Raw genomic sequence first — 450637 nt, 5'->3', positions numbered from 1 at the left:
TCGTCACCTTTAGCTTTTCACTACTTTAAATTTTTAGATTTTTAGGACTCTTCATCGGGTTCTCCAAGCCACCCACCCCTGCATTCCACACGCACAGCAGGTAACAAAGCTTTTCAGATGCCAGGAGAAAGACTCAGTGTTCCCTGCTGGCCTTTGGCCCTGGTCTCCCCAACTTGTCCCTTGGACCTACCCCAAGTTATTTGATCTCACTGAACTTAGGTTATTCAAACAGAAAAAGGGAAAAATAATTTCTGCTTTGAAAAATGGATGTGAAGCGTAAATATGATCCTTTGTGAAAAGCACCTGATACTCAGTAGGCACTCAATGACTGTCATTTCCATGTAATTACTATTTTTATTATTAGCAGTCCTTTTTTTATACCATCATCATCATCATTACTTACTATTAGTTTAATTTCAAAAGGATCCCTACTGGTACTTAAAGTCTACAGACTCTTAATATTAAACTTCAGGAGGACTATTCCAATCCCCCTTACTTTTTTACTTGAACTGCACAGAAATGCTTTGAAAGTTTGGTAGTTTAAGCAAATTTAGTCTTCTGCTTGAGCTAAATGGAGGGCCTTTGTGAAAACTTTAGGTCCTAAGAAAGTCAAGGGGTGGGGGCAGGGGGGAAGATCTCCGACTCTAGTTGTTCTCCATGATTCCATCTTTTACCTTTTCAAACCAGAGTCTGCATGTTACTACTCCTTAACAAGGTATAGAAAATGACATAAGCAGCAAATAAGGCCTCCTGTAAACATAGTTTAAATGAAATGAGAGCTTTGTGTGGATGAAATGGATGTCTTGCAAGTTTCTTGTGACACTGTAAGAATCTTAATCCTCCCCCCATGGTGGCACCTCCATTTACTGAGACTGCCAGGTTCCTCTCTTAGAGCCTTTATTAGTTTCCTATCTGCTAAAACAGACACCGTACAATGGATTGGGTTAACAGTCAGAATGTATTGGCTCAAAGTTTCAAAGGCTAGAGGGCTTGCTTTCTCCTGGGTTGGTATCTTCTGGCTGGCAGGCAGCCTTTGGGGTTCCCTGACATTTACATCACATGGCAATGCACACGGTGTCTGCTCCTTTCTCTTCCAGGTTCCATTGACTTCCAGCTTCTGGCTGCTCTCTGCTGCCTCTCTTTCTGTGTCTAATTTCCTTTGCTTATAAGGACTTCAGCAGTATCGGATCTAGGCACATCCTCATATAGTTTGGGCACACAGTAGCTAATAAGACCTCCAAAGTTCCTATTTATAAATGGGTTCACACACACAGGATCAGGGATTGGGACCTGAACATGCCTTTTATGGAGGACATGAATCAATTCCCAACATGGCACAGTTGATGCTGGGGACCCCTAAAATCTCATAATGCCATTTCAATATTACCATGTCTTCTGTTGCTTACAGTCAGAACTGAAGTAAAAATAATCACAATGCTTGTTGGTACTGATTACTCCCCATTTGCCTTATTTGTGGAGAAATCATTTCAGATGCAAAATAGTCTTTCATTCATGAATCACTCATTCATTTCTTCAATATTTATCTTAATATTATTCATTGAGCTCCTTGTGCTGGTTTGAATCTGTGGTGGACCCCAGAAAAGCCATGTCCTCATTCAATATTTCTGGGTGGGAGCATTTTGATTGTTCCCATGGAGATGTGATCCACCCAATTGTGGGTGGTAATTTTTGATTAGATGATTTCCATGGAGGTGTGTCTCCACCCATTGAAGGTAGAATTGCTTACTGGAATCCTTTGAAAGAGGAAACATTTTGGAAAGAGTCCGTTTTTGTAGAGCCAGGAGAGAAAGCTAGCAGATGACACTATGTTTGCTATGTGCCCTTCCAGCTGAGAGAAGGAGAAACCCTGAACTTCATTGGCCTTCTTGAACCAAGGTAACTTTCCATGGATGGATGCCTTTGATTGGACATTTCTATAGACTTGTTTTAATTGGGTCATTTTCTTGGCCTTAGAACTGTAAACTAGCAACTTATTAAGTTCCCCTTTTTAAAAGCCATTCTATTTCTGGTATATTGCATTCTGGCAGCTAGCAAACTAGAACACTCCTTTTCTATACTATGCCAGTGTTAGGCATGGTGGTACATGGAGAAATGCAACACAGTTCCATGCTTCAAGGAGTTCACAACCTAATTGTGATAATGGTCCACAAAAGGGTAAGAACATGGAGACATGTTGAGGGCAACACACAGCAGCAGTATTGCTAGTGCTGTCTGGAGTTTGGAGGTGGGGTTTGTCAAGAAAGCCTTTCCAAAAGAAGCGACTGGCAAACAAAGTTTTATAAGGGTAGTAGGAGCTAGCTAGGTGAAGATGAAGGAGTGAAAGAACAGTCTAAGCAGAGGGGACTTTATAAACAATGTTATAAAGACAAGAAACGACAAAGCAGTTCAAAAGAACTACACGCTCTCCACGATAGTTAAAGTGTAAGGGGCTACAAAGGGATGAATGAGGGAAAGCACCTCAGAAAGAATCCAAGGCCAGAGTCATTGCCTTCCTGGCTAAGTGGGACATGGTGTTCAGGGTTGAAATCTCCCTGGCAGCGTGGGGGGGTAGCTCCCGGGGATGAGTCTGACCCTGCTGTGGGATCGACGGCACCTTCCAGACCAAGACAGGGAAGAGAAGTGAATAGAGTAGGGTATCAGTGGCCAAGAGAGAGCAAGTACAGTCAAGAAGCAGGCTGTTCTGGAGGCTTCAGTTAGATAGTGCTAATTGCCATGGTTTGCTAAACCCCAACGTCACTCCTGTTGACTCCTAAGAACACCTACAGCTTGGACTGAGACTCTATAAAGGTTCCATGCACTATATTTGCTTTCCTGGAACCTAACATTCCTGTAGGCTTCCTAGGTCTGATGAATCCCAAAACCCAGAGGGACCAGCCTTTCCGAGATTATCGACTAAGTACACCTCCCTATCCTTTAGTGTCGACACCCATTCTCAACGTGAAAAAGTCAGAACCAGCATTGCCCAAACATCCTTATAGATTGGGAGAAGGATCAAAGGAGGTATAGCAGAGAAATAGGACTTTTAAAAAATTTTTTTAATTAATTTTTAAATTTTTCTTAAAAAATATGACGTGAAAGAAACACAAACATTTTTAACATATGATCATTCCATTCTACATATATAATCAGTAATTCACAATATCATCACATAGTTGCATATTCATCATCATGATCATTTCTTAGAACATTTGCATCAATTCAGAAAAAGAAATAAAAACAAAACAAGAAAATTCATATATACCATATCCCTTACCCCTCCCTTTCATTGATCACTAGCATTTCAAACTAAATTTATTTTAACATTTGTTCCCCCTATTATTTATTTTTATTCCATATGTTCTACTCATCTGTTGACAAGGTAGATAAAAGGAGTATCAGACACAAGGTTTTCACAATCACACAATCACACTGTGAAAGCTATATCATTATACAATCACCATCAAGAAACATGGCTACTGGAACACAGTTCTACATTTTCAGGCAGTTCCCTCCAGCCTCTCCACTATATCTTGAATAACAAGGTGATATCTACTTAATGCATAAGAATAACCTCCAGAATAACCTCTGGACTCTGTTTGGAATCTCTCAGCCATTGACACTTTGTCTCATTTCACTCTTCCCCCTTTTGGTTGTGAAGAATTTTTCAATCCCTTGATGCTGAGTCTCAGCTCAGTCTAGGGTTTTTCTCAATCCCTTAATTCTGAGAGAGAAGTAGGATTTAACAAACAAGTCTGACTGCTAAATCCCTATATTAATATTCCTTCTAGCCTCCAGTGTTTTGGAGCAGCTAGAAGGAAAAATCTGAAATAGTGGAATGGTAGCCCTTGACAAACTCTGGGATCCGTTTCATAACTGCTTGTTGAAATGCACTTTGAAAATTATTGCTTTTTTCTTTCTTTCTTTGTATATATGTTATATTTTACAATTTTAAAACATTAGAATAATATAAGAAAACATGAAAGGAGAAAAAAGCACAGCTATTTTTTCAATAGATTTTTTTTTCCTACCTTACAGCTTGAACTCTGATCCCCTGGTTACAGCATGATAAAATATTTTATATATTGATTGGATCATCCAATAAATGAAGCAAAGGACATTGTTTTGAAGATGATTGTATAATGATATAGCTTTTACAATGTGACTGTGTGATTATGAAAACCTTGTATCTGATACTTCTTTTATCTAGGGTATGGACAGATGAGTAAAAAATGTGGATAAAAAATAAACAAAAACCCGGGGGAATGAAGGTTAAAATAAATTGAGTAGATTGAAATGCTAGTGGTCAATGAGAGGGAGGGGTAAGGTGTATGGTATGTATGAGTTCTTTTTTCTTTTTTATTTCTTTTGCTGTCATGTTGCAAATGTCAAGAAATGATCATGGTGATGAATACACAACTATGTGATGATATTGTGAGCCACTGATTGTACACATGTATGGAATATTTGTACATCAAGAATGTTTGTGTGTTTGTTTAAGTTTTTACAGTAAAAATATTTTTTAAAAAAAGTAAATTTTACCACAGATACAACATTTTGTTTTCTTGTTTATTCTTTAGTTTAAAACAGTTAACAATTTTAAAACAATAGACTTCAATTAAAAAAAAAAAAAATCCAAGGCCAGGTTACAGACAGCCTTGTAGGCATGCTAAGAAGCAAGAACTTATTTGTCCTGTAGGCTATGAGGACCCAATGCTGTGGGCTTTTAAGTGGGGGTACTATATGGTCAGATTTGTATTTTAGAAAGATCACCTGATCTAGTTGGCTAGCTGTTAGGATGCGATATACTAGAAACAGAATGGCTTTTGAAAGGGGGAATTTATTAAGTTGCAAATTTACAGTTCTAAGGCTGTGAAAATGTCCAAAATAAGGCACCAGCAAGAAGTTACCTTCATTCAAGAAAGGCTGATGAAGTTCAGGGTTTCTCTCACAACTGGAAAGGCACATGGCGAACATGGTGACATCTGCTAGCTTTCTCTCCAAGCTTCTTGTTTCATGAAGCTACCCTAAGGACATTTTCCTTCTTCGTCTAGGTCTCTGGCTGCATGAGCTCTTGTGGCTCTCATGGGTCTGAAGCTTTTTCCAAAATATTTCTTCCTTTAAAGGATTCCAATAAACTAATCAAGATCCACCTGGAATGGGTGGAGTCACATCTCCCTCTAATCAAAGGTTAATACCCACAATTGGGTGCATTGCATCTCAGTGGAGATAATTTAATCAAGTTTCCAGCATACAGTATTAAATAGGGATTAAAAGAAATGGCTACCTCCACAAGATGGATCAGAATAAAAACATGGCTTTTCTAGGATACATCATCCTTTCAAACCGACACATCACCTAGCCGCAGTGATGAGGATTAGATTTGAGGAGGCTAAGACTGAGTTAAAAAATTTTGGAAGCTTCTGAAAGCCATCCAGGCACCCCAGTTCAATCCAGAGACTGAACTAGGGCAACAAAGAGGAGGAAAATTCCAAAAGGGACGGTAATTTTGGCAGGTCATGAAAATGGATTGGACGTGGACACTGAGGAACAGAGAGGACTCAAGAATGACAATAGCCTTCTGACTTCAGTGGGTAGTATTCACTCTCCCTCTCCTTCATGGTCCCTGGAAAAGCTGATGTCCTGCAGGAGATACAAGCTTTAGGGGAACAATGATGTGTTCAACTGTGGACATTTTGAATCTCAGGTACCTCAACCTGTATGTTTCAGGGAATCTCAACCTGAGATTCCCAGGTGTCCGGGGTGGACACATCCAAGATGGATATATAGATTAAAAAGTCATCAGCACTGAGTACTATTTTTTACCATAGACATAGAGGAGATTCCTAAGGAAGAATATGTAACTCCGGAAAGTTGTGGCAGTTAAAAAGTGGAAACAACCCAAGTGTCTATCAACAAATGAACAGATAAACAAAATATGGTATATATTTTGTTTATCTGTTCATTATATATATATTTATATATATATAATAGAATTTTACTCAGCTGCAAAATGGAATGACATTCTAATACATGCTACAATGTGGATGAACCTTGAACACATTCTGCTAAGTGAAATAAGCCACACGTGAAAGGACAAATATTGTATGATTCCACTTACATGAAATTGTATTATTCCACTTACATTGTATTATTCCACTTACATGAAATATCTAGAATAAGCAAATATGAAGAAACTCAAAATAGATTCTAGGTTACCTGGGTCTGGGGTTGGGGAAACAGGAGGGAAATAAATGGATATTTATTGCTTAATGGCTAAAGAATTTCTGTTTGGGGTGTTAGAAAAGTTTTGGTAACAGATGGGGTGATGGAAATGCAACATTTTGAATTTAATTAATGACACTGAGCAGTACACTTAAATTTTTAAATGGGTAGAATGACAATTATATATATATATATATCCACAATTAAAAAAAATAACCCCTCAGGTATAGGGAGGGAAGAATGCAAAGCATAACACTGATCCAAATTTGGAGTTCTGCCAAGAGATGTGCAGGAAGGAGAATAATATAAGGCTATGGGTGAAAAAATAACTTGAATAATCAATCCCAGAATCCAGGCTGTAAGCTGAAAATGGGTGGAGAAAAATGATAGAGAAAATGGACAGTTGTTTATGGGATGAGGGTCATGAAAAAGTCAAAAGGTCTTTGGTTATGATTGGAGTTCACTATTTTAGAAATGGAACAGTTCCAGGTAATGATTATATCTTGAATAATATGGATGCTGGTGCAGAGATAGAAGGTCATCAGAAATTTAGGAGACCAGGTGGCATTAGGGCTTGGCAGATGGACAGACATTAAAAGGACCAAAGGATGTTTAGTGAAACACCATGAGCCAAGTGCTCACATCTTCAGTGGCTGTGTGGGAAGACTGACAGATGCTGAGTGATGAGGATATACATTCAATGAATTTTAAGCTTGAATTGGGTGATTTTATAATATCAAATAAATGTTAAAGTGGGGTGCAAGGGCAGTTTAGTGGTAGAGTTCTCGCATGCCATGTAGGAGGCAGGTTCGATTCCCGGTCCATGTACTTCCCAAAAACAAACAAACAAACAAAAAGTCAACAAATGGTGCTGCAATAATGGGATAGTCACATGGAAAAAGGATGAAATGTGACCCTGGGCATACAGCATACAAAAAAAAAATGTTAAAAACTAATCCTTTGAGTATAACACAACAGTTGCATGCACACCCAAGATTCAAACAGACCTGTTTCAAATTGTGATTCTACCTCATTGACTGTGGTTAAGTTACTTTAAGTTTTGGAGTCTTAAGTTCCTCGTTTTTAAAACAGATAATACTACTTGCCTCATAAAGGGTTGAAAATAGGATTGCTTAGAAAGCAAAGGAGAAGCTAAGCCTACTTACAATTATGCCTAAGAATCACACCCAGTGAACCTCTTCTGTTGCTCAGATGTGGCCTCTCTCTGTAAGTGAATTTGGCAGGTGAACTCATTGCCTGCTTCCCTACATGGGACATGACTCCCAAGTGTGTATTTCTCCCTGAAAATGTGGGACAGAACTCCTATGGTATCATGGGATTGAGAAAGCCTTCTTGATCAAATGGGGAAAGAGAGAAATGAGACAAAATAAAGTTTCATTTGACTGAGAGGTTTCAAACAGGGTTGAGAGGATATCCTAGAGATTATTCTTATACATTATATAGATATCCCTTTTTAGTTTATGATGTATTGAAGTGGCTGGAGGGAAATACCTGAAGCCATTGAGCTGTGTTTCAGTAGCCTTGATTCTTGAAGGTGATTGTATAACGATATACCTTTTACAATGTGACTGTGTGATTGTGAAAACCTTGTGTCAATGCTCCTTTTATCCAGGGTGTGGACAAATGAGCAAAAAAAAATAAAGATTAAAAAATAAATAATAGGGAGCATAAGGGGTAAAATAAATTTGGTAGATTGAAATACTAGTGGTCAATGAGAGGGAGGGGTAAGGAGTATGGGATGTATTAGTTATTTGTTTTTCTTTTTCTGGAGTGATGCAAATGTTCTAAAAATGATCATGGTGATGAATACACAACTATGTGACAATATTGTGAGTACATGATGTATGGACTGTAAGGATGTGGAGATTTCTCAATAAAAATATTTTTTTAAATGAAAAAAATAGGATTGCTGGGAGAATTCATTGAGATTAATTACTCTTACATAAGCATGTAATGCAGTGCTTGGCACATAGCAAACAGTGAATAAAAGCTAGACATAATAATACAGTCAATTCCAATTATTTGTGGTAGTTCTATAGAGTCACCGCCAACACTGAATTAACAAATACTTAACCATGCTCCAAAGGGAAATACAGAACTAGGTTCCTGCAAGCCTCTGGTCACAACATTTACATCAACCGATCAGTATATAACCTTGTTTTATGTGTGATTCTGTTTAAAAGCACCTTAATTTAATATATATTGTTGATTCGTTGACATCAAACCCACAGCCAATAACTCAAGCCTTGCACGGAACTGCTCTAACACACGTATTTCCTCTCTAAGGCATATCGCAGCCTTCTTGTGCTCGGACACTAAACGGGACTTCAGCTGTATGCTTGGGGGGCATTTCAAGCAGCAAACTCACCAACAAAAATGCAAAAACCTGGCCCTGAGTATACCACAAAGAGAACACGCATTAACCGTATGAGAGCTGAGAGCAGGCAGAGCATTGTCTTGCTCAACCTCAGCTGGGAATGTATGTGTCAGGGGACTCGTTATTTTTGCCACTCAGTGTATGTCCACAAATGACTGTGAAAGCACAGTGAGTATTGATTTGGGGGGGGGGGGGGGTTACAAATACATTTTATCAAGTAAGAAAAAATTTATAGCCACAAATAACTAGAATCAAGTTGTAACGGTTAATGCTTATGCTGTACTAAGTAAATGCCAATTACCATTTTAAGCCTCATCCCTATATTACAAAGGTGAAAACTGAGGCACAGAGACGTGAAGTACTTTGACCAAATTCACCCACCTAGTCAGTGTCAGAGCTGACATTCAAACCCAGGTAGTCTGGGTCTAGCAGCTGAATTTATAACTACTATACACTAATGTTTGAGAATGTTTATTTTTATTAATATTTCTACAAATGAATGGATCAATTAGAAAGCCTTTATGGAACACATTTTAGTTATAAAGCACTAAATTAAAGATGTAATAGAAAAAACCTAAATCCAATATAACTTGTTGGTACTGATTTCTCCCCATCTGCCTTATTTGTGGAGAAATCATTTCAGATGCGAAATAGTTTTTCATTCTTGAATCGTTCATTTATTTCTTCAACATTTACTTTAAAAGTCAGACTCTCTTTGGCTTTTCCCATTTCTGAGACCCTCAGCTACCACAGCAATCCACTCGGTGCTCTTCCCACTGCTTCTGGACACTGCAAAGCTTCAGATCTGTTTCCCTGGCATTTGCTGAGAGGGCCAAGTGACACCACCCTAAGGTGAAGGTATGTTAACTCGCTGTGGATTGGGAGAAGGACAACAGATAAATTCCTTCCCCCTTCCCATCCAATGGACTGCTCCAGGCAGGGTTTATCCATATGACTTCTCAGAGACATCCCTCTTGGCCAGGCAGGGACGCTTGTTGAGTGTGACCAGCTATGTCCCTGTGGCATGTTACAAAGTAGCAGCCAGCATGGCATTCACTTCCCATTGTTTTCCACCCTGTCTCCCTTTTCCCTCACTCTCACCTGGATTGACCCAAGTCTTGCCTTTGTTTTCTAGATGATCTCTGACCACATGGCTTTTACACTACAACTTTGGAGAGATCAGTCCTATGTATATAGAAAGTTAGTAACTCTGCAAATCACTATTGATGAATACCAAATGAGTTTGGCTGCAGAAGGGCACAAAATTGAGTCCCAGCCTGGATATTGTTATCTGTATTTTTCCCTACCTTGATTTCCTCACATATGAATCAGAGATTGTGATACCTGGCTTGTATTTTCACACATTGCTGGTGGGAGCGAAAAAATAGTATAAGCTCCATGGCAGAAATGTGCTAATATTTGTCAAGATTTAGAATGCATTTACCTTTGGATCCATCAGCCCCACTTCTGAAAATTTATTCCACAGACATTCTCGCATTCATATGGAATGATGGATGTAGAAGCCCATTCACTATAACGGGGTTTATGACTGGTAGGAAACAGCTCGTGTGCCTTCATTAGGAACTATAGTACATCACACACAGCGTGATGCCTGGGTACATCCCAGAGAGAGTTGGATGGTGAATAAAGAAGTATTTGCAAAGTCCCCTTGGAGGAATTGGGGAGAAAAGGAACTTCCCCTTTTGGAGAATTTCTGATATACTAGCAAGCAGTAGGGACAATCACATCAATAGGCTGAGCCCTCAATCTTGGGGCTGGCCCCTGTGAAACTTATCCTTGCAAAGGACAGGCTAAGTGTACTTAATATTAGGCCTAAGAGTCACCCCCAAGAGAACCTCTTTTATTGCTCAGATGTGCCTCTCTCTCTAAGCCAACATGGCAAGTGAACTCACTGACCTCCACCCCATGTGGGACATGACTCCGAGGGGCATTAAACTTCCTGGCATCATGGGACAGAACTCCTAGGATGAGCTAGGACCCAGTATCAAAGGATTGAGAAAACCTTCTAGACCAAAAGGGGAAAGAGCAAAATGAGACAAAATAAAATGTCCATGCTGAGAGATTTCATACAGAGTCAAGAGGTTATCCTGAAGATTATTCTTACGCGTTATATAGATATCCCCTTTTTACTTTACAGTGCATTAAAGTGGCTTGAGGGAAGTACCTGAAACTGTAGCACTGTGTTCCAGTAGCCATGTTTCTTGAAGATGATTGTATAATGACATAGCTTTCACACTGTGACTGTGTGATTGTAAAAACCTTGTGTCTGGTGCTCCTTTTAACTAGGGTATGAAAAAATGGGTAAAATATATGGTTAAAAAATAAGCAAATAATAAAATAAATGGTCATGGAGAGGGAGGGGTAAAGTACATAGTGTGTATGAGTTTTTTCTTTTTATTTCTTTTTCTGGAGTGATACAAATATTCAAAAAAATCGTCAGGGCAATGAATACACAGCTATGTAATGATATTGTGAGCCATTGATTGTATACCATGTATGAAATGTTTGTATGTTGAGAATGTGTGTGTGTTTGTATATTGTTTTATTAATAAAAATATTTTTTTAATTGAATATGAAAATAACACCTGTTTTGCTGGGCATGAATGAGATGACACGTGTCCATGTTAGAGAGTCCACAGTGCCTGATACATAGTAGGATCTCAATAAACGGCGGCTACAAAAATAACCTTCAATTGACGTAGAGGACGAAAGAAGGCCTGAAAGCTTAACTTAAGCTTGGAGGCCGGGAGAGACTCAGAAAAGTAGAGAAGTCAAGGACCATTCCAGACAGGGCCGTGAGGGGTAAAGAGAGCAAAAGTGAAAGCAAGATCGCATGTGATCTATGTGCAGAGGAGTTGTAGGAGATGAGCTGGGGTGGGGTTGCATGGGGGGGCGGGTGTCGAACAGTAGGTAAGAACTTGGGACTTTATTCTTTGAGTCATAATAGTAACAAAAATAATTAATCTTTATGTCTGTATTATATAATATGGTTTATGGAACCTTAATTTGTAGATCCCTATATCAAGTAGAAACTTCACTCTATATTGTCTGGATTTGATACCTACTCAAATTAGCATAACGAGCCTCTCAGAGATTCTTGAGCTAGACAGCATCGGACAGATGTGGGAACTGTCAAGAAATGACCCTCTTAGCAATGGTGAGAGTGGTCAGGGTTTATTATCAACACCAGACTCAATTTATTAAAAGTTTTCAAAACCAAACAGCAATTTCACATGTTTTGCTCTTGGTCATGGCTTTAGATTTTATTTGATGTTTTTCCATAAGAAAAAAGGGGATGGAAAATCACTGTCGAAAAGTAGGTTGATCTGGGGCTTTTCTTTTAACTCTCTGCTAAGGGTTCCAAAGTTCACAACAACTGGACACAGAGGGTTAAACAATAACAGAAGTTGCTTGTCTCCTTTGGATGATTTCCAAATTTGTACAACAAAGTTCCCATTAAACACGCAGGAAGCTCTGATTATTTATGATGTAATTTAATATTGACATGTTATTAAATGACCCAATCCTCCTGAGTCTTTGGACTTTTCTGTCCAATCAACTGCAGGTAGAACAGCCCTCCTAACAAAGCTAGGAAGCTGATCGTCAGCTTTCCTCTGCAATATTTTTTCCTTCGAAAAGAAAGCTCAGTATGTTGACTGTACCTTCACTATCTTGCACATTTCCTGAATTGTTTGCAAGAGGATTTCACAGGGAAAGGGATTTCTATGGCCTTTTTTATGCTGGGCAGGCTAAGCTCCCGGAGACTCACTGCCTAAACCTATTGCACACAGACTACCTCCCTTTGTTCCTGGGTTTGGGACGCTAGATTAATTTACCCATATGACAGCTCAGGAGAAAATGACTTTACATATCTTCTTAGCATTAGCAAAGAATGTGGAGATCACTTTACGGAAAAAAGAAAGACAGGTCTCTTGTGGAACCCAACCCTAAGCAGCCTCTGAAGCCACCTTCCATTTCATACAGTTCCAAGTGGCAAAAGAGCCCCTGACTGTGACTTGAAAGACAAGGGTCTGAAAGGGAATGACGAGGAGTTGGGGGTTATTTGCAAAGGACAGCAGCTAAAGAATGAGAACTGAGGACTAGAAAACCTGTGCCAGATATTGTATGCCCAGATCCCTCATTGTCTTCCTGTCTGGCTGTGTGAACTCGGGCCCTTCGCTTAGATTCTGTGGTAGGATTTCCCTTCTTCTCTCGGGGGGAAGATGGAGCAAAAGTACATCAAAGACTCCAAGGAGCTGACATCGTTATAGCAAAATCCGGCAACTTTAAAGGAGCTAAAGTAGGCTAGAGCAGCAAGGCTCCCATTTAATGTCTTAGCTGCTGCCTGAAGGATTTGGGTTTTTTGTTTGTTTGTTTGTTTTTATGATACATAACCACATACAAACACAAACATTCTTACCGTATGATCATTCCGTTCTTGTTATATAATCAATAACTCACAATATCATCACATAGTTGTGTATTCATCACCATGATCATTTCTTAGAACATTTGCATCAATTCAGAAAAAGAAAACAGAAAAAAAATAATAGATACCAAACCCCTTGCCACTCCCTTTTATTGATCACTAGCATTTCAATCTACTAAATTTATTTTAACATTTGTTCCCCCTATTATTTATTTATTTTTGTTTTGTTTTGTATGAGCAGGCACCAGAAATCGAACCCGGGTCTCCGGCATGGCAGGCAAGAACACTGCCACCAAGCCACTGCGGCCCGCCCTGTTTATTTATTTTTAATGAAGGATTTGTTTTTAAGGTCCCTCAGGACAGCTCACACCCAACTAGGCGAGTAGCTGGAGGGCCTGGAACTCTTCTGTAGTGGTTCTGTTGTCTGTAAGCCATAGGAGCACGGGTAAGTGCCCTCATCAGTGAAACAGGTATAAGCATATCTTAGAAGATCAGGCCACGATGGCTCAGCAGGCAGAGTTCTCGCCTGCCATGCTGGAGACCCAGGTTCGATTCCTGGTGCCTGCCCATGCAAAAAAAAAAAAAAAATAGCATATGTGGCCAAGGCGTTTTGAGGATTCTGGGTAATGTGTATAAAGTACCTTATATAAGACCTGACACAGAATGAGCACTCCATGCCTGACTGCTCTTTTCATCCACCATCATGGTCTCAATAACCACAGTTCACTATCAGTTGTGAACATTTCTTAATGTCAGCAGCAAAGGATACCATTAAAATTCACTTGCCTCATGGACAAATTACTTAATTTTTGTATTAAAGAACTTGGGACTTAATTCTTTGAGTCATAATAGTAACAATAATAATTAACCTTTATGTTTGTATTATATAATATGGTTTAATGGAACCTTAATTTGTAGATCCCTATATCAAGGAGACACTCTACTCTATATTGTCTGGATGTGATACCTACTCAAATAACATAACGAGACCCTCAGCTCCAAAATGTATTAGAAACTATCTTATATAATTCTTGTAGGATTAAATAAAATCATGCATATAAGGTATTTGGCTCTAGACCAGCACATAATAAACAATTAAAATTAACTGATATCATTGTTTTTATCACTGTTATCATCATTGTAGTAAAAACCATTGTTAATTCTCCTCCCATAAATGAGAGTTTTCTCTCATATTTTCAGTTGTGAGTAGCCATCGTGGTACTTGAGCAATGAAAGATTGAGCACATGGAAATGATTGGTTTTTCTACCATCTTTCACACATTAGAGATATGGAAAATATTTGCTCTACATATTTGATATTTATCCATAAATGATAAATTCATAGGACCATTATGAAATTTGAGAGTGTATATAAATGCACTATAGGATGCACTGCATAATAAGGATTATGTAGTAAGTACTATATAAGTGCATACATGCATAAAATGACAAGGAAATCTCATGAATTATTATCATGAGTCTTGCTTTTACATTACCTAACCAAGTACTTTTTTCTTCTGTTGGTTGTTTAAAACTACTTATAAATAGAATTCATACTAACTCCCCTTAAAAGGCAATGTTTTTGAACTGAGCTCTATAAAAGTCAGGTTCCTTGTGTCTTCCCCCATATCCACACCGTTGTACCAGCTCCCATGCATCCCGGCTTCCCCTCTTCTCCAGTCTACCCTCTCCCCTTGACTGAGTCCTCAACAAGCTCATTTACTAACTGCCTGCTCGCCAATCACTACACATACCAAATCTCCTAGGAGAAAGAGAACTCCGAGTCACTGACACTGTGTTGTTATCTCAGCCCTTTCACTTTCCAAGGGCTAGAGAGACCCTGGACATGGGTATGGGCAGGGAAACACCAGAACCCTGGTGTTCTGGGGCAGAGGCAGGAGACAAGAAAAAAAGACTGCAGAAAATGGATGAAATCAGCTGAAAACCAGAGCCTGTGAACAGTGGACGCCAACCCCGTGGGCTAGGGCATGGGGGCCCAACAACCAAGAGAAGCCAGTGGCTCCCACCATGAGCTCTTCTACTCAAAGCAGTTTTGGACAGAGGTTTTACTTTCTCTTTATGCCAGAGAAAAGAGAGTGATTTTGATCTATGGAGGCTGATAAGTAGAAAGGAGATGGAGGCTAGGTAGCAGAAGGAGACAAGTTTAAGGGGGTGGTAGGGAGGTGTGCTGGTTTGAAAAGTTTTATATACCCAAGAAAAGCCATGTTTTAATCCTGATCAACCTTGTGGGAGCAGCAGTTTCTTCTAGTCCCTATTCAGTACTGTATGTTGAAAACTTTAAGTAGTTTATCTCCATGGAGATGTGACTCAATCAAGTGTGGGTGTTAAAAGTGATTAGGTGGAAACCTGTCTCCACCCATTCCAGGTAGGGTCTTGATTAGTTTAGTGGAATCCTTTAAAAGAAGAGGTATTTTGGAGGAAGCTTCAGAAAGCCACAGAACCATGAAGCAGAGTCTACCAGCCAGCAACTTTTGGAGATGAAGAAGGAAAACGCCTTCCAGGCCTGGAGAGAAAGCTAGTAGATGTCGTCCTGTTCATTACATGCCTTTCCAGTAGAGAGAGAAACCCTGAACTTCATCAGCCTTCTTGAACCAAGGTTGCCTTAGATCAGACATTTCTACAGACTTGCTTTCAGACATTTCCATGGCCTTAGAATTGTAAATTAGCAACTTATTAAATTCCTCTTTTTCTAAAGCCATTCCATTTCTGGTATATTGTATTTGGGCAGTTAGCAAACTAGAACAGGAGGGAAAGCTCAAAAGTGGGGCCACCATCTCCCTTTCCCTTGCAATCTCTTCCCCACTATCAGTCACTGTCCCCTTGTCCCTTTGCAAGTGCTGTAGTTAATGAGGGTGTACCGTGAAGAGGAAAGAGATTGCTTCCAGGTTTCTCCAGAACTGTAAGCTGGCTATGTGCTTTTCAGCATATGTCAGATTCGAAAGACTTCCACAAAAGATGAAGCCATTTCCACAAAGCTTATGATTGCACACCGATCATGGGATCAGCAAATATTTATTGAGCATACGCCGTGAATAAGCAGCCTGCAAGGCCTCTGCACACAGAGACAACACAAAGCAGGAACAGTGAACGACAGGGGGAGCAGGGCAAGGGCCCCCCAAATCTGCCAACCCAAGGCCTAATATGTCAAGACCCTCTGAGAGTTAGAAATAAATGGCTATGGAAGTTTGAATAGGGAGGGACAGCTCCTACCCAAGTGGAAAAATCAGAAAGACCCAGCAGTAAAAAAGAACTTGCATACATATCCAAAGAAATTGACAACAGGGACTCAGATCCTTGTACAGCATTATTCACAATCACCAAAATGAAACAATCCAAGGGTTTAGTGACAGAGGAATGGATAAGCAAAATGTGCTTATCCGTACAACAGAATGTTACTCAGGAGCCAAAAGGAATGAAGTGCTGAAACATGCTACAACATGGATGAACCTGAAATCACTGTGTTGAGTGAAAAAGTCAGATGCAAAAGGACAAATATTGCATGATTCCACTTATATGACATACCTAAATTGAGTAGGTTCATAGAGACATAAAGCTGATTAGAGGTTACCAGGAGCTGGGGGTGGGGGTGGGGAGGAGAATAGGGAGTTACTGCTTAACCGATGCAGAGTTTTTGTTTAGGGTGTTGAAAAAGCTTTAGTGATGGCAAAACAACTTTGTGAAAGTAATGAATACCACTGAATTCTATACCTAAAAATAGTTAAAACGTGCCTGAAAATGTAGAGCTGTGTTCCTATAGCCATGTTTCTTGAAGATGATTGTATAATGACGTAGATTTCACAATGTGATTGTGTGGTTGTGAAAACCTTGGGTCTGATGCTCCTTTTATCTACCTTATCAACAGATGGGTAAAATATATGGAATAAAAATAAATAATAGGGGGAACAAATGTTAAAATAAATTTAGATTAAAATGCTAGTGATCAATGAAAGGGAGGGGTAAGAGGTATGGTATGTATGAATTTTTTTTCTGTTGTTTTTTATTTCTTTTTCTGAATTGATGCAAATGTTCTAAGAAATGATCATGATGATGAATATGCAACTTTGTGATGATACATGAATTACTGATTATATATGTAGAATGGAATGATCATAAGTTAAGAATGTTTGCATTTGTTTGCTGTTGTGTATTTTTTAATTTAAAAATTAATAAAAAAATTAAATCAAAATCCCCCCCAAAAAAAATTTAAAATGGCAACTTTTATTATATGTACGTTATTTTTTATTATATGTATATTACCACCATAAAAAGAAAAAAGTCTTCCATAAACTAATTCAATCTAAGGTATGCAAAACTGATAACAGCTTTATAAGTACCACCTCCATGCCACCCCAAATCTAAAGAAATCAATCTTCAGAAGAAGATTTTCAGATGGGGTAACCGGTCCCTCCAGAGAGGATTTGGATTGGGGGACCTTTTCTTTCCTCTCCCCTTTGAAGGCTCAGTACAGTTTCTCTGCTTTTCCCAGAGCCAGTGAGTTCCCTGGGGACCAGCGGTGCCTGTGCCGGAGGAGCTGGACTAGATGCCTCCGACCCATGAGAACCGTCCTGTCCTGTCCTGGAAGTGGTGGGAGAAGCCACTTAGAAGAACCCATTCACAAGTTTCCCTTCCTTCTCAGGCCCCCACCTGCATTCCGGAACACCTCTTTTTCCTCCTCTATTGTGTTCATTTCGTGGATTTGTCAAAAGCTTAACACTGAGCCGGTTAGCCCCTCCTATGGCCCAGCCTCTCTTGGGTTCCTTCACAAAGGGCTTCCACCTTGATCAAAGGACAGTACCCGCCCCAAGGAGACACCATACTTAACATTTCTTCACAAAGGCAGCAGGGAGCAGGGCTTAAGGTGGAGGGAAGGAATAAGGGTTGACAGTGCGGGGAACAAAGCCCCAAATCAACCAAATTAATAAAGAATTAGGACACAGAGGCTTTTCCCCAATGTCAGCTCTTTTTTTTTTTAACCACCCATTGGTAGGAAAGGGCCAAGACTTTTGGGGAGGCTGGATGTGCCCCTGAGAGGTCATCAGGTCTAGTCCCTTGCCTCTGCACACAGGGTAGGGGTGTGGCTCAGAGAAGACTGGCTCCTCTCTGCCACCTCCCTTCTCCCGCATGGGTCTCACGCTCCTGACTACAAGGCTATAAGCCATTCTGGAAAGCTCGAAGAGCCCAGAGTCTCACGTGGGCTCAAATACCCCAAAAAGCCACAGACACCTCCACTCCACAAGCCCAGCCCACAACCTCTTTTCTCAAATTCTTCTGTGTTTTCAGTGGGTGGAGGGCAACTCCATTAAGTGGGAGGTTTACACACCCACGTTTACCTTGAAGACGGTGCTGATAAATTGTCTGTCTTCATCAGCAGGGCAGTATTCTGAAGATATTGAAGACTAGAAGTTAAGTTGTGACAGAACTGCAGTGATCTGGGATTAGGGGTGGTCGAACCCCAAGGAGCCTGAAGTATCTATGGGAAGCCATGTAAACTGTGTGTGTGTGTGTGTGTGTGTGTGTGTGTGTGTGTGTGGCACGTGCATGCATGCGTCTGTGTATACATGTTGGGTGAGAGGAGAAAGGAAGTTATCTGGAAGGGAGATTGGTGAGAGCACAAGTTTAGCACAATTTTGCTCAGACTTTGATGTGACAGAATGGACATTACTTCTGAACAAGACCATCCCTTTTTCTTGTTTTGGTTTTTGATCCAACCCTAAAGAGCAAATGATCCTCTTCTTGCTAAACCATAGACAAGTTGCCGAACCTCTCTACATCTGTTTTCTCATCTGTAAAATTGGGACGATAATTGATAGTCGTGAGGACTAAATGGGATACTGTAAGTCCAGGGCTGGGGCTTGTGTTGCTGCTTCTCAAAAGGGGCTCTATACTGTTCCTACGTGAGATAAGCCCTGAAACTTAGAAGCACCAGTCTCTCCCAGCACATCAACGAGTTGCATCTCCCCAGCCTATAATGTCAACACTCCTTTACTGCATGAAGAAGCTAGAATGGTCGTCACCCAAATATCCCTGAAGATTGAGAGAATGATCAAATGAGAGGGAGGAGGTGTAACAGAGAAGTCAGGACTTAAAAAAGGACCATGACTTCTGAATCATTATATGGATATTTCTTTTTCGTTTCTAGTGTTTTAGAACAGCCAGAAGGAAATATCTGAAATTGTAGAAATGTAACCCATACCGCACTTTGAAATTTGTTCTATAACTACTTGTTAAAACTGCGCTTTGTGGGCGGGCCACGGTGGCTCAGCATGCAGGTTTCTCACCTACCATGCCAGAGATGCGGGTTCGATTTCCAATGCCTACCCATGCAAAACAAAACAAATAAATTGCGCTTTGTTTCGCATAATTCACTTTCGATATATATGTTATATCACAATAAAAAATGGTTTAAAACATGTTAATAAGGGAAATATTGGGGGGTATGTGATCTGGAAACTCTGTACTTCATATGCAATTTTTCTGTAAACCTACAACTACTCTTAAAAAAGCTACAAGCATTAGTTCCAAACATCCACCCACCCCCTCCACGCTTGAGACCTGTTCGCTCAGTTCTGTCTTTTCTTCCTTGTAACTGAGGGCTTCCTCTCCTCATTTCATACATGCCCAGCTCTCTCCCACCCTAAAGTAAATTTCTCTTGACCCTGATATCCCTTCAAGCACTCTCCCTTTCCTGCCATATTTATTTAAAAGTAGTTTAGAATCCTATTTTGTCTACCTCCACACCTATTGCTTCTTCCTTCACCTCATGCCATGTGCGCTCCCTCCTTCATCTTATTCCTGTGGAATATGCTCTGGTGAGACACTAATTGCTAAGTCCAATAGCTTTCCTCTATCTTCACTGCCCTCAACCTTTTGGTTGGATTTGGCAGTGAGAAATATCTCCTCCTTTAAAATCTCAAGGCGCTTTGACCCCCTCTTGTGGTACTTACCTTCCAAGGTGATGCACGCATAGCCCTTGTAAACACTGAGACACACCCCGATCACAAGGTGTCACTGTAGATGCCCATGTCCCAGTCTTTACACTCTACCCTAACTGCAAGGTCTGCAGGGCTCTGTCTTCCTCGTCTTTGTACATCCTTTAGAACGAATGAGCCTCACGTTTAGAAATATGTGTTGACTTGAGTTTCCTTCCTTATGGATTTTTACAAATAGACCAAAATGGTCCTGAGATGATTATCCAAGATAGTTATCTTGGGTGTGGGTGGGGGACAACAGAATGACACCACATGGTCCCGACCAGAACGAGAAGTCTGGCTGTATTCTCCTCCCACTCAAGATACATTTGAGAGCCTCTTTGGGATGTTCCTGTCTTGGGGCCCAGCTCTCTGTCAGAGTGGTCCTTCTTCAGCCTCAGCCTCTCTTTCTACCCACATTAGCAGCCACAGTTTGGAAAGTTCACCTTGGGTTTTTCTCTTATACCTGGATCCATGATGCCTTCCACCCTCGGGCTTCCCATGAAATGACTTGGAAAGGAAGGTGCTCAGCTTAACAAAGAGTTGAACTCAGTCTCCTCCCCTCTTTTCTTCCCTCTCTTCCTCTAGTTCTCCATCTGCTTTTAAAGTGCTGAAATGACCATGACCCTCAATTTCAATCAATTTCCTACAGAGTCTTAAGCCTAATAAAATTATTCAGTAACATGTTTTAAGCACATATCATGTGCAAGACATTATCAAGCAAAATGTAACATTCCTCCAGTTATTTGGGTTTGCCTCATATTTTTCTGTTTTCCTGTGAAGTGGGCCATATATTTCCTCAGTTTTTTTTTTTTTTTTGGTATGTTTATCAAGCTTCTCTCTTTGTTTATCACCAGCTTGGCACCTGTACAAGAATATAATATCACCTCTGCCCTTGAGGCACTTAGTCTTGTGGATGAGTTAAGATATGCACTTATGTAGTATCTCTTAAGTGCCAAGCACATAGTTCTTCATATTTTCCATAAACACTCATCTAATATGCCTATGATATAGGCACCATGATTGTTCCTCATCTATAGATGAGGAAACCAAGCCTCAGAGAGGTTGGGTGATTTGCCCAAGGTGGCACAGCTAGTGAGAGGGAGAGTAGCACACAAAGTCAAGCCATAGAGCTTCAGATTCCACACACCTAGCCACTGTGCCATACAGCCTTTCAAATGTGCCTCTGAAGCAATTACATACAAATATATGCAATTATTTACATATATTTTACTTATATATGATCTCAGTTTACATATAAATAAGTAGGTAAACTGAGATCACGATTCGAAGAGCAAGAAGGAAATGGTTCTTGGGAAAAGGACCACAGAAAGAGCTGATGGCGCTGTTCTGAAGCTAATGGGAGGCAGTCTTCACATGCAAAATGGAGAGAACAACCTGGAGCTCCAAAGAGAAGCTAAGGGAAAGACAACAGGTGGGGTGGGAGCCTGGTTTGACTCAAGAAAAAGGAAAATAGAGTGAGGGAACAGAGTTAAGAGGCGGTTTAGATTTCCTATTTGGTGAGGGTGTGTTTATTGGTTTTCTTGAGAATGATGAAATTATCTAAAATTCAGAATATTGATGGGCTGTGGACTTTGGGCCGTCTACATGACCCCCAATGAATGCAGTGGCTGAAGGACACATTGACGGAGAAGTAGATGGCGGACGATGGTGTATACTTATGAACAAAGGCTGTGCTGCTACAAAAAGGAACAAAGTTGTGAGTTATGCAATGATGTGAATGAATATGTGGGACATTTGGTGAGACAAAATAAGCCAGGAACCAAAAAACTACAATGGTGTGGTCACCTTTAGAAAATGCCTATAAGAAAACAGGGGCCTAGACTGTAAGCTTTTAGAGCAGACACTTTAAGTCAGGAGTGGTGATTATTATTTCTGGGTTTTGAGAGGCTATTATATATATATATATATACAACCTGATATTTAGAGATAATGAAGCCGAACAGGTTGGGGTTAAATAATTCAGAACATAGGGGTAAGGAAGACAGTGTCTGTATTTTAGAACCACATATATTCTTTGAGACCAATGGACGAAAGCTTTATTTGATCTGGAACTGAAACTTTCTGTGGTACAAAATCTAATTCAACCTATCTGTATAGCTCATTTGAACAACTGAAATACAGGAAGCACAGAATAAGAAAGAGGTCCTTTAATCCTGTATAGATTATTGTAATGCCTGGAAACATCCTAGACTGTATTAACCAGATAATCAAAAAGTATTGGCAAAGCCCTCTGAGGGATGGGAGAAAGAATATGGAACTTTTAAACCTTACCATCAGGGAATCCCCTGATACTGTGTCAAACCTTAGGGATAGCCAAATCAATAGGCCATGCCCCCAATCATGAGGTTTACTCTTGTGAAGCTTATGTAGGTAGCAGAGAAGCTTAGACTACCTATAGGCATGCCTAAGAGTTACTTCTCGAGAACCTCTGTTGTTGTTCAGATGTGGCTTCAGTCTCTCTAAGCCCAACTTTGGAAGTGAAATCATTGCCCTCCCCGCTACATGGGGCATGACATGCAAGGGTGAAAGTCTCCCTGGCAATGTGGGAGAGGACTGCCAGGGATGAATCCAGACCTGGCACTGTGGGATCAACAATTACATCCTGCCAAAAGGGGGAAAAAAGTGTAATTAATCAAGCATCAGTGGCAGAGAGAGTTCAAATGGAGTCAAGAGGCTACTCTGGAGGTTGTTCTTATGCAAGCTTCAGGTAGGCCTTGCTACCTATCACAACCTGTCAACCCCCAACCAGGACCATTCCAGCCAATCCTAAGGAACACCTAGGGCAATATATAAAATTCCACTAGAGTTCCAGGCACTAGAGTAACTTTCCAGAAACCTACAACCTCCAGATCGGTCCCTGGTCCAGATAAGTCCTGAAACCTAACCCAGCCTCTCCAGAACATCAGATAGTTTCATCTCCCTAACCCATATTAGTGACAGACCCTTCCAATATCAAAAATTTAGAATTGTCATAGTCCAAATAACCCCAATGAGAGGTATGAAATGATCAAAGGTGATGGTGGAGTTATACATAGAAGATAGGATTTAAAAAATGAATATGAATGCTGAATCATTAAATTGATATCTCTTAAGGGATACAGATTGTGCAACAGGACTGATTGTAAAAATTCAGAAATGGATAGCACAATACTGCCTAACTGTAATACACTAATGTTAGAACACTGAATGAAGCTGTATGTGAGAATGATAGAGGGAGGAGGCCTGGGGGCACAAATGAAATCAGAAGGAAAGATAGATGATAAAGACTGAGATGGTATAATCTAGGAATGCCTGGAGTGCATAATGATAGTGAGTAAATGTGCAAATTTAAAAATGTTTCTGCATGAGGAAGAACAAAGGAATGTCAATAATGCAGGATGTTGAAAATAGATGGTAATTAATATTTTAAAACTTTAATGTATGTGTGAGACAAGCAAAAAAATTTTATTTGTTTCAAAATTTGTATTTTCACTAGTGCATTTCCTAATATAATTTATGTGGACAGCTTAATCAAACACCATAGTACTTGGAACCTTCTGTAAGGCATGAGATTTTGTAGGTTTGTCCAGAGTGATGCCCAGATAAATCCCAGAGCGATTTGAACAGTGAATAGGGAAGTATTTGCAAAGTCCCCTAGGGGGAATGGTGAGAAAGGGGGAAAATTCAACTTTCCCAAGTGGAGAATTCTTGACATTCTCACAGGCAGTGGGGACAGCCAAAGCAATAGGCTGAGCCTCCAATCTTGGGGTTTGTTCATATGAAATTTAATCCTGCAAAGGATAAACTAAGCCTACTTAAAATTAGGCCTAAGAGTCACCCCCAAGAGAATCTCTTCTGTTGCTCAGATGTGGCCTCTTTCTCTCTCTCTCTCTCTCTCCCTCCCTCCCTCCCTCCCTCCCTCCCTCCCTCCCTCCCTCTCTCTCTCTCTCTCTCTCTCTTTCTCTCTCCCTCTCTCTCTCTCTCTCTCTCTCTCTCTCTCTCTCTCTCTCTCTATCTCTCTCTCTCCCTCTCTCCCTCTCTCTCTCTCCCTCTCTCTCTCTCTCTCTCTCTCTCTCTGCAAGCAAACTCATTGCCCTCCCCCTCTCTACATGGGACATGACTCTCAGGGGTGTGTGGACCTTCCTGGCAACGTGGGACAGAAATCCTAGAATGAGCTGGGACTTCAGCATCAAGGGATTGAGAAAATCTTCTCGACCGAAAACAGGAAGAGAGAAATGAGAAAAAATTAAGTGTCAATGGCTGTGAGATTCCAAACAGAATCAAGAGGTTATCCTGGAGGTTATTCTTATGCATTACATAGATATCTCCTTGTTAGTCAAAATGTAATGGAAAAGCTGGAGGGAACTGCCTGAAAATGTGGAGCTGTGCTCCGGTGGCCATGTTTCTTAAAGATAATTATATGACGATATGGCTGTCACAGTGTGGCTGTGGTTGTGAGAGCCCTGTGTCTGATGCTCCTTTTGTCTACCTTATCGACGGATAAGTAAAATATATGGATTAAAAATAAATAAATAATGGTGGAACAAATTTTAAAATAAATTTAGTAGATTGAAATGCTGGTGATTGGTGAAGGGGAGGGGTAAGGGGTATGGTATGTATGAATTTTTTTCTGTCTTCTTTTTGTTGCTTTTTCTGAATTGATGCAGATGTTCTAAGAAATGACCATGATGATGAATATACAACTATGTGATGATAGTGTGAGTTATTGATTATATAACAAGAACAGAATGATCATATGATGAGAATGTTTGTGTTTGTATGTGGCTATGTGTCATGAATAAAAAATAAATTAATTAAAAAAAAAGAAAGGGAGGGGTACAGGGTATGGTATATATGAATTTTTTTCTGTTGTCTTTTTATTTATTTTTCTGAATTGATGTTAATGTTCTAAGAAATGATCATGATGATGAATATGCAACTATGTGATATTGTGAATTACTGATTATACATGTAGAATGGAGTGATCATGTGTTAAGAATGTGTTTCTTTGTTGTCATATTTTTTTTAAAAATTAAAACAAAAATAATAAACAGGCTGCTAATAGATTTGGACACTCTAACTTATACAGGCAGGTCACAAAATGCTTTCATTTAAAAGGTCAGCAAAATGCTGAATGTTCTTTATAAAGGCATTAGAAGACAAGCAAAATATAACCTGTCTTTGTCATAAATAGTTGTGGATGCACTCTAGAAAACTCTACTAAGAAAGTTCTTTGGAGCTAGAAAAGTTTATAGGGAATGGAGAACTCTAATATAATAATGATAACTAAGATGATACAGCCTGAAGGGGATATCACGAATAATGTTAAGACCTTATTAATTGTTAAGATACAGTTTGGAATTTATTGCTTTTATGTATATGTGTTATTTAAAGAGAAGGAGTATAACAGAGAAGATAGGATTTAACAAACAAGTATGACTGCTGAATCATTATATTGCTATTTCTGTTGGTCTCTGGTGTCTTGGAGCAGCTAGAAGAAAAAATTAAAAATCATGGAATTGGAACCCATACCAAACTTTAAAATCTGTTTTATAAGTACTTGTTAAAATGTACTTGGAAAGTTATTGCTTTTTTGTATATATGTCATATTTCACAATAAAAAAATAGTTTAATTAAAAAAAATTGATATCGCTTTTAGTTTCCAGCATTTTAGAGCAGCTGGAAGTAAAAACCTAAAATTGTGAAATTGTAACCCACGTCAAAGTCTGAAATATGTTCTACAACTAATCATGGTGCTGTTCTTGGAAATTTATAGCTTTTTTGTATATATGTTATTGTTCACAAAAAAAGAAGGAAAAGAAAGTCAATTGTGATGATAAAAAGGTATTTAAGCCTCCTATATTCTGGAGCAGCTAAAAGGAAAAATATGAGAGGATTGTATGGTATAGCCAATGACAAACTCTGGGATCTAGTCTGTAACCAGTTTTTGAAGGGTGCCTTGAAAACTGTTGCTTTTTTATTTCTTTGCTTTGTATGTATGTTATACTATACAATATACTATATTATATGTTATACTATACAATAAAAAAAAGTTCAAAAAAAAAAGAATAAGGAAAATAAGAAATCTCCTTTCTGTAACTGGGGGTAATAGATTGCTGTGCAGATTCACAAAACAGTGCCTGGCACATAGTAAACTCGAGGTGAGTGTCAGCTATACTCTTAACGGTTATTGTTCTTGGATAAACTCTTTCACTTTGGGACCTGCTAGGGCTGGGGAGAGGGGGAGCCTGGCTTATATTATTGTGTCTCAGGTTAGTTCCTGAAACACACTGAAAATCTTTGTTCCTGGCAAAGCAACACTATGCTCTCATTTCAAACCCACTTATAAATTCTGCAGTGGAAAAAACGGGACTGCGCCTTAGGGAGCTCCCTGTACGCCTCGGGGCACGTTCTCACCAACCCCCTCGGTGGAAGACCTTCGAGCCATCCAGCCTCATCTGTAGGTGAGAGGCCATTAAATGGATGGTCTCACTTAGTCCCTCTTGACTGAGGAGAGGGCCTGAGTCTCTGACCCCAAAAACAGACTTCTAGGCTTTGCAAACCACGGGCGTTTTTGTGGATTGTTCTTTGTTGGGGGGAAAGCCAGAGCAGTTCTGAGAAGCCTGCAGAATGTTAGAGCTGTCACTTCCAAAGTAATGCAACTCTGTTAGCCAGCCAATCAGCAAAGCAGAGCTAGGTATATGTCTCCCTGAGTCAGGGTTTATTTAATATTCACAAGCCTGGCAGTTTTTTTTGACTGATGGAAATGTTTTGCAAACAGAACCTGGTCCTGTTTTTCTCCACGCTCCTTCCCCCTGCCAGAAGTAGAGTGAGAGATTGGCAGAGGCAGTGCTAAACCGGTAGGGCTTGACGAGATACTATCTCCCTCTCCTTGTAACACAAAACATTTATTTTTGCAACGAGTGAACACAAAGTTGTAAGAAGTCCAAGATTTGTGGGAAGAAGAAGCTTGGTTTTCCCCCCTCACTGGACTGCCTGCTTTGTTGACTTTCACCTCTACCTCCCCCTACCTGAGACCCATGCCATTAGGAAGCCGGTTCTAGAAGCACCAAACCGCCCCCACCAGGAGCTAGGATGAGAATGAGCCCACAGTCAGCCAATGAGACTTTCTCTAAGGGGTGAAACCGGGTTTGGTGACTCATTTCCCTCTCTCCTTCCCTTTGCCCTCCAGCTGTCTGACTGGGGACTTGAAAGCAAGTGTTGGATGCCCCAAATGCAGATGCAGCTTGGAGACCCACCCAGCTGCCTACACAGACACGGTGGCGCTGAGCTGCAGGCCTGCATCCCAGGCTGCAGAGGGACTGTAGCTGCATCCACAACCACTGAGGAAGAATCACCCAGCAGTGGATTTAGAAGCCTCAGACGCTGCTTCGGCTGAAACCCCAGCTCTTACTAGGTGTGTGGCCTGAGATAAGTTATTTAACTTCTCTATGCCTCCATTTTCTTACCTGCAAACTGGGAATGATAAAAGTGCTTACCTCCTAATTTCTGATATTCTCGCAAGCAGTGGGGACAAGCAAATCAGTAAGCCAAGCCCTCGATCTTGGGGGTCACCCCCATGAAACTTATTCCTGCCAAGGATAGGCTAAGCCTACTTATAATGAGGCCTAAGAGTCACCCCCAGAGAACCTCTTTTGTTGATCAGATGTGGCCTCTCTCTCAGCCAACACGACAAGCAAACTCACTGCCTTTCCCCTCTCTACATGGGACATGACTCCCAGGGGTGTCAACCTCTGGCCACATGGGACAGAAATCCTAGAATGAGCTGGGACTAAGCATCAAGGGATTGGGAAAATCTTCTCGATCGAAAGGGGGAAGAGAGTAATGAGACAAAATAAAGTTTCAGTGGCTGAGAGAGTTCAAACAGAGTTGAGAGGTTATCCTGGAGATTATTCTTATACATTATACAGATATCCCATTTTAGTTTATGGTGTATTGGAGTGGCTGGAGGGAAGCACCTGAAACTGTTGAGCTGTATTCCAGTAGCCTTGATTCTTTTTTTATATAAAAAAAAAACAAGGGGTTGTATTCAACAATGGATTCTTAGATATGACTCCAAGGTATGAGCAATAAAAGAAAAAATATTTTTATTAATATTTTCTTGATAAAACTTAACATACAAACATTTCATACATGGTATACAGTCAATGGCTCACAATATTCTCACATAGTTGTGTATGTGATTGTACAGCATGTATGGACCACGTGTGTGTGATGATTTCTCAATAAAAAAAATAAGTACCAACTTCCTAGGCTGTTTGGAGAATTAGGAGATAAGCTCAATGCCAGGATCAGTTCTACTGTTATTATTACTGTATGGGTACGAAGTTTCCTCTTCTGCTCTTGGCGCCACAGTCCAGGAGCCACTGACACCTGCTCCCAACTGCTTCCCCTGCCCCTAAGGCTGGACCCTGGGGCCCCTCCAGACCCACCTGCCTCTTCCACCGGGCTGGCTTTGTGTCATCTTGCAGTTCTTTATATTATAACCAGTTTAGACCTTCACACCAAGCTGTTCGCTCCTGCCTCTGGCTTGGGGCTCCTGGTTGGCCTCATTCTCAGCCTTGGTCATCTGTTCAGTTACTCAAGAAACAATTATCGTCCGAAATTCTCCCTTAGAGCAAAGAGAAGTGCCGTAAAGAGCTGGTCCCCAAGGCCATGTGGAATCCCGCCACCGTGGTCCTGCTGTTTGGGGGCCAGAAAACTTACCATCTCCTCATTTAATTTTTCATCCTTCTAGGGTTTGTTGAGCACCCATCCAGCTCCATAAATGATGGTGTCTTCAGTTAGTGACTGAAACACGCTGAAAATCTTCATTCCTGTCTTTTGTTATTTGGGGTGAGGGGTGGGGGATTGTCCTGTGCCTTGTAAGATGTTAGGTCACCCCCCACCCCTTCTCAGGACCCAATGGCACCCCCTCCCCTGGTTGTGACAACCCGAAATCTCTCTAGACATTGTCAAATGCCCTCTGGACCCAGGGTTGCTGTACATCCAACAAATAAAAATTCAAAATTATATTTTCTCTGGCAGCTCTGATCTGGTGGGCCAAATCAACGTAGGCTGAGAACCGCTAGTTTAGGCACAGTTCCTACTGTGCGGGTAGGAACGGGACCGTGCTTTCCCGTTCCTACCCGCACGGAACCTGGGTACCGTGGAGATGAGCAACCCACACTGAAGAGGAGGAAACTGAAATTGGGGCGGGCCATGGCTCACCCACGTTCACCCAGGCGCACAGCTGACATCGGGGCTCTTTCCCCTATATCACGGCGGCTCGAGGACGCCCATCCTCTCCCAGCGTCTTCCACATTTGTGAACTTTCAGGAGTCCCCACCCCACCCCATTCCAACCCCTCTGTGTAGAAGCCGTGGTAATGGGGGCAGAGCCTGTATGCAGAGCCAAACCAGACATTGTCCTACAAACCTTTCCACCCCACACAGCTCTGAAAGCGCCTCTGGGAGAGAAGGCGAAGGGAGGAGAGGAGGGGGAAGGAATGGCAGGCGGGTGTAGGGTCCCTGCCTCCCACAGCTCTGCAGCCAAAGCTCAGAGAGACAAAGAGCTGCGCGAGGCGGAATGATTGTTTCCCCTGCTCTATCACCCAGCTCAATGGGCCATTCTGGATCCCTGCCCTCCAATGCTCCGGGACCCTATTAACAGACCTCAGCTGTTGCCCAAAGCCCTTACCTCACCCAAGAGGGCTCTATTTGCATGATAATGTCCTCTTTGGGGGAATTATTGCTTAATTAAAGAACAGCAACCACTTTAATTAGCATGTCTCCTTGCTCCCTGGTACTTTGCATGGATTCAAATGAGCTCCTCATTAGGTATTGGCACTTGGACAATTCCGGGGCCTCTGGCTGGGAAGGGAGGCTCCCAGGGCCGGTGGCCCCAGCCAGGACCTCTGCAACGGGGGAGGCCCAGCCCTGCCCGCCGCACAGCCCGGGCTTTGTGAGGGGAGCGGCAGACGGGGCCCAGCCCGCGCCCTCGGGGGCCCACGGCCAGACTCTGTCACTCCGCTTGACTGTGACTCTTGTCCACTCTTTCGCCCCTAACGTTTAGCTGCCCTCCCTGTCATCATTGCCCCAGGTCGCCACCACCAACCAAGGACTCGCTTTTCCCCGACCCTGTTTGAGCTTCTTTCTACCAGCACCCCCTCCTTCTTCTCTCCTTCTATCTGTCTCTCTCTCTCTCTTGTTCTCCATCTCTCCTCCTCCACCCTGTTCATACACGCACACACACACACACACACACACACACACACACACACCCCTCTGTGTTTAATCTCCAAGCTTCTCAGATTCTTCACCCTCAGTTTGGGAGTATAATTTTCTCTTTACTTGGTAATGCAGGGGGTAGAACATTGAAGAGACAAATAGACAAGAAAAAGCACCTCTCCTGATCCAGAGAAGGTGGCTCTTTCCCTGGACAAAACCACCAACTTGCTTTAGCTGCTCTTCCCTGCAATCTCAAAAGCTATCCAAGAACCATTCTGTGCTGATAGGCCCCCAGTAAGGTTTTCCAGAAACATGGGGTCAACGATGAAGTCTTTTACCACCACAATTCACCCTGCCCTGAAGATTAATAGAACAAAGGTGATTTTGAAGGCCGCTGGGCAGGTAACAACCAACTATACTTTTATTTCTCTGGATCTTTCCCAGAGTAGAGCAACAGCTTCCATTCCAGGGATAATCTTCCTTCTTCTGTCTGGATAACAGTGTTCCTAAAATCAACTGATTCCTGTCCTCCTTCCTGTAACACACGTCTGTTACCAAAGGCCATGGATTCTTTTGCCCAATACTCAAAAGCCAATTCTTGAGACACTGAGGTTTCAAAGACAGAAAGACTTTTTTTACTAGACACATAGCAGGAGAGCAGATGGCCTATCAGTCCAAAATCTGCCACCCCGAGTTTAGGGGGTTCAAGGGTTTAAGGATTTTAGCAAGATCATGTTGAATAGCAGGTTCAAAGCAGAAGAGGAGACAGTGTTATTATCATTTCAATAGAAAAACAGAAGCTGAAAGGAGGGAGGCAGAGGTAGCACTTCAATACTAAAGGTGTGAGCTAAAAGCAAGGGACACGTTATCTTTCAGTAGCAGAGTCTGACTGATACGATTTACAAATGTCTGGGGCTCAAGCTAGTTATGGCTGACTTCAAATTCTTCATTAGCATTACAGCCTTTGCCCTACAAGAAAATGACCAGAAAAAGGGAGTAACAGCTCTTAAAGTCACAAAAGTACAAGATAAGGGCTTTTACAATCATTTCAGATATCAGGGCAGCTGAATTATGGTTTAGGGATTTCAGGTATCCCCCTCTGTCTGGTCCAATATACCAGAAGGCAAAAAAGGAATATGATTCAGTAATCAAAATCATCTCTTAAATCCTAATTTCTCAGTTACACCATACCCCATCCCAGGCCTGGATCTATAATTCTATCCATTGCAAATAAAGGTAAAAATGCACTCTTAAAACTTGGTATGGTGGAGAGAGCCCTAGATTTGCACCTGTTTTGCAGTTTCGCTTAGCATCCAGTGTGGAAACTTTCCTCTCCCCTTTTTCTGGAGCTCTCTAGAAGGAATGTGAGTAGCTCCAGGGCTACTTCCTGCCTGGGAAAGGGTCTGGAGAGCTCAGATCCCACCTTCTGCTCGTCTCCTGGCTTTGGGCCGTCTCCATCTCCCTGCCTTCATGCCCCCCAGAGTGAACGGGCATGGAGAGCCCTATCTTTGGAGTCCCCACCTTTGCCTGTGTAGGAGGAGGAGGTAGCTGGGTGCTATTTCGGGATTCAGGTTGAAGAGAGAGAGGAGAAAGGGAGGGGGAAAGAGAGGGGGTGGGGCCTGGGGAGAAAGGGGCTCCCTGCCCCTCATCCTGCGAGAGAGTAACAACAAATCCGAGGTAAGTCCACTTCCTGGCAGGAAGCAGAGCCTGAAACCAAATGAAGCCACAGCAGTTCAAAGGGAGAGTGACACCCAAACAAGAGAGCAGCTCTTAATCCCCCAGAGAAAGAGGAGAATGGAGAGCTGAGGCCAGGAGAGAGACCGCTGGGCTTTGTTAAGCAGAAATGAAAACACTGCCCTATTGAGAGGCTGGGACTTGGAGACACAGACCCTGAAGGGTAGTTGCCAAGTTGAAGGCAGCCCGAGGCTGCCAGCTTTCACCTCTTTAGTTCTGGGTTTGGCAGTAATGAGGCAAAGGGCTGGGACTTTTAACTGGCTGGGTCAAAAAGGTTTCCGTATTAGACAAACAGCTCCTGGGGCAGGGGATATGCTCGTCTCTAAACAAGGAGTGGGGGCTCGAGACAGAAGCAGCACCAGAGCCTGTTTGGCTATCTCCTTACCCAGCCAGCCCCCTAAATCCACTGGACCCCCGAGCCTTGCTTCTGAGACAGCCTCATGCCTCCCGTTTATGACCACAGTTCCGAGAGGATGTATCAGGTGAGCCACCCAAGGGTCCAGACTGGCATGAGGGACCAGTGGGGGCCAGGGGCAGGGTGGCTGAGGGAGTAAGCTCGAGGAAAGACTTCAAATCCAAGTACTTTGGCAAAAAATATTTATTTGGTACAAAATTTATATTTTGACTAGTGCATTTCCTAATATAACTTATGTGGACAGCTTAATCGAACACATAAGTACGGGGAACCTTAAGTAGGGCATGAGATTTTGTAGGTTTGTCCAGAATAATGCTTCAATAAATCCCAGAAGGATTTGAACAGTGAATAAAAAGTATTTGCAAAGTCCCCTTGGGGGAAGAGTGAGAAAGGGGGAAAATTCAACTTCCCCAAGTGGAGAATTCTTGATATTCTCACAAGCAGTGGGAACAACCAAAGCAATAAGCTGAGCCCCCAATCTTGGGGTTTGTTCATATGAAACATAACCCCACAAAGGATAGGCTAAGCCTACTTTGGAGTCACCCCCAAGAAACCTCTTTTGTTGCTCAGATGTGGTCTCACTCTCTCAGCCAATATGACAAGCAAACTCACTGTCACCCCCCCCCCCAACGTGGGACATGACTCCCAGGGATGTGGACCTTCCTAGCAACGTGGGACAAAAATCCTACAATGAGCTGGGACTCAGCACCAAGAGATTGAGAAAACCTTATCAACCAAAAGGGGGAAGAGAGAAATGAGACAAAATAAAGTGTCAATGGCTGAGAGATTCCAAACAGAGTCAAGAGGTTATCCTAGAGGTTATTCTTATGCATTAAATAGATGTCACCTTTTTAGTTAAGGCATAACAGAGAGGCTGGAGGGAACTGCCTGAAAATGTAGAGCTGTGTTCCAGTAGCCATGTTTCTTGAAGATGATTGTATAATGATACAGCTTTTGCAATGTGACTGTGTGATTGTGAAAACTTCGTGTCTGATGCTTCTTTTATCTACTTTATGGACAGATGCGTAAAACATATGGATTAAAAATAAATAAAGAATAAGGGGAACAAATGTTAAAATAAATGGAGTAGATTGAAATGCCAGTGATCAATGAAAGGGAGGGGTAAGGGATATGGTATGTATGAATACTTTTTTCTTGTTTTCTTTGTATTTTTTTTCTGAATTGATGCAAATGTTCTAAGAAATGATCATGATGATGAACATACAACTATGTGATAAAAAGGAATGTTCATACTGTATGCTGATTGGTTTTATTAATAAAAAGGAAAAAAATTTTTCAAGGGAAAAAAAATTCAAGTACTGTAGGGGGATGTAATCTCAGAAAACATCAGTAGGGGAATGAGCAAGTGAGACAGGGGAAGGAAAAGAAACCCCCCAAAAGGCACATTATCAAACTAGTTACTACTGAGAGGAAGTAGAGCTCACCTCCACTGGGGAGTTCTGGGAGTGAGGACCACTTCTCAACAGCCTATCCAAAGTGGGAGGCAACTGGGCACTCACGTGCCATCTCCCATCGGTCATTGGTTGCAGGGTGCTGCTGGGGACCATTGATTCCCGCATATGGGAAGAGCAGGCTCCAGCTCTTCCTTCTGAGAGGACACCCTCAGGCTGAGAGGCAGGTGCTGCTGGCCAGCATGCCCGGAAATGGTACAGGGCAATGGGCAGGGTCCAAACAGCATCCGCTCCATCATTCCTCTCAAGTCTCAGCAGCCAGGAGTGACTATTCATGTTTTGCTGCTGATGCGAGGACTTCCAATTCTCTGCAGTCTTTCCACAATGATTTCTGCAACAACCCAGGGGGTGTCTTACATGGAGTCAAAGACCCATCCAGGCAGCTGCCCTGTGACATCCACTGAGCAGTCACCTCTGTGGGAACAGCTCATACCAAGCCCCAGGCCAGCTGCCTTCTCTGTACAGGGAAGCAGCACCAACCATTATCACCCTTTCTCTAGGAATCACTATGAAAAACGTGCCAGAGCCCTTAGAATTCAGAGTGAGATGGAGTTTTCAGAAGTCCTTGACAAACCATGTTGTATCCTCAGCTAAAAACAAGAGAATGCCTTTCTCTCCTCTTACATTATGTTCTGTTATAGATCTGCCAAAGTAACACAGCCCCGTGTCCAGACATTGACCATGTTTTTAATGAAGACAACCCCTTTGATTTTTACATGAAGTTCCCCCCCTTCCTTTTTTTAGGCTCAGACAGAGCAGGGGACAAATACACAGATTATCCCTCCTTATCAACGAGCTGTATTCAGAAATTCTCTCCCCCTTCAACACCCAAGCCTGTTACTGGATCAAACCTGTCTCTCTCTTTTCCCTTGGGGTTAATTATTTCCTGGGAAGCTTTTTGGTCTTTCCTACAAATAGACTTATAGAGGTCTTGCCAAATTTGCTTAGACATGTCTCAAATTGCAATGGCAGAGACAGCTTAGGCCAGAACTGGCACCCCTGCTTCACAGAGATGGAAATTTTAAAACTTGGAGAAGTGGGCAAATTCCATATTCTTCCAACAATCTTTCATAAATGTCATTTTTGACAGGTACCAGATGACAGATAGCTCAATACTACATTCTGTAAAAAGACCGTGGGAAGGTGATTTCTTTGTTGATGAGCGAGGTTAGATCCCTATGCTTGGAAATCAGATGAGCAGATAGTAATCTTGATGTCATTTCGTAGAGATTAAAGGGTTTAACCAGGTCTCTCACTTGGTGAAGGGTCATTCCACCTCAACACAAAGGAGGGCTGGAGAAGTACTCACAAGTAAAGACAGAATTCTCCCTAAGAAACATCTTATATTTCTATAGTCCAATAGCAGGTAACTAAATCCCCAAAGTTCTAGGCTATAGACTGCCCCACCATCTTGCCCATCAAAGCACCCTTAATGGCAAAAGTGTCTGGACAGGAGTCTTCATTATATAAGTGTTTCCTTTTGGGTTCCTGCAGTTTTCAAGGCCATGTAGGGAAAAAAATGTCATCATCACATGAAAATATTCTCTAATGAATTGACCACTTATAGCACCCATCTCTACATCAGCATCTCGTTTCGTTTTCTCGTTATTAAAGCAAATGCCATATAATAGGATGGCACAAACAACAGGAATCTATTGGCTTATAGTTTTGAGGCTAGGAGAAGTCCCAAAGAGACATCTGCAAGGTGATGCTTTCTGCCTGAAGGCTTGGGTCTTCCAAGGCTGGCTGCCAGCAACCTTTGGTTCTTGGTTTTCCAATCACATGGAAAAGCACATGGCAGTGTCTCCTTTCTCTTCCTGATACTGTTAGCTAGCAGCTTCTCGCTGCTCCCAGCGGCTCCTCTCTGTGGCCTTCTCTATAAATCCTCCAGGAACAGGATTAAGGTCCGTCCTGATTTGGTTGAAGCACACACACTTTATGTGAAGTAACCTCATCAAAAGGCTCTCTTCAGAGTGGCTTCACACCCACAAGAATGGACCAAGATGAAGAGCATGAGTTTTTCTGGGGTACGTATTTCCTAAACCACCACAGCATCATGGCCAGTCAACTTCTGCCTAATGGTTTTATTGGGAGTTTTGAATATCAGACAAAAGAAATAAAAAACAATGGAAAAATCTCGTAACAATTATGCAGAATTTCATGAAGTCAGTGAAAATGGTGTTAGGTAATTACACTATGCAAAGCATAACTCATTCAAAGTGAAACTCATGTAAAACCCTTGGGAAGTGACTGATCACTAACAATAGCAGAGAAAACTGACAAAATTTTTAACTTAGGTGCTAATCCAAGAGAATTTCTGAAAACAAATTTAACTCCCTTGAGGACATTAATGGAACACTGGAAAATGTTTGCAAATGTAACCTTCTTTATGCTTATTCTGAGAAAGTCCAAAAGGAAGGGAAGATACTGTGTCATGCCACAGGTCTGGCATTGCATATCATGCCAAGAATTTTCCCAAAACCTAAAGCATCCTTTGTTTTTTTTTAACAAAACACTGTGTGGTTGCAATTATAACTCAACTTTTGTTAAACCAAAGATAATATGAATTTATTTCTCATATTTTTGTTTAATTTTCCCCTACCATTTACTGGGAAACATCTGGTTCACTTTGAGTGTTTCTCATTTAAAGTGGACTCACTTTAAGAGGCCATTTTTCAGGATCCATGACTCTCCAACTATGAGAATCTTTTAGGTAGCCTAAGAGCCTGAGCCACTTACCCGAAACATGAAATCCCTTCAAAGTTTCACATTTTACTTTAAAAGTGCATGAAAATATTTTTTAGACTCTATAACATACCTGTGATAAATTCCTTATCTGTTAAATTACTTAAACTTTTCCCTAAGTGTCTTAAGTAGAGTGAATGCTCTTAGAATATGAACCATATTTACCCTGTGGCTTTACACACCCCTGTTGAATGTTGCATATTTCCTTTGGATTATATGAACTCCAGTTGAAATGTTTGCCCAGAAAAAACAATCAGAATTATCTGGACCTTGAAAACGTTCAGAGGGGAAGGATACCAGTCAAATGCTACACACAACCATAGAAAAATCTAAAAAATGCTCCCATCAAAAATCTAGCTTGGGGCCATGTTCTGATAGCTCTCCCAGGAAAATAAATTATAGGGGTGTCCTTAAATTGCTGAATTAATCAATCTGATCTGTGGGATTATCTATTGTGACCCAGTTCAACTTTGAAAAACATCTGCCTAAAATAATAATTTTGCTGTAAAATAACATTGTTTCTCTCTCTGATTATGGGGAGATAGCAGTGTACTTGATCCTCCAAGTTTACCCCTAGATTATGTCAAACAATCACATCTCCACTACCTTGTCCTCCTATTTCTAAAGGAAGAAGGACCTATAAATCTATATATAAACCAAGAGTAGGTAGTTTAAATTTAAAGGGGTGGGGGAATTAGACAGGAAAAAAAGATCAAAATATGGTTCTGGTTTAGAGTGTTTAAATTGCTATTTGCTTTGTCAGGAAGTGGCTCCAGTGAACTTTGATTCTCATGGTGGTATCAAAATGCAGGTTTTTTATGAACATTATTAATCAGGGGTCCATACTATTCTCATGCTATCCACTTCTTGTCTGCTGAGTCAAAGCTGATGAAATGCTAGTAAAAGTCTCAGACTTATATTGGCTTTGACAGATTTCTTCACAACCACAGAGAGTAGCTATGCAGGAAATCCCTGATTGTTCCTTACATACCAATATTGGCCTAGGAAACAGAATGCTGTGATTTGTTGAGAAGATACTGTGCACAATTTTGTTAAATACAATTGATTTTATTTTACTTCTGGAATGGAAAGGATATTCCATATCATCAAATGCCGCAAAAAGTTGAGTAAGATGAAAGCTAAAAAGAAGCTGTAAGGTCTCCCTTCCATTGAAGGGGAGTATTTGAGCCTGGACAGTCACAGGGAGCTGAGCCTTGAACTGCTTATTGTCTAGTTCTTCTCCGAATCCTGGATGAGACTATTTGTTTTAGTTTGCTAGCTGCCAGAATATAATATAACAGAAATGGAATGGATTTTAAAAAGAGGAAATTTATTGAATTTCAAGTTTACAGCTCTACGTCCATGAGACTGTCCAAATTAAAGCAAGTCTATAAAAATGTCCAAATGAAGACACCAACAAAAGGTTACCTTCACTCAAGGAAGGTTGATGAAGTTAAGGTTTTCTCTCAACTGTAAAGGTACATGGCGAACATGGCAACATCTGCTAGCTTCCTTTCCAGGCCTCTTGCTTCATGAAGCTCCCCTGGGGGCGTTCTCCTTCATCTCCAAAGGTCGCTGGCTAATGGATCTGTGGTTCTCTCATCATTCTAAAAAGGGGACTCTCTCCAAAATGTTTCCTCTTTTAAAGGATTTCAGTAAACTAATCAAGCCCCACCTGGAATGGGTGGAGTCATATTTCCCTCCGTTCAAAAATTAATACTCACAATTGAATGAGTCACATCTCCATGGAGATAATCTAATCATATTTCCAACATATTGTGCTGAATAGGGATTAAAAGAAATAGTCGCTCCCACAAGATTGATTAGGACTAAAACATGGCTTTTCTAGGGTACATAAATCCTTTCAAACTGGCACACTATTGCTGTTTGAAGAAGACAGGCTAAACAGCATTCTGGTCGCTCATATTATAAACCTAACCCAAGTATCAATATTAAGGTATCCTCATGTGGGCAGCCCGGGTTCTATTCCTGAACCATGCATTGAAAAAAAAAGAAAATAAAAGTCCTGGTTTAATGGAAAGGGTATGAGCCTGATGGCAGCTCCATCAGCTACAGGCTGTGTGGCCTTGGCAAAATCATTTAATATCTCTGAGTTCTCACGTGTTAAAGGGGGATAATAACACATACCCCACAGGCTGTCACTAGGATAAGAAATAATGCATGTAAAACATGGGCACCGTTTCTAAGAAAAGTTTTCATTAAACAATGTTTAATGTTTTTTAACAGTAAAAAATATACAACAAAATTTACCATTTCAACCATTAAGGGTGCAATTCAGTGACATTAATTCCATTCACTATGTTGGGCATTCATCACATCTATTTATTATTAAAATTTTTCATCACCCTAAATAGAAACTGTGTACCCACTAAGCAGTATTTCCCCATGTCCTCTCCCTGCAGCCCCCAGTAACCTCTAATCTGTCTCTATGAAGTTGCCTATTTTTTAGATATTTCATATAAGTAAAATCTGTTTTAATGTTTTGATACCAATTTGCATCAAGAATTATCACAAGAAGTTATCAGAAGTATTCTGCATCTTTTGAAAAAGTCAAGTTGAAGATGTTGTTCATTATGATGTTCATTCAGCATCTTAGACTAAAGACCCATGAAAAATTGCTGTGAATTTAGCAGCAGAGAAAGATTTTTATTTTTGTTTGCTCTTTATCAATGAATCTCATGATATTTTCCTTTTCATTTAGTTGCCAGGAAGCCCAGAACTAAACTGATAACAGTATTAGCCTTCACTTTCCTCTTTATCTTTATAAATAGGTTTTGGCTTTTATTTTTGTGTTAAGACATATTATATATTATATATATGTACACTACCATTGCTATTACTTCTAATATAACTACTGACAAGCACTTGGATAATAATTTACTATAGAGAGAGTACATATATATGTATAATTTTTTGCAATAGCCACATAATAAAGTCAAAATTTTTATGATCAGATTAAATCTCCTGGTAACCCCCCCCGTCTACATGGGACATGATTCCCAGGGGTGTGGACCTTCCTGGCAACGTGGGACAGAAATCCTAGAATGAGCTGGGACTCAGCATCAAGGGATTGAGAAAACCTTCTCTCAGTCAATGGCTGAGAGATTCCAGAGTCGAGAGGTTATCCTGGAGGTTATCCTTACGCATTAAATAGATATCATCTTGTTAGTCAAGATGTAATGGAGAGGCTGGAGGAAACTGCCTGAAAATGTAGAGCTGTGTTCCAGTAGCCATGTTTCTTGAAGATGATTGTATAATGATATAGTTTTCACAATGTGACTGTGTGATTGTGAAAACCTTGTGTCTGATGCTTCTTTTATCTACCTTATCAACAGATGAGTAAAACATATGGAATAAAAATAAATAATAGGGGGAACAAATGTTAAAATGAATTTAGTTTGAAATGCTAGTAATCAATGAAAGGGAGGGGTAAAGGGTATGGTATGCATGATTTTTTTTCTGTTTTCTTTTTATTTCTTTTTCTGAATTTATGCAAATGTTCCAAGAAATGATCATGATGATGACTTTGCAACTATGTGATGATATTGTGAATTACTGATTATATATGTAGAACGGAATGATGAAAAGTTAAGAATGTTTGCGTTTGTTTGGTATTTTTTGGTATTTAAAAAAAAAAAAATCTCCCTGTGAGAAATGGCATCTCAAGAAAGTTCTTGCCGGAAGACTTCCAGGCCAAGATGGCGGCTTAACAATGTGCGCATTTTAGTTCATCCTCCAGAACTAAATAACCAGAAATAGTACAGAACAGCTCCCGGAGCCACATCAGTGACCGGACACACAGCATACCCCAGTCTGGACCAGCTGGACTGGCTGCGAGCCCCCCAGAACTGTGAGTTTCCCAAGCTGTGGTGGCTGGCACCCCTCCCCAACAAGCTACTTCCCAGAGGGGAAAGGAAAGGGACTTCACCAGCAGCAGGGGCTGAGCCCAACTAAACGCCAATTGTGGAATTAATTAACAAGTTCTGACTACTAAAAATAGGCCCCCAGCTCAGTTGAACCTGGTCAAAGCAGAGGTCACTCATTTTTGCCCCGGAGCTGAGGGGGCAGGGCTGACGGAAAAAGAAAAAAAAAGGAAGCAGAGGTTTTTGTGGTTGCATTTCTACAAAGGCTTGACTGCCTCTGGGTTCAGTGGCAGGACTTCTCAGACTGCAATTGCCTCAGACATAGGGAGAAACAAAGTTGTTTGAGAGCTTGTCTGGAGTCTTTGCCTTCCCCGGTGGAGGGGTGAAGCCCAACTCAGGTGGAATCCCTCCCTCAAGGAATTCAGACACCAGGGCTTGGTAAGTTGAAGCCATTAAAACCAGCCTACAACCTCTCCTCTGCTACACCACGCCCCCAGCAGGGAGAGTCTGCGAAAGTTAAAGGTACCGCATAATCTTATGCTGGTGGGACCTGCAGGCAGACAAGTGCCACCTACTGGGCAGGATACAAAAAACAGAGTCCAGAGACTTCACAGGGAAGTCTTTCAACCTGCTGGGTCTCACCCTTGGGGAAAACTGACACAGGTAACTCTTTCCTCTTGATAGGAGGCCAGTTTGGTCTGGGAAAATCTGGCTGGGGTCTATAATACCTAAGTAGACCCTCCTAAGTGTGTGTGGGGGGGAAGGCACCATACAAGCAGGGTAAGAAACAAGAACTGAAAAATTCTCTTCTGTTAAACAAAACCTAAGCTAGAGGTCCAGATAAAGCTGAACTGAATGTCAAAGAACAGATAGACAATAAATTCATCCAGCAAGAAAATTCTAGGTAAAAGAAGTGAAAGCAATCTCCAGAATAAACTAATTCAGGTAATTAAATGCCTAGACACCAGCAAAAAAAACAAATCACACTAGGAAAATTGAAGATATGGTCCAGTCAAAGGAATAAACCAACAATTCAAATGACATACAGGAGCTGAAACAATTAATTCAGAGTATACGAACAGATATAGAAAACCTCATCAAAAACCAAATTAGTGAATTGAGGGAGGATATAAAGAAGGCAAGGAATGAACAAAAAGAAGAAATAGAAAGTCTGAAAAAACAAATCACAGGACTTATGGGAATGAAAGGCACAGTAGAGGAGATGAAAACAACAATGGAAACCTACAATGGTAGATTTTGAGAGACAGAACATAGGATTAGTGAACTGGAGTACGGAACATCTGAATCTGTCAAGTAAAGAAAATAAAGGTAAAAAAATGGAAAAATATGAGCAGGGACTCAGGGAATTGAAGGACAATATGAAGCACATGAATATACATGTTGTGGGTGTCCCAGAAGGAGAAGAGAAGGGAAAAGGAGGAGAAAAACTAATGGAGGAAATTATTACTGAAAATTTCCCAACTCTAATGAAAGACTTAAAATTACAGATCCAAGAAGTGCAGCGTACCCCAAAGAGAATAGATCCAAATAGAAGTACTCCAAGACATTTACTAATCAACATATCAGAGGTCAAAGAGAAAGAGAGAATCTTGAAAGCAGCAAAAGAAAAGCAAATCCATCACATACAAGGGAAGCCCAATAAGACTATGCATAGATTTCTCAGCTGAAACCATAGAGGCAAGAAGACAGTGGGATGGTATATTTAAATTATTAAAAGAGAAAAGCTGCCAACCAAGAATTCTATATCCAGCAAAATTGTCCTTCAAAAATGAGGGAGAAATTAAAACAATTTCAGACAAAAAATCACTGAGAGAATTTGTGACCAAGAGACCAGCTCTGTAAGAAATACTAAAGGGAGCACTAGTGACAGATATGAAAACAGAAGAGAGAGGTGTGGAGAAGAGTGTAGAAAGGAAGACTATGAGTAAAGGTTAAAAGAAGGAAAATTAGATATGATATATAAAATCCAGAAGGCAAAATAGTAGAAGAAAGTACTACCCATGCAGTAATGACACTAAATGTTAATGAATTAAACTCCCCAATCAAAAGACATAGACTGGCAGAATGGATTTAGAAACAGGACCCATCTATATGTTGTCTCTACTCAAAGGACATGAGGGCAAGGACACAAATGGACATTTGCACACCAATGTTTATAGCAGCATTATTTACAATTACTAAGAGATGGAAACAGCCAAAATGTCCATCAACAGACAGGTAGCTAAACAAACTGTGGCAGGGCCACAGTGGCTCAGCAGGCAAGAATGCTCGCCTGCCATGCCAGAGGGCCCAGGTTCGCTTCCCGGTGCCTGTCCATGTAAAGAAAAAAAAAATCTGTGGCATATACATACAACGGAATATTATGCAGCTGTAAGACAGAATAAAGTTATGAAGTATGTAACAACATGGATGGACTTTAAGTACATGCTGAGTGAGATTAGCCAAAAACAAAAGGACAAATACTGTATGGTCTCACTGATATGAACTGACATTAGTGAACAAACTTGGAATATTTCATTAGTGACAGAGACCATCAGGAGATAGAAATAGGGTAAGATATTGGGTAATTGGAGCTGAAGGGATACAGATTGTGCAACAGGACTGAATATAAAAACTCAGAAATGGACAGCACAATACTACCTAACTGTAATACAATTATGTTAAAACACTGAATGAAGCTGAATGTGAGAATGATAGAGGGAGGAGGGCTGGAGGCATAAATGAAATCACAAAGAAAAATAGACAATAAAGATTGAGATGGTGTAATCTAGAAATGCCTAGAGTGTATAATGATAGTGAGTAAATGTACAAATTTAAAAAATGTTTTTGCATGAGGAAGAACAAAGGAATATCATTACTGCAGGGTGCTGAAAATGGATGGCAATTAATATTTTAAAATTTCAACTTATGTGTGAGACTAAAGCAAAAAATGTTTATTTGGTACAAAATTTATATTTTGACTAGTGCATGTCCTAATATAACTTATGTAGTTAGTTGGTTGAACAACATAAGTACATGGAACCTTGAGTAGGACATAAGATTTTGTTGGTTTGTCCAGAGTGATGCCCCAATGAATCCCAGACTGATTTGATCAGTGAGTGGAAAAGTATTTGCCAAGTCCCCTTCAGGGGATGGTGAGAATGGGGGAAAATTCAACCCCTCCCCTCCAGTTGAATTCTTGATATTCTCACAAGCAGTGTGGACAACCAAAGCTATAGGCTCAGCCCCCAGTCTTAGGATTTGTTCATATGAAACTTAACCCCACAAAGGTTAGGTCAAGCTTACTTAAAATTAGGCCTAAGAGTCACCCCCAAGAGAGTCTCTTTTGTTGCTCAGATGTGGCCTCTCTCTCTAGCCAACACAACAAGCAAACTCTCCATCCTCCCCCTTTCTACATGGGACATGACTCCCAGGGGTGTGGACCTTCCTGGCAATGTGGGGCAGAAATCCTAGAATGAGCGGAGACTCAGGATGAAGGGATTGAGAAAAACCCAGAATGAGCTAAGACTCAGCATCAAGAGATTGAAAAAATATTCTCGACCAAAAGCGGGAAGAGCGAAATGAGACAAAGTGTCGATGGCTGAGAGATTCCAAACAGAGTAGAGAGGCTATCCTGGAGGTTATTCTTATGCATTAGGTAGATATCACCTTGTTATTCAAGATGTAATGGAGAGGCTGGAGGGAACTGCCTGAAAATGTAGAGCTGTGTTCCAGTAGTCATGTTTCTTGAAGATGATTGTATAATGATATAGCTTTCACAATGTGACTGTGTGATTGTGAAAACCTTGTGATGCTCCTTTTGTCTACCTTGTCAACAGATGAGTAGAACATATGGAATAAATATAAATAATAGGGGGAACAAATGTTAAAATAAATTTAGTTTGAAATGCTAGTGATCAATGAAAGGGAGGAGTAAGGGGTATGGTATGCATAACTTTTTTTTTCTGTTTTCATTTTATTTCTTTTTATGTTATCTTTTATTTCTTTTCCTGAATTGATGCAAATGTCCTAAGAAATGATCATGATGATGAATATGCAACTATGTGATGATATTGTGAATTATTGATTATATATGAAGAACGGAATGATTATATATTAAGAATGTTTGTGTTTCTTTGTTGTCATATTTTTTTAATTTAAAATTAATTTAAAAAATAAAATAAAATAAAATAAAAAAAAGAAAGTACTTGCCCCAAAAAGTGAAGATCTGCTGCTGGTTTTCTGCCTTTAAATCCTGGGTTACTCTGGTTATGCAGTTACAAATCTGTTTTGGAAGTAGGTAAGGTAGGAATAATAAATACTTTCCTCTGGCCTTGTCTCTTAAACCCAGCCCAGATGTGCTTCCTCACGTGTTGTAGTGGTTATCTTTGTTTATTTGTTTGTTTCCTCAGGAGCAGGCAGCCAGTCTGGTAATTAAGAGCACCCTGCCTATAAGGACGGGGTAATCACACATGAAGCATTTAACGTAGAGACCTCCATTGAGTAAACTCAACACATGTGAACACCATTAGTGGGTACTATGTTAGACATGACACTAAAGTCAGTGAATTTTCGCGGTTTAACTTAGTTACCTTGTTTAATCTCACAACAGCTTACTGAGGCTGCTGATTATCCATTCCTACCGTTCAAATGAGGAAACTAGACCCAAGAGTTAGTTAATCCCTTGGTGAATTGGTCTGTAATTCTAACAATAAGAGTTACTCTATGTCGCAGACAAAAAGAACACCATAATTGATGTGTTTTCAGAGGAGGAAATCCAAGAAATTAAATTATTTGCCCAACATACATCAGAGCCCAGACTACTGGACTCTTCTAAGCAATGTCTCTTCTTTTCTTCCTCCCCCTGGCCCTTCTTCTCTCCTTGTTCACATTTCTTTCATCAAAATTTTTCATACACCTGGTTAAGAGACAAAGAAATTTGCAGAGCCTGATAAGAAGCTCGACAATCCTCATGCCTGCAACCATTTGGATCTTTAGGAGTAACCACTCCAATTCTTTCCCATTGATTCTTCACTTTTAGACTGCTAAATAGCAGGCTTCCTGATTTTTCCATAATTGGCATTTCTTAAATGCCCTGATTTTAGATGTTTCTTTATTTTCCATTACGTAGGAGGAGGCGTTCCTCTTACCAAATCTCCTGCCCCCGCGTACACTCACACACATACACACACACTTTCCTGCCACAATCCTACCTGCCATTTCTCCCGAATAATTAGATCATAATTTTTGTTAAATCAGCATTCAATGTTTACTTTATCATGAAGACACAAAGACTATTCACAGCTGAACCATAAGTATATTATTTTCCTTTTACTGCTAGTTTTATCTTCTGAAGTTAAATGGTTGTTTATTAGCTTTTCATTTGTTTAGTTATGTATGTATTTGTTACTAATTAACCCCCCAGTTCTCCCTAATTTGAGGTAATTATCTCAAATACTGAATCTACCTCTTTAGATATTCTTAGGTATCTTATTGGCGCTTTCCTTCTCTCTTCTACAGGGTCCTCTTTTTCCCATGCCCCATGTCTTCTTTCTTAGTTTACTACCCTATTTTTGGTGGAACATATCTTTTACAGTAGTTTCCTGTGATAGAGTGCATGGCAGACAAAATTTGAAGACTTTGCATGTATGGAAATATCTTCATTCTGTCCTGAGACTTGGTTGAGAGTTTAGCTGAGTATAAAATTCTAAGTAGAAAATAGTTGACCTTTCCCCATTAACTTCTAGTTTCCAGTGTGGCTATTGGGAGATCTGTTGCTATTCTGTTCCTTTGTATGAAACCTGTATATTTTCTCCGGAAACTTGTGGAATCCTCTCTTTATCCCAAATACATGGAAATTTCATGATGATATACCTTTCTTTGAAATTTATCTTGCTGACTGTTCTCAGCATTCAGTGGGTTCCTGCAATCTGGAAACATGTCCCAAAGATCAGGGAGATTTTCTTGAACAATACCTTCAATTACTATACAGTAAAGACTTAAACTTACTCAAAGGAAGGCCTGGGCTTTCCCGTTAGCCTCTGGGAAGTGATCTCTGAGTCCTTAGAGTGCCTTGACTAATAAGAATGTCTTTGTTTACTGGGGGCCTTGGGCCGGATGAGATGTCTAACAAAATGACTTATGGCAAGTGCTTGAGGGTGTGTGGTTATCAACTCACCCTCCACAGGGACTGACAACCAAAGGACAGGCATAAGGACAGCCGACCAAGTCTATATGACCGAGCCCCAACAAAAACTCTAGACACCAAGGTTCAGGTGAGCTTCCCTGGTGGGCAATACTCCATGTATATTGTCACACATAGCAATCAGGAGAAGTTACTGCTATCCATGCCTTTCCTGGGAGAGGACAACCGGAAACTCCATGTTTGGAGTTCCCTTGGACTCTGACCCAGGCATGTCTTCCCTTGGCTGATTTTTATCTGTTTCCTTTCACTGTAATAAATTATGACCATGAGTATGAAGTTTGCAGTGAGTCTTGTGGTCCTTCTAATGAGTTATAAAGATTGTGGGTCATCTTGGAGACCCCCAAACCAGCAGTTGGGGTCAGAAGCAAAGACAGTCTTGCAGACTGCCCCTAAACTTGACATTTATTATTTATTTTAACCTCCATTTTCACCATTCTCTGTTTTTGAAATTCTTAAAATTTGGATGTTAGCGCCCTTGAATGCATCCTCTACTTTTCTTTTTAAATTTTCCCTTAATTTTTCCTTCTACCTTCTGAGTAGTTTCCTCCACTTTATTTTCAATCAGTTGATCAAAAAATTTTTCTCCTATCATATTGAATTTCCAAGAGCTCTTTTTTGTTCTCTGAGAATTGTTTTTCTGTAGTTCCCCATTCCTGTTTCTGAGATGCAGTATCATATTTTTCTGAGTATGTAAGAGTTTGCTACTCCCTGCATATTCTCTGTCTTCTCCAAGATATTTTTCTTCTGTTTGTTTGGGCCTTTGCCTTTCAGGTTAAAAGTTTTCCTCACATGTTTGGTGGCTCTTGGCTAACTGTATATGAAAAGAGTACTAAAAACTGTGAGGTGGCGCTTGTCAGTCCATGGGTGGGGCTTGTCAACTCATTTCTTTGTTGGCGGGTGATTTGATGGGCCATTCTCTCAGGGATATCATCATGATTGGTCAGGTTTCCCTGAGAGGGAAAGCCTAGCTTTCACCATTCCAGGAAAGACGGCTGCCTTCTTCAATTCTCCTGTTTTCACATTCCTTTTGTTGTGTTTGGTATCTCCCAATCTGTGAACAGTTTTGCCTCCTCTAGAAAATAGATGTCTAGTCTTTGCTAAGGATGGGTGTATGGGGCAGGGGAAAGGGTCTGGGGGTCTATCTGCTCTCCTAGGCCACTTTCAGCCATCCTTTCTCTCAGTGCTAACTATACCCCTCCCCCTTCCCAAGGCAGCTTGCGTCTTTTGGCATTCTGAGATATCATTTGGGCTGCTTCATGTCTGAGTGAGGATTTAGGTTTCTCAGGTCTGCTTAGATAGTTACCACTTATTATTGCCTCAAACCTTCACACTGCTATTTATTAATGTGTTTTCTAGCCTCTGGAAATTTGATGTATTCTCTCCTTTCCATGTCCTTGTGAGTTTATACTTTCATTTATTTTTAAGTTTCCTTTACTTTTATTTTAGTGGGGCTTCAGTAAAAAGGACATTAAAGAGTGGATTTCATCTGCCATCTTGTTTGTTTTGGTTTGGTTTTGGTTTTTTGGCATGGGCAGGCTCTGGAAATCAAACCCAGGTCTCCGGCATGGTAGGTGAGAACTCTGCCTCTGAGCCACTATCGCATTGCCCTCGTCTGCCATCTGTAACCAGAAGTTCAAGCTAGTGCTTGAATCTGAACTCCACTGTTCTATATTTCCTCCCAAGAAATAGCCCCATAGAATAATTAATAATAAAAATAATTATTAAGATTTTATTATCTGTCAGGCACTATTTTAAGCAGATGGTCATTAATTGGACTCTAGATTGACTCACCGTGGCAGCCTGGTGGCCCCTAAACCAAGGGAGCCTGAATGGGCACTTGGAGACCTATTTAGGGCTTATAATAGTGACTTCTGCAGGACTTGGGTCCAAACTGTGGCTTCCCTCCAATTTACTAGTTATGTGATATTGAGCTAGTGAGTCAACCTCTCTCTGCTTCAGTATCCACATCTCTAAAATGCAGCTAATAATGGCACTCACTGGCCTTTTGGGGGTAACTGTGTGGATCATATAACATAACGCATGTTAAGCGCTCAGCACAGTGTCTAGCAAACAGGCAACATTCAGAAAAACAAAAAAGGCACTAGAACAGAGGGAACAGAGGGCCTTCCCCAGGAGAAATCATGCGTGTGCCCTGGGATGAGTGCAACTTGGGCAACCCTGTCCTGGAGACTGTCTGGGGTTGGGGGAGGAAACTGCTGTCCAGGAGCCACATTTGCACATGACTCCTCTCACCCCCGCAATGTCAAGTCTATAGTCAAAGACTAGGCTTCTCTCTGTGTCCCAATCCCTCTGTTAATGTCTGACCATCTCTCTCTCTCTAAGTATATTTTCTAATTGAACTCTTGTGGCAACCCTAGAAGGAAAACATTTTTATCTCCCTTTCACAACTGAGGAAATTGAGGCACAGAAAGAAGTCATGCCCAGAGTCACGCAGGTGCAAAGGACTCAAAACAGATAGACTGGCCCCAAGCCGAGCACCTGACCTGGTCCCATTTTCCTCTGTTGTCCCTCTCCTTCATCTTCAGCATCATCCTCTCTTCTACTCCAAACCTCAAACTATTTTATTTGTGTTCTCACTAGATTCTCTTTCTTCCCAATGAGCACCCCTCAAAGGAATTTTCCAACAACTTTTAGGCTTGGAAGCCCTATAGGTAGATGACAAACACTTGATAGGGCTGTGGGGACACCTCTGTAGGGTCTGGCTCTAGAACCACCCTGGAGATGTCACCTCTTTCTGTGTTACATAGGAGACCCTGAAGAAGTCATTGGCTCGGGGTCACGCAGTGAGAGTGTGGCTGAGCCCTGTTCTCCTCTTGCATCCTCTCCTGAGGTTTCCAAATGAGCCAGGGGCTCAAGACTTTTGTTTTGCATTTTGGCCTAAGAGGTCTAAACCCTGTCTTGTCACCTGCAATTACTCCCAATGGCTGCCTGCCTTCCTTTTCTCCTTGGTAACATGCACATGCTTAAAACCACTGCATAGTGTCTGTGAGATCTTCTATCCCACTGCCGGGCAACTGTGGTCCTTGAGCACATCTGTGGGGTGAGCTCCCACACAGACCACCTCTTTGGGGATGACCTGTCCGTGATATCGCTGTAAGCCAGAATCCCTGCTTTCTCACTCAGTAAATGCCTTTTCTTCGCTTAAGCACCCCAAATACCCAACAGTTTCCTCTCCCTAAATGGTTGCATTAAGTCTGTTAGAAATGGGGCTCAGATGAACAAGTGAAAAAGGGACCTGATGTTGATCGAGCCTCCACCATGGGCTAAACTCTACAGCCGTTCCTTTATTTACTCCTCACCTTCATTCTACAAGATATGTATTATTTAATCCCCATTTTCTATATTAAAAACTGGAACCCAAAGAGGCTTATTAAGAAATGCCATATATCAAATGCCATATGTTGAGAGGTTATCCTGAAGGTTATTCTTATGCATTACATAGATATCCCCTTTTAAATTTATTGTGTATCAGAGTGGCTGGAGGGAAGTACCTGAAACTGTAGAGCTGTGCTCCAGTAGCCATGTTTCTTGATGATGATTGTGTAATGATATAGCTTTCACAGTGTGACTGTGTGATTATGAAAACCTTGTGTCTGATGTTCCTTTTATCTGTGGTGTGGACAGGACAAATGAGTAAAAAAAATGGATTAAAAAGAAATAAATAGTAGTGGGAACAAATGTTAAAATAAATCGAGTAAAGGGAAATACTGGTGTTCAATGAGAAGGAGGGGAAAGGTGTTTGATATGTATGAGTTTTTTCTTTTTTCTTTTTATTTCTTTTTCTGGAGTGATGTAAATGTTCTGAGAAATGATCATGGTGATGAATATACAACTACGTGATGATATTGTGAGCCATTGATTGCACACCAAGTATGGAATATTCATATATTAAATATGAATGTTCGTGTTGTATGTTGAGCGATTTTATTAATAAAAATTTAAAAAAATAAAAATAAATAATAGGGGGAACAAATGTTAAAATAAATTGAGTAGATTGAAATACTGGTGATCAATGAAAGGGAATGGTAAGGGGTATAGAAAACAATCAGAGGAACAAAGCTTAAAACATATTGGGTAGATGGAAATACTAGTGGCCAATGAGAGGGAGGGGTAAGGGGTATGGTATGTATGAGTTTTTTCTTTTTTTCTTTTAATTTCTTTTTCTGGAGTGAGGATGTTCTAAGAAATGATCATGTTGATGAATATACAACTATGTGATGATATTGTGAGCCACTGATTATACACCATGCATGGAATGTTTATATGTTAAGAATGTTCATGTTTGTATATTGTTTCGTTTGGTCAATAAAAATATATATACATAAAAAGAAATGCCATATAGGGGCTATAGGGCGTCACACAGCTGGCAAACACTGGAATGGGAATTTCCCCTGCATCTGATTCAGAGTAGGTGATGTCTGAAGTGAGGATGGTAAAGGGATAGGATCCCAGGGAGCAAAGAGGAAAAGCGGAATAGCTGAGAAGGTAATAGAGCCTAAACCCCATTAGGCTACACAGGCATTGTAAATCGAATACTCTGAATTGTGGAAACATGGTAGTGGGGGTGGGGGGGTGGGGATGGGAGAGTCTCAGGCATGTGGGATTAATGCTGGGGGATTCTAATACCACAGCTACCCCAGCATCTGACCTTGATCTGAGCCCCAGATCTTTCTGCCTCTCCCTAGGGTGTAGGCAGAGGCTCTGGAGCTGGGAGAAGTCAGCATGGGGCAATTCTGGGTGCTGAGGGGCTGACCCAAGAGCCAGGAAGCATGTGGCTGAACTGCCAGAGCTCCCCACATGGGGCAGGGCTCCCATTAGGCAGCAGCTCCAAGGACTGAATTGTTCTCTTTCCCCTCCTCTGGGACTCCAGGACCAGGATGAGGGGTAGGGGGGTGATCACTTAGGAACCTGGTTCACATTTCAGATGGTGACTCTAATTGATTCGGACCTGAGCCTCTTCACTTCTCATTACCACCAGCAGCCACTGAGTACCTTTCATGCTTTGGAGACCAAGGCCACTCTGTCTTTAGCGAGGGCTCTGGCTTAACCCCTTCCTGGCCCTCAGACATATATGTCATCGGACCAGTGTATGCTTGCAGAGTAGCAGAAGGCAGGAATACTTGGCATCAGCAGGATATAAAATGAAATAAAGCCGCATTCCTCAACTCGAGGTCTCGGCTCCTTCCTCGGGGATGCACCCCTGCCGCCATCTTGCCTGGCTTCCCTCAGAGCCCAGTGCCCTCCCTCCCCCGCCGCCAGGACAGGACAAGTCCACCTCCTGGGCAACTAGACAACCAGGCTTCTGAACACCACTGGTGTTCTTGGGTGTTATCTTGGGCAGGTCAATTAATTTCTTTGTACTACATAATTCTTACCTACAGAATATAAGTCATGGAAGTTTTCCTTTTCCTTTTTATTTATTTTGTTAATACAAATGTAATATATGCCTTTGGTTTGAAAAAAATTAGATATAGACTATAGCAGACATTGCTATTAACAATTCGGTATATATCCTTTCAAACTTTCAGAAAATGAATTTTGAATACACACATATAAAAATGCATAGGGTTTTGTTTTACTTTGCTTTATGTAAATGAGGTAAGCTATACATACTGCTCTGAATGCTACTTCTATTACTTAACATAACATGGAGACGTTTCTATCTAAATATGTGTAATTTTACTCTATCTTTTTTAACAGTTGTATAGGATTCCCTAGAGTCTGCCATAACTACTCCTGTTTTCCTATTGATAAACACACCCGCTGTTTCTACAAATTTCATTATTACAAGCAATGCCCTAGTGAACTTGCTTTGGGATTGACTCAAGTTCATGATTCTTCCAAGGGTAATGCTTGTGATACTCCCTTCTGCTGGGGGAAATTCAGGATTTCTCCTGACTCCTTTAACTGCAGTCCAAATACATCCTCAGTCTTCCTGCTTCCGGGGGCCACCATGATAGTCCAAAGATCATGCAGGGCCAGAGTAGGATCCGTTCCCAGAACCTTCTCACTGGGGCCAGGACACAGAGGCCCTGTATTCTTTCTGGTTCGGAAGCAGTGACAGCAAAAAATCCAGGAGCTGCTAAAAGAACTGAGAGAATGAAGCCAACAAAGAGAGAAAGCAAGACAAGGGAGATGTTCTTTTTTTAGCCAAAAGTTTTAGATCACTTCCAAGGGCACTTTTGTTTATAACAGTCAATGACTCTGGGAGAGGAAATAGGACAGTGGTTATAGATGGGGCAATCACTTAGAGTCCCCAAGTCCCCAGAATCCCTAGAGGGTCACTGTGGCCCTCCGGCCCCCAAGGTTCCACCCACGTAACCCATTTTAATGTCCTTCCCACAAAGCCTGGCTGGGGGTCTCTGAGCTCTTGGAAGATTAGAGTTTCTCTTAGGGAAGCCCCTTCTTCTGTCCTCCTCGACTCTTCTCCCTGCAGAAATGCTCCAGGATCTCCTCCTTGGAATTCCATTGATAACCTAAGGACTAGCTTCTTTGAGAGATGACATTTGAAAACTCTCACCCATCACTTATAACTTGGTATAGGTTTCAGGTCTCTTCATGAGAGCAAACTTTCATAAGGAGAGGGGTGAGAGCCCAAGAGCCCTGCCATGCTCAGTTAGTCAACAAACAGGTGTTAAGCACCTCAGCACTCCAGGCACAGGGTTGGAGGATGTGGGTAGAAAGAAGGGCAGAACATCTGCCAAGCTCCTGGTCCCCACATGGATGACCTGGCCCCTTGGATCTCCATCAACTCTCCATCAACTCCACCACGGAGGCAACTATAGCATCCAGGTGAGCATACCGTCTGATATGCTGCAAACACTTCAACTTCTCCCCTCTGAAAGCCTCTCCCTCCTCCCTGCCTTCTTCCCTTCCTGCAAATAATGAGGATTAAGGGCACCTACTTCATAAAATTCTTCTAAACACCCCATGATTCAGTTTCCATAAAAGTGTGCTGTAATCTGTGACGCCGTGCCATTATTAGCACCGAGGAAGCTGGGAAGCACAGTGGGCCTGGAGGAAGCAGGAGGGGAGGGCAGTGGATAATTGGGAGGGCAGGTAAGGGCAGGTCTGAAGAACCCCATGTTTTGATAAACCTGGCCAGTGGGAATGGGTGGCCACAGCCAGGGAAGGAATTGAGGAGCTCTGGAATGCAGAAGGCATCCAGATGTCCAGCCCAGGAGTCCAGAGCGTCCAGCCCTAGCATTATCCCTCTCCCTGGAGGCGGTGGCCTCGAAAGGTTTCTGTGACCTGCTCAGAACAGTCACAGCCCGAGGCCTGGCAGCCTCTCCTATGGTACGTCTGTCTGTCTGTCCATCCGTTTCTCCCCAGCCCTAAGGAGCAGGAGCGAGGCTCAGCAGCAGCCCCCTCTTTCCCTCCCTGCCTATTTCTCAGCTGTCCCGAGGATGGAGAGTGATGAGCAAGTAGACGCTGGTGCCTGGGAACACTGGTGGTGGGTGGAAGGTGGATTCGGGCTCTCCATTCTCCCCCAGCATCCCACCACCACATGGAGGCAGTTGCGCGGCCAGACAGCTTGGGGATGCGCGGCTCCCTCGAGGCAGGGGCTGGGATATCAAAGTTGGAAGCGCGGCGGCATGTCAGCCGGGCTTTGTGAGCCTGGCTCCCATCAGGGCATGAAAGCCTGGCTGTGCAAACTGCATTCGCTGCGCTCCCAACCTGCATTCCCGATTGGTCACGGCCTGGCCCCCAGCTGCATTCCTAGGCTAGAGGAGGCAGAGGGGCTTGGCCTCTTTGTTCTTCCCAAATCAGGGCTCAGAACCATGACAGACTGATCACATTACCCAGCTGAGGTCATCCTGGCAGGAGAGACCCCCTCCTCCTCCCCCGCGTGATGGGGACAGAGCCGCCACCCACGCCACACCACCCAGCTCCCCTTACCTGTCTGCACCCTAGGTCACTGGCCGAAGTGGGTCTTAGTTGAGGAAGGAAATTCCCACTAACCGCAGCTCTGCTGCTTCCTTCCAGAGTCGGAGGCTGGGAGCGATACCCAGGCCCTCACTCCAGGGCTTGTCCAGTTTGGGGCCATCTCCAAGGGCTCGCCCAGCTGTGCTGCGGTGGCCTGAACCACTCTGTTGTCTGTTAGGCCCCTCCGAACCCATGTAACATGTACCTAGATGGTATTTCCAATTCCAGATCAATTTCAGAACAAGCCCAGTTTTCAGAGCCACATACAGATAAGATGCTTTTCTGTCATCAGCCCCTGTCTAAGCCATTGCCCACCTAGCTTAGGAGTAGAGCCCCGACCCCTTCCTGTCTTATACCTTCATATAAGAATGCCAACACTGACATCTGACCTGCCTGGTTTGGATCCTGGTTCTGCTACTCACTCACTGTGTGACCTTGGATGACTTACCTAACTTCTCTGGGCCCAGTTTCCTCATTTGTTAAACCTGTATACCTGTGAAGACTAAATAAGAGATTGTAAGAATATCAACTAGGTCCATTCCCCTTTCCTATATTATCAATAGCCCTTTCCAATATGAAAATGTTAGAATAAGCATAGTCCAAAAACCCCTTAAGATTGGGAGAAGGATCAATGGAGAAGGAGGAGTTATAAAAGAGAAGATCAGATTTAACAGATGACTGCTGAATCATTGATATTTCTTTTCTCCAATATTTTGAAGCAGTTAGGAGGAAAAACCAAAATTGTGAAACCGTAACCCATACCAAGTTCTGAAATCTATTCTACAACTACTTGTTACAACGTACTTTGAAATTAATTGCTTTTTGTATCTATGTTATATGTCACAATTTAAAAAGAGAGATTATATAATAGGTTTGTGGCATGTCATAGGCACACAGCAAATGTACCTTTTCCTGCTCTCCTCCCTTCCCCCTGGAATAAGTGGCCTTGAACAGTCTTCATTCAATTCTTAAGATCCTTTCCTCCTTTCCCCCAACTCCTAAATCCCCCAGAACGAAGGCCCAGCCTTCTGCAGAGAGCCTACTCGATGGTCCTGTGCTATTCTGATGGGTTCATATGTCAGTGTTTGTTCCCCCAACAGCTGGTTGGCATTCTAGGAAAGACCTTTCACTTTGTTATTCTATCAACAAATAGGTCCTGATGGGACTGCCCAGGGCACTGGGCATTCCGCAGGGAAGAAAGCAATGGAGGCTCCTGCTCTCACCACCCTGGGAGGAGTGGGAAGTCACGCCCGCATCCGTCACACACAGTGACGTGTGTTTTTCCAGTTGCAATGAGTGCCACGATGGACAAGCATAGATCTCATCATGAGACCACAACAGGGAGCTCTGGGACTCAGGGGAGGCTTTGCTGAGTCGATGACATTTCAGCTCAGACGTAAAGTACAAAGGCAGCAAAACAGGAGTGCAGACCAGGAACCTGGGTTGTATGCTGGGTGAAATTAAAAGCCATGTGAGGTTTTATGCAGAAAGGCCTGATCTGGCATTCCTAGGTAAAGAAAAGACAAGAGGTAGGGAGTGGCCAGGAATGGAAGATGGGGGTCCTGTCAGACTCCGGGGTGGCCGGTCCAGGCTGGAGATACAGGTGGGAGGCTCTGGCTTTAGCAGGGACCAAGCAGAGAGAAAGCAGCAGCCAGACCATCTGGGCCACTCGGAAAGACCCGGCTGTGATTGGTGGGTTGGCCCTCCCAAATGATGGGGGATTTGTAAAATTGACCTTGCTTTTTTAAACGATATAAGCAATGTATGTCTACTCAAGAATAGTAAGACGTGTAGATAAGTAAAAAAGGAAAAAATAAAAATGACCTATAACCTTGGGGCGGGGGGGTGGGGTGGGGGATGTGTACTTTTAATTTGTGTCACATTAAATTCTGTGAAGATCAGCTCCAAGGACTCCTTCACTGATGTCTGTCTCAGCCCCTGAATTGTTTAGAAGGATTTTTGCCTCCTAAACAAATGAATCATTAAATTACTAATTAACTTTGTAGTTTGGGGTTGTATTAGTCGGACTTATCTGGTCGGCTGAGTCACTAATCACAGGTTGCCACGTGGAGATCATTTAATTCCAGCCAAAGCAAAGCAATGCCTGGTTTGCCTTGATCCAAACAGGCTTTTAGTTCCTCCCCCCACCCCCTGCCCCCATACATTTATTTTATTCAGCACATGCAAATGGACCATAGTCCTTGCCACTGGGAGATTTAGATCTCGTAGAAAATGGCCAATTACAATTCAGTTTGGCCATGCATGCTGGAAGCAAGCACAGGGTTGGATGGGAGCAGCAGGCGGCACCAAAGGTAGCCTTGAGAGGAGGGTAGGTTTCCCTCCTTTTGTCCCTACAGTCCCTCTCCTGTATCCACCTTGCTCTGCAGAGGAGCTCCTCTGCCCTTTTGCTTCCAATTGGGTGCTGCCCAGAAAAGGGTGAGGTCAGCCCTCCCTGATCAGCTCCCTTGGGTGGGCTGTGGCTAGAATCTCCCACTGGGGGCCATGCCTGCTGCAGGGCAGCCCTCTCTGCAAGTTACGGGTCTTGCCAGATTCTGGAAACTACACCCTTCCCTTGCCCCTGCAGGCTAGAGGGGTGAGGTTTGCTCGAGCTGCTGCTGCTGCTGTTTTACCAACCCTCGCTGGTGTTCTTACTCCTGCAGAAGGCTTTCAATGCCCCTCAATCGCCCCACTGGAATGAGCCAGCTATCTGCTCCTGCTGGGAACCTGGCTTATATGAGAAGCCCAGGGAAGCTTTCCAGAAGGATGATATTTCAATTGATATCTGAAGGATGAGTGGGAGCTAGACTTATTGCTGAAGATACATGATTTCTGTGTTGTTTTTTTTTTAAAAATAAGTACTGAAAAGAGCCCCCCCAACCTCTCTGATGACCTCCAGGGATATTTGGGGACTTGGAGTGTCAGGGGTAGGGGATTGCTAGCCCGGAGCCTGAAGAGGCTACACAGACCCAAAGACAGTGCCTGGGCACCCTGCTGTTTTCATTCCCCCTCCCAGACCCACCCCGGGCCTCTCCGAGAGCCTGCCCTGGCGGGGTGTCGTGGGGGTGACACCTTGGGAAGAAGGAATGTCCCACAGTCCATCAGACCCAGGTGGACAGCTGCCCCAAAGCTCAGGTTTCAGGAAAAACAGGCCTACCTCTGCCTGCAAAGCAATGCTGAGGCGTTTCTGGACACCTGCCTCAGACCCACCCCATCCATCCCCCAGAGGCCCAGGAACGGGACAGCCCCTCCTCCTCCCGCCCGCCTCCCGAGTCTAGCCCTGCTCCCGCCCGTGTCGCCTCCAATTAGGCAATCCCTGTCCATGCCTTTCAGAATCTGGCCTTCCCACCAGCTTAATCCAGCACCTGCCCACCCCCAGCTCTCCAGCCTCCCAGCTTCTCCGGGCTTCTGTTTGCGATTTCGCGCAGCCTCATGCCCTCGTCTCTTGGTGGGGAGCACCACGGGCTCGAGCCTGCCCTGGAGCTTGGGCTTCCACCAGGCCGCATCCTCTAAGGCAGGGCCGCCTCCAGCAATACCCTCATGTGGAGCTGATCGCAATCCCACGTGCGATCACGCACCGGCACCTCCTCTGCCTCCGTGCCTGCTCTGCGCCGGGAACTGAGGGGCGAGCCGGTCCTCACAGCAGCCCGGCTGGGAGGGGTGTGAGTGCCGCATCACCGCTGAGGTTGCTGAGACCCAGAAAGCTTGTGCGACTCTCTAGGCAGGAAGGGTTGGCCGGAAGGCTCAGGCCTACATTCTTCTGTCTTGAAAGCCCCAAATCCTTTTATTATTATTATTTGTTTATTTATTTTAATTAAGATATCTTCATACACATGCAATCCATCCATGGTGTACAATCAGTGGCTCACGATATCGTCACATAATTGTATATTTATCATCATGATCATTTTTACATTTGCATCGCTCCAGATAAGGAAATTACGAGAAAAAGGAAAACTCATACATCCCCTGCCCCTCACCCCTCCCTCTCATTGGCCACTAGGATTGCCATCTACCCAGTTTTTTTTTATCCCATATCTACACCCCCCTATTAATTATTTATTTTTTGCACTTTTTTTTCGCTCATCTGCCGGTACCCTCAGCCCTGGTTCTTAACCACTGCCCCACGCCACCTCACATGCAGCACGTTCTCTGTGGACGGAGATAGTGCCTGGCAGCATCGGGCACAGATTCTGTCCCCACGGGTCTGGTCCCCCACGTAGCAGCCACCTTTACCTCCTTGATAGGTAGATCCGGTCAGCTCTGCCCTGCTCGGAACCTCCTGTTGTCTTCCCTTCTCACTCAGGCTAAAGCCCGAGTCGCTAAGTGGCTTGGAGGCCCTGTGTGATCTCTCTGCACCTCCACGCCCGCTCCCCGCAGAGGGGCCCGGCGCCCTGCTGTGCCTCACCCACTCCAGGCGGGGCCCGGCGTCCCGCGGTGAGGAGCTGCCAGGCCCACCGTGGAAGGGCGCATCCCAGCGGGCCCCGTCACAGCCTTACATCCTGTCAGCGCCGAAGGAGCTGTTTCCACAGAGTTCAGTGCCCAAATGGCCCAAATGGGCTCTCTGCGAGCTCCAAGGCTTTCAAGGCTCCAGTCTGACCCCTGCCTCTCGCTTTGCACTTTAACCCCCCTCCACCTACCATCCCTGCCAAATGAAACGCACGTCCCCATCCCCAGCGGCTGTACTGAGTTCCCGTCCCCTCTGGGCCTTTCCCCCAGGCTGACCCCTCTGCCCAAAATACCCTCTCGCCTTTTGCCTAACCAAGTCTCCATTTCTTTCAAGGTTCTGTTCAGATGATAGCCATGAGTGTTCCCCAGTCTCCCTTCTCCACTCCAGTCTCTCCCTCTGCAGTTCCCCACGGCATATTGGCTATCTGCTGTCACCTACTTTCTCACTACCCCCGCTCTCTGACTCCCCCCACTTTTACTTGTATAGTTTCAGCCTCCACCTCCACGAGACTCTGCAAGGCAAAAATAGGTCTTAGGTGTGGGCTGCCCCAGGTGACTAATGCCCAATTCATACATGCAGGTTCTAGAAGAATTAAACTGAGTTCTCTGAGAGAGGGCAACTGAGGCTCAGAGAGAAATTAATTGGCCCCAGTCAGGAAGCAAGACACCCAGCCCATGGGACTCCCAGTTTAACTTTAATTTCAGATAAGCAGCAAATAATGTTTTAGAGTAAGTATGGTAGGCAGAATTTTTAAACAGCCCACATGACTTCTGTCTCTTGGCATTGCTCCTGTGATCGCGTTATGTTTCACATGGCAAAACAGAGGTTGTCTAGATGGACCAACTCTAGCCACAGAGCCCTTTAAAAGCAGAGAGCTCTCTCCAGCTGGTGGCAGGAGGGGAAAGAAGTCACAGAGAAATGGTGCATGCTGGTGGAGGGGCCCACAGGATGAGGAATGTGGGTGGCCTCTAGGTGAGAACAAGGAAACAGGGACTTCACGCGTACCATCACAAAGGATGGAATTCAGCCAACAACCTGGATGAGCTTGAAGCAGATGCATCCCAGAGCTTCTAGAGCTTCCAGGAAGGAAGGTGGCCTGGCCAGCACCTTGGTTTCAGCCTGTGAAGCTTCAAGGAGAGGACCTGGGGGAGCCGGGCTGGACATTCCTTCTGACCTACATACTGTGAAATTGAAATCTGTGTTGGTTTGAGCTGCTCCTTTTAGCACCATTTGTTACACAGCCATAGAGATAAGCAGAACCATTGCATGGGACATTCTTATACTAAAAAATTATCTACTGTGTATATCTCTAATTCAAACTTTCCTGGGAATGCTGCATTTTTCTTTGCTGAATCTGGCAACTCTAAATCCCAGGCTACCCTGACCCTGACTGGCCTGGCATAAGGGCAGACTAGTTCAGAGTGGGACCATGGGGTCACTGGAGATTTCCCCAGTGTAAGTTCTGCAGCCTGGCAATGGTGTGTACACTCTCTATCACCAGACAAGCTCTGAGTGCCAAAAGCATCCCACCCACAAGTTTAACAACTCCCCTCTATGGCAGGGGTTCTTCACCTACCATCTATAGAACCCCGCAGAGTCCAAACACAGAATTCCAGGAGTTGGAGAACTTTGAGCTGTGAGATTTATTGGCCAAAATAAAATTTTTGACACCCCTAAAATACATATATACAGGAATTAACAGGACCTGTCACTTTGTCTCTAATAAAAATCACATAAGAGTTGTTGCAGATATTGCAAAATAGTGTTTGCATCTATGCTGGTTATTAGCTGTTGTTATTTAATGCATTAATAAAGAAGAACTTGTGCGACTATCATACATTTGTTCTTTAATGTTCTGGTAAGTGTATTGCAATATAATTGGTTTTCTTTGTAAAGGAGAGCGTATTTTTTTTAAACAAAAACATTATTCTGAGAAGGGATCCCAACAGACTGTGCCCATGGCACAAAAAGGTTAAGATCCCAGCTTGAGGCAGTGTGGTACAAAGACCTCAGAAGATCCAATGACCTGGGTTTAAATCCTGCCTCTGATTGCTTAATTGCTGCAAAACCAGGTCATTTACTTAAATTTTATTAGCCCCGCCCCCCCACCCCCTTACTACAAAATAGAGTCATTGTGAGAATTACAGCAATAGGCATGAGCCAGCACAGACTAGCCCTCAATAAATGCTAGTTATTATTATTAAAAACAATCGTTAACCACGAATCGTCACCTTCCTCCTTTCCTTGTCCCCTGTATCTTAGCACAGCTGGCTCTTGGGCCCCATCAGGGACAGTGGTTTTCTGGTCTCCAGGTAGCTGTGCCTTACATAGCTACAGCCCCCACCTGGATCCCTCCAGGTCCTGCTCAGCTCTCCTGACCTGCCCTGTTCTCTCCGGGGTTTACCACATAGGATAAAAATGCACACACACCCTCTGGCGACATCCCCAGTTTGCTAATAAGGAACAAGTGGCCTGCTGTGCTCAGCGCAGAGCTGGGAGGACGGACCCCTCCAGGGCCCAAACTTCATCCATGCTGCCCAGGGTGACGTGGCCTGGAAGGGGCGAGGTCTCCTCTGCTTGAGCCCTCCTGGAAGCAACCCTCCCCTCTGCACCCCAACCAAGCCCCCCTGTTCTGAACAGGGCCCTGGGGATGAGGCAGGACAGCCACAGAGGCCAAGGGAAGAGTGGCCAAGTCTGAGTCACTGGGAGGGGAGAGCGCAGGGTGTCTGCAACTGGGGTCTCAGCTGGGGGGTGGGGGTGGCCTGCGAGGGTGGAGAGGAACGGACGGCCCCTCCCTCCAGCCCTCCCTCCAAAGGCTCCACTGGGACAGAGAGCTGGGGCTCTGTCTCCCAGCTCAGGCATCCTTTGCAGCTGTGCCTCCACCCTCACTGCTCTGGCGCTCTCCTCTGAGCTCTGTCTCCCAGGCCCTCCCTCTGTTCTAAGAGTGCTGCCCCCTCTTCTTTACGGCTTTCTTCTTTCTCACCCCAGCCACATTTGTCAAACAGGAAGATAGAGGCCCACTGAGGACTGTGGATACCCTCCAGGTAAAAGAGCTGTGGGAGGACGATCCATCTATGTTTTTGATTTTGGGTAGAGCTGAGACCCAGGCCCAGCCCTGCGTACTTGAAAGAGGGAATGTCTCTGGAATCAGTGTGGCCCCAGAATGTGTCTGCCAGCCTGAATCATTGGATGCTCACACCCAGTTTGGTAGGATAAGGCCAGACTCAAACAGCAAGGCCGGTGGCTGCTGCCCAGAGCCCGTGCTACCTCTCCCAGCTCTGTCCCATGCATGTGTCACTCTGACCCCACCCTTGGCTTCACACTCTGGCTCTTGCTACCAGCTTCATGCATCTACCTCCCTCCACACTCTAGGTCCATGACTCTTTGGGGCTCTCTTTCCTAACACGGAGACCATAAGCTGTCTCTTAACTCTTGATTTGAGTGTCTTCTACAGCTTTGGGAGAGAGGACTTCCTTTCACTATCAGCCCAGTGGAACCCTCCTTTGTCAGGTTAACCCAGCCCCACTAGGATGGTGTCGGGGGGCTGGAGGAGGTAGACACTGTGACTCGGTTTCCAGCAGCCTGGAGGGATCCCTCCCACTCACAGCTGCCCTTTTATGTCCTCAGGTAGAGACCAGCCATTCCACCACCTGCCCCACTCTCCAGTCTCCAGGCAACATTGCATCATTCTTAGGGGGATGAGTCCATTTTTCCAGGGAAGGGAGAACTAAATGTACGAAGCGCCTTCTGCATGCTTGTACAGGCTACACTATACGTGGAATATCTTCATGACTCCTTACGAGAACCCTGCAAGACTGATCTTTTCTCCACTTCACAAATGAGAAACAACGGGGGGTTCAATGAGTACCCCAACTTGCTCACAGCTGAGTAGCCAGGCTGAGGTTCGAGTCATGTTTCCCTGGCTCCATAACCCACCAGACTGGTGCTCTCTTACATGCTGTGATGGTTAATTTCACGTGTCAGCGTGGCTTGGTTATGATGTCCAATTGCTTGGTCAAGCACTGGCCTGCTTATTACCATTTCGTGGATGGGATTTGCATCTACAATCAGTTGATTGCAACTACGATGAACAAAGGAGATTGAGCAGCAATCTCCTCATCCAAAGTGTTGGAGGTCTTAAAGCCAGAAATGAGAATTTCAGAGGTCAGAAGAGGAATTTGGTCTCAACTTCAGAATTGACTCTTCCCAGAATTTCCAGCCAACCAGCTTCCCCTGAGGAATTTGGATTGAGGACCTCGGCATCACCTTTCTTAGAGTCTCCAGCTTGAAGCCTGCCCTGCAGAGCTTGGATCTACCAGCCCCACAATCACATAAGCCAATTCCTTATAATAAGAATCATTAAATATATATTATACATTACATGTGTAATTACTCTTGCTGGTTCTGTTTCTCTGGAGAGCCCTGACTAACACATCTGCTGACCACCTCTTTCACCATAAACTCTGCCTGCGCGTTCATGCCACTATTTCCCATTTGGCCCTTTGATTCCCTACTGAAACTGCAGCTCTTCCTGAATCCCTTCCAACGTGACTGAGCCCAAGTACACTGCCTAATTCTTGGCAGTCCCTTCCCCTGGGACCAACCCTTGGGTCCCCAAAGTCTGCCTGACCCCTGCACCAAACTGACTGCCTCCAAGCCATAAGGTAGTTGTTGCAACCATAAGCCTGGACCTCCTTGAAAAGACACTGGCCTGAAAGAAGGCTGGTTTGCCACAGCCTTTTTGGAATTTGGCCATAGAGCAGTAGAATGCTTCTCTCTGGGCCTCGCCCAATGGCTGCCTCGTCCTGGCCTCCCCCTTCCTTCTCTCCTGGGACATCCTTTCATGCCATGGGGCTGAGCCCGCCAAAGATGTGACAGGGACAGTTCTGACTGCAGCTCCTCCTCTCTCCTCCAGGTAGTCTCATTGTGGGGGGCAACTCTGCCTAGAGATCAGGGTTCACGAAAACTTTCAGGCCCGCTTTGCTCAGGGAGTGGAGATCAGGCTGAGCAGGTGGGCTGACAGGGTCTCTGGGGATGGGTGTGGATGCAGAAACTTGGCAGTGAGCAGCTGTCAGGGGCTGCTGGTCCTGAGCTCCCTGGGCCTGAGGGAAGCAAGACGTGGAGGAGGAGTGGGGGGCAGGAACCCCCCCCCCCCAATAGAGCTGCCTGTTTACATTCCATCTGCTCACAGGACCTCTCCTAGGTGGCCGGCCCTTTGCCTTGCACACTGTCGTTGTCAGCAGCATGGAGGGACACTGCTGCCTGCCACGACTCTGCCACCCCCCACAGTCCTGTGGGGAACCCCCTCCCCAGTCCAGACCAGAGTGCACAGGAGCCTTTACAGCCCCATGCCTGCCAAGCCTCTCCCAGCCTTTCCTTTGCTTTCCTCATTTGAGTTTTTGCTCTCATCCCCCTTTCCTGCCATCTTCCCGACCTCTTCTCCAAAATCCAGGGGACAAAGGCCCTGAGCTGTGGAGGCGCCGCAGTTTCCCCAAGGAGAAAGTTAGGAGAAAGAAGCCCACCTCTTTCTGAGTGGCCTCTCTAAGGAACCCACGCCCGCCCTGCCCTTTGGGCCTCCAGCCCCCAGCCTAGTGGGCAGGTATCACTGGCTTGTTCAAAGAAAACAGCTCAGAGCCCAGCTGAGCCCTTTCTCCACCCCAGGCCCACCCTCTGCATTGCCGTGCAACCCTGCTGTCACGTCCATTCTGGGACATCCTTGGTCAAGGACAACCATGAGAGCTGGGGATAGGGAGGAGTTTAGGGTGGACAGAGCAGGGCCCATCTCCTCCAACACCACCTGGAGACTCAGGAACACCTATTTCCTGGAAGAAGATAACAGAGAGGCCCAGACATGGGCTGAGAGTAGAGACAGAGACAAAGACAAAAAGCAGCAGGACAGTAAGACAGGAGATGGGGAAGATGGACCGAGAGACAGAAACGCACCGAGAAGCCCAAATTGACACCACATGGCTGCTAGGCTGGACCCAAGAGAGCCCAGCAAACAAGGTTTCCTGCTGAGCTGGTTGCCATGGTGACAAACATGCAGGAAATATCCAAGATAACTAGAATAGTGGCAATAGCATGTGGTTTGGATAAAACCTCCCTCCCCACCCACCCACCCCCTCCAACATGCTCAAGACATGACTTCGGGGAAACTTGGCTTTTGCATGGTCACCTCCTCTGAGAGGTCCAAGGTGAAAGGGTCAGCTGCATAGGACGGGCCCCAGGAGCAGGTTTTTGCTCAGGGTAAAAGGTATATTTCATGCCTCTGGCCTCATGTCTGTTTCCTTGCGTCCAGATTTGGATACCCTTACCCTTTGGCTCAGGTCCAGAAGGGTCTGAAATCTGTTCAAGGTCACACAGCTGGTCTTAGGGCAGAGGAAGAGCACTGGGGGGTTCCTCTTTGTGTCCAAAAAGCAGTCCTAGAGAATTGAGTTTCCCTGATGACACCAAAGCTAAAGCAAGAGCTCCTGGGGCAGCCTGTCTCCCCGGATGAGCAGAATTGCCAAGAGCCCCAGGAGGGCTGGTACCTCCACTGGCAGGATCCCCCATCCATTCACTCCCAGATCCAAGGGCTAAAGTGACAGTGAGAAGTGGAGGCAGAAAGGAGACGCAAAGGTTCTTTTGGGTAAGCGGCCCCAAGAGAGAGAAGAGGACACGTTTTGGCCTGACATGCCCTCACAGAGAGTATCTGGAGAAGGGAAGGGGGAAGGGGGTGTCAGAACAGAGCCATGCTTCTCAGAAATCTCCCTGGGGATCTGGAAGGGCTACAGGCCACCACCAAAGGTCCAGCTGGGAGCTGGTCAGTGTAGGACTTCCTGCTTTCTCAATCATTCAGAGGACCTGGGACTCCCTCTATGCCACTCAGGGTTGCTGGTGGAAATGGTTTTGTGGAACAAACACAAGATTTCAAGTGACAGAGGACCTGTCACCTACTGCTGGTACCACCTGACCACGGCCCTCAAGGTGAGTGTGCTCAGTTCTTGCCTCCGTGGGGAGTAGATGAGTAAATGTCAGGGTGAGCAGGGAGCTCTTGGCCCTTCTAGAGCTCTGTGTCCAAGTTGCTGATTGCCCTCGTGACTCAGGCAGAGAGGAGGGGACAGATCAAGGGCACGGAGCAGGGGGTGTGGGTGGGGGGACTTTGCCAGCCAAGATTCATGTGAGGAGACACAGTAGCTTCTCTAAAGACATTACACCCAGATTTTCCAAGCTGAATAACCAGTTTCAGTTGTGATTTCCCCTCTTGGAAAGTTTCTGGGAAATAATCGGTGATAGCAGTGGGTTTGGGGATTGTGTCCACCTGGACAAGAGGACCTTGCTTGGTCCAGAGCATGCCAGAACCAAGCCGTGGTCTGGGGGGCAGCAAGGGGACAGCTCTGACCCTCTTCAGTGGCCATACTGCCAGCCTCTCCTGGCCGGGAGCACTGGGACAGGCCCTGATACAGCCTGAAAATGACCCTCTAGGCTGTTGGGGGGACAGCTCCAGGTCCCCTGGAAGTGTGGAGATTCACAAACTGAAGGCCAGGCCTCCAAGAGCAGGTTTGCTTCCTCTTTGCTGTTGGAAAGTGTGAAATCCACCCACACAACCCCCTAAGCTTGATGCCTTACTTTGCTAAACTGCAGTGAGGGATGAGGGTGGAGGTGAGGCAGGGGAAGGGAGGGGAAAGGAAGAAATGGCTCAAGCCTTGGTGCCTGGTTCACCCAGAAACACCCAAGTACAGAGAGGGATCGTCTTAGGGGGCAGCAACCCCATGCTAGGGCGGGACCACTGGAGGAGCAGGGGGTTGGCAGCACCTCCCAGGTACCATGCCAGCTGGATATATAGGAAAAAGTGCAGACCACGGCTGGGGCTGGACCCCCCATCCAGACCCTCGTTCCAAGGGACAACGGCGGGAGGTCTTCTGGGCGACACCCTCCCCCCACCCCCAGCTGGCTGCCTGCTCTGTATCTAGTTTCATTCGCTTGCCCAGCTTTTTCCACACTGATTCTCTTTGGCTCTGGGGTGATTTTTCCAGCTCTTCATCTGGTTCTCTATGGCATCAGCAGAACAGACAGTGTCGGTGGCAGAGGGCTGACTGTGCGTGCGTGTGAGCATGTGGGGGAGTGTGTGTGAGAGTATGTGATGACCGTGTGAGTGTGTATGAGTGTGTATATGAGTATTGGGAATGTGCATGAGTGTGTGAATGTGTGTGCGGGTGAGGGCACATGGGTGAGTATGTATGAGTATGTGTGTGTGTGAGTGTGTGCGTGGGAGTGTGTGCAAGTGTACATGCGCGAGAGAGTTGTGAACAGTGAATCTGTGAGGGTGAGTGCGCCGGGGGCAGAGGGGTTGGGGTGGGGGTTGTAAAGGGAAGGAGAAAGAAATCAGCAGCCCTGAGCCTAGAAGCCCTGACTGCCTGCTGGGGAAGGCCAGGGGTGACCAGGTGCAGGAGAAGGCTACAAGCTCCTGGGGGCATAGCATCCTCCCTACTCCTTCTGCAGAGTCCCATGAGAGGAAGGAGGGCAAGCAAGAAGGAGGAGCCCAGCTCCCCTCCCCTAGCCTGTGGACCCTGTTGGCACCCCAGCCCAGGCACATGGAGGTACCAAAGCTGCTGGAAGATTTTGGGGCCACAGAGCTGCAAGGAAGGGATATCGTGTGGGCAGTCACTTTTTTCTGTTTGCCAAGGAGCTTTCCCCGGGGAGATTAACGGGGCCTTCCTGCCATCCCATCTGACGGGTGTGGGAGCCAGAGTGCCACCCCTGGCTGCCAGCCAGCCGGGCTGTGAGGCTGCAGACGGCATGCTGGAGCTGTGAGCAGGCGGAGGAAGGTAGCAGCCTTGGGAGTCCCTGAGGCCACCCAGCTGGGAAGAACTGACCCTGAAATTCAGCCAACCCTACTCAGCCTCTGGGGAAATACACTGTCCAGGCCTGGGGCTGAGGGTGCGCAGGGAGATAGGAGGGTCTCTTGGTGAATTGTCAGTTTGTCTTTTCTCTCTTTCTCTGTTCTGAAGACAGGGAATACACAACCTGGAAGACAGGACCGGGATCTAAGAGGACACAACCTTCAGTTGTGTAAAGATGCCATTCCTACTGGGAAAGCCCAATCCAAGTCAAGGGAGTGGAGTGGGTCTGGGAGTAGGGTAGGGGTGGGACTGAGATCCAAAAGGAGGATTTGTGCTCACAGGTACAAATGGCTGGGGGAATAGATGGTGCATGTCACCAAGTCATCTGAAAAGAATAAATTGTATAAAGTGGTGTGATGTGGCTCACTGGCAGAATTCTCACCTGCCATGCTGGAGATCTGGGTTCAATTTCCAGTGCCTGCCCATGCAAAAAAAGAAAAGAATAAATTGTATAGCTGCAAGGAAACTCTGACATCACCCTTTTCCTACAGAAAAGGGATTTGAGGCCCATGAAATTAAGGTACTTGTTCTTGCCAAAGGCTGTGCAGTTACTGGTCAGTGGAGCCAAGATTAGAATCCAATCGAGCTGTCATTATACAACCACCCCTCCCTTTTCCTCTCCACTTCCCTTCAGGGCACTAGGAACTCAGAAAGCAGTATAACCCCAGCACGGAGGGGAGATGCGTCACCGGCTCAGTGGGGAAGGAGCAATTCCACTCTGGTTGGGAGGGGGTCAGGGATGGTATCAAGAGCCCGTGTTCCTGATGGAGGTTCTCTAGAGTCAGCAGCACTCAAGAATGGGATCCTTCAAACTGGTCCCCAAAACTGACTCTCTTCCATGTGGCCCCCAATACGGCTGTGGCCTGCACTTGTCTCTGCCCTTATCCTTCCCTGCTCTCTGTTAAGTCAACAAACACAGCACTCAGACAGCTTGGCTGCCAAACATCCCTGCTTAGCAATGGCTTCTAGAATAAATAAACAAACTGCACACGCACACACACCCTTGTCCATGTTCTTTCCTGGAACCAGGGACGGCTCCCTGCCATTCATGGAACCACCATTGGGCTTGAAACACACAGGCTACATTCCAAGTTGTGTCTGGACTGCCACCTTCCGTCAAGGTCCTGGGACAATCTGGGGACCTCAAACCCAGGCCCAAGGTGCAAGGCTTCTCTGGCACCACCCAGGGCAGCACAGCAGGGAGGATCTCTTCCACGAGACCCAGAGGCACCACTGGAATGAGACTCTAGAAACTCAGAACATCACAGAAGTAAGGGGAGCTTCAAGATGATCTAGTAACTAATCCACCCCACCTTTTCTCAGAACAAACAGTAGCCCTGCAGGGGACTGGCAACTTGCCCAAGATTTCAAGGAAAGCCTGATCAGAACTAGGACCAGAATTCTTGACCAGAACACTTTCCACTCCCCCACTAAAGAACTGTTCCCCACCCATCCAGTGGATAATTTTCATTAGTTGTGATCCTTTGTGGTAGGTATTATCAAGGGGACAAGCACTATCCAGGTGGCAGAGTCTCAAGAGTTGACAATTAGAACGTGAGGTCCCCTGCCCAATTCCAGAAGGTCATTCTCAACAAGGCTAAAGAAATATGGAGGAAGAGTCTCCTACTGTTGCTGGATTTCAGCTTCCAGGTTCTTGGCCATGCCACGAGAAAGAGTTCAAGAGCACAGCACACGGTACAGTAAAGAAGCAGAATGCTCATTAGATGCACATCTGAGAGGACATGCGGGCACTCTTGCAAAGACAGAGATGAGGGAGGAGAAGCAATAAGCATTGTGGGGCCATTTGCTTTCATAGATAAGCTTTACCTTCCTTGTTCAGGGCTTTTTCTTCTATCCCCCCCTCTCCCCAGGGCGGTGCCTGGTGGTAGACAGTGTATTTGGGTGGGTCGGTTGGCTCCACCCTCCTCCCTGGATGGATCACTCAGGTGGTGGTTGTTAAGCTTCAGCTGGGTCACCTGCCGGGGGGCTTCCAGTAAGCGGGTAGCCACTGGGCAGGGTTTCTGTGCCAGACACAGGCCTTCCTGACCTTGATTAACCATCCTAGCCTGCCTCACCACCATGTTGTCACATCAGCTTTTGTCCTTCCCTTGCAGCTTCCCAGAAGGAGCCTGGGCTTCTAGGGCTGCCACAGCAAATGACCACAAACCAAGAGGTTTAAAACCACAGAAATGCATTCCCTCACAGTCTTGAAGTCCAGAAGTCTGAAATCAAATTGTGGGCAGGGCCATGCTCCCTCTGAAGGCTCTAGGGGAGTCTCCTTCATTGCCTCTCTCCAAGCCTCTGATGCTTGCCGGCAATCCTTGAGGCTCCTTGGCTTATGGCTGCTTGGCTCCGGTCTCTGCCTCCATCGTCACATGGCCTTCTTTACTGGGTGTTTCTCTGTGTCTCTGTGTCCAAATCTTCCTCTCCTTTCCTTTACAGAGACACCAGTCATTGGTCTTAGGGTCCACCCTAGCCCAGTACAACCTCATCTTAACTTGATTACATCTGCAAAGACCCTTTTTCTAAATAAGGTCACATTCAGAGGTTCCAGACGGACATGAATTTTGGGGGTGGGGGTGGGACACTAGAAACTCAGAACATCACAGAAGTAAGGGGAGCTTCAAGATGATCTAGTAACTAATCCACCCCACCTTTTCTCAGAACAAACAGTAGCCCTGCGGGGGGCTGACAACTTGCCCAAGATTTCAAGGAAAGCCTGATCAGAGCTGGGACCAGAATTCTTGACCAGAACACTTTCCACTCCCTTAGCTTCCTGCGATGTTCGGCTCTACAACAGGAGTCTTCCCCGCTCTGTAAGGCAGATGAGAGTAAAGGCAAAAACCACTTCAGGCCAAGGCAACTAGAGGCAAACACCAGAAAGCTGTGTTGACTAGGAAGGTAATGCAGGATGACCGTTGGGGTGGGGGGGCAGTGTATGTGGTTAATCCTAGGAGGAGCACAACGAGAGACAAATGGGACAGATGGGACATCTGTGGATGAGACCAGGCAGTGTGAACAGCAGAGAGCACACGGCCTTTAGCACCAGGCAAATCTGGTCTCAGACCTCAGTATTCCTTTTTACTAATTGTGGAACACTGGGCAATCTACCTAACTTCTCTGAACCTCAATCTTCAGTCTCAAAAATGGGAATAATTCCTCTCTTGAGTGGTTCCTGAAAGTATTAATAAAATGCTGTATGTTAAGCCTGTAGCTGTTCCCTTCGGCCCTGATGGATGAATATGCATGATTTTAAATGCCAGTACTACTCCCCTTGTGTTGAATGCAAAAAACAAATTAAACATATGTACTGAGTTAAAAACAAAATGATAGGAGTAATATGTGTGCACTATAATAAAAATGAGCTACAAAATTAAGGCATTAGCATTTAAAATACTTCTACTGCGCAGATTAATCAAACCTCTGTCTCATCCTGAAGTCTGTCACATTCATTAATGAAGGCATGTGGGTAACATAGTAATTATAGGCAGGTACGAATCATTGTTAACATGGCAATAAAAGCTGAATACAAAAAATGAGTCCTTATAAACAAGAACATAGGACTTTCACTTGTGCTATAATTTTTTTTATGATGAAAGTATAGAGTAACCAGAAAGAAAGCTTGCAGAGCTGGCCGGTGGCTACAGAAGAGTCCAGGTGTGCCCTCTCCAACTGCAGGCGTGGGGTGAGAAGGAAGATAGGGGAGGTCAGCCTGCGCTCTTGGTTTCAGTATATCCCTGGAAGATATTACTCATGGGGCTTTTCTCAATGCCTCATCCCCACTTCCATGTCTTTTCTGGCTGCTGGGATCCTAAGCATCTGCAGAGTGAGCAGGCCACAAGGTCTGAGCTCTGGGCAAGTGGATGCAGAGCAGAGCCAGAGGGCAGGGGTGAGGGGCCAGGCATGCTCCTGAATGCTGGACCTAAACTGAGCACGGTCAGCACCTGAAGACCCACGACAGACTACTGGCCCGGCAAGTGCAGGAATTGAGCCTTGGGGAGGGCGCCGATGATCAGTCTGCAGGGTCTGCAAGCAGAGCTCTTGGCCAGGCGACCAGAAAACGGGGGGCGCGATCAAGAAAGCGTCTGGGCAGGAACTGTGGGAGCCCAGCAGCAAGGAAGGACTTTGATGTGGGACCAAAGACTGGATGAGTTGGGAATGCCTGCATTTGGCTAGCCTAGTGCAGGCCTCCTGGGTAGGGGTGCACAGACCCACTGGATGGACTGGGACATGACAGGCAGTGTGAAAGGCAGACCCTGGTGTCCACACCCATGCTTGTAGCATCACTGCAAAGGCAGCATATACAAGCAGTGAAGAACCTGATTCACCTTCCTTGAGCTGCTTACTAGCTTGGGGAAGTTAGCAAACCTCTCTAGTCTGTTTTCTCATCTATAAAATAGGGATAATGACACCAACCTTAGAAGGTAATGACAGTTGTCTGAATTAAATGGGATAATGGATGCTCAAGTGCTTAGTTCTGTCTGGCCGTATTGAAAATGCTCGGTATAAGGTAGGCATTATCACTAATTGAACACTTATTGAGCACCTAATTTATGCCAGATCGTGTACTTTGTGCATGAAGTATGAAAATGAAAATATAGGGGCACCACTTTCAAGAAGTCTAGACTTAAAGGGATGGGCTTAGGCACCTACTTCAAATGAGCTATTATAGTGTAGTGTATCATTACCATAGCAGAGGCGGTAAGATGTGCAGTGGGAGACAGAATAAAGTCACGAAGTATGTAACAACATGGGTGAAACTTGAGGACATTATGCTGAATGAAATTCGCCAGAAACAAAAGGATAAATACTTTATGGTCTCACTAATATGAACTAACATTAAATGAGTGACCTTGGAGAATTGAAAGTAAGAACACTGGTCATCAGGAGATAGAGATAGGGTAAAGAATGGGCAGTTGGTGCTGAAGGAATACAGATTGTGCTTCAGGACTGATTGTAAAAATTTAGAAATGTATAGCACAATACTACCTGCCTGTAGCACAATAATATAAGTACACTGAATGAAGCTGAATGTGAGTATGGCTGAGGGAGAAAGGCTAAGGACACGTGAAAATAGAAGGAAAAATAGAGGATAAAGATACAGTATAATTTAGGAATGCCTAGACTGGACAATGATGGTGATTAAATGTACAAATAAAAGAAATTTTTTACATGAGGGAGAACAAATGAATGTCAATATTGTAGGGTGTTGAAAATGATGATATACAGGGGAAAGTACAACCAATGCACTGTCTATAGTCAACAGTAACATCGTAATATGCTTCCACTGAATGTAACAAAGGCATTATGCCAAAACTAAAGGCCAACAGGCGGTGGGATGTTGGAGTAGGGGGGGCACAGGGGAAGGAGTATGGATTCTTTGTGGAAGAAAAGGAAACGTCTTCATATGGATTATGATGGCAAAGGCATATCTGTATACTTAGGTTGGATTTTATGATGTGTGAATAAAATCATTTAAAAATGAACAGAGAGAAACAAGTGCTAGAAAAAATGTGGAGAATGAGAAGCCAGTAGGAAAATAAGAGGTGCAGCCCCTTGGAGGGCAGTGGGGTGGTTCCATAGGAGGCTAGGGGTGGGGTTGCCATGTGATCTTGAAACCCGTTGCTCGGCATATACCCCGAGGCACTGAATGTGCGGACACGAATGGACATTTGCACACCGGGTGTCTATGGCGGCAGTATTCCTGATCCACAACGGATGGAGGTGGCCTGAGGGTACAATGACAGGAATGGAATGGGGAGCTTCGTGTATACATAGAACGGACTTCTGAGAGGCTGCAAGAAGGAATGAAGCTGTGAGGCATGCAACAGGTGTATGAACGTTAAGGGCTGTATGCTGAATGAAATGTCAGGAACAAAAAGACAAATCTTATCATGCCTCAATCGTATGAACTAACTATAATATAGAAACATGGTGAACTGAAGTCAAGAACATGGGTTATTGGGTTGGGGCCTAGATTGTAAGCTCTTACCACAGTCACGTGTATTTAGGAGGTGTAACTATTTCTAAATTCCAAAATACTGAGCTGTTTGTTTATAACCTGGTCATTCCCAGAAACTTCAGGTATTTATGTAACACCTGAGGCTCAGAGTTAGAGCTCTGAAGCTATGAATATCAGCAGTGCCCCATTCAGGAACTGTTGAAAAAGGTCACGCTGTGACTGGAGATACGAAAGAAACTGATCTGCCTAGGATTAAGGTAGATCAGAATACACAATAATATCATCCGTATTTTAAAACTTCAATTTCTGCGTGAGACCAAAGAAAGAGATGTTTATTTGGTGCAAAATTTGTATTTGCAATAGTGCGTTTCCTCATTTAACTTGTATGGTCAGTTTAGTTGAACACCATAAGTACATGGAATCTTTTTTTTTTTTAATTTTTAAAAAAAAATATGACAACAAGCAAACACTAACATTCTTAATGTATGATCATTCTGTTCTACATACATAAACAGTAATTCACAACAGCATCACATAGTTGCATATTCATCACGATCATTTCTTAGAACATTTGCATCAAATCAGAAAAAAAATAAAAAGACAACAGAAAAAAATTCTTACATACCATACCCCTTACCCCTCCCTTTCGTTGGTCACTAGCATTTCAATCTAAGTTTAACATTTGTTCCTCCTATTATTTATTTTTATTCCATGTTTTACTCGTCTGTTGATAAGGTAGATAAAAGGAGCATCAAACACAAGATTTTCACAATCACACAGTCACATTGTGAAAGCCATATCATTATACAATCATCTTCAAGAAACACGGCTACTGGAACACAGCTTTACATTTTCAGGCAGTTCCCTCCAGCCTCTCCATTATATTTTGACTAACAAGGTGATATCTAGTTAATGCATAAGAATAACCTCCAGGATAACCTCTTGACTCTGTTTGGAATCTCTTACCCATTGACACTTTGTTTTGTCTCATTTCACTCTTCCCTCTTTTGGTGGAGAAGGTTTTCTTAATCCCTTGTTGCTGAGTCTCAGGTCATTCTAGGATTTCTGTTCCACATTGCCGGGAAGGTCCACATCCCTGGGAGTCATGTCCCATGTAGTCAGGGGGAGGGCAGTGAGTTTGCTTGTTGTGTTGGGTGAGAGAGAGGCCACATCTGAGCAACAAAAGAGGTTCTCTTCAGGGTGACTCTTAGGCTTAATTTTAAGTAGGCTTGACCTATCCTTTGCGGGGTTAAGTTTCATATGAACAAACCCCAAGATTGGGGGCTCAGCCTATTGCTTTTGTTGTCTGCACTGCTTGTGAGAGTATCACGAATTCAACTTGGGGTAGTTGAATTTTCCCCCTTTTTCACCATTCCCTGAAGGGGACTTTGCAAATACTTTTTTATTCACTGTTCAAATCAGTCTGGGATTTATCTGGGCATCACTCTGGACAAACCAACAAAAAGTACATGGAATCTTGAATAGGGTCTAAGATTGCGTTGGTTTGTCCAAGTTAGTGTGATGCCCCAATATATCCCAGAGTAATTTGGGCAGTGAATAAAGAAGTATCTGCAAAGTCTCTTGGGGGACTAGGGAGAAAAGGGGAAATATTCAACTTCCCCATTTGGAGAATTTCTGATATTTTCATAGGCAGTGGAGACAACAAAATCAATAGGCCAAGCCCTCACCCCTTCCTCTCATTGACCACTAGCATTTCCATCTACCCAATTTATTTTACCCTTTGTCCTCCCTATTATTTATTTGTTTTTTTAATTCATATTTTTTACTCATCTGTCCATATTTTGGATAAAAGGAGCATCAGACACAAGGTTTTCACAATCACACAGTCACATTGCAAAAGTTATATCTTTATACAATCATCTTCAAGAATCAAGGCTACTGGAACACAGCTCAACAGTTTCAGGTACTTCCCTCCAGCCAATACATGATAAACTAAAAAGGAATATCTATATAATGCATAAGAATAACCTCCAGGATTACCTCTTAACTCTGTTTGAAACCTCTCAGCCACTGAAACTTTATTTTGTCTCATTTTTTTCTTCCCCTTTTTGTCAAAAAGATTTTTTTCAATCCCTTGATGCTAGACAGAAATCCGGCTCATCTCCAGATTTCTGTCCCACATTGTCAGGGAGATTTACACCCCTAGGAATCATGTCCCACGTAGGAGGGAGGGCAATTGAGTTCACCTGCTGAGTTGGCTTAAAGAGAGAGGCCACATGTGAGTAACAAAAGAGGTTCTCTGGGGGTGACTCTTAGGCCTAATTTTAAGTAGGCTTAGCCTACTTAAAAACTCATGGGATGTATGAGTTTTTTCTTTCATCTTTTTGTTTCTTTTTCTCAAGTAATGCAAATGTTCAAAAAAATGGTCATGATGATGTATACACAACTAAGTGATAATATAGTAAGCTATTGACTGTACACCATGTATGGAATGTGTGTGTGTGAAGACTTCTCAATAAAAATATTTTTTTTTAAAAAAGTTGTGCAGTGGGAGGAGAGGGGGAGGGTGCAGTGTTCAGATCTGCCTTGAGAAATCAGAGAAAGCTTCCAGGAGGAATCAGCACATGTGTTGCAGTTTGAAAGGCGAGAAGGAAATTTCTGGGAGACAAGTCAGGAAAAAGTATTAGATTTTTCTAACAGGCAGAGGAAGGTGCAAATGCCAATCACAGAACCGTGAGAAAATTCATTTGCTCTTGGCGATAAGGAATTTCAATGTTGCTGGAGCATAAAGAATTGATGAGAGGATGCCAGATGAAGCTGGGCTGACAGACAGACAGGGGCTGGATCAGAAAGGATCTTTTATGCTATGCAGAAGAATTTAGATTTCATCCTGAGGGTGATGAGAAGCTACTGCAGAATTTTAAGTAAGGAAGTGATGGATAAGATTTGTATCATAAAAATGTCACTTTTGCTGCTATGTGTAGTATGGATTGGGGATAATCAATACTGGCCGAAGGGGAACTGGTTAGGAGACAGTAGCAGTAGCCATAAAGAAGTGAGAGCCTATATGATGAAGTCCATGGAAATGGGCTAGAGCAGAAGGAATCCGTGTTTCAGGGGTGTTTTCATTTCCTAGGCTGCTCAAAGCGATACCACAAAATGGTTCAGCTAAAACAATGGGAATTTATTAGCTCACAGATAAGCTGGGAAAATGTCCAAATCAAAACATCATCAGGGTTATGTTTTATTCCTGAAAACTGGATGTCAGTGAACCTTGCTTCTCTGCCACATGGCAAGGTGCTTTTGCTGGTCTCTCCCCTCTCTTCCAGTTTTGTTTCCTAGCTTTCCTTGGCCTCTCTCTCTCTCTCTCCCCATTCCATTTATAAAAGAATCCAGAACAGTATTAGGTTACATGCTGAATAAGTTGGGTCACACCTTAACTGAAGTAGTCTCATCAAAAAGTTCTATTTACAATGGGTTCTCACCACAGGAATGGATTAACTTTAAGAACATGTTTTTTGGGGTACGCATACAGCTTCAAACCACAATAAGGGGTAAAATTAGCAAGAGTTGGGGATTGATTGGATGTCAGGGAGAGGCCCTGAGACATGTTGTCACCCTTCCCTGAACTGAGGGTCTTCAGCAAGGTGACCAGATTCAGAGGGTAGAGGGACTGAGGAGCCCTGCTTTGGACCAAGAGGACATTAAGGTGACCTTCACAAGCGAGATCTTGGCTGGGTGTGCAGATTTGGGGTTAAGGGCAAGAGGGTACAGCTTGGCTGGGTGTGCAGGGTGAGAAAAGAAAACAGTATGGACTCCATGGGCAGTCACGAAGAATCCCAACCAACATTTATGGCTCAAGTCAGAGATGGAGGGGCCACAGAAGAGTCTGGAAAGAATCTTCCAAAATAGTGGAAAGAAATCCAAGAGAGAGCAACATCACAGAAACCAAAGGAACAAAGCATGTCAGGATGGAGAGAAAGGTCAACGGCACCAAATTCTTTGGACAAGTCAATTAAGAGAAAGACTGAAAAGCAACTTCTGGTGGTCACTGGTGGCTTCTCAGACCACAGTGGGTAGAGGAGCAGAACTTGGCCAAAAAAGGAACACCTGTGGGGCAACAGCCAGCAAGGGACTTCTAGTGAAAGAAAGGTTTAATTTTTTTGTTTTTTAATATGGGAAAGATGTGAATAAGTGGCATACACATAAGGTGAGGGGAAGCTTGAAGATCTAGGAAAAAGAGCAGATAATGGAGCAAAGTGGCATTGGACAGAGACAGAAATGGATCCAGACCACAAGTTCCCTCTGCCTGAAACACTCTTCCTCATCTCAGGTCAAATTTCCCAGGAAACAGATTCTGAGACTCTGTGATTTTTGTGCAGAACAATTACTGGGGAGTGACTTTGTGAATACTACTAGCGAAGGAGCAAAGAAAGCAGAATTGAGCAGAGAGAGAGAAGCCAAAGGATGATGGAGTTAGAACAGATGATCCCATGGACAGTTCTGACCTTCACAAATGTCCGTAACTGAGGCAGGGCTGGGCCTTTGCAGCTCCAAATAGTTGTTGGATGCAAGCCGTTCCTGGGAAGGAGGCATGAATTTGGATAGCTTCCTCTGGCCAAAAGAAATCCCTCCCCCCACCCCACCCCCCCAGCAGCTGCAGGAATGGGTGCCTGGGCCCTGCAGGGGTTCAAGGCAGCCCATGACAGCATCCACCAGCTCTAGCTGGCTCCAAACAACCTTCAGAGAGCAGCCAGTGTGACCTTCCAGGGACACCTTCTCGGGACACTGCACTCCCTCCCTGCTCCAGCCCTTCCCTGGTCTAAGTCAATTTTCGCAGCAACACCCTCGCGGAGCACTTGACCTTTCTCTTCTAAAGGATCTGTTGCAACTGCTGTTAAATATACGGGGATGGCGCGTGTTTGGAGTTAGCATTGCACATCACAGTCTCGGTTTTCTGAGAGCCGGACGACGCCTGGGCCATTTCCCATGGCCCTCACGTGCCGAGGCTCAGTGAACGCCTGCTGAAGGAGAGGCTGAAGGGAAAGGAGATAGGGGCTTGGGAAGAAGTGAAGACACCCCATGCTCTGAGACAAAGGATTTGAGAAGAGCGGCTGAGGCAGTAAGGTTTGAAGAGGGAGACAGGCGTTTGAGGAAATTCTTTTCTGTTTGACTCCTTTTTCTCTGAGAAACAGAAATTCGGTGAGAAAGCAAGTTTGGGGTGAGCAGTCCACTTTGTAGTCTCGAGGGTGCCAAAGAGGTGGGACACCGCGAACCGGTGGTGACGCCATCTGGGCTCAGGAGGCCAGAAGCACAGTGGAGGAGGAGGCTGGGTGTCACTCTCAGGTGTGTTTATGGCTTTCAGCCTGTCACTGCCCTGCTGACTTGCCTCCTGTCCTGAGCTGGGCCTGGGAGAGTGTCCTGGAGGCCAGTCCTCTCTACTCAAAGCTTCCTCCTGTCTCTCAGGACCGCCATTGATTTTGTCTGGGCCAATTCACCCTTCCAAAGGTTGAAAAAAAGCAGAGTATGTATCAAACCATTCCCAGAATCAAACTTTAGGATGATTTAGAGATCAGTGAGTCAGATACATGTGGATTAAATTTTCCTATAACTACATATTTGGTTAGACAATCGTAGAGCTGGGACTTGAGAGTGATGAGCTCTGCTTGGGACACCCAAGTCGTCGTAAAGCAATAAAATGTGTGCTCATGGCCCAGTCTTTGGATCTCTGGGCAAGTCTGAAAAACCTCTGCTCAAGGTTGCGTTAATTTCCATACTCCAGATCACTGTACCAAACTCCTAGGAAGCAAGTCTCATGCACTTTGGCAATAACTCAAGGCAGACCTCTGATGGGGCCAGCCTGGGGCAAAGCTGGCACTGTATGATTCACTTTTGCTACCTTCTCCCTTTCTCTCTGTTTAAGTGGGAACCACATCTGGGGCCACAAGGAAAATGCCAAAATAGCCTCAAGGACAGTAAGATCCAGTTAAAAATTTGGGTCTTTAGTGTCCAATTGTCCAAAAATAAGGACCGTGAAGTTAGATGGCAGGTACGTTTCTGGAATGAACGAATGAATCCACGGTATGTGGAGAGGGGGAAACTAACATTTTACTAGAGACAAAATGTTCTTTCCCTGTGATTTTATGGAGCGCTCTCAGTGTCGGTGCTTTCACCTGAGAAAAAGCGCATTTGGATTCAATGATGGCTAATTTTACGTGTCAGCTAGGATAGGTTAGGTCAAACATTGGCCTAGATGTTGCTGTAGAGATATTTGTAGATGGGATTAATATCAACAGTCAGTTGTTCTGAAGAAAAGGACATTACCCTCGATAATTGGGTGGGACCCTTCCAATCGGTTGGAGACCTGAAATGCTGAAACTGAAGGTTCCACGAAGAAGAGTGAATCCTGCCTCAAAAATACATCCTCCACACTTCCCTCGAGTTCCAACTTTCTGGCCTCCACTAGGAAATTCACACTCAGGGCTTCAACCTCACTCTCACCGGAATTCCCAGCCTCTGGCCTGCTCTCTGGTGTTTGGACTTGCCAGCCCCCACAATCACATGAGTCAATTCTTTATAATAAATCTCTTTATTCATATGTGCACACACACACACATCCTTTGGGATCTGTTTCTCTGCAGAATTATGATCAATACAATGACTAAAGGACCTTTTCAAATCTTACTTATCTAGCACTATGTCCTTTATGCCTCAATTTAAACTTGTCTTTATTATGCTTCTTCCATATTCATCTTTATTCCTCTCAAGGAACATGAGGGCATGTAGTGAGCTGTAAGATGCCAGCTTCCCTTCCTAGTTGAGGCCTCTTTCTTGCTCAAAATGCAGTCAGTTCTCTAAACTATCACTCCTCCATTCATTAAATAAACATTCATTGACACCAATTTCCCTCCACCATTGTAGCTAAAGCTGGGCAATTAAACACATGAGAACTTCCTGGAGAAGAAAGTAAGTCCATGTGGGGTTCTAGGGACCAAAAAATCAGGCAACAATTAGGTTAGGACCCCAATCCTCCAAATCTGAGGGAGAAGTCTCTTTTTCCATTCCTTACTTCCCCTGCTCTCACCTCCGATAAAAGGAAGAAATGATCCAGTTCTTGAGCCCACTGTGAGGGGAAAGAGGTAGGGAAAGGGCAATGAGGCTTTGTGTCAGGTGCCGGAAGCTGGCAGCTCTCCACGCCTTGATCACAAGGCCAGAATCTGTCAAAGGAAGGGTGGGCGGGGGGCCCGCGGAAGATCCTTGAAATGGAATGCTGGTGCTTTAAGCATGCACCCGGGTGCTGCAGCAGCTGTCCTGCAGATGGGAAAGAGCATTTGAACCCAGAGTTTATATTTCTAGAAAAACTCCCCCTTCTCCTCCCCCAACCCCCACCCCCCCAGCCCAGCTCACTCCCTTGGTGTATTATAGGTTTTTTCGTGTGTGAGGTTTAGAAAAATAAACAGAATCTAACCATAACTGTCTGAAAGTGCTAAATTACCAGGAAAGACATAACAGATTAGTAGTGCAAATTAAGCCTGGTGGGAGATGGCCAGCACCATGGGGTGCTGGGAATTGCACAGAGGAGTGGTGGCTTGGCTTCTCAGGCTGTCTTCGCACACCACAGCTTTTCTGGTGTCTCCGAAGGCTGAGTCAAACTATCTACAGAGACTGAGGCTAAGAATGGCAGGTTCTATCTGCTTTAAAATCAGCCACCACCATCCCTACTTCCCCCACCCCAAACTTGAAAAGAACTGCTAATGCCATCATCTCTGTCGTGGGATTTACTGGTAGGACTGTTTCTAACTCATCCTGGTTGGAAGAGAAACTCTCTTCTGTTTTTTTGAAGAAAAAAAACAAGCTTCTTTATCTCATGCCATCCCACCCCCAACCCCAGGAACCTGTTGGGAGGACCCTGGCTCTATTCAAAACTCATAGCATGTTAGAGTTGAAATGTGGGGCCAACTCTTCACTTTATAAAAGAATAAATTGAGGCTCACAAGGAGGAAGCAACTTGCCCAGGATCCCTCAGCTGATGAGTGGTAGAGCTGAGACTAGAACTCAGGCATCCTGAATCAGAAACACTTTTTGTACCAGTTGCCTCCAAGCCTCCCATCAGATTGTCCTGTTTCTCTTTCCTCAAGGAACCCTTCCTTCAGTATCTTTCAATGGGGTCGCCTCAATGAATTCCTACCTTCTTAGCCTGTCTGCAATCATACTTTCTGCAATGTAGAAGTTTCCCTGCCTTGACCATAAGGTTTCCTCGGTTTGAGTCAGAAATTTACATGTACTGAGCCTCTACTAGGTGCCAGCTCTGTGTCAATAAGACATAGTTTCCATCACTGGATAGTTATACACGGCCAGCAAGGAGCTGTTGGATTTCTTTGTAAGAAATAATCTGAACCTCTCCTTTTCACTAGACCCATTTTTCTCCTTGATCTTCAAGATTTCTGCAGGGCAATTTAGGAAGCTATAGTGTGCTAGGTGCTATTTTGGGTTCTGGAGAGGAGGCTCCCCACCCTCCACGCCTCCATTCCAGGACATGTGTGAAAAAGAGGTTTCTAGTTTACCAACAGATTTAGGCTCAGATAAACTTGGATTTGAATTATGGTTCTTCAGTTCCCCAGCTATGAGACCATAGGCAAATGATCTGATCCTTTTAAGCCTCAGCTTCTTCTGAAATGTGCATAATGAAACTCATCCTATAAGATTGCTGAGAGAATTATAGAAGTAAATTCCTTAGCACCATGCCTGGCGCACAGGAGAGCTCAATAAATGCTACCTGCCTTCGTTTCTCATGAGCTCTGGTCTTTTAGGACCTGTGTCGCCCAGTGCAGGGAGCATACCAAAGAGCCTCAAGGCTGGTTTGTAGAGAGAGAATATCACTATTGATTCCCTCCCAGGCATAGAGCAGGGGTTTGGCTTCTCACTTTCCACCTTTTGAGTGTGACTTCCCACCTCAAGTCTGCCTTGAGGACACCCCTCAAGGACATCCATCCTGTTGGCCAAGCTCCCATCCTTTGGGTCCACCACCACAAGAGAATGGGCTGCCTGGATGTAAGCCCCAATGTTATCTGTTTTGAAGAAGGAAAAAAGAGGAAATAATTGCAGGGGGCGTGGTGGTGGTGGTGGTCGGGGGAGATGTTGTAATCCCAAGAGAGAAAACTCTCTCCTCCCTGGAATATTATGAAAAAATATCCAGGATTTAAATTAGAGGACATAAAACCAAAACATCCATCAAAGGATGAATGGATAAACAAACTGTGGTCTATCCATGCAATGGAATATTTTTCAGCCATAAAAAGGAATAAAATACTGATACAGGGTACAACTTGGATGAACTCTGAAAACATCCTGAATGAAAGAAGCCAGAAACAAAAGTCATATCATATGATTTCTTTTACATCAAATATCCAAAATAAGCAAATCCATAGAGACAGAGAGTAGATTAGTGGTTGTCAGGGTGTGGGGGACACACAGAATAGGGAGTGATTAAAGGGGTCAGGTTGTCCTTTGCGGGTGCGCAGAAAAAGTTTAGAAACTGAAACAAGATGGTGGTGGCACAATGTTGTTTTGTAAACATCGAGTTTACTAAATGCCACCAAATCGTACACCTTAAAATGGTCACTCATGTTATGAGTTTACTTCAATTTAAAAAAAAACAAAAACAAAAAGGAAAACCCAGACTAGTCTTAATTTACTGACTGTGTGATCACCGAGTCTCTGTTTGCGCAACTGTAAAACAGAATACAAAAGTTGCTTCATTTAGTTGGTGTGAAGATTAAATTTGAAAAGACGTCTGAGCAATCATCACAGAGAGGAAAGTGCTACATCGATACCACTATTTTTTTTCTTTCTTCCCTTCTCCTGCTACAGCTCAAGTAAGGGCAGGCCTGGGCCAGCTCTGGGGGAAAGGCAGTTTGATCGTTGCTTAACTGGAGAGCCCAATTTCACCCTTTCCATCAGTATCCTCATCTGAGCTGGGGGAGGCAGGAGGGGGAAAGTAGAACCAAGAGGTAGGGAGCCCCAGAACTGTCTCCTTCTCCATTTATCTATGGGGGGGAGTGCCCCTGGCAAGAAGTAGCAGCTTCAAATGCCGAAGGTGAAATCCATCACTTTGGGCCAGGACTCAGATAAGACAGAGGAACGTAAATCAAGTTTCCTGAGATAAGAAGGCACAGCCTGGGGCCTGAAAAATGCAGCTCTCCTGCCAGCTGCCTGCTTCTGCAAATTGCAAAGTGAAGGGCTGTGCTAGGTGGGGGAAGGAGCCTACAGCACTGGCTCCCTCCTAAAGGTGGGAAGACCCCAACACCAGCTTCTCTCTTTCTCCTTTTTTTTTTTTTTTTACCATAAGTCCCAACCTGAGAGGAGCAACAGGGATTTATTGAGTCCCTCTCAGCAGGGAACTGTGGTCCACTGTGGTCAGAGATTAAGGGCAAAAGTTTGGAGGAAATCAGGACTCAAGTCTTTGGCTCATATTTATTTATCTTGAACAACCTATATAATCTCAGTTTCCAGAGGGTAATATTAGTGATACTTTACGGAGTTGTTTTTAAGTCTAAAGATGATAATTTTTGCAGAGCACTTAATAAAGTGCCTGGCACATAGAAAGTACTTGATCAATAGTAGCTAAATAGCCATATATGTAAGATTGGTAGAGATTGGGGAAGCCAACGATTTAAAAGTCGAGACTCTTTTAATCTCATTTATATCTTCATCTGAATGATATTCCCCCCAAACACATCTTTTCATGTCACTCCCCCATTTGTTGAATGTTGTTTAATAATGGCCCTTCTCCTCGCCATCCTTCCCTAAGTCTTTGACAGGCTTATCAGCAAATATAAAGAACTTCACTCCCCTAGAAAAAATGTCTGTGCTGTCTCTGGCTGAGACAGCAATTTTAAGGAGCAATTCTGATTATACTTAGATCATGAAGGAAAGAAGATCATTCACAGACACATGGGGGCCAAGTGTCTTGGCGTGTTGGGAAGGGGAATGAATGATGGTGTAGGCAGAAGCAGCCCTGCCCCTCAATCAGAAGAGGTCATTTCTGCATCTGAAAGATGCATCTGCATCTTCATGTCTTCAAACTTCCTCCAGGCCCCATCTTCACCTTTTCCTCTCCATTATCAATCAAGCCACAAATTTTTACTTTGTCCCTAGGTTTGGAGTGTGGTGGAAAAGGTTTATAACTTGGTCTGTGTGCTAGTTTGAAAGGATTATGTGCCCTAGAAAAGCCGTGTTTTAATCCTGATCCATCTTGTGGAGGCGGTCGTTTCTTTTAATCCCTATTCAGCACTGTAGGTTGGAAGCTTGATTAGATTATCTCCACAGATATGTGACGCACCCAATTGTGGGTATTAACCTTTGATTAGAGGGAGATGTGACTCTACCCATTCCAGATGGGTCTTGATTAGTTTACTGGAGTCCTCTAAAAGAGGAAACATTTTGGAAAAAGCTTCAGAGCCATGAGAACCATCAAAGTCCAAGCAGCCAGAGACCTTTGGAGATGAAGAAGGAATACGCCCCTAGGGAACTTCATGAAACAAGAAGCCTGAAGAAAAAGCTAGCAGACATTGCCAAGTTTGCCATGTGCCTTTCCAGTTGAGAGAGAAACCCTGAACTTCATCGGCCTTTCTTGAGTGAAGGTAACTTGTTGGTGCTTTAATTTGGACATTTTTATAGATTTCCTTTATAAACATTATAGACATTTTCACAGCTTTAGAACTATAAACTTGCAACTTAATAAATTCACCGTTTTTTAAGGCCATTCCATTTCTGGTATATCGCATTCCAGCAGCTTTCAAACTAGAACAGTCTGATTAAAGAGAACCCACAAACTCAGGCTCTCTCAGGAAATCAGAGAGCCTAGCCTTGTTACAGCAGAAGCTCAGAGTAGAGACAAAATGGGTCAACATGGGGACACACCACGAAAGGCCTTGGAGCCATTGCAAGAAAGGCAGAAGCATGTGGCTGAATGGTCAGTGAAAGGAAGCCTTAGGGCTCCTTGAGCAAGGAATTCAGATGATGAACGGACGAACATAGTGTTGGAGACGGTGCAGGAGAGTGAAAGGATACTGGACCCAAGTTCAAGCTTTGGCTCAGCCACTTACTGGCTGTGTGAACGACTTTGGACAAGGTACTTACCCTCTCTCTTGGGTTTCTTATTTGGAAAATAAAGCCTAACTTCCAGGTTGGTCATGAAGCTATAGATGACACACATAAGGCCCCCTGGATTGGGGTGTTACAGCAAGCCAGGCAGAAGATGGTGTTTGGGAGGAATGGCACCCCGTCTTCCTCTTTGTCCCTCTCCCTCTGCTGTCCACCTGTGCTGGGGGCTGTCAGAAAGGATCCCACGGACTTAAATCCTCTCTAGGCCTAAGCCGATGTAAGAGCTGGACAGCGGAGAGGATCAGGGAGTGATATAACATGAGTGGATATACAAATAGACAAGATTAACTATTCTCATTGTATACACAAGAGGCTTTGCTAACACTCGGCCAATTAGAAAACTAATCTAAACAGCCACCCGTTTCCACAGCTCTTCAGAGCTCTTTCAAGCAGCTGTTCAGTTTGCACTTGCTGCCGCCAAGAGCCCTTGGCCTCTTGCTTGGGTCTGGTTGCCTCTTGAACTGCAAGCTTGTGATCTGTTTCTACTCAATAGATTATGGCAAAGGTGATGGGACATCCCTTCCATGATTAGGCCACATGAGAAGTTGACTTCTGTCCTGCTAGCAGACTTGCCCTATCACTTTCTCAGCTTGCATGTTTTAATGAAGCAAGCGGACACATGGAACAGGTTCATGTGGCAAGAAATTGAGGGCAGCCACTGGTGACAAGCAAGCTGAGACTTAGGCCCTCAGTCCAAGAACCCTTGGGGCATTGGCTTCTGCTCATGACCACAGGAGCTTGGTCTTACCTGAAAGGTCAACCAATTGAACCAATCAAGCCAATCAAGACCCAAACCCTAGTCAACATTCTAAGACACAGGACCGGCTAGGCTGTGCCCAGACTCCTGGCCCATAGAAGCTGACATACCCAATATGTGTTGTTTTAAGCTACTAAGTTTCATGGTAGCTTATCACACAGTGATAGGTAACGAGTACATCTCGGTATTCCCAGCACAGACTTGGCACAGAGTGGAAGTAAAGTGTGGCTGCATTGATGGGTGGATGAATGAATGATGGAGACTAACAGGTAAACTCATCAGGACCTAAGAAAAGTTTGGCTGGGCTAGATCCAAGAGAGGGTCTTTCCCAGTACCCACTGCCCATATCTTTTGTCCCTCTCTCTTCCTTTCTGTGATCCCAGGTCCATCTTCCCTTCCTCAAGCCGCAGGGAATCTTGCTCTGCTCTGGTTCTTGCCTTTAGTCATTCCCACTAAATTTTTATTTTTCTCCTTTAAAAAAAGAAACTAAACTCTCTCTAAAATATCTGACCCTGGTGAATTGGAATAATTTCTGATGGAAAGCAGTCTTGTCCAGAAAGTCTCTTACCCACCCTGCTTAGGAATGCAGTTGCCGTAGATATTAAAACAGACCTGCAGGCGTCTGCAACGAGTGGGGAGCTGGTGCCAGGAATGACCTCAGCCTGCACAGCAGGGCTTTTACCTATGAAAAGCTGCTGCTCTGGACTGGATTGAAACAAGACCTTACCCTCCCCAATCCTCCCCTTTCTAGGTAACATGTGTTGCACTCCCAAATTTAATCCCAGGCTTACAGCTTCCCACTCAAGGCTGATGCCAGATGTCAGGAGGGCAGTGCCACAACCTGCTCGAGAAGATTTGGTGGGTTCCTTTGTCTTTTCACATCTCAGTGGCTTTGGCTTCAGAACATGGGCTCTGTGGCTAGTAGCCCCCTTTTCTCCCCTCTTCTATTGATTCCCCACCCCAGGCCAGTTCAGAGAGGTCCTGTCCTGGTAAAAATGCATTAAACTTCATTCCTTCTGCAAGAGGCATCCTCTCAGTCAAGGCTCAGGACTTTTGGGGCACAAACCAGGGACTATGGATGTTCCTTGTGACGGTTCCTCTCTGTGTAACATGGTACCTCCAACTGGGCCTCAGATTTTGCCCCAATTCAGCTTCTGTTGCTGAATCTGCACAGGTCTAAGGTGAAGTAGAAATTCTTGTCACTTATAGAATTTCTCTCTCCTCCTGGAAAGCTCAGAGAGCTGAGGAGCCCCGACTCTAATTGATTCCAGCCTGCAAGCCTAACAGCCCATCCCTGGATAATCCCAATCATTATAACAAGGGCTAACATTTGCCAAGTCCATTACTGTACACAAAGTACTTTTACATATGCCATTTCTCATGACAATCCTGTAATACCATATTTTGAGCCCCATTTAACAGATGAATAGATTGTGGTTGGGAGAGATTAACTAATGTTTTCCTGGTTACATATTTCTCAAGTGATGAAAGGGGAACTTAAACCAAGATCTGTTGACTTGAAACCTCACACTGTTTCCACTGTTATTCTCTCCTCCAAATCTGTAATGCTCCTTTGCCTCTAATTTTGCATCTCATTTGTGTGTTGATCCCTTGATGCTGAAATATACACACTCTTTTGCCTAATTCCCACTCCATTCATATTTGTCTTCTCCCCTGCCAGCCTATGGAGTGTGGGGGTGATCAGCTTCCCCCAAATTAGCAAATGACCATCTGCTTCGAGTCAGGAGACCTGGGGTTTAAGTTCTGGCTCTGCCACTAATGAGGGCTGTGACTGTGAGCAGGTAACCCCACTTTTCTGGGAATCATAATAGATTGGATGGATACTGAAGTCACTTCTAACTCTAAATCTAGTTAGAGTCAACTCCTAGTTGGGCTCCCTCTTGACAAAATGGCTTGACCTGTTGCACTCTCAATGCCATCCAGAATGTGGGCTGGGAATGGGGAGCACTTGGTGAGCTGCTCCAAAAATGAGGAGAGGATCCTGACTCTATCCCATCATTCCTAACTCCTTTTTCCAGCCTTCAGGTCTCATTCTGTCGGGACCTCTTTGAGGTGAGATCCTGAGCTCCTTAAGTCCTCTATCATTGATTCTCAATGATAGATGGTTGTTGCCCCACCTGGCACTACCCCAGACAGCCTGGCACTTCTCTGATCTCATCAAGATATCTGTAAGCCTGGGCTCAAGGTCATTTACCATCCCCCTGCTCAGGGAGACCCCGGGGGCCCTGCAGCTGCTCCCAGCTGTCCTGCTGGAACAATGCAGATTCTGTCAGTTCTCCCGCTGAGCCTTCTTTTAAGGGGTGTTTGGATTGCAGTATTAAGTGGAGGCATCTCAGCTGCTTCCTGCTCCTCAGGTCTCAGAGCAGATTCCTAAGCAAAGGCAATGAGTCCCCAGAAGTGGGGGTGGGGTGGAGCATGGAAGGAGGTCCACCATCATCTCAGCCAGAAGTCAGTGTTTCCAGGTTGAAAGGGACCCCAAAATTTAAGGGGCCCTAGGACTCTGCCTCTTGTCATGTCAACTAGGCACAGGGACAGGAGCACAGTTCAGTTTTCAGAAATCTTTGGGAATGTGATTTCGTTGGCTCCTAGGTCCAGTTGTAAGGTATTCAACCACTTCCGACAGGAATCTTCTAACCACTGTCCTCCCCACAGTCAAGCCACTTGTACAATCCTTAGTTTGAATTATCCCCTTCAGCAAGGTATATCCTACTGCCGGTCTCCCCAGTTCAGCTGTCCCCTCCATTACCAGGATGGCACCCACTGGATCCTCCATGCTGAAATGTCCTCCCCCATTTTCACAGGGGCCTTAGTCCTTTCCTTGGCTGCAGATCTCTGCCATAAGACCAATTCCTCCTCAGAACTATTGGAAGTGATACCATGAGACTCTACTAGTCTGTTCATTTCCATTTTTCTTTCTTCCCAGCTTCCTAAATACTAAAATGCTTAAGTGATAATTTTTGCAAATGTACTTACTTTTGCAATGCATTGGTATTTGCTGTCACTTTTGTTTCTGTGCTCAAATTAGTGTCTCTCCTACCTACTCCGTAAGTTGGAGCTCCTCCATGGCACAGACCAGGTCTCCTTTTTTCTCTTCTGAACTGTTGGTGCTCGCATTTCTGATTACTGACTATCTTGAAATTACACCTAAGAGCTAACCCTCAGGCTACAGTTGGAGCCCATTTCCTATTTAATCCAGGACTGGAAATGTGATAAATCTTTGGCCAGCTGCCAACAATTGGCTTGTCCCCAGCCCAGTTTTGGTGTATGAAAGGTAAACTGATTCCTATTGCATAGTGTTGCAGGATGCACACTATGGAAACAATGCCCCCACCCCCTTTGCACCCTAATCCTCTCTAATCCTCTTTCCTTGCACCTAGCATCCTGTCCTGCCAAGACCAAAGTAGAAGTGAGCCATTCCCGGAAGGAACATCACTCAGGGACAGTCAGCACTGGAGACCTGTGGAAGTGAAGTGGCTGGGCGAGGGACATGCGGAGGGTCAGCAGAGGTGAGACATGAGCCCAGGTGTCCAGCTCCAGCCTCCGCTGCCTCCACAGAACAGGCTGGTTTATTTAAGGCTTTTCTTGAGTTCAAATGAAAAACAAGTCGGAGCCATGATGGTAGGTAGGGTGGGGAGGGAGTTGCATGCAGAGCAGAGTTTATAGGCACTTGCGTTTTCCTAACAGCTCCCTCCTCACACATTCCTCTGCATTTTTCCCTTTTATGAACGTGGCATCTTTCCCAGGCCACTTTATGGGACCCTATGTGTTTTCACTTATGCCCGATCGGGTTTGATCGCCTCTCCCTGTGAACAGCCTTCCCATCTTGACCACCTCCCCTGCACCTCCAAGTGTGCAAGAAAGGAGCCCTTGCCACTGCTGTGGGACTCCTGGGCTCCTCTCTCCACCGAACCCCAAGATTCCCCTGCTCCCCCTCTCCCCAGGACTTGGCACTTTTCTGTGTTAGGGTCGCGCCTCATTTGAGCCCCCCAGAAAAGACGTTTGATGACTCACCCAAATCTTATATGACTTCTGGCTCTTGCCCAAAAATCAAATCTGCCCCAGCGGGTGAAGAGGAAGATTTGCCACAACTGAAGCTTTTCAAAGGAATGTGCCGCAAGCTCTGAAGGCAATTGCCAAAGAAGAGCTCTAAAAATGTTTGTGCTCTGATAGAATACAGCTTTACAAGGGGCAAGCTTTCAAAAGCATAGTACGTGTTTCTGGAGAGTCAAGCTTTGGCCTGTTTATTAAAAAAGATACTCATGTTACTTTCAGGAACTTTTTGCTCTTAACCCTTCTTTCCTTCTTAGATTATCAGGAGGGCCAAGGCCAAGGTTTGGAGCTTGTCCTTCTCTCTCTGAGCTGCAGTTTTATAAAAGTTTCCCTGAACCAATCTTCAGGTATCTGGGAGATCAGAGTTACTCCCTGAACCCATCATTCTGTTTTGCTCAGCTATTCAGTGGTGCAGTAACACCACAGTCCTGTGTTCTTTGAAAAGATGCTTGCCCTCTCTGAGCTGGCTTCCTCCTCTCTAAAGGGAAGATAATAATACATATTCCAACAGGAGTGTGAAGAATTAAATCATGTGATGTCTGTAAGAGGCATGTTAGGGGCCCTCAGGAAATGGTAAGTGTTTTTCACTATATACTAATACTAAGCAACTAGACAATATTGATTTTTAAAATAGTTTTATTATAAACGATGAACAAACATACAAACATTCTTGACATGGTTACAATCAATGGCTCACAATATTATCACATAGTTTTGTATTCATCACCGTGATCATTTTTTTGAACATTTGCATCTCTCCAGGAAAAGAAAGAAAAAGAAAAAACTTACCATACCCCTTACCACTCCCTCACATTGACCACTAGTACAAACAATATATATTGCCCCATTTTTGTGAGAATCTGCTTTTGTTCCTTAGTCTTACACCTTGTTTGTCCTGGTCCTCTTCCACTGCAACCAATCCTTTCTGAGATGTCTGGGGACAAGGTCAGATTCCTCATTCTGTGCTGAAGGGCAGGAATCTCTGAATCCCTTGTGAAGTATAGTTCTGGGCTCATTTTCCTGTTGTCAGCAAGCCTTGGAAGAGGCATTAACCCCACAAGACTTGGTGTAGGAAGTTTTTACAGGTATCTGTCATCTGGCAGGCAGATGGAGCTTTGCAGCTAGAGATAGCTCTGTCTTCCAGATGGAGGGAGCCTGGGAGTGCTGAGATAGGACTGGTTTCTCTGTGCTTAGAGCCGGTGTCGGGCACATTCATGGGTTTGCCACCTCCTTCCAGAACCCTGGGGCCCTTGAGGCAATGTATATGGAACTGATTGTCCCTTGTCAGCAATCAGCTGACCACCCACCACCACCATCTCCCAACATGCACACACCCATACACACGCACACACACCCATACACATGCGCGCACACCCGCACGCACACCCACACATACACGCGCACACCCACACACACGCGCACACACCCACACATGCGTGCATACCCACACACCCATACACACATGCACACATCCATACCCATACACACACCCATACACACGTGCACACACCCATACCCATACACACACCCATACACACGTGCACACACTCATACACGTGCACACACCCATACACACGCACATGCACCCATACACACATGTATGCAAGTGCACGCACCAATACACATGCACATGCACCCATACACACGTGCACACACCCATACACATGCACACACACATGCACATACTCTCTCACACACATCCAAACACACACATATATGCAGACACACAACTCATACATGTACACTCACACATGCATGCATGCACACATTCTCTCATATATTCAACTCACACATATACACACATGCAAATACATGGTGATTTTTCCAGGGAAGAGGAGGAGAATATGGACGATAGCAACAAAACACTACGTGTTTCCTTACTTGGTAATAATTCATCCCAACTCTTCTCAAGGAGGTAAAACATAACACAGAGGTTTCTTGCTTTAGGGTTTACCTCACCACATCCAAAAAATTTCCCCTAAAGGAAGATGGAGGGCCGTAGCAGTGGACAATGGCTAGGCTCTCCTCCCCTGGTACCTTCTCCATAGGTAGCACTGGTCCCTGGGCCTCCACCCTCAGAAGTCCCGTCTCTGCCTTGAGAGAGTGAGAATGTGCCTCGCCTGTCTGTAGCTGCTGTCCAACCCTACTTTGGTTGGGTTCATTTGGGGAATTTTATGCTAATATGCTCCCTAATTCCTCACTTCTGGTCACCAGGGCAGAAACCCATTTGTGCCAGCCCATATCAAAAGTGGAGACAGTTAAGAATTACTGATTGTATATGTAGAATGGAATGATTTCTAAATGTTGTGTTAATTTTTTTTTTCTTTAATTAATAAAAAAAAAAGTGGAGACAGGTACATCTATTTAAGGACTAAGAGATTTCAAATAAATGAAGTACCAGGCCTCAAAGACACTAACCTGGGAGAGGCCTCTCTTCTCTCTCCTCCCAGCTACAAAATCTCTTGTCTCAACTCTTCTCTGTGCATAATTTTGGTGCAGCTAAGGTTTCAAAATATAGCCCTAACTCTAGATCTCACTGAACATGAAATTTCAGACTTGCTCCCTACAATTAAATAGCTACAGAGTCTGTATATTTTTTTATTGCAATCTCTTAAGAGAGAAGAACGAATGGTGGCTGTCTAGCCAATAAGTTGGCTGGCCTTGGGTTCCTGGCCAAAGTAGCCTTGGCTGAGGAGTGAAATGTGTGGTTCAAAACAGGTTTATTGGTATAGGGGCTGAAAGTGGGGAAGCAAATTCCTGATGCAGGCAAAGATGGGCTCTCATCCAAGGCCTGCCTAATAAATACACTTACCTGGTGCTTGTCAGAGGGACAGGTGGGTTCCATGTTCATCTTCAATGAATCCATTCATCTCAGCAGAGGTAGGGGGTCAGGGGTTGAAAGCTGGGGTGGCAGCCACCCCAATGAAGCAAATGCTACCTCTGTAGACTCTGGGGTAAGGGAAGATTTCTCAAAAGAGAGCTTAATGAGATAGCATCCTTCGAAAATAGCACTCAGCTGAGATTCAAAACTTTTGGCTCTGCTGCTAATCCATGAGTGGCCTTGGGAAAACCACTTTTCCCCTCCAGGCCTTAGATTCTCCAATAAAAGAAAATTAAATAATCTCTAAGCTCCCTTCTAACCCCTAAGAATCCCTTATGCCTCTCTTCTTGCCCCTGCCCCAATTTTCCAGAATTGTATTGGAATGGAGCTATTTGACTGATGATTTTGGTGGGGTCTCAGCCAACTGCCTCTTTCCCATGATAAACCACACATCCCCGGTGATTACTTCCTGTCCAAAGCTCTCAAGCCCATCCCTTCAGCCCTCCAAGAAAGTCCAGGGCTTTCCCAGTGGCTGCAGGGGGCAGAGGGAGCAGGAATCCTGACTTCAAGCAGCAAATTTCTTCCCGAGCTTTTGAGAGGCCAGGATGGGCTCTGAGCTTTGGACAGGAAGTAAAGCTGCCTGGCCATTCTGGGGAGGGTAGACTGGGTGCCAAGGACTCATCCAACGGGGAATTTTCCAGATTGGCTAGCAGAGGCCATATGGACAGCAGAAGCTATAGGCAAAGGGTCAGCAAAAGCCTCGGAAGATGCTGGAGAGGGTGAGTAAAAAATATAGTGGGTTCCCAGGGGAGGACCACAGGGGTAGGGGGCATTTTTGAGGGTTTCTTTTTTTTGGGGGGGGGGCAGGAAGTGAATAACATTCAAAGAATATGCAAAATGCCACACTAATCAGCACCTGTTCACTTTGGAGCCAGACACTTGGGTTCATGGCTTCTGAGGTTGAGCCTGGCTTTAGGTCTCCCCAGGGGAGGAAATACAGTCCATTGAGATCCATTCAAGTGTTGAAAAAGACGCTGGTCCTAAGTGGGGTGGAGAGAAGGAAGGTGTCCTTGCCCTCCACTGCTCCCTTCCTGGCCCCAAATGGTCTTCTGTCCCCCTCAACCTCCCTCCCCCACCCCCCAGCTCAACCCCAGACAGATGGCTGCAAATTCTGCAGGGGCCTCTGAGCATTCCCTTGGCTAATAGCCACATTCCAGAACAGCATATGTTTCATCTCAAGCTCACAAGGTTTGCAGTTCCAAGTGGAGCCAAAGACAAAACCTTGGCTCAGGCTGCAGATTTCTTAGGAGAGGTGGGGGTCGGGTCGTGATGAAGACCATTTGACTTCATGTAAAACTCGATCCAAAATCTGCAACACCGTCTTTTCCAATTTGTAATTCCTCAGAGCACCTACCCAGGAGATGGCAGGAGCAGAGCTGCTTCCCCGAGTTCTCATCCAAATGTTCCTCCAATCCCCAGATTCCAGGTCCACCCTCTTTGCCTGAACCTGTGCCCCGGCTTTGTCAATGGTCCAGAGCTATGTGGCAAGAGGGAGTACAAAAGGGGGACGGTGGGGGGGGGGGGGGGTGACTCCCGATCTCTCTCTGCCTCTTAAAAAGGTGACCTCCTCTGGACATGAGCTGCTGAAAGAAGCCAAGTCTGGAGGAGGATTCAGGAAGCATGGGGATGAGTTAGGTGGAAAGAGATGAGAAGGGTGGGAGAAGGGCGAAGAAATGAGAAGATGCAGGAGATAGAGGTGGGGTGGGGGCAAAGAAGTGCAGAAAGAGGTGTGGGGTTGGCAAGAAGGGAGAGGTGGGTCTCTTCTAGTGGTTGGGATAAGAGGAGGGCTGAGAGGTGGGCTCTGCTCTATGGTAAGCTAAGGGATTTCTGACAGCAAAGTAAACTGTGGTGTGCTGAGTTTACCCAGCTCCAATAAGCAGTGTTTGGAGTGTTTAATGTTTCTTTCCCACTGAATTAGTCGACAGGCGCTGAACTGCAGCCAGCCCCTTGCTGTCTTTTGGGGAGGTAGGGAATGGGGAGGTAGGTAGAGGGCTGTCAGCAAAGCTGCAGTCCCTGACCCCAACTCAGGATGTGGAGACTTGCGTGGGATCAGGGAAGTACAACTAATATAGACCCAAAGCTCCCCATCAGGGAGGAAGAGCTTAAAACGCAGGTCACCCCCTTCATGCCGCCTCCTCCCACGTCCCTCCCCGCGGGTTCTGTCCACACACAGCCTCTGTCCTTCTGCAGACATAGCCTATTTGCCTCATCGTACTCTCTTTATTCAATCTCTAACTGGGGGGATGGTGGACTGAACTCTCCAGTGAGAGGCTAGAGTCTCAAACAGCCACGCTTATGCGGATGGACACAGAGGACAGACCTACAGACTGCAAAATAAATCAGGAAGACACCAGAGCTCAGCGCCCAAGAATAAAATAAACGAATGCTGGCAGGATGCCCGCCCAGTGTGCTGGTGGGTTTTGTGCTAAGGAAGGATGAATGGGTTGAGCTACAGGGAAAAATAGCCTTCAATCCAGGGAGGTTCCTGGGAAGAAATCGGTTTGTGAAATGAAACCCGAGAAAAGTCTGGCCAGAAAGGCATTTCAGGGAGTGCGGTGGACAGACGCACAGGTTAGGGGGTAAGAGAACCAGAGGGACGGTGCATGCAGAAAGTGAGAATGTGTAAAAAGCAAAGAGCAGGCTTAGGAGAAGGAGGAGGTGGGTGGGCACAGGGCCAGGAGCTTGTCCCAGACTGAGGCAGACAGCCGGAGGCCTGGGCCGCCGACCCCTTCCCACCCCACTCTCAGCGAATTCGAGGTCCACAGGTGGGGAGGGCAAAGGAGCCACCAGGACACCAATAGGCAGCCCAGACTGATGACCAGGACTCTGCAGAGGGAGGAGGACATCCAATACTCCAAGTGTGTGCACTGCAAAATACGGGGGCAGCCAGGATGGATGCGGTTAAAAAGAAAAAAGTCCAGGGTCACTCACTGCCTGGGAATAGGGGGCTGTAGAGAGTTTGGGGATGCTGGTTGGGGTAATGGTGGTGTGTGTGAAAAACTGTGTAAAGGTGAGGCCACTATTAGGATATTTACATTTGTGCAATTAGCTCAGCCATATTTTTCAGAACCTCAATGACGTCATCTCTGTAAAGTTATTTTTAAACAGCCCCCCTGAAGGTGGGGAGGTGGGTAGATTAGGAGTTTTCAAGTGAGGGTCCATGGAGTGCGTGGGGCGCCTCAGATGGCATCCCAGGGCAAGGGCAGGAAGGAGGGTGGGCAGGGAGGAGCTCAGAACAGGCAGGGTTCTCACTGCCAGTCCCCACTTTCACCAGAGCCGCTCATTTTTAGCTCATTTATTTGTCTGTGCTTTTGTGTAAGATTTCCTTGAAAGAAAGACTTGCTGTAGTTTTGTTTCTTAAAATTGTTTGTGAACCACTGAAGTAGGCATTTTCTTGGGAGTCCCCACTAGCTTGAAGAGCTACGGTTCATATGTACCAACTTTGGGGCACAGTTCCCAGATTCACACACTCTGGCCTACTGCCAGATCATTTGTTCTTGTTTTGTTGTTGTTCAGAAACCATGATCAGCATGCGTATTTGTAACTCCCCCTCTTGCACAGACCCCACCACTCCTTCCAGCTCGTGCACAGGCCAGACATAACTAATCATGAGGACACTCTCCTGTGGAGCCAGCACAACTGTGTTGGGACCTTTCTCAGCAGAGCCCTCCAGGAAGAGCTGGTACATGAGTTGAAACCTCTCTGGTTGCTCAGTTCAGCTGGCTGATGCCAAGTAGGCCAAGCTGCAAGGACCACTGCCATTGCCACCTGTGTCAATGCCCTTTCTGGTTCCTGGTCTTTAGGAAAAGGTGCTGGTCTGTCCTTCCAGCAAGGAACTTGACCCAGCTGCAACTATGGACGTAAGGCCATAAAACTTTCCTTGATAGCTGCCTGGTTCTGAAGAGGCCTAGGGGAAATACAGCCATATCTCACACCTTGTAATCTCTTCTGGGTTCAAGGACAGTTACCATGTATGAATTTGAACTCTAGCTTTATATCTTGAGATGGTCCCCATCTGTTTATGCTCCACGGTTACTGAGAGAAAGGCTGTTGGGGAAAAACTAAGGACTTTGAACTTCTATAAAGGGGAAGTATGAAAAGGGCAGAAACAGAACTGAGTTTCAAATCCAAAGCTGGCTTGGAAACATCAATCTCGTTCTACTGGAAGCATCCAGCAAGGGGTGTAGGGAGTAAAAACGGGGAGCTTGGGAACAATTTTGGCAGTGTAGGGGATAGGGTGGGAGGTATAGTAAATCAAGAATCAAGACCATTGTTAAAGGTGTGTATGGGGTGGGGGTGGGGCATGAAGTAGATGGAAAATTTCAAGTTTTTTTCTTAAATGTTTTTTTTTTAATTTTTTTATTTTACATGGGCAGGCACTGGGAATCAAACCCAGGTCCTCTGGCATGGCAGGCAAACATTCTTGCCTGCTAAGCCACCATGGCCCACCCTCTTAAATGTTTTTTATTGTCAAATATAACATATATGCAAAGAAAAGAAAGAAGAAGCAATGTTTTTCAAAGTCTACATTAATAGTAATTACAGAACAGATTTCAGAGTTATGGGTTACCATTCCACCATTTCAGATTTTTCCTTGTAGTTGCTCCAAGACACTGGAGGCTAGAAGAAATTTTTTTCTTCTTTTTTTGTGAAAAATAACATATATATAAAAAAAGCAATAAATTTCAAAGCACATTGCAACAATTAGTTGTAGAATAGATTTCAGAGTTTGGGCTGCAATTCTCCCTTTTTATATTTTTACTTCTAGCTGCTCTAAGATACTGGAGACTAAAAGAAATGTCAATATACTGATACAGCACTCATACTCATTTGTTAAACCTGACCTTCTCTGTATAACTCCACTATCATCTTTGATCTTTCTCCCACTCTTTAGGGGTATTTGGGCTATGCCCATTCTAACTTTCTCATATTGGAAGGGGCTGTCGATAATATGGGATAGGGGGGTGGAAGTAGTTAATGTGCTGGAGAGGCTGGGACCTCTGTATTTCAGAACTTATCTGGCCTAGGAACCCATCTGGAGGTTGCAGGTTTCTGGAAAGTTACCCTAGTGCATGGAGCCTTTGTAGAATCTGATATAACGCCCTCGGTGTTCTTGGAAATGTTCAAGTTTTAAAAAAGCAGAACTGTTTTTTCAAAAGAAATCTTAGATCCCCAGCACAGAAACCAGTATAGGCACTAGTAAAAAAGGAGCAGCTCTGGTTGAACGTGGAGAATAGAACTCCCTCAGGGCTCAGCTTCCCCCATCACCCCCACCAGGCCAGATACTGCCTGGGGTCACCCAGTCAGACTTAGAACTTGGTGTCCGTTACAAAGTTGACACTTCTGCAGCACCCCAGCCCCCAGTTCCCATCCGTGTCCGCTGCTCTACTCAGCCCTGTATGTCCAGTGCCTGGAAGGGGGTATAAGGCATAGAGGGTCATATATGTGAGGAAATATATGTGAGATGAAGGAATGTACAACGAACATCCTTTTTGTCGACCGGTTTACAAAGCACTTTACCTTCACGGGAGTTCTCTGGGTTGGACGGGAACTTTCGCCGGGCCCGTTCTGTGAGCCGTCTCAGCCCCGGCCAGTCCCTCTGAGGGGCTTCAAGATCCTAGAAACTTGGGATCTCCTCTGAGAAGAAGCCTCATGCCTGCCCTTCCTTTGGGCACTGAGCCTGGAGACCTCGGGTGTCTTCCCTCCTCCCACCCTCTTCTGTGCGTATTCTTTAGCACAGACACTTTGGAGAAGTCATGTACAGAGGCATTCTTGCGGGAAGCAGAGGGAGGCATGTGGGGCTCAGGGAGAGAAGGCCCGTGGCATGTTGGCGGGTGATGGGCCTCCCTTTCCGCCCCTTTTCTGGAAAAAGACCCACCGCTGCTCCTTTGGGACCCCCCATGCCCCAGCACCCCACCCTCCCGGACCTCACCCCCCTGCTCAGACCTGCCAAGTTTGGGACCTGAGAACCCGCCAGGTCCCCTACGGGGGAGGCGGAGCCCGGCCGGGCCTGGCCTCCAGGTTGGCCTGCCCTGGCCCTGGGGTTTAATAAACTCCGAGAGAGGTTTTCAAAGGCCACTTGATCTTCCCCATCAGGCAGCCCCTGTCTCCCTTTCAGAGCCGCGGGACTGGAAAGAAAAAACCGCTCAGTGAACAAGGCGGCCAGAGAAAGCCGAGCGGTGGGGCACCTTCTATGAATTTCTGATGAGTGCGCGGCCCTGACTCCTGGGTCCCAGCCCAGTGCAGTCAGGGATGTTAGTTTAAGTCATTTCGCACGGTTCACTGGCTCTCTGAGAGTGCCTTGTCTCCAGCCTGCCCCTCTCTAACAAGCTCTTTTTACTCGGGGCTTCTCCGAGCGGAGACCTCAGACAATAGCAGCTTTCAGGGGGCTCGGCCCTCCCCCGGCAGCCTCGCCCTCCCAGCCCCAGCCGTTCTCCCCTCTGCTGGCCCACCTGAACGGGCCCAGCCCAGGGCCTGGCCCGCGGCCGGCAGCAGAGCATATTTGCTCTTCCAGGCAAAGAGCGGGTCACCCCATTCTCCAGAATACTCTGAAAATGGCGACGCTGGGGTTGGCTATGAGTGGAGGGCAGCACGGCCTGACCCTCTAGCTTGCCCGAGGCTCCCCAGGCAATCTCCTTCTCTCTTTGATCGGAGGAGGGTGCTTGCTTGCTTCCCCCACGTGCGAGGGCTGGGTGGGTGGAGGACCCAGCCATGGGGTGTCCCCTCACGTACAAGCCTGCAGGAGGGCAAGCAGGGAGCGGTGTGTCTCTCTGCAGCCCGGGGCTCTCCCCCTCACCTGCATTCCACCAAGTTCCCTCCCTCCCTCAGGACAGTGAGGAGCAGACTCCCGCTGCCCACCCCCCCACCTCCAATGTCCACACCAGCCCTAGGCTGTCTTCAGGAGAGGCTCCCAGAGAAGAGGAGATGAATTAATCAGCAGATGCGCATCTTTTATATGTTTAGACTAAACCTCCAACCCAAACAAAACAAATACGTAAAGTTCATATCGAAGCCAAATCAGTGTTTTGACTTAATGAGCCTGTTGCCTTGTCATTTGGATGCTTTGATGGAGACCTTTGACCTGGGGAGCCCCGGAAGGCTGTCCAGCCGCCATTCCATTGACATTCCACTCTGGGAGAGGCTCCATCCAGCCTACTCCTAAAGCACCTGCCAGCAATTAAAGGTCCCCAGGCCAGTGACTTAACCCCTCCTCTGGAACCTTGGGGGCCTCTCATCTCTCAAAGGGTGCAGACGGTCAGGTTGCAGTCCTTTCCTTCAGGGAAGCTGCTGGGGCAAGCCACATGCCCATGGTGGGCACCATCCTACACCTTTCTCGTTCAGCTCACCAGCCTTCACATGTCCCTGCCCCACGTTAAAAATTCACCTTCTTAAAGAAGTGAAGTTTGGTCAAAAGTGGCATGGCATGTTTCTTGAAGATGATTGTATAATGATAGAGCTTTCACAATGTGACTGTGTGATTGTGAAAACCTTGTGTCTGATGCTCCGTTTTAACAGACGAGTAAAACATATGGAGTACAGATGAATAATAGGGGGAACAAATGTTAAAGTAAATTCAGATTGAAATGCTGGTGATCAGTGAGGGGGAGGGGGTATGGTATGTATGAGTTTTTTTCTGTTATCTTTTTATTTCTTTTTCTGAATTGATGCAAATGTTCCAAGAAATGATCATGATGATGAATATGCAACTATCTGATGATATTGTGAATTACTGATTATATATGTAGAACGGAATGATCAAAAGTTAAGAATGTTTGCACTTATTTGGTGTTTTTTGCTATTTAAAAAAATTAAAAATTGATAATTAAAAAAAAGTAGCATGGCAGGTCAAAAGAACAGGGAACTGAGAACACAGGAGTAAGTTCTAGCTCTGCCTGAAACACTCTGTGACTGTGAACATGGCATTGCCACTCTCCAGCATCCCTTCCTCTGTGCCTCCTTGGGCTGGAAAGGGGTTTCTTAGAGTTTAGTCCCCAGATGTCCATGCCTCCCAGCTCTAACAATATGTCCATCTTCAATTTCGCTTGTACTCCCCATCTTTCATGTAGTCCAATATTCTTTGCACAGTGGGAGCTCTAACATCACCATTAGCAATCACTATGGTAATCCACAAAAGTGCATTTCAATGATTCTTTGCTACCAGAGGTAGAGAGAACACCAGAAACAGAGTGCTTGGCTGAGGTTTCCAAACCCAGACTCTATTTGTCAAAAGAGCCTGCATCAAAGTCCCCTTGAGGGAATGGTAAGAAAAGGGGAAAATTCAACTTCCCCAAGTGGAGAATTCTTGATATTCCCACAAGCAGTGGGGACAACCAAAGTAATAGGCTGAGCCCCAATGTTGGGGTTTGTTCATATGAAACTCAATCCCACAAAGGATAGGTCAAGCCTACTTAAACTTAGGCCTAAGAGTCACCCCCAAGAGAGCCTCTTTTGTTGCTCAGATGCGGTCTCTCTCTCCAGCCAACACAACAAGCAAACTCACTGCCCTCCCCGATCTACGTGAGAGATGACTCCCAGGGGTGTGGACCTTCCTGGCAACGTGGGACAGAAACCCTAGAATGAGCTGGGACTCGGCATTAAGGGATTGAGAAAACCTCTACAATGAGTTGAGACTCAGCATCAAGGGACTGAGAAAACCTCAACCAAAAGGGGGAAGAGTGAAATGAGACAAAATACAGTGTCAATGGCTGAGAGATGCCAAACAGAGTCAAGAGGTTATCCTGGAGGTTATTCTTATGCATTAAGTAGTTATCACCTTGTTAGTCAAGATGTAATGGAGAGGCTGGAGGGAACTGTCTGAAAATGTAGAACTGTGGTCCAGTAGCCATGTTTCTTGAAGATGATTGTATAATGACATAGTTTTCACAATGTGACTGTGTGATTGTGAAAACCTTGTGTCTGATGCTCCTTTTATCTACCTTGTCAACAGACGAGTAGAATATATGGAATAAAAATAAATAATAGGGAGAACAAATGTTAAAATAAACTTAGATTGAAATGCTAGTGATCAATGAAAGGAAGGGGTGAGGGGTATGGTATGTATGAATTTTTTTCTATTGTCTTTTTATTTCTTTTTCTGAATTGATGCAGATGTCCTAAGAAATGATCATGATAATGAATATGCAACTATGTGATGATATTGTGAATTACTGCTTATATATGTAGAACGGAATGATCATATGTTAAGAATGTTTGTGCTTGTTTGTTATATATATTTTTGAAATTAAAAAATTAATTAAAAAATAAAAAATGATAAACAAAACAAAACAAAAAAGAGCCTGCATCAATGGAGTAAAAAAAAAATAAATAATGGGGCAGGGGGGAGTGATAAGGGGTGAAAACAATTGTGTCAATTGCAATACTAGTGGTCAATGTAAGGGAGGGGTATGGAATATGGGATGTAAGGGGTTTTTCTTTTTATTTCTTTTTCTGGAGTGATGCAAATGTTCTAAAAATGATCATGGTGATGAATACACAACTATGTGATGAAACTGAGCCGTTGATTGTAGACTTTGGATGGACTATATGCTGCATAAAGATATCTCAATAATAAATAAATACATATATAAAAGAACCTGCATCTCAGTGGATGTAAAACCATTACATAGGTCAATGAGTACTAAACAGTTGTGAGATATTGCTAATCAGGCAATATTGAGGCAAAGGGACCCTTAGTCCAACCCAAGGATTCTTGAGGTCATGAATTGTGCCTAGACCCTTCCATTGCAGCTCTGTTGCAGAGAGGGGACCAAGGCTCCTGCTAACAAGTTCTCAGGGGCGAGATTCCTGCCTAGCATTGTCCATTCCTTCAATGGTTGGCACTGAGCAGACGTCCTGCCATGTACTGCTCTCCTTCCCTTCCTTTGTGTGGGCCACTGAGCTGGGCAGGGAAGCAGAGGGGAAGAGAACAGGATATGGTTGGAGGGCCTCTCCTCTCCCTCTATCCCCTGCAGTTCTTGGCAAATCAGGGGAAGGTGGAGGAAGAGGAGAAGGAAGCCACATCTGGTTTGAGTGAGGTTCTCAGCAGGCAGAGCATGGCCCTGGAATGCCAGAGGAGAGGGCTGGGAATTGGTGTGTGTTGAAGGGGTGGGGGGAAGCTGTGGGGGAGGGCTGGAAGGGGTCCTAGCCAATCTAGGAGAGGAGAGGGAAAGTAGCTGGGCTGGAAGAAAGCAAATAAACAGAGTGGTTAAGACAATAATAATAAAGAGAGGAATCATTAAAGTGAAGAATGGAGACTGTGTCACACCCAAGATAAATAGAAAATAAATGGCCAGCGTAGCTACTCTACAGATGTTTGGCACTGAGGGAAGACAGCTTAAAGATGCGTGGAAGATGCCGGCTGACCAAGGGCTCCACCAGCAGCAGCAGCTGGAAAGCAGGTGGACTCAAGCACCAGCCAGAGAGTCCTCTGTACCAAGGGGAGCCCTCCCCAGAGACCATTCCAACCACCTTCAGCCTCGGGCAAGCCTGCCCCTCACCTGGTCCCAGCACCTGCAGGTGTCAGCAGGGAGAAGGAGAGGAAGGATGGACTCCCCTCCTGGAAGAGGCTGGGTCCTTCTACCAAAGCAGTTTCCTTCTCAGCCCCAGATTCCTCCCTTCAAAAGGGACCTAGAATCTCTGGGCATTCAAGCAGAGTAAGTTCTTCAGGTGATATCACTGCAATACTGCCCTTTACTGGTTGGCCAGCAGTCTTATTACCATGCTCATTTGGATGATTCTTCAGGGAATAGGGGACAGAATTTAGGCATTTTCCTTCCTGGTATCTCAGGTTTCTGAGCTGATCTTTGAACTCTACCGTTGGGGGGTGGAGGGAGCTCAGCGGGTGCACAGGGCATCCCTCACTCGTGTCAGACATTACAAAGACAAATAAGACACAATTCTCCCCCTAAGACACACTTGCATCCCAGGAATAATGGGAACTAATATTCTCTGAGTGCCTGTCCCATAATAAGTGCTGTGCTGGACACCTTCAGGAGGTCTACCTTTTCTATCCTTCCCAGAAGCCTGTTAGAAAAGTCTTATTCCTTCATTGCTCTTACAGAAGTGGAGGCTGAGACTAGGACTTTTTCCCCATACTCACAAAGCTGGTGAAGGAATTCAAACCCAGGTCTGTCTCATTCCCAAACCCAGCACTTTCAATGAAGCAGAATTTGACAAGTGCCAACTAAAAGTGCATGCTGTTAAACAGAAAGAAAGTGGTCTCCTGCTCAGCGTCCACCACTGCTCCCTGCCCCTTAATTGGAACCAAACTTCATCTTTCTGTTCTATACCCCAGCGGGGACATCCCATTCCCGGCCAGTTCCAAGTGCCTGCAGGTGTCTGAGGAATGCTAATGGTCCACGAATTGGGGGAGGGTTGTGCAGGCTGCTCGGAGCATTTGCTTCCCATTAGGCCCTCTCGCCTTCTTCTCCCAACACTCCCTCCCCCTCCAGCAACATGCAGCTCTCAGGAACCAGTTTCCAGGTCTAGGTTTGCTGTTCCTCTGAAGCCAGTGACACTGCTAACAAGACACAGATGGGTCAGGGCAGGCCTGGGGTCCACTTCAGAGCAGGGGCTTTCTTTGTCCCAGAGGATGGCAGACAGACAGAGGGAAAGTTGGAAGGTCCAATATCAACTCCTCCCCCTCAAAGGAGGGGAGACCTCAAAGGGAAGTACAGTGATTATGAGTAGTCTCTGTAGAGTCGTCAGGGTGATGTACCCTCCCAGGGCTGGAGAAGCATGGACCAGGGAGGGTGGTGGCTTTCAGAGGCAGAGCAGGGACCCAAGCGGGAAGAACAAAGACTAGGTTTGCATGAAGGCAAGGAGAGGTATCCTGAGACCTTTAGTTAACAGACTGGGATATCCATAATGTAGGTAACTTAAGTCAAAATAAATGATGTTAAAAACTGCTCAGAAACTAGTCAGACAGGATGGAAGCTCATTTCCCCCTCGAATTCTTAGATCTCTCCACTGTCTTCACCATATTCTCTGTCTCTTCAAATCCTACTCAACCTTCAAGTCTCAGTTCTCCATGAACTTTCCCAGATATCCTGGACAGATTTAACCCCTCCTTTCTTTTCAGTCCCGCAACCCACTGGCTGTGTTTCTTTGAATGCAGTTTCACCATAGCATACATAAATGTTGATTTATTTTTTTATGTATCCTACTTAAAACTCCCTCTGTTTCTTCTATCTGAAGATGCATGTCCTCCATCAATTCTGGAAAATTAAATACTGCCATTCTCCCATTTTCTCAGTTCTTCCCCTTCTACAATTCCTTGTAGAGGTTGTTTGGGCCTTCATGTTCTATTCTTTATTCCTCTTAGCTTCTCTCTCATATTTTCTGTCTCCTTATTTTTCTGTCCCTCATTTCCTAGGTACTATCTTTCAAGTCGCTAATTCTCTGTTCAGCGTTGTCTAATCTGCTGTTTCACACATGCATTGAGCTTTTGCTTCAATGACTGTATTTTTCATTTCTAGAAAGTTCAACTTGTTTTTTAAATGTATTTTCAGATTCTTGTTCAAAGAAAACTTTCTTTATAGTTTCTATTTCCTTTTAACCTCTTCAATAATTTCAATCAAAGCTATTTTAAAATCTCTTTTAAATGTTATAATCTTTCATATTATTGGAATGTTAACCCAGTTTAGTATGTCTACTGACTTTCCCTAATGGCATATCATTTCCTCATGTGGTTTATATTCTTTTATTGTTAGAATAACTTCAAAGGGAATTATATTTTTCCATGAGAATGCTGTTGCTATGGGGTGCAATCTTCCAAAACAGTATTGCATTTCCTTCTGCTTGATAGCCTGTGATTTTTTCAGGACTTATTTTCACATTAATTTCTCAGCTTGGGAATTCCAACAGTGTACATTTAGACCCTGTAGTTACATATAGTTCAATGTCTATTTCTTATGGACACCTTTTTTCTATTCAGTAGGGACAAACATAATTATCACTACCCTGAGCCTGAAAGTGATAGTTTCCTAGTTCTGATTTCTGGAATGTGCATCCTCACAGGGTCCTAGTGTTTGCAGAGGTCTCAATTTTAGCTCGTTAACTTTTATGAACTAAAGATTATGTCACCTGCTCCCTTTTGTCCAAGACTGTAGCCCCTCACACCTGGTGCTGTGTCCAATCTGATGTCCCCTGTGGCACCATCATTGTGATTTCAGCTAATGGAGCTTACCATTCAGACTTTGAAGTTCCTCCTTTGCTCACTTGTCACATTTCCACTGTGCTTTCTATTCTAGTTTATGAACTTTTGCAAATGGATCGAGTACTCCTTGAAAATCCTGTCTAGTTCATCTTTATTCTCCTACCATGCCTAGCACAGGGCTCAGTCAGAAGCCACCCTACTTATCCATTCCAACACAACACCTGCACACCCACCTGGAACCCCTTCATAGATGCAAAGTTCCATAAGGTAGTGGGGTGCGAGAGGTGATCAAAGGGCACAATCAAAGGAAAGAGGGGAAAGGAAGAGAGGCAGAAGGAAAGATTGACTCTGGAGCAAAGTAAAGGTCAGAAGTTGAGATTTGGAACAAGAATTAGACTGGATTCTAGTCTGATCTCAAGCCCTTAGGAGCTGGGTGAAAAGTCACTCTGCCTTCCTAGGGCTTTGATTCTGCAACTGTAAAATGGAAAGAAGGCTCGAGTGATCCCAAGATCCCTTCCAGGTACAACAGGCTACGGTTAGGAACACAAAGTGGACACAGCCCTTCTGGATCTTACTCGGGTCCCCCATCTTTCCCCCACTCCCAATTATTGACTTTTGCTTAATTTCTCCCTTGACTCTCCTCCCAGCACTTAATCCTCTCCTTTATCTTTCCCTGCTGTTTTTTCAAGTCTGTCTCCCTTCTTGTCTTGCATCTGTGTTTTAGGAAATGGGGTGGAGGGTAGGGTGGGAAGGCAGGGGGGTGGGGGAGCAGTGAAGGCTGTGGTGGCGATAAGCCCCCACAGGGCCCAGGAGGGAAGGCAGATGACACCCAGCACCTTGGTGCCAGAAACCTGTCTGCTTCCAGCATTAGGGGTTTCCTGAGCCTTCGACTGGGGACCTTGTATCTTAATGAGCCTCTTGAGCTGTTTCAGAAACAATGAATCAAAACCAGCTGGAAGGCTGCCCTTCGACCCAGCTAATGACTTGTTTATTGTCAGAGCAGCAGTGCATCATATAAGGGAATTTCAAAGTGTCACTAATTGGCAGAGGGCCAGTAAATAGCACCATATAAATCTGAAGGTGCTTTGGCCAGGGGGAGGATTACAGAACAGATACAGTTGATGCAAAGGAAGAAGGGCATTGCCAGGGCAACGCTGTAGGTGCAGGGTCTAACACCCTTGCCAGCTGCTGCTCCTTCTGCCCTGGGTCTCTGCTACTCTAAGGGATATTGGGAGTTTGTTCTGTGATTGGGAAAGCAAAAGATGAAGCCCTATGATGACTCTAGTCCCACTTTGGTGGACTGCGTCCCCCAACCCCATGATGTCCAACATATAAGTACTATACTATATGTAGAAGAAAGGACTTTGGATCTCAGTGTCGTGAAATGAATGGATTCTGTAGGCCTAAAGTCTAAGACCTTTTTATCCATTACCCAGAAATGTGTTTATAGAAGAGTTTTGGCAAGACCTGTACTCCGGGGCCTGTTAGAGACAGAGGTAGGAGGTTAAGGACAGAATGGCTTGTAGAATAAAAAGAACCCCTCTCACTCACCATAACCTATGACCTACAGGAGCAGGGTCAGAGATGGGCCACGACTGCACCTTCATGAACTGTAGGTAGCTGCCTCTCCTACCTACATTCGGATCTGCCCCTTTTCCATCTGCAGCTTTGAGCTAGTGGAAATTTGGAAGCAAATGAAAGCAAGAATAAAAAAGAAGGAGGAAAAGCAAAAAGTGAGGAATGGGAGAAGGGATTGGAAGGGAAGGCATGAGGTTGGCATTTCAGCATGGTATTAACCTTCTTAGAGGTGGGTGCTTCTCCAAAGGCCCCCAGACCAGCCCCTCTCATCTCCCACCTCCAAGCATGAGATCCTGACGCCCTCAGCAGGTTGGGCAGGGACAGGAAGCATTTGCCTGGAAGGCCCACGGGAGAGTGCATGGCTTGACAGGGCAGGCTCGTGGAGGAGCGCAGTGCTGTTGGAGGGAGCTTGAGGTCACTTCTCTGTGCCTGGGTTTTGACTGGCTCCAAGGCACCCAGCTAAGTTTATAACTGTGACATCAAGAAGACACGCAGAGAGTGCTCAGAAGGCACGAACAGTATGCACACCGCTGCAAGAAATCTCAAAGGAGAGCTAGCACTGCTCAAAGTTACAGGACATCCATCAAGACCAACAGGGCAGATGAGAACCCGCAGGATAACCTAGATGATCTCACAGGCGAGAAATTATCATGCCCATTTTACAAATGGAAAACTGAGGTCCAAAGAGTCAGGCAGATCAGGACCCATCCAGGAGGTTCTGAAGTCTAGAAGCTACTCACTCACTCACTCACTCACTCATGCATTCATGCATTCACAAACACCAACGGATAATTAATTATGTTCTAAGCACTGGGTTGAGAAATCTAGAGTTTACAGATGTGAATAAACCATGATCTTTGTCCCCAGGAGCTTTAAAGGTAATAAGGGTGTGCTGGTTTGAAAGTTTTATGTACTCCAGAAAAGCCACGTTTTAATCCTGATCAAATCTTGTGGTGGCAATGGTTTCGTTCATCCTTAATTCAATACCATATAATTAAACACTTTTGATTAGATTATCTCCACAGAGATGTGGTACGCCCAATTGTGGATTGACCTTTTGATTAGATGGAAATGTGATTCCACCCATTTCAGATGGGTCTAAATTAGTTTACGAGGATCCTTTAAAAGAGGAAGCATTTTGGAGAGTATCAGAAATGACAGATGCAACAGAGAGAGAGCCGACAGAGACTTCAGAGCAGAGCTGACACAGTTGCAGACATGTGGAGAACAGAGACACGGATGTTTGGAGATGCTTGAAGCCCAGCATACATTGCCATGAGATGTTAAGCAAGCCAGAACCTGGAGAGAGGCAAGGGAAGCCAAGAGATGAAAACCAGCCCCAGAGAAGTAAAGTGAGGAACTCCACGGGAATAAAGCCTGAAAGCAATGGAGCCCAGGAGCAAGCAGATGTCAGCCACGTGACTGCCCAGCTGACAGAGGTGTTCCTGACCCATTGGCCTTTCTTGAGTCAAGGTGACCTCTTGTTGGTGCCTTAATTTGGACACTTTTACTTGCTTAGAACTGCAAACTTGAAATTTATTAAATTCTCCTTTTTAAACTCCATTTCAGTTCTGGTATATCGCAGTCCAGCAGCTTGCAAACTAACACAAGAGGACAAAGGTATCCAAATGACTAGGCTAATATAAAACATGATGGAAGAAAGTATAGAGGAATTGTGTCCAGTTCTCAGAAGAGTCATTGAGACAAAGCACTTGCATAAAAAAATAACCTGCTGAGAAAATTACTCCAATCAGACACACACGGCCTCCCCGTGGCCTCGGCCTCAGTACCCCCCAGATCTTTCCCTCCTCTGATAACCCTTTGCCTAATTCTGGGAGCCAAACACTTGAGCTCTCAAAAATTAAGAAAAGTTATTTTTCTAACATTAACATTTTTTAACATTAACATTTTTTTATTGATTGTACTAATTTTTAAAATAGATTTTATTTGTAGGCATAGAACAAAAAGAATAGAAAGGATGTATGATGGAAAGTACCCCACCCACTGCTGCTGGCCTCTTAGCTCCCCTTCCTGAAGACAGCCAAGCCAGTGCTACCAAGGTCTTAACAGCCTTTCCGAGACAGTCCACCTGCGTTGCTTCTTTAAAAGAGAAATACCTTTTCCTATTGAAGCAAACTTTCTAGACTGTTTTTTTGACTTCCATGCTGTGAGCAGGCCAGACAAAAAAAGTATATAATTCCTGGCCTGTGTAAAATCCTCCCTAGGACTCTACACACAAACACACTCTCCTATCTTCAAGAAAATAATCACTAACATTGCACATCTTCCATGTACTCTCTCTTATAATGCTGCTTGTAACCTTAAGACCAGCACTAAAATTGTCATCCCAGATGACATATTGCATACTCTGGATATGGAAACTGAGGCTCAGAGAGCTTTGGAAACTTTCCCTGGTGCCCTCCCTCCCACCACCCCTCCTTAGTAAGGGACAGAACCAGGATTTGAACCCAAGCTCTGTCTGACTGCAGAGCTGTGACCCTTAACCACTGCACAACTGTTTCTAGAAGGAGGAAAGAGAAAGCAATTTGCATTCTGCAGACTGAAGTCTACAGGAGAGGGGACCTGGACAAAGAGCCTAAAATCCAGCCATCACATGGATGCTCTGGGAGAAACCCACTGAAAAGATCACTCCAAGTTTCTTCATGAGATTTTTCCCACCCATTCAGGCTTTGCACTGAACTTTAGGTAGGAAGAGGGCTGTGTCAGGGAACAGGTTGGGGGCACAGAGACACACGCTCTGGGAAACCTGAGTCTATAGTTCTTCCTTGGGATCTCTTAGAAAAGACCAGAGCTGGCATTCAGGAAGGAGGTCTTGAGACATACCATTCCCAGATTTGAGTCATCAGTTGCTGCTTTTGTGGGAGTCCTGAAAAGTCCTCTGGAACCCCCCACACCCAGGTCCACCTAGGGCTATTGACCGCAGGGAAGAAATGCCCCACCACTCTGCAGACACGGGGCAGTTTCTCCCAGCAGCCTCGGGGGGGCCACTCTGCAGCAGACTTCCCAGGAGGAGCCCAGGCCATCACGCTGGACAGAGATGATTGCACTAATAAGGAGAGGTGGCGGCAAGAGCCCTGCCTGGGCTGGGAGCCTCCTGCTAATGAGACTTCACAGAGAGAAAGAGCCTCTTGGGTGAGTGGAGGTGGGGCCCACGGGGCTGAAGAACAGCTGGAGGCCAGCAATCACTGAGGCTGTTTATTAGGAGACAAAGAAAGAACTTTGCTCCCTGCACCAAGGTCAGACTCAAGGTATCCCTGGGAAGTGGCAGGGGAATTTATGAAGTGAGGAGGCAGTGGGTTTGACAAGCTGTCTGTTGGCCAGGCCCCAACACTGTTGCCTCAACTCCTGAAAGCACCTCCGCAAACATTCGCCTTGCCCCGCGGGCTGAGACCATTGATCCTCGCCGGTGAGCTGGGCAAATGCCTGGGATCTCAGATACCTGGAGGGGGCTTCTGGGAACCGAGGCACGAGCCATGACTAGGGTTCTATTTTTTTTTTTTTTTTTAACTTTTCAAATTGTATAATATAACATATATGCAAAGCAAAGAAATAAAAAAGCGATAGTTTTCAAAGCACTCTTCAAAAAGTGGTTACAGGATAGATCCCAGAGTTTGTCATGGGCTACCATACGACCCTCTCTTATTTTTCCTTCTAGCTGCTCCAGAATATAGGAGGCTAGAGGGCTTAAATACTTTTTTATCATCACAATTGACTTCTTTTTCCTTCTTTTTTTTGTGAACAATAACATAAACAAAAAAGCTATACATTTCCAAACACAACACTGCAATTAGTTGTAGAACATATTTCAGACTTTGACCTGGGTTACATTTCACAATTTTAGGTTTTTACTTCTAGCTGCTCTATAATACTGGAGACTAAAAGAGATAACAATTTAATGATTCAGCATTCATATTCATTTGTTAAATCCTATCTTCCATGTATAATTCTGCCATCACTTTTGATCTTTCATTACCTCTTATTGGGGTTGTTTGGGCTATGACAATTCTAAATTTTTTATTTTGGAAGGGTCTGTCACTTATATGGGGTAGGGCGGTGGAACCATCTGATGATCTGCAGAGGCTGGGCTAGGTGTCAGGACTTACCTGGACCAGGGACCCATCTGGAGGTTGTAGGTTTCTGGCAAGTTACTCTAGTGCCTGGAACCCTTGTGGAATCTTTTAAATTGCCCTAGGTGCTCTTTAGGATTGGCTGGAATGATGACAAGCATTCTAGAACATGCTGGAAACAGAGAAGGCAGTGATGGCAACTTCCTGTGTTCTCACAAAAGTCCCAAACCGCCCACCACTTACTCCCTAACCCACCTCAGCCCCAACTCAGACATAGGCAAATTGTCTCCAAAGTCAGACGCCCACCAGAGATAAGTGACTGTCTCTGGCTGTGCTTGCAGTGTGTCCAGGCTTCAAGGACCCCAGTTTCCTCCCCGTGAGGCAGGTACAGACAGGACTACGCCAAAGCCATTCTCACCTCCAAGGTCTTGGATATGGGGGTGGGGGGTGCAGGGAGTCTGAATAGGACTTTGTGAGCCCCCGAGCAGACTGTAAATTCAGACTCTTCAGTTACCTAAGTGGCCAGGTTTCCATGAAAATTAGATTCATAAAAAAAATGAAAGCAAGGTGTGTGTGTGTGTGTGTGTGTGTGTGTGTTTGGGGCCAGGCAGGGGCTGGTGACAAGAAAAGCAGTATCTGCTTCTCTGCCCACCACGTTCCAACCCCATCCCTCCCCCACAGGCACGTAGGAGACACACACAAAATACAGGAACTCGAGCCCTTTGGAAAGAAAAGCCACACAGCTCAAGAGGATTCTCTCTTGCCATGCACCTCCAGAGTATAGCACCTTCCTCTCCCCGATGGGGGACCGGGTCTTCCTCCGTCCCTGAGACGGCTGCTGGGCCACACCCCGACACCCGCTTCCCATCACCAGCCTCTGCTCGCTACCCCTCCCCCAGCTTCCCCCCAGTGGAAGCTTCAGATCCCAGAAGCTCATCCACCCGCCTTCAGCCTGACCTTGCTCTGGAAAGCCCCGGGCCCCCCAGCCCCAGCAGGGTGGCTAAAGCTGCTGCCAGGGTCCATCCATCAGGACAGCATAATCCTGCCTGCCCCTCCCCACGGCAGCGCCCTGCAGCGTGACGGCTCCTGGGCAGAGGAAAGTGATGATTTGTCCCCTTCCCTTCCTCTTTCTGCCCAGTGGACAGTCTCCCACCCACCCCATCCTGTGTTCTACTGGGAACTCCAGGGACCCCGAAGCTTCAGCTCAAAGGTGAAATATTGGCAAGGCAGCAATAAAGGGCCAATGTGCATCTTCTTTACATAACCAGTCCAGGCCAAGATGGAAGGAACAGTCCCATCCCCTGGCTACCTTCCTGAGGGCCCTGAGTCTCCAACCTTTTTTCCCCAAGGTGTCACCCATTCTCTGCCCCGGGCACCTGCAGTGTGGGCTTGAGCCCAAATCCAGGCTCCAGCTTCACTCTCTTCTCCTGTTCCTCCCCCAAGGGTGGGGGCTGCTTCCTGCCAGCCCATAGCACGACATAGCACGAGGCAGGAGCCCAGACGGCACCTCTGCCCGGGTCCTGTGACCCTCTCTGGTACATTTTCCAGGCATCCTGAGCAAAGCCAAACCCCAGCTTCCTGGCCTTCCCTTCCTCTCCCAGCATCCACAGAGCTCCTGTGTTTGTGCAGGAGCTGAGAAGAGAGGTTGATATTCCTGCAGCTGAACTTTGTTTGGGCTCCAGAGGTGTGAGGAGAGGGCAGCAAGGCAGGTCCAGAGAGTGGGAGAAGGGCGTGGAGGGGCACAGCAGAGTCCTTGGGGGTCCAGCAGTAACAACTCACACATGGTTTTTCTTCACACAACGTTCTCTGCTCAAGAAGGTCGGCCCCCGAGTTGGAAGCTTCCAGTACTATAATAGGCTTTAGTTTATACACAAACAGCTGCATTTTCCTGCTACTGTTTACTGCAAAGGGAGCCAGCTCCAGCATCCTCGCAGCTTGGCTTGGCTAGTCGGTGAGTGGAAGTGTCATGGGGGGGTAAAGGGAGCCTAAACTCCTGGGTCCTTTATCCAGTCTCTTCCTAGTTCCCCATCCATCTGGACTCCAAGCTCTGCTCTTTCCAACATCACTTATCCCACTTAATTATAAACAAGCCAATAGAAGGATAAAGGGCTTAAGAGCGGAGGTCAGTTAGATCATTTGTTGGGCAATGGAACCCCGTAGGAGCTCTCTAGTGTCTTCTCATCTCCCTGCAAGTCTGCACGCTGGAGCTGCATGGACCCCGCCCCGTCCCCCCCACCCTACAGCCGACAGTTCCCGGGGTCTCAGCCAGTGATGGGCCAGGCTGAGAGAGGCCAGAGCCCTGCCCTGGCGAAGGGTGGCAGAGAGAAGGCCTGTGGAGGTGGCACTAGAAAGACGGGAGCTGCTCCCAGACTAACAGAGAGGAACCCATCCAGCCCACCCTCGCCTGATTTTCCCAGCTGGACCTAAAGAAGGCCAAATTCCAGCCCTGCGGCTGCTGGCAGGATGGGCCAGCTGTACTAAAGGAAGTTCACGGCCATGGAGCCCCGGGCCCCCATGGGGTCTCCCTGCTGCTACCTGGCCCAGAACGAGGCATCGGGTAGGAAGCTGCCTTCCTGTCCAGAGCAGAGCTAAGCTTGCCTGTTCTGACCTATGGGCTGTGAGTAGCTAAGGGAAATAGCCAGAAAACAGTGGCCCCACCCCTTCACCCTCAAACACGACGCAGGCTCTTTTGGAGAGGCGGTGGGCACAGTGGGCAGAGCCGGCTGGGAGCGGTTCCTCAGGCCTCGTGGCAGAGTGGTGCATGGGTCCTGCGGGCAGGGGGCGTGCCAAGCCTGGCTCCCTACCTGAATGATCCAGAACACATTGCCCAGCATCTCCAAAAATTGGAATAAGGAAAGACTTCGTACGGCAGCAGCAAGGATTAAACATCCTCATGCACATAAAGCCCCCACAATGGACCTGGTAGGTGGTGAATGCTCAGGAAGGACAGTGTTTCCTATCTCAGCAAAGGTCGGCATCCCGGCTGGGAGGGGAGAGGGGCCGTCGGAGGCTGTGGTTTTTGTTTCTCTCCCAGGCTCCGTACTGCTCGTGACTAAGGCTGTACTCAGCTCTGGGAATTTCACAGCTTTCTTTAGAAAAGAGGTAGAGAAATGTCCTCATCTCCAACCCAGTGCTTCAGCCCTGGGCTTCAGCCCAGTCCCTCTTCCCTTCAATTCTGCTGCTCTGGACGGAGTAAGGGGAAAGTATGATGCTCTGGATGGAACTGTGTCTCCCAGAAAAGACACGTTCAAGTCCTATCCCCCATCTTAAGAAGGTTGAAGATAAGGCCAAACTGGATGGGGGTGGGCTCTAATCTCCGACGACTAGGGGCTTTACAGAGAGAGGAAATTTAGACACACAGACAGCCATGGATTTTCTCAGAAGACTGAGGCAGAGAACACTATGGATTGTTGGAAGAGGCACGGAGCAGGTTCTCCCCTATGGACTTCTATTCAAGCATGGCCCTGTCAACACTTCGATTTTTGATTTCTGGACTCTGGAACTGTGAGACAATAAAGTTCTTTTGTGTTAAGCCACCCAGTTTGTGGGACTTTGCTGCGGCAGCCCTAGGAAATGAAGCTACATAGGCTTTGGCAGCAGACAAGCCTGGGTTGACATCTCAGTTCTCTCTAGAGCTGGTTGTGTGGCCATAACAAATGGTTTAAATGGCCTAGCCCTCCTCGGCTCTAAAGCCATGGCTGACAGCCCCTATTGCACTTGGTGGGCTGTGAGATGGGATGAGGGATTTGATGGCACCTCATGGCAGCAGGTCCTGGGGAATCAGTGGGTCTCTCTCCCTGGGGCTCAGAAGCCTTTGGCCCAGCCCCAGACTGTACATGATGGAGAGCTCACTCTGAAATCTCCCCCAGATAATAAGTAATTAAGTCCACAGGGGCCTGGGGAGATAACAGGCCATCAGACCCCAGGATTCATGACGAAAGTTTGAGCCCAGTCAGTGGCCTACTACCAGGAGAGACTCTTTCTGTAATGGGCCAGGCCAAGGAGCTGTGGGTCCCTGCCCTGGAGTGGGGAGAAGTGGGGTAGAAAAGTGAGGCTAACCAGAGTGGTGCCTGATGCCTTCCAGGGAGACATCAGGAGAGACTTAGGGCACTTTCCGGCCTTCATAAATCACACGTGGTCATCTGGCAGGTAAGTTGGTGAGCACTGAATCCCAGACAATAGCATCTTTCTCACCCACCAGAGGTGAGAACGCACAGAGGATCTCTTGCATGTGCCATAACCAAGCACCCAGGCTGCAACCCGCGTATATATATATAAACCTACACACACTATCCTTGGCGCTGGCGTGACTGCAGGTCCTCTCCAGCTCCTCAGACCCAGGCTGAACCCCAGAGCCCCAGGGTGCCCAGCGGGCTGCAGCTGCAAGGGATCCCCACCCCCAGCCCACCAGCCGTCTGCCTCCCGCCCCCTTCCCTACCGAGAGTGGAGAGAGGGAGGGACAGCCTGAGTGAGAAAACAAACTTCAGACTCATTATTCCCCAGCCCCAATCTCTGCTCTCAGAACAATTAAAGGTCTCTAATCCGGAATGAAAAGCAAACACAGCTCTACTCTTGTCCTCCTGTGTCCTCTAATCAGGCTGTGGGCTCCGGCTCCTGCTTTCTATACAAATATTCAATTAAACTTTCCTGGAGGTTCCAGTAATTGGGTCCTAAAGGGGAGAATTTCCCACAGAGACTGGGAGACAGGGAGACCCAGGAGGTACAGACTTCCCAGCGACAGAAGGACAGAGACCAGCATGCAGAGAGGGAGGCAGGGGCAGGTGGAGAGGGGAGAACCCCAGAGGACCCCTTCAGAAGGGCCATAACCTTAAAGCCTCATGTTTGTACTAACAGTCAAGGAACATTCTTCCAGACTCTGTGCCCTCACATCCTGGCTTCCTCTGAGTTGGTCTGAGAGAGGAAATGATTCTTGTAGAAGAGCTTGAAGACCTGCCTGGGGACACACCTCGTCCAGATCACAGTGACCTTCTCAAGGCCAGCACTGTCACCCATCAGCTCTGCACTGCACCACGCAGGGCCAGCAACCTCTCCCCAGGCATTGCCCATGTTTAACTCAAAACACTGCAGCTCAGCCCCACCACCAAATGCTTGCAAACCCTTCCACCTTCCCATGAATTGCTACTAGTAATAGACACTCCTTTTCCTGCAGTTGCCTATCTGGAATACCCTCAAAACCAGAAATATTCTCTGATTCCTATGAAAATTCTGAGACCTGGGAGGAGAAAATTCTGGTCCAAGATCGTTCTGCCAATTAGGGCCTGAACATGACCAGAACTCATGTCTCCTGATGCCCTTCAGGCTATTTTCATCCTGGGACCCCCAATCAAAACTGGAGAGTGGGGATGTCTGGGTTCCTGCACTGGCTCCATGGCTGACTTACTAGGACACAAGGGAAACAAATGTACCTCTGCTAACTGCTCCCTTGGATCAGTTTCCCCATCAGACACTTTCTCCTGCCCATCCTGAGGACACTTACATATGCAAGACACCAGCTTTTAAGAAGTAAGATCTGGTATAAGGTGATTTTTAGACCATGGGGAGGAGGTGGGGGTTGTTAGTTCTTCTTTCTTTTTCTTCTTCTTTTCTTTTTTATCTTGGTTCCATCTTATGGAGTCACTCTATAAAGCCAGACTGAGGATGGGCAGCTAAAGAAGGAGACCAGCTGGCTCTTCTAATTACAAATCCTAAAGCTCACTTGACAGATCTTCCCAGCAGAGCGGTATTGACTCTTTTTAGCCTAGTGCAGGCTGCACCTCGAGGTCTCTGCTCATGACCTCTAGATTAAGGACAAGGCTGACTGGAAAAGGAAGAAGTAAGGAGAGGGGCCAGGAATCCCTTCAGCAGAGTGGAAGAGAGAGACAGACTACAGACAGCTGGCTAGAGCTGGTGGAGCAGTCAGCACCCTGAGATAGGGCCACAGAAGGAATGGAGGAAATGGATATTGGGGCCTCCACTTAAGGAAAGAGGACTATGGGTTAGTTTCAACTAACATGTTCCCAGTTTTCCTCCTCTCATAGCCCCCCATCAGGATGGCTGGGACCTCTCCAAAACCTAGTCTTTCGGACCTTTCCCAAAATCCTGGGTTGGCATCTCAGGACCTGGCAACCCCAAATTTCAGAAGCACTTGAGCCCAAAGATGCTCATCCATAATAACCAGAGCAAGCCCCAGACCTCAGGCCAGGCAGGGTACAGGCTACCCTGCTGGAGCCAGAACTCAATGTGTGAAGTCTGTTGGAAGAGAGGGAAAGCAGATTGGGAGACGCTCCCCGTGGCAGGGAGCCCAGGAGGCAAGAGCTGAGCCAGGAGCTTCCAAGAGAGTCTGGCTTTGGGATTTACAAGTCTCTTGTTCCCATTAAAAAAGACTCTAGGCCTCAAGTGGTCTGGAGAGGGTTGTTATATGGAGCCAAGACACAAGGCGGAAGGGAAGCTGGCTTTCGTGACAGGCACCGTCATTTCCCTCTAAGGCCAGATTCAAGTCTCCCTGACTCCTTGTCCCAGGCCAGGGCTTGAAACCTCTTCCTATGACTGAGGACAAAGGACAATGCAGAAGATAGAGAAATAGGGTCATGTTTCCTTGACCTTGAGCCCCAGGAGGAGCCTCAAGTACTTGAAAAGTGGCAGAAGACACCAAAATTCTCATGCCATCTGACTTGGGATCAGAAAAACTGCCCCTTCTAACTTTAATGTCTTTCCCAGATTGCTTTTCTGAGTTGTCCCAGAAGTATCTCCATTGTGACCAAAACTGTGCTGATAATTCCCCTTTCTGCAACTCCCTTTTCCACTTCCCACACTAGGACTTGGGCACCATGTAAGTCCTGACTGGGGCACCACATGGTCAGGCACAAGAGGACAGCTGAGTTCTGTGGGATGGCCAGCACAAGCCATGTGCACACAAGCACTGACTGCTTCTGAGAAAGAGGAAGATTTATCTTGCATTTGTTGGAGAAGTGTTTTGGCTATTGATTGTGCTTGGCAATAGTCCCAGGGTGACTTGGAACTATAAGAGAAAAGATGAAAGAGATCCTGGTGATCAGTTCCATCAGAAAATGAACTGTGTCAATGGAGGAAAAGGTGGATCCTAGAAAACTCTAAGCAGGAGGCCAGGTCTGTTGCTAGAGATTGTTTTCAGTGGAATGAAAATGCCCTGAAAATGTTTGAAATCCATCTCATACTGAACAGGTACATTTGATGCAGGACATTTGTAGGAATCTTTTCCTCCCTGAGAAAGAAAAACAAAACACCCTACATGAAGGGCTACATAGATCCCCACACCTTTGCATACGCCTTCTGTCTGCCTGGAATACCTTTCTCCCATTAGGTACCTGTTCTTTACTTCCTATCCCCACTAAGTTAGGTGGTCTTTCTCAATGCTTATAGGTTTATCATGAAAATTAAGTGACTTAATTCATGTGAAGTCCTTAGATATTGCCTGAGACACAAGCACTCACTAAAGACAAGTTGCTATTACTTACAACCTCCAGATGGGTCCCTAGACCAGATAAGTCCTGAAACCTAGAGGGCCCAGACTCTCCAGAACAGCAGCTAGTTCCATCTCCCTACCCCATGTTACTGAAAGCCTCTTCCAACATGAAATAGTTAGAATGAGCATAACCCAAATATCCCTAAAGAGTGGGAAAAAGGTCAAAGGTGATGGTGGAGTTATACAGAGAAAATAGGGTTGAGCAAACAAATATGATTGCCGAATCATTAAATTGCTATCTCTTTTAGTCTCCAGTATCTTAGAGCAGCTAGAAGTAAAAACCTAAAATTGTGGAACTGTAACCCATACAAAACTCTGAAATATGTTCTACAACTAATGGTTGCACTGCACTTTGAAATTTATTGGTTTTTTTTCTTAATATATGTTATTTTTCACAAAAAAAGAAAAAAAAGTTGATTGTGATGATAAAAAGATATATTTATTCCTTCTAGTCTCCAATGTATGAAGTAGCTAGAAGGAAAATCTGAGATGATGGTGTGGTAGTCCATGACAAACTCTGGGATCTGTCCTGTAATTACTTGTGGAAGAGTGCTTTGAAAACTTCTGCTTTTTTTTAACTGAAAAAAGTTTTTTTTCAGTTAAAAAAAAAGACAAGTTGCTGTTGTTGTTATTACAACAGAGTGTCCTTTGCATACTTTCCATGCATCACCAGTTGGAAGTCATATGCTCACCTATCACACCCACCTGACTTAGTTGTTGGTTGGCAGGAACGATTCACTACATGTTTCTGTGTTCTTAGAACCTGGGTATGGCAAAGGGGTATGGATGGTCCAGAGTGCTCATTAGATATGGATTGAATATATGAATGAGAGACTGAATGGCTGTGCAGTTTTGAGATGTATTATGAGCAAAGCAAGTGCCTACCATAAGATGTGGTCACATTCCCTTGGGTACGTGGTCTCTCTCCCCTCATCCACTGGCTCAGACACTTAGCCAACAGCCTGTGGCCCACCATCTTAACAGAGAGTTCATTTTGCTTTTCTCCAGGGCGGCCAACATCAACAGCATCTTGGAGATGGAAAACAGACAAGGACCAATGAAAGTTTCTCTTTCTCCAGCTGAGGTTCCAACTGTTTTAATTCTGCTAATGAGATCCAGCTCAGAGTAATCAGGAAGTGTCTAAAATTAGCTGTTTTAATTTGAGCATGAGGGAAAAGAACTGAGTACGTGGCACAGTCTTTAGTAGAGGGAGTGGGATGGGATTCCGGGAACTTCAGAAAAATCAGAGTAACATCTAGTGTTCAACCACCCAAGAAAATGCCCAGGTTGGCCTCAGGATCTCCATGACTCAACACTTGGTCACAAATTCCAACACTTCATTACTCATTTGGCCCAGAATTCATTATGTTTCAAGTTAAAGAACAGAGGCCATGGGCTACCAAGTGAAACATATTAGCTGGTGTTGGTGGGAGACCTTTCTCTTAACCAAATTCGCACTTTCTAACTTCATAATTTTGGTCTCCATTTCCCACCACTAAAATTTAGGCACACAGTGGGTGCTTTGCTGCCTCTGCCAAACTTTTCCTGGCCCTTCTTGCCTGCAGGGATCTCTACAGTCTCTGAACTCCTAAGAGAAAATTCTAGTCTTTATTATTCATTTATTAATTTATCAAACATTTACTGAGCATCTACTACAAGCTAGATACTGAGATAGAGACAAGGGATTCACACAAAGAGGAAAAATACTCAGTACCTGCTTGAAGGATCTCGGTTGCTGGGGAAACAGACATGAAAACAAGCAACTGCGATATGTGATAACTGCCACATGGGAAGTAACTAACATATGCACCAAGAACATCAGCACAGCCAGGGGAATATCTACGTCTGCCTAAAGTAAACAAAGATGATTATACTTGGCACTTAACATATATTGCCTTGTGCTACAAGTTTTCTTTTTTATTTCCTTACTCCCCTGTATGAGCAACTTGCAGCCAAAGTCTGTGTCTTCTAATTTTTTTATTTACCAACCTGTGCAGAAACTTTCGCACGGGAGGGGTCCAATATATGTTTTTCATTAGTAGATACCTGAGAATAAAGGATCTTTCATGATAGCAAATGCCAACTGCTTCCGTTCTTTTGATAATCTACAAAAAAATAAGTTGAAACACTGTGCGAAAAAGAATAAGGATGAGGGCTCCTGGACAAAAGAATGGTCTTTAAAATGGCTTCAAACATTGAACAGTTTCTTATCTTCCAGGGCATTCTGGATATGGTCTCCTAAGGACGAGAAAATTGATTAGATCCATTCCCTAGGACCTACTGGCTCCAAGGATTATCTTGTGTTCAGAGGCCCCAAACAAAAGACAGGAGATCAAGCCCTGGGAGAAGGGGGGTTTAGATATGGGGGTGTTACCAAACATAAAATCCAAATCTTCATTTTGGCTTTCATGACTCCCAACCCCTCTCCCCAGGTTTACCCCATCATAATCCCAGATACGCTGTAGCAAATTCAATGGTAACACACTTAAAGATATGTTTACATCCTAACCCCTGAACCTGTATGCAACCTTATTTGGAAAAGGGTTTTGAAGAAGTAATCGAGTTAAGGATCTTGAGATGAGATCATCCTAGATTATCTGAGTGGGCCTTAAATCCAATGACAATTGTCTTCATAGGAGAAAAGAAAAGGTAACGAGAAGAAAGAGGCAGAGTGAGACTGGAATGATGCAGCCACAAGTCAAGGGACCTCTGGGGGCTTCCAGAAGCTGGAAGAGGTAAGGAAGGATTCTCTCCTAGAACCTTCAGAGGGAGCCCAGCAAGGACATCACTATTTTGAACTTCTGATCTCCAGAACTGTGAGAGAATAAATTCCTATTGTTTAAAGCCACCCTGTTTGTGGTCATTTGCTATGGTGGCCCAAGGACATTAATAAAACAGCTACCACTACCACTCTGAACTTGCCACTGATTCCCAGACTGAAGAGGTCCTCCACAACTCTCTGCCTTTGCACTTTTTAGGACTCCTTTCTTTGTCTGAGAACTTCTCCTTAATTGAAGAACCAACTCAAATGTAAAACTTTTCCCAGGCAGAAGTCAATCACTCAGTCTTCGAACAACTCTCACATTTTATTTATCTATCTTTTCTAACATGACTTGCCATGTTAGATTGCAACATCTGAATTAGGCTGCTTTGGTCACAAGGATAAAAGAGATCAAAACCAGGCCTCTTGAACCCTAGAACGTATCTTCAGGGCATTGCCAAACTCATGCACTGAGAAGTTCTAAAAGGAACCACTCAGCATAGGAGTTATCTCCTAAAAATCAGATATCCCTAAAGGGCTTCTCAAGAATTCTCCATTAACTTCGCTCCTTCCCTCTTTCTATCTCTAGGCCTCCTCATCCCTCCTCATATGCAATCAGTCCTACCAAATCCTATCAATGTGAAGTCCAAGGTATTTCGCAAGTCTGTATACTTGTCCCTTTTTGAACTGTCTCCACCTTCCTCCCAGTGATTCTCAACCTTGAGTGCACATTAGAGTCACCTGGAAAACTCAAAACCTTCTGGTGGTTGCCCTCTGCTCTAAAGTTAGGGACTTGCCTTATATTCACAGTTGGGCTCTTCCCAACCTCCATAGCCTCTCCAACCTCCACAGCCTCCATTGCCTCCCCCACCTCCCCAGCCTTCCCAGCCTTCCCATCCTCCACAGCCTCCCCAGCTTCCCCAGTCTCTCCAACCTCCCCTGCCTAAACAGCCTCCCTAGGCTTCCCAGCCTCTACAGCCTCCACAACCTCATCTTGGCTCCTCTCAGCCACACCTCACTATCCCTTGTCTTCCTTAGATGTGCCAGGTCCTTCCCTCCTTGGGGCCTTCTTAGGTGTCATTTCCTCTGCTGAGAGGGTGCTTCCTCTTTCTAAAGAGAGCAGAGGTTCACATCATGAGCTCCAGAGCAAGGTAGCCTAGATTCAAGCCCCCACCCAAAGGCGGTATCCCCTGCATAGGTAACCCTGAGCTTGCTAACATGTCTCAGCCACAGCTCCTGCATCTTGGTGCTGCAGCCCACGATGGCAGCTTCAGATGCAAGCGTGGGCAGGGCAGTCCCCCGAAGGTGCTTGCACGGCCATTAACTTAGATGTCCGTTTCCCGCACTTTGTGAACCTCTTATGGAAGAGAATCGTATGTTATTTACCTAGCACCTGGCACTTTGCCTGATACGTACGACATGCTCAATGCTTGTTCTGCTGAGTGAGAATGAAGGTTTCTGGCTGTGTTCCTGAAGCGAGGCCCAGCATGGGGCTCCCTTCCAGTACTCCATACTGGGGTTCGGGATGCATCTCAGCCTCCTCCCATCTGGGCAGTTCATAACCAGAGAAGCATGGCTTCCCTTCTGTCTCCTCTATAAAAAAGCGAAAGGCGGGTTGGACATCAAAAGCCTCTTTAAAACCAACATTTTGATGACTTAAGAGTAAAGGAATGAGAAACATACGGCTTACATTTCCTTTATGATACACAAGGGTTCTTTCTGGGCTCACTTTCCATGGCTGCCAAGCTAATGATGAGAGAGGGAGTCGCCCAGTTCTCACAGCATCCACAGATGGCTCCCCATACTCGGAAAATTTTTGTGCAGCAGAGGAAGGAAACTGCCAGCTCCCCAAATCAGCTGTGTGCCTAGTGGTTCTTTTGCTGGCTTCTATACCTTATCTTGGGCATATGGAAATCCCACACCCGGGGGCCCCGAGGCCCAGGGCACTGGGACTACCTTCTTGCAGCGGGCAGTGCAGAAAGTGCTGGACCTGGCAAAGATTGGGAAGCCAAGGTGTTCGTCTGGGATTTATTACTGCCAAAGCCATATTACCTCTGGGGCTTTCGTTTTCTTGTTTGTTAAATGGGAATAATGGTCACTGCTCTATCCCAGAGTTGTAAGGATAAATGCGCTGATACAAATACCATACATGGTAGAGCCAATGGAAAACATTCATTAACTCTGAAAACAATATAAATATAAGGTTGCTAGGAGTCCTGAGAGTCTAAAGGAGTCTATATATTATAGCTGGCTCTTTTTTTTTTTTACTCTGAAGGCTATGTTTATTTTGAGCTTTAAAAATTCTCAAAAATTTATTGAAAAGTCAATTATAGTTTTTCACTTAATAACATTTTATTTTAATATAATCTAAAAAATAAATATTATGCAAAGTTGTTTTACTGATTTTTCCCTCCGATGCTACTCTTTTATAGTCCATCAGCACCTAGAGATTCTTCAAGGAGACTTAAAAAAGAGGTAGCAGTAGGGTTTATTAGCATTATTTAGGGCTAATTTCAAGGCCCAAAGCTAGAAACCTTAGTAGGAACTTTAATGTTTTGTACAGTGAGTGCTTTTTCAAGATTTGATAATGGAGAAGCAGGAAGAGGGAAGATAATGGGCCTCGGGTACAATACACAAAAATATTGGAATAAATATTTAAAAAAATGTAAGTACTCTGCTCACAACATCCATGTTATGTGGTGTGGCACCAGCCCGAGAGGAGCGCATTCGTTCTGTGTGTCAGGCATATAGTAGATGCTCAAGTAACTGCTGAATAAATGCACGAATAAACTTTTATTAGAACCCTGTTCCTGAACCGCACATATGGCCACGTTACAGATAGTACTGTGTTCTTATATACAATATATTAGATAATGTCGTCTTGTGGGGATGTCATATAGTGATAAAGATAAAGAGATGCAGTTGTTCATTGTTATCAACAGCAGCGATTATATTTTATATTAAAAATCACATAAAGATGCAACATATCACCATCAATACATAGCTGCTCCTTTTGATCCCTTCCAACTGGGGGGACTTGAGAAGAAGGATCTAGAAGACTCAGCCCTTGGTTTTGGTGCTGTGATCCTGTAGGGAAGGAACCAGTGAGGAGATGCGGGGGTCAGGAGTAGATGCCCAGGATGTGTTTATTCTCAGTGCGGTGGCAGCTTCTAATTCCCCAAGGCCCATTCTCATGCACAGTGACTGGTGAACAATCGTGGGTTTGGTGTGATTTTTTTTTTTAACCTTTCCAACGCTGACTTGCTCTGGCAGGGAATGCATATATATCATAGAGTCACAGTAGGACCAAGCAGGTAGGGCTTGAGGTATAAAGCACCAAAGCAGATGAAAGGCTGGCTGTGTTCCCCTTGAGCAGGACCATGCCAGGTAGGTGCTCACCTCAACACTGCAAGCCCTCCCTTTTCCTTATCATCTTTTCCCTTTAAAAATAAATGTAATGAAATTAAAAATTAGTCCATTTGAAAAAAGCTTAAAAAACATGTCACACAAATAGGACATGCATGATGAAAATGGTACAGATATGACTGGAGTTAGAGAACAAGGATGTTGCAGAGTGTGAAACATGGAGTAGGAAATAACTTGCCTATGGTGGCACATTTGGCTGGTGTCCTTCCATCTTACTGTTGGGGCCCAAGGAAGGAGGAGAGGAGGTGAAAGTCAGCCTCATATGAAAAGCATCTGGAGCTCAGAGGAACCCCAAGAGTTCTCTGAGGCTCTGGGTTCCAAGAGCTTCAGAAGCATTTTTCTCTTTTTTGCACAGCTGTATAACGCACAACTGAGAGCAAATGACCCCTGTGGGGTGCTTCCCATGTAGAGACAGAATTAGTCAATCTGTTTCATTTCTTCTCTTTTCCATCCATTTTTTAGAACCTTGCCTTTCCATTATCTTTTGTTTATCATAAAACAAGTTCAAATGAACAGCAAGCAAAGCCCAAGCCAGAGCACAGGGATGAGATAGGGTGAGGGGTAGGGGCTGGGGGGCAAGGTGGAAGGGGAGAGGATGACACAAAAAGACAGGTAGCTGAGGGTAGGGTGACTGGCAGCCCACTGTATTTCTTAATGAGAACTATCTCCTTCCTTCTGCTTCTTTTCACTGCTTTTGAAATCTGTTCACTGAGTGTCTATTAAGAGCCAGCTCTGGGCCAAGCTGGTGTCTGGGTGATGGTGGAGAACACAACAGAAAATGTTCTTGTCTGCAAGGGACTTACAGTCTAGCAGAAGCCAGACATGGAAATAAATCATTCTAAGTGGGCTGGGCGTTAAGAAGGAGATGGATCTGGTGCTCAGGGACATACATCAGCCAGGCCAATGGGTCTGCATTACCAATGAAAGGTAATGCTGGAAAGGCTGATGCTTAAGCTGAGCATGAAAGGTCAACAGAAGTTGACTGGGTGAAGGGATATGAGGGTGGGGGTAGATAGAGTGTTAAGAGCCGACAGGGTAGAGGAAATAGCACGTGCAAAGGCTCTGGTTGAAGGGACTGTCACATGAAAGGGCCCTGGTTGATTTACTTTGAGCAACATTTTTTCCCCAGATTTTCCATTTTTCCCCTCTGCATTTACAGATTGATTAGCTCTTGTAAATGTTGGGCAAATTAATAAGCCTCCTTAATCTTCAGTATCTTCATCTGTAAAATGGGTCTAATAAAAGTACCGTTCTTTTTGCATGAGGATTAACAGGGGGAAAATCCAAGTAAAGTGGTTGGATTTACACTGACACCTACTGAGCATGCAGCCTTGGTCAGCTATGGTGTCCCCAACATAAAGCTAGCGTCAGGCACAAGGCTGGGAGCAACCACAAAGGACTTGAGTGAGAAAAATCTAGATCCCCAAAGGTTGGACCTACAGGCCAAATCAGTCACCACGAAATTTAAAAAGAACAAATGCAAAGTATCTGCACTTCAGTTTCACAAATACACACACGTATGTACACATGTGTGCAGCTGTAATGGGTGGAATGGGGAAGCCGGCAGAACACATTTGGGGGAAATCTGGATTTTAGTAAGTTGTAGGCACAACAGGAGTTCAAGTTTCCTGTAGCTGCTAGAAATAATTGCAAGTGATCGCAGGTTGCATTAATAGACAAGTCTCTAGATTAAGATTGTGATATGGCATCGCTGGTCCATGGGTCAAACAACCCTGGAGTATTGCAGTAAGTTCTGGGTGTCATGCTTTGAGAAGGACATCCTCAAAATAAACAGAAGCCAGGATGTTGCCAGCACTGAAAAATCACTTTATATGAGGAACATTTGAAAGCTCTGGCATTTTTAGCCCCAAAAAGAGAAGACCCCCAATATACTCCATCCTACTCCATCTTAACAGTATCAGTGGTGGAAATGCTGGTGCTCTACCCAGATCCTCCTTTTGAGGCTTTCTGGAAATGTTGCGGCTGGCAGCTACCAACTGGTCCCTCACTGGGAATGACTTGCCCCATATCAAGCTCCCTCCTGAGTGCTGGCCTGATGAGGGGAAAGATAGGTCTGGCCTCCTTGCCACAACTTAGGACAACTCTGAAGTGTTGCCCCAGCTCCGGGCTCCTCGTGCAGCCAGATGAAGCCTCAGTGGCATCTGCACTGGGGATCGGCGCCTCCATTTGCCGAGCCCACCACTCTCATCTTATAGGCACACCTCCCCGTCAGTCTGGTCACTGGGGGGGCAGGGTGGGGGGATGCAGACAAGCAACGCAGGCCATTGCAGTGCAGTTAATAAGAGCTAGATATGCTATGGGAAGACCTAGGAAGGGCACCTAATCCAGACATGGAGGTCAAAGAGGTTGCCCAGAAGGGGTCCTCTGAAATGAGATCCAACATGGTGGGCTAAAAATGATTTATAACCTCCGGCTAGTCCTAAATGGAAGAAATACAGACTTAGGTTATTTATTATGAACCCAACTCAGGGTTTAAAGGAGTAGCCCAGCCCTATGCCTGCTCCTCTGGGTCTCTTTGCCATCTGTCTAGGCCCTGAGTGGACAGGGCCCTTGTTTCTAACTGCTGGACACGGTCACCCCATCAAAATGACCCTGGACAGGCAGAAGGGGCTGTACCTTTTTAGAATTTAGTTTTCTCACCCCCAATTCACACCCTCTCCAAAAGGAAGCTAAACTTAGAGATTAAACACTCATTAATTGCCCCCCACTCTGGTCAAGATGGCAGCGTGAGTTGCTTCAAGGCTCTGTCTCTACCTAGAAGCTTTGCATAGCCACCAAGAACTGGCAGAAGCATCTTTTTTGGAACTCCAGAAAACAGGTAAAGGATTGCAGTAATAAGGTGAATGCCAAATCAAGAAAAACACTACTTAAAAGCATTAGGTGCTCACCCAGGTTCAATTCTCGGACCATGCACACCTCCACTCCCACCCACCCCCCAAAAAAGTATTAAGACCTCGTGGAGTCCTGGCTGGCCCCTCCCATGCCCCTCACTGGTTTGGCCAAGCCTGTGCTCCCAGTAGGGGATCCCTGGTCCCAGTTCCTGAGAAAGCAAAGTAACACTCATACACATACTGTGAACATGTATGTCTGGCCCAATCTGTCTGGTGGTGGCCCGAAAAACTCACTGTCCCAGAACTTGCCCTGCATGTAGAAGGCAGCTCACAGAGCTCTCCTACAGAACACTGTGGGAGGGCAGGCAAGTCATGCTGCCTGGAGCAAGGCATTGCTGGCTGTAGGACATAGAGTTCAGTGCCCAGAATGTTATGAAACTAACATTTGGGAGGGGGAGACATTTGGAACCATGTAAATGGGAAAATTCCTGGGGCCACATGTGCATGTCCAAAACAAAACACATGAGCAGAAAGGATCAGGGAGGTCCCTGATCTGGCCTGGAGCTATTCTCTAAACTCATTGCATGGATTAGCCCTGAAGAAGCACTTGCACAGGCCAATCTACAAAGACCAGGAAAAGTGTTTTCTTTTTTGTTAGCTCCTAGCATTTAAGGAAAACTCTGTCATAATACCAACTGGATACAAGCCTAAGGAACAGAAACCTTAGAGTCTAAATTCCAGTGATAACGTTTTGAAATTTGAAAATGTAAAACTTTTGACAAAAGTTTACAAAAACATATAAAGAAATCAGAGGTGGTGGCCCGGGCGAAAGAGTAGATTAAAGGTTAGAAACCATCAATTATAGGTCCATATTTTAAAACCTCAACTTCTGTGTGGGACCAAAGGAAGAGAGGTTTAGTTGGTGCAAAATTTATATTTTGGGCAGCACATTATCTAATTTAACTTGTATGGTCAGTTTATTCAAACACCATAATTACATGGAATCTTGAATAGAGTGGGAGATGTTGCTGGTTTGTACAGGTGAGTATGATGCCCTGATACATTCTAGAGTAATTTGGGCAGGGAATAATAAAGTATTTGCAAAGTCCCCTTAGGGGGCTGGGGAGAAAGGGGGAAATATTAAACTTCCCTATCTGGGGAATTCCTGATATTCTCACAAGCAGTGAGGACAACTAATTCTATAGACTGAGCCCACAATCTTGGGGCTCCCACCTATGAAACTTGTTCCTGTAAAGGAAAAGCTGAGCCTACTGATAATTATGCCTAAGAGTCGCCCCCAGAAAATCTCTTATTGCTCAGATGTGGCCTCTTTCTCTAAGTCAACACGGCAAGTGAATTCACTGCCGTGGAACATGACTCCCAGGGGTGTAAATCTCCCTGGCAACATGGGACAGGGATGAGCTGGGACCTGGCATGACAAGAATGAGAAGAGCTTCTTAACCAAAAGGGGGAAGAGAGAAATGAACAAAATAAAGTTTCAGTGACTGAGAGATTTCAAACAGTCAAGAGGTTATCTAGGCTCTTATATAGATATCCCTTTTTAGTGATGCAAATATTCTAAAAATGATCATGGTGATGAATGCACAACTATATGATGATATTGTCAGCCACTGATTGTGTATCTCAATAAAAGATACTGTATAGTGACGATATCTCAATAAATTTTTTTTTTTAAAAAAAGAAGAAACCATCAACGAGGAAGACCAGACTAGAACATTCCGGAGAAAGACTTTTTAAAAATGGTCCTAAATATGGTCAAGGACCTAAAGGAAAATGTGCTGGTTTGAATCTGTTGTGTACCCCAGAAAAGCCACGCCCTTTAATTGTCATTCAGTATGGCTGGGTGGTATCTGTTTTATTGTTTCTGTGGAGCTGTGATCCACCCAATTGTGGGTAGTAACTTTTGATGAGATGGTTTCCATAAAGATGTGTTTCCATCCATTCAAGCTGGGGTTGCTTACTGGAGCCTTTTAAGAGGGAACCATTTTAGAAAAAGCTACAGAGCCCATGCAGCCAGAGACCTTTGGAGATGAAGAAGGAAATACCCCTGGGGGAGCGTCATGAAACAAGAAGCGAGGAGAGAAAGCTAGCCCATCTCACCCTGTGCTTTTCCAGCTGAGAGAGAAACGCTGAACGTCATCAGCTTCTTGAACCAAGGTATCTTTCCCTGGATGCCTTGATTGGACATTTTTATAGCTTTGCATTAATTTGGACATTTTCATGGTCTTAGAACTGTAAACTTGCAACTTAATAAATTCCCCTTTTTAAAATCCCTTCCATATCTGATAGATCGCATCCCAGCAGCTTTTGCAAACTAAAACGGAAAACATGGGGAAAAAAATAAAGGAATCAGGAAAATGATAGATGAACACATGGAGGATATCAATAGAGAAATAGAAACTACAAAAAGGAACCAGAGTTGAAGACTGCTGCAACAGAAATTTAAAATTCCCTTAGAGAAGGATGAAAAAGCAGATTTGAGTTGATAGAAGAAAGAATCAGTACACTCGAAGATAAGAAAATCGAAATCATCCGCCTTCGAAGCCAAAAGAAGAATGAAAAAAGGGAAAAGAACCTGAAGAACTTGTGGGACACCATCCAGCATCCCAATGTATGCACTGTAGGAGAATAAGAAGAAGAAAAAAGAGAAAGGGGCTGTTTTAGTTGGCACGCTGCCAGAATGTGATACACCAGAACTAAAATAGTTTTTAAAAAGAGGAATTTAATAAGTTGCAAGTTTACAGTTCTAAGCCTATAAAAACGCCTGAATTAAGGTACCCAGGGAAAGATAACTTAATACAAGGAAGGTCGATGGGTACCGAACACCTCTGTCAGCTGAGATGTCATGTGGCTGGCATCTGCTGGTCCCTTGCTCCTGGAGTCCATTGCTTTCAGCCTCTGTTCCTGTGGGGGTTCCTCACTTTGCTTCTCCAGGGCTGGCTTTCATCTCTTGGCTTCCCTTGACTCTCTCCAAGTTCTGGTTTGCTTAACATCTCATGGTGACGTCTGCTGGGCTCCAAGCATCTTCAAACATCCGTGTCTCTGTTCTCGAAGTGTTGGCATTTGTGTTAGCTCTACTCTGAAATTTCTGTTGGCTCTGTCATTTCTCTCGGCTCTGACTCTCTCCAAAATGTTTCCTCTTTTAAAGGATTCTAGTAATCTACTCAAGACCCACCTCGAATGAGCAGAGTCACATCTCCATCTAGTCAAAAGGTCACACCCGCAATTGGGTGTGTCACATCTCTGTGGAGATAATCTAATCGAAAGTTTCCAAACTGCTATGTTGAATCAGGATTAAAAGAAACAGCTGCTCCCACAAGATTGGATCAGGATTAAGCACGGCTTTTCTGGGTTACATATTTTCAGACCAGCACAGGGACTATTCAAATAATGACTAAAAACTTCTCAAATTTAGTGAAAGACATGAATATACACATCCAAGAGACTCAACAAATACCAAACAGGATAAATCCAAACAGAACCACACTGTGGCATATTAAAATTTAACTGCTCAATACCAAAGATAAAGAAATAACCTGAAAACTGAAAGAGAGATGCAATGTGTCATGCAAAAGGGAGCTTCTATAATTTTAGGTGCTGGTTTCTCATCAGAAACCATGAAGGCAAGAAGGTAGTAGAATGACATATTTAAAGTGCTGAAAGCAAAAAATTGCCAACCAAGAATTATATATCTGGCAAACCGTTTTTCAAAAGTGAGAGAGAAATTAAGACATCCTGAGATAAACAAAAGCTGAGGGAATTTATCACCATGAGACTGGCTTTACAAGAGATGATATAGAGAGTTCTGTAGGTTGAAAGGAAAGGACAAAAGACAACAGATAGAGGCCACAGGAAGAAGCCGCCAGTTCTCTGGTGAGGGTAATAGCATGAGTAAATAGAAATGCCAGAACTATTATATTTTGCGCTGTATTGTAACTCTACCTTTTGCTTCCTACGGAATCTAAAAGGAAAATGTGTAAAACGTGATGATAAATCAGTGGTTTGGGACTCACAATGTATAAACGCGGAATTCATGAGAAGAACTACATAAAGGTGTGGGGATGGAAGGTTTAGGAGTAAAGTTTGATGTTACTGTGATATTAAAGCAAGTGAGGTTGCTACAGATATAGGATATTCAATTTAAGCCCCATGGTAACTGCAAAGAAAGTATCAAAGAATGTGTGAGATTATAGAGAGAAATTAGAGTACAGTTTGCCAGAGGCAGAGGGGCAGGGGGAATGGGGAGTTATGTTTAATGGGTGTAGACTTTCTGTTTTGGGAGACAGGAAGGTTTTAGTAATGGAACGTGTTGAGATTACTCTTAATATTGTGTACGTCATTAATCCCACTGAATGTTATGTGTGGGAATGGTTGAGATGGGAAAGTTTACGTTGTATATATGTTCCCACAATTTTAAAGAAATAGCAACTTAAAGAGACAATGACTATTAAATGTGATACATGATTCTCGATGGAATCTAGCAAAGGAGGAAAAAAGGTTCAAGGGGACATTGGTACATATGAAAATATTGGAAGATAGACTATAAGCTTTATATCAATTTTAAATTTCTGGGGCTTGATAACTGCAGTTAAGATGCTTATGTAGGGTGGGCAATGGTGGCTTAGTGGCAGAGTTCTCACCTGCCATGCCGGAAACCTGGGTTCGATTCCTGGTGCCTGCCCATGCAAAAAAAAAAAGAGATGCTTATGTAATGGAATATTTTTGTTCTTAGGAAATGTACATGGGATTATTAAGTGTTCAAGAGCTTGTAGATAGACCAGTGGATGGATGCATTGGACAGATAGATGAGGAAAAAAGAAAGAGAGAGAGAGGGAGTAGAAGGAAGGAAGGAAAGAAGAAAAGAAAGAAAGGGAAAGAGAGAGAGAAATGAAAGGCAAAAGGTTAAAACTGTTGGATTTGAGTTTCTGGGGAGTGGATGAGGTATGCTAGATTTCTCTGAATGTGATTTGTATCATTTTTTTGGTAACAATCCTGTAAATTTGAAAGTATTTCAAAATAAAAAGTTAAAAAAAAAAAAGAAAGAAAGCTCATTCCCTTACAGTAAATGAATAGTTGATGCCAAGACCGTCCAGCCCAGAAAATATGAACAAGATGCCCCGTGCCGCTGACAAACACCCAACTCTTAGAGCCTCAAGGGAAGGCAGGAAGATGGGCTACTATCCCAGGCACTCTTATATTTGTGCTCAGCTCGGCTGAGAGCATGGGAAGTCCCTGGCTGCTGGAGCATCCACAGCCAGAAAATGCTCTGGTTTCCATGGCTCCCATTCAAGAGGTAGTGAGGCGTGGGAGTGAGATCGGAAGGAGACCGGGTTCTCGCTCAGCTTTGTAACCAACTGGCTATGGGACCTTGGGCAAAACTGCTTACCTCTCTGAGGTAAGCAGTAACACAGTGGACAAGTAACACAGTGGACAGGCCAGGGGAATGTATGCTGGGGTGAGAGCCTGGCTGGTGGCTCCTCTAGATGAAACAATGCCACATCTCACACACTGATGGTGTGGAGAGCTAGTGTTTGAAGAGACACTACCATGGCTAGATGTGTGGCGGGTGAGCATGTGCTAGCCCTATGCTTTCCTGAAAGACAGGACAGGATTTCGTCACCATTTGGAGAAAGGACGGAAGGCTGTCAGGAAATGATTGCACAGCCCCCATCTCCCCACTCAGGCCATTTAATGCTCTTTCCAGGAATGACCCACCCGGCCATTCCCCAGCCTCCATCTATCTCTGCTGAGTGTTGAGAAATGAAACTATCCTGAGGTAACTATGGGGTAAAGGTGGGGAACTAGGCATGACTGGACTTTGTCTCCCCAGAAGTCAGTGGGTCCTTCAGAGGCATCCTCATTGCTTGCCTTCTCTGCGTTCCTTTCCTCCAGCAGCTTTGGTCATAACAAAGCAGTAAAGAACTCTCTCCCCTATATTATAAGGGGCTCTTTCAGCAGGAGGCTAGTGGTCAAAACTCACAGGGCAGAGAGTGCATAAATGCTGTAGGAAGTTTTCAATCTGAGTCCTCTCTGTCCTGTAAGTAGGGAAACCCCTGCTATGGTGCAGGCTGTGTCTGGCAAAACAAACAAACAAAACAAAACACACAGTTTAGGCGGTAGAATGTGGCCCAGGGCTGGGTTGGACCAGAGTGGGTTCCCTTTTTAAACTCACACAGACACATAACATAACATATGCAAGCTATAGCCCTGCCCCTAAACCCCATCATGACCCAGAAGCCACCATGGAGGCCAAGTTCAGCTAAGACTGAAACTAATCACTGGCCTTTCACCTTTAGGAGGACCTTGACGGGATCCCATCCTGCTTTTGATGGAATGCTGAGAGACCATGCAAGCTAGGAAGCAAGGGTCAGCTCTTTCCCCTGAAAGGAGATCCTTTCCAAAGAGAGTTCTTCCTTTCCTCCTCCACCTCTCCCAGTTCTCCGCCCAGCTCCCAGCCTGTCTTTCTTCCTCCACGTTCCCATTCTCAGTGTGGGGCCGAGGACCAGATCAGCCAACGAGAAGTGTTATCTCATCACAGACAAATGGGCAGTTGCAAAACTGTCCCCAAAACAGAGCAATCCAAACAGACAATGGTCAAAAGATAGATAACACCACTACTCACCATTTTCTGGAATGCTTACTTTAGGCAAGTGATTGTCCAGTGCTTAATAAGACACTGGCTTCTTAATCCTCACAACCACCTAGAAGGCTGTTAGTAATAGTATGCTGTTTTATAGGTCAGGAAATTGAGGCTCAGAGATATTAAGTGGCTTGGCCAAGGACCACAGCTAATAGAAGGGTGGTGAGACTGGTACTTGACCCAGTGCCTGTTTTCAGCCTCATCTCTGTCTTCCAGATTCTGAGAGACAGCAAAACTCCAAATCACCCATTCAGAGACAAAGAGGGAACCTGGGAGTCATCCTTACCCCCTCTCATTTACAATCCACTACAAGTCCAGAGGTCCAGAGACTTTTATTCCCCCCACTAGACTATAACTTTTGTTGGAATAATTCATAGTGGTGAAAACAATTGATTAGTTGATTGACTGATGGACTGAGTAAGGAGGGAGGAGGAATAAGAGAAGGTGGACAGAAGAATCCCAGCCTGGCGACTCTCCGAGATTTACTCTCAAACTACGTGAAGCCTCTACCTACCCAGTTTACCTATGCACACTTTTAGTCTCCTGAAGATTCCCTGACTCTAGAAGAGTTCCACCACATTAGAGATGTGGAAAAAACATAAAAGCCAAAAGCAGCTTGCCCTCGTGCCTGACTGACTCAAGAAGAAGAAGAAAAGGAATTCCATTACTGAGGAAAGTCACATGAGTTAAAAGTGGAAGGGGCCATATTTCCAAGGGTCTGCATACCAAATCCCAAGGAACAGGAGTGACAGAGAAAGCAGAGATCCCATCATTTCAGCAAGCAAAGTGTGTTCCTCCTAAAGGAGTGCTCACAAAACTTTGTCCACAGCTTCCTCCATCATCTGGTTCATTCCTCCCAGCATAACCTTTGAGAGAAGAGAGGGCTTGTGAAGATGTTCATTTTACAGATTTTCAGAGATGAGATGAGTAGGGCTCAGAGACATAGGCCACCTGGACAAGGTCCCATGGATAATAAAAGACTTCATATTCCACTCTCTGGGCTGTGGATATGGGCAGGAGGAGAGAAGGAAGGTCTAAAGAGACAGGGAGCTTTTCAACAAATGGGCTGGTACAACTGACTATCCATATGCAAAAGAATGGAGCTGGACCCCTATCTCACACCATACGCAAAAATTAAAGATACACATGTAGGAACTAAAATGATAAAACTCTAACAAGAAAACATTGGCATAAATTTTCACAACCTTGGATTAAGCAATGATTTTTTCCATACAATACCAAAAGCAAAAGAAACAAGAGAATAAAAAACAACTGGACTTCATCAAAATTAAAAACGTTTGTACTTCCAAGGACAACATTAAGAAAGTGAAAGGGCAATCCACAGAATGGGAGAAAATGTTTGCAAATTCTCCATCTGATAAGGTATTCACATAGGAAAAACACTTACAACTCACTAATAAAATGACAAATGACCCAATTTTAAAAATGGGCAAAGGATCTGAATAAAGATTTCTCCACAGAAGATACACAAAAGGCAATAGACACATGAAAAGATGCCCAACATCTTTAGTCATCAAGGAAATGGAAATCAAAACCACAATGAGATACCACTTCATACCCAATAGGATGACAATAAAAAAAAAAGACTGATAATAGTAAGTGTTGACAAAGATGTGGAGAAATTGGAACTCTCATAACATTGCTGACAGGAACGCAAAATGATGCAGCTACGGTACAGTTAACCAAACGATTAAGCATAACATAACCTTACAACCCAGCAACTCTAAGAAATAAAACTCAAGAGAAATAAAAACGTACATCCACACAAAAATTTGTATATAAAAGTTCATAGCAGTATTATTCATAATAGCCAAACAGTGAGAATAGGCAAAACTGTAGAGACAAAATACAGACTAGTGTAGGACAAAGAAAACTGGAAAAGTTGGGGGTGATGGTTAAAGAAGGGGTGCCACATTTCTCTTTTAGGGTGAGGAAAGTATTTGAAAATTACTTGTGGTGAGAGTTGGATACACTCCATGATATATTAAGAACCATTGAATTACACACTTTAATTGAGGGAATCATAGTGGTATGTGAGTTATATCTCAATAGAGCTTTACGAAGAGGACAGCGCCTCATTTCTTAGAGTGGGGTCTATGAACCCCGTGAAATGCAACATAGTATGCATTTGTGCATTTTCTAGGAAGATGGCCTGCAGCATGCATCAGATTCTCAAAAAAGTCCAAGAGACAGAGAGAATCACTGTCTTCAGGTCAGCCTGGAGCGGGGACTCTGAAGTTTGGGAAAGAATCTCTAGGGAGCCCCTTTGCGCAAGCTCCTGGCGCGGTTCCTGGGGACGGGTGGGGCTCAGCCGCGCCCCACGGTGGGCTGGATTCCATCTCCGGGACTGTTTATTTAGTATTTGCTCAGCTGTGTGAGTATCTTAGCGTTCTGACCACAGCCAGGAGCCCCGGGGTGCTGAGCTCTCCCCAGACCCTCCCCTCTGGCTCGGTCTTTTTCCTCCCAGGATCTTCACGGGTGGGTCCCTGCGAGGCGTCCCCAGAGGGGACAGCTGTTCCACTGCCTTTCTGGGCATCGAGTGGCAGCTGGACTCTTGGCTTCCATCGTCCTGCTCTGAACTTTTCCTCTAAACTTTGATGTTGGAATGACCTGAAGGTAGGGTAGCCATGGGTCCTGGTGGGTTGTGGACTGACCTGGCTTGCTCTTGGTGTAATGATCGAATGCCACCTTTCATTCTCAAAAGTGTCTCAGTTTGGGTGATAAGCATAATGATCCCATGATCCCTTACCTAAGTGGGGAGAGGGTAGGTAAGGAGCATTTCTAGGGACCCCAAGGCCCCTCCATCCCTCCCACCTCCCCACCTCCGCCCCAGCAGCCTGTGGGAAGATTTCATCCAGCCGTCCTCAGGAGAGAAGCTTCCATTCTGTTTTGTTTTCAAGACTTCAGTCCTAAAGGGTGTCACTGCCCCTCAAAGCTCATCTGTCCCCCGTGGGGATGGGGGACCGCTGGGCTGCTCCCCACAATTCTCTTACAAGGCAGCCATCACTTCCCCCGCTAGTCCCTGTGGTCACCTCCCTGCCCCCATCAGCCGCTTCTAGGCTGAGACCCCTGAGCCTTTCATTTCTGCTACCTGTCATCAGCTCCATGGGCCCTGCTCCTTAGGCTCATAAATCTTGTCTTTTCCACCTAACTGTCATACTAGTGTCTGGCAAATGACAGGTGCTTGATAAATAAATTTCTGATGGCTAGCTTTTGAGTGAATGAATCAGCGGTAAAATTAAGCTAAAGTTGCCAATGGGGACCAAATATTAAAATAACAAAAAATACAAAAAAACAAAAACAAGAAAATAAATAAATAAAAGTTACCAGTCGGCCACATTGGGCTGTAGACCCCGAGGAGGCTCTTGGGGGAGAAGGGTGGGGGCAATGGGCAAGGCAGCTCTATATAGGACCTTCTCTAAGAGGTGGGGCAGATCTCCACTGAAGCCCACCTTCCAGGAAGAGGAAGGAAGGTGAGCAGAGTGGAAGGGTGGGGGGGTATTTCCTTCTGTTCCCTTAGTTACATCTCTATTGAGTTACATGTTCATGACCCTTCCCCAGAATCTCTCTTTTTTAGCCAAACCCACTTCCTCTGCTCAAAAGAGAGAGGGAAAAGTTCCCCTTTGGTTGTAGGCAGGGTAGGGGTGTTCAACAAAGCTCCCCTTTCCCCAACTTTGTATGCAGAGTTATCGTTCTTGTTTTCTTCCCTTTTTACAGTATTTATCACCCATTTGACGAGTATTTATTAGGCACTTTGTGTGTACAGGCTGAGCTAGGCATGGGGTGTGATCATGAGCAAGATGGACAGAATTCACGGTGTCTCAGCCCCTGTGGAGTTGGGACCAAAGCTGGCCCTAAGGCTACGCTCAGAATGAAGTGGGGCGATGATTTCTTGGTGCCTGGGCCCTGAATAGCTGGATGCTAATGGCACCTGCAGGTAGAGGCCATGGGGTAGTACCTGGTTAACAGAACTTTTGGAGTCAAGTAGAGCCATTTGCAAATCTCAGCTCTGATCCCCCTGGACGACTTATCTCCAACTCCTCATTTGCAAAATGTCACTAATGTCATCTACCTAATGTGCTTGTTTAGGGGCCAGAGGACCGTAACACTTTTCTCGGGGGCTGGCACAATGGGACCCTCAGCAAAGGAAGCTGCCACTATCCACAAGAATTGGCGTTTGTATCCCCAGTGAGTTGATGATTCCATTGCCAGTTGGCGTTACCTTGTGTTCCAAGGTCTGCTGAACGTGGCTGATACTAAGAATCCCCACGGGAGCTTAGTAAAAATACAGCTTTCCAAGCGCCACACAAACCTACAGAACCAGAAGCTCCAGGGTTGGAGCCTGCCTGGGAATTTACGTTTTTAGAGGTCTCCAGGTTTCCTTTCTAGGGTTCTAAGCAACACCATTTTATCTTCTAAAACTCCTGTTAGGGAGAACAGAGGTGCAGAGGAGCACTTTTGAACCCTCTCTTTAGCCCTCCTTTCCTGAGCAACCCAGGCCCAGGCCCAGCCTGCCTTGCCCAGGGGCTGTGGTGGGTCCCTCCCAAGTAGGGCGGCTGCTCGTAAAGCTCCTGATGAAAGACAGGAGGGGGTCAGAGTTCACACAAGCTGCTCCGCCTTCTGCTTCATTTACAAGTGGCAGCCACCTCATTAAACCGGGACTCCCCTACCCCCACTCTCTGCACCGCACCCCTCCTCCCTCAGCCCCTGGCTTCTCAGGGAGAAAGGCGCTTTCTAAGACTCCCACCCATACCCCCTGGCAAGTCCATCCCCCCACACTAGCTCAATGCCTGGCGAAGACAAAGTGCTCAATGAATGCTGAGCTCAGCATTTATAAATTCTCAATACTGGCATTTTAATAGCCCTGGTACAAATTGTTCTTGGAAATCAGTGCTCACGCCTCCAAGCAGGGTATCAAGGAGGCAGGTGGTGCAAAGAAGGTTCTACATTCCAGATCTGATCTTGGCCAGGCCAGTCTCCTGCTGTGTGTCCTGTGAAGATTGTCCACCTCTCTAATCCTGTTTTCTCCTTTATGCAAGGGAGGATCCTGAAGTTACTGAGATGATTAAATGAGTTCATGCACATGAGAGAACTTGGCTTAGCTGGTTCCAGCTCCCTGAATCAGGGAGGGAGATTCTGGGAATGCTCCCTTCCTGGACCTGGAGGGCAACATCTGATGGGCCAGCAAAGATCACACTGAGACTTGACTTCCATTATGAGATCTGCATGGAGGTGAGCCTGCAGTTGTCGAGCAACACAAAAGCCACATAGACTCTCCGGGTTCCAGACTCTCTCTGAAGAATTGGGAGCCACAGAGTTGATGACATGATAAGGTTTGTCCCACTCCTTTTAAAAAGTTTTCCAGCCATTTTCAGAACCCTAGAACAAATCCAACTTTATAGCCACAGAAGGACCTAGGGTCAAGAGAACACATAGAAGGACCCAGAGTCAGGAGGGTCCCTGAGACCTGAAGAAGGGACATGGATCAGGCAGGGGGAAGGGGACTACAAGGGCCTCGAATGGGGTGGGGGCCTGACCACATTGAAAGACTAAGGGAAAGCAGGCCTGGTAACTCAGGAGGGGCAAGGCTGGAGAGAGGCGAGCTGGAAGCCTTCCAGAACTTGGTGAGGATTCCAGACTCTCAGGGTTCCAAATGCCAGGATTCTAGATTCTCAGGGTCCCAGACTCCCAGGATAATAGATTGTCAGGATTATAGTCTCGCAGTGTTCCAAACTCTCTCTGAAGAATTGGCAGCCACAGAGTTGATGACATGATAAGGTTTGTCCCACCCCTTTTTAAAAGTTTTCCAGCCATTTTTGGAACCCTAGAACAAATCCAACTTTACAGTCATTCATTAGGACCCTGCCCTTCTCCTCATCTGTACCCCACCCTGCCCCTGCCTGCTCCTCTGGCATTGAGGATCCAGCCTGAATCCCCACCCCTGGCTCTGCCTGATGGCCCTGCCCTCCCTGCCACAGCCTTCCCCCATAGGTGGGGCATATAGCCCCTTTGGGAAGAGGGCACCTTGCCCTGCATTCCAGAGGCTGCACTGGACCTCATCCAGGTTGGGCTCACCTGTGGTGCTTGAGAAAGGGGAGGCTGCAGAGGGGAAGGGGCTGCCATCCAGGGGAGAGATGGGAAACTAGCAGAGGAGAGACAGTCCAGAGACTGGCGCCCTAAGGGAGGGAGAAAATGAGGAGGGAAGAGGAGAGAGACAGCGACAGAGGGGGACAGATTAAAATCCAAAGAGAAGGAAAGACACTGGGCAGGGAAATGTGTGGGGCAGCAGAGGGGTGAACACATAAAACAGCCAGAAAGGAGGGGTGGTGGAGATGGAGGAGAGAGCGAGGCAGGGAGAGAGGAGAGAAAGAGGGGGAAGGGAGGAGAGGGAAACAGAGGTGGGGAGGAGGAGAGGAGAGAGAGAGAGGGAAACAGAGGAAGACAGAGACAGTGGGAGAGGGCAGACACAGGGAAGGAGGGGGAGAGAGAGAGAGAGAGAAGAAGGCGGGGAGACAGGGAGAAGGAGAAAGAAAGAGAAAGAGAGCGTGGACGAGGTGGGAAGAGGGATAGAGCCTGGAGGGGAGGTCAGTCACATTTTGGAGCTTGTTCCTGTATGAGAATTTTTTTACCTCAATCCTGGGAGTGAGGACAGAGGAGTGGCCCCGTCAGCAAAAACCTTCCTCTTCCATTTTTCTGACGGAAACCCCAGAGACAGCTTTAAGCCCCCCAACTCTGACCCCACCCATGAGGTTCCAGCTCCCTGAGACGGGTTAGCTGGTGGGTCCCTGGGCGGGGAGGGGCCACACAGACGGTCCGGGTGGTGAGGGAGGATGCTGGTGGGGGGGGGTCCCAGGAGCAGGGGGCACAGGAAGTTCAAGAAGGACCTCCAGGCCCCCCCCAAAGGCCCTTCAGGCCTTCAGTGCACACGGCAGGGCCAAGGGGGACCACGAGGGACCTTCGGGGTGTTATTAAAAAATAAAATATATATAAATAAATGCATATATATATAAATGCTTTTTTATTGTGGTAACATATATATGTGTATATATATACTATAAATAGCATATTTATGTGTCCCTGCTTTCGGTTCTTTGGGGGAATATATGCCAGTCTGGGTGTTTTGACGCTGAGGGATGTGCTTGCCTGCTCCCATGGAGGCTGAAGCTATCAAACACTTTTGTGAGTCTTGTCATTTAGTCCTCAACTGAGCTGTCGTCAACAGGACTCAGCTTCCCCTCCTCCCTCAGCTGGGGCCCAGCCAAAAACCTCTGGTTCAGGGGACTGTCCCTCCCCACCCACTCAGCAACAGCTCCCCTCACCTGCAGCGTGGCGCCCACCAGCCTTACCCCTGCGGCAGCCTCCCTTCCTGCCTCAAACTCTGTCCTCCAGAAACACCAAGCCATTGAGGGTCCCGGCTATCAGCTAAGCTGCTCTTCCCTCCTGAGTACTTTTTCATCTCCTTTGAGACCCACGCCCATCCCCGCCAGCATCTGCTGTTTCTGCAGTGTCTCGGCGCCCTGCACGCAGCTCCCCCGAGGCCTCTCCCTGCCTCAGACAACCGAGGGCTGGAGCACCGATTCCAGCACAGGGGCATGACTTCCTCGCCTTGGCACCACCAGGCGCAGCCCAGAGGGGCTGGGTGACAGCCGTGGGCAAGCGAACAAGCCGCAGTCACGATTGTGAGCTGACTCTCGCTTGGCTCTCCACTTCCTTTTGGCCTTTTCAGCTAGTTCGCCAGCTCCTTGGGGCAGGAGCAGTGTCTTCCGTTCTTTCTGCCTGTCTCCAGTTCCGGGCCATGTTGGGTACACGAGATGCCTCCTGACAGTCTTGCTGGGTCCCAAGAGAACCCCCCTGAGTTCTCCCAGCCATTCTCAGGAACCCGAGCACCTGGGGCTCCACATCGGGCTCCAGCCCCCTTGCTAAGAACTGCAAGGTCAGAAAAGCACGCCCTCCTCTTCCCAGCACCCCAAATCATGGCCTGGAGTCTGCTCAGGTTGAATGCAGAGGGGCAGAATTGGAGAACTGGTGACGGGGGGAGACTTTTCTTTGCAAAATAATGAGGCAATTAGAGGAGGCAGAGAGCAGTTCCAGATGGGCCATTTAACTGGTGAGATTCTGCCCGTGCACTGCTAATAAATAAGCACTTCGGGGAGAGAGGCTGCTGTGCAGCTGCTGCAGCTGTCACCCCCAACCTCAGTCCCCAGCCCCACACTGCATCACCTGGCCTGGGCGGTTTGGAATGAGCTGCTGGGCTGTTCCGGGGTTAGGGCTTAGGGCTTTGATCCCCACGGCCAGAAGGAACTCAACCCAGTGGGCCCTGCTGGACTGGGGCTGACAGGCCAGTGGGCAAGAAGGGTAGGGTGGGGGCCGGGGGGAGGGGGCAGGCCTCAGGGGTGCACTGCTCCTCTCTGGCTGGGGGCACTCCCACAGAGGCCAGGACTCTCAGCCGTGCACAGAAGTCTTTTCAACTTCAGCCTCTCGCAACTTGCAAGGCTCATCGGCTGCCTGGATGGGCAGCGGTCCAGCGGAAAGTTGAGAGGGGAGGGGAGTGGGGGAAGGCGCGGATGCGACGCCGAGGCCCACACTGTCAGTGGCGTCACCTGAAGTGCATTCTGGCCTCTCTGCCTGTGGCCGGTCCACGGCTGGAGGACAACCCAGGAGCTACGAGCCTCCTGGAGAGACTCTGGCAGCAGAGTCGGGAGTGGCTTTGATTCCAAGCTGCGTGAAGCTCAGGTGTGGGCAAGCAGGCGGAGGCCAGCGTGCCCTGGCAGAAGCCTTCCGTGACTGGCGCTGGCCGGAGGGGGGCACAAAGGCTGCTGTGTTCCCACCTGGCCCCTCCCCACAGTGGGCCCCGGGTCTGCTCTTTCAAGCCAGTCTCTCGGACTCTAGAGCTGCCTGGACTTTTCAGCCACTGCTGGGACAGGCTGCCAGCACTGACAGCTCTTGTCACAGCTCCCCAGGCCTTATTACTGTGAGGAGGGAGGCGAGGACAGCTTAATTCCCTGCCTGAGACACAGGGCTGCCTGCAGATAGGGTAGGGGGCCCCTGCCTGCCTCTCCCTCCCTCCCTGGGAAGCTACCAGGGAACAAAGAGCCTGGTCTGGCCTCTCCCCGGCCTCTCCCCTCTGCTCTCCCCAAATAACAGGCCCTGGCAGCAGCCAGATTGCCAGGGGATGAGTGATGCTGGGGGCTGGGTGAGCCTGCTGGGGAGGAGTGGAGGAAAGGAAGCTTTGGCCGATCAGCCACCCCCATGTCCCACTTTGGGATCAGGAAAGGAACTGATGTCAGGTCTAGAGGCTCCCTGAGCCCTGGTTTCTGGGCTTCTGGCTCCTAAACCAGAAATCAGTGAGCCCCGGCTTCGAGCTACCCAACCCCCCCCCCCCCCCCCACACACACACAGCTCAGGGAACCGAGGGTTCTTGAGACCCCCGAGATGGCGGTGTTTGCCATGTCCCTCACTCTCAGAGTCCTCAGCTCCATTTACAGAGGCCAACCTAGGTGGGGGGACCCTATGCTCCAGGCAACCTCCTTGGGCCCCTCACAGTGGCTCCTGGGCCCCGAATGCCTTGGGCGCTGGCTGGTACTGCCATGCCAACCAGCTTGGAACTCCACTTTGTCTGCAGGCAGTGGAGAGGCCCTTCCACCTCTTTTTATATATATTTTTAACTTACTACTTCTCACGAAACCATAGTAAGAATTGCACAGTTAGGGCTGTCCCTCAGTCCCCTCCACCCTGGAGAACAGATTAACGGTCCCAAAGAGCATATCCACAAGCCTCATTAGAAAACTTGTGGGGAAATCTCAGGTGGGCCACAAATAGGGAGAGAAGAGGGCCCAGAGGCAAGAGCCTGTGTTCATATCTCAGCCCCCTGGCGGCCCAGCTGTGTGTTCCCTGGACTTCCTCATTGCTGGAGCCTCTTCTCTGAGCAGCTGTGAGGCCTTCATGAGAAAATACCTGGACAGCTCAGGACACAGCGGCCTGTGTGCTGTGACTGTGCCCCTTGAGAGGACATGTCTCCCAGCCCAGGCACCGTGCAGCATGGATGGACCTGAGCCTGGGGCCCTTCAGTGGGGCTTCAACCCCAAAGATAGCCAGGACTCCCGAGTTGGGTCCAAATTTTTAGTTATCAACTTTGCAGATACCAGACAAGGGCTGAGTGGGTTATTCCTCCCCCCAAATAAGTCATCTTGGTACAATCGGGCTTAGAATCCTGGAACTAGAGGCATCCTGGAGGCTGAGAGCTAGAGATTGGAGACACTGTCTCATGCCACCCATTCTATAGGTATGGACACCGAGGCCCAGGGAAGTTAGGATACAGCTGATTAGTGGCAGCATGGAAATGGAACGCAGGCCTCCTAACTCCCCGCTGCATGGTCTTTACACCACCAGACCTTTCCTGCTCTAACCCCCCTCGTGCCTTTACAGGACAGCTGTCCATCCATAGGCTGGGACCTCCACTGACTGCTCAGGAACACTGGATGCACTGGGGAAAGGTGGAGTGAGAGCCAGGGCTCCAAGGCCAGGCAGATTGGGTGGAAAACTTGCTGCTGTGTGACCTCAGGAAATCAAAGAACCTCTCTGGGCTTCATTTTCCTCCTGTCTAAAGTGGCAATGATTTAGAAAGAATAGTATATTCTGCAAAAGATTATTATTAGGAGTTTTAAATAAGCTAAGACATTTAAGAGGCTCTGTGGGGGCAACAAATGCTGACTGTTGTAACGACTGTTATTGTTAGGTTCCCAGGGCAGAGCGATCCAAGAAGGGGTGCCCTCCAAGTGGGAGGAAAGCACTGAAGGGGCAGACCTGGCTAAGGTCATAGAATCTCAGGGCTTCTTGTTTTCTTCCTCTCTTTGGCTTTTTCCCCAGGCCAGAGAAGTAGGGGGACAGGGGGAATCTGGTTTATAACTCCAGAAAAAAAAAAGAGTTTCCAGGGAGACTCTTCTGGAAAATTCTGTAACTTTAGACAGGAAAAAGGCCAGACTCGCCGTTGGACCAAGATGAGCTGGCAGCAGCTCAGGCCTGGCTCAGAGCAGCCCTGGGGTGCATGTATGAGGAGGAATGCGGGGGCCCAAGGGCCAGTACTCCCACCCATCTGTCCTCCCTGCCTGTCCCATCTCTCCTTATTTCTCCTTATTTCTCAGGAGGTCGGGAGGTGCTTTTGGCCTGGGCTTGGCAGCTGCTTGTGAGACCCACAGTAGGGAGGCTCCAGGCATCCAGGGGAGTGCAGCTCCCCAAGCTTGGGCCCCCTTCCAGCACTGGGTTCCCTGATTTCTAGGGGAAAAATTCTCTTCTTGGACTCTTAAGCAATCGGATGCCTCAGGCGTGATGCAGACACCACATGCCCCTTAAAATCCACTGCAGGTGAGGTCAGCCAGCTGCTGCCCAGGCCACCCCTCTCAGCGTAACGTCCACCCCACCCCAGTCCCCTGCCCTAACGGCTCCGCGCCTCCACCTCCAAGGACGGTGACTGACAGGCACAGGGCACACAGTCAGGCCAGGTGGCAGCACTCAGGAGACACTCGGGGGTTTGGGGTAGGGAGCCCTCAGCCCATCTGCCTGGAGCAGCCCGAGGCTCTAACGAGGAGAACTGACCCCAGAGAACAGAGGGATGAAAGAAATGAGGAAGACAAGCTGGCGTCTCCCCCTCAGAGGCCTGCGATGTCAGGGGAGATTGTCTCCAGCATGCTTTCCCCTGGGCCTCCCCTCCTGCTCCCTCCCTGACCTCTGCTGCTCACATCAAAGTGGGGATCCCATCCCCCCTTCTCCTTGCTCCATGCCCTGAATTGACCCCAGTCATCACTCCCCTCTCCTTGGAGCTGCTGATGGACAGATGTTAATAGCTCCCAGAGTGGGGAAGAAGATGTCAGGGGCTGGGGATTTGCGTGGTCTCTGAGTCCAGCCCTCCTGCCCAGGCACTACCCTCTTGGCTCTGGTTGACCTGTAGTGGGAAGGGGTGGGGAAGGGGCGTGCAGGACGCTGTGACCTGTGATTCAGAGGCGTGGCAGAAGCATGGAGCAGGAGAAATCCTAAAACTCCATCAGCCAGGCATCAGCCACTGAGGATCCATTTGCGTGTGAATCCTAGGGAAGGAAGGGGTCGGGACCCCCCTGTAGAAGTTTATCTTCCAAAAGGCAGGGAGGATGGGGCAGGGACACTCCCCGGGCTCATGTGTCTAAAACAGCACCCTAGCAGAGGCTCCTGAACTCTTCACCCTTACTTTCCCTCCAGTATTTATTAAATGATAATTCATTTACTCATTTTTATTAATCAAGAGCATAGATGTTTCTGATGAACAAGTGGCCTTTTTTTTTTTTTACTACATTGAGCTAAAATTAGATCAGCTAAGAGCAAAGCTGCCATGCAGAAGGTAAGATGCGTGTTTCCATTAGAACTTTTTCAAAGCTGAGAACAGCTCGATTAGACCATCTACACTTTTTATAATGAACCTGTAGGACTTTGTAACTGAGTGTTACGGGGTCAGATTCTTTTTCAGATTACCTGGGGAGGGATAGGGATCGATGTGAGTCCAACCACACCCTTCCCCCAGAGATCAGAAAACCATAGATCCAAGAGAGCTAAAAAAAAAAAAAAAAAGTAGGAGAACAAAACTGAGAATGCTGGAGTAGACAAACGCAGCGTTATCAGGAAATTATAGAAAGAGGGCAAAAGAAATGGGAAAGACTCTGGTGGAGGGCACTTCATAAAATCTGTTTCCGCGTTTTGGAGTCGTTTTCCACTAAAGGGAGAAAGTCTGGGGTCTGCTGCCACCTGCTGGAAGAACTATAAACGGTTGTTATTTCTCGTTGCGCTTCATCCATATTAACACGGCAACAAAATTAAATTGTACCGTATGAAAATTGTCCTTAGTTGGCTCGTTTTGACCTTCAAAAACGGAGATTGGCCAAAATAGTTTCACAGTGGAAAGAATAGTCTTTTCAATAAATAGTGCTGGGACAAATGTATATCTGCATGCAAAGTTGGACACCTTCATTACAAAAATAAACTCAAAATGGATCAAAGACCCGAATGTAATAGCTAAAACTATAGACAGCATAGAAAAAAAACATTGGGGTAAATCTCTGTGACCTTGAATAATGCTATGGATTCTTAGACATGATACCAAAAGTACAAATGACAAAAGGAAAAGAATTGGACTACATCAAAATTAAAAAGTTTTGTGCTGTAAATAATAGTATCAAGAAAGTGAAGTGACAACCCTACAGAATGAGAGAAAATATTTCCAAATCATCTATCTGATAAGGTACTGGTGCCAAAATTACAGAACTGAATAATAAAAGCTCATTATCTACTCAATAATAAAAAGACCAATAACCCAATTTTAAAATGGATAAAGGATTTGAATAGACATTTCTTCAAACAATATATAGAAATGGCCAATAAGTGCATGAAAAAATGCTTACCATCTTTAGTCATCAGGAAAATGCACATCAAAATCAAAATAGGAAACCCAGTAGATGGCTAGAATCAGAAAGATGACTAATAATAAGTGTTAGTGAGAAATTGGAACCTTAGTACTACTGGGAGTGTAAAATGGTGCAATGACTGTCGAGAGGTTATCCTGGAGGTTATTCTTACTTATTATATAGATATTCCTTTTTGGATTATGGTGTATTAGAGTGGCTAGATGGTATATCTGATACTGTTGAGGTGTGTTCCAGTAGCTTTAATTCTTGAAGACAATTGTATAACCATATAGCTTTTACAATGCCACTGTGTGGTTGTGAAAACCTTGTGTCTGATGCTCCTTTCATCTAGGATATGGCAGATGAGTAAAAAATATGGATGGAGAATGAACACATAATAGGGGGGACAAAGGTTAAAATAAATTGGATAGGTAGAAAAACTATTGGTCAATGAGAGGGAGGGGTAAGGAATGTGGTAGGCATGAGTTTTTCCTTTTTATTTCTTTTTCTGGAGTGATCCAAATGCTCTAAAAAAATGATCATGGTGATGAATACACAACTATGTGATAAGTATGGGATGTTGTATGTTAGGATTTATCAATTTAAAAAAAGTGGTGCAACTGCTGTGGAAAACAGTTTGGCAGTTCCACAAAGTGTTAAAGAGTTACTTTATGGCCCAGCAAGCCCACTCCTACTAGATGTAAACCCAAGAGAAATGAAACATACATCCACACTAAAACTTGTACACCAGTGTTCACAGCAGCATTATTCATGATAAGCAAATAGCTGGAAACAGATAGAGGGAGGAGGCCTGGGGGCACAAATAAAATCAGAAGGAAAGATAAACAATAAAGACTGAGATGCTATAATCTAGGAATGCCTAGAGTGTATAATGATAGTAATTGAATGTACAAATTTAAAAATGTTTTTGCATGAGGAAGAACAAAGGAATGTCAATACTGCAGGGTTCTGAAAATAGATGGTAATCCGTTTTTTAAAACTTTAACTTATGTGTGAGACTAAAGCAAAAAATGTTTATTTGGTACAAAATTTATATTTTGACTAGTGCATTTCCTAATATAACTTATGTGGACAGCTTAATTGAACACCATAATACATGGAACCTCGAGTAGGGCATGAGATTTTGTAGATTTGTCCAAAATGATGCCCCAATAAATCCCAGAGTGATTTGAACAGTGAATAAAAAAGTATTTGCAGAATCCCCTTGAGGGAATGGTGAGAAAGGGGGAAAATTTCAACTTTCCCAAGTGGAGAATTCTTGATATTCTCACAAGCAGTACAGACAACCAAAGCTATAGGTCGAGCCGCTAATTTGGGGTTTGTTCATATGAAACTTAACCCCACAGGGAATAGGTCAAGCCTACTTAAAATTAGTCCTAAGAGACACCCCCAAGAGAACCTCTTTTGTTGCTCAGATGTGGCCTCTCTCTCCAGCCAACACAACAAGCAAACTCACCACCCTCTCCCTGTCTATGTGGGACATGACTCCCAGGGGTGTGGACCTTCCTGGCAATGTGAGACAGAAATCCTAGAATGAGCTGGGACTCAGAGCCAAGGGATTGAGAAAACCTTCTGGACCAAAAGGGGGAAGAGCGAAATGAGACAGAATAAAGTGTCAATGGCTGAGAGATTCCAAATAGAGTCGAGAGGCTATCCTGGAGGTTATTCTTACACATTAAATAGATATCACCTTGTTAGTTAAGGTGCAATGGAGAGGCTGGAGGGAACTGCCTGAAACTGTACAGCTGTGTTCCAGTAGCCATGTTTCTTGAAGATGATTGTATAATGATATAGCTTCCACAACGTGACTGTGTGATTGTGAAAACTTTGTGTTTGATGCTCCCTTTATCTACTTTATCGACAGATGAGTAAAACACATGGATTAAAAATAAATAAATATTGGGGAACAAATGTTAAAATAAATTTAGTAGAATGAAATGCTAGTGATCAATGAAAGGGAGGGGTAAGGTGTATGGTATATATGAATTTTTTCCTGTTTTCTTTTTATTTGTTTTTCTGAATTGATGCAAATGTTCTAAGAAATGATCATGATGATGAATATACAACTATGTGATGATATAATAAGATATTGATTATGTATCAAAGAATGAAATGATCATATGGTAAGAATGTTTGTGTTTGTATGTTGTTTTGTTTAATAAATAAATAAATGAATTTTTTAAACAAGCTGGAAACAACCCAAATGCCCGTCAACTGAAAAATGGATAAGCAAAGTATGGTTTATCCATATAATGGAAATATTAATCAGCAACAAGTATAAATGAAGCACTGATGTATGCTTCAACACAGATGAAACTTGAAAATATTGTGCTGAAGTTTAAAAGAGGTCAATCACAAAAGACACATATGGCATGACTTCACTTTTACGAGATGCCTAGAATAAGCCGACCCATTGAGAGAGGAAATAGATAGCTGTGGGTGAGGGGAAATGGGAAGTGACTACTAAGGGGTATGAGGCTACTTTGGGGAGGATGAAAATGTTCTAAAATTAGTCTCCGGTGATGGTTACACAATTCTTAGAATATACTAAAACCATTGGGTAAATACACTTTGAAAGGTGAAGTTAATGATAAGTGAATATCTCAACAAAGATGTTTTAAAATGGCAATTTGATATGTTTTGACCTAATGTGTTACATCATTTGAGGTCTTCCTATGTGTCCGAGCTCTTCAGGGACATGATATGCATCGTTTTACTTCCTCCTTAAAGTAACTCTAATGTAGGTTCTGTAGTTATTTCCATGTGGCAAGTGAGGAACCTGGAGGCTCAGATAAGTTAATCACCCAAGGTCTAGCCGAGAACTAGCAGCGCTGTGGTTTGAACCCACACCTGTCTGGCTCCAGAACCTGCCACCTCAGCCCTGCGCTCTGGTTGCCTCCATCCTGAGTGGTCACTGTCTGAACAAACAAAGATCCAACAAATGGTGCTACAATAACAGGATACTAACATGGAAAAGCAAAGACATGTAACTCCATGATACAGCATCCAAAAAAAGAAAGGGCACACAGGTAGTTAGAATGCCTACCTTTCATGCGGGAGACCAGGGTTCGATTCCTGGACTATGCACCCCACCCCACCCCCCAAAAAAACACTCCCATGGTGCTTTGGGTGCGCCAGGCCCCGCAAACCCGGTGCTCCCCTACCTGCCAACTCAAACCAGACCTGTGGGAGTCATCCTTGAGGCTCCTCTGTCTCACGTTAGATCCCCTGGGCCACTCTGTCCACTTTATACCTCCAAGCTGTATTTTGAATCCCTCTACTGGTCCCTGAGGAGAGACAGGTCTGGAGAAACAAGAGGATGAGCAGTTTGGGGTGGGAGGCCAGGAGAAGATCACTGGCTGATGGAGATGGAGAGCCAAGGCTGAAGGGAGACGGCAGGCCGGAGAGATTTCTGAGGAATGAGCTCACAGGCAGAGGTCTCCAAAGCTGACCCGGCTCTGCGGCTGGGCAGGAGAAGAGCAGTAGGCGGAGAGGGTTGAAGGAAAAGGCACGGTGGAGCCCAGAAAGAAATCCAATGAGACAGGGGTTGTTCGTGGAATCAAAGGCCTTGAGGAGCCCAGCATGGACGTGAGTAAGGTTATTAAATGCAAGTACAAGGGGTGATGGAAGGATGGAGAAAAGTGCTTTGCTGGCTTAGGTAGGGCATGTCCAGCCCGGAAGTAACCTATCAGATCACCACCAGCCATGTGCTGCCTCCACAAGGGGCTGCCAGGTGGACCTGCCCTCCGACCATCTCAGTTCACAACCACCACAGGAGAGCCCAAAACAAAGCCCCAAATGGTCAAGAATGGTCATTTTTCACTATAAATCTAGGACACATTTTTTTTTATTGTAAAAAATAACATATACAAAAAAGCAATAAATTTCCAAATACATTTTAACAAGTAGTCATACAACAGACTTTAACGTTTGGTATGGGTTATAGTTCCACAATTTTTCATTTTTAATTCTCCAAGACACTGGAGACCAAAATGAGTATCAATACATTGATTCATCAGTCATGTCCACTTGTTAAATTCTATCTTCTCGTATAACTGCACCATCACCTTTGATCTTTCTCTCACGCTTTAGGGGTATTTGGACTGTGACCATTCTGACTTTTTCCTGTTGAGAGGGGCTGTCAGTAATGTAGGATAGGGGGATAAATCTGATGTTCTGGAGAGGCTGGCCCCTCTGTACTTCAGGACTTATCTGGTCCAGGGAGCCATCTGGAGATTGTAGGTTTCTGGAAAGTTTCCCTAGTGCATGGAACCTTTGTAGAATCTTATATAATGCCCTAGGTGTTCCTTAGGATTGGCAGGAATGGTTTTGGTTTTTGCAAGTTATGATAGTAGCAATGTCTAACTGAAGCTTGCATAAGTGACCTCCAGAGTAGCTTCTCGATTCTATTTGAACTCTCTCAGCCACTGATATCTTATTTGTTACACTTTTTTTCCCACTTTTGATCAGGATGGCATTGTTGAGCCCACAGTGCCAGACTCATCTCTAGGGGTCATCTCCCATGCTAGGATGCAATTTAAAAAAAAAATCTTGTTACATGTAGCATTTTGATAAAAACAAAAATAAATTTGTTTTTGATAAACAAATTATCAAATAATTTGATAAAATTTTCTCATTTGATAAAAATGAGAAACTATTTTTATTCTATTAATTATGTGATCTAATACAAAGTCCAATCTTTTAACTGGCTGTAATTAAATTTTCAAAATAGTTGAAGCTCATTTTAGCATATTCCAACCTCCTTGCTCTGTAATTCCAGCTTTCTAGGCCACACTAATCTTGGGTGAAATTTCTTTTAGATTATTTTCAAAGATTAAAGTCAGCCACTGTTATATATGTAGAATGGAATGATCAAAAATTAAGAATGTTTGCGTTTGTTTGGTGTTTTTTGGTATTTTAAAAAAATAAATTAATAAAAAGAAAAACCTTAAATAAATAAAATATTTAAGTCAGCCACTGTGAAACCCTGTGCTCAGGCCACTGAGATCCAATTAAAGACCAGATAAATGATTTATCTTTTTTTTTTAGACCTAATAAAAAACAAAAAGGCAAAGGAAGAGCTTCTTCAGCCCTCGTCCCTGCCCTAGCCACCCAGCACCTGGGAATGCTATGAGCAGGTTTTGGGCACAGCCCATTTGAAGGTACCCAGCTGCGACATCTCATCCCTGGTCTGACCTGGCCTGAAGGTGCCAGGAGACAGCCCGGGCTATTGGCTGTTCCCCATCGGGGTTGATCCCAAGGAATCTGGGATTTGGAATGGCCATTAGACCAGGCATCAGTAAACTATGGCTCATCGCCAGTTTTTGTGTGGCCTATGAGCCAAGCATGTTTTTACATTTTTAAATGGTTGGGGAAAAATCCAAAGAATAACACTGAGTGATGTGGAAATGATAGCACTTTCAGATTTCAGAGTTCATTTAATAAAGTTTATTGGCACCCAGCCACCCTCACTCATTTGTGTGTTGTCTGTGGCTGCTTTCCCACTGCAGTGGTAAAGCTGAGCGGTTGCAGCAGGGACCACAGAACCTGCAAAATCTGCACCATTCACTATCTGGCCCTTTTGCTGAACCCACGCTGAGTTTCTGAAGGGCAGGGTTTAGGTCCTGTTCACTTTCATACCTGGCAAGGTCTGGGTACCCAGTGGAGCCCCCTGCCTCTGCCAGTTTCCAATCCCAGAGGGGTTGGGTGCCACCTGTTGCAGGTTTCTTGTCACAAAAGAACTCTTGGGATGAATGGCCTGAGTGCAGTTCCTTTCTCTGCACCTCTAGAACAGTGTCTGGTTCCATCCAGGTCACCCCAGGGCCCTGACACTAGATCAGACACAGACAACACGGTCACCCTTCTTAACCTGGCTGGCCCCTCTCTTCCTCTCTTCAGCTGGGGCCTGCAGGTTTCTCCCTCCCTCCCTCCCTCCCTGAAAACTCCTGTTGGCTCCCATTTCCCCCATGTGGGTCTCCCCTAAGCCCCCAGAAGAAGGTATTGTGGTTTCCTCCACCAGTGCTCAGGTGGCAACTAATTACAAGTGAACTGTGTCACCTGAGTTTCTTCTGGTGTGCTTAACTGCTCAATGACTCTTTAAAGGACATTTTATATTTACAAATTAAATAGTTATCTCAAATATAAACTTCACACACACACTTTTTAAAAAATTATTATTATGGTCAAGACAACAAAATATTTCCGCTTGTTTTGGGTCATCTAGAATGAAATACCCTTCCTCATCTTCCCTTACCCCCAAAATTGCAGCTCCACAGTTAGGTTGTTTTGAGTTGCCACCCTGGTCCTCAGGTACCTACATGACTCTGTCAACATAAAAAGGTAAGGACGGATGGGCCACGGTGGCTCAGTGGCAGAGTTCCTGCCTGCCATTCCAGAGATCCGGGTTCGATTCTTGGTGCCTGCCCATGCAAAAAAAAAAAAAAAAAAAAAGTAAGGCCCCTCTGGGGGACACAGAGATATGACAGAACAGCTTCAGAGAGATGCAGAAAAGGGCGGCTAGGCCGAGGTTTACCCATCTCTGTAGTGGGGACTGTGTGCTGGAACAGCTTAGGAAGTCAAAAAACCCAGCATCACTATAGCCTGGTGAACTCCCATCTCAGCAACCAGGAGAAACCTGGAGAGGAAGAGCTGAACGGGTTGGGAAAGACAGCAGTGGCAGCAGCCGTGAGCAAACTGACAGAAGACATTCGTCCTGCACTCTAGGTCCATCATCCCAGCCCAGGGGATATCACTCCTGCCTCACACTTGCATCCTCACTTGGGAACCACACAGCTTAGTCCTGTTTCTCCTGGCTGACCATAAGCTCCCTGAGAATGGTGAACACCCCACCTTCAGAGTGAACACTCACTGTTAGCCAAACTCCAAGAATACAGATTCATACTGGAGAGGAGACCAAACAGGATAAATGGGAGTATAAGCAATATTTCCCTTTCCAAATGGACCCTGACTAGCCACTCCTTTTCTACACTTCCCAATTCTAACTTTGATTCCCATCATCTGCTCTTTTACCACAGTTCTGTGAATTTTTGTGGGCAATTCCTTTTCATCCATCTTCCTGAATCAAAGTCAATTACGCATGTTCCTTAAATGTCACACTCATGTACTGCTATCTTCAGAAACATGGTTTACTAGAGATAGGAATTACAGTCAAAATATATTTAGGCCTCATATAAATAAATGCAGTTATCTCTTAAGTGCTTCTGAAGTTAAATCCACTGTGGACAACGGGAACAGTGTTAGAAAGACGAGTTATCAACAGAGAGCGAGCATATCATGGCTGCTTGGGGCAGTGTGGGGGCACAGAGCCTATGTGCTGGATCGTGCTGTCAGTCCAACTTTCCTCAATTCTGCCCAAAGTAATGTGATGCACTGGTTTGCCAGAAACAAGGTGGGTGCCATCTGGACCAAGTGAGCAGGGAGGCCAAGGTAGCCCCCATTCCTAATAGTGTTTGGCATGGCCTTCTTCCTGAGACCCAAGAACAGGAGACTTGCTTCCTAAGCAAAGAAGATTAAGCCACAGCAGCATCCTTATAACTACATGTTTGCATATTAACTGATACTACATCCAAAGTCATCCCCTGGTCTGGAAAGGTCAGGTAACTACATTATCTACAACGCCAACTGCTGATCAAGAACTGTCAAGAAGGCACCTTTCCCCAAACTTCTCCACTATTCTTGAAACATAGATTGCAAATTGGTAACCTTCAGATCATATTTGATCAGCAAATATGATTTGCTTGGCTGCCAAAGAATTTTCTAAAAATCTGATTTAATTGGCAGTGTACTGGGAGATTTCACGTAAATAACTGATTTCTTGAGTTCTTTGAAAATTTTAGAAAATCCATGTGACAACAACCAGCTGGAGTCAACATCTGCCCTCTTTAGTGTGTATCTGGTTTGTCATCCCCAACAACTGTCAGTCCCCTGCCCACTTCCTACATTTGACAGCTGCTTGTCATTTACACCTGCTTTCTTTGCTTATCAGAATGCCCCACCTCAACCCCACACTAAACATCCCCTTCCCAGGCTTAAGAGTCACCAGTGTAGGAAGACTCTCCTGCTGGAGGTAGAAAGAATCCCTAGGTTCCATGAAATGTGTTTAACCATTATGTTCTTTCCAACCACAGGCATCTTCTTAAAAGATCAAGAGCTTTACTGTTGGACGAATACAGTTCCTGATCACGGAATCTGTCCTTTCTGGGGTCACTGATGCCAACTTTATACCCCATTACACAGAGCGACAATGTCAGGAGTCAAACTGCTCGACAGTCTTCACTGTGCTCCCAGATGGCCCTCTTCATCATCTCCATGCCGATCCTTACTTGGCATCTCTAAGCCAAGGCGTCTCAGAGAACGTGCAAAGAAGCGAGGAAGCTGGCAGACCAAGTTGAGTTCTTCCCTCCTGGACCCCAGGGCAGGCAGGACCAGCTGCCGGGCGTGCAGGTGAAGGGGGATGTGGCGGGCCTTTGCCTGTACCAGCCCCAGTCTCTTCAGGGTGCCCACAGGTAGCTTCTATACAAAGAAAAGACAGATCCTTGAGAGCAAAGCTAGTGTCTCTTTCTTGGTCAGCAGGCAGGGCCATAAAACTTCACTTATAGGGAACAAACACTAACCCCTCTGGAAGACACCACAATGGATGGCCCTCTTTGGGGGATGTCCAGGAAAGGATCAGAACTCAGATAAGAGAAAAATGATCATGGCAGGTGGCTCTGTTGGCCAAGCTCCGGCCTTTCAAGAGAATGGGTGTAATAACATCAACGAATGAGGATTCCACCTGATACCGCAACAGTAGCATCAAAGACTGATTTTAGCCTTCAGAAAGGCTCCCCCCTTGCCCACAGCCCCCCAGTACAATCTGAGATTAAAAAAAATAGAGCAGTCAGGTTTTCTAATAGCTCCTGCAGCTCTGGAGAACAGGAATTAACCGCTTCTGAATTTCTCTATAAGCTCGATTACTAGTTAGTACCATGTTTCAAGACAATCAATATGTCTCTGTTGAATAACCTACTTTGGGGCTTTATCAAGGGGAAAGCATAAGCTCTCTCCCCTTATTTTATTTCATTCTGGGTCAGGTCATTATTACCTGGGGAGCCAACTTATTCCAGTCTGAGTACTTGTGATCACCAAGGATGGGACAATCCAACCCAAAAGACAGGTGAACTCGAAGCTGATGTTTTATTCCTGAAAAATAACCATAATAATGAGAGAAAGAAAACTTATGAGGAAATACAAAAACAAAACCTCTGCTGGGAACGGCTTCTAATCATATCAAGTCAAAACAGTGCAAAATTGGCAAGCCCCAACTACAGTAAGACATAAAGAATAATAAGTTAAGCAGCACCACTAACTTAGGAAATAAACCTTATAAATACCAGACAACTCTTAAGTAACTCTCCCTCTTTTCACTATAGATGGCCATTATCCTGAACTTGGAGTCTATCATTGCCATGTCTTTTTTATAATTGCCCTATATAACAATAAATATCATTGCTTTGCGAGGGGTAAGGGGTATGGTATGTATAATCTTTTTTCTCTGTTATCATTTTATTTCTTTTTCTAAATTGATGCAAATATTCTAAGAAATGATGAATATGCAACTATGTGATGATATTAAGAATTACTGATTGTATATGTAGAATGGAATGATCTCTTAATGTTTTGTTTGTTAATTTTTTTAATTAATAAAAAAAGTTAAAAAAATAAAATAAAATAAATCTGTTCTAAGAAAAAAACAAACAAACAAACAAACAAACAAAAGAAGTAACAGAGAGGCTGGAGGGAAGTGCCTGAAAATATAGAGCTGTGTTCTAGTAGCCATGTTTCTTGAATATGATTGTATAATGATATAGCTTTCGCAATGTGACTGTGTGATTGTGAAAACCTTGTGTCTGATGCTTCTGTTATCTACCTTATGGACAGATGAGTAAAACATATGGATTAAAAATAAATAATAGGGGGAACAAATGTTAAAATAAATTTAGTAGATTGAAATGCTAGTGATCAATGAAAGGGAGGGGTAAGGGGTACGGTATGTATGAATTTTTTTCTGTTTTCTTTTTATTTCTTTTTCTGAATTGATGCAAATGTTCTAAGAAATGATCATGATGATGAATATACTATGTGATGGAAAAAACTATGTGATTTCCAACTATGTGATGGAAAAAAAAGGAATGTTCGTATTGTATGTCAATTGCTTTTAGTAATTAAAATTTTAAAAAAGATGAAAAGAATACTCTCAAAAAAAAAAGAATGTATGTGCTTGTATGCTGTATAAATAAAAATTTTTAAAAATGTAAAAAAAAAAGAAAATCATTGCTTTTGCACATTTAAAAATAAATACAATCAAACTGTTTGCATCCTTCTGTCACCTACTACATTCAGAGCGCCCAGCTTTGAACAAGTCAACTGCAATTCCAACCCACTCCAAATTCCAGTTACTCATCAGAAGCACAAGGCCTTGCCAAAGCTCACAGTGCTGGATTTTGCTGACTCTCTGCAGAAGTGAGGCGTCCTCACCGGTCACAGGCTGGAGCTCCAGGAGGGCAGAGGACAGTGTGCTGCTGAGCACCTGGTACTGAGTCACGGCCACATGTGCATGCCGGTTGGCACGCACTTTCACCATTTTCCCATTGTCCATGCGATAGCTCGGGGACAGTGCCATCTGGAGTGGTAGAAATCAAGACATGATTTCAAAGGAAGAGCAGAAAACCCATCCCTCAGGAGGTGGCTTACCCACCTTGTGGTGGTGCTGCTGGCCTTGCACCTCCTTCTCAACTATGGGGATGTCCACAACTCCTGCTGGGGGTATGGGGACACGCACAGTGATGGTCCTGGGGGTGACACATAGATCCTCGCTTCAGAAAGGCTCCCCCCTTGCCCACAGCCCCCCAGTACAATCTGAGATTAAAAAAAATAGAGCAGTCAGGTTTTCTAATAGCTCCTGCAGCTCTGGAGAATACGAATTAACCGCTTCTGAATTTCTCTATAAGCTCGATTACTAGTTAGTACCATGTTTCAAGACAATCAGTATGTCTCTGTTGAATAACCCACTTTGGGGCTTTATCAAGGGGAAAGCATAAGTTCTTTCCAGAGCCTTTCCAGAGCTAACACTGGACGTTCTGCACTCTCGTGGCCAGTTCTTAAGATTGCAGAGTCCCACCCTTACAGCGATTAACTTGGTAGGGTGCTTAGCTTGAGAACTTGATGCCATTCTTTCACACACATCCTTTCTTACCATTAAAGCAATATGTGCTTGCTCTAAACGACGACTGGATAGCACACTTTAAATGGGCTAACTGTATGGTATGTGAATTATACCTCCGTAAAACTATTTTTTAAAAAGCAGTGATACTTTTGTGAGGGGGAATAATAAATATATACTCACTGTAGACTATTTGGGGGAAAAAAATAGAAAAAAGTATATTAATAATGTGGTATTTCATTACAGCCTTTAAAAATGGATATGTATATAATTTAAAATAAAATTAGGGTGATATGTTTTTTTGTTTGTTTTGCTTTTGCATGGGCAGGCACCAGGAATCAAATCTGGGTCTCCAGCATGGCAGGCAAGAACTCTGCGTGCCAAGCCACCGTGGCCTGCCCTAGGGTGCTATGGTTTTATAGAGAGCTTTTCTTTTTTAAATAATAAAATATGGTAGGTTCTGACTGCATACTAAATGAACAGATGGATACATGAACTGAATGAAAAGCTAACAGAACCACTCCTGCCCTACTTGCCAGGTAAATGTAATGGGGAGTAACTGTGCCCTAAGGAGCCCCAGGAACCACAGCGGCATTCAAGCAATGCATTCCCAGCTCCTCTCGTGAAGTCTCCCTCTCCTCAAATCACAGACAGGTAGGACCGTGACTAACTGAACCTCAAATTTAGGCCTCTTTTATGTTAATCAGGAGGAGATTTGACCTATGGCTGAGTCACTGACCAAGGGTCAAAAGTCCACCCAGACCTAGTATCTCACACCTGGACACCCCACTTTAGGTGGGTGGCATCCTTCAGTTTGGGCTGCTCTATGACATATTTTATCAAGCTTAAACTGAATCATAACGAGCAGATTACCATTCCTGATGACATAACACTACTTCTCAAAAATCTCCAGTCAGCAAATACTTACTGAAGGGGTGAGTCACAGGTTTAGGTAGGAGTGAGCGCCAAGACAGAAATCCCTGCTCTGGAGGCATTCACAGTCTAGTCAGATGATTTGAACCAAAAACTTAACTATAATAAGTCCTCTATACAAAAATAAGTCAGCACACATACATATATTATATTTTATCTGTTAATTAACTTAACTCTGGTAAATGTGTAAAGGTGAAACAGAACAAACCCCCCTGCTATGGTTTCTTAACATAAATCGACTGTCTAATGTTTTTATTTCTGAAAGTAGCTTCATTTAAAAAAAGAGTCAGCAAATGGTAATTGGTAGCCTATTGTGTTCTACTGCCAACTTCCACTTCCTACATCTGGTATCTTAAGACCCGTATAAGCAAGCTTTGGCCTACACTCCAGCACTGTTTCCCACCACCCCAACTCCACTGTGTTCATGGCACTGCCACAAGTTTCCTCAGCTCCCATGTCTAATCCTGTTCATCCATCAAGACCTTTTCAAAGGTTTCAATGACTCCATGACGCCTGATGCTGCCAAATGGTTACCAAATCTGAACTTCACGGACAGTGTTCACAAACAATATAATACTTCTCTTTATAGCCTTACATTCAATTACTTGTGTGCATAATAATAATTTCTATTTTTTTGAGCTCCTATTATGAGTCAGGTACTGTGCTAAATACTTCGTATGCATTATCTCACTTACCTGTTGCCATCAATCCTGTTGTTCCCATTTTTTTTTGTTCCCATTTTTTATGTGAAGAAAACATAGTATAGAGAAGTTTCCTAACTTGCCCAAGGTGCCACAGTGGTGAATGATAGAGCTGAGAGTTGAACATAGTTCTTATTGAGCTCTTAGCTATTATGCTAAATTTACCCCCATGTCTCACATCTTTAACAACAATGGTTCTAAAAGTTGATGCACATCAGAATTCACTTTTGGAGCTTTTTAAAATTATTGATGCCCAAGTCCCACATCCACCAGGTATGAATCAGAATGTCTGTGGGTTACAAGCATGCAGATTTTTAAAAAGCTCCCCAGATAAATATAAAATGAATACTTACAGATCAAATTTAAAATAAACAACACAGTAGAAATAAGCAGACAATATCCAGAAGAGGAAGCTCAAACAGTTAACAGGAAAATACAGCCAACATCACTAGTACACAGGGAAAGAGAAAAAACATTTCTTTTTCCCCCAGCAGAGTGGCAAACCTCCTAAAAACGTATTAGCCACATATATGGTGATGTGGGCTCTTAACATGCTGGTGAGAGCATAGGTTAATATAACCTTTTTGGAGAGCAATTTGGGTAGTAGCTATTTAAATTTCAAATGTGTATTTAAATTTTGACCTCTGACCAATATATGAAGTAGGTAAATAAATTATGATGTGCTCATGCTGTGGAATACTATAGAACCATTAAAAAGAATACAACACACTCTCCAAGACACATTGCCCAAGTGAAACCCACAGGGTGCCAAGCAGTATGCAAAAAATGCTGCCATTCAATCATATGCTGATATACACCTAGCATAACTCCACAAGTTCACACAAAATAGCGCTTTACCGTGATTGCCTCTGGGGAAAGAAACTGACTGGATGGGGGGTAGGAGCACAAGGTTTCTTTCTTAGCTCACATTTCTTTTTCTTATTAAAAAAAAAAAGGTATGCTGCAAAAACAGGGTAGTCACATGGAAAAAGAATGAAATGTGACCCCCACCATACAGCATACAGGAAAAAAAAACAAAACAAAAAACAACCAAGGTAGACCTATATGTACTGACATGGGAAGAGTCTCAGAGTTCAGTGGGAAAACACAGTTTAATGTTTATAATGATACATATATAAATCTACTTTATCTAAATGACATGCATGTAAATGCATAGAGTAAGGGCCAGAGGAATAACAACCAAACTGATTACAGTGGCTGCTACCAAGGGAAGAGGCTAGAATGGAGAAGTAGGTAAATTCTCCAGGGGTCTTTTGTTCTATATGTTGACTATTTTACCACAGGAATGGTATTATATATTATCTGTATAATTAATTTTCAATAATTTTCAGGTATAGCCAGAATTAAGAAGCACTGTTCTATCAGAACAAATAATATTCTAAGGTTCTCATGCAGTGCCCCCTATGTACTGGAGGACATTAGGTGAATTAATAGATGAAGGGGACGCCTTCATTTATGTCACTGTTACCACCATAGATGGACCTCATACCAGTACTTCTTTGCCACCTGACGGGTTCTAAATAACTCTTGAACTTGATGTGCTACTTCCTTCTCCCGAGCCAACACCATCACACCCGTAGTTTCCTTGTCCAGCCGGTGGCACAGATGCAGGGGCTCTGCCTTGTGGCCATGCAGCATCTTTGCCAGGATAGGCAGCACATCACTAATGCAGAGCTGGACTCCAGGGCCACCTAAGAAAGGAAAAGTCACAGGTTTGAGTGGCCAGGAGAAGGTTCTACCAAAGAACTCTACTTGGGAAAAAAAAGTCCTTGGTAGACTGTCAGTGTTTTCCAGAGCCTTGCTACTTAGAAATGTGCTTCAGGGATTAGCAGCACTGCATGCCAGGGAGTTTGATAGAAATGTAGAATCTCAGGCTCTCAACTCAAAGAACTAAATCAGAACCTGCATTTGAACAAGATGCCCAAGTAATTCATACCACATCAAAGTTTAAGAAGCAGTTTTACAGGGCATGTGGCTTTCCCCTTAGACATACTCAAAAAAAAACAAAACAAAACCTATTTATGGAGGACTTCCGGAGAAGATGGCGGCTTAGTAAGACGCGCGGGTCTTAGTTCCTCCTCCAGAAAAGCAACTAAAGAAACAGAAACAATACGAAACAGCTCCCGGAGCCACGACAGAGACCAAAAAGACAGCGTACCCCATTCTGGAACGGCTGAACAGGCAGGGAGAATCCACTGCGGTGAGATACCCGAGGGGCGCGCGTTTTCCCGGCCTGGGTGGCTGGCGACTGGGGTCCCCTCCACGCACGTGGCTCCCCGGTCTGACTGGGAACGTTGGATAGCTGGGCCCTCCCGCCACGCTTGGCGTCTCGGGCCAGCTGGGCAATTTGGACCAGCACTCCCCAAAGCTGCGGCCGGCGACCCCCCCCTCCACGCGCGGTTTCCCAGGCCGACTGCGAGATTCGGATTGGCAAGTTAAAGGAGCCACAGCATCTTTTACTAGTGGGCCCCGCAGACAGATGAGCGCCACGAGCGCCACCTACTGGGCAGGAAAAGAAAAACAGAGCCCAGAGATTTCACAGAAAAACCTTTCAACCAGCTGGGTCCCAGACCCAGGGAAATCTGATCAAATGCCCAGACACCAGCAGAAAATAATGGATGACGCTTGGAAAATTGAAGATATGGCCCAGTCAAAGGAACAAACCAATAGTTCAAATGAGATACAGGAGCTGAGACAACTAATGCTGAATATACGAACAGAAATGGAAAAACTCTTCAAAAACCAAATCAATAAATTGAGGGAGGACATGAAGAAGACATGGGCTGAACAAAAAGAAGAAATAGAAAATCTGAAAAAACAAATCACAGAACTTATGGGAGTGAAGGACAAAGAAGAAAAAATGGAAAAAAACAATGGATACCTACAATGGTAGATCTAAAGAGACAGAAGCTACAATTAGTGAACTGGAGGATGGAACATCTGAATTCCAAAAAGAAACAGAAACTATAGGGAAAAGAATGGAAAAACTTGAGCAGGGGATCAGGGAACTGAATGACAATATGAAGCGCACAAATATACGTGTTGTGGGTGTCCCAGAAGGAGAAGAGAAGGGAAAAGGAGGAGAAAAACTAATGGAAGAAATTATCACTGAAAATTTCCCAACTCTTATGAAAGACCTAAATTTACAGATCCAAGAAGTGCAGCGCACCCCAAAGAGAATAGACCCAAATAGGTGTTCTCCAAGACACTTACTAGTTAGAATGTCAGAGATCAAAGAGAAAGAGAGGATCTTGAGAGCAGCAAGAGAAAAACAATCCATCACATACAAGGGAAACCCAATAAGACTATGTGTAGATTTCTCAGCAGAAACCATGGAAGCTAGAAGACAGTGGGATGATATATTTAAATTACTAAAAGAGAAAAACTGCCAACCAAGACTTCTATATCCAGCAAAATTGTCCTTCAAAAATGAAGGAGAAATTAAAACATTTATAGACAAAAAGTCACTGAGAGAATTTGTGACCAAGAGACCAGCTCTGCAAGAAATACTAAAGGGAGCACTAGAGTCAGATATGAAAAGACAGAAGAGAGAGGTATGGAGTAAAGTGTAGAAAGAAGGAAAATCAGATATGATATATATAATACAAAAGCCAAAATGGTAGAGGAAAATATTATCCAAACAGTAATAACACTAAAAGTTAATGGACTGAATTTCCCAATCAAAAGACATAGAATGGCAGAATGGATTACGACCCAGCAATACCACTGCTAGGTATCTACTCAAAGGACTTAAGGGCATCCAAGAAGCCCAAAGGACACCAAACAGGATAAACTGAAACAAAAATACACCCTAATACATAATCATCAAACTGCTGAACGCAAAGGAAAAGGAGAGAATTCTGAAAGCTTCAAAAGAAAAGCAACGTGTTAAGTACAAGGCAGTCCCAATTAGATAAATGCTGATTTCTCATCAGAATCCATGGTGTAAAGAAGACAGAGGGTTGAAATGTTAAATTACTGAAAGAAAACAAATGTAAACGAGAATTTTATATCTGGTGAGACTGTCTTCAAAAATGAGGGAGAGAATAAGACATTCCCAGATAAACAAAAATGGAGGGATTTTATCACCACCAGACCTGCCCTACAGCCATACTAAAGGAAGTCCTTCAGAACAAAAGGAAAGGATACTAGACACAAAGAAATAACCATTTGGGTGATTATAAATGTCAGTAATATTATATTTTATTTTTTGGTATGTAACTCTACTTCTCACTTTCTACAGATGCTTAAAATGCACATACATAACAGTTATGATAAATCTATGGTATTGGAATATGACATACAGAGATATAATTTGTTACAAGTACCAAAAAAAAAGGTAGGGAGACAGGAGTATAGGAACACTATATGTATATGCTATTTAAGACATGTTGGTATCAAATCAAATATGAATATTGTATATTTAGGATGTTAAATTTTAACCTCATAGTAACGACAAATAAAATAAATGAAAATTATATCCACATAGAAATGAAAAGAACTCAAAATAGTACAATACAAAAATTCAAATAAAAATGAAAATAGGCATTAACAGAAGAATTGAGGAGGGAAAAAGGGTGTATAGTTTACAAAGACTAAACAGCAAAATGACACAATAACGTCCTGCACTATAAGTAGTGGTTTTAAAGGCAAATGGATTAAACTCTCCATTCAAAAGGCAGAGACTGGCACAAAGGATAAAAAAGCATGTCGGGTGGAGCATGGTGGCTCAGTGGCAGAGTTCTCACCTGTCATGCTGGAGACCTGGGTTTGTTTCCCAGCGCCTACCCAAGAGAAAAAAAAAGCAGCAGCAGCATGTCACAAGCATATGCTGTCTGTGTACAAGATACTCACCTTAAATCCAGACACAAGAAGGTTAAAAGTGAAAGGATGGAAAAATACACACTATGCAAGTAGTAAAGAGAAGAAACCTGAGATAACTATAGTCATATCAGATAAAACAGATCTTTAGTCAAAACAGAAATGAAGTTCTGATACAACACAACAACATGGATGAATCTTTAAGACATCATGCTGAGTGAAATAAGCCAAAAACAAAAGGATAAATATCTCACTAATACAAAATAATTAGAATAAAAGCAAACTCAAAGTCAGAATCTAGAATACAGGCTACAAGGGGATGGGGTGGGAATAGGTAAAAGGGAATTAATGCTGAAAATGTATAGAGTTTCTATTTGGGATGTTAGTAGAATTTGGCTAATGGATGGTGGTGTTGGTAGAATGCTACGAACAAAATTAACAGCACTAAATTATATATCTGTTTGTGGTTAACAGGAAATACTTTAGATTATATATATGGTACTAGAATAAAAATTTTTTTAAAGTTCATGGAATTGCACAACACAATGCGCTGTCTATTCTAAGTGAACCATAGACTATACTTAATAGCAAAATTATAAAAATTCCTTTCATCAATTGTAACAAATGTACCACGCCGATATATGGGTGTACCACACCAGTATATGGAAATATTGTATTTTATGCTGATTGTTCTGTAAACCACCAACTTTGTATCAAAAAAAAAAAAAGACCACTTAAAAATTTAGAAATGTTTCTTCTAAAATAAAGGACTAAACGAGAAAAAAAAAACAAAAAACCTATTTATGTACTCATCCTAAAATTGGCAATTAAAATGAGTAGTCTAATATTTCATTAGATAAATACAGTGCACTATATAAGCAGAGTGGTTAAAGGATGGACACTGGGGTCAGACATTCCTGGGTTCTACTCTATGGACTCTCCTAATTAGCCCTTTGGCCTCGGACAGATTACTTAATCTCTCCAACCTTTTCTTTTCTCACCTACAAAATGTAAACATTTAGATAATAACTATCAAATTGGAATGGGAAGGCAAGAAACTGTTGTGAGAATTAAGAGAGGGAAATCCACACAAAGCAAAGCACTTGGCAATGGCTAATTTAATTCCTTGTCTTTATGCCCACAGTCTTCTCCATACCTCCCAAGAAAGCATTCCCTTCCTCTAGCTAAAATTTGCCTTTTTCCTCTGCAAAACCCTTTTGCAAATCCTTTTTTGCTATTTCTCTTTCCCTGACTCGCCCTATTTTTCTCTGACAACTAAATTCAACATTTATTCAAAAATATTTGTGCATCCATAAAGTTCCAGGTATTGGGGTTTTATGTTAGGTATATTCCAACACCCTTATATGTGTATTTCACATATATGTACTTCCTTGTATATTATCTCTTCCCCCAGTTTTGATAGAAATTACTTGAAAACAGGGATCCCACTGCCTTTGTATTTCTCTATAGTAATCACCGTGGGTCTGCCACAGTGCACTCCATGAATGACTGCTGACTGCCAGATGCTTAGATAACTGACAGATGGACAGTGCCTGAAATTCATCAGTTACGATTGATTTTGGAAGTCTTATTTTATCTCTGCAATCTCAAGTGATGCCTTGTTTTAGAATAATGCTCTACAGAGGTTTGATTAGTTTGAATGCAAGCCTGGAAGAGCCTCGCAAGGGATGCAGGCTGCCTCCTCCCTTTCCTACCTTACCGTGGACGGGAAGACCATAGGGCTTATTGACGACCACAAGGTCCTGGTCCTGGTGAAGAATCCCTCGTCTCAGGGCCTTGGCAAGCACGTTGGGGTGGACTCGCTGCAGCTGCTGTGTGAACCGCACTAGTTCTCGCACCCTCCGCTGAACAGGGTTTGTAAGCACCTAGACATGGAAGGGGCGGGGAGATGTTTGTAGAGGACTTCAGTAAGGTCTGCGTGAGCATCTGGGTGAGGAATGACTATCTTTATATCAGACTCGCGCCCTCCTCGCTTAATTTGCGCAAGGGTGCTGCCTGTCTAACCTGTGCACCCAAGTGGGGCTTAAGAGTGCGTCCATCAGGAGCCAAATACTCAGCCCACGGGAAGATATCGCACCTCTATTCACCTGTTCCCTCTACTAGTTCTCCTTTCTCCCCACGCAGGTCTTTGACAGTTACTTCACATCTGTCAGAGAACCCTCCTTCCTCATTCCTCGCCTGGAAAACCAGAGAGCGCACTGCCTCTTGGAGGTTGCGGTCCCAAACTCACCGGCTCCTCCTTAGTGTTTTGCTCCCTGGTCTGGGCTCGAAGCCTCTCCGCCAATTGCTGGGCATTCAGGGGTCTAGAGGCAGCAGCGGAGGAACAAAATGGCTTACAGAAGACCGTGAAGAAACTCCCCAAACGGTGACCGGTAGCCCGTACCCAGAGGCCAGGTGCGCTACATGTGGGCGCCGCCATCTTGACAGGGAAGGAGGGGCGAGCTAAGACCACGTGGAAAGGAGGTAGGGAGAGAGTGGGGGCGGGGACTAGAGCCTGGGGGGGGGTCTCCGCCGGTCACGTGGGGACAAGGGCGGTGCTAGGACTAGTCATGTGAGGGCGTGCGCGTTCAGTGCGGCTGCGCGGGCCGGTAGCTGCTGCTGGAGCGGTGGCGTTTGGAGGAGAACCGGTGAGTTGGTGGGGAGAGCGGGCTGGGATCCGGGGATGTTTGCACCTCGACGCCTGAACGTTGTTCGGGTCTCCAGAATTTCATTCTTCAAGAGCACTGCCCTAGAAGGCAGTGTCTCTCTTTGTGAAATGCCCCATCTCGACGACAGCACCCGCCCCCGCGCCCCTCAGCGTCGGCCCCTCAAACGCTAGCCTAGCGCCTTTTCGGGCACCCAGCTCGTCCCTCTTGGCAACCGCATCACCGGTGTCCGGCACACCCGGAGGGGTGCGCCGTAGCCCTCGCGTATCCTTACCACTCCATCTTCGGAGGTGCCCGGATTTCTGTAGCCTCTCCGCCTCTCACTTCCGACTCCGGGCCTCTTTCACGTTATAGCCTGTCTTCTCCCAAAGGTGATGAGTGTCCTTCCGTTATTCAGGGATTCCAGCCCTTAGTCCCTGGGGAGCACCTTGGGTTTCCAATCAGCTTCACCTTTCCCTGCTTCTACGGAAAAAGAGAGTGAAAGTGAGGGAGCGTGGTCTTTCCTTTTCTACATTCTTCTTCCTTTATTTTTCCCCTCCATAGTTGGCATCCGCCCCACATCCCCTCTTCGTCTCTGTCTTGATGCGATTCACATCCCCAAACTGCAAGCGACACCCTCCGAATCGACCGAGGGGCAGCTGGGAAGATGAACATTTGGTTTAGATGATAATGTTAAAATGCCTGGGGACATATCTGCTATTTGTTAAGAAGAAACCTAAAGCCGAGTTCCTAAAATGTGCACTGAGTACTAATGAATCTGTACTGACATTTGCTTCGAATTAAGGCTCTCTGAGGAGTGGGAGTAGGTAACGTGAGGTTTGGGCCGTACCCCTCCAAAAGGGATCGGCCGAAAGGAGCCATCTCGAGCAGGAAATTAAGTTGAATAGATAAAAGTGGAGTTAGTCTGTTGGGGATTTGAAGCGCAGAAACAGTTTGAACTAGGTTCCATAAGTAATGGGGAGTCTTGGTAGCTACGTGAGCAGGAGAGAGACTCCTTGAAAGTGGAATTCTAGAAATGAAGCCGGCAGTTGAATGCAAGACAGAATGAAAAGGCAGGAGCTTTGGTAGCAGAGAAATCAACGAGAAACTTGCCTCTAGGCAATCAGGCCTGAGGTCATGCCTCGTTCAGGGCTCTTTTTTTTCAATGAGGGTACTGTCCTTTGAGCTGGAATTGGTTATGAGTTACATAGTGTCTCTTAGGCAGCAGGTGTTGAACTGGGAGTCCCTTGAGGACTTGCTCTTTTTTAATCCCCACACCTAGCACCTAGTATAAATAAATATTTATTAGATGATTGTTGAACTGCATCATTGTCATGTGTTACGTGTGTCTATTTTGAGTTATCTTATTTCCGTTGTCATTTGTGACTTGAAGAATGGAGGTGGGGGTAAACACATTTGTGAATAATGGGAGAGAAGACTTGTGTATGTTTTGTAATCAGACAGGTGAATGAGATAAAAATGTGAAGAATTCCAGGAGAGATTCAGAAACAGCCTGTCTCTGCTTTTTTCCCATAATTTCATAGGGAAGGCATAGATCTAAAAAATTTGAGAAAATTGCTTCCTGAAATAATTCTTAGCTTTTACTGATACGCTCCAAACCTAGGTTCTGATTTCACCAGACAGTTGCAAAGCACACATTCCTTAGGTACGACCAAACTCCCTTTACCCAGAGGTGAATTTGCTGCATTCTAATGAGGACAAAAATTATAGGTCTCAAATACTAGACCCTGAAATTTGGGCGTTAAAAGTTGAATTCATGCCGTTACAGTAGTTACAGACCTTTTTTGGGTGTAGTACGTTTATGGTTTTGTGGGGAGGCTGGGATAACCTATTTCCACCTTAACCTGTCCCTGTGGCTTTGAAAAAATGATACCTGTTCTTGCAAAATCGGCCTTCTGTGTCAGGAAACAAGATGAACCAACAACTCAGATGTCATTGTTAGGGACAAAGAGCTTGTATTCTTCTTGGGTTTCAGGTTAACCTAAGGCACACACTGTAGTGTCCAAAAGTGAAAACATTGGTCACTTTTTTTCTGGAGAAAACTTTTGGGTTTTTCTTGGTTTGATACTTTGTAAGGGAAATGTGAAGGGTTTTTCAATTTGAAGAAACAAGCTTTTGTTTGTTAGGTTTCAGTACAGCTTTAGCCAGTATGGGATACTAAAATTACAACTTCTTTTAATGCTTTTCTTAAGACTCTGGGCACTTGGTGGTTCAAATTGAAGTTGCTCTGAGTATACAAGAATTTATGCAAATATGCCTTTCTGTTTTTGGCTCTGCAGTGCTTGGTTCCTCTTTCCCATTCAGTTGATTCTTTTTTTAGGCAGTGAATTTTTCCACGTCTACATCAGTCTCCCATTCTCTTTTCGGTTGGAGACTTCCTCTTGTCTGGATTGTTTTCCAGTGTGAGGAAGGAAACACCATTAGCCAGGTCTTAATTCTTACAGAGTATAGTTCTATTGAAACATGGCTTTTTGTATAGAGTTTGCTATATCATAATATGAGCCCCCCCCAAAAAAACTGTATAAAGAATGTGTTAATTAGTTTTTACGTATATTTCTTAATCTTGTGCAAGATCAAAAGGGCTGCCTTGGTATTTCACACGTTTAAGGTTAATTGGTGGCATAAGATTACATTATGGTCTCTTAAATATGATATGACTAGTTGTAGATTAACCAGAGGTTCAGTTTCCTTGAAGAGCAGGAAGTATTTGGACATTGTTTATTGGTTTCAGAGAGATTAAAAGAAGCAATTAACAGGAACTCTCGGGAGATACCCTGGAAATTGCAGTAGTTTGGAGCCAGGAGACGTGTGCCCTAGGATTAGTTCTGCTTGTGACCTGAACAAATGAGAGTTTCAGTTTCTTGTCTTAAAAGAAGAGCCTTACAGCTAGTGTTCATGGACACTACTGCATCTCTTTCGAATTTAACAAATGGAATAACATCTCTAGCACCTTATTTCTGACTTAACTTTGAATACATGTAGCATTGCCATAGAAAATGATTCTTCTCCTCTTGTCCCCAGAATTTAACCATGCCACTGGGTTAGCATTTTTGGGGGGAGGTTACTTAATTAAGATAGTGTTGGAGTATACCTTAAGATTTCCTAAGTGGAACATGGGATGGGATGAACTAGGAAAAAAAAATATTAGAAAACAGTTGTGTAGACCTGTAATGTGTTGTCCTTTTGTCATGCCATCATTTTAAAGAAATTCCAGTAGTAGTAGCCCTTCATTATACTTTTATTCAGTTTTTGAATAATGAGCAAGATAGGTTCTGGCTTAAACCAATGCTTCCCAAACATTTTTCATATCATGTCACTTTTGGAAAAAGAAGTACTGTATCACTGAGGAAAACTGGAGGTGGTCCACAGAAGGCTACTGGCCTGGGGGCCCTGGCTGCTGGGGTCTGCTGCCTTAGTGGCCACAGGGCTGAAGAGATCATTATTCTGTGGCACATCTAACAATTAGGAAGGTCAGCTTTACTCATTCAAGATCTTTGACCCCAAACTCTCCCTATCAAGAGAAACTGTGTCATTAGTTATTTTTGTTAGATTGGTCTTTAATGTTTTATTTTATGCGTTTATACCCTTGGCTAGTTTATATTTAAAGGCCATGCTTGTCCTTACAAGGTGGCCTCTCCAAGAGTGTCAGCGTAGTTAACTGATAAAGAGATGAGAAATGCTTTTATCTGGATGTTTTGACCTTATTAAATTCTGGGCAGTCTTGTTCAGCCTGTTTAGAGACGATAGAGTATGTCCAGAGACCAAGATAGCTGCCTTGCTTTAAATAGCTTATTTATGTTTTCCATTACAAAAATGATACTTATGTGAAAAATACAAAAAGTAGAATGGGGAAAAAAATCATTCATGTTCTGTTTTCCAAATAACTGTCAACCTTGTGGATTTCTCCCCCAGTCTTTTTTTTTTTGCTGTCTATTCTTATGGCGGGGGGGTCACATTTCATTTTTTTTCCATGTGATTATTCTCTTACTGCAGCACCGGTTTTTGGTATTTTTGTTTGATTTGGTTTTTCATTTGCTTGTTTGCTTGTTTGTTTGTTTGAGAAAGTGCATGGGCCGGGAATCGAACCCAGGGCTACCACTGAGCTACACTTGCACTGCTCCCACTCTTTTTTTAAATTATGCTTTTTTTTTTAAACTGTGGAAAATGTCAGATGTGCAAAGTAGAGAAAATACTCAGTAGTCAACTTCTACAGTTAACCAGCACAGATCCCATCTTGTTCTGCACGCCCACCCTTACCTTCCAGATAATTTTTTTTAAAGATTTTTATTGACAAGTCTTCACACATATACAGTCCATACATGGTATATAATCAGTGGCTCACAGTATCATCACATAGTTTTGTATTCATCACCATGATCATTTTTTAGAACATTTGTATCACTCCAGAAAAAGAAATAAAAAGAAAAAACTCGTACATACCATACCCCTTACCCCTCCCTCTCATTGACCACTAGTTTTTCCATCTACCCAATTTATTTTACCCTTTGTGCACCTTTTATTTATTTATTTATCCATATTTTGTTACTAATCTGTTGATATCCTGGATAAAAGGAGCATCAAACACACAGGGTTTTCACAATCACATGTCACATTGTAAAAGTTATTATCTTTATACGGACATCTTCAAGAATCAAGGCTACTGGAACATAGCTCAACAGCTTCAGGTACTTCCCTCCAGCCACTCCAATACACCGTAAACTAAAATGGAATACCTATACAATGTATAAGAATAACCTCTAGGGTAAACGCTCGAACTCTGTTCGAAATCTCTCACCCACTGAAACTTTGTCTCATTTGTCTCTTCCCCCTTTTGGTTAAGAAGGCTTTCTCAGCCCCAGAATGCTGGGTACTGGCTCCTCATGGGAGTTCTGTCCCATGTTCCTAGGGAGATTTACACCACTTGGAGTCGTGTCCCACGTAGCAGGGGAGTTCACCTGCTCAGTTGGCTTAGAGAGAGAGACCACATTTAAGCAACAAAAGAGGTTCTCTAGGGGTGACTCTTAGGCATAGTTTTTTTTTAATTTTAAATTTTTTATAAAAATAAACAAATGCAAACATTCTTAACTTATGATCATTCCGTTCTACATATATAATCAGTAATTCACAATATTATCACATAGTTGCATATTCATTACCATCTTAGAACATTTGCATCAATTCAGAAAAAGAAATAAAAACACAACAGAAAAAAATTCATACGTACCATACCCCTTACCCCTTCCTTTCATTGATCACTAGCATTTCAAACTAAATTTAACGTTTGTTCCCCCTATTATTTGTTTTTATTCCATATGTTTTACTCGTCTATTGATAAGGTAGATAAAAGGAGCATTAGACACAAAGTTATCACAATCACCCAGTCACATTGTAAAAGCTATATCATTATATAATCATCGTCAAGAAACATGGCTGCTGGAACATAGCTCTACATTTTCAGGCAGTTCCCTTCAGCCTCTCCATTACATCGTGACTAACAAGGTGATATCTATTTAATGTGTAAGAATAATCTCCAGGATAACCTCTCGACTCTGTTTGGAATCTCTCAGCCATTGACACTTTATTTTTGTCTCTTTTCACTCTTCCCCCTTTTGGTTAAGAAGGTTTTGTCAATCCTTGATGCTGAGTCTCAGCTCAGTCTAGGATTTCTGTCCCATGTTGCCAGGAAGGTTCACCCTTGGGAGTCATGCCCCACATAGACAAGGGGAGGGCGGTGAGTTTGCTTGTTGTGTTGGCTGAGAGAGAGAGGCCACATCTGAGCAACAAAAGAGGTTCTCTTGGGGGTGACTCTTAGGCCTAATTTTAAGTAGGCTTGACCTATGCTTTGTGGGATTAAGTTTCATATGAAGAAACCCCAAGATTGGGGGCTCAGCCTGTTGCTTTGGTTGTCCCCACTATTTGTGAGACTGTCAAGAACTCAATTTGGAGAAGTTGAATTTTCCCTTTCTCACCATTCCCCCAAGGGGACTTTGCAAATACTTTTTTATTCACTGGTCAAATCACTCTGGGGTTTATCGGGAAGTCACCCTGGACAAACCAACAAAATCTCATGACCTACTCAAGGTTCCATGTACTTATGGTGTTCAGTTAAGCTGTCTACATAAGTTATATTAGGAACTGCACTGGTCAAAATATAAATTTTGTACCAAATAAACATTTTTTTGCTTTAGTCTCGCACATAAGTTAGAAATTTGAAATATTAATTACCATCTATTTTCAATACCCTGCAGTATTGACATTCCTTTGTTCTTCCGCATGCAAAAACATTTTTTATATTTGTACATTTAGTCACTATTATTATATACTCTAGGCATTCCTAGATTATACCATTATCAATCTATATCATCTATTTTTCTTTCTGATTTCATTTGTGACCCCAGCCCTCCTCCCTGTATCATTCTTATATTCAGCTTCATTCAGTGTTTTAACATAATTGTATTACAATTAGATAGTATTGTGCTGTCCATTTCTGAGTTTTTACAGTCAGTTCTGTTGCACAAACTGTATCCCTTCAGCTCCAATTACTCAATATCTTACCCTATACCTATCTCCTGATGGTCTGTGTTACCAATGAAATTCTCCAGGTTTATACACTAATGTCAGTTCATATCATTGAGACCATACAGTATTTGTCCTTTTGTTTCTGGCTAATCTCACTCAGCATGATATCCTTAAGGTCCATCCATGTTGTTATATACTTTGTAACTTTATTCTGTCTTAAAGCTGCATAATATTCCATTGTATGTATGTACCACAGCTTGTTTAGCCACTCCTCTGTTGATGGACATTTTGGATAGTCCATCTCTTGACAATTGTAAATAATGCTACTATAAACATTGCTGTGCAAATGTCCGTTTGTTCCTTGCCCTCATGTCCTCTGAGTAGATACCTAACAATGGTATTGCCTGGTCATATGGCAGTTCTATATTTAGTGTTTTGAGGAACTGCCAAACTGCCTTCCACAGCGGTTGTACCATTTGACATTCCCACCAACAGTGGATAAGTGTACCTCTTTCTCCACATCCTCTCCAGCATTTGTCATTTTCTGTTTTATTGGTAATGACCATTCTGGTGGCTATGAGATGATATCTCATTGTGGTTTTGATTTTCATTTCTCTAATAGCCAGGAAAGTTGAGCATCTTTTCATGTTCTTTTGTCCATTTGTATTTCCTCTTCTGAGAAGTGTCTGTTCAAGTCTTTTGCCCATTTTGTAACTCAGTTGTCTGTCTTTTTGTTGTTTAGTTAACAGTCTGTTTCTACATTCGGATACTAGACCTTTATCTGGTAAATCATTTCCAAATATTGTCTCCCATTGTGTAGGCTGTCTTTTTACTTTCTTGATGAATTTCTTTGATGTGCAAAAGTGTTTAATTTTGAAGAGCTCCCATTTCTTTCTTTCTTTTCTTCAGTGCTTGTGCTTTGGGTGTAAGGTCTAGGAAACCACCTCCTAGTATAAGATTTATAAGATATTTCCCTACATTTTCTTCTAACAGTTTTATGGTCTTAGATGTAATGTTTAGGTCTTTGATCCATTTTGAGTTAATTTTTTGATAGGGTGTGAGATACGGCTCATCTTTCATTCTTTTGCATATGGATATCCAGTTCTCTAGGCACCATTTTTTAAAGAGACTGTTCTGTCTCATGTGAGTTGGCTTGACTGCCTTATCAAAGATGAAATGTCTATAGATGAGAGGGTCTATATCTGAACACTCTATTCGATTCCATTGGTCAATATATCTATCTTTATGCCAGTACCATGCTGTTTTGACCACTGTAGCATCATAATATGCCTTAAAATCAGGTAGCATGAGACCTCTGTCTTCATTTTTTTTTCTCAGGATACTTTTAGCTTTCAGGGCACCCTGCCCTTCTAGATAAATTTGCTTATTGGTTTTCTATTTCTGAAAAGTAAGTTGTTGGGATTTTAATTGGTATTGTGTTGAATCTGTAAATCAATTTTGATAGAATTGACATCTTAACTATATTTAGTCTTCCAGTCCATAACATTTATACCTTTCCATCTGTTTAGGTCTTCTGTGATTTCTTTTAACAGTTTCTTGTAGTTTTCTTTGTATAGGTCTTTTGTCTCTTTAGTTAAAATTATTCCTAAATATTTTATTCTTTTGTTTGAAATTGTAAATGAAATTTTTTTTCTTGATTTCTCCCTCAGATCATTCATTACTAGTGTATAGAAACACAGCAGATTTTTGAGTTTTGATTTTGTAACCTGCCACTTTGATGTACTCATTTATTAGCTCTAGTAGTTTTGCTGTGAATTTTTCAGGGTTTTCAACATATAGTATTGTATCACCTGCAAACAGTGAGAGTTTTTACTTCTTTCTTTCCAATTTTGATGCCTTGTATTTCTTTTTCTTGTCTAATTGTTCTGGCTAGAACTTCCAACACAGTGTTGAATAACAGTGGTGATAGTGGACATCCTTGTCTTGTTCCTGATCTTAGGGGGAAAGTTTTCAGCTTTTCCCCATTGAGGATGATTTTAGCTGTGGGATTGTCATATATTCTCTTTATCATTTTGAGGGAGTTCCCTTGTATTCCTGTCGTTTGAAGTGTTTTCAACAGAAAAGAATGTTGAATTTTGTCAAATGCCTTTTCTGCATCAATCGAGATGATCATGAGGTTTCTCTGCTTTGATTTGTTGATGTGGTATATTACAGTAATTGGTTTTTTTTATGTTGAACCATCCTTGCATACCTGGGATGAATCCTACTTGGGCATGGTGTATAATTCTTTTAATGTGTTGCTGGATTTGATTTCCTAGAATGTTGTTGAGGATTTTTGCATCTATATCCATTAGAGAGATTGGTCTTTAGTTTTCTTTTTCTCTTTGTCTGGCTTTGGTATGAGGGAGATGTTGACTTCATAGAATGATTTAGGTAGCTTTCCCTCCTCTTCAATTTTTTTGAAGAGTTTGAGCAGGATTGGTACTAATCCTTTCTGGAATGTTTGGTAGAATTCACATGTGAAGCCATCTGGTCCTGGACTTTTCTTTTTCAGGAGCTTCTTAATGACTGATTCAGTTTCTTTACTTATGATTGGTTTGTTGAGGTCATCTATTTCTTCTCAAGTCAAAGTTGGTTGTTCATGCCTTTCCAAAAAGTTGTCCATTTCATCTGTATTGTCGTATTTATTAGCATAAAGTTGTTCATAGTATCTTGTCATTGCTTCCTTTATTTCTGTGGGGTCAGTGGTTATGTCTCCTCTTCCATTTCTGATTTTATCTATTTGCATCCTCTCCTTCTTTCTGTCAGCCTCGCTAAGGTCCATCAACCTTACTTATTTTCTCATAGAACCAACTTCTGGTCTTGTTGATTTTCTCAATTGTTTTCATGTTCTCAATTTCATTTATTTCTACTCTAATATTCATTATTTCTCTTCTTTTGCTTGCTTAGAGGTTAGTTTGCTGTTCTTTCTCTACTTCCTCCAAGTGGACAGTTAATTCCTCGATTTTTGCCCTTTCTTCTTTTTTGATATAGGCATTTAGGGCAATAAATTTCTGTCTTAGCAGTGTCTTTGCTGCATCCCATAAATTTTGATATGTTGTGTTTTCATTTTCATTTATCTCAAGATATATACTGATATCTCTTGTAATTTCTTCCTTGACCCACTGATTGTTTAAGAGTGTGTTGTTGAGCCTCCACGTATTTGTGAATTTTCTGGCACTCTGCCTATTATTGATTTCCAGTGTCATTCCTTTATGATCTGAGAAAGTGTTTTGCATGATTTCAGTCTTTGTAAATTTATTGAGACTTGCTTTGTGACCCAGCATATGGTCTGTCCTTGAGAATGATCCATGAGCACTTGAGAAAAAGGTGTAGCCTGCTGTTGTGGGGCGTAATATTCTATAAATGTCTGTTAAGTCTAGCTCATTTATTGTATTATTCAAATTCTCTGTTTCTTTATTGATCCTCTGTCTAGATGTTCTGTTCTTTCCATTGATGAGAGTGTGGAATTGAGGTCTCCAACTATTATGGTAGATGTGTCTATTTCCCTTTTCAGTGTTTGCAGTGTTTGCCTCATGTATTTTGGGGCATTCTAGTTTGGTGCATAAATATTTATGATTGTTATGTCTTCATGTTGAATTGTTCCTTTTATTAGTATGTAGTATCCTACTTTGTCTCTTTTAACTGTTTTACATTTGAAGTCTAATTTGTTGGATATTAGTATAGCTACTCCTGCTCTTTTCTGGTTGTTATTTGCATGAAATATCTTTTCCCAGCCTTCCACTTTCAACCTATATTTATCCTTTGGTCTAAGATGTGTTTCCTGTAGATGGCATATAGATGGGTCCTGTTTTTTAATCCATTCTGCCAGCCTATGTCTTTTGATTGGGGAGTTTAATCCATTAACATTTAGTGTTACTACTGTACGATTGCCTAAACTGTAGAAGAGATGAAAAAAAACAATGGAAACCTACAATGTTAGATTTCAGAGGCAGAATATAGGATTAGTGAACTGGAGGATGGGACAGCTGAAATCTGAAAAGCAAAAGAAAACATACTTCTGCCATTTTGCCTTTTGGATTTTATATATCATATCTAATTTTTCTTCTTTTTACCTTTACTGATAGTCTTCATTTCTACACTCTTCTACACACCTCTGTCTCCTGTCTTTTCATATCTGCTCTGGTGCTCTCTTTAGTATTTCTTGCAGAGCCGGTCTCTTGGTCACAAATTCTCTTAGTGATTTTTTGCCTGAAAATATTTTAATTTCTCCCTCATTTTTTTTTCTTTTTTTTTAATTTTTTTATTAATCAAAAAAAAGAAAAGAAATTAACACAACATTTAGAAATCATTCCATTCTACACATGCACTCAGTAATTCTTAGTATCATCACATAGATGTATGATCATCATTTCTTAGTACATTTGCATCGATTTAGGATAAGAACTAGCAAAACAGCAGAAAAAGATATAGAATGTTAATATAGAGAAGAGAATTAAAATAATAATACTAATAATATATATATATAAAAAGGAAAAAGAAAAAAACAAAAACAAAAGATACAAACACACAAACAAACAAACAAAAAACCATATTTCAGGTGCAGCTTCATTCAGTGTTCCAACCTAGTTACATTACACTTAGGTATTATTGTGCTGTCCATTTTTGAGTTTTTGTATCTAGTCCTGTTGCACAGTCTGTATCCCTTCAGCTCCAATTACCCATTATCTTACCCTGTTTCTAACTCCTGCTGGTCTCTGTTACCAATGATATAGTCCAAGCTGATTCTCGAATGTCGGTTCACATCAGTGGGACCATACAGTATTTGTCCTTTAGTTTTTGGCTAGACTCACTCAGCATAATGTTCTCTAGGTCCATCTATGTTATTACATGCTTCATAAGTTTAGTCTGTCTTAAAGCTGCATAATATTCCATCGTAGGTATACGCCACAGTTTGTTTAGCCACTCGTCTGTTGATGGGCATTTTGGCTGTTTCCATCTCTTTGAAGTTGTAGATAATGCTGCTATAAACACTGGTGTGCAAATGTCCGTCTGTGTCTTTGCCCTTAAGTCCTTTGAGTAGATACCTAGCAGTGGTATTGCTGGGTCGTAATCCATTCTGCCATTCTTTGTCTTTTGATTGGGAAATTCAGTCCATTAACTTTTAGTGTTATTACTGTTTGGATAATATTTTCCTCTACCATTTTGGCTTTTGTATTATATATATCATATCTGATTTTCCTTCTTTCTACACTTTACTCCATACCTCTCTCTTCTGTCTTTTCGTATCTGACTCTAGTGCTCCCTTTAGTATTTCTTGCAGAGCTGGTCTCTTGGTCACAAATTCTCTCAGTGACTTTTTGTCTATAAATGTTTTAATTTCTCCTTCATTTTTGAAGGACAATTGTGCTGGATATAGGAGTCTTGGTTGGCAGTTTTTCTCTTTTAGTGATTTAAATATATCATCCCACTGTCTTCTAGCTTCCATGGTTTCTGCTGAGAAATCTACACATAGTCTTATTGGGTTTCCCTTGTATGTGATGGATTGTTTTTCTCTTGCTGCTCTCAAGATCCTCTCTTTCTCTTTGACCTCTGACATTCTAACTAGTAAATGTCTTGGAGAACGCCTATTTGGGTCTATTCTCTTTGGGGTGCGCTGCACTTCTTGGATCTGTATATTTAGGTCTTTCATAAGAGTTGGGAAATTTTCAGTGATAATTTCTTCCATTAGTTTTTCTCCTCCTTTTCCCTTCTCTTCTCCTTCTGGGACACCCACAACACGTATATTTGTGCGCTTCATATTGTCATTCAGTTCCCTGATTCCCTGCTCAAGTTTTTCCATTCTTTTCCCTATAGTTTCTGTTTCTTTTTGGAATTCAGTTGTTCCATCCTCCAGTTCACTAATTGTAGCTTCTGTCTCTTTAGATCTACCATTGTAGGTATCCATTGTTTTTTTCCATTTTTTCTTCTTTGTCCTTCACTCCCACAAGTTCTGTGATTTGTTTTTTCAGATTTTCTATTTCTTCTTTTTGTTCAGCCCATATCTTCTTCATGTCCTCCCTCAATTTATTGATTTGGTTTTTGAAGAGTTTTTCCATTTCTGTTCGTATATTCAGCATTAGTTGTCTCAGCTCCTGTATCTCATTTGAACTATTGGTTTGTTCCTTTGATTGGGCCATATCTTCAATTTTCCGAGCGTCATCCATTATTTTCTGCTGGTGTCTGGGCATTTGATCAGATCTCCCTGGGTGTGGGACCCAGCTGGTTGAAAGGTTTTTCTGTGGAATCTCTGGGCTCTGTTTTTCTTTTCCTGCCCAGTAGGTGGCGCTCGTGGCGGTCGTTTGTCTGCGGGGCAGTCGGCCCGGGAAACCGCGCGTGGAGGCGGGGGTCGCTGGCCGCCGTGGCTTGGGGGAGTGCCGGTCCAAATTGCCCAGCTGGCCCGAGACGCCAAGCGTGACGGGAGGGCCCCGCTATCCAATGTTCCCAGTCAGACCGGGGAGCCACGTGCGTGGAGGGGACCCCAGACGCCAGCCACCCCAGCCGGGAAAACGTGCACCCCTCGGGTATCTCACAGCAGTGGATTCTCCCTACCCGTTCAGCCGTTCCAGAATGGGGTACGCTGTCTTTTTTGGTCTCTGTCGTGACTCTGGGAGCTGTTTTGTATTGTTTCTGTTTCTTTAGTTGCTTTTCTGGAGGAGGAACTAAGACCCGCGCGTCTTACTAAGCCGCCATCTTCTCCGGAAGTCTCCCTCATTTTTGAAGGACAATTTTGCTGGATATAGAATTCTCGGCTGGCAGTTTTTCTCTTTTAGTAATTGAAATATATCATCCCACTGTTTTCTCACATCCATGGTTTCTACTGCAAAATCTGTGCATAGTCTTATTGGGTTTCCCTTATATGTGATGGATTGCTTTTCTCATGCAATTCTCAAGAGTCTCTCTTTCTCTGTGACTTCTGACATTCTGATTAGTAGGTGTCTTGGAGTACATCTGTTTGAATCTGTTCTGTTTGGGGTACGCTGCACTTCTTGGATCTGTAACTTTAAGTCTTTTATAAAAGTTGGGAAATTTTCAGTGATAATTTCCTGTATTAGTTTTTCTCCTCCTTTTCTCTTCTGTTCTCCTTCTGGAACACCCACAACACTTATACTTGCGTGCATCATGTTGTCATTCAGTTCCCTGATTCCCTGCTCATATTTTTCCATTCTTTTCCGTATGTTTTCTTTTGCTTTTCAGATTTCAGCTGTCCCGTCCTCCAATTCACTAATCCTATCTTCTGCCTCCTGAAATCTAACACTATAGGTTTCCATTGTTTTTTTCATCTCTTCTACAGTTTAGGCATAGTTTTAGGTAGACTTAGCTTCTCCTTTGTGGGCATAAGTTTCATAGGGGCGAGCCCAAGATCAAGGACTTGTCCTGTTAACTTGGTTGTCCCCAATGCTTGTGAGACTATCAGGAATTCCTCAGGTGGGGAAGTTTAATATTTTCTCCGTTCTCCTGAGTTCTTCCAGGGGGCTTCATGCACACACTTTTAATTGTGGGGCTAATGCTGTATGGGTGTGCTGAAGAGATATGTAAACTGCAGAGCCTGAGGGTAATAGAAGACAGTAGTTAACAGCTTGTGCTTCAGAGTCACAGGCTGGCTTTCAAATCCTGGCTCAGCCACTTAGTAACCTAGTGCAAGTTGCTTAACCTCTCTCACTTGAGTTTTTTTAATCTTGTAAAATGTAGACAATAATATCCACCTTATGAGTATGTGAGGGTCAAATGAGTTAATGCATGTGAAAGCCCTTTGGTGGGACAGCACAGTGATCAATGAATAGTAGCTACTCCTGGTACATGGTGTGGCACCTAGTACATAAATACTTGTTGAATAAATCTTAGAGTAAGAATCAAAACTGGGGATTTTTTGTCTAATTCTACCACCTTGGATGAATCACTTTAAGATTTTGGACCTTAAATTTCCCATCCAAAAACGGGCTGTGGGGTGAGCCACTAGATGATCGCTAATAAAATTCCTTCCAGATTTTTAAAATTCCAGTGTTGCAGGAAGTGAGGCAGCTTGGTATTTAGAAAGAGAGTGAGCTTTTGAAAGATGGTTTAGATGGGGCATTACCATTAAGCATTTAATCTCCCTGAACCTCAGTTTTTTCATCTGTAAAATGGACCTAATAATACCTACCTAATAAAATTGTTGTGATGAACAATGCCATGCAATAAATATACAGGTGGAAGGTACTTACATTATGAATTGGTAGCATTTCAAGATTACAAGTTAAAATAAGATCATTACGTTAGAACACTTTCAAAACTGTAAAGAGCTACAGACATGTAAAACTTTATATATATTAGGGTATTATATACATGAGATGTAATCATTATGAATATGGGGAAAAAATTCTGACTGGAAGGAGGGTAGGCATCAGAACATGAACAATGGAAAATTGTGGAACTATTAAACCATGTGGTTGGATAAAAGCCAGAGGAAATCAGGATTCCTAGAGAAATTCAAAGCATCAGGAATACATGGTTGCTTAAGTAGAATAAACCTGTTTTTCTGTATTATTTGAAAGTTTGAGCAAGAACAAGTAAAAATGTGGATTATTTTCTTTTTAAGTGTTGATTAGAATGTGCCATAGGTTCTTATTCTAATGATATTGCTTATTTAATGAAAATAACTGTTCTGTTAGCTGTTGTGAGGACAGCTAAACTGTTGTTTACTGATTTAGAAAGCCAAAACCACACTGAGATTACTGACCATTATGTGGTGGTCAGTATTTTCCAAAATAGATTACCAAGTTACATCTCTAGAAATCTTGATTCAAAATACTAAAGATTGGGTTAGGGGCAGGAATCACTTCCACTGGCTTCTTGCACAAACAGCGTTCTGGGCATTCTTCAGAAAGCTTTGGGGAACACTATGCTAGAAGACTTTAGAGCAATTTGTACAAGCAGGACTGGGTTAAAAGTTCTTTCATTTCTTACTAGTGGTCAGTGAAAGGGAGTGGTAAGGGGTATGGCATGTATGAGTTTTTTCTTTTTTCTTTTTCTGGAGAGATGCAAATGTTAAAAAAAAAGTGATCATGGTATTGAATACACAACTATGTGGTGATACATTGTATTGAATTGTATTGAATTCAAATACATTCTGTATTAATGTCTCCCCCCCAAAATATGTTTTGAACACCAGTGAACCATATGGCCTTGCATGGCATATGGGCTCCAGAAAATGTGTATGGTACCAATTCTGTAAGGGTGTTTACTTTTTGCATGCTGCATTTGTATTATCTTGCAATAAACTTAGGTATAGGTTATTTTATAAATTAGTGACTTTGGTTTCTACAGTGAAATTACATCTCAGCGTTTGAGCCAATAACTTGAAGTTACCCTGTATTCTTGCCACTGTATTGCCCTCCACGGTCAAACCGCACCCTACCCTGTTCATTCCACCTCTTCAAGTGCCATTTCCATCTACCGCTGCTGTAATTGAAGACCTTATCATCTGCTGATTGGTTTTTTTTTTTTTTTTTTTTAGCCACAGCTGCTCTTTCAGTCTCTTCCCATCCTCTGGTCCATCCTCATCCTGCTTCCTGGATAATCATCCATAGAAATCTGATTTTGTGACTGTCTTGCTAAAAAAAAATCCCAACTTGGCTAATCTAAACAAATCATTAAGCTTTTCGCCTCGGCCTGTATACTGGTTTGAAATGAGGTATGGACCCTGGAAAAGCCATGTTTTAATCAAACTCCCATTTTGTAGTGGCAGAATAATCCCTATTCGATACTGTATGTCTGAATCTGTCATTACGTCATCTCCTTGGAGCTGTAACCCAATCAAGAGTGGTTGTTAAACTGGATTAGAGGAGGCATGTCTCCACCCATTTGGGTGGTTCTTGATTGGTTATTGGAGTCCTATAAAAGAGGAAGCGTTTTGAAGAATGAAAGAGATTCGGAGAGAGCAGAGAAGAACAGCATAGCCACAAGAAGCAGAGTCTGCCAGCCAGCGACCTTTGGAGATGAAGAAGGAAAATGCCTCCTGGGGAGCTTCATGTAACAGGAAGCCAGGAGAAGAAGCTAGCAGATGACACTGTGTTCACATGTATCTTTCCAGATGAGAGAGAAACTCTGACTGTGTTTGCCATGTGCCCTTCCACTTGAGAGAGAAACCCTGAACTTCATTGGCCTTCTTGAAACAAGGTATCTTTACCTGGATGCCTTAGATTGGACATTTTTATAGACTTGTTTTAATTGGGTCATTTTTTCAGCTTTAGAATTGTAGACCAGCATCTTATTAAATTCCCCTTTTTAAAAGCCATTCTGTTTCTGGTATATTGCATTCCGGCAGCTAGCAAACTAGAACAGCCTGCCTTTCCATGATTTTTCACCACTCCTACCTGGCAATTTACAATAAAACAATTCTAAGCCACTTGTGGTTCCACACATCCTGCCTCCTGCCCTTCTCTACCTGCCAATTTCTTCTGTAGCCTTCAAACCATTTCATCCACTGTCTTCCCTGGGCTATTTTCTGTTCTACTCCAAGCTTAATCTGTGTTCTCCATGACATTTTGTCCCCAGGATGTTTTGTATCTCACCCCCTTGCAAACACTTTTCTCTGAGGAATTGTTTGCATTTTTATTTTCCGCATTTGTGTTCCAAAACCCAGCAATTTTATGGCATCCAGTTAGTCTGGATAAACATTGGTTGAATGGAGAAAAAAATCTTTTTCATTTCTGGTTATACCAGAAAATATTACTATAAACATGTAGAGAGAAAAATGGCAAAATTTCAGTGTTGCTATTTTCTTTTTTTTTTTTTTTTATGTTTTGGAAGAACATTTATTAAGTCATCATAAATTAATCCTGTACAGAACACAGGAACTAGGTAGACAGAAACTAGTCTTTTATATAGGGCACTTCCTTATACAGTTTTAAATTAAACCTTTCTCAAGAGATCTGATGTCAGTTTCTTAGTGTCTTGATTCACAAATTTCAACAAAAAAGTAAACAATGTGCTTAGAAATTTCACAAAGTGTTCTTTGCTGATGGTTCTTTGACATATCGTTTAAGGTTTCCTCTCAGTTGGTAAAGTAGACAAAAACCTTACAAGGGAAACACTAAAATACACAGAAGTACTTTGCTCAACATCACCCGAGTTAGGTTTCCCAGTCACCTACTCTATGGCTCTGAGATCCACTGTATCCATCCCAGTTTCTAGGACCGTGTCCACCTGATGGTTTAGAATACAGAAAATAAACCAGCCACTGTGGCTTAGGAGTCATCTCCCATGGAAGACAATACTGGCCTTCTGAATGCTGGCACTCAGGGGCTTGTTGATGTGCTTTTCTGGTGTGCCAGGATCTCCTGGCAGCTCCTGTACACTTCAATCAAGCAGTCCAACCGGGGCTTGGCACTCTGGAAGACAGGTACTACTTGGGATATCCCATGTGGTTCCACTGGATCCTTCAATAAAATGCAGAGGTAGTAAATCACCTTCTGCATGTAAATAGCCTCGTTAATGACAACATCCTTCACCTTGCTCATCTCAATGAAGGTAGTGCTTTCTTTGCCTGAGGCATAGGAAGAAGTCATCTGGATGCCAAGGGAATCAATGATTAACAGTCTCCTGATCTATCTTCACAAAATGGAGGTAACCAAGCAGGCCTAAGAGGGTGATGAAGATGGCAGCAGAGAGGATCATGCTGTTCTTGGCTCAAGAAGACTGATGAAGTTCAGGGTTTCTCTCTCAAGTGGAAGGGCACATGGTGAACATGGTCAAGGTTTCTCTCTCATCTGGAAGGGCACATGGCGAACATGGCATCATCTGCTGACTTCTTCTCCTGGCTTCCTATTTCATGAAGCTCCCCAGGAGGCGTTTTCCTTTTTTTATCTCCAAAGGTCTGGCTGATAGACTCTCTGCTTCGTGGTGCTGCAGCATTCTCTGCTCTCTCTGAATTGGCTATTTTCTTTTTTTAAAAAAATTATTTATTAATTTAAAAAATTAAGAAACAAAATAAAACATCAACATGCATAATCAGTAATTCACATTATCATCACTTAGTTGAATATTCATCATTTCTTAGAACATTTGCATTAATTCCAAAAAAGAAATAAAAAGACAATAGAAAAAGAAATAAAACAAACACAGGAAAGAAAAAGAAAAAAAAGATTATACCTACCATACCCCTTACCCCTCGCTTTCATTGATCGCTAGCATTTCAAATTAAATTTATTTTAGCATTTTCCCCCTATTATTTATTTTTATTCCATATGTTCTACTCCTTTGTTGACAAGGTGGATAAAAGGAGCATCAGACACAAGGTTTTCACAATCACATAGTCACGTTGTGACAGCTTTATCATTATTCAGTCATCCTCAAGAAACATGGCTACTGGAACACAGCTCTGTATTTTCAGGCAGTTCCCTCCAGCCTGTCCATTACATCTTGGATAACAAGATGATATCTACTTGATGCATAAGAATAACTTCCAGGATAACTCCTGGACTCTTTTGGAATCTCTTAGTCATTGGCACTTTGTCTCATTTCCCTCTTCCCCCTTTTGGTCGAGAAGGTTTTCTCAATCCCTTGATGCTAAGTCTCAGCTCATTCTAGGGTTTTTCTCAATCCCTTGATGCTGAGTCTCAGCTCATTCCAAGATCTGTGTCCCACCTTGCCAGGAAGGTCCACACCCCTGGGAGTCATGTCCTATGTAGACAGGGGTAGGGTGGTGAGACTGCTCGTTGTGTTGGCTGGAGAGAGAGGTCACATCTGAGCAACAAAAGAGGCTCTCTTGGGGGTGACTCTTAGGCCTAAATTTTAAGTAGACTTGACCTATCCTTTGTGGGGTTAAGTTTCATATGAGCAAACCCCAAGACTGGGAGCTCAGCCTATAGCTTTGGTTGTCCACACTGCTTGTGAGAATATCAAGAATTCAACTTGGGGAAGTTGAATTTCTCCCCGTTCTCACCATTCCCTCAAGGGGGCTTTGCAGATACTTTTCCACTCACTGATCGAATCCCTCAGGGATTCATCAGGGCATCACTCTGGACAAGCCAACAAAATCTCATGTCCTAACTGAGATTCCAAGTACTTATGACGTTCAATCAAACTATCTACATAAGTTATATTAGGAAATGCGCTAGTCAAAATATGAATTTTGTAACAAACATTTTTTGTTTTAGTCTCACACATAAGGTGACATTTTAAAATATTACCATCTATTTTCAACAACCTGTTCTTCCTCATGCAAAAACATTTTTAAAATTGTACCTTGTACATTTCACTATCATTATACACTCTAGGCATTCCTAGATTATACCATCTCTATCTTTAACATCTATCTTTCTTTCTGATTTCGTTTATGTCCCCGGCCCTCCTCCCTCTCTCATTCTCACATTCAGCTTCATTCAGTGTTTTAACATAATTGTATTACAGTTAGGTAGTATTGTGCTGTCCATTTCTGAGTTTTTGTATCCAGTCCTGTTGCACAGTCTGTATCCCTTCAGCTCCAATTATCCAACATCTTACCCTATTTCTGTCTCCTGATGGTTTCTGTTACCAATGAAATATTCCAAGTTTATTCACTAATGTCAGTTCATATCAGTGAGACCATACAGTATTTGTCCTTTAGTTTTTGGCTAGTCTCACTCAGCATAATGTTCTCAAGGTCCATCCATGTTGTTACATACTTCATAAGTTTATTCTGTCTTAAAGCTGCGTAATATTCCATCGTATGTATATATCACAGTTTGTTTACCCACTCGTCTGTTGATGGACACTTTGGCTGTTTCCATCTCCTTGCTATTGTAAATAATGCTGCTATAAACATTGGTGTACAAATGTCCGTTTGTGTCTTTGCCCTTATGTCCTCTGAGTAGATACCCAGCAATGGTATTGCTGGGTCATATGGCAATTCTATATTGAGCTTTTTGAGGAACCGCCAAACTGCCTTTCACAGCGGTTGCACCATTTGACATTCCCACCAACAGTGAATAAATGTGCCTCTTTCTCCACATCCTCTCCAACACATGTCATTTTCTGTTTTGTTGATAATGACCATTCTGATGGGCGTGAGATGATATCACATTGTGTTTTGATTTGCATTTCTCTAATGGCCAGGGACGGTGAGCATCTCTTCATGTGCCTTTTGGCAATTTGTATTTCCTCTTCTGAGAAGTGTCTGTTCAAGTCTTTTTCCCATTTTACAATTGGTTCGGCTGTCTTTTTGTTGTTGAGTTGAACAATCTCTTTATAAATTCTGGATACTAGACCTTTATCTGATGTGTCATTTCCAAATATTGTCTCCCATTGTGTAGGCTGTCTTTTTACTTTCTTGATGAAGTTCTTTGATGCACAAAAGTGTTTAATTTTGAGGAGTTCCCATTTCTTTCTTTCTTTTTCCCATGGTCTTGCTTTAGGTGTAAGGTCTATAAAATTGCCTCCAATTATGAGGTTTATAAGATATTTTCCTACATTTTTCTCTAACTGTTTTATGGTCTTAGACCTGATGTTTAGATCTTTGATTCATTTTGAGTTAACTCTTGTATAGGGTGTGAGATACTGGTCCTCTTTCATTCTTTTACATATGGATATCCAGTTCTCTAGGCACCATTTATTGAAGAGACTGTTCTGTCCCAGGTGAGTTGGCTTGACTGCCTTATCAAAAATCAAATGTCCATAGATGAGAGGGTCTATATCTGAACACTCTATTCGATTCCATTGGTCAGTATATCTATCTTTATGTCAGTACCATGCTGTTTTGACCACTGTGGCTTCGTAATATGCCTTAAGGTCAGGCAGCGTGAGACCTCCAGCTTCATTTTTTTTCCTCAAGATACTTTTAGCAGTTCGGGGCACCCTGCCCTTCCAGATAAATTTGCTTATTGGTTTTTCTATTTCTGAAAAGTAAGTTGTTGGGATTTTGATTGGTATTGCATTGAATCTGTAAATCAATTTAGGTAGAATTGACATCTTAACTATAATTAGTCTTCCAATCCATGAACATGGTATGCCGTTCCATCTATTTAGGTCTTCTGTGATTCCTTTTAACAGTTTCTTATAGTTTTCTTTGTATAAGTCTTTTGTCTCTTTAGTTAAATTTATTCCTAAGTATTTTATTCTTTTAGTTGCAATTGTAAATGGGATTCGTTTCTTGATTTCCCCCTCAGCTTGTTCATTGCTAGTGTATAGAAACACTACAAATTTTTGAATGTTGATCTTGTAACCTGCCACTTTGCTGTACTCATTTATTAGCTCTAGTAGTTTTGCTGTGGATTTTTCAGGGTTTTCAACATATAGTATTATATCATCTGCAAACAGTGATAGTTTTATTTCTTCCTTTCCAATGTTGATGCCTTGTACTTCTTTTTCTTGTCTAATTGCTCTGGCTAGAACTTCCAACACAATGTTGAATAACAGTGGTGATAGTGGACATCCTTGTCTTGTTCCTGATCTTAGGGGGAAAGTTTTCAGTTTTTCCCCATTGAGGATGATATTAGCCTTGGGTTTTTCATATATTCCCTTTATCATTTTAAGGAAGTTCCCTTGTATTCCTATCGTTTGAAGTGTTTTCAACAGGAAAGGATGTTGAATTTTGTAAATGCCTTCTCTGCATCAATTGAGATGATCATGTGATTTTTCTGCTTTGATTTGTTGATATGGTATATTACATTAATGGATTTTCTTATGTTGAACCATCCTTGCACACCTGGGATGAATCCTACTTGGTCATGGTGTATAATTCTTTTAATGTGTTGCTGGATTTGATTTCCTAGAATGTTGTTGAGGATTTTTGCATCTATATTCATTAGAGAGATTGGTCTGTAGTTTTCTTTTTTTGTAATATCTTTGCCTGGTTTTGGTATGAGGATGATGCTGGCTTCATAGAATGAATTAGGTAGCTTTCCCTCCACTTCAATTTTTTTTGAAGAGTTTGAGCAGGGTTGGTACTTATTCTTTCTGGAATGTTTGGTAGAATTCACATGTGAAGCCGTCTGGTCCTGGACTTTTCTTTTTGGGAAGCTTTTGAATGACTGATTCAATTTCTTTACTTGTGATTGGTTTGTTGAGGTCATCTTTTCTTCTTGAGTCAAAGTTGGTTGTTCATGCCTTTCTAGGAAGTTGTCCATTTCATCTACATTGTTGTATTTATTAGCATAAAGTTGTTCGTTGTATCCTGTTATTACCTTCTCTATTTCTGTGGGGTCAGTGGTTATGTCTCCTCTTCCATTTCTGATCTTATTTATTTGTGTCCTCTCTCTTCTTCTTTTTCTCAGTCTTGCTAAGGGCCCATTAACCTTACTCATTTTCTCATAGAACCAACTTCTGGTCTTGTTGATTTTCTCAATTGTTTTCGTGTTCTCAATTTCATTTATTTCTCCTCTAATATTCATTATTTCTTTCCTTTTGCTTGCTTTGGGGTTAGTTTGCTGTTCTTTCTCCAGTTCTTCCAAGTGGACAGTTAATTCCTGAATTTTTGCCCTTTCTTCTTTTTTGATATAGGCATTTTAGGGCAATGAATTTCCCTCTTAGCACTGCCTTTGCTGCATCCCATAAGTTTTGATATGTTGTGTTTTCATTTTCATTTGCCTCGAGGTATTTACTGATTTCTCTTGTAATTTCTTCCTTGACCCACTGGTTGTTTAAGAATGTGTTGTTGAGCCTCCACATATTTTTGAATTTTCTGGCGCTCTGCCTTTTATTGATTTCCAGCTTCATTCCTTTATGATCTGAGAAAGTGTTTTGTATGATTTCAGTCTTTTTTGATTTATTGAGACTTGCTTTGTGACCCAGCATATGGTCTATCTTTGAGAATGATCCGTGAGCACTTGAGAAAAAGGTATATCCTGCTGTTGAGTGGTGTGATATTCTATAAATGTCTGTTAAGTCTAGCTCATTTATTGTAATATTCAAATTCTCTGTTTCTTTATTGATTCTCTGTCTAGATGTTCTGTCCATTGATGAGAGTGGGGAATTGAAGTTTCCAACTATTATGGAAGGTGTGTCTATTTCCCTTTTCAGTGTTTGCAGTGTTTGCCTCATGTATTTTGGGGCATTCTAGTTTGGTGTATAAATATTTATGATTGTTATGTCTTCATGTTGAATTGTTCCTTTTATTAGTACGTAGTATCCTACTTTGTCTCTTTTAACTGTTTTACATTTGAAGTCTAATTTGTTGATATTAGTATAGCTACTCCTGCTCTTTTCTGGTTGTTATTTGCATGAAATATCTTTTCCCAACCTTTCACTTTCAACCTATGTTTATCTTTAAGTCTGAGGTGTGTTTCCTGTAGACAGCATATAGAAGGATCCTGTTTTTTAATCCATTCTGCCAGTCTGTATCTTTTGATTGGGAAGTTCAATCCATTAACATATAGTGTTATTACTGTATGGGTTGTACTTTCTGCTACCATTTTCCCATTTGGATTTTGTATGTTATGTCTAATTTTCCCTCTTTCTACACTCTTCTCCACACCTCTCTCTTCTGTCTTTTCATATCTGTCTCTAGTGCTCCCTTTAGTATTTCTTGCAGAGCTGGTCTCTTGGTCACAAATTCTCTCAGTGATTTTTGTCTGAATATGTTTTAATTTCTCCCTTTTTTTAATTAATTAAAGAAAAAAAAAGAAATTAACACAATATTTAGAAATCATTCCATTCTACACATGCAATCTCTCCCTCATTTTTGAAGGACAATTTTGCTGGGTATAGAATTCTTGGTTGGCAGTTTTTCTCTTTTAGTAATTTAAATATATCATCCCACTGTCTTCTCGCCTCCATGGTTTCTGCTGAGAAATCTACACATAGTCTTATTGGGTTTCCCTTGTATGTGATGGGTTGCTTTTCTCTTGCTGCTTTCAAGATCCTCTCTTTCTCTTTGACCTCTGACATTCTGACTGGTAAGTGTCTTGGAGAACGTCTATTTGGATCTATTCTCTTTGGGATATGCTACACTTCTTGGATCTGTAATTTTAGGTCTTTCATAAGAGTTGGGAAAGTTTCAGTGATAATTTCTTCCATTACTTTTTCTCCTCCTTTTTCCTTCTCTTCTCCTTCCAGGACACCCACAGCATGTATATTTGTGTGCTTCATATTATCATTCAGTTCCCTGAGTCCCTGCTCATATTTTTCCTTGTTTTTCCCTATGATTTCTGTTTCTTGTCAGATTTCAGATGTTCCATCCTCCGGGTCACTAATCCTAACCTCTGTCTCTTGAAATCTACCATTGTAGGTTTCCATTGTTTTTTTCATCTCTTCTACTGTACCTTTCATTCCCATAAGTTCTGTGATTTTTTTTTTCAGACTTTCCATTTCTTCTTTTTGTTCATCCCTTGCCTTCTTCATATCCTCCCTCAATTCATTGATTTGGTTTTTGATGAGGTTTTCCATGTCTGTTCATATATTCTGAATTAGTTGTTTCAGCTCTTATATCTCATTTGAACTATTGATTTGTTCCTTTTACTGGCATGTATCTTCAGTTTTCCTGGTGTGATTTGCTATTTTTTGCTGGCATCTAGACATTTAATTACCTTAATTAGTTTACTCTGGAGATTGCTTTCACTTCTCTTACCTAGGGTTTTCTTGCTAGATGAGTTTGTTATCTATCTGTTCTTTGAGCTTCAGTTCAGCTTTTTCTGGACCTCTAGCTTAGGTTTTGTTTAACAGAGGATAATTTTTCAGTTCTTGTGTTCTTGTTTCTTGCCCTGCTTGTATGGTGCCTTTCCCCCCCACCGTCTATGTAGGTATTATAGACTCCAGCTGGGTTTTCCCGAACTAAACTGGCCTCCTATCAAGGGGAAGGAGTCACCTGCATCAGTTTTCCCTGAGTGTGAGACCCAGCAGGTTGAAAGACTTTCCTGTGAAGTCTCTGGGCTCTGTTTTTATTATCCTGCCCAGCATGTGGCACTTGTCTGCCTGCGGGTCCCACCAGCAAAAGATGTTATGGCACCTTTAACTTCAGAAGACTCTCCCTGCTGGGGGCGTGGTGGAGACAGAGGAGAGGTTGTAGGCTGGTTTTAATGGCTTCACATTGCCAAGCCCTGGGGTCTGAATTCCTTGAGTGAGGGATTCCACCTGAGTTGGGCTTCACCCCTCCCCTGGGGCAGGGACGGGTGTGAGACAGCCCTGAATGCAGCCCATTTCTGCCTATGCCTGGGGCAGTTGCAGCCCAAGAATTCCCATAGCTGAATCCAGAGGCAACCAAGTCTCCGTAGAAACACAGCCACTAAAACCTCCGTTTCCTCCGCTTTCCTGTTTTTCCATGAGCTCAGTGAGCGACCTCCGCCTTGACCAGGTTTAGAGTCTCTTTCCTTTCCTTCTGGGAAGCCGCCTGTTGGGGAGGGGCGCCAGGCGCTGGCTGCCACGGCTTGGGAAACTCATGGTTTTGGGGAGGCTCACAGCTGGTCCAACTGGTCCAGACTGGGGTATGCTGTGTGTCTGGTCACTGACGTGGCTCCGGGAGCTGTCCTGTACTGTTTCTGGTTATTTAGTAATTGTTCTGGAGGATGAACTAAAACACGCACATTGCTAAGCCACCATCTTGGCCCCTCCTGGAAATAGTTTTTTCTCAGAATTTCGAAGGCTTTGCTGTATGACCTACCAGTCTCTGCTTTTCTTGAGGTAAAGTGATTGAAACCCCTGTTGTGTGACCTTTTACTTGTTGTTGTTTGTTTGGATTTTTTTTCCCTCCCTCACTGGAAGCTTTGAGGATATCCTCTCTCCCTTGTGTTCTGTGATTTCCCCTGTGGGTCTTCCATCCATTGTGCTGGGTACTCTGTGGGCCCTTTTATTTGGACATTCACGTTCTTCAGTTCTGGGTCGTTCTCTTTTGTCATTTCTCAGATTTTTTTCTCCATCTTTATTTTGATTTTTTTATAATTTTTCATAATATGCATTCTTATTGTATGGATAGAATAGCCTCAAAGGGGATTATTGAGTCGTCTTGTTCTCTCTGCATTGACTGCTTCCTCCTGGATATTCAGGGCCTTTGTGGTTGTATTCCTCTCTGCTTGGGATCCCTCAGATAGCCCATAGCTCACTCGCTCTCCTCCTTCAAGTCTTTGCTTAATTGTTGCTTTAGTCACCTCTCCATTTAAAAGTGAAGACCCTTACATCACTTCCCTGCTTTATTTTTATCACCATCTAGCATACCACATTTTTTATTTCTAGGATATAAATTCTGTGAGGTAGGGCTTGTTGTCTTGTTCACTGCTGTAACGCTAGTGTTTAGAACAGTGCCTGGCCCATAGTTGATACTTAATAAATTATTTCTTGAAGGAATGAAGAAACTCTTTTATATTATGATTTCTTAAAATGTCTAATGAGCCTGTTTATTCATGTTCTATTGTGTTTTTAATTTTTTTGCATTACCATAGGCAACTAGAATATGTATTTTGTGTATGTGTTTGTACAAAAAAATGTATGTGTTGGCTGACATTTCCTCACCTGTCAGGGTTTGGTTGATGGGGCAAGAATGGGAATTTCGTGAACCGCATTTCAGTATGCTCCTTTGAAAATTGTCTCTGTTTCCAGTTTTGTTTTGTTTTTACCCTTGCTTGATGTTCTTGGCTCTAGAGCCATTTGAATTCATTTTTCTCTGAACATTGGGTTTGGAGGTGGAGAGTGGGGTGGAGAAAATAGATGAGATGATTCCCTATTTTAGCAGGGGGCAAGGTAGAGAATTTGTGCTTTAGTTACATAGGCTTTATGCCAACCTGTGTTTTCAGATTGCTTTCACCCCTGTTTTCCATCTGCAAAAATCCGTGGAAATACCCATCTGGTGAAGTCTTTTCTCCTCTTTTTGTTCTCCTCATTCTTGGTTTCATACCTCTTTTAAAAATTCTGTTGTCATTTTAATAGGCAGTTATCTATTTTAACGTCGCCATTTTAATATTGAAAAACAGAATAATTGTAAACGTGCAGAGAGAAGTCACCATGTTTTATATCCTAAATATCACACGTACAGTACAATGATACCTTTTGTGTTGAGGAGAAATATAAATTACTCATAGCCAGAAGCTTATCCTGTTGCTTTTGCTTATTTTCAGGTGCCTTTATCCCTTAAGGATCAGCCTTGCCTAAGCAACACTTTGTTTTTAGCTGTGGGGCTCAGGAGCAGATTTGAGATCTGTTGCCAGAGCTAATGGTAAGTCTAAAATTATGACAAGCCCTTGCATATGGTCAGAACTTGGTAACATTCATGGGGAGTGGGAAGGTTTAGCCATTTGCTGACTCTCTCCCAGGTTCCCACTCATACTAGGTTCTCACAGGTTTGTCCCAGTTTCCTCACTACCCTCAGCCACTGAAAGTGTAAAGAGTACTTACATTTTGATGAATCCACAAGCTGCTTGTGTATTTTTTTAAGTAAATTTTACCACAACACAGAAGTAAATGAAAAGTTTTAGGAAAAATAAAATGTAAATTTTTACCCATGATATAAAAACAGGGCTAAATTTGAGTGAACAAAGTGTTTTGAGTTGAGATGAATGTGAAACCAGGATGCTCAGACCCCAGGAAACCAAGTTGATGCCATATCTATGGTAGGACCCTCAGTTCCTCTCCACAGAAACCAAAAGGTCAAAGTTGGTTATCTCTGGGTGGGATTACATGCGATTTTCGCTTTGCTCTTTCTTCTTATTGGTATTTTACATCATTCCTGCAGTGCCTAGATACAATCTGTTACACTTTTTCCTAAGTGAAGTGTCTATCTTCTTTGGGTTCAGATTATGCTGTCCTCTTTGGAGATCTCCTTGTCTCTTGGCTGCTGGCACTCCTCCCTCAGGCTTGGACTGTCTCACTGGTCACCTCCTTTCTTTATGAAAGTATGTTAGGTCCCCTCTAACTTGTTTTTTTTAAAACTATTTTTTATAGTGAAATATAACATATATACAAAAAAGCAATAAATTTCCAAGTACATTTTATCAAGTAGTTATAGAACAGATTTTAAAGTATGGTATGGGTTACAGTTCCATGATTTTTCACTTTTTCTTCTAGCTGTTCCAAGACACTGGAGACCAAAAGAAATATCAATATAATGATTCAGCAGCCATACTCATTTGTTAAATCCTGTCTTGTCTGTTATACTCCTCTATCTATTTTTTGTGTGTGTGTGTTCTAGTTTGCTAGCTGCCGGAATGCAATATAGCAGAAACGGAATGACTTTTAAAGGGGGAATTTAATAAGTTGCTAGTTTATAGTTCTAAGGCTGAGAAAATGTCCCAATTAAAACAAGTCTATAGAAATGTCCAATCAAAGGCATCCATCCAGGGAAAGATACCTTGGTTCAAGAAGGCCAATGAAGTTCAGGGTTTCTCTTTCAAGTGAGAAGGTACATGGCAAACACAGTCAGGGCTTCTCTTTCAGCTGGAAGGGCACGTGGCAAACATGGCATCATCTGCTAGCTTTCTCTCCTGGCATCCAGTTTCATGAAGCTCCCCAGGAGGCATTATCCTTCTTCATCTCCAAAGGTCGCTGGCTCATGGACTCTCTGTTTCGTGGTACGGCAGCATTCTCTACTCTCTCCGAATCTCCTCATTCTCCAAAATGTTTCCTCTTTTATAGGACTCAAGACATGCCGTCACCTAATCCAGCTTAACAACCACTCTTGATTAAATCACATCTCCAAATGGGTGGAGACATGTCATCACCTCATCCAGCTTAACAACCACTCTTGATTAAATCACATCTCCAGGGAGATGATCTGATTACAGTTTCAAACATATAGTATTGAATAGGGATTACTCTACCTTTATGAAATGGGATTTTGGTTAAAACATGGCTTTTCTAGAGGGCATACTTCCTTTCAAACCAGCACAGTGTGTGTGAGAAATAACATACAAAAAAGCAATAAATTTCAAAATACATTGCAACGGTTAGTTGTAGAACAGATTTCAGAGTTTAGCATGGGTTACAATTCCACAATTTTAGGTTTTTGCTTATAGCTGCTCTCAGGTACTAGAGACTAAAAGAAATCTCAATTTAATGATTCAGCAATCATTTATTAAACCCAACTTCTCTGTATAACTCCACCATCACCTTTGATCTTTGGACTATGTTGGGAAAAGACTGTCGATAATATGGGATAAGGGAATGATACTAGTTGATGTTCTGGAAAGGCTGGCCCTTTGTCCAGGGACCCATCTGGAGGTTGTAAGTTTCTGGAAAGTTACCCTAGTGCATAGAACCTTTGTAGAATCTTATGCCCTAGATATTCTTTAGGATTGGCAGGAATGGTTTTGGTTGGGGTTTGGCAAGCTATGATGGGTAGCAGTATCTAAGTGAAGCTTGTGTAAGAGTGACCCCCAGAGTATCCTTTATTTGAACTCTCTGAGCTTATTTGTTACACTTCTTTTTCCCCTTTTGGTCAGGATGCCATTGTTGATCCTACGGTGCCAGGGCCAGGCTCATCCTAGGAGTCATCTCCCATACTGCCAGGGAGACTTTCATCCGTGTATATCATGTCTCATATAGTGGGGAAGGGCAGTGGTTTCACTCGCAGAGTTGGGCTTAGAGAGAGAGAGGTCACATCTGAGCAGCAAAAGAGATCCTCCAGAAGTAACACTTAGGCATAACTATAAGTATGCCTATAGGTAGGCTAAACTTCTCCGCTGCATAAATAAGAGAAGCAAGCTTTAAAAGCATTGTTTCACTGACCAGACAGCACTGACGGGAAAAAACAGGTGAGAGGTACATAATGAGGTGATTGATGAGGGTTAGGGGGAGATTTGGATTTTCTGTTTGGTTAAGGGTGCACTAATTGGTTGTCTTTCTCTTGGAAACAATGAAATTATCTAAAATTGAGAGTGTTGATGGACTATTGACTTTGGAAGTTATATGCGAGGCCCAGTAGATGGAGGTGGCTGAAAGATGCACTGACAAAGAAGTAGATTGGCAAACAGTGGTTTATACGTGTGATCAAACATGGTGCTGCTACAGAAAGGATTGAAGTTGTGAGGCTGAGGCATGCAATGATGTAAATAAACCTGTGGGACGTTTGGTGAGGCAAAATAAGCCAGAAACAAAAGAGCGATTATTGTATGGAAAAGCACTCCTAGCTTCCTAGGCCAGATCAGTCCTGAAACCCAGAAGGGTCAGCCTCTTCAGAGCATCAGTAAGCTCCATCCCCCATCACGTATTATCAACAACCCTCTCCAACATGAAAACATTAGAAAGGGCATAACCCAAATACCCCTAAAGAGGGGGAGAAAGACGAAAGGAGAAGGTGTAATTATAAGAGAAGACAGGATTTAATAAATGAGTGTGACTGCTGAATCACTTTATCGATTTTAGTCTCCAGTGTCTTGGAGCAGCTAGAAGGAAAAACCTGAAATTCTGAAACTGTAACCTGCACCAACTCTGAAATCTATTCTGCAACTAATTGTTGTGGTGTGCTTTGTAATTTATTGCTTTTTTAAATATATATGGTATTTTTCACAATAAAAAATGAAAATGTTTTTTTAAAAAAAGCTTGCTTCTAAGTTAATTTAGTGTTTCTAATGGTCTGGTGACCTCTGTGGCAGAGACCAGTTTTTTTTTTTAGATTTCAGACTCTTGTTTTGGGTTTAAACATTATTTTCATCTCTCAGTTCATTTATAACGCAAAGAGAATATTAATTATTTCAGTTAAATTTTTATTAGGAAAAAGACTAAGTGTAGTATATGAAGCTAATCTTAAGTTACAGATTTCACCACTTTCTTAGATTCCCTTTGTCCATCATTCTCTTGTCCTTAAGGGATTATTGAAACTGATCCAGTGTCCTTTAAGTACATTCATAGGGTATATGGCACTTTTTTCAAAATCAGTTAATACTTATGTTGATGCTTGAAACAAAAAGAAGGACGTGATCACCTATAATCATACTACCCAGTGATTATTTCTACCAATCTACCTATAATGCAAGATAAGGGACAGGTCTGTTGAACTGTTTTTTCTTTTTTGTTTGTTTTTTCTTTTTTTGTTGTTTTTGTATATTTTTTGTTTTTGTTGTTGAACTGCTTTTTGACCTTTGAATTATTATGTGAATTACTTGTGGCTATCCATCTGAAACTTGTGAGCATCTCATGGGTCTGAAGCACAGAAGAGAGCTGAGCTGAATGAAGGATTTGGGAGTCACAAGCGTTTAGTTGGAATTGGAAGTCATTGGAGTAGGTGAAGTAATTGTGGGGATAGGAGGACTGGGAAGGGCCATTTAAAGTGAATAGAAAAGAGAGCTTAAAACAAACAAACAAATAAATAAAAATGAAAAGAGAGCCTAAGAGGAGGGCCTTCAGCATCTAGAGAGCAGTGAAGGAAGAAGAGCTTCTGCCAGAAGAGTGGGAGGAAAACAAAGATAATAGGGGATCCAGAAGAGATGAGAAAGAGAGTAAGTGTGAGCTACTTCTGAGAGTTAATGGAAGACAAATGGAAATGATTTTATTGAATTTTGCCATCAGTGTATCTATCCTCAATAAAGTTGTTGACCTCAGGCACAATTGTTAATCTTCTGTGTATCTCATGCATACATGAGATAGCAGATCATGTTATATTTGTTTACAGTCCTATTTCCTTTAAAAGATTATAGACTTTGTAAGGGTAAGATCGATGTAATGCCAGATCGTGCCAGGTCTTATAGGTTCTGTCTTAACCTTATTAAATGTAATGAGAAGCAGACGAATGATTTTTAAACCATCACTTACTCCAATTTATGTTTTAAAATCATTTTTGCCACCCCATAAGCTTTTCGTTTTCTCTAGTTGTTAAGTAGAGTAGAGGGACAAAATATACAAAATAAGAGAAACTGGTTTCTTAGCGGTAAATACTGATGTCCTTGAGTCATTTTTAGAAGGAGAAATTTTAAAACTTTATAAAAATAAAGTGATTTATATTTAAAATGTTCACTTAGTGCCAGGGGACAGTCTTAACACCTTAAGTCTGGATTCCTTCTCTTGCTTGCAAGAATCAGCTTCCCTTCACTCACTGTTATGACCATTGGCATATCCAAAGATGATAGTCAGAATGTTGGTTTATCATACACACAGCTTTTACAGGAATTTGTCTTTTTCAGTTTATTCTAATTAAAAAATAAAATTACTTTAAGGTGTGCTGTAGTCTGTACTGTACTAAAGGCAGTAGTAGGGTGTATATTCCTTTTAATTGAAAATACTTTACATGTTTCATAATAAACTTCCTTGTAGTTCTAATCATGAGCAACATCTTTCATTTGGCTTAATAAACATGGAGCAAACATTTGAATTCCTACTCTGTGTCAAACGAACTGTTTTAGGCTCTTGGGATACTTCAGCAAAATAAACAAAGATCCTTGCCTTGTATGAGCTTACATACCAGTGGCAAGAGGCAGATGATAAATAAGAAGTATAATTAGTGCATTGGTATATCAGATGTTGGTATGTGCTATGCAATAAGAAAAAAATATCAAATAATCTAGAGAGGAGATGGTTGCAGTTTTAAACAGGGAAGTTAGGGTAGCATCAAAAGGTAGGATTTGAGCAAAAGCTTGAAAATGAGGGAGTTTCTTATGCAGTTACATGCGGTATGAACATTCCAGGTAGGAAGTACATCCAGTACAAAGAAAGGCCCTAAAGCCAGAATGTGCCAGTCAGGTTTGAGGAATAGTGAGGAGGCTGTTGTGACTGGAGGGAGAGAAAGGTTGCCTCAGCTTTCTAGGAAAGGTGAAGCCTCATTGAATTTCAGAAAGTTCATAAGTCAAAACTAAATGAATAACTGGACAAAGAATACCCATCCCAGGAATGCTCTCCAAATGGTAATCCTAAACACCCAAATTCATATCTCAACTTTAATGAGGTCACTTCAGAATAACAAAAGTTTCTTAAATTTAGTTTGTAAGGCAACTTACACACACATACACACACACACACACACATACACAATCTCTCTGTGAATAAGAAACTGAAATTGGAACACATGCCTAAAGTCCTAGTGTTTACTAAAAACTGAAAAATTCACCATTCCATTTTATGGATGTCCAGGTTAGAAACCAAAAGGCTTTGTTGCATAGCAAGGATAGAAAAATTGCCACATGCCCTTGTCTCTAAAAAGGTGGTGATGCAGTATGACTGTGTGATTGTGAAAACCTTTTGTCTGATGCTCCTTTTATCTACCTTATCAACAGACGAGTAAAACATATGGAATAAAAATAAATAATAGGGGGAACAAATGTTAAAATAAATTTAGATTGAAATGCTACTGATCAGTGAAAGAAAGTGGTAAGGGGTATGGTATGTATGAATTTTTTTCTGTTTTCTTTTTATTTCTTTTTCTGAATAGATGCAAATGTTCCAAGAAATGATCATGATAATGAAATGCAACTATGTGATGATATTGTGAAGTACTGATTATATATGTAGAACAGAATGATCAAAAGTTAAGAATATTTGTGTTTGTTTGGTGTTATATATTTTTTTAAATTTAAAAATTAATTTAAAAAACCCAATTTTTAAAAATGAAAATAAATAAATCCCCATCCCAGCCCATACCCCTATCACCCACCACTATTGTCCCTTAGCACTGGCATGGTACATGTTACTACTGATGGAAGAATATTAAAATATTGCTTGTAACTATAAAAAAAAAAAAGATGGTGATGGGGGTGAAGGTTAGGCTGAGTTGGGGAAACTGTGCCAGTGTGAAACCATTATGTACCCCAAAAAAGCCATGCTTTAATCCTGATCCAGTCTTGTGAGGCTAGAACTGTTGTTTAGGGTGGAAAACTTTGATTTGATTGTTTCTGTGGTGATGTACAAACTTAGTTGTGGATGTGACCTTTTGACTAGTTTATTTCCATGGAGGTGTGGTGTGCCTCGTGTGTGAGTGTAGCCTTTTGATTAGATGGAGGTGTGACTCTACCCATTTAGGGTGTTCTAGTTTGCTAGTTGCCAGAATGCAATATACCGGAAATAGAATGACTTTTAAAAAGGGGAATTTAATGAGTTGCTAGTTTATAGTTCTAAGGTCAAAAAAATGTCCCAATTAAAACAAGTCTATAGAAAGATCCAGTCAAAGGCATCCAGGAAAGATACCTTGGTTCAAGAAGGCTAATAAAGTTCAGGGTTCTCTCTCATCTGAGAAGGCACATGGTGAACACGGTCACGGTTTCTCCCTCAGCTGGAAAGGCACATGGCAAGCACAGCATCATTTGCTAGCTTTCTCTCCTGGCTTCCTGTTTCATGAAGCTCCCTGGGAGGTGTCTTCCTTCTTCATCTCCAAAACTCTGGGTGATGGACCCTCTGCTTCATAGTGCTGCAGCATTCTCGGCTGTCTCTGAATGTCCTTCATTCTCCAAAATGTTTCCTCTTTTATAGGACTCCAGAAACTTATCAAGGCCCACCCAAATGGGTGGAAACACATTTCCCCTAATCCAGTTTAACAAACACTCTTGAATGGGTTACATCTCCAGGGAGATGATCTAATTACAGATTCAAACATACAATATTGAATAGGGATTATCCTGCCTTTACAAAATGGGATTTTAATTAAAACATGGCTTTTTTAGGGGTCACACATCCTTTCAGACCAGCACACAGAGTGAATATTGATTAGTTTACTGGAGTCCTTTAACAGAGGAAACATTTTGGAGAAACTGCAGAGCCTACAGAGCCAAGGAATCCCAGACATTTGGAGATGCAGAAAGTAAATGCCCCTGCGGAAGACAGCCAGAAACCAAAGACTCCAGTAGACACCAGCCATGTGCCTTCACAGCTGACAGAAGTGTTCTGAACCAATCAGCCTTTCTTGATTCAAGTTATCTTTATCTGGATGCCTTAGTTTGGACATTTTTACAGCCTTAGAACTGTAAACTTACAACTTAATAAATCCTTTTATAAAAGCCAGTCTGAGAGGTGGGGCAAGGTGGTGGTATAGTAAAGTGTGAAATTCAGTTTGTCCTCCAGAGCAGCTAGTAAATAGCTAGGAACAGTACAGAACAACAGCTGGGGGAACATCAGTGACTGGACAAACAGTGTACACCAGTCTGGGCCAGGCAGAACAGCTGAGATCCCGCATACAGCTGTAAGTCCCCTGGCCATGGAGGCTGGCGCCCTTCCTCCCTGGGCATGGCAAGCATTTCCTCAAGGGGAAAGGAAACAGACTTTACTAATAGCAAGTACTTAGCTCAACCAAGCTCCAGTTGCGGAAGTAACAAATTCTGATTACTGAAAACAGGCCTCCAGCATAAATAAACCTGGAATAAGCATTAAAGGAACTAGGGTTTTTTGCCCTGCTAGAGAGGGGGCGGGGCTGATGGAAACTTACAAACTAGAGGCTTTTTGAGTTGGACAGCACAAAATATTGGAAAAAGGCTGGACCTGAAGAAAAGGGGGCATATAGAGCCCGTAGGTACATAGAGCCACATACCAGCTCAAGCTCATTGACAAACCCAAGGGTCTGGGTCTGGCTCTGAAAAGGCTTTATTTTTAACTTCTTAAACAGCTTATCAGATAGAAGGCTCCAGCAAGGCTCCAGCACTGTTCCAGGCAAAGGTGGAATTTAAGCATGTCTGAGAGACAAAGTAACTAGTCAAGGGAAAGGGGTTAATTCCCTAAAGGGCATATCTTTCCCAAGAAAGGGGGTGGGGCGTAGGTCAAGTGGAATCCCTGCTTCAAGGAATTCAGGCCCCAGGGGCTGGAAATCAGAAGCAAAGCCTGCCTACTGCCTCACCTGTGTCTCAGCCCCTGGCAGGGATTGTTTGTTGAAATTAAAGGCACCACATCACTTTAAGCTGGTGTGACGCCACAGTAAGACAAGCAACACAAGCTGGGAAGGATAGGAAAAGCACAGAGTCTAGAGCCTTCATATGGAAGTCTGACATCCTACTTAATTTCACCCATGGGGAAAACTGATGCTGGCTACTCTCTCCCCCTAGATCTGCACCTGTCTAGTCTGGAAAAATCTAACTGGGATCTGTAATATCTGAGGAGACCCTCTTCCAAAAAAAAGGCTCCATATAGGCAGGACAAGGAACAGAAATATAAGAACTAAAAATTCTGATCAGTTAAATAGAACCTGTGCTAGAGATCTGGAGTAAGTTGAACTGAATGGTAAAGAACAGATGAAGAACAAAGTCGTTTAACAAGAAAACCCTAGTTAAAAATGTGAAAACAACCTCCAGAATAAACTAATTAAAGAAAACTAATGCCTAGACCCCAGAAAAAATGAGTCATACTAGCAAAATCAAAGATATGGCACAAAGGAACAAACCAACACTTAAAATGTGATACAGGAGTTGAAATAACTAATTCAGGATGTTCAAACAGATGTGGAAAATCTCATCAAAACTCAAATCAGTGAGTTGAGGGAGCATATAAAGAAGACACTGGGTGAATATAAAGAAGAACTTGAAAGTTTGAAAAAGCAAATTGCATAACTTGTGGTAATGAAAGGCACAATAAAAGTGATGAAAAAAACAATGGGAGGGTGGTTCCAAGATGGCAGCTTAGTGAGCTGTGAAATTTAGTTCGTCCACGGGAGCAGCTAGTAAGTAGCCAGGAACAATACAGAACAACTGCTGGGGCCACATTAGTGACCAGACATACAGCATATACAAGTCTGGACAAACTGGATCAACTGTGATCCCATGGAGAACCGTCAGCCCCCCAGCCGCAGAAGCTTGCACCCCTCCCTGACAGGCTGGTTCCCAGAGGGGAAAGGAAAGAGACTTTACTAGCAGCAGGGGCTTAGCTCAACCAAGCTCCAATTGTGGAATTATTAACAAATTCTGACTCCTGAAAATAGGTCTCCAGCTCAGATAAACCTCAAATAAGGGCTAAAGGTACTAGGAGTTTTTGCCCTGGCACAGAGGGGGAAGGGCTGACAGAAAAACAAAACCAGAGAATTTTTGGATCAGACAACAAAATACTTGAAAACGGCTGGACTCTAAAAATAAGTGGGGGGGGGAGGGGGAGCACATAGAACCTGGACATACATACAGCAAAGTACCAACTTAAGCTCTTTATTAACAAACCCGAGGAATGGGGGTCCTGCTCTGAAAGTGATTTTTTTTTTTTTTTTTTTGCTTTGTATCTACTCCTTAGCAGTAGACCTGCAAGCCTTCTCAGGCTCCATTGCCCCAGGCAAGGGTGGAATTAGGCTTGTCTGAGAGACAGAGAGGCTGGTCAGGTGAAAGAAATTAATTCCCTGAAGGCTGTGCCTTCCCCAGCAGAGGGGTGGGGCTCAGCTCAAGTGGAATCCCTCTCTCAAGGACTTCAGACCCCAGGGACTGGAGAACTGAAGCAATTAAAGCTAGTCTACCACCTCACCTCTGACTCAACCCACACCCCCAGCAGGAAGAGTCTGCTGAAGTTAAAGGCATTGCATCACTTTATGCTGATGGGAAACTGCAGGCAGACAAGCACCACATACTGGGCAGGATTGGAAAAACAGAGTCTAAAGGTTTCATAGAAAAGTCTGTCAACCGGCTAGGTCTCCCCTCAGTGAAAACTGATGCATGTGACTCTTTCCTCCTGAGAGGAGGCCAGTCTGATTTGGGAAAATCTGACCAGGTGTATAATATCTAAGTAGACCCTCCTAAAAAGGTGGGGGGGAGCTCCATATAGGCAGGAGAAGAAACAGAAAAATAAGAACTGAAAAATTCTGATCCATTAAACAAAACCTGTACAAAACCTAGAATAAACTGAACTGAATGTCAAAGAACAGATAAAGAACAAAGCCGTCCAGCAAGAAAATCCTAGGTAAAAGAGGGAAATAATTGTTCTCCAGAATAAACTAATTAAGAAAATCAAATGCCAACGGCAGGAAAAAATAACGTCATGCTAGGAAAATTGAGGATAGACACAGTCAAAGAAACAAACCAACAATTCAAATGAGATTACAGGAGTTCAAACAGCTGATTCAGGATGTTTTGATGAGGAAAATCTCATCAAAAATCAAATCATTGAGTTGAAGGAGGATATAAAGAAGGCAATGGGTGAACAAAAAGAAGAAATTGAAAGTGTGAAAAAACAGATCACAGAACTTACAGGAATGAAAGGCACAGTAGAGGAAATGAAAAAAGAAAGGAAATCTACAATGTTAGGTTTCAAGAGGCAGAAGAAAAGATTAGTGAATTGGAGAACAGGACATCTGAAATCCAACAAGCAAAAGAAAATATAGGGAAAAGAATAGAAAAATGTGAGCAGGGACTCAGGAAATTGAATGACAACATTAAGCACACAAATATACATGTGGTGGGTGTCCCTGAAGGAGAAGAGAAGGGAAAAGGAGGAGAAAGACTAATGGAGGAAATTATCACTGAAAATTTCCCAACTCTTACAAAAGACTTAAAATTACAGATCCAAGAAGTGCAGCGTACCCCAAACAGAATAGATCCAAATAGAAGTACTCCAAGACACTTACTAATCAGAATGTCAGATGTCAAACAGAAAGAGAGAATCTTGAAAGCCGCAAGAGAAAAGCACTCCATCACATACAAGGGAAGTTCGATAAGTCTGTGTGTGTATTCCTCAGTGGAAACCATGGGGACAAGAAGGCAGTGGTGTGGTAGTTAGGTTCAGGTGTCAGCTTGGCCAGGTGAAGGTGCCTAGATCTATTGCTGTGGCCATGAGCCAATGGCGTGTGAACCTCATCTGTTGCTGATTACATCTGTAGTTGGCTAGGAGGCATGCCTGCTGCAATGGATGATGTTTGATTTAATTGACTGGTGCTTAAATGAGAGAGCTCGATGTAGCACAGCTAACAGCAGCTCAGCATACCTCATCTCAGCACTCGCAGCTCAGCCCAGGCCTGTGGAGATGCAGAAAGGAATCACCCCGGGGAAAGTTGTTGGAATGCAGAGTGTTGGAGAGAAGGCCGACAGAAATTGCCCTGTGCCTTCTCATATAAGAAAGAACCTCAGTTGATAGTTAGCTGTCTTTTCTTTGAAGAACTATACATTAACTAAATAAATCCCCTTTTATTGAAAGCCAATCCATCTCTGGTGTGTTGCATTCCAGCAGCAAGCAAACTAGAACAAGTGGCATGACATATTTAAAATTCTGAAAGGGAAAAACTGCCAGCTGAGAATTCTATACCTGGCAAAACTGCCCTTCAAAAATGAGGGGGGGTCCTGGTGTGATTCTATCTTGTGTGACTGTTCTCTGGAATAGTAGTTGTCTATCTTCGCCCATCTTCTCACTCAAGTGCTTGCCTCCACCTGATGGAAGATTTGATAGTCATGGTCATGAGCTCTCTGAGGCTCCAGAACGATCTTTTCGGTTGTGAACTAAAGGCTGACAAAGATGATCACTTTAAGGTGGATAATGATGAAAATGAGCACCAGTTACCTTTAAGAATGCTCAGTTTAGGGGCTGGTGCAAAGGGTGAATTGCACATTGTTGATCCAGAGGTAATGAATTATGAAGCCAGTACAATGAAAGTAACTCTTTCAACTTTGAAAATGTTCATACAGCCAACAGTTTTCTTTGGAGGTTTTGAAATAGCACCACCTGTGATCTTACAGTTGAATTGTGATTTAGGGCCTGTGCATATTAGTGGACAGCACTTAGTAGTTGTGGAAGAAGATGCAGAGTCAGAAGATGAAGAGGAGGAAGATGTGGAACTCTTGAGTATATCTGGAAGGCAATCTGCTTCTAGAATTTGTAGTAAGGTGCTACAGAGAAAAGTTGAACTTGCTGCTGATGAAGATGATGATGATGATGGGGAGGTGGGAGAAAAACTACAGTGAAGAAACCTGTACCAGATACTCCCATGAAAAATACACAGAAATAAAACCAGAATGGAAAAGACTCAGAACCATCAACACCAAGATCAAAAGGTCACGAATCTTCGAAAACCAAGAGAGAACTAAAACACTGAGGGGATCTACTTCTGTAGAAGACATTCAAACAAAAATACAAGCAAGTTTTTTTTTTTTTTTTTTTAGTTAGTGGTATATTAGAGTGGCAGAGGAAAGTGTTAGAAACTGTAAAGCTGTGTTTCAGTAGCCATGGTTCTTTTAAAAAATTTTTTTTAAACGACAACATACAAGCATGAACATTCTTGCCATATGATCATTCTATTCTTGGTATATGATCAGTGACTCACAATGTCATCACATGGTTGTATATTCATCACCATGATCATTTCTTAGGGCATTTGCATCAATTCAGAAAAAGAAAAAAGAAAAAAAAACTCATACATACCATACCCCTTACCCCTCTTCTCATTTACTGCTAATATTTCCATCTACCCAATATATTTTAGCCTTTGTTTCCCCTGATTTTTTCTATACCCCTTACCACTCCCTTTCCTTGATCACTAGCATTTCATTGTACTAAATTTATTTTAACATTTGTCCCTCCTATTATTTATTTTTGATCCATATGTTTACTCATCTGTCCATAACATAGATAAAAGGAACATCAGACACTAGGTTTTCATAACCACACAGTCACATTGCAAAAGCTATGTCATTACACAGTCATTTTCGAGAAACATGGCTACTGGAACACAGCTGTACATTTTCAGGCACTTCCCTTCAGCCTCTCCAATATACCTTAACTAAAAAGGTGATATCTATATAATGCATAAAAATAACCTCCAGGATAATCTCTCGACTCTGTTTGGAATCTCTCAGCCATTGACGCTTTTTGCCTCATTTCTCTCTCCCCCCTTTTGGTTGAGAAGGTTTTCTCAAACCCTTGATGCCAAGTCCCAGCTCATTCTAGGATTTCTGTCCCATGTTGCCAGGAAGGTTTACACCCCTGGGGGTCATATCCCATGTAGAAAGGGGGAGGACAGTGAGTTTGCTTGTGTTGGCTGAGAGAGAGAGGCTACATCTGAGCAACAAAAGAGGTTCTTTGGAGGTGACTCTTAGGCCTAATTTTAAGTAGACTTAACCTATCCTTTGTGGGGTCAAGTTTCATATTAACAAACCCCAAATTGAGGGCTCAGCCTATTGCTTTGGTTGTCCCCACTGCTTGTGAGAATATCAAGAATTTTCCACTTGGGAAAGTTGAATTTTCCCCCTTTCTCATCTTAAAGTAGGCTTAGCCTTTCCTTTGTAGGGGTAAGTTTTAATGAATGAACTTTGAAAAGTAAAGTTAAGAACAGAAGTTATCAGGAAATGGAAAGATGGTCGAGATTGGACATTTGGTGCTGAGGGAATACAGATTGTATAACAGGACTGATTGTAAAATTTAAGAAATGGTTAGCACAATAATATTAGAATAGTAAATGAAGCTGAATATGAGTATGATTGAGGGAGAAGGGCTGGGGGGCGTGTGAAACCAGAAAGAAAGATAGAGGATATCAAGACTGAGTCGGTATAACTTAGGAATGCCTAAAGTAGACAGGAATGGTGATTAAATGTACAAATATAAAAATGATTTTGCATTAGGGAGAACAAATGAATCTCAACATTTCAAGGAGTTGAAAAATAGATGGTGTTTTCATTTGTAAAAGCTACCAGAATGCAATATATCAGAAACAGTGTGGCTTTTAAAAGGGGGAATTTACTAAGTTGCAAGTTTACAGTTCTAAAACCTTGAAAATATCCAAACTAAGGCATCTGGGGAAAGATACCTTGATTCAAGAAAGGCCAATGGGTACAGAACACCTCTGTCAACTGAAAAGGCACATGTTGACACCTGCTAGCTTTCTCTTCCAGCTTCCTATTTCATGAAGCTCCCCAAGGGGTGTTTTCATTCTGCATCTCCAAAATTCTGTGACTGTGTGCGTTGTGTTGTTTCTAATGCTTTTTGCAAAATGGTTCCCTCTTAAAGAGCTCCAGTAAACAACCTTCTCTTGTATAGGTACAGTCACATCTCCGTGGAAATCATGTAATCAGAAGTTACAGTTCTGTGGGTTATAGTCTCCATGGAAACAGTCAAAAAGATCCCACGCAGCAATATTAAATGAGGATTAAAGAACTTGTTTTTTCTAGGGTACACAGCAGATTCAAACTAGCACAAATTGGTATACAGGAAAAGGTATAATCAATGGAAGGTAGGGTCTATAGTCAACAGTAACATAGTAATATGCTTCCACTGAATGTAACAAAGGCATTATGCCAAAACTAAATGTCAGCAAATGGGCGGCATGGGGGAATGGTATGGATTCTATGCAGAAGGAAAGGTGTCTTCATATAGATTATGGTGGTGAAGGGCACCTCTGTTTACTTAGATTGTATGCTGTGTGAATAAAACTTTAAAAATGAACTGAGTTGCAGCCCCTTGGAGGGCAGCGTGGTTGTTCCACAGGGGGCTAGGGGTGGGATTTTCCTCTGATCTTACAACCCTGTTGCTAGGTATATACCTGGAGGAACTGAGACTGGGGATAGGAATGGGCATTTGCATATTGGTGTTTATGGCAGCAGTGTTCTGGATTTGCAATGGATGGAGGTGGCCTAAGGATGCAAAGATTGAGGAATTGAACAGGAAACTGTGGTGTTTGCATACAGTGGGCTACTGAGTGGCTTTCAGAAGGAATGAATTTGTGATGCTTGCAACTAGGTGAATGAACCTTAAGGGCTGCATGTTGAATAAAATGTCAGAAACAGAAAAACAAATATTATCGTGCCTCACTCATATGGATTAACTGTAATATACAAACTCAGAGAATAGAAGTCGAGAGGTTGGATTATCAGGTTGGGGCCTATTCTAAAGGTTCCTAGACTGTAAGCTCTTACAGCAGTCACATATATTTAGAAGTTATAACTGACGTTTCAGACTTCTGAGATGCTGAGTTATTTTATATTACCTGGTTATTCCCTGAAATGTCGGATATTTATGTGACACCTGAAACTCAGAGTTAGGGCACTGAGACTATGAAAGTCAGTATTACCCCATTCAACAACTGTTGAAAAAGTTAGAAGTATGAGTAGACTTCATCTGGAGATGCAAATGAAGCTGATCTGGATAGGACTAAGGGAAGTCAGAATACAGGATAAAGAATGGTATGGCCCATATTTTCAGACTACAAGCTCCGTGTGAGACCAAAGGGAGAGATATTTATTTGGTGCGAAATTTATATTTTGGACAGCATATTATCCAATTTAGCCTGTATGATCAGTTTGCTTGAACAACATAATTACATGGGATTTTGAGTAGTACATGCGATTTTGAATAGTACTTGAGATCTTGTGGTTTGTACATGTTAGTGTGATGCCCTGATACATCCCAGAGTAATTTGGCCAGAGAATAAAAAAGTATTGTGAAATCCCCTTGGGGCACTAGGGAGAAAGGAAGAAATATTAAAGTTGCCCATCTGGGGAATTTCTGATATTCTCACAAGCAGTGGGAACAACTAGTTCAAACAGGCTGATCCCTTAGTCTTAGGGCTTGCCCCAGTGAGGCTTACTCCCACAAAGGAGAGGCTAAAACTATGTGATGATATTGTGAATTACTTATTATGTATGTGGAATGGAATGATCATATGTTAAGAATGTATTTGTTCATTTGTTGTTAATTTTTTTTAATTAACAAATAAAAAAAATCAAAAAAAGGAGAGGTTAAGTGTACTGATAATTATGCCTAAGAGTCACCCCCGAAGAACCTCTTTTGTTGCTCATATGTGGCCTCTTTTCTCTAAGCCAACTTGGCAGGTGAACTCACCGCCCTCCCCTGGAACATGACTCCCAAGAGTGTAAATTTCCTAGCAACATGGGACCTGATTCCCAAGGTTGAGCTGGGGCCCAGCATCATGTGAATGAGAAAGCTTTCTTGACCAAAAGGGGGAAGAAAGAAATGAGACAAAATAAAGTCTTAGTGCTTGAGAGATTTCAGAGTTGGGAGGTTATTCTTATGCATTATATTGATACCCCTTTTAGCTTATGGTGTATTGGAGTGGCTAGAGGGAAGTACCTGAAACTGTTGAACTGTGTTCTAACTTGCCTTTATTCTTGAAGAAGACTGTATAACTATAGCTTTTGTAAAGTGACAAGTGTGGAAACCTTGTGGCTGATGCTCCTTTTATCCAGGTTATGGACAGATAAGTGTAAAAAAGGGGGGAAGGGATAAAAATAAGTAAATAATAATAGGGGGAGATAAAGGGTAAAAAATGGGTAGATTGAAATACTGAGGGTCAGTGAGAGGGGTGTAAGGGTATGGGATGTATGAATTCTTTTCTCTTTTTTTCTTTTTATTTCTGTTTCTGGAATGATGCAAATGTTCTAAAACTGGTCATGGTGCAGAATACACAACTACGTGATGATATTGTGAGCCATTGATTGTATAATATGGTTGGACTGTACATGTGTGGATATTTCTCAGTAAAAATATTTTTTTAAAAACTAGGCTTCAAAGACATGGCACCTTCCATGTCTATGGAAAACATTCACAGTAGCTTTGTTAGGTGAATGCTTGTAAATATTCAATATTAAGTTCAATTTGTATCACATTAATGTTTGAAAATGCATTATTAGTAATTCCTGAATATTACAAACAGCCAACTTGAAGTGTAGAAGACTTGCTCTTAAATAACTCTCTGGAGGTGATATGAATACTGAAAGAGGCTTCCTCTGACTTGACTCCAAATCTCTAACCAACAACAACTATATCCTTGCTGGTGAACTTTTATGAGGGAACATCAAGATTGAGAGGTGCCTTCCTGATCCTGCTAGAAGTGTAGTGTAACCCATGGCTAGGGCAATAATAGCTACCCAAGTCTCCTGCCTTTGCAGTGGGTACACAAAAGATGAGTACAAATCCTATCAGGTTTCTCTACTTGTTCTATATCATGCTTGGGTCATTCAGTGGGGATGGTTCAACTGTCCTTGGTTCCAAGATGCACATTCAAGGTGTTTGCCTCTCTATTTGAAAACCATTTCTTGCCTTCTGGAATATCGGATAGCTTGACTTTGATTTTTTTTTAAATTTTTTATTTTTAAATTAAAAAAATATATATTACAAGAAAGAAACACAAACATTCTTAATATATGATCATTCCATTCTACATATATAATCAGTAATTCGCAATATCATCACATAGTTGCATATTCATCATGATAATTTCTTAGAACATTTGCATCAATTCAGAAAAAGAAATAAAAAGACAACAGAAAAATAAAATGAAAACAGAAAAAAAAGATTAAAAATACCATACCCCTTACCCCTCCCTTTCATTGATCACTAGCATTTCAAACTAAATTTATTTTAACATTTGTTCCCCCTATTATTTATTTTTATTCCATATGTTCTACTTGTCTGTTGACAAAGTAGATAAAAGGACCATCAGACACAAGGTTTTCACAATCACGCAGTCACATTGTGACAGCTGTATCATTATACGATCATCATCAAGAAACATGGCTACTGGAACCCAGCTCTCCATTTTCAGGCAGTTCTGTCCAGCCTCTCCATTACATCTTGGATAACAAGGTGGTATCTACTTAATGCATAAGAATAACCTCCAGGATAGCCTCTCGACTCTGTTTGGAATCTCTCAGCCATTGACACTTTGTCTCATTTCACTCTTCCCCCTTTCGGTCGAGAAGGTTTTCTCAATCCCTTGATGCTGGGTCTCAGCTCATTCTAGGATTTCTGTCCCACCTTGCCAGGAAAGGTCCACACCCCTGGAAGTCATGTCCCACATAGACAGGGGGAGGGCAGTAAGTTTGCTTCTTGTGTTGGCTGGAGAGAGAGGCCACATCTGAGCAACAAAAGAGGTTCTCTTGGGGGTGACTCTTAGGCCTAATTTTAAGTAGGCTTGACCTGTCCTTTGTGGGGTTAAGTTTCATATGAACAAACTCCAAGACTGGGGGCTCAGCCTATAGCTTTGGTTGTTCACACTGTGTGTGAGAATATCAAGAATTCAACTTGGGGAGGTTGAATTTTCCCCCGTTCTCACCATTCCCTGAAGGGGACTTGGCAAATACTTTTCCACTCACTGATCAAATCACTCTGGGATTCATCAGGGCATCACTCTGGACAAACCAGCAAAATCTCATGTCCTACCCAAAGTTGCATGTACTTATGGTGTTCAGTTAAGCTATCTACATAAGTTATATTAGGAAATGCACTAGTCAAAACATAAATTTTGTACCAAATAAACATTTTTTTGCTTTAGTCTCACACATAAGTTAAAATTTAAAAATATTAATTGCCATCTATTTTCAGCACCCTGCAGTAATGACATTCCTTTGTTCTTTCTCCTGCAAAAACATTTTTAAAATTTATACATTTGGTCACTATCATTATACACTCTAGGCATTCCTAGATTATACCATCTCAGTCATTATCGTCTATCTTTCTTTGTGATTTCATTTATGCCCCCAGCCCTCCTCCCTCTATCATTCTCACATGCAGCTTCATTCAGTGTTTTAAGATAACTGTATTACAGTTAGGTAGTATTGTGCTGTCCATTTCCGAGGTTTTATATTCAGTCCTTTTGCACAATCTGTGTCCCTTCAGCTCCAATTACCCTATTTCTATCTCCTAATGCTCTCTTTACGAATGAAATATTCCAAGTTTGTTCACTAATGTCAGTTTGTATCGATGAGACCATACAATATATTTTTTTTGTTTTTGGCTAATCTCACTCAGCCTAATGTCCTTAATGTCCATCCATGTTGTTCCATACTTCATGACTTTATTCTGTCTTACAGCTGCATAATATTCCATCATATGTGTATGCCACAGTTTGTTTAGCCACCTGTCTGTTGATGGACATTTTGGCTGTTTCCATCTCTTGGTAGTTGTAAATAGTGCTGCTATAAACATTGGTGTGCAAATGTCCGTTTGTGTCCTTGCCCTCATGTCCTTTGAGTAGAGACAGCATATAGATGGGTCCTGTTTTTTAATCCATTCTGCCAAGGACAGTGGGGATGGTTCAACTGTCCTTGGTTCCAAGATGCACATTCAAGGTGTTTGCCTCTCTATTTGAAAACCATTTCTTGCCTTCTGGAATATCGGATAGCTTGACTTTGATTTTTTTTTTAATTTTTTATTTTTAAATTAAAAAAATATATATTACAAGAAAGAAACACAAACATTCTTAATATATGATCATTCCATTCTACATATATAATCAGTAATTCGCAATATCATCACATAGTTGAGTTTAATCCATTAACATTTAGTGTTATTACTGTATGGGTAGTACTTTCTTCTACCATTTTGCCTTTTGGATTTTACATATCATATCTAATTTTCCTTCTTTTTACCTTTACTCATAGTTTTCCTTTCTGCACTGTTCTCTACACCTCTCTCTTCTGTCTTTTCGTATCTGTCTCTAGTGCTCCCTTTAGTATTTCTTGCAGAGCTGGTCTCTTGGTCACAAATTCTCTCAGTGATTTTTTGTCTGAAAATGTTTTAATTTCACCCTCATTTTTGAAGGACAATTTTGCTGGATATAGAATTCTTGGTTGGCAGTTTTTCTCTTTTAATAATTGAAATATATCATCCCACTGTCTTCTTGCCTCCATGGCTTCTGCTGAGAAATCTATGCATAGTCTTATTGGGCTTCCCTTGTATGTGATGGATTGCTTTTCTCTTGCTGCTTTCAAGATTCTCTCTTTCTCTTTGACCTCCAACATTCTGATTAGTAAATGTCTTGGAGTATGTCTATTTGGATCTATTCTTTTTGGGGTATGCTGCACTTTCTTGGATCTGTAATTTTAAGTCTTTCGTGAGAGTTAGGAAATTTTCAGTGGTAATTTCCTCCATTAGCTTTTCTCCTCCTTTTCCCTTCTCTTCTCCTTCTGGGATAACTACAACACGTACATTCATGCACTTCATATTGTCCTTCAATTTCCTGATGCCCTGCTCAAATTTTTCCATTTTTTTCCCTATATTTTCTTTTTCTTGTTGGATTTCAGATGTCCCATCCTCCAGTTCACTAATCCGATCATCTGCCTCTTGAAATCTACCATTGTAGGTTTCCACTGTTTTTTCATCTCTTCTATGGTGCCTTTCATTCCCATAAGTTTTTTTCTCTCTCTCTCTCTTTTTTTTATTAATTAAAGAAAAAAAAATTAACCCAACATTTAGAAATCATTCCATTCTACATATGCAATCAGTAATTCTTAACATCATCACATAGATGCATGATCATCATTTCTTAGTACATTTGCATCGATTTAGAAGAACTAGCAAAACAACAGAAAAAGATATAGAATGTTAATATAGAGAAAAAAATAAAAATAATAATAATAGTACAAAAAAAAAAAGACAAACCAACAGACAGACAAAAAAAAAAAAAAAAACCGTGTAGCTCAGATGCAGCTTCATTCAGTGTTTTAACATGATTACTTTACAATTAGGTATTATTATGCTGTCCATTTTTGAGCTTTTGTATCTAGTCATGTTGCACAGTCTGTATCCCTTCAGCTCCAGTTACCCATTATCTTACCCTGTTTCTAACTCCTGCTGGACTCTGTTACCAGTGGCATAATCCAAGTTTATTCTCGAATGTCAGTACACATCAGTGGGACCATACAGTATTTGTCCTTTAGTTTTGGGCTAGTCTCACTCAGCATAATGTTCTCTAGGTCCATCCATGTTATTACATGCTTCATAAGTTTATCCTGTCTTAAAGCTGCATAATATTCCATCGTATGTATGTACCACAGTTTGTTTAGCCACTCTTCTGTTGATGGACATTTTGGCTGTTTCCATCTCTTTGCAGTTGTAAATAATGCTGCTATAAACATTGGTGTGCAAATGTCCATTTGTGTCTTTGCCCTTAAGTCCTCTGAGTAGATACCCAGCAATGGTATTGCTGGGTCGTATGGCAATTCTATATTCAGCGTTTTGAGGAACCACCAAACTGCCTTCCACAGTGGTTGCACCATTTGACATTCCCACCAACAGTGGATAAGTGTGCCTCTTTCTCCGCATCCTCTCCAGCACTTGTCATTTTCTGTTTTGTTGATAATGGCCATTCTGGTGGGTGTGAGATGATATCTCATTGTGGTTTTGATTTGCATTTCTCTAATGGCCAGGGACATTGAGCATCTCTTCATGTGCCTTTTGGCCATTTGTATTTCCTTTTCTGATAGGTGTCTGTTCAAGTCTTTTTCCCATTTTGTAATTGGGTTGGCTGTCTTTTTGTTGTTGAGTTGGACAATCTCTTTATAAATTCTGGATACTAGATCTTTATCTGATATGTCATTTCCAAATTTGTCTCCCATTGTGTAGGCTGTCTTTCTACTTTGTTGATGAAGTTCTTTGATGCACAAAAGTGTTTAATTTTGAGGAGCTCCCATTTATTTATTTCCTTCTTCAGTGCTCTTGCTTTAGGTTTAAGGTCCATAAAACCGCCTCCAATTGTAAGTTTCATAAGATATCTCCCTAAATTTTCCTCTAACTGTTTTATGGTCTTAGACCTAATGTTTAGATCTTTGATCCATTTTGAGTTAACTTTTGTATAGGGTGTGAGACATGGGTCTTCTTTCATTCTTTTGCATATGGATATCCAGTTCTCTAGGCACCATTTATTGAAGAGACTGTTCTGTCCCAGGTGAGTTGGCTTGACTGCCTTATCAAAGATCAAATGTCCATAGATGAGAGGGTCTATATCTGAGCACCCTATTCGATTCCATTGGTTGATATATCTATCTTTATGCCAATACCATGCTGTTTTGACCACTGTGGCTTCATAATATGCCTTAAAGTCAGGCAGCGCGAGACCTCCAGTTTCATTTTTTTTTCTCAAGATGTTTTTAGCAATTTGGGGCACCCTGCCCTTCCAGATACATTTGCTTATTGGTTTTTCTATTTCTGAAAAATAAGTTGTTGGGATTTTGATTGGTATTGCATTGAATCTGTAAATCAATTTAGGTAGGATTGACATCTTAACTATATTTAGTCTTCCAATCCATGAACACGGTATGTCCTTCCATCTATTTAGGTCTTCTGTGATTTCTTTTAGCAGTTTTTTGTAGTTTTCTTTATATAGGTTTTTTGTCTCTTTAGTTAAATTCATTCGTAGGTATTTTATTCTTTTAGTTGCAATTGTAAATGGGATTCGTTTCTTGATTTCCCTCTCAGCTTGTTCATTACTAGTGTATAGAAATGCTACAGATTTTTGAATGTTGATCTTGTAACCTGCTACTTTGCTGTACTCATTTATTAGCTCTAGTAGTTTTGTTGTGGATTTTTCTGGGTTTTCAACGTATAGTATCATATCGTCTGCAAACAGTGGTAGTTTTACTTCTTCCTTTCCAATTTTGATGCCTTGTATTTCTTTTTCTTGTCTAATTGCTCTGGTTAGAACCTCCAACACAATGTTGAATAATAGTGGTGATAGTGGACATCCTTGTCTTGTTCCTGATCTTAGGGGGAAAGTTTTCAATTTTTCCCCATTGAGGATGATATTAGCTATGGGTTTTTCGTATATTCCCTCTATCATTTTAAGGAAGTTCTCTTGTATTCCTATCTTTTGAAGTGTTTTCAACAGGAAAGGATGTTGAATCTTGTCAAATGCCTTCTCTGCATCAATTGAGATGATCATGTGATTTTTCTGCTTTGATTTGTTGATATGGTGTATTACGTTAATTGATTTTCTTATGTTGAACCATCCTTGCATACCTGGGATGAATCCTACTTGGTCATGATGTATAATTCTTTTAATGTGTTGTTGGATACGATTTGCTAGAATTTTATTGAGGATTTTTGCATCTATATTCATTAGAGAGATTGGTCTGTAGTTTTCTTTTTTTGTAATATCTTTGCCTGGTTTTGGTATGAGGGTGATGTTGGCTTCATAGAATGAATTAGGTAGTTTTCCCTCCACTTCGATTTTTTTGAAGAGTTTCAGGAGAGTTGGTACTAATTCTTTCTGGAATGTTTGCTAGAATTCACATGTGAAGCCGTCTGGTCCTGGACTTTTCTTTTTAGGAAGTTTTTGAATGACTGATTCAATTTCTTTATTTGTGATTGGTTTGTTGAGGTCATCTATTTCTTCTTGGGTCAGAGTTGGTTGTTCATGTCTTTCCATGAACCCGTCCATTTCATCTAAATTGTTGTATTTATTAGCGTAAAGTTGTTCATAGTATCCTGTTATTACCTCCTTTATTTCTGTGAGGTCGGTAGTTATGTCCCCTCTTCCATTTCTGATCTTATTTATTTGCATCCTCTCTCTTCTTCTTTTTGTCAATCTTGATAAGGGCCCATCAATCTTATTGATTTTCTCATAGAACCAACTTCTGGTCTTATTGATTTTCTCTATTGTTTTCATGTTTTCAATTTCATTTATTTCTGCTCTAATCTTTGTTATTTCTTTCCTTTTGCTTGCTTTGGGATTAGTTTGCTGTTCTTTCTCCAGTTCTTCCAAGTGGACAGTTAATTCCTGCATTTTTGCCTTTTCTTCTTTCTGATATAGGCATTTAGGGCAATAAATTTCCCTCTTAGCACTGCGTTTGCTGCGTCCCATAAGTTTTGATATGTTGTGTTTTCGTTTTCATTTGCCTCGAGGTATTTACTAATTTCTCTTGCAATTTCTTCTTTGACCCACTCGTTGTTTAAGAGTGTGTTGTTGAGCCTCCACGTATTTGTGAATTTTCTGGCACTCCGCCTTTTATTGATTTCCAACTTCATTCCTTTATGATCCGAGAAAGTGTTGTGTATGATTTCAATCTTTTTAAATTTGTTAAGACTTGCTTTGTGACCCAGCATATGGTGTATCTTTGAGAATGATCCGTGAGCACTTGAGAAAAAGGTGTATCCTGCTGTTGTGGGATGTAATGTCCTATAAATGTCTGTTAAGTCTAGCTCATTTATAGTAATATTCAGATTCTCTTTTTCTTTATTGATCCTCTGTCTAGATGTTCTGTCCATTGATGAGAGTGGTGAATTGAAGTCTCCAACTATTATGGTATATGTGTCTATTTCCCTTTTCAGTGTTTGCAGTGTATTCCTCACGTATTTTGGGGCATTCTGGTTTGGTGCGTAAATATTTATGATTGTTATGTCTTCTTGTTTAATTGTTCCTTTTATTAGTATATAGTGTCCTTCTTTGTCTCTTTTAACTGTTTTACATTTGAAGTTTAATTTGTTGGATATTAGTGTAGCCACTCCTGCTCTTTTCTGGTTGTTATTTGCATGAAATATCTTTTCCCAACCTTTCACTTTCAACCTATGTTTATCTTTGGGTCTAAGATGTGTTTCCTGTAGACAGCATATAGAAGGATCCTGTTTTTTAATCCATTCTGCCAGTCTATGTCTTTTGATTGGGGAATTCAGTCCATTAACATTTAGTGTTATTACTGTTTGGATAATATTTTCCTCTACCATTTTGCCTTTTGAGAGTTTTCCTAAGTTAAAGGACCCACAGCACCTTTTACTGGTGGGACCCGCAGACAAACGTGTGCCACGAGCGCCACCTACTGGGCTGGATAAGAAAAACAGAACCCAGAGATTTTACAGAAAAATCTTTCAACCTGTTGAGTCCAACACCCAGGGAAATCTAAATAAAGGCCCAGACGCCAGCAGAAGATAACGGATCATGCTCAGAAAACTGAAAATATGGCCCAGTCAAAGGATTAAACCAATAGTTCAAATGAGATAGATATCATATCTGACTTTCCTTTTTTCTACACTCTTCTCCATACCTCTCTCTTCTGTCTTTTTGTACCTGACTCTAGTGCTCCCTGTAGTATTTCTTGCAGAGCTGGTCTCTTGGTCACAAATTCTCTCAGTGACTTTTTGTCTGAGAATGTTTTAATTTCTCCCTCATTTTTGAAGGACAATTTTGCTGGATATAGGAGTCTTGGTTCGCAGTTTTTCTCTTTTAATAATTTAAATATATCATCCCACTGTGTCTAGCTTCCATGGTTTCTGCTGAGAAATCTACACGTAGTCATATTGGGTTTCCCTTGTATGTGATGGATTGTTTTTCTTTTGCTGCTTTCAAGATCCTCTCTTTCTCTTTGACCTCTGACATTCTAACTAGTAAGTGTCTTGGAGAACGCCTATTTGGGTCTATTCTCTTTGGGGTGCGCTACACTTCTTGGATCTGTAATTTTAGGTCTTTCATAAGAGTTGGGAAATTTTCAGTGATAATTTCTTCCATTAGTTTTTCTCCTCCTTTTCCCTTCTCTTCTCCTTCTGGGACACCCACAACACGTATATTTGTGCGGTTCTTATTGTCCTTCAGTTCCCTGATCCCCTGTTCAAAATTTTCCATTCTTTTCCCTATAGTTTCTGTTTCTTTTTGGACTTCAGATGTTCCATTTTCCAAATCACTAATTCTATGTTCTGTCTCCTTAACTCTATCATTGTAGGTATCCATTGTTTTTTCTGTCTTTTCTACTTTATCCTTCACTTCCATAAGTTTTGTGATTTGTTTTTTCAGTTTTTCTATTTCTTTTTTTTTGTTCAGCCCATGTCTTCTTCATGTCCTCCCTCAATTTATCGATTTCATTTTTGAAGAGGTTTTCCATTTCTGTTCGTATATTCAGCATTAGTTGTCTCAGCTCCTGTATCTCATTTGAACTGTTGGTTTAATCCTTTGACTGGGCCATATTTTCAGTTTTCTGAGCGTGATCCGTTATCTTCTGCTGGCGTCTGGGCCTTTATTTAGATTTCCCTGGGTGTTGGACCCAATAGGTTGAAAGATTTTTCTGTAAAATCTCTGGGTTCTGTTTTTCTTATCCTGCCCAGTAGGTGGCGCTCGTTGCACACGTTTGTCTGTGGGTCCTTTAACTTAGGAAAACTGTCGCCGTGGGGGAGGTTCGCCAGCCGAAGCGGCTTGGAAGAGTGCCAGCCGGCCCGGGGATCCGAACGCGGGGAGGGTCGCCAGCCGCCGCAGCCTGGGAGAGCGCCCATCCGAATCTCCTAGTAGGCCCGGGGCGCCAAGCGTGGCGGGAGGGTGCCAGCCGCCGCGGCCCTGGAGAGTACACCGTTCCTAACCGGACTGGGAAGTCATGTGTCTGGAAAGGAACCCGGTCACCGTTCTCCGCAGCCTGGGGATCTCCAGTCCAATTCTCCCTGTTGGTCCGGGGGGCCGCGTGTGGGGGGGTCGCCAGCCGCCGCGGCCTGAGGGGACCGCCTGTCCACTTCTCCCAGCTGGCCCGGGAAGGGGGAAGGGAGGGACACCGGCCACTTGCCACCCCGGCCCGGGGAAGCCTGCGCCCCTCGTCGATCTCACCGGAGCGGGTTCTCCCAGCCAGTCAGCCGTTCCAGGATGGGGTATGCTGTCTTTTTGACCTCTGTGGTGGTTCCGGGAGCTGTTCTGTATTGTTTCTATTCCCCTAGTAGCTGTTCTGGAGGAGGAACTAAGATCCGCGTGTCTTACTAAGCCGCCATCTTCTCCGGAAGTCCCATTCCCATAAGTTTTTTGATTTGTTTTTTTCAGAGTTTGGATTTCTTCTTTTTGTTCATTCCATGTCTTCTTTATATCCTCCCTCAATTCATTGATTTGGTTTTTGATGAGGTTTTCTCTATTCGTATAGTCTGAATTAATTGTTTCAGCTACTGTATCTCATTTGAATTGTCAGTTTGTTCCTTTGACTGGGCCTTATCTTCAGTTTTCTTAGTGTGATTTGTCATTTTTTTGCTGGTGTCTAGGGATTTAATTACCTTAATTCGTTTATTCTGGAGATTTCCTTCACTTCTTTTACCTTGGGTTTTCTTGCTGGATGAATTTGTTGTCTATCTGTTCTTTGACATTCAGTTCAGCTTTATCTGGACCTCTAGCTTAGGTTTTGTTTAACAGAGGATAATTTTTCAGTTCTTGTTTTCTTGTTTCTTGCCCTACTTGTATGGTGCCTTTTTCCCCCCACCCTTAGGAGGGTCTGTGTAGGTATTATAGACCCCAGCCAGGTTTTCCCAGACCAAACTGGCCTCTTATCAGGAGGAAAGAGTCACCTGCATCAGTTTTCCCTGAGGGTGAGATCCAGCAGGTTGACAGACTTTTCTGTGAAGTCTCTGGGCTCTGTTTTTCTTATCCTGCCCAGCATGTGGTGCTTGTCTGCCTGCCGGTCCCACCAGCACAAGATGATTTGGCACCTTTAACTTTGGCAGACTCTCCCTGCTGGGGACCTGGTGGAGAAAGAGGAAAGGTTGTAAGCTGGTTTTAATGGCTTCAAACCACCAAGCCCTGGTGTCTAAATTCCTTGAGGGAGGGATTCCACCTGAGTTGGGCTTCACCCCTCCTCTGGGGAAGGCACAGGCTCCAGACAAGCCCCAAACAAGCTTGTTTCTGCCTATGCCTGGGGCAGTTGCAGCCTGAGAAGCCCTGCCACTGTATCCAAAGGCAGTCAAGCCTTTGTAGAAACACAGCCACGAAAACCTGTGTTTCCTTTTTTTTTGTTTATTTTTCCATCAGTGCTGCCCCCTTGACACTGGGGAGCAACCTCCACTTTGACCAGGTTCACCTGAGCTGGGGACCTATTTTTAGTAGTCAGAATTTGGTAATTAATTCCACAGTTGGCATTTGGTTGGGCTCAGCCCCTGCTGCTGGTGAAGTCCCTTTCCTTTCCCCTCTGGGAAGCAGCCTGTGGGGGAGGGGCGCTGGCTGCCATGGCTTAGGAAACTCACGGTTCTGGGAGTGCTCGCAGCTGGTCCAGCTGGTCCAGACTGGGATACACTGTGTGTGCAGTCACTGATGTGGCCCCAGGAGCTGTTCTGTACCGCTTCTGATTATTTAGTAGTTGTTCTGGAGGACCAACTGAAACGCACACATTGCTAAGCCACCATCTTGATTATCTCTTGACTTCAATTTTTGACATAGCTCATTCATGTTGAAACAAACTGGGAGATGACATTCTTGCCAGCATATGTGACATCCACAGTAGTTGTTGAATTTACCAAATAGTTAAAATCTTTTCAAACCTCACTGCTCTCTTTTGAAGACTTGTGTTAACACTTTGATGTGACGATAGGAAAGTCAGGCGCTTGGATGTCTGTATGGGAATAACAAGCAAAAACAGAAACGTTGCGGCCCACAGATGTAAACAAAGCCTGGCTCATGGCCTACCCATGCAGTGACTTCTGGCGCACAGGAAGAGTCACTTCATGTCCATCATTAGTGACTCTGAGGTAATGGGACATGACCGATAGGATTGGTGTGTGGGCCAGAGAGACTCGCAGTCGACAACATGGTGAAATCTGTTCCAACAACCAAGCCTCCTTTTTAAATTTTTATTTGGCAGTCTACACTTCTATTCTTTGACTCACTGGAAATTTTCTATGTTTCTTAAGTTTTGCATCTTAAATCAGGCCCACCACCTTACTAAGATCCTGTGTCTATAAGTGCACACGATCTGTACGTTCCATCTTGGTGCAGATGTGAGTGCAGGACCACATCATCCAATGAGATCACAAGAGCTGCCCCAGCCATCCTTGCCTGTAGCTAATCTTTTCTCATGTTCTTTCTGAATTTTATGCTTTTCTTTCATAAGTAAAGTATCTTCTTGTAGCTTCTTAAACAACTTCTGTTTGATTCCTTTCCCAGTTTGCCATGGTGGTTTTATATTTGAATGCTGTTCTTGCTGTTCATTATTTCTAGCTCAGTTTCCCGTGAGATTGAAGCTGAGGTATTATCACTGTACAAAATTTCAGAAGCATGGGTCTTTGACTATCTAAGCCAAAACATTCCACTTTCTTCTCAAGAAAGCAATAGTAATAGCAGGCTGTACTCTTTCTTTAAAAGGAAACTTTGCAACTTATTTTGGCCTCTGTTCTATTGTCATTCTATGTAGGAAAGTCAAGGGCCTGGCATTTAGTAGACACTTAATAGCTTTTGAATGGTGTTTTAGTTTGCTAAGCTGTTCAAAGCAGATACAGTGATGGGAATTTATTAGCTTACAAGCTTATCTGAGACTGAGAAAAATGTCCACAACAAAGCATCATCAAGGCTGTACTTTCTTCCCCGAGACCAGCTGCCAACTCTTTTGGATCCCTCCGTCATGTGGCAAGGTACATGGCAGTGTGTGCTGTTCTCTCCCTTCCCTTCCAGGTTTTGTTGATTTCAACTTCTTGCTTCTGTGGCTTTTTCTCTCTTTTTTTAATTGTTCATCCCTTTTATAAAGGACTCCAGTAAGAGAATTAAGACCCATCCTACACAATGCCATAATTGAATTAACTGGATCAGAAGGTCTTAAAATATATTTATACCCACAAGAATGGATTAGTTTTAAGAATATGATTTTCTGGGGTATATATTCCAAAACACCACAAATGGCAGAACTAAAAGAAGAAAAATGAAATTAACTCCGGAAAAGCTTATCCCTCTGTCCTACTTTATTTGGTCTTCTGCTACCTGGATTTTAAACATAATTAAGAACATATGGTGGGTATCTGTCTATTCAGTTATTTTTTTAATCAGTTACATCTGTTTAAAATATTGTGCACTTGGAGGACAGGCTCAAAAATAATCTTGTAATGGGTAAACTGGTAATGGAGTGATTTCTTTTCATATATTTTATATTTTGTTATTATTATTTTTTCTTTTGCACAGGCAGGCACCGGGAATTGAACCCAGGTCTCCAGCATGGCAGGCGAGAACTCTGCCACTGAGCCACCATGGCTCACCCCATATATTTTAATGTGGCAAAACATTTGGTTTAGTTTCCTTTTAGTGAACTCTAAAGATAATTGTAAAAACAGATCTACTTTTTTTCTTATACTTCTGTCCTTGGTTTTGCCAATAATGACGTTTGAAACACATACAATATGGGGACCTTTGAGATGTGTCACATGGTGTTGACAGTGAATTCTCTTAGTTGCTTGGCATCCAGTTCCACCTGAGGGTTTTAATGATGAAATTTGCCAACCTTCATGTTCTCAAAATTCAGTTTTTAAAAATTTAAACTCAGTAGTATTAATGTCAGATTTCCTCAAGAAAGCAAAAATGGGTGAAAATTAGGTAGGATAGTCTTACTAAACATTTTAATTTTTATTATGACAGAAGAGTCCTCTCTTTAAGATGGTCAGATTTCAGCCCAGAGAAATGTCCTCTTTAATGGTGGCTTTCATACACAATGCATGGTATGTACTTTGCTGCCATTCAGAGTAAGCAGTTGAGAGTATCACCAAATATCCCCCTCACTACTTTAGTAATAGGAATTTAATTTTTTAAGGACTCATTGGAACATAAAATCTTGCCCCTGAAGGTTTATTTAATCTGATTTTTTGTAAGTAAGATGTCATTTATGATGGCATTATTTGTGCGATTGTATCCTTGAAACATGGAAAAGATTTTCATTAAATTACATATTTTTAAAGACTCCTTCCTTAGGAAAATATTTCAGTATTTTCAGAATAAACCTTTTCAGAAGCTTCACAGAAGGGAAAAGCAGTGAAAAAAAAGTTACTGTTATTTGCTGGTGGAATTGTCAACTTCTAAGTCAAATCAGATTTTAATTGGGATGTTCCATTATTCCTTCTGGAAACAGTTTTGTTTCCCATACATGATGTGTTATTTCAGCTTTATAATTGAAATAACTGATATAAACAGCTTCTGAGCGTTTGACTCTGGAATACTAATGTGGCTTATTTGGGGACTTGAGTTAAAGGGCCTTCTGTAATTTGGGGTTATCCAGCTCAATCCTTAAGGTCTTTCAGAAACCCTACAGATGTGGGTCATTGTTTGCTGGTAAAATGCCAAGAATAAGTGGCATCAGTCAGTATTTTCTTTATCAGTGACTATGTTAAAGCAAATTTTTAGGACATGAGAGTTTTATATGTCTTGGCATCAGTAGGTCAAACGGTGTCAGATACATACAAGTTAGGGATAAGTGTAGGAGCAGACCAGGTTAACCATCGATAGAAGAAAATAGTTCAAGATTGGGGTTCACAAAGGAATCAGATCTTGGCATGCCTAGACATATTTCATATATACCAGTTCTGTCTACAGTTGATCCTCATTGTTCATGGATTCCATATTTGCTAATTCACCTCCTTGCTAAAATTTATTGTAACCCCCAAAGTCAATACTCACAGTGCTTTCATGGTCATCTACAGGCACAGTGCAAGAATCTCCAACACATATGTTCCCAGCTGAAGTCAAACAAGGTGATGCTCTGTTCTACCTTCTTGTTTCAGCTCTCATACTGTAATCAAATGTCCTTTTCACGATATCTTTAGTGCCACATTTTTCCCATTTTTGTGCTTATTGTTGATGTTTTGCTGTTTTAAGATGGCACCCACACCTAGGGCTGCCTAGTGTTCTTAGCTCAAGAAGGCTATGATGTATCTTAGAGAGAAAATAATTGTATTAGATAAGCTTTGTCCAAGTATCAGTTATAGTGCTGTTGGCCATGCGTTTGCTGTTGTTGGATCAACAGTGTAAGTTCAATAAGCTGTATTTATACAGAAATGTATATAAAACAAGACTTTGTATTGATGGGTTGATGAAAATGGCCCAGAGACTCACAGCCACCTAACCCTGTATTTCCCCTGGAAACAGTGGCTCTGTGTTTGCTAATTCAGTATTTGTGGCAACTTTCTGGAGCAAAGCTACTGCAAATAATGGGAATTGACTAAATTTGTGTGCATTAGAAGAAAGAAAACAGAAAGTTGTTTTGTGCATGTATAGGAAAGGCTGCAGTTTACATTACAGAGCAAAATATTTTACTGAATTTTTATTGTCAACAAGCTTGAGTGTCCTTATGTAGTAACTTCCACTGTATAGCTTTTCCTTCCTTATCTCCATCCCCTCATAGTTGCTAAAAACCAGATGTGTTGGAATAAGTCCAAAAGCCACCATTAGAGAGGTTTGATTTCTTCCCAGACTATCTTTTTTCTTTAAAAAGTGAAGTTAACTCCTTCTGTTTATGTTAGAGAATAAGCCATTCTTTATTTTTATAAATAGGAAGGAAAAAAGCTTGCCTTAAACACCACTGGTTCTTTTCAAGCAAGATTTACACCACCTTCTCAAGCTACAATCATTTGTAGATCTTTTATTTCTAGGCAAAAATACTGTCATTAGAACTTCATTTCTCACTTGATTTATTCTCTCTGCGTGTATACCCAGGAGTACTTAATTTCCTTGTGGCATGTCATTGTTTGAGCTGAGGACTCTATACTGGAAGCACAGTGAGAGACAAATAGCTCAGAATGAGGAAAACAGGCTGGGAGATCCCCCTCTGAAATGAAGAGAGGAGCCAGATTTTGTTATCTTTGCTCACAGTAAGATACCGTGAAAGCAAAAGCTGCGGTGGATTCTCTGATGTTTTCAAATCCACAGGTTCTCTAGTTTGTGTATACTTAATTTCATCCAGATAACCAGTCCCTTTTCTCTTGATCCATTTCTGTGTTTCTTAATGGATTTTTCTCAAAACCCCCGCCATGATTTTCCCTCTTTCGTCTCCATCAGATAAAAACACTCTAATTCCTGCCAAGCTGACAAGTTTCAAAGAATAAGTGTATTATCTTATACAAAGAGTGAGACCTTAAAAATTTATTAGTGAGATTGCTGATACCTTTCCCAACATTTACCAAGTATCTGCTTTTCATTTTCCCTCACAGTGTTGGCCTTGAGGGATTTCTCAGTGGCTTAGGAGTAATATAGGAGTAACAAAGGCACTGCCCCAGATAATGACCTTTGTTTTCTTGTGGCAGAAAGACATTTTCCACTTCTGCTCCCACTAAAATGAAACTTCAAACAGTGATAAGGTAAAGAAATAAATATATGTTGCTGCATACTAGGAATTCCACGTAAGATTTCCAAAATTAGCTTTGTAGCTCTTTAACAATAACTGGATACTTAGGTTAAATTCTAAAACAGACTTCTTTTCTCAAAACAGTACTCCAAAAGGAATACAGTATGATACAGTATATGCTTAGAGGGGTATCCATGTGAGATTATGAACATTCTGTGTGGGCCTTCTTTAGACAGAAGAAAATATGTTATCCTGTGTTGGGGACTAAATTGTGGATCTCCTGCCACCCCCCCTACCCCCCCCCCCAAAAAAAGGAATGTTGAAATCCTGACCCTGGTACCTGTGAAGGCAACTTTATTAGGAAACAGGCTTTTTGCATATGTAATCAAGTTAAGATGAGGTTGTGCTACTAAGGTATGTCAGAATACAAGGTAAAAGATGATATTGTCCATATTTTAAAACTTCAACTTCTGTGTGAGACTAAAAGGAGAGATATTTATTTAATGCAATATTTATATTTTGGGTAGTGCATTTTCTAATTTGACTTGTGTGGTCCAGTTTATTTGAACATTATAAGTACATGGAATCTTGAATAGGGCATGAGACATTGTTGGTTTTCCAGGTTACTTTGATACCCCGATATATCCCAGAATAATTTGGACAGTGATTAAAGAAGTATTTGCAAAGTCCCCCTGGGGGGATGGGGATGTTAGAAAGAACCCTGTACTTGAAAAATAATAAGCGCTCACCCGATTGTGGAGAAATAAAGAATTTATTCATGATCTTTCAAGAGTGGGCACCTACCCCAAAAATGGTGGTTATCACGCTGAGTAACTAAAAGCAGCAATATTTATCTAACTCTCGAGTCCCTCCTGTTTTTCTGCTGATTGGATACTCCAGAGGTTATAGCCTATCCCGGTAATCTAACTGATTTCAAGTTCCCACCGAAGGTTCCCCTTTGTTTATGTTTTACATTTTTAATGACCCTGGCTGTTAAGGATTTGGCCCCATTTCTAAGCTTGCATCAGAGGCCCTCTATTACCCTACCCGACATCATCTTTTGTGAAAGCTAAACTTAGTTTGATTCTTACAGGGAGAAAGGAGAAAATACTCAACTTTCCTATATAAATAATTTCTGATATTTTTGCAAACGGTGGGTACAACCAAATCAATAGGCTGAGCCCTCGATCTTGGAGTTCACCCCTATGAACCTTATTCTTGCAAAGGATAGGCTAAGCCTACTTAAAATTATGCCTAAGAGTCACCCCCAGAGAATCTCTATTGCTCAGATGTGGCCTCTTTCTCTAAGCCAACTCATTAGATGGAACTCACTGCCCTCCCTGCTGTGTGGGGCATGACTCCCAGGGGTGTAAATTTCCCTGGCAATGTGGGACAGAAATCTTGAGCTGAGACCAGCATCAAGGAATTGAGAAAGCCTTCTTTATCAAAAGGGGAAAGAGAGAAATGAGACAAAATAAAGTGGCTTTGTTTCAAACAGAGTTGAGAGGTTGTTCTGGAGGTTATTCTTATGCATTATATAGATATGTCTTTTTTGTTTATTGTGTATTGGGGTGGCTGGAGAGAATTACCTGAAACTGTTGAGCTATGTCCAGTAGCATGATTCTTGAAGACAATTGTATAAAGATATAACATTTACAATGTAATTGTGTGATTGTGAAAACCCTTTATCTGATGCTCCTTTATCCAGGGTATGGACATATGAGTAAAAAAATATGGATTAAAAAAAATAAATAATAGGGAGGACAAAGGGTAAAAGAAATTGGGTAGACGGAAATACTAGTGATCATTGAGATGCAGGGGTAAGGTATAGGGGATATATAAGTTTTTTCTTTTTTCTTTTTGTTTCTTTTTCTGGAGAGATGCGTATGTTCTAAAAAATGATCATGATGATGAATACACAACTATGTGCTGACGTTGTGGGCCATTTTTTTTTGCACACCATGTACGGACTGTATGTATGCGAAGATTTCTCAATAAAGATAAAAAAAAAAAAGAGGTCATACTAGATTAGGGTGGGCCCTAAATTTGATGACTGGTGCCCTTATTAAGAGAGATATTTGAAGACACAGAGGACTTACCCAGAGGGAAGAAGACTGTGTAAAGAGGGAGGTAGATTTTGGAGTTGTGCTACTGCACACTCAGAATCACCAGGATTGCCAGCAATCGTGAGAAGCTAGGAAGAGGGCAAGGCAAGGAAGAAATGTCCCATAGAGCCTTCAGAGAGAGCATGGCCCTGCAGACACCTTGATTTCACATTTCACACTTCTAGCCTGCAGAACTGTGAGAGAATGCATTTCTGTTGTTTTCAGCCATCCAGTTTATGGTGCATTGCTATAGCAGCTGTAGGAAACTAATACATCCTGTTAGAGAACAGGATGACTATATGACTAAATGTAACATGGTCATACAAAATTACTTCTTACTCAGTTTCTGAAAAGGAGAACACTAAACATCATAGTGATGACTTGTTTGGAGCTCTTGGCCATATTTAATTTTCTTAAATTACAATAGATGGAATGGATCTTCAGGGCATTTGGCTCTCTAAAGGGAAAAAGGTCAAAAAGCTTAGTATTCAGGTGTAGACATCATGAAATTGACCATCTGTCAGAACTAGCAAAAATGTCCCTCTTTATTTTCCAGGAGAAGGTAGTTAAGACAAACCTAGGATTCTCGTGGTGGATTAATGATGATGAGAGGTACATAACAGATAGTGATTGTCATCAGAAAAAGTTGATTTCATTTACTTTACTTGAATTTAGTTGTCTTTCATTATTAAATCGTCAGCACACACTAGTTATGAAGCAAGCGTTGCACAGAATTATTTCATATAAATCTGCTTTCTAGAATGTAAGTCTGTTTTTAATAGTTTTGCGTTGTGCCTTTTTAAAACTATTTTTTATTGAGAGTTAAATGATTCAGCTGTCTTCTCTGAGTGACAGCTTTCTCACCAATAGAATCAGAGATTTGACTGAAAATGTGGACTTCTCCCTAACTCAGTTATGTGATTTTCGTGATTCCTGTTTTCCTGATGATTATGATCCTAAGGAAGTATTCTGTGATGTGTGATGGAAAATGGGGTGAGGAACTGAGCTTTCTTTTTACCAGGAAAAATAATTCAGCAAACTTTAAAAAGTTTTAATACAGAAAAAAAGCTTCCTAATGAAGAATAAACTTCCAATAATAGTAATTCAATTCTTTTTAAATATTGAAAATGTAATAATAACACTCAAAATTCTGATATACACACAGATACATACGTTTAAAATATCACTGGTGTTTTGAATTAATAATCCTTAGATTTAGCAAATTGACTGAAATTTTGAGGAATTAAATATTCTCTTTGTAGTTCCTGTTCTAATCTGTGGTAATGCTCTTACTTTTGCTAGTTGTCCCATGACCTAATTGATGGGATAATTGATCATTTTTCCATACAGCTTCAGTTGCTAATTCCTTTAGCTTTTAACACTGTGTACTGATTTTAAAGTTCCCTGTGCTTAGTTGGAAAGACATGCCCCATTGCCTGTGAAGGTATAGTTGCCCAGCAGCAATAAACAAATTAGTACTGATTATTCTGTTTTTGACTCATTTGTTTCTTCAGGTGATAACAAGTGGATGCTTGGGGGCTATCGACACACTTATCCATGGGTTGTTTTTCTCCCTTTAGTCCTCCTCAAGCCTGCCTCATAGGAGAGAATTGCAGGTGCTTCTTAAGCTCCACAAAGTAATTTCTAATAATTGATATTAGTTGCTTTTTTGGGTCATTCCAGAGCAAGATGTCAGTATGGAACATTGAAGTCCTGTCATTTCAAAGATTACTTAATTTAGATGAATTGAATTTGATTCCTTAAATTTGGAACTCTGATTAATTAGTAAATTTTTGTTGGAACTCTGATTAACTAGTAAATTTTTGTTAAGCGATATTGATTAAACAATTAATATTGGCCTTCATTAAAAAATCCAGAACACCTTTAGGGTGTACAGTTTTTTAAAACTGATGCTTACAGGGCGCTATGCCAAAGCAAAATGTCAATAGAGGGATATAAGGGAGGTTTTTTGGATTTTTTTTTCTTTCTTTTCAGCAGAAATAGGAATGTTCTGATGTAGATTCTGGTGGTGAAGGCATAATGATGTGATTATACCAGGCACCATCGATTGTACACTTAGGATGGATTATATGATGTGTGTTCTAGTTTGCTAGCTGCCGGAATGCAATATACCAGAAACGGAATGGCTTTTAACAAGGGGAATTTAATGAGTTGCTAAGTTACAGTTCTAAGGCGGAGAAAATGTCCAGTTAAAACAAGTCTATAGAAATGTCCAATCTGAGGCATCCAGGGAAAGATACCTTGGTTCAAGAAGGCCAATGAAGTTCAGGGTCTCTCTCTCTCATCCGAGAAGGCACATGGTGAACACAGTCATGGTTTCTCTCTCAGCTGGAAGGGCACATGGTGAGCAAGGCATCATCTGCTAGCTTTCGCTCCTGGCTTCCTGTTTCATGAAGCGCCCTGGGAGGTATTTTCCTTCTTCATCTCCAAAGGTCGCTGGCTTGTGGACTCTCTGCTTCGTAGTGTTGCTCTCTCTGAATCTCTCATTCTCCAAAATGTTTCCTCTTTTATAGGACTTCAGAAACTAATCAAGACCCACTCAAATGGGTGGAGACATGTCATCCCCTAATCCAGTTTAACAACCATTCTTAACTAAATCACATCATCCAGGGAGATGATCTCATTACAGTTTCAAACATACAGTATTGAATAGAGATTATTCTACCTTTATGAAATGGGATTTATATTAAAACATGGCTTTTCTTAGGGGGCATGCTTCCTTTCAAACCAACACAATGTGTGAATAAAACTGTTTAAAAAAAACCCTGATATTTACTATACATGCTAATTTGAATGATATAAATTACAGATCTAATCATGGTTCATGGTGTTTAATCTGTTTTAGAAACTGGATGGCTTCTACAGGGAGCCAGGCCTCTGATATAGAAAAAATTTTTGGATTCTTCAGTGATGGCGCACCACCCACCAAAAAGCCCAGGTAAACGAGGGGAGGGAATCCAGTGATGTTGTATAAAGGAAAATAACTTACCCTGTATTCCAGTTGTTTTCACTAATTGGCCTTCGTTTAAAAATTCAAGTTGTTTTTATTTTGGTTGTAAGTTAGTGGAGTTTTTGTGGGGTTTTTTTTGTAATTTAGTTTTTTTCGAGGTAATACATGCTCATAATTTTAAAGTCGGTACCTCAAAGCTCTTAATGCCCCTCTTCTCCTCAGAGACAGTTACTTTCACTATTTCTGTTTCTTCTAATATTTAAATCTACATTTCTAAATATTATATGTATGTTTCTGTATTTTCAGATTTTAGGGGTTTTTTATTTCTTAATGTGAACGATAAGGATTAAGCTTGCTCTCATGAATACCCCCATATCATCACCCCCATACACACACCCATACTCATCACACAATTTTTTATTAAATCCGCTTTTAATATTTACATTAGGACTGTATAAATATTATTCCCACCTGAGACATATTAATTAATGTGCTATAATTACATCTCCTGTCTTGTCCAGTTTTTTTCCTCCATGTTTTTAAAGATCATAGTTTTTTGGTTTTGTTTTCTGTGTACCTATCAATTTAGCCTCAAACTCTATGATAAAGGAGTAAATCTAGATATGCTAAAATGCATCAGTCATTTACGGGTTTGATTTGTTTCATGGATTTATTCCCCCTGGCCTGTACTCCATTCTGGACAGGCCATTTCCCTTTACTATCATCTTGAGAATTATCTTCACATCTTTCCTATATTGGCTCCTCCATTTCCTGGATCTCATGACTTTCTTTTTGGTGTACTTTTTTATTTTTCTGAAACAACATCCTATATAACTTAGCTTCCTTAATAAGTGCCTGTCAGAAAAGTGTTTGGAGACATTCAAAAATGTCTTTATTATACTCTTAAATTCATTTGATGGCTTGAGTGAATTTAGGGATATCTTGGAGATATTGTGCATTCAGTTCCAGTCCACCGTAATAAAGTGAATGTTACAATAAAGCAAGACACATAAATGTTTTGGTTTCTCAGTGCATATAAAAGTTATGTTTACACTAAACTGTAGTATATTAAGTATACGATAGCATTATGTCTTAGAAAACAGTGTACACTTGGAAAATGCTGGAATAGAGAGGGAGCTTCTGGGCTTGCTCCTCTCCCCAAAACAAGTGAACAGACAGAAACTGTCTGAATCAGCTACTTGGGGCTCTGGAGTCTGGGGGTGTTCTGTGCAGTGCTCAGGGAAGTGCAGGACAAAAGACTGAGAAACAGCAGTGAAAAACTGTGAGTCTTTCTGACCACAGCTCCTGGCGCCTATCCCCACCCTTGAGGCAGACAGTGTCAGGTAATCTGATCCCTGCCTGGCAGGCTGCTGTGGACTGGGACAGCCACAGAAGTCCTCTTCCTCAAGTACAGAGGGGAACGTATAGCCCAGAACTGATCCAGTTATTGGCTGGTGAATTTAGACTGCTGGATTCCACAGTTACAGCTCATCCTGGTTAGGCACTACTGTGCCATTGTCTTTACCACATCAGAGGTGGAGCTGGGAAAGGACTGAAAATAGCCTTGTTTCATAAGGCTGAGAGGACTAGGTTGCCAAAGAGTGCCATCTACTAGGGAGGTCAGGAAAACACACTTCTCAAGGGAACATCAAAAAGGAGTTTAGTGAAGAATGCCATCTGCTGGGTAGGCCATCAAGCACATCCTTGGGAAGCTGAAGGAAAAAAAAAGTTTTTTTGGAGTCTTTCCTGCTCCTCCTCTTCCCAGGGACTTTTACCCTGTGTAGGTAACTGGCCCTGTTTTGACTGGGAAATGCTGACAAACCAATTGCGAAAAAAGACCCTTAACACAAACTCAATCAACAACAGAACCCTAGGCGAGAGAAAGAATCTGAGCTTCAGAATAAACCCATTGAGATAATCAGACACCAAAATATCAGCAAAAAGTTACAAGCTCTACTAAGAAACAGGAAGATATGGCCCACCAAAGGAATAAATTAAAAATCAGAGGAGTTTCAGAATTTGGAACAGCTAATCAAAGATGTTCAAACAATCTCCTAAGTCAGTTCAAGGAGATGAAGGAAAATGTGGCTAAAGAGATAAAGGATATTGAGAAGACATTGAATAAACATAAAGAATAATTTGAAAGTATAAAAAGAAAAATAATAGCTCATAAGGGAATGAAAGGCATAATGGATGAGATTAAAAACAAGCAAGTCATACAATATATTTGAATAGGCAGAAGAAAGAAAGGATCGTCGAGGTAGGTGATGGAGCATCCAAAATTGAACGGACAGAAGATAAAGAAAAAAACGGAAAAAAAATTGATAGAGAAAAAGAATGAAAAATATTGAACAAGGTTACAGGGAATTGAAGGACAGCACAAAGTCCTTCCCAGCTTTTATAAAAGACATAAATATGCATATCTGAAAAGTGCAATTATTCCAAACAGAATAAATCTGAATAGACCTACTCCAATACACATACTAATCAGATTGTAAACTGCTAAAGATAAAGAGAAAATTCTAAAAGTAGTGAGAGAAAAGTAGTTCACTACATACAGGGAACGCCCAGTAAGACTAACTTTCGATCTCTTAACAGAAACAGTGGAGATGAGAAAGCAGTGTGTAATGTATTAAAGATACTGAAAGAGAAAAAGTGCCAGCCAATAATTCTTTGCCTAGGAAAATTGTCCTTCAAACATAAAGTTTTTCAAATATTCACAAACAAGCTGAGAGGGTTTGTTAACAACAGACCAGCCCTCAAGAAATACTGAAGGGAGTTCGGCAGGCTGAAAACTCAGGAGAGAGAGGCTTGAAGGAGAATGTAGAAATGAAGATTATCAGTAAGGGTAACTAAAATGATTTTAAAAGACGGCAAAAACCAAAGGACAAAATGGTTGAAGTAAGTACTTCTTTACAGTATGACATTGAATGTTAATAGATTAAACTCCCTAATCAAAAGACACATATTGGCTGAATGGATAAAGAGATAATGCTTCATTTATATGCTGTCTACAAAACATTCATTTTAGACCCAAAGATACTGTGGTAGTTAGATTCAGTTGTCAACTTGGCCAGGTGAAGGTACCTAATTCTTTTGCTGTGGACATGAGCCAATGGTACATGAACTTCACCTGTTGCTCATTACATCTGCAGTCAGCTAGGAGGCATGCCTGGTGCAATGAATGATGTTTGGAGCCCGGGCCTTTGGAGATGCAGAAAGAGATCACCCCAGGGAAAGTTGTTGGAACCCAGAGGCCTGAAGAGAAGGCCAGCAGAGATCATCCTGTGCCTTCCCACGTACGAAAGAACCTCAGTTGAAAGTTAGCTGCCTTTCCTCTGAAGAACTAATGAAACAAATCCCCTTTTATTAAAAGCCAATCTGTCTCTGCTGTGTTGCATTCTGGCAGCTAGCAAACTAGAACAGATGCAAATAGGTTGAAAGTGAAAGGATGAAAAAAGATATTCCAAGTAAGCAATTAAAAAAAAAAAAGCTGGGGTAGTTATATTAATACTGAGAAAATGGATGTTAGATGCAAAAGTGTTACGAGACAAGGACATTACATATTAACAAAAGGGGCAATTCACCAAGAAGAAATAATAATCATAACTATCTATGCATTTAACCAGGGTACCCAAGAATACATGAGGAAAACACTAGCAAAACTGAAGGGAAAAGTAGGCATCTCTACAATAATATGTAGAGACTTCAATATAGCACTCTCAATCAATAGATAGAGCATCTAAACAGAAGATCAATAAGGAAGCAAGAGAATCTAAATAATGTAATAAATGGAGTAGACCTAAATAACATTTATGGAACATTATACCCCCAAACAGCAGGATATACATTCTTCTCAAGTGCTCATGGATCATTCTCGAGGATAGACGACACATGTTCAGTCACAAAACAGGTGTCAGGAATTATTAAAAGATTAAAATTATACAAACCACGTCTTTGATCATAATGAAATGAAGCTGGAAATCAGTAACAGGTGGAGACTAGAAAATTCATAACTATATGGAGGTTAAACAACACACCCTTAAACAATCAATGGGTCAAAGAAGAAATTGCAGGAGAAATCAGTAAATATATTGAGATGAGTGAAAATGAGGACACAACATATCAAAACTTATGGAATGCAGTGAATCAATGCAGTGAATCAGGGAGGAAAATTAACAATAGAATAAAACCAGAATTTGATTCTGTGAGAAGATCAATAAAATTGGTAAACCCTTAGCTAGATTGACAAAAGAAGAGAGACAAGATAGTTAAATAAAATCAGAAATGAGAGGGGGGGACATTACTACTATCCCCACAGAAATAAAAAAAAGATCATTACAGAATACTATAAGAAACTATATGCCAACAAACTAGACCACTTAGATGAAATGGACACTTTCCTAGAAACTCATGAACAGTATAAACTGACTTGAGAAGAACTAGAAAACCCTCAGGAGATCAATAACAAGTAGAGATTCAATAAGTCATTAAAAACTCCCAGGAAAGAAAAGCCCAGGACCAGATGGCATCACAAAGGAATTCTACTCATCATTCCAACAAGAATTAATACCAGTCCTGCTCAAACTCTTCCAAAAAATTGAAGAGGAGGGAACTCTGCTTAACTTATTCTATGAGCCACCATCACTAATAAATACCAAAGCCAGATAAACATACTACAAGAAAGGAAAATTACAATCCAATCTTTCTAATGAATATAAATGCAAAAATCTTCAACAGAATACCTGCAGATCTAATCCAATAGCACATTAAAAGAATTATACACCATGATCAAGTAGATTTCAGGTAGGCAATGGTGATTCACCCAGAAAACCAATCAATGTAATGCACCATGTTAACAAATCAGAGAACATAATGAACATCTTGATAATGCAGAAAAGACATTTGACAAAATTCAGCATTATCTCTTTATAAAAACACTTTGAAAGCTAGAAGTAGTAGGATACTTCTTCAGCATGATAGAGAGCACGTATGAAAAACCCACAGTTGACATACTCAGTGGTGAGAGACTGAAATCTTTCCCTCTAAGATTGAGAACAAGACAAAGATGCCCCACTGTCACCAGTTAATTCACTATTGTGTTAAAAGTTCAGGCTAGAGAAGTTAAGCAAGAAAAAGAAATTAAAAGCATACAAATTGGAAAGAAGGAAGTAAAGTTTCATTATTTGCAGACAACATGGCCCTGTATTTAGAAAATACTGAAAAATCTACTGCAGAGTTACTAGAGCTAGTAAATGGGTTCACCAATGTGGCAAGAGAAGAGATTAGTAAACTAAAATCAGTAATGTTTCTGCACACTCATAATGAACAATCTGTGAAGGAAATCAAGAAAAAAATCCATTTACAATTGCAATTAAGATAATCAAATATCTACGAATAAACTTAACCAAGGATGTAAAGGCCTGTATTCAGAAAACTACAAAATATTGCTAAAAGTAGTCAAAGAAGACTTAAATAAATGGAAGGACCTTCCATGTTCATGGATTGGAAGTCTAAATATTGTTAAGATGTCAATTCTACCTAGTTGATTGTAGATTCAAAGCAATCCCAAGCAAAATTCCAACAGCTTACTTTGCAGAATTGGAAAAGCCAACTGTCAAATTATTTGGAAGGGTAAGGGGACCCAAGTAGTCAAAATATCTTGAAAAAGAAGAACAAAGTTGGAGGACTTAAAATTCCTAACTTTAAAGCGTATTACAAAGCCACAGTGGTCAGAACAGCATGGGTTCTGGCATGAAGGTAGATATCAATCAATGGAATTGAATTGAGAGTTCAAAAATACACCCTTATGTCTATGGTTAATTGATTTTTGATAAGGCTGCCAGGTCCACTCAACTGGGACAGAACACTCTTCAACAAATGGTGCAGGGAGTACTGGGTATCCATATCCAAAAAAATAAAAAGTTGCTGACCTTTTATCTTGCCACTTTGCTGAGTTCATTTATTAGCTCACACCTTATATAAGAATTAAAAACCTAAAGTGGATCAAAAGCCTAAATAGAAGAGCTAGGACCATAAAACTTGTAGAAGAACATGTAAGGAAGCACCTTCAAGATTTTGTGGTGAGCAGTGGCTTCTTAGACCTTATATCTAAAACACAAGCAATGATAGAAAAATTGGGCAAATGGAACCTCCTCATAATGGAATGCTTTTGAGCTTCAAAGAATTTTGTCAAAAAGGTGAAAAGGTAGCCTACTTAATGGGAGAAAGTATTTGGAAAGAAAATATCTGATAAATATTTAATACCCAGACTATATCAAGAAATCCTACAACTTAATAGCAAAAAGACAAACAAACCAATTAAAAATGGCCAAAGATAAGAATAGACATTTTTCCAAAGAGGATATACAAGTGGTTAAAAAACATATGAAAAGGTGCTCACTTCACAGCTTTTAGGGAAATACAAATCAAAACCAAAGGAGCTATCATTTCCCACCTACTAGAATGGCCACTATTGGGAAACAAACAAACAAAAACAGAAAATTGCAAGTGTTGGAGAGGATGTGGAGAAATAGCACTTATTTACTGCTGGGGGCAATGTAGAATGGTACAGCTGCTGTGGAAGACAGTTTGGCAGTTCCTCTAGAAGCTTAGTATAGAACTGCCATATTATCTGGCAGTACTACTAGGAATATACTCAGAAGAACTGAAAGCATGGTTGCGAACAGACATTTGGATACTAATGTTCATAGTGGCATTATTCGTAATTGCCAGAAGATGGAAATAATGCAAGTGTCCATCAATGAGTGAATGGTTAAACAAAATGTGTTAAATACATACAATGGAATGTATTATGTATATTAAAACACAGTGTTATTCCATTGTAAGGAAAAATGAAATTCTGGTGCATTCTACAGTAATGATGAACCTTGAAGGCAGACACAAAGGGACAAATATGGCATGATCTCACTAATATGAAACTAATATGAAGTAACTATAATAAGCAAACTTATGGAGTTAATATCTAAAATATATATTATCAAAAGATGAAATGAGAATAGAGAATGGGGAATGGGGAACTGATGCTTAATTTGTGTAGAATTTTTTAATTAGATTGATTGTAAATGTTTGGAGATGGACAGAGGGGGGTGGTAGCACATTATTGAGTGTGTGAATCACAGCACTGAATTGTGTGTGTGATTGTGGTTCAGAGGGGAGGTTTAGGGTTTGTATATCACCAGAAGGAAAGCTAGAAGATGAAACAAAGGACTGTATAATATAGTGAACCCTGTTATGGATGATGAAGGTGTTTAATATACAAATATAAAAAGATTCTTCCATGGATTAGAACAAATATATGTTAATAATAGGGTAGTATGTGGGGGAAAAAATACACCTAATGTAAACTAAAGACTACAGTTAACAGTAATATCTCAATTTTCTTCCATCATTTGTAACAAAGGTACCACAGCATGCTATAGTGTCAATAATGTTACCGGACAAAGGCTGTGGATTCTTTTGCCCGATGCACTCAATAATCAATTCTTGAGACCCCAGGGTTTCAAAGAGAGAAAAAGTTTATTACTAGGCATAGAGCAGATGACCTAGTGGTCCAAAATCTCTCTCCCTGAGTTTAGGGGGTTCAAGCTTTTTAAGGATTTTAGCAAGGGAAGACGAGGTCATTACAATTTCAGATAACAAGTTCTAAGTAGACAGTGTTATCATTATCATTTCAGTAGGAGAGCACAACCTGAAAGAAGGGGAGGCAGAGCTGTCACTTCAGTGCTAACGGTGTAAGCCGAAAGGTAGGGAGAGAAGTCATCTTTTATTAGCAGAGTCTAGCTGATACAGTTTATAAATGTCTAAGGCTGAAACTAGTTAATGGCTGACTTTAAATTTCTTCATTCGTTTTAGGGCATTTTACCTATAAGAAAATTACCAGGTAAAGGGAGTAACAGCTCTTACAGTCACAGAGACACAGGATAAGGGCTTTTACAGTAATTTCAGGTATCAGGGCAGCTGAGTTATAGTTTAGGGGTTTCAGGTATTCCCTTCTGAATACTCCAGTATACAAAGCAAAAAGGAATATCTATATAGTGATTCAGTAATCAGAATCATCCTTAAATCCTAATTTCTTGGTTACAGTTATAGGAGACATAAGGGACATGGGAGTTTTTATTTGGAGCTATGACAGTATTATAAAATTGATGGTGGCAGTGAAAGTACAGTTCTGTGATTATACTGCGAGCCATTGCGTGTACACTTTGGATGGATTGTATGGTGTGTGAATACAACTGTTTTGGAAAAGAAAGCAATGAACATGTCTTAATCAAAATGTAACTTAGGGCCGGGCCATGATGGCTCAGCAGGCAGAGTTCTCGCCTGCCATGCCGGAGACCCAGATTCGTTTCCTGGTGCCTGCCCATGTAAATAAATAAATAAATTTTTTTAAAAATGTAACTTAGACTCAGAAGCCACAGTAATCAAAACAGTGTGGTACTAGCACAAGGACAGACATATAGACCAACAGAACCAAATTTAGGACTCAGAAATTGACCCTCATATTTAAAACCAACTGATTTTTGACAAGTGGTAAAGACCACTGAATTGAGACTGAATGTTTTTTTCAACAAATGGTGCTGAGAAAACTGGATCTCCATTTGCAAAAAAAAAAAAAAAGGCAGGAGAACCGCTACCTCACAACCCTACAGAAAAAATCAACTCAAAATTGATTGAAGATCTAAACATAAAAGAGAGAGAGCTTTCAAATTACTAGAAGAAAACATAGAATAATATCTTCTGTACCTTTGACTAGGCAATGGTTTTTTTAGACTTTTCACCCAAAGGCACAGCAACAGAAAAAATAAATGGGACCTTATCAATATTAAAATTTTTGCATCTCCAAGGGCTTTATCATGAAAGTAAAATGACAGCCTACACTATAGGAGAAAATATTTGGAAACCACTTATATAATAAAGGTTAAACATCCAGAATATATAATGAAATCCTTCAACTTAACAATGAGACAAACACCCCAATTATAAATGGGCAGGCCAGATATGACAGAAACCTCAGCCCCAACAGAGAGAGAGCCTATAGAAATAGCAAACTGACAGAAAACTCAGAGCAGAGCTAACATAGATACTTGGCACCTAGAGAATAGAGACAGTGAGGTTTGCAGATTCTTAGAGCCCAGCAGATATTGCCAAAAGTTCTTAAGCAAGCCAGAACCTAGAGAGAGCCAAGGGAAACCAAGACATGAAAGTCGGCCATGGAGAAGCAAAGTAAGGAATCCCTATAGGAATAGAGGGAGCAAGGGTCCAGCAAATGCCAGCCATATGACTACCCAGCTGACCGAGGTGTTCTGGACACATGGGCCTTTCTGGAATCAAGGGTATGTGGAGAACAAGGCTTGGGTGTACCTCATTTCACAACATACCCCTCAATGGGAATAATTTGGACACAGTAGATTTGCTTATCTGGTTGTGAATGAAAACCCAGAGGAAGACAGTTGTTAGCTGAGCTATTGACAGTGCAGCCACTGGAGTTAATGAACTTGAAAGATGTAATTATAGACTTCAAACCAGAAAGTGGGCCCTCCTAGACTCAGGCCAGACAAAGCTATTCAGAGATGTGATGCTGGAGAATATCAGTCATCTGGTCTCAGTGAGACATCCAGTCTTCATATCAGTTGTACTTTCCCACTTGGAGCAAGGAGAGGAATTGTGCAGAGAAGGAATTGGATTTTTCTAATCCTGGGATTCAGAGGCAGAATCTCCATATTAAAAAGAATGGCATTATATCATGTTTCTTGATGATGATTGAACAATGATATAGCTTTCACAATGAGACTGTGAATATGAAAACCTTGTGTCTGATGCTCATTTTAGTTACTATATCAACAGAAGAGTAGAACATATGGAATAAAAATAAATAATAGGGGGGAACAAATGTTAAAATAAATTTAGTTTGAAATGCTACTGGTAAATGAAAGCGAGGGGTAAGGGGTATGGTATGTATAATCTTTTTTTCCTCTATTATCGTTTTATTTCTTTTTCTGTTGTCTTTTTTTTTTTTTTTTTTTTTTTTAAGAGAGAGGGAGGAAGGGAAGGAAAGACAGAGAAGGAAGGAAGGATGGAAGGAAGGAAGGGAGGAAGAAAGGGAAACATTTTTAAACATTTTCTTGTTTTATTATATTTTGTTTGTTTGTTTGTTTTTTACATGGGCTGGGGCCGGGAATCGAACCGGGGTCCTCCGGCACGGCAGGCAAGCACTCTTGCCCGCTGAGCCACCGCGGCCCGCCCTCTGTTGTCTTTTTATTTCTTTTTCTAAATCGATGCAAATGTTCTAAGAAATGATGAATATGCAACTATGTGATGATATTAAGAATTACTGATTTATATGTAGAATGGAATGATATCTTAATGTTTTGTTTATTAATTTTTTTAATTAATAAAAAAAGTTAAAAAAAATAAAAAGAATGGCATTATATGTAGTGAAATGCCAGAAGATTTTCCTCACACATCCGGAATGACTCAACAGGTATTAATGCCCAGTGTGAAGAAACCATGCCACGGGAATTTCATTGGAAAAACTCTCAGTGACCAGTCATCTGTTAAGCAGATATGCTTTTGTTTTTTGAATGTCATCTGATTGGTAAATGCTTTATCCAAAGGTCTGGCCTTACACATTACAATGAATCTGACACTGGAAAGAAACCATATGAATCTTGTTTATGTAAAAAGCCTTTGCTCTGCATTCTTCCAGGAGACAACATGAGAGAACTCACTCTAGAGAGAAAAGATTAAAATGCCACATATGTGGGAAGGCCTTCTTATGTTATTCTATGTTTAAACAACATGAGAGGAATACTACTGGAGAGAAACCCTGTGAATGCCATATATGTGGGAAAGCCTTCACTCAGCTTTCTAACCTGAGACAACATGAGAAATCTCCACTGGAGAGAAACCAAATGAATGCCATCTATATGGGAAAGCCTTCACTCACCATTCTTTTTTTTTTTCTGTTCTACATATATATTCAGTAATTCTCAATATCATCACATAGTTGCATATTCATCATTTCTTAGAACATTTGCATCAATTCAGAAAAAGAAATAAAAAGAAAACAGAAAAAAAAAAGATTATACATACCATACCCCTTACCCCTCACTTTCATTTATCACTAGCATTTCAAACTAAATTTATTTTAACATTTGTTCCCCCTATTATTTATTTTTATTCCATATGTTCTATTCATTTTTTGACAAGGTAGAAAAAAGGAGCATCAGACCCAAGGTTTTCACAGTCACACAGTCACATTGTGACAGCTATATCATTATTCAGTCATTCTCGAGAAACATGGCTACTGGAACACAGCTCTACATTTTCAGACAGTTCCCTCCAGCCTCTCCATTACATCTTGATTCACTCACCATTCTTACCTGACACAAGATGTGAGAACTCACACTGGATGGAAGCCATTTGAATGCCATCGATGTGGAAAATCCAATCCTTCACTTATTGTTCTTCGCTAAGTCAACATGAGAGAGCTCACACTGGAGAGAAGCCATATGAATGCCACCTTTGTGGGAAAGTCTTTGCTTGATGTTCTTCCCCAAGACAACATGATAGAATTCACAGTGGAGAGTGACCCTATGAATAGGACCTTTTCATTAAAGACTTCACTTATCATTTTGCCTTTAGAAAGCATGAGAAAACTTACTCTGTAGATACCATAAGAATATCCTCTATATGGTGAATGCTTGGTTTATTTGCTAAAATAAATCATGGAAGACCTAAATAAATGGAAGGTTATACTGTGTTCATGAATTGAAAGACTAAATATAGTTAAGATGTAATTTCTTCTGAAATTGATTTATAGATTCAATGCAATACCATTTAAAATCCCAGAAACCTACTTTGCAAAAATAGAAAACCAATAACCAAATTTATTTGGAAGGAAAGGGTACCCCAAATAGGTAATAATAACTTGAGAAAGAAAAATGAAAGGAAGTTCTCACACTACCTGACTTTAAAGCATATTATGAAGCTACTGTGGTCAAAGCAGCATGGTACTAACATATAGATAGATATAATGACCAATGGAATAGAATAGAGTGTTCACATATAGACCCTCATGTCTATGGACAATTCATCTTTAAGAAGATGGGTAAGCCTACCGACCTGGGACAGAACAGCCTTTTCAATAAATGGCGCTTAGAGAACTGGATATCCATTTGCAAAAGAATGAAAGAGAATCCATATCTCACATTCTATAAAAAATTAACTCAAATGGATCAAAGACCTCAACTTTAGAGCTAAGACCATAAAACGTTTAGAAAAAAATATAGGGAAATATCTTATAAATCTTGTAATAGAAGGAGGTTTCCTAGACCTTACATCCAAAGTATGAGCATTGAAATAAATAAATACATAAATGGGAGCTCCTCAAAATAAAACACTTTTGTGCATCAAAGAACTTTGTCGAGAAAATAAAAGGGCAGCCTACACAATGGGAGGCAATAGGTGGAAAGCACATAACAGACAAGTGTTTAATACCCAATATATGTAAAGAGATTCTTCAGCTCAACAAGAAAAAGACAGATAACCAATTAAAAATGGACAAAAGGCATGAACAGACATTTCTCGGAAGAGGAAATACAAATCGCTAAAAGGCTAAAATATGAGAAGATATTCAACTTTGCTGGCTATCAGGGAACTGCAAATCAGAACCACAGTGAGATATCATCTGAGACTCACTAGCATGGCTATTATAAAAAAAAAAAAAATGATAAGTGTCGGAGAGGATGTGAAGAAAGAGGCACACTTATCCACTGTTGATGGGAATGTAAAATGGTACAACTGCTCTGGAAGGCAGTTTGGCAGTTCCTCAGGAAGCTAAAGATAGAATTGCGATATGATCCAGCAATCCCATTACTAGGTATATATTCAGAGGACCTGAGAGCAAGGACGCCAAGAGACATTTGTACACTGATGTTTATAGTAGCATTATTTACAATTGTCAAGAGATGGAAATAACTCAATTATCAAGCAGCAGGTGAATGACTAAACAAGATGTGGTATGTAAAGCCATGTGGTCCTGGGCTTTTCTTTATAGGAAGATTTTAAATGACTGTTGAGCTGAAGAATCTCTTTACTTGTGACTGGTTTGTTGAGATCTTCTATTTCTTCTTGAGTCTGTATAGCTTGTTTGTATGTGTTCAGGAATGTGTCCATTTCATCTAAGTTATCTAGTTTTTTGGTGTATAGTTGTTCATAGCATCCTCATAATTTATTTATTTCTTCAGGATCTGTGGTAATGCCGCCCTCAGATTTCTGATTTTATTTATTTGCATCTTCTCTTTTTTTCTTTGTCAGCCTTCCTAGTGGCCCATCGATGTTATTGTCTCAAAGAAACAACTTTTGGTGTTATTGGTTCTTTCTTTTGTACTTTTGCTACCCCGTTCATTTAACTCTGCTTCAATCTTTGTTATTTCTCTTCCTCTGTTTGCTTTGTGGTTAGTTTGCTGTTCTTTATCAAGCTTCTCCAGATGAACAGTTAAGGCCTTGATTTTTGTTCTTCCATCTTATTTAATATAATATTTAATGCAATAAATTTCCATCTCAGCAGAAAAAAAGGTGGGGGGGCGGGGAGTCAGGCAAAGGACTTGAATTAACATCTCTCCACAGAAGATGTACAAATAATTGCCAGAAAGCATATGAAGGGATGTTCAACATCATTAGCCATCAGGGAAATGTAAATCAAAACCATGTGCAGTACCACTTCACACTATGATGATGATTATTTAAAAAATTAGAAAATAATATGTGTTGGCAGGATTGTGGAGAAAAAGGAACACATATATTGCTGGTGGTACTGTAGAACATTACAGCCACTTTGGAAATCAGTTTGGCAGTTCCTCAAACAATTGAAAATAAAATTACCATATGACCCAGCAGTCTTACTTCTTGGTATACACCCAAAAGGATTGAAAGTAGAGACTTGAACACATATTTGTACACCAGTGTTTATAGCAGCACTATTCCTGATATTCAAATGTAGAAACATCCCAAGTCTCCATCAGTGGTTGAACAGGATAAACAAAATCTATATACATACAGTGGAATATTATTCAGCCGTAAAAAGAATTAATTTCTGATCCATGATGCAACATGGATGAACCTTCAAGACATCATATTGAGTGCAATAAGCCAGAAACAAAAAGGCAAATATTTTACGAGCCACGTACATGAAATACCTAGAAGAAGCAGACTTCAGAGAGACAGATGGTAGGTTTATAGGTTACCAGGGGTGAGGTAGGAGGAGGGAGTTATGCCTTAATATGTAAGTAGTTTCTGTTTGAGGTGATGAAAAAGGTGAGGTAAGAGATGTCCTTAAAGGTAGAACAATATTGTGAATATAATTGAAAAGGTTATAAATTTTAAAAAGGGAAATTATGTGCTCTATATTGGCTACTACAATGAAGGGTAAAATTAAACAAATAGAAAAAAATGTGACTTAGAGATACAGAGTGAGTACATGTATTGCCCCAAACATTCAGTTTATAAAAAAGACAACATCTGTAAAGTGCAGTACAGCGAAGTGCAGTAAAATGAGGTTTGCCTGTATAGAATTTGAGGTAAGAAATAGTTTTCCTTGGAATTTTTACGATATTGATCCCTCTGTACTCATGTCTAAGTTTTCCCATCAGAATAACCATTTCTGTTCTGATTCCCAGCCCTTTGTATGTGACTTTTTTCCTCATCAGAAGCTACTTACTTGTAAGGGTCTTTGTTTTATTCTTTGTAACCTGAACTTTCATAATGTTGTATCTTCATGTGAATCTGGATACTCAGTGGTGCTTTCAAGTTGACTACAAATAACTTCACTCTGGAGAAATTTTCTTGAGTTATTTATTTGATAATATATAGAACTTTGTTATATAGCTGTTACAACTTTGGAATTGCCTCTGATTTTTTATTTTTCTTCATTTTTTTTCTGCCTGTTGTTTTTTAATTCTACCTTTTGGGAAATTTTCTCTTCTAACTTTCAGAATTTTTAATTTTTGTTGTTATAGTTTCAGTTTTCAAGGAGTCTTTATCATTTTCCCATTCCTTTTTATAGCATTTTGTTCGTTTCATAGATGCAGGTTTTTGGTTTTTTTTTTTTTTAGCTATGTGAAGATATTGTTTTCTTTTAGATTTATATTCTTTCTTGCATTATTTCTTTTTCCTCCAAGGTCCTTTTTGTCTGCTAGTTTGTTTTGTTTCGACTCCCATATTGGGGATTTATCCTTACTTGTCTGTTCATATTTAAGAAAAAAAACACTAAAAAAGCCAGTTGGAAAACCTGTGTGTGTGCATAAGGGCCTTGTCTGGTGATGGACTTCCCTCTAGGTAGCAACCATGAACTGGGCTCTGCGGTGGAGGAGCTCCCGCATCTCAGAATTTGTGGTGTTCCTCTCTAGGTAGAGAACACCAAAGAAGAAGCCCAGCATCTCAAAACTGTATGGGGGCATGGGTAAGGTGTTGTAACTGAGAATTGAGAATTAACAAATGATTATGATTACTGAATCATTGTGTAGATTTTTTTTCCTTCTAGTATATTGTAGAATGGCTAAGTTAATACCTAAAATTACATAAATTCACTGAATTATTCTCACCCTGTTTATACTTAACTACTGTGATGGTTGTTCCAGCCTAGTCTCAGCCCTGTTTATACTTGGTATTGTAATGGCAGCCACTCCACTCTCCCTTGTTTGAATCTACTAAAAACCCTAAATGCCTTCGACTCCTGCTTAGGCCATCTGATCTGCTGTTTCATGCTTAGTAATAACCTTTTCCTCCTTTTGAAACCCCAGCATCATAAATTGGCTGTTATATGCATTGAGCAGAGGAAACCCCACCTCTACCCCCTCTTAATCAGTATCAGTGTAAGGTTTAAGCTGCCAGTGTTCTGGGAGTCTTCCCTGGGGTGAGGGGGTTGGGGGCATCTCATATTTCGTGTATAAACTTTTACTTAATCCCTCTGTTTTCATTATTTGCCCCCCCCCCCCCCCAAGCTGTACCCAGTGTCCTCTGGTTCAACCTTTCCAGAAGGCAAGTCTCCATTTTTCTGCTGGGATGTGAGAGGTACGGTTAGACTTCTAACTGCTTCTGATACAGATTTGCAACTCATTCTGCAATTACATCCTCACCTGCTCCTCCACCTTCAGAGGTACCTAAACATTCCCATGTTCTACAAAAGGCTGTTACTTTACAGTTTCTAAAGTTTGTTGACTTCTGTTGTTTATTGCCAACATTCTCCTCATTATAGACTAAAAAAATCTAAAATAAAAAACAACTTTCACTGTTATTTCATGGTCTTAGGAAGGTCCAAAAATTAAACACGGCTGTCAAATTTTTCATTTGTAACTGGAAGTATTAAATTAGTAAAAAAAAAAAAGTGTAGCTCAAATCTATTCATGTATATGGTAAAGCTTTGAAATAGTACAGCAGGCCTCCTATTCTCCCCAATCCTGTTCCCCAGAGTTGAGCACTATTTACAATTCTTGGAAATACTTCTAGAAATTTTCTGTGTATGTGTCTATTTATATAATATGACTTCACTGTCTTGATTGCCCTGAATTGAAACAAATAGTTTATCATTTGCTTCTAATATATATATATATATATTTTTTTTTAACATGGGCAGGCACTGGGAATCGAACCCGGGTCCTCAGGCATGGCAGGCAAGCACTGTTACCTGCTGAGCCACCGTGGCCTGCCCTGCTTCTAATATCTCTTGTTAGTCTTTTCCAGGAGACTAAATTTTTGAGATCAGGGATTCCATCTTGTTCACAGATAATCACTAGTGCCTTGCATAGTGCCTAACACCTTATAGGTTTTTCATAATTGTTGAATGACTGAATGTAGGGCTTGAGCATAGGAAAGATGATTCTAGAGTTTGTTCCCAAAACCACGTTTCCCAAGACTAAAAGTGATATTCCTTTCTTAGTGTTTTAGTTTCCTAGGCTACTGAAAGTGATACCAAACAAAAGTGGTAGGTTCTCTGCCCATTGTGCATAGCAGCCAGTCCATGACAGAGAGAATAGTTTAATGCTATTTCTTCACAGAGAGAAATAGTTCAATGCTATGTGTGAAGTAGGAAAGCAGATGGCCTATCAACCCAATGAAGTTCCCCGAAGTCTAAGAAGTTCAGGGTTTTTACAAATTCAAACAAGGTGGAGATGGAGTTGTTACCTCAATAGTAAGTCTACACAGGGCTAAGACAAGGCTAGAATTAAGTATAAACAGAGGTGAGACTAGTTGAGTTTCAGTAATTTTAGGTATTAACTTTTGCCTGTTCTACATTATAGAAAGAAAAACATCTATGTAATGATTCAGTAATCATAATCATGTGTTGATTCTTAAATTTCTCAGTTACAAAAGCAGATACCAGGAAGTGGGTTGGCTTAATCAGTGGGAATTTATTAGCTTGCGCCTTGAGGCCAAGAAAATGTCCAAATCAAGGCATCATCAAGGCAATGCTGTCTTCCTGAAGACCTGCTGCCGGCAATCCATGACTCCTGCCACATAGGCACATGGCGGCGTTCGCTGGCCTCTCCCTTCGCTTCCAGGTATGTTTGCTTGACCTTCTTCCTTCTGTTTTCTCTCTCTCTGTATTCATTCCTTTCATAAAAGACTCCAGTAATAGGATTTAGATCATCCTGAATGAGGTGGATCATGCCTGAACTGAAAGTAGTCTCATCGAAAGGTCCTACTTACAATGGATCCATACCCACAGAAATGTATTAGATTTAAAAACATGTTTTTCTGGGGTACATACAGTTTTAAAGCCCTAAACTTACATTATATCAAAATGCTGATCTCTTTCTGTGTACTTTTATTACCATTTGCACAAAAGGCAGTTTCTTGGATAAAAGCATACCATTAGCACAATTAAATTGAACAAACATATTTCAAACAGGGATTTTAGCATAGTCTCCAGTATGAAAGGGGGTAAAAACAACAAAAACTTATACTCGTGCTGTCTTACATATCAGCTTCAGGACAGGTTCGTCTGTGTTTGTCATGGTAAAAAAGGAATGTTTCCTATGTTTTTTCATAACCTTTGACTAGTTATTTCTCTGTTGTTTATTTAGGTAAGTGAGATTCCTGTGTTTTAAGGATTCTAATGGCCAGTTTCATTTTATTCTTTTGCCTGAGGAGATCTAGAACAAAACTGAGGGCAGATTTGTTCCCATATTTGATTATCATGCTTAATTTTATCTTAATAATGTTTATCAAATTTGGGGTTAAAGTTTTTATTGTCTTTCATCTCCTGTTTCATGGTTCTCAATAATAGAAACTTTTGTAATGTTTTGTTATGTTTCTCTCTTTCTGGAATCCAAATCAAACATATATTTTTAGAACTTAACTTTGGTTTAAAATGTAATTTATTTGGCAGAACTTTGCTGATCTGTAATATATTTGTATCTTTTCCCGATGAAAGGATTTTCATAGGTTGAGAGGACTTTAAAGGAGAAAGCTGATTTCGAGATTGCTTTTTAGGATTCCTAAAATAGGTTTGTGATTTTGTTTATCAGCAGGTACCAGCACAGTATTATGGTCTTAAGTTACTTTGGAGAGATGTTAGAAACTGCTATTTGTCATCTTTGCAGCTGTTTAAGTTATAGATGAAAATTATGGTTTTAGTTAAAATAAGCTTTCCATGGACTTCATATATATTTTGTTTTCCCAATTCTCTCATTTGTTTTACTTTTTCAGGAAGCTCCTTCCCAGCTTGAAAGCAAAGAAGCCTCGAGAACTTGTGCTGGTGATTGGCACAGGCATCAGTGCTGCGGTGGCACCTCAGGTTCCTGCCTTGAAATCCTGGAAGGGGCTAATCCAGGCCTTACTAGATGCTGCCATTGATTTTGATCTTTTGGAAGATGAGGAGAGCAAGAAATTTCAGAAATGTCTCCATGAAGACAAGAACCTTGTCCATCTTGCTCATGATCTCATCCAGAAACTCTCTCCTGTGAGTATCTTCCTAAGTGCTGTGGCATTTCACATTTCTTAAAACCTTGATGAGCATGCTGAATGTAACAGGGATATTCATTTCTATTTAATCGATTTGTATAACATTTGACTGTTCTGCAAAATGTTACTTGATGGATCAGGTTCAGTGTAGTTACCTTGACCCCTTTTCCCTTTGGTTGGGTGTGTGAGTGTAATGAGTGTTGAGGCCTTTGTATGTAGAAAAATTAGTCTACTCGATCCCTTTATCATGTACTTAGAATTATTTTTGTGGGTGATCATTGATTTGCATTTACTTTTTCCACATTCATTTCTAGAAAAATTATGTTCTCTAACATCCATGCCTTTTAGTGAACCTTAGAAATACTGGAAATATTATCATCATATAGACAAAGTAGGACTAGTTTTTAATGTTCTTTTAAAAGGTGATGACTCAAAAAATTTTAAAAAATTGAAAAACAAAACAATTTTTTTTTTGGCATGGGCAGGCTCCAGGAATCAAACCTGGGTTTCTGGCATGGCAGGCGAGAATTCTGCCACTGAGCCACCATTGCACTGCCCCAAAACAAAATTTTAAAAAGGCAGTCACTCAAAAATATTTATTAAGAATTTTAGTCTCATTTTTTGTCTTGTTTTATTTTATCAAACTGAGTTGAGTAGCAACGTGATAACTTCTGAAATAATTAAAGGGCCTCTGTGTCTAGCATGTTTTAAAAATTTCTTAAAAATTATGATTCACTTGAGATATATTTGGAGACAATTGAGTTGCTAAAGCATGTTCTAAATCTTAATAAGTCAGGGTCACCTTGAAAATAATATAATTCTTGGATACTAAAAAGTCCATTCTCAGGGATGAGGTTTTTTTTTTTCTCCAGGTCCTAGAACTACCAGAAAGATATGTCATTAATGGTTAACCTAAAAGATAAGCAGTTAAAAGTAATTTTACCCTGGTTCATGACTCATTACAGAAGCTTAGGGCTTTTTACTTTTTCTTTTCATTCCCTTACCCTTAATTGAGACAAACTGTTACAAATCTAAAGCAGCATAAAGAATTAATAATTTTGAAAGAGCTCATGAAACCCCACTACCTCACATTATATACTAAAATTAAGTCTATTAGATCAAAGACTTAAATCTAAGAGCTAACACTGTAGAAGTTCTTAGAAGAAAATACAGGTGTAAATCTTGAATTAGGCAGTTATTTCTTAGATAAGACACCAAAAATACAATCAAGAAAGGAACAAGAAAGTCTAGAATATATTAATATATATGTGTATATATGCTTAAGGATATATAAAAACTGTTTTAGCTCAAAAACAAAAAGACAATCCAATTGGAATGGACAAATAACTTGAATAGCTTTTTCTTCAGAGAAGACACACATATGACTATTAAGCTCATGAAAAGATGTTCAATATTGTCAGTTATCAGGGAAGTGCAAATCAGAGCCACAATGAAATACCATTTCACGCCATCTAGGATGGCTATAATCAGAAAGACATGTTGGTGAGAATGTGGAGAACTTAGAACCCCTTACATTACTTACGGGAGGTGAAGAGGTATAGCCACTTTGGAAAACAGTTTGGCAGTTCTTCCAAAAATTAGACAGTGAATTGTAAGAATCAGTAATTCCACTCTTATGTACATGCCCATAAGAATGGAAAAACGTGTTCACACACAAACTGTACACGAATTGTTATAGAAGCATTGCTCATAATAGCCAAAAAAGTGGAAACAACACAAATGTCCTTCAGCACATGAATGTATAAATAAAGCGTGGTATATTCATGGAATATTATTCAGGCATAAAAAGGAATGAACTACTGATACATGCTACAGTATAGATAAACCTTGAAGACCTTATGCAAAGTAAAAGAAGCCTGACACAAAAGGCCATATATCATATATCGTATTTATATCAAATTTCTAGGAGAAGATTGGGGGCATTGTAGTATGGGGAGTGATTGCTGATGGGCACTGGGTTTTCTTCTGGGATGATGAAAATATTGTGGAATTACTTCCTAGTGGCATGGGAGATGATTTCAAGGGATGAGCCTGGCCCTGGCACCATGGGATCAACAATGCTATCTTGACCAAAAGGGGGAAAAGAAGTGTAACAAATAAGGTGTCAGTGGCTGAGAGAGTTCAAATAGCATTGAGAGGCAACTCTGGAGGTCACTCTTATGCATGCTTCAGTTAGACACAGCTACCTATCATAGCTTGCCAAACCCCAACTAAAACCATTCCTACCAATCTTAAAGAACACTTAGGGTGTTATATAAGATTCTACAAAGGTTCCATGCACTAGGGTAACTTTCCAGAAACCTACAATCTCCAAATGGGTCCCTGGACCAGATAAGTCCTGAAATGCAGAGGGACCAACTCCTCGAGAACATCAACTAGTTTCATTCCCCTATCCCATATTATCAACAGCCCCTTCCAAGAAGAAAAACCTAGAATGGGCATAGCCCAAATATCCCTAAAGAGTGGGAGAAAATCAAAGGTGATGGAGTTATACAGAGAAGGTAGGGTTTAACAAATGTGTATGATTGCTGAATCTTTATATTGCTATTTCTTTAAGTCTCCAAAAGCAGCTAGAAGTAAAAACCTAAAATTGTGGAATTGTAACCCATACCAAACTCTGAAATATGTTCTACAATTAATTGTTGCAGTGTGCTTTGAAATTTATTGCTTTTTTGTATGTATGTTGTTTTTCACACACAAAAAAGTTGATTGTGATGATAAATGCACAGCTATATGATAATACCATGAACTATTGATGTACACTTTGGGTGATTACGTAGCATGTGAATATATAATACATATCAATAAAAAATGTTATGAAATTAGATCATAGTGGTGGTTGCACTACCTTGTGAATATTCTGAACCGTATACTTTAAAAGGGTGAATTTTATGGTACATGATTTATATGTCAGTTTAAAAAATCAGATGGTATGCAGACATTTTAATGCAAAGTGCCCATAAAACTTTGAATTTCTTCTTAAATTTCAGATTTCTTCCCAGCTCATTTTATCAGGTCAGTATTGCCCTGATACCAAAAGTAGAGTTGTAAGAAGAATAGAAACAACAAACCAATATGTCCTTTGAATAAGCAGCCAAAAATCCTGAACAAAATATTATCAAACTGAATCCAGCAACATATAAAAAGAATTATACACCATGACCAAGTGGGATTTATACTAGGAATGCAAGGTTGGTAATATCTGAAAAACAATTTAATATTCTGCAACATTTCAATAGAATAAAAACAAAAAGCACATGATCTCAGTTGATGCAGACAAGGCATTTGACATACTCTAGTACCCTTTTATAAAAACAGTCAACAAACAAGCAATAGAAGGAAACTACCTTGTGCTCAGAACATCTCCCTGGAGATGTGATTTAATCAAGAGTGGCTGTTAAGCTGGATTAGGTGACGACATGTCTCTACCCATTTGGGTGGGTCTTGATAAGTTTCTGGAGCCTTATAAAAGAGGAAACATTTTGGAGAATGGAGATTCGGAGAGAGCAGAGAATACTGCAGCACCACGAACTAGAGAGTCCATGAGCCAGTGACCTTTGGAGATGAAGAAGGAAAATGCTGCCTGGGGAGCTTCATGAAACCAGAAGCCAAGAGAGAAAGCTAGCAGATGATGCCGTGTTCGCCATGTGCCTTTCCAACTGAGAGAAAAGCCCTGACTGTGTTTGCCTTTTGCCTTCTCACTTGAGAGAGAAATCCTGAACTTCATCGGCCTTCTTGAGCCCAGGTATCTTTCCCTGGATGGATGCCTTTGATTGGACATATCTATAGACTTGTTTTAATTGGGACATTTTCTCAGCCTTAGAACTGTAAACTAGAAACTGATTAATTTTCTCTTTTTAAAAGCCATTCTGTTTCTAGCATATTGCATTCCGGCAGCTAGCAAACTAGAACACCCTGATACTATTTCAGACTTTAGGGACACCCAAATCAATGGGCCATGCCCTTGATCATGAGGTTTACTCTTTGAAGCTTATGTAGATAGCATAGGCGCTTAGACTACCTATAGGCATGCCTAAGAGTTACTTCTGGAGAACCTCTGTTGTTGCTCAAATGTGGCCTCAGTCTCTCTAAACCCAACTCTGCAAGTGAAATCATTGCCCTCCTCCCTATGTGGGACATGGCATCCAGGGATGAAAGACTCAGGCGACGATGCCCAGGGATTGAATCCAGACCTGGCACTGTGGGATCAACAATTACATCCTGACCAAATGGGCGGGACGGGGGGGGAAGAAGTGTAATTAATAAAGTATCAGTAGCAAAGAGAGTTCAAATAGAGTCGAGAGGCTACTCTGGAGGTCGCTCTGATGCAAGCTTCAGGTAGACCTTGCTACCTATCATAACATGCCATCCCCCAACCAGGACCATTTCAGCCAATCCTAAAGAACACCTAGGGCAATTTAAAAGATTCCACAAGGGTTTCAGGCACTGGAGTAACTTGCCAGAAACCTACAACCTCCACATGGGTCCCTGGTCCAGATAATTCTTGAAACCTAGCCCAGCCTCTCCAGGACATCATATAGTTCCATTTCCCTACCCCATATTAGTGACAGACCCTTCCAATATCAAAAATTTTAAATTGCCATAGCCCAAACAACCCCAATGAGAGATATGGAAAGATCAAAAATGATAGGTATCTTATACATACAAGATTGGACATAACAAGTGAATATGAATGCTTAATCATTACATTGATATTTCTTTAGTTTCTAGTATTTTAGAGCAGCTAGAAGTAAAAACCTAAAATTGTGAAGTTATAACCCATGTCAAAATCTGAAATATGTTCTACAGTTAATTGGGTGCTGTGCTTGGAAATTTATAGCTTTTTTGTATATATGTTATTGTTCACAAAAAAAGAAGAAAAAAAAAGTCAATTGTGATGATAAAAAAGTATTTAAGCCCTCTAGCCTCCTATATTCTGGACCAGCTAGAAGGAAAAATCTGAGAGGATCATATGGTAGCCCATGACAAATTCTGGGATCTATCCTGTAACCACTTTTTGAAGAGTGCTTTGAAAACTATTGCTTATTTATTTCTTTGCTTTGTATATATATTATACTATACAATAAAAAAAAAGTTTAAAAAAAAAGGATCAATTTGTCAAAAGAAGTGCAGAACTTACACTCTGGGCATGACAAAGTATGCTTGAAAGAAATTACAGATCTAAATAAATAGGAAAATATCCCATGTTTGTGGATCAGAAGATTTAATATTAAGATGGCAGTACTCCCTTTATTAGTTTCCCTAGTGCTGCCTGTAATAAAGTACCACAAAACTGTGGCTTAAAACAATGGAAATTTAATAATACCTGACAATTCTGAAACATAGAAATTTGAGTCACAGTGTCAAAGAGGGCTAGTTTCACTCTGAAGACTTTAGGAAAGAATCTCTCCTTGCCGGTCTCCTTACTTCTTGGTGGTTGCTGGGAATCCTTGGCATTCTTGGATTGTAGCTGTGTCACTCCAGTTTTTGCATGTGTCTTTACTTCTTCCTTTCTTTCCTGTGGGTGTTTCTGTGTATCTTCAAATCTGTTCTTTTAAAGGGCCAGTTATGGGTAGTGCAATGGTGGCTCAGTGGCAGAATTCTCACCTGCCATGATGGAGACCCGGGTTCCATTCCCGGTGCCTGCCCAGGCAGAAAAAAAAGCCCCAGTTATTAGATTTGGGACCTACCCTAATCTAAAATGACTTCATCTTAACTTGATTGCATTTTCAAAGGCTCTATTTCCAAATAAGGTGACATTCCTAGGTATTAGGGATTAAACTGTCAGCATTTCTCTTGGGGAGATACACTTCAACCAAATACACTTGAATTGACCTACAGGTAATCAAGTGTAATCTCAGTCACAATCATGTCACAATCGTAGCCATTTTCTTTGTAGAAATTGAGAGACCGATCTAAAATTCCTGTGGAATTGCAAGGGAACTATAATGCCATCCTGACAAAGAAGAACGAAGTAGGAAGACTCACAGGTAACTGATTTCAAAACTTCAAAGCAACAGCAATCATGATAACATGATACTTGATAGTAGGATGCATATATAGATTAATATAGAGTTGAGTGTCCAGGAATAAAATCATATGTCTGTGGTTAACCAGTTTTCAACACAGGTGCCATATCCATTCAGTGGACAAAAATAAGTCTTTTCAATAAATCATTCTGAGACAACTCAATAGCTAAATGCAAAAGAATGAAGTTCAACCTCTGAGTCACACCATACAAAAATTAACTCAAAATGTACCAACAGACTTCCGGAGAAGATGGCGGCTTAGTAAGACGCGCGGATCTTAGTTTCTCCTCCAGGACAGCTATTAGGGGAGTAGAAACAATACAGAACAGCTCCCAAAGCCACGACAGAGATAAAAAAGACAGCGTACCCCATCCTGGAACGGCTGGCTGGCTGAGAGAACCTGCTCTGGTGAGATCGCCGAGGGGCGCGGGCTTCACTGGGCGGGGCAGCAAGCGGCTGGAGTCACTCCCTTCCCCCTTCTGGGCTGGCTGGGAGAATTGGACAGGCGGCCCCCTCAAACTGCGGCGGCTGGCGCCCACACCACGCGCAGCCCCCCGGACCAACTGAGAGAATTGGATCAGAAATCCCCAGGCCGCGGAGAACAGTGACGGGGGGGGGCCTTCCAAACCCGTGACTCCCCGGGAACGTGCACTCTCCCGGGCGGGCCGCTGCGGCTGGCGCCCTCCCGTCACGCTTGGCGCCCTGGGCCGACTAGGAAATTCGGACGGGCGCTTTCCCGGGCTGCGGCGGCCAGCGACCCTCCCCGCGTTAGGACCACGGGCCGGCTGGCACTCTTCCAAGCCGCTTCGGCTAGCGAACCTCCCGGACGGCGAGAGTTTTCCAAAGTTAAAGGACCCACAGCACCTTTTACTGGTGAGACCCGCAGACAAACGTGTGCCACGAGCGCCACCTACTGGGCAGGATAAGAAAAACAGAACCCAGAGATTTCACAGAAAAATCTTTCAACCTGTTGGGTCCAACACCCAGGGAAATCTGTCTAAATGCGCAGACGCCAGCAGAAGATAACAGATCATGCTCAAAAAATTGAAAATACGGCCCAGTCAAAGGAACAAACCAATAGTTCAAATGAGATACAGGAGCTGAGACAACTAATGCTGAATATACGAACAGAAATGGAAAACCTCTTCAAAAACGAAATCGATAAATTGAGGGAGGACATGAAGAAGACATGGGCTGAACATAAAGAAGAAATAGAAAAACTGAAAAAACAAATCACAGAACTTATGGAAGTGAAGGACAAAGTAGAAAAGATGGAAAAAACAATGGATACCTACAATGATAGATTCAAAGAGTCAGAAGATAGAATTAGTGATTTGGAGGATGGAACATCTGAATTCTAAAAACAAACAGAAACTATCGGGAAAAGAATGGAAAAATTTGAACAGGGTATCAGGGAACTCAAGGACAATATGAAGCGCACAAATATGTGTGTTGTGGGTGTCCCAGAAGGAGAAGAGAAGGGAAAAGGAGGAGAAAAACTAATGGAAGAAATTATCACTGAAAATTTCCCAACTCTTATGAAAGACCTAAAATTACAGATCCAAGAAGTGCAGCGCACCCCAAAGAGATTAGACCCAAATAGGCGTTCTCCAAGACACTTACTAGTTAGAATGTCAGAGGTCAAAGAGAAAGAGAGGATCTTGAAAGCAGCAAGAGAAAAACAATCCATCACATACAAGGGAAACCCAATAAGACTATGTGTAGATTTCTCAGCAGAAACCATGGAGGCTAGAAGACAGTGGGATGATATATTTAAATTACTAAAAGAGAAAAACTGCCAACCAAGACTCCTATATCCAGCAAAATTGTCCTTCAAAAATGAGGGAGAAATTAAAACATTCTCAGACAAAAAGTCACTGAGAGAATTTGTGACCAAGAGACCAGCTCTGCAAGAAATACTAAAGGGAGCACTAGAGTCAGAAACGAAAAGACAGAAGAGAGAGGTATGGAGAAGAGTGTAGAAAGAAGGAAAGTCAGATATGATATATATAATACAAAAGGCAAAATGGTAGAGGAAAATATTATCCAAACAGTAATAACACTTAATGTTAATGGACTGAATTCCCCAATCAAAAGACATAGATTGGCAGAATGGATTAAAAAACAGGAACCTTCTATATGCTGTCTACAGGAAACACATCTTAGACCCAAAGATAAACGTAGGTTGAAAGTGAAAGGTTGGGAAAAGATATTTCATGCAAATAACAACCAGAAAATAGCAGGAGTGGCTATAGTAATATCCAACAAGTTAGACTTCAAATGTAAAACAGTTAAAAGAGACAAAGAAGGACACTATCTACTAATAAAAGGAGCAATTAAACAAGAAGACATGACAATCATAAATATTTACGCACCGAACCAGAATGCCCCAAAATACGTGAGGAATACACTGCAAACACTGAAAAGGGAAATAGACACAAATACCATAATAGTTGGAGACTTCAATTCACCACTCTCATCAATGGACAGAACATCTAGACAGAGGATCAATAAAGAAATAGAGAATCTGAATATTACTATAAATGAGCTAGACTTAACAGACATTTATAGGACATTACATCCCACAACAGCAGGATACACCTCTTTCTCAAGTGCTCACGGATCATTCTCAAAGCTAGACCATATGCTGGGTCACAAAGCAAGTCTTAACAAATTTAAAAAGATTGAAATCATACACAACACTTTCTCGGATCATAAAGGAATGAAGTTGGAAATCGGTAATAGGCGGAGTGCCAGAAAATTCACAAATACGTGGAGGCTCAACAACACACTCTTAAACAACGAGTGGGTCAAAGAAGAAATTGCAAGAGAAATTAGTAAATACCTCGAGGCGAATGAAAATGAAAACACAACATATCAAAACTTATGGGATGCAGCAAAGGCAGTGCTAAGAGGGAAATTTATTGCCCTAAATGCCTATATCAGAAAAGAAGAAAAGGCAAAAATGCAGGAATTAACTGTCCACTTGGAAGAACTGGAGAAAGAACAGCAAACTAATCCTAAAGCAAGCAAAAGGAAAGAAATAACAAAGATCAGAGCAGAAATAAATGAAATTGAAAACATGAAAACAATAGAGAAAATCAATAAGGCCAGAAGTTGGTTCTATGAGAAAATCAATAAGATTGATGGGCCCTTATCAAGATTGACAAAAAGAAGAAGAGAGAGGATGCAAATAAATAAGATCAGAAATGGAAGAGGAGACATAACTACTGACCTCACAGAAATAAAGGAGGTAATAACAGGATACTATGAACAACTTTACGCTAATAAATACAACAATTTAGATGAAATGGACGGGTTCATGGAAAGACATGAACAACCAACTTTTACTCAAGAAGAAATAGATGACCTCAACAAACCAATCACAAGTAAAGAAATTGAATTAGTCATTCAAAAGCTTCCTAAAAAGAAAAGTCCAGGACCAGATGGCTTCACATGTGAATTCTACCATACATTCCAGAAAGAATTAGTACCAACTCTCCTGAAACTCTTCAAAAAAATCGAAGTGGAGGGAAAGTTACCTAATTCATTCTATGAAGCCAACATCACCCTCATACCAAAACCAGGCAAAGATATTACAAAAAAAGAAAACTACAGACCAATCTCTCTAATGAATATAGATGCAAAAATCCTCAATAAAATTCTAGCAAATCGTATCCAACAACACATTAAAAAAATTATACATCATGACCAAGTAGGATTCATCCCAGGTATGCAAGGATGGTTCAACATAAGAAAATCAATTAACGTAATACACCATATCAACAAATCAAAACAGAAAAATCACATGATCATCTCAACTGATGCAGAGAAGACATTTGACAAGATTCAACATCCTTTCCTGTTGAAAACACTTCAAAAGATAGGAATACAAGGGAACTTCCTTAAAATGATAGAGGGAATATTTGAAAAACCCACAGCTAATATCATCCTCAATGGGGAAAAATTGAAAACTTTCCCCCTAAGATCAGAAACAAGACAAGGATGTCCACTATCACCACTATTATTCAACATTGTGTTGTAGGTTCTAGCCAGAGCAATTAGACAAGAAAAAGAAATACAAGGCATCAAAATTGGAAAGGAAGAAGTAAAACTATCACTGTTTGCAGACAATATGATACTATACGTCGAAAACCCGGAAAAATCCACAACAAAACTACTAGAGCTAATAAATGAGTACAGCAAAGTAGCAGGTTACAAGATCAACATTCAAAAATCTGTAGCATTTCTATACACTAGTAATGAACAAGCTGAGGGGGAAATCAAGAAACGAATCCCATTAACAATTGCAACTAAAAGAATAAAATACCTAGGAATAAATTTAACTAAAGAGACAAAAAACCTATATAAAGAAAACTACAAAAAACTGAAATCACAGAAGACCTAAATAGATGGAAGGGCATACCGTGTTCATGGATTGGAAGACTAAATATAATTAAGATGTCAATCCTACCTAAATTGATTTACAGATTAAATGCAATACCAATCAAAATCCCACAACTTATTTTTCAGAAATAGAAAAACCAATAAGCAAATGTATCTGGAAGGGCAGGGTGCCCCAAATTGCTAAAAACATCTTGGGGAAAAAAACGAAGCTGGAGGTCTCGCGCTGCCTGACTTTAAGGCATATTATAACGCCACAGTGGTCAAAACAGCATGGTACTGGCATAAAGATAGATGTATCGACCAATGGAATCGAATAGAGTGCTCAGATATAAACCCTCTCATCTATGGACATTTGATCTTTGATAAGGCAGTCAAGCCAACTCACCTGGGACAGAACAGTCTCTTCAATAAATGGTGCCTAGAGAACTGGATATCCATATGCAAAAGAATGAAAGAAGACCCATGTCTCACACCCTATACAAAAGTTAACTCAAAATGGATCAAAGATCTAAATATTAGGTCTAAGACCATAAAACAGAGGAAAATGTTGGGACATATCTTATGAATCTTACAACTGGAGGTGGTTTTATGGACCTTAAACCTAAAGCAAGAACACTGAAGAAGGAAATAAATAAATGGGAGCTCCTCAAAATTAAACACTTTTGTGCATCAAAGAACTTCATCAAGAAAGTAGAAAGACAGCCTACACAATGGGAGACAATATTTGGAAATGACATATCAGATAAAGGTCTAGTATCCAGAATATAAAAGAGATTGTTCAACTCAACAACAAAAAGACAGCCAACCCAATTACAAAATGGGAAAAAGACTTGAACAGACACCTATCAGAAGAGGAAATACAAATGGCCAAAGGCACATGAAGAGATGCTCAATGTCCCTGGCCATTAGAGAAATGCAAATCAAAACCACAATGAGATATCATCTCACACCCACCAGAATGGCCATTATCAACAAAACAGAAAATGACAAGTGCTGGAGAGGATGCGGAGAAAGAGGCACACTTATCCACTGTTGGTGGGAATGTCAAATGTTGCAACCACTGTGGAAGGCAGTTTGGCGGTTCCTCAAAAAGCTGAAAATAGAATTGCCATATGACCCAGCAATACCATTGCTGGGAATCTACTCAAAGGACTTAAGGGCAAAGACACAACCAGACATTTGCACACCAATGTTTATAGCAGCGTTATTTACAATTGCAAAGAGATGGAAACAGCCAAAATGTCCATCAACAGAAGAGTGGCTAAACAAACTGTGGTATATACATACGATGGAATATTATGCAGCTTTAAGACAGGATAAACTTATGAAGCATGTAATAACATGGATGGACCTAGAGAACATTATGCTGAGTGAGTCTAGCCAAAAACTAAAGGACAAATACTGTATGGTCCCACTGATGTGAACGGACATTCAAGAATAAATGTGCAATATGTCATTGGTAACAGAGTCCAGCAGGAGGTAGAAACAGGGTAAGATAATGGGCAATTGGAGCTGAAGGGATACAGACTGTGCAACAGGACTAGATACAAAAACTCAAAAATAGACAGCACAATAATACCTAATTGTAAAGCAATCATGTTAAAACACTGAATGAAGCTGCACCTGAGCTATAGGTTTTTGTTTTGTTTTGTTTTGTTTTGTTTTTACTATTATTACTTTTATTTTTTTTTTCTATATTAACATTCTATATCTTTTTCGGTTGTTTTGCTAGTTCTTCTAAACCGATGCAAATGTACTAAGAAACAATGATCATGCATCTATGTGATGATGTTAAGAATTACTGATTGCATATGTAGAATGGTATGATTTCTAAATGTTGGGTTAATTTCTTTTTTTCCGTTAATTAAAAAAAAAAAGAGAGAGAAGGGGTAATTGGAGCTGAAGGAATACAAACTGTGCAACAGGACTGGATATAAAAACTCAGAAATGGACAGCACAGTACTACCTAATTTTAATGCAATTATGTTAAAACGTTGAATGAAGCTGCATGTGAGGTATAGGTTTTTTTTTTCTCTCTATTATCATTTTAATTCTTATTCTGTTGTCTTTTTATTTCTTTTTCTAAATCGATGCAAATGTACTAAGAGATGATGAATATGCAACTATGTGATGATATTAAGAATTACTGATTGTACATGTAGAATGGAATTATTTCTAAATGTTTTGTTAATTTTTTTAAATTATTAATAAAAAAAATGTACCAACAATAAAATAAAAAAAAGAAGCAAAAAAAAATGTACCAACAACCTGTCATAACTATATAACCTAATTAAACCATAAAACTCTTAGAAAAATTGGGGTAAATATTCATGACCTTGGAGTTGGCAGTTGATTCTTAGACATGGCACCAAAAGCATGAGCAATTGAAGAAAAAAACAGTTTATTAGACTTCATGAAAAATAAATACTCCAACAAAGGACACTATCAAGATAGTGAAAAAACTCACAGAGTTGGAGGACGCTTTTGCAAATCATATCTGCTCTAGTATCCAGGGTATATAAAGAACTCTTACTATCCAACAACAAATTCAGCACTATTAAAATCATCTTCAATTGAAAAGACATTTCTCCAAAGAAGATAAACAGCTTGCCAACAAGCCCATGAAAATGCTCAACATTATTATTCTTTAGGAACTACAAATCCAAACCACTATGTGATACCACATCACAGCCTCTAGGAAGGCTAGTCTATCATATAAGAAGTCCTCTTTCAAACCAGGACCTGCCTTGTTGCCATGCCACCCTGTTTCTGGCTGTAGCCCTCAATCTATTAAAGTGATTTACTGAGACTATAAAGCATGATTGTAGTTGGGTTAGTTATGATCCAAAGTAATGAGAAGATTTATCTATGTCAATAAATGTACACTAACCAGATGTTTTAAACTGGAGCCAATAATTGTGGAGTAAGATTTATTATCAATCTTAAAGTATAGTTTTGGATTAATATCAGTACTATCCTGGAAGTTTCTCAAACTTTTTGATCTCAAGACTCCTTTATGCTCTCCAAAATTACTGAAAAGGGGGAAAAGCAACTTCCCCAAGTGGAGAATTCTTGATATTCTCACAAGCAGTGGGGACAACCAAAGTGATAGGCTGAGCCCCCAAGATCATACCCCAAGATTGGGGGAGTATGCCCATTGCTTTGGTTGTCCCCACTGCCTGTGAGAACATCAAGAATTCTTGGAGGTTATTCTTTCGCATTAAATTGATATCACCTTTTTAGTTAAGGTGTAACAGAAAGGCTGGAGGGAACTGCCTGAAACTGTAGAGCTGTGGTCCAATAGCCATGTTTTGTGAAGATGATTGTATAATGATACAGCTTTCACAGTGTGACTCTGTGATTGTGAAAACCTTGTGTCTGATGCTTCTTTTATCTACCTTATGGACAGATGAGTAAAACATATGGATTAAAAATAAATAAATAATGGGGAACAAATGTTAAAATAAATTTAGTAGATTGAAATGCTAGTGATCAATGAAAGGAAGGGGGAAGGGGGAATGATATGTATGAATTTTTTTTGTTTTCTTTTTATTTGTTTTTCTGAATTGATGCAAATGTTCTAAGAAATGATCATGATGGTGAATATACAACTATGTGATGAAAAAAAGAATGTTCATATTGTATGTTGATTGGTTTTATTAGTAAAAATTAAAAAAAAAACAAAAAACTAAATAACCCTACCCAAGAATCCAACTTTTTCTCCTCCAAGCATTTTTAAGGATTGTTCAGCAGTCAACAAAACGTTCCAGCCAGTGGCAAATGGAAGAAACATTTTCAGATGCGTGGTAGTATTCTAGAACATTCAGAACCAAGTGGTATGAAAATAAGGGCAAATGGCTTCACAATAATACAGTCAAGGTTTTCTGAGAAAACCATTTCACTTTGTATCTCTGTACCAAACTAGAGAGAAAGCAAGTCAAATTCACAATTTCAGGTGGAAGCGCCTTTAAATGAGGGTAAACACAAGCAAAAGCTGATTGAATCCAGAGAACAAAGAAATCAAAACGGAATAAAAGCCATGTTCTTTCTACTTTGGTTTTCCAATGATGGAGAAAGTCTCTTTAGACAGTCATGTTAAAAATTCAGGGGGTACACAGCTGGTTCAGTGGTAGAATGTTCATCTCTCATGCAGGAGACCTGGATTTGATTCCTGACCCATGCACCGAAAAATAAATAAATAAACAAATTCCAAATTCATGAAAAAAAAATTTGACTATCCCAAACAGTTTTTATGTCTTATATTGATCAATATTCACTGTATTAAAAAGAAAAACTGAGAACATTAAAAAAATATTTATTAATTTGTTTAAAAATAACAAACCCATTGCATGTTCACATAAATAACATTTTATGAAAAAAATATTTTCCAAAACAAAAATAAATTAGTGAGAAGAGTGGTGTTGTTTTACATTTTTGCAGATGTCTTTAATATCTGACTTAATAGAAAACAGCTGGATTCTCATGTCTGTTTCTGTATTCAAGCTGTTGTGTTATGTTGTTTCAGTTAAAGTGTTTGAAGAAAATTCGGTCTCAGATCTGTAGTTAGAAAAAGAAGAAGTATTTTAATAGTCTTTCAGAAAATTGTAGATACTCTTTATTGATACAATACCAAACATCAATATGAAATCATATCAAAGAACTTTTCCTTATTTGTTGTGTTAAAATCCATTGGTTTTTCTTGCATTTGGAATGAGTCTTTGACCCATGCCTGATTTTTTTTTTTTCCATGCATGATTTTGTGGCATCGTTGGTCATTTGAAAATACTGGTTCATTCAATTATACAGATCTTCCAGATATTGACAGTTCATTTCATAATATCCAAAAAATTACATTCATTACTCTCCACACCAATCTTGTCAGAAAAGTATTTGGGCACTCATGAGCTCATGGTGGCTGATACAAATTTTAAAAAATTTTAAATTTTATTTGAGTGATCAGATTTTATCAGTGGCATCAGTGTCAGTTCTCCTTGAAGTGATAGGCTCATTTCATTCATTTTCCAGAAAAATGTCATAAGCATACCTAACTCTAAATAACCAGAATTTGTCTGTCAGTCAGTTTTCCAAGTTAAAATGGTGTTTGATGGAAAAAGCAGGTAGTTCAGCTCACAACTCAGCAATCACACGTATGCTTTTCCTTTAGAAAACTATCAGACTTCAGTATACAGCAGAGGTGCTTTATGCATGCTTCCTATTTCTTCTTGCATTATGTTTTTTAAATATTTACTGAAGGATCAAGGCTTAACACAACTAAGTTTTTCTGCATCATTGACATTCTGAAGCAAAACTGCATTTCTTTACTTACTGGAAGCCATCAGAGCTGGGAAACAAAATGATTACTGATGCAGTTTGGTTCCACAGCCTTGATTCACGCTAAGGCATCAGCAGTTTTGTGCACCATTGCATTTGTGCCATCAGTGCAGATGTCAACACAGTTTTAAAAACTATTGTCTTAAAATTATTATAAAAATAATTTTTTGTGTGATATAGTATTTATTCTTAGTATGTATTCTGTACAGTGTACTATGATATTTTCTATTCATTTCTACTTCATTGAACAAGATTGGTGGCAACTCACAAAATTGTTACCCATGGTTTAAAAAATTCTGCTTTAGGCTGTAAACTCTTGAAAGCAAGGATTGTGCCATATTTATCTTTGTATCCTTGGCAGACATGACAGTACCAAGCAAGTAGAAGGTTTATACATGTATTTGTAGTGTTGAATTGGGCATTTTTGTTAATGTGGCATAAAGCCTGAATTTTAGAGGCTTTTGAGCTGCCATTTAGTTGCTCATATTGAATTTATGACAACTAAGCCCTAGTTTTTATTTCATTCTGAATTCAAACTAAGATCTTCCCCATCCAGAACTTGTATGATTGATATTAAACATAAATGTAAAATTTTAGTTTCATTTTTAAACAATTTATATTTATCTCCATTACATTTCGTTTCATTGTATTTGGTTCATCAGTGCAACCTCTCAAGTGTTTTTGAAGCTTAAGTCTGTGATCACATCTGTTAGTATCTTTTTGTTGTTGTTGCTTTATCTCCATATTTAAGTCTGTCTTCTGTCTTTTTCAGAGTGGCCAATAAAAATGTTGAACAGGCTGAAAAAATTGTATTGCCTAGATGAAAGTGTCCAGTGTGTAATTAAGTAGGTTTTGCTATGTTGTGTTTTGAATGCAGATTTTCTGGTTGACTTCTTGAACATTTCATGGCAGTTCTAGTTCTGCCACCCTTGTAAACCTGATAGTGTTTGAATGAGTGGGGGGTCCTGGCCAGGGCTGTGGTCAATGGCCAAGGTGTTTTGGTCAGGAATAAATGTACTTACTATTAAGCATGGGGAGTGACAATAAAGAAATGTTAATATTGAAAAGATGTCATCTCTGTGTCCATCTTCATGTACAAGAGGAAAGGGGATACACCAAACTTTACTTGAGTTTCATTTTTGGCAGTCTCTCTATGTTCACTACACTCTAGGGGTGTAGAACAACTCACCTTCTTCCTGACAGCTCTAGAGCTTTCCTGCCTTATCACTTTGCTCAGGTCGTGATAGAAATGCCATTACCTCTTTTCTCTGCTTAGAGAATGCCAACTTAAAAGCTCTGTCACACTTCCTTTTTTTTTTTTTCTTTATGAAAATAATTTTGACTTTGCAGATCGCTTCAGAGGTTCTTAAGGATTCCCAGATGTGGTTTTTGGACCACATCTTGAGAATTATTCCAAGAAAGGAGTATATAAGAAAAAGTACAGGCATACCATAGAGGAGTTTTTAAAGAATAATGAGACATTTGGGGAAATTTGAACACTAAATATTTGATATTAAGACACATTAGATTTTTTTAGGTATGATAGCAGTAGTGTTTTAAAAGTTATGTTTTGTCTCATACATAAGGGGATGTCCTTATCTTTTAGGGGATATCCTAATGTATTTATGAATGAAATGATAAGATGTCTGGGAGTTACTTCAAAATAATTAAATGGAGAGAAGAAAATGTGTATGGTTGAGGGAATATTTAACAGAGGAAATGTTCAGACTAAATGTGGAAAATGCAGTCTGACTGCTCCTTGAAGCTTATAGTCAGTGTAAGAGGAAAGAGATAGATAGGTTGAGAATTGAACTTTCAGTTATAAGGAAAACAGAAATTGGTGTTCTGGAAAGTCCTGGGCTTCCAAAAAGTGAGACCCCAGTGATTAGGGCCCCACATGACAATTCAGACAAAAATGGAAGCAGTCAGCTATTTCAGAAAAAGCCAGTATTGGAGGTGAAGTTATCTAGAAAGGATTTGTGGAAAGTCCTTTTGTCTGATGGGCATGATATCAGTGTACTGCATAGAAAACAAACAAGAGTGCTGTGGGATCTGTATAAATGGAACCACTGCCAATCTGGACTAAAAGGGACAAATTGACGGAAAAATGGGTTCAGAGGCAGAACCATGGAAGCTGAGGTCTGGAGCCAGTAAACCTTGGGCCAGGAGAGCAAACCAACCCATACACGTGAGAGGTTGAGTTTGCCCCAAAAGCAGAGAGCAGGCCTTCCCCTTTGTTGCTCAGGAAGAGTTGTGCCACCCCAGGCACTGGAGAGGGTAGAGAGCATAAACTGGGGATGGGTGAGCCTGGCCACCACCCCATTGTTCTGGAGGGGTTGAGAGTGTGCCATGGATATGGCAGAGATCCCAAGAGCTGCCCTGAAGCTTAGAGAGCATAGAGCCAAGAAAAAGATGGTCTCCCCAGTGTCTCACAAGATTGCATCCACTCCAGTGTTTGGAGAAAGAAAGCAAAGCCACTGCGTAGGCCCCTGGAAAGTGTGGGACTTGTTGCTTTCTAAAAGCCCCAAGGATAAATGACTCTCAAACTTTGAAATCTAATGCAGTTTGTCCTGCTGGTTTTCAGAACTGTATGGGTCCAATGACCCGTTTACCTTTCGATTTCTCCCTGCAGCAATTGAGACGTGTATCCTATGACTGTCTCTCCTTTGTACATTGGTAGGAGATGTTCTAAGTTTCACAGGTCCAAGAGCCAGAGGAGAATGTTGCCTTAAAACAGACCATGCTTGTAACAGACTTTGATGAGATTTTGTACTCGTTTTAACTTTGTACTGTATTTGTATTGTTAATTGAAGTGGTTTAAGGCTTTTGTCATATTGTAGAGTCAATTTATTTTTTATATGGAAAAAACTTGTCTTTTTTGGGGTCCAGAGTGTGGAATGTGCTGGTTTGAAAGTGTTATGTACCCCAGAAAAGCCATGTTTTAATCCTGATTCAATCTTGTGGGGCAAGCTGTTTCTTTTAATCCTAATTCAATTTCTAGGTGAAAATTTTGAATTAGATTATCTCCAAAGAGATGTGTCATGCCCAATTATGAGTGAGACTTTTTGATTAAATGGAGATGTGACTCCATCCATTCCAGGTGGGTCTTGATTAGTTTACTGGAATCCTTTAAAAGAAGAAACATTTTGGAGAGAGCTGATAGAGCCCAGAGCTGGCACAGAAGTTGACACTTGAAGAACAGAGATACGGATGTTTGGAGATGCTTGGAGCCCAGCAGACGTTGCCGTGAGATGTTAAGCAAGCCAGAACCTGGAGAGAGCCAAGGAAAACCAAGAAATCAAGGCCAGCCCCAGAGAAGCAAAATGAGGAGCCCCCACAGAAACAGGCTGAAAGCAACGGAGCCCAGGAACAAGGGACCAGCAGATGTCAGCCACATAACTTCCCAACTGACAGAGGTGTTCAAGACACTTTAGATTTTCTTGAGTGAAGGTAACCTCTTGTTGGTACCTTAATTTGGACACTTTTACTTCCTTAGAACTGTAAACTTATAACTTATTAAATTCCTTTTTATAAAAGCTCTTCCAGTACTGGTATATTTCATTTATAAAAGCTGTTCCAGTTCAGGTGTATTTCATCCTGGCAGCTCGCAAACTAACATATTAGATTAAACAAGGCTGACCATTTGTGATCATTATTGAAATTGGGAAATGAGTACATGGGATTTTTTATACTCTTTTTTCACTTTTGTATATTTTTGAAAGTGTCCATATTTTTAAAAAATTAGCTTTCAGTGGTAAAAGGGCAGAGTTAACAGGTCCATCTACTTATCCAGTGCCATCTAGTAAAGAAGCAACATAGTGGATTCAATGCAAAGAGCTTTAGTTTTAGAATCAGGAAGACACTATTCATTTATATGCATTGGGACGCTGGATAAATCACTTCACTTCAGAAGGTGTTTTTAAACCTGTAAAACTAGAATAGTGTATACTTTGTGGGGTTTTGTGTTTTTACCATATCTGGGACCAAAAACATAGGAGTTAAAAGCGTAGAGAGAAATGAAGTAGTTCACTGTTCTGGTTTGCTAGCTGCCGGAATGCAACACACCAGAGACGAATTGGCTTTTAATAAAAAGGGATTTATTTTGTTGGTTCTTCAGAGGAAAGGCAGCTAACTTTCCACTGAGGTTCTTTCTTACGTGGAAGGCACAAGATGGTCTCTGCTGGTCTTCTCTCCAGGCCCCTGGGTTCCAGCAACTTTCCCCGGGGTGACTTCTTTCTGCATCTCCAAAGGCCTGGGCTGAGCTGCTAGTGCTGAGATGAGGAATGCCGAGCTGCTTAGGTTGTGCTACTTGGCGCTCTCTCATTTAAGCACCAGCCAATTAAGTCAAAGGTCACTCATTGCAGCAGACACGCCTTCTAACTGACTGCAGATGTAATTAGCAACAGATGAGGTTCACATACCGTTGGCTTATGGCCGCAGCAACAAGACTAGGTATGCTCACCTGGCCAAGTTGACAACTGAATCTAACTAACACATTCACTGTTTTAAATGAAAGGGAAATGTCCTTAAAAGTAATATTGGAGTTAGACATTTGTTTTATCACTGAGCCTCCTTGTTTTTCTTTCCTTTTTATTTGCTTATAGAGGCCACTGGTGGGAAATTTAGTTCTTGTATCATCTACTTTGAGAGAGAAAACATTTAAATCTAAGGAAATCAATCCAGCTACAAAAACCTCTTTCCTTCCCTTCTATGTCTATATACAGGATTTAATAATTTAAAGAGCTAAGACTAAAATATACTCAGCTATAAATAAGTGACTCAGAGAGTTTATTTCCAGGTTTTAACCTTTTGTATTTCTTTTCTTAGAAGCAGGGAAATACATCCCTCACCCATGATTACCTGGTTGTAAACCTAGGCCTTTTTATCTGTATGTGTAATAATTAAATTGTTGGAAGGAAAATAATGTATATGAGATTGTATGTGTGTATGAGTCAGAGTATGAAACAAAGTTATACAACACAATAAGGAAGTTTTTAAGGTCGTTGTATTCTATGTTTAATTTTAAATTTGTGCTTTTTTGAATAGATGTTATTTACACACAGAGCATAAATCAAAACAATATAAAAAGATGTACGTCCATTGAAGCATCTCACTCTCCCTGGGCCTGCATCCCACAGGTCACCACTCTTATTAACTTCCAGTCTTTCCAAACAATGTTTATTTGGTACAAAATAGTGCATTTCCTAGTATAACTTATACGGACAGGTTAATTAACACCATAAGTACATAGAACCTTGAATAGGGCATGAGATTTTGTAGGTTTGGGCATGAGATTTTGTAGGTTTGTCCAGTGTGATGCCCCAGTAAATTCCACAGTGCTTTGAAAAGTGGATAAAGAAGTATTTGCCAAAAAAAAAAATGTTATTTGCAAAGTCCCCTTGGGGGAATGGTGAGAAAGGGAGAAAATTCAACTTCCGCATTTGGAGGATTCCTAATATTCTCGCAAGCAGTGGGGACAACCAAATCAGTAGGCCGAGCCCTCAGTCTTGGGGTTTGTTCATATGAAACTTATTCTCACAAAGGATAGGCTCAGCCTACTTAAAATTAGGCCTAAGAGTCACCCCCGAGAACCTCTTTTGTTACTCAGATGTGGCCTCTCTCTCTCTCAGCCAACATGACAAGCAAACTCACCACCCTCCCCCTCTCTATGTAGGCCATGACTCCCAGGGGTGTAAACCTCCCTGGCAACGTGGGACAGAAATCCTAGCATGAACTGGGAATCAGCATCAAGGAATTGAGAAAACCTTGACCAAAAGGGGAAGAGCAAAATGAGACAAAATAAAGTGTCAATGGCTGAGAGATTCCAAACAGAGTTGAGAGGTTATCTTGGAGGTTATTCTTATGCATTATATAGATATCCCCCTTTTAGTTTTAGGTGTATTAGAGAGGCTATAGGAAACTGCCAGAAACTGTAGAGCTGTGTTCCAGTAGCCGTGTTTCTTAAGGATGAATGTATAATGATACAGCTTTTGCAATGTGACTGTGTGATTGTGAAAACTGTGTGTCTGACGCTTCTTTTATCTACTTTATAGACAGAGGAGTAAAACATATGGATTAAAAATAAATAAATAATGGGGGAACAAATGTTAAAATAATTGAGTAGATTGAAATACTAATGATCAATGAAAGGGAATGATAAGGGGTATAGAAAAAAAATAGGGGGACAAAGGTTAAAATATATTAGGGAGATGGAAATATTGGTTGTCAGTGAGAGGGATGGGTAAGGAGTCTGTTATGTATGAATTTATTCTTTTTATTTCTTTTTCTGGAGTGATGCAAATGTTCTAAAAAATTATCATGGTAATGAATATACTACCATGTGATGATATTATGAGCCATTGATTGTACACCATATATGGAGTGTTTGTATGCTAAGAATGTTCGTATTTGTATGTTGTTTTGGTTTGTTAATTAAAAAAATAATAAATCTCTTTATATATCACCCTAAATAAACTACCTCAGCCATCTGTAGCTGGGGTGAGAAGTTACATCCCCTCCACCCCCGCATCCATAAAAAAGAAAAACCTTCTAGTCTTTCTCTTTGCAAATATGTTTCTTTCTCACTACTTTTTACAAATGTATTTATTCTTATTCACTACTCCCATCCCCCTCTATTAAGGTAGTATTCTAGACACCTTGTTTATTTTACTTGAAAGTATAGCTTGGAGATCTTTCCAAACCAGTTGCTTCTATATGGGCATTTGGTTTGTTTCTAGTTTTTTACCATATCAAATAATAGAGCAGTGATAACCTTGTATGTGTCATTTCCTTTGTTTACAATCATTTCTGTGGGATACATTCCCAGAAGTGAGAGTGCTAGATCATCGGGTAAATGGTTTTTTGGTTTTGATAGGCATTAAAGAGAGACAACATTTTTTGTAACACATGTAGAAAAGTGCCCGATTGACATTCAATAGTAGTTGACTCTTATAGTGAAGTTTGACAACTAGAATTATAAATTCTTCACTTGTTTATATCAGATTGTTTTGATTAAATTGCACTAGAGTCCCAATTAGTTGTCTATAAGCTGTTAGTGTATGGTATAATTCTTTATGACCTATATAATGAGAATGGAGAAAGTTGGAAATCATAACCCAAATTCTTAGCCACAGAATTATGGTTGGAGCATCTCAAGTATGTACAGAAAAGAACCTTCGGGCCCACTACAGGGCCCAGCGAGAGGCTTGTCCTGTGGTGGATTTCCCACACAACAGGCTCCAGGTAAACTGTCAGGTGTGTCACACCAGGCAGAGGTACAACTGTAACTCTGTGTTCTAATATTTCTACTGTGAGATCTTTGTTTACTGTTTTCTGGTGTGTGATTAAATAATTATGTGTTTATAAAATACTTTGAAAAATTAAGAAAGGAGTTTAGTGAATTGCAGTGTGCTTTTTAAATCTACTTGGTAGTTCCATGAAAACAGATCTGAGCATTTGCCCTGTTAAAAGAAAAAAAAAAAAAGGAAACTAGGAATGTACTGGGATTACTTTTGAGGAAAAACAGAAGGAGCTAAGTAACATTATAGTTTGAATGGGAAATTTTGAGGGTCTTGGGGATTAATTCTTGCTCTAATATCATCTAATAAAATTTCAGGAACAGGTTAGGGATCAGATACTCAGTATAGCACAATACATAGTTACTTTCCCATTCCAAATTCCTTTCATTCTAAGGGCCACTTTTTTGTCTTTTAAGTTATAAAGCCAACTTCCCATTGACAGAAGTATATTTCCCCATCAGTCCTCAGGGACATACATATATTCAACATGAATATGAGAAAATTATTTAAATAAATACTAAATTAAGAAATAAGGAATCTCCTCCGGAGAAGATGGCGGCTTAGTAAGACGCGCGGGTCTTAGTTCCTCCTCCAGAAAAGCAACTAAAGAAACAGAAACAATACGAAACAGCTCCCGGAGTCACGACAGAGACCAAAAAGACAGCGTACCCCATTCTGGAACAGCTGAACGGGCAGGGAGAATCTGCTGCGGTGAGCTACCCGAGGGGCGCGCGTTTTCCCGGCCGGGGCGGCTGGCGACTGGGGTCCCCTCCACGCACGTGGCTCACCGGCCTGACTGGGAACGTTGGATAGCGGGGCCCTCCCATCACGCTTGGCGTTTCGGGCCAGCTGGGCAATTAGGACCGGCACTCTCCCAAGCCGCGGCGGCCAGCGACCCCCACCTCCACGCGCGGTTTCCCGGGCCGACTGCGGTGCAGACAGACGAGCGCCACGAGCGCCACCTACTGGGCAGGAAAAGAAAAACAGAGCCCAGAGATTTTACAGAAAAAGCTTTCAACCAGCTGTGTAACACACCCAGGGAAATCTGATCAAATGCCCAGACACCAGCAGAAAATAATGGATGACACTCGGAAAATTGAAGATATGGCCCAGTCAAAGGAACAAACCAATAGTTCAAATGAGATACAGGAGCTGAGACAACTAATGCTGAATATACGAACAGAAATGGAAATATTCTTCAAAAACCAAATCAATAAATTGAGGGAGGACATGAAGAAGACATGGGCTGAACAAAAAGAAGAAATAGAAAATCTGAAAAAACAAATCACAGAACTTATGGGAGTGAAGGACAAAGAAGAAAAAATGGAAAAAACAATGGATACCTACAATGGTAGATCTAAAGAGGCAGAAGCTACAATTAGTGAACTGGAGGATGGAACATCTGAATCCCAAAAAGAAACAGAAACTATAGGGAAAAGAATGGAAAAACTTGAGCAGGGAATCAGGGAACTGAATGACAATATGAAGCGCACAAATATACGTGTTGTGGGTGTCCCAGAAGGAGAAGAGAAGGGAAAAGGAGGAGAAAAACTAATGGAAGAAATTATCACTGAAAATTTCCCAACTCTTATGAAAGACCTAAATTTACAGATCCAAGAAGTGCAGCGCACCCCAAAGAAAATAGACCCAAATAGGCGTTCTCCAAGACACTTACTAGTTAGAATGTCAGAGGTCAAAGAGAAAGAGAGGATCTTGAAAGCAGCAAGAGAAAAACAATCTGTCACATACAAGGGAAACCCAATAAGACTATGTGTAGATTTCTCAGCAGAAACCATGGAAGCTAGAAGACAGTGGGATGATATATTTAAATTACTAAAAGAGAAAAACTGCCAACCAAGACTCCTATATCCAGCAAAATTGTCCTTCAAAAATGAAGGAGAAATTAAAACATTTATAGACAAAAAGTCACTGAGAGAATTTGTGACCAACAGACCAGCTCTGCAAGAAATACTAAAGGGAGCGCGAGAGTCAGATACGAAAAGACAGAAGAGAGAGGTATGGAGTAAAGTGTAGAAAGAAGGAAAATCAGATATGATATATATAATACAAAAGCCAAAATGGTAGAGGAAAATATTATCCAAACAGTAATAATACTAAAAGTTAATGAACTGAATTTCCCAATCAAAAGACATAGAATGGCAGAATGGATTACGACCCAGCAATACCACTGCTAAGTATCTACTCAAGGGACTTAAGGGCAAAGACACAGATGGACATTTGCACACCAGTGTTTATAGCAGCATTATCTACAATTGCAAAGAGATGGAAACAGCCAAAATGTTCATCAACAGACGAGTGGCTAAACAAACTGTGGCGTATACCTACGATGGAATATTATGCAGCTTTAAGACAGACTAAACTTATGAAGCATGTAATAACATGGATGGACCTAGAGAACATTATGCTGAGTGAGTCTAGCCCAAAACTAAAGGACAAATACTGTAAGGTCCCACTGATGTGAACCGACATTTGAGAATCAGCTTGGAATATATCATTGGTAACAGAGACCAGCAGGAGTTAGAAACAGGGTAAGATAATGGGTAATTGGAGCTGAAGGGATACAGACTGTGCAACAGGACTAGATACAAAAACTCAAAAATGGACAGCACAATAATACCTAAGTGTAATGTAACTATGTTGGAACACTGAATGAAGCTGCACCTGAAATATGGTTTTTTGTTTGTTTGTGTGTTTGTATCTTTTGTTTTTGTTTTTTTCTTTTTCCTTTATATATATATTATTAGTATTATTATTTTAATTCTCTTCTCTATATTAACATTCTATATTTTTTTCTGCTGTTTTGCTACTTCTTTTCCTAAATCGATGCAAATGTACTAAGAAATGATGATCATACATCTATGTGATGATACTAAGAATTACTGAGTGCATTTGTAGAATGGAATGATTTCTAAATGTTGTGTTAATTTCTTTTCTTTTTTTTGATTAATAAAAAAATTAAAAAAAAAAAAAAAGAAATAAGGAATCTGTTTAGAACTAATTTATATTTGATATCATTTTAACCGTTGCAGAATGCAAAATTTTGATAGCCTTTATTAAATGCTATATATTCTTCATAGACTTGTGAACAAATTACTGAGTTAGAGGGACAAAAACAGACAGGGAGAAGTTAAGTGCATTTTCCTAAATTGATAGGCAACCATAAAAAACACTTATGAGATTAGAAAAAAGATTAGTTTAAATTAGAAAAGCTTAGTTTACTAGATTGGAAAAAGCGATACTAAGCCACATTTAGAGCTATCTTTTAGTAGTTAATTCTTAGGTAAGGAAGATTTCAAAAAGCATACTGCTTGCTTTGGTTGAGGCCTAATTGGAGGGTATTTGGTGCTGTGCTTTTTACCCCAGTTTCCTTTATCTTGGTTGTAATTCACATCTCATTGCCATGCCCATTTTCTTCATTCTATAAAAATGGCTGTTTAGTGAGTTTATACTTGTTTGCCTGTGTCATACTACTGCAGAGGACGTGCTCTGTGCTAGGCAGTGTGCTAAGCAATTAGCATGTATCATTCCCTTTTCCCTATTACAGCCCACTGAGGCAGATATTTTATCCCTATTTTTAAGTAGAAGGTATTCAAAAATTTGCTATTATTGTGAGACAAATGGCCTACAAAAACTCTTTGGATTAATTTTTCTTCTCACATTCCTCCCCTAGCGTACCAGTAATGTTAGATCCACATTTTTCAAGGACTGTTTATATGAAGTATTTGATGACTTAGAATCAAAGATGGAAGATTCTGGAAAGCAGCTACTTCAGTCAGTTCTCCACCTGATGGAAAATGGAGCCCTAGTATTAACTACAAATTTTGATAATCTCCTGGAACTGTATGCAGCAGATCAGGGAAAGCAACTTGAGTCCCTTGACCTTACTGATGAGAAAAAGGTAAAAATTAAAGCATTAGTCAGTCTCTTCTTAAAGGAAGTGAGTGGTATTTTCACCAGAAAAGCTGGTATATTATATTTTCTAGCTGGTATGTGATATAGTATTAGTACTTACATGGAGCTAGAAAGGAAGTCTGTTGTCCCTAGTTGGGTTTTTGTATTTTTTTTTAATAAAATTATACACATAAAATTCCCATATCTTAAAAGTGCTCAGCTCTGAGTTTTGACAGTTGCACCTAGTTTCAAAGCAAGACAGTAGGAAGTCATTGGAACTGTAAGATATCTTTAGTAATTGAAAGGATCAATTGGTATAATATTGATTTAGAGTTCTCTCCTAGTATATATTTTTTATGGCATTATTTTAGTTTCCTAGCTGCTGAAACAAAATACCATACAATGAGTAAGCATAACAAGAGGAATTTATTGGCTCTTGGTTTCAGAGGCTGGAAAGCTTACTTCCTCCTGGGTCAGTATCTTTTAGCTGGCTGGCAGTCTTTGACGTTCCTTGACTTTTCCATCACATGGTAATGCACATAGCAGCGTCTTCGCCTCTCTTTTTGGTTCCATTGACTTCCAGCGTCTGGTTCCTCCCATGGTGCTCTGTGTCCAGTTTCCTTTGCTTATAAAGACTTCAGCCATATTGGATTAAGGCCCACCCTCATTTAGTTTGGGCACAAGTTAACTAATAACTTCTTCAAAGGTCCTATTTACAAATGGGTTCACACCCATGGGACCAAGGGTTAGGACCTGAACATACTTCTTTTGTGGGGGACATGATTCATTTCCCAACAGATATTTATTGGAAGTATAAGAAAACTATTTCATGATGTCTGAAAGAGCAATTTTCTAGGTCAAGTGATAGCTGGGTTGAGGTTAATGTTTTTGGAAACTTCAGCAGATTTTTTTTTTTAATGTAGCCCTTGTTATCTACCTAAGCCATCCATCTACCATGACTATGAATTATAGATGTTGATGAATGCAAGGAACTCAGGAGATGGATCTTTTAAGTTCTCATTTGTCCTGCTCTGTGGTTTTTGTAATTCTCCTTCTGTACCTTGTTTGCCCAGGAACCTGCTTTTGAATCCACATTAGAATCCAACTAAAAAGATTTTTAGTAGACCCTGGCATTCACTGCCATAGTCCTCCTACTGCCAGAGTAGTTTTAATTCTGCTCTTGTGGTTTTGCTGACCTTGAAGACAGGTTTAAAAGGAAGAGAAATCAAATTTAGAGAATGGTGACCTGAAGATGGTTTCCTCTTGCTGGCATGCTTCATAAGGCCAGTTCCTTCTTACCCTCTAAGTCTCAACTTAAATATCGCCTCCCAGAGGCCTTTTCTGATCTTATTTTGCAGACTAAAGAAGGGCACTCTGCTTTTTTTGTTTTGGTTTTTTAATTCTCTTACCTATTTGCTTCATAGCAGTTACTACAATTTGCAATTTTTATCTTGGCTGTTCATTTTTGACTGTTTATCCCTCATCATTACCCTGAATGATAGAATGCAATTTAAGAATTATTGGCATACTGTTTATGATATAATCTCCCAAGATCATGATTGAATATTTCTGAGTATCAGAAGCATAGTTACCTTTTGAAAGCTGAAGATATCTGTCACACTGAATATTTTCCTTCTCGTTATTTGCTTCACATTTTTAGCCCACATCAGGGGCAATGTTGAAGTCTAATAGTTAAAATCATTGCCTGGTAATCAGAATTGGACCTAGTAATAGTCAAATATTAAATCTCTGTGCCTCTTGATTAATCCATATCCATATTCCTAATCCATATTCTGTTTCTCCAGGATGTTCTGAAAATAAATGTGCACTGCTTAATTTTTTGGGAAATGGAATACATGTGGATTACCATTGTCCTCTAAATGTTCTTCATTGGGTGGCTTCTTAGGTAACAACAGAGGTGACGATTCTTTTATCACTTATCTCTTGTTGCACAAGAAACCACCCTAAAAATCTAAGTGGCTTAAATCAACAAACACTTTATTTGCCTATGATATGTGAATTAGTAATTTGGGCGGAGTCAGCTGAGCAGTTCTCCTCTTGTGGATACTCACGTAGCTGCCATCATCTCGTGGCCTGAACAGTGCTGGATGTATAAGATGGCCTCCTAATACATGTATTGGTGCAGGCAGTTGGTTAGCTCAGGCTTCTTTGACCAAGCCTGGAGTCAGTATAAACTGAGACTGTGCAAGAGCTTGGTTACAGGGGTGCTGGATTCATCAGGGGCATGACTGAAATAGTCAGCCATAACTCTCATGTATGTCACTAGTAGATAGAGACCCTATTGTACCTGCAAATGAGGACAAATAAATTTTAATATTGGACTGTAACTTTTAAAGAGAAATCAGCAGACTTGCTCCTCTCAGTCCTACAGTCATTCCTGAAAGGGAAACGTAGGCTACATTTGGTTTTGCCTTCTTGCCCTGTGATGCCATGAAGCTGGGGAGTTAGGTCAGAAGCTTAGACCTCAAAAAACAGCCCAGTGTGAATTTTAAGCCAGTGCTCAGCCCTGTTACCCATATTGATCTCTATTTGTGTTGTCTGCAGGTCCTAGAATGGGCTCAGGAGAAGCGGAAGCTGAGTGTGTTACACATCCATGGAGTCTATACCAACCCTAGTGGCATTGTCCTTCATCCAGCTGGGTATCAGAATGTGCTCAGGAACACCGAAGTCATGGTGAGTGGGACTCATCTTACTGGTCTTGGAAATCCTTCTTGGGAAACCTCTTTATATCTTATAGGTCTTAGAGCAAAAACCTTTTTTTTTTTGCATTAATTAAAAGTTGGATGGTCAAATATCTTTCCCATGCTTCACAGCTTGGGTGTGCATGTCATCCTAAGAAATGTAGAACTTCCCTTAAGGTATCAGACAGAGTTTTCATTTGTAATTGGCCCCCAGCAGATGGCACTGTAATCATCTTCACAAGCAAGGAACATGTTAGTACCTTCTTCATTATTTGGTTTGTTAACAGCCCTTTCTACACCAGAAATGGTTTAGGTGTTATTATACTGACCAACCACTATTAGAACATGTATTCTGAAGAGATTGTGTAAATAGTGATGGTCTTATATTTAATTAGCTGAAATTGTATTTATTGTTCAATGGAAAAATTAAAAAACAAGTAGGCTATGATGATAAAATGGGGGTTTTTCTTCATTGTACAGAAGCTAGTTGATCTTCTGAAGTGTAAGCTTTGAACTTATCTACACATACATGTACAAAACAAGAAGGACTCCCTGATCATTGCTACGTATGGAAAATTCACTGATCCCAACTCTAAAGAATAGTCTATACTTTGTTTTCAGTATTGGGTCACATAGAATGGTAGCATCTATAAAAGATGTGATGTTTTCTAACACCCATTCTTTCTCCAGCATGTGCTGTAATTGTTTCACTGACATTGAGTGATCCCTTAGACAAGATCACTTATGTGTGTGTTTGTGTATATATATACATACATACATATACATACAGACACATTTACATATCGATGTTCTCAGTATCAGATTTTCTTTGAGCAAATCTGGGGATGGACTTATCTGCTCTGGTGATCCATGGTTCAATTTATAGGGCAAAAAGGCATATGTGGTCAAGGATATAGAAAGAGTTAAGATGATTGAAGATCTACTTATTGCCTAATGGCCTCTGGGCACAGTTCTGAAAAACAAATGATAAGACCACAAGACCAGTGCGAAGCCTGTGAGACCCTAATTAGAGAGTCTGTAGAAGAATGCATATAGAGATAGCATTCTAGGTCCGTCACAGACTGATTAAACATTCAGACCAAGTTATGGTGGTGAACAAGCAGAAGATGAAACAGCATCATAGAAACACATCTACTCTCTTCACTCTCTGGGATTGGTCATACAGTCTGTTAGATAGAGCAGTTAGGAACCTGTTGACTTGTGTTTTACATGTGTCTGTGTGTGTCTTCACAGAGTCATTAATATGTTGTTTTTCTTCAAGAGAGAGATTCAGAAACTGTATGAAACCAAGTCATTTCTTTTCCTGGGTTGTGGCTGGACTGTGGATGACACTACTTTCCAAGCACTTTTCCTGGAGGCTGTCAAGCATAAATCTGACTTAGAACATTTCATGCTGGTTCGGAGAGGAGATGTAGATGAGTTCAAGAAGCTCCGAGAAAACATGCTGGACAAAGGGATTAAGGTCATTTCCTATGGAGATGAATATGCCGATCTTCCTGAATATTTCAAGCGACTGGCATGTGAGATCTCCACGAGGGGTAGATCAGGTAAGATGTGTTTTACGCTGGGAGGGATCCAAAATCTACACTCCATCCTCTTGTGTATTTGTAATGGGTAAACTCAGTACCAAGATGAGGAGCAGTATAATGCTTACCCCCATTATGAAGGGAGGTCACAGTTAGTTTTCAGGTTAGACTAAGATGCCATTTGATTAGTAGGAAAATGAATAAAAGGCATACTCCAACAGTTCAAAATGGAAGTGTAGGAATAATTGCTGTAGCTGAGGATGTGGGGAAAGAAATAGATTCATGTGCTTATTTGTGGAAAGGTAAAATTAGTACAGGTTTTCTGAAGGGAAATTTAGAATATGCATCAAAACGTAAGATCTTTGACCTGGAAATCCCATTCAAGATAACTTATCCTAGGAGAAATTTCTTCTAAGGAGATAATTAGATGTTTGCTCAAAGATGTATGTGTAAGACCATATATATATATATGTAATGTGAAAGTAACCTAAAATGGTACCCATCAATAGAAGATTCTATAATTATCTAAACAATGAAGCCAATAATTGTGTATGTTTACATATACAGATAAATATCTAGAAAGTAGGTTATCTCTCTGCAGTAGGTTTTAAAATGTTTTCTAACCTGTTCTGTTAGCATTTTCTCCTATGATTCTACATTATATTTTTAAACACAAATTTTTATAATGCTACTTGGAAAGTGTTAAGGTGGTATTCAAGTCCAAAGTTGACGTTTCACCTGTATTTTCTAACCAGAAGAAAATATTATAACAAGGATGAGCCAAATGGGGTAAAAGGTACAATTTACTATTGACCACGGGTGAGTTCCCAATAACCCTAAAAAATTCAAAACATTTTGGTATTAGCTAAATCAAAGAATACTTTTTAAAACCTTACATTAAATAAAGCCAGGCTTCAGAGTATGCCCATTCTTTTTTCAATTTCTTTCTAATGTAAACAACATTGCCATGAATGACATCTTTGTCTCCACTGTTTTTTTTCTTTGATAATTTCCTTAGGATGAGTTCTCAGCATAATTTCTATGTCAAAGGGCATGAACATTTTTGTGGTCATTACATATTGCTAAATTGTTTTCCAACAGGGGAATACCAAGTGGTAACCACATCAGTTTGTAGGTTTGAGTGCTGTATCTTTTATTTATACTCTAATTGGCCACATTTCTGATTATTCTTTTCTTCCATGTGTTAATTTTTATACTTCCTCCCTGCACCATTATCTCCCTCACTGTTATGCAATAGAATTTTCTGTGATGATAGAAATATGCTATAGTCTTCACGGTCCAGTACCATAGCCACAAGCCACATGTGGTTAGTGAACATTTGAAACGTGGCTGGTGTGATTACGGAACAGGATTTTTTTTCAATCTTCTCAATTTAGTTTAACCTTTGTCCCCCCTATTTTTAATTTTTATCCATATTTTTTAATCTGGCCATACCCTAGATAAAGGGAGCAGCACATGGTTTTCATAATTACACATACTGTAAAAGCCCTATCATTATACAGTCATCTTCAAGAAACAAGGCTACCGGAACACAACTCTGTGCTTTCAGGTACTTCCCTCTAGCCACTCCAATATACCATAAACTAAATAGGGGATAACTATATAATGCGTAAGAATAACCTCCAGGATAACCTCTCAAATGTTTGAAATCTCTCAGCTACTGAAACTTTATTATTTCTCATTTCTCTCTTCCCCTTTTTGGTTGAGATTTCCTCAGTCCCTTGATGCCAGGTCCTGGCTCATTCAGGGATTTCTCTCCCACATTGCCAGGGAGATTTACACCCCTGGGAGTCATGTCCCATGTAGGTGGAGGGAGAGGGCAGTGAGTTCACTTGCTGTGTTGGCTTAGAGAGAGAGGCCACATCTGAGCAACAAGAGGTTCTCTGGGGGTGACTCTTAGGCCTAATTTGAAGCAGGCTTAGCCTTTCCTTTGCAGGGATGTTTCATAGGGACAAACCCCGAGATCAAGGGCTTGGCCTATTGACTTGATTGTCCCCACTGCTTGCGAGAATTTCAGAAATTCTCCAAATGGGGAAGTGGAATATTTACCCCTTTCTGCCCATTCCCTCAAGGGGACTTTGAAAATACTTTCACTATCCAAATCCCTCTGGGTTTTATCAGGGCATCACACTAACCTGGACAAACCAACAAAATCTTATGCCCTATTCAAGATTCCATGTACTTACGGTGTTCAATTAAACTGACCGTACAAGTAAAATTAGGAAATGCATCACCCAAAATATAAATTTTGCACCAAATAAACATCTCTCCCTTTAGTCTCACAGAAGTTGCAGTTTTAAAATATGGATGATATCAAACGAATAGAATTTTAAAGTTGTTAAATTTAAAACTAAATGGAGGGTGCACGGGTTCAGTGGTTAGAATGCCCGCCTTCTGTGTGGGAGAACCACGTTTGACTTCTGAACCATGTACCAAAAAAAAACCCTAAATGGACACACGTGACTAATGGTGATACCATATTGGGTAGTGTAGGTCTTAACAATGTGGGACATGCTTTTCACTCTTCTCCTTGGTTGAATGTGCCGACTTGAGAGTTGCTCCCTTGTCCCTAGTCAGACTGAACTTTTCACCTAAACTTGGCCCTCTAGGAACTCACAGATGCACTGTGCCTTGATAAAATGTTTTGTCTGCAGTCGTAATGTGCCCAGGAAACTTACTCCTTCCCCATTATGTAATGTAACTCTGCAGACAAATGTAGGGTTTCTCCCCACCCTCTCGTTTTCTCCCTTATAATGCCATCCTTTTCAGTTAGACCATATGCCTCTCCCTTTTTTTTTGCTCTTGTTTTAGCTTTTCAGTCTGTCTGATACTGATTTACACTCTCTTTAGCAGGAATGGTGAGAGAAGGTCAACTAAACGGCTCCTCCACAGCACACAGTGAAATAAGAGGTATACTATTTCCTTTCCTACTATTTATCAATTAGTAGAAAATGTTTTGATAGGACTTGGCTAAAACTATGGAGGATACTGAGTTTACCTTTCCTACATGTTAAGGACTATTTCCCTAGTATCTACAACTTTAGATACTTGTTTTTGTAAAACTTCATTTCATTCTCTACCTTTCTGTCTCCCCACAGGTTGTAGTACATGAAAGGGTGAGAGAAATCACCAACATTAGACCAAGCTGTTTGAGGCCAGGCCTGCCTTACCATGGACAGCGTTTAACAAACTTACAAGAACTCAACACAGCTTCTAGGAAGTACCAAAACCCAGAGGTTTAAAGTTGTGGGTAGAGTGGGGGAAAACGTTCCAACTTAATTGTTCATGTCAGCTGGTTCTTGATATTCTGCCGTCTGTTCCAGTTCAGGACCCCAGGCCCGAATGTAGGGCATCCAGGCCTCATACTTGTGTGAGCCCAGGTGAACGCTGCTGCTTGTGGCTGCAGCTGCATGAAGGACTTGGGGACCTGGAGGCCATGGCCCTTGTTACAGTTTTGTACTCTATACTTGGTTTTTCAATTAAGCTTAATGGCTTTTTAAAAATATGACTTGAAGCTCTAGTTTTCTAGATCTTTTACAGTGTACAGTATTTTATGTAACTGAGGTGTATTAAAAGCCTATTCATTTACTTCCCAGGGCCCTGGCTCTACTTTTAGAGTCACTTTAAGAAAATCCTAATCTGCATCAAGTTATTAGTAAGCCTAATTTTTGTACTTAAATGTAAATTTTAAAAGTTGTCTTTGGGTGGGCCAAGGTGGCTCAGCAGGCAAGAATGCTTGCCTGCCATGCCAGAGGACCCGGGTTCGTTTCCGGGTGCCTGCCCATGTAAAAAAAAAAAAAAAAAAAGTTGTCTTTGCACCTTGGTGTGGGATAGTCTCATTGTTGGGAAACTGTGTTCCTTGAGCATTATCATGATCAACTTCTGTTGTGTTTCCCTTCTTTTCATATAAGCCCAAGAACTATAGTTTGATGTGATATGGGATCTTAGTCTTGAATCCTACATAAAATAACACCAAGACCTAAAAGGCAATTTATTTATGAAATTTATTCTTATATAAATTATGTATTTCTCTGGGCAGACAGCCTTTACCTTATTGCACTAATAGCACATCTGTAATATCAAGCTACAGGGCAAATCTTAACAAGAGGTTTGCATTTGTCAACGTAGCACTTGTCTACCAGGCACTGTAGAGGGGGGAGGAATGAGAAGCAGCCAGGATCTGCTCAGAAGGTAAAGAATGGGTAGGGGGACAACATATACCCTTCTGACAGTTTCATATACCCTTCTGACAGTTTTCTCCTGGGAAGGGGAACATGCAAAGCTTACACCTGGATTCTAAGAGTAGGGAAGAGAAGCAGGGACCCATTGTTCACTGCTAACAAGTCACTCTGGCCTTGCTGATGCTTTGGGGGAACAGTTTGGGTGGGTCATCAGAATTAGCAGCATTTAAAATAGGCTGTACACTGCCAGTGAGGTGGGTGTTTTCCTGGCCCCCAAGGACCTGAAAGCTATGTATCTAGGGACAGGTGCCACTCGACCTGGAGCTTGCTCCCAGAGAATCTCTTAAGCTAATGGAGCTGGGACTTCAAGTTGCTAATGAGTCTCAGATGTCCCTAGGATCATAGCCATATAACACTGCAGAGCTCTGGGGTTGAGTCTGTAGGCAGGTGAAGGGAATGCCTGAGTAGGAGGGGGAGGACCCTGGAAGGGGGTCAGTGGGCAGTGACTGTAACATGATTAGGCCCTCCTTGTAGATGGAGGCTGGACAGGGAGTGGGGTCAGGAGGAGCTGCAAGCCCCCAGGGCTCCCCGCACTCTGCCTCTATAGTACACTGAAGACAAGTTGCTCACATACTCTAAAGCACATTCTTGATACAGGAATAAGGGTTTGTGGGGGGAAGCGGCAATTTGGTATTGGGTAAGAGCCACATTAGGCCTTCATGAGGGCAGCCACCACAGCCTTGGCGTTGAGACTGCGTAGATCACAGTAGGTCTGGCCAGTACCCACAAAAACAATGGGTTTGCTTGTGATGTATGTCATGGAAATAGCAGCTCCCACCTGAAGTGCAGAAAGGTGATCAATTCAAGCACACTTTCCCTTTCACCCACTTCCCCAGTGATAGGAAGCTCTGAAGCCAGTATCTTTACAGCCTGAGCTTCCTTGTGAAGGACGGGCATCCTCCCACCCCAGTCCCACTTTGACCTGTGTCCTTTATCAGTATTTACCTTGTCATCAATGGTATCAAATTTAGTAAGGACAATGCCATCAATGAGCCGAGGTGTTTGGGCCATAGAATGGTCAGCCAAGGCTCTGTTGAACTTGACCTGGAAAGGAAAAAGGCAGCATAAGCGTAAGCAGCACCTAATTGGCCAAAGCCAATTGAGTGGGAAGGGAACTAGACCCTAGCCCTCACCAGCTGATCCACGGCCTCGTTGCCTACTAAGGCCTCCCCCACAAACAGCACCAAATCAGGTGTATTGACAGTAATGAGTTTGGCCAAGGCAGTCATCAAGGGGGCATTGTCTTGCATGCGGCCAGCTGTGTCCACCAGCACCACATCAAAGCCTTGGTTACGTGCTAGAGAGAAAAAAAGTGGTCAACTCAAAACACGGGCACTCGTGCTCAGTTCTAGCTTCATCTCAAGAGGTCCTAAGGGGGCCTGGCTTTATTAAAAACCAATCTCTCTTACTTCTTGGAGGGTTCTGGGTTTGGTTACAAGCTAATGGTGAGAAAAAACACATTCTGCTCGGCCATCATCAAGTATATTTGGGGAAAGGATGACAGTAGGGTAAAGGACACCAAATTCAGGTTTCTTTGGTTGGAATATATTAACTTGGTGAGTTGTAAAGAGTTGGAGCTATGTTATATGCACAATGGGAGGGATGGTGAGGGAGCAGAGCCACCTAGAATTTCTCAGCTGTAAGATAAGTTTCATTCACTGCTGGTCATGACAAGTCACAAATCTTACTTTCTCTTGTTATTTAACAGTAAGTTTATAGTTGAGAACCCAAGGAGGAAAAGGGCCCAGGCAAACCCCCACGCCCTCTCACTCCCTGTGGACTGTACCAAAGGCAATAGCTTCCATGGCAATGCCGGCAGCATCCTTGCCATAGCCCTTTTCAAACAACTGCACCATGGTACGGCCACCATGATTCTCTGGGGGGTGCAGAGCACTCAGACGCCGGGTGTGAGTGCGCAGCTGTTCCACTGCCCCAGCACGGAATGTGTCGCAGGCAGCAATGAGGACACTGAAGCCATTCTCTAACAGCCAGAAGGAAATCTGTGCAGAAGAGATCAAGAAAACTGTCACCTAGAACCAGAGCTGCTAAAACATGGAGAGTGAAGAAATAATGCAGAGATGGGTCACATTGACCTTGGCGAGGTTAGTAGACTTCCCCACTCCATTCACACCACAGAAGGTAACTACGTAGGGGCGCTGGCGACGCTGGGCATCCATGATATCTCGGAGCATATCTACCCGACGCTGTGGCTGCAGAATCTGCACCAAGGACTCCTGTAGTGCTTGCTTCACTGTTGAAGTCACCGCTGGGGAGCAGGGGGGTAGAAGTCATGAAACCCAAAGCACGAACTCCAAGAAAGACCAATATGTTTATGAGCTAAAGGGACTAGAATTGGGATGATAAAGGATCTTGCCTCTGGAATCCTGGCCATGTCTGGTAACTATTCTAAGTACTACACAAGTCTAAGTTCCTTTAACCCTCCTGTTACATAACAGAAGTTGAAAAGTTTGCCTGAAGTAAGATAATTAGCAAAAATGGAGGCTGAGGCCTGTGCTTTCTACCTCCTGGTATTCACAATCCTCTAAGCACTTCTAGTTTAGGGAGATACTTACTGCTGAATGTCCCCATCACTTTCCCTTCCAACTTGTTGGCAACAGATTCACAGAGTTGGACTGCTATGTCTGCAGCCACATTCTTAGCTGAAGACAAAGAAGGGGATGGGTGTGGTATGAGTGCCGTGTCAGCAGTGAATGATCCTTATAGTGGCTCTGCTCCCTAACCATCTTCCCCACCGTGCACTTGGTGCAGTCTCCTTATAACTCACCAATAAGATGATCACGCATCTTGTCCAGCACAGACTCCATATCTTCACGACTCAGGCTCTTGGAGCCCACAAGGCCCTTCAGCATCCCAAACATGCCTCCCAGAGTACCCTTTGTAGCACTGCTGGCAAAGGAGATAAATACACCAAAAGTCAGTGGGCAGGAGGCAAATCATATCAGTTCTCGAGCCACACACACAAACCCCACACCCCACCTGAAATTCCCCTACCTAGGTTTGGTGGGGTTTTGAGCAGCCCCTTCATCCTCTGAGCTGCTGCAGTCCAGATCCTGAAGCTGCCCCCCAGGCCCAGTTCCTCGAATCTGGAGGGTATGGGGAAAGGAAGGAGAGGGGGTCAGGAAAAGTAAGGGCTCTAAGGAAAAAAAGCCCAGGGTTTACCCTGTCCACATTGTTCTGTCTCTTGATTTGGAGCAGCTGCAAACATAACTCAGTCTCTCACTTCAAGAAATCCAAGTGCCACTAGCCTCAACTTTCTCCCCAATTTTTTACTAATGGTAACCTTCACTTTGCCTCTCTCCTCTCCCCGAGCCTCTTACCAAATTGATGTCCTCAGGCAGGGTAACCTCAGGAGTTCCATTGGTGGTGGGAGTACTGTAATCCAAGACTTCCTTGTTAGCACAGCCACCAAGGGCCCACACGCGAGGCACTTTTTTGCCCTTCTCCTTTGGAGCATCTGACTTCAGGGATTTGCTGCAAAGGGTTTTTTGGAGAAGCAGGGAAGGAAACATCAACCCATGAGCTAAATAAGAACTCCCCTGTCCCCAAGAAGGCAGTATCTAAGAAGCACTGGAGAAAGAATGCTCACCTGGACTTGTCCACCCCCCTGCCATGCTTCTGTATAAACTCTTCTCGCTTCCTGCGGATCAGCTCCTCTTTGGAAAGTTCTACCCCATCCTCAGACCCCACTGGGAGACCTGACTTTTCTGCAGGGACTGCTTTGCTAGTAGCCAAAGGGCCATCAGAACCTGTTAGGAGGAACTTTATTGGAGAAAAAGGACCAAATCCCAACAAAACAGACAATGGGAAAAAGTTTCCCAAATCTATAAGAGAAAACATGGAACAGACACCTTGGGGTCACAAGAACTGGGGAAGGAAGGTAAGGCTGGTGGGCATCTGAGCTAGTGGGAGTGGGACGGGGGCAAGCAGTGATAAAGGGAAGGAGGAAACCACCTCAATCCTTAGCACCATATCAGCACCTCATCATGCCCTGATATATCCACGGAGCCCAAACTTACCTTCCTTCTTGGCCCCCTTGTTTTTTTTGCTGTTCTTTGCCTTCTCCTTAGGCTTTTCCCCCCGTGTCTCAATCATGGACCTTGCAGGTTTCTTGGCCTTTTCAGAATCTTCAAATTTCTTCATGGTAGTGGGAGCACGGATCTTACTGCTCTCTTCTGCTTCACTAAAGAGAAAAGAGAGTCATTGGTCCTTATACCCCATGCATGAGGAAAGATCCAAGTCCAGAGAAAGGACCCTCACAGCAAAAGGGTCAATGAGAACTGAGCAGCAAATGTAGGGCACAGTCTCTCTCAACCCATAACTTACTACCCTTGAAAACTGCCCTCCAGAGGAAGGGGAGTTATGGAAACTTATTTTGGAGAGGGGAAGCCTCTCACCGAAGAAGCCGCAAGAAGTCATTTTGGAAATCAAAGGTGCCATTCAATAGACTTAAAGCACTCTGTTGTTGGATCTCTGTGCGGTACTTGTCCCGAAATAGACGGTGAACGTCATCTATCAATTTGTCTACATACGTCAGCGTTAGGATCTTTTGAAAACCAACCTATGCAGGAGAAGAAATAGTCAATAGATCTGCTTGCTAGGCAACCCAGAAGGGAGAGAAGCCAACCCCACCCAGCCTCCAGAGACTGGCTCAGCCACCTGGCAGGTTCCCCTAAACTGAGGGGCAGCCAACCTCTCTGAGCTCAGGAGTGTCTCCCTCATTCTCCCCCATCCCCACACACCCACCATCCCAGTTTTCTCAGTTACTTCATCATATACCATTGCAGTTTATTCGAGTTCTTTTAACAGTCGGCTATGATGAGATGTAATCACTGCCCCTCCAAAATAAAAAATACCTCCGCTTACCACAAACACCAGCTCAAACTGGTTATCCAGTTTATACTTCAGTGTGAGTGCCTCATGGGTGAAGGAGTTGTTACCTCCCCGTTCCTGGAAAAAGAGTATGCCCTAGAGTTCAGTTTATCCCCAGAAATCCAGATCTGGGCCCCTCGAGGATTACCTTTGGGGAAAAAAGCAGACACTCTCCCCCAAAGTCAAACCTGTCCCCAAGACAAGGAGATGCTGGGGCACTTCTCTCTAGCATTCCACCAGGTAAAACAGGAGATACTAAGTTGGGGGAGGTGAGAGAGAAGGCAAGCCACGTGGGAGCCTGAGGGGAAGCGGTCCTCATATAAACAAATCCATTAGCAGCTGTTCACGATTTACAACTTTCAAAAGGCGTTTCCCCATCCATTATCTCACCCACCCTCTGAAACAAAACAGAAAACAAAGCTGCGGGGGGTGGGGAAGAGGGCGGTGAATGGAAGGGGTGGAAGAGTCGAGAGGGGACGGAATCCGACTGAAGACCCCAAACTGAGTGGAGGGGACAAGAGTACGTCCCGAACTTGAGGAAAGACGTAACGGGGACAAGAGAAAGTAGTCGAGTCACGGTGATGGGTGAGTGGCCAGTTTGAAGTGGGTGAGAGGAAAGGGATCAGTCGAGGCGGACTAAGGACAGGGGTCAGGGAGTGAGAAGATCCCGCGGGGGCGGTACCTGCAGCAGCACGGAACGAATCAACGCGTTAACGGGCCCGGTGCAGGAGTCGCTCACGCCCTGGAAGCACCAGAGCACCAGCCCACCCTTGGAGAAAATGGTGAAGAAGTCGAGCATGGCGGCAGCGGAGAAGAAGCTGGGGCCAGCGATGGTAACTCAGGCCGCAATCGCCGCCGCTTCCTGCTGCGCCAGGCGTAAGACACGTCACACCAGCAGCCCCGGAAACCGGCTCAGCCGCGCTTCCGCCCAGCGCCGCCGGGTTCCCTGCCCCTCTTCCCGGGTCGCGCAGGGCTGACGTCACCCAAGGCTCGCCAATGGCAGGTGGGGGCGGGGCCGAAGGGTCACCGGCAAACGGCAGACTGCGGTGTGGAGGGGCAGGGCCCAAAGAGGACTACAGGGGTGCGGGGTGGCTGCTGGCCAATGAGCGCTTTCGTCGGAACCGTGCGTGGCGCGGAGCAATGACGGCAGCGTAGATGCTAGTGGCCACGCAGGGGACAGTCCTCGGAGGGACTGTTCTCAGAGGTGCCATGCTACGGAGTCTGCTGCGACTCGCCGTGTGCCGGGGCCTGTTGGCCCGAGGGCTAGGCACACGCAGAGGAGGCTCTACCTGGGGTAAAGCTGAGGGCAGCAGATTCTGGGTATCGTGGTTCTGGGCACCCCAACCCCCCCGCTCTGTGGTCCTCAGGACCCGCGCCCCCGGCCCACGCTGGGAAAACATTGGTTCGCCTGTAGGAGGAGGCAACAACCTCACTGCCGGACTTCTAGGGCCTGGGTCGGGGTATGGGTCCTAACGCCGCCGTTCAGGAAGCCAGTCCCACGTCGTTCTGTCCCTCAGCTTACCGCCACAATCACAGGGAGCAAGGCTGATTTATTGGTTGCAGAGATGTGCATTAAGTTTTGCCCGCGTGCAGGGTACTGTGCTCAGTGCTGTGGCTGGAGGGAAGAAGAGGACAGGACTCACTTTGTATCCTAGAGATGTCTGGCGTCTAGTTGGCGACGTCTTTGGTTAATCGACCAGTTCAAGACTGCATGGAACCCAACTTCGACAACACGCTGCACTGCCAGGCCATCAAGCTAGTATACTTAATTATAGGAGTACCTGGGGCAGGTAGGAACTGAGAATGGCCTAAAGGATAATGCTTATAGGCTCAAAAAAGGTTAGTGTTGTAGGCTATGGAGAACTGAGCAAAGGTTTGGAAGAGGAAAGCATTGTCTTTGTGCAAGGAGCTAGCAAAAAAAAAAAAAAAAAATCTAGATAGCAGAGACTGGGTAGCAATATGAAACATAGTGTGGGCACTTTAGGTAAGGTCAGATCAAAGAAAGATTTAGATCTGCTGAGAAGGATTTGACCATTGTATTAGAAACAGTGAAGAGTCTTGGAGATTATCACAAAAGTAAACACAAAAGTATTCATTTATTCAAGACACTTCTTGAGCACTTAGTATGTGCCAAGTATTGTGCTAGGTAGGAAATTCAGTGGTGAATAAGGTAAACACAGACCCTGCTCTCATGAATTTTGCAGTATGAAGCAAAGTTCCAAATGTGTCTCTTGCTGCAAAAGAGAGGTTCACAGAGATAGAAGTCTGTGTGATAGGGAAATTTCCTGAAGAAGGGAAAACTGAGCTGAGATCTACTGGAAACAAGGATTTGACCAGGCAAACTGGGCACAGAGTTTCTGAGCAGAGAAAATACATATGCACATTCCCTATAGAAGGAGGAACCAGAAGATTGGAGAGTGGGGGAGTCTGGGGCAAGATGGACAGGAGCCAGTTTGTACAGTGCTTTTATAGGCCACGTTAAAAGACTGGACTTTATCCCTTAGCATATTCAAAAGCTTTTATAGGCCACGTTAAAAGACTGGACTTTATCCCTTAGCATATTCAAAAGCCACTGGAGGGTTGTAAGCAAGGGGATATGCAATTAAATTAGTGTTTTTCTAGATCATTCTAGCTATGGGGTCAGAAAAGAGGTTGGCAGCTGGGGTGGAGTGGGCAAGAAAGGAGTTAGTGGGAACAGTTAGGAGGCTTTTGTAGTAGTTGAGGTGAGAGATTATGGTGGCTTGGCCCAAGATGATGGTAGCAAAGATGGAAAGAAGGGAACAGATTGCAGAGATATCATGGAGGCAGAGTCATCAGGCCTTGATGATAGGACAAGAGCACATTTATTGGTGGGATGGGTACTGTGGGTAAGGTGCCACTCTCAGCTGCCATGCTTCAGGGGCGCTATAGCTCAGAATATGCCAGGACATCTTAGCCTGGGGGCCTGTGATATCCAGTTGGAGATGACCAGACAGTTGAATATATGAATCTGGGACCCAGGTGAGAGAGGGGTCTGCGCTAGAGATAAATATATGTGAGCCACCTATCCTGGAAAGAGAGTACAGAATATTAATTTTAGGAAGCTGAATCTTGCAGTGCTGGGCATGGTGCATGAAAAGGAAGAGAGACTGATGGCAGACAGACCAGACAACAAAGCTGTGGCAGTACTGCCAGGCATGAGTTGACCTTATGAGAAGGAAAAACAGTGGGACTACCAACTCAGTCTATTCTTGTACCCTTCCTCCAGCTTCCCCCTACAGGGAAAGGAAGTGTGTGGCCCTGTCTAACCATATTTATTTCCCACAGATTGGGATGCAGAGTTGTCCAACGTTAAGAAGAAGATCCAGTCAATCCTGCCTGGAGGGACCTGGGACCCACTGTATGACACCAGGCACTTGCCCCCTGAACGCTCAGACGTGGTGATTGTGGGAGGTGGGGTGCTTGGCCTGTCTGTGGCCTACTGGCTGAAGAGACTGGAGAAGCAACGAGGTGCCATTCGGGTGCTGGTGGTGGAACGGGACCATACGGTGAGGTCTGGGGTAGGGCAAAATCATAAGTGGGGCAAAGAAGGTGACTTGTGTTTTAAGGACTCCAGTGACAAGGGATGGGGAGGATTCAAAAGACCTCAATCTTTGGGGGCCTAAAAGGCAGGGACTGTGTTTTGGGCCTTGTTGAGTAATAGTCCCAGGTTTCTTCTTCCTCAACCTAAGAACCTTGGCAATAAATTGTGGTATCTTGCAAAATCAGTTTCACAGTGTTGGACCTTTTGGGATCTCACACGTCTGGCCAAGAGGGCTTGTATTTAAGCTAAAATACAAACAACTATCTCAGCTTCCTTCTTTTAGGCTTCTTTACTTTGGAGGTTTTTGCCCTTTAGTTCTTCCTGTCTGCCACTGCCAGCAAACTGCTAATCTTACTACTTTGATCATATCCCTCTGTTTTCTAATTAGAAAATCAGATGTTCCCTTCCTGCCTTTGTCCTTCCAGGCCATCACTATTTTGTACTGCTGTGCCTAGTCCTATTTAGATAGCTGACCCTCTCTGTTAATAAGGATTTTTATAAGCATTGTCCTCTTTAGGCTGCTGGTTTATCTATTTCAACTCTTCTGAGAATATAAACTTGAGTAGAATTCCCCTAAACTTAAGTTGTATAGCTTTAGTTTCCATTACAGTATCCTACACACGAGGGACAGGATCTCCCTTCACTTTTCTTGTCTCTCCACAGTATTCACAAGCCTCTACAGGGCTTTCTGTGGGTGGGATTCGTCAGCAGTTTTCATTGCCCGAGAACATCCAACTTTCCCTCTTTTCAGTCAACTTTCTACGGAACATCAATGTATGTGCAGTAAGATTTGGGGGGTTGGGGAGGTGACCCCTCTTTAGCCCAGAGAGAGGAGCATCCCACAGCTAGGGGATCCTGGGAGCAGGAGTGGTTCAGGCAACTAGGGATGGGTCCGTTAGCTTTTCTTCCCAGTGGTGGTGCTTAGAGGAGGGCTTATCTCTGGTCCCGGGGAGCCATGAATGAGGAAGCCAAGAAAGCCCTCCCTCCCTTCTTACGATCTGTGTCTTGTCGGGGCTTTTCTTTGCATACAGGAGTACCTGGCAGTAGTTGATGCTCCTCCCCTGGACCTCCAGTTCAACCCTTCAGGTTACCTGTTGCTGGCTTCTGAAGCGGGTGCCGCAGTCATGGAGAGCAATGTGAAAGTGCAGAGGTGCGTGCCCAGCCTCATGCATTCGGAGTGCCTGCACCAAGTCAGGCAGCTGGGAAAAAAGAGCTGATAGGACACATCCCTGTTCCCCAGGAGGTCAGTCCTTTAGAAAAGACACACACATACAGATACAGACAAAGCATTGCTGCAGTGGCTCCTAAATGTGCCAGATAGTGAAGAACTGCCTGAGGCACATCTGACTTAACACATCAGAATCTCTGGGGAGGCACCAAGGAGAATCTGGGCCTTTAACAAGGACCCTAAGTCAGAGGTCAGCAAACTTTTCCTGTAAAAGGCCAGAGAGTAAGTATTTTAGACTCTGTGGGCCATACGGTCTCTGTTGCAACCACTCAGCTCTGTTGTTTTAGAACAAAAGCACCTATAAGCACTAAAAAACAAAAATATAAATAAATGGGCACGACTTTATTGCAATAAAACTTTACAGAAGCATGCGGCAGGCCAGATTTGTCCATAATCTGCTAAGTCCTGCCCTAAGTGAGTCTTGTGATATGTCAAGGGTAAATATTTGTGTGATGTATTTTTTTTTATGTTTATTTAGCAAACACTTCTGTTAGTCTCCCTAATGACATCAGGTACTTCCTGAATGCTGTACAGATATTAACTCACTTAGTTATGAGAACATCCCTGTTCTACTTTGCTAGCTGCCAGAATGCAACACACCAGAGACGGATTGGCTTTTAATAAAAGGGGACTTATTTTGTTAGTTCTTCAGAGGAAAGGCAGCTAACTTTCATCTGAGGTTCTTTCTTACATGGGAAGGCTCAGGATAATCTCTGCTGGCCTTCTCTCCAGGCTTCTGGGTTCCAACAACCTTCCCTGGGGTGATTCCTTTCTGCATCTCCAAAGGCCTGAGCTGAGCTGCGAGTGCTGAGATGAGGTATGCCGAGCTGCTTGGGCTGTGCTACGTTGCGGCTCTCTCATTTAAGCACCAGCCAATTAAGTCAAACGTCATTCATTGCAGCAGGCACGCCTCCTAGCCGACTGCAGATGTAATCAGCAACAAATGTGGTTCTCATACCATTGGCTCATGTCCACAGCAACAAAACAAGGTGCCTTCACCTGGCCGAGTTGACAACTGAATCTAACTACCACAATCCTCGTTTTATATATGGAGAAATTGAGGCACAAGGACCTAGTAAATGGTGGTACTGGGTTTGAACCAGGCAGTCTTGCTTGAGAGTGTGTTATACATTATGTTGCCTTTGGGATTTAGCTTCACAGAGGTCGTATTTGTACTGACGAACAGGATTGTACCAGGGTGTAGACAGGAAAGCCATTCCAAGCAGGAATGGGTGGGTGGGGAAATCACCCAACATGTTGTGAGAGGATATGGGATGTTTAGGGGATGATGTGTGGCTAACAGGAGACCAGGATATAGGATCAGATGCTGAGAGCCCTAATAAGAGTGTTTGGCTTTAACCCATTCAGCAATGAGGAGAAAGGTGGGCATTTTAGGCAGAGAAGTACATGAATGAGCTGGAATCACCTGGTGGAGTTGGCGTCTGGATTTCTCCCCCTCTGCACACTCACCCTCTCTCACACACACACACACAGACCCACACATTTCTCTCAGGCAGGAAGGAGCCAATGTTTGTCTGATGTCTCCTGAGCAGCTTCGGAACAAGTTTCCCTGGATAAACACAGAGGGAGTGGCTTTGGCATCTTATGGTGAGGCTTGATTGGAGAAGGGACAGTTGTCCTAAAGGTCAGGGATTGAGGGGTGCCTCAGGTTGGCAGTCTCAGCAACCTACAACCCAGCTGGGAAAGGGACGTTCCCCACCTGGCCAGCAGGCCTCCCCTGGACCAGATGAGTGCTGTCCTTGCCCAGGATTTGACTCTGGATCCATTGGTCAGGATTATTTTCCCCAGTTGATGTGCCCTAAAGGAGATAAGGGACAAGAAATAGAATAGGAGCAGGGGGTCCTAATCCTGCCTCGTGAGTCCCTCTTTTCCTCATCACAGGGATGGAGGATGAAGGCTGGTTTGACCCCTGGTGTCTGCTCCAGGGCCTTCGGCAAAAGGTCCAGTCCATGGGAGTCCTCTTCTGTCAGGGAGAGGTGACACGTGAGTGTGAGGCCCCCTCACCCATGACCTGTTCCTTTTCCCAGCAGAGCACAGACCTAGACTGGGTCTTACTTCCTCATTCACAGCCTCAACCATGGTTGGTGGGGGGAAGGGGTTCTCCTTGAGGGGTGGACGTGGCCATCCTGACTCCAGCTCCTGAGGAGGCTTCTTTGAGACTTTGGGACCTGCTCCAGTTTCCATCTCTTCTGGCCTGAGAGGGCCACGTTCATCTCAGTTAACACCATCTCTGTTCAGGGTCTGTGGGAAAGCGCCCATCTTTCCTCTTTAAGGCCTCAGAGCTTATTTTTTATTTTCTCTTTCCTATAGGTTTCATCTCTTCATCTCTTCACATGGAGAACTCAAGTGGGGAAGTGGTGACATTGAAAAGAATTCATGAAGTCCATGTAAGTTCCTGGTCTGAGTGTCTTTCTTACCAGAGTTGGGGGGGGGGGGGGCAGTAAAGGTAATGACTGACCTTATTTTGATCTACACTTTCCCATATGTGTAAACTAAAGCTTAGGAAGAAACATAGCTCTCATGGTACCCAGGGTCTTGCCCCTCCCTCTGTGCCTGCAGGTAAAGATGGACAACAGCCTGGAGTACCAGCCTGTGGAGTGTGCCATCGTGATCAACACGGCAGGAGCCTGGTCGGGGCATGTTGCAGAGCTGGCTGGTATAGGGAAGGGGCCCCCTGGCACCCTCGCGGGCACCAAGCTACCTGTGGAGCCAAGGAAAAGGTGACTTCCCCTAGGGCAGCTGAGGAGGTTGGCAAGAGAAGGAAAGAAATGATATAAAAGTTAGTTATGTGTGTGAGTGCATGTGTGCATGTGCATGTGGGGGTGGACAGCTGCTGGCCATACTGTGCCCTTGGTTTCCCAGCCCCAATGGTTTTGGCAGGTACGTGTACGTATGGCACTGCCCCCAGGGACCAGGACTGGAGACGCCACTTGTTTTGGACACCAGCGGAGCCTATTTCCGCCGGGAAGGATTAGGCAACAACTACCTTGGAGGCCGCAGTCCCACTGAGGTAAGCTTTGTGGGGTGGGAGTGCTGGGAAGGAGACATGGACCATCAGTCATTAAAGAGTCAGGCTCCTCTGGAGGGCCCCAAGCTGTGGTGTTGATGCTGCAGTCCCTCCTGGGTGGAGTTGGAGCCTCACCCGACCCACGCAGGGGATTGATGAAAGGCACTTGTGAGGTCCGGGTCTGGCCTGTGTCCTAGGCAGTCCCATATCAGCCTTTCCCCACCTCTCACCCCAGGAGGAGGAACCAGACACAGGGAACCTGGAAGTGGACCACACTTTCTTCCAGGATAAGGTGTGGCCCCATTTGGCCCAGAGGATACCAGCTTTTGAGACTTTGAAGGTAATTAGTGACAGATGACACTGGAGAATCTGGTCCCCTTGGAAATTCTGTCCTCTGCCTACTCCCTCCACCTCCCCACTGCTGAGGAATCTGTGGTCCCCAACCCATGGGCCCTCAGTGGGTGTGGGAGGGCACCATCTGCTGGTCCTTAGCTGGGAGTGAGGTGGGCCCATCCACAGCCTTTTGCACCCAGCACTTCATGTACCTGCAGGTCCGGAGCGCCTGGGCTGGCTACTACGACTACAACACCTTCGACCAGAATGGAGTGGTGGGCCCCCACCCGCTGGTCGTCAACATGTACTTTGCCACAGGCTTCAGTGGGCACGGGCTCCAGCAGGCACCTGCCGTGGGGCGAGCTGTGGCTGAGATGGTGTTGGAGGGCTCCTTCCAGACCATCGACCTGAGCCCCTTCCTATTTAGTCGCTTTTACTTGGGTGAGAAAATCAAGGAGCACAATGTCATCTGAGCTGTCACCCTTGGCTCTGATTCCTCTTCCTGCTCAGTTCCTCACCTGCTCCATGCCGCGGTCTCTGTTCTCCCTCACGGTGGGTGAACAGGCCTGCCTAGCACCTCAGTCCCCTTCCCCAACTCCCTCTCCTCCGCCAGGCCATCTGCCCCATGTGACCAGGCAGGCAGGCTGTGGGCTCTGAAGTTTCTCCCCTGAAGCCCAAGCTGAGGGCGACTAATGGGGCAGGACTCTAGGGCTGACCTCTGGCCCAGGCTGTTGCCAAGGCCAACCTACTGGACAGACACCTCAGGGGTTGTGAGGATGGAGCCCAGGACCAGCCCCTCTGGTCCTCACTCAGCAGGATAGCCTCTGCCCTCTTGGCAGAGCCCAAGCAGCTGAATGTTCTAGGCCCAGATTTGACATGTCTGTTTATCCTTTTCATCAACCAATAAAGGTGATTAACTTTCCTTCTGGTCTTCCATCCCTTCCACTTCTCATCGCATGGCAGTTGCCCTTGAAGCATTCCACCAGCCTTTTTTTTTTTCTTTTTTAATTTTTATTGACAAAACAACGTACAAACACACACACTTTTAACATACAAAGATTCCATGTATGGTGTACAATCAATGGCTCACAAAATCATCACATAGTAGTATATTCACCACCATGATCAATTTTTAGAACATTTGCATCACTCCAGAAAAAGAAATAAATAAAGCTCACGCATACCATATCCCTTACCCCTCCCTCTCATTGACCACTAGTATTTCCATCTACTCAATAGATTTTAACCTTTGTTCCCCCTATTTTTTTCTATACCCCTTACCACTCCCTTTCATTGTTCGCTAGCATTTCAGTCTACTCAATTTATTTTAACATTTATTCCTCCATTATTTATTTATTTTTAATCCATATTTTTTACTCATCTATTAATATCGAAGATAAAAGGAGCATCAGACACAAGATTTTCACAATCACATAGTCACATTGCAAAAGCTGTATCACACAATCATCTTCAAGAAACATGGCTACTGGAACACAGGTCTACAGTTTCAGGCACTTCCCTCTAGCCTCTCTAATACAACTTAAACTAAAAAAGGGATATCTGTATAATGTGTAAGAATAGCCTCCAGGATAACCTCTTGACTCTGAATCTCTCAGTCATTGACACTTTATAAGAGGTTCTCTGGGGGTGACTCTTAGGCCTAGTTTCAAGTAGGCTTAGTCTATCCTTTGCAGGGATAAGTTTGATATGAACAAACCCCAAGATTGAGGGCTTGGTCTATTGCTTGCAAGAATATTAAGAGTTCTCCAAATGGGGAAGTTGAATTTTCCCCCTTTCCTACCATTGCCCCAAGGGGACTTTGCAAATACTTTTTTCACTGTTCAGATCATTCTGGACACACCTACAAAATCTCATGCCCTATTCAAGGTTCCATGTACTTATGTCCACCAGCCTTTCATACCAGAAATGGGGAAGCACAGCTGCTTCCTCTCAGGAACTTGCTTAGATCTGAGGTGTTAGGCAAGTTGTTTGCAAGTGAGGGCCTCTTTCCCACGTTTGGTTGTGGAGGGAAGGGATGTGTTCGCTTGTTGATTCAATCAACGTAATTCCACCCCTGCTCCTGACTGAGTCCAGAGCTAGATATTAGATATCCCAGCAGTGAAGCACAGTGTGCATCTTCAGCGCTTTCTCATCTAAGCCCTGCCCCCGTGGGATCTCCAACTCTAAGTGAAACCATTGCCCTACCCCCTATGTGGGTCATGACATCCAGGGCTGAAAGTCTCCCTGGCAGCATGGAAGATGACTCTCAGGGATGAGTCCGGCCCTGGTACCATGGGATCAACAATGCCATCTTGACCAAAAGGGGGAAAAGAAGTGTAACTAATACAGTATCAGTGGCTGAGAGAGTTCAAATAGAGTCAAGAGGCTACTCTGGAGGTTGCTCTTACGCAAGCTTCGGTTAGACCTTGCTAACTATCATAACTTGCCAACCCCCAACCAAAACCATTCCAGTCAATCCTAAAGAACACCTAGGGAAATATATAAGATTCTACATAGGTTTCATGCATTACAGTAACTTTCTAGAAACCTACAACCTCCAGATGTGTCCCTGGACCAGATAAATCCTAAAACCTAGAGGGCCCAGCCTTTCCAGAATATCAGCTAGTTTCATCTCCCTACCCCATATTATTGACAGCTCCTTCCAACATGAAAAAGTTAAAATGGCTATAACCCAAATACCCCTAAAAAGTGGGGTAGAAAGATCAAAGGTGATGGTGGAGTTATACAGAGAAGGTAGGGTTTAACAAACAAATATGATTGCTGAATCATTAAGTTGATATTTCTTTTAGTCTCCAGTATCTCAGAGCAGCTAGAAATAAAAACCTAAAATTGTGGAATTGTAACCCATGACAAACCCTGAAATATGTATTACAACTAATTGTTATGCTGTGCTTTGAAATTTATTGCTCTTTTGTATATATGTTATTTTTCACATGCAAAAAAAGTCAACTGTGGGTGGGCAATGGTGGCACAGTGATAGAGTTCTCGCCTGCCATGCCAGAGATCCAGTTTCAATTCCCAGTGCCTGCCCAAGCGAAAAAAAAAATGTCAATTGTGATGATAAAAAAAATATATATTCATTTCTTCTAGTCTCCTGTATTCTGGACCACCTAGAAGGAAAAATCTGAGATGATATGGTAGCACATGACAAACTCTGGGATCTTTCCTGTAATTACTTGTTGGAAAGTGCTTTGAAAACTATTGCTTTTTTCTTTCTTTGCTTTGTATCTGTTATATAATGCAATTAAAAAAACAAAACAAAACTGTGAGATCTCTACAGTACTGGGATAAGCACAGACAGTGGATATTTCTTCTGGGCTAGGTGGGGGGCGAGGGGCTGGCGGCAGGAAGGTGGTTTGTCCATGGAGATTCCCAGGGGGGTTGACCTCTGAGCAGAACTTGAAGGATAAGCTGTTTTAACAGAGTGAAAGGTTTGAGGGAGGGAAGGGAGTAGATTCCAGGCTCGGGGGGAAACCACATGCAAAGGCCTAGAGCAAGAGTCAAGGAATGATAAACTATTGCTGTGGCTGGGACACGGAAAGGTGGCCAGTCAAGCAAGGTCCAGGGGCTGAGGAGTCACACGAGGGAACTCGGTTTCTATCCCATAGGCAGGAAGCCACCAGGTTTTAACCAGGGAAGGGACAGGCTCTCATTTTCCTTTGAGAAGAATCCCCATGTTTACCTGTGGAGAAAGTTCTGTAGGCTGGCAGTAGTCAGGTGGGAGACTGGTGCTGCACTCCACTTGACAGGTATAATGGGTGCCTAGGCTGTCACCCAGAAATAATTGGGGGCTCGAGAGGGGTAAAGAGGGAGCAGAAGAGCATTTAACAGTAGCAACAAGAAATGGGGTCAAGTAAAATCCAGGTTTTGCCTCAGACAACTAGGTGAATGTAATGTCAGGGAAGAACATGTGGGGACAGAGTGGGTAGGACAGTTGCAGACATGTCAAGGGTAGGACGTCCAAGATGAGATGTCTAGTAGGGAGTTGAATTTGTTGGCGTGGGTTGGGGATCTGAGCTGTAGACAGCTGTGGCCATCATGGAAGAGGACGGCATTACCTGGGAGGCCAAGGAGGGGGCATGGAGGGACACCAGCAACACCAAAGGGATGAATTAATGAGGAAGACACTGAAGAGGCAGCCAGAGAGGCAGGGGCAAAGCCAGAGGTGTGTAGTGCCAGATGCTAAGGGGAAAGCAGTCCCAGGAAAAGTGGTCAGTGGACACAAGGCAGACGCATCTGAAAGGGGTCATCAGGGATCCCAGGGAGGACAGCTTCAGCTTCAGTGGCATCTGAGGCAGAGATGATTGTAGAGAGTGGAGAAGTAAATGGGAGTGAGGCTAGGAAAATGGTTGCTCTCCCTCAAAAATGGCCTTTGGGGAGAGAATGGAATGAAAAAGAAGGAACTGGAACTCACTGACCATCAGTTGGGGGAGGAAGTTAGGGGAACTGTGCTGCTAGTGAGGTAGCTTTCATGTGCATGTACAGGGCCGGGGTGGGCATAAGGGGTGAGCCAGGGCTTAGTTGATGAGAAGACTGACTTGAGGTTCTAAATACCTGAATATCTTGTGGCATGATGGCCATTCATGCCTCGGACCATCTATCTCTTAATTAATGCGAGAAATAATTTAACGTTTTAAGATGGGGCAGAGGTACCTGAAGGCAGTGTTGCAAGAAAGGAAGGTGGGAGCAGGGACCTTCAGGCCAAACCTGGGAAACCAGCCCCATCCTACCTCCTAAGGCACCCCCCTAGTGTACCCAGGATTCACTCATCCTTCCTCTGCCCCTCACCCAAAGTTTCGCCCTTCAAGACATCAAGGGCTGCACTTAACGAAGCATGGATTAAGGAATCCTCTGTACTTCACAAGGAGTGGTTCAAACTTCCAGGTGGGTACTCGGTGTTGCATCTGTGCCTCTGTGTTAGGGAGGGGGATCGAAACTTCTTCTCTGTCCCCCAGCAGGCTGTCACCGTGCTTCTACTATACTTGGATCAGTATGATTGTCACTTGCTCTGCTTCCTCAGCTGTACACCAGTGACTTCACACACCCCATTTCAAGGAAATTTCAGTCCAGTGAGAGGGCTACAATGCATTAGAACAACCTCACGACGTTCTATAGGGCTTGGGGACACAGATGGGAGACAGGGTTAAGAAGGAAAAGTTTTACCGAATGAGCTGCAGCAATGAGCTCTGCAAGAACAGTGGCATTTTGGGGGCTGAGGTGGGAAGGGAGAGGTCAGCAAGAGCAGCCACACTGAGGAGGGAGGGCAGAGCAGACTGGTGTTTGATGCAGAAGGAAAGCAAACTGCCCAAAGCTTCTGGGCACAGAGCAAGGTGTCTTATGTTCTTAGTTTCATTTAATCTTTATAACACTCAGAACCAGACACTAATTTTAATGAGATTATGGGATTTACCTGAGGCTGCACAACTAGTAAGTGATCCTGGGTGTGACTCCAGGCGGTCTCAGGTACAAATTCCTGGCCATCCCTACCCCCTAAACACACACCCACATCCCCTCCCAGGGATTACTGACTCATTCATTCTGGCTGGCCAGAAATGTAGGAAATCAGATTGAAAAGGGAGATAAAGAATCTTAATCTTAGATCTCTTAGACTGGCCCAATTAAACCACTGCCGTCTAGCATTTCATAAACATCTTTAGGATGGTGTTTCCCAAAAGGCTGTGCCATGGAATATGGTTCAGGAAGAGATTACTATTTCTTCTAGGGCGAAATAAGCTTGGGAAAATGCTGCATGTTCCATTCTCCCCTTGGAGCTGCACATCTCCGGGGCTCTAAGAAGTCCGGGGGAAAGGATTCACTTAACTATAACCCAGGAATCCCAACATCTTGCCCACGTGGCTTCTGGCACAGCTCTGTAAGCATCCTGCACACTCGTGTCCAGTAATGCTGACTGGGGAATGCCCCACCACTTTAGTAAAACACAAGGCTTTGGCGCTAGACATGGTTCTCAGCGTGGCATCAACATTTGGGGAGTGTGGAGCAGGGCCGAATGCCCCTGCCCTGGGGGTCTGACTCCCCAAACCCTCTGGGCCTGCCTCTCCTGCCTTATTCAAGCCCCACTTTACCACTTCGTGTTTGCCACCTTTGGGAAAGACCTTTAACCTCCAAGTCTCATTTTCCCCAGCAGTAGAAAAAGAATAAATAAATAAATAAATAAAAAGGTCTAAACACCTCCCTTGTAAGGGGTTCAGAGGAATAAAGGAGTGAACTATGGATTTCTTTCCTTCTCCCCCCACGTGAAACAAAAGGAAAATATTTATTCCTTCTAGTGTCCTATATTCTGGAGCAACTAGAAGGAAAAATCTGAGAGTATGGTATGGTAGTCCATGACAAACTCTGGGATCTATCCTGTAACTACAGAAGAGTGCTCTGAAATGTATTGCTTTTTTCTTTCTTTGCTTTGTATAGGTTATACTATACAATAAAAAAGTTAAAAACAAAAGGAAAGCACGGTGTTTCATGATGGTTCCCCAGGGGCAGCCTCCTACCCGAAGGTAAAGCCGGAGCCCTCCTCTGCTCGTCGAAAGGCAGGGCAAGACGCGGACGAGAGGGCACCGCGGCCCCGGGCGCAGCCGCTACCCCGACCCCTGCGCTTCCGGGTGCTAGCCCGGCGAGGCCCCGCCCAGCGCCGCCGCGCCCCAACTCCCTCCCGGGTCCGGACCGGAGGCCTGTCGGGCGGTTTCCGGGGCCGCCCACCCGCCCCGGGCGTGCGCGCGCCACTTCCCCGCGTCCAGACCAGGGCCGGGGGCGGCGGGTCTGCGGCCCCACCGCGCCAGGTGAGCCCTCGGCGGGGTGCAGGGTCGGGGCGGAGCGGCCGGCAGCAGGGCGGGCCGCGGGGGCCTCTGGGGCAAGCGGGAACCCCGCGCGCTGGCGAACTTTTCCCGGAGGAACCCAGCCGGTCCTCAGGCCCCGACTCCTTTCTTCTCTCGGGCCCCACCCCTGGGGCACATCTTCCCCGACGCCTTCTTTCCTCCTCCTTTTACCTGCCCTCTTGCACCCGGAGCAAGCCGGCGGATGCGAAAAGGCCCTCCGGGAAGGCTGTCTCCTTTTCTGCCGCAAAGTTCCTGCAGGGAGCCTCTCCTTTCGTTTCAGTTGTGGCCCTGTGGATCTGTTTGCATCTTTGTCTCACTGTAGTTACTGTTTCTCCTTATATCCTTCCCTGACTTGTCACAGCCTCTCCCTCTGCTTTAGTGATCGTCTTTGTGACGGCGTTTTAGCGAGGACTAGGACTTGATTTAGGGTGAAGGGCCCGACATCCAGTCATTTCATGGAAATCTGCCATGGGCTAGGTGCGTGCTAAGAGCTGGAGTGACAACATTGAGCAGGACAGATTCAGACTCAGCTTCATGGAGATCCATGATTCAGAAATCACACTACAGTGCTAACTGGAACTGAGATAGGGGAGGTTTGGAGTACACCAGGAGTAACATACATATAACATAAAATTTGCCATTTTAACCATTTTTAAGTATACAATTCAGTGGCATTAATTGCTTTTACAATATTATGCTACTGTCATCACCTTCCATTTCCAATACTTTTTCATTACCCAGAACAGAAACTCCACACCCATTAAGCAGTAACTCTCCCTCTTCTGGGCCCCTGGTAATCTGTAATCTATTTTCTGTCTCTATGAATTCGCTTATTTTTGATATTGCGTATGAGTGGCATTACACAACATGTGGGCTTTTGTGTCTGGTTTCTGTCACTTAGCATGTTGTTTCAAGATTCAGCCGTGTTGTAGCATGTACCAGAACTTCATTCATTTCCTATTAGTGCAGTAACAATTCATGACAAATTTAGGGGCTTAACACAGCAGGCATTTATTACCTTATGCTTCTGGAGGTCAGAAGTCTAGAATGGATTGGCAGGGTTGTGTTCCTGCTTCTGAAGGCTCTAGGTGAGAATCCGTTCCCTTGCCTTTTCCAGCACCTAGAGCACCCATGTTCCTTGGCCTGTGGCCCCTTCCTCACATCACTCTGCCTCTGCCATCACATCTCCCTCTTGTCCTCCTGCTCCTCCTCTAAGGAACGTTGTGATTACATCATGCCCACCCAGATGATCCAGAATAACCTCCCATCTCAAGGCCCCTAACTTAGTCTCATCTGCAAAGTCCCTTTGCCATGTAAGAAAACAGTCTCAGGTCCTAGGGATTAGGCTGTGGACATCTTTGGTGGCCACTGGACAATTAGTCTATCTACCCCAGATAGTAATTCCAATTTATCAGAAATGAAACATGACTTATAAATGATACATATTCTAATCCCAGGACTCCATAGGTGTTGGTACATTCTCTATATAATAGAAATTGGAGACTAGTTAGATATTGAATAATATTAAAACAGTAATTAATAGACTGAGTTTTATATAGCAAAACTTCTTAACACCTCACTCTCATAATAAATTTCTACATATAATATTGGAAAAGCATTCTAGAAAACACTGAAGGCATCATGCTGCCTCTCGTTTGAAGATGCTCTTTACTAATTTTTGCTCAATTCTTTGCTATTATCTAAAAAGTGGTATTTGGGCTTATATCATTCTACTTTCTGAACTTTTAAACGGCACAAGTGACTATCCCTAAGGCCACACAGCCAATCAGAGAATAGACAGTGTTAGTGAGGAGGCCTTCCAGTTAGAGATTTGGGTTTATTGTCTTCTTACTAGCTCAACACTATATGTCAATATAGTGACTCAAGAAAGGCCGATCTGGGAAGGCACGTGGCTGCCGTATGCTGGTCCTTTGGTTTCTGGTTTCAAACAGCTTCTCCAGCGGCATTTTCTTTCTGCTTCTCTCTGAAGCTTTTTCCAAAATGATTCCCTCATAAATGATTAATATGCAACTATGTGATGATATTAAGAATTACTGATTGTATATGTAGAATGGAATGATATCTTAATGTTTTGTTTGTTTTTTTAATTAATAAAAAAAGTTAAAAAAAAAAAAATGATTCCCTCTTAAAGGACTCCAGTACGTAACCCACCTTGAATGGGTGGAGACATCTCCATGGAAACCACCTAATGAAAAGGCCCCACTCACAATTGGGTGGGTCACATCTCCATGGAAACAACTTAATAAAAAAGATCCCACCCTACAATATTAAATCAGGATTAAAGAACATGGCTTTTCTGGGGGTGCACAGCCTTTTTAAACGAGCACACCTTGGTATCAGAGTGTTCGCATAGTATGACATCCTTCAAACTTTGAAACCTCCTGTTTCAGTGTCTAGTAATACTTGTTTCTGTGTAAGTTCCCGGAGCACTTGTTTTGATCTCTGCAGATCTGGCAAATAGTGAGAAAGCAGCCCTTCTGCCAGTTACCCCACAGCTTTGTTTTCTACAGCCACATTCTGGAAAAGTATCACTTGAATGCTCCAGTGCCATCTTGAATCTGGACAAATTCTGCTCCCCTGAAAGTTTTCTTCCAGACACCTGGGCTAAAGGAACCTTGACTGTCAGGAACATTCCTGTCGTTATGGTGGGAAGTGAACATGGCAAGCTGAATGCTAACTCTTAAAGACTTTTGATCAGCAGTCCATCTAAGGTATTCTTGGTCCTTTGCATTTCCATACAAACTTTAGAAGTAGTTTGACGATCCCTGCCATCATCACCAGATTAAAAAAAAACAACCATCTGCTGGAATTTGGGATAGTAGTTTGGGGAAAATTGACTTTACCACATCAAGTCTTCTAATCCATGAACATAATCTATCACTCTATTATGCAGATAATTTAAATACATACTAACCCATAATATTTTATAAGTATTATATACCAGGCACCAGTACCACTTTCCATAAATAACTCACGTAAGTGTCACCAAAATGCTGAAAAGCAGGTCCTAGTTTTACCTTCGTTTTACAGATGGAGAAACTGGCGCTTAGCCAGATTCAGTAGCTTGCCCAAAGCCAAGGTTAATAAGAGGAAAGAATCCAGATCCAGCACAGTGATTGCAGAGGCTGAGTCTTCACTACTGTGTGCCACCACCTGCCTAGGCTCACAGCTGAGGGACAGATGAGAAGGGGTTATTCAGGAGAAGGCCAACTTAGAAGAAAAGTCTTCCAAGGCCTCTTTGCATATACTTTTTCTATTGTTCAGCGTCTTTCCCCCCCCCTCCCAGAATACATAATTATTTGTCCAGATAGTAACTGTCTTTCCATTTCAGCATTTTCATAGGACATCCCTACCAAGAACTGCCTGCCAGCTGCCCTTCTCCCGACCCACAATATGCTCTTGCTCAGGGCTTGCTGAGCTCATACCCTCTAAGTCTGACTACATTTTGCAGATCTGGGTTTATCTAGAAACTGTCCAGTCACCGTGATGTTTCTCCTTAGTCCCATTAGAGACCCACTTAGACTGAGCCCTCCCAGGCAGGACAGAAACAGCTCCAGGAGCCCCGTGCTGGGATCAAGAGCAGGGCAAGTCCAGCTTTGTGATCGTCTCTCTCTGTCCTTTGCAGGATGACTGCTCCATGAGGATAAGGCAGGGCCTCCTCCCATTTCTTGCTTTGCCAATGCCTCGTTTCATGGGCTTTGTTCTGAGCCCAACACTATGGCATCACCAACCTCCCCCCCAGCTCCTCGATCCCGGTCCAGGAAGCCTCTAGGCAAGATGACTGGTGAGTGGAAGCAGATTCCTCCTGGACCTATGTTCTTAAATCCTGCTGCTGTTGCTCTAATTGCAGACCTTGGTATCCATATTGGTGAGGGGTGATGTACTCAGTTCAGACCCAGGAGGGAGATCCAGGAAGGCTGATGACCAGGGGTCCTGACTTCATCCCCGTGCTCAGATGCTCTGGGAAGACCCAGTGGGGAGGCATATATAAGTGGAATCCTCAGTCCTCTGAGCTCACCGGTTTCCCACGGCTGGTCAGCTGGCCTGGAAACCATTGTGCAGAGCACCTAACACTGTCTCTCTCGTCATCCAAATCTCTGTCCCAGAAGAGAGGAAGGAGTGGAACAGAGAGAAAAAACTGTCACTCTCCACAACACCAAACAATCTAACCCTATCAAACACTGGACAAGCAGTTAATACCGTTACTGAGAACCTACAGTACACCTGATGTTGAGATAGCTCAGTGACTCCTCAACAACCAAAATGAACCTTTTTGACCAATAAGGAAATGGAGACGTAGACTAACTTCCTTGAGGTTAGACAGAAAGCAAGCAGCAGATCCACAAATAAATCTGAGTGTCAGAGTCTGAAGTAGAGGTTTGGAATCACTAGCTCTGTGCTCTTCAGGGTCTCTGAGCAGCTGCTCTTTCGTCCATATTTTTATTTTGCCCATTCAGAAACAATCTGTAACTTTTTAGAACCAAATAGGTGCCCGTCCCCCTCACTTTTTCCCATAGCGGGTAGTGTAGTTTCATCTAAATTCACTTCCCCTCCATACTTTAAGTGGGCTTTGGGACTGACTAGTCCTTTCTAGCATAACGTACTTCTCCTTGTAGACTCAAAGATGGTTGGACAGTCAGGTCTAGTGGAAAGTTTGAGTTGAGGTTTGGGCTGGGGGTACCAGAATTATAGGTGACAAGGCCAAGCTGGTAAAACACTCCTATATAAGGATTCCAGAGTTGTCGAGTGTTCCTGAAACCTTGAAAGCTATAGGGAACTTTAGGTAAGTTCTGAAGGCCATATTGGTCCCTGAGAAGCAGATGTTCCCCAGGTCCTGGATGAGACCAGCTGGAGGCCTGCCCCTGTGAGCTTCTCCCTGCCGAGTCAGAAAGCAAGTGGCCCCTAGGAATTTGCTTGCCTGTGCCTTGTGTTTCTCCCCTACAGACTGGTTCAGGCAGACCCTACTGAAGCAGTCCAAGAAGATGCCCGTCTCCTCAGAAAGCTCCCCCAATGATGTTTCAGAGTCTACCTCACAGGACAGCCCCCCAGCCCCAAGCTGCAGCTCAGTCACATCTCCCACCCCCACACCAACACACGAGGGCACCAGCAGCAGTGGCCGCTGGAGCAGAGACTATGACGTCTGCGTGTGCCACAGTGAGGAAGACCTGGCCATCGCCCAGGAACTGGTTTCCTACCTGGAGTGTGGCGCGGCCAGCCTGCGCTGCTTCCTGCAGCTCCGGGATGCGGCCCCAGGGGGCGCCATCGTGTCGGAGCTGTGCCAGGCCCTGAGCAGTAGTCACTGCCGCGTGCTGCTCATCACCCCAGGCTTCCTCAAGGACCCGTGGTGCAGATACCAGATGCTGCAGGCCCTGAGCGAGGCCCCTGGGTCAGAGGGCCGCACCATCCCCTTGCTGTCGGGCCTGAGCAGAGCCGCCTACCCCGCTGAGCTCCGCTTCATGTATTTTGTGGATGGCAGAGGCCCCGAGGGCGGCTTTCGCCAAGTCCAGGAAGCTGTCGTGCGCTGTAAGCTATGGGAGGTAGGGAGGAAGGGGATTCCGCCACAGCCCCTGGCGTGCTTTGGCTTTTAGGTGACACCCACGGTAGCCTCCCAGTCAAAAGGGCAGGCTCTGGAAAAGACCTTATGGGTTTATATCCTGATTCCTTCACATTTTAACTCAAGAGTTACATGGGCCAGTGTTTAACCCATAGAAATTACTTGGGTAAACTTGTGCTTCAGATCCTTGTAAAATGAGGAGAGTACCTACCAAAATGAGTTAATACACATAAAGTGTTGTGAATCTTGCCTGTTGTGGGTAAATGCAGAGGTGCTGGGATTTGGGGAAGGCGACAAGTCCTGTGATTCTGTTTGGCCTCTTTCAGATCTGCAGACACTCAGCTGACCCTTCTTATGTCATCATGGGATCCAGAAAGTGGGAACAAAGTTGGAAATAAAAGTTAGAGAGCCCAGCCAGGGCCTCCGGTTCCAGCAGAAGATGTGACAAGAGGCATGAGGAACCAGAGTCTGCAGCCTGTTGTATGTGACCCTGGGGTGGGATTGCTCATCAGGCTTCCATTTCTGTGGGCTCCCCAGAAAGGCCATGGGGAAGTCGGGGACTCCCCAGGAAGGCCATGGGGAGCCAGGGACTCCCCCAGGAGGGCCACAAGAAAGCTGGGGATTCCCCAGGAAGGCACTGGGGGAAACCATAAAGTAGAGGTGGTAGGAGGCAGGGCTGGCCCCAAGCAGGTGTTTTGTCCCCGGCCTAAGTGGACGTGAAGCCTGGTACATGCTCTGCTTTCGTTCCCTGGAATCAGCATGGGTGTAGCTATGCATCCCTTCCAAAGAAAAGGTGACTCAATGAGGGAGCTAGAAGCCTGGACTTCATGCTTCAGTACAGGGGTCTACCAGTTGCCTGGAAGACGTGCACCAGGAGAAAAGAACAGTATCAATTCCTCACACTCACAGCAAAACTCTTCTCTTTCCCAGTGACTTTGGTTCACTTCAGATGCTGCAAGAAAGCTGTGATCAGCGCTGTACTGTCTGCTTATCATACCAGCATTGTTCAAAGACTCAAACCTAAAAGCCATTCTGAATGTACAGGAGAGGGGAGGGGGCAGGTGGGGTAAAGAGGAAAACCAGGGCTTAGAGCCTTCCTCTGGGATCAAAAGGCCTCTGATGCTTTGGCACATCACCAGGGGTCTGGCCAGAATCACTGCCCAGTAGCTGTTTTCCTCTTTGGGATGAGTGGACTCAGCGTTTTCCTTCTGGCAGATGACTGAACTTTGGAGGACAGGCAGGGTTGCATTCACCTGTTCTCAGTGTGCTGCTGACCTGAACTCTGACACGTTCATTTCCACCTAATGTGTACTTTTGTGACTCTTCTCTCATTGACCCCCATCATGTCCCCTCCTGAAAAAAAGATTTTTAATTTATAAATTATTTTATTACATAAAGTATGAAAGAATAATATAATGTATACTTATGTGCCAGCCACCTGGCTTAAGGAATAAAGCCTTACAATCCCTGTGGTGCTCCTGCTGTCCCTTCATTATATTCCCCTTCCTTCTTCAGAAGGAACCACTGTGCTGAAGTTTGAACTTATCATTCTTAGCTTTTCTCTGTAATTTTACTACGTATCCATCCCGTTTGTGAGATTTATCCATATTGATGTAATTCCAGTTAATTCTGAAATACCAGTGGTCAATGAGAGCAAGGGGGGTAAGTGGTAAGTAAGGGAGTTAGGTATGAGTTTTTTTTTTTCTGGAGTGATGCAAATGTTCTAAAAATGATCATGGTGATGAATACACAACTATGCGATGATAGTGTGAGCCACGTATTGTATACCACGTATGGACTGTATGTGTGTGAAGATTTCTCAAATATAACACATATATTTTTATATTCTTATATAAAAATCTTTGACAGATGCCTCTGAAGCCAAGCTGGGCTCTGCAGTGTCTACATTAAAGGTTCTTTGTACTTTAATAGTATATATTGGAAATTAAAACTGGTGAAATTAAAAGAAAAAAAAAGGCACTACCCCGCCACCTACAAAAAAACCATATAGGTCTGTACAATGCAAAAAGTGAACCTTAATGTAAAGTACGGGTTATAGTTTTAGGCATAATTATAATAATATTGTTTTATCAATTGTACCAAAACTATTACAGTATTGAAAAGTTTCAATAATAGGGAAAACTGTGTGTGAGAGAATATATATTGCAACTCTGTACTTTCTGCATGCTTTTTCTATAAACCTACAACTGTTCTAATAAAAATATATATAGGTTCAAAAAAAAAAAGTTCATGGCCTTGGAGTTTGGAACAGGTTCTACTATTGTCACTTGTCCTGGAGGACATTGGTTCTATTCCTGCATATAGTTTATAACCTCTTACTGAATGTATATTCCCAGAAGGCAAGAACAGATCCAGAGAAGGTGTGGACAAGAAGCATGTATTTTTTTGTGGAAGATAAGTATTTCAGGTCTTAAATTCTCTCCTGCTAACTCTGTTTTATGAAACAGCCTTTTATCCAATCCAAAGATTTCTGGTTGAAATAATCAACACCCAATGAAACCATCATTGACGCATGATACACTTTATTACTGACCAAAAAACTAACTTAAGAGCTGGGACTCAGCACCAAGAAGAAAACCTTCTCAACCAAAAGGGGGAAGAGAGAAATGAGACAAAATAAAGTGTCAATGGCTGAGAGATTCCAAACAGAGTCGAGAAGTCATCCTAGAGATTATTCTTACACATTAAATAGATATCACCTTTTCAGTTAAGGCGTAACAGAGAGGCTGGAGGGAACTGCCTGAAAATGTAGAGCTGTGTTCCAGTAGACATGTTACTTGAAGATGATTGTATAGTGATATAGCTTTTGTAGTGTGACTGTGTGATTGTGAAAGCCTTGTCTCTGATGTTTCTTTTATCTATCTTATGGACAGATGAGTAAAATGTATGGATTAAAAACAAATAAATAATAGGGGTGTTCTAGTTTGCTAGCTGCTGGAAAGCAACATACCAGAGACAGACTGGCTTTCAATAAAAGGATTTATTTAGTTAACATATAGTTCTTCAGAGGAAAGGCAGCTAACTCTCAACTGAGGTTCTTTGTCACGTGGAAAGGCACAGGGTAATCTCTGCTGGCCTTCTCTCCAGGCCTCTGGGTTCCAACGACTTTCCCCGGGGCGATTTCCTTCTGCATCGCCAAAGGCATCTCAGGGAGTGCGGAATTGAAGTATGCACAGCTTGGGCTGTGCTACGACTAGCTCTCATTTAAGCACCAGCCAGTTAAATCAACATCATTCATTACAGCAGGCAGCCTCTTAGCCGACTGCAGATGTAATGAGCAACAGATGAGGTTCAGATACCATTGGCTCATGTCCACAGCAACAGAACTATGTACCTTCACCTGGCCAAGTTGACAACTAACTCTAACTATCACAAGGGAAAACAAACATTAAAATAAATTTAGTAGATTGAAATGCTAGTGCTCAATGAAAGGAAGGGGTAAGGAGTATGGTATGTATGAATTTTTTCTGTTTTCTTTTTCTGAATTGATGCAAATGTTCTAAGAAGTGATCATGATGAATATATATAACTATGTGATAATATTGTGAATTACTGATTATATATGTAGAATGGAATGATCATATGGTGAGAATGTGCTTGTATGTTGGTATGATTAATAAAATACATTAAAACAAAACAAAAAATAACTTAATAATATCTAACATTCAAAATTGCAAAAATTGTCCTCCCCCATTAGATTTCTATGACAGATTAAACTCAAAATAAAACTAATAGTGGTCAAAAGACTGAAGGTTTTTACTAAAATTTCTAAGTATTATAACTTCTTTACGAATTTTAGATATACAGAAAGCCATGGGAAAACAGACAAATTAAAAAATAACAGCCAAAAACCATGACTTCCAGGAGTACAAATCTCCCTGGCAATGTGGGACAGAAATCCTGGGATGAGCTGGGACCTGTATCAAGGGATTGAGAAAGTCTTCTTGACCAAAAGTGGGAAGAGAGAAATGAGGCAAAATAAAGTTTTAGTGGCTAAGAGGTTCCAAACTGAGCCAAGAGGTTATCCTGGAAGTTATTCTTATGCATTATATAGATATCCTTTTTTAGTTTATGGTGTATCGGAGTGGCTGGAGGGAACTACCTGAAACAGTTTGAGCTATGTTCCAGTAGCCTTGATTCTTGAAAATAGTTGTGTAAAGATAATTTAGGGATACCCAAATCAATAGGCCATGCCCTCGATCATGAGGCTTATTCTTGTGAAGCTTATGTAGGTAGCAGAGAAGTTTAGACTACCTATAGGCATGCCTAAGAGTTACTTCTGGAGGACCTCTACTGTTGCTCAGATGTGGCCTCAGTCTCTCTAAGCCCAACTCTGCAAGTGAAATCACTGCCCTCCCCACTATATGGGACATGACACCCAGGGGTGAAAGTCTCCCTGGCGATGTGGGAGAGGACGCCCAGGGATGAATCCAGACCTGGCACCGTTGGATCAACAATTCCATCCTGACCAAAAGGGGGAAAAGAAGTGTAATTAATAAAGTATCAGTGGCAGAGAGAGTTCAAATAGAGTCAAGAGGCTACTCTGGAGGTTGCTCTGATGCAAGCTTCAGGTAGAACTTGCTACCTATTATAACCTGTCAACCCCCAACCAGGACCATTTCAGCCAATCCTAAAGAACACCTAGGGCAATTTATAAGATTCCACAAGGGTTCCGTGCACTAGAGTAACTTTCCAGAAACCTACAGCCTCCAGATGGGTCCCTGGTCCAGATAAGCCCTGAAACCTAGACCAGCCTCTCCAGAACATATAGTTCCATTTCCCTACCCCATATTAATGACAGACCCTTCCAATATCAAAAATGACTTGCCATAGGCCAAACAACCCCAAAGAGAGGCAGGGAAAAATCAAAGGCGGTAGTGGAATTATACATAGAAGATAGGATTTAACAAATGAATATGAATCCTGAATCATTAAATTGATCTCTCTTTTAGTCGCCAGTATTTTAGAGCAGCTAGAATTGTGCTGCTAAACCTAAAATTGTGAAATCTAACCCATGCCAAAGTCTGAAATATGTTCTACAACTGATTGTGATGCTGTGTTTCAAAATTTATAGCTTATATGTATATATATGTCATTGTTCACAAAAAAAGAAGGAAAAAAAGTCGATTGTGATGATAATGTATTTACGCCCTCTAGCCTCCTATATTCTGGAGCAGCTAGAAGGAAAAATAAAAGTATTGTATAGTAGCCCATGACAAACTCTGGGATCTATCCTGCAACCACTTTTTGAAGAGCGCTTTGAAAACTATTGCTTTGTATATATGCTATACAATAAGAAAAGTTAAAAAAAAAAAATATATATATATATGGAACATTGACAATGTGACTGTGTGATTGTAAAAACCTTGTGTCTGATGCTCCTTATATCCAGGGCACGGACAGATGAGTAAAAAATATGGTTTAAAAAATAAATAAACGATGATCATGCATCTATGTGATGATGTTAAGAATTACTGATTGCATATGTAGAATGGTATGATTTCTAAATGTTGGGTTAATTTCTTTTTTTCCGTTAATTAATAAAAAAAAATAATAAAAAAAAATAAGAGCCACAAAAGAAACATGCAATGCAGAAATTACAAGTAAAATTTTTACATGGAAACAAAACAAAATTGTAATGGATGAATCATTCATATGTCAGGGAAGCACAGTCAGATGGATGCACAGCAGGCAGAAGCCACCAGGTCAGAAGAAACAGATTGTTACAAATGGTCCCTCTGCCCCTGTGTTTCTACCTTTCACCAGCTAAAAGTGTCTAATGTCGACGAAAATGTCTGGAAAAAAATAAAATGGGAAAATGGAAATGGCTTAAGTTTACATTTCTATGTCTATACACACACACACACACACACACACTCATACATTAGACACACACCTAGATTTGGACCACGAAGTAAAACTGACTTCACAGATGCGTTTCAGAAATATCCCTTCCAGGAGAAACACTGTTATCTGTTAACAAGTGGAATGCAACTATGCGAACTCGGTGTCCTGCAAGCCCAGGGTCCTCCGGGGGACCTCCCACGGGAAGGAAACTGTGACGCAGGCACCCCGCGCGCGTTTACTGACGCGCCGCCTCTGCCCTCAGCCCTGTAGCACAAGCCCTTCTGGCAGAGCATGTCGGGAGTTATAGTCGCTCCTCATCGCCCAGCAGAGCGCCCGGCCGTGAAAGGCGGGGCCGGCGGCTGGAGTTTGCGCAGGCGCATACCACGCCACCGAGGAGCAATGGCGGACGCCGCTGTTCAACCCCTCAAGAGAAAGCGCGAGCTGGGTGGAGAGGAGGCGGAAGGCCCCCACACGGAAGAAGAGAACGCAGGTGTTGGAAACGGTGCTTCTGCCCCCGTCTGCTTACCTTTCTCCGGCTTTAGAGTTCAAAAAGTGCTGAGGGAGTCTGCGAGGGACAAAATCATCTTCCTCCATGGGAAGGTACCTGTTAGGCCACCGAGCTGGGGCCGCGGGAAGTAGTGAACCAATCGTCGCCTTGGAGGCGGGGTTTTTCCTCATCGCACTGGAAGATACCAATCGTGCTTCTCGGGGGAGGTGGAGTGTGCTACTAGTATGCATGGCGTGGGGGTGTGTAAAGGAGAGACGAATTGAAACTTCGAAGTCTATTTTTCCTTCTCTAAAAGGAGCAACTACAATTTGTAGATTAAAAGTCACGCGTCAAATTCCTCCATTTATGCATTCAACCTATAAAGGTGCGCTGTCCCTGTCCCCTGGAACAATATAGAGATTGTAGGGGACATGGTTTCTGCTTGACAGGACTTCATTCTTAACAGAGGAGAACAGTTTATTATATTGATAACAATTACTCATGTCATGCACTGACAGGCAAAGCCCTAGCTAGATGCTGGGAATGTAGAAACGAAAAGTTACCATACCCGCGCTTAAGGGGTACATATTGTTACGGGGGAGCCATACACAGTAGTTCCCATACCATGTGATCAGCTCTCTAACAGCGGCTGAGGAGAGACTGCGACACTCCCAGTAACTGGTCAGTGACAGTGGGGACCCCAAGGGTAGGTGTGGAGGTTCCCAGAGCTTGTAGCAAACATGAACCTTTGGGGGGACCTAGAGGACCCCAGCCTACTTTTCTGTGTGTCTTGCTTTTTGCAGGATGCTGTCATTCTCTCAGCCCCACCTGTCTTCAGTCTGCAGCACCTGCTGAAGATTTTAGCCATGCATGCCTTTTGGCTGGGTGTTGGGAGACCCCAATTCTAGCACCCCTGACAGGTTATTTGACTTTGGGCAAGTCACTCAATCTCTTTAAACCTCAGTTTCTTCATCTGTAAAATGTGTGTAAGGAGAGGGGTGGGAATCTGACCAAGGCCTTGTGAGCCTAAAATAAAAGGAAGCTGAGGAGAAGCTTTGCATCTTTGGAAGAAAGCTGTGAGAGCTGTCGCAAGGATTTTGGTTAATGAGATATCTTCTTTGTGAGGAGGTATCCCCACAGGGAAAATTTGTAAGAAAAGAAATCTCAAGTGTTGGGATTTCAGAGACGCTGGGAACTTATGCCTCTGCTGTCCAGGCCTCACCTGAGGCTCTGCCCCTGGGTCCCACTGATAATGTGTCTGTCCACAGGTGAATGAGTCCTCTGGGGACAGGAATGGAGAGGATGCCGTTGTGATCCTGGAGAAGACGCCATTTCAGGTGGAACAGGTGGCCCAGCTCCTGAAGGACAGCCCTGAACTCCAGCTGCAGTTCTCCAACGACATTTACAGCACCTATCACCTGTTTCTTCCAAAGCACCTGAGTGGTGAGCAAGTGCTTGCTGGGATGACTACTAATGGGAAGAAAGGAGTGGGGGGGAATTAGGGACAGTGGTCACCAGGACTCATCATACCTGATTGGTATATTCTAGCACAGTAGTTCTCAGTGGAAGGAGGGGGGCATTATGTCCCCCAAGGAACATTTGGCAAACTCTGGAGACATTTTTGGTTTTCAGAACTGGGGTGAGGGTGGGGGTTCTACTCTTATCTAGTGGGTAGAAGCTAGGGATGCTACTAAATATCCTACAATACGTGGGTTGCTCCAGTCTTCCCCCACACATACCACCCCAAACAAAGAATGATCCAGCCCGAAATGTCAATGTTATGGCTCAAAACTGAGTCCTTGCCTGATATGCACAGTCAATCATTTGAAACTGGGATTTTGAGAAGAGAAAAAGTTTATTTAGCAAAGGCCAGCCTTGAGAAGACAAAAGGAGGACAGTCCTTGCATCTGTCTCCCCAAATTGGAGAAACATTCAGTGTTTTATAGCATTCAAACAAAGCCAGGTAGGCTTAGGATAATGAGGAAGGTGGTTTGAGATGAGAACGTGAGAGATAGTCTAATCACTGAACATGTGTAGATTGATTACGTACTTAGTTTATTTGAATTTTAAGTTTTAGATTACTGTGCATATCAGGCTGGCCAAGTGTGATTAGAACTGTCTTGATTTAGCAAGATAGCTTAGGAATTGAGTGGTCAGTTCAGAGCTGACTCGTATTAATTAACAAGGGGGCTACATGTATGGGTGCCTTACTTCAGGGTTGCAAAACAAGTCGAGGGAATACAAACGGCAAGATGAGAGAATACAAAAATGGGGCCAGTCATGAGTTGTTAGCATCAGCATTAAAGAAACAAGGCATCTGGGTTACAGTTCAGAGAATTAAAATGATTTCAAATATTTGCTTCTGGCTAATTACAATATATCAGAAAGTCAGAAAACATTTAGATAATAATTCAGTAACCAATTGTATTTGTTAGCAATCTGTATCTCACTCTGTAAGTGCTGATGTTGAGAAATCCTGTACTAGTTTCATATGTTTTGGGGAGGGAGTGTGATTCATGGAATAGTCTGGCTTCATTCACTGATTAATAATAATTATTCTTATTTATTCACATTTTACTGTTGGACTAGCCACTGTCCAAGTATCTCTTACATGTTTTATCTCATTTATCTCAGTGTGGTCGGATTTTATAGGTGAAGAGACAGGTTTTGAAAGGTGTTTGTTTCCTCATTGCTAAAGCAAATACCATGCAGTGGATTGGCTTAACCAATTGGGATTTATTGCCTCATAGTTCTGAGGTGAACAAGAAGTCCAAATCAAGGCCTGATAAGGCAGTGCTCTCTTGTGAAGACTGACATTCTGGGGCTGGCTGCCAGCGGGCCTTGGTCCTGGGCCCCTCTGTCACATGACAGTGCACATGGCAGCCTCTCCCTTCTATTATGGTTTCGTTGACCTTCAGCGTCTGGCTGTTCCCACTGTGTTGGCTTTTTTCTTTCTCTGTGACCTTTCCTATAAAGCCTTTGGTAAAAGGATTAAAACCCATTTGGGGCTGCTCTTTATCCTAAGTCACCTCATCCAAAAGTCCTGTTTACAAGGGTTCACACTCACAGGAATAGATTCAGTTTAAGAACATGTTTGCCTAGGGTGTGTGTACGTGTATATATATGTTTGTTTTGTTTTGTTTTATGTACAGAATAGTTTTTATTGCTCAACAATTTCAACATGTATGGGATGTCCAAATTAAAGTAATACCTATATGATTTTATCTATTTTAGCATCCCAAAGAGAGTTGGGATGCCTGAGTTCCACTTGAGCTTACTATAGACAATTTAAAACATTCATGGGTTTTAATTATATCACTGTGAAACAAAGGGATTCTATTAAGGCTGGACAATATCCAAAATCTTTTTCTGTCCTAAAATCAACAATTTTTTTTGACTCTTCAGAATGTCGTGAAATAAGGCGTGTGACTCTAGAAGGTATCATTTTATCAGGGCATATAAAATGTTTATACCAGAACCTGATGACACACACCATGGGATCAATAAAATCTTAATATCCCTAAGTTTCAGTGAGTCAACCAGATCCTGTCTTTTCCTCTTCTAATTGATCCTGAGACCCTAAGAGGCTATGGACTTTGAGGATAAGTCCTAAAACAAGTAATAGAATTTCTGCTTCCAAGGAAGATCATACTTTTTTGTTATGACATTAAGAGCATAAACTGCAGCATACTGGTTGAAAATCAGTTTTTTTCCTACTTAATTTCTATCTGCCCATCATTGAATATTTTTCAAAAGTTTATAAACTACACATGACAAAAACTAAAAGAACAGTGTATGCTTATATATCAAAAAAATTCTAATACTGTTTTATATTAACTTTAATTGACATGATTTTAAAATAAACATATTGCAAACACATACTAAGGTTAATGGAACATAATATGGTTTCTTGTCAATTTGAATATGTTTGGAAACCTAAGCTATAAAGAGTAGATTAAAATATATAAAAATATCTTAATTGTTTTTGTGAGATTTGGCTAAGTTTATACTTCCCATCAAAAAGATATGCAATCCATTTGTGATTATTTCAATTCCCATAACTTTCTGTGTCTTGAGAGAGGTGGTTAAACTACTGGAAGAGTTAAGATGGTAAAAATTCAAGATGTCTTCAGTTTCAATTGCTGAAACTTATTTATGCTCATAATCAGAAAAGGCACAATGTTTTTATTGTTGCTACTTTTGCTATAGTTACAAAGTTCGTTCCTATGTTTTTTTAAAATTTATTTATTAATTTAAAAAATTATCAAATAAAACGTGAACATATGTAGTCAGTAATTCACAATATCATCACTTAGTTGCATATTCATCATTTCTTAGAACATTTGCATTAATTCAGAAAAAGAAATAAAAAGACAATAGAAAAAGAAATAAAACAAACACAGAAAAGAAAAAAAAAGATTATACCTACCATACTCCTTACCCCTCGTTTTCATTGACATTCCTGTGTTTTTCATGATACAGTTCATTACTCTGACTACAATTAAATTACAGATAAGTATAATTCTATTTTAAATGATATGGTTCAGGTAAAATAAATAGAAGTTATACAAGGCCCATGACAGTGAATTTGTTACCTGAGCAAAAACATGTTAAGTGCATTTTATTTTTTTATAACTAATATCACCTAGTTTCTTAAAAAATATTGATAACAGGTTTCCAAATTTATTTTTCATACCTCCTCTTTTCTTGATAAAACCGATGGCTCATGTGACCTTAATTTTCTTTCTAAAATAAACTATTTCATTGTTATAAACAGGGATAAAAAGCGACGCCAAAAAAAAAAACCTCCTCTATTAAGTATGCCACCTTACATAATAGTCATGTTATTGTGAGAGACTACCGGAACAAGGAAAAGGCATTCACTCTCTTCAGTTATCCATTTACTTATTCTGAATTTATCATTGGGCAATATCAAACACACATTCTTAATAAGGAAGAGAGAAATAACTTTAAATTATGAAAAAGTTGTGATATATTTAAAATATGGATGTACTATTACGTATTCCTCTAACAAAGACATGTGGAAGAGATTCACATATTTTCACTGTATTTTCTGGATAAGTTTTGCCTTTCTTCTGTAGGTTTCCCCTCATGAAAATCATCTGCATAATTTACCTTATAATCATTTTGCATTCCAACTTCAAATGTGTTATCCTCTTTCTGCATACTTTTAACATCAATCAATCCTTTCTTTTCTCTAGTGCTCCCTTTCCAAGGAGTTAAAGTACCATGATGTCCTTTCTTTAGGCATTCTTTCTGATGAAAAAGTTCATCAGTGATACAAGAAGAGTTATGTTCATCTAGGTATGTGTCTTTCCTGAGGATTAGTTTGTCTACAGCATACTGGAGTTCTTGTAGCCAAACTAATGAAGTCATATAACTCAAAGTTTTCTTTCCTTCATAATTTGTAGGTTTCTCAAGACTGGAACTAGTTTTTAGTGTTAAATCGGTTATGTTAACTGATCTGCATTTTTAAACGATACTGGAAAAATCAGACATTTCCAGTGCACTCATTCTTTCACTCTTAGAAAGACTTTTTCTGCAATTAAACTGAACAGAGCTTGAGATAACTGACATTCAGAAAGGAGATTCCTTTCCTTAGATGAACAGGTGAAAATTAATCATCGTATGAGAATTCCTCACAATCTAGAGTCTCTGTGACAGGTTTTGTCATAAACTGTGGCCTGTTTACCAATTTAAAAAGTTTCAGTTTAGGCATGGTAGATTTCGTGCTGCTGTACTTTTTTTTTGAGGATGAATGTAAGCACTCTGACATTCTTTTTACCTTTGCTGAGAAACTTTTTGGAATTGAATTTATCAAAGAGTGCTCTCTTTTTTTTTTTAATTAATTAACGGAAAAAAAGAAATTAACCCAACATTTAGAAATCATACCATTCTACATATGCAATCAGTAATTCTTAACATCATCACATAGATGCATGATCATCGTTTCTTAGTACATTTGCATCGGTTTAGAAGAACTAGCAACACAACAGAAAAAGATATAGAATGTTAATATAGAAAAAAAAATAAAAGTAATAAAATAGTAAAAAAAAAAATTTTAAAAACCTATAGCTCAGATGCAGCTTTATTCAGTGTTTTAACATGATTACTTTACAATTAGGTATTATTGTGCTGTCCATTTTTGAGTTTTTGTATCTAGTCCTGTTGCACAGTCTGTATCCCTTCAGCTTCAATTACCCATTGTCTTACCCTGTTTCTAACTCCTGCTGAACTCTGTTACCAATGACATATTTCAAGTTTATTCTCGAATGTCCGTTCACATCAGTGGGACCATACAGTATTTGTCCTTTAGTTTTTGGCTAGACTCACTCAGCATAATGTTCTCTAGGTCCATTCATGTTATTACATGCTTCATAAGTTTATTCTGCCTTAAAGCTGCATAATATTCCATCGTATGTATATACCACAGTTTGTTTAGCCACTCGTCTGTTGATGGACATTTTGGCTGTTTCCATCTCTTTGCAATTGTAAATAACGCTGCTATAAACATTGGTGTGCAAATGTCCGTTTGTGTCTTTGCCCTTAAGTCCTTTGAGTAGATACTCAGCAATGGTATTGCTGGGTCGTATGGCAATTCTATATTCAGTTTTTTGAGGAACCGCCAAACTGCCTTCCACAGCAGTTGCACCCTTTGACATTCCCACCAACAGTGGATAAGTGTGCCTCTTTCTCCGCATCCTCTGCAGCACTTGTCATTTTCTGTTTTGTTGATAATGGCCATTCTGGTGGGTGTGAGATGATATCTCATTGTGGTTTTGATTTGCATTTCTCTAATGGCCAGGGACATTGAGCATCTCTTCATGTGCCTTTGGGCCATTTGTATTTCCTCTTCTGGTAGGTGTCTGTTCAAGTCTTTTTCCCATTTTGTAATTGGGTTGGCTGTCTTTTTGTTGTTGAGTTGAACAATCTCTTTATAAATTCTGGATACTAGACCTTTATCTGATATGTCATTTCCAAATATTGTTTCCCATTGTGTAGGCTGTCTTTCTACTTTCTTGATGAAGTTCTTTGATGCACAAAAGTGTTTAATTTTGAGGAGCTCCCATTTATTTATTTCCTTCTTCAGTGTTCTTGCTTTAGGTTTAAGGTCCATAAAACCGCCTCCAGTTGTAAGATTCATAAGATATGTCCCAACATTTTCCTCTAACTGTTTTATGGTCTTAGACCTAATATTTAGATCTTTGATCCATTTTGAGTTAACCTTTGTATAGGGTGTGAGACATGGGTCTTCTTTCATTCTTTTGCATATGGATATCCAGTTCTCTAGGCACCACTTATTGAAGAGACTGTTCTGTCCCAGGTGAGTTGGCTTGACTGCCTTATCAAAGATCAAATGTCCATAGATGAGAGGGTCTATATCTGAGCACTCTATTCGATTCCATTGGTCGATATATCTATCTTTATGCCAGTACCATGCTGTTTTGACCACTGTGGCGTCATAATATGCCTTAAAGTCAGGCAGCGCGAGACCTCCAGCTTCGTTTTTTTTTCCTCAAGATGTTTTTAGCAATTTGGGGCACCCTGCCCTTCCAGATACATTTGCTTATTGGTTTTTCTATTTCTGAAAAATAAGTTGTTGGGATTTTTTTTTTTTTTTGATGTTTTTTTTATTAATTAAAAAAAGAATTAACAAAACAATTAGAAATCATTCCAATCTACATGTACAATCAGTAATTCTTAATAACATCACATAGTTGCATATTCATCATTTCTTAGTACATTTGCATCGATTTAGAAAAAGAAATAAAAAGACAACAGAATAAGAATTAAAACAATAATAGAAAGAAAAAAAACAAAAAAAACAAAAACAAAAAACCTATACCTCACATGCAGCTTCATTCAGTGTTTTAACATAATTGCATTACAATTGGGTAGTATTGTGCTGTCCATTTCTGAGTTTTTATATCCAGTCCCGTTGTACAGTCTGTATCCCTTCAGCTCCAATTATCCCTTCTCTTTTTTTTTTTTTTTTAATTAACGGAAAAAAAGAAATTAACCCAACATTTAGAGATCATACCATTCTACACATGCAATCATTAATTCTTAACATCATCACATAGATGCATGATCATCCTTTCTTAGTACATTTGCATTGGTTTAGAAGAACTAGCAACATAACCGAAAAAGATATAGAATGTTAATATAGAGAAAAAAAATAAAAGTAATAATAGTAAAATCAACACAAAACAAAACAAAAACCTATAGCTCAGATGCAGCTTCATTCAGTGTTTTAACATGATTACTTTACAATTAGGTATTATTGTGCTGTCCATTTTTGAGTTTTTGTATCTAGTCCTGTTGCACAGTCTGTATCCCTTCAGCTTCAATTACCCATTGTCTTACCCTGTTTCTAACTCCTGCTGAACTCTGTTACCAATGACATATTTCAAGTTTATTCTCGAATGTCCGTTCACATCAGTGGGACCATACAGTATTTGTCCTTTAGTTTTTGGCTGGATTCACTCAGCATAATATTCTCTAGGTCCATCCATGTTATTACATGGTTCATAAGTTTATCTTGTCTTAAAGCTGCATAATATTCCATCGTATGTATATACCACAGTTTGTTTAGCCACTCTTCTGTTGATGGAGATTTTGGCTGTTTCCATCTCTTTGCAATTGTAAATAATGCTGCTATAAACATTGGTGTGCAAATGTCCGTTTGTGTCTTTGCCCTTAAGTCCTTTGAGTAGATACCTAGCAATGGTATTGCTGGGTCGTATGGCAGTTCTATATTCAGCTTTTTGAGGAACCACCAAACTGCCTTCCACAGTGGTTGCACCCTTTGACATTCCCACCAACAGTGGATAAGTGTGCCTCTTTCTCCGCATCCTCTGCAGCACTTGTCATTTTCTGTTTTGTTGATAATGGCCATTCTGGTGGGTGTGAGATGATATCTCATTGTGGTTTTGATTTGCATTTCTCTAATGGCCAGGGACATTGAGCATCTCTTCATGTGCCTCTTGGCCATCCGTATTTCCTCTTCTGAGAGGTGTCTGTTCAAGTCTTTTTCCCATTTTGTAATTGGGTTGGCTGTCTTTTTGTTGTTGAGATGAACAATCTCTTTATAAATTCTGGATACTAGACCTTTATCTGATATATCATTTCCAAATATTGTCTCCCATTGTGAAGGCTGTCTTTCTACTTTCTTGATGAAGTTCTTTGATGCACAAAAGTGTTTAATTTTGAGGAGTTCCCATTTATTTATTTCCTTCTTCAGTGCTCTTGCTTTAGGTTTAAGGTCCATAAAACCGCCTCCAGTTGTAAGATCCATAAGATATCTCCCAACATTTTCCTCTAACTGTTTTATGGTCTTAGACCTAATGTTTAGATCTTTGATCCATTTTGAGTTAACTTTTGTATAGGGTGTGAGAGATGGGTCTTCTTTCATTCTTTTGCATATGAATATCCAGTTCTCTAGGCACCATTTATTGAAGAGACTGCTCTGTCCCAGGTGAGTTGGCTTGACTGCCTTATCAAAGATCAAATGTCCATAGATGAGAGGGTCTATATCTGAGCACTCTATTCGATTCCATTGGTCGATATATCTATCTTTATGCCAATACCATGCTGTTTTGACCACTGTGGCTTCATAATATGCCTTAAAGTCAGGCAGCGCGAGACCTCCAGCTTCGTTTTTTTTCCTCAAGATGTTTTTAGCAATTCGGGGCACCCTGCCCTTCCAGATAAATTTGCTTATTGGTTTTTCTATTTCTGAAAAATAAGTTGTTGGGATTTTGATTGGTATTGCATTGAATCTGTAAATCAATTTAGGTAGGATTGACATCTTAACTATATTTAGTCTTCCAATCCATGAACACGGTATGCCCTTCCATCTATTTAGGTCTTCTGTGATTTCTTTTAGCAGTTTTTTGTAGTTTTCTTTATATAGGTTTTTTGTCTCTTTAGTTAAATTTATTCCTAGGTATTTTATTCTTTTAGTTGCAATTGTAAATGGGATTCGTTTCTTGATTTCCCCCTCAGCTTGTTCATTACTAGTGTATAGAAATGCTACAGATTTTTGAATGTTGATCTTGTAACCTGCTACTTTGCTGTACTCATTTATTAGCTCTAGTAGTTTTGTTGTGGATTTTTCCGGGTTTTCGACGTATAGTATCATATCGTCTGCAAACAGTGATAGTTTTACTTCTTCCTTTCCAATTTTGATGCCTTGTATTTCTTTTTCTTGTCTAATTGCTCTGGCTAGAACCTCCAACACAATGTTGAATAATAGTGGTGATAGTGGACATCCTTGTCTTGTTCCTGATCTTAGGGGGAACGTTTTCAATTTTTCCCCATTGAGGATGATATTAGCTGTGGGTTTTTCATATATTCCCTCTATCATTTTAAGGAAGTTCCCTTGTATTCCTATCTTTTGAAGTGTTTTCAACAGGAAAGGATGTTGAATCTTGTCAAATGTCTTCTCTGCATCAATTGAGATGATCATGTGATTTTTCTGCTTTGATTTGTTGATATGGTATATTACATTAATTGATTTTCTTATGTTGAACCATCCTTGCATACCTGGGATGAATCCTACTTGGTCATGATGTATAATTCTTTTAATGTGTTGTTGGATACGATTTGCTAGAATTTTATTGAGGATTTTTGCATCTGTATTCATTAGAGAGATTGGTCTGTAGTTTTCTTTTTTTGTAATATCTTTGCCTGGTTTTGGTATGAGGGTGATGTTGGCTTCATAGAATGAATTAGGTAGTTTTCCCTCCACTTCGATTTTTTTGAAGAGTTTCAGGAGAGTTGGTACTAATTCTTTCTGGAATGTTTGATAGAATTCACATGTGAAGCCGTCTGGTCCTGGACTTTTCTTTTTAGGAAGCTTTTGAATGACTAATTCAATTTCTTTACTTGTGATTGGTTTGTTGAGGTCATCTATTTCTTCTTGAGTCAAAGTTGGTTGTTCATGTCTTTCTAGGAACCCATCCATTTCATCTAAATTGTTGTATTTATTAGCGTAAAGTTGTTCATAGTATCCTGTTATTGCCTCCTTTATTTCTGTGAGGTCAGTAGTTATGTCTCCTCTTCCATTTCTGATCTTATTTATTTGCATCCTCTCTCTTCTTCTTTTTGTCAATCTTGCTAAGGGCCCATCAATCTTATTGATTTTCTCATAGAACCAACTTCTGGTCTTATTGATTTTCTCTATTTTCATGTTTTCAATTTCATTTATTTCTGCTCTAATCTTTGTTATTTCTTTCCTTTTGCTTGCTTTGGGATTAGTTTGCTGTTCTTTCTCCAGTTCTTCCAAGTGGACAGTTAATTCCTGCATTTTTGCCTTTTCTTCTTTTCTGATATAGGCATTTAGGGCAATAAATTTCCCTCTTCGCACTGCCTTTGCTGCGTCCCATAAGTTTTGATATGTTGTGTTTTCATTTTCATTCGCCTCGAGGTATTTACTAATTTCTCTTGCAATTTCTTCTTTGACCCACTCGTTGTTTAAGAGTGTGTTGTTGAGCCTTCACGTATTTGTGAATTTTCTGGCACTCCGCCTATTATTGATTTCCAACTTCATTCCTTTATGATCCGAGAAAGTGTTGTGTATGATTTCAATCTTTTTAAATTTGTTAAGACTTGCTTTGTGACCCAGCATATGGTCTAGCTTTGAGAATGATCCGTGAGCACTTGAGAAAGAGGTGTATCCTGCTGTTGTGGGATGTAATGTCCTATAAATGTCTGTTAAGTCTAGCTCATTTATAGTAATATTCAGATTCTCTATTTCTTTTTTTTTTTTTTTTTTTTTAAATTTTTTTTATTAATCAAAAAAAGAAAAGAAATTAACACAACATTTAGAGATCATTCCATTCTACAAATGCACTCAGTAATTCTTAGTATCATCACATAGGTGTATGATCATCATTTCTTAGTACATTTGCATCGATTTAGGAAAAGAACTAGCAAAACAGCAGAAAAAGATATAGAATGTTAATATAGAGAAGAGAATTAAAATAATAATACTAATAAAATATATATATATATATATAAAGGAAAAAGAAAAAAAACAAAAAGAAAAGATACAAACACACAAACAAACAAACAAACAAAAAACCGTATTTCAGGTGCAGCTTCATTCAGTGTTCCAACCTAGTTACATTACACTTAGGTATTATTGTGCTGTCCATTTTTGAGTTTTTGTATCTAGTCCTGTTGCACAGTCTGTATCCCTTCAGCTCCAATTACCCATTATCTTACCCTGTTTCTAACTCCTGCTGGTCTCTGTTACCAATGATATATTCCAAGCTGATTCTCGAATGTCGGTTCACATCAGTGGGACCTTACAGTATTTGTCCTTTAGTTTTGGGCTAGACTCACTCAGCATAATGTTCTCTAGGTCCATCCATGTTACTACATGCTTCATAAGTTTAGTCTGTCTTAAAGCTGCATAATATTCCATCGTAGGTATACGCCACAGTTTGTTTAGCCACTCGTCTGTTGATGAACATTTTGGCTGTTTCCATCTCTTTGCAATTGTAGATAATGCTGCTATAAACACTGGTGTGCAAATGTCCGTCTGTGTCTTTGCCCTTAAGTCCCTTGAGTAGATACCTAGCAGTGGTATTGCTGGGTCGTAAGCCATTCTGCCATTCTATGTCTTTTGATTGGGAAATTCAGTCCATTAACTTTTAGTATTATTACTGTTTGGATAATATTTTCCTCTACCATTTTGGCTTTTGTATTATATATATCATATCTGATTTTCTTTCTTTCTACACTCTACTCCATACCTCTCTCTTCTGTCTTTTCGTATCTGACTCTAGTGCTCCCTTTAGTATTTCTTGCAGAGCTGGTCTCTTGGTCACAAATTCTCTCAGTGACTTTTTGTCTATACATGTTTTAATTTCTCCTTCATTTTTGAAGGACAATTTTGCTGGATATAGGAGTCTTGGTTGGCAGTTTTTCTCTTTTAGTAATTTAAATATATCATCCCACTGTCTTCTAGCTTCCATGGTTTCTGCTGAGAAATCTACACATAGTCTTATTGGGTTTCCCTTGTATGTGACAGATTGTTTTTCTCTTGCTGCTTTCAAGATCCTCTCTTTCTCTTTGACCTCTGACATTCTAACTAGTAAGTGTCTTGGGGAACGCCTATTTGGGTCTATTCTCTTTGGGGTGCGCTGCACTTCTTGGATCTGCAAATTTAGGTCTTTCATAAGAGTTGGGAAATTTTCAGTGATAATTTCTTCCATTAGTTTTTCTCCTCCTTTTCCCTTCTCTTCTCCTTCTGGGACACCCACAACACGTATATTTGTGCGCTTCATATTGTCATTCAGTTCCCTGATCCCCTGCTCAAGTTTTTCCATTCTTTACCCTATAGTTTCTGTTTCTTTTTGGAATTCAGATGTTCCATCCTCCAGTTCACTAATTCTATCTTCTGTCTCTTTAAATCTATCATTGTAGGTATCCATTGTTTTTTCCATCTTTTCTACTTTATCCTTCACTTCCATAAGTTCTGTGATTTGTTTTTTCAGTTTTTCTATTTCTTCTTTATGTTCAGCCCATGTCTTCTTCATGTCCTCCCTCAATTTATCGATTTCGTTTTTGAAGAGGTTTTCCATTTCTTCTGCACTAGTTGTCTCAGCTCCTGTATCTCATTTGAACTATTGGTTTGTTCCTTTGACTGGGCCATATTTTCAGTTTTCTGAGCGTGATCCGTTATCTTCTGCTGGCGTCTGGGCATTTAATCAGATTTCCCTGGGTGTTGGACCCAACAGGTTGAAAGATTTTTCTGTGAAATCTCTGGGTTCTGTTTTTCTTATCCTGTCTAGTAGGTGGTGCTCGTGACACTCGTTTGTCTGCGGGTCCCACCAGTAAAAGGTGCTGTGGGTCCTTTAACTTTGGAAAACTCTCGCCGTGGGGAAAGTTCGCCAGCCGAAGCGGCTTGGAAGAGTGCCAGCCCGCCCGGGGGTCCGAACGTGGGGAGGGTCGCCGGCCGCCGCAGTCCGGGAGAGCACCCGTCCGAATTTCCTAGTCGGCCCGGGGCACCAGGCGTGGCGGGACGGCACCAGCCGCCGCGACCCGGGAGAGTGCACCGTTCCCAGCCAGACCGGGGAGTCACGTGTTTGGAAGGGACTCCCCCGGTCACCGTTCTCCGTGGCCTGGGGATTTCCGATCCAATTCTCTTCGTTGGTCCGGGGGTCGCGCGTGGTCGGGGCGCCAGCCGCCGCGGCTTGAGGGGACCGCCTGCCCAATTCTGCCAGCTGGCCCTGGAAGGAGGAGGGGAGGGACTCCGGCCGCTTGCCGCCCCGCCCGGGGAAGCCCGCGCCCCTCGGCGATCTCACTGGAGCGGTTTCTCCCAGCCAGTCACCCGTTTCAGGATGGGGTACGCTGTCTTTTTGATCTCTGTCGTGGCTCCGGGAGCTGTTCTGTATCGTTTCTACTCCCCTAGTAGCTGTTCTGGAGGAGGAAAGGTGAGGATGGCACGGCTGTCGAGGACGGTGGCGGAGGAGCTGGTGAAGGCGGAAGAGGGCACGGTGGTGGTTGGAGAGCCGCTGGAGTAGGAGGAGAAAGGGAAGGATAAGATGGCGGATGGAGCGCCGCCGGAGCAGAAGGGGAAAGAGAAGGGCAAGATGGCGGCGGGAGCGCCGCCGGCAGAGAAACACGAAGAGGAGGGCTAGATGGCGGCAGGAGCGCCGGCGGAGAAAGGGGAAGAGGAAGGCTAGATGGCGGCATGAGTGCCGGCGGAGAAGGGGGAAGAGGAGGGCTAGATGGCGGCGGGAGCCCCGCCAGTGGAGAAAGAAAGCAAAGAGTGGTCTTTTGTGTAGCTAAAGTAGAAGACAAACTGTATTTCTCATGAAATATCTCCTTAGATGTTCTTCAGATTGTTTTTTATCAGGGATGACCACTTCACTTATAATATCTGTTTGCCAATTTATTTTTTCCTTTGAGAAATTATTCACGGATTTCTGAGGACTTGGCTTGTTGAGGTAATTGCAAGATGTTGATGAATAAATACTATTTGTTTTCAGGAAAGGTGAAAAAATACAAATATTTTTAATTTATTTAATGAATCCTCCCCATTTCGTTTCCTGGTTTCAAATCCAGAGTTTGCACAAAGATCTTCAAAAGATGAATGTAAATCATCAGCAAAGGATTCGTCTAAACTAGAAGTATCATGTGATATGGTCACAGGTGCTTTGTGCAGAGAACTAGCTAGATTATCATGAACCTTTTCAATCATTTGGGAAGATGTAAAGGAAAGACTTTCCCTTTTTCCTTCATCTCCTGTAATCTCTTTTCCATTGCAGTGTGATGACTATTCATTTTATTTGTAGGACTATACAGTAATGAACCATTAGACTCAAACAAGAGACCATGAAATCATTATCTAGAGTTGTTTTTTGCTTTTTTTTTTTTCTTTAGCCCTTTTCTCAAAATTTTTTTCAAGTCCTTTATCATTTTCTTGTGTTTTGGGAATAAAGTCTTTGAGTTGCATACATTTATGTTTTTTTTTTAATTAGGCATGGTGATTGTTCATTAATATTAGTTGAAGGGAATAACGATTCATTAGCGTGTACTTCAGCTGTTGTGCATTTTTCAACCCAGAGCACTGAAACAAGTTTTACCCCTTTCTTCTTCTGTGCTTTGTTCCAAGTGCTCTGGTATCCATCTTTGAATACAGCATGAGTTCCTTGCTTGTTAAAAGTTTTTGAAACCTTTGCCCCCAAATCTGTAAGTTGGTTTGTAAGTGTTTTTGAATAATATTCTATTCCACTGGATAACCACACTTCAACATATGCCACTATATCTTTCAGGATACAGCTCCCTGGGGCCCTGGGAACTGCCATAAGGGGACAGGGCACAAGCCTACCTCACTGGGTGGGATTTGGGACTAGGCTTCTTACCTGGGGTGTTTATCTAAGATCACACAGCCAGTAGTTGGCAGAAAAACTAAGCTCTTTCAGTAGACTAAGGTCCTGCTCACCACATAGCTGTGGACCAAGCCTTGTGCCAGATGCCGCAAAGATCAATTACATTTGCAAAGAAACTCCCTTTTTGGTGGAGGAGATGTATAGTGTGGCCAGGGGATGGTCTTGAGAAGGAACTTGTGGGTTAACAGCAGATTGGTTTTGAACGCAAGTCATTTCAAATTTATTTTAAAAAAGAAAGAACATTCCAGGCATGGCAGGAGCGTCTTTTCTTTGGATGATTTAGAGTTTGTAGACAGCTTTTTTTGAAGCATGGGGGATGTGAGTGTAGACCTTAAAGGTTCCTTCCCAACCAGGAGATTCTGGGATCCGTTTTGTGGCACATGGCAGTTTGTTGTATCCTTCTGTTTTGTTATTTGCCCTCCAGCCTTTAAGAACAAAGCTCAGCTTCACAGATACCAAGCCACAGTCTTTTGGTAGATATAGTCTTCTCTGTCCCTTCAAGAAAGAGTGCTATTGTTGTCCTTTGGAAATATACGTGAACACTTGATGTGAGACAAGCAATCCTTTCACGCCTGAAAGCAAAACATCCTGGTCTTCCTTTGAAAGAAAGCCAGATGGATTGGTTTGACTTGACAGAAATGGACATCTGTATTTACTTTCTCCACACTGACATTTAAGCAAATGTATTCCTCAACACAAGGTTGGGTGAAGCATGATAGAAGGCACTGTAGCCAAACATGATTTGGGGCGGCACCCGAACTGTGGGCCCCAGGGCCATGTTTTTGCTGTCACCCCTTTCCCCTGCCTTCCCCAGTCCCTCCCTCCACGTACCCTCCCTGCCGTCAGCCATGATTCAAAGGATTCTGCTCTATAGAGCAACCCTGTAGAATTCATGGCCCTCCCTTTTTATTTATTTTTCTTTTTTTGCAGTGCTTCTCTGTATTGCATGCAAGTGGTTGCTGGCCACAGCTGTCTCTTATTCTTTTTAATATTTTATTCCAAGATAAGCACCGAAAGAAACAGGCTCGCCACTCAAAATCCAAAATCTCTCTCTCGCCCTTCCCCTGATCTCCCCCCTCCCACTGGAAGTCTCTTCTTGTCCAGGCTCATTGGCTTCTTAGCATTAAGTGGTTAGCATAGACATAGTACATGATAACTCATTCTCCTTAACTCAAACCATGCGTCTGATTTGGAAGTCACAGTAAATGGCTTCAGGGCTCTGTTCCAGTCTCTTTCTTCATCTTTAACTATATACTCTCTTCCTAGAGGATATTCACAGGGTTGACAGGCCCTTCCTTCCTTCCTTCCTTCCTTCCTTCCTTCCTTCCCTTCCCCTCCCTCCGCCCCCTCCCCATCCCTTCCCTTCCCCATCCCTCCCCTTCCCACTCCCCCTCTCCCTCTCCCTCCCCTTACCCCTCCTTCCCTCCCTCCCCTTCCTTCCCACCTTCCCCTTACCCCTCTCTCCCCTTTCCCCTCCTTCCCTCCTCTGTTCTATTCATTGAAGCAAAATTTTTTCATGTTTATTGACCATTTTTGTTTTACTTTAATTAAAATGTCTGCTCATACCATCTCCCTTATTTTTCTATTGGAATATTTGTTAAATTCTCCCATAATTGCATTCTTGTGAATTTTTCTTAGTTTACTGTTTTTTTTTCTTTCATTAACTTTATTTTGAAATAACTTAAAACAGTTAGCAAAAATAATACAAAACCCATACAGAGATCTTCAGAATATCCCCCACAAGCTACCCAGATTCACCAATTTTACCATTTTGCTACATTTGCCATTTCTTTTCCTCCTCCCTCTCTCCCCCACTTCATTTTTCTTTCTTTTTCTTTTTCTTTCTTTCTATCATCTATCTATCTATCTATCATCTATCTATCTGTATTTCTATCTCTCTATCTTCTAAACATCAAGAGTAGATTGTGTACTTCATGATCCTTGAGCCCAGATACTTCCATTACCAGTTACTAAGAATAAGGATATTCATTTATAACCACCTGTTCTAGTTCACTAGCTACTAGAATGCAATATACCAGGAACAGAGCAGCTTATAAAAGGGGGAATTTGTTAAGTTGCAAGCTTACATATTCTAAGGCCGTGAAAAATGTCCAAATTAAAGCAAGTCTATAGAGATGTCCAATCTAAGGCATCCGGGGAAAAGATACCTTGGTTCAGGAAGGTCGATGACCTTTCTCCCTGAACTGGAAAGGCATATGGCAAACATGGCGGCTTCTGCTAGCCTTCTCTCCAGGTTTCTTGTATCATGAAGCTACCCAGGGGGTGTTTTCCTTCTTTATCTCCAAAGGTCTCTTGCTGTGCTGCAGGCTCTGTAAGTCTTTCCAAAAATGGTTGCCTCTTAAAGGACTCCAGTAAGCAATCTCACCTTGACTGAATGGAGACACACCTCCATGGAAATATCTAATCAAAAGTTACCACGCACAATTGGGTGGACCACATCTCCATGGATAATTTAAAAACTCCCACCTGGTAATACTGGATGAGGATTAAAGGACATGGCTTTTCTCAGGTCCACAAATTCAAACCAGCATATCACCTTAAGTATAGTTACTAAGTTTAATAAATTTAATATTGACATTAATGCTTACAGTCTATTATTATCCAGTTTTTTTTCATGTCACAATCATGTCTTTTTTTTTTTTTTACAATAATAACCACCTTAAATTAATGGCTTTTCCAGTAATAAAATTTAAGCTGAGTCAGAGAGAAGGACTTTTAAAAAATAATTTTAAAAGAATGTATTGTGCTTTCACTGTATGTATGGATTCTCTCACACTAAATGGTGAGATGCCTTTTTAACTAACAGCTTTATAACCAACACAGGAGCAACCGACAGATTCCCAATAGTAACACAAGTAATATGTAACCAGTTTTGCAAAAATAATAATTGCCCATCAAGTATAATGAGACATAAAACTAAAACTAAAACGTTCTAAGTTTAGATGTTCCATAAACAAAGATAAAATTTTGAGGAGTAATGCCTGATGATAAAGCATATACTTGCTCAAGCTGCTTTTAAAATAAAATTGGCAAATAAGTCTTGGCTTTTAAACAAATGAAAAATAATGTTTTTTTGGAGGCTTTTCTTCTCCATTATTAGATCCAGTCCACATCATGTATTGCATTTAATGATGATTGTCTTAGTTGCTCTTTTTTTTTTTTTTTGAATTGTTGGTACATATATACAACATAAACCTTCCCATCTCAACCCCTTCTAAGCACACTATTAATGACTTTCATGGTCTTGCTCTGCCCATTAAATGGGCACTAATTTAGAAGTGATACTCAAAATGAGAGTGACCGAGATAGTGAGTTTGTTTGAAACCATGCCTTGTAGTTGAAGCACAGGGCAGGAGGGAGGAAGAGAGGAAGGAGACAGAAAGGATCATGGCTGTCTTCTGATACAAATGGCTGTGAAAAGAAAGGTATCACTTGAAGAAATGGCTTCCTAACAATTTTAAATTGTCATCAATAAAAGAGATTTGTGTCGCTTTCAAAGTATTACAGCCTGTGTTCAAAATATATAACCACTTCTTTAAAGATTTTGTTTAAAGGTCTTAATGGTTTGAAATTATATAAGATGGTCTTTTCCAAGTTTAAGATGCCATTAATACCGTACCTAACAAAGCTAGCAAGAACGTAGTGCCATATGCCTCAAAGTTGGTAAGAATTATTTTCATGCCAGCCAAAATATGGACATATATAGATTTTGGAAAAATGGGTTGTGCTTTTGCTATACCTCTTTATCTCTTTTGTTTTCCATGGCACGAAGTTCCCTTCTTTTGTCTTACCAGACAGACTTTTTTTGTGTCCATAGAGTAAATCTTTTAGGCTCTGTCAGCCACATAAGGTCTCTGTTGGACATTCTTTTTTTTTCTTTTATTTTTTTAAGCAACCTCTTTAAAAGTGAAGGAAAAAACAATCACTCTGCAGTCCATGGGTCAGATTAGGTTTGCTGGCCATAGTTTGTTCTAGATTTTTGCCAATCAAAAGCGCTTGCTGTCTGTGGACCAGCACCTACCTCCTGGGAGCATGTTAGAAATGCAGAATCTCAAGTCCTACTCTAGACAAGGAGAACCAGAATCTGCATTTTAGCAAAATCCCCAGGTGATTTATAATGTGCGTTACATTTGAGAAGCACCAACTGTGTTCCCGTGATCCCTGCATTCATTCCTCCATTCCTGGCCTCTCCGGGAACTCCAAACTCAGGTTGAAATCCATACCTACTTGGCTTCCTCATTCAGAGGTCTCAGGTACCTCAGCTGAACATGGCTCAAATAGAACCCTTGATCACCCACCTACTCTGAGCTCCCACTTTCCCCCAATCCTCCCTATTTTCACCCGTCATCCACCTACTGGCTCAAGCTGAAATTCTATTGGCTCAATCTCCCTAATCAAGCCTGAAACCCTCTCTTTGCTTTCATCTCCACTGCTATCCTCGAGCTGTCTTCAGCAGCTGCTTACTGGTCCTCTGCTTTCTGTCTTTCTCTCCTCCATAGCACATCCAAGGTGACCTTATAAACAAAGAAGCAGATCCCATCAACTCCCCTGGTCAAAACCTTCTAGTAGCTTCCTGTTGTGCTTAGAGTTAAGACCAAACTTCTTGCCAACATCAGTTTCTAAATTATGCAAAGCCCTGCACTGTTTGGCCCCTGATTTTCTGATCTCATGCTTCTCAATTATTCTTCTGCCTGGTGACTTTCTTCCCATATCTTGGACATGTCAGGGTCTTTACACTTACTGTTTTGCTTGCCTGAAATACTCCTTCTTCCAGTCTCCATAGAGAGAGCCTATTTTCATCGGTCACGTCTGGCATTCATCATGAGCTCAAATGTCCTCTTCCTTCCTTAGGGGTCCCATGAAATTGAAATTAGGACCTTGCCACCAGTCCCATTCTGTTAGCCTTACTGTTTGTTTCTACCATGTACCATTTTTCTGTTCCTGCTATTTGCTTGTTCATTTCTTGACAGGCTCCCTCAGTTACAATGTACGCCTCACCAGGATTGGGACCTTGTCTCTTTCACTGGCGAATCTCTAGCACCCATTGCGAAGAATATACTAGATGTTCAGTAAGTCTTTGTTGAATGAATGAAGTGTTTTTAAGACAGGCAAAGCTCAGAAATAGTTGTAGCTTATATTCAATATAGCCTTTTACATTTTCCAGAGCTTTATCATATATTTTGTCATGTGATTAAAAAAATTTTTTGTATTGTGGTCGCATAAACACATACAACTTAACATTGCCTTTTATAACCACTTCCAGGTATACAATTTGGTGTTGTTAAACAATGTTGTGCTGCCATCACCACCATCCATTTCCAAAACTTTTCCATCACATCAAACAGAGACTCTCTATATTGTCATGTGATCTTCACAACCACTCAACAATGTAGGTGGGATGATTTCCATGTTACAGGTGACAAAGCTGGAGCTCAGGTTAAATGACTGGCCCAGGGTTGCACAGTTAGAGTGGAGTCAGAGCAAGGGGAGTCTCCCAAAGTATGTCTGGTTCCAAAGTCTGTGCATTTTCCATCTAAACATAGGGCCTTGTTCCATGTGAATTAACGTTAACATAAATGCAGAATAGAATTTAAAGTAGACATGGGTTCTACTTTTGCAGATTTTTACATTGTGGGAAGAACAAGGGACAGACATAACAAACAAGTAAATATTACAAATTGCTTATAAGAGCTGGGGAGAGGATACACAGAGAGGGCTGTTAATCTCAGCTGGCAACTGAGAATTCAGTCATGAATCTCAGTTGGACTTGTAATACCCACTGGTCAGTGGCCTGGCTGGAACCAGCCCTTCAGCCCATTACTGCTTTACCCGTTGGAGACTCGTCTGGCTGAGCCCTGCCAGTTCTTTACTTGTTTGGACAGAGCCCAGTGCCTTGGCTCTCAGCCCTGGCTGAAGTTTCACCCCAGAAATTCTGCTTTAATTGAATTGTTGTGGGGAAAGCTTTTAAAATCCCATCCTACCATCCACCTCAACCCCAAATGATTCTCATGTGCAGCCAAGTTAGAACCACTGGCCTCACAGTTAAGAATGTAGTCTTTGGAGTCAGGCCGACTTGGGTTTAAATCCCGCCTCTGCCACTGTTCATTAGCTGTGTGACCTGGGAGAAGTTACTTAAGCCCCGTGAGTCACAGTTTCCTTATCTGTAAAATGGTGTGAAAATCAAATGAGTTTTTGTAGTTAAAAGCACTTGGCATGGGTGGGCAACGGTAGCTCAGTGGCAGAGTTCTCACCTGCCCTGCCGAAGACCTGGGTTTGATTCTTGGTGCCTGCCCACGTTTAAAAAAAAAAAACACTTGGCATATGTTGAATAGTAGCTATTATTCTGATGTGTTGTGCCCTCTATTGAGTCCTGGAGTTTGGGGATGAATAAGATACCATCCCTGCCCTCACGGTCTTGTAGGGGGTCTGCAAGTGATTATGAAGTGTGATAAAGTGTTGCAGGTGCAGTGCTAGAAATCAGAAGGGTCTAAAGAGAAGCACTGTAGGAGATGAGTGAGGGTTGAGATGGTTATTTTCATTGATGCTTGCAAGGTTTGCCAGACATGCTTGGGTGAAAGGGCAGTATAGTCAGAGGGAGAAGGTGAGCAAAAGCCTGGAGGTGTCCTCCAGGGACTGCTGGTAGTCCTTTGGTGTAGTGCTTCATGGAAAGTGAGGATAGGGAGAGAAGGGGCTGAGGTTGTCATGGAGGGCCCTGTGTGCCCTGCTGAACTGTCTGGGCATGAGAGCCCTGAAAGGATTTTGAACAAGGAATTGACATGGTCAGCTTTGGTTTTAGACACAGGGTGTAAGATGGATGGGAGCCTGTTCTAACTGGACACAAGTAACCATGTGAGATATTGAGTGATTGGAAACCTGCATTGAGGTGGTAGCAGTGGGCATAAAGAGGGGGTATGCCAGTTTGAATCTACTGTATACCCCAGAAAAGCCTTTAAAAAGTAAAAGTTCTTTACTTCTCATTCACTATTGCTGGGTGGGAGCTTTTTGATTATTTCCATGGAGATGTGACCCAATTGTGGGTGGTAACATTTGATTAGATGGTTTCTGTGGAGATGTTCTCCATCTGTTCAAGGTGGGTTTGTTTACTGGAATCCTTTAAGAGGGAACCATTTTGGAGAGAGCCACCACAGCCCACATAGCCAGAGAGACCTTTGGAGATAAAGAAGAAAAACATCCCCAGGGGAAGTTTCATGGAAAAAGGAGCCAGGAGAGAAAACTAGCAGAGGTCCCCATGTGCCTTCCCAGCTGAGAGAAAAACCTCGAACTTCATCGGCCCTTTCTTTGAACTTAAGGTATTTTTCTTTGGATGTTTTGGGTTGAACATTTTCACAGCCTTAGAACTGTAAACTTGTAACTTAATAAATTGCCTTTTTAAAAGTCGTTCCATTCCTGGTGTATTGCATTCTATCAGCTTTAACAAACCAGAACCTAGTAGGTTCTACCTACCAGGCTTTATGGAACGAGACTAACAGTGTTTGTCCCCTGCCTACATGTAGAAGACAGAGATTCTTGAAGGCAGGAGTAATATCAAGTCCATTTCTAATCCCCATATTAGGTGTTTGTGGTGGACTGAATTGTGTACCCCAGTCTGGACATGTTCTTGGTCCGCATTCTGCTGGGTGAGGACCCATTGTAAGTAAGATCTCTCAAGGCCTTGCTTTAGTTAAGGTGTGGCCCTGTTGAATCAGGTTGGGCTTTAATCCAAATGACTGGAGTCCTTTATAAGCAGAGTGAGTGAAAGACAGAGAGAGAAGTCAGACATCATAGAACCTGGAAGAGAAAGGAGACACCACCACCATGTGCATTGCCATGTGAAGAAAAGCCAGGGAACCCTAAAGTTTGCTGCCCAGCCAGAAGATGCTGACCCTGGGAGGAAGCCGACCTTGTAGGCTCTGAAACTGTGAGCCAATAAATATCTCTGTTAAGCCAACGCATTGTATGGTATTTGTTTTAGCAGCCAAGAAACCAAAACTGCTTAAAAATAATGGACCCACAAGCTGGACCCACCACTGTCTGTAGGTGCTTTTCCTGTGGACCAAGCATGTTGCAGCCACAGGGTGGCAGCACGTCCACAGTGTTCCTGCGTCCTCATTTCCTTGGCCTCTGGAACTTGTAGCCAGACTTCTCAGCCCCCTCCCCTCATTAGTCATGGAATCACGAACTCTAAATGCCTCCTGGAGGGACTTGAAGGCACTACACCTGAAGCTTCTGTCCTCTGTGCCCCTTGTACAGTCATGACTTTGCGTTTTTCTGCTGTCTGTGGCTGCTTCTCCAGAGCTCCTCCTCAGCATACTGCTTGGTTAGGGGATGCCCCCTCATTTTTTGGCTGGCCACTCTCCTTCTGGACTCAGCAGAAACCATCTGCTTTACAAGATGTTTTGGTTTCCTAGGGCTGGGTGGCTTAACACAACAGAAATTTATGTCTTAAGAGTTCAGGAGGCCAGAAGTTGAAAAGCTAGGTGTGAGTAGGCCAGGCTCCCTCTGAAGTCTGCAGGGAAGAATCTGTTCCTTGCCTCTCTCCTGGCTTCTGGTGGTGGCCGGCAGCCCTTGATGTCCCTTGGGTTGTGGCATAACTCAGTCTGTCCCTCTGCTCTCACCTGGCCTTCTCTCTCTGTGTCTCTTCTGTCCTTCTCATGAGGACTCCAGTCTTATTGCATTAAGGGCCCACCCTGCTCCAGTATGACCTCATTTTAGCTTGCCTCATTTTATCTGTAGTGACCATATTTCCAAATATCAAGGGCACTTTTTGAAGTGCTAGGGATTAGGACTTCAACAAATCTTTTTGGAGGGATACATTTCAACCCGTCACACCTGATTTCTTCTGGTATTTGTCCAGTCATTGGCAAATTTCTTCTTTTCTTCAAGTCTGACAATTTTGCAGTCTCTTTATTGATTCTTCTGAATTCCCTCCCAGCTGCCCATCAGAGGCTGCTCCTCTGGGCTCCATATAGCCCCCTGCTCCAATGACATGATGGAAAGTGCATGGACTTCCAAGTTAGTCTTGCCTGGGCCATCTCAGTGCTGACACTTCCCCGTGATGTGACCTTAGGCAATGTGTGCTGTTTCTGGGCTTTAGTACAGTCATTGTAGAAGCTAAGACCAGCCTAGAGTTAGGCAGAGCTGGGTCAGCATCCTGGCTTTACCATTTACTCACTGCTGAGATAGGGGCGAGTTTCTGTATTTATTCATTTAGCAGATAGGAAATGCCAGGTCCTGTCCTAAATGCTAGATGTGCGTTAGTGAGTAAAACAGGCATTGACCCTGTCTTTGGACTTCATGTCCTTGTGGCGAAGGCAGACAACAAGAAGACAGATGACTAAATTTGGGCTGTGAACAGGGGATGGGGGCTGCTTAGGCCAGTGGCCTAGGAAGGCTGTCTGCAGACATGACACTTGGGCAAAATCTGAACTAGCTGTGTGAAGAGGTAGTAAGGCGTGTGGGGAGGATGTTCTGGATGAGAGAGCCTCATGTGTTGTGGAGCAGCAGGAAAGAGGAACAGAAATCAGAAGTCATTTTTTGGGGAGCATAGTGGGAGCGAGAGGATGGTGGGTCAGGGGTATGGTACAGATGAGTTTGGGGAAGTGGCTTTAATTTTTTTCTTTGTTGAATTAGATTAGTAAGTGAACATACCTCAAAGGATGGTTGTGGAAAAAATGAAATAAGGAAGTGCTTTCCAACATCTTTTAGCATCTGCTCATAGTAAGAGAGGCATTTCATATTGTGACCTCATACCCATCAATAAAAAATGCATAACTATAAGTGAAATAATGTTTACCCTTACTTCAGGTGTCTCATTCTGGTATCTTCAATTTAATTCCAATCTTGTCTATTTCTTTTTTGTTGTTTTTTTAATGTCTGTGTTAACTTCCTAGATATATTTAATGACAATTATCATGGGTTATCATCCATTGAGATAAGATATATAAAGCTCATGGCACAGTAGCCAGCTGCAATGCATATTCAGTAGAGGCTAGTTATTATATTACTGTTTTTCCACCTTTAAAATTATGTGACATATTCATTAGGGAAATGCAAATCAAAACCAGTGAGGTACCACCTTACCTCACACCCACTAGAGTGGCTGTTATTAAAAACATGAAAAATAACAAGTGCTGACAAAGATGTGGAGAAGTGGGAACTGTCATCCCTTTTTTGGTGAGAATAAAAAGTGGTATAGCTCCTGTAGAAAATAGTTCAGTGGTTCCTCAAAAAGTTAAACATAGGACTATCACATGACCCCACAATCCCACCTCTAGGTATATACCCCATTTGAAAACAGGGACTCAAACATTGTACACCAATGTCCATAGCAGCATTATTCATAGTAGCCAAAAGGTGGAAGCCAACCCAATTGTCCGTCAACAGATGAATGGATAAACCAAATGAATGGATAAACCAAGTGAATAAACTAAAATATACAGTGGGACATCACTCAGCCTTCAAAAGGAGTGAAGTTCCCAGACAGGCTGCTATGGGTGAACTGTGAAGACATCTGTTGAGCAAAATAAGTCAGATACAAAGGGGCAGATATTCTACGATTCCACTTACATGAAATAGCTAAAATATGCAAATTCAGAGACAGAAAGTAGAGTGCAGGTTGCCAGTAGTGAGGGACAAGGGGATTGGGAAATTAGAGATGTAGAGTTTCTGTTTGAGGTGATCAGAAAGTTGTGATAGTGGGCGATGGTGAGGATACTGCAGCACTGTGAATGTGATTCATCCTACTGAATGGTATGCTTGGGAGGGGTTGAGATGGGAAAGTTTATGTTGTTTATATGTTCCCCCAGTTTAAAAAATAAAGAGCAACTAAAAAGATGATGATAGTTAAATGAATCCATGATTCTGGACTGGAGCTACCAATGGAAGAGGACAGGCCCAATAAGGACATTATTGGGACACATGGAAAAGCTGGCATTTAGACTGTAATCTTTATATCAATGTTAAATTGTGTGAATGTGATAACTGTATATAAGGTGGTTATATAAGTCATTATCTTTGTTATCAGAAAACACTCAAGAAAGTATTGTGTGTTCAAGGAGTGCGATGTATACAACCTACCATCAAATGTTTAGAAAACAGATAGATAGCCAGCCAGCCAGCCACCAGATAGATGGGTAGATATCTATATAGAGACTGATACCATGTATATGGCAAAAAGTTAAAAGCTGTAGATCTGGGTATCTGGGTGGAGGATATGTTGGAGTTCTCAGTGTGGGTTTTTGTACTATTTTTGAAACTGTCCCGAAAGCTTGAAATTATTTCAAAACAAAAAGTTCAAAAAAAATAGCAGTTATAGATGACTTACAAATATCTATTGATGTTTATCACAGCCACAAGTCTATTTTAGTGGAGACAGACTTATTTATTCTTTCTTGTGTTCCTGGTCATCTCTGCTTTCTATTTGGGAGTCTGGATTTGTGTGTGTGTATGTGTGTGTGTGTTTAATATCCTTAAGGTGGAAATAAAAGAGAAAATAAGGGGTGGGCCACAGTGGCTCAGTGGCAGACTTCTCGCCTGCCATGCCGGAGACCCGGGTTTGATTCCCGGTGCCTGCCCATGCAAAAAAAAATAAGGAGAAAAAGTAAGATACATTCATGTATATATACATATTAAATGAATAATTATGTAACATATGGAAAAGTGCATGGCCATGCGAGTAGTTATCCTTTTCTCCCCCTTGTTGCCTTGTGGCAAACTTGAGAGACTCACGGGCTTGATGGCTGGCATCTTAGTGCTTTCTCTGGCCCCTGGTCATTGATCCTGCTACGCAGACTCTCTCATCTGGGACCTGTCAATGGGGCCCTTTCATTGAACTCTCTGTGTTCTCTTACCTGGGAAGAAAGGGGTGGGAGGAGTATGGAGGAGGGTGTGATTCAGAAATCCAGACTGTGTCTAAAAAGACTGATTGTTTTCCACCACCATAAAGAAGAGGGTGTGGGGGGTGGAGTCTCAGGTTCTGGAGGAGATGGGTGACTCTCTGTGAGTGAGGCCAGGGCAGGGAGGAGAGGGATAGGATTCTGGGAATTGCATCATCCTTTGGTTGCATAGAGCTCCCAGTACTTTAGCTGCAGGCCAGGGTTTTCCTCCCTGGGCTCTTTGCAGAAGAAACTCTGGAAAGGAGGGGTGAGACAACTTATTTAGGAGGAGCATTTTAAGTTTCCCTGGCAGTGTTGTTCATAATAGAAAAAACTAGAAACAGTATGAATTCAGATAACAGTGGAATGGATAAATAAATTGAGGGGGTTGCCTACAGTGTCCTCCTTCTCTATGACAGTGAAAATGAAGGACCTACATTCCCCCACATCAACAAGGATGAGCCTCACAATCTAAGCAAGAAATGGAAGGCACAGCATACACACGGTGAATCCAATGATAGGAAGTTAAAAAACAAGCAGAACCAAACAACATATTGTTTAAGGATGCATGCATATATAATAAAACTACAAAGCAAAAAAGAAATGATTAGCCCGAAATTCAGGTAAATGGTTGTCCCTGGTGGGGTGGGAGCAGACAGGGCATCAGAAGTTGTGATAATGTTTATTTCTCAGATTTTGTGTTTGGTGCATGGGTGTGCTTAACTTTCTTTCATACTCATTCATAGTACAGTATATTACCCAATTAAAAGTTTAGAAAAATGGGTAGGTCCTTAGAAGAACTGAGTCTGTTCATCCATGAAGTCATAGGGCTCTACCCTCGTTCTCACTTTTGGTGTTTAGTTGTCGTTGCTGAAAGTGAAAGTGTTCAGTTTAGGCCTCTGTCGGTTGATGGGCCCACCTCCTCTTCGCTGAGGTATGGGAGTGGTCAGACCACTTCCTCTGTAGTAGATGTGGGGAGCTCTCTGTTTTGCAGGACCCACTCCGAGATGACGCCAGCCCCAGCAGAATAGAGCAGTGTCGATGGTCCTCTCACAACTGAAAGTAAAGACCAAGTACCAGGCTTCCCAGCCCTGCTCAAGCACAGCCTGACACGGGTTCTCACCCGGCCCCCTGGGGCCCCGTGTCAACCCTCCCATTGCAGCTGAAGGACAAAAGTCACCTGAACAATGACCAACAGGGGTGCTTTGTGTGGGTAATGATATCCTCTTCTTGTGTGAGAGCCATATCGCTGGGGACTGTTCCAGGGATGTCAGTGAATTCCTCTGTGACTCAGTTTCTCTGAGTGAGAAGTGAGGAATCAAACAGCTGGTTCCCCTACATCATGAAGTTTTCTATATCAACCGAGATATCATTATTTAGTAAAGTGACTCTTTTATTTTATTTTATTTTTTTAAATACCAAGAAACATATAACAAACGCAAAACATTCCTATTTTGATCATTCGTTCTACATATATAATCAGTAATTCACAGTATCATCACATAGTTGCATATTCATCATCATGATCATTTCTTGGAACATTTGCATCTATTCAGAAAAAGAAATAAAACGAAAACAGGAAAAAAATTTATACATACCATACCCCTTACCCTTTCCTTGTAAAGTGACTCTTAACTAGAACTATTTGTCGAAATTGCTTAAGGAGCTGTGTTTTCAAATAGAAACTGTATTTACTGAGTAAGAATCTCTGGCATAGGGCTCGGAGGTTTGTCAAATTAAAACCGTCACATAGTAAAACAACCAAATGCCACAGAAGGCTAGAATGGGAAAAAGCAGGCTGTTGTCACTCTGCCCCACCCTGGTCCTGCTTTCCAGGAGCATCACTGTCAAGGGCATTTCTGGGTTTGATCCTTCTGGTTATTATCTCTAGACGCTTAACTGAATACTGTGTTTATGCAACTCTTTCTTCATTGTCGGATTGAGATTATCTATTGGTTCCCCACTGTGGAAGGTGGAAGGACTAGCTCCTTCTTACTTCCTCAGCCTCTCTCTCCTCCCCTCTCAGTTTCTGATGGTTTTCTTGTACTTTTAGCTTTTTAATTGATTGCCTTTGGAATCCTAAATCCCATCTACTCTAGGTTTTTCACCATGTTAGGTGAGTATCGGTGCCTCCCCCTCTCCACCCCCCTCTTCTGTCCTTTACCGTCTCTCACCTTCTTTCAGCTGTACTTTCATGGCACTTTGTCAGTGTGTTCTGTAAGCATGGCTATAATGAAGTCGTTTATGATTTGTCTACAAGTTGATTCCAAGGTGGAAACCTGTAAACAGTATTTACCCTGCCATGGCCATGTTAATATTTGCTGCAGACTTGAGCAGAGTGCCAGGATTATAGAGTTCCTTCTCTTCCTGCCCGGAGCATAACCCTAATCCCTGTGCTGCTTTTGGTATTTGGGCCAAAGGCATTCTCTTTTTTTTATCTTCTCACAATTCCTATAAACCATGATGCTTTTTAAAATATATATATGTATTTTTAAATTTTTTATGCTTTATTTTTTAGAGCAATTTTAGGTTTACAGGAAAATTACACGGAAAATATAAAGTTCCCTTATAGCATTTCCTCACCCTCATATAGTCTGCTCTGTAACATCTGTCATGAGTGTGGTACATTTGTTACAAGTGGTGAACAAGTATTGATACGTTATTAATTAAAAGCCACAGTTTAATTAAAGGTACACTCTTGTGTTACACTGTTCTGTGGATTTTGACAAAGCATAATGTCATGTACCCATCATTACAGTATCACACAGAATAGTTTCACTGCCCTAAAAGTTTCCTGGACGCCACCATTTCATCCCTACCCCTGGTAACCACTGATCTTTTCCTGTCTCTGTAGTTCTACTTTTTCCAGAACATAAAGTTGGAGTCATACAGTAGGTAGCCTTTTCAGACTGGTTGCTTTCACTTAGCAATACACATTTAGGTTTCCTTTGTGTCTTCCCATGGTGTTGTGATAGCTCTTTTTATCACTGAATAATATTCTATTGTATGGATATACCACAGATTGTTTATCCAGTCACTTCTTGAAGGACATCTTGGTTGCTTCCTTTTTGGTAGGTATGAATAAAGCTGCTGTAAGCATTCTTGGACAGGTTTTTTGTGGACATTAGCTTTCATCTCATTTGGGTAAATACCTAGAAATACAGTTACCGGTCCTGTGGTAAGACTATGTTTAGCTTTGTAAGTAACTGCCAGATTGTCTTCCAAAGCAGCTAGACTCTTTTGCATTCCCTCCAGCAATGAATAAGAATCCCCATTGCTCCACATCCTTGTCAGTATTTGGTGTTATCAGTGTTTTTATCTTTAGCCATTCTAAATAGGTGTGTATTGGTATCTCGTTTTAATTTGCAATACCCTAATGACACATGATATTTAGCATTTTTTTTACATGCTTGTTTGCCATCCTTGTATCTTCCTTGGTGAGGTGTCTGTTCATACCTTTTGCCCATTTTTTTAGTTGGATTGTTTTCTTATTGTGGAGTTTTAAGAGTTCTTTGTCTATTTTGGATATAAGTCCTTTCTGATAGATCTGTTTTATAAATATTTTCTACCAGTCTGTGGTTTCTCTTTTCATTAACTTAAGAGTATCTCTTGCAGCATGCTGCTTTTAGCTTGTTTCATATTCAAACCATTATTTTATTAACTTTTAGTTTTTCATGGAGTTTCTAGCTGTTTCTTTTTTCACTGTGGTTAAACAAAGAATAATGTGCCTGTACTATGTTCTTGAAATTATCTAGCTGCTTAGTTTGACAGTCCATAACATGGTATTTCTTTCCTTCCTGAAAATATTTTTTCCAGAATTCTCTTTTCCTGTTACTCCAAAGAAGTGATTTGTTAGGCATGCTGTAAAGCTGTTGACCGCAGACTTCCTTTCACAGCTTTCTTCGATTAGATCTTCTGTTTTCTGGATTCTGTCTTTTCTATCTTGTTTTACTCTTTTGTGTAGCTGAGGTATATTCTTAAGTACTTCCTCAGAAGTGTAGGAGATAAAATTTGAATCCTTTATTTTGCCCTGACTTTTTAAAATACATTTTTATTGTAACAGATAACATATATACAAAAAAAGCAATAATTGTCAAAGCGTACTTCAACAAGTAGTTACAGAACAGATCCCAGAGTTTGTCATGGGCTGCCATTCCACTACCTCCGAGTTTTCCACAAAACAGTAGAGGCTAGAAGGAATATTAATACAGTGAGCCAGCAGTCATATTCATTTGTTAAACCCTATTTTCTCTGTTATATCTCCTCCTTCTCTAACCCCTCTCCTAATCTATAGGGGTCTTTGGGCAATGCCCATTCTGACATTTTCATGTTGAGAAGGAGTGTCGACACTAAAGAAAATAAGCAGTCAGTAGTCTTGGAGAGGCTGGTCCCTCTGGGTTTCAGGATTTATCTGACCTAGGAACCCTCCAGAAAGTATAAGTTCTAGTAAAGCAAATGTAGTGCATAACACTTTCATAGAGTCTTAGTTCGAACCCTAGATGTTCTTAAGAGTCAACAGGAGTGATGTGATTTGCAGTTTAGCAAACCATGGAAGTTACCTCCAGAATAATCTCTTGACTCTATTTGATCTCTCTTGGCCACTAATGCCTTATTTTATTTCAATTTTCCCCCTTTTGGTCCTGAAGGTCAGTCCCAAAGTGCCAGGGCCAGGCTTATTCCTGGACATGTTGTCAGGGAGACTTTCACCTCTGAATGTCATGTCCCATGTAAGAAGGGAAGGTAATGATTTTCTTTGTAGAGTTTGGCTTGTAGAGAGAGAGGCCACATATGATTAACTGAAGAGGTTTCCTGGAAGCAAGTCTTAGACATCGTTATGGGTAGTCTTAGCTTTTCCCCTTCAGAAATAAGTTTCATAAGGGCAAGGCTCAAAATCAAGGGCTTGGCCTAATTTCTTACGAGTTGCAATGGTTGAGAGAATACCCAGGGATTCCCAGATGGGGAAGTTTAATAGTTCCACATATATATATGTCCCCCCCACCCCTGCCTTTGGATTCTCAAGGAACTCTACCAGTACTTTTGAATTATTAGCCCACCATAGTCTGAATGTATCCTGGCATTACATTAAGCGATACAGAATTACAAGGCCTCATTCCCATTTTAGACTCGAGAAGGTTTGGATTGTTTAAATGAGCTATCCAGACAGATTGATTTAGATTAGGTATTATTGAAAATGTAGGTTCTAGACATAATAAACCTCTCTGCCTTTGGTCTCATATAGTAGGTGAAGATCTAGAGTACCATGCAATATCATTTTTTACCCTGTATTCTGATTTACCTTAGACCCAGCCAGATTGGCTTTATTTATTTATTTTTTTCAATCTACTAAATTTATTCTAACATTTGTTCCCCCTATTATTTATTTATTTTTAATCCACGTGTTTTACTCATCTGTACATAAGGTAGATAAAGGAAGCATCAGACACGAAGTTTTCACAATCACACAGTCACCTTGCGAAAGCTATATCATTATACAATTATCTTCAAGAAACCTGGCTACTGGAACACAGCTCTACATTTTCAGGCAGTTCTCTCCAGCCTCTCTGTTACTCCTTAACTAAAAAGGTGGTATCTATTTAATGTGTAAGAATAATCTCCAGGATAACCTCTTGACTCTGTTTGGAATCTCTCAGCCATTGACACTTTATTTTGTCTCTTTTCTCTCTTCCCCCTTTTGGTCGATAAGGTTTGCTTAATCCCTTGGTGCTGAGTCTCAGCTCATTCTAGGATTTCTGTCCCACATTGCCAGGAAGGTCCACACCCCTGGGAGTCATGTCCCATGTAGACAGGGGGGGAGGGGCAGTGAGTTTCCTTGTTGTATTGGCTGAGAGAGAAAGGCCACATCTGAGCAACAAAACAGGTTCTCTTGGTGGTGACTCTTAGGCCTAGTTTTAAGTAGGTTTAGTCTATACCCTTTGCAGGGTTAAGTTTCATATGAACAACCCCCAAAATTGGTGGCTCAGCCTATTGCTTTGGTTGCCCCCATTGCTTGTGAGAATATCAAGAATTCTCCACTTGGGAAAGTTGAATTTTCCCCCTTTTTTGCCATACCCCCAAGGGGACTTTGCAAATACTTTTTTACTCACTGTTCAAATCACTCTGGGGTTTATCAGGGCATCACTTTGGACAAACCTACAAAATCTCATGCCTTACTCAAGGTTCCATGCACTTATGGTGTTCAGTTAAGCTGTCTACATAAGTTATAATAGGAAATGAGCTAGTCAAAATATATAGTTTTATACCAAATAAGCATTTTTTGCTTTAGTCTCACACATAAAGTTTTAAAATATTAATTACCATCCATTTTTAACACCCTGCATTATTGACATTCCTTTGTTCTTCCTCATATAAAACATTTTAAAATTTGTACATTTAGTCACCATCATTATACACGCTAGGCATGCGTAGATTGTATCATCTCAGTATTTATTGTCTATCTTTCCTTCTGATTTCATTTGTGTCCCCATGCCTCCTCCCTCTATTCTCACATTCAGCTTCATTTAGTGTTCTAACATTATTGTATTACAGTTAGGTAGTATTGTGCTATCCATTTCTGAATTTTTACAATTAGTCCCATTGCACAATCTGTGTCCCTTCAGTTTCAATTACCCAATATCTACCCAATTTCTATTTCCTGATGACTGCTGTTCTTAACTGAAATTATCCAAGTTCATTCATTAATGGTAGTTCCTATCAATGAGACCATACAGTATTTGTCCTTTTATTTCTTGCTGATCTCACTCAGCATAATGTTTTTAAGGTTCATCCATGTTGTTGAATACTTCATAACTTTATTCTGTTGTACAGCTGCATAATATTCCATTGTATGTATATACCACAGCTTGTTTAGTGACTCATCTGTTGATGGATATTTGGGCTGTTTCCATCTCTTGGCAGTTATAAATAATGCTGCTATAAACATTGGTATGCAAATGTCCATTTGTGTCTTTGCCCTCATGTCCTCTGAGTAGATACCTAGCAATGGTATTGCCAGGTCATATGGCAATTCTATACTTAGCTTCCTGAGGAACCACCACACTGCCTTCCACAGTGGTTGTACCATTTGACATTCCAACCAACAGTGGATAAGTGTGCCTCTTTCTCCACATCTTCTCCAGCACTTGTCATTTTTTGTTTTATTGATGATGACCATTCTGGTCAGTCAGATTGGCTTTATTTTTAACTGTAATTCAGGCCTGATCTCTTTTTCATTTCCTTTAACTGTTATTGTATATAGCTATGTTAATTTTCAGGGCTGTAGCACTTCATTTCTAGGTCTTAGATGTCACAAAGTTATTCAGAGTTCCAGGGAAATACCCTGGATACACATATGCCTCAATGTCTCAGAATCTAGAAATACATTTACAACTTCAAACCAAGTGTGGTTGCTATAAGGACTTACAATCTAGGTTCCAACTTTCTTGTAAGTATTTTCTGAAAGAGACCTTAGTATATTTATTCTTTTGTTTCTATTTTTTGCTTGTTTTGTTTTTTCCTTGTTTCTCACTTACTTTGCACAACAAATTGTCCTCAAGTTTTATTCGGTTTATTGCAAAAAGGAATGTCCTTCTGGTCAGTCAGATTGGCTTTATTTTTAACTGTAATTCAGGCCTGATCTCTTTTTCATTTCCTTTAACTGTTATTGTATATAGCTATGTTAATTTTCAGGGCTGTAGCACTTCATTTCTAGGTCTTAGATGTCACAAAGTTATTTTTGTGACATCTTTTTTTTGTAGCTGCACCATATTCCATCATATAAATGTATCACACACAGTTCACCATTCCACTTTGTTGTACCCTTCAGCTCCCTCCATCTATTGGGTATTATAGATAATATTCAAAATAAACAAACCATGTCATACTGTATCCTCACTTGGTTGTGCAATCAATAGCACTCTCAATTTTAGACGATTTTCATTGGTCAGTAATAACAAAGAACCACAAACACAGCATCACCAACTATCAAATCAGAATTACCCTTTATTATTTGTCCCTCCCCTCCAGTTGATTTCCCCTAGTATTGCTGTGATACTATTGAAATCTTCCTGTTAACATTTTTAGTTTTCTCCCATACCCTTTACTATTAACTCTTTGTCCACTGTTGAACCTTTGAAATAGTCCATGTGAGACCTTATTTATAATTATAGATTTAATTAGTGTGATACATGGCACTGTACATGCCCTTTCAGTCATATTCACCTTCAATATGGTAATGTTATGTACAGTCCTACTAACTAGTTACTATCACTTCTATCTGTTCCCTTGCATTTAGGTTCAGCCTCATTGGGATAGCCTTTTTTCCATTTATAGCTTTTGTGTACCTCTAGGTCTGCTATATTCTACAGTGTAACCTGTGAGATCGGAATTATAATAGCAAAATCATACAGTATCTATCCTTTTTTTGTCTGACTTATTTCACTCAGCATTATGTCCTTGAGGTTCATCCATGCTGTCATATGCATCAGGACGTCACTTTGTCTTACTGCTGCATAATATTCCATCATATGTATTACCACATTCTGTTTATCCACTTGTCTGTAGATAGGCACTTAGATTTTCCCATCTTTTGGCAGTTGTGAATACTGCCGCAGTGAACATCAGGGTGCAAATGTTTGTTTGTGTCACTGCTTTCAGCTCTTCTGGGTATATACTGAGTAGCGGAATTGTTGGGTCATAGGGCAACTCTTTAGTTTTCTGAAGAATCACCAAACTGTTTTCCACAGCGGCTGCACCATTATACATTCCCACCAACAATGAATGAGTGTTCCAGTTTTTCCACATCCTCTCCAACATTTGTAGTTTCCTGTTTGTTTAATAGCAGCCATTCTTACAGGTGTAAGGTAGAATCTCATTGTCTTGATTTGCATTTCCCGTATAGTTAATGAAAATGAGCATCTCTTTATGTGCTTTTTAGCCATCTGTATTTGCTCTTCAGAAAAGTGTTTTCATATCCTTGCCCATTTTATAATTGGGTTGTTTGTTCTTTTGTTGTTGAGTTTTATAATTTCTTTATGTAACATGGGATATTAAGCCTTTTTCTGATATGTGGTTTCCAAATATTTTCTCCCACTGAGTTGGTTGACTCTTCACCCTTTTGACAAAGTCCTTTGAGGTGCAGAAGCTCTTGGTCTTAAGGAGTTCCCATTTGTCTATTTTTTTCTTTTACTGCTTGTGTTTTAAGTGTGAAGTTAAAGAAGCTGCCTCCTATTACTAGATCTTGAAGATGTCTCCTTGCATTTTCTTCTACTTTGCTCTCACTTTTGAGTGATACTTTGACTGTATACAGAATTTTAATGTACTTTCACTTAAAACCTTAAAGCTGTTGATCTTTTAATCTCAAATATCCATTGTTGCTAAAACGGTATCTGATACCAGTTTGATTCTCATTCCTTTGTACGTAACTTGAGAAGTTGTTTTTTGTTTGTTTGGTTTGTTTTTTTCCTACTCTGGAAGCTTATAGTGTGTTCCTGTTATCTCTGGTATTTTGAAATTTTGTAAGGCTGAGGTGTGGGTTTTTTTTTTTTTCATTCATTGTGCTGGGTACTCTTGGACCCTTTCTATTTAAAACCTTTTGTCATTCTTCCACACTGAAAGTTTTTTCTATTACTTTTTTTGATAATTTCCTTTCCATCGCTTCCACTGTTTCTTCCTGCTAGAAATCCAATTAGCTGTTAGACTTCCTTGATTGATGCCCTGTGCTGCTTCTGTTCTCTCATTTTTTCCTTCTGTGTCCTTCCTTCCTACATCCTGGTGGATTGCCTTGACTTTGTCTTCCAGATTTTCTACTGAAGATTTTAATTTGGCAGTGATAGTTTTAATTTTCCTTTCTCTGGTTTTCTGTGTAATTCATTTTCATAGCCTCTTGATCCTGTTTTATGGAGGTCAAATGGGGTTAAATCTCCCTGACACACTAATTAGAATTGTTTTAAAAATTATCTTCTGGTTCTTGAATTATCTCATTTCCTCTAGGATCTGGTTCTGGTTGCTTATCTTGGTCATCCTTTTTCAGACTGCTGGGTTTTCTTCAATATTTGGTGATTTTCATTAATTCTTTTGTGTTTACAAACGAAGAGCCAAGCTGATTTCCTAGGGAGCTAATGTGAGTTTCTTCTGCTCTGGCCTTATAAGTTCTTTCTACAATAGGCCTCTCCTTGTGAATAGTTGCCCTCTGGGGCTGTCTGGCTGAGGGGTGGGGTTTGTGCTTGCCAAGCTCTGCTAAATGTATGCAGTGAGATTGGGCACTCTGGCGCACCAGCACCCACTCTGGAGCCTTCACTCTCTCTAGCCCAGAGGTTGGCAAATGTTTGTGGGCCAGACTGGCCTGCCTGGTTTTATATGGCCTTGTGCTCTATGAATAGTTTTCATATTTTTAAAGAGTTGGTAAAAAGCAAGCAAACACACACACATAAAATGAAGAATATGAGTCCAGATATAGCCTGCAAAGCTGAAAATATTTACTCTCTGACCCTTTAGAGAAAAATTTGCTGACCCCAGCTCTAGTCTGCCTGTTTACTCTTTGGAGGATGGCTCTCCTATTTTCTCCTGAAATTAAGTGCCTGCCCCTGATATAAGGGCATGGCAGTGGATGGAGCCAGTTAGTGCTGCTGTGCGCTAAATGGCCCTTTAGTTGATCCTGATTTTCATTTCCGCTTCTCTTAATGTCCTATTTACCTGCTTATTCTGAGCCCAGAGCCTCTCCAAGTTCCCTTGGCAAGGCTGGCAGTCAACACACACGCACACACGTGCACACACACACACACACACACACACCCTTTGGCCCACAGAATGCTCCAAGCTGCAGCTTCCTCTAGTATTGTCTCTTCTCTTTGCCAACTGCCTCCCTATTCTTGTTCTCTTCACTGTTATGAGTTTATTCCTTTTTGTACTTCATTATCACCATTGCACAGGTTTTTTTTTCTTCTTAAAATTTTTATTAATAAAACCAATTGACATATAACACGAGCATTCTTTTTTTATGCTTCATTCTTTTTTTTATTAATTAAAGAAAAAAAAGAAATTAACACAACATTTAGAAATCATTCCATTCTACATATGCAATCAGTAATTCTTAACATCATCACATAGATGTATGATCATCATTTCTTAGTACATTTGCATCGATTTAGGAAAAGAACTAGCAAAACAACAGAAAAAGATATAGAATGTTAATATAGAGAAAATAATAATAATAATAATAATAAAAAAACAAAAACAAAAGACACACGAGCATTCTTAATGTATGAACATTCCATACTTGGTGTGTAATCACTGGCTCACAGTATCATCACATAGTTATATATTCATCATCATGATCAGTTCTCAGAACATTTACATCACCCCAGAAAAAGAAATAAAAAGAAAAAAACTCATGCATACCATATCCCTTATCCCATTGTGGCCATGCTCAGACCTGGCATTTGTGAACTGAGACAAGCATGAGACCCCAAGCTTTCCCAAACTCTCATGTCCAGAGGGAGAGTCCTAGATGATCACACACAGTGGGTGGGAATGTAAATAAGACATGGTCATATTCACAGAATTGTAAAACGTGTGTCTCCTTGAACGAGCATTTCCACTTCCACGTACCTGATTTAGAGAATCACTCATCAACATGAGCAAAGAAGTACAGGAATGTTCATTACCACTTTATTTGTGATAGGAAACAAAACAAAACAAAATAAGCTAACTGATCTTTGGGAGAGGAGTGGTTAAGTGAGATATGGCATGTACACATCGTGGGTTGCTATGCAGTTATTAAAAAGAAGGAAGGTCCATCTATACGGGCTGCCTTGGAAGAGCTCCAAGGGCACAGTTAATCCATAAAGGATGAATTCACTTGCGATTTAAAAAAAAATACCTTTAGATACATACGTTCATATTTATGTAAACTTATTTATTTTTTTTTTAACATGGGCAGGCACCGGAAATCGAACCCAGGTCTCTGGCATGTATGTAAACTCGTTTTTTAAAAGACTAGAGTGATGAACACCAAACTCTTATTCATTGTGTGTCTCAATGAAACGGACTGGGGGTAGAAAAAGAGTGGACTGTCTCTCACTTTGTACTCTCTATACTTTGAATTATTTGAGAATATATTCAGGTGATGCTTGGATTTTTTTTTTTAAACAATGTGAACCTTCTCACCAAACAAATAAAACAAAATCAAGAAACATGGAAAATTAGTCTGATCAACAAATTGGTGCTGGAAGAACTGGATATTCAAATATAGAAGAATGACGTTGGATTCCTTACTTCATATCATATGTAAAAATTAACTCAAAATGCATCAACAACCTAAATTTAAGAGCTAAACCAAAAAAATTGTTAGAAAAAAGCATAGGGGAAAATCTTCATGGCTGTGCTGGTTTGGAGGGATGTATGTCCCCTAGAAAAGCCATGTTTTAAGCAAAATCCCATTTCGTAAGGGTAAAATAATCCCTATTCAGTAGTGTATGTTTGAAACTGTTATCAGAGCATCTCCCTGGACATGTGATTTAATCAGGAGTGGTTGTTGGGCTGGATTGGGTGACGACATGTCTTCACCCATTTGGGTGGGTCTTGATGAGTTTCTGGGGTCCTATAAAGGAGGAAACATTTTGGAGAATGAAGAGATTCGGAGAGAGCAGAGAATGCTGCAGCACCACGAAGCAGAGAGTACACAAGCCAGTGACCTTTGGAGATGAAGAAGGAAAACGCCTCCTGGGGAGCTTCATGAAATGGGAAGCCAGAAGAGAAAGCTAGCAGATGACACTGTGTTCGCCATGTGCCCTTCCAGCTGAGAGAGAAACCCTGAACTTCATCGGCCTTCTTGAACCGGGGTATCTTTCCCTGGATGGATACCTTTGATTGGACATTTCTATAGACTTGTTTTAATTGGGACATTTTCTTGGCCTTAGAACTGTAAACTAACAACTTATTAAATTCCCCTTTTTAAAAGCCATTCCGTTTCTGGTATATTGCATTCTGCAGCTAGAAAACTAGAACAATGGCCTTGGATTTAGCAGTGGGGTTCTTGGCTATAACACCAAAAACATGGCCAACAAAAGGAAAAATAGACTGAATTGCATCAAAATTAAAAACTTTTGTGCACATTATCAAGAAAGTGAAAAGACAACCTACAAAATGGGAGAAAATTATTGCTAACCATATATATAGCTGATAAAAGTTTAATGTACAAAATGTATAAAGAACTGCTTCTACTCAACAACAAAAAGCCAAACAACCCAATTAAGAAATGGGCATAATTTCCTAATATAACTTACGTGGACAACTTAATTGAACACCGTAAGTACATGGAACCTTGAGTAGGGCATGAGATTTTGTAATGTTGTCCAAAGTGATGCCTAGATAAATCCCAGAAGGATTTGAACAGTGAATAAAAAAGTATTTGCAAAGTCCCCTTGGGGGTATGGCAAGGAAGGGGGAAAATTCAACTTCCCCAAGTAGAGAATTCTTGATATTCTCACAAGCAGTGCAGACACCACAGCTATAGGCTGAGCCACCAATCTTGGGAGTTGTTCATATGAATCTTAACCCTGCAAAGGATAGACTAAACCTACTTTAATAAATTAGGCCTAAGAGTCACCGCCAAGAGAACCTCTTTTGTTGCTCAGATGTGGCCTCTCTCTTTCAGCCAACACGACAAGCAAACTGACTGCCCTCCCCCTCCCTACATGGGACATGACTCCCAGGGGTGTGGACCTTCCTGGCAACATAGGACAGAAATCCTAGAATGAGCTGAGACTCAGCACCAAGGGATTGAGCAAACCTTCTCGACTAAAAGGGGGAAGAGAGAAAGGAGACAAAATAAAATGTCAATGGCTGAGAGATTCCAAACAGAGTCAAGAGGTTATCACGGAGGTTATGCTTATGCATTAAATAGATACCACCTTTTTAGTTGAGGCATAACAGAGAGGCTGGAGAGAACTGCCTGAAAATGTAGAGCTGTGTTCCAGTAGCCATGTTTCTTGAAGATGACTGTATAATGATACAGCTTTCACATGTGACTGTGCAATTGTGAAATCCTTGTGTCTGATGCTTCTTTTATCTACCTTATGGACAGATGAGTGAAACACGTGGATTAAAAATAAATAATAGGGGGAACAAATGTTAGAATAAATTTAGTAGATTGAAATGCTAGTAATCAATGAAAGGGAGGAGTAAGGGGTATGGTATGTATGAATTTTTTCTGTTTTCCTTTTATTTCTTTTTCTAAATTGATGTAAATGTTCTAAGAAGTGATAATGATGATGAATATACAACTATGTGATTGAAAAAAAAAGAATGTTCATACTGTATGTTGATTGGTTTTATTATAAAAATTTAAAAAAAAGAAATGGGAGTGACAGTCTGTTAGGTTTGTTTCTTCATGCTAAAGTGTCAGTTTGGTTTTGTGAACTGGTCAAAAATTCACAGATCTTAAATGTTTTGGGGAAATTTACATTGGACACTGCTCTTTGTCTAGCAAATAAAAGGTGTAAATATACTCCTGTTTTTAAAAAATGAAAAAAAGAAAGAAATGGGCATAGGACTTGAGAACACAGTCCTCAGAAAAGATATACAAATGGCCAATAAGCACATGAAAAGATGCTCAACATTTTAGTCATTAGGAAAATGAAAATAAAAAACCACAAATACTACTTCCCACCTAATATTAGGGTGTGTGTGTGTGTGTGTGTGTGTGTATGTGTATATAACACACATACCTTTTTTTAAACATTTTTTTATTGTGAAATATAACATGTATACAAAAAGCAATAAATTTCAAAGTGCATTCTAACAAGTAGTTATAGAACAGATTTCAGAGTTTGGTATGGGTTACAGTTCCACATTTTCAGGTTTGTCCTTCTAGCTGCTTCAAGACACTGGAGATTAAAAGAAATATCAGTATAATGATTCAGCAGTCATAGTTATTTGTTAAATCCTAACTTCTCTTTTACAACTCCTCCTTCTCCTTTGAATCTTCTCCCAGACTTGAGAGGTATTTGGACTATGCTCATTCTAACTTTTTCATGTTGGAAAGGGATGTCAATAATATAGGATAGAAGAATGGAACTAGTTGATGTTTCTGGAGAGGCTGGCCCTTCTGTGTTTCGGGACTTATCTGGTCTAAGAACCACCTGGAGGTTGTAGGTCTCTGGAAAGTAATCTTAATATGTGAAACTTTTGTAGAATCTCAGATAGAGCCCTAGTTGTTCTTTAGGATTAACAGGAATGGTTAGGTTTTGGCACACCATGATACCTTAGCCATTGATACCTTATTTTGTTAAATTTCTTTTCCTCCTTTTGGTCAGGAAAGCCTTGTTGATCCCATGGTGCCAGGCTCAGGCTCAGGCTTGTCCCTGGGAAACATGTCCCATGTTCCTAGGGAGAATTTTACCCAACTACTAGGATGGGTATTATTTTAAAAATGGAAAATAACAAGTGTTGGCAGTTGTGGAGAAATTGGAAACATACCCCCCCCCACCCCCCACTGCTGGTGAAAATGTAAAATAGTGCAGCTGCTGTGGAAATATTTGGTGGTTCCTCAAAAAAGTTAAACAGAACTACCATAGGTTTAGACTCAGAGGAATTGAAAGTAGGGACTCAAACAGATACTTGTACTCTAGTGTTCATGAAAGCATTGGCTGACAGTAATCAGAAAGTGGAAGCAACCTAAGTGCCCATCAACTGATCTTAGATAAACAAAATGTGATGTATGCACCCAGCAGAATACTGCTCATCTGTAAAAAGGAATGACATTCTTATACATGCGACAATATGATCAACCCTGAAGACATCATGTTGAGTGAAATAAGCCAGACGTAAAAGGACAAAGATTGTATGATTCTACTTACATTAAATATCTAGAATAGGCAAATTCTAGGGACAGGAAATAGATTAGCGGTTACCAGAGAGCAGGGACAGGGAGAGCTTACTGGGTACAGAGATTTTGTTTGGGAAGATGAAAAATTTTGATAATGGATAGTGGTGATGATCACACAACATTTTGGATCTAATTGATGCCATCGAATTGAATACTTCAAAATGGAAATGGCAAATTCTATATTATATGTATGTTACCACAATTTTAAAAACTTAGCCTGAATTAGGGCCTTTAGATGCTTCCTTACCTCACAGCCTGAATGACTGTCATCATGTGGAGGCTGCCAGTTCATCAACAAGTGCTGCATACTTCCATTTGCTAATGCTGCTGATATGCAATATACCAGAAATAGATTGGCTTTTACAAAGGGAATTTGTTAGGTTACAAGTTTTCAGTTCTAAGGCCATGAAAATGTCCAGATTAAGGCATCAACAAGAGAATACCTTCACTCATGAAAGGCTTATTGCGTCCATGGTTTCACTGTCACATGGGAAGGCACATGGCAATGGCCCTTCTCTCCCAGGTTGGTTTCAGAATGGCCCTCTTAGCTCCATCTGCTTTCACCTGGAGCATTTTCCTTCTTCAAGTGTCCTTTACTTGGTTTCATCTCTCTTCTCTCTGTATTGATTCTGAGCTCTCTCACATGTGTTCTGCCTTTTATTCCCTTCATGGTGGACTCCGGTAAAAGAATTAAGACCCACCTTGAATTGGGTGGGCACATCTCCATGGAAGCAACCTACTCAAAAGGTCCTACTCATGATAGGTCTGCACCCACAAAATTGGATTACAAAAAAGTGGCTTTTTTTGCATAACAGTTTCAAACCGGGACACATATGTACCCCAGACTATAGGGATTTACACCTACCTATGGGAGATACACCTGTGAAGTGCTAATTAGGAGTATGAGGCCTTCTGTCCTCAAATACAAGCTATGCTTTTGTGGGTTGGAGTGGATGGAGGTTGGAGGCATGGGAAGCCTCCAGGGATGAACAGGATGTGGGGATGCTGAGGGCAGGAGGTGGAAGGGGTATTCCAGGGCAGGGAGGGGAAGGCTACAGTGTGGGTAGAGTGGACTCATGTGCCATTGTTGCAGGCCAAAATTGAACCCTCCTTGAGTATTTGTTGGTTTGTATAGATTAGTGTGCTGCCCTGAGACATACCAGAGTAATTTGGTCAGAGAATAAAAAAGTATTTGCAAAGTCCTCTTGGGGGACTGAGGAGAAAGGAGGAAATATTCAACTTCCTCATACTGGAGAATTCCTGACATTCTCTCAAGCAGTTGGGACAACCAATTCAATAGGCTGAGCCCTTGATCTGGAGGCTCACCCCTACGAAGCTTATTCCTGCAAAGGAGTGGCTAAGCCTACTGATAAATATACCTAAGAGTCACCCCTGGAGAGCCTCTTTTGTTGCTCAGATGTGACCTCTCTAAGCCAACTCAGCAGGTGAACTCACCGCCCTCCCCCCTACATGAGACATAACTCCCAGGGGTGTAAATCTCCCTGACAATGTGGGATCTGACTCCTGGAGATGAACTAGGACCTGGCATCTTTGGAATAAGAAAACCTTCTTGGCCAAAAGGGGGAAGAGAAAAAATGAGACAAAGTTAAGTTTCAGTGGCTGCGAGATTTCAAACAGAGTTGAGAGGTTATCTTGGAGCTTATTCTTACACATTATATAGATATCCTTTTTTAGTTTGTGGTGCATTGGAGTGGCTAGAGGGAAGTACCTGAAACTGTTGAACTGTGTTTCAGTAGTCCTGATTCTTGAAAACAATTGTATAACTATGTAACCTTTACAATGTGACTGAAAACTTTGTGTCTGATGCTCCTTTTATCCTGAGTATGGACAAATGAGTGGGAAAAAAAAAAAGAAAAATAATGGAGGGAGAGAAAGGGTAAAACTTGGGTACATTGAAATACTGTGGGTCAGTGAGAGGGAAGGGTAAGAGATGTGGGATGTATGAGTTTTTCTTTTTTCTGGAGTGATGCGAGTGTTCTAAAAATGACCATGATGTTGAATACACATTATGTGATGATGTTGTTAGCCATTGATTGCATAATATGGTTGGATTGTATGTGTATGGATATTTCTAAGTTGAAAAAAAAAAAAAAAGTGAACCCTCACCCAATGTGGAGTGGTCAGGAGATCAGTAGAAGCCGAAGAGGAAAGGTTTATTTAGCAAAGGCCAGCCTCCATAAGATAGGACAGTATTCTCAAATCTGTCTCCCTGAACTGGAGAAACTTTCAGTATTTTATAGCATTCAAACAAAGGCAGGCAGGCTTAGGATAATATGCAACACTGTTTCAGATGACAAGGTTAGTGATAGTCTGTTGAGTATGCATAGAGTGATTAAGTACTTTGGCTTCTGCACATGTCAGGTGGGCTAACTTTGGTTAGAATAGACTGGGTTCAGAGAGATAGTTTAGGAATTTGGGGCATTTAGTTCTGGGCTGATGCAAATTAATCAGTAGGGGCTAAGTGCAAGAACAACTGACTTCAGGGGCTATGTTCAAGGGCACCTGACTTCAGGGGCTACATGCAAGGGCACCTGATTCAGGGTTGCAAAACAAGATAAGGGGATTCCAGGGAGGTCAGTCAGGAGTTGTTTTGGTTACAGGGTGCAGTTTCTAAGCATAGCATCAGCAAAACAGAACTTCTGGGTTATAGTTCAGTAGTTTTTGTTATTATAATTAGGAAAAGTTTTCTTTTAGGTTAATTTTTTTTTTAAGCGCCTGTACTTTGGCAATTAAAGCCAATTAAGGCTACTCTAGCTGAAGCTGTTAAAAACAAGAATTTATTTATGAAGTATATAGTTGGGGGGTTGGGAGATCAGAGAAAAGAGAATGGAAACTTTTATAACAGAGAGGGAACTGCTTCAGAAAGTGGTCAGGGTGGGGATATGAAAAGCAAGTCAGGGTCAGCTACACCATTCACAGTGGGAGGACTTTGAAATGAGCTTTGTTAATGGGACAGGGGTAAAGGTGAGTGAGACCATATGAGTCACTCTTGACTCCTCTGGTTTCTTTAGCTGAGGCTACCTAAAGAGGATCGATTTCTGTCTACTTTCTCCGTTGGGTGCTTCTGAGCTCCAGATGCCAGCAAGCCAGCCCCTCCCCCTGGGGCTTGGAAATAGGGTAGAATAACAGCAGGTGGAAGGAATCATCATGGGGAAGTCCCTGCCACCTGAATAAAATTCTTAACCCTGAGGCTGGACTCTATCCCTCCCTCTTCACCATCTGATTGCCCCACACTCCCCTGCTCCTCAACACAGGCAGCCCTGAGTACTCTCCCCGCAACCTCTCAGGCCCCTAACTCCTCCGGTCATCAATCAGCCAAGAGCAGAAACCTTTGTGCGGTTCTGCTTTGATACTCAGGATTCCACCAGGCCAGGAGAAGCCGTTTGCATTCAGAACCTGTCTGACAGTGGTTAGATCCTGGGCTATGGAGCTGTAGCCACCCGTTGTAAGACCAAATGTTTTCTTTCTCCTGGCCCCTGCTTGGGAATGCCAGTCCATGGCAGCTGGGCTCTGTCTTTCAATCCCAGGCCTATTTCTTCTTGAGTGATAGCCTTGAATGCTGCTTGCTCTGGGCTCCTCTCAGTAGGGGACTGATGCTGTAACTTTTGGCCCTCTCCCTTCCCCACCCTACACACACACGCAATATGGCAGGGTCCTCGGGAGTTGCGCAGGGGCTACTGATACCTGTGCTCCTTTCAGAGCAAATTAAGCAAATACCTTTAGCCAGGCATTTGAGAGACAGCCCCTATTTGGAGCTCTTGAGTGTTTGGCCTAATAATTACTTTTATATTTTCTGACAAGTGTGGGGATGTGGGCCAGCATGGGGGGCAGTGAGCGGGATATCATGGCAGCATCTCCATAATCTTATTAGCTATCAACTCTTGATCCTTCTGTTTCAGTGGAACTTTGCTGAGGAACTTTTAAGCCTTGCAGTCATCCCACAGCCACATTTCCTGTTCCCAAAGGCTGGGGGGTTTCTTCTGAGCAGCTCCTCTACATTGTAACTGCAGATGAGAGTGTCTGTCTAGGCTGCCTCACCAGCCAACAGGTTTTCTCATGGGCCAGGAGACGCTGGATGTTTGCCACTGGGACTTGTTAGAACCCTCTCTCCACCTTCCTGGACTTCAGTGGACTGAGGGGAGGAAAGAGGGAAGTTGCCGAGGACTCACACAAGGCACTTGTCAGACCCAGAGTCTTGCTAAAATCAGCATCTGCCTCTCCTCCGTCTCTAACGGCATCTCTGTGCTTTGTAAAGACAGGTAATTAGCGGTTTGGAAGTTTGTTAAGTGGTTGAAGCTTCCAGAAGGAGCCACACCTTCCAGCCCTGTTTGTCCTGAACACAGAGGCCTCTGTGGGTCTCTCCCCTCTCCAGCATTGGGCAAGCCGTGGACATCCGCCACCACATGCCTGCGGCTGGGGGATGGCTTGAGGTCAAAAGCAGCCATCTTTCCCTGTACCCTCTGGCTTGGTCTTTCTGGTCACCATAGGGCCAGGGCTATGGAGAGTGTTGCTGAGGGAGTGGGTGATTCCTGAGAGGAGGGAAGAAAACGCAGCTCCCGGAAAGACCCTCCCTGCAACCCCTCTTTCTTGCCATATCTTCTCTAGGAGCTGCTTTGATGAGGTGCCTGGACTCAAACCTTGCCAGTCTGAGCTATCCGATCCGCCACCAGGGTGGCTCCGCTTGGCTCTCTGGGTAGGAGGGGAAGGCACAGCTTTGCACTGAATCATTCTTTGCCATTGTTTCTCCCCTGGGTCTGTACATCTGGGTCAAATAAGTTGAAACTGGCTCATCGTAATAAAAGGAGAGGAAAAGCCACAGGCTGCGCCATAGAAATGACCTCATCTGGTAGAACTCATCAGCAATGGCTGGAAAGCAGTCTTGTTGGAACATGTGTATGGGAAGGAGAGCAGACTGTCTGTGGTTTGCATTTTCATGTTTCATGTGCAACAGCATTTTCCTGGGGATTTGGCTAAGCCAGCTTTGGCAGAGAGCGAGAGGCAGCTGCTCTTAACTTTCTCTCAATAGCCCTGCCTCCCAACTCTAAAAGCGGTTGTTTGGGATTTGTTGTCCGGTTGGAGGAAAAGGGGTGGCTTTACGTACTGGAGAAGGCCTGGCAGGAAAACCCTAAGGGTCTGTCCTAGCTCCAGAGTGCATCAGCCTGTGTGCCTCAACCTGGAGCTGTGTGAGAAGGACCAGGTGGGCAAGTCTGTCATTCAGCTGGGATGAAGTGGTATGACCATTCGGGTTGTTCATACATTTCAGAAAAAGAGCTGCTGCCCGAAGCACCACAAGGGCTGGCAACACCATCACCAGTCCCCTCTCTGGGACCTCCAAGCCTCCCCAACAGCCAGCATTGTTCTGCTTGTCGTGGGAGGTTGGTACCGGCAGACATAAATCACAACAGCCATTGTTCCTGGCGTGGACCAGTCCTGTTCCAGGTGCAGCTGCAGCAGGATCATTCTCCACCCCTCTGAGCTCCCCCAAGATTGTTGTTGCTCAGTATCTGGCTGTTATGCACCCCAAACATCCCTTCAGTGATGTTTGGAGGTGACTGAGACCCCACTCCCCTGTACCCTGCCCCTGTTCCAGGAAGCATGAGCATTCATTGGTGGTGGTCCTTGTGTGCACTGAGTGCTACCAGACTCCCCCTCTGTACCCCATCGCTCCAGTGCCTATTATGTCCTTTGGCTTTTTGGACAGCTCTTTCTGTGTCTACAGCAGGGAACTAGTCATGATTCTCTGGTTAGGATGGCCTTCAGGGAGCCAGGGCTCATGCATCTGTTTCTTAGGAAGAGGCCTGAAAGAGGATGACCAGAGGTATAGGAAGGCAGTATTGCACAGAGGAACCAGAGTCCTAGGTTCAGGTCGTAGCTCTACCACTTATTAGCTGTGTGACCTTGGCCACATTATTTAACCTCTCTGGGTCCAAGTTTCAAAGGGTGGTTTGTTTTTCTATTTTAAATAGATTTGTTACACAAATGATTGATACCTGCTTTTAAAAACTCAGTACAGAAAAACAAATTTTTAAGCTTTTTTTTGTGTATGTGATTATATACAAAAAAGCAATAAGTTTCCGAGTACATTTTAACAAGTAGTTATACAACAAATTCTAAAGTTCGCTATGGGTTACAGTTCCACGATTCTTCATTTTTTTCTTCTAGCTACCCCAGGAAACCAACAGAAATATCAATATAATGATTCAGCAGTCATACTTATTTGTTAAATCTTATTCTCTGTTATACTCCTCCTTCTCTTTAAATAGCATATATACATAAAAGCAATAAATGTCAAAGTACATCACAAAAATTTGTTGTAGAACAGATTTCAGAGTTTGGTATGGGTTACAATGAAACAGTTTTTTAGGATTTTTTTCTAGCTGCTCTAAATGCTGGATGCTAAAAAAGTGTCAGTATAAGGATTCAGCACTTATACTTATTTGTTAAACCCTACCTTCTGTGTATAACTCCACCATCACCTTTGAACTTTCTCCCACTCTTTAGGGCTATTTGGGCTATGCCCATTCTAACTTTTTTATGTTGGAAGGGGCTGTCAATAATACGGGGTGGGAAGATAGAACTAGTTGATGTCCTGGAAGGTCTGGTCTGCATTTTAGGACTCATCTGGTCCAGGGACCCATCTGGAGGTTGTAAGTTTTGGAGAGTTACCCTAGGGCATGGAACCTTTGTACAATCTTCCCTAGTATTCTTTAGGATTGGCAGAAATGGTTTTGGTTGGGATTTGGCAAGCTATCATAGGTAGCAATGTCTAACTGAAGCATGCATAAGAGTTACCTCCGGAGTAGCCTCTCGACTCTATTTGAACTCTATCAACCACTGATACCTTATTTGTTATACTACTTTTCCCCCTTTTGGTCAGGATAGCATTGAGGATTCCATGGTGCCAGGAATCACTGGGGGTCATTTCCCACACTGCCAGGGAGACTTTCATCCCTGGGTGTCCTGTCCCACATTGGGGGGAGGGCAGTGGTTTTACTTGCAGAGTTGGGCTTAGAGAGAGAAAGGCCACATCTGAGCAACAGAAGAGATCCTCTGGAGGTGACTCTTAGGCATACCTGTAGTAGGCTAAGCTTCTCTGCTACCTATATAAGCTTCACACTGGCAAGCCTCAAGGTCAAGGGCTTGGCCTATTGATTTGGGTATCCTTAATGTTTGACACAGTATCCGGGGTTTCCCTGGTGGTAAAGTTAAATAATTCCATAATTTTTCTCCCATCCCTCAAAGGGACTCTGCCAAACTTTTTGACTCTCTGCTTAGTGCACCCTGGGATGTATCCAGGCATTACATTCAGCTATACGGGATTAAAGGCTCTCGTTCTTATTCTGGGCTCCTTGTGTTTGGATTGTTTAAATGATCTATCCAGACAGGTTGCGTTAGATTATGTGCTACATAAAACCTAGGTTCTGGACAGAGTAAACTTTTCTTCCTTTGGTCTCGAAGAATAGATGAAATTCTAACATGGAAGCAATTTCATGCTATGGGTTATGCTTAACAGGAAAACGTCAGCAGTACCACAGCAGCAGCAGGGGTGAATAATAGGGGAAAGGACAGAGTTAAGAGGTTTAGATTTCTTATTTGGTGAGGGTGTGTTTACTGGTTATTTTTCTCTTGGGAACATTGAAATGATCTAAAATTGAGAGTGTTGATGAACTGTGGACTTTAAACATTATACATGATGCCTAATGAATGCAGGTGGCTGAAGGATGCACTGATTGAGAAGTAGATTGGCGAATGATGTTGTATACATATGACCAAATATTGTGCTGCTATAAAAAGGAATGAAGTCATGAGACATGCAACAGTATGAATGAACCTGTGGGACATTTGGTGAGGCAGAATAAACCAGAAATGAAAGAACAGTTATTGTGTGATCTCCTTTAGAAAATGCTTGCAAGAAAACAGGGGCCTAGATTGTAAGCTCTTATTAGCGGACACATTTTTCAGAGTGGCAGTTATTGTTTCTGGATCTTGAGAGGCTGTCTTATATATCTATAACCTGGTATTAAGAGATAAGAACAAGCCGATCAGGTCAAGATTAAGGTAATTCAGAGCCTAGGGATAAGGTAGACATTTTCTATATTTTAGGACCACACCTATTCTTTAAGACCAAAAGAAGAAAGGTTTATTTTGTCCAGAACCTAAATTTTCTGTAGCACATAATCTAACTCAACCTGTCCAGATAGCTCATTTGAACAATTGAAACACAGGGGCCCCAGAATAAGAATGAGGGCCTTTAATCCTGTGCTTAATGTAATGCCTGGGTACATCGTAGAATATGCTAAGCAGATAATCAAGGGGTATTGGCAAAGTCTTTGAGGGATAGGAGAAAAGAAAGGGGAAAAAAAAAAAAAAACCGCCATTTTCTTCCTTACCCCTGTATTCTGAATTACCTTAATCCTGACCCAAATGGCTTCATTCTTACCTCTAACTACCAGGTTATACATGTGTAAAACAGCCCCGCAAAATCCAGAAATAGCGATTACCACTCCAGATTAAATGTGACTACTGTAAGAGTTTACAATCTAACCCCTAGAATGAGCTGAGACTCAGCATCAAGGAATTGAGAAAACCTTCTCTACCAAAAGGGGAAAGAGTGAAATGAGACAAAATAAGTGTCAATGGCTGAGAGATTCCAAACACAGTCGAGAGGTTATCCTGGAGGTTATTCTTACACATTAAATAGATATCACCTTGTTAGTCAAGATGTAGTGGGAGAGGCTGAAGGGAACTGCCTGAAAATGTAGAGCTGTGTTCCAGTAGCCATGTTTCTTGAAGATGACTGTATAATGATACAGCTTTCACATGTGACTGTGTGATTGTGAAAACCTTGTGTCTGATGCTCCTTTTATCTACCTTATCAACAGACGAGTAAAACATATGGAATAAAAATAAGTAATAGGGGAAATAAATATTAAAATAAATTTAATTTGAAATGCTAGTGATCAATGAAATGGAGGAGTAAGGGGTATGGTTTGTATGAATTTTTTTGTGTTTTCTTTTTATTTATTTTTCTGAATAGATGCAGATGTTCCAAGAAATGATCATGATGATGAATATACAACTATATGATGATATTGTGAATTACTGGTTATATATGTAGAACGGAATGATCAAAAGTTAAGAATGTTTGCGTTTGTTTGGTGTTTTTTGGTATTTAAAGAAAAATAAAACTAATTAAAAAAAAAGATTACAATCTAGGCCCTAGTTTTCTTATAAATATTTTCTAAATGAAGTCATACAACATTTGCTCTTTTGTTTCTGGCTTATTTTGCCTCACCACATGTCCCACAGGTTCATTTACATTGTTGTATGCCAGAAAAACAATTTTAAAAATTCTGATTACATGTAACTTCACCACCCAGAGAAAACCTCTGCTAACATCTTGGTACATGTCCTATCAGACTTAGTTTTGTGTGTACTTGTATATGCAGTTGCTTGCATACACCCTCTTATAAAAAAATAAATGACATCATGGCCTTACTCTCTCTAAGCCCAACTCTAAAAGTGAAATCATTGCCCTTCCCCCTACATGGGACATAACATCCAGGGGTGAAAGTCTCCCTGGTGGTGTGGGAGATGACTCCTAGGGATGAATCCAGCCCTGGCACCATGGACTCAACAATTCTATCCTAACCAAAAGGGGAAAAAAGTGTAACTAATAAAATGTCAGTGGCAGAGAGAGTTCAAATGCTGTCGGGAGACTTGCTCTTATGCAAGCTTCAGTTAGACATTGCTACCTGCCAACCCCCAACCAGGACCATTCCAGCCAATCCTAAAGAACTCCTAGGATTCCACAAGTGTTCCATGTACTACTGTAACTTTCCAGAAACCTACAACTTCCAAATGGGTCCCTGGACCACTTAAGTGCTGAAACCTAGCCCAGCCTCTCCAGAACATCAGATAATTCCATCTCCCTACCCCATAATAGTGACAAACCCTTCCAACATGAAAAAATTAGAATGGCCATAGCCCAAACACCCTTAAGAGAGGAATAGAAAGATCAAAGGTGATAGTGGAGTTATACAGAGAAGATAGGATTTAACAAATGAATATGAGTGATGAATCATTAAATTGATATCTCTTTTAGTCTCCAGTATCTTAGAGCAGCTAGAAGTAAAAACCTAAAATTGTGGAATTGTAACCCATGTCAAACTCTGAAATATGTTCTACAACTAATTGTTGTGCTGTGCTTTGAAATTTATTGCTTTTTTTGTATATATATGTTATTTTTCACAAAAAAGAAAGAAAAAGAGTCAATTGTGATAAAACGTATTTTAAATTTATTTAGCAGGTATGAAAAAATTCAGTAAAAGAGTAGAAGTTGAAGCTGATATAAATTTCCTTAAAAGTAGAGATGGAAAATGGGAGAGAAAAGATACGGAAACTGGAAGATGAGTCTAAGTGGTCAGATATCCAATAATTGGAATTCCAGAAAGAAAGGGCAGAGAAAATGGGGAAGAAAGTCATCAAAAAAATAATTCAAGACATATTCTCAGGACTGAAAAATATGATTTTTAAGAATGAAAAGTCACCCGCACCCCCCCCCCCCCCCCAAAAAACAAGCCAAGACCTGTCAACGTGGTCAGAACATCTAGGACAGCTAGAAAGAATCAGGTCACATCCAAAGGACTGGAAATCAGAATGGCCCAGACTTCTTGACAGCAGCACTGCAATCCAGACGATCACAGAACAGTGCTTTCAGTATATGAGGGTCATTGCTTTCCATCCTAGAATTCTTTAGCCAAATCCTTAAGTGTGACAGAATAAAAGGATCTGCAACTATGCCAAGTCTCAAAAGTTATCTCCCATGCACCACATCTCAGGAAGCAACTTGAATTTGTGTTGTAGCTCAGTGGATCTTGTTGCATGGTCCCCTGCCAGCTGTATCGGTTATCTGAGAGCTTGTTAGAAATGCACATGCTTCTCAGTGTGGACAATCAAAGCAATAGGCTAAGCCCCCAGTCTTGGGGTTTGTTCATATGAAACTTAACCCCACTAATGATAGGTTGAGCCTACTTAAAATTAGGCCTAAGAGTCACACCCAAGAGAGCCTCTTTTGTTGCTCGATGTGGCCTCTCTCTCCAGCCAACACAACAAGCAAACTTACCACTCTCCCCCGTCTACGTGGGACATGACTCCCAGGGGTGTGGACCTTCCTGGCAACGTGGGACAGAAATCCTGGAATGAGCTGAGACTCAGCATCAGGGGATTGAGAAAACCTTCTCGACCAGAAGGGGAAGAGGGAAATGAGAAAAAATAAGTGTCAGTGGCTGAGAGATTCCAAACAGAGTCGAGAGGTTATCCTGGAGGTTATACTTACGCATTAAATAGATATCACCTTGTTAGTCAAGATGTAGTGGAGAGGCTGAAGGGAACTGCCTGAAAACGTGGAGCTATGTTCCAGTAGTCATGTTTCTTAAAGATGATTGTATAATGATATAGCTTTCATAGTGTGACTGTGTGATTGTGAAAACCTTGTGTCTGATGCTCCTTTTATCTACCTTATCAACAGATAAGTAAAACATATGGAATAAAGATGAATAATATGGGGAACAAATGTTAAAATAAATTTAGTGAAATGCTGGTGATCGGTGAGGGGGAGGGGTGGGGAGTATGGTATGTATGAATTTTTTTCTGTTTTCTTTTTATTTATTATTCTGAGTAGATGCAAATGTTCCAAAAAATGATGAATATGCAACTATGTGATGATATTGTGAATTACTGATTATATATGTAGAATGGAATGAGCAAAAATTACGAATGCTTGTGTTTGTTTGGCGGGTTTTTTTTTTTTGGTATTTAAAAAAAATTTTTTAAATAATAAAAAAAATAAAACAGCTATGCTATTAAAAAAAAAAAGAAATGCACATGCTTCGGCCCAACCCAGACCTTCTGAATTGGGAGATTTTGATGCACACTGAAGCTTGAGAACCACAACTTTAGCAAAATAAGGATATAAACCATGAAAGAGAAAGATAATGGATCCAGGAAACAAGGTACCCAGCTGCAAAAGAAAGGCAAAGGGCATCCCAACCTGATGCTCAGAGAACACAGAGATGGCTATGGAGCAACCAGATGCACCCAGAGACCCTTTGCTGGTATGCCTCAGTGTACCTGACAAGCCTTAGCATATCGAGAAGAGATTTCTTTCTTTTTTTTTTTTTTTGACATTTTTATTAATTAAAAAAAAATTAACAACAAACAAAACATTAAGATATCATTCCATTCTACATATACAATCAGTAATTCTTAATATCATCACATAGTTGCATATTCATCATTTCTTAGAACATTTGCATTGATTTAGAAAAAGAAATAAAAAGACAACAGAAAAAGAAATAAAACCATAACAGAGAAAAAAGATTATACATACCATACCCCTTACCCCTCGCTTTCATTTACCCCTAGCATTTCAAACTAAATTTATTTTAACATTTGTTCCCCATATTATTTATTTTTATTCCATATGTTCTACTTGTCTGTTGACAAGGTAGATAAAAGAAGCGTCAGACACAAGATTTTCACAATCACACAGTTATATGTGAAAGCTATATCATTATACAATCATCATCAAGAAACATGGCTACTGGAACACAGCTCTACATTTTCAGGCAGTTCCCTCCAGCCTCTCCACTACATCTTGAACAAGGTGATATCTACTTAATGCATAAGAATAACCTCCAGGATAACCTCTTGACTCTGTTTGGCATCTCTCAGCCATTGACACTGTATTTTGTCTCATTTCACTCTTCCCCCTTTTGATTGAGGTTTTCTCAGTCCCTTGATGCTGAGTCTCAACTCATTCTAGGGTTTTTCTCAGTCCCTTGATGCTGAGTCTCAGCTCATTCCAGGACTCTGTCCCATGTTGCCAGCAAGGTCCACACCCCTGGGAGTCATGTCCCATGCAGAGATGGGGAGGGTGGTGAGACTGCTTGTCATGTTGGCTGGAAAGAGAGGCCACATCTGAGCAACAAAAGAGGCTCTTTCTGGGGTGACTCTTAGGCCTAAATTTTAAGTAGACTTGACCTATCCTTTGTGGGGTTGTTTCATATGAACAAACTCCAAGACTGGGGGCTCAGCCTATAGCTTTGGTTGTCCACACTGCTTGTGAGAATATCAAGAATTCAACTTGGGGAAGTTGAATTTCTCACCGCTCTCACCATTTCCTGAAGGGGGCTTGCAAAAACTTTTCCACTCACTGATCAAATCAGTCTGGGATTCATTGGGGCATTACTCTGGACAAACCAACAAAATCTCATGTGCTACCTGAGATTCCAAGTACTTATGACGTTCAATCAGACTATCTATGTAAGTTATATTAAGAAATACTCTAGGAGAAGATGGCGGCTTAGTAAGACGCGCGGGTCTTAGTTCCTCCTCCAGAAAAGCAACTAAAGAAACAGAAACAATACGAAACAGCTCCCGGAGTCACGACAGAGACCAAAAAAGACAGCGTACCCCATTCTGGAACGGCTGAACGGGTAGGGAGAATCCACTGCTGTGAGATACCCGAGGGGTGCACGTTTTCCCGGCTGGGGTGGCTGGCGTCTGGGGTCCCCTCCACGCACGTGGCTCCCCGGTCTGACTGGGAACATTGGATAGCGGAGCCCTCCCGTCACGCTTGGCGTCTCGGGCCGGCTGGGCAATTTGGACCGGCACTCCCCCAAGCCACGGCCAGCGACCCCCGCCTCCACGCGCGGTTTCCCGGCCGACTGCCCCGCAGACAAACGACCGCCACGAGCGCCACCTACTGGGCAGGAAAAGAAAAACAGAGCCCAGAGATTCCACAGAAAAACCTTTCAACCAGCTGGGTCCCACACCCAGGGAGATCTGATCAAATGCCCAGACACCAGCAGAAAATAATGGATGACGCTCGGAAAATTGAAGATATGGCCCAATCAAAGGAACAAACCAATAGTTCAAATGAGATACAGGAGCTGAGACAACTAATGCTGAATATACGAACAGAAATGGAAAAACTCTTCAAAAACCAAATCAATAAATTGAGGGAGGACATGAAGAAGATATGGGCTGAACAAAAAGAAGAAATAGAAAATCTGAAAAAACAAATCACAGAACTTGTGGGAGTGAAGGACAAAGAAGAAAAAATGGAAAAAACAATGGATACCTACAATGGTAGATCTAAAGAGACAGAAGCTACAATTAGTGAACTGGAGGATGGAACAACTGAATTCCAAAAAGAAACAGAAACTATAGGGAAAAGAATGGAAAAACTTGAGCAGGGAATCAGGGAACTGAATGACAATATGAAGTGCACAAATATACGTGTTGTGGGTGTCCCAGAAGGAGAAGAGAAGGGAAAAGGAGGAGAAAAACTAATGGAAGAAATTATCACTGAAAATTTCCCAACTCTTATGAAAGACCTAAATATACAGATCCAAGAAGTGCAGCGCACCCCAAAGAGAATAGACCCAAATAGGCGTTCTCCAAGACATTTACTAGTTAGAATGTCAGAGGTCAAAGAGAAAGAGAGGATCTTGAAAGCAGCAAGAGAAAAACAATCTGTCACATACAAGGGAAACCCAATAAGACTATGTGTAGATTTCTCAGCAGAAACCATGGAAGCTAGAAGACAGTGGGATGATATATTTAAATCACTAAAAGAGAAAAACTGCCAACCAAGACTCCTATATCCAGCAAAATTGTCCTTCAAAAATGAAGGAGAAATTAAAACATTTATAGACAAAAAGTCACTGAGAGAATTTGTGACCAAGAGACCAGCTCTGCAAGAAATACTAAAGGGAGCACTAGAGTCAGATACGAAAAGACAGAAGAGAGAGGTATGGAGTAAAGTGTAGAAAGAAGGAAAATCAGATATGATATATATAATACAAAAGCCAAAATGGTAGAGGAAAATATTATCCAAACAGTAATAACACTAAAAGTTAATGGACTGAATTTCCCAATCAAAAGACATAGAATGGCAGAATGGATTACGACCCAGCAATACCACTGCTAGGTACCTACTCAAAGGACTTAAGGGCAAAGACACAGACGGACATTTGCACACCAGTGTTTATAGCAGCATTATCTACAACTTCAAAGAGATGGAAACAGCCAAAATGCCCATCAACAGACGAGTGGCTAAACAAACTGTGGCGTATACCTACGATGGAATATTATGCAGCTTTAAGACAGACTAAACTTATGAAGCATGTAATAACATAGATGGACCTAGAGAACATTATGCTGAGTGAGTCTAGCCAAAAACTAAAGGACAAATACTGTATGGTCCCACTGATGTGAACCGACATTCGAGAATCAGCTTGGACTATATCATTGGTAACAGAGACCAGCAGGAGTTAGAAACAGGGTAAGATAATGGGTAATTGGAGCTGAAGGGATACAGACTGTGCAACAGGACTAGATACAAAAACTCAAAAATGGACAGCACAATAATACCTAAGTGTAATGTAACTAGGTTGGAACACTGAATGAAGCTGCACCTGAAATATGAAAAAAAAAAAAAAAAAAAAAAGAAATACTCTAGTCAAAATATAAATTTTGTAACAAATAAACATTTTTTGCTTTAGTCTCACACATAAGGTAACATTTTAAAATAAAATTTGTACGTTGTACATTTCACTATTATTATACACTCTAGGCATTCCTAGATTATACCATCTCGATCTTTAACATCTATCTTTCTTTCTGATTTCATTTATGTCCCCAGCCCTCCTCCCTCTATCATTCTCACATAACAGCTTCATTCAGTGTTTTAACATAATTACATTACAGTTAGGTAATTAGTAATGTAATGTAATGTAATGCTGTCCGTTTCTGAGTTTTTGCATCCAGTCCTGTTGCACAGTCTGTATCCCTTCAGCTCCAATTACCCAATATCTTACCCTATTTCTATCTCCTGATGGTCTCTGTTACCAACGACGTATTCCAAGTTTATTCACTAATGTCAGTTCATATCGGTGAGACCATATAGTATTTGTCCTTTAGTTTTTGGCTAGTCTCACTCAGCATAATGTTCTCAAGGTCCATCCATGTTGTTACATTCTTCATAAGTTTATTCTGTCTTAAAGCTGCATAATATTCCATCGTATGTATATACCACAGTTTGTTTAGCCACTCGTCTGTTAATGGACATTTTGGCTGTTTGCATCTTTTTGCAATTGTAAATAATGCTGCTATAAACATTGGTGTGCAAGTGTCCATTTGTGTCTTTGCCCTTAAGTCCTCTGAGTAGATACCTAGCAATGGTATTGCTGGGTCATATGCTAATTCTATATTCAGCTTTTTGAGGAACCGCCAAACTTCCTTCCACAGCGGTTACACCATTTGACATTCCCACCAACAGTGAATAAGTGTACCTCTTTCTCCACATCCTCTCCAGTACTTGTCATTTTCTGTTTTGTTGATAATGGCCATTCTGGTGGGTGTGAGATGATATCTCATTGTGGTTTTGATTTGCATTTCTCAAATGGCCAGTGACATTGAGCATCTCTTCATGTGCCTTTTGGCCATTTGTATTTCCTCAAGAAGAGATTTCTTTTAATGGGAATGTGAATTTGGAGATGAACTAAAGACAACTTTACAGAAAATTAAACAAAGTAATTATTAACTCCATGTATCAAAAACTGCTAACCAATCCTAAAGAACACCTAGGGCATTATATGAGATTCTACAAAGATTCCATGCACTTGAATAACTTTCCAGAAACCTACAACCTCCAGATGGATCTGTGGACCAGTTAAATCCTAAAATGCAGAGGGACCAGCCCTTCCAGAACCTCAACTAGTTCCATCCTCCCATACCATATTGCAGTTCCACAATTTTAGGTTTTTACTTCTAGCTGCTCCAAGACACTGGAGGCTAAAGGAAATATCAATATAATGATTCAGCGATCATACTGATTTGTTAAACCCTACCCCCACTGTTGAATTTTACCAGTTGTTCCAGCACTGCCTTTAAAGCAGCTTTCTATGCTGGTGACCCAGGTTCGATTCCCAGTGCCTGCCCATGCAAAAATAAATAAATAAGTAATTAAATAAAAAATCAAAGCAGCTTTCTTCCCTGTCCTGGTACCAGGATCCATTCAGAGATCATGCATTTCCTTGAGGGATCTGTCTCTTGAGTTTCCTTTAATCTGAAACACTTCCTTAACCTTTAGTTCATCCTTTATAACTTTAACACTTTTGAAAAACTAAAGCCACTTGTTTTGTAGTAGGTCCCTGGATTTGGGTTTGCTGATATTTTCCCATGATACAATCCCATTAGTAGGCATCTGATGTCCATTAGCCCCTTTACAGATGATGTTACTTCTGCTCACAGGTGAAGGAAGCCTGAAGGACTTCCCTGCTATGAAGTTACTTAGTTTCCCTTTAGGGTTAATAAGTAACCCTTGGGCAGGTGGTTTTATGTTTTTTAATCTACGGATTTTATTGAGATATATTCACATACCATATATTCCTTCCAAAATATACAGTGTCCTACAGTATCATCGCTTAGTTGTGCAGTTGTCATTACACTAAATTTTAGACAATTTCCGTTGCTTCGAAGAGAAAAATAACAGGCAGACACAAAAAAAGGAAAACCCAAAATACCCCATATTGATCCCTAGTATTGGTATGATACACATGTTACTGGTGATGAAAAATATGAAAGTATTACTGTTAAATATAGCCCACAGCCTGCAGGGGTAAATTTCCCCATATGCCACTCTGTTATTAACTCTTTAGACAAGTGTTCATGTAGTTCATGCAAAAACTTACTTATATTTGTATTAATCAGTGACATACATGACTTGAAACAACCTTTTTCAAATTCTTCCATAACAAAGAACTATTACTTATAATTCCAATAACGAACCTCCATCACCTCTATCCATCCTAAACCTTGAAGTTCAACCTCATTAACAATTCTGTACATATTAGGTAATTGTTACCCTTTCTCTAGCTTCTATCTCTAGATAACCTAAATTCTACATTTTAGGACTCTGAGTTTACATAGTCTAGTTGGTTCATACAATGTCTGTCCTTTTTGTATCTGGCTTATTTCATTCAGCATTATGACCTCAAGTTCTATGCATGTATTCTTGTGCTTCAGGACCGCATTCATTCTTACTGCTGCATGATAGTCCATCATGTGTATGTAGATTTTATCACTCATCTGTTGATGGACAGTTGGATTGTTTCCATCTTTTGCCAATTGTAAATAATACTACTGTGAACATCAGTGTACAAATTTCTATTCATGTCCCTGCTTTTGGATCTTCTGGGATATACCGAGTAGCAGAATTGCTGGGTCATAGGGCAACTCGTATTTAGGTTTCTGAGGAACTGCCAAACAGTCTTCCACAAAGGCTGTACCATTTTACATTCCTGTCAGCAGTGAATAAGTGTTCTCTTTCTCCACATTCTCGCCAACATTTATAGTTTCCTATTTGTATAATAGCAGCCATTCTTATAGGTGTGGGGTAATATCTCATTGAAGTTTTGATTTGCATTTCCTTAATAGCTAGTGAAGATAAACATCTTTTCATATGCCTTTTTTTTTTGCACGGGCAGGCTCCAGGAATTGAACCCGGGTCTTTAGTGCAGCAGACGAGAACTCTGCCACTGAGCCACTGTTGCCTGCCGATGATTTTTAGACATCTGTATCTCCTCTTTGGAAAAATGTCTGGGCAAGTTTTTTTTCCCCCCTAGATAAGGGTCTTCTCTGCAAACTCCCTCTTCTACCCTAGGTGCAAAAGCTGCTTATGACCTTCAGCATGACAGCTTTCCAGCTTCAACAGTTGTAAGATATATTCTCTAACTGACCCCTTATGTCATGATCGTTTTATTTAAACAAATTTTTTTATAATTTAGTAGATTAAAAATGATACCTTAGTTTGATTTAATTTGCATTTCTATGATTTCTAGAGAAGTTAAACTTTTTTTGATATATATGTATGAGCCCACATATTTCTTTCTATGTGAATTGTCTGTTTATATCATAAGCCTATATTTTTGTCTGCTAACATGTTGGGAGTATTTTTACCAGTTTTTTTTTTTGTACGTATGTATATATCACAGTTCCCCCTTCAATTCCTCAATCAATGTACTCTTGGGCCTCTTCCGTCCATTGCAAATTATGAACACTGCCACCATAAACACCAGTGTGCAATTGTCCATTCATGTCCCCACTCTCAGTTCCTATAGGTATATACAGAGCAGTGATGTTTCAGAATCATGTGGCAACCCCACCCCTAGCCTCCTATGGAGCTAGCACACTGCACTGCTCTGCTTCCCTACCAATAGTGACCAGGTACATCTCTCTCTCTCCACATTTTCTCCAGCACTTGTATCTCTTTGTTCATTTTTTTTTTTTATTCAGCTACCTCCCCTTCCCATCTCCCACCCCCAGTTTGAAGTAGGATTGCAATGAGCCAGGTACCCAACTAAGCATTTCCCAACCACATACCCACTGAGCACTTATAACAGCCTGAGAAGGGGAGGACTATCATCAGCCCTTTTTTTTTTTTTTTGAATCTTTATTGTGAATTGTCCATGTTAAAAATGTGAAGTATACAGAAGCTGTCGCTTGTGAAGTCATTTGCGTACTCTAGCTGCAGAGATGCATCATCTAATTCATTGCTATATATAAACAGAGATTTTCTTCCTGGACCATATGATTTGTAGTTTGCTCTCTTTACCAGAGTCATAATAGTGAAATCATACTATATTTATTCTAGGCAAATGTTTTTGAGACTGCAAGTATATCCTGTTCCCCAACATATTTACATCGATGGCTTAGACATTTATTGGGTGTTGACTCTCTGTTTTTTATTTTTATTTTTAACTGTTTGTTGCATTCACTGACATAGGGCACAGAATTTCCTGTTTTAACCACATTCCAGTGTACAATTCAGGAGTATTAACTAAATTCACAGTATTCTGCTACTATTACCTTAGTGACAGCTGTTACCTCCTTTTTTGTTTCCTCAAACAGAAACTGTCACCCATTAAGCTGTAACTTCCTCTTCCTACCCTGCATCCCTGCCCCTAGTAACGTATAAATTACCATCTATCTCTATGAAATTTGGTTCTCCTAGAAAAAGATCATAAAGTATCTTGCTGTGTCTGGTTTAATTCGCTCAACAGGATGTCTTCAAGGTTAATTTGTGTTGCTGCAGGAGAAGGGCATTAACTCTTGACCAAACCCCTCCTGGAGTTCAGCTACAGGTCAGTATTCTGATTGGCATTTAGGTAAACACTCGAGCTTAATTTTTGCTTCCAGTGAGAAATTGAGCATTGTGAAATATATTGATTTTTATCTGAGAGGCTCTATTCCCTTTAGAGCAAAAATGCTCTTGCCGAGTTAAAAGTCTATAAAGACCAGGTTTATTCATTCATTTGTTCAATCAGTATTTGTTCATGCCACGTGATTCCTGGTGCCATGGGGATAAATGGTAAAAAAAAAAAAAAATAGACAAAATCCCTGCCCTGCTAGAACTTACATTCTTGTGGGGAGAGTGGGGGCAGGGTGGATCAGACAATAAAGACCTAAGAATAAGTTTGTACTCTTTTTCAGATAGTGATAAGTGAAGGAAAAGGAAGTTGGCAAAGGAGATCGAGTGTGCTGAAGTAAGTGGTACTATTTTAGCCAGGACTGTCGGTGCTCCAAGGAGCTAACCTCTGAGGTGTGGGAGGCACCAAGTGCTTCTCCAATCCCAGAGCCTGCCTGGCAGAGGGACAGCTGGTGCAAAGGCTTAGACCATGCTTAATGCATGTTAGTGTAACAGACAAGACATGGGAGCAGAGCCAGCAAAGGGAGAATGGTGCTGCTGTCTTGGTGTCCTAGGGCTGCTTTAACAAAGCTCCATTAACTGGGTGGCCTAAAACAACAGAAACATATTGACTGACTGTTCTAGAGGCTTCAGATCCAAAATCAAGGTGTTGACAGGGCCGTGCTGCCTTTAAAACCTGTAGACAAGAATCCTTCCTTGCTTCTCCCATTTCTGGTTGTTTGTTTACAGTCCTTGGCGCTCCTTGGCTTGCAGCTGCTTCACTCTGATTTCTGCTCTTTTGTCCCATGACCTTTTCTCTTTGCCTATCTATGTCTGTGTCCATATCCCTCTTCTTAAAAGGACCCCAGCCATATTGGATTATGGCCTCCATCCCACCCTTCTACTCTAATTTGGCTTCATCTTAACTAATCACATCTTCAAATAAAGTCACATTCATGGGACTGGGTTTTAGAATTTGAGCATTTCTTTTGGAGGATCATGGTTGAACCCATGGCAAGTAGTAAATGAAGACAGAGAGACCACCAGGGGCAAGGTCACAGAAGGCCATGTGAACAAGGATGTACAGCTGCTGGAGGGGCCATCTGCTCTAAGAGGCCCATCCCCTGCAGTGGGCCTGCATTAGTTCCTTCTCAACAGCAGCCCTTCAGGAGCCAGCATGTGATTGCTGGCTTGCCCCTGGCCAGGGCTTCTGGTGGTAGTCTGAGAGGAGCTGGGCCCCTGAGGAGTGATGGTGCTGAAGAGCTCTGGGAGGGATAGCCATGGGGTTTCTGAGGAAAGGAAGAAGGACAACAGGAAGGGAGCAGTTGGGAAATGCCTCCTTCCCTCCCACCAACACCACCCCATGCCATGCTCTGTGGCCAAGGGTGGAAAGTAGGAGAGAGCTGGCTGGGGCAGGCCTTCAACAGACCTTGGCAGACAAGGGCCTGCTTGGAGGCTCAGTGACTTTCTGATCTGGGTCAGTCAGGGAGCCCCAGGTGTAGATCCTCAGGCTGTGCCCATGCCAGCAGAGTTAGACTGTCCTCCAATATCAGCTCTGCCTTTGTTCTCAGCCATCCTGCCCAACTCTGAGGGAATTCCACTGCTAACAGCTTTTCTCCCCATTGCCCAACCCAGTCAACTGAAGGAACAACAGAAACAAGAAGAAAAGCCAGCATTTGTGGAGTACTTTTTTTTCTTTGTGCAAGGCACTCTCTAAATGCTTTCCGTTTACTAACTCATTTAATTATCACGCAGCCCCATAAAGTAGGTCTGTTATCACCAGCCTCTGTTCACAGGTGAGGACACTGGGGCAACAGAGAGTCCCATCTTGTCCAAGATTACATAGTTAGGAAGTATTATCACCAGCTCCTGTTCACAGGTGAGGACACTGGGGCAACAGAGAGTCCCACACTTGTCCAAGATTACATAGCTAGGAAGTACAGAGCCAGCGTTTGAACCTGGGCTCCAAAATCTCAGCGCCTAGCCACAAAGCAGTTCTGCAGATATCAAGGACCGAAGTGGTGCCATTCAATCAATTTCAGTCTCCTGCCTCATGAGACCTTGATAAACTTGACCTCTGACCATTGGCCTATGACCCTGGGCTGTTAGAGAGCAGTGAGAGTGAGAAGTGAGGAGCTGCCTTTTGCTGATTCCCAGAGAGTTGTGAGGAGGCCTGCATGTCTCCCTTTCAGCATAGTCAGATCCAGGGATTCCCAGGAATTGGGGTAACCTTCGTTTAGCACATCTAGTGGTCCAAAGAACATGTTTTGTTTCATATTAACAGTAACTCTGTGGGGCAGATTTTATGGGCACAGTTTAGCAGATTAGGAAACCGAGACTCTTAGGAGGTTAAATCCCTGAGTCACACAGCTGGTTGGGGAAGAGCTGTCTGCCCAGCTCAGGTGTAGAGTCCCTGTCTTTGCCCCCAGAAACGACAGACCAGGGCGTTTGATGCTTGCAAGAAGTCCTGTGCTTGATATGCTATCGTCCTTCAGCAGCCACCAGTCCTCACTTTTGTATGTCACTGCCGGGCTACTGAAAGAAATATTGGGCATTTAGGGAGCAGCTGTGTTGGAAGAGCTATACAGTTCCAGATTCCAATCTGGCCTCTGCCACATCTCACAGTGTAATATGGATAAGTCTGAACCCCTGTGAACCTAGGAAGTGGGGGATTAAAAGAACCTATTTGTACATTGCTGGTGGAAATGTGAAATGGTACAGTCACCTTGGAAAGCAGTTGTGGTGGTTCCTCAAAATTTTCAATATAGAATTACCATATGACCTGGCAATTCCATTCCCAAGTATATACCCAAAGAAATTTAAAACAGGGACTCAAATAAATGCATGTACACCAACATTGATAGCAACATCATTCACGGTAGCCAAAAGGTAGAAACAGCCTAAGTGTCCAAAGACAGATAAATGGATAACTGAAATGTGGTCTGTCCATACAGTGGTATATTATTCAGCCACCAAAAGGAGTGAAGTTCTGAGACGTGCTACAAACATGGCTGAGCCTTAAAAATAGCCTTATGCTGAGTGAAAGAGGCCAGAATCAAAGGGCCAAATATTGTATAATGTCACTTAAATGAATTATCTAGGAATAACAAATTCTCAGAGACAGAAAGTAGATTAGAGATTACCAGGGGATAGGAGGAATGGGGAAGGGGGGATTGCTTGGTGGGTATAGAGTGTTTGTTAGTAAAAAAACTCTAAAAACCTAATAATTTCCTTGAAACAAATATGAAAGCCTAGGTTGGTGGGGTTTTTTTTGTTGTTGTTGTGTGTTTGTTTTTGCATGAGCAGGCACTGGGAATCGAACCCGGGTCTCTGGCACAGCAGGTGAGAACTCTGCCTCTGAGCCACCGTGGCCCACCTGGTTTTTTATTCTTTTTAATGCAATTTTATTGAGATATATTAACACAGCATACAATCCATCCAAGTGCACAATTGATAGCTCACAGAATCATCACATAGTTCATCACCACATTTGGTTCTATTTTATCATCAGATAGTTGTGTGTTCATCACCACGATCATTTTTAGAATATTTGCATCACTCCAGAAAAAAACATAAAAAGAAAACGTCCATACATTCCACACTCCTTACCCCTCCCTCTCTTTGACTACTAGTATTGTAACCTACCCCCTAAAATTTTACCCCTTCTCCCCTCCCCCTAATGTTTAATTATTTTTCTTCTTTATTTTTTTTTTTACTTATCTGTCCACACCCTGGATAAAGGGAGCATCAGCCACAGGTTCTCACAATCACACAGTCACATTATAAAAGCTATGTAGTTATACGATCGTCTTCAAAAATCAAGTCTACATGAAGAAGAACAAAGGAATGTCATTACTGCAGGGTGCTGAAAATAGATGGTAATTAACATTTTAAAATTTCAACTTATGTGTGAGACTAAAACAAAAAATATTTGGTACAAAATTTATATTTTGACTAGTGCATTTCCTAATATAACTTATGTAGGCAGCTTAATTGAACACCATAAGTACATGGAACCTTGGGTAGGACAAGAGATTTTGTTGGTTTGTCCAGAGTGATGCCCCGATAAATCCCAGAGTGATTTGAACAGTGAATAAAAAAGTATTTGCAAAGCCCCCTTCGGGGAATGGTGAGAAAGGGGGAAAATTCAACTTTCCCAAGTTGAATTCTTGATATTCTCACAAGCAGTGTGGACAACCAAAGCTATAGGCTGAGCCTCTAGTCTTGGGGTTTGTTCATATGAAACTTGAACCCACTAAGGATAGGTCAAGCCTACTTAAAATTAGGCCTAAGAGTCACCCCCAAGAGAGTCTCTTTTGTTGCTCAGATGTTGCCTCTCTCTCCAGCCAACACAACAAGCAAACTCACTACCCTCCCCCTGCCTACATGGGACATGACTCCCAGGGGTGTGGACCTTCCTGGCAACGTGGGACAGAAATCCTAGAATGAGCTGAGACTCAGCATCAAGGAATTGAGAAAAACCCTAGAATGAGCTGAGACTCAGTATCAAAGGATTGAGAAAACCTTCTCAACCAAAAGGGTAAAAAGTGAAAGGAGACCAAATAAAGTGTCAATGGCTGAGAGATTCCAGAGTCGAGAGGTTATCCTGGAGGTTATTCTTATGCATTAAGTAGATAACACCTTGCTATTCAAGACGTAATAGAGAGGCTGGAGGGAACAGCCTGAAAATGGAGAGCTGTGTTCCAGTAGCCATGTTTCTTGAAGATGATTGTATAATGATATAGCTTCCACAATGTGACTGTGTGATTGTGAAAACCTTGTGTCTGATGCTCCTTTTATCTACCTTGTCAAGATGAGTAGAACATATGGAATAAAAATAAATAATAGGGGGAACAAATGTTAGAATAAATTTAGTAGATTGCAATGTTAGTGATCAATGAAAGGAAGGGGTAAGGGGTATGGTATGTATAAATTTTTTTTCTGTTTTCGTTTTATTTCTTTGTCTGAATCGATGTAAATGTTCCAAGAAATGATCATGATGATGAATATGCAACTATGTGATGATATTGTGAATTACTGATTATGTATGTAGAACGGAATGATCAAAATAGGAATGTTTGCTTTTGTTTGGTGTTTTTCGGTATTTAAAAAACTAAAATAAAAAATTAAAAAAATTTAAAAATTATACCATCTCAGTCTTTATTGTCTATCTTTCCTTCTGATTTCAATTGTGCCCCCAGGCCCCCTCCCTCTATCATTCTCACATTCAGCTTCATTCAGTGTTCTAACATTATTATATTACAGTTAAGGTAGTATTGTGCTATCCGTTTCTGAATTTTTACAATCAGTCCTATTGCACAATCTGTATCCCTTCAGCTCCAATTACCCAACATCTACACTACTTCTACCTCCTGATGGTCTCTGTTACCAACTGAAATTCTCCAAGTTCATTCACTCATGTCAGTTCATATCAGTGAGACCATACAGTATTTTTCCTTTTGTTTCTGGCTAATCTCACTCAGCATAATGTCCTTAAGGTCCATCCATGTTGTTACATGCTTCATGACTTTATCCTGTCTTATAGCTGCATAATATTCCATTGTATGTATATTCTACAGCTTGCTTAGCCATTTGCGTGTTGATGGACATTTTGGCTGTTTCTATCTCTTGGCAATTGTAAATAATGCTGCTATTAACATTGGTGTGCAAATGTCTGTCTGTGTTCTTGCCCTTATGTCCTCTGAGTAGATACCTAGCAATGGTATTGCCGGATTATATGGCAATTCTATATTTAGCTTCCTGAGGAACTGCCACACTGCCTTCCACAGCGGTTGTACCATTTGACATTCCCAACAACAGTGGATAAGTGTGCCTCTTTCTCCATATCCTCTCCAGCACTTGTCGTTTTCTGTTTTATTGATAATGGCCATTCTGGTGGGTGTGAGATGATATCTCATTGTGGTTTTGATTTGCATTTCCCTAATAGCCAGGAAAGTTGAGCATCTTTTCATGCGCCTTTTGGCCATTTGTATTGCCTCTTCTGAGAAGTGTCTGCTCATGTCTTTTGCCCATTTTGTTATTGGGTTGCCCGTCTTGTTGTTGAGTTGAACAATCTCCTTATATATTCTGGATACTAGAATTTTATCTGATATACCATTTCCAAATATTGTCCACTATTGTGTAGGCTGTCTTTTTACTTTCTTGATGAAGATCTCTGATGCATAAAAGTACTTAATTTTGAGGACTTCCCATTTATTTATTTATTTCTTCAATGCTTGTGCTTTGGGTGTAAGGTCTAGGAAACCGCCTCCTATTATAAGATTGATAAAATATTTCCTTGCATTTTCTTCTAAAAGTTTTATGGTCTTAGATGTAATGTTTAGGTCTTTGATCCATTTTGAGTTAACTTTTGTATAGGGTGTGAGATATGGATACTCTTTCATTCTTTTGCATGTGGATATCCAGTTCTCTAGGCACCATTTATTGAAGAGACTATTTGTCTCAAGTGAGTTGGCTTGACTGCCTTATCAAAGATCAATTCTCCATAGATGAGAGGGTCTATATCTGAACACTCTATTCGATTCCATTGATCAGTAGATCTATCTCTATTCGATTCCATTGATCAGCAGATCTATCTTTATGCCAGTACCATGCTGTTTTGACCACTGTAGCTTCATATACACCTTAGAGGCAGGTAGCGTGAGGCCTTCAAGTTCATTTTTCTTTCTCAGGATATTTTTAGCTATTCGGAGAACCCTGCATCTAATATTTTTATATAATGCTTCAGGAATAGATCTTAAAGACAGGTATTTGGTATTTTGATTTTGGTATTTCAAAATCAGTTGGGGATATTTCTCAAATGACCCTCATCCGCCTTTATCCCCTTACCATAGATTCAAGATATGCTCACCAGGAAAACCCAAGAGAGAGCAGAAGCCTGGCAGGTACATGTGCTAATGCCCCAGGAAATTCTCATACTCACCTACATACCTTGAAGCCCATAAAAACCACCAACCTAGCACACCGTCTAATTTAAACTGTATGGTCAGTTTATTCAAACACCATAATTACATGTTATCTTTTTTAGGGAATAAGATCTCCTTGATTTGTACAGGTTAGTGTGATGTCCCAATACATTACAGAGTGATTTGGGCAGAGAACAAAAAAGAATAATTAGGGGACTGGGGAGAAAGGAAGAAATATTCAATTTCCTCATCTGTGGAATTCCTAATATTCTCACAGGCAGTGGGGACAACAAATTCAAGAGGCTGAGCCCTCAATCTTTTCTTAAATTTTTTTATTGATAAAACTTAACGTACAAACATTCTTAACATACAAACATTTCATACATGGGGTATCAGTCAGTGGATCACAATATTATCAAATAGTCGTGCATTTCTCACCACGATCTTTTTTTGAAAAGTCCCACGTTGCCAGGAAGGTCCACACCCCTGGGAGGCATGTCCCATGTAGGCAGGGGGAGGGTGGTGAGTTTGCTTGTTGTGTTGGCTGGAGAGAGAGGCAACATCTGAGCAACAAAAGAGACTCTCTTGGGGTGACTCTTAGGCCTAATTTTAAGTAGGCTTGACCTATCCTTAGTGGGTTCAAGTTTCATATGAACAAACCCCAAGACTAGAGGCTCAGCCTATAGCCTTGGTTGTCCACACTGCTTGTGAGAATATCAAGAATTCAACTTGGGAAAGTTGAATTTTCCCCCTTTCTCACCATTCCCCGAAGGGGGCTTTGCAAATACTTTTTTATTCACTGTTCAAATCACTCTGGGATTTATCGGGGCATCACTCTGGACAAACCAACAAAATCTCTTGTCCTACCCAAGGTTCCATGTACTTATGGTGTTCAATTAAGCTGCCTACATAAGTTATATTAGGAAATGCACTAGTCAAAATATAAATTTTGTACCAAATATTTTTTGTTTTAGTCTCACACATAAGTTGAAATTTTAAAATGTTAATTACCATCTATTTTCAGCACCCTGCAGTAATGACGTTCCTTTGTTTTCCCTCATGCAAAAACATTTTTAAAATTTGTACATTTAGTCACTATCATCATGCACTCTAGGCATTCCTAGATTATACCATCTCAATCTTTATCATCTGTCTTTCTTTCTGATTTCATTTGTGCCCCCAGCCCTCCTCCCTCTAGCATTCTCACATTCAGCTTAGACTGAATGAGTGTTCTAACATTATTGTATTACAATTAGATAGTGTTGTTCTATCCATTTCTGAATTTTTACAATCAGTCCTATTGCACAATTTGTATTAAAAAAAAATGTTAGAGTGGTGATAGGTTGCAGATATTAAAAATTGGGAAAGGCACTTAACTAAAAACAGGTAGTGCTGAAGCAATGACCCTAAGCAATGGAGTCTATTTAGTACAGCTACAAGGTTTCCTTCTGATTAAAACAGTGGTTCTCAACTGGGACAACCCCCCCCCCAGGATACATTTGATGTTGTCTGGAGACATTTTGGTTGTCATGATGAAGGACGGATATCTTAGTTTTTCAGGCTGTTCTAACAAAGCACCACAGACTAGTTGGCTTGACCAATGGGGATTTATTGTCTCACTATTTTGGAGGTTAGAAGTCCAAAATCAAGGTGTCCCCAGGATCAAGCTTTCTTTGCAGTCTGTAGTCTCCTGGTGGTGGTTTGTCAGTAGTCCAGAACCAGTCTCTGCCTCCATTACATCACTGCATCTCTCCTTGTCTGTCTCCTACTCCAAGGTCCAAATTTCCTGTTTATAAGGATTGTAGTCATATTGGATTAAGGCTGCTCTGAGTCAGTTTGGCCTTATCTTAACTAATGCCATCATTATAAATCCTCTTTGCAACTAGGTTCACATCCACAGGACTGGAAGTTGGGACTTAGACGTGTTTTTGTGGGGACATGATTCAGTCCATGGTTTTACCTGGCATCCTGGTAGAGACAAGGATGCTGTTAAACATCCTGTAACACACAGATGGGTCCCTCCCCCCACAACAAAGAACAATCCAGTCCAAAAGGCGGGTGGTACCAAGGTTGAGAAACCCTGAATTTAAACAGCTAGCATTTATGCATCATTTGTCATTGCTACATATTGTTCTAAATGGTTTACAGGCCTTACCTTGCTCAGTCCTCACAACCCCATGAAGAAGGAGCTATTCTTATCTCCATTTGACAGTAGGGGAAGTAGGGGACAAGGAGATTAGATAGCCAGACGGGGTCCCATTGGAGTCAGCAGGGAGCAGGAAGTAGCAGGATGTGAACTCAGCAGTCAGCTCCAGCGCCTGTGCTTTTAACCTCTGTGCTGTGACTACTTGGCTTGAACTCATATCCTGAAAGTTACATAGCTAGAGATTTGGAAGAAAACCCTGGAAGAGCTAGAAACATTTCATGCCTTTGTCTGTGTAAAACAGAGGGGGCCAGACTGGGCTTTAGGTGAAGAGGGCCTCAGTGACCCATCATGGAAAGCTTGTTTTTGCCAGATTTTGAGTATGGCTTAGCTCACAAATTTAATGACATGAGATGCCTCATGTCTGTGGATCATGGAAGAATATAATTTTGTATGTTTTCGTTCACATCACTGGGGGACCTGACCATGGTGTCTGTGGGAATGAGAGTGACAGAACTGGGCACAGAGGGTAGGTTTTACCTCCCCAGCCATGGGCTATGTTGTTTCATTACAGATGTAAAGACAACCGTGGTGTACCCTGCCACCGAGAAGCACCTGCAGAAGTACCTGCGGCAGGACCTCCGCCTAGTCCAGGAGACAGGAGAGGATTACAAGAATGTCACCTTACCTTACCTGGAGTCTCAGAGCCTCAGTATCCAGGTGACCAGCTGCCTCATCCCTGCCTGGCCCAGAGGAGTCTGATCTCGAGTGCCCTCACTATGCCCAGTTTATCTTCCTGCAGAGGTCTGGTGAGGTCTTACCAGGGACCATATACTTTCCTTGGCCGTGGTTAGAGCCCTGTGTCAGAGCCAGTGCACAGTAGCTATTAATATGTGAGACTGACTGATGGGGAGGAAAATTACAGAAATGCAATAGAGAGCCTTACATGTGATGGTTGCTGTTTTATACTGGATGGTCAGAGAGGCTTCACTGATAAGGGAATTAACACTGGTCTTGAGTCCCACCTGAAGTGCTGAGACATGCTACCGAGGCCCTCTAGGGAACCTCAAAGCAACCCCAAGCACAGGGAGAACTTGCATCCAGAGAGACTTGATGTCGTCTGTGAATGACTGCAGCCCCCTTGCATCTGTGAATGATAATGGTAGATAATAGGGTGCTGGGGTGGGCCTGCCTAGCTCAGGCCAAACTGTATTCTTAGTTTAGCCCACAGCAAATAGCAGCATCCAGGAGATGAGTCTCAGAGTAAAACCTTCCCCCTCACTTATTTTTCCAACTAGAGCAAGACTCTATTGCCCGTGGGGGCTTGGTACTGGCCTCTTCTCCCAGGGCCCAGTTTGCTGCTTGGCAGAGTCCTCTGAGTGAAGCCACTGGGCCATATACAATGCCATTTAACTTAGAAATCCCAGCATCTCCACGGGCCCAGGCCCAACGCCAACTTGAGCCTCGGCCTGGAATGGGCCCCCTGTGAATACTCAGCACTAAATGTGATTGATGCTCATTGATGGCTCTTTTTCTTGCTTACTTACCAGTTCTCACTGTCTCCATCTCTTTATTACTCACTCTTGTTCTCTCTGAACATTTCCCATTTGTTTTCGCCAAGATTCAGGTTACAGTGACAGAAAGTATCCTTACAAGGCAGGGCTTCTGAGCATGACGGCCCCGCAAGGTGCATTATACTTGGGAGGAGTAACGAAAGGGAGTTTGGCAGGGCCCAGGAGCATGACGTTTTTGAGGGGGGTGGGGGGGAGCCTGGGTGTTGTCACACTGGGTGAGACCAGCTGAAGTGTTAAAGCCCTGGCCCCTGGGCAATATTTATACAAGTTTCTTCTGGTTCAAGTTGTCTTGATTGCTTGATAGAATTAATTTTTTATTGTATAATGTAACATATACAAAGCAAAGAAATAAAGAAGCAATAGTTTTCAAAGCACTCTTCAACAAATAGTTATAGGACAGATCCCAGAGTTTTGTCATGAGCTACCATATGATCCTCTCAGATTTTTCCTGCTTGCTGCTCCAGAATATTGGAGGCTAGAATACTTAAATATATTTTTATCGTCACAATTGACTTTTTTTCTTTTTGTGAAAAATAACATATATACAAAAAAACTATAAATTTCAAAGCACAGTACCACAATTAGTTGTAGAACATATTTCAGAGTTTGACATGGGTTGCAATTCCATAATTTTAGGCTTTTACTTCCAGCTGCTCTACGATACTGGGCTTAAGGTGAAGAGGGCCTCAATGACCCATCATGGAAAGCTAAGAAATATCAATTTAATGATTCAGCAATCATATTCATTTGTTAAATCCTATCTTCTCTGTATAACTCCACCATTACCTTTGATCTTTCTGTCATTCTCTTTAGGGGTATTTGGGCTATGGCCATTCTAAATTTTTCATGTTGTTGATTTATTTTTTACTTTTTAAGTCTCAGCACAGGTCCTAGCCTCTAAGTGACCATAGGAAGTGTGACTCCATCTTCCTAAACAGCTACTGCTGTTCAAGGTTCTAGAGGGATCCCCTGGAATATGTGCTCTGCTGTGCTAGGTGCACATATATGGGAGTCAGGAGAGGAAGCTTCTGATATAGTTGGTGTGAATCATCTATGTATCTTATTATACACTGTTACATGCCAAGTGGAATTCATTTTGCATATAAAGCAGTAATTCCACTACTCTTTCAACTTGTCCTTTCTTGGCTATTTTTAGCAAGTTTATAAGTGCTTGGGTTCACAGGTAATAGGCATCATATTTATTGAGCATCTATGGCATGCCAGGCCCTGTATTGTGCTCCAAAGAATCCCCTAGATAAAGGAAGCTTTGGTGATGCTCTCACCATCTAGTAGGGAGGATAGCTGTTAGACCAGAAATTGCAATGATGGCTGTGTCCTTGGGTGGTTTCCCTCCAAGTATCCCACCATATCACAGTGGTGATATGGGGGTGGGAGGTGACCAGCTCAGATTGCAGGGGTGCATCACAGAAGAGGGAGCCCTCTGGTTGAGTCTCAGGAGACAATTAGAAGTTTACCAAGTGGACAAGGCAGGACAGGGTGCCCCAGTTCAAGAGAGTAGTAAGTATAGGGGCAAGAGGATTGCTTGACATATCAGGGGAGCTGTGAGGAGTTTGGAATGATTGGAACGCAGGGTGCTGGAGCATGAATAGGTGATCCAGAGGAGGCAGTGTCTAGGAGGAGGAGTTAGGACTACGTCCAGGAGGCCAGGAGGCCTAGACTACACTGATCATCAGGATTGTCTGCTGAGAATTTTTTTCTTAACATTTTTTTTTTTTTGAATTGGCAGGCATTGGGAATTGGACCCAGGTCTCTGGCGTGGCAGGCTAGAACTCTGCCTGCTGAGCCACTATGGCCCGCCCAACATTTTTAAATTGTGACATCTAACATATATTTAAAAAAAGCCATTAATTTCAAAGTATGTTTTAACAATTAGTTGTAGAACAGATTTCAAAGTTTGGTATGGGTTACAGTTCCACAATTTCAGGTTTTTCCTTCTAGCTGCTCCAGGACACTGGAGACTAAAAAGAAATATCAATATAATGATTCAGCAGTCATACTCATTTGTTAAATCCTAACTTCTCTATTATAACTCCTTCTCCTTTGATCCTTTTCCCAATACTTAGGGATATTTAGGCTATGCTCATTTAAAATTTTTCGTGTTGACAATATGGTATAGGGGGATGAAACTGGTTGATGTTCTTAGAGAGACTGGCACCCCTGGGTTTCAGGACTTATCTGACCTAGGAACCAACTGAAGGATTTAGGTTTCTGAAAAGTAAACCTAATATGTGTAACTTTTAGAGCATCTCAAATAGAGCCCTGGATGTCCTTTAGATTTAACAGGAATTATGTTGGTTGGGGTTTGGCAAACATTGGCAATTAGCAATACCTAGCTGAAGCTGCCTAAGAGTTGCCTCCAGAATAGCCTCCCTACTCTATTTGAACTCTCTTAATCACTGACACCATATTTTCTTACATTTCTTTCCCCCTTTTGGTCAGGAAGGCCTTATTGACCCTACAGTGGCAGGTCCAGGCCCTTCCCTAGGAGTCGAGTCTCACACTGTCTGGGAGACTCGCACCCCTGGCCACCATGCCCCACATAGTGGGAAGGGTAATGATTTTACTTGCAGAGTTGGACTTAGAGGTAGAGAGGCCACATCTGAGCAAAACAAAAGATTTTCTAGGAGTAAGTCTTAGGCGTAATTATAGGTAGGCTTATCTTCTCTGCTACCGAAATATGTTTCATAAGAGCAAGCCTCAAAATCAAGGGTTTGGCCTGTTAACTTAGGAGTCCCTAATGTTTTTTTTTTTAATTTATTTATTAAACATAACAATATACAAACACAAACATTTTTACCATATGATCATTCCATTCTTCATATATGATCAGTAACTCACAATATCATCACATAGTTGTATATACATCATCATGATCATTTCTTAGAACATTTGCATCAATTCAGTAAAAGAAAAAGAAAACAGAAAAAAATTCATGCATACCATGCCCCTTACCCTTCCTTTTTATTGATTACTAGCATTTCAATCTACTAAATTTATTTTAACATTTGTTCCCCCTATTATTTATTTATTTTTAATCCATATGCTTTCCTTGTCTGTCGATAAGGTAGATAAAAGGAGCTTCAGACACAGGGTTTTCACAATCACACAGTTACATTGTGAAAGCTATAGCATTATAGCTTTCATCTTCAAGAATCATCTTCAAGAAACATGGCTACTGGAACACAGCTCTACATTTTCAGGCAGTTCCCTCCAGCCTCTCCATTACACCTTAACTAAAAAGGTGATATCTGTTTCATGCGTAAGTATAATCTCTAGGATAACCTCTTGACTCTGTTTGGAGTCTCAGCCACTGACACTTAATTTTGTCTCATTTTCACTCTTCCCCTTTTGATTGAGAAGGTTTTCTCAATCCTTTGATGCTGAGTCCCACCCAGCTTATTCTAGGATTTCTGTCCCACACTGCCAGGAAGGTCCACAACCCCTGGGAGTCATGTCCCACGTAGAGAGGTCCCTATTATTTGAGAGAGTATCTGGGGGTTCCCAGGTGGGAGAGTTTAGTAATTCCATATTTTTTCTCCAGTCTTCAAGGGACTTTTCTGCTGAGTTTTTTGGGGTTTTTTTTTTTTTTTTTTTTTTTTTTTGCGTGGGCAGGCACCGGGAATCGAACCTGGGTCTCTAGCTTGGCAGGTGAAAACTCTGCCTGCTAAGCCACCATAGCCCATCTCTGAGAATTTTTTTCAATTGATAAATCTTATCATACAAACATTCCATACATGGTGTGCTATGAGTGGCTCACTTGATCATTTTTTAGAACATTTGCATCACTCCAGAAAAAGAAATAAAAAAAAAAAAAAAAAAAAACCTCATACATACCATATCCCTTACTCTTCCCTCTCATTGACCACTAGTATTTCCATCTGTTCTAGTTTGCTAGCTGCTGGAATGCAATACACCAGAAATGGAATGGCTTTTAAAAAGGGGAACTTAATAAGTTGCTAGTTTACAGTTCTAAGGACAAGAAAATTTCCCAGTTACAACAAGTCTATAGAAATGTCCAATCAAAGGCATCCAGGGAAAGATACCTTGGTTCAAGAAGGCCGATGAAGTTCAGGGTTTTTCTCTCTCAGCTGAGAAGGCACATGGCAAACACAGAGTTTCTCTCTTATCTGGAAGGGTACACAGTGAACATGGTTAGGGGTCCTCTCTCATCTGGAAGGGCACATGACAAACATGGCATCATTTGCTAGCTTTTTCTCCTGGCTTCCTGTTTCACGAAGTTTCCTGGGAGGCATTTTCCTTCTTCATCTCCAAAGGTCGCTGGCTGGTGGATTCTGCTTCGTGGTGCTGCAGCATTCTCTGCTCTCTCCAAATTGCTTTCATTCTTCAAAAGGTTTCCTCTTTTATAGGACTCCAGAAACTTATCAAAACCCACCCAAATAGGTGGAGACATGTCACCTAATCCAGTTTAACAATCGCTCTTGATTAAATCACATCTCCAGGGAGATGATCTGATTACAGTTTCAAACGTACAGTATTGAATAGGGATTATTCTGCCTTTATGAAATGGGATTTAGATTAAAACATGGCTTTTCTAGGGGACATACATCCTTTCAAACCAGCATACCATCTAACCAATTTATTTTTACCTTTTCTCCCCCTATTATTTGTTTATTTTTAATCCATATTTTTTACTCTTCTGTCCATTCCCTAGATAAAAAGGACCATCAGACACAAAGTTTTCACAGTCACACAGTCACTTTGTATAGCTCCCAGGGGTGTATGATTTATACCCCTGGGAGTTATGTCCCACATAGTGGGGGAAGGCACTTGCCGCCTTGGCTTAGAGAGAGAGAGGCCACAACTGAGCAACAAAAGAGATTCTCTGGGGGTGACTCTTAGGCAGAATTTTAAGTAGGCTTAGCCTGTCCTTTGCAGGAATAAGTTTCATAGGGGTGAACTCCAAGATTGAGGGCTCGGCCTATTGATTTGGTTGTCTCTACTGCTTGCGAGAATATTGGAAATTCTCCAGTTGGGAAAGTTGAATATTTTTTTCTTTTTCTGCTGAGAATTTCTAAATGTGACTGTCCTGAATCACAGTCTTCAGAGAGTAGGCCTGGGAAATGTATATGGGTTGTTTTGTTTTGTTTTTTAAAAAACTTATTTAATTGTATAGTATAACATACATACCAAACAAAGAAATAAAAAAAAAAAAATAGTTTTCAAAGCACTCTTCAACAGGTAGTTAGAGGACAGATCCCAGAGTTTGTCATGGGGTACCATACCATCCTCTCAGATTTTTCCTTCTAGCTGCTCCAGAATATAGGAGGCTAGAGAGAGGGGTTACATACTTTTTTATCATCACAGTCTACTTTTTTTCCTTCTTTTTTTGTGAAAAATAACATAGGTACAATAAAGCTATAAATTTCAAAGCACAGCACCACAATTAATTGTAGAACATTTCAGAGTTTGTCATGGGTTACAATTTCACAATTTTAGATTTTACTTCTAGCTGTTCTAAAATACTGGAGACTAAACGAGATATCAATTTAATGATTCAGCATTATATTCATTTGTTAAATCCTATCTTCTCTGTATAACTCCACCATCACCTTTGATCTTTTGATCCCTCTCTTTAGAGGTGTTTGGCTATGGTGATTCTAAATTATTCATATTGGAAGGGCTTGTCACTAATACAGGGTAGGAAGATGAAACTATCTGCTGTTCTGTAGAGGCTGGGCTAGGTGTCAGGACTTATCTGGACCAGGGACCCATCTGGAGGTTGTAGGTTTCTGGAAAGTACTCTAGTGCCTGGAATGCCTGTGGAATCTTATATATTGCCCTAGGTGTCCTTTAGGATTGGATGAAATGGTCCTGGTTGGGGTTGGCAGATAGGTAGCAGGGTCTGTCTGAAGCTTGTGTAAGAGCAACCCCCAGATTACCTCTCGACTCTATTTGAGCTCTCTCTTTATTATAATATTTATTAATTACAGTTCTTTTCCCCCTTTTGGTCAGGATAGAGTTGTTGATCCCACAGTGCCAGGTCTGGATTCATCCCTGGAAGTTGTCTCCCACGCCGCCAAGGAGACTTTCACCCTTGGATGTCATGTCCCATGTAGGGGGAAGGTGTATGTGAGTTTTTTGTTTTTTAAAAAATATCTCTGCTACTTCTAAGGATCACCACATTTGAGAACCATTGCTCTAGGCAATGAGGTTAACATGCTCAGATTTTGGAGTTGAGTGAGAGTAGAAGCAGAAAGTCTCCAGCAGCCAATATGGTCTGAAGCAAGGATGAGGCAGCAGGGATAAGTTCAGTAGTAGTTTAAGAGGTGAATTTTCACAGGGTTTAGAACCTAAGAGGTGAGGGAAAAGTCTGGGGGATCCCTGGTTCTGGCCTGGACAATGAGTGGAGGAAAGATCATGAAGCAGGATGGGGAACGTGGACAGAGAGGGCTGGGCTTACATGGAAGACAATGGATTCCTTTTGACCTTACTGATCATTCAGTATGTTCCAGGAGCTGGTCTAATCATTTTCAACTAATCACCTTATGTAATCTTCACGACAGGCCTTGGTGGAGCTGAATCCTAGGCCAGGCTGTCTGGCCCCAGTGCCTGTGCTAGTCTGCTCCTCAGATTTGTATTCTTGTGACTTCCCAGTGAAAATGCCAAAAAGGCAGTGGGATATTTGGATCAGAGCAGAGAGGTCATTGGGCTGGAAATGTCAGCCTGAGAGTTGTCACCAGCCTTTGCCATCAGTTAGGGTTTGGATTCTCCCTCTGCCACCTAACAACAATGTGACATCGTCCTTAACTTCTGAGCCCCAGTTTCCTTGTGTGGCAATAAGTCTAACAGATCCTTAAGCCTCCTAGTGGAAATTGAGAGAGGTGACAGCTATCATGTGCTGGCTGTTTCCAGCACATAATAGGTGACAAAATGGTGGCTGTCATTGTCCACAAAGAGGCTCAAGGGAAGAACTTGGATCTACAAGCAGTTCATGGGAAGAACTTATATCTATTCCCCACTCTCATCAATGGACAGAACATCTAGACAGAGGATCAAAAAGAAACAGAGAATTTGAATATTACAATAAATGAGCTAGACTTAACAGATATTTATAGGACATTACACCCCACAACAGCAGGATACACCTTTTTCTCAAGTGCTCATGGATCATTCTCAAAGATAGACCATATGCTGGGACACAAAGCAAGTCTCAACAAATTTAAAAAGATTGAAATCATACACAACACTTTCTCAGATCATAAAGGAATGAAGTTGGAAATCAATAATAGGCAGAGTGCCAGAAAATTCACAGATACGTGGAGGCTCAACGACGCACTCTTAAACAACCAGTGGGTCAAGGAAGAAATTACAAGAGAAATCAGTAAATATCTCAAGGCGAATGAAAATGAAAACACAACATATCAAAACTTATGGGACACAGCAAAGGCAGTGCTAAGAGGGAAATTTATTGCCCTAAATGCCTATATCAAAAAAGAAGAAAGGGCAAAAATTCGGGAATTAACTGTCCACTTGGAAGAACTGGAGAAAGAATAGCAAACTAACCCCAAAGCAAGCAAAAGGAAAGAAAGAACTTATATCTACAAGTTGCCCAGGGGAAAAACTTGTTTCTATAAGCCCTACAAGCCAGCAGGACTAGGACATCTGGGTGGTGTGCACAGGTTGGCCGGAGGAAAGATCTCTAGAGGCAAGTGAACAGAAATAGTGAAGCAGAAGAAGATTGTAAGGGAATGTGTGATGTCACAAAGGACAGCAAGGGAGGAGAGGGTCCAGAAGGAGTTGCCAGTGTCATCTTTGGCATTGAGGCTATTGTGGAAACCTGGTCTCTGTGTACCCATAGCCCCATGCTCAAGGGGTCCGGCAGGTTCTTGTGGGCTTGCTTCTGTGGTGTCCCTTCCCTATTACAGTGAATGCTCTTCCCTTATCTGGGCTTCTGGCCTTGCAACTTTATCTGGAGTCATGCTCCCCATTGCCTTGTTCCTGATTTCTGTTCCTCTGGGGACAGGAGGCCCGTGGCACCAAGGGCAGGCTCTGGAATGCATGAGCTTCCTCCTACTTGCTGTTCCCTCCTCTGCAAACTGATGGCGATATTAGCACCCACCCCACAGGACCATGGTGAGGGTCTGTCCACTGCCCTTAGTGCCTGGCAGGTCTCCTCTTACCTGCTCCTCTTCCCAGCATCATCTCCCTGCTGGTCACCCACTCCTCCTACCTCATACCTATTTCTTTTTATTATACTTTCAGCATTGCTTTTGCTCTCATCCCATTTCTCTTTTAGCATTGTCTTTGCTCTCATCCCTTTTGACCTTTTTTTCCCCTTCCCTTTTACCTCTTTGAGTTTTTCAAGCTCCTTCTTCTGCTTTTTTTAAAATTAAAATTTAGTTGGATATAATTGTTAATTCATATGTACTTAAAGAAATAGTACCCTTGACCCAGTCTCCTCCAAAGGTAGCACCTGCAGAAGTATAGTATCACAGCCAAGATGTGGGCACAGGTACAGTCATGGTACAGAACAGTCCCACCCCCCTGGGGAATTCCTCTTGCTGCCCCTTTAGAACCATATCCAATGCCCCCCTTCCCCACTCCCCATTCCGCCATTAACACCCCCCCCCCCCTCCGCAACCACTCATCTGCCATCCATCGCTACAATTTTGTCATTTCAAGAATGCTCTATGAATGGTGTCGTGTAGCATGCAACCTTTCAGGATCGGCTTTTCTTTTCACTTTGCTCAATTCTCTGGGGATTCATTCACATTGTTGGCTGCATCACTAGTTCATTCATTTTGATTGCTGTGTGATATTCCACGATGTGTCTACATCACTGCTTGTTCAGCCATTTGCCTGCTGAAGGGTGTCTGAGTCATTTCTAATTTGGGGCTCTTTGAGTGCAGCTGCTGTAATGCTCCTATGTAGGTTTTCATGTGAACATAAGTTTTCATTTCTCTGGAACAACTGCCCAGGAGAGTATCACTGGGCCATCTGGTAGTTGCATGTTTAGCTTTAAAGAAACTGCCAAACTGTCTTCCACAGTGGCTGCCTTCTGCTTCTGAGGATTCCAGGTCTGGGCAGGGCTCCATGCCAGTGTGCTCACTCAACCTCGTCTCACTCAAAATCCTCTCCACAATTTAACAAATGAATTTGAATGCTGGATCATTAAATGGATACCTCTTTTACTCTCCAGTATTTTAGAGCAGCTAGAAGTAAACACCTAAAATTGTGAAATTGTAACCCATGTCAAAGTCTGAAATATGTTCTACAACTAATTGTGGTACTGTGCTTTGAAATTTATGGCTTTTTTGTATATATTTTATTTTTCACAAAAAAATAAGTCAATTGTGATGATAAAAAAAAATATTTAAGCCCTCAAGTCTCCTATATTCTGGAGCAGCTAGAAGGAAAAATATGAGCGGATCGTATGGTAGCCCATGACAGACTCTGGGATCTATCCTGTTAACCACTTGTTGAAGAGTGCTTTGAAAATTATTGCTTTTTTATTTCTTTGCTTTGTATATATGTTATACTATACAATAAAAAAGGTTAAAAAAAGATAACAAACAATAAAAATTAAAATTAAAAAAAAAAAATCCTCTCCACAGCCCTAATATGTAAACTTACTAGCCCCATTTTCCAAAGGAGGAAGCCAAGGCTTAGAGGGATTAAATAAACTCGCCCAAGGTGACAGCTAGTTAGTGGTAGAGCTACAAGATGAAACCAAACCTTGTTCCCTTTCTGAGGCTGCATGCATTGGAAGTTGGGAGTTCCTTACCTGTGGGCAAAAGAGGAACTGGATAGAGGTGGAGGTGGGTGTGTCCTGCCTGCAAGAGGCCCTGGGGGAGGGTGTCCTGCCTGTGAGAGGCCCTGGGGGGGGGGGGGACATCCTGCCTATGAGAGGCTCCTCAGGGTGTTCTCCCTGCTAGGGGAGGGAGGGTCCACCAAAGGATGGGGGGTCCACCATGGAAAGTGCATCTGATGGGGGGTATCCTGCCTGCAAGGGGCCGTGGGGGAGCCGTCCTGCCTACATGGAGGGACAACGTCTTCCTCCCTCCCTTTTATTTTTGGGGTGCTTTAGGTCAGGTTCTGGCTGGCTTTGTTCTCTAGCAGCACATTCCCACAGAGGTTTCCGGTAGGAGAGGAAGTGTCTTTGGGAGAATCTGACCTTGGGGCTGTATACTGCTCTGGCCACCAAGCTGCAGGAGGAAGCTACTGCTGAGCATTCCCCAGGCCCCTCCCAGGAAGTAGCACTGGTGAGGCTCTTCTTGGGAACGGCCCTTCTTTTACCATGGGTAAACCACATGTGACAGCCGCAGTGTGCGGGTCTTATCAAGGTTCAGGATACTTTCTACCCTGAAGTACCTCCTGTGGGTGGTTGCAGGAGACCTGGAAGATCCCAGTTTACCCTGAGGCCAGGATAGTCTCAGCAGGTGCCCTCTGTGTCCTCCTGCCCCTTCTCAATCTGTTGGGTGCTTGACCTTGGCCAAGCCACCCTCTAACTGAGGATATAGTATGTCAGCCCTCAAGGCCCAGCATGTGAGGTGTGTTTCTGGTCTCTAAGCCAGTGCCCTACCCCTGACCTTCAGGGACAAGCAATTTGGGGAGTGGGAAAGGGGACCCTCTGCCGGGTGGTTTGGTTGGGTAGGCTCCTGAACATCCCCCATCTCGCTGTGATATAGCTTCCCCTCCCCCTCAAGGAGCCTGGAAGCCCTTTGGGACTGAGAGGCAGAAGTGGGCAGCAGGGTAGACACCTCCTTCTCTGGCTTCCCTGCATGGTGCACTGTCCTGAAGCAGTTCGCCTTTGTTACAAGCCCTTAGAGGAGCCTGAGGTCCCTGGATTTGAGCTGTATGAGTACGTTTCTCTTCCTAACCCTCCCTGCAGTCTGACTTCCTTAGGGAGGCCACCCAGGACCTGCAAAGAGCCCATGGGAAGTGTCCTCTGAAGATCCTCAACAGCTGACCACAGGGTGTAAGCTGGCCAGAAGCCTGAGACCCTGTCCTTGCTGACACTCTGGGGTGTGCTGCAGTTCCAGAGGCAGCTGCGCATGCACCACAAATGCACCTAGCAGGGTGAGAGGCCCACCTACACTGACATCAAGCACCAGAGGTTTTTGCCACCCTGGACATAGTTGCTCCTTAACAGAAGGCCTCAGTGCACTCAGTTCCCAGCCTGACTCTTTGCCCCATAGTCCTGAATAAAGTATACTGGGGTCCATGGAGACGGTTTCTCCCTTGAGTCTTAGGCAGGGAGGAAGAATCACTGCTTTGGGGGACAGATGTAGACCAGGTCTGAGAGGACACAGCTGAGCATATGCACCACACTGACCAGGCCAGAGCTACGTTGGCCCTGGTGAGGACAGCTTGCAATGACTGTGGATTGGCAGGGTGGGACCCTAAGAGCAGATCCACAGGACAACCCAATTTTACAATCCCTGAGTTCAGTGGCCTTTTCTGGATTGATTTTCCTTCCCAGAGGACCCAGAGAGCTTACCTAACTCGTTTGGGTGTCACCCAAGAGGCAGTGAGTTGAAATGTGAACCATCTCTCTCTTCCCCCACCCCCCTTCAGTGGGTATATAACATTCTGGAGAAGAAGGCAGAAGCTGACCGGATTGTTTTTGAGAACCCGGATCCCTCTGATGGCTTTGTCCTCATCCCTGACCTTAAGTGGAACCAACAGCAGGTAAGATTTCTTGCCAGACTCCCTGGTCTCCATGTATGCTGCTCCTGGCCCTCCAAGGACTGCCCTTCCTCTCACTTTGGCCTCTTGTAAACAGATTATAAGTACAAAAAGGGATGGCCTGAGCTCTCTACAGCAACAGAGCACATACCTGTCATACACAAGTGCACATTAGTAGGTCAGCTTCATGATGCCCTTTCTGGCTCTCCTCCCACCCAAAGGGTGAAGAATGTGGTCATGTTTGTGCCTCTGACCACACGAGCCATTCCCTAACCAGTCAGGCAGCCTGAACTACCACCTTGCCCTCCAGAAGCCTGGGTGGAATGTTTACCTTCCCTCTGACCCCTGTGATCTGCAGATCCAGGCAGGCCCCTGTTCTGGAGCACTGGCAGGCCTGAGCTGCAGTAACCAACCCACAGAAGCTCCCATGCAGACTGTGCAGCAAAGCAGTCTTGTGGCGCAGGCTCCTGCCAGGAGCCCCCTCAAGCTTCTCGGTGCTCCATCACCTGGCTATCTTCACTCACAAGAATCCCTCTCTGGCCTATTTCTCTCTCCTCCTTTCCTTCCCACCCTCTCTCCCTTCATCCAATGCCAGTTCATCACCAAAATCATAACCTGCCATTGTCTCCTTGGGTGAGACTTTAGCCTGGACAGTATCAGACAGAGCCACCCTGTCCCAGGGAGTATTGTCTGTACCCCAGACTGGAATTAGGCAGTGCTTAGCCTGGACGGGCCGTTCACAGCTGCTACACCAGGAGTGTGGGCCAGGAAGAGTAGAAGAGGAAGGTGGGAATAGATAAGCTTCCTCTCTCCTCGGCTTGAAACCTTTGCATGATCACACTGAGATTTGCTGTTCTGCTTTAGGTGGGACCATCTGCTCCTAACACAGGAATGAAACTGCCCCGCCAGGAAGCTGAGCTAGGGTCTGGGCCCCAGCTGCTTTTCCAGGGGATCCACCCCTCTTGTTTCCCCTGCTGTGGCCTGCCCTTTAGGCCTCATGATCCAAAGCTGAGCTCCCCCAAAGTTTGCTTGTTTTTGATGTGGTGATTTCCAGAACTGCCATGCCTCTCCTCCACTGCCCCCATAAGCAGTCGAGGGTCTGTGGTTGGGGTAAAGAGACAGGATTTCAGCCGAGGGGCAGGTACACAGTGGAGCACCATCTCTGCCTCTTGACAAAAGGCTCGTGGAAGTTCCCAAACTGGGCTGAAAGGGTGGAAGGGATTTTATAGGGAGTTTCCAGAAGTTGCAGCACTGACTGATGATTTATTAGAGCCAAGTCTGATCAAAGGAGGTGACCCCTCCAAATGTGGGGTATTACAGTGGAGAGAGGCAGAGGGAACACTTGCTTCCACTCGCCTCTTCCCCTGCAGCCAATCCCACCTGACCCTCCTCCAGGAGGAAGGCAGGAGTGGCTGCAATGTTTGAGGGCTGGAATGCTGGTGGCATCTTGGGATGATGCCGGTGGGTAGTCTTGCACCCCTCCACCCACCTTTCTGTCTCCCAGTACAGTCATGTGCCTCAGGGCTTTGGGCTCCAGATTGGGTCATGGGATGGGGGGGTGCCTTAAAGCAGGCAAGAAGAACCTGGGACTCACAAGCCCCTTGAACACTGAAAGAGCTCAGGATTTTCAGGAGGGTTGTGCTCTGGAGGGCCAAGAGACTGACATGTCCATCTCCACTTAAGAAGACCTGAATATATCAGAACACCCGGCACTGAAAACTGGCTGTTATCCTTCAGACCCAGTGCTGGCAGGTAAGGCAGGAACTGCCCTCTCTGTCCCTTTTACAACAGGAAAGATTTAAGGATCTCTGTTGGGCAGTCAGCCACATGGCTGAGCTCCTCACCCTCAGGGAAGCCAGGGGTTATGAATGAGCTGGCTGGAATGTCAGCCTTCCCTTGGTGGCAATGCAGACTTAGTTGTTCTTAATCTCTTCTTAATTGCTACTTGTCTCTTAGAACCATATTTCAGCTTCTCAAATCCATGACTTGTATGAGAACACTGAAATCGGGAGCTCCCTTAGAGTTAGGCAACATGCCCATCAGGGAGACAGGCCACCACACCTGGACTTTTTTATTCTTTGTCCCTGAACTACGGATGACTTATAGAGAAAGAGGAGCACTGGCATTTGCATGAAGGAGCCTTCCCAGTCACCATTCCTCTCCTCCTACCATTTCTCCCAGCCCCATGGTCCCATATTAGAGGGTCTTCATGCACCCACCTACCCATCCATCCATCCATCCATCCATCCGTCCGTCCATCCATCCATCCACCCATCCATCCATCCATCCGTCCAATAAATATTTATCAAATATCAAGTGACAGCTCTTTACTAGGAACTGTACTTCCCTGGAAGTTATAATCACCTCTTCTCAGTTTTCTTAAGAGATCAGCTATACCTTTTCCTCCCTTCCCTTTCCATCCCCTCCCGTCCCTTCCCCTCCCCTCCCTCTTTTTGAGCTAGTTATGCAATTGGTAAAAATACAAATAGAGCCAAAGTAAGTTTCCTCCCCCCACATTCCTCCACATCCCTTCTCTTAAAAACAGCTATTGTTGCTAGTTTCTGTCTCTCCTTGCAGAGATATTGTGTATATATGTTTGTGTATGTACAGACATATATACATTTTCAGTTCATATATTTTTTAAGTTGATCTGTCCAAAGTTCTTAGACTAAGGAAGAGTGTCCCTTTGAGTCACTATAGAGATCAAGAAATGCCTCTCCAGAACTCCAGCTATTCTCTGCCTTGCCCCTTGCTCGAAAACTGATACTTTGATTTTGCTGCTCTGGGCCTTATAAAAAGAGATTGATGGCATCTGCCTCCCCAGAGTGATCGATGGGCCATCTTCCTGTGTATGAGTCTGAGATCCTCACCTGCCTCTTGTCTAGCTTTTTCCAAAGAATTTCTCTGGCCCAGGGGGTGCATACTGGCTGCCTGCAGAGAATCTCGGGTCATGTCTGATATCAAAGAATGGGCTTCTTTCCATTCCCTCTCCCAGATTGTGAGCTGACACCCACAGCAGTGGATTGGAGACATGTGATATGATGTCATGTTTGGGATTTGTCAGCACACATCATCTAAAGCGAATGCTATGTTCTTTGGGAGCCCTATGACGGTGACATGTAGGACAGCTGAAAATAAATGCACTCATTACATCACCGCCACCACCATGCTGAAACCATTTAGGTACCTGGCTTCTCCTTGGACCCCCAGCTAATGAGAGTAAATTTCCTGGGTGCATACCACAAGAAGGGAAATTTCAGAAGGTACCAAGGCCTGGGTGGGTACAGCTCAGCCTCTTGCCAGGAGATTCCCGGGGGGCTCACCTGTAGCAGACCTGGAACAAACATCCCAGACTCTTAAAACTCAGCAGAGAAGAAACGTCCATGGCATGAAGAGGCTATGACACAGTTGGATGTTAGGCAAATCATATAGAAAATCTCATTCTCAGTTTTTAGATCAGGCCTCTGGCAATTTGGTCTGGTGACTCATGGCCCCCAAATTATCTCCATGTGGAATCTAGCAGCTCAGTCAGCAGAGGCCATCCCCTGATGGCAGAAATGCCTCAGACTTAGAGGCCAAGTATAGCTGCATTCTCTCTGGGCCTTGCTCCTTGGAGCCCTGATGTCTGGGGCCAGCCTAGCACATGGGTGTAATAACCCAGACATGGCCAGGGCTTGGCGAGCAGGGAGGGGTTGGGAGGGCCTTCTGAGCAAGAGAAAGAGTTTATTTGATCCCTGGCTCAAGATTCTGTTGACTTTGCTTGTTTGTCCTGTTGCAACCTCCAGGTTTTCAGCCAGTCTGTGTTTTCTGTGAGCCCACGGAGGTGGGGGAAGCCAGAAATGGGTGCCCCATACTGAAGGTGGTCACTGCCAAACTCACCCAGGCACCTTTTCCATCCTTCTAGTCCCTCTCCCCCAACCCCTTGAGTCTTTGATTCCAGACAGATCCAGTTGTGCTCTTCCCCCTCCATATCCCACGCTTTCTTGCCTCTGAGCCTTTGCTTGCACTGTTCCCTCATCCCCTGTCTTCTTTTTCAAGATGCCTTCCTTGATTGCCCTTGCTAGCTGTCATCTTTCCTTCCTCCTCCTGCACTTCACCTGCACTTTGAGCACTTCATATCTTGTGGTGGTGTTGCTTATGTACATGCAATTAGATTGTAAACTTCTTAAGGGAAAAAGCTGTCCTTGACTCCCTTTTTTTTTTCTTGGCTCCTTTCTGAACTTCTTCCACCCCATCTCTGGAGAGTGGGTCCTCTATAAATACTCACCCTCTGATATTCTTTAGCAGGAAGGATAAACAGAAGTTCTGTTCCTTATACCAGCCCACCTACCCTGAGTACATAGGCACCTGCATCGCCTGGGGCTTGGTTCTGCTGTGGGGTCTCTGGCTTCAGTTGTGACTGGCCCTGTAGGCCTGGGGCTCAGGGCTTGCTGGTGGGGAGGGGGGAGGGGATCCCGGGTAAGCCTGGGGCTTCCTCTGGTTTTCCTGCCTGTCTCTTCCCAGCTCGATGACCTGTACCTGATTGCCATCTGCCATCGCCGGGGCCTCAAGTCCCTTCGTGACCTGACGCCAGAGCACCTACCATTGCTCAGGAACATCCTTCAGGAGGGACAGGTGAGTGACCTTGCTGGAGTCTATAGCAGAGAAATTACATTAAACATCCAGTGAATTCCCTGGGCTGCTTTCCTTGCCCTTCCGAGAAGTTCACCTTAGAAAAGGACTTCTCTGTGGAGTCCAGTCACAGGGACTATTACCTAAATTGATTTACCAGGTCCTCAGTCATCTGCCCCTACCCTACCCTCCAGCACAACTGTCACCCACTTCCCTCACCCCATCTCACCTTCCCCAGCTTAGGCAATGTGACTCATTTTGGTCTCCCTGCCTTTCCCACACAGGTCCCCATTCCAGAACCCTTCCACTCTCCTCTGCCCTGTAGACTCTGCCCTCAAATCTGAACCCCTCCTCAAAGCTTGTGGAGTCACTCCCCTACTCTAGTCTCCTACTCTAGTCCCCTACTCTGTGTGTATGCACACGAACAGGTACCTGTGGGGGTCTTACCTCCTTGTCCTTGTTGAGGGCAGAAACTGAACTCTGTAGCACCTGCCATTCTGGGATAAGTGTTGAGCTGAATGAAGCAGAAAGGAGCCCTGGGGATGGGGTGGAGATGGGGGGAAAGCAGTTAAGATCTTGGGTTGTGGTCCTGGTTCCGATACTTGGACCCAACCAGCCAAGTTTTGAGCAGGTCACTTTGCCCTTCTAGACCCCAGTATCTGGATGGGATCCCTTCTAAAGTCACTACTCTGTGGAGTCAGTGCTCACCCTTTTTTCCCCTCTGGAGCATTGGAAGATACTACCATTATTGCCAGGACTGACCATCACAGTAATGCCCAGCCATGGGAAAGAGATGTCCTCCTTTTGACAGTTGCTGCTCCAAGGCTTTGATGAAAACCTGGAGGAAAGGCTAGAAGTGGGTTCTGCTTCCTGTTAGCCTCTGCCCCCCAGTTTCTACCTTGTCACTCTGCCATAAGCCACTTTCTCCTACCACTCTGCTCCACCACCACCACCTGCCCACATTAGCTGGCTGCCTTTTATCTTTTTGGATGTGACTTCTTTTATTTTATATTACGGCAGCCGCTGGATACAATGGGTGGCAAAGACAGTGTCTTCCTCTCAGGGAGGCACCGAGCCAGCACTTTCATCTGTCCTGGCAACTTAGGTAGCCTCATCCTGGCAGGCCGGACCTGCTTATCTATCTCCGGAAGCCCTTTGGGTGCCTTGGCCCTGGTCTTACCCCATTGCAGAGATCCCTGGGGTGAGCTCCAAGTTAAGACGACAATTCTGGGGTTGTATTCTGTGCTTACTGAAGCTCTTGTCTTTTTCTCTTCATATCCGACATCCTCAGGGATTTACCCAAAGTGGTCATCAGAGTGCTCTTAATTCCAAACTCCTGAAGAGGGTTTGGTAGGAAAAGACCCACCCCTGAGCAAGGTGGAGGTGGGCAAAGGGAACCATCACCAAAGGAAAGGTTTCCCTCTTCACAGGGAGTCTGGCTGAGGCTTTTGTGGGTCATGCCTTCCTGAGTCTGACTGGGAGCAGCTCTCCCCACTCCCTGCTCTCCATCCCCCCAGTTCTTTCACTTTTTCCATGTTCTTAGCTCAGCCCCATTCCATCACCATTGTTTCCAAGCTCCACCCTGGGCTACACTAAGAAAGGGACTGAGGCTTATTGATTGCTTACAAATCCTGGGGGAAGGACAGCTCACGTAGTCTTGGCTATATCAGGGCCATCTTTCAGCACGAGGATTCCCTAGATTCCCAGGAGCAGCTGTTTGAGGAAGAAACTGTTTCATACAGGTTGTTGTGGGGAACCCTGATGAGACCACTGCCCCTTTCCTCAGGGGAAGAGTCTCAGCACTGCATTTGTGTGTCTCCTCAAAGGGAAGGCAGAGATCTGAAGCAAGCAGTGGACTGAGGGCAGGTTGAGGGTAAGGGAGGAGGAGGAGGACTCTGGCGAGAGGCCTAGCATGGGGTGGCTGCTCACTCTCCTCTTTCCTGCCACCCCCTTCCTCCTCAGAACGCCATCCTCCAGCGCTACCAGGTGGCAGGCGACAGCCTCCGAGTGTACCTGCACTACCTGCCCTCCTACTACCACCTGCACGTGCACTTCACCGCTCTGGGCTTCGAGGCCCCTGGCTCAGGGGTGGAGCGCGCTCACCTATTGGCGGAGGTGATCGAGAACCTAGAGTACGACCCAGTGCACTACCAGCGGCGCACCCTCACCTTTGCCCTCAGGGCTGACGACCCGCTGCTCAAGCTACTGCAGGAGGCCCAGAAAAGCTGAGCTGATTCAAGCACTGTCAGGAGAAGAAGAGATGTGTGGGGATTTGGGGAAGGAACAGGGACTTTTTATCACCAAGTGGAATTTTTTTAAATGTGTTTTGTGTTCGCTTATTCCTACTTTTTGAATAAAGAATTGGGTCCATTGGGTGTGGACTGACTACATGGCCTGGGGAAGGGAGTGATAGAAGGAGCTGGGTGGGCAGACCCAGTGAGAAGGCCTTGGGAGGGGAGGACAGTCTGCAGGGGAGGCTTTGCTGACACATGGGAGCTGCTCTGGAAAGGTTCCAAAACTTTCTCAAAATCCCTGTGCTCACCCTCCTGGGTGGGGTTTCCTTGTCCTTAATCTGATGGTGCCTCTCCTGTTGGCTCTTATGGCTCTGCTCCTGTGATGCCAATCTTCTCATTTTCTGTATCTTTCCGGTAATTTTCTAGCTCTGCATATTCAGAAGTTCTCCCAAATCACCAAATGCAAGACTTTTCTTTGGAAATAATCTGCAGAGGTTTTTGACAGTTGTTCTTCTTTCCCTTTCCCAGTATCACAGTCACATCTCCTCGTTTCTGAATCAACCCTCTTGGTAAACTTCTTGTTAATAAAGACAAGGGATTGATGCCTGGAAGTGGGAGGGTTTTAATAGGAATCAGATGATGCAAGCCTGCCTCTGCCCAATTATTTGGTCAGTCAGTTCCTGTCCTTGAGTTTATTATCTAGGCAGGAAGACAAAACAAGCTCACATGGAAATCAAGTACAAAACAATGCATCAGCATGGGCAAAATGCTGTGGTTACAGTTGAACACAAAAGCTCCTAGGGGGCTCAGGTTCAAGGTGTCTGTTCAGCATCACCGGTCTCCATTCATGAATGCTCAGGCTGGAAAGGGACATCATAGTCAGAGACTGACAGGCCTCTTAGGTGGCCATCCAGGGTTCATCTGGGAAAGGTGGCATCCACCATGGCACTAACAGAGGCGCCATGTCACATTGGGGGCACTCAATCAAACGCCAGTAACTTTGTCCAGCACAAACGGCGAAGGTGTCACGTTGCCAGAGAGGGTGCGGGTATTTGGTACCAGGTAGGGCTAAGAACAGGCATCTTGCTTGGGAAGCTTTGTCAGGGGAACCAGGATGTTGGGTTCTGCTAAGTTTCAGGAGAAAGAAAGAGAAGGCAGAGAGGGGTGGCTATTATTCAGCATCCACTGAACTTAGCAGCCCTGGATTCAGATTCTAGCCCATTCATCTGTGATTCATTCACCCACCCATCACATGTTTTTTTTTCAGTGCTTTCTGAGGGCCAAGCACTCCCTAGAACTGGGAAAATGGTGAACAAATGACCAAAGCCTCTGCTTCCTGGAGTGGACATTCTCTCCATAACCTCAGATAAGACAAAAGGCATCCTGAACCTGTTGGCTTCATCTGTCGAGAGGGTCTCATCTATCTTACAGGTTGAGGTTCCCATGAAATGACCTGATACGTAAATGTAAAGAATTATAATGTTGCTTTATTCTGAACTTTGATTTACAGATTGACTCTGGAGCAAGACAGCTGCTAGGTATTATGGTAAAGAGATGGCTGAGGGTGGGCCACGGTGGCTCAGCAGGCAGAGTTCTCACTTATCATGCTGGAGACCTGAGTTTGATTCCCGGTACCTCCCCATGTAGAAAAAAAAAAAAAAGAGATGGCTGAAACAAAACCCCTGCCCTCAAAGTGCCGTCAGTCTAACAGGGAAGGCAGATAAACGGACTGTTCAAAATAGGAATAAAAAGACACTACATTTGAAGCTAGTCTGAAAACAGTTACGTATGAGAGTCTGGTATAATAGGTTACCCTACAAAGACATATGAAGTGTGTTTTTGGCATCTTAGTGGTACTCGGCCCAGTGACACACCACCGGTACCTGGCTGGGGCTGCCTGCCTGGACTCGCTAACTGGAATAGGCTTTGAGATCAAGGAGACTGAAGGGGAGCTGGGTGGGCCCAGGGAGCTACAGGGCTGGGTTGGGGCAGCTTTGGCTCCTGCCACGAGGCCTTGTTTCTCCTGAAGATGCTGGCAGCAGACACTGGATGCCCGTGAAGTGAAAACATTTTCTTGGTCTCAGGCAGAAGTTTGTGCTTCCCAGTGTTTAAGAAAAATAAGAATGGTAAGGCTGTCTTATTTTGCCAGGGCTGCTCTGACAAATACCACAGAATGGGTTGGCGGAACAAGAGTTTTCTGACTTACAGTTTTGGAGGCTAGAAGTCCAACATCAGGGTACCGGCAGGCCACATTTTCTCAAGTCTATAGCGTGCCAGTGGTGGCTCGGTCTCTACCTCCTTTACATGGCAAGCTGTCTCTTTCTTGTCTCTGGTTTCCACTTCTATGTCCAATTTCTTTGCTGATAAAGACTTCCACCATATTGGACAAAAGCCCACTGTCATTCAGTCAGGCTGCACCTTAGATCATAACATCTTCAAAGTTATCATTTACAAACAGGGTTTATGACCCACAGGACCTGGCATTAGGACTTGAACAAGTCTTTCATGTGGGACCTGATTCAACCCCTAACAAGGTCTAAGGATTAGACCTTTCCTGAACTGTCATGAAGGTACATGAAGCCAGAGAAGAGGAGGAGAGAGGACACTATCACAGCGAGGTCTTTTCTCACAGAGTAGAAGGAGCAATCTTCAGATAACGTCTCCTTGCATACCAAGTTCTATCAGTGGGACTCTCATCTGGCTTCACAAAGGGGGCATGTGTTTGAAAAGATAAGCAGGTAGCCAACAGTAAATTGAAAGAAAGAAGTGGCAGCCTCCCCAGGAGGCCAAGTCTCTCCCTGGAACCACACCCTGTGAAGGACTGCCTACCCCTTCAGACTTGAGTCACTGCCCTCTCTTTGCTGTGACTACCTAATCTGCCCCACCACCACCACCACCACATGGGGCAAATGCCGTCCCTTCTCTCCTCCTTGTTCCAGGTTTATTCATCCATCCATCCACTATTTTTCTACTGACCATCTTCCATGGGCCAAGAAGATGATGGGAACACGAAGTTGATAAGACCCTGTCAACCTACAGTCTCAAGAAACACAGTTCAGTGGGGCAGGTAGGAGAGCCTTTGATGAAATGGTCATTTGGGACTGTTGTTCTAGAGGGAGAGCCCAGTTTTGCTCCATGGTAGCACTGAGAGATGGAACTTACACAAAGGCCAGCTGGGCTTTCAGAGGGAAAAGGGTCAGTTCTCCCCCTCAGCAACTGGAATGGGAGAAATGAAGACCCAGTGACATTGGACAGCATGCCAGGGAGCAACCCTGCCAGTTGGAAACTGTTCTGGGAAAATACCTCAGGATTTTGCCTCCTGCCCCCACAGACCTCAGCAGTGGCCACTGTCACTGCCCAGAAGAATATTTGCTTCTAGTCCAGGAAATAGCAGTCAGATGTGTGATGTGCCATGAAATATGCACCCCATTGACTTTGAGGACTTGCCTGCCTTGGCTGCCACCTGAAATAATTCCTTCATGGTGACGCCGTTGTACCTGAATCCTGGGACTCTCAAAGAGCTGTGGGAAGCTGGCTGAGTCAAGGGCCAGTGGCTTTGTTATGCCTCATCTGAACTCCCTGATGGCGTGGAGAAGGTCACGAAGGCCCAAGCTTTCTTACCAGACACTCCCCTCTTCGCGGGTTCCAGGGATTCTCTGTTCCTGGGGATCAGAGGGCTCCAAGTGGGCTCCCACCACCACCCGAGGGCTTTCACCTCCAAGTCAAGGCACTAGAGTCTGAATCCAGATAATGCAAAGTAATAGCCACTCCCCTCTACCTCCTCCTCTCCTCCTCCTAACACTCAGCAGAACCCAACATCCTGACTCCCCTGCGAAAAGTTCCCAAGCAAGACGCAAGTTCTCTGCTACCAAATGCCAACCCCCACTCTGGCAGTGGGATACTTTTGTCCTTTGTGCTGGACAAATTTACTGATGTCCAGTTGAACGTAATGCCTCTATCTCTGCCCTGTTCGCGTCGTGATCAATGCCACCCTTCCCAGATAAATCCCAGATGCTCCGTTACTGGCCGTCAACCCCAACACTTGGCCTAGTTTCCTCGTGACTTGACTGGAGAAGGAAAGAAGCTGTTGGAGGCATGACTACTATTGTTCTTTGGCTTCTCTCATTTTGCTGAAAAATTTCCTAATCAAGCAAAATTGCTGAGCATTCTGTATTGTCAACATTCCTTCATGAAACAGAAAAACAGCATATGAGAATGAGTTGGCTGGGCAAGCCCCACTTTGTGTGTCCCTACTGAATTCAGATCCTCAATTGAGAAACAAGTCAAGAAAAAATTACATACAAAGTAATATTTGAAAATGTTTCTGTTGTCAAATCCAAGACATTTTAATTTGTTTTATTTCTGAATAGGTTGAGGTAGATTTGCAAATTCTTCCTTCTCAGAAAACACTCTTTTTATTCTGAATGTGTATATACAGTGTTAAAATGTCCCTTTTTGTATAAGAAGAGGGCAGTAATTTATGGTAGTTATTTGTAAAAGTATCCTTACTCAGCAAAATGAATGTTGGCAACCCTAAGTTTGTCTTTCCATTATTATTGTTGTTGAAATTTATTGGATTCTGAAATCCCATGTGTTCTAGTTTGCTAGCTGCTGGAATGCAATATACCAGAAACGGAATAGCTTTTAAAAAGGGGAATTTAATAAGTTGCTAGTTTACAGTTCCAAGGCCGAGAAAATCCCAATTAAAACAAGTCTATAGAACTGTCTGATATAAGGCATCCAGAGAAAGATACCTTGGTTCAAGAAGGCCGATGAAGCTCAGGGTTTCTCTCTCAAGTGAGAAGGCACATGGTGAACACAGGCAGGGTTCCTCTCTCATCTGGAAGGGCACATGGCGAATATGGCATCATCTGCTAACTTCTCCTGGCTTCCTATTTCATGAAGCTCCCCGGGAGACATTTTCCTTCTTCATCTCCAAAGGTCACTGGCTGGTGGACTCTGCTTCTCATGGCTATGTCATTCTGCTCTGCTCTCTCTGAATCTCTCATTCTCCAAAAGGTTTCCTCTTTTATAGGACTTCAGAAACTAATCAAGACCCACCCAAATGGGTGGAGACATGTCGTCACCTAATCCAGTTTAACAACCGCTCTTTTTTTTTTTTTTTTAAAGGAAAGACAGAGAGAAGGAAGGAAGGAAGAAAGGGAAACATCTTTAAACATTTTCTTGTTTTATTGTATTTTGTTTTTCCGTTTTTTGTTACATGGGCTGGGGCCGGGAATCGAACCGAGGTCCTCCGGCATAGCAGGCAAGCACTTTGCCCGCTGAGCCACCGCGGCCCGCCTAACAACTGCTCTTGATTAAATCACATCTTCGGGGAAATGATCCAATTACCGTTCAAACAAACAATACTGAATACGGATTAGAAGAAACGGCTGCCCTTACAAAATGGGATTAGGATTAAAACATGGCTTTTCTAGGGTACAAACATCATTTCAAACCAGCACACCATGTAAATTTGAAGTTATAAAATTTTAGAGAATAAGCAGGGACTAAATCTGTTTAAAGTGTTTCAATTTAATAAATACACTTTGAGCATTAGCCCTGCTTTTAAAATTCTTTTTAATAATTTTTTTAAGCTAGACCCTGGAGAAAGGGCTCAAAGGGAGTTTACCAGTTAGTGAGGAGTGTAGGCACTGATTTATTATAAGAGGGATGAGAAGCAGTGGCTTGCTTTCTCACTCTTCCATAGAGGAGGGAATGGGAGGTTAAGCCAAGAGGAGCTAGACTCCCAGACTAAAACTTCCAAGTTAGCCGATGGCATGTCCAAGAAAGTCCTCGAAGTCAGGGGAACTGGTAGGATTGGAACTCAATGTGGCTGGAACTTAGAGCTAAGGCAGGGAGTGGCAGGAGATGATGCTGGCATAGCTTCTAACATAGGGGGCACACATACAGTTCGATCACTAGCCAGTTTTTCCTTCAGGACCGTGATGATGAAATGAAAGCCAAAGCTGAGGGGGGTATTTCATAAAGTTCCTTCCCCCCTTTGCTTGGGAAGCAGTGTGGTCTGGTGGTTCCAGCATGGAATCTACACCATAGGAAAGTATGATCTTGGACATAACTACCTATAAAATGGGAGTTGTAGTTGTTCCTATTCCAAAGGTTTTTTATGAGGATTAAATAAGAGAATCTTAAAACACAGAAGACACAGTAATCACTCAGTCAACGTCAGCTGCTATTTTTCTACTGCAGAGAGGCCATAAAAGGATATCAGCAGGGATATTTGGGCTAGATATTCAAAAGAACTTCTTGATAAGAAGGGCTGTGAAATCTTAGACTGTGCAGCAGAGGCATAGCAACCAAGAAATTTCAAGGAAAAAGGCAAGTCATAAACTGTCTGTGGTTAATTGCTCGTGACCCTAAACTAACAGGCAGAGCTGTGTGCACTGACTTCTCGGGCTCTCATCCAGCTTCAAGGTTCCTGGAATGCATGAGCCTTGGCCTACCTACAACAGTGATGTCCCCTGCTATTAAGAACCCTGGGAACAGCTGAGTTCCATGGTCCAGCCATAGAAATCTGATAAAAATAGGAGCTGAAATACCATCCCAGAGTTGCTATTTTTAAAAGCATCTGAGCTGCTGGATTGGGTTTATTTCTTCCTCAAACGGCATCTCGCTGTTCCCTCCTCCTGGTGGGCAGGATGCTAACGTGGCACATGGCACATTTGTCAAGCAGCTTGCGCCAGTGGAGGAGACACGTGGGCCCAGGGCCCCTCAGCTCTATGGCCATCTGCCCCTCCCATGCCCCTCTTCTCCTCAGATTGCCCCAGGAGGAAAATGTCCAAAGAAGAAATAACCAGAGAGGTAAAAGGAGGTAGAGGAAATGGGAATGGAGACAATATCTCTTGAAAGGAGATTGGGACTCAGGTCTCTTGTTCCTCAGGTTGTCTTGGCCTGCAATTGGCACACCGAGCCTCCAAGAAAGAAGGTCCGCATGTGCCAAAGCTCCATGGCCTGCCCCACCATGCCATCTTGTTGAGTAACTCTGTGCCTTGCAGATGGGCCAAAGGAGCCTAGTGGGACCAGGAGGGCCTCAAGACAGCTCTAGAACCCAGTACTTGGCATCAGAAAACACCAGAATGCATCCATCCTGCTCCATGAACAGTCTTCAGCCCCAAAGGCAGCTGGCTAAACATCTGGCCTTTAAGAAACTGGAGGGAAAAAAATCCCAAGTAAACACACTGTGCCCTAAGAGGAGAGGATCAGAGTTACAGTTAGCTATTAGGCACCCAGTGACCAGGCTTGGGCCAGGCTGGAGAAGCAAGAGAGGGTAGAGACCTGAATCTAGTGTATAGGTGACAGACTCCATGGCATAATGATAACACACACATATATAGCACATTACACTTTGAGAGCAAGTTCATAAGCACTGCCCCATCTCATACCAATTTAATACCCTTTGAGTAAGCAGTTATTTCCTACTTTCTTTTATCCCCCCTAGTAAGGAAATCCATAGAGTGAGTTGGGACTCAGGTCCCCTAGAGCAACAGTTGGCCCTTAAATTCTGTTTTTGGCAGAACAAAGATTATATGGTTCAGCAATTCAGCAAGATATTACAAACTGGGTTGAGATCTAGTTAGCAAAGGTTAGAGTTTTGGGTTGACTTCCATGCTAGTCATTTAGGGCAGCTGCTTACTGTTTTTGAGTCACAGTTTTCTCTGTAAAACAAGGAGGATATTCCCTCTTCCTCTTGACCTACTCTAGGCAGGGACTTAGTCATTGTCTTCTTTTGCTTTCTACTCAGATTAGTTCCAGACCCTGAGCTGATACGCAATAAATATTTATTGAATGAATGCTTGGATGATAAAGCCAAAGGCATCGTTTAAGCATAATTGTTAGACATTAGTGAAGTGAAAACAAGCCTCTGCCCTTGCAAGGTACAATTCAGGAGTAATCTTGGGGGCTAGCTCCTTTCATCAGCACAGAGAAGCCTGACAGCTTCAGCCCCAACCGTCTTTGAGTTGGCAATTATGAAGCCCCTTTGCACTAACTGTGGGTTACTCACACCTTGCACTTAGTCATATCCTCTCCTGCCTTCTTGAATGGCGTCCATTGTAAGCCCTCTCTCTATAGCTGGATGGTAAACTTCCGGGGGACCGGGACTGCATTTCACTTTCCTCTGAGCCACTGTTGGCCCCCTCAGGCACTGTTCACACTGGCACGTAGGGAACACTGGGCTGACCCATGATACAAAAGGTCCCTGGGGCTGTGAACACAGCCCGCGCTGGGGAACACTGTCCCACGATAGCCTCTGGATTGGTCTCCCTGGGCCTGAGTGGGTTCCCAGGTCTGGCCGGGAATGTTTGGGCCCAATGAACCAGGGTCAGGGGCCTGGTGGGTTTTTTCCCTTCGAGACAGGATGTCTGGCGCCTCCAGTAGGGAACGGAAACCGAGAAGCTATCTGAAGACCTAGATACGGTCTGCAAGTGACTGTGGCAGAGGAACAACGAGAGAACTGCCAATCAGCGCGGGCAGAGAAAGGGCCCATATCTGGGTCCTTGGTACCTTGCCGGCGGGCATGCTGGAAGGACGAGGGTGCAGGGGCCCCCGGAACAAGGCCCTCCCTCTTTCCTGCCTCGGTTTCCTCAGTGAGGGCAAGGCACGGTTCACCGCGTGGGAAAGTGGAGAACCGTTGCTTGGGTCTCACTGTTCCCAGAAGGGATGTGGAGGCTGCGCTGGGCATATCCATCCTGGCGCCGCCTGCCTCGGCTCTGCCCTCGTTCCATTCGGCCTCCAGGACTTGGTCCTCCGCCAGCCCCAGCCCAAGGCCTCGGCGGCTTCCACGCCATGCCCCGCAGCCTCGTCCCCGCCAGGCCGCCTAGTCCTTGTCCTCCTCCTCTTCCTCCTCCTCCTCCTCCTCCTCCTCCTTCTGCTTCCTCCGCCTCCCGCCCGCTGCGGGATCGGCCCCCGGCCGTGTGCGCACGCGTGGCCGCCGGGTCCCCGCCCCGCCCCGCCCCGCCCCGCCGGCGGCCCCCGCCCCGCCGCGGGCGGCCTCGCCTGCTCCCCGCCGGCCTCGCGCCGGGACAGGGACGGGCGCAGCCAGCCGTCCAGAGCGTAGCGCCGCCAGCCTGCGCCTAGCGGATCTAAGCTGCGCGCGGAGCCGGCCGCCCCGCCCCGCTCACCCCGCCAGAGTGAGTACGCGGCGGCGGGTTCCCCGGGGGCCCGCGGGCGGGGAGAGGCGCGGGGACCCGGGCCCCTGGCCCCCGCGGCTCCCGCTGCCGGGGAGGGGTCCTGGAGCCCTGCACGTGGGCGCGGCGCGGGGGTCGGTGGCGCGCTGGGGTGGCCGCAGCCGTAGGCAGCCCGACTCCCGGGGTCCCTTTCTCCTGACCGGATTTGAGCGGGAAGCCCGATTCTCATTGCTCCCTTGGAGGAAGCCAACAGAACGGCTCCTTCTCCGGAAAGTTTCTCGCTCCCACCCCTGCTCCCGGGCATCCTCTGAGGGCTGGTTTCTCCCACAACTACCAGATCAAGTCTCGGAAATGTGGGCTGCTTTTGCAGGAGGTGACAGGCTCTGCTGGGTCCATCTGTCCCCGGAGTCACAAGGTCTCTGAGCAGAGCCAAAGCTGGGGGATTCCAGCCCAAGGCGGGCCATGCCTGGGACCCAGGGCCCCATGGTGGGGGGTCTTTTGGCCTAGGCCACTGCCTCAGAGCACCCTGAGTAGTGGTCAGTGGGAAGGGGTGGGGGTGGGGGTGCAGAGCCTCTGGGCTCAGCTGTGTGCTATGGGTGCCTCCCGGGGCCGTTGCTGGCAGGGACCTCCCAGCCTGCCCAGAGCTGCCAACAAGTCTGCCAGCACTGCCCCCTCCATTCCCAGACCTTGGGGGAGGCTCGTCTTGGCAGCCAGTGGCCTAATCTACTGTTTCTACTTCCCCTGAGGGTCTGTCTTGAAAGCTGCTGCCAAAAGGCAGTGTGGGGGTGCCTAGCAGTGCCCTGTCTGACCTCATGGCCACCCACGGGATGCTATCCCCTCTGGCTTCTTGGAGGAGCTCGGAGGCTTCTCTCTGCCTTGCAGGGAGGCACGGCGTGGAAGCCAAGTTCAGGCAGACTCTTGTTCTTCACAGAACCAATTCAGCATGGGCTGAATTGTCACAAGGGGCAGAAACCCAATGCTTTTGTCTCTGGAGCTGCCCAGGACCCATCCCTGCAGACCCCATCCACCCACCTGCCTGTCTGCAGACTCCAGCATTGGCATCTGCCAGGGAGATATTAAACGAGTGCTTGCTATGTGTTAAGTGCTTTCGAGGGGTGGCCGCACAGAGTAAGAGCTACATGTAAGTGTTGGCGAGTATTAATATTTCTTCCACGCTGTTACTCTCAGAAGCTGCCCTGTAATTCTAGAAAGGGTATCCAGAAGGTGCCAGCTGTTTGGGGCCTAGAAGATATCTTCTGAGACTTTGTAGCTTTGCAGGCAATGGGTTTGGGAGCACCCCGTGCCCGGGGTGGGGGGTGTCCGGTTCCTTCTAGTCTGTCCCTGCGCTTCTCCCCCCGCAGTCCCAGAGTGTTCTGCCTGCCTGTGCCTCAGCAGCACTGCACAGGGTGGAGACCTTGGATTCCAGAGGACACAGGGCTCCACGAAGGAGCGAGGCCATGCAGGGGGATGAAGGAAGAGCCTGTGTCGGGGCCAACCCCACCTGCTACAGGTTGACAGGGATTGGGAGGGGGAGGTCCAGATGGAAGGAGAGGAAGTTAGAAAAGTAAGTGAAGAGTCACCTGCCTGGATTTTGGACCGAGAGGGTGTCTTTTGGCTTGGAAGTAGGTTGCTCCTCAAAAGCCAGCAGGGCTCCCCTTCCCTGTGAATGGAGAGCCAGGCGGAGGAAGGCTGTAGTGCCTTCTGGCTGTCTCACTCCCACCCCACCCCAATTCCCTTCCCTGCCCACTCCTTGGAAACAGAGCACATTACCCCCCCCGTTTTTCAGATTCCTGTGAGCCAGTTTTCTGGGTAGAACCATGGGATTGTAATGAATCCTAGAAAGGTCCCCCCTTCATGAGGCAGGAGCAGAGACTAGACCTCTGTTTTCTGTGCCTCCTTGACCTGAAATCATTCTGTAGTTGGCCCCCCGCTGGCCCTGGCACCTACCTTTGCATTGGGGGCCGACCCCTGCCCTATCTGGGCACACTCAGCATCTCTCTGTAGAGAGGCTGCCCCGGGGAATTCTATAACCCCGGTGGCAAAGTGGCTTGAGGGTGTGCACCATCCATTGCAGGAAAGGGGTGTCTTCCAGGCCCTGGGTTAACTGACTGAGGAGAGCACAGCCCAGCTCAGGAGCCCCAGTCTCCAAAAAGGGATTGCCAGGTCAGTGTCCTGGAGTGTCCTATGAGGTCCAGGCCTGCGGATTGCAGTCAGGGTGGCCGTCAGAGCCCAGCTGAGCTCCCAGCCCCTCGGAGACAGACCCTGGGTGCTGGAAAGCAGAGTAGGCAGGTAGCGCGGGTTGGGCCCCCAGGAAGTGTACAGAACCTTCCTGCAAACAGGGGCTTCCAGCCTCCTCACTCGCATTTGCCTGTGGTTGACACTTTTCTGCAGCAAGCTGCTGCCGCTGGTTTAGCTGCTGCCGCTGGTTTAGCTGCTGCCGCTGGTTTAGCTGCTGCCGCTGGTTTAGCTGCTGCCGCTGGTTTAGCTGCTGCTTCTCCTTCCCCTAGTCCTCGGAATCCTCCTTTTTTTCTCAAGACCCAAGGTCTTGACCTGAGCTTTTGGTTTCCATGAGGAAATAGGCTTTAATGATTGCAGCCCTCAATTACCCCTCTGTTCTCCATTCTTAGTGAAGTCTTCCCAGAGATGGTCCTGGGCTCTCCTGGGCTTCCGAATCACCCCTGAACCCTACTGCCTTCCCAGGGGTGGGGGAGGGCGGCATGTGTAAGCAACAATCCTTATCCTAAAGATAGAGGAAGTGGCAAACATAGCCTTTAGTGGGGGCATCACACAGCAGCACTATATGACATCTGGGACACATGCCAGGTACCCCTGGGCCTACCCTGGAGCTGACCTCTGCCAAGGGGCTGCCTTGGTTAAGTAGCTTAGCAGGCTGAGGAGGGACGTACTCAGGGCTGCAGGTTATCTTTTGCCTTGGACCTTTGCCTGGGGCCTGGATACCTACAGCGGCCCACTGCCCTATCTCTGCCCCTCCCCCAGGCCTTCCCCCACCCTCCTCTGCAGTGAGACAATGTTTGCTCTGGAATCTAAAGCCCCCAGTTCTGCTCCCAGCCCAGCAGGGAGGACGCTGGTGCCACCCAGGGCTGTGGGGAGGTGTGCTGGGACCTGTTTCCCACCCAGGTCTCTGGAGTGAGGAAGGCCTGGCCGCAGAGGCCCAGAGGAAGCTGCAGCTGTAGTCCTGGCTCCCCTTCTCCTGCCCGCAGCTTCCCTTCAAAGCCTCCTGGGTTGGGGCTCAGAACCCTGCTTTCCTGTTAGGGGAGGGGGAGGGCATCTGGGAAGAGGGCAGGGGCCGGTTTGGAGACAGGGCTCCTTGGGCCCATGGCAGCACCTGACCTCATAAAAAAGGGACATGGCAAATAACGAAATAGTGCCCAACAAACGTCAGAAAAGGATCTGCTTATTTACATTGCCTCCTGTGAGCCTCACACAGCTCTCTTCTTAACCTCAAATATAAGGAAAGAAAGGAGGAGCAGAGATTTAACTCCTTGCCCAAGGTCATATTGCTGGGAGGTCGTGAACCGGGATTCAAATCCAGGCCCATTTCCAAAACTTGAGGTTTAACCCCAATTCTCTGTCACCACCCTCAAAGCTCATTTTATTGCTGCTGCATCGGGTGGGAAGGGATTTGTTCAAGGTCACTGTGTATTGGTGACTAGGGTGGAACCCAAACTCAAACCCTGGCCTCCTGATTCCCAGTCCTGGGCTCTTTCTACTGCCCTGAACCCCAAATTCTTGTCAGGCCTGTCTTGGAGCCTGCATCCCCCAAGTTTACGTGGTTGGCTGTTGACCCTCTCTCAGTTGGGCAGAGCTCTCCCCGCTTCCTTCCCTCCTTCTCCCCTCCTCCCTTCACTCCTTCCCCCTCCCCTTCCGTCCCCTGCCAGCCCCCCTCCCTTTCCCACTTGCCCACCAGCCCGCCTAATTGCTTCCATCTGGTCTGCCTGCCAGCTCCTATTCCTTTGGAAATGAGGCTCCCAGGCTGCTGTCCACATGACTGCAAGGCCTCCTTGGGCAACCCCTAAGACCCGCAGGCCAGCAAGGGCCCACCCAGATCTGGGCTTAGGAGCCGGCTGAGGTGGTAACTGTGGCGTCCGCCTGCCCAGGTTTCTCTAGGCTGCACCACCCTCTGTTCCTTGGGCTCCTGATGTGCCTGCCTGGGCTATCTGCCTCAAGGCCAGGAGAGGGCCCCCAAAACCCCCTTCTCAGTCCAGCACTGTCAGGCTGGGATGGCTTGGGGTGGGGGTTCTTCCTGCCCCTATCCCCCCCCACCCACCACCATGGAGACCCAGCAACAACAGCTGTCCTGTCCCTTACAGTTTGCTCAGGTCATGAGGAGTGCCTGGGCCTCAGATAAGCCGAGAGACCCTGGGCGGGGCGGGGAGGTTCTGGCAGGAGGAAATTAGGGGCTATAAGGGTGTGCCCTGGGGAACCCACTGCCCGGAGATTGGTAGGAAAGAAGTGCAGCCGGGCCTAACTGAGGAGGTCAGGGGATCCAGTTGCTATAGGTCATGTGAAAACAGATCAGACTTGTTCTGTTTGTCCCAAGAATTGACTCAGAACCAAAGAGATGAAGCTTCAAGGTAATGTATGTTGGCTAGATTTAAAATAAAATTTGCACACATTAACAACGCATTGAATGCACTAGCTGCCTTCCAAGGACGCTCCCGAGGCTGGCTGGGGGTCTCCTGGGTGGAGCTAGAAATTTCCGGAGGGTCATCATTGAGGAGTCCAAGCCTAAACAAGTGACCTTGACAGCTGAAGCACAGACGGCCACCCTCGGCTGGGAGCATATGTGGAATGGGTTTGCAAACCTTTAGGGTGTTTTCCTCTCTGAGAATTTAGGGCTCCCTGGTAAACTCGAGTAATCTGTCTACCTTGTTCACTGTTGTTTTCTTCATGCCTGACATGATGTCCAGCCAGTAATAAATGCTCAATAAATACGTCCTTGGTAAGTGAATGGTAAATGGCACCCGGGTTTTCTAGCTTTGTCTTTCCCCTGTCCCTACTTTTTGTAGGACAAAGGGAGAAGAGCCTCCATTTTGACAGGTGAGTTGTTTGCCAGAGAAGGGCCCAGAGAGACAGGCTGGAGGCAGCCCCCGAGGCGTGCATACCCCCTACCCCACCCACCCCAGGAGTAGCCAATGAGGTATCTGCACCTGGGTCCCCTCCCAGTCTGATCTTCAGGTTCCTGTGCCTTGCAGCCCCCCCTGAACCTCCTGCTGACCCCAGCCCTCTTTTTCGGGGCCCAGGCAATGCGTCCCCCAGGGGTGGCACTTCACATTACCCACCCGATCCTTGCTTCACCCCGAATAGCTCCACCTCCTTTCCTTTTAGATACTGAGTTTCCGTTTAAAATTTCAGTTGAAACGGGAACAGAATTTCCTGGCTTAAAAACATTTTTTTTTTGGAACCCTCCCCCCCCATTCAACTCCCTGATCCCAGTAACATGACACATGGATTCTGACCTCCTCACTTCTCAGAGTGTCCCCCTATCCTCCCCGGATGGCTTGGATGCCACTTCCTCATATCGCACGTGTCCTGCAGTCTGATTCCACTCAGAACATTGTCTCCTTCTACTGAGCTCTCCAGGCCTGTGACATGGCGGGGACTTGGATGGGTGGGGAGGCGGTCCCCCCACCCCCACCCCTGCACGCAGCAAGGGCCCGGGGGCTGTGGTCTCTCAGGCCCTTTTCCCAGCTGCCCAGGCACTGCAGCCTGAGGCAGGACATGTTGCCTATGTTAGCCCAGCTTCCTCCTGTAACACATTAACACTTCTTAAATGACATAGCCCTCAAGATAGCGTCCTTGTGTCTGGTGACTCCGACTCACTCAAGGCCAGCTGTTGTATTTTCTGTGGTGCCAGGGTGGGATCCAGAGACAGAAGAGCCCCTACTACCTGCCCACGGGCCGGAGCCACACCTGGACACAGTCCTTTGCTCCCTGCCTATTGGCCAGCAGTATGTCCTTGGGCAGGTCTCTCCCTCTCTTCATTGGTTCTTGGCCAGCATATCTGCTAATTAGGGTCCCCAGCACCTAGGGACCTGCAGGCACAAAGGAGTGGCTAAATAAATACTGCTTTTTGCAATTGAGGAAACAGAGGCTCACAAGAAGCAAATGCCTTGTCCAGGATCACAGAGCAACTCTCTTCCCAGGCAGGGAAAAGCTGCAGGAGTGACAGTGGTTCTCTGTGCCCCTCCCTCCCACCTGAGCCGCCATTGTGCTTGTTTCTCTGAGATCCTGGTGGCTTCTAGCCGGTATGTGCTCCAGCACCCAAAGCTCCAGGCTGTTGAGGTTGAAAGTTTATGGGAGGGCATGGTGGACCCCAAGCGCTGGTGAGCTCTGATGCGTCCAGCAATGTCCACTCTGCCTGCCTGCTTGCTCTGGACTGACTGGTGGGGGGTGGGCAGGTACAGCCCCCTACAGGGGTATGCTGATGGAGGTGGAGACCTGGGGAGTGGGATTGTATTTGCAGGCTGTGTGAGCTCTTCTCTCCAGACTTACTAACCCCCGTTCTTCTTTTCTTCTCTTTGATCCCCTAACATTTTTTTTTAATCCTTTTCTGTCTTCCATCTCTTTTCCTCCTTTAGAGTCTCATCTTCTTTGGGCATGTCTCTTCCTTCGTTTTCTGCCTCCTCTTCTTTTTCTTTTGTCCCCTTGCCCCTCTGGTGAACCTCCAGCTCCAGGCCACGGCATCCAAGAAGTCCTGACAGTGGCAGCTGAACTTTGTGGGTGGGTAGTATGCTGGGGGGAGAGCCCACAGAAGGAGGCAGCAGCAGCTCCTCCTGATATTGGAAGCGTGGACATTTTCAAGCTCAAATGGCCCTTCCAACATTTGGCTTGGTGTAGGGATGTTGCCTCCCAAATCAGTAACAGGGTGTTCTTCAACTCAGCTCCCTGGATCCTCACTCACCTCCCTGGACACCTTCCTGGGCAGGTAGGTAAGAGCTTGGAGTGTGAAGCATGGCTGGCTGAGTTACCTTGCCTCTGACCTCTGCCTTCCCCTCCTCTCTGCAGAGCTCGAGTTCTTTCCTCTAGAGGTACCTGCTAGGATGGAGGGAGCTGGCCCAAGCGGAGAGGTTTCTGCTCAGACCCCTTCCAGGTGAGCACATGGCCACGCAAGTGCTTGGACTGAAGCGTGTGTTTGTGTATTTGTGTGTGTGCAGCTGCATAAGTGCTGGGATGAGTGTGTGCAGCGGTTGGGTTTGAGAGTGAGGACATGGGTTGCAGTTGTGCAGGCCCACCACACCCTGTCTCTGCTTCTGGCACTGGCAGCCTGCTCTCAGTGTCTTTGTGATCCTGGCTGGGCACTGTGGCTTCGTTTTGGCACAGGGGCCAGCTGGTCCCCTGCCGTGGTCCTATGCAATGGTGACTGCTCCCTGGCCACCCATTCTGCTGCCTGGGGGCCATGGAGCCAGTGTTTGCCCTGTCTCCCCAAACGGAGGCGGGTGAGGGGCTCTCTGCCCAGCGTCTCCTCACTGCCAAGGCGGAGGGAATGGGGAACAGCTGCGTTGGCCGATTCCGGCTCCGTATGGATTTGGTTTGACAACAAAGCTCCCTCTGTGTGTTTCCAGGCCCCTTACATAACTGGGGGATGGGGGTGGGGGGAAGCAGGGCAGGACGAGGTGGAGATGGGGACAGGGAGACACCAGGATGGGATGCCTAGAAGCAGGACAGAATCACGGACCAGGAGGGGAGGGGAAGGGAATCAAAAGAGAAAAACCATTGAGAACCATTGAGCATGGTATGAGAGAAGGAAGCAGTGTTCCTCTTGACCCCACATTCCACTTCCTGCTCTCCTGGGGTGGCAGGGGGGTTAGATTTGTAGGTCTCCTTTGCCTTGTTGATGCTTCCTCTTCCTCTCTTTGGACCCTACCTACAAGTCCAGTCCGGGAATGAGGCCAGGTCAGTTTTATGGCTAGGACGGGTTTGCCTTTAACTGGACGGATTTCATATATAAAGGAACCAGCCATTCTCTCCTTATCCTTTGGCTCCTACTCCCACCCCCAGGCCCCAAGCCTTGGCTCTAGAACCTCCCCTGCCCACCCCTCTTTGTCGTCCCAGGAGGGACAGACTAACTGCCGTCTTTCCCTGTAGCCTCTCCCCACCCCCACTGGCCCCAAGATCCCTCCAGCTCACCCCTCCTCTCTCCCACCCCCACTCTCAGATCCAGGATCTCCCAGCCCTTGGTCCACGCCCCTCTGGGGCCCAGTGGCCTTGTCCCCTGCCCTCCCCGCAATGATTAGACATTCTCTCACCATCATGATCCCCGCAGCTGTCCAAATAGAGGGAGAAGAAAATGTTCTCTTTCCGGAACAGCTGGACTGACAGGCCAGCAAGGCCAGGTGAGCCCGCCAGGCTTGGGTGTGTTCTTGGGGGGGACTCCCATGTCCCGGAGCTCAGATCCCTTCAGCTCCCAGGTAGGAGAGAAGAGGCACTCAGAGGAGCCCAGGAGGGCTGATGGACTCTGGTCTCCCGAGTCCTCTCGGGGTCTGCTGCTTCCGTGTGCCTCAGTTTCTCTGAATCTTTTTCTGGCACCAGGCTTCTTTGAGCAGAGCTTCTGGATTTGCATTGGCGCTAATGATGGCACTTGTCCCCAGGCTGTCATGGCCTAAGAACAAGGGGGTAGCTTCCAAAAGGGGCTAGGGAGACGAGCTACCAGTGGGGCCGGGCCCCAGCTGACCCTGGCCATGGGTTTTGGGTCTAGTGGGTGACAGAGAACCCAGGGGCTGACGCTTAGCCTGACCATGTCACTTTCCTTTCCAGAGCTTAGGCTCTGCCCAGAGGCTCTCTTATGGAACCCTGGCTGACTGCTTTAGGGAGAGGTGGGGAGTGGGGCAAGCACCAACCTGCTGGACAAGCCCTAACTCTGGAATCCTCCATCCCCAGGCCCTGGCTGGCCTCTGTCTGGTTGTCCCACCACCCCCTCCCCCAGGTCTGAGTGCTCCGATCATCCTGAAAACTGGTAAAGCCTTAGGGCTTGAGCTGCACAGGACTGGGAGGGCAGGGGACAGTTGGGGAAGGGCCCTGTGGGTCCCAGAAGGAGAATCAGGCCAAGGTCCAGAGGCTGGAAGGGGGGGATGAAGGTGAGTGGGGGAGGCTGTGAGGGGGGTGGGGTGAGGGGGATGCCTCAGGCCAGGCCACAGCCACACGGACCCTCCATGGACACCCCTTCTGGGGCCCATGGGCCATGGCTGGGGCTCCTGCCAGAGCCTGCCTCCAACTGCTTTCCTGCAGCCCCCTCCTCCCCACTGCCAAGCTCCTCAGAGGCTGACAGAGTCTGACTCCCTTCCTGGGACCTGGGCCCTTGGCAGGGCAGTGGATGGGAGCCCAGGACTTCCCTTCAGCCCACGTCGGGCCATAAAAGAGACTCCCAGAGGGCCGACTTAGCCACTCCCTGCTCCTCTCAAGGCTCTCAGCTCCCTGGCAAATAGCTCCAGGGACCTGTAGCATGACAAACAAACTCGGCAGAGCTGGAGCTGAAGTGGAAGGAAGCCGGTGGGCCGGAGGGGAGGTGGCCTGAGCAGCAGCAGCAGCAGGAGCAGCAGTAGCAGCAGCAGCAGCAGCAGCAGCAGCAGCAGCCCCTGAGGGATGGGGGAAGAGAATGGCCAGGCCCAGGAGGCCCAGGAGGGCCCAGAAGCTGTATGTCTGGGCAGGGAATGGGGCCAGGCAGAAAAGGAAGAGGAATGAGGAGAGAGAGAGAGAGAGAGAGAGAGTGGGGGGGGGGGGGCGGGCAGGGGGTGGTGGGGGGAACAGGCACCCAGGCGCCGCTGTACTTGTGCGTGTTCTCGAGGCTTGTTTTGGGGTGCATGCCTGGGTGTGCATAGGGATCAGTGCAGGCGAGTTTGTACGTGGAGATGTGCAAGCAGGTTATCGCCGTGGGAATGAATGTGTGTTGCTGGGCAGAGGGCAGTCGGCCTGGGAAGGGGTCAGAGCATCCTGCTGGTGCCTCGTGGCATCAGGGTGACGGGACTGAGGGTACTCAGACAGTTTGCCACGTTTCTCCCTGCCGGGGGCCTGTGACACCCCCACCCCCACCCCCATCTGCCAAGCGGAAGGATTCTGGGCTAACTCATAGGAGCTGGGCACAACTAACCCTCTACCTGGCACCCCCGTCTACTTCCCTGGGCCTTGCCCTGGACGGACCTGCCGTGCTGACAGCCCCTCCGCTTTCCTCCCTGTTGACCTTGGCTTGGAGGAGAGTGGTGGACAGCAGGGTCCTCAAAAAGTCTTACTGATGTGAAACAGCCTCAAGAGGGAGGTGAGTGAAGGCTCTTAGCCCCTCTTCCCAGGGGTCAGGCTAATGCAGGAAATGACCTTCGTTTCTCATGTAGGAGCTATACTCTGCGTCCCACAGCACCTCCCCACCTCACCGCCCCCCTGTACCGTCACCACTTTCCTCTTCTGCCTGAGCCTTCTCTCCACTCACACACTCCTCCACTCAGTTAGACCCCCCGGGCTCCTCTGGGTTCAGGAGCAAATCCTGCCTGCTACTTCCCAGAAACTCCTCTTTCTCCACCGCCTGCAGCAGCTGGGTCTCAGGGCTGACTGCAGCCCCTGGAGAGGGACGGGTGGGAGTTGTGATCGGCAGGAATAAAGACCACCACCCCACTCCCAAAACGAGGGGCCAGGAGAGGGGTTTCTGAGCCAGATCCCAGCTCACCCGCCAAGCCTAGCCACGTGGGTGGCACTATTCTTGGGGCTCTCCTGGGGTGCAGAGAAGGATTTTCTTCCACTACCAGGCCTCGATCCTGTCCACATGCTGCTTTGTCCCCTCTGGGTGGTTGCTCCATGGGAGGAGCTGCTCAGGAGGGGGCAGGACTGAGGGAAGGGGACAGAGCTCAGGGGTAGGGACATTGTTATTGCTTGGCTCAGGTAAGGGTGACGTGTCCAGACCCAGCGGGATGGCAGTGCCTGACCCCGGTCCCTGCCCAGGATCAGATGCGGCCAGCAGGAGAGAGAGCAGGAATCCCCGCCGTGGCCTCCCCACAACCCTACCCCTCAGTGCTTGCTAGCGTCCGTACTGTCCTTGGGGCTGGGTCGGTGCAGCAGCCTGGGTGGCAGTTACCCTCCCTGTCCGTGGCAGCCGTGTGTGTCCCCGTAGAGTATGTGGAGTGGAGCCCAGCGGGCAGCCAGCAAGGCGAGTGTGGGTGTGCTAGCGGGGGAGCTGGGTGGGTAGACAAGGCCAACACGCGCTGGCCCCGTCCTGATTGTGCTTGGGCGCTGAGTGCTCGCTCTGGGATGTTGAGGCTCTGACACCTCCGAGAACTTGTTCTGGTCAGGTGACAGATGGGACTCTAAGAGGTTAAGTTCTCCAGCCAGGAAGTGGCAGAGGCTGGGTTAGCCCCAGACTGCCAATCTCAGCCCCATACCTTGGCATCGAGTATAGGGATTTTTGCAGTAGACCGCTCACAGCTTTTGTCTCGGCTCTGCCAATTTCCAGCTGTCTGACTTTGGGCCCCTTACTTGACCTCACTGGTCCTCGATTTTCTTATCTGTGCAGTCAGAATAAAGGAGTCCCTACCCCACAGGCTATGATAAAAAGTAAATGAGATTTCTATGCAGTTAATTCCGGAACAGCCCTGGGAATCTTTTACAACCAGTGCTAGCCTGCCTCTGCATAAGGGCTCAGTTGAGTTCCTGCTGCACCTGGAATATAGCCCAGCCTCCTTAACAGGAGCCCACAGGGGCCCTAGGTGCCTTGTCCAGGCCCCCTTGGGCACCACATGCTCCCCTCCGTGCAGCTCTACAGCCACGTCAGACTTGACTCTGGTTTCTAAACCTGATGAGCCTTGTGGTCTACACACTTTCCTCAGATGGAACCTTCCATGCCTGCATCTTCAGCTGGACTCGTCACATATGTCCAGAGCAGCTGTCCTCATACCCGGTCTAACGCAGTTGCCCTGATCCCTCTCTGTCTCCACCTTACTTCAGTGGTTTCTTGGGGCAGGCCACCATTCTGCCGTCTTATGCATTGATTTATTTACCGCCTCTCTCCTCCCATCTAGATATGAAGTCCACAAGTGCAGGATTGTTCTCTGCTGCTCTGCTGTGTCCCCTGTGTCCAGATGCAGTGTGCAGAGTCCATGGGGGTCTCTCTCTCTCTGTGAGTTCATCCCAGTGTGCCCTGGGATGAGTCAGGCATTTCCTCGACTTTCCCTGCTGAGGGGCAAGCAGAGCAGGCCTTAGGGAGTTCCCGAAAGCGCACAGGGTTGGTGTCCTTCAGACCTCCCCTTCAGGGGCTGACCAACTGTCTTGAGAACTAGTAAATCGGTGCAGCTGGGCCAAAGGTGTGTGTAAGCCACACCTGCCTAATAAAATGTGTGTCCTGGTGAGCACAGGGGCTCAGTGTGCAGGAAGTGAGAAGCAGAAGGATAGATGCTGATGGGCTGTCTCTGCTCTCTCCCTGAGGGAGCCGTGGCAAAGCCAGCTCTGTGGAGGGTAAGTGGACTGGGCTGTTTCTCACTTGGGAAGGAAAGGAGGGAGTGAATCCCCTAAAGGCAATGCTGCCAGCCTGTACAGAGCTTTTGTGGAAACTGGAATCTGTGACCCACCCCCACCCCCCGCCGCATCAGGCACAGCTCTGAGCCGGATGTCCTGTTGGGCGAGCAGAGCAAGGAGGGCTGGTTCTCGGCCCTGGCTCGACCCCCTGCATGGACTGTGCAGGGCCCAGTGTGCGTAACCCAATCGCTGGCCCTGCCCGAGTTGTGCCCTGGGTATAGAGTGGGGGGCAAGAAGGGACAGGGGGGCGGGGGGTGCAGGATCTGTGAGAGGGGCTGGCTGTGAATGTCTTGGGCTCTTGAGACCTTGTTGATTCCTGTTGACCCTTAGTGCCCCCACGGGTTGGACACACAGCCACCTTGGGAGGTCAGACCAGGTTCCTCTGTCCCATTTTCCCAAACCGGAAAGCAGGAGACTGAGGGAGGTAAGGTGTGTGGGCTCACACCGTAGTCAGTGGTCAATCTGGAATTCGATCCAGGCTTCTGAGACCCCCCCCCCCCCCGACGTTTGTATTGTCTGGATTTTTCCCTTCTCTTTCATTTTTCACAAGTTTTTATTGAAAATTTATCCCACTTGCCAGTTAAAAAGCTTTGAACAGCTGGTATATTACACACCTATATGCTATGCAGTTATACAAAGTTCATATGAAATTTTTATAAACCCTGCATTTGTAGGGCCAATAAAACAGTATAACAATTAAAAAAAAAAAAAGCATCTGACAGTACAGAGGATATAAAAAAGTATCCCTGTCATTCCAGACCCTCTGCCCACCTTCATCCTTCTAATTATCTATTTGGATACAGCCATGTCTAAGTGTGCACTTAACTCTTTCCTTAAAAGCACATTTGGAAATCCACTGCTCCCTGTTGTCCGTCCTCCTTCCTTTTTAAAGGGTGATAATGTGCTTTGGAGATGGTTTGACAACAGCCTGTAGAGATTCACATCATTGCTTCCTGCAGCCTCACAGTGTTTCATTGTCTGTGCCAGGTCATCTTCAAACAGTTCCCTAGGGGTCGACTTTGAGGGTGTTTCAGAACTTCTGCTTCATAATTGGAGCTGCAGTAAAGATTTTTATTAGCAGTTGCTTATAAAGCACTTTCTGTGGCACAAACTTCTAGCAATGGAATTCCCCGGGTAAAATATATTCGATAGCTCTTGCTAAGCCACCTTCCAATAAGGTTATCCCCTTTGCAGTTCCAGGGATAGTAGCTAAGAGTGCCTGCTCCCCTCCCCCCGCCACTGACCCCCAAACACTGGGCTCTGTGAGGTGCTTAGGGCCTGGCCGTTCCCCTGGGTGAAAAGTGGCATCTTGGCTTCGCTGGCATTTTTAAGTCGGATGGGCATCGTTTCCCGTGGGCCATATGCGTTTCTTTTCTGTAACTGAACACTCATGATCCCAGCCCATCGTTTTCTTGGGGATGTTGGTCTTTTTTTAATTGACTGGCGCAAGCATGTTATAGGTTAGGGGAATTAACTGTGTTTATATGTACGTGGCACATACAGTCCCCAGTTTGTCGTTCATCATTTAGCTTTGGTCATCTGTCATAAATTTTTCCATCGATGAATTTATCCATCTTTAGTTTGATAGCCTCTGAATTTTTATGTCTTCAAAATCTCTTTTCTTTTCAATGTAATAATATTGAAAATGTATGGAGCATAATATGACAGAACCCCAAGTGGCACATTTTTTAGATTTAAGAAATGTTAGCATTTTCTCATAGTATGACAATCTTTTTTTAAGAAATAAAATGTTCGACATATAGAATTAAAGCCCTGCTCATCCTCCACCCATCCCGTTTCCTCTGTCTTGACCCAGAATTTAGCATTCACCTAAACGCTGGGTGAAATCTGCCTGTTTTTATTCTTTTACCACATATACACATGTGTGTGCATATATACACATGCATACATCTGTGTACACAACACAATGCTATCTGTTATACATATGCACACGCAGAATATTGTTTTGTGTGTTTTAAAAGCTAAAGTAACGTACCTGCCAAGAGGGGGATCCGGGTTTGATTCCCAGCCCATGCGCCTCCCAAACAAACAAACAAACGAAAAACCAAACCAAACAACAACAAAAAAATTTCAACAAACGGTGCTGCGATAAGGGGATACTCACATGGAAAAAGAATGAAATGTAACCCCCGCCATGCAGCATACAAAGAAAAAAAATAGTTAAAAGCTTAAGTAATGGTACTACCCTGTATGCATATTTTCACAATACTTTTGTCACTTGACATAGTATTTATCAGGTTCATCCATTTTGATACGTATAGATTAACTGATTAATTTTAAATGGCTGCACAGTATTCAACGTATGAGGATACCGTAGTTCCTTTAGCCTCTCTCTGTGATGGGCTTTTCAGTCATTTGCAGGTTTTGGCTATTGCAGCAATGCTGCAATAAATGTGGTCCGGGTGGACACACACAAGGGATGGACACTTGGGGAACTTGCCCAGAAGTGAATTGCTGGACTGCAAAGTGTGCAGATCTCAGCCTTACTTTCGAGATACTGTGAATTGGTCTTGTAAGCCTTTGTGTGAATTCATCGTTCCACTGGCAGAGTCTGAAAAAGAGTGCCTGTTTTTGCACATCTGTACCATAGGGTGTTCCTCTGCCTTCTCGGGTCACCAGTGAGGCTGGACATCCTTTCACAGGTTTCTTAGGTGTTTGGCTTAATGTGGGAAATTCCTTTTCATGTCCTTCGCTTATTTCCTCTTTTGACTCATTGGTCTTTTGTATAAGTCCTTAATATGTCCAAATCTTTTCTGGTTCTCTGTACTGCTTCTCACCTGTCAAAAGCTTGACCCACTAAACATGGGGTACCACTGTCCCTGCTAAGTGGCTGAGAGGCTTTGAGAGGATATGTTTTAGAAAGGAGGCTTCACTCAGGAGAGGTGGCATTGTGTCAGGAGAGGGTGAGAGGGGACTCCACCTGGGGAGGGGACCCCACTTGGGGAGGGGACATCACTCAGAGAAGCGGGCACTGCCTGGGGGAATTGACTGCCTGGGGCCTGGGTACATCTCCAAGAGCAGCTGTGGCTGGAAGGAGAGAGAGTGGGGGTCCCCACTGCAGCCTCTTCCCACCGCTGAACCTATCCCACAGTGCTTGCTGACATCTGAGCTGTCCCTGGGGTTGGGTCCATGTGGCAGCCTCAGTGTCAGTGGGCTTCCCTTTCCCTGGCGGCCGTGTGTGTCCTTATGGAGCTTGTGGAGCAGAGCCCGGTGGCTAGGAGGCAAGGTGAGTGTGAGTGTGCTAGCAGGGGAGCTATGTGGGGAGGTGGGGCCACCACAAGCTGGCCCCTGTCGACACGACAAGCAAACTCGCTGCCCTCCCACTCTCTGTGTGGGACATGACTCCCGGGGGTGGGACCTTCTGGCAACATGGGACAGAAATCCTAGAATGAGTTGAGACTCAGCATCAAGGGATTGAGAAAACCTTCTCGACAGAAAGGGGGAAGAGAGAAATGAGACAAAATAAAGTGTCAATGGCTGAGAGATTCCACACAGAGCCGAGGGTTATCCTGGAGGTTATGCTTATGCATTAAATAGATATCACCTGTTTAGTTAAGGTGTAACAGGGAGACTGGAGGGAACTGCCTGAAAATGTAGAGCTGTGTTCCAGTAGCCATGTTCCTTGAAGATGATTGTGTAATGATATGGCTTTTGCAGTGTGTCTGTGTGGTTATGAAAACCTTGTGTCTGATGCTTCTTTTATCTACGGTATGGACAGATGAGTAAAACATATAGGCTACCTCTCACTGGAAGCCCCCACATCACCCTGTTTTCTTTCCTCTAGAGCAGTTGTACCACTCTGTCTCTCCCGATCCAGTGGATTGTACACCCCCCAAAAGCAGGGATTGCTGTTCCCCCCACTATCCCCAGCATCAGCCCATCACAAGGTGGGTGGTTCCACATATTTAAATGAACAGATGCCTGAATGAATGAACAAATGAACAGAACCACTGAGAACAGGAAGCTCCCTCAAGTTAAAGCATCCCAGACTCTTATTTTGCAAAAACATAGGCATGCAGGGAGCCGGGGTTATAGAGGCTCACCTTGGGGAGTTGGCAGAGCCAACTGGTGCCACGTATTCTGCAGACAAATGCCCCTGAGCTCACGAGGACACCCATGTCACCGAGGAGGGGTGGCATCTTTGGTCCATCTTAACCACTTCCAGCTCCAAGGCTGCAGGGCCAGGCACTGAGCTGAGGCCAGGAGACAAACTCTCTATAGCCCCAAGAGGGCTGTAGGCTCACAGAAAACCCTATTACCCAGGACACCTCCCTCCTTCTTTGCTCGCTCCTCAGAGCACCTTCCTGGTATAAAGGCCTGAACTAGGGCTCCAGCTCTCAAGGACCTTTGGCTTCCAGTGAGAGGCGGTGGAAAAGGACCTGGACTCAAAGATACCTCAGGTCCAAATCAGCCTCTGCTGCTCTCTGGCCAGGGACTTAGCCTCTTGGAGCCCCATCTGAAACAGGGGGGGTGTGGGGACAAGATCAAGTTCTCAGAGGTGTCAAGAGCCTCAGTGACGTCCCAGGATTTAACTTGTAGCCCTGTGTGGGCTCCGTGTCCAAGTGCAAACATTTGCATCAATTCTGAAAAAGAAATGAAAAGAAAACAGAAAAAAATTCATACATACCATACCCCTTACCTCTCCCTTTCATTGATAACTAGCATTTCAATCTACTAAATTTATTTTAACATTTGTTGCCCCTATTACTTACTTATTTTTAATCTATATGTTTTACTCATCTGTCCATACCATAGATAAAAGAAGCATCAGACACAAGGTTTTCATAACCACACAGACATACTGCAAAAGCCGTATCATTACACAATCGTCTTCAAGAAACATGGCTACTGGAACACAGCTCTACATTTTCAGGCAGTTCCCTCCAGCCTCTCTGTTACACCTTAACTAAACAGGTAATATCTATTTAATGCATAAGCATAACCTCCAGGATAACCCTCGGCTCTGTTTGGAATCTCTCAGCCATTGACACTTTATTTTGTCTCATTTCTCTCTTCCCCCTTTCAGTCAAGAAGGTTTTCTCAATCCCTTGATGCTGAGTCTCAGCTCATTCTAGGATTTCTGTCCCATGTTGCCAGGAAGGTCCCACCCCTGGGAGTTACGTCCCACATAGAGAGTGGGAGGGCAGCGAGTTGGCTTGTTGTGTTGGCTGAAAGAGAGAGAGGCCACATCTGAGCAACAGAAGAAGTTCTCTTGGGGGTGACTCTTAGGCCTAATCTTAAGTAGGCTTAGCCTATCCTTTGCGGGGTTAAGTTTCATGTGAATGAACCCCAAGATTGGTGGCTCAGCCTATTGCTTTGGTTGTCCCCACTGTTTGTGAGAATATCAAGAATTTTCCACTTGGGAAAGTTGAATTTTCCCCCTTTCTCGCCACACCCCCAAGGGGACTTTTTTTATTCACTGTTCATATCATTCTGGGATTTATCAGGCATCACTTTGGACAAACCTACAAAATCTCATGCCCTACTCAAGGTTCCAAGTACTATGGTGTTCAATTAAGTTGTCCACATAAGTTATATTAGGAAATGGAAAGCTAATTTTTTAAAAAACTTTTTTTATTGTATAGTATAGAATATATACAAAGCAAAGAAATAAAAAAGCAATAGTTTTCAAAGCACTCTTCAACAGGTAGTTACAGGACAGATCCCAGAGTTTGTCATGGGCTACCATACAGTCCTCTCAGATTTTTCCTTCTAGCTGCTCCAGAATATAGGAGGCTAGAAGGAATAAATATGTTATCACAATCTTTTTTTCCTTCTTTTTTTTGTGAAAAATAACATATATACAAAAAAGCTATCAATTTCAAAGCACAGTACCACAATTAGTTGTAGAATATTTCAGAGTTTGACTTGGGTTACAATTTCACAATTTTAGGTTTTTACTTCTAGCTGCTCTAAAGATACTGGAGATTAAAAGAGATCAGTTTAATGATTTGGCATTCATATTCATTTGTTAAATCCTATCTTCTCTATATATCTCCACCATCACCTTTGATCTTTCCATCCTCTTTAGGGTTGTTTGGGCTATGGCCATTCTAAATTTTTGATATTGGAAGGTGTGTCACTAATATGGGGTAGGGATGAAAGCTATTTTAATTCACCCCAAAAAAATGCAACCCGGCATCTTACACATTTGTGTGTTTTGGATTCCATTTAGTGCCTGGAATGGAGTTCTTCTAGTATTGCTAATTACTGAGCATCTCCTATGTGCTTTGACTGTTACCTTCTTTTGAGGCATTTTAGGTATACAGAAAAATCCTGCCTAATATACAGACCTCCCATTACCTCTCCCTTTACTGTGATTAACGTGGTACATTTGTTACACTTGATGAAAGCACATTTTTATAATTGCACTATTAGCTATAGTCCATGGTTTATATTATGGCTCCTTGTTTGTGTCAAAAAGCCTTATGTTCGTTTTTTTTTTAATACTTTTTATTCTACTAACATATATACAACCCAAAATTTATCATTTTAACTGCATACAAATATATAATTCAGTGCTGTTAAATATGTTCACAATGTTATGCTACCATCCAACCATCTAATTGCTGAAACTTTTCTATCACCCCCTAATAGTAACAGGGTATGTTTTAAGCCTTAAGTTTCCATTCCCTATTCCCACTCCTGTATTCTAGTTTCTGACTCTGAATTTGCTTATTCTAGTTGTTTCAAATCAGTGACATCATACAATGTTTGTCCTTTTGTGTCTGGCGTATTTCTCTCAACATGATGTCTTCAAGGCTCATCCTTGTTGTTGCACGTAGCAGGACTTCATTCCTTTTATAAAAAAAAGCAAACAAACTTTTTTTATTGTGAAATATAACATGTTTACAAAAAAAGCAATTGGGCCACGGTGGCTCAGCAGGCAAGGACGCTTGCCTGCCATGCCAGAGGACCCGGGTTCGATTCCCGGTGCCTGCCCATGTTAAAAAAAAAAAAAGGCAATAAATTTCAAAGTACATTGTAACAAGTTTGGTATGGTTACAGTTCCACAATTTTAGGTTTTTCCTTCCAGCTGCTCCAAGACACTGGAGACTAAAAGAAATATCAGTATAATGATTCAGTAGCCATCCTTATTTGCTAAATCTTGTCTTCTCTGCTGTAACTTCTTCTCCTTTGATCCTTCTGCCACTCTTTAAGACTATTTTGGGTTGTGCCCATTCTAACTTTTTCATGTTGGAAAGGGATGTTAATAATATAGGATAGGAGGGCAGTAGAGCAGTGGGTCAGTGGCAGAATTCTTGCCTGCCACGCCAGAGACCTAGGTTTGATTCCCAGAGCCTGCCCATGCCGAAAAAAAGAATAATAATAAAAAATACAAATATAGGATAGGAGAATGGAACTAGTTGATGTTCTGGAGATGCTGGCCCCTCTGGGTTTCAGAACTTATCTGACCTAGGAAGCATCTGGAGGTTGCAGGTTTCTGGAGAGTAATCATAGTGCACGAAACTTTTGTAGAATTTCGTATAGAGCCCTACGTGTTCTTTAGGGTTGACAGGAATGGTTTTGGTTTTGCTTTGACAAACCTAGGTATATGGCAATATCTTAAGCCTTAAGTTTCCATTCCATACTCTGGCATAAGAGTAGCCTCCCGAATAGCCTCCCAACTCTATTTGAACTCTCTTAACCACTGATACCTTATTTTGTTGCACTCTTTTCCCTCTTTTGGTCAGAAAGGCCTTGTCGGTCCCATGGTGCTAGGGCCAAACTCATCCCTGGGATTCATATCCCACACCCCCATGGAGACTTTCACCCCTGGATAGCATAGAACTTCATTCCTTTTTATAGTTGAATAATATTCCATCATATATGTTTATATATGTGTGCATATATATGTACCCCATTTTAAAGACATTTAAACTTATTGTGAAATATAACATATAAAAAAGCAATACATTTCAAAGTACATTTTAACAAGTAGTTTTAGAATATATACCACATTTTGTGTATCCATTCATCTGCTGATGGACCCTTGGGTTGCTTCCATCTTTTCAGCAGTTGTGAATAATGTCGCTGTGAACATCAGTGTGAAAATATCTGTTTGAGTCCGTATTTTCCATTCTTTTGGGTATATACTATGTTATCTTTTAGCCACCACAAGAAAACTCTCTAATGGGTTTTATTTTGCCTCCAGCATGTAAATTAGGAGATCGAGATTTAGGGATACCAAGGAGTTTCCCAGCATCCCACATGTAGCAAGTGGAGGGATGGGCTCAGTCCCAGTGGCCCCGGGGCACAGCTCTGCACTTCCATCTAACCCACTGGTGCCCCTGCCGGGGCCCGGTGAGGGGCTGCTGCTGGGGCTGCTGTCCGGGTTGGGAAGAGGTCGGCTGTGGGAGAAGCCTGGCTGGACCCGTGGGGCGGGTGGCAGTGTCACCTTGAATTGTCAGCATGGACCGTGTCACCCAGACGGCTCAGGAGGAGGGGGATGGAGGCAGGAGGAGGGGGAGGTCTTCTTGGCTCTGAGGTGCCGGCTCCTTCGGCTGTGTGTCGGAATCACCAGCCCCCCACCTGCCCCCCGAGACCTCCTGATTCAGCCTTCCTGATGTGGAACCCAGGGAAAGGTCAGTCAGTGTTCCAGGTGATTCTAGTGGGCGGCGGGGGATGAGAGGTGGGTAAAAACACCACCTTCCAGTGTAGGAAGTTTGAGCTAGAAGGAGTCTTGCAGGTTGTCTAGTCTAGTGCTGCCCAATAGTAATAGAATATGAGCCACAAATGTGAGCCGTGCATCTAATTTGGAATTTTGTAGCAGCCATGTTAAAAAGAGGGGGGGAAGAAACCCTAAAGAGGTGAAATTAATTCTAGTATTTGTACCTAGTACATCCAAAACATTATTGTTTCAATGTGTCATCAATATAAAAGATTCATTAAGGTGTGTTTATGGTTTTTGGTGCTAGTCTTTGAAGCCCAGTGTGTGTGTGCCTCTCACTGCACTGGTTTTTGCAGACCAGCCACATGTCAAAGGCTTAGTTGCCAGGTGGGGCCTGTGCCACCACATTGGATGGTGCAGGGCTGTCCAGTCCCCCCATTTCAGAGGAAGTGTCTGGAGGCCTGAGAAGAGCTGGGACTGACCATGCTCCGGGGGACCTCGGTCCAAGCCCCAGTCCCTTTTGCTTTGGATCCTGGAGGGCTTCCGCAGTTGCCCAGACTGTGTGCCCCAGTGCGGGAGGAATGGGGGAGGTGTGTACCTGGAGCCACTTCACCTGTGGCGGGTCCTCTACTGGGCATGCCCAGCCTCCTGACACTCCACCCTGCCTCACCAGCCTAATCTCTCACCCAGAGAATGGAATTCAAAGCCTCCACCCCTCCTTGGCAGACACCAAAAGTAGCATTTTCAAGAGACTCCCTGTGGCATCTTGTGACAGGCAGCTGATGAAACGGCTGATACAGTGTTTCTCAGTAGAAGTCTGCACTGCCTGCAGTCTGTGGGATTGGGGTGCAGCCCAGGGACCCCAAGGACAGGAGCAGCAAGCTCTCTTGCTCTGCAGGGGAAGCCTGTCTAGCCCCTTTACCTTCCCAGGGTGGCTTTAGAGAAGCCCCTTCCCTCGCCCTCCCGGGCCTTGATGCTATCTATGCTGAGCCCCTCCCTGCCAAGCAGGCTGTGGTCACGCTGTGCTGCTCAGTCACGAGGCTAGGCATGAGGTGGGGCTTCTGCAGCCCCGGACGGGCTGTGCATGCTGGAGGTGAGGGTGAGGGCTGCAGGGGTGTCTGGCCCATCGCCAATACCTCTTTCCCTCTGATTCCACTTGCACCATCTAGTACTGTGGTCCTAAGTTTCACAATGCAGGGAGCAGGTGCTACTCTCAGGGATGCTGCTAAACCCTACGATGCAAGAATGGCCACCAACTCCATCAGCAAAGAAGTATCCGACCCCAAAATGTCAATGGTGCTAAGGTTGAGAAACCCTGGGTTAGCACATAGTAGGAATGTGATCCACTTCAGTTATTAAGAAGAGATGTAATACATTTTTATTTATTTATTAAAAAAATTTAACAACAAACGAAATAAAAAGACAACAGAAAAAGAAATAAAATGAAATCAAAATAAAAAGATTATACATACCATACCCCTTACCCCTAGCTTTCATTTATCACTAGCATTTCAAACTAAATTTATTTTAACATTTGTTCCCCCTATTATTTATTTTTATTCCATATGGTCTTCTCGTCTGCTGACAAGGTAGATAAAAGGAGCATCAGACACAAGGTTTTCACAATCACACAGCCACAATCATCAAGAAACATGGCTACTAGAGGGTGGGCCACGGTGGCTCAGCAGGCAAGAATGCTTGCCTGCCATGCCAGAGGTCCCAGGTTTGATTCCCGGTGCCTGCCCATGTAAAAGAAAAAACAAAAAAAAGAAACATGGCTACTAGAACACAGCTCTTGTAATACATTTTTAACCCTTAGTTGATTACTTGTTTATCAAATATCTTTAAAACATCTACATTCCAGGAACTATGATAGAACCTGGAGATAAAAAGATGGCCCTGACCATAAGAGGCCGCAGTCTCATGTGCCAACTGTAAAACAGATAACTACTTAATATACAATCTTGATATGTGATAAAGTATCTTCTGTGTTCCAGGGGTGGTCGTGGGTACTCTTCATTAGAAGCAGGTCCCTGCTGCCGGAGGTCATATAGGCTCTTGAACAAGAAACGAATGATACCAGTCATTCTACAATATAAAATTGTGTTTGCGTTAAGTGTGGAACTCAAGGTGTAAACCGTATTTCATGGGAACAGAAACATCAGTTGCTTAGAAATGTCAGAAAAGGCTTTAGAGAGGAGGAGGCGTTTGGGTCGATGTTGAAGAAAGAATGGGGTTCGTGAGACAGACAGGGTGGGGAGAGAGGCTGGGGTGTGCAGGAAGTGTGTGGAAGGATAGGGTGTGGGAAGAGGCGCCTACTGGGGGGCTGTGGCTTGAGTTTGCAGGGCACTGGTTGTCTGCTGAGGACTTCTGGCCTTTTCATTCAGTGGGGAGCAATGGAAGCAGGAGGGTGATTTGATCCAAACTGTTTCTTAGGAAGATACCCCTGTTGGCCCTTCAGAAGAAGTGACTTGAGTGAGGAAAAGCTTGCAGGAAAGAGAAGGTGAAGTGAGCTGAGGTATGGATCGGTCTGTGGCTTGGTGTTTTAGTTTCCTGGCTGCTAAAACAAATACCATACAATGGGTGCTCTTAAACAACGAGGATGTATTGGCTCATGCCTTTGAGGCTGGGAGGAGTCCAAAAAACAGAGGCATTAACGAGATGAGGCTTTCTCCACAAAGACTGGCATTCTGGGGCTGGCTGCCGGTGAACCTTGTCGCTGGTTTTCCTGTAACATGGCAGATGCACATGGAGGCTACCTGGCTTCTCCCTTCTCTTCCTGTTCCGTGAATGTTCAGCCTCTGGATGCTCTCACGGCTTCAAGCATTAAGAGCTTAAGTGGGATTAAGACCGGTCCTGATTGAGTGGGCCGCACCTTAACTGAAGACACCTCATCCAAAGGTCCCATGCACAGTGGGTCCACACCCTCAGACATGGGCTAAGGGGAAGTGCATGTTTTTGTGGGGTACACAACTCCAAGCCACTGCACTTAGGAAGGCGAGATGGACGGCTGTGTTCTGAAAGATTTCTAAGGCTCTGGACCTTTATGCTGGGTTGCATTTTATAAAGCTCTCCATCCCCAGTGCCTCTCACAATGCCAAGCATGTAGTAGGAGCTTGGTAAGTGTTTGCTGGAATGAGCAAATGGGGGTAGAAGTGATCATTTGGTGGCCAATTGAAGGGGTGGCAGGAAGGAGAGGGAGATGCCACGAGACTGAGTTTCTCATAATATGAGGGTGGGAGAGAGGAAGAGGTAAGTCTGGTTTGGGACTTAAGTTTGAAGAATCTAAGATCATGCAGGTAGAATGTCCAGTGAAAATTAGAAACATTGGGATAGGCTCAGGGGGAGAAATTGGGGCTGAAAATAAAGAACTAGAAGCATCAGTCTATGCAGAATAGTTAACTCTAGAAATGAGTGCACTGGCCCCGTGAAAATGTATGGCAGGGGAAGGGACGTGCAAGGAGAGATTCCTGGAGAGAGCCAGCAGTTAAGGGGTAGGCAAAGGAAGCAGAGCTAGTGGTGGCTTCATAGAGGTCAGAGGAAAACCAGGAGACACTGTTGACCTGGAAGCCAAGGAGGAGGCATCAGCCTGTACCCCAGAGGCCACAGGGTATGGTGGAGATTGAAAACAGGCCCTTACTGGGTCTGGCAAACAGGGGAGGCCCCTGATGGCCTCAGCAAAAGCAATTTCAGCACAAAAATAAGAGTGGGAGCCAGATTGCAGGGGATGGAGGATTGAGTGAGAATTGAGGAGGGCACGTGGATGACGAAGTTTTACCATTGAAAGGGTAGTTGATTAGGAGACAGAGGCAGAGAAAGGACTTTTTAGGAAGGAGACTCAAACTTGAGTATGATCCTAGAGAAGAGAGAGGGAGAGATGGAAGAAACACAGAGAGAGGGAATAAATGATGGAGACAATCCCAGAAAGGTGAGAGGGGATGTGATCCAATGTCTGGGTAGGAAATGAAGAAGGAGAAAAAGTAGGTGAATCCAGAGATGGCAGGCAGGTAACTCCAGTTTGTCCCTGTAGAACTGAGGGACAGTGTGACTGGATTAGCCAACATCAAGATCATGGAACTAATAAGTAACTAACAGTGGGCTTCTGTCCCCACTGCTCTGCCCTGCCTCAGACTCCTTCCCAGGAACATCCAGCCACATCCCTTTGATGTCATGCAGTGCCCCTGGGTGGCATTTCTAGTTCTGTCCCCTCTGGGACGGCAGGTCCTCTGCTGGGTAGCATGAGGCCTGCTCCTGCTTCCACATAGGTTTTTTCCTTCCCCTGCACCCCCAGCTCTGCCCTCCGGCACATTCGGTGGCAATGCTCGCTGTGTCCACACCAGCCAGGGACATCTTGGTTCTTGGCAGAACACCAAGAGATCGCCCTGCCTGGGTGGCCTTCAAGCCCTGGGGTGGACTTGACCGAGCAGGTGGACTGAGCTGGTCTCCTTTGCAGCTGCGCACAGGTAGAGGTTGACATACCTTGCACATGAATGGACCTGGCACCTGCTCTCTTGCCCAGGTACCCTACTGTGACTTTCCTTAAGCCTTTTTCTCCCAGGGGCTTGGTCAGTAACGTGGAGCAACTGCTGGGGAAAGGCTGTAAGTGGCCCCGAGGCAGCAGTCAGCCCAAGAAGCCACAGTGCAGGGATGTTAGGAGGCTGCTGGGCTATCCTCTTGGCTTGGCGCAGCAAGAGAATGGGGTGGGCTACTTAAATCCCTGGTCAGGTGCTCTGGGGTGAGCCCTCAGATGAGCCAGTCTGCCTAGCATAACACCAGCAGTTTTGGAACAAAAGACACACCGGTGCCAAGCGTTGTTGGGGCACAGGTGGAAGACGGGGGTGTTGTCTCATCGCTGGGGACTGGTGGGTGCCCCTCTGACGGTCAAAGACCTCCATCTAGGGGGTGGGCGAGAGGGGGCAAGGATTTGTCTTGCAGTTCCTGTGGAATGCACTCTGTAGTGTTTTCTGTCTTGGCTACGTGTTAGAATCACAGGGAAGGTGAGGTTTTGTTTGTTCTGTGGTTTAATACCAATGCTTGGACCCCACACCTAAGCAGTGAAGTGAGAATCTTGGAGAGGGGAGTGACGGTGCCTGGATATCTGTATTCTTTAAAATTCCTCATGCGAGTCCACTGTGCAGCCAGTGTCGTGTCCTACTGGTAGAAAGGGAGATGGGGTG

General features: G+C 43.0%; 7 protein-coding genes and 2 pseudogenes across 23 annotated transcripts in view; 6 read left to right on the top strand and 3 right to left on the bottom strand.

Moving 5' to 3' along the window:
* Positions 1 to 154741: 154741 nt before the first annotated feature.
* RPUSD4 (RNA pseudouridine synthase D4) lies at positions 154742 to 169473 on the bottom strand. The gene is made up of 7 exons (XM_077112501.1): positions 169257 to 169473; positions 168726 to 168891; positions 163674 to 163875; positions 160065 to 160158; positions 159845 to 159989; positions 158412 to 158509; positions 154742 to 157840 (listed from the first exon to the last, which is right to left on the bottom strand). The coding sequence occupies exons 1-7, from the start codon at positions 169443 to 169445 to the stop codon at positions 157601 to 157603; spliced, it is 1134 nt and encodes a 377-aa protein (XP_076968616.1). The 5' UTR covers positions 169446 to 169473; the 3' UTR covers positions 154742 to 157600.
* Positions 169474 to 169547: 74 nt separating this feature from the next.
* On the top strand, positions 169548 to 290176 carry FAM118B (family with sequence similarity 118 member B). 3 transcript variants are annotated; one of them, XM_077112500.1, is made up of 9 exons: positions 169556 to 169653; positions 197190 to 197287; positions 235605 to 235697; positions 254442 to 254694; positions 281474 to 281701; positions 284260 to 284388; positions 285679 to 285964; positions 288818 to 288874; positions 289063 to 290175. In XM_077112500.1, the coding sequence occupies exons 3-9, from the start codon at positions 235612 to 235614 to the stop codon at positions 289074 to 289076; spliced, it is 1053 nt and encodes a 350-aa protein (XP_076968615.1). In that variant the 5' UTR covers positions 169556 to 169653; positions 197190 to 197287; positions 235605 to 235611; the 3' UTR covers positions 289077 to 290175. The 3 variants fall into 3 exon arrangements, with proteins under 3 accessions (XP_076968614.1, XP_076968615.1, XP_076968613.1); XM_077112498.1 differs by having other exon boundaries at positions 288815 to 288874; XM_077112499.1 differs by lacking the exon at positions 197190 to 197287 and having other exon boundaries at positions 169548 to 169653; positions 288815 to 288874; positions 289063 to 290176.
* LOC143644042 (nucleophosmin pseudogene) lies at positions 200598 to 214928 on the top strand (annotated as a pseudogene).
* Positions 290177 to 290204: 28 nt separating the features above from the next.
* On the bottom strand, positions 290205 to 296024 carry SRPRA (SRP receptor subunit alpha). Of its 2 annotated transcripts, none has more exons than XM_077112489.1 (14): positions 295778 to 296024; positions 295090 to 295173; positions 294621 to 294784; positions 294243 to 294406; positions 293813 to 293972; positions 293544 to 293697; positions 293218 to 293309; positions 292991 to 293112; positions 292779 to 292865; positions 292299 to 292471; positions 291992 to 292205; positions 291339 to 291502; positions 291151 to 291249; positions 290205 to 290983 (listed from the first exon to the last, which is right to left on the bottom strand). In XM_077112489.1, exons 1-14 carry the CDS (start codon positions 295892 to 295894, stop codon positions 290855 to 290857), a joined length of 1923 nt encoding a protein of 640 aa, XP_076968604.1. In that variant the 5' UTR covers positions 295895 to 296024; the 3' UTR covers positions 290205 to 290854. The 2 variants fall into 2 exon arrangements, with proteins under 2 accessions (XP_076968604.1, XP_076968605.1); XM_077112490.1 differs by having other exon boundaries at positions 292991 to 293109; positions 295778 to 296023.
* Positions 296025 to 296156: 132 nt separating this feature from the next.
* On the top strand, positions 296157 to 304168 carry FOXRED1 (FAD dependent oxidoreductase domain containing 1). 6 transcript variants are annotated; one of them, XM_077112492.1, is made up of 11 exons: positions 296158 to 296389; positions 298402 to 298622; positions 299321 to 299431; positions 299689 to 299807; positions 301399 to 301493; positions 301788 to 301889; positions 302217 to 302293; positions 302466 to 302626; positions 302787 to 302916; positions 303149 to 303253; positions 303465 to 304168. In XM_077112492.1, exons 1-11 carry the CDS (start codon positions 296251 to 296253, stop codon positions 303717 to 303719), a joined length of 1515 nt encoding a protein of 504 aa, XP_076968607.1. In that variant the 5' UTR covers positions 296158 to 296250; the 3' UTR covers positions 303720 to 304168. The 6 variants fall into 6 exon arrangements, with proteins under 6 accessions (XP_076968609.1, XP_076968607.1, XP_076968608.1 ...); XM_077112493.1 differs by lacking the exon at positions 296158 to 296389 and adding an exon at positions 296432 to 296885; XM_077112494.1 differs by lacking the exon at positions 299321 to 299431 and having other exon boundaries at positions 296157 to 296389.
* A 5766-nt stretch (positions 304169 to 309934) lies between these two features.
* On the top strand, positions 309935 to 319674 carry TIRAP (TIR domain containing adaptor protein). 5 transcript variants are annotated; one of them, XR_013156471.1, is made up of 6 exons: positions 309935 to 310061; positions 312629 to 312829; positions 313744 to 313902; positions 315063 to 315641; positions 315999 to 316152; positions 316603 to 319674. XR_013156471.1 is itself a non-coding variant. In XM_077112487.1 (5 exons), exons 3-5 carry the CDS (start codon positions 313836 to 313838, stop codon positions 316016 to 316018), a joined length of 666 nt encoding a protein of 221 aa, XP_076968602.1. In that variant the 5' UTR covers positions 309935 to 310061; positions 312703 to 312829; positions 313744 to 313835; the 3' UTR covers positions 316019 to 319670. The 5 variants fall into 5 exon arrangements, 4 of the variants coding, with proteins under 4 accessions (XP_076968602.1, XP_076968600.1, XP_076968603.1 ...); XM_077112487.1 differs by having other exon boundaries at positions 312703 to 312829; positions 315999 to 319670; XM_077112485.1 differs by having other exon boundaries at positions 315999 to 319670.
* A 2137-nt stretch (positions 319675 to 321811) lies between these two features.
* On the top strand, positions 321812 to 415310 carry DCPS (decapping enzyme, scavenger). Its single transcript, XM_077112484.1, has 6 exons — positions 321812 to 322140; positions 323296 to 323470; positions 395655 to 395800; positions 408214 to 408327; positions 412828 to 412938; positions 414898 to 415310. Exons 1-6 carry the CDS (start codon positions 321832 to 321834, stop codon positions 415162 to 415164), a joined length of 1122 nt encoding a protein of 373 aa, XP_076968599.1. The 5' UTR covers positions 321812 to 321831; the 3' UTR covers positions 415165 to 415310.
* On the bottom strand, positions 327080 to 337872 carry LOC143643824 (microcephalin pseudogene; annotated as a pseudogene).
* Positions 415311 to 424181: 8871 nt separating the features above from the next.
* ST3GAL4 (ST3 beta-galactoside alpha-2,3-sialyltransferase 4) overlaps positions 424182 to 450637 on the top strand; it is a 36744-nt gene continuing 10288 nt past the window's right edge. The window contains exons 1-2 of one of the 5 annotated variants that reach the window (XM_077112480.1): positions 424182 to 424318; positions 431345 to 431429. Coding sequence is in view for 2 of the 5 variants with exons in the window: in XM_077112479.1 (XP_076968594.1) it covers positions 436706 to 436768 (63 nt within the window). In the remaining 3 variants the exon portion in view is untranslated. Of the gene's footprint in view, positions 424319 to 424584; positions 424771 to 431245; positions 431265 to 431344; positions 431430 to 436467; positions 436769 to 450637 lie in introns of those variants that run through there. The other 4 variants (XM_077112482.1, XM_077112481.1, XM_077112479.1 and 1 more) reach the window with 4 other exon arrangements.

This window comes from Tamandua tetradactyla, chromosome 8, assembly GCF_023851605.1.
Source record: "Tamandua tetradactyla isolate mTamTet1 chromosome 8, mTamTet1.pri, whole genome shotgun sequence".
Classification (NCBI taxonomy): domain Eukaryota; kingdom Metazoa; phylum Chordata; class Mammalia; order Pilosa; family Myrmecophagidae; genus Tamandua; species Tamandua tetradactyla.
Note: the sequence above shows the minus strand (reverse complement) of the source record. Positions and strands in the feature narration are given on the sequence as shown.

Excerpts from the sequence above, each read along its gene's own strand:
- RPUSD4 (XM_077112501.1), bottom strand. The coding sequence starts at position 169,445 with ATGGCGGCGCCCACATGTAGCGCACCTGGCCTCTGGGTACGGGCTACC. Across the intron at positions 168,892-169,256 it reads AAAACACTAAGGAGGAGCCG|GTGCTTACAAACCCTGTTCA; the intron begins GTGAGTTTGGGA and ends TTCCATGTCTAG. Across the intron at positions 163,876-168,725 it reads CTATGGTCTTCCCGTCCACG|GTGGCCCTGGAGTCCAGCTC; the intron begins GTAAGGTAGGAA and ends TTCCTTTCTTAG.
- FAM118B (XM_077112499.1), top strand. The coding sequence starts at position 235,612 with ATGGCTTCTACAGGGAGCCAGGCCTCTGATATAGAAAAAATTTTTGGA. Across the intron at positions 281,702-284,259 it reads ACCTTACTGATGAGAAAAAG|GTCCTAGAATGGGCTCAGGA; the intron begins GTAAAAATTAAA and ends TGTTGTCTGCAG. Across the intron at positions 285,965-288,814 it reads CTCCACGAGGGGTAGATCAG|CAGGAATGGTGAGAGAAGGT; the intron begins GTAAGATGTGTT and ends CACTCTCTTTAG.
- SRPRA (XM_077112489.1), bottom strand. The coding sequence starts at position 295,894 with ATGCTCGACTTCTTCACCATTTTCTCCAAGGGTGGGCTGGTGCTCTGG. Across the intron at positions 293,310-293,543 it reads TGCCTGAGGACATCAATTTG|ATTCGAGGAACTGGGCCTGG; the intron begins GTAAGAGGCTCG and ends CATACCCTCCAG. Across the intron at positions 291,250-291,338 it reads ACGAGGCCGTGGATCAGCTG|GTCAAGTTCAACAGAGCCTT; the intron begins GTGAGGGCTAGG and ends TTTCCTTTCCAG.
- FOXRED1 (XM_077112492.1), top strand. The coding sequence starts at position 296,251 with ATGCTAGTGGCCACGCAGGGGACAGTCCTCGGAGGGACTGTTCTCAGA. Across the intron at positions 296,390-298,401 it reads CAGAGGAGGCTCTACCTGGG|ATTGGGATGCAGAGTTGTCC; the intron begins GTAAAGCTGAGG and ends TATTTCCCACAG. Across the intron at positions 303,254-303,464 it reads CAGCTTTTGAGACTTTGAAG|GTCCGGAGCGCCTGGGCTGG; the intron begins GTAATTAGTGAC and ends ATGTACCTGCAG.
- TIRAP (XM_077112488.1), top strand. The coding sequence starts at position 313,836 with ATGGCATCACCAACCTCCCCCCCAGCTCCTCGATCCCGGTCCAGGAAG. Across the intron at positions 313,903-315,062 it reads GCCTCTAGGCAAGATGACTG|ACTGGTTCAGGCAGACCCTA; the intron begins GTGAGTGGAAGC and ends TCTCCCCTACAG. Across the intron at positions 315,642-315,998 it reads CCAGGAAGCTGTCGTGCGCT|ATCTGCAGACACTCAGCTGA; the intron begins GTAAGCTATGGG and ends GGCCTCTTTCAG.
- DCPS (XM_077112484.1), top strand. The coding sequence starts at position 321,832 with ATGTCGGGAGTTATAGTCGCTCCTCATCGCCCAGCAGAGCGCCCGGCC. Across the intron at positions 395,801-408,213 it reads CTCAGAGCCTCAGTATCCAG|TGGGTATATAACATTCTGGA; the intron begins GTGACCAGCTGC and ends ACCCCCCTTCAG. Across the intron at positions 412,939-414,897 it reads ACATCCTTCAGGAGGGACAG|AACGCCATCCTCCAGCGCTA; the intron begins GTGAGTGACCTT and ends CTTCCTCCTCAG.